Source organism: Phaenicophaeus curvirostris, chromosome 22 (genome assembly GCF_032191515.1).
Source record: "Phaenicophaeus curvirostris isolate KB17595 chromosome 22, BPBGC_Pcur_1.0, whole genome shotgun sequence".
Lineage (NCBI taxonomy): Eukaryota > Metazoa > Chordata > Aves > Cuculiformes > Cuculidae > Phaenicophaeus > Phaenicophaeus curvirostris.
Window position 1 is genome coordinate 5,649,188 of NC_091413.1, and position 516,587 is coordinate 6,165,774.

General features: G+C 48.2%; 14 protein-coding genes across 28 annotated transcripts; 10 read left to right on the forward strand and 4 right to left on the reverse strand.

Moving 5' to 3' along the window:
* The first annotated feature begins 16,415 nt into the window (after positions 1-16,415).
* On the forward strand, positions 16,416-38,993 carry PDPN (podoplanin). Of its 3 annotated transcripts, none has more exons than XM_069874999.1 (6): positions 16,416-16,778; positions 27,217-27,302; positions 27,897-28,029; positions 29,647-29,682; positions 30,058-30,169; positions 38,846-38,993. In XM_069874999.1, exons 1-6 carry the CDS (start codon positions 16,709-16,711, stop codon positions 38,871-38,873), a joined length of 465 nt encoding a protein of 154 aa, XP_069731100.1. In that variant the 5' UTR covers positions 16,416-16,708; the 3' UTR covers positions 38,874-38,993. The 3 variants fall into 3 exon arrangements, with proteins under 3 accessions (XP_069731100.1, XP_069731101.1, XP_069731103.1); XM_069875000.1 differs by lacking the exon at positions 38,846-38,993 and adding an exon at positions 30,722-31,940; XM_069875002.1 differs by lacking the exon at positions 38,846-38,993 and adding an exon at positions 30,722-31,940 and having other exon boundaries at positions 16,418-16,778; positions 30,058-30,163.
* A 1,683-nt stretch (positions 38,994-40,676) lies between these two features.
* PRDM2 (PR/SET domain 2) lies at positions 40,677-100,003 on the forward strand. Of its 5 annotated transcripts, XM_069874878.1 has the most exons (11): positions 40,677-40,762; positions 47,386-47,459; positions 49,244-49,286; positions 54,940-55,057; positions 56,191-56,294; positions 59,770-59,922; positions 62,125-62,251; positions 80,081-80,191; positions 80,659-85,036; positions 97,980-98,115; positions 99,206-100,003. In XM_069874878.1, exons 5-10 carry the CDS (start codon positions 56,286-56,288, stop codon positions 98,086-98,088), a joined length of 4,887 nt encoding a protein of 1,628 aa, XP_069730979.1. In that variant the 5' UTR covers positions 40,677-40,762; positions 47,386-47,459; positions 49,244-49,286; positions 54,940-55,057; positions 56,191-56,285; the 3' UTR covers positions 98,089-98,115; positions 99,206-100,003. The 5 variants fall into 5 exon arrangements, with proteins under 5 accessions (XP_069730979.1, XP_069730976.1, XP_069730977.1 ...); XM_069874875.1 differs by lacking the exon at positions 49,244-49,286; XM_069874876.1 differs by lacking the exon at positions 49,244-49,286 and having other exon boundaries at positions 99,284-100,003.
* An 11,159-nt stretch (positions 100,004-111,162) lies between these two features.
* Positions 111,163-338,408, forward strand: KAZN (kazrin, periplakin interacting protein). Of its 2 annotated transcripts, XM_069874935.1 has the most exons (10): positions 111,163-111,384; positions 164,956-165,113; positions 238,376-238,553; positions 325,129-325,320; positions 333,550-333,686; positions 334,079-334,249; positions 334,912-335,101; positions 335,706-335,836; positions 336,082-336,132; positions 336,511-338,408. In XM_069874935.1, exons 1-10 carry the CDS (start codon positions 111,264-111,266, stop codon positions 336,676-336,678), a joined length of 1,497 nt encoding a protein of 498 aa, XP_069731036.1. In that variant the 5' UTR covers positions 111,163-111,263; the 3' UTR covers positions 336,679-338,408. The 2 variants fall into 2 exon arrangements, with proteins under 2 accessions (XP_069731036.1, XP_069731037.1); XM_069874936.1 differs by lacking the exons at positions 111,163-111,384; positions 164,956-165,113; positions 238,376-238,553 and adding an exon at positions 318,372-318,809.
* A 9,005-nt stretch (positions 338,409-347,413) lies between these two features.
* On the forward strand, positions 347,414-364,115 carry TMEM51 (transmembrane protein 51). Of its 4 annotated transcripts, none has more exons than XM_069874987.1 (3): positions 347,414-347,484; positions 360,420-360,873; positions 362,947-364,115. In XM_069874987.1, the coding sequence occupies exons 2-3, from the start codon at positions 360,533-360,535 to the stop codon at positions 363,356-363,358; spliced, it is 753 nt and encodes a 250-aa protein (XP_069731088.1). In that variant the 5' UTR covers positions 347,414-347,484; positions 360,420-360,532; the 3' UTR covers positions 363,359-364,115. The 4 variants fall into 4 exon arrangements, with proteins under 4 accessions (XP_069731088.1, XP_069731087.1, XP_069731086.1 ...); XM_069874986.1 differs by lacking the exon at positions 347,414-347,484 and adding an exon at positions 348,445-348,612; XM_069874985.1 differs by lacking the exon at positions 347,414-347,484 and adding an exon at positions 355,508-355,676.
* A 2,558-nt stretch (positions 364,116-366,673) lies between these two features.
* On the forward strand, positions 366,674-393,041 carry FHAD1 (forkhead associated phosphopeptide binding domain 1). Of its 3 annotated transcripts, XM_069874893.1 has the most exons (28): positions 366,674-366,769; positions 367,000-367,212; positions 368,159-368,429; positions 369,553-369,644; positions 370,150-370,380; positions 371,662-371,785; positions 372,548-372,678; positions 373,906-373,971; positions 374,433-374,537; positions 375,119-375,226; positions 377,076-377,159; positions 377,564-377,716; positions 377,790-377,985; positions 380,115-380,185; positions 380,484-380,621; positions 381,174-381,281; positions 381,487-381,576; positions 381,777-382,002; positions 382,643-382,724; positions 383,204-383,319; positions 384,137-384,296; positions 384,614-384,722; positions 386,762-386,897; positions 388,103-388,230; positions 389,015-389,071; positions 390,097-390,317; positions 391,201-391,366; positions 392,761-393,041. In XM_069874893.1, the coding sequence occupies exons 1-28, from the start codon at positions 366,674-366,676 to the stop codon at positions 392,842-392,844; spliced, it is 3,762 nt and encodes a 1,253-aa protein (XP_069730994.1). In that variant the 3' UTR covers positions 392,845-393,041. The 3 variants fall into 3 exon arrangements, with proteins under 3 accessions (XP_069730994.1, XP_069730992.1, XP_069730993.1); XM_069874891.1 differs by lacking the exons at positions 366,674-366,769; positions 367,000-367,212; positions 368,159-368,429; positions 369,553-369,644; positions 377,076-377,159 and having other exon boundaries at positions 370,043-370,380; XM_069874892.1 differs by lacking the exons at positions 366,674-366,769; positions 367,000-367,212; positions 368,159-368,429; positions 369,553-369,644; positions 375,119-375,226 and having other exon boundaries at positions 370,043-370,380.
* A 3,245-nt stretch (positions 393,042-396,286) lies between these two features.
* Positions 396,287-403,918, forward strand: EFHD2 (EF-hand domain family member D2). 2 transcript variants are annotated; one of them, XM_069875004.1, is made up of 4 exons: positions 396,287-396,387; positions 401,111-401,258; positions 402,430-402,564; positions 403,132-403,918. In XM_069875004.1, the coding sequence occupies exons 1-4, from the start codon at positions 396,368-396,370 to the stop codon at positions 403,264-403,266; spliced, it is 438 nt and encodes a 145-aa protein (XP_069731105.1). In that variant the 5' UTR covers positions 396,287-396,367; the 3' UTR covers positions 403,267-403,918. The 2 variants fall into 2 exon arrangements, with proteins under 2 accessions (XP_069731105.1, XP_069731104.1); XM_069875003.1 differs by lacking the exon at positions 396,287-396,387 and adding an exon at positions 398,570-398,635.
* Positions 403,919-404,934: 1,016 nt separating this feature from the next.
* LOC138729880 (chymotrypsin-C-like) lies at positions 404,935-407,974 on the forward strand. The gene is given in 10 exon segments (XM_069874472.1): positions 404,935-404,974; positions 405,331-405,387; positions 405,390-405,482; positions 405,578-405,672; positions 405,762-405,859; positions 405,946-406,071; positions 406,656-406,792; positions 407,326-407,471; positions 407,642-407,791; positions 407,898-407,974. Coding segments are annotated over 10 exon segments (960 nt in total). The 3' UTR covers positions 407,916-407,974.
* Positions 407,975-409,176: 1,202 nt separating this feature from the next.
* Positions 409,177-416,399, reverse strand: CASP9 (caspase 9). The gene is made up of 10 exons (XM_069874944.1): positions 416,238-416,399; positions 415,130-415,349; positions 414,546-414,626; positions 414,327-414,358; positions 413,345-413,521; positions 412,539-412,628; positions 411,835-411,982; positions 411,117-411,296; positions 410,831-410,940; positions 409,177-409,616 (listed from the first exon to the last, which is right to left on the reverse strand). The coding sequence occupies exons 1-10, from the start codon at positions 416,367-416,369 to the stop codon at positions 409,524-409,526; spliced, it is 1,263 nt and encodes a 420-aa protein (XP_069731045.1). The 5' UTR covers positions 416,370-416,399; the 3' UTR covers positions 409,177-409,523.
* Positions 416,400-416,682: 283 nt separating this feature from the next.
* Positions 416,683-430,262, forward strand: DNAJC16 (DnaJ heat shock protein family (Hsp40) member C16). 2 transcript variants are annotated; one of them, XM_069874902.1, is made up of 14 exons: positions 416,683-416,897; positions 418,933-418,999; positions 419,863-420,193; positions 420,912-421,096; positions 421,528-421,632; positions 422,169-422,327; positions 422,674-422,804; positions 423,048-423,231; positions 424,364-424,546; positions 424,779-424,855; positions 425,447-425,527; positions 425,631-425,729; positions 426,254-426,424; positions 426,801-430,262. In XM_069874902.1, the coding sequence occupies exons 1-14, from the start codon at positions 416,737-416,739 to the stop codon at positions 427,195-427,197; spliced, it is 2,331 nt and encodes a 776-aa protein (XP_069731003.1). In that variant the 5' UTR covers positions 416,683-416,736; the 3' UTR covers positions 427,198-430,262. The 2 variants fall into 2 exon arrangements, with proteins under 2 accessions (XP_069731003.1, XP_069731004.1); XM_069874903.1 differs by having other exon boundaries at positions 416,684-416,897; positions 426,257-426,424.
* Positions 430,263-431,671: 1,409 nt separating this feature from the next.
* Positions 431,672-442,078, reverse strand: PINK1 (PTEN induced kinase 1). The gene is made up of 8 exons (XM_069874932.1): positions 441,779-442,078; positions 438,845-439,156; positions 437,819-437,922; positions 436,030-436,212; positions 435,065-435,228; positions 433,989-434,116; positions 432,875-433,111; positions 431,672-432,554 (listed from the first exon to the last, which is right to left on the reverse strand). The coding sequence occupies exons 1-8, from the start codon at positions 442,052-442,054 to the stop codon at positions 432,294-432,296; spliced, it is 1,665 nt and encodes a 554-aa protein (XP_069731033.1). The 5' UTR covers positions 442,055-442,078; the 3' UTR covers positions 431,672-432,293.
* A 2,841-nt stretch (positions 442,079-444,919) lies between these two features.
* On the reverse strand, positions 444,920-447,370 carry CDA (cytidine deaminase). The gene is made up of 4 exons (XM_069874619.1): positions 447,135-447,370; positions 446,699-446,810; positions 446,405-446,462; positions 444,920-445,747 (listed from the first exon to the last, which is right to left on the reverse strand). Exons 1-4 carry the CDS (start codon positions 447,307-447,309, stop codon positions 445,634-445,636), a joined length of 459 nt encoding a protein of 152 aa, XP_069730720.1. The 5' UTR covers positions 447,310-447,370; the 3' UTR covers positions 444,920-445,633.
* Positions 447,371-449,660: 2,290 nt separating this feature from the next.
* On the forward strand, positions 449,661-451,206 carry FAM43B (family with sequence similarity 43 member B). Its single transcript, XM_069874618.1, has 2 exons — positions 449,661-449,852; positions 449,935-451,206. The coding sequence occupies exon 2, from the start codon at positions 449,984-449,986 to the stop codon at positions 450,872-450,874; it is 891 nt and encodes a 296-aa protein (XP_069730719.1). The 5' UTR covers positions 449,661-449,852; positions 449,935-449,983; the 3' UTR covers positions 450,875-451,206.
* Positions 451,207-452,858: 1,652 nt separating this feature from the next.
* Positions 452,859-456,364, forward strand: MUL1 (mitochondrial E3 ubiquitin protein ligase 1). Its single transcript, XM_069874495.1, has 4 exons — positions 452,859-453,018; positions 453,133-453,220; positions 453,868-453,988; positions 455,280-456,364. Exons 1-4 carry the CDS (start codon positions 452,899-452,901, stop codon positions 456,007-456,009), a joined length of 1,059 nt encoding a protein of 352 aa, XP_069730596.1. The 5' UTR covers positions 452,859-452,898; the 3' UTR covers positions 456,010-456,364.
* Positions 456,365-479,429: 23,065 nt separating this feature from the next.
* Positions 479,430-506,612, reverse strand: VWA5B1 (von Willebrand factor A domain containing 5B1). Its single transcript, XM_069875007.1, has 21 exons — positions 506,451-506,612; positions 505,358-505,519; positions 504,789-505,011; positions 504,350-504,492; positions 503,459-503,590; positions 502,874-502,998; positions 498,527-498,703; positions 493,970-494,080; positions 493,684-493,886; positions 491,744-491,858; positions 489,897-490,082; positions 489,298-489,493; positions 488,115-488,302; positions 485,492-485,714; positions 484,658-484,975; positions 483,501-483,638; positions 482,866-482,991; positions 482,303-482,377; positions 481,891-481,960; positions 481,556-481,679; positions 479,430-481,184 (listed from the first exon to the last, which is right to left on the reverse strand). Exons 1-21 carry the CDS (start codon positions 506,587-506,589, stop codon positions 480,423-480,425), a joined length of 3,936 nt encoding a protein of 1,311 aa, XP_069731108.1. The 5' UTR covers positions 506,590-506,612; the 3' UTR covers positions 479,430-480,422.
* Positions 506,613-516,587: the final 9,975 nt, after the last annotated feature.

The following is a 516,587-nucleotide window of genomic DNA, read 5'->3' on the forward strand; positions in this document are numbered from 1 at the left end:
TTTCCTTTTTTAATGACTAAACCAGCTACTTTCTAACATGGCACCAGTAACATCTGTTGGACCACATAAAAATGCAAATTGTGGATCACATCTTCAGGTAGTTAAAACTGAATGGATTTTCTTCATTTTCAGGGGCTTGAAATATTTGACAATCAATCTGCCTGCCTGCCATGGGCCAGCAGAGATGATTTCACAACAAGGCATCTGTGTTTTTCTGATAAAATCCAAATCAAAATCCCCAAATCCACATGCAGAAAAGCAAGTCCTCTGCCAGCTGCAAGCTTAACTTTTAACTCCCTCCCTCCCTCTTTATGCATGTTGTATAAGCAGACAGAATTGGGACTCTGGTGCTCGGGCTGCACCTCTGTGCTATGAGGGAAGGTTATATTTGGGTGCATACGTCCTGAAGACTAGAGCACAAGCTCAAACACCTTTGGAAAGCTCATTCCTAGGGCAAAGAGAGGCTGGTGATCTCATTTTAAGTTCTTAAATTACTTTCAAAACCCCACCAAGAAACAGGCACAGCTGCCTCTATAAATCACCAGGGCAAAGCCCAATTAAATTCCTGAGATGATTAAAATATTTACCTTTCAATTATAGAGGAAGCGGAAGCTTGATAGGCTACCTCGAAATAAAGAAACCCATGCCAAATAACTCTTGCGGTCAGGATTCAATGAATCGGCATCAGCAAGTAACTGCAACTGCCATTTCTCATGTAGAATTGATGCTTTTTAAACTTTTAAGGTTATATCTTGCTAAACAATTGCTCCTGCTGTAGTTTACTGCTTTTCTACCTCTAATTCAATTAACGCTTTACAGCAAAGATAAGGCTGTAAGCACTTAAGAACTTCATATCTTGTAGTAATAACTTGATATCTATATATTTATATAGAGAGATTTAGCTCTCTGCTTCGTGAGGTTATCAATACACAGGACCCAAGGGCCCCCATGGCTTCTCCCATGCAGACCCATCCTTTTTCTACCACATGTACAGAATCAGACATTGACATTTTCTTTTCAAAGATGCCTCAGTGTTATTATTCCTGTTTCACAGATGGGAGATAACAGACAATAAGGCACAATTTGTGAAAGGTCCAAGAACATGTTAGTGGCAGGGGTAGGAACAGGACTCGGCTTCCCTAAAAATTCTTCCAACCCTTGCTAAAATTACCACTCCTTTCTGTAAGAAGCAGACCTCTTTTTGCTCAGTTGCTCACATATATTCTTCACATCTTACCCAATGCAGGGAAGCACTGTAAGCAACTATCTTCACAGCTTCTTCTGCACACTCACATGCAACCTGCTTTTTTCTCTCAAAATCTGTGGAGCTTTCCTGTCTGAGATGGCTGTGAAGGGGTTGACAGGAGACTGGGAATTCTTATGAGGCTCTGGATATTTGGGGACAGATATCCCATAGGTTTGTCACTCACTGGCCCTGCTCCCACAGCATCCAGGCAAAGAGTTTTCACTGCCAACATATAACAGCCCTGATCTTCAGTTACACAAGAGCAGCTGCGGTCCTGGCCATCCCAGCCTACCTGCCGTGGCCCAACACCTTCCTCTTGCTGTCTTTGATTTCAGAGAGTTTCCTCTTGACCTGTCTTTCTCTGTATATTATTGCCTGTTTCATTTTGCCTGTCCAGCTTTATTCATTCCTTAGCCGTCGCTTGCTTCTGTAGCTCACCTGTTTCCCTCACAGCACAGAAATTCTCTTTTTGAAGCTTCATTCGCTTTGCAGATATTTTGGACAGCAAGAAGGAGATTCTGTAAAGTTTTCTAAATAATAAGATATTAAAGCTTTACTTCTTTAATCTTTTATTTGCATCAGCCAGTTACAGTAACCTGTTTTGGCTGTGATCTGCTAAGTGCACAGCACCCTCTTGTGCCTCTCAGGACAGTGGTTGTTCCACAACCACTGCTCTCGCTGATCAGCTGCTCTGAGTTTCAGCAAACTCCTGCAATTTAGCTCAGGAGTGCTCTGAGCTGCACTCCTTCCTCTTCCAATGCTCTCTTAAAAAACCCCAAATCACTCCATGTGGGAAAATAAAATATATAATCCAGATCGTGTTCTGTGCTGGTTTTGAGGGACGTACAGTACGACAGCAGAGATGTCACAGAGTGAGCCGAGCTAATGTCTGGATCTGAGGAGGGAAGCAAATGCAAGGAACAAGGCAAGCTTTTAATTCCCTGATTGCACTAAATCAGAGGAACCAAATTATAAACATATTGTATACTGCCACTCCTGCCACTTGATTTCATTCTACTTGCAGCCCCTGCCGCATCTTTCAGCTTTCCTGCAGTAACGGGGACACTGGGTCACACATAGCCAATTGCCTTTGGAATCTGGAAGGAAATTTCAAAGCACATTGCAATCAATGATGCACATCAGAACTTTTGCTTCAACTGACACTATGGTAAAACACAGAATTGCTGCAGTAAGTAGTGTCAGAAATAAAGATTTGTTTATAATCTATGCTTCCTCAGTGCTCCCAAGCAAAGCACTCACAGATTTCTTACCTGTTCTACAAAAATACTTCCAGTACTAAATTTTAGTCCATATAGTTTTGAAAAAGCACAAGCTGCCCAATTAGAAATTGATGCCAAAGTATTCTTCCCTCCTCGCAGATGGGGATCTCACACAGATCATATCTCAACTATTAGATCATTTCTCCCTTATCCTGGCTTCCAGGCTCCCCTGAGGCAAAAGAGACAGGATAGGTTTGAAAAACATGCTTGTAAAACAAACAGGGTAACAATTTCATAATCAAAGAACTATGGAGGAGTCTTTGTAAAACCCTTTTATGGAGAATGAGGAAGAAAAACAAATTCCTCTCCATACCTCCCAGTAGTAGGAGTTGAATAAGCACAACAGTAGGCAGGCTTGGGACTAAAAGAATGAAGATCTGGCTTTGCATTACTTTAATTTGCTATTGAGGATACTACTAAGAAAAACCTAGGTGACTAAAATAAAACAGGGAGTGACAAGCCACACAGGTCCTGCATCTTCAGCGCATTGGCAGTGCTATTAACATGGCAAGCAGCACAAAACTAACACAGGAGCTGTTCACTTCCTCGCCTAGGGAAACAAGAAATAGCTTTGCAGAAACATGACAGAGGTTTCATCTTTCCCTTAGAAACCTCCAGCCCTCCTCTTAACAGCACTCAAACCTTTCCAAAACAACTTGAGTAATGGAAGAAAGCAGAAAGAGCAATCATCGTAGAGACACACGTGGAGGATTCAGATCTCAGCCAATAAATCTTTACTTACAAGAGATGAAACTGAAAACTTTCCATCCTCATTCTTACTTTTGAAGAGCTAATTGAGCATGTTTTTCCATGAAGGAAGCTATTATTCCGGGCTTACGCTTCACTGAGTTAAGGTACGTGTCCATCAGGCTGTGGGACCAGGTGCACGTAATGACTGCAAAGGGTTTTCGTCCTCATTATCACCCATTAGCAACGTGTTACAGGAACCAACGTTCAAACTCATGACTAACAGTATGTTAATCAACTAATCAAACACTGAAATCAAGTGCTGAACCGCATTTCTGAGCCAAAGTCCCATTTTTAATCAGATATTTAGTATTTTGGTTTCAGTGCTTTTTATTTTGGAGAAAACCCTTCCCCTGCTATGCCCAGACACGTTTTTATGAGCAGACAAGGGGCACCCTTGGAGAGCTTTCCCTCTGATCTTATATCTCAAGAGGACAGAAAAAGCAACAGAAAAAAGGGTATATTCCTTTGTGTGACCATTCATGAGATGACAGACACTGCGAAGCGAACTGAAGCTTGCATTACACCTGCCCAGTCCTCCGCTGCCGCTGTCACTGCTGCTGCCAGGCCACAGGGAGGGAAATTACATCAACATTCATCAGCGTGGCAGCAGCAATGATTGAATTTGAAAACTTTAGACACTGCAGTTCAGCAGCCAAATGGGACCAGCCTAAACCCATCAAAAGGCTTCCATCATCTGCTCTAGACAATGGCTTATGCAGACACATGGACACTACCTTATTATAAACCATTTCTAATCGCTAAAAGCATTCACAAGGGAAAGAACAGTGTAAATTATATTTCCTTTTTCCCCTCAGGAAGGAGTTTGAATCCAGCCCCTACAGTGCAGTCAACCACTTGCCTTTTGCATAGTTTATATACTGGTCCAGCACTATCGCAACTTTAAAGCAAATTAAAGGTGACTAAAAATGCAAGTTCCCCATAGCTGTTGAACAGGGGGATACTCTCTGGTATATCCACTGCTACTCTTGGACGTTATAAACAAGTAAAGCTGTCTTGGGTTTCTTCTCAAATGCAGTTTATCCAGTCAGAGTCACCAATGGGTCTGTCAATATCTGAGAAAGCTTGGGGAGATGAGAGATCTGAGATTCTTTAGAAGTTCAGAGTTTCCAAATAAAAATATACATGAGAAATACAACACAGGATTCACAGAGGAAATTTTATGAAAGTCAGTAACTTTAAGGCAGCAGTTGGAGTCGAACATAGCTTTCATATCTGAAACCTGTTTCAACCTGCAGTTACATTTCAAGCAGAACAGAAAATGAAGTCTGAGCAAATTCTCAAAGCCCCAAGATACCACCAAATTTAATCCAGCTCTCATGTAAAGCCGTAGCTTTATGTAGATTGTTATTTTTAACCCACGACTGCCATTATAAACATGGCATAGAACACTAATAGGACGAAAACCCTGGATGCAAAGACTTGTTTGTACGTTTAAAGTATAAAGTAAGCGTTGAAAAGGCTGATATGCTTTACTATACACAAAAAAAATGTTTGGAAGAAGACAAAAATTCATTCTAGTTCCCAATCTCTTGGTATAACTATCATATCTACAGTCCTGTTCATGGCAGGTGATGCTGGTCGTTCACTTGTCTTCACTCTAGAGCAATCTTTCCATCCTCTTACAAGTCTCCCTGGCTGTGCAGGAGTATAGTGTCCGTAGGGAATGCAGCACAGTCTGACTTAATGCCTTCTGACATTTCACTCGCCTTGTTAATAAGATGGGTGAAATGTCAGGTGAAATCACATCAGCGAGTGCAGCAGTCCCCGAACAAGAGACATTCGGAGCCTGGAATACTGCCTCTGGATTTGCTTTTCAAAAACATGCTGATAACCAATGCTAATTATTACAATGACTAGTTTTCATAATTGCTTCAGAAATCACTTCCCTCACTGACAACAAAGCGGGGAGGCCTTCTCTGGTATCAGACACAACCCTCAGAATTTTGTTGCAGTCACACTTTGTGCGGTGAATCAGGAATCGCTAGCACAGCTGCTCTCTCTAACACAACTTCTCCCAGCTTACATGCTGATACTGCAGTGGTACAGAGTAGTTTAAATACTAGAGCTTCTGCAGGACCCCTAGTATCGGGACGTGAAGGTGTCTCGGTGCTTGGGGCTCACTTCCAGCATGCAGGAGTCGTCCCACACCACTCCCCAGCGCCGTTGTGCAAGGGCAGACAGAATTCTCACGAATACAATTCATGTCTGCATGAACTCCTTCATATATCTGCTTATACACTTTACAATTTTGGAGGCTGCCTCATGTTAGGGATATTAAAGCTAAGAAACATCACTGAAAGAAGATAAAATGCAGAATTTCCTCCCTGGGGAATGTTAGTGAAGTTAATGTGCATTAGTGCTGGCAGCACACAGAGTGCCGTTCTCAGTCATCACAATCTCTGTGATGGGTCTATATCAATTTCTTTTTCCTTTAGTAACATAAAAAAATAACTCAGTCCTACAAAAATGGAATAAGTGAAGTCTCTTAAATCTCAAATTTGAACGGAACCCAGAAGAAAAAGTAGGCTTGCTTCAGGGTCTTGTAAATGTTTCAGAAAGTTAATAGCATAGAAGATGCATGTGGTAAAAATATTGTTCATGTGGTAACACGTGGAACGTACTAGACTCTCCGCTTCTCAGACTGCACTGTAAGCAAAAAGATATTTCTAGGGATCTTGAAAAAGCTGCAATCTAAAGATAGAGAAGCAAAAAAACATCCAAGAAACCCCCTTCAATCAAACTAAAGTTGAAAAATTAATTTTGACTGCTAAATTCTGTTTTCTTTTTAGATCAGTTTTTAGCCAGGGATTTTAATTTGCTAATTTTTACTTGTTTCCCTGCAATATTCCTCAGGAGAATATAATCTTCTAAGTTTTCCAAAATGTCATCTCCTATAACTTATGGTCAGAAATGTCTTATCAAAGCACATAATAAAAAGCTTCAATTTGCATCTTGACAGATGCTTGTGCAAATTACGTGGTTCCTTGTGCTGAAGCTGGGTAAACACCTGCTAAAATTACACATGTGGCTTCTTCTGACATGGATTGTACTTTATAAACACTTTATTTGCTTTTCTTGCAAATACAGGTCTAGCTTCCTGCTTTTCCTTTATCAAGGTTTTCTTTGTTTTAAGGAAGACGGTTTGAAATTAACTTCTTTGTAGGTGCCTAAGCAGCGCAGTTAGTCAAAGCTACTGCAGACAGTCCCGTACCCGTGTTAAAGCAGCTCCGTGACTATCCTGCACAGGTGTGGAACGGCTGGCAAGGCCTTGAGATGATCTTCAGAGGTTACCCACCAAGAAACAAGCCTGGAGTTACCAACAATGAGAGATTTGTCCCTGCCCATGGCAGGGGGCTTGGAACTGGATGATCTTTAAGGTCCTTTCTAAACCAAACTATTCTGTGATTCTATTTTGATGGTGGCAGGAAGGACAATTCGTTTAAAGTTACTTTTTGTTATACTGCTATTGTTGGGTCACTGAAAGTGGGACTTTCCTTTTCACCACAAAGACAAAAGTCATGCATTATCCAGAAAGGCTTCTCCCCTGGCTACTATTCCAACCAGGTATCGCACGCTGGTCTGTGGTAGGGCCAGAGGAACAGTGCTACCAGGTACCACAGAGAAGTGCTTTAATGACTAGCTTTGGAGTAAGAATCCTTCCAGACAGACTTCTGATGCTAAAAAGGTGATCATCCAATAAAGGATTAGTTAATGCAAGTGTTCAAGAAAGATCTAATGATTTTCAGTTTGCTTTTAGATATGTCAATTTTCAGAAAATTCAGAGTATTGGAATACCATCACGGATAGCGCGGCTACTGGGCATCATTCACTGTTACTTTTAAGAAGTCCTGTCTGCTACTTGTGCACATCATTACTACCTTACGTGTCAAAGGGCAATAGCAGAAGGATGTGGGGTCACAACTGCTGAGCCAGGAATCGAGCTCCATAACTCCTGATGAGTTTTCTGATAGACTTATGCAAACATTTTTATGCAACAGAAATATTCTGCACATTAATAAAGTACAGGCCAAATTCCCTGAATACACACCGTAAAGTGGAAAAAAAAAAAAATCTATGTAAAGCCCCATATTTTACCTTTACTCCCACTCACAGCGTTAACGCCTCAGGACCTCGGTTTCCCTTTTTGAAACAGGACAAGGAATCAAACTGCTATAAGACTTGTGGGCTACACAGAGATTAAGATACATGGATCTAAATCTCTTATTTTAGGAGTAATCTTTGCTATGAAGATGCTGTCTTATCAATAGTGCTTGCAGGCAATTAAAATTGATAATATCTTTTATATTGTACTTGGTGTACAGCTGTCTACGCCTACAAATACATGAATCATGGTCCTCTAATTAAGCTTCCTGCAGGGAAACTGGGAAGACAGGAACATTTCAATAAAGAAAGATCCTCTTTATTCACTATTATTTATATTTAATTAAATAACTTATAGAACAGAAGCAGTGTTAGTGCTGGAGGGAAAATCTGCAATACTCATTTCTACTCCTAATATACAATTTACCCTCCAAAAAGTCACTACAGTGCTCAGTGCCTCAGTTTCCCCACTCTTTCATATGGAAATAACTACAAGCAGCAACAGGATGGAGCTTCCAAGTCAGATGATATTCACTTCTAAAGCTTTCAGCATTTCCACGGGTGTTTAAACATTCATATTTTAACAATACAATAGCTCCTTGATCCGAAGATTCATGCAGGTTGCCTGGGGCTATTAAAGTGGTGAGCATGCCTCCAAGAGACCAACCACCCCATTCTCCTTTGAGTCCTAGAATTAGTTTATGCAAGATAGGTCTTGCAAATACAGAACAAAGTATAAAACATTTATTTCCTGATTTAAAGCTTGAATTCACTTACCCCTTAGGAAAATCCTGCATTTGAACTGCCTTCCCTCCCTCAAGTTATTACTGATGAGCCAATACCACAGAAAAGTGATTTCATGCAATGGTTTGAGTAGCGCAAAGTAAGTTCTGTTTGTGAATTCCAGTACAATCCCATTCCTCTCGGTCCATCTTCTACACTGACTGGGACTCCACCCCTGTGCACATTCTCAAGTCATCATTTCATTTTATCCAAACATAAATGATTTATCATGTAGTAATAATCAAGCCTTGACTCTAATAATTGTTTCAGCTACGATGAACACTCATAACATTTTATTGGTGTCCTTTGTTGTTCTCATTTCCCTTGCTGTGATACTTACTTTATTGCTCATATAAACAATCCAATATAAACATTTGGCAAAAAATATTTGTAAAGCCATGCTATTAGTCTGGTATTTCTCTTAGACAAAGCATTAGCAGCTGCAGCTGAGACCCTTCATTAAATTCAGCGGCACAGTATTTCAAGAGATTACAGGATGTGACTCAGCTACATGTCAGCGGAATGACACATGATTGAATCTAGATATTGCAAAATAATTGAAACACCCATGATTCCCCCCAATTCCAGTGTTTGGTTGCATTTTCATTTCAGGTATTCTTTGCCCCATAATAAAATTCAAGCTGCTGCTCTCTGTTGAGTTTGGTTGCCAGTCAGAAGGTGAACTGGGGTCACCACAGCGACTGCCACCTCAAGAAAACTCAGGGCTTCTACTGCCGAAAAATCACTACGTCTTACTCCTCTCACCAAACCCTTCAGTGAAGTGTGTATTTTCATACCTATTTGGATGCATAGCCAGAGTGGAAAAACATGCTGCTGCTTGAAGATGTGGCAAAACAATTGCAGCCCAACCCCTCACTTGTCTGGAGCATGTTTTCTGCTTGGTTTCCTCACTGGGAAACGGGAAGTGTTGGAACCCAGCCCTGCAGCAAGTGATTTCAAAGAAATTGGTACCTGCGAACATATCACTCCATCTGGTGGCTGCGGAGTACTATGAAGATGGGCTCTTTCTGTTTATTCACTTGTATTATTTGCAGAGAAATCCCAGTCATATGAAACGTGTCACAGTCAGGAAAGACGATTGGGGAACATCAGTCGCTACTCCTTCCCCACATCCCTCAGTATCCATCCTCACAATGATCCTCCGTTGGAGAACACCACTCTGTACTCACTCCTTTCCCACATCCCTAAGTATCCATCCTCATAATGATCCTCCCTTTCTGCCTCCTTTGCCTTTCCCCATGGGAAATACAATTCTTCTTTCCCCCAGCTTTTATTTATCTTTGTGCTTCTTTGATGAAGCTGCTTCTTCTTGGGAACAGGCTTTGTATACAAAAAGGTAAGGAAACCACATCCTTCCGTATGCGATTCCTCCCTAAAATCAGAGTTGAAATGAGAATTTTGTCACGGAACTTAATGGGGTTAGAATTACTATCTGTGTGTGTTTAGATTCTTCTAAAAGCTACATAAGCTTATTCAAAGAGACGATTACTCATTCACAGAAAAACTGGCTGCACCCCTATACTGCGTGTGCTTCAGTCTCCCCAGCCCCACAAACCCTGCCCTGTGCTGCAGATGCCCTGGCAGCCGATGCCTCGCTGCTGGGACACAGCACAGGTTCAAAACACACAGGGTTCTGCTCCAGTCCCATGCAGGTGTGATCTCAGCCCTGCTATTAGGATTACAACATTTCTTGGTGCATTTTCGCTGTGCTAACACAATGCATATTTAAAAGAAATGAGGACTTGGAAATTCTTAATGACAGACATTTGCTTTGTCAATATAAACTCGCTATAAAAGCGTAGAAAGTCGGAGAGTATGAAGAAACAAACTCATAGAACCATCTGTAATACATAAGACTGAGAACACGGTATCTGTGTGTGTGTTTTTGGCTCCATGGCTGTGTTGCTTTCCTTATATAACCCTTCTAGTCAAAAGAATACTCCTGGCCTAAGAAAAACTATGTCAACCCTATAATTTTTTGTTAAATACTTGGTGGTCATCCACAGGTTTAAAAGTAGTAAAGAGTGGGCATTCCATATTTAACTCTGAGTCACTCCATTGTATGTCACGTAGACACAACTGCTGACAGACTTCGGAAGGACTTTCTCCAGGTAAAGTGCTCACCGACAGAAATCCCAACTCCACAGTGTCCTCAGGAGCGTGCCTACTCCCTACGGGCAGCTCTTGCACCCTCTGGGACCTGTTGCATTCACAGAAATGGATGTTTTCAGAACTGTGACCCCAGAGAACTTCACCCTCTCAGGAGAAAGCTTTATGCAGAAAGCACCAGAGCAGCTCTTACTCTCAAGATCTTCACATCCCCCGCTCCTACATATCGTCTTGAGACAGGCACTGCAGGCTGTCTACCAAATGTGTCCTACTCCCTTCAAACTAGTATTTTGCTTCAGGTAGGCAATGGTATTACTCAATTAAAAAAGACTAAAGTTCCTGTTTTTCTTTTAAGCAGGCCAGATTTATCTGCTTCTAATGAAGAATTGCACAGTATGAACAAAACCAATTTCAGTTTTGAAATGATAAAAGCAGGAAATAAAGTCACTCCAACATCAAACCACAGACTTCAAAACATCATAGAGAAAGCGACATTTTACATAAAACCACTGCATAGCTCACTCTACCCTTTCCCTCTTCCAGCCCTTCCTAACCAAGACTGAAATGGCATCATAGTGAAAAGCAGCTCACACAAAGAACAACTGCCCATAAATCTAAACCGACACTTTTGCAAGTGTAGCTGCTTACTTCTTTTCCCTTAAATGCCAGTTTACTTTGAGAGTCAGTCCAATACATCTGGATTTCCTGGCTAGGATGGAGTCTGGCTGCTTGAGTGGCGCTCTCTCCTTCAGCCTGCTGTGTAGCCCATAGGCAGCACCTCCGTGTGTGCCTGTTTGAGATCATAAAACATTTAGGTTGCCTCTACACCCCACAGACTGGAGTGCTGGTTTGTGAACATTGGTATATATGGATTTTAGTGAAACTGAGTTCTATCAGCTGAAAGTCTGGCCCCATCTCTACAACTGACTGATAAATTATCAGTACTATTAAGATCTCCAACTTCAAGCATTGTTGCAGTTTTCTCATCCAATAATCTCTCCTCTCTCCAGCTGACAGCCAGGGTTGCTCACACATCTGTCCACATCATATTCTGCGATGAGGAATACAGATGGTCAGGGACCAGGATTTGATTTATAGTTGCTTATCTTAAACATAGCTACATAATATGAATATTTATCTATACTACTACCTATAGCGCACATTTTACTTTTCAAAAAGTGAATTCCCCTATCAGCTGCAAGCCTGACTTCCCATCAGAAGTGGTGTCCCTGTCAGTTGGGAAAGGCCTCGTGAAACATAAATAGGATGAAAGGAGCATCTTCTGGTTCTCCTGTTCTCTGACACCTGCCCAATGAAAAACTTCTGGATTGCCATTTTAAAAGCTGGAGGCTAAATGTATTATCACATCTTGCATCCCAAACGCATTTCCGGAAATTAAACTAAACGTACAGAGACTCAAACTCAAAAGCTACCACAAAGCCATCGCTATTTAAGGCCTACACAAACCAATGATGAGATATTGGACTTCACCTTTAATGATTTGTGAATAAAGGAAGGTAAAAGCCATTTCTGAGGGCAAGGGTCTGTGTTTCTGCAAAAGGCTTCTAAGAATCTTTGGCTTCCATGTAAATAACCTCATAAGACGGGAACACAATCATCCATACTCTCAGTTTCAGGTGTGGATCTGAGTATGTGCATGACCATCCACAGATGACTTCTCTCTATATGCACACATACAAAGAGGCCAGACAAACGCCTCGCCTCTTGAAAGAGGAATATCCAAACTACCTCTGCATGGCCCCAAGTCCCACAAGCTGTCAGAGATTGAGGGATGGTGACAGACTGGAACATCCTGGCTCCTGCCTGACTTGTTACAGAATTTTCCATGAATGTGCAGCTTCACGTGCTGCTAGAATTTCTCTTTCCACAGTCTCCAGTACAAGTGAAATCTTAGCTTACAACACCCCTATCACATCAAATGTAAACTTATGCTTTCCCTTTCTACTTTTTTAAGTAAATTAAGCATTGTTTGATTATATCCTTTGCAAATCTGCCTTGTAACTCAACAGATACTGCCTCTTTCTGTTGCCAAATTTCCTGTTTCTGTACCCTAGGGGCAGCTGTGGGCCCTGAAATATTTGGTCAGAAGCACAAAAACTGTTTTCTGCAAGCTTTATTAACTTTCAGGCCATTTCCTGTTTTCCCTTTGCAGCCAAACCCACCCCTTTTGGCAGGTACTGAAATACAAAAACCACACAATGCAGTTTGAGGAAATGTTCTATTACTTGAAAGAGAAGACTCAGAACGGTAACTACAATTTTCATTGTCTGCTTTCAAGAAGGCAGGTTTGCTTTACCGTGAGGCGATTTGCAGTAAATCATGCTGTATGGAATTGTCCATCTCAGTTTTGGAATATTTTACATAACAGATTTTGTCTTAGAAAACATTGTATAAGCCACAAGCAGAACACGTCTGCAAAACAAATTCTTCTGGAAGTTGAAGTAGAAAGCAAATTCTATTCATAGATTGCATTTTTCATAACTGACGTTTTGGCAGCTTCTTGTGATACGTAACCCAAAACTGCAGGAAGTCTATTCTGCCCCATCTGAGACACTAGAGCCTTGGATTGCAGAAGGGACAAGCATAGAATTGTAGAATAGTTTGTGTTGGAAAGGATCTTAAAGATCATCTAGCTCCAAACCCCTTCCGTGGGCAGGGACAGGTCCCACTAGACCAGGCTGCCCAAGGCCCCATCCAACCTGGCCTTGAAAATAAAGCCTCAGAAAATACAGGAGCTCTGCACGCTCAGCAGTCCTGGAAAACACAGGTGTCCTCGAAGGGTTGCTATAACATCAAACATGAAAACAAAATATAAATTCTCTTAATATGGCCTTAAAAATTGTACACCTTGATATATACCATTCATTGTGCTTTAGAGATAGCTGTAATGAAGAGTAATTCCTGAAATGTTTCAGGAAAATAGTAATAATTTTGCTGTAATCTGAGATTAAGGGAACTAACAGATTCCTGCTACACCTTGGCTCTGTCACAACAGCCCCTTCTCTCCAGCCCACATGCTCCAGAAGCTGGATTAGCATTGCCCAGAGTTCATTGCCACGCTTTGCCCTAAACAGTATCCCTATGCTTACTTGCAGGGAAAGGAAATCTGGAGCTCGGTTTTTGCAGCGTAGATGAATTAAATGTACACATAAAGATCATTTAACTCAGAGATATGTGATCAGTTCCAGGATAAAATGACAAACAAATTGCCAGTTATAAGGCCAGTGCTGCCAGAGGAGAGATCATCATAAGCACTACTCTTCCAGGACAGCGTGCTTAGGTGGATGGACCAACTCTAACACCTCAAGCAACCATTCAGAGTCTTGCATAGCCACACAAATCAGGCTGCCTACTATTTACTCCCTGCACAACACCCATTGTATAGGCAGAATTGCACACAGAATCGGTGTCAAGGCTATCCTTGCTGATCCTGGAGATGCTGTTTAAAGGCCTGATTCAAAGCCCTTTTACGACCATGGGGAGTCTTCCCTTGACTCCAGTGCTCCTGGGTTCATATTGCAACACTGATTCCAGGGAAAACATATCATCCCACACCACTCCTGCCACTGAGGCGTAACACTGCAGGATACACTCACTATCTCTCTACTCCCTCAGCTACCTTGCATTCTTTGCTCTTATTGAACCAGGGACAGCCCAAGTTTCTCACAGGGCTGTACAAATGACTGAAACGGTCAGACGGAAAGAACAGATTATGAAATGAAAACACAAAAGGCCTGCTTGCACTCCAAACCCTTTCTACCTCCTCCCTTAAACCTGTGATTAAAAACACACAGAGCTGCTTGGCCAAGAGGATGACCCGTGCACTCATATCCTGGCAGTTTGTGGGAATCGTCAAAACATGCCCACGACAAAAGAGACCAAATGAAAACATCTCTGTAGAAACCTGAATTTCATTTCCTTACAGCATTTGAGCACATGCGCAAGTCCACTGCTGATCAAAGACATATACTGAGAGGTAGATGCTTAGTTTCTGTTTTGAGACAAATGGATCACGTCATTAAGTAAGTGCTGCCTTAAATGCAGGCAGATTGTTAAATCAGAACCTTAGAATAACTCCGTTATATTAAAAAAACCCTATTGGCTTAATAGAATTATGATACAGTGAACTCCAGTTCAAAGGAAAACTGCTCCCTCATTTCTCCCTGGCTCCATATCTTCTCCCAAGGGGATATTGGCTCTTCTGAAACCATTGTGTAAATCAGAAGGCTCAGCAATGGCTCCTATCTCCTTACTCAACCATGTGCCGTCCTCACTGGAAGGCAAGTTCTTGCCATAGTTGTCCTTAAGGAACAACTTCATCCCAAGATGACAATTAGTTAGACATTCCTAGCTTTTTCACTAACTTGCTTTTTATCTGTAGGGAAAGTTGTTTCCCTTTGCTGCACTTTGATACTGTGATAAGAGCTGAGTTTAATCCCAGATTTCAAGATTCAAGACATGCTGAAAATTAGTATATAGAATATTTTACTGGTTTTCTAAAGACAATAAGCCAGTATTGCCTATTTCTTTGCACTAGCCTTGACTGTTTTCATCCTGCTCTCCTAGAGATCTTCAGTACAAAGACAATTCTAGCATCATAGTTTACAGCTGTAGCTAACAAATTCCTTTGGCACCAAACCCTTTCAGAAGTGATGAGATGCCCTGCAGAAGGTGTTGCACTGCCCATCTGCAGCCCTCCTTATGTGACAGTATCACTGCTTACATTTGGACTTGCTTTGCTTTGCTTTACAGCACAAAACGTTGTGGGGTCTTAATGAGGGCTCCGATTCCCATGCTCTGAGCAAAACACCCTACTCGCCCCACTCCTCTGCAGAGGTTACGTCCTCCACAACTGCCAGCAGAAAGGACACAGTCTGCGCTCCTGCTGCCATGCTTCAGAACCTGACGTCCTAGCACTGCAGGACTTCAAGGCACAGAAATCAAGGGAGATAGTCACATACACCCTCCTCTCAGCTCTGTGGCATGCTGGCACATTTCATTCACGTAAGCACTGATCAAAACTCACCACGTTCCTCAAAATATGTAAATCAGTGGATTAGTACTTGCCCAAAACAAGGGAAGATCAGAACAGGATTAATATGAATCACTGTTCCTCAAGTCCAGAGGAAGCTACAAAGATGATCAGAGGGCTGGAGCATCTCCCATATGAGGACAGGCTAAGAGAGTTGGGGTTGTTCAGCCTGGAGAAGACAAAGCTCCAATGAGACGTTATGGTGACCTTCCAGCACCCGAAAGGGCTACAAGAAAGCTGGGGAGGGACTGTTTGTAGTGACCGGACTAGGGGCAATGGGTATAAACTGGAGAGAAGCAGATTTAGACTAGATGTAAGGAAGAATTTCTTCACTGTGAGAGTGGAGGGGTTGGAACTGGATGAGTTTTAAGGTCCCTTCCAACCCAAACTATGCTATGATTCTAAGTCCTGCTTCAGCCCCAGTCCCTAACATCCACTATTCCCCAGAGTAACCATTAGAGATATTGGCAGAGCATTAATCTTGTCTCGTGTGTGTGTCCCAATGCTGATGCAAAGAAACAGACAAGAAGCAATTAGACCCGTACAGCCCATCATACAGCCATACTACTAACAGTTACACTTGAAAAGGAAAAAATCCTCTCTGTAGGACAATATTAGCACGCTGAGACTGGCCAGCCTGTGGGCAGAGATAAATGCTAGAGCACAGCTAGGATGTCACTTAAGGACACAAGTGAGAGACAGACATGCAGAAAAATTCAGACAGTATTTACTGCAGAATTAAATAACCTAACCTAAAACTATTTCAGTATCCCTAAGTGCACATTCACTACCGAACTTGCTCAGATAAACACAGGAGCTCACTTTGAAAGGTAAAAAAACATCAGTTCACTGCTGGAAATAACAGGAAAAATGCCTTTAGTGTTGTTCCTTAAATATTTTTTAAGGACAGTTCACAGAAGGGAGGGAGCTCCCAAAACCATCTCGCTCTGCCCAAATACCCTTTTTCCCCCTTTGCTAAATAAGAGTCCTCTGAAAGCTACAACAGCTCCTGTAACTTTAAACCTGGGCTGAGATCACAATTTTAGTTTGGACCAAACAGAGTGTGGAGGGCGGGCCTGGCTCCTCTTTGATGACCACCTTCGGCATGCGCCCACCCCTTGGCTAAAGAAAACAATGCTGACTCCCCTCAGTTTAATTTAGCTGTCTAGTGATCATCTCAGAAAGCCTTCCCCCTCTAGACTACAGCAGCTAAAGGAATACTTGGAATATCGAAGTGTTTTTTGCAGTGATTTCTTTGTGATCTCAATTCTCATCTGCCTCAGAACTCAACCAGAGTTGGAATCCATCTGGTCTCAGGATTGGAAAGCTATTCTCTAAGCAAAGATGTTTATTAAAGTTCAACTCTTCATCTTCGTTCTCGGGAGCGTGCCCTTCATAGCACTTGCTGAAGAAGGTAAGAAGAAACTTTGGTTAAAATTATTTCCAGTCATTTCCTGTAATTTAACAGTTTCTTTGCTTGCTCACATGCAATATACTTGCTCTGCTCTGTTTATAAAGGTTTCTTTTGCATTCTTAAGCTACTAGAGGGCATCCTCTATGGCTGCAATCACAAGAGGGACATGTCAGAAGTTTTCATATGAGCTGAGTTCTGCTCTGTCAGAAAACTTTTCTCTGTGCCTGCCAGGCAAGGAGAACAGTGCAAGCAGTCAGGGAAGGTGTTACAACAGCCCTTGGAAACGCCTTCAGCTTCACTGCAATACAGGCAAAGACGACCGCAAGCAATCATTTAGTTGTACTTGACATTTAGGCGGGGAAATTATGGAAGTTAACTCATTAATCTTTCAATTTAAGAGTTCAGCTTCTGTTCTTAGAGACATTATAATTGCCCAGAGTTTGAGCCTTACCAGGGTTTTGCTATATTCTGCTTAGCCGTAAGGACTATATGCAAGCAAAAGAAACTAAAATAGGAAAAGTATTACCCAAGATACATGTGAAAAGTGTTCTGTGTCTACTCAGAAGTAGTTTATTTGGTAAAGTGTTTCTTTTGACTTTTATTAGGGAAATGCAAAATATATTTTCAGGTAAAACAGATGTTCAAGCCTTTTTAGAGCAAACGTAGAGGAGTGATTTATTAGCAGTAAATCAGAATTACCCTGATCAGTGAATGATTCCAGGAACGTCACATTCAGATTCAGTCTGCCTACGTAGTATCTGACTCATTACGAACGGACTGGCCATCAGGCAATGTGCCTGATGTACGCGCAAACAGAAAGCATGCTCACAGTGATGAAATGCAGCTACTCTTGCCACAGAACACGTTCCAAAACCTAGAGCTCTGAAAACAATAACCTGGAACTTGACTCACTGCTCTTCCAAAGCATGAATCTCCTTGCCTGACTTGATTCTGGGGACCCTACCTGAAAACAGGACCTGATTTTGGTGTGGTGACAAGTCAGTATCATTCTGTGGGCAATAATGGAGCTCTATCAATATTCTGTCTGTGTGGTCATTGGTTTGAAACCTCTAGCAGGAATTCCTGGTGTTCCCCGTGTCAGAATTTGAGGCTGAAATTTTGGAGTTCAAAATTTCACAGAAAATCTAAAATCAACAAACACTGGGCAAGTCCCAAATACTGCTTTCTAGGCTTTCTCTGGGTAAGCTCTTAGGGCTCACCGGCCAGCTTATCCCTAAAAAACCATCAATATTAAAAGCACTAAAGTTTAAAGCCATTAAAAATGAGGCAAACCCCACCACAATTTTATAGAATTACCTCAAGTGGTTTCTAGGATACTGGAATTACAGGAAAAGGTCTTTCATATTAAGGCTTTTGGGAAATTTTTAAGCATTTTTCAGCTGAGAAAAGTCGTCCAGCAACAATCAGACTGAAACCCTATTAGAAAGAAAAATGCTAAAGTATTCTCTGCTTGCAAGGTTCTACCTCTGTTTTATTACTTTATTATTTGCTTACTGAGGCAACATTTCCTAATATGAAGCCTTTCCCATGTCACAGTTATCATTGCAGGGGAGATCATTTATTGGCTTGTCACATAACATGAACAAAAATTAACATGATTGATTGTTAAACAAGTAACCACACGTCACTTGAGCTGTATCAACTGTCCACGTGCCTGATCCTACCTGGAGGCAAATACGAGATTATAACTCCTTATGCAAGGTCTCAAAATTAAGCAGGTTCATTCTAGGTCATGTTATTCTCATCTGCTTTGGACTAGATGTAAGCACAGGGACAGGATAATGCAGATGAAGAGTATTTATACGGTAAGAAAGGAAACTGAAGTTTACAGTCAACTATGAAGGGCTAAGTTTTCAGTTTTTCAAAATCTCAAAATCATAAAAATCCTATTTCTCATAATTACAAGAAAGGATTTTTTTCAAATTACCCCAACTCTTTCACTAGTTCAGTGACAAAACTGAACATTGAAGTCAGGCAACTCTAAACTCTTCTGTAAATCAAAATGTGTAACAGCTTGTAGCAAATAAACAACCAAAATGAACAGTCACATGAGACAGGAGCCGGTTTTCTACTAAATAAGTATGATAAAGCCTTTCACCCCACATCTGAAGGCATCAGGAATGATCAGTGCACTTGCAAATCCCACCCCCGCTTATCCCCAAACTCCAGGGTCGGAATCTTGCTTTCCATGTCCAATAACCCAAACTTAATCATCACAAGGAGAAAGCCTTGCTACTGGGTCTCAGCAGGTCTGTAAATTAGTGACTATTTTGCAGTGTCTCATTTAAGAGACCAGCAGAAAGTTTCCTTACCCCTTCATTGTGAAAGCAGAAAGGCTCGCCCGTCCAGATCTCAAAAAGTTAGTTTTTGAATCTGTGTAACTTTACAAGGAAAGGAAATTGTCCTGTTTAAATGTTCACAAGCAGACCTTTCATTAACTCAGGCAGCGAAAACTGTAGACAGAGACACCAGATTCTCAGCTCCTGCAATTCAACGGTTTCCACTGAACCCATGCATTTACCACAGCTCTAGTACTTGTAATTCATCTGGAAAAATAAGCATCTCGGAATCTAGAGACATAAAAGAGCATTTTAGTAGATAAAAAAACTAAAGGAAGGATAACCCACAGCATGCAGGCTCTTGGGCTCCGACAGAAGCATGCAGTGTTCCCTCCTTGTGTCATTTGAGGCAAGCCATACATGCATGTGTACCACAGAAATGACTACTGTTTGCCCAGCTCCAACATATGGTCTGTCTCAGTTGCACGTTTCTTTGTTTGCTTTTTGTCTGGATGTGGTCAGGGACTACAGGATGGGTTGCCAGGTCCTGTTCCCTGCATGCCAGATCCATGCGGCAGACCAGCAGCCTCTAAATGGGTCTCGGAGTGGTGTGCACACAGACCGTACCCTCTGTTAGAAATCACGCTGCAAAGCTCAGAGCTGTGTGTGGTGCACAACTGGCTGCACAGCATTTCAGAGACGTACGACTGGGCATACAGGTATGGTGGGAAAAATAAGTCACAGATTTACTATTTATTTCCAATTCACTGGCCTAGAAGCCTGGCTGAAGACTCTCGAAGGAAACAAATTGTGATGCTGTGTACATTCTCATGTTGTTAGGACTTGCTCATATTTTTCCATCTTTCTATTTGTTGATTACATCCAGCATAAATTGCAACAGAATAATCCTTTGTGAGGGCTCGGTCCTGCTCTGTATGCTACTGCAAGCAAACACATACTATTAGGAAGGCTTGTGTAGTATATGAGCTGCTGCTAAATCTGTAAAGGGGACACACTTGACTCCAACTGCACATTAAAATGCTTTTATGACTCTGAAACCCATCCAAGTATTAGCTAGTCTGTTATTAGTTAGAATGAAAGTCAGACTAAACATATTTGAATGGATCTTGCTTGCGGTGTGGCAATATAAAGCCACCAACCAAAGATCATTGTGCGAACAAAATAAAAAGCCTAACCAGCTTCCACTTAGTGTTTAGCATGCAAACAGTTCTGATGGCAGATACAAAGGGTCAGTAACCTTCATCAAGGCAGTTGTGAAAGGGCATACGGCAACAGCCTCAGAGTTTTGGGAAGGAAGTGATTCAGGGAAAAGATTAGTTTATTACTGTATTGGAGGTCATTTCTTAATTCCCCTTGTCTGCATTTACGTATCCCAAAATTTGTAGACATATAGTCTGCTTGCTGCTGCACACCCCGTAAAATCTGCTGATCATTACATGATATTTTGTACTTTTCTCCTTGTTTTAGCTCCAACACTCATTCCTTGTCAGCATGCGGTGATAAACACACCACTGTGACACTGCAGGGTTGGGTGCACCTACAAAATGATGGAAGAGATTTACACCTTGATCACAATTCCAATCTTGTAGCCCCAGGAAAACCCTTACTGCTCAGAAAAAAAGCAAAGAAGTTGCTAGTAAGAATGCAGATAGTTGCCACAGGATCACGGGGAAGCAGATGTCAGTGGTTTTAATTCGTATTCATAGGATAGTAACTCTGAGGTCAGACAAGAAGTCAGAGATCGAAACAGCGATATTAAAAGCATAAACCTTAGAAGACTCATTTCTAGCTCAGCAAGGAATATTTTAAATTAGTATCCCATAATGACTTAAATAGTCTCTTCCTTCTCAAAGTCTATAACTCAGTGGTTGACTTTATCAAGCATAAGAGAAAGCTCAGTGAATTACCACCTTTTCCTCCTGTGGCTTTGCATCGTATCTTTGGCTGTGGGTCATATACACATAGCAAGCACTTCATAGGATCATAGAATAACCAGGTTGGAAGAGACCCACCGGATCATCGAGTCCAACCATTACTAACTTGAAGTGCAGTTATTTCTCTACATAGATTGTTTTGCTTTTCTGTGGGTATCCTATTATATGGGCAATGTAGAATATCGTAACATTCAGAAGAGATAGGATTTTCTTCAGAAGCAGCTGAGCTCTGGCACTTGGCACAGTAGATGCAAGCTCTGGTTTTGTTCCTTTGGCCAAGCCAGCTGCAGCAATAGGAACCATCTGCAGTCGGGTGGGGCGACCAAAGGAAATGCTTCTGACAATTCAGCAGAATGTTGTCATCATGAGCTCCATGGAATACCTGAGCAAAGTCAGTCACACTCTAAATAAGGCTGAGCTAAATCCTTCCTTGTGCATCACAGCCATTTTTCAACTGGCAGATAATTTCCAAAGTTCACAACTGGCAGACGCTTTCCAATGTTCACAGCATTTTCTCATTCAGCTTCCTTCACTTATATAAAGCAAAGTTGTCAGTTTTTGTACAAGGAAACTGCATAAGCATTTCAGGGTTTAGACAGACAGTACGTACTTCCTCCTGAACAAAAAACCTAGACAGTTCAACACATGCCAAGGCACTTTTTATCATGGCATGATGTATTACTCTGACTTCCAGAAAGAATTAACAGAAAGAAAATGCCAGTGCTGTGGCCCCAAACAGGCTACGGATTTCACAGACGGCAGGAATTTTGCAGGAGCCACGAGTACAAATGAGAATTTCAGTTCACATTATGAAAATTCCTTGCCTTTCCTGAAAATTTTAACTGCCCAAAGGCTCAAAAGCCAGAAGGCAAGCCCCAGAATCCACTATAATAGTCTTCAAAACCTCAAATTTTCAAAGTAAAGAAAAGATTTGTATCCTGGATTTGGCAGTGTTGAACCATTTAAAAAAAAGACACTAGATGTTTTCCTTTTTAAAATACCCCAAGACGCTTAAGTAATTATAGAAAAATAATGGAAAACTACTTTCAGAGAAAAATAGCTCATGAGGTAGGTTTTGGACCTGACTGTGGAATACGTTTAAATTGAGGATGAAGCCAAATAACAGACAAAATTATATTTGAAACTACAGAGCTGCTGCTGAGACATCATGTATTAAAATGCAGATACTTCAACAAATCATACATTTTTGTTAAAACTTCCCCCACAATGACTATAAGTCTTCAATGAACAACAACAGAATGAGATTCCAATAACGAAATACTGACTTTAAGACTCGCTCTGCTCATTCTGAGCAAAGGTTGCTTCCTCAGAAAGGGAATTCCTGTATCAGGACATAAATGCTGAGTAAAGTATGGCCAAACCAGGACGGCTAACACAGATGTACATGCAGAGTCCTTCAGACAACACTACTTGGTCTGTAACTGTTCAGGAAGCAGATACTGAAAAACATCAGACAACTCCAGATGGTCAGCTCAGCAAAATCTCCAACAAGAGAGTGATATCTCCCAAGTGACCCATCCATCCCACTAAATTCTTCCCCTTGCTCTTCTAGAGCAGCATTCTACTAAGCACCTACGTAACACAGCTGGAAAGGATGAAATAATTGATAAGATATAGATAAAAATAAACTTGAATAAGACCAAAGCTTTTGTTGGACAGTTAGCCTACTAGTTAATTCTTTTAGCTGTTAAAAATAACTGAAGATGCTTTGCTTTTTTTAAAGAGCAGCAGAGGGGCGACGAGCAATAAAGATTATTTCAGTTCTTGCTGATGGGAACCATTTCAGGTTCACCATTTTTACCTACTGGTTCCTTATCACGGAGATGGAAACTCATTCTACTTTGAGGGCTTCCTATTTCAAGGAGTAAGCTAAAATACAGGCTTACAACTGCCTTTGCCCACTAGTGTCCATATTTATTCAGACTGTTAGGAAAGAAACAAGATCCTACAGCATTTTTCATCTTCAAAAGTATCTTTGTTGGCTTTGGAGATACCTGAAAGAAATGGTAATGAACAGTTTTACAACTCACTCTTCTTTCCAACACAACCACTGTGCTTTGAAAACAGCCCTAAGAGGTTTTTCTAGTAAACTGTCACTCTGTCCATAACAAGGAGTAGTGAGCTCATCCTCCCTTAAGTGGGTCATGGGATGCTTAACCACGGGATGTTTTCAAAGCAATATTAAACTTTCAAAGACATCGCATTTTCTCCTGGTGTGCGAAGTTGCAGCCTGATAGTGGCGGGGGACTTTGAACTGAAACGCACCCAGCTGGAACTCTGGCAGAAAGAGATGCAATGATTAATTCACATCTGCAGCAACATATAGGGGCAAACAGAAGAGGCCACCATGCTGATTGGAGACAATTCTAGCACTGTTTTTATTTACATCCTCCTCTAAGACAGAATTAAGAGCATATGCAGAAGCACTACTTAACCCTGTGGCTCTTGCTACACTTGGCCCACATCAGACGAAAATAAATGCCTGAAGCACACCTACCCTTATATCCCATTGACATTCTCCGATGTCAGCGCTGCATGCACCTTCTACTGGGTACAGGGAAAGAAGTTAAGTCCAATAGTTGCTCTCCATTTCATTTCAATATTTTTTACTTTGACAAAAAGTCATCTAGTATCAAACATTTCTTCCTACAAACACGGTACACTGATAATTTGCCTGTATGAGTCTCCTTTCCACTTACAATTTTGGGAAGGCAGCAGTACCAAGGATGACCCAAATCTCAAGTGAGCCGAATTGCCTTCTAGAAGTATTTATCTTTCCCTACAGACTATAAAAGAAGATAAGGGCAAGCAGACACCTCATTTAGGCACCTTTATTAAGAACCTAAAATTAGGCAAGATTGATCTGGGCCACCTCCTTTTGTCAATCACTGTGCACAGAGGGCAAATGCACAGAAATAGACTCTCTACGTCCACTCACGGCCAAGAACCCGCAATAACGTTACCACACAAAGAGTAATCATTTAATATTTCTCTGTGACATTCACTAGTCCTCTACACCTTTGTTCTGTGATGTTGATCTGTTCTTGCCTTCACTATCAGTTAACTCTTCACAGCTGAACACTATTGCCGTGCCATGGTATAAGAGCTTCTCTTAATAAGCTGCTTGCTGTTAACATACAAAACTTGTACCACTTTCTACTTGGTTTTTTTCCTCTGTGCTTATTTTGCAACTAGTGCATAAAGGATGTTTTTCCAGTTCCAACTAGAATACGAGGTAAACTTAGCCCTACACAATTCATGTTGTTGAGCTCTATTGCTATTTCTTCCTTTACATTTAACACTTATATAGCATAACCCCAATATTGTACTTTAAAGACATTACTGTATAAGCAAAAAATAAATACTATAAAGCAGTGTCACATCTTAAAAAGTCCTGACATTTAGAAGGTGGCTCAAACAACACACCTGGAAGTCAAACCCCTCTATGTTGCCTCAAAAGAACACTTTCAGGGATGCTCACATGAGGTACTTCCATCAAAAATGACCAAAAAATATTATTACCATCTAACTTATAAATATGATTAACCCTGGCCTATTCTAGTCTTTCCTTGGATTATAAGGTGAAATTTAGGAGACAGGCTGGCTTAATTAGCCACTATATTAGACCTCATGTTGGCATAATATGAATATACTTTCTTCATCTGTTAGTGCCTGAAGTACGGCTTGCACATCCTTTTGGCTCTTAAATAGAAAGTGTATCTGTACTCAGGCTTATAAAGGTATAAAAATATAAAAGTCTATTTACTTGAGCAAACATGGAATTAGAAATCTAAGTTTAGATTGGTGTTTAGCCTCTCGGCAACAGGACCAAGCTCTTAGCCTTACATTGCTAGAGACGGATGAAACATTTTTTGTTTGGTTCAAAAATGAGTTTTGGCAGCAAGGAAAAATATTTGCAAGTTTCCAGTAGAATTCAAATGAGAGCTTCAAACACACAGAGGTTCTTTTCCCACATCAAATCATTCATCCTCTGTATGAAAAGTTTCCTTTAAAGTGCTAGGGTGCTGGTTTTAACTAATTTCAAAATTAAATATTGGCTTTTCCATCTGAAGTAGTATTTTTATTTTAAAAGAGGCAGTTAAAAATGAACAAAAGTTAAATGGAATTCATAATTAAAGAAAAATAATTTTCAAGTGGTACATGAACAGCTGACCCAAAGTGATTCTCTTCTTTTTTCACTTTTGATATCAAGCAAAACACCCATTCATTCTAATTTCAGTCACAGAAGAAAAATCCTGCTTATTTGTCTCTATATCCTATAGAACACTAGTAGGGTGCATTTAGGATTATTAAAGTCTTACATAATAAATAGTCTTATTATTTGGAACTAGTCTTGCAATTAAGAAATAGTCTAACTTCAAATGCAGAGGAGTTTTTAGGTCACTAAAAACCAGGTGAAATTAATAGAAGCAGTGTTGAGACTTAATAAACCAAACAGGTCATGAATATTTCTCTTACATGAAATATTCAAACAGTACAATGAATCCATTTTTAAATAACTCATGTGAATAGCTGTCCTCTTCCCTTAAAGGGATCACTGCACAGCACTCCCCATCTACCACTTACTGTTTACCAAATCACAGAGGTATCAGAATGTCTTGCAGAAAGAGAAAGGATTAGGTGTTATTTTCATAATTAACCTGTTAGGAGCTGACTGTTACCTTACACACATCACAGGCAAATGATGGGAGGGCATCCACGGTTTTCTCCAACTTCCCTAAAATTCTCCATATTTTGAAGAGAATGAACAGGGCTCTTTGCCACATCCTTCAGTCACCACTGCAGTATCTCCTAGCAATAGCTCGGTGTTACACTGAAACACTATAAATTGGATTTGAAAGTAGAATTTTTTGTCCAAAGATTTGTTTCGGCAATCAGAACAAGTTGGATGCAAAATCTGAATCCAGGAAAGAATATTCCAGAAGTTTTAGGGTTTTTTTTGCCTGAAGTTTTTGCTCAGGACAATGTCTATTATTAGCTTTTTGATTAAATTTAAACCCTGGTATCTGGAATTAGCAGAACTCTCAAGCCCCAGGCAACAGCATAACAAGCAGCCTCACGGAGCTTTCAAATCACAGTGAATTAGAAACTCCCAAGAGATAGCACACTGCATTAACACCAGACCATGTATGGTCTGAGTTCTATGAATCAGCAGGAAGCTTAATCAAACAATACTTATGTTTTCAACATTTTCCCAATACTGCCAATTATCTTCACATATCCAGATCTTCTGTCTTGTTGCATCTCATTTTTCCTACTGATAAAGTCTGGTTCCATTTGTAAAGAAAAAGTATTGTGTGAGCCAAAACTTAAGTGTCTGTTATACCCAAAGAGCACAGACGACAAACGGGTCTAGAGGAGAAGAGGAGACCTTGAACTGTTACCTATAAAACCTCACCTTATAGCAAAAGTAAGGTTTGCAACTTTAGACAAATCTTTGAATATAATTGTGTAGGAACGTTTTCCAAACTATAGCTACACCCATGACTGTTAGTGACAATTCCAAAAATAAAGATCACAGCTGACAGAGCTTCCCCCCTCACCAGTGGAGGTGCAGATTAGACATTGGGAAAAATTTCTTCACCAAAAGGGTTCTTGGGCACTGGAAGAGGGTGCCCAGGGAAGTGGTGGAGTCATCATCCCTGGAGGGGTTTAAAAGACTGGTAGACAGGGTGCTCATGATATGGTTTAGTAGTGGACAGGTATGCTTGGCCTTCATGGTCTCAAAGGTCTTTTCCAACCAGATCAATCTATGATGGGAGAAAGCTCTGACTTTAGAAATTTGAAGATGCCTGAAGGAATTTATCCAGATACATAAGCTAAAGCTTAAATTGAAATCATGGGTAGTTGCAGCTGCCTGGGGGGAGGAACCTTTTCTTGGACAGAGTGCACAGTAATCAGTATATTTCAAGAAGGTGCCATGATTAAGTGACATGCCCTTAAGCTCTTTGTCCTACAGCTTTGTACCAGAGTGCGGCAGAATTCTAAGTTAATACCAAGGATTTTGCAAACCTAAGTGCTCAGGGTCAGGGAGACTGAACACTACATAGATCTCATGTTTTACAAAATTCAGATGCCAAAGTAGCCCAAACACATGGCTACCAAATAAAATTCTAACTTATTTTCTAAAATTTTATTCAGCAAGCTCAGTTCTAGAAGGAGAAGAAAGCACAACAATAGATTTCAGAGACAGAAATGACACAGACTTCGAAGAACTACCAACCCTGGTGAGTCTCATTCTAAATAATAGTTCCTTTAGGTTACTTTGATCTCATATTCCTCGTCTTGTCTTGCGGTTTAGATTTTGAATAATCACTATAAATTATAAGGAATAACCTTGACTTCTAACAGAAAAGAACAACTAATGCCAATGTTTTTGCTGTGCAAGCAGTCAGGTTGAAGGCAACTGAGTTGAAAGCGGTTGTGGCAGTTCTTCTGTACTGCAAAAAGCGTTGATAACTTGCTTATTCACTGCCATTTGCCTCTTTTAATTCAATATCTCTCAGTGAAACAAAACTGGTGAACTACTGTATAAATAACACCACAATGAAAAAGGCAGGTCTGTGTTATGCTGCAGTTCTCTCCTACACCTCCCGGAGTCCTGCTGAGAGGTCATCTGATCCAGACAGCATCTAGCAAGGAAGACGAATCAGCTTGCTTTGTAGTTTTTTCCTCATTGTCTAAGTCAAAGAGGGCAGGTGATTGCTAGAAAGCATCCACAGGGTACTTGATAGACCAGGAAATTTAAATGCCTATTTCATGCACACAGATGGAATGTACTGAGGCTTTCTTTTCCTTCTTTTTCTCCTCAATTCTTGTAGTTGCCCACAGGACTACAAAGTGTAACAAATCTCTTGGAGTTTGGACAGCTAATGACCACAGAAAGTGCAATTGTCCCAGCTGAAGATGGTGATAACTCTACTGGTTACGAAGCTAACACAAAAAATGTCGATGGTAAAAAAAATCCTTCATTTCTATTTTATCATATTACAGTTCTACTGTCACCTACTAAACACTAGCTGGAAAATACAAATACCAAGTTTAAGGTGTTCTCAAAGGTAGCAGTGCTGATTTTAGAAGGGGAAAAGTAAGATACCTTAAAATGACTCCTAAATAATCCTACTAACTTCATGAGAGATATGTGCTGACAAAAGGAACAGCTATACAGTTTTGTTCACCAGTGCACTGGCAGCTCTACCCCCACGGCAGGCAATAACTGAAGCCTTTGCTTTCTTTTCAGAGTATTTGAACAGAAATCAAACAGCTCTTCAGAAAAACACCGGGGTATTTTTTACCAGCTCAAAGACTCTCAGTGCAGAAAATGTAACCGTTACAACCTCTCGATTGGCTCAAAGGCTGCCCTCTTGATTCCTGCCAAGTTGTCTGCCTTAGCTTCCCTGGAGAGACACAAATCACCGTTGTGCACATATAAATCAAACTGCACCCACATCCATGCAGCAGGCATGGAACAACAGACTGGTGAAAAAGGTTGACAAAGTGCATTCTGACATCTTAACCTGATGCCTGCTTAGCTGTCTTCAAGGCAGCTTGTCTCTGATCGTGTACAGAGAATGTACGGGCACAAATAACTGGGAACACGCTCTATGTGGCCTCTTTTGGACCAGGATTGTTCTTAGTAGTTTACTCTTGTGCATACCTGTAAAGAGTTGGAGAAAAAGCATCAGTTTCTGCTCAGATATTCCAGTCATACAACAGCATCAATGACCAGGCTTAAGTTTAATGAATTGCTTAAAAATGGTCAGATAAGCCATTATGAGAAAAGGTCTTTTTGTTATCCAAAAGCTGGTCTGGAAACTAAATGCAAGTTTAGCATGGTGTCTAAATAAATGAAGAATGCTTTCTCCAATGTATGTGAACAGTAGTAGCTGTTGCCAGCAGATTCTCAGCATGAGAGAAGCAATGTTTAGCAGATCTGAATTTTAGATAGAGTTTTCAGACTTTGCTTAAAGAATACACTAAAGATTCAGGATGACATAACTCCGGATGGATTAAAAGTAGCATTTGTGTTTCATGTTTCTAATCGGGACCTAGCTACAAATTCAAAGAATTAGAAAAGTGTACTCATCAGATTTTATACAATCTTACACACAGAAAAATCTACCTAAGAAACTTGAGGAGCTTTTAAACTGACAAAAAGCTTTTACAAATAGACAAAGAACAGTTCAGCAAATGCACCAAGAGCAAGGCAGAATTTCATCAGCATAAAACTGTCTCAGACAATTAAAACCCAATTTCTGTCTTAATTAAAATTATTTTATACCAGATATATACTTTTTGATCTGAACGTGATCAGACTTAAGTTTCACAAGTATATATTATACCATAATCAGTCACTTTGATTTTAATTTCTTTATTACTTCAGAGAGCTCCTTGCACTCATCAAGCTCTTAATTTTCTCACGCCCAATCAGAAGAACAGCCTATTACACAACCCTCAAACCATTGTGACATAGTTGATAAAGTCTTCCTTGGATATATATTTATAAATTGGGATGCAATACCCTATATAAAGCAGAGGGATTAAGTAATTACTCTCTTTCTGGCTTTACAGGTGGACTGAGCGAGGAACCAGAGAAAACTGAAAAAGGTATTAAATAATTTATTATGAAGACAAGGGTGAACTTAACAGCCAGGCAATACCCACCTGGAAGCCACTAACTGTGTCCATGCTATTCTTTAATAAACATTTTGGAGGGAGACACTGCCTGCTCCCTGCTCCTCCGGTTCACCCGATTACTGTCCCCACAGCCACATCCACACAGAACCCCCCAGCCCAAAGGCACGTTTGCCCACCTACAGGCCACCGAGCCTGCTGAACTTCCCAAACCTACTCCAGAGTTGACAAGATAAGGACACTTCCCCCAGGTAGTGGGAAGCAGCAGAAGAGTGGTAGTTCTATCCGTAGCCTCCTATCAATGGTATTAGAGAGAAGCATGCTAATATGCCCAATTTCTTCTTTCAGGTGGTCTGGAAACAATTGCACTGGTTGGAATAATTATCGGAATCATAGTCGCAGTTGGAATCCTCGCAGGAATAATCATTGCTGTTGTAAGGAAGATGTCAGGCAGGTACTCGTAAGTAAATTGCTAATCAGGCTTTTCAAAGCATCATCTTCTGAGCAAGTTCACAGGAATCGCTTTGCAAATTTCTAATGCATCTGTTTGGACAAACAAACCTATTTTCACTTCTACAGTGCCTATTGACTCAGCAAGGGCTGTCAATGAGATGTGGGTGATCTAAACCCCCACAGGAAAGTGCATGCTGTTAGAATATTCATTAGGTGCCTGGAGTTTTATTATCATGCAGAGGTAAAAGTCACTGCAAAGCATTACAGGACCAACTTCTGGAAGTGCTGGATAACATTTGTGGAAGCTGTTTTGGTACCAACAAGATTAAGTGGTGCCATGCTAATCTGAAGTGCTTGACAAACTCCAAAGTAGTAAGAAAACCAGCCTACATTTAACAAATACTATTTGCCCAGCATTAGGAGAAAGCAAAATATGAACTGCAGAGAGAAATAAAGCAGTGATAGAGGAGACAAACAGAGGGAGGAATAAAAGATCACATAACAAATGTGCTTGGGTAACTGTGAACAAGAAGAAAATGCCTGTTTATTTGTTTTACAGGCCCTGAGAACAGTTGAACCAAGCAACCATGCCATTCTATGCCAGAGAATACAAGTGCTTCTTATTTTATTAGAACTAAAGACTATTCCTGTTTTGGTGTGAGAAGATGATCCATGGAAAATATGATCAAAGCACTCTAGATCTATGGTGATCCCACACAACTCTAAAGATTTACCCCTGCCGCCACTACAGAGTATGAACGTCTCAGACTTTTTACTAACCACGAGTTTACTGGAAGAAAGAAGTGTTATGGCAGTAAGAAAAAACCCAGCAGCAGTAAGATTTAGATCTGCAATGTGATTTGCAGGTAATATACGCTAGCTTGGTTTTCAAATGCTACCAAAAATTATTTCACATTAAATTTTATGCATTTCTTCAAAAAACATACCCAGAATCAAAGTGTTTTGGGCTGGTTAAGCGCTTTTAACATGTTTATCTACCACATGATGTATCAAAGAGGAGGAATTAGCTTCAGAGAGAACCAATTATTTACAAATTTAGAAAATACTGGATATTGGAAGCTAAAATCTTTCCACTATTGATACAGATATTCTGCTTTTAATACTTATGTTATTACGTGGCAAAATGTGGTAGGCCCAGCTGGAACTGACCTACCAACTGAAAGCTTGCTCATCCGACTGTCGCACCAGGAATTTCCTGTCCTCTCTTGTTGCAGAGACATGCAGGAATTGAAATACACATCCTGAATTAAAGGGTGCTTGGAAAATACCCAGTTTTGATGGGTCACTTTAACCAGTTACACAGCACGCTTTAGAGCTGACATGTAGAAGCTTTTAAATTAGCGTTTTAACATTTTTATTTCTTTGTAACTGTCTTATTTTCTAACTGAATGCTTGGCTTATTTGAGAATGTGTTTAATGCTAGATCAGAATACGTTAATGAGGTATAATGCACCTCTGGACTCCACAGCTTTTCTATGGCACATTTAGTGCAGCAGTACCCGACTGCACATAGCTCAGAGCAAAGGCTTTGTACATCAAGTGGCTGCAATGCATCATGTTTGGTGTAAAAATGATGATAATCCTTATGGTCAATAATTGTTAAACCATCAATTTACCTAGATCTGTTTCTTTCATGTGCCATGAACTATCATACCAATCCAAGCTTTGGAAATAAAAGCAATGTAAATTGTCTTATTTTACAATAATTGTTCTTTATTTACTTTAAAAAACTTATAAAGTATTTTATATTTCCCTCAGTTTTAAGTTATTTTGTTGTCTTGTCAGTGCAGTGCCTACAACAGACTCATTTGACACTGACAAATGAGACCATCATCAACACAAAACACTATTCTGCCAACATGAAGAAACAGCAACTGCTGCAACACCAATACATTTAATATTCTGATTATTCACACTGCCTTGCTGTCTACAAATATCAACTGTAGAACATCCCAACCAGCATCAAGCAAGCGTCAAGAAACAATGGCTTCTTTGTGAAAAGCTCCCTCATTTTTTTATGTTTTTATGAAGAACTGAAGAATTTTTAATTCCCTTTTATAAGTTTAGTACGTGCTAGAAGTATAGACTAAAAATCTGTGCAGAGGGCATATTCCATATGCAAACCACTGCAGTGTTCTGTGGGTGAGCTTTCACTGAGTCAAGTTATCTAGCTTCCCATTCCTAGTTCAGGACTTCAAAGGTAGGTTGAACACTAGCTGTGTGGGTTTTGGTAGAATTTATGTGGAAGATGGGATCTTTTCTGCCTTGCAAGAAGTCAAACAGCATATTGTCCTAGGGCAAATACTTCTGTAAGTTGTGATGAATGATTAGTATATTTGCTGGCGAAATCAATGCCCAAGGTCAGGAGACTTCCTATGCATGAGAACACATCAGGAAACAACAGCTCCATACTTTCACCAGCTGGCCAGGTTTGATTTGTACACATAGGGAACAGCATTCAATATATCAACACTTGCTTTTAACTTAAAGTCCTTACTCCTGATCACATTCATTCCTTTATAGTTAGTAACAGCAATGTTCCCTTCTGCAGCTTGGCTTTGAATCATGAATGTGGCTCTCCCCAACAGACAAGCAGGCACCAGGCTTCCTGTGAGGATGCCAGATGTCTATATTTTTTAGTGACATAGTTGTCCTCTTGTATTTGTGTCTGTGGGGAAGATACACAGCAGCAGCCCACTGAAAGCAACGGCTTGATGCATCAATATTTATAATACTTCTAGGCATCAGCACAGCAAGCCTTAAAGGAATTCTTCTAAGGCCTGTTTTCACTAAGAACAGGAAGTGTCAGAAAAATTCAAGTAAACCATCAATAATTAAGAATAAACCAGAAGAATTACGGAGATCTCAAGCTACTCATATATTTTAAAAGTGTTCATTGATAGCTAAATACCAATTAAAATATGCAGCAATTGCTTTTAAATGTAATTACTCACCAATTTAAGAGCACCCGCAGTATGTTATTGCGAGTATCTTAGTCACATGTTCTTTCATTAGAAACTAAATATAACCTGCACTTCAACACTTTGTGTAAAGTTCTTGGGTTCCATCATCTCAAGCCACCATATGATTCAGGAGAGCAAGCGCTACCTCCAGCCTAGGAGAGTGCGATACACAGATCGAGCGACTTGTCAATGGTTATAACCAAAGGTAGAGGGAAAGCCACCAACCCAAGAACCTTTAAGCATCAGTCTTGTCACAGCTTCATATTAGTTCAAACAAAATGTCTCCCATTATGTTTTATGGCAACATGAACCTTACCATTCTTTAATATACAATGGCAACAAAGGACAGGTAAGCAACCTGCTGTATCTACCAAGATCTCTCAGGTCAGAAGTAGCCTCTGTTTTCGATAATAAACTATTCCATCTAAAAATTTCTCCACCATCTGAAGTTTTGCAATGTAGACACTACGGAAGCACTGCCATATAAGCTTAAGTCATAACTGGCCTAGACCACACCTGAATACTATTGTTATATCTATTTGTACTTATCTACATAATTAGATATTCAATTAACCATACCTATCCTTTTCCAGGCAGCTTTTTTTAACCTAAGGTATTAATGATTCTCAATTTGTCAGCATCTAGATTTCTTAGACAACTACTGCTGGATACATAGACACCATTACCTTCTGTAACCTGACACTAGGTGCCATAATAAGCTGTCTGAATTAGTGCTTTGTATGTTTTGCACAGCTGCAGCATGGAGGCATTTATGTATAAACAAACCCAGCATCACGCTAGCCATGTGTCTTTGTCCAGGCCTTGTGGATTTAGGCACCAGACCAAACCCACAGCTCCCCCTGCTCTGCAGCAAACAGTTGGACTGCAACACAAGGATCCCCATTCAATCATGTAGCTTGTTCCAGGCTGGAGAAGTCAGATTTTCAGACTCTGGTAAATGCTAAACTGGCAAGTGTCTCAGCAGGCAAGGAGTGCTGCACATTCCATGCATTTTCAAGGTTGCATTCTGTTTCCAGAAAGCAACTGGCAAGGACGATCGATTTTAAGAGTTCAAAACTGAACCATAAACAGCAATATCCACAAAAAGAGTGAAAAGTGGAAGGAGTAGGAAAAGTAGAGAACTGCAAATCATTGTTTTCACTAAAAATTAGCTTTCATCTACATTTCCAGATTGAGCTAAAATGAAACAATGGGCTTATGCACCTGTGGGGGTGATCCCAGATGCTAAGCCACATCAATATTCAGATAACTTGCATAAGGGGAAAAGAAAATATCTTAAATGTGTTTTGTTCTGACAGGTTAGAAGTTTCTCTCAAAACCACCATCTGTTCAGAGTCAGGCATACAGTGGCTCTAGGTCATCAAACTGGACCTTTCCCTGACCTACGCTTCAGGTTATCATAGAATCACAGTTCTCAAGTGTTCTCTGGGATCCCACAGCACAAATACAAGGATGAGGAACCACTCACTTCATCCTGGGCTGCTCTTGCAACATTAGAATGTTCTACTGAACAGACAACCTTATTTTTTAATGCTGTCAAGACTCCACAAAGTACAAAACATTAAGGCTTGAAGTTCACTTAAACACCCTTGGATATGGCCAAGCTATTATTTTCCAGAATAACCCTTAAAACCGTTTGAAATAGGTTCTTCAATGGATAAGGGCATTCCCTTAAACCACTGCAAGTTTTATCCAATCTGAAATAAATAAACAAGTTTTACAGATAAATGAATACTGACTGGGACAGAAGGGTAGAAAAGTATTGCTCCTCAAAGCACTCAAAGTCAGATCCTCCCTCTAGAGCAAGTCCATTGAATCAGTAAGTATACACAGACAGATTCTTCTAAAAAGATTTATTTTTTTTAAGCTTACTTTTTCCTTAACAAGCTAGAAATTCATAAGAGATTTCAAATCAAGCTCACTAATTTGGTTCAATGAGAACATAGCTTTCAAAAAAAATAGGCTTCTGAAAGGTTTCTACAGAGTCCACTGTAACTTCTAGCAAACTGCACCAAGACTTAACCATACTGTCAGAGAGGATGAGCTTCTCCAGATAAGAGCTGCTGAGCTTCTCCAGATACGAGCTACTGAGCCACGTGCTGGTTCTGTCAGACCAGAATTTTATTCATTGCAAGCTCCTCTCAATGCAGTAGCTACAGGCCATTAGAAAACCAGATGGCTTTGATGATTTCTGCCGAGTATCTTCCAGATTTTGACATGAAGTACAGACCACAATCAAATGCATTCTTCCTGTAATATGCCTCAAGATGCACATCAGCAACATAGCTTCTTTGTGCTTACAGTTATATAAAACCCCACAATGTGCTTCTTCGCAAATGAAAAGCTGCTTTTTAGTCAAAAAAGATTAAGTTGACAGCAAATACTTTTGCACTTCTCCCCATTGCTAAATCTACCCCTTAGCAAAATTAAAAGGCAAAGAAGTAATTTTTCATAGCTGATCTTTCTGAAGGCATCATTAATTACTATGCAGTTCACTAAATAAACTTGAATCTTTGTGCTTTTCATCAAATTTAGAACTGGAGTATTTTTCTTCTGAAATGGTACAGCAACACTGGTATTAACCAGGTTTAGAAGGTAATGCAGGAAGAGGCTGTAACAACTTGCAGTAATAACTACGCATAACATAACACATGCCAGCTTCTTTCTTAAAGGAATGTCCTCTCCTGTGCACTTAGCATTGATGCAATTTTCTGAGAAGTGACAGTCATTTGCAGAACTCTTGTTTTCCTGCCTACACCTAAATAAACTGTTTACACAGAGAATTAAGAAAACTCCACTTCCCACAACTTTGACATAGCTTTAGAAATTGATGGTACAAGAGATTTTGACCCAAATAGCCCTTAAAGATAAGTTGTGTAATAAAATATAGCTTAATTCAACAGGCAGCCTTTGCTTTATTAGTAAAGCAGTGAAAGAACTTGCATACTGTGAGACACTGCATAAAGTTACCTCTGTGATCTAGAGCTGGCCTTAGTCCAAAGAAACTAGTCCTGGCACTAAGATCTGTCTCTTTCAAAGAGACAAAACATTAATGAGATTATGAAAACATACATTGTTATTAGCCACAACTCACAGAGAGGCAAACCCTGCCATCTGTTCATTAAAACCTAGAACTGCTGAACTTAAGAAATGTTTAACTCCTAATTATGAGGTTACTCCTTGAAAACAGCTTTCCTAATGGATTTTTCTAGCTCATTTTGTCATGATTAATAATTAGCTTACTTCCACAACAGCCATGCTTGATTGACTGAGTGGAAAGTAATAGCAGTATCTGAGAAGGTAAAGCATGCTTGAGTTTCATGCAGAAGAACTCAGCAAGAAGGACTTAGGATTTGATATACTTGACAAGAAGCAACATATAAAGAAATACACAAGCAGAACACTAAGATGAAAGACTTCTCACCACAGGCTAATAATGCAGAGGCATGATGGCTGCATGCTCAGTAAACTGTACCCTAGCACCAGCTAGTGGCAAGAATTACTGAAGGCTTTTTTTACGAGAAAAACAGACAATGGTAAATAAAATAGAAAAGCTTCAGATTGTTATATATTGCCTCCCTAGCCATCAAGCCAGAGTTTATTTTTAAAATGCTCCAAAGAAAAGCAGTTACAGATATTTTCAGATTGTGCCTCCACCACCTATACAGCTCCTCAAATGTTTTTTACTGATCGAGCTGCTAGAAGTTGGAAGTTTGTTTATGGATAGCACATTACTCCTTATTCTTGAGTCTCAAAAGGTAGCAGATGTTTGTGACAATAATCATAGAATATAATCCATTACAAGTCACAGCATGAAAAATACAAAGATTCTATGAAGCAATTTTACTGCCTCTTTTGGTTTAAAGAGTCCTAGATAGATCAATAGATCACCTAAACAGATCAGTGTAACTATTAGACAGCTTAACAACAACACTCAAGTTACTTCAAGGAATTCCAAAAGCAAAGTGTATATTTTCTAAATGATTCATTATCACAAAATTAACATATTATTCAAGGATACACTTAAACAGATTAACCAAGCATTTGACACAGCTACTGTTACATTTCCACTGTGTCTTATTTGGATCCCTTGTGTGGTTGTTTGTTCTATTCCTATACTAACTTTGTCAGGTTAGTACTTATTATTCCACCCACAAGCTAGTATTCATCACAGGCATTCTCACCTTTACCTGAAGGAGATCTAGAACATAGATAATAGGTTTGCTGTCAAACATATTTTTATTATGAATTTATTATTGACTCAGTGCAGTATATTGGAAGCTTTTGATAAGACTTCTAGCAGGCAGAAGTACCCTACCTTTTTCCTCTCCCTTTTCTTCCAAGCTTTATCTTTCCTTCATATTACTTCTGTCACTCTGAATTCTGGAAAGAAAAAGAATCTGCTGCAAACAAACAGAAACACTACACTGTACAGTACTAAATAAAAGCTCATATATATATATACAGTAGTGACACAGTTTTAAAGGACTTTTTTGGTTAGAAGTTATTCCTTTAAAGGTCTTGGGGAATGTTTTTAACTAAAAATTGCAAATACCAATCCTAGAAGGGACTATGCACCGATTTGTGTAAGAATGGAAATAAATACAATACAGATGCAACAGCACATTTACCACCAGATAGCTGACATAGTTGAGTAAATGGCTTTGGAATACCTGTGGAGAGACCAGCGCTACACACAGGGCATGCTGATAGTAACATTGCAACTGTTAGTTACCGAAATTACTGAGAAACTAACAGCGCTAGACGAGTTTTCTCTCCGTTTTTGCAGTCATACACATAAGAGGTACATTTTATACAGATATTGAACAACTTTTGCAGTTTTCTTCTCTAAGGACTTTGAGTGAAAAAATGAGCTAACATTTTAAATTACCGACCAACCTAAAAGCCTATCCTGCGTTACCAAACAGCAAACTCTTTAAACATTTAGATTCTGTTTGCACTCAATGTAACAGTTGCGCTTAGTCTTATTAACCCACTAAAAATATAATATGGTTTGTCTTAGCATTCAAAATTCTTCTACCACTTATCAAATAAACCTTCCAAGGACCTATGAATTTGACCAGAACTTTTTTGAAAGTATTAGCTTTTGATAGCATAAAATTATAACCTGTATTAGTAGCGATTAAATACACAAAAGCAAACAGCTGAATGAGCTACCTGAGAAGACTTTCTACTTAGTCCAGAGCTCCAGCTTTTTAAGAGTCCCTTCTTCACCTACAATATAAAAGTACAACAAAAAGCCATCAATAAATTAAGTAATAGCCATTAAGAGCAACAGCTAAACAGTCTTCATAAATTATTATTCAGCTATAAAGAATTTCATGCTGACTTAACAGTTTATTTTTAAATATTAAGGACGGAAATTAGATGTTTGAGGAAGTATAAAAATTTAACGTCTAGAACCCCATCCACTAAAACATTGTTCAAGAATAAACACTTAATACTAAAGCACATTAAAAAATCTTTGTATAACCTTCAGTTAAGCCAAATATAAACCAAGAACATAATCCCAGCTATACCTTCCCACCTTATCACTATGCCAAACCAAACAAAATCTGCAAAAACAAAAGAGAGACAGCTCACTAAAAAAACCCCTTACCTTCACACTCTAATCTGCAACTAAAAGTAAATATAAGCTTCCACCATGTCTTTTATAGGGACATCCTCCAACCAGCAGCAGGGTGAATCTTCAAATTGAGCCTCTGAAGAGCCACTACAGCCTTGACCAGGAAGGAACAGAGAAGCAGCACTAGTAGTTGATCAAAAGCCTTCACTCCTTTCAGCTTTAAATGAGGAAGTAAGCATTGGTACTGTAGAAATAAAGTTATAAACATAAAATAAAATGAATAAACTCAAAGGAAGATTAAAATATCAGTGTTTTGTAGTTAGTTCTGTTTGTTTGTGGGTTAGCTTGTTGATACCTGCCCTGCCTGGTTTACTCTTAGTAACAATGCTTTCAGAATAGAGGGCAGAAATTAAAGAAGGTAATAGGCTAGTTTATTTTTTCAAATGGGAGTGTTTGGAGCTCTTTTTGAAACTTTTTCTAGAACTATAACAATGTTAATTAGCAGAAAGTTATAACTTGTTATTTGTGATGCTTTCTGAAAAACTTAACGATCTTGAAGGTAGGAAGATTTGTATTCAAGCTGCTGTGGTATGTATTTTGTGCTATGTTTTTGGTTTTTTCTGTTATAGGTATAAGGCTGTAACATGGCAGCTTTGCTTTTTTCTTAAAATAGCCTAAAAACTCACACAGATGTAATTACTCTACCTTGCTTATAAAATTAAATATTAATACAGCTAAATTAGAGCAGAGCTGGGAAAGGTTCTGGAGCGCAGAGATTCTGGGAGGGGCTGAGGGAACCGGGATTATATAGCCTGGAGAAGAGGAGGCTGAGGGGAGATAGTATTGAGGTTGTGAGGTTGTGGTGAGATGGGTGCTGGGCTCTTCTTCCAAGTGACAACACGTAGGATGAGAGAAAATGGCCTCAAGTTGCACCAGGGCAGGGGCAGATTGGCTATTAGGAAAAAATCTTTTACTGACAGAGTGGTGAATCCCTGGCAGAGGCTGCCCAGGGCAATGGGCACGTCTCCATCCCTGGAGGCAGTCGAGACACCCTGGCAATATTCCAGGAGCATTTAGCCAATGCACAGACCCGTGGTGTAAATGTTGGGGTTGTCCTGTACAGGACCAGGAGCTGGACTCGATGATTCTTGTAGATCCCTTCCAACTCAGATAATTTTGTGATTCTGTGAGGTAAAAGAGGGGCAGACAAGGTGCTCAGGGATGGTTCAGCAGTGAATGGGTATGGCTGGACTCATCTCAAAGGTCTTTTCCAACCTTAATGATTCTGTGATTCTCCTCAACCACTGATGGTTTTGCCCCCACTTTCAGTCAGAGGCGAGCAAACCACCTGTCTGTGGGGCTGCGTGACTACAAAACAAAGGAAAACAGACCAAAATACAGTAAAAGGGAAAGAGAACTTGCTTTTCTCCACAGTTCACTGGGATAACACCAAGCTGAATGGTGCAGATGGATGGGTTGTCGCTCAGAGAGACCTGGACAGGCTGGAGAAATGGAGCTGTGAGAACCTCATGAGGTTCAACAAGGCCAAGTGCAAGGTCTTACACCTGTGTTGGTGCAATCCTTGGTTTCAATACAGGATGAGAGTGGGGAGGCCCTGGAACAGGTTGCCCAGGGAGGTTGTGGCTGCCCCATCCCTGAGGGGTTCAAGGCCAGGTTGGATGGGGCTTGGAGCCCCTGATCCCCTGGGAGGTGTCCCTGCCACGGGCTGCAACTGGATGGGCTTTGAGGACCCTTCCAACCCAACCCATTCTATGATTCTCTAAGGGCGGCGGCTCGCAGGACGGGCCCTGCCCTGGGAACCACGTCGGGGTCGAGCAGCGTGAGGTGAAGGGGGACGGCGGGGAGGAGGGAGGGGGGTCCCCGCGGGGTCCGTGCCCGCTGGCCTCCCCCCAACGTCACTTCCGAGGCCGCAGACAAAATGGCGCCCGGGTGGTGCCGGCGCTGAGCGCGCGCCGAGCCGGGACCGCGGGCGGCGGCGGCGCCGCAGGTGATGGCGGGGGGGGGGGGGGGCGGGGGGAGAGCGGGGCCGGAGCGAGGCTGGGCGGGACGGGGAGCGGGGGGAGATAGAGGCGGGGGGGGAGGCTGTGCGGGGGGAGCTGCTCCATCCCCGGTGCTCCTGGGAGGCTGCCGGGGGCAGGCAGCTTGCTTTGGAGGCTGCTTTTTTGCAGGCAGCTTTCTTTGGAGGCTGTTTTTGTAGGCGCCTTTCTTGGAGGCTCCTGAGCTTTGGAGGCTCTTTTATTGCAAGGAGCTTTCTTGGAGGCTGCTGGGTGCAGGCAGCTTTCTTTGGAGACTGTTTTATTGCAAGCAGCTTTCTTTGGAGGCTGATTTTGTGCAGGCAGCTTTCTTTGGAGACTGTGTTTTTGTAGGCACCTTACTTGGAGGCTTCTGATCTTAGGAGACTCTTTTACTGCAAGGATCTTTCTTGGAGGCTCTTTTACTGCAAGGATCTTTCTTGGAGGCTGCTTTTTTGCAAGCAGCTTTCTTTGGAGGCTGTTTTCTTTGCAGGCAGCTTACTTTGGAGATTGGTTCTGTGCAGGCAGCTTTCTTGGAGGCTGCTGGGTGCAGACAGTTTTCTTTGGAGGCTTTTTTTTTGCAGGCAGCTTGCTTTGGAGGTTGGTTTTGTGCAGGCAGTTTTCCTTGGAGGCTGTTTTTGTAGGCACCTTTCTTGGAGGCTTCTGATGTTTGGAGGTTTTTTTATTGCAGGGAGCTTTCTTGGAGGCTGTTTCATTGCAGGCAGCTTTCTTTGGAGGCTGCTTTTTTTGCAGGCAGCTTGCTTTGGAGGCTGTTTTTGTAGGCACCTTTCTTGGAGGCTTCTGATCTTTGGAGGCTCTTTTATTGCAAGAAGCTTTCTTGGAGGCTGCTGGGTGCAGGCAGTTTTCTTTGGAGGCTGATTTATTGCAAGCAGCTTTCTTTGGAGGCTGCTTTTGCAGGCAGGTAGCATCCTTGGAGGATGCATGTTTTCAGGGAGCTTCCTTGGAGGATGCATGTTTTTAGGGAGCTTCCTTGGAGGCTGCTTGTTTGCAGGCAGCTCCCTAGGAAAGGCTGTCCTGGAGGTGTGAGGGAGGCAGAGCCTGGCCAGCCTCATCCATCATCTTCCCAACAGTTGTTCATAGGCTTTTGGCCATCTGCACACCTTAAAGCTGGCTGCAAGTCAAGCTGGGGAGAGGGGTTTGGAGAAGTTAACAGATAAAGTGAGTTTCTCACTGGAAATGTCCATCCTAGGACAACATCACATAAAGCAGGGGCTTTGGGGGAGTGGGGAAGAACGTTTGGGGTGGGAGAGAATATACAAGGTTAAGAGGTTTGGGACAGATCAAGATAAGCACCTTCTTGTACGTTTTATATTTGAAGCGGGGACAGCATGTAGAGCACCACGGATAACTAGTGAGCAGGTAGCTCAAGTCTTCAGTAAAGTTTTAATTGTTTCAAATTCATATTCTTTGATAGGAATGGTTGGACTCGATGATCCGGTGGGTCTCTTCCAACCTGGTTATTCTATGATTCTATATGAAGCTGTAGAATTCCCATTTTGAAATAATAAAACCTTAGATTCTTTTCAGCAAGTAAGTAAAGGGAGAAGTAAAGGAAGGTGATGTGTTTGCACCTGCTACATAATGGAGTAGCAAAGGAGCTATTTTTCTTATTTTAAGTTTGAATAATCAACAGTGGACAGCTCTCAAAAATGACAGGGCTGCTTGTAGAGAAGAGAAGGCTCTGAGGAGACCTTAGAGCAGCTTCCAGTACTGAAAGAGGCTCCAGGAAAGCTGAGGAGGGGCTCTTGGTCAGGGATTGCAGGGATAGGGTGAGAGGGAATGGTTTTAAGCTGAAAGAGGGGAGACTGAGAAGAGATCTTAGGGAGAAATGTTTTCTAGTGAGGCTGGGGAAGTCCTGGCCCAGGTTGCCCAGGAAAGCTGTGGCTGCCCCATCCCTGGAGGGGTTCAAGACCAGGTTGGATGGGGCTTGGAGCCCCTGATCCAGTGGGAGGTGTCCTTCTCCTGGCAAGGGTGGAACTGGATGGACTTTAAGTTCCCTTCCAACCCAAACCATTCAGTGATTCAATGATTTCCAGTGCCCCTCCAGTTTGCTGATGCCAGTCCATGCGCTCGACTTTGGGCATGTTACTTGGATGCAAAGTCTTTTTCACTTTATTCACACATAGTAGCTCGATTAGGAGAACTGGTGATATACAGCATGGTGGTGTGCAATTATTATGTTGTTGTGCTTTGATGCTTGCCACATTTTAATAAAAACAATGTATGTATTAAGAATTCCGGTGTGCTTTTGTTGGCATAGACAGAGAGGCTTCCAGCTGATGAAATGTGGTTGTTGAGTCAGTGATAACGTTGACACCCTTCAGACAGAGAACTGCATCCTTAATAGGTGGAGGGAGTGGATTTTAAGAAGCAAAGGAGTATTTGCCTTGTAGAGACAGCAGAGAACTGTGTGATAGCACCTCTTGGGTTTCAGGCATAGAGCTCCTAGGATGTTTTTCTCTGATTGTATTCCTAGCTGAAAAATATTTCTTCTCTGCCTCTATATAAAACATGATGGTAGACGAAAGTGGGAGGCTGAGTCCTGTATTCTAAAGAGAAATGCCTGAAATGGACTTTTTCACCTAAATCAGCACCGTGCGTGTCTGAAAAAATTTAAATTTGAATTTCATGTCTTTGCAAGTAGAGGTGAAAGCGTCCTTATGTCCGAAGATGGGAATGGTGTTCCTGTGTATCTGCAGTTGTTAGAGACTTGTTATTTTCTGTTGAGTGTTCTTGCCTCCTTGCTGTTTAATTAATAAACTTGGGGTTTGCTTTTGTGTTGGTGATTTCTTGGCTTATTTTCTTGGCTATCTGCATTGACATTTCTAAGGTGTAACAGTTTTAGTTTCATGGTAGTAAGCAAAGCCTTTTTTCTTAATGGACAATAGGTAATAGATTTCATTGTTCAGAAAATCACTGTTTGCTTTTGGCACTCTTGAGTTATTGAAAAAGTCTTTGCAATTAAGTGCCCACAGATAGTGCTTCTTGTTTCTATTAAATACATATTTTAATCTTTCAGAATGAACAGGAGCTTAATTTTTTTTCTTGCAAGCTTTGTTTCACCTAATACATGGTGGATTAGAGAATTTCAGTATTGAACTGAAAAAATGTTCATGTCCTGATGTTAAAAATAATAAAAAAAATTAAAAAATCATGTGCTGCAGCTGAAAAATAAAAGCAAAAGGGCTCAGCAGTATCCCAGCCCGAACCCTGCATTGTTAGGAAAGCAGACGGCTGAAGACTTTCAGGTCTTGTTCCTGGTGCTGTAATGAACATGTTTTTACTGGAGCAGTGATGTAATGCATGTCCCATTTTCAGCTTCCAAAATAGGATTGATGCTCTTATGCCTGTTTTTTCCTTGCTCTGAATTGGAAGCAGTGTTCCCTTTCAGAGGGCTTTTTAGTTCTTGGTTGTTGGGGTTTTTTTGAAAAAAAATAACAAAAAACCCATGTACAGAAATGATAAATATGGCTTATAAAATCTGAAGATTGACTGTTGAGCACACCCTAGGAATGCTTGCTAGAAGTACAGGCTGATTTAGTTTGAAAAAGACAATCTGCAGTGTCGTTTTTGTATAAAATGACTTGCTTTTGTTTGCAGACTTTATTCCAAACCAGTTCATTTTTCTGTAAGGGAATATTTAAATTCTTAAGCATAGAATTTCTGCTGCTTAAATGAAACAAGGTAAAAAGTTTTTGACTGCTTTTCCAATTTTTTACTAATTTATTTAACAACTGGAATAGGAAAGCTCAGCTTAAAGGAAATTTTCAGCTTGACAAGGACTTTTCTTTAGCATCGACCCCTTTAACCCATCACTGAATTGATATTTGTGTTGTTGCTCAGATTCTTTACTTTCTGTGGCAGAGGAGTGATGGTGTTGAGTGTTTGTGTCTGACAGACGGTGCTTTAAATCGTGATTGTCTCCACATCTCTAGAGTTCTGGGTTCAGTGCCTTCCTCATTTATTCAGTGTTGAACATCACAAATATATTAAACTTACCACAGGGTGACGCATGTGCACTTCTTATGTGGACGGTTAAGCCCTTGTTGAGGGGTTTATAATCTTCAGGGAGAGGGAGGAGAAAAGGTAGAAAGAGGCAGCTGGAAGCACTAACTGCTTGAACTGGTACCCTCCAGCCCTAGGAGCTCACCAGGGCATGCGCTTAAAATCATGTCAGTAAAGGTTCTTGCTTTTGTTATAGTTAGGTGAGTAATCAGTTTTTGTTTGGTAGCCAAGTATAGAAAAAGAAGACATTTGTTACTAACAATAAGTTGTTTTTCACACTAGGAAATGTTTTGATGCCTCTCTTGCTACCCAGAATGTTTAATTTATAAATTGGCCATGTGTGAGTGTTGTCCCAAAGAGCAATGAATAAAAGAGCACGGGATTTTTCATTGCTCTTCGGGTCTCAAGTACAGAAGTTTATACAGACTCTTAATTTTTACTTTTTCTTTAATCAGTGTTCCCGTGTGCTAAGGTGACAGATGACAGGATCAGATTTCAGAAACCATTTGCCTGAAACAGTGGTGTAAAAACATCTGAAGTAGAAATCATATTTGTCAGGAGGGAAGATGAGTTAAGCTATCAAGGCTGAGGAAGTCGAAGTTATGTAGAAGAATCAGAGAATCATAGAATCACCAGGTTGGAAGAGACCCATCGGATCATCAAGTCCAACCATTCCCATCAATCACTAAACCATGTCCCTCAGCACCTCGTCCACCCGTCCTTTAAACCCCTCCAGGGAAGGGGACTCAACCCCCTCCCTGGGCAGCCTCTGACAGGGACCAATGGCCCTTGCCATGAAAAATTTTTTCCTAATGTCCAGCCTAAACCTCCCCAGGTGGAGCTTGAGGCCATTCCCTCTCGTCCTGTCCCCTGTCCCTTGGGAGAAGAGCCCAGCTCCCTCCTCTCCACAACCTCCTCTCAGGGAGTTGGAGAGAGCAATGAGGTCTCCCCTCAGCCTCCTCTTCTCCAGGATAAACACCCCCAGCTCTCTCAGCCGCTCCCCTTGTTCTCCAGCCCCCTCACTAGCCTCGTTGCTCTTCTCTGGACTCGCTCCAGAGCCTCAACCTCCTTCTTGTGGTGAGGGGCCCAGAACTGAACCCAATAAGAGGTGCAAGAAAGCTGGAGCTGAAGGGACACAATGGTCATGGCAAAATTTAACCACTTCCAGAGCGACTGGAGCTGGTGGTGAATCCTGTGGAGCGTTCCCTGCTTGTTTGGTAGTTTCTTGATGTTGGCTGTGTTCTCCATCAGTGTTAGAAAAAACTATAGAACATCAACTGCTTGGGATCTATCATTCCTAAGAGTTGTTTTGAGTTTGACAGATGTACTGAAGTAAGTTAGAAGTTTTTCTTCAGCTGTTTGAAAGTTGTGCAGATGGAGCTCCTTATCCTGGAACCGGTCTTTGCTGGCAAATCCCACAGAACCAGTTGCAAACTGGAACTGAAATTCAGATGTTTCAGCTCTTTGTTTAAATGCTAATGTAGCATGGAAATACCAGGACAAAAGGAGTTAATCCTGAAGAGCTGCTTACAATAGAAATAGCCTCTTCAAGGAAGTTTGTCCTTTTATTATGAATTTCTTAAGCAGCACATTTGTATGGAGCTTGGCAGTATTTTCACTGTTGTTAGGCAGCATTAAGAAATCTTAAAGAGCAAAGATGTGAAGGATTATATAAAATTTATTTGGAGTATATTATGCTTGAGTGTATTTTAAATGTTAGTGTTTATACAAAGTACTTACTAAAAATCAGTCAATCGTTGCTATAATAAAAAACCTAAAGACAGGGAGGAAATAGCTTGAATAAAATGCTTTAAGTGATCGGGTACTCGTTAGCCTCCAAAAAAGGGTATTGTTCGCTTATTGGAAATACTGTATGACACCAGGAAGGATCATGTTTCCAGCTGTAATGCTTTTTTTGTATGTTTGTTTGGCTTTTTTAAAAGGTGAGTTGATGTACCAGACTCTTAGGTACGGCATCATTCTGATTAGTTTTGTCTTAAATCATGAGTTTCCAAGTGTGATGCCTACTTAAACGAGGAATTTTTGTTGGACACCTTTTGAAATTTCAGGCTTCTGTTAAACGAGAATGGCAAATGTGTCAGTGTAATAAAATACCTTAATCAAAGGCTCAATATAAGGAAGAATTTCTGTTTCTAATATGGGAGAGTGGAGAGAGAAACGCGTGTGTTCTGTTCATTTGACAATCACTTAACGTCTCTCATAATTCTTTGATAATAAATTCTAAAGAGATCTGACTTCTGAAGTTCTTAAAAGTACTCGAGCAAGCGAGCTTGGTTTAAAAGCAAACAAAGCAATCCTACTTCAGCACATTTCTGTTGTATCATCCTTTAAAAGTGGGAGAAAGATTAACGATGGGTTTGTTTTGAGATTATTCATATAGTTTTGTTATTATTGCTCATGTGTATAGCTTGGAACAGGATGTTTTTTATCAAGCAATATGCTCCTTTGTGACAAATGCTTTAGAAAGAGAAACTACCGATCTGTGTGTGCTTTCAATTCAATGTCGATTCGTAGGTAGGTACGTGTTACAATTATCTGTTTTTCTTTTTAGGGCTCATGTAATGAAAGGAGTTTCTCTGTTGTGTGTATCTTTTCAGAACACAACAGGAATTCAAAATGAATCAGGTGAGTATAAATGTAAGACTTTATTGAAATATTTAGATGTTAGAACAGTTAATTATTAATAAGAAAAGTAAATCATCCGCTATAAAAGCAATGTTCTTTAGAATCGTCAGTGTCATTAAGTTTTATAATCCTCCTTTTCACAACATGTATCCGGATGAGATTTAGATTTATATTATTTCATAGATTTAAGTGTTTTGTGTGTGAATTCCCTCTAGCAGTGTTCAAGTTATTACTGGTGGCACCTCATATAACAACACCTCTCCAGAAAAATCTATTTCAGCCTGAGGCTTTTGGTGATATTCAGCTGCTTATAAAAGTGGATTGAAAATGGAAGGCTTCACCTATTTTTTTTTAAAAAAAAAAAGTTTTTAAACCACTTTTCCATTTCAAATGTGCAGTTAACAATCAGAAATTGATTGATCAGAAAGGGTTTTCTGTAGAATCAAGGGTAAAGACTGGGAAGGCATGTTTCTTTTGTGATGCAGTACCCTGGTGGGAGGGTTTTGTTTTAATCGTTATCAAGGGTACATGATGTTATTTTGCATTTGTCTGGCCAAGTAGAGATTACACATCTGTTTGTCTATTGTGCCCAACTGTATTACTTAAAGATACTTGTAGAAAAAGTACATGTTGCCTTAAACTTTTCTGCTAAGAATTCTCTCTATGGATGATCTTAACGTCCCTTTGGTGTGGGAATGTGAATACAAGATATTACACTTAAGGAATTCGATTTTGGGGGCTAAAAACACTGGCTGTGGACAGAATCTTTCTTAGCCAGAAACATCCATGCTACAGAGTCATGTAAAATGCTTTGTATACTTTTTTAATTGATGCCTGTATCTAATGAGTGCTTTCATTGCCCTTTATGCCCTTATTTGATCATCAGCTGCATTGAATACAATTAGTGCTTTACTGAAGTATGTTCTCGATGAAGTTATTGAAGTACATATATAATAGAAATGATTAGAGCGTGAAATGGGTTGGTGGGATGTTTCCTGTTCCTTTTTCCCTCTGAGTTAAAGTGAAAAATCTTCAATATGTGTGTGCATGTTTTAAAAGCGAAAAGCAAAATATAATCTCTATCAGAGCCTTGAAATATGTATTGTAAAAAATACATTTGTATTGTATCTATACACAAATGTGAAGTCATGTATGTAATACAAATAACATTTGAGCTATTAGTAGTCTAGTTTGGGGTAGCTAGGTTAACTGTTGCTTCACAGTTTATTTCTGAGGCTTGAAATGGTTTCACCTGTAAGGTTTCTTTTGAATGCTCTCAGTGGTGTGAAGCAAACAGCCTGTTGCTCGTCTGCTTGAGTAATAATCCTGCTTTTTTAGTTATTCTGAAAAGCTTTGGATTCCGGTAAAATTCTGAAAGCTATAGATCCTAATCTTTAATTATTACCTGTTTGATTGTTGGCTGTTCCCTTCCTATTTGTGGGTCCCTGTCCCCTCATCTCCTGTCTGTTGTCGTGTCCTGTCTGCCACCCCTCAATCTATTTCTAGAATTAAGATTTTTGTGCAATATGAAAAGACAGTCTTTGTCTTACTGGGACTGCTAGTGCAGCGCTGGGATGTGTGTCAATGCGTGTTGTCTTACACTTAAATAATGAGGTGACCCTGCCTCTGGGAATAACTGCAGGAACTTAGAGTCCTTCTTGGTGTTTCTGGCTTTCACGTTCCATTTCCAAAGTGTACAGAGCTCATTTGGCTTTTTTATTGTTCAATTACCATTTATGTTAAGTGTGTATTTAGCGTCAACCCTGTGGTGTTTTTTCTTGCAGTGCCCTTGTCATTTCATTCACTGTTGACAAGTTGTAGTGCCAGGTCTGTATAAGAAATGTTTTTGCCTGATGCCAAACATCTTTCAAGTGTTCTGTTCTGTTTCTTTCCTTCTGCTCGTCTCTGCTTTTGGTGTGACATCAGTGACCCTGAAGCTAATTGGGCTGTTGTTAATTTGGTTTGCATGAAAAGACTACTAGTTTTGTTGTTAATCCCATAGAAATCTTGTGTAGACCTTTTCACAAATAGAAAGCCCTTTTCCTAAGTACTTTGATGTACTTCCTTCTTGTAGTAAGGAGAAGGAGAATTAAAATAAAAAAAAGCAGCTTTTTGGATTAATATTTTTGAGTTTCTTGGAAGATTGTTGTCTGGGGATAGACAGTGTACGTTCCCTGTCTGTTTTAAAACAAAATCTTGTTTTACTCTGTAATCTACTTCATCAGAATATACTGAATAATTTATTTAAATAATAAATAAATAATAAATAAATAATAAATAAATAATAAATAAATAATAAATAAATAATAATAAATAATAATAAATAAAATAATTTCTTTAAAACCCCAAGCAGGCTTGGGGTTTAGTAACATTGACTGCATCTCAGACTGCATTAAGCAGGATGAAGGCTGCGTGCTACCTGGAAATCTGCATGGGCAGTTGTTTAAGAAATGATGAAGCTAGAAGTTAACAAATGAGACGTGTGTTGTACTGAAACTGCCTCCCCCCATTCCCTCTGAATTTCTCAATTATTATTTCAAGTATTTCTGATACATCTTTAATTTTCAAGCACACACAGAGAAATTGTTGCAAAGAGGGGTAGCCAGATAAGGCTCTTGGACAAGCAGAGACCTCTCCGCCTCTGATTTCCCTTTTTTGTGCTAGCTGGCTGTTTGCTCCAATAATCTTTCTTAGACACTTAATTTCCTTTTCACAACTACCTCTTCTAACTTCTCTGCCATGTCCCTCTCTTTCAGTGGCATACTTTTCATTTATCTTAATCCAATTTCCACCAAAACGTGACACTAACTGAATGTTTGTCATTCATTATGTTGTTCAGGGTGATTTTTTTCCTTTTTGCTGTAATCTCTGATCGTCTGTGAACATCTTATTGCAGGTACTGCTCCTACTCCGCTTGAATACTGCTTGTAACATTCTAGTTTAATTTGTGGTTGGTCCATAGCTACAATTATATTGAAAGTAGTGTGAAAAATTGCTTAATCGATGTGTTGAAAGGTGCTGTCAAAGTGATTGGACTCTGAATTCAATGCAAACAGGATAAGTATTTTGGTTAAGGCACCTCTTGAGCCCGCAAATGATTTATTTGCATTGTTCTTAAGCCACTTCACCCTGGCTAATTTGAACCCTAGCAATGTAGTATTTCTGATGAACTTCAGAGTAAGAAGCTTAAAAGTGAAGTAAGTTTCAAGTGCTTTTGTATTCAAAATTTCAGTCTTAGAGTGAGTAAAAAGTACTTACGAGGACTTAGGCTAAATGCAAAAGTTGGCTGTAGGAGATGCACCAGTACATTGCCCTGGTAAAGAGGTGAATTTTTTGATCAGAAAAATAAATCTAAATGCGTTTGTTAAAAAAGTGATTGAAACATAGTATTTCTTTATTTGGTAGACAGACATTCCTTGGAGACAAGTTGTGATATGGAAAATGTTTTAAGTAGCTACATTTAGATTGCAAATAAAAGATTGCACTGACCTGACTGAACTAAATTGTTGTTTATTTTACTTTATAGTATTTGGTTACTTATTACCATTCGTTTGAGGTGTGAAATGTATTGTTAGGTACTGGGCTATATCCAGTTTTCTGGTAATGAGTCTGAGTGCTGTGTTCTGTGAATGTAGTTGCTAATTTTGGATTTACGTAGGCAGGTGCAGAATAAAATTCTGATTGTGTATGCAAATAAAGGTCTTAAATAACAGAACAGTTTTGAGAGACTGATGTCTAAAGGAGGTGTGGCTGTTAAGGAATACGAGGGTATGACACAGTGCTGTTTGCTTCTGTCTGCATCAGCTGAGCTTGATTTTTAAAGCTTTGGTAGGTTAAAATTTATTTGTAGAGTTGATATTTTTAACTGCTCACTTAGCTGTGGTTGAGAAAAAAACCCCAGACAAAACAACCCACGAAAAAACCCCAACCAAAACCCCTAAAGGAGCCAAACCCCTAAGTGAAACCAAAAAACCACTTCACTTTTGTTAGCCTTAAACTTGAAGTGCATCATCCTGATAGCTGGTTTGTTCACCCTGTAGTGTTCCTCATCTGTGCCTATATATAAACTGTTTGAAACCACTGTGAAAAACAGGCTTGGTTCTCCCCTAATGAAATTGTGAGGTAAAGTACTGGGAAGATATTTAGGTGTCTGCGTTTGATATGCTGAGAAGAGTGTGCAGATTTTTTGTTTTATGAGTCAGAGCTTCTTGTGGATCAGTTCAAGGCTAACAGGTGTCTGAAAATCGGGCAGCTTTCATCACGTTTTCCTTTTGGGTTGTTGGAAGAGCAGAATAAAACTTTGCTCTGCTTCGAGCAGACTTAGACTATTATAACTAAAGGATTTTTTTTTAGTTCCTCCCAGATCTCTTCATTCCCTTGGATGAGCAGGAATTTCTGGCATTCTGTTCCTTCCATGCTTTCCAATTTGAGGGTCTTTCTCCCTGCAAATAGCTCCCTAGGATGCGTCTGTGCAGCTGTTAGGGCTTACCAAGGCAGCAAGAGAATAACCTTGCTGACTCCAGTTTTATCATTTTTCTCGTTGCTGTTAAAGCTGGCAGAAGGACAGGTTCTTGTAACTGAACTCAGCAAGTCACGTTCATTAATGTAGAGAATAATTGCTTACGCAGCACCCTCACAGGGGGGTGTTAAGTAGAAAAGGTTGAGAGGCTTTATCTGTTTTGCTTTGGGCATAACAACCTTACATTTGATAGCATGTAACGATACATTTAAAAACATATTTCCAGTAAACTTTCAACATAACGCATTTTGTAAGTGCTCAGTGGAAAATGCTTCTAGTATCAGTACATGGAGGCTCTGGCACGGGTTGCCCAGGGAAGTCGTGGCTGCCCCATCCCTGGAGGTGTTCAAGGCCAGGCTGGATGGGGCTTTGAGCCCCCTGATCCAGTGGGAGGTGTCCCTGCCCATGGCAGAGGGTTGGAACTGGATGATCTTTAAGGTCCCTTCTAACCCAAACTATTCTATGATTCTATGTATCCTTCTGTTTTGTCTTTGCTTTGCGGTGATGCATAAAAGTGACCTCAGAAAGTCGAGGTTTACTTGGACAACTAACGTTGTTATTTCTTGGCTTAACACCTCCTAAAGCTTGTTCAGAGCATAAGTTTAACAGCTTTCATATTAGTTTCTGCATCGCCACCAGTGTTTGTTTCTGACGAGAATGATCAAAGGTCCATGTTGGACACCAGGTACTTTTTTTAGCATCACCATATGTCTGGTTCTCACCAGACACGATTCTTTCCTAATGTGGACAGATTTTGTGGGAAACTCTGCATGCCTGTAACTTTGAAATTCTTGGTGTTTTTGTTAGTAATAGTGTTTTGTTGATTCTAATAAAGAGCTAATTGTTTAATGACAAGTGTGAGTAGCATTTACTGTTGTGTTATACAAATAATAATATGAATAATATTATAGGCAGCTTTTTGAATCTTGCAGGCTCCTGAAAATGGAACTAATCACTTACTAGACATCCATAAATCATTCATCAGCTTTCTATTGCTTTTTATACTTTAATATAAAATTACCTTAAAACCTTTTGTATGAATAATAACTTCCTGGTTAAGAATTCTGAGCTGTTGGTTCATGTAGGAATTAATATTTAGGATACTGAAATAATAAGTTTTATGGTATTATTTAAACCCCTTTACTCTGTATAAAAGCACCTTTTAGCTTATTGTGTTTGTTGCAGAGCAGTAAACCTGACAGGCAGATACTTTAGTGTCGCTCTTTGGAGTTAAATGGTGTGTTTGTAGGTAGAGCAGCAGAAAGACAGCAACAGACCCAGCAGTAGCTCTGAAGTACATTAAAATACAAACTGCTTCATGTCAGCTACTCTACTGGGAGAGAATTCTGTGCGTTACCTGTCTCCAAAATGTGCTGGTTAGCTTGTCTGTGGCCCCTGAACATTCAGTGCTGGGGAGTGCTGGCAGGGTAGACAGCATATCCCTGTTCTTATTGAAGGAGCTGGTTTACTGCATCCTTGATTCGATAGATAAAACTTCTCACTTTTGTGAACTTTATTTGCTTCTCAGAACTTTGAGTGTGGTTTTCTCTCTTTCTCTCAAGTCATACGTTTCCCTATAAGGCAATACTAGAAACTATTTTAGATTATTTTGGGGGACCGGTTAGATTGAGCCTGCCTAGAAGTAGTCATTAGAAAAAGGGAACTGAAGAACCACCAGTGTGTGAAATTCTTCTCAGTGTGGTGGGTTGCTGACATTCTGGCTTTGCGCTGTATTTCCAAAGCCATCAAGCTGTGTGTTTCCAGGCAAGTTATTCCTGTTCCTGGAGCTTTGCATCACTCCTTCCTTTATCAAGAAAGGCATAGGCAGTTGTTCCGTTTGGAACTTTTGTGTGCGTGTTTAGGAAATGATTGACAGAATTAGAATGGAAAGCTGCATCCGTGGACCCTCAGTAAGTGCTCTGGAGCTGGAAGTGCCCTTGGGTTTGAAACATCGAGTTGTCCTTATACTTTAGAGTAACTGAAATACCAGTTAGCTGCTTTTTATGAGCACAAATAATACGAAACTAGGGTGTACTCAGGAGAACTGCTGTGTAACTTAAGGGTTTTGTTGCAATTTTTTTTTTTTGAAGGTCTCAGCATAGTAGACTAGACAAGTCTATCAACTTTATAATGGATTTTATCTGAAATCGGGAAGAACTTTAGTCAGAAACAGCACAAAGGAGTGTTTTCTCAACGTCATGTAACATGTAACAGTGCTGTCACTGACCTAATTATTGCTAAATGTAGTTTCCCATGGCATAACTGGTCAGTAAAAATAACCCAACTGAAAACTGTTCCATGGATGAGTTTAGATTACTATATTAATAAGTATTTTCAAAGACTTAACACTAAAAACTGAACTCATATGAAAACCATATTCTGAAAAACAGGTGTTTTCCAAGGTGTAGAGCTGTGGTATCTTTCTGCTCACTCATCTGTAGATGTGATATAGCAGTGCTCTCAGGTGTCATATTCAGACAGGGAAGGTACAATACCTTTATCTCTCTTCTCTGAGTAACTCAAGGAAGAATTTGGCTTTGTTTTTAAGCCCCAGAGAATGAGTGAAGTGGCAAATGGCCCAGGAGATACATGAAACCCCTTTCAGTTATTTGCTTGCTGCACATGGTTTGTGATCAAAACACATCGTTTAACTAAAGCAAAAGGATATTTACAGCAACTTTAATTCTCAGTGTTTTATGTGTATCTCTAATCTGCTCTTAGAACTCTGCATTAAAGCATAAACAAGGGTAGTGAAAATATTAATAATAGTGCAAACTTGAATGTTCTGATACAAACATACTTCTACACTTGTATGGTGGTGGAGGGGACCCTGGTTGAAATGGCAATTTGGAAATTTTAATTTCAAGTCAGGTGTGTTTGTAGCTCATGTGGTTTGATCATCTGTTGTGCTATTGTTTCGTCTATTAATGCTTGCGGCCCTTGTGGCTTTTTGGCTCGTAGAACACCAGTGAATCTGATGTCGCTGTGGAGAGCTTAGAGGATGTACCTGAGCATGTGCTCAGGGGGCTTCCCGAGGACGTGAGGCTCTTCCCGTCTGCTGTTGACAAGACACGGCTCGGTGAGTGCTACAACTGTGAACAGACGATTTTTATTCTGGCTCACATAAATTACAGTTGCTGTGAAAGTTTGGTGCCCTCCATTGCTGGGTAGAAATGATTCTAAGTTTCTCTCCAACATCCTGAGATGATATTCCTGGGACATCAGAATTGGGGTGAAAGTTAGACCATGATGCAAATAGATCAGGTTATGAAAATACTGATGTGCTACTTCACTGGTTTGTTTTCACTTACAGCACTTTACCGTTTTTGTGTTTTTTAGCTATCTTACTGTTGTCTCTTTAGAATGTTGCATCTCGCTTCCAACCAGTGTAAGAAGTTTAATTTGTAAGAACAGATTCAGTGCGGACCTGGAAGCTGCTACATGTTGCTTCTGTCGTACATGAAAAGTGCTTGGTTTCCTTTTTTAAGAAAGTCTAATGTGGCACAACCTTGATGGAAGTCAGAATTGCAGACTGGAGGCTCGATGTTGAAAGCTGGTAGTTTGAGGAATAAGCCTGACAATAGATGTGTTACTGTTAGTAACAGGTTATAAGCTCCATGGCGCAAGGTTAATCTTTTCCAGTATGAACCTGATCTGGCATGGTCTGAATGAGAATGTTATGCTTAATTAGCAATTATTTGTCAATCTGTTCTTAGTTTTCATGCTATAAAACGTAAAATGCAGCTGTCTGTTTTCAGTTCAGTTAAATCTTGTCAATGAGTTTGTGGGCAGGTGCACATATTTTAACCAATCCCAAATGTTTTTATCTTCCAGCTATATTATTAATGAGTTTCATTACTTCTATGAGGGCTTCATTTTGCCTGGCATTGTTTCAGAGAGAGCAAATAGGATTTTTGTTTTAATAACATGTTTACTCAGCAAAACAGCTGAAATCAAGGACTTCACAGTATAAACCCTGTAATGCTCTTACGGTATTTTGAATATCACCTGAAGTACAAGGAAATTCAGGGTCATTCTTTGTCTTTAGTTACAGTAGCCCATGTACAAAGAATGAAAACGTGATCTTGATATTGTAGAATGCTCCCTAGTGGGAGCCAGACATATTTTGTGATCTTAAGAAATATGAATTGAGTAGAAGATTTGCTTGAGGTAAGTTAGACTGGTTTTAACTACTGATGTATGTCTCCTCAGGTGTCTGGGCAACAAAATCCATTTTAAAGGGCAAGAAGTTTGGACCATTTGTTGGTGACAAGAAAAAAAGGTCTCAAGTTAAGAGCAATGTGTACATGTGGGAGGTAAGAAACAGCTTGTAAATGGACTACTAGGTCAATATTTTGTATTTCATCTTAAATTTTTTGTATTTAACCTTAAATTTTTCCAGAGATTTTAGAACTGCACATGATATGAAATAATTGCCATCTATTTGTCTGCCATTGCACACACTTATTTATAGACACTTGAGTTGAGTGGCCATTCTGAATTACGAAGCTTTAAAGTATCGGCATTATTTGAGATTGTTGTATTTTCTTGTACGCTGTGTGTGGATCACACCTTTCCTTAAGAGTCTTGGCTGATAAAGCTTTGCTTTGTTGGTTTGAACTCTGAGTGAGATCCCTTCCGTAAGTGAATGCTCTCAGCTGCTCATGAAATTAGGGAAATGATGATATGAAAGGATGATATGGAATGTCTTAAGCCACGACACTCCTTCTCGCTCTTTGAAAACCAGCTTTGTTATGGGAATTGGTTTTGCTTATGGAGCTTTATAAAAGTTCTCCATCATTGCAGAATTTCTTGTGCTGCTTGCCTTGAAGCAAATGCTGTCTGGATAACTGAAGAACTCTTTAAGCTCCACTGACAGTCATAAGACTTTGGATATTATGTAGATGTCGAAGTGTAGGTGTCTTAATCTGCAGCTGAATCCTCTCTACAATGTCTTTAAGGCAATTTGTTAATACTTCCAGACTTTTTGAAGACACATACAGCAAATGGCTTTAGCAAAGTAGGTAGTCAGGGAGGAGGTTGACAGAGGAACTGTGGCATGGCATGTTCTGGAAGAGAACTTGCAAGTTTACACGTTTTTAGGCTAAAGATACTGATTGTAGTCATCCTTCTGTCCCCTGGCCTGCAGAAGCTACATAAAACATTGGATGCTCATAGAAAACTTAATGGTCACCCCTATCAAAGAATTTGATCTAGAACAATTTCCCTTAAATGCAAATTCATGTGCTGTAAAAAGTAATGAAGTGTTCAAGTATAATGCCTGTTGCATTGAGCTAGTATTATCATGAACTGCACTGCATAAGGTATCTTCAATTTTGATCTGGTGCAAGAACACTTAAGTGAGATTGAATCAGTCAAGTAAATTATTGACCTTGCAGTTGTTTTTCTCAGTGCTGGATTTTGAATGCTCTCAGTGGATACATCTTAATATTTTTAAATTTTGTGTTACGAGCATCTATTTCTGTACTTCCATGATGAAACAAGCCATTGTAAAGTTTTCTAGTTTGCAATGCAGGTGATAACGGGAGCCCTTGCTAGATTTCAAAGTAGTTGTGTGTTGCTTTAATACTGATTTCGGAATTTAAAAAAAACAGCTAAAAAGAGACAGCAGCAGTTGGCCCCATATGCTGATATCTGAAACCACTCCAGAATCTTAACTGTTAGAAAATATGGTTTATAAAAGGATGGCAGTGTGTGGGAGGAGTTCGTTATATGGACCTTCAACGAAGAGAACAACCTCTTCCACAAGAATCCTGCTTGTTTCTTCAGTGAAGTTAATCTGAAGGAAAAGTAAAGCTTCGAAAGGCTGGCAGACCCAGCGAATTTTAATAATTATTAACTGTCATGCTAGGGTATTATCCTGAATAGGATGAGGTTTGTGTGTCAGTGTGTGCTTGCTGTGTCTGAAGAGAGAAAGAGAGACTTGAATGAAAGCCACGGAGAGGAAAATGATGGCAAGTGACTGAAAACTGAGGGAGATGCCGTCTGCTGATTCAGAATGACTGGCACAACTGCGCTGAATGCTCATGATTTACAGGAATCGCTTAAAGTTGTGATGTTACGTACAGGAGTTGGAGCTATTTCCTCTCTCACAGTGCCTTTAAGCAAAACTCTGTAAATTAGAAGCTTTGACTGAAAAGTAATGAAGCATTTTGTGCAAAACAAACCAGAGTGAAGTAATGTAAAAACAATAAAGTAGAATATAAAAAAGTATTAAAGTAGGGTAAAAAAAAAGTAATAAAATATTATGTTTTGCCATATATTCCGTATCTGCTGTCTCACAGCATTGTTTGGCTCTTTTCTTTCATTTTGACCAAAAGTATTGCTTTTATAGCCCTGGTCTGTGAAGCTGTTTACATTTTCATGTTGCAAGGGCTTGGTGTGCAGATGAACATTCTTTCAAAAGTCAGCTGATGAAATCCATGCTGGAATAGTTTAAGTATGGGAAATGTTTTCTCTTTGCTTGGAAAGAAACTGAGATGGCTTTGGTATATTTATTGAAAAGTTACCTTTGTTGCTAAATTTCTGTTTTATTGAATCAACAGGTTATCAACACAAAAGAAATCAGATTAATTACATGGTTCTTGTTTCAAGCTGTTGTAGAAGCGTACTTGAAACTGAAAATGTGGAACAGCTGGAAAAGACTTTGAATTACTTGTAAAATAAGTACCAGAAACAATAAAAAGCTACAACATTGTGTAACAGAATGGGAAGTCAGAGTGGAATCACAGTTTTAGTTTATTCCTTATCTGCAGTTTTGCTAAGTGAATGTTGCAGGAGGTGATGAGGCTGGGTTCTGGAAAGAGCTCTTCCAAACAGAGGCTGGTATTTAGAGACTCAACCAAAAAGAATAAAGCAAATAAAATATAATCAATTTGCATGTTTTTCCTTTTTTTTTTTGTTTTTTTCCCAGTAACGGGAAAGGGACAGGCCAGTCGCTGAACAGTGGCGTGTTCTTCAGTTTGGAAAAAAGTGTTTAGCATCCACTGAGAGCTCTTCTTATGGGCATCCTGCTTGGATTATAATAAGAAAAGTGGAGGATAGAGAACATGTCTTGAAAGAGAAGCAGTTGCCTGTCATCATAAAATACTGAAGGTGTCAGTAACCTTGCCTTTATTGCAAGCTGTCTTGAAATGTAAAATGGGAGTAGGTGTTAGGTTTTTTCTCCGAGAAGGGAAAGCAAAGCGTTTACAGAGGGTCTCAGAATGGACAGAAGTTCATTGACATGGTCAGTTTTTTAAGGAGAACATAAGATTTCTGAAAGGTTAAGGTTTTCTTTAGTAACCTGAAAAAAAGATTAAATATAAATTGTGCTGTCTCTTTTCTTTCCAAAGAAAGCAAATGCTTCTAACTTCTATATAGTTACGCTCCCCAGTTAATCGGACAGTAAAAATAAAGCTTTGCTGCTTTTATATCTTAAAATCGATCATTTTGCTAAACGCAAAATCTAGAGAATCATTTCAGCCTTGCCAGACTGAAAAGAAAGCATAAAATATTTTGTGTTTTGGCTTTTGAGCCAAATACCTTCAGAAGGTCTTGCTGGTCAAAAGTTATGTTTTTTCCACTTGTACCAGTTCCAATAAAAAGCTTGCAGAAGGCCAGCAACACTCCCTGCTGTACAACCCCTGCCTCTGCTCATACCCTTAGTGTTACCTCTGTCTTAGAGGATGACTACTGCTTTCTGTAGCTTTAAAATGGGTTGTAGTTTGGTGCAAGCACGCTTTGGTGTTAACAATTGTCTGTTTGCTTAAAACCATTTTTGTCTCCTAGGTGTATTACCCAAACTTAGGGTGGATGTGCGTCGATGCAACTGATCCAAAGAAAGGGAACTGGCTGCGCTATATAAACTGGGCTCGTTCAGGAAAGGAGCAGAATCTGTTTCCTCTGGAGATCAACAGGACCATATACTACAAAAGTTTAAAGGTATCTGTGTCTGAAGAATCAGTTACTGCTCTATCACCCTTTATTATCAATACCTTTTCTTCCCCTTTACTCAAATCCTATTTTTTTATAATTTGTGTTAAACAGAATTTGAAACATTTTATGAAATGTATTTAAAATACTACAAGTGCTACATTTCATTGGTCTAAATTCTTCTGTGCCAAGACAGTTGACATTAGTATCTACTGTTAAAACATAGGATATGGATGAACACTATGTATCTTGTTGGTTAATGATCTGCTGTAGCACCAAATTTGATACAAAATAGAATGAAAAACTATAGCAGATTACATAAAATCAATGTTTTTTCTATTTCTGTAGATACAGAGACACTTTCTGCTGAGGTTTTTTTTTCAGAAATCTGTTCCTTTTATCGTCTTTGCATCATGTAACAAAGATTGGTTGTCAAGATACTTTTATAGGATGCTTCATGAAACAAATTTTCCTGGTTTTATAGCCTTCTAATCTTATTCAGGGAGTGGGGGGCAGGAAAAAGGGTAAAATTTCTGGAGCATTGTAGCTCCTAAACCACGAAAAATAAACTTTGTTTAACTGTAAATAATGATAGAATCTGTTAGTGTTAGAATATGATGGTTATAAAGTATTATTTGAAACTCTGATCAAGAAGCACAGACTATCTGTAGGTGATTGTTTGGGGAGGTTGGTTTTTAGAGTTTTTCTGAGAGGGCATAATGGACAGATGCATGTTCTCTGGTGTCAGAGCAGCAGGGGAAATGATGCTTGGTTAGCGTAGTCCCTTTCTCGCTTGTGTTGCCAGCGAGGGAGCAGTGTTAATTGCCTGGTTTTGAGGCGGCCACTGCATCTCCTTTTAGAAGTATGAGGTTAGAGGGCTCACGGCTTCAAGAGGAGTCGCTCCAAAACTAGATTCATCAAGTGGGATGTTAGTTCCAGTCTTGCAGTTAACAAATTACATACTTATTAGCCTCCTGTTTGCATTGCCTGAAATCATTGCCAGCTCTTTTCTCAGACTTTGCACATTGTTTAGACGATGAGCTCTTTGCATCACACAACTCTCTTTCATTCCTTGCTGCTGCACAGGTGCAAAATGGGACCATACAGACAGGTTTATCACTATTTATCCTGCCAGGCCTCCAGGACAGCTGAGAAAGCCAAGCCGTAGGCTTTGCTTCTGTTAGAACTCAAACACTTAATGTTGGGATCTTGCATCTCTTGCTGTTCCAGTGTCTGGGGGTGTAAGGATAACTATCACCTTTATCAAGTGCTGCAAGACCTTCTAGAAGCAAAAACTAGAGACTAGGAGAAGTCTGGCTTGAGAGCTGCCTGGAGGAGAGGGACCTGGGGGTGTTGGTTGACAGTGACTGACCATGAGCCAGCAGTGGCCCAGGTGGCCAAGAAGGCCAAGGGCATCTTGGCTTGGATCAGACACGGCGTGGCCAGCAGGGCCAGGGAGGTTCTTCTCCCTCTGGGCTCTGCACCGGTGAGACCGCTCCTCAAATCCTGTGTTCAGTTCTGGGCCCCTCACCACAAGAAGGATGTTGAGGCTCTGGAGCGAGTCCAGAGAAGAGCAACGAAGCTGGTGAGGGGGCTGGAGAAGAAGAGGAGCGTCTGAGAGAGCTGGGGGTGTTTAGCCTGGAGAAGAGGAGGCTGAGGGGAGACCTCATTGCTCTCTCCAACTCCCTGAGAGGAGGTTGTGGAGAGGAGGGAGCTGGGCTCTTCTCCCAAGGGACAGGGGACAGGACGAGAGGGAATGGCCTCAAGCTCAACCAGGGGAGGGTCAGGCTGAACATTAGGAAAACATTTTTCACAGAAAGGGTCCTTGGTCCCTGGCAGAGGCTGCCCAGGGAGGGGGTTGAGTCCCCTTCCCTGGAGGGGTTTAAGGGACAGGTGGACGAGGTGCTGAGGGACATGGGTTAGTGGTTGATGGGAATGGTTGGACTCCATGATCCGGTGGGTCTTTCTTCCCCCCCCCCAGCGCTTTCCCCCCCCTCAAACTTGCGCGCTGTTTGCCCGCTGCTGCCTCTCCCTCCGGCCGGCGGGGGGCGCTGGTCTCGCCTCCTGCCGGCGGGGGGCGCTCTGCGCTGTCCCCTCCCCACCTCCCTCCCTCCCTCTCTCTTCCCCGCCACCCCCCCCCCCCGCCGCCATTCCCGCCGGCAACAAGCCGCGCTCTGACTGGCCCCGCGCCTCTGTCCTCTCTCCCCGCAGCCAATCGCGCCGGGCGAGGAGCTGTTGGTGTGGTACAATGGGGAGGACGACCCGGAGATAGCCGCAGCTATCGAGGAAGAGCGAGCCAGCGCCCGCAGCCGCCGCCACTCCCCGAAAGCCAGGAAAGGTAGGGCCCGGGCCGCCGGCTCCGAGCTGCACCCGGGCGGCGCCTCCCGAGGCCGCGGGGGCTCCCGGCGCCCCCTCCCGTGCCCCGGTTAGCCCTGGGACCTTGCCCCGTCTCGCCCTCACCCTCCGCGGGGACGCGATTCCAACTCGCGGGACGCTCAATCCCTTCTTTCGCCTCATTTTCTGGACCAGGAGGAGAAGTGGGAGAAGAATCCGGGCGGTGCGCGACTTCCAGTTTGTGTTAAACCGCGCGGCGAGTGGGTTTTTTCCACCACGAACGCCTTGTGAGGAGCGCCCGTGCCTCGGCCTTATATAACTTGCATTTTCCGCGCTGTTTTAGGCCAAAATCGCGGCGCTTGAGCAAAAAAATAAGCATTTTCTGTTGTAGCACAAGGGTGTGGATCCCTCGCCTAACATTCTAATTCTCCAAAGGTGGCAAACGATCCGAAGCACGAAGGGAGAGAATATTTTAAAAGGCATCATTGTGAACCTTTTTAACTTAAAAATCAGGCCCTGATAACTTGAAAAATCGGGCCCATTCAACTTAAAAATCAGGCCCTGATAACTTTAAAAATCAGGTACTTGTAACACAGTCATTCTGGAATTCGCATTGGAAATGTGCTCAGATAGTGAGGAGAATGGCTGATACATACATTTTTCCTTATTTTAGAGGTTGAGGAGGGGGTGTGAGGAGAAAGTGCTGCAACAGTTGGTTGTTCTTTTGAACAGCAGTTCGTGGGTTAAGCTAACATGGACTGAAGTTCAAGCGTTGATTTTGCTGCTTGTAATGAAAAGCATATTTAGCATATTTCTTAGTACCGCTCAGTAAATTAGGGGCTGTGTTACACTTTTTTCTAAATGTGCTTTATCTTACCACATGGAATTTGTGTGCCTCTGATTTACCTGAAAGGCTAGAAAAACGGCTTGCATGTATTTGGCTATATTAGGAAAGCCAGACAGAATAATTTTGAAGGTAAATTTCCATAAATTTCCAGGCATAAGGAAGAATTTCTTCACTCTGAGAGTGGTGGGGTCCTGGCCTAGGTTGGCTGGAGAAGTTGCGGCTGTCCCATTCCTGGGGGTGTTCAAGGCCAGGTTGGATGGGGTTTGGAGCCCCTGATCCAGTGGGAGGCATCCCTGCCCATGGCAGAGGGCTTGGAACTAGATGATCTTTAAGGTCCCTTCCAACCCAAACTATTCTATGATTCTATTCTGTGGTGTAGAAGTTTTATTTGTGTTCATACAGTTATAGATAAAAATATCAGTAAACTAATTTGGTCATTCCTTGATTTTTGCTTTGTGCTGTTTTGTAGGCTTAACAGTTTTAACTGTTATGGGATTTACAGATTTCACATTATTGTAATTAGGAATAGGTCTTTTCCCCCATTTTCTAAGAACAAGCTACTTACCAAGGGCTCACAAATATTCAGAAATACTCAACAATGTATAAAAAAACAAAAGAAAGCCAACTCCAAACACAGTATGGATGAAGCATTTGAGGATAACCACAAATATTTCATCTATGGAATTATACTCCTGTATCATGAAGCAGAAAGACCAAATTCTTTATAGTTAGTTGCTTTGAATTGTTATGATTAAAGTTTCAGCATCCATGCTGTGAAAGATAAGTAAGTTCATAGTATGTGCTTTATTCTTTTCTGATGTATGCATATTTTGTACAGTTCCATTTTTAGTAGATTTCTTTGGAATTATTTTTACTTCTCTACATTTCCTCTCAGTTATTTTAGTATTTGTAATAACATCTGCTAATATTTGCAATTCACAGCAGTTTTCTTACAAGAAACTTAATATTTTTCTGCTGATTTAATAGTAGAAGCTGCAGTTAGCATTCCAAAATGGTTTCTGCTGATAAATCTTCTTTTGCAGATTCAGCTGCATCTCTTGGGTATGGAGGTTTCTTGGGCCTGGGGTTGAGGCTTATAGGAGAAAAAAAAAAAAAAAAAGGAAACTCAGCAGGATGAAAAAGTAATTTTTTAAGGAAAGTCATTCTAACTACATGATAAAAAGAGAGAGGCAAAAAAAAGGTGTTGTGACTTAACGCATGTAGAAGATTGAGAATCAGTACAAGGTAATCTTTTAGATTAAATACCAATTTAAGAATCTTGCTAGAGAGTAGCTCCTCCAGAAGGCTGTGGAATTGGAATTTATTAGCTACCTAAACATATCAGTTCTTCTTAAATAAACTTTATTTTGGCCAGTGTTGTAGGTGTTGTTTGTTTATACATTGAGGAGAAAATAGAACTAAAGGACAGCCAAGTTTAAGCAACTGTGAATGAGTGTGGAAACACCTTTTCCAGAGAAGGAAGCTGACATTTTAATACCTTAGAAATGACTGGACGAAACCTTGTTTGGGAAGCGTATTATAATTGAGTTATTCAAGACATGCAGTTGTTAAATAGCTCATAATTATTCCATAGTCGGTAAAGCAAATATCCTATTGAATTTATAATGCATCTTAGGCCTTGTCCTTGGACAGTTAAGATACTGAACATTTGACAAATAGCCTTGTTCCTGCAATTTATTTAATGAAATCTGATTTTACCAGAAAAGGTGACCGTTTCACAGGTATTAAAAATGTTATGTTTTGCCCAATCAGTCAAGGCTTTCATTATTGTAAAACTTTTCATACTGCAGTAGGAATACTCTCTATTTCTGAATAAATCCTCGCGTGCTGTCAATCCCAACTGTCTGACCATGAGAGGTAGGCCCTGCTCATTTTGTGAAGTTGAGATGACATTTAAGAATCAGCAGCTGACCAAGCCTGGGATAGACACAAAGTACAGACCGAACTGTTTGCCTTGACCTTGATCTGACCTCTTTTTGCAAGCAATTCCTGATACAAGGTTCATGATCTCCTTCAGACCATATTCAGGATAGTGCCTGGCATTCTGCTACGTGTATCAGTCTTCTCTAATGTTTCCAGAAGGTGGGATCTTGGTTATGCTCAGTTGTGTTTCTCAAAGCTCGCATGCTTTTACTTGCACAATTTCTTCAGCAGTTAATTGTCTTGCTTTTTTTTTCTGTTCTCATAGCCCACATTCAAAATACTTCCTGTCTCCCTGGTGTTCATGTTTGATGAGCATTGCCTGGTTTGATTGTAGGTTTTCATAGCTGGAGTAGATCAGAGAATTTTGGTATAGTTTGAGTTGGAATGGACCTCAAAGCCCACCCAGTCCCACCCCCTGCCATGAGCAGGGACACCTCCCACTGGATCAGGGGCTCCAAGGCCCATCCAACCTGGCCTTGAACCCCTCCAGGGATGGGGCAGCTACCAGTTCTCTGTGTAACATGGGCCAGGGCCTCCCCACCCTCACAGCAAGATCTCTTCTCAATCTCCCCTCTTTCAGCTACAAACCGTTCCCCCTAGTCCTATCCCTGCACTTCCTGATCAAGAGCCCCTCCCCAGCTTTCCTGTAGGCTTTGCATCCTTCTTCTACTGTGCACAACAGCTTCAGAGTCTTTGAGGAGAAGAGGCAGTTCTTACTAATTTATTTTTATGCGTTGAAACAGTGCATGTTGTTGCTAAGGTGATGAGCACATTTGAGATTTAGGAAGAAATGTAGGATCCAAGCATACTTGGGGGGTGTGAGGGAATAAAAGCCAAGATAAAAAAGGAACTCAGTGAACTTGGGTAGCATCAAAGATTTTTATCGGAGACAACCCCTGTTATCTTTGATGTGATTACTGTGTGGGTAAGAGCCAGCAGCTGCCGAGGCATGGGCAACATCTATCAGGAAAATGATCCAGTACATTTTTCTTTGCTTTTGCATTTTCTGACATTTAATTTGTCTGTTAAACATTCCTCATCTCCTTCTCCCAAGATGTAGTTACGCTTCTGTCCTCGTTCCTGAGCTTATAGGAAAATAGGTTAAGATCAGATGGATTAAGACGAGATTTTGCATGAATTCCATTTCTAAGGAAAAAGAGAGAACAGGTTGGCTTTCACATTACAGTTGAATTCACGTGTTCGTTAGGGTAGCAGTGTGAATGTGTTTTTATTTTCATCAGGGCATTTCTTCCTTTATATGACAGTAGCAGTGTGTAGTGGTAGTGAGCAGTAATGTGGAAGGTAAATGTTTCTTTTAGGAACACTGCTTTTGGAGTCTCTGGCCTCAGACTCAGCCTTCTTTTAAAAAGTAACCCTTCACTAAATAAATAGAAGTGTCTTAAATAAAAGAACGGCCATACATAAAAATATCCAGTGGTTTTATGAGGCTGTAATCTGCTTTGAGGTGCTAAGCGGGCTCCAAAGTGCAATCAAGCAATGCTAAAATAATCTAGGCAGTTTCTGTCATGGGCTGTCTGGCAGATCAAAAGTCTGTTCTCAGAGGAAGAAAGATGCTGTTGTTACATGGGATAAAAGTTTGCTCAGCTACATGCTTGTGAATAATACTTGTTCCTACTTATCCCCCTCCCTGTTTTGTTAGGAGAAGAGGGCAATGTTGTACTTCTCCTGTGGTTATTTGTATTTTTGTGGTAGTGGTTCCATGCTGGCCTGTTAGGCTGTATTTGTGTCTTTGTTGTGTTCCCCTCAGCACTTTATCTGAGCAACAGACCCTGGTGGCATAATTCATGCTATTGTCTGGAATGAATACTGCACGGGTCTCTCATATCTTCTCTCTGTACCAAGTCAGGCTGTCAGGAGAAGGAAGAAGGGTCCGTGCTGTCATTTAACCAAAAGCACAGGCGGCACGAGGCAACTGGAGTGGGAGTCTGTCAGGAAACCAAATGACCTCTTGAAAAACCCAGTTATGTCACCTCTTAAAATAGTTCGCTATTGCAGCACAGGCAAACCACCTGAGTCAGGCTCACCTATATCCTGGGCAGTCCCTGGTGATTATTTATTGTAGTACAGTTTTAAAGTCTCAAACCGTTGCTAATAAATCTTTTAAAACTTTACTGCTCTGCTGCTATTGCAGTGTTGCTCTTTCTTGGAGTTCTTATCAGGTTTCATGGAGAAGCACATGCTGTCTGGTAACTCTTTGTGAATAATGCTGTCCCAGAGACAGTGTGAGAGTAAGGTGGTTGAATTATGAATTAATTATTATCAGTTATAAATAATTATTATGCCTGGGTTTATATTGGTCTGAATGCAAAGAGCAACTTCAGGCTTCTGCTTCAAAGATTCTAAATAAATGCTGTCATGATAAAAGTTACACCGTGTTTTCTTTTGTCTATAACCATGACTGGCTCAAACGGTTCAAATTGATGCTCAGAAAAGGGAAAGATAAAGATGAAATAAACAATTTAAATTCTGTGATAGTAGAAGTCCTTGCAGGTTGTTTGTTTTTTTCTTAATACCTTTCTAGGCATTCTCGCTTAGCTCCAAATAATTAGTTTTGCTTAAGAGTCATGTGAATTCACATCCTACCTACAAAAGGTAGGCTGTGGGTTGCCACTAGGATGTCGTCACTGTGGAAAACATGGGCAGATGATGCCCTGATTGTGTGTTTTTTTTAAGTGACATGAATTACTTAAAATTACTTAGACTTATACTTGGAGTAAGTCTGAAAGTTTTATTTCCAAATGGATAAGAGCTTGGGAGAAAAATGCTTATGCGTTAATTGGAATGTAGCTTGTAGGCAGTCATTCAAGTTCTGTAAGTTTTAGCCAGGATATAATGGAATGATATTCTTATGTAGACTCTATTTCCAGTAGATTTAATGAGAAACTTGGATAGGAATGTAAAGCTTCAAATCTTCCTAGCCAATGACTGGCAAAAACAAGGGAGGAAGGTGAGGCCAACGAGATAATCTGGAATGAAGCCTTAAAATGAATGAACTTGGATTTCCCAATTTACAAGAAGACTTTTATAACTCCAGTTAAAAAGCCACATCTGGGCTGTCGAGGGAACTGTTTCTTTTATGGCAGTTTCTATGTGGTCAATATCTAATGTACTTGAGGTCGTCTAACCAGCAGAAATTTTCTTTTATCCCACAAATGGGGCCCTTTGAATGGGAGACTCTTATTACTGAAAATTCCCATCTTCACTTCTACAGCAACGCCCTCGGTTCCTATGATAGCTGCTGCTCTGAGCTTCTCTGAACAGCAGAGTCAAATTGGTATGATTCATTCCAGCCTTGCTCCTGCCTACGGGTTTAAGAATAGGAGAAGATATGTTTTCATTTCTGAGGGAAAAAAGTAAATTATCTGCATTTAAAAAAAATTCAGCACTAAATTGCATGTATTGACCGCCAAACTTGCATATTCCTAAGAATAAACTCTTGGAAATGTGAGGCCTTAACAAATTCAGATATTTCCCAAGCTATTAAAAATGTCAGTGTTTTTGCTTCAGTCAGGTTGTATGGAATTTTTGTGAACAATGGGAAATGTGTTTACTTCTCTGCTGTAATTACATGGTTAGGGAGGGCTGTAAGGGTTGTTTCTTCTTCAGAAGCCTTAGAGGTGCCGTTGTGTCCATGCTCCCACACCTGGAGCCGGTAGGGGCAATCCATGAGTGCAGTCAGCACGCTCCTGCTGGGCTGGAACCGCCACCAGGATGCTGGGGTATGTTTGGAGCAGGAGTTTTTCCAAGTTAAAAAAGTAAAATACATCCAGACCCTAGTGGCAGCGTTTCCCAGCCAATTTGCTGGCGCTGTCTGCAGTTACAGAACCTGCTATGGGAAGAGATACAAGGCACCAGACAGCTTTTCAGGAGTAATCAATTCTTTTTATTGTTCATCAGGGTTGGCTTTAAAACAATGAGTGACCTGGAAGAAAAAGAAGCTTGGTATTCCTCTATTCCAGTACTAATTCTTTTCTTAAATTAAGCCAGTATATTTTGAAATGTTTCTCCTCTTTTCTTAGGAAAATACTTTTTTTTTTCCTTAAAATAAGTTTCTATTGAAATATTACTTTCCTTACAGAAATACTTCATTGATTTAGTATTTTCCAAAACTGTCTCAGAATGTTCTCCGCTGTATCACAGAGCTGTTTAGATGTTTCTGCTTCAAAGGAACAGAGAAAGTTTGGTGGTTGCTGTTTTGACGAAGAGTTTAGAGATAATAGTCTTGGAGGTTATGTTCAAGAACAGGAAGGGGATGAATTTGTGCAGCATAGGAAAACAGATGCTGTTTTCCAGAGTGAAACAAGTGCTTTTTGTTTTTATTCCCTCAAGTGACATGTTTTGTGGTCATAGTCCTGTTGCTTATAGCAGATAAAGCAAACTTGGTGTGTTACTGACTGTCACACCTGTATTGGAGTGTTTGGGTTTGCTGTCTCACTAAACTTTTATTCACGGGAATATACAGTTTTTCTGAAGAGTCTCATGTCACTGGATCACAAAACTGCAAAATAGTAATTTTGTATTGCACTTATTAACTATTTAGGAGATTTTCCAAATGAAAAAGAAGGAAAACCGGTTGTCAGGCCGGAGCGTATTTGTTTTTTTAATCTGTCAAACCTTCACATTTATTTTGTTACTCCTGTGAAAACCCTTATGCAGATTGACAGGGATGACTTTGTTCTGAAGAATTCACACTGGTGAAGGTCGTCGTGGCAATGTTACAGCAGTCTGCATTTTTACTTGGAGTTAACAGTTACTGAAATAAGACTGGGATTTCAGCATTTGTAGCTAAGAAATTAGATCATGTCTGACCATCATATACTCACTAGCAAATATTTACTTACCTTGTATACACTTTTTCCCCTGGACTAAGCAAGGACAATGTTTATTTGGATTAGCAGTGCAAGTTATGGAGGATGAAACTTTCAGAAGTGCTTATGAGCTTGCCAGGGCTGCTGTTAATTCTGTTGTCACACTTTGTGTCAGGGTTCTGCAAGACCATTTGATAGACTATGATTAATGCTTTAGAACTTCAAAGAGGCAGCATTATTAATGCAATGACTGACGTGAAGTTACTCTAGTGTGAGTATTACGATAGCTGAAAATCAGTCATCTTGATTATTACTGCAAAACGCCCTGGAAATGGGGAGTCGGCATTGCTTCGAACTTGCATTGAGAGCTGTGTGCCTCTTTTCAGTCCGGTCAAATACGAATCTTGTTTTGTTTGTTAGTCCATAAAAACCAGTGTGGTTATTGAATTGGTAAGTCTGGTGTTTCTGAAAGTTACTTGATGCATATACATTTTGGTAGATGTTCTTGTGCATTGCCATTATTCAGAGCAAAGTCCAGTGCAAATTTCTGCTGCTGCTGCTGCCAGAATTGGGAACCGAGTGTCAGGGTAGTAAGTTCTGGTGTGAGGCAGCTCAGTTGTGATGATGGCCGACTTCTCTTTAGCACTAAGTTTGTATTGGAATGTTAAAATGCCATGGAGTCATAGTCTTCAAAAGGAAATGTGTGTGATATTGCTGCCAAGTATTAGACTTGTCCTGGACTTGTACCAAGGAATAGGTCATGCCGAGTTTCAGTGAATTGAGTAAAAAATTTACTTCCTGCACAGGGTTGTGTTTCAGGTTGCAGGTAAAGATCTGGGAGTCCGTGTTTCAGACCTTAGGGACCCTTGTCAGGGGTTGCAAAAGCAAAGTGAACTTTGTGCTGGAACTTTGCTCGTAGCTACCAAACCCTTAACTGTTCAGTGTCACCCTCCAGGCTCTCTGCTCTCGTATACCAGAGCTGTGTTTTTTCTGGTTCCTTGCCTGCAAATGAAAACGTCCAATTTTCTTTCCAGTGACGTTTTATTTTGCCATTCTGTTTTAGTTGACATTTTATGCTATGAAAATGTACGCAAAAAAAAACTTCTGCAGCTTCAAAGCCTGATTTGATCCAAACAGGTTAATCTTGAATGTAGCAGTTAACTGTGCGGAAAACAAACACATCTGTGCTCTGACTAGACTTTGCTTTCACTTTATTTGGAAAATGAAGGAAGCTGCCATTCTCTGTACTGAGTTTATGAGCTGTTGGCCTTTCTGGATTCCATAAATTAAGCAGGTACTGATTTGAGGCAAACTCTATTGCAAATCCATGGGATTGCTAGCATTAAAAAGATTTTCATCAACAAAAGCGTGTGCTGTGTATGTGTTTTCCTTGTTGAATCCTTCATAGAGATTACTTCTGCAGGTTGTGGTGGAGAAAAATAGGAGAACAAGAAGGTGAAAGGAAAGTAAACTGTTAGTGTGTGCCAAGGAGGGGGATGAATTCCATTGTAAAACATAAGAGGGTAATTTTAATTCAAATACTCTCCTGTTGGAGAAGAGTTTCTGACAAATGCCGTGGTGTAGGAATGGTAAAAAGATTCTGTTGGAGGAAAAAGAATAACAGGAGGCGTTTGAGTGAATGTAAACAAAAATGTGAGTGTGACAGTGTAGCAATTGTGAGACATTTCATTTTATACATGGGAGACTTAATCTGGTGGTAGCAGCACTGTCAGGATCCCGCATCTGTGAGAGGCTTTGCTCTAGTTTCCTCAGCATTGGGGACTCCTATTACAGTAATCCCGGCGCTCTGGCTGGACACAAAGGCAGTCCTGTTTCCTGGGAATTGTAGCCCTTGTACAGCTGCGCTCTCCAAGTAAAGCCACAGCCCGGGGCTGGACAAACGTTTGGATAAACTGTGCATTCTTGGTTTTCTGTGCAATGGCAGCTTCTCAGTGACCTTTTGAGAGTTCTGTGTGGCGTGGTGGAGTGAAATGACAGCAGAACACCATCTTTAATGCCTGCTGCTTGATTTGAACATAACTGCTTCAAACGGTGGAATAAAATGGCAGGGAAAGCCCCAAGTAGTTACCTTGAAAGATAACTTAGCTAAAATCCCAGGTGTTTTTGATCTAACTCTCTCAAATGTTTAGTGATCCAAACAGGGCCGTGACAAATATTTTGGGTTATTTATTACAGATTAAGACAGACTGATCTAATAGAGATGATTTTAAACTTTGTGGTACAAGTAGTTGCATGAGGTCTTTCACTCACGTTATCTTGAAAGAAAATGCATGTTATTTCATAATTATCTGAATATAGCTTCATTTTGGGGTCAGAAAAACATTTCAGGGAGAGCTATTGTGAATGTAGAAACAATGTTTTATGGATTCAAGGAAAAGCTCCTTTATAAAAAACAGAGATTTGAATTTGGACTAATTCTTTGTGTTTAAATACAAACTTTAGATGCTCCATTTTTAACTGAATTGTACATAAAAATGGCTAAATATAGAGAACGCCAGTTATTTCTGGAAAATCTGCGTGCCAGCTGTCATTTCTTTTGCTGCTCCTTTTGTTTTAATAATTAGCAAAATAAAAGCTAGTGGAATATAACCCCCAAGAAGAATGTTCCTCATGCTTTCTGTAGCGGGGTGGCTGTGGTCAGCTATCAAGTGACTGGCTAGGAATTTGTAGTGAATGGTGAGAGGTTGTCTTATTAGGGAGAACAGGAGGCAGAAATACACAGCAGCGTTGAGTGAGTGAGAAATTCTAGAGCAGGTCTGATTGCATGTTTGTGTACTCTGCATCAGCTGTTTTAGTTGTAGAAATATTGGCAGAGAGGCAGAAATAACATTTTTAAGTCTTGATAAGATAAAAGCTCTGTGTTTAATTACTTACACTTAATTGTTTCATCACAGCTCTTGTGTGGGTTACAATTGCATGGAATTAAACCCTGTGGATGTTTGTTTGCTGTGCATTGTAATTGGTAGGTGACTTTCTGTACTAGTTAAGTCATTATGGATGAGTAACTCTTCTAGTCTATAAAAGCAAACCTTCCTGTGATTTGTGCTCAGGTCAGAAGGAAACATTTTAAAGATCTAAGTGAGATAACTGCATTGTGGTTGGTGCACTATTGCAAATTGATAATATAAACTACTTTTTGCCCCCCTTTCTTTTACAGCGGGTGATGGTGCATCATTTATTTTACAAAACATAAAATGTACAAACAAAACCGGAGGTAATTGCTGTTTCAAGTCTTGTGGACTAGTGTAATAGCACACAACTTAAGATGCGCTTCCAGCTCGTGGGGCTCTTCAGCCTAAATGTTTGGTATTTTTTAATTTGTTCATCTGAATTTTGCAAATGGCTTCAGCTAAGATATTCTGAGCTTGTGAAGAACTCCATGTAATGGCAATATATTCCCTTTTTCTTCTTGCAAACTGTTGCATCATTTCTTTATGTTGGCGTGCCATACCTTATGATGCCATGCTAACATTTCTTGTACTGATTGTTAGATAATTTAAGAAGTTTGGGGTGAGATACAGTAACATGATCTTCAGTGCTGTCATTAAAGTGGGGACTTTGCCAAACATTTGCAGAAATTGGTGTTTTAAATAGCATAACTCCGAAATTTCTTAGGCTTTCCATGGCAACAAGTTCATCTGTTATGCAAATGTCATGCTAACTGTCTCTGTAAATGCATTGCTCTATTTCTGTTCTGCAAAATGGCTATTTAGTGCTTAGTACAACTATGTTTTAATACATACATGCAGTTAGGTGTAAGTGCGACTGTCTTCAAGTGTATTGAAGTATCTTCCCAAGGCGAGGCTTTATTGCAACATTTATAATCTGTTTGGAAAATGGCAGTGATTAAAATGCTGCGATTTGTATGCAAAGCGATGGTTAATGTGTAGCAATGTGTTTATACAACAGGCAGTCTGGTAGTATTAGAATTACTGTGAAGTTTGTCTTCTGTGCTTGTTCTGTTCCTGTTTATCCTTTTCAGCTGTGTAAGCTTGAAAGTGTCTTTTTCAGGATGTGTAGATGCAAGTTCTGCTGGAAAAAATTACAGAAGAACCTTTGCTCAGTGTTTGCTCTAGTTTTTGGTGTCCAGCAGCGGTTTGTTCCTGCTGCTGCTGTTTGTGGTCTCAGGCAGCAGCACCAGCAGTACTGGGCATTGAATTTTGAATTACAGTGAGGGGAAAAAATATCCAAAACAATGAGGCGTGCAGTTCCTCTTCAGAGAGCTGCCTTCTGTAACTTTGGCTTTTGAAAGATCCCTCCTGGAGACCTTCAGTATCACTTTACATATGGGATCTGTAGTGGTGCTTCTTGCCAGTATAGGAGCGTTTGGTAGGCAGTGATTTTGTGTTTTGTTTCGGTTTGAGTTGGAAGTTCAAAAGCTGTTCCCTCCCCAGGTAATAATATGTGTGTGTGTGTGTTCAGAAGTACACTCCAGAGCTTTTCAGCTGTGCTTGCTCTAATCAAGTTTCAAAGCAACATTTAAATACAAGTAGGTAAAAGGAACTTTGGTTTGTTTTTACCGGTAATATTACGTAACAAACACTGGAAGTTGATATCATAATATTTTAAGTAACTTTGTTTTAATAAAGCATAATTGTTGAGGTGTTTTCTTTCAAGGCTGTCGTCTTCTCTCTTCCTAGTTGTATTTACTGGCTTTGTGACTTATCCCTACTATTTTTACTCACTTCTCTTTCTCCAGTCATTTGCAGCGTGACACGTTGAACAATGTAGTGGAGTAACCTCAGCTGTTCTAGGTCACTTAAAACATTGGTCAGCAGTTTAAAGAGGGTTTAATTACTGTAGGCTATGAGATGGTGGGTGCTGCAGTCAGATATTCTTTGATGGAGTAATGCGATGGAGGTGTAAGCCTGCAGCGCTTAATATGTAGCCTCTGTTCAAAAATTAATAACTCTGATGAACCTGTAGTTTATACTTTGAAATGTGGCTGTTGGCTTATATCTGTAAATAAACTATTTGCAGTACCTTGTGGGTTTGATACCATATTTTAGACAGGTTCCTGTAATCCCTGTGATTATAGGAATTATCCTCATATATGTATATTTATGTATATAATGCATCTTGCTTTCCCTAAATGTGAAGTGTTTATAGCTGTTTGCAGTGGTTGTGAGCAGCTCTTAACACAGGTATGGTGGTGTTTGTTTAGCCAGGTGGTTTCTACTCTGGCTTTGCATTCTGAGAAGGTGCTGGTGGGTAGCAGCAAAGGGTTCTGTAAACAGGATTTCACTGTGTAATGAACCGTGGGTAACGTAGAGTAAAAAAATATAAATCAGGAAGCAAAGTGAAGGCTCTTAAATGGTAACAGAAGAAAATGTGTTAAAAGAACAGCTTTAGTGTTCGCATCTTCATAACGAGCATTTTAAATTCAATACCTTTTTCTGATGCTTAGTTACTTTACTGTTTAATCAATTCCATTTGTTAAATATGTAAGGTCTTTAGCATTTATGTACTGTGACATTCAGAGTTGGACAGGATTCTGAGAAGTCACTGCAGCATGTTTCTGCATTTTTTCATGCTCCTCCAGCTGACATAATTTGGATTTAATTTTTTGGAGCAACGTATGCTGTTATTTTGGATATGGCTTTTTTTGTGTGTAAAAGGCATTCAATTTTTCTAGCCTGTCTTCCAGAACAAACATCTAGGCAAATTTTTACAGATGCCTGAAGGCTTAAGGTATTTACTTGGAAAACCATGACATCTACCAGTATTCTGGATAGAGGAACAGCGGAGTTCTGGTCCACATCAAAAACTTCTGAAATTAAAAATCAAGTTCCGTCAGTATTTCAGAATTCATTTTTCAGAATGCTATGGAAATGGTCATGCAGCTGTCTTATACTGAATTTTCCGTAAGGATTTTTTAGCTTGTAGGTACTTTCAGTCTTTATTTCATCCTCTCCAATGCCAAAATACTGATTTCAATAGGAGGAGAAAAAATCAGAAGTTGAATTACAGAATAGTAGCAACTACTGCGTGGGATTGATGCAAACTTTCACTCATCTGAACCAGTCTCAAAGGGATTTGAGTAGCGAGTTTGTATTATTACACTCTAATTTGCGTCATGAAACTATGTTGTGATCGTGGTTTGTCAGTCTAACATGCAAAGTCATCCTTTTCCCTTTAGCCATGTGCTTCCAAGGTGGCTGCTCTCATCTGTGCTTTTCAAGGGTCTCTGAGGTAGCTTCTGCACTGTTTTCCTGGAGACCTGAGGTTTGTTTGGGCAGGTACCAGTAATTCTTTGCACTTACTAACCCAAGATTTTTGGGGAGGCAAATGCGTGCCTTTCATATCTGTTGTGAGTGATCAAAACAGTGTTTGAGATGCGAGTGTCCTTGCTTTATGATCTTAACTGGAACATGTTTGGTGCTGCACTTAAAGGTTATTAAAGATAATAGAGTCTTGTATAGTTTAGCAATACTTAATTATAGAAGTCGGCTCCAAGTATATGAAAGACTGTGTTTAACTTATTCCCCCTGGCATCCGAGCATGCTTTTCCCATCCCACCAGGGAGACAACAATCCAGTTGTTTTCCAGTTCCTTAGTTCTTCTGGTTAACAGCAGAAATACAAACAAAGATAACTGTAGGTTGTCTTGAGATGTACTGGTGTAGTTAGTAAAATGATGCAAGGCTAAGTACAGATAATTTCTCTATTTTAAATTCTTGCTCTGTTACCTGAACTCCTCTGAAATAAGTGGGACAGCAGAAGTGTCCGCCAATTCCCTAGGCATCAGCAGTAGGGGGAGATCTCTTGTGCCTGTGGCGATGTTGTGCTAAATGTTACATGAATGTAAAGGCAGATGATGTTTGTGGTGACCCATCTACAACATAAGTGAAGGAAAGGGGAGAAAAGGGAGCCATATTTAAGAATTAAGTTGCAAGACAAAAACTGATACATTCCTCTCTTGACCTTTGCCACTGCAGACACGTAGCTACTTTCCATCTGTTCCTTTCATTCATTTCCCTTTTGCCTCTTTCTTTTGCAATTCCTTTAATGTACACACACATATGTTAAGTTCTGCCCTTCATTTATTCTTTTGTCATTGTTTCCATTTCACTTTCCCTGTGTTTCATTCCTGTATCTTTCTTGTTTAGACCAAGTGGAGGATCCAGCTGGCAGTAGAGGCCATGTAGGACCCTTCAGGAACCTGATGGTAAGTGCACGTGTGTACTTATGCTCAGGCTTCCACCAGGTTCTCTATTCTGAGGCATTTTTCCCCCTCCTGCAGGCTTCTGTTATTTCTTGACATCTGAAACTGTAAGAAAATTAGGTGGCAGACTTTAGGCTGCTTGTTGGTATCCTTTATACTGGAACAGTTGGTTGTGTTTTCATTTGAAAATGTGCAGGAATTATGCAAATCTTGCAGGTTCGCATGGGTTTAGAAAGGACTTTGAGAACTCATGGAGGAAAGTCTATCAAAATCATCTTATATGATCTTCAAAAGTTCCTGAGCTCTAGGTATGTGGAAGCTGGGAGAGCATTCCAGTGGGGCATTTGCGATTACTCAGTTCTGAAATTCTCTTTGTGGGCGTCTGCTGTTGAGCACTCAGGGCCATGAAATGGATCAATCTGGGACAGTCATTGCCATGCTCGAGTGCGGTGGGTTCCTTTAAGCTTTACTAAGAAAGCTGTAACCTAGAAAATGAACAAACTGAAGCTGGTAATAGGGAACATCAAAATTTGGTTGGTGTTTGTAGTTAATGCGTCAGAAATTGACCTGATGCATCTAGAACTACATAAGGACGAAAGCAGCTTTGCTCACTATTCTGAGGAAGGGCAAGTAGGTGCTGGATGAATCTTCTCTTCGAACGCGCGTATGCTTTAAAGACCACAAACTTGAAATGTTCCCAGCTGTATTATCCATGAGCAGCTTGCATCGTGGGCAGATTGCTTTGGGGTTTGTTTGGGGTTTTTGTTTAGGACCGTGGCAAGAGAACTTGCAGACGATCTTCTTTGTATCAGTATGATATGGAAGTATGTGAGTTAAGTCACCCCATTTTGGGTACAAATCCTGCTATTGTAGTGATTTCCCAGAATATGTTTGGATTTGAGGTACTGTTAATTTACTATTGTATAACTAGACAATGCTTTGGAAAACATGTACGCACTTCAGCACTTACGAGTGATTTTTGTTGTTGCTTTTACATACTTTACATCACACTTTGAAGAGCACAAGGATGAGCAATATGCAAAAAAGTTGGTAGCTCTGAAAGGGTTTCAGCAATTAAATACTTTATGTCACTCCTAGGTGCATTGTGATGCATATTTGTTTCCCTAGGAATGTATTGAAATTTTCCATTTAGCCCTTGCCTAGGATTGGGTCTGTTTGTGTTACCGTGCATTTCAAAAGTGATTTGGGGTGACTTGGCAGGTATTTCTGGAAACTTGTTTGAAAACCTTCGTGCTCACATCCTGGCACGACCAGTTGTGATTACAGACAGAGGGGCCAGTGGTATAAAAGTCATGTTCAAATGGGACATTCAGTGGCCTGACAGGTAAAGATGTGCTCAAACTCCTTATGCCTGTGCGAACAATAAAATACACGCTATATCTTCTGGCAGCCTGATATAAAGTAGAACTGAACATTGTCTTGTCAAATAAACCAGCATTGATTCATTCTGGCAAGTTTAGACACAGGGATTGTTCCAGTATTTGTGGGTTTTGTGAGACAGTTCACTTTAGAAAGGGCACATGTGTATTTTCTAAAGGTGACGCAGTCTTTCTGAGCGATATTGTCAGGTTCTCAGACTGAAAACTGTTCAAAGAAAATCAAGGGGAAAAAAAAGGATAATTACAAACATGAAGCTGAATTTGGGGAGAGCCTGTCGACTCTGAGCTCCTTGGGAGGAAATACAGATGATTATTTAGAGAGGATAGAACGCTCCAGTAAAAACATACATTTCCTTTTAAAGCTGACCTGTCTCTGATCTGTTCCGTCAGAGGGGACACATACTTGGAAATTTTCAGTTTGACTAGAGGAATATTTTTAAAAGGCATTTCAGTTTTTTGGCTCAAGATGTGAAAAATATTTTTGAGGGAATAAAAAGGAAGAATTTGTTGACAGGGCTGTGAGTTGGAAGAATGTACTTCTAAGTAAGAAATGTATCTAGGGCTTGTGGTTAGAGGGAAGAGTCAGTGTGTTAAGTAGTAGCATTTTGTGTGTTAGAGAGAGCAAAGGAGGAGTTGGGATCGCTGCTTCTGGACAGTTTGTGTTCCTAAGAGGTGGTGTGTAAAAGTGTGACCTTTCAGAGTAGACCGATGTCTCAGCCCCTGTATTGTATGTAAATTCACTGTTCTTTGCAGAGAATATGGTCATTGTCATGAACTGAGTTGGAAGATCTTAAAGCTTCACTTGCTACAGTCGTGATAATTTCTATATGTTGTAAGACCGAGTCTTTTAAGAGTAATGGAAAAAATTAACAGTATCATTCTGTATTGCATTGGTAAATGAGGTTTTCTATTTCTCTACATCTCGTGTGACTGATTAGATTTTCACAGAATGCCATTTTGCCCTAATCTTCATTGTGTTCATCGTCCTGTGCAACTAATACATCCTTCTTAATTTTGCTAACAGAAGGTGTTGGCAACCTTGCCTGTGACAGTGGACCTTTATATTTTACTGTTACGCAGTTTCATCTGATTTGGTTTTGATCTCCTTTGCTTTGGTCAAGGTAGTGCTGCTTTTAGCCTTCTCATGTTATTGTTTCGTTGCTTTTAGTGTTCAGAATGTCAATACAAGTAGAGAAGCCTGTATGGGTTTCTACTGCGTAAGGTCTTCCAATTACCATTAAGGATTAATAGTGTATTAAGAAATGTGATATTTTCCATATACTGTAATCGCCACACGAAGGTATTGGGTAGCGGTATGATGTGAGCTGGTTAACTCTGGGCAGTACATTTATGTTACAGTCTGTTCTTGCTTTGAAAATGAGTCAAGTGTTTTTGAGTCTTATATTCTCAGAGACTCACTGTTGTCTTTACTTTGGATTTCTTCTGGGTTCTAGAGATGTCCCGCTTTCCATCCCGCTTTCCGTCCTGCTTTGTATTCCTCAGGAAAACAGGGTTGCTACAGAAGCGTGTTATATTCCAGACCTTAGTGTTTTAACTCTGCCACTCAAATATGAAACGTTAGAATTGTTGAACAGGAATAAATATTGGGTTTTTTTTTTTCTCCGCAGGAAAGAAAAAGACTCAGGAAGGTAAAAACAAGGGAAAGAAGGCAGTGGATACAAGACAGAAAAAGGCTGATTTGGATTCTCCTTCTGCAGATATGAGGGATTCTAAAGAGGGTGAGTTCTCACGTGTTTTTTTTTTTTTTCCTTTCTAGCTATCTTTTTGAATCAAAAGATGCTTCTTGTCATGCTTAGTATGTTAACGTGTTACGTTAGTGCAGCATCCTGACCATGTTTATATTGTGTGTCCAAACGTTGTTATTAGTAAGGAACTTGGATATCAGGAGTATGTGTGAAGTTCTCTGCAGGCTGTTTTGGGTTTCTTGGCCACAGTGCTCAGTCCAGAGATTGTCTGTTAGGCATGGGTAGTTGCCTACATTTTGCTTAAGTTCCAGAGGCAAAATTTCTGAATGCAGTTTTACTCTCAGTACTGAATCACGACAGTGAGAAGTAACAGTATATTGTGTCTGGTTATAAATGTGGGATATGTTGGGTCAGAGGAAGAGGTAGGAAAAGGATGCAGCATACATTGAAATGTTTGGTAAAAACGTCTCATGCTTTTCTTTTCCTACTTTCTGCATCAGGTCATAAAGAAGAAGATGAAGCTCCTTCTGTTTCTGCTGTGCTGTCCCTGGAGCAAACAGCCGTGATTCAGGAAATGGTAAATCAGGATGTACTTCCGAAGCTGATGATCCCCAGTCCTACCAGTGAGCCACAAGTGGTGACTGAAGACAGACAAGGAGAAGCAATAAACTGTGCATCAGATGATTTAGATGATGATGATGGTGAGGAGGATGATGACGAGGAAGATGAAGAGGAGATAGAAAATACCAGTATGCCTAAAGAAAATGCTGAAATGCCTTTGATATGTGAAGAAAAGTTAGACTCTGTGGAGGAGCAAAAGAGTACATCGGAAGAATCTCCAGAAAACTCTCCAAAGAAGCAGCTTGTTGTGAAAATTCCAAAAGGGAGAGGGGAATCAAATGGTGATGTTCAAGAAACATTCATGTTTCCCTGTCAGCATTGTGAGAGAAAGTTCACAACAAAGCAAGGACTTGAACGCCACATGCACATCCATATATCTACTCTTAACCACGCTTTCAAGTGTAGATATTGTGGGAAAGCCTTTGGTACTCAAATTAACAGGCGAAGACATGAACGTCGCCACGAGGCAGGGCCAAAAAGGAAACCGTTCTTAACACTAACGTCATCACAGCACTTGGATAATGTTGCTGATAACCAAGTAATTGTGGATGATGGTCTTAAAGATGACCTGAATGTTTCCGGTCTTGTGCAAGATTCAGTCATCTTGGATTCTGAGAAAGTTTCCCAAGAAATGTCAAACTCTGTTTCTGCTGAGGAAAATAAGGAGCCCAAAGAATTGCATCCATGCAAATACTGCAAAAAGGTTTTTGGAACTCACACCAACATGCGGAGACATCAGCGCAGGGTTCATGAGCGTCATCTTATTCCCAAAGGTGTCAGAAGAAAAGGATTCTTTATTGAAGAGCCACCACTTCCAACAGAGCAGGCCCCACCAGTCCAGAGTGTTTATATAGCAAGTACAGAAATAGAAGAGGACGGTGAAGTAGATGATGTCTATATTATGGATATTTCCAGCAATATCTCTGAGAATTTAAATTATTATATTGACGGTAAAATTCAATCCAATAGCAGCACAAGCAATTGTGATGTGATTCAGATGGAATCCAACTCTGCAGACTTGTATGGGCTAAACTGTATAATCAGCCCAGTCACCGTGGAAATTTCCTCAAATGTCAAGGTTACACACACACATGTGAACGAACCTCCCAAGGAACCCTCCAGCAGTGGGAGCAGTGAATCCAAAAAGAGAAGAACTGCCAGCCCTCCTCTTGTACCAAAAATAAAAACTGAAATAGACCCAGAACCTATAACTCCTACTAGTTCTTTAAATCTTCCTCTTACCATTTCACCAGAAAGCTTACCTTTCCATAAAGAAAAAGGTGTGTATTTGTCATCAAAATTAAAACAGCTTCTTCAGACACAGGACAGTAAGAAGGTAACTCCATCAACTGAAATCCCTAAACTAGGACCTTCTGTTACTTCATCACCTATTTTGCCTCCAGTATCTAGTAGATTTAAAAGGAGGACCAGCTCTCCTCCAAGTTCTCCACAGCACAGTCCAGTACTTCGAGACTTTGTTAAATCAGGTGAGGGAAAAACTGTGTGGAATGATAACATTCGGAGTTCAAAAATGCCAAAGTTGGAAAGCCACAGCAACTCACCTGCTTGGAGCTTGACTGGAAGGGAGGAGAAGGAGACTTTGAGCCCTCTTTGCTTTGAAGACTATAAAATATCAAAAGACTGGACAGCAGCTCCAGCTTTTGGCAGCGTGTGCAACCAGCAGCCACTGGATTTATCTAGTGGTGTGAAACTAAGGTCTGATGCCAAAAATAAGAATCAGGTTCCCTGGGAATCCGTTTTAGATTTAAGCGTGCATAAGAAGCCTTGCAGCGATGCTGAAATTCGGGAATATAAAGAAAATTCCATACAGCCAACTTGTAGTGGTGTTAAAAAGAAGAAACCGACCACTTGCATGTTACAGAAGGTTCTGTTGAATGAGTATAATGGAACAGATGCTGCCCCAGACAGTACCCTCAGTGTAAACAGCAGCCAGAGTCCAAGCAAATCCTTGGAGCTTAAGGCAGAACCTGACGTGGAACCCAGTCTGTCTGCATCATCTTCTGTTGACACTCAGCCTCTTAGGTCCTCCGTTTCCCCTGTGCCACAGGCATCTACTATACCTGTCGTGTGCCAGCTGCCTCCTGTATTAACTCCAACCAATCCTCCTTCCCCACCACCCTGCCCGCCAGTGTTAACAGTTGCTTCGTCACCTCCTCCCCTTCTTCCAACAATACCGTTACCGACTCCAGATGTCTCTGCAAGTGCTACTAACACTTCTTCCTGTCCATCCCCACTTTCTAACGCTACTACCCAGTCCCCACTGCCGGTTCTTTCACCTACAGTTTCTCCTTCTCCGTCTCCTGTTCCTTCTGTTGAGCCTCTTATTTCTGCTGCGTCACCTGGTCCGCCTACGCTCTCTTCTTCATCTTCCTCCTCCTCTTCCTCCTCTTTCTCCTCCTCTTCCTCCTCATCTTCATCATCCCCCTCTCCACCTCCTCTTTCTGTAGTTTCTTCTGTTGTTTCCTCTGCTGATAACCTTGAAAATACTCTCCCGATAATAAAACAGGAAGAACCTGAAAATGAACAACAGAAAGCAAGAGAAGATCCTCATACTTCAAGTGAATCAGGAGTGGTGCAGGAAACGTTCAATAAAAGCTTTGTGTGCAATGTCTGTGAGTCACCTTTTCTTTCTATTAAAGACCTAACGAAGCATTTATCCATTCATGCTGAAGAATGGCCCTTCAAATGTGAATTCTGTGTACAGCTTTTTAGGGATAAAACAGACTTGTCGGAACATCGCTTTCTGCTTCATGGAGTAGGAAATATCTTTGTTTGCTCGGTTTGTAAAAAGGAATTTGCTTTTTTGTGCAATTTGCAACAGCATCAGCGGGATCTTCATCCAGACAAAGAGTGCACACATCATGAGTTTGAAAGTGGGACTTTGAGACCCCAGAATTTTACTGACCCCAGTAAGGCAAACGTGGAGCACATGCAGAGCCTGACAGAAGATTCTTTGGAACCTTCTAAAGAGGAGGAAGATGAAGATCTAAATGATTCTTCCGAAGAGCTTTATACTACTATAAAAATAATGGCGTCTGGAGTAAAATCTAAAGATCCAGATGTTCGTATGGGTCTCAATCAACACTACCCAAGCTTTAAACCACCTCCATTTCAGTATCACCATCGTAATCCTATGGGTATTGGAGTTACTGCAACGAACTTCACTACCCACAATATTCCACAGACTTTTACTACTGCTATTCGATGCACTAAATGTGGCAAAAGCGTTGATAACATGCCTGAGTTGCACAAACACATATTGGCCTGTGCATCTGCCAGTGATAAAAAGAGATACACACCTAAAAAAAATCCAGTACCACTGAAACAGACGGTGCAACCGAGGAATGGCCTGGTGGTTATAGCTGGCCCGGGAAAGAATGCCTTCAGACGAATGGGTCAGCCCAAGAGACTTAATTTCAATGTTGAGATTAGCAAAATGTCCTCAAATAAACTAAAAATAAGTGCTTTGAAAAAGAAAAACCAACTTGTCCAGAAAGCTATCTTGCAAAAAAAGAAATCTGCCCAGCAGAAGGCAGAACTGAAAAATAATCCGTCCGAGGCAGACTCTCACGTCTGCCCCTACTGTAGCAGAGAGTTTACTTACATTGGAAGTTTGAATAAGCATGCATCATACAGCTGTCCCAAAAAACCCATCTCTCCTTCCTCTAAAAAGAATTCTTCCAAAAAAAGTGCAAGTTCTTCACCTGCGGGCAGTGAAAAAGGCAACAGCCAGCGCCGGCGAACAGCAGACGCAGAAATCAAAATGCAGAGCATGCAGCCTCACCTGGGCAAGACCAGAGCACGGACCTCAGGACCCGCACAAATCCAGCATCCTTCTGCATCCTTCAAATCAAAACAAAACGTTAGATTTGTACCTTCCATGCGATCCAAAAAGCCAAATTCATCTTCGTCCTTGAGGAACTCTAGTCCTGTAAGAGTGTCCCGAGTGTCCCATGTTGATGGGAAAAAAACCAAGGGGGTCACTAAGAACAATTCCTCTGGAATCTCGAGCAAAGTGCCCCGGAAATTGCACGTCAGAATACAAAGGAATAATAAAGCTGTTTTGCCAAGTAAGTCTGCGGTGGCGAGTAAGAAAAAGGCAGACAGGTTCGCTGCGAAATCTAGAGAGAGGATCGGGGGACCTATCACACGAAGCCTGCAGCAAGCAGCAAACGCAGAGGCAGCAGAAAGCAAAAGAGATGAAAGCAGTACAAAGCAAGAACTAAAAGATTTCAGGTAAGCATTTAATTTGAAGTTGAAACGACACAGGAACACGTTGCTTACTGTTTAGCCGATTTTGTTGGTCATTTTTTGAGTTTCTCATACTTAAATAAAAAAAGAGGTTGCGTTTCCTAAACCATAGTTCAGCTGCTCAGTCATGCTGAGGTGTGATGTACATACTCGATGCATTTTGTCATGTTGTCATGAAATAAGACATAGTTTTGTATAGAGAATATCTTCAATTATAAACTGAATTGAAAACTTTGGAGAAAAACCATGTTAGTGCCTGAGTGCAAATAAACTTCACGTTATTAAACTTCATGTTATTGGAGACAGTGACCTTGTATTGATCTCTAACATGTACAGTGGCCCAAAATCATTCTAGATTTTGTTTATGGTGGTTCACTAAGCTAAAAGTCCTGACTGCGTTTTTTTTATTCACTAAAATAACTTGCGTTGTTGAGTTTTAATAAAAAGCATTCTCTGCATACCATACAAGAAAAAAAGCCATGACCAAATACTTCAAAAGTGTATGTGCATACTGATTGAGTCAGATCATTAATATAAGGGAAATAGATGTGTAAGAAAAGTTACCTGAATGTGTAAATTTGTTACAAATATCATGCTCTTATGTTTCAGTATAAACAGATTTTATAATGAAAGTTCTGTTTCATTTTGAGAAGAAGCATTTTAATCCCAAAAACGAACAATACTTCAATAAATAAATAAAACCTTAACCTATGTGCCCGAGTCCCGACTTACGTCTTCATGTAGTCTCTCGGATCAGTAGGATATTTTGCAAACCAGCTTTTATTGGCATGGTCCTGCCCTGTTACTCTGGAAATAGGTCTCATTTGTCAAGGAACTTTCTCAAAGCTCACTGGTGATTAAGACTTCATGGGGTTTGCCGAGTGCAGTGCATGGCTGTGATTAACCCCAGCTTTGGGGCCGAAGGGAGTGGGTTTCTAGCAAAGTCATTGGTAGCAGAGGAGAGGGATGAGGTGGAAGCCTTCTTCAGAAGGATTGTCCCCTCATGGAATTTGTCAAGAAGAGAAGAAGGATCAAAATCCAAACTGTTTGCAGCTTGCGGGTCTGGTGATCGACACTTCCTAGGAGAACATTTTGAAGAGGTACTGTGGGAAGTACCAATAGAACGGAACCATTTCACAGTGCTAGAGAAGAGTTTGATGTACAATAATCAATACCCAGAGTAGGGCATGTTTGAGGAGAAAACTGTTACTGGAGTTTGGAGACTACGGAGACTAATGGTGTAAAAAATGCCTTTAAGGAACAAGAAATTTCTACCAGGCCTGTTCTCTTGGGATGTAAACATCTTCATGTTACTTAATTCTCATCAGCCACTCTCCTAGTGTTATGTGTGAAACTGTATTTTATGTGGTGCCAGAACAGATCAGTAGAATCCGAAGCCAGAATGACACATCTTTCTGTCTAAATTAATCATTTGACATTAAGCCAAATGACCGAGTACTTGGAAATCTGTGCATATGGAAATTGTTTAGTACTATTTGGGGTAAATAACAATTAACCTAGGGGCAGGATTTCCTTGACTCTCTCAAATACTGTTAGTTTACTTTGCCAGCTTGCAGTCTTTACTAGTTTAATGAATAGTTACGCTAGAAGAATTCCTGCTTTTTGTTTCTGAAATTATGCTTATAAACAGATTGTCTAGTCATTTTTTTTTTTTTCTATCAAGCATATAGTATGAAGATTATTTTTGCCTTCATACACTGTCAGCACAGGCTAGCTTTGATTCTGCTCTCTAGGCACTGTTGGGTTGGTTTGGTGTTTTTTTTCCAGAGACTCTTAATTCTTAATACTTCTCCAAGACTTGCTTCATGTAACGTTTGTCTCCAGATTTGTTTTTCACCTTCCGTTTTTTCTGTGTAAACATACACCGTTCACGAATAGTTTGTTTTGTCATTTATCTTCAGTTTTTGTTTTTGTTTATTTTCTAGGAATCTCCTGTAAAAAAACAAAACAAACAAAAAAAATCCCTTAATGCCATGGTAGAGCTGTTGCATGCTCAACTTAGGATAAGCACTACGACAATGGATGTGAAATCCACCAGGCTTGCGAAACTGAAGCTGACTCACAATGATAATAATTGCCTGCAGGCTTCTTGCTAATATCCCGTGTCAGGCTTTCTTATTTCGTGCCCGACACGCATGCTGGGCTCCAAGACTGTTCAGATAAAAGAGAAGGGTAGTATTAGAAACTAAACCAAACCCACCCAAAACCATCAAAAGAAGTAGTGGGATTCACTAAACCTTCCTCATGGATGGTGTACGGGCAGTCCAGCTGTAGACCTGGCAAAACTGGTTCCTTAGTTTTGTCAATAATTCAGTGTAGATTCAGGGACAACAAGTGTTGCTGCACTCAGAGTATTCAATCTCCTTTTATCCAAGTGAATCCGTAGAGGCCAACCTAGCGTGACAGATTTTCCTTTTCCTCCCATCTTCTTGCTTCCTGAGTCTTTTAAATGACTGGCACACAATGGGGAAAAAAGCGCCTGATTTGGATGTTTTATGAATTTTGCAAATTCCTATTTATACATGCAAATGAAACTTTATATAGCAGTGAAATAGTGATATTGATTTCTAAATACCATATATATAATGAATGCAGTGTATCTTTTTATCGATAAGAAGTCTAGACCAGGACTACATACCTGTATATTTTGAAAGTTAAATATATAGTAACTTTAAAAGGTGGTACACCTCTATCTAATAACTTAAGGCAACAAATTGGTCTGTTTTTCACAATGGCTTTTTATGGAAATACTGTTTGTCACGTGTTCATACGGCTTTCGAGGTTAATGACGGAATCGATGGAAAGTGACTAGTTTCTTTATCCAGCCACCCCTTCCATTTTTTGTTCTTGACTTAAAAAGTAATCTACCTCTTAAAATTTGTAGTTTAATACGTGTTTGGTGAATTTGTGCCACTTTAACTTTCACTATCATTCCCATTTTGTTACATTTCTGTTATGGGGGCTTTATGTTGAAATATTGTATAAAGCATTTGTAGTGAGTTTAAAAAATAAAATATTTAAAATTATTTAAACGGTTTTGGACACTTCAATTGTACTATATGTGATTTACATTTTACATTACTTCCATTTTGTTTTCATTTTGGGTTGTTGATCTTGGAGCATGTTCCTGTATTAAAGTTTGCTGTTAGCTCTATTGTTTCTCCTCTTGGAGAGTGATATAAAGATTTACTCTCATGCAAACATTAAAAATTACAATTTGACATAAAAGTGGGGTTGTCATTGCTTTTGAACATTGTAGCTTTGCCGAAGATGCTGTAAATGCAGGTAAGCAACCAGAGAGGGGTTTTTTCTCCTCCAGCATGCAATACATCGTGGAAGTTGCAAATGTATTAGAGAGTCTCTGTGGTGGTGCAAGCACTTAATGGCTAACTAGATGGAACCATGGCATGTTTTATAGAACTGGAACCAATAAAGTAAGCATTTAAGAGCTTGTGGGAAACTTGCCTTTTGGATGGAAACCAGATGTACCAGGAAAAATGGAACAGTGTGCATCTAGAAGGAATTGTGTGCTTGCATCCTTGTAACTGTCTACACCCAGTTTGCTGCAACAAATTTATACCAATTTGGCACTTCTGAGTTAGTCTTGGATATTATGTTTCTTAATTGTGGACACCATTAATAAATTTAAACTATTTTAATTAAAATTACACACCATTTCAACTTCTGATATTATGATGTTCTAATTTTATATGCTTCGAACTCGTGAACAGTTTTAAGTTTAAAAATACATTTAAAGGGTTTTGGCTCTGAGTCTTGTGGAATATTTTATTCCATCATCAGGATATGGGTTCTGCCTCCTGCAGTGGACTGGAAGTATCTGTGTCTGTATTAGTGTGGCACTTGGATGGAATAATGGAACACTTAAGACTACTGGTATTACCGTATTACGGTTGGACTCAGTGACCTCAAAGGTCTTTTCCAACCTAGTGATTCTATGATTCCATGATTACAGTAGCCTGTTTAATAGCATAGTTGCTACTAATCCAGTAGTAAGTTAATATTTTATGTAGATGTCTATTCAAATTAATAGTTCACTTTGAATAAGGTTGTTTGGCAAGAACTCCATCTTTATTTCTCCTGTGATGTGTCATTCCTTGAGCACGTTATTCTCTATAACAGTTTTTCCTGAATTTGAACAGATAAGGAAAATCTGTGGAAGTTCTAACATGGTTCATTGAGTGATTTTGCAGCCACACCTGCATTGTGATAAACCATACTTCACTTTAATAGCTGCACCACGTTTAGAGGTGAATTCTTAATCTGGCTTACAGCAGCTGTTAGATCCTTTAGGTGGTGGGGCCGGCCACAACGAGGAGTTTCAGTGTTGATTAGGTGTTGCTCAGTGACAACGTTTTGTTTTATGTAGCTATAGTTGTATTTGGGTGCTTCGTAAGGATTAGGAAACATGAAAAAAAGGTCAAATCCCTCCCATAGATTCAAAGTTGCTGAGGGTTGGACTTAACTGTAACTCATAATGTCACATTTCTTCTGTTACAACTGAAGTACCAGATAGGGTTTGGTCTTACTGCAGTCTCGGTGTTTTGATCTCCCTGCAAGGATTTGTTAGAGATTTCTGGTAGTGAACTGATGGTGAATAAAGCAGCTTCCTTCCCTCATTCCTTTGTATCACAGCAGAAATGCTGTTGTCGTTCACAAAGGTTTGCACTCACCACTTCTCAGCGCTGTGTGATGGAGATTATTCCAGAATGAGAGCTGATCATCGAGGAAGAAGATTCATTCATAAACAGGCTACTTATTACAGATAGGAAACATATCTTTCGTTGTCACTATTACATCTTGCCTGCATAATTGAATTTATATGGCTTTTACAACTGCCTCTTTATGATTTGAAGGCAACAATGAAACTGTAACGATGCCCACAAAGTGCTGACGTTTCTTGAAATGCATCCAAGCAGGCAATAAAAACAATTAAACTTGTCCTGTTTACAGAGATTACCTGACATGCTGGTCGAGATCAAATGCAGTGGCAGTTTAATAAACACAGCAATGTTGAAGCATGTATGGAAGATGTAACACATTGGGTTTATCTTTCTTTTTTTTCCCCCATCATCCACTTTGCTAGAGGGAGTTAAAATCGGCTTGTATTGAGAGAATGTCTTAAAAGCATTCCTGCTTTGTGGGACAGTCCAGGTGATGCAGCCAGTCCCCTTGCACATAGCAATTAGAAATCAGTGTTTCCTGCCTTGCTCTGAATCTCTCTACCCTTTCTGAGCTGCCTGTAGTGATCTAGGCTGGTGCGTTTCTGGGGTTGTGTTTTGTCAGCATTTTATAGCGTAAGCCTTTTATTTGAAGTGCTTTAGTTTATTTCCTGATGATTTTCCATAGGCAGATGTCAGAGAAGTAGATCCTGGCGATTTGATGTGTAGATTTCCAGTTTCAAATGTAAAACTGAATGGCGCTCGCTGCAGTTTGTGACTTCAGTTCCAAAATTACGGGGCCAGTTCCAGCTTTTACTGGAGCCAAGTTCAGCTGGGAAGCTGAGTTGCAAGTGATAAGACAAATAGCTTGTGAGTGACCTTAAAAAGAGTACTTGGGAGGCTACATATCAATTCTAGCTTTTATTTACTGAATGTATGATCTGCATAAGTCACATGATAGTCTGCTTCTATTCATGATGAAAATGAGCTGAAAGGATAGATTCTGGACAAAGAGTGCGTGCTGATTTGGATCTGAGCGTTTGTGGTAAGTGAATTACGAAAAAGAGGTAAACTTTCATATTTTCTATTTAATTAAACTGGCAAAGAATTAGAAAGAAACCTGGGACTAGCATGAAATTTCTTATAACTGAAGATACTTTCGTAGTAATACAGAGCAAAGCTGATTTGAGGTCACCCCTGTATAATATTTAAAAATTGAGTGTTCGTAGTTGTTGTAGAATTAATACGATATCATGTTGGGTGTTTTTAAGCTGTAACTGGAATTTTGAAAAGCACAAATCTTCGATTGCTTTAATGGGAACTCTGTAAAGCTTCTCCTGCACAGCCACAATGATCTGCATTAATTTTTAAAGTGAATTGTTTCATCTGACCTTTGTGATTGGCAGTTATTCGAAGATCCATCGGCAAATGAGATGTCTTAGAAAACACTTGAGGACACAATACAAATTCAAGTGCTCAAGAGATATTCATGTTCAGGTGGCAGTATAAGTCCATGATTTGTTCCTTCTTTGTGTGCCATGTTTTAATTGTCTAGTTGCATACGGTATTTTTTTGTAGAACGCCTGTTAATTCATGGGGTGGGGCTGCTCTACAAGTAAATCACAGTTTTCTTAAATGGAAAAGGATATGAGTAGGACCTTCCAGTATGTTGTAGAAGAGTGGGAAGGTGAGGAAAATAGTTCAATTTCAGAGGAAGATACAAGCAATACGTTTCTTACAATGTTCTAATGTTACTGTTAATGGTCCATTTAACACACTGAGACAATGAAACATGTTAGTGTTATTAAAGATTGGCCTTTATTCCATTTGTATGAATGACATGATGTCATTTCCCAAGCTGCCTTTAGGATCTTGACTTTGCAATAAATAATAACTTGTAAGTATTGCTTCGAGGGAAATTAATACCAAGGTACCACTCAGGCTGTAGCTGAATTTGGTGCTGCTCTGTGCTCAGCACTGACAGGCAAGGGTCCCCACCCAGATGGCTAAAATGCAAATAGATTATTAGACCAAGAGAGGGAGTAGGAGCTGTTCGTGTAAAACATACTGTCTAAAACGGCAGAGCTTGGAAAGGAGCAGGAGGCATTAGAGTCCTGTTCTGTCTCTGGTCTGCAGTTTCCAGCCACTGTCTGCTTTTAAACCTCTTCCTTGGTTAAGAGGAAGCCTTATTGCTACTGAGTCACCTCTGATGCTGCTCCCCATGCACACTTCATCTCTTTTCATTCTCGTTTTGCTGATCCTGTGTGTTTACTTCTCTTAGTAAGTCTTCAAAAATGCTGGTGGTAGAGTGAACATTAGAAAGCTTGGAAAAGGGCATTGAAGTACTGGCTTTTCTTGAGGTAGAAGGCAGTAAAGCACTGAAACTTGCAGGGAAGCTTGAGCAGGCATCAAGCTGGAGGGAGGCTTTTTCTAAAGATGCAGGTAGCTGATTCACTTTCCTAATTTATTCAAGGCTTAAGTGGCTTGTGGAGCATAGTGTAGTGATCAGCAGCATGCACTTTGTTTGTGTATGTATCTTTGCTTATTCTTCTGGTGCAATTTTTATGTTTCACAAGCCAAACAGGATCTCTGAGTCACGTTTTGGATGCCAGTACTCCCAGAAACGCCAAAGGGTTGTGAGAAACAGCTTTGATTACTCAGCGGGTGATGTTCCATTTCGCAGAAATACGGGCTCGGCATCCAGTTGGTTTAGTGCAAGGTGACATTCCATGCTGGAGGTGTGCTGCCTTCAGAGGAACAGACTTATGCTGCTTATAATGCCCTGGGTCACTCAAAAGGGAACAATAATCTGGGCCCATTCCAGCAGAGCCTGCCCCTGTTCCTTCTGCAGTCTGGGCAGTGCTACTCAGCAAAGTTAAATGCCTACAGTAATGTAATGCAAGGACTTCTTTTTCAGGGAAGTGGTTTTGTCGAGAACACAGAGGATGTGCTGCCTGCTAAGGGCATTTGAAGGCCTGGCAGCGAGTGGAAACAGAAAAGAGCTCGGTGTGTTTTCCTTGCGCAGTTCAGTGTTGAGCCCCCAGCGCTGCCGCGGCTCCCGGGCTGCCTTTGCAGGGAGCTGCTTTGGGAGCGCTCAGGCAGACTGAGCAAACACTCCCTCGCTCAGATCATGCAGGAGGAGCAGTTAGTCATGTTCCAACTCTGACTCGATGGTAGCATTTATTTAGCATTTTGTGTAGGTACTGTGATTCCTGCTAACCATTGCAGTGGGGAAGGAGGTAGGAGGATGAGAAACAACTCCTTCCAACTTCCATCCTTGAGCTGCTTTGAAGAGTTGCACGCTCAAACTGCTCTCTGGAGCTTGCCTGAAGTTGCGTTCCCCATTCATTGTGGCACATGCTTTCACTCATCTGTCTTTTTAAATCAAAAGCACATTTTTTTCTGTGGTTTCTTTTCTCTGTCATGAGATGTGCGGGGCTGAGGGGTTACGCTGCTTTTGTGAGCCTTCGGTAATCGTTTTGAACTCATTTGGAGTCACCATTTCCTGTATAAAGCTAAATAAAAAACAACTGCCTAGTCCTCCCTATGTGTGATAAAGTTTTCTCATTGCACTCCTCTGTCATGAATGTGATTCAGTAGATCCAAACTTTTTATCGAATTATCAGGTTAGATTGCCTGCCAGTGCAGATATATTCGAGTACTGCTTTTTTTAATCCAACACTCTTCACTTTTGGCTTGTGCAATGCTCTGAGCTTCTTCAAAAGGTCAGGAAGATAAATTGCTGAAGGGATACTGTTCATCTGAGTTTATAGACCTAGACCAAGGCTTCTTAAAGTGACTTATAAGTGACTTTGAGCTCAATTTGATGTGTGGCCAAGGAGACTGATTTTCTGAAAGAGCCCTGTAGCTATGCTCAGCGCTGAATCCCTTTAAAGTAAAATGGTATCAATACATGAATTCTAGTTGACTTGTAGCAGGGTGTGAGTTTTTTTTCAAGTTCTCAGTGTTGATTTAGTGTTCGTCTCTGAAGTTAACAGTGATCTGAAGCAGGATTTCTCTGGGAGTGGAACTAAGTCAACAATGAAGAAACACACTCTGGAGCACATGCATGAAACAAAACAATTTCTGAGTTTGTATGGGGGAGCAGTGCTGCTTTAAAGGTGTTGAGCTTTCTGAACCTCTGTGGTTAGAATGCTGCTGGGTATCTTCTTGAAAGCTGAGAACGCAAGGATCTCAGTAACAGGTTTTTCCAGTTTAGATTCATGAAAGGCCTGACCATAAAATCATAATATTCATGTTATGTCCTTTGGCATCACGTGATTGCAAGATAAAATCCTGATGTGTTCCAGCTTTTTTACTGCTTTCATAAATAAATGCACATCAGTCTCAAAATAGCCGTGGCACAGCACATCGAGATCCTTCTTGCTTTCTGCTGCCCCCTCTTTTTTGTACACAGAGACAGGAGGGCATCCTCCTCAAGAAAATTATCTCTGCAAATGTTTTTGTCCTGCTAAATATTTTGTTTTGCTTCAAAAACAATACATTACAAAAAAACCCACAAACCGGTTCATGTAATTGGTGCTTGATGCTTTTCCAAGCCCTTGTTTTGTGTATTTACTTTCCCGTTAAGCAACAGGCTAGAACAAGAAAGCACATGTCGGTTAGGTTTGCGGCATGATGTTTAGTTCTCACTGAGCACAGAAAGCCCAGAAATCCCATTTATCCCTACCCTGCCCCCCCTTGCTTGCCTTCTGGCCTGTAAAATTGCCCAGCCTAGTTCAGCAAAGCCGTGAATTTAGGCTTAATCGTCCACACCTCCTTATCTTTTTTTTCCCCAGGCAGTCAGTTATTTTCAAAGTCAGCTTGTACATCATTTTAGTTAAGAACAGTTAGACACTTTTGATGGAATATGTCCTTGGTGTGTCTGTTTTGAGGAGATACGTTGGAGTGCCTGCGTGTCTGAAATTTGGACCATTTGCATGGTTTTTTTAGATGAGGAGTGCGAAAGTGTAAGCCCCACACTTTAGTCGAGGTAAAAACGGGAACCTAAATTAACTGACTGGTTCTCATTGTGGTGACGTTGCTCTTCTCACTGAATTCTGCTGGTGTGACCGGCAAAGGGATGCAGAGGAGGATACAAAGATGAAAGGAGGGCTAGAGCACCTCCTGTCCAAGGACAGGCTGAGAGAGTTGGGGTTGTTCAGCCTGGAGAAGAGAAGGCTCCGAGGAGACCTTATAGCGACCTTCCAGTACCTGAAGGGGCTACAAGAAAGCTGGGGAGGGGCTGTTCACAAAGGCTTTTGGTGATAGGACTGGGGGCAATGGGGATAAACTGGAGAAGAGCAGGGTTAGACTGGACATAAGGAGGAATTTCTTCACCATGAGTGGGGAGGCCCTGGCACAGGTTGCCCAGTGAAATGGTGGCTGCCCCATCCCTGGAGGGGCTCAAGGCCAGGCTGGATGGGGCTTTGAGCAACCTGATCCAGTGGGAGATGTCCCTGTCTATCTCAAAGAGGTGGGACTGAGTGGGCTTTAAGGTCCCTTCTAACCCAAACTATTCTATGATTCTATGACCAGCAACCATATGGGATCACGCCAGCCTTCATTCCCTGAGTAACGTGGCTTAGTTTTCTAGGACATTTCTAGTGAGCTAAACAAGCAACTGGGAAGAATGTGAATGGCACAAGTGTGGTAAGAGAGGAGATAATTTGCATTAAAAATACCAAATGTATTTTGAGAATGTCTGAGGGCAGCCAGTGTGCCAGGATTGGGTGTCTTTACCAGCTCTTTCGTGCTTCTCGTTTCAAGGCTCAGTGGCCTAGGAAGGTTTGTGGAAGTGAGAATTTTGTTCAGACAAATAAGTTTAAACCTCTGAAGTATTTAAGAGGCAATTTAGCTTGGGGCACGGGAACGCAGTGTGATGGGGAGCCTTCGCCTTTGTTCCTGCTTCTGCTTTCAGACTGTGGATTTTCTGGGTGACCTTGGTAAATCATTTTCCTCTGACTCAGTCTGCATCTGAAAAATGGGGATTAGGGGGCTGACTCATACCACAAAACACTTTTGGATCCAAGGAAAGAAGACTCTAAGACACGGGATTAAGTGTGGGTTTATTGTAGCAAGTCTCACCAAACTCAGTGATTTGTCTCTCTGTAGTCAGGATGTGCTTTCAGCTGAGAAAGAAAGGTTTAGATCCTGCCTATGCGTTAAAAAATAGCATCATTTAGCATTTGCTTTAGCTTTGATTTGCAATACAGCTAGTACATTCACCACAACTGCTTACCCTGATTTCAAAGTCCTAGTTGGCAGAGAAAATTCAGACAAGTCTTTCTTGCTGCCTAACACTGGCCTTCAGTACCCCGTTTCTTGCAAGCGTAGTGTGTTCTCTGATGCTCTTCCTTCTCCCCGCCTCTCCTTTTTCCCTCCCTCCTCTCATCTCCCTCCCTCCCATCGCACGGGCGATGGTGAAAGCAGGTGCGAAGTGACAGTGCTAAAACCAGCCGGCTCCATAACAGCTCCTCCATCTGATGGGGATGTCGCAGCCCCTCTCTGAGATCAGCTTGCCTTGCCGACACAGGGGTTTACTCCAAAAATATCTGGAAGACCCTGCATTTCTTTACACAGACTCTTGGAAAACAGAGTTCTCAATCGCTGTCAGCTTGATATTGGTACAGAGGAGGGCACCCATTCCCTCTCTGCCTTCACACACTAAAGTCGCTGCGATGCCATGGTCCGTGCCGAGTGGTTTCAGGGCGTGGATGGGAAGGTGACAGGCAGAGCTCTATTTCATTTTTTATCTTACAATCCCTTTTTATCTCCTCCCTCCGGTCCTCAGCTTCTGAATAATCACCCAGTGATCTATTTGTTTAAAGCCTGATGAAATTAGGGGGGTGTTGGATCCCAGCTCTTGCGGGGGCGGAGGGGTGTGCATTTGAAAATGCCGGTCAGATTTTCTTGATACTTCATCTCTTTGGGTTTGAGGCTTTTAAGTTTCCCACAGGATCCAGGCATTGGCTCATTGCAGGCAGTAACACAGATGTTATTGATTACAGAAGAACATTTACAAGTCATAATTAATTTTTCGACATTAAATGGAAACATTCTAAATAGAAAGAACCTAACAGTTCTCTCTTCTAGTTATAGTAAAGAACTAAAGCCAAACAAACTAAACTTAATTTGGCTGTTCTGATGTTTCCCTTAGTAACAGCCCTTATATGGGACAATAAAATCTGGCTTTTGTTGACCTCCTCATTACCACTCTGGTTCTTACTCAGTATACGAATACTCCACTATTAGTCACAAAGGCTGAGGAGTATGATTTACATAGAACAATAACAAAACTTTGGCAGGCGATTTTGACCACAAATTTTAATTTGGAAATAATTGAACTGCTTACTTTTCAAAATTTCTGTGGTTTGGGTTTTGTGTTGTAATGGAAAATTTTGCGCTTCTTTCTTTCGACCTTGCAGTTACGCTGCTCTACAAAGGCTGGGGATGAGGACAAACTGTAACTGAAATCTCCTTTAAAAGGTCGATATTGAAGTCTAAAAATAACCTGGAGGAAACTCTTAAGTTTGAAATTTTCTTAGACGTGTTGTTATGTAATGAAATTCTATTCTAGCTTGGGAATACAATTGAACTGAGATTGTTCAGAATATGGCAAAAGCCTTTCTGTTTCCCTTGCTTTGACTTGTGTTCTCAGGCTTTCTCCTCGAAATCACAGTTGACAGAGATGGAATGTGAAGAGTTAGAATCCCCAGTTTTCAGTTTCACTTTGGGATTGAGTTGCTTTAAAATTTGAAGTGAAATAACATATCATGTACAATCTATACTGGTGAAAGTGTACTGCGGAGTGTGGCCTTGGGAAAAATGACCAGATGTGGTATTGCACTTAAATAATGTAAAATTCCTTTCCCATAAATATGTATTTCAAAACCTAATACGGGCTGTTCTGAGGAGACCGACTGTGACTTTTTTAGTTGTTTACATAAGTGTGGATTTGTCTGTCTGTCTGGTTGGAGGGTTTGGGATGTTGGGGGGGAGGCTGGACACTGGACATTGTCCATTTCCAACTTGAATAAACTAACGGGGTAACTTCTGAACACTGCAAGAAACTCTTCTTGCCTTCAGAAGTAGCTCTTGGTGCTTGCAAGGTGGGTGGAGTGTAGATTTTTTTCCCATCGCCTACTAAAGGCCCTGTAGGGCCCTACCACATGTCTCTGCTTTTTTCCCAATGCGAGTGTATGAGTTTTTTCTGCCTCTTTGTATAGTTACAGGCTCCGCATGGCCTCTAGATGTCCTTCCTCCTCTTCGCATAACACCAGCACCAAGCAATGCAAGAAATCCAACTGCACTGCATCCCACTTCTTCAAGGAATAGACCTATCTGCATGTCCAACCAAACCAGGTACGGCAACGCAGCCGGGCGCTGAGCTTGCTTGTCTTGTGTTCCTGTGGGCAAGGAGTGCAAAGCATGCTACAGATACTATCCGAGCCTCAGAAAATCCACGGTGTCATTGCTCTCGTTGTAACCAGTCACTAATAAGAAAGAAGGCGTGAAGGGGGAGAGCAAGGTGCCCTGTGTCTTAGTTAAATCGAGCACAAGGGACAAGGCACAAGGAAAAGGGATCTCTTAGGGCAGAGCCAGCTCTTTAGCTTCATGGAAGGTGTAAGGAGACCTTTCTTTTGTTTCTGAGCTTTTAAGACCTGAGGTGTTGCTCCTCTGGATTGTTAGGGAGCTTGGAGGCGAAGGTAATTTTTGTAAGGATGGGGTGCTCTCCGTATCTGATTGTACTAGTGGGCCAAGTGCTTTGAGATCTTCTAGGTGAATGAGTAAACGCTGAACAAACATTAACTGTGACCAAAAAATATGCCTGGGATTGTGTCTTACTGGCTGGCTGTTTTGGTTGAATACCAGAAGCCCAAAGACAAGTATTATAGTGCAAATTGCAGTGCCAGGAGAACACACAGAAACATTAGTTGGGGTTGTGGTGAGGTAAACTGCTGTATGGGCTGGGACAAATTAATGACGTGGTCTAGTGTTATTGGTGAAGATGAACGGATTTCCTGTTGGTTGATTTAAACAAGACAGTGTTTTCTTCATTTCCTCACCTGTAACATGGAGATAGTCACCTCCTTTATACTGCTGTTGTTGCTAAGGAACGATATACTTACCTGTGTAAAGGTAAAGGTGCGAATGGGTGCCAGCAAAGTCGAGATGCTGCAGCATGAGATTTATTCTTTCTTATACATTCCAAAAATAACATCCTGGGGAAAAGTTAGTAAAATTGTGATGTTTACTACCTCCCGAATAAAGGGAACGGTTGCTGATGAAAGGTTAACATCCCTAACTGTGGCATAGACCATGTACTAGCAGGAAACCCAAGCGTAAGTTAAATCATGGGCTTCTCTCCTTGTCCTGCTTCTAGGTAACAGGACAGTTACTCTGCTTAATCTAAAAGCTGACTCCGATTAAATGCAACTCTCTGTATTTGCAGGTACTAGGAACTGTTGACTGGAAAAGGTGAGGTGAATTAATCCTCAAGCATTATCCTCTCTCTCCTGCTTTTACTCAGATGAGGTGAGACCGGTTCCTCCGTAGATAACAGGGACAGCGGTTTCTTCTGCTGGAAGCAGTGGCGCCTCTATCACATTATCCTTCCTTCCAGAGGGAGAGAGCGCAGAGCAGGGCTCCTGCCTTCTCCAGAGAGTGATGAACTGTGGATGCTGGTGAGAGGGTGATCTCGGGGTCCCCTGCCGCATGGAGCCCGTGCATCAACAGCCAGTGGAATAGCATGGAGAAACGTTCAGACATTTGCAGGCAGATTAACCATGTTCCGAGGGTTAGCGGGTCTGGAGGCGTCTCCTCTTTCTGTTAGAACACAGAGGGGTTTAACATACTATGCAATTAAATTCTGAAAAGACTGTTTCATCATTTTAGTTTCTACTTTGCATCCTAACGGGTAAAGAACTGGGCATCCCGCAAAAATCCACTGAAGGGAGTGGCAGGTTTTGCTGAGGTTTCCACATCTGTGGGTACCCCAGTCTCTTGACTTTGTACCATTAGCTTTAACAGGCACGGTGCCATTGATTTCCAAATGCGTCGGGACCCACATTTTTTTTGGAAGCCACCTGCTAAGTGATTTCTGAAATGCACTGGTGGCCCAGATTCATAGAGGGCCGAGCATCCATCTCGTGACATTTGTTGCTAGCCTGATACTTTTGGTACAGCCAGGATTTATTTCTTCAGTCAGAGTATGGAATGTGCAGTATCAAGCAAGACTTTTCCTTAATGATGGAGCTTGTGTTTGCGACTCTCTTTACAAGCATGTTTAGTTTCAATGCAGAGAGAGCATCCAAGAAGGTGGCTGGCAACCAGTAAAGACAAATTGAAGAATCATACAGGTCAGTTGGTGAAATGCAGCGCAAAAAGGTCTCTTACCTCTTGCTCCACAACGGTGACAATCACACACAGGTGTTCAATCTGACAGGGGGGTTCTCCGGCCCCCTGCAGATTTCCTCTCCAAGACAAAGGGTTCCTTCTGTCAAGGCAAGTTTTTGCAGGATCCCTGCTATTGTAGCGTCTGGGTTTGGGACTTTTCAAGGAGGCTGAGGGGGTTGATTGCCCTACTTTCCCCTTATTTCAGTCAATTTATTCCTCTCCTTGTCTTTGCACTCCACACAGATAAGCACCCATCTGTGTATGCACATGTTAGTTAAGAAAAAAAAAAGTGCCCGGTTGATACTCCTTCCCACCACCCCGACGAAGTCAAAAAAGGATCAATTTTATATACATCTTCATATATACATGACATATATATTAATATATATATATGAAATTGCTGGAAACAGTTAATTTTTTATCGTTTTGATGAATATCAAAATGTTCAAGATGCATACGAAAGCTTTAAACAAGAAACATTGGTTTTGTTCACCATAAGAATGTTTTACCTACGTGTTGTTTAAGTTGGAAAGAAAAGGTCTTCAGGATCTTGAATTATCTCACTACAGATTTTCTGGATAAACCCCTGTTGGAGGCTTTCTAAGTGCAATTGTGGTTTAGGGGAAGGCAGAGACGCTGAGAACTAGATGAGCCATAAAAAGCTATATCCACTCCCATGTTGGAAGTGATGCTTCCAGGTCAAGCCTGTGAGACCATTGACTTTTTGGGGAGAGCTCGTGCCCTCGCTGGCTGCTCACTCTTTCCTAGAGTGGAGAGCCTCTAGGATTTGTCCCCTCTTGAGCTTTTTGTTAGCAATAATTTCCTCTTGAAATACCTGATGTACTAATCCCAAATGAAGGCTGACTTTTTTCATACCAGCCTCGGAAGACTGAGATTCTCATTATCCTTTAAAACTAGTTGGAAGCAAGTATCCAAATCTGCTAGGCAGCTTGGCAAATCTTGGTTCAAATAGCACAGAAATTAAGTTCCCTGGCCTTATGTATAGCTCAAAGAAGCTGGTGTGCACATACAGCTTGGCTCACTTTGGTTTTGCACATTATCTTTATTTTCTCTCCCCATTTTCTCCTTCCTCTCACCATTTAGCGTTAGTATGGTAAACCCTGGTCTCTCAAGCAGGAATTCTCTTCCTGTGTGTCTGGACAGCATCCAGATCACTTGAAAAACAAACATTCAGTGCTGATAAAACCCAGCTCCAATATTCTCTGTCTTAAAGCACGGGTATGACGTGCCCTTGATTTTCCCAGCGCAGCGTTTTGTCGAAGATCCCACTTACTGTACCAGTTTTCTCTGGCCAGTTGAGGATTGTTGCTGAGGACGAGCTTGCTGGTCATGCAACCCAAATCCTGCTTTAAACAATCGCTTCTTCTGAGAGCCACACAACTTCCAGCAACAGTAAGTTAAACCGAGTACAGAGTTTCTGGCACGGCTGCTGCCGAGTTCAGTGCCTTTAAGGCATTCCAATGAGGTTAGGAGAGGTCACTTCTGTGCAATTTATTTTTGCTGCTTTTTTTAGAGCGGTATGAACTATAATTACCGACAAACTCAAGGAGAGAAGTGTGTAAATTGTTGTGATATATGAACGTTTGGTTTTTTTTTTCCCCTCCAGAGAACTTCTGGTTTGTGACACAAACCTGTAAATATGTATTTACGATTTTAAAAGCACGTCTTTATGTCCCTGGTTGTAAATGCTCCGTTTTTAAAGTTTTATAACGTGTTACTCAGCTGAGAGACCACAACACGCAGCTTTTTATTGTACTGGTCTGTTTGAAGGCTTCATTCTGGTCTAAGCTGTGGCAAAGAAATATCCACGCTACTGATAAATAACCCACAGTTGCCCCAGACTTTTCAGTTTCCCTCAGATAAGAAATACAAAATTTTTGGGGAGGGTGGGGGAGTTGATTTTTCTTACAGACAAAAGAATCCATTCAAAATGGTGTCATTTCTCTGGAACAATGAGGATGTTTTATTCACAGTGAATTCAGGAAAGTATGCCATTTTTATTCTTTTTCCAAGGCAGAATTTCACAGTTTTGCAGCAAATTTTTAAACCTCCCCCGTGCCTGCTGATGAAACGTGAAATTTTGCCCTTGACTCGTGTCACAAGTTCTTGTGAAAATTCAAGGAGAGGGTGGGGAGAAAACTCAGGTTATGCATGTAGGATTTTGCGAGGCCGACACCGGGAGCTCTGCCATGCTCTCACGACAATACTGATACCAAGAAGTTTATTAAACAGAAACTGTGTGGAGACATGGTATCACCTGGTCGGTGCTTGGGTTTGGAACATTGTTCTGGAAGGCTGAAAGCTCTGTTGTCTGTCCGCCCTGTAAAGAAAAAGAACAACAATAAATTAATGTGACAAACTGCATCATGGAAGCAGTTACTGTTATTTCAGCAAAGAAAGTCTTCAAAATGGAAATCCAGTGGATCCTGGCTCTGGAATGACTGAGTGATGTGGGTTTTTTTTTCTGGTGGGTGGCAAGGGAGGAGGAAGGAGATGGAAATGTCACCTCGGTCTATTGAGCTCGGTGCATTCTAACAGTAACTATTGCAGACGGAGCTCTCCTGACAGCTTCAGCCTCCACGTCTACACGCTCGGGTAAGCAGCACGCAAGCTCTTTGTAGTCTGGACTCTCCAATCAAAGCCAAACCTCTTGTTGAAGCGTCCCAGCATCATGGAAGCAACGCCACGCAATGGACTTCAAAGGTTGCTGTGCTCTCTTAGATGATGAAAGTTTGAGCAGGGTATGAAGTGGGAGGGGGTTTTGCTTCCTAGAAATGGTCCCTGTTTCAGTCATCTCTGTTAAAGGAAATGCTCCATCACAACACCTTGAGGGGGAATTCTGTACCTTACCCAGGGCTGTGGGATTTGGCCCCGTTGCAAAGGAGCCGGTGTCGTCACTGCTGCATTAATTCAGCCTCATGCCTTAAAAACAAGAGCAGACACAACAAACAGTTTTGGGAACGGATGAAATATAGGTATTAATATTAATTTCACATTGGCTAAAAAAAAGGCTCTTTTGCCCTAGAAAATCTAAGGATTCCTTACGCATTCTAAATTTGGCTTTGTTAGTAAAAAATCACCGTTGTCACTGTTCCTCGGCGTTGTTGTGCCTGCAGCAGCCCAGCAGTGGAGCCCAGGCAGCTCTTCTTGCCGTGTTGCAGCCTGCCTGATTTTTATTAAACAGCGTTCAGTTTCGGTTAAGTTTCGAGTGACTGGATTTTGGTGAACTGTAATTCTCTCCCTGCACGAGAATATTCTGAGATATGATTTAACTAAATAGCTACGTGCTTTCTTTCATCTGTCTGTGCTGTCACATGAAGCAGCACTAATTACTCCTTGCTATAGAAGCTGTGGCTTGTTGGGAAGCTCACCTTCAAAAACAGGGAAGGAGAAAAAGCTTTCCCATAACAAAACTGCTGCCTTAACATTGTTTGCTGCCCCACTGCACGTGTCCCACTGCTTGCAGCTGCCCAGAGGCAGAAGGTCACAAACAACATGACACTGCCAGTGGGAGAATCTCCTCACAACATCTGTTAGGAAAACTAGTTTAGCTGTTTCAGTGCCAGTGCCAACTCTAAAGAGTCCTTTGAGGCCATAGGATGTACAGAGTATTGTAGAATCATAGAATCTTGGAATGGTTTGGGTTGGAAAGGACCTCAAAGCCCATCCAGTTCCACCCCCTGCCATAAGCAGGGACACCTCCCACTGGATCAGGGGCTCCAAGCCCCATCCAACCTGGCCTTGAACCCCTCCAGGGATGGGGCAGCCACCCCTGCTCTGGGCAACCTGGGCCAGGGCCTCCCCACCCTCACAGGGAAACATTTCTCCCTAAGATCTCCTCTCAATCTCCCCTCTTGCAGCTCAAAACTATTCCCCTCATCCTCTCCCTGCACTCCCTGACAAAGAGCCCCTCCCCAGCTTTCCTGGAGCCCCTTTCAGTACTGGGAGTGGCTCTAAGACTCCCCAGATTGCATGTGCTCAAGGGAAAAACCCTTAGTGGACACAGAGGACACAAGAACATCACGCCCAGAATCCCAACAGCTTGTCAGCTCACGTGTGAGGTGGGTCAGCAGTGGAATAACAGCAGAAATAGAAAAGTACATCAAGCGCTGCCCAGTAACGTTTTCCTGGGTTCTGAGCGATGGAGCCGTTCAGCTCGGGGCCGTTGGCTTGTATCAAGCCAAGGTCATTGCTCAAAAATCATTGCGGCTGATGATGAGCAGCCCGAGCGAAATGAAGAGTGGAGGCTCGCAGCCTGGTCCCACTGGGGTGAACAGAAATAGCGCTTGTGCCTTTGGTTGCAAGAGACATAGAAATGTCAGTTTAGGGATGAGCTTGCCTGGGAAGTTGACAGAGAAGCACGTTCCGGCCTGCTGATCATGGACAATCATCATTTATTCTCCAGCGGAGAAGAGGAGGGGGACAGACAGGTGCTGGGGGTAGGAGAGAATTTCAAGCTGTGCTGCATTTGTTTTACGACTTGTTCTGCAGCTGCCTTGGAAGAAGAAGAGGCAGTTGTTAAAGATTAGACTGCTCTGGAAATATTATCTTAGATATGAGATGCTAATGCAAACAGCTCCCCCCTCTTTTACTGCTCTGCTAAGTTTTGGGTCACCTTGACTTCAGCAGGGCTTTCTATTAATTGTTTCTGCCCTTGCTTTGCCAGCATCTGGCTGTGTGAAGGACCAGGCAGGGGGTGTTATCTCGGGGCTCATCTCCTCCTCACCCCTCCAGCTGAAGCTGTTTTGATAGGAATGGTTGGACTCGATGATCCGGTGGGTCTCTCCAACCTGGTTATTCTATGATTCTATGATTCTATGAAGAGACTCTTTGGGGACTGGCGTGACACCGCAACATTTGTACTAGAAAACATCTTGCTCATTGTTATACTCGTGTCTTGTCGTCTACACAAGATACTTACTCTTCTTACAGCCGGAGTGCTTAACTGCTGAACTCCCTGAACTCCCTTCTCTGGTTTCTCTATCAAATGCAGTGATTAAGTCTTGCCTGGGCTCTATTGATTTAGGAATGTGTCTTAATTTAACGATGAGAAGTGAAGGCATTCGCAGTGCTCTGTCCTGCTAGATAATGTCTGGAACTGAGTTCAGCTTCTCTTTGTGCCTAGCACAGGCTGATTAAAGTCATCTCACAGTCAGTATTTCTTTTCTATGAGGATATTTATATAGTAATTAAGCCATAATTCAGTCTTACTTTTGATAAACTACCCAAAGAGTTCTCTGAGTACTTTAGAGTCAGGCTTGTTCTCTCTGTGCCACTTAGAGTTTTCTTCTGTGGCATCCATACTATTATTTTTTGGAAGGAATCAGACCCAACCAAGCAAAATTCTCTTTCAGTCAAGAACTGATGGAGATACAATCTCAAAGAAAGAAAAAATGTTAAATTGCTGTCTCTGATGCCAAATCTTAAGTGAGTTCTACAAAATATTCAATTTTCCTTGCATGACACAGTCCTCAGAATGGTAAAAACATCCTAGAACTTATCTCAGTAGCGTCATCTGCAGAGGAATAATTGTATGCGTGGTTCCTCGTGCATCCCAGCAGTGCTGCTGCCAGCACTCCTTGTGACAGTGCTGGATGCAAACACAAACATCCTCAGCTGATATATTTTTTTTTCAGACTGAAACACTGGCTTCTGCCTCAGGAGAGATGAGTTCTCGCTTGTTTCCATTCATTGCTGATGACATCTCATTAAAGATGATCATAGACTCATAGGATCATAGAATAGTTTGGGTTGGAAGGGACCTTAAAGCTCATCTAGTTCCAACCCCCTCTGAATTGTGTTCTTTCTCGGGTCCTTCTCTGCTACAGAACCCTTTGCTGCTAAGAGCTTTGTTGAGAATAATCCCCATTTCTTGCACAGCGATATTCCCAGAGATGTTAAGCATCACTGTAATGAAACGCCAATTCTATTGATGTAATGAGTTTAGCCGAGTTTCTTTCCCCCTCACGCCTATTGACGTGGCTCAGTGTTGTCTGTTCAGTGGGATAATTAGACGTGGAAGAGAAGCAGATACCCATTAAGCTGGCACTTAGCAAGGTTCCTGTGTCCTGCTGTGAACTCCGGCGCTGGTGTCGCTGTGGACTGGGTGCTGAGGGGCACAAACCTCCTCCCTTTGCAGCTCGGGGCGCCTGAACTCCCTGCCAGATGGGGCGATCAGCAGCGCAGAGGGGTTCCTACATCCTCATAAAACAACGTGGGGAGACTTCTCAGCAGAGATGTTTGTCGCTCCAGATGAAATGCTAATAAAGGTGCGTTAAATGTGCTTTTTATTGCACTTGGTGATTTGATGGTAACTCAGCTGAGGTGTTACTGAGCTGTTTGTGTTACTGCAGCAGAGGAAATCTCCTGATGAACAAACCTCTTTAGCCCCATCAACCAAATGCGCCTTTGCTAAGCAGAAATGTTCTAATGGAATTGCCATTAACAACGACAGAAAAAGGCTCTTCAAAGAAGGGAAGCCACGCGGTGGCCTGGTACATCTGAGATGAAGCAGGGAGGCCACTTGAAGTCTCCTGTGCTATTGCTTGCATGAATGCTCCCTATAAAAAAGGAAGCAAACACCCAGCTGAGATCGCGCCTCTCTTCTTCTTGGTTATCAAAAGGCACACAAGGAAAAACCTGCCCCTTGACTGGCTCTGGCTTTATCTATGACAAAGCTCCCAGGAACCCAATACAATTAGAGTGAATTTTCATTTCGAGAGATGGTTGTCAGAAACAGGCTTTTCATCCAAAACCTTTAATGACTGCACAGGACTCCCATGGAGAAGAGGTCCATCAGAGCAAATCTGCCCATAGAGTTCAGTCTGAGGTATTTTGACGAGGTAGACGAGGTGCTCAGGGTTTAGTGGCAGATAGGAATGGTTGGATGTGATGATCCAAGAGGTCATTTCCAACCTGGTGATTCTATGATCTCCGGATCCCTGTACCACCAGAGCCCTGTACCGAGCGATGCTCTTTGTCACGTGTGAGCTTTCCCATTAACCAGGCTGCCAGAGAGATGACTCGGGTCTGGCAAGCCTTGCAGGACCTGGCAGAGGGCAACATGGGGAAAGGCCTTGTGCTTTGAGAATCATAGAATCACCAGGTTGGAAGAGACCCACCAGATCATCGAGTCCAACCATTCCCTTCAATCACTAAACCATGTCCCTCAGCACCTCATCCTCCCGTGCCTTAAACCCCTCCAGGGAAGGGGACTCAACCCCCTCCCTGGGGGCTGGTAGAGCTAATCAAGCCACCTGGTTGGGGTTTTTTTTACCTAAGGAAGACTTTTAGTACATATTTTAAATTGCTGCCGTTGTTTTTATGTCTCTTTAAGCTTAAAGGTTAGCCCACAGCTTGTGTTAGAAAGTAGAAGAGGAGACCAAGCTCCCGCTTACTGATGGGTAGGGACCGACCCGCTCCCTTTCTCCTTCCTCCCACGCTGCCGTGTACCACGAGCACTTTTCATTCACTCCCTGCTAGCACGACGCCTCCTGAATTGAGCTCTCGTGACCTAGCGATGCTCACTTTATTCCTAACCCTAATACTTTTCATGTAAAAAGATGAGCTTCGAGGCAGGTTATCTGTCTGGTTTATTGGTGGTTATTTTCTATGTGGAATCAATCGTTGGAGCTGATGGAGTTAGTGGTGACACCTGCAGAGTTGGGAGGTCTTAAGGAACCTTTCCCTGTGTTAAATCAAACTCAGGTTGTTGTGATAAGGAGGAAATCTGGCATTGGATCCTGCAGGGACTGTCAGCCGTGTGAGTAAAACCCCGGGGAGCTGCCGTGAAGGAAGTGGAAAATCTCAGAGGAAAAGTTCTGTGACTTACAGAGAGCAAATTCTGAGGAGAAAATTGTATCGAGCTAAACTGGAGCACCCCAACTGCTCTTCAGAGTAAGGATCAGGTGCTGATGTGCTCCTGCACTGCTAAGCTGGGTGAGGTGATAACTGATGCCACGCAGGTACAGAACTCTCAAACTGGCCCAAACAAGAGATCTTTGGGTTTTTTTGCTTTCTGGTTTTTAGGGACGTGTACTGGCTTGTTCCAGCGGCCGCAAGCTGTGAGGAGCAGCACTAAACGAAGCGTGGCCTGTTGTATAACTCCTGCGGGCGCTGTGCTGCGCGCGGTGCCCCACATAGAACCATCAAACCCTGCTCCTGCCGCCAGCCCAGAGCACGAGGTGGGGGCGAGCCTGCTGTCTCCCCAGCTCTGGAGCTACAAGATGCTTGGAAATCAAACATCGAACAGGCTTTAACACTCCCCCAGTTTCCCTATTCCTTCTCGGGGAAGGTTTCTCATACCCAGGGTGCTCTCCCTGCCGGTGGCACCTCCAAAATGCAGATTTTCTAAGACCTTTGGGTGTTTTTTTTTCTTTTCAAGAGCCTTTGATGCGCTTTCCTAATGCATAATAGATCTGTGCATTGCCCTGCATCATCAAGAGCCCTGAAATCTTGAAAAGCTGAAGTTTTGTTAAGGAAGTGAGAAAAAAGGACATTCAGGTAGCCTCTTGTGTAATCTCTTTGGTTTTTTTTTCATTATGTTTATTTAATTATATTAATATATGTTATATAAATATATACATTATGTTCATTTACTATTTCAGAGCTGGATGCAGCCACGCAGGGGGTTTTGCAAAGTTGCTACATGGCTCTGGGAGGGTTTCCTGACGGATGATCAGGACTAGTTTAGTGTTTGATGGGAATGGTTGGACTCAATGATCCGATGGGTCTCTTCCAACCTGGTGATTCTACGATTCTATATGATTCTACGACTACGTGTTGCACAAGGTGATGCTGGAGCTAGAACTAACTCCAGTCCCTTTGTTCTTCCGTTCCCCCATCCCACTCTTTTTAGATCAGCTTTTTCTGACGTTTTGCATCGATGTAGCTCATGCTCTTTTAGGCTTCGAGGAGCAGCAGGTTTTGTCGGGCTGGCGCTGTGCACTGGGAGCAACAGGAGGCAGAGTCAGAAAGGAAAAACCAGCCACAGGAACAAACACCTGAAGGTTAAAGATGTGGAGTGAACAGCTCAATTTTTGCTTTCCTCCATGTAACAGAAGAGGCAGCCAAGTTAAATCTCTGTTTTCTTGCAGGGATGGAAATTGTTCCTGTACCTTTAACACAATAAACGTGCAAAGATATCTCTGTTTTGCTGTTTGGACTGTACTCTGCCATAACTGATCTGAGCCTGAAAGGATTGAAATCACCATAGGAAGGATCAATCTCACCGGAGGCGAAAGCTTTCGCAGTACAGAACCGATTTAGCAGCTGTTACAGTGCTAAATGTGCTGGTTTCTTTGGATTAGCAGGGAGAGGAAGGAGATACAAGGAAATGCTAGAGCTGGGATGCTCTGGGCTCCAGGCTGAGCGTCCTCCCTGGGCACAGCCTGCAGCACACAGCCTAGTAGAATCATAGAATCACCAGGTTGGAAGAGACCCACTGGATCATCGAGTCCAACCATTCCTATCAAACACTAAACCATGTCCCTCAGCACCTCTTCCACCCCTCCAGGGAAGGTGACTCAATCACCTCCCTGGGCAGCCTGTTCCAGTGCCCAATGACCCTTTCTGTGAAGAATTTTTTCCTAATGTAGATGTGACTTCTATCCCTTGCTGCTGCAATGTCCCCAGCTGTCCCCAGGAAAGGTGTCTGTGCCCCAGCTGCCTGCAGAAAGGGGCTGGAGACCAGCCTGGAGCTGCCTGCAGGTGATCCGAGCAGCGATGCTCAGCCCTGGGCTCTGGGTTGCTGTCAGCTCCAGGTTTGCATTTCCACCTCAGTGTGTTTTCCCAGCCATGAGGTAATTTTCCTCGCCTCCAAAAAAAGCCCCGATGACTCACGGAGGACAACATGAAGGAAGGTGGTTGAGTCACCTTCCCTGGAGGTTTTTAAGGGATGGGTGGACGAGGTGCTGAGGGACATGGTTGATGGGAATGGTTGGACTCGATGATCCAGTGGGTCTCTTCCAACCTGGTGATTCTATGATTCTATGACGATGCAGAACTCCCGGAGTCAGCATCCCTCACGTTAGCTGGAGGGGGGGGAAGTTTTTAAAAATGAAGATGGCTCAGACTTTGCTGGCAGTTAGCTCTCTTCTCCTCTTCCACGCCAGCAGCCCTGGGTGGTTTCTGCAGCGATGGAGCGACGAGCATCGCCTGGGCAGGTAGTGGCACCAAATCCATGGTACCAAATCCTCGCTGCCTCCCCTCTTGTCCCCTTCCCCCCTTTCCCTGGAGGGTCTGAGCGAGCAGGAGGGAGGGGGTTAAGCTGAGGGAGAACCTCGTCTGCCTCCAGAAGAGCTGCGGCTGCATCAGGGCAGGGGGAGAGGGAGGGACAGACACTGCAGCAGGGCAGAGGAAATGTTATTTAACGGCGGCTCCAATCTCCTCCCCCTCTCCTGTTTGGCTGGGGGAAGGGATGAGAGGGCTGTGAGGAAGGGATGAGCCACCGGAGGGGGCTCTCGGAGGGAGCCGCGCAGCCTCCGGGCTCCTCAGCCACCGGCATCACCTGCTGGAAGCTCCTCTGACCCCAGGGGAAGCTCGGGCTCCAATCCCTGAGGAACAGTGAGGGTCCTTCTGGTACCCCAGCACCTCCGAGAAGGACGGGGGGGTCAGCATCCCAGCGCTCATAGAAGAAAAACTCCCCCTGTTCCTGCAGAGATGAGCCCCAGCTGATGGACGAGGTGCCTGGGAGGGTTAAGCATCTCAGCTCGACCAGGAGAAGAAAAGAGGCTCGTGGGTGTTTGCTGTGACTGTTCTAGGGGTCAGTCCTCCTTGCCTAATGCTGCTTCGTGCCTGAGGCCACAAAACCTGCCTAGGATGCACCCTGAAACTCCTGGAAGAGGCAGAGACGGGTCTTCATGAAAATATTGACGGTGCCCAACTGAGCGCTCGCGTGTTGCCGCTCTCCATCGAGGGGAAAAAAAGAGAAAAGAGCATCTTGGACTCAATGATCCGGTGGGTCTCTTCCAACCTGGTTATTCTATGATCTTTTGAGCTTGGGAAGAGGCATCGTTGCTCAGTGAGGGTCTCCTCCTGCCCGCTGAGGACCTGAGGGGGACAGGAGGCTTCTCGGGGCTGCTGGGCTCTGCCCCATGACCAACGCCAAGGACCCGAAGAGAGCGATGGACTCCTCTCCGGTGACCTCCAGCTCGGCCACAGGCCCCGTTACCTTCTCCCAAGTTTTTGGGCAGCAATGCCAGCTGATGGAAGCAGGTAAGAGGGGGACGGTGCCTGTGTACGACCTCCCCATCTCACACCTCACCCCTTGCTTTGCAATGTCCTTCATGCCTTCCCTCACCTGTTTCTGAGTTTATTAGCAACACCTGGTGTTTTCCAAAGGGAAATTTGGAGTGACCCCTGCTGCATTTGCACATCTGCCTCAACTTCTCTCAAATCCACTTAAAACAGTGGGACATTAGGAAAAAAATTGTCACGGAAAGGGTCACTGGGCACTGGCAGAGGCTGCCCAGGGAGGGGGTTGAGTCCCCTTCCCTGGAGGGGTTTAAGGGACGGGTGGACGAGGTGCTGAGGGACATGGTTTAGTGTTTGATGGGAATGGTTGGACTCGATGATCCTGTGGGTCTTTTCCAACCTGGTGATTCTATGATTCTATGAAAAGCTTCGCGTACAAAGTTTACAAATACGAGGCCAGGGTTGGGATGATTGTGCATTTTGGGTTAATGTGGACTGAAAGTTACTGTTACGGTTAGTTGTGTACACAACACGAAGAGGAACCTTCCCAGGTTCAAACCAATGGTATTCAAACTGGAGGTTGATGTGTTGTTACAGAGGGTGGCTGTTGCAGTACTGAGCATCTTTAGGTATGTGGTTCTTTGCTCTGGTATCCAGTCCTATGAAGGAGAAAGCCTTTGGTGTTTTTCCCTAGCTTTTTTTTTCTGGCTGTGTTCCTGTGGCACCTAGAAGCTCAGTTCCCTTTCCCAGTTGCTTTCATACATTGGTAACATCACAGATGGGCTTGATTCCCCATCGCCTGCACCTTTAGGACGTTAGGGACTAACATGACTGCACCCAAACTTTCCATTGTAGCCTCTTGCTGTCCTTAATTGCCCCACACAGGCTCCATTAAGCGCCCCAGAGCTTTGTACCAGCGTCCTCCTTCACACCCGAGCGCCCCAGCCTAATAGAGTGGCGTGATGAATTTTACACGCTCACTCTCTCTTCCTATCCCTTCCTATCTTCCAGGTAGCTCTGAGAATGGATGAGTTTATTTACTTGTGGCTGTGGAAAAAGCCTGAGTGTTGGCAATGATACCATAACAACACCTGTTCTGAATTCACTCATTTTATTTGCACCTACTGGGACTTTCTTATTTTCTGTGTGGAGACCACATTTGCTAAGACACAGGCACCAAAGTGTCCTGTCCCCTCTTCCTCTCTCTTCTCCCCAGCCAGTGCTTCTGTTTGAGTGGTGAAACTCAAAATATTACGTATTAAGGTTTCATTGCAGCTCTCTCTGTGACTTCTGTTGTGCCTCTCTGTACTTTCCCAGGCTGAGCTGGGATAATGCTCATCAGCTGACAGCTACTCAGTTAATCAAGAATCATTCAGCTGCCTCCAAGGAAATATTAGGTAGTTTTTCGAGAGGGTTTGGCCTTATATTTTTGGTTTTATGTGGCAAAGGCTGTGGATCCGTTCTGTCAGATGTTACATAAAGAAGGGATGTGTGAGAAAGCCCCTGTCCTGAGCAAGCAATTTGTTTTTCCGATGAGTAAGGTGGGAAAGCACAGATGGTAACTTTAGTTTTGTTTGCTTTTCCTTTCCTTCCTTGCACGGAAATGCCGGAGAGGAAACTTGTGAATGTCGGGTTTTTCAATCCCGTGTCAATAACCCAGTGTGAAGATTTTCTTCCTTCTGATGAATCAGTTTTGTAGGGTTTTCTGTGGCCTTGCTGGTACCAGGTGAAGTGCAATGCAAGCTCGTAGGGCTGTGCAAGTGCCTTCACAAACCATAGAATCAGGTCTTGCCCCCCGTGATTCTTTTGCAATGACTATTTTGGAGGAGCTCTGTGGAGTTCTGACCTGTGAAGTCCAAACTTTGTGAGTAAGACTTGCAGACGCCCATTTCCACATCACTGTCACTGCTGGTATTTGGGATTTTTTTTTTTAATAACACTGTGATGTGCTTATATGATAAAGGTTAATTAAATGTCAAACTATGTGCCTGGAGAAATGCTGAACTTGAAACAAATCACAGACTTGACAGCATAACTGTCGTGTGCCACCTGGAAAGATCTCGTGTGAAGGGTTTGGAGGAGACGCTGTATGAGGAGGGGCTAAAGTTCACTTGATCTGTCCAATCTGGAGAAGAGGAGACTGCAGGGAGACCTCGTCGTGCTCTGCAGCTTTCTCACAAGGGAAGGAGGGAGAGCAGGTGCTGAACTCCTCTCTGGACCAGAGGGAATGTTGGGAAGATGCCAGGGGAGGGTTAGGTTGGACATGAGGAGAAGGTTCTTCCCCCAGAGGGTGGTGGAGCCCTGGAACAGCTCCCAGGGCAGCAGTCACAGAGCCTGACAATATTCCAGAAGTATTTGACCAATGCCCTCAGCCCCCCGGAGTGAATGTTGGGGTGTCCTGAGCAGGGACAGGGGTTGGACTCGATGGTCCTTGTGGGTCCCTTCCCACTTGGGACATTCTATGTTTTCCATAACATCTGCCTTGGTTATAAGAACTCTTTGACTCCCAGACACCTCCAAGAAGAGCTGGGGGCTGCTTGTAGAATGTCCTTTAGATTTTCTGTAGCAGTATCCATCCTCAGGACAGAGAGTGGAGGGCGTACGGCTCCCTGGTGCAAACGCGGGACCCCTCTCGTGTGATGATGCGCTTCAGTAACCTGCCCTGAAAACCAAATATTGAATGTCCTGAAAGTTAACTTTTCTCCTGCCAGCTGCACATCTTCCTATTTGATGGAATACTTGGAAAATGTTTTTGTGCAGCGGATTCTGCATAATTACCTGATTATTCATGCATAGGGTTTTTTTAGATTTGCATAATAAGCTAGGACGTTCTATGGTAATCACGATGTTAGTCTGAAGAGTATGCTGTCCTGTGGGAGCCGTGCTCCAAAGCTGTTCTGCCCTTTACTCAAATGCTTGGCCTCTATTTAACCTCTGAAGTACTTGTACATTACTCGAGGTTGGACTCGATGATCCGGTGGGTCTCTTCCAACCTGGTTATTCTATGATTCTGTGATTACGTAGGCTGCTCTTTTGAAAATTGCTTTTCTATGGTAGAATCACAGAATGGGTTGGGTTGGAAGAGACCTTAAAGATCATCCAGTTTCACCCCCTGCGATGGGCAGGGACACCTCCCACTGGATCAGGGGCTCCAAGCCCCATCCAACCTGGCCTTGAACCCCTCTAGGGATGGGGCAGCCACCCCTGCTCTGGGCAACCTCATCTCAATCTCCCACTTTGAGTTTAAAGCCATTCCCCCTTGTCCTGTCCCTGCCTTCCCTGATCAGGAGCCCCTCCTGAGGGCCCTAATTCCGTGCTGCTGCAGGCGTTAAACGTGCCTGATGTGGATCTGGTTTTCCAGTAGCAAAAGGAGTTTTCAGCAGCATCAGGGATAAGTGGGGAAGGTGCGAGCAGGGTTGGGAGCCCAAAGGGAAGCACATGGCAGGTTAGTGAGGATCCTCTATAACATTAGGAAAAAATTTTTCATGGAAAGGGTCATTGGGCACTGTCAGAGGCTGCCCAGGGAGGGGGTTGAGTCCCCTTCCCTGGAGGGGTTTAAGGGACGGGTGGACGAGGTGCTGAGGGACGTGGTTTAGTGTTTGATGGGAATGGTTGGACTCGATGATCTGGTGGGTCTCTTCCAACCTGATGATTCTATGATTCTATGGTTCTGTGCTGCTGAGGTGAGGATGCTCCAGCTCTGGGGTTATTTGGCCCTTGATGCTGTTTGTATTCAAGTTTTTACTGGAGAAGGAAGGCAGCAACTTTTCCTGGACCTCCAGTGATCAAGGAGACGCCTCTACCTGTTGCATCGAACGCTGTAGGTGCACTGCTTTGCTTTTAAGTGTTTTAGCAAAGGCAGTAAGTTGAGAGCGACGCGCTGCGTGAGGAGGAAGAAAGCAGAGAGTCCCAGAGCAGACCAGTTCCCTAGTGCACAGCTTAATAAAGGAGCTGGGCCGCAGCAGAGCCGGGAGGATTTTCTTTGAAACCACAGATCAGTGCTTATCTTTAACTTGCTCTGCTTCCATGTGGCCATGTCTCTGCCTATTAATCCCTTCACAGCCAAGTTCTTTGTTAAGGAAACTTTACTAATATAATTTATGATCTAAAGGATGCATCAGGCATTGGGGAAGAATTTATGGGAAATTCTCTGCCCCTTGCAAGATGCTGAAGGAAATCTCTGACCTTTCCAAATGATGCTGAGGAGATGAACACCTGCTGTATATGTTCCCGTATTTTTTGTCCCCTAGTCCCTTGAGCATTTTTCTGTGATCTAATCAGATGTCAACCAAAGGCTGTCTGGTTTCAGACCTTCTGCCTGGAGCTGAAACGGAGTGGAGGTGATACGGATTCACCTTCTACCCAAAAACTGAGGTTAGTAGTGCCCATCAGGCACTGAGGCACCCACATCCCTCATTTTCTGCTGCGTCTGTATGGTGAAAGGTGATTTAAAGGGTTCACATCAAAGCTGTGATCTTTCTGTTCCTGGGTTTCCTTCAGCGAGCTCGGGTTCCAGCTATGAGAATATTTGAGCAAACCTTTTGTGACAGCTTCGCTTTCCTCCCATGGACAACAAGAGAAAACAGTCAGCGTAAAATTTGCTTGGGTCGGTTGGTTTGAGACCACGCCGAATCAAAGCTGGAAACGTGTTCCGGGGTACTTAGCGCGTTGGGTTTCCTGCGTGCATTAGTCAGTAATAAATTTTTCATGATAACAAGTTGTTTCATTTGCTCTCCCAAGAGGTGATGGGGGGTGTGAATGTAGAGCAAAGAGACTTTCGAAACAAAGATTATTGCAATAGTTTTGGTTAATTGCTTACAGGAAAGCTGGGGAGGGGCTCTTGGGCAGGGAGGGCAGGGGTAGGATGAGAGGGAATGGTTTTTTGCTGAAAGAGAGGAGATTGAGATGAGATCTTAGGGAGAAATGTTTTGCAATGAGCAGGAGGAGGGAGCAGGAACAGTGGTTAATGCTAATAAGTATGAAGTTGTGCATACATCCCTGCCTCTCTCAATAATGCACAACAGGAGGGGTTTATTCTGCAAACTGAGAGGAAAAGCTTTTCCAAAATATTAGGACTCCTGTCTGCCATTAAGTATCTGAAAAAAACTCAAACAACCCACCCCAAGTACAGGAACCAGAAAGAAAACATTGAAAATATTATTCTTTGCATAAATTAAATATAAATTGTTCCCTGTCATCTCGATAGAGAGAGCCAATTATTACAGCATCTGTGTACCAACCACTTGCAAGCTGATTTACTCCTGATTAAATTATGGGAAGTGTTCATCTGCACTCCTGACGGACAAATTGAGTTTTGTCAATTAATGTTCATGAATAGCAAAGCATCGGGATATAATAATTCCTTCAAATGGAAAGCAACCATTATATTTTTATGACATCAAAATAATGAACTGAAAACATGTGTGTGATTAGATTTGGAGCCACAAATGTGAATTACTCATGCTCCTTTCTTTGGAGGTCTTTGAGGCAATTTTAATGGTTGTGCATTGTTAAAATGAAAGTGGAATGAAAGATATTAAGAAGGTATTTGCCTTTATTATGGCTTTATCCTGTTTTATGGAAGGTGGGCAATTCTGAGAATTATGTAAGTGGATATTTTCAGTTTTGCCTGAATTCTGATATGAAATAAGGGAAATATTTTACTAGAACATATGCAGGCTGTCAACATTTTAATTGGGAAATTAGCTTTGTTCAGCTGACCTATTGCCTTTGTACTTTATCATCCTGACTGCTGCAACGATGAAATTAAAAATGTTTGAGCTGTTCCCAAACAAAACATCCCTCCAGAGCCAAAATCCAACGCTCTTGAAATATTTATATGTTATTCTGGCTTTGAATGAAATAAAATACATGAAGTCGTATGAGATGGGGGAAGGTGTGTTTGAATGGTGTTGGTTTGGGGAATGAAAACATAGTGTTATCAAACCTCTGTGTAAAGAGAAAATGGGTTAGGATAGAGAAACCAGTGGTTGTTCTGCAGAAGAGTGACCTTCCAATACCTGAAGGGGCTACAAGAAAGCTGGGAAGGGAATGTTTCCAAAGGCTTGTGGTGATAGGACTGGGGACAATGGGGATAAACTGGAGAGGGGCAGACTTAGACTGGACATAAGGGGGAATTTCTTCACAATGAGTGTGGGGAGGCCCTGGCCCAGGTTTCCCAGGGAAGTTGTGGCTGCCCCATCCCTGAGGTGTTCCAGGCCAGGTTGGATGGGGCTTGGAGCCCCTGATCCAGTGGGAGGTGTTTGTGCCTATGGCATGGGGTGAAACTGGATGTTCTTTAAGGTCCCTTCCAACCCAAACCACTCCATGATTCTATGAAAATATTGCTGTGTCCCAAGGGTCGTGGCTTGCAGATGAGCACTATGTAATCAGCTGATGCATCCAGGCATTTTTGCAGTCTCATTCTGTAAGAGCTGATCCACAAAGCACTTTTAAACAGTTCCCAGTGACCTTGGAGCAAATTGCCAGTAGCCTGGATAATGAAACAGTTCATTCACCTCGGTAGAATCTGCATCAGTGCCGCGCTGCCAACTGGGCTCTTCTGCCTGTTGTGTTAAAAGTAAGTTCCAGGTAATTAAATTTATTTGTATTTCTACTATTCCTTTTGTCCTGATTGCCCAATTACTTGAGCAATGCAATTACACTGCATGATCTCCTTCCTGTACGTGTGTTTAACGTTCACAGGGAGCTTTCAGTGCCGTGATCTGCTGCTCAGTCCAGGTTGCAGGCACCGAGCATCCTCGTTCCTGCTGCCCGCAGCATATTCTGTGTGCACAGTACTGACAATCATTCATCCAGGAGGCTGAAACTGCTGCCTTCAACCAGGTGGTTAAATAATAAGTTAAATTTTGGGAATTCAGAGCGTAAAGGCTCGGTAAAAGAAAAGGCATCTGATGCTCTGAGCGCATACAGAGCTTGCAGCAAAATGAGACTTCATTCTCCCTGCAGCATCTTTCTGCATGGATAAAAATAGTTTCTGCCCCTCATTTGAGCTGTTTCAGGTTGTGCTTATTATTAGCTTGATTTTGCAGACATTGAAGGTACAATGTGCTTCAGTGCCTGCAAAATTAAACAGCTCAGCCTCGGATTTGCCAAAAATAGCCCTGAGAGTCACTGATGGATGGTGCAGGGTGACACTGTGACACCTTTGGGAGAGGTGAAGCAGCAAGAGTGAGCAACATGAAAGCTTGCAAAGCATCAGGCCATCCCAGTGCTTCCCAGAATGAGGGGATATTGGAAAGGAGTGGAAAAAGAGTCAACTCTGCCCTTCCTCTGAGCATGAGCCCAACTGGAATTGGGCACAGCAAGGAAAGTAAGAAAGCTGGGGAGGGGCTGGTCACAAAGGCTTGTGGTGATAGGACTGGGGGCAATGGGGATAAACTGGAGAGGAGCAGATTTAGACTGGACATAAGGAGGAATTTCTTCACTCTGAGAGAGGTGAGAGACTGGAACAGGTTGCCCAGGGGAGTTGTGTCTGCCCCATCCCTGGAGGGGTTCAAGGCCAGGTTGGATGGGGCTTGGATCACCCTGATCCAGTGGGAGGTGTCCCTGCCCATGGCAGGGGGTGGAACTGGATGATCAAGGATGGTTGAGGGCCCATCCCTGGGGGTATTTAAAAGACAGGTAGACAAGGTGCTCAGGGACACGGTTTAGTGGCAGATAGGATTGGTTGGACTTGATGATCCAAGAGTTTTTTTCCAACCTGGTGATTCTATGATTCTGTAATCTTTAAGGTCCCTTCCAACCCAAACTATTCCATGATTCTGTGTAATTTCTATAGGCCTTAAATATGGGTTTAATATCTTCCTGAATGGACTGTAAGCTTTGTGGGACAGGTGCAGTGTGGTGCGAAGAAACTCCCATTCCCTTAAACGAATTGGAAGTATTAAGAGTGACCTGGCTGTGGCAGCACAGAGCTCTGAGTAGGTTAATTTGCCCTTTTTATCTTTATTCCCCAACTGCTGCAGGTGGAGCTCTGAAGGCCCACGCTAGCTCAGGTATTCACCCTGCCCCTGCCATGCAGATTGTCATCTTTAAGAATCGCAGTTTGTCTGCAAAGTTACCTCCTAATTTTGAGATAGCAAACTCTTTCGGGGCATTTCCTGGTGGTATTCCAGCCAGTAGCTGTTAAACAGGCTTTTAGCTTCACTGGGTATTGCATCAGCAGGTTGGCAAGAGAGCTGTCTTATTTTCCCTGCTGAGTTAAAGATCTTCATCACAGAGTGCTTGAAGGGCTCTCTTTAATCTGAGAAGATTCTAGTTATGTGTCAAAAAACCAGCTTAAATCAAACTGTCATTTTTATGACTTCAAAGGGATTTGGCTTCCTCCTCTTTCTTTTACCTGTGGGCAGGTAACTGTCAAAGAAACATCTCTATCCATGGCTTAAACCCTTATGGGATAATCCAGCCCCTCTCTGGGCTCTCCATCAGTCTGTACGTGCCTATGGCTGGTACCTGCAACTGGAATAATTCTGTTTTTCTAGAAAAGCATTTAGTTTTTCTAACCTGAGTGGCCTCGGTTACCTGGGGATGCCCCTCTGCTGTTTGACTGCTCTCCAGGAAGATTTTACTTTCTCTGTGCAGAGGAGGATTTTGTTCTGAGCTTGATAATGTTTCACTTGAGTTTTGCTGTGTTCATTCTTGTAGATTGAATTTGGGAATCAGTTTGGGAATCATGGCTTGAGATTGATGCTTCCCCCCCTTTCCCTTGAGGAGTGCATTTTGTATTAAGTTTAAAATGATTAATGAGAGAGGGTGATGGTAATAATTTCTTTTAAGAAAGGCTCAGTAGAAGTTGTTAGGCTTTGATACCCATGCCTGTGATCTTAAACAGGGATTATTCGTGGTTTTGGCTTGTCTGTTATCTTTTCTTTTGTTGAGCCTTTGCTGTAGCTGCCAATCCAGGGTTAAATCTGGTTTTGGAAGTCTGAGCATGGGGTTGGGAGGTTAATGATGGACTGGATTTCCTCAGGGCTTCCCTGGTTTTGTCTATAGGCTCTGGGCATTTTAAACAGACAGATCTCCTCATCTGGCTGATGCTGCTTTCATTGCACTTTGCACTGAGGTTTTTGATTTATACAGTGTCTGGTGACAGGCCAGGAGAGGGAGGCAGAGCACGCTGCAAAGCAGAGCTCCCTTCCAGTCCAATTCCAATTTTTCTGAGTTTGTGGCTGCAAAAGTGCTTGTACTGCATCAAACCCCAACCAGCAGCAGTGCTGCGGCTTCCCTGTGCTCCGAACCCTCTCGTAGCCTTTGCAGGTCTCGTGCTGGTGCCGATACACTTGCAATACGAGCTGCTTGTTGGCGATTCTCTGTAATTTATAGAGTAGTGAAGCTGTTCTGTGGTCCAGCATCTTTCCATCCACCCCTTCAGCCTGCAAGGATACCAGCTGCAGAGCTCTGCAGTCAAATTTGCCTTTGCTGGTAGCTCCTGATTACCTCAATGTTGGGGCTCATCGCAGTTTACGGAATGAGTCTGGTAGGTCCTAGGCTGCAATCGAATTCCGTGAGATGATACCTGTTTCGGGTGAGCTAACCTGTGCAGATTTAGATTAATTTCAGAGGAATTAGGCTAATTTAATGTAATTTGATGCTTGCAAGCAGCAGCGTTTGGCTTACCAAATAGGTCACGTTTGCCATAAATCAAATGAGTCCTGAAAATTTAAGACCGAGAAATGTTCACCAGTACGAATCCTGGGGTGGTGATTGCACATGCAGTGAAAATGAAAAACAGATCCAAACCAAAAAATGGAAATCAAAATTTGAAAATCAGAGCTTTTATGTCTATGGCTTTTTCTGTCTGATAATTAGCTTCATGTGTTAAATCCTCCCAAACTCAATAGCTACCCCCCTGCCATCCCCCTCCCCCCCAAAAAATAATTAGTCTACTATTTCGTCTTCTCTTAACCCCACTCTCTGCCATTTTGCTGTAATAAAAAGTGTTTCAAGGAAATAAAAAAATATTTTAGGAAAGTGTAACTCTTTAGAGTGAAATCAGGGGCCTCTCATGCTTCTGGGGATCAGTCCAAACTTATCAATGCATTTTTATATAACTGTGCCCTGTGTAAAAGTTTTATTTGAGGCTCCAGACAGCCTTGAAAATTCTTCTGGAGTGCATCAATTTGATTTAACTCCCCTTCATGTTAGAGTAGATGATCTCAAATCGACCTGGAGCGCATGCACTGTGCTTATTGCAGGATTCTGCCCGGTGCGGGTTTAGGATCGATGCTGGGACGATGTGGCCAAGGAAATGACAAAAGCCTTTGTGCCAGGGGTAAACAGAAGGAAAATGAAATTGCTGCTTGGTGTTGCTTGCAGTACCCCAAGGAAGCATGGAGTTACCTAGGTCAGAAATAACTCACCCTAAAATAATTATGTAATTGAAGCTTAGGGCAAGCTGCACACAGAGTTTCTTGCTAGAGAAGAGTTTTTAGCTAAATAAAGTTCTGATGCACAATTACTCTCATAATTCAGTGGTAATCCTGTTGGGGAATTGCTCTCTGTAACTCTTATATCATTAATTAGTTCAACCAACACGGGGGATGAATAAATATTGCAATGCTCTAGATGAAATGGTATTTGTTTATTCCCATTTTCCACACAGCATACCTGAGGACTGAATGAAGTTTTGAACCCTTAATGAAGGCTTTTCCTCATTTCTGGTAGATGCAGAGGAACTGTTTCACTGTTCAGATAGAGTCCCCAGCTCGCACCCGAGGGGTTTTGCACACTGATAGCTCATCTTGTCTGATCCCTCCTTTCCCACCGTACTCTCTGTCTATGCAGGTGACACTCAGGCATTTAGCGAGCTCTGACAGCATCTTAATTTTTCTGTGGGGAAGGGGGAGAACTAGGGAACGTAGGAATCTTGTGTGAGGAGGCCTTGGTTTCATAGAACCATAGAATGTCCTGAGTTGGAAGGGACCCACAAGGGTTATCGAGTCCAGCTCCTGTCCCTGCACAGGACACCCCAACATTCTCATTGTGTGTCTGAGGGCGTTGGCCAAATTCTTCTGGAATATTGTCAGGCTTGGTGACTGCTGCCCTCGGAGCTGTTCCAGTGCTCCACCACCTTCTGGAGGAAGAACCTTTCCCTAATGTCCAACTTAACCCTCCCATGGCATCTTCCTGCCATTCCCTTGGGTCCTATCGTTGGCCACCAGAGAAAAGAGCTCAGTGCCTTCAGATCCGCCTTCTACATCTGAGCCACTGAGGAGTGCTATGTGACACTGAACACCTCAGAAGGAAGGACTCTTCCAACTATCTGATATATTCCTTAAAATCACAGCAACGCAACTTTGAAGCTGAGCACCAGGAGATTCCTGCCGTGCAGGCTGAGCTGGGAGTGCTCATGCAGCACATCCAGGGCCATCCTGGGTGGCTGTATGAGGGATCGTGACGCGATGAGGCTGAGAGCAAAGCAAGCCAATCGGCTCGCACTCCTTTGACCTACTGTTCTTTTTGTCAGCACCTGAGGCTCAGCTGACCTTTCTCCTGAGGCAGCCTGAGAATCAGTTATGACATTTCTTGTTAGGAAATAAACTCCATGTGCCGTTTTCTGTTTAGGTTTCCAGTTTGTTTCCCCCCCTTTACAAGTCTAAACCATTAGCCTTCTAATGCATCATCTAGATGATGATTTTGCATGGCTTGATGGTCTGCTCAGCCCTCTCCAGTCATGTCACTGAGACGTGATGGTGGTTTTATGGCTTTCTTGTGGAGAGTGCCAAGCAATTGAAAGGTCAATGTGATAAGGAGCAGAACTCAGCTCGTGTTCCCCCTAGATACCCACGTTCCCACGGCAAAACCTGCTGTGGGGAGGGAACACGGAGCAGTGTGGACCTGACCTCATGACAAACTGCAGTGAAAATGAGGAACAATAGGTGTTTATTGGGAGTAAACCTCAAACTTGTACGCTCGCGGACTTTTCTTGGGTGCTGGAAGGGGTTGTTAGGTTGATGAATGGCTCCTTTCATTTGTTTTACTAGACAGAAAGACGTGTGTCCACTGTAAGCTAATTCCCTCCAGGGTATAGTTTTCTACGTATTGTGAAATGTGTTTCAAGTTATCTGCTGTGATGCCCTTATTGCCTTTAATATAAAGAAATAAGCACACGATGAGAAAGAAGCTGCTGGAGTTGTTGCATTATAGTAACGTGTTTGAAGAAGAGCACTTGCCATATTTTCTAGGGCTGGTGTGGTTAATAAGTGAATGAATAATTAAGTAAACTTATGCCAGCAGACTCCAGTTATTTATTTATATGACCAAACTGGACAGACCTTTTGTCAAGGTATCTGTATTAGCCCTTGGATGAAATCTCAAATCTTTATGGAGGGGCAAGATTCTCTGAGCAATATCAGTTGTTTTCCTTGCTGAATTTCCAATTAACTTCACTAGATTTTCTTTTCTTTTTATTTTACAAATATTCTTCATTGTTTTACCAGAGATGTCTCACCTCTCCAGCTTGTCATGCATGGCATAATTTGTCTTGCTGTACAATGCTTGAAGCATTGTACAATAAAAGAATATTGTATATTATATTATTCCACACAGAAAATGATGTAGAGTTGCAAAAGTCTTTTTGCATTTAAATATGTAAAACTCACTGTGATGAAAGGGAAATTAACGGCTACAAAATATGAAGTTTTCTTAGATCTATCTTTTTTTCAGCCTGATTTTTTTTTCTCTGCACCTTTGCACCTGATTTTTTTATTTGGGTTTTATAAGCTTATGTTTTCATTGATATAAAAAATGGATATTGGACAAATATGAGTTATTGCAGGTGTATTTCACTCTCTGTGGGACTGAGTTGTTGGGTAAGGATATGGTCCTTGAAGATTCTGGAAGTATTTTAGCAGATCCAGTTCTTTTTTGCTGCTGGGGTTGTAAAAGAGCAGCGAGAGGAGCGAGTGTCGGTGGAGCCATCTCCTCTGTTGTTATGGGAACACGAACCGTGGGGTGCCAGGGAAGGCAGCGGAGATGCTATTTGTTGAATGACATGTAAAATCAGAGCTCTGGAAGGAAAGGCTCTTTCCTCCTTAGAGCGATATGCACTCCTGCTTTTGCAGTGATACTCTGAAATCAAGCTGCCTGGAAATGAAGCGGGTTTTGGAGGTATAATCCATGCTGGTAGAAAATACGCTGTGTGTCCGCACAGTGATGCTGTGAAGGCATCTGAATAATGTTACCTGTGCATGTGCATCTCCTTCTCTTTCTGTGTGATTACAATAACTTATAGCCACTTGAGGCATAGGAAATTCATGCTCTCAGCTCTCCTGAAAGCCTTTTTGCAGTTTATTGAATTCTTGTGTGCTTCAGGTCCTGAGGTTCAAAATAGGGTCTGTAGTGCGGAGCTACATCTATTTCACACAGTAATAACAGAGGCTGTACAAGTGTTTAATATAAACCCACTTGCATTTTGAGTCGCGTGTCCTCTTTGAAGCATGAATAAAAAAGTCTTGAGGGATATTTCAGGGTGAGACAGTGCAGACAAGTCGGCTCCAGGGCAGCTGCGCTTTGCAGCCGTAAATGTTCAAAGACCACTGGGTAAAAATCCTCACCCATGGGCGGAGAGACACTCTCTTCTCTATCTGTGTAAACTACACTGCTTCCTTCTTTACTCAATAAATTTAGCCCAACTGATGCTGCTTGTTCTTTGCCAATCCACAGGCAAATATATGCAGGAAAGATCACAGCATCATGGAACGGTTTGGGTTGGAAGGGACCTTAAAATCCATCTAGTTCCACCCTCGTGCCATGGGCAGCGACACCTCCCACTGGATCAGGCTGCACTGTATGTGGTTGCAAAGCTTCCTGGCAGTGACCATGGAAGTCTGAGTCTTGGAACTTTTGGAGGCTGCTTTGGGTGGAGGTCAGACAAGCTGTAAACTTCAAGAGCTTATTTTAAATGCTTTTTCCTACTTTAAGACGAGGCAAAGGCTTCTACATTTTGGAACTCATTCAAGCATGAAGTTCTGAGCTGCAGCGAACTATTTCATTTCATTAGTTTTCACTCCATCTTTCTTCCTAAAAATGACTAAAACACACATAACATTAGAAACGCTTGAATGCGTAACAGTAAAACGGCAGAAACTTTGGCTTTGTGTGTGATTGGAAATTTAAATGGAGTTTGCTAGTGTGAATCGAAATCTGTCTTTCAACGTACTACATGCGAAAAAGAGGGTGGGGAGGATGTTCCTAGAATTTAGCATTTATGTAATCATTTGCGTACCTGATTTGCAGCAAGAAGGTTTCTAAACAGTATTAAACCTCATGTTTCAAAGAACAGAATAAGGAAAATTGAAGATGATTTTGTTCTCTTCTAAGAAAAAATGAGTTGTATCCGTGGCTTATTTTCAGAAGCACTGAGAATCCTGAACTCTCTAATGCGTCTGGAAATTTCTTGGTATGTCTGCAGTCACTCTCCTTGTAGCACTGGGATCTCACTGGTCCATTAAATCCATGGAAGAGATCACCAGCAGTGCCACAGCAGGAAAAGGTATGGAGAGGTTTTTTGGGTCTGCTGAGCAGCAACAGGCTCTGTCTCCTCCGGTTAGAAAGAGATTATTCTGGCCAGAGGTTTTTATGCTATTGCATACTTTCCCCAACGATACATATTTTGCCCTTCAGGGTAGTCTTTACTTAATCCACTAGATAATTTCACATAAATACAAGAAAAATCAATAATGCAGTGTTTCAAGGTTGTTGTTTTCTGCTCTTTCATCCTCCTCTTCCTTGCTCGAAATCTGTGAGCTTTGATAGAGATCTGAGCTGCTTGGCTTACAAACAAAAGCTGCTTTTACTGTTGGTGCAACATACAGTACAGTTGTGGGTAAGCAAGCTGGGAACCTTTTAACTAGTTAAAGATATCCCTGTTGTGCAGGGGACTTGGATTGGATGACCTGTAAAGGTCCTTTCCAACCCAAAGCATTCTACGATTCTAACTAGTGTGATGGATAAAACAGAAAAAAACCCCAACCCCACCCTTATGCATTCAAGCTAATAGGTCAGCTACAAGAAGAAAAATATTTCAGAAGAAGATAAAAAGGAGTTTTTCTGATATTAATCCTTGAAAAATACCCATATTTCTTTCTGTATTTAGCAGGTAATCCTTTAGATCTGATGCTTGTGTGGATGAGGCATTTATGTATTTTACCCAATGCTTTGAGATCAGTGGAAATGAAAAGCAGTATAATTACCCTCTGGCCTTTTATCTTTTGGTGGTATCATCTCTAGAGAACGCATTGATGGGGTTGGGAAGCCTTCGCACAGCAGATAATCATAGCCATTAGAGGAAACAATGCTAACTTAAAATCAACTGTTTTTCTCAGTAAAATGTTGATATCAGAGTCTAAAATCCTGAAAATTACTGGAATTCACTGAAATCCTGTAGCCAAGAAACAGCCACGCTCGTGGAAGGACCAAGTGTAAAACTAATTGCTGGATATTCTAGTAAACTCTCAAAAGGTTCAAATGATTGGTGTTATAAAATGGGGGGATGACAACACAAAATATTAAAGTCTGCTTTAAGTGCAAAATACAAGTCAGCCTTAATTACAAATTTACAATCAATGCTGCTGGATTTTGAACGTGTTGGTAAATAATTAATGAGCAAGTGCGGCACAAGGCTCAAAATTTCCTTTTAAAACCATCTTGAGCGAACGCTTGTGCTGGTGTTTTTTAAAAGAGGGGAAGGAAAGGACCAGATTTATAATAGAACTGGAATTTTAAAAGTGAAATAGCAAATTTATTCAGCAGTTAAACACACGTGAAGCATTTCAGTTGCCTGGGTTTGTGGGTTTGTCGTTATCGCTGGTCTGGGAGCAGCAGCTGAGTGAGCGGGATCTGTGATTTCGTGGGGAATATTTGCGTGTCCATAAGATCTTGGTTTGTGTTTGATAGGAATGGTTGGACTTGATGATCCAGTGGGTCTCTTCCAACCTGGTGATTCTATGATTCTATGAATTTCACATCCACTTACTGGTGTTTAAAGGGGAAAGGAAATCACTCTGTCTTGCACCCTTGAGAAAGGTCAGAACATCAATTTGTCTCTGTTTGTCTGAAGCCAATTGGAAGTGCAATGCAAGTTTGTCACCGGAAGACTTTTTAATTTTATTTTTAGGTGAGTTTATTAGGGGATAAAATACTGGTAGCTCTGAATTCTTGTACCATCACTTTATTTTCCAGAAGGCTGCAGAATTGAAATCCAGGTGTTCAAAATTCAATATCCAGTTAGTGTTCAGTGAGAGCTTTAATGCAGCATTCTTAGAATAGTTTGGGTTGGAAGGGACCTTAAAGCCCAACCAGTTCCAACCCCTTGAGATGGGCAGGGGCACCTCCCGCTGGATCAAGGGGGTCCAAGCCCCATCCAGCCTGGCCTTGAACATCTCCAGGGATGGGGCAGCCACCACTGGGCAACCTGGAGAAGAGAAGGCTCCGAGGGACCTTCCAGTACTTGAAGGGGCTACAAGAAAGCTGGGGAGGGACTGTTCACAAAGGCTTGTGGTGATAGGACTGGGGGCAATGGGGATAAACTGGAGAGGGGCAGATTTAGACTTGACATAAGGGGGAATTTCTTCACTGGGAGGATGGGGAGGGCCTGGCCCAGGTTACCCACAGAAGTTGTGGCTGCCTTGAGCCTAAACGCTGGATGCTTTGCTGCGTTGGCAGAAGGCCTGTGGTGTGGCCTCCTGAGGTTGCCTTCAGAGCAGTTGGTAATGCAGCAGCTCTGCTCATTAATAAACCCACAGTGTTCCATTTGCTTCACTCTCCCGTTAATTAATGTCGTTGTTACTTGTGAAAGGAGTAAAAGCAACAAGTTGTTACTTTAAAATACCCTCCTTTTCTTTCGGCCTGCCTTCAGTGAGGAGACACTGCGTTTTGCCAGCAGTGTTTGTTAAGCTCTGGTCACATAAACAGTGTGAAAAGTCTTTTCTGGGTGGTCACAAGCTCTCAGGATGTTTCTGCCACAACAAAAATACTTCCGTCTTTAATTTTGTGGTCAGTCTCTTCTTCTTTATCTAAATAGCGGCTTCTTTACTTGTCTTTGTTGTGTCTGAAGCACTGAGCGCAGGGCTGTGTTTGCCTGAGAGGCTTTTGTGGTTCCTGCTTAAAAGAGAGGGATGTGTCTGCCCCGACTTCTATCTCTGCACCCACTGTCCTGGGAGGCTGCTGCACAGCAGAGGGAGGAGGAGGTAGGGCAGCAGGAGCTTCTAAACTGCACATGGGCCCCCAGAGGGTTCACACAGCTTATTCTGTCAAGGGTTTGCTGAACTGCCAATCGCCCTGCAGCCCACAGCCCCAGTTCTTCCAGAACTTTCCCCAAGGAGCTTCTCCGCATGCTCTGTTTTGAGAACTTTCCTGGCAAGCCCACCCCTCGCATCCTAACAGGGCACGGACTTGCCCTATAAATAGTGCCTGCCACCTCTGGCCCTGGCTTGCTGAGGAAGGACTGCTGGAATGGCCCTAGGAGCATCTACTGGACCGCATATTCCTAAAGAACTCCTGCTGGAAGGACCACATTTTTCCGAGGAACTGCTGTGCCCCACTAAAGTGGTGATGGTTGGACTCGATGATCCAGTGGGTCTCTTCCAACCTGGTTATTCTATGATGCTTTTTCTTTCCCTCTGCTACCTCTTCCTTTCTCCTTCTCTAACATGTTATTATTCTCTTTCATTATCCTGCCATACCGTTTTTATAATACTTGGCACTTCAGTATATCAGATTGAATCCTAAGTTTTGTTGTAATTTAGCGACTTTGGCTGCGTTCTGCGATCTGAGCAGATCGGGATCTGCTCTGTGACTTTGAGAAGTCACAACTCAGAAATGCACCCAAGTATCTCTTTTATTTTGGCTGAGTCCAAAACAAGTGCTGCATTTGAATTTGCCTTGGTGTGGAGATTTGTCATATCTCTGTACTCACTGCACAGATATCCAGGAAAAAAGACTTTTTACCCTTCCTTTTTGACTGTGCAGGTCTGGTTGTGCCATAGCAGCCTACTTATTGTGGAAAAGTGAGAAGAATTCTTTCTCAACAAGATGTTCACTAATCAGCAAGGACAGTGGAAGGAGCTCTCTTAAAGCTTTAAGGTCCACAATAACTTCTTACCATCTTAATTTTATGGCAGAACTGGCTTAGATTTTTGGGAGGAACCAAATGGTCTTGATCCTGGGAGGGCTGCAAAAGTGCCGTGTTGGATCTCAATTCACTGCTGTCACTCCAGCTTATTGTTCAGTGTGGCTGATGAAATTTTGTCCAGAATGCATGAAATGCAATGCTATTAAATTCCACTTTAATCCGTGGCAGAAAGCAGTTACCAGTGCATGCACAAATGCTGCTGAGTGCAAAAGGAAGACAAGACTATAAACTATGGCACAGTTACACTGGAGTCGAGGAATTTTTGGATGTAAATACATGGGCAATGCTCTTTGTGTTGCTTTGGTACAGCAGAGCCTGGGACCAAATGCTCTCCTTAAACCTTGGTACTTTGACCACTTGTCTTAATTTCCATCATTCCTGCAACGCATCCTGAGGAACTGTTGATAAATCGAGCTGGTAGCATCAAGATGAGCTGTAATCAAGCATAAGTGAAGCTGTTAAAAAAGGAAAACGAGCTCACCCCTATTTTTCTAGATTTGCTTCTGAACCGACGTATGAAAGTGCCAAGACAATAGAATTATGTGTTCTGAGATGAAGTGGCCTGAAGATTTAGGAAGGAGTGGTTGAGTGTCTAAATAATAAATGGTATCAGGGAAGACATAGAGGAGGTTTTAAAACATATGTTAACATTGTAGGATAAGTTACACGTGAGATGCATCATCCAGAATATCAGACTTGTACAATACTCAAAGTTTTGAAGTGCTCCTTTGGTGAGAACAATGCTGCTATAGTGACACCGATACTGTACCGATTTACCAGGCAATAAAATGAAAGAAATTTATTATAATTTTACTGGTTAAGTTTTTCATATGGAATAAAAGGCTTGATTGCCTCCAGTTTAGTCCGTTTTGCTCTTAACAATATTGATTTTACCGTCTGTTTTTCTGAGATTTTTAGAGCCATTTTCTGAACTTGGCACAAGCTTTAAATTTTAATGCAGTTGACAACATAAAAGCCAAATTTTAAGAACTCTTATTATGATAATTACATTTCCCTGCTGGAAGCTAATGTGTATATTACATGGAAAACTACTTTCTGTAGCTGGGGAGCCGGTATAAAGGGACAACAAAAAAAAGTTCTAAGCACAATTCAAATCTTTTGGTGTAAGGTAAATTCAATATGCTTGAAGAACACAAGACTAGTACATGCCTTTCTCTGCTTTTTTATATTTTCTTCTACTTCTAGCAATGAAAAATTTGTCCTAGAGATGCTTAATTTAGGCCTAATTATTCTCAGAATAGTAGTTGAGCTATTGTAATTCCTATTCTTGTTGGAAGTAGATCTTAGGAAGAATTGTCCTCCTGTGAGGGTGGGGGGGCCCTGGCCCAGAGCTGTGGTGGCTGCCCCATCCCTGGAGGTGTTCAAGGCCGGGTTGGATGGGGCTTGGAGCCCCTGATCCAGTGGGAGGTGTCCCTGCCCATGGCAGGGGGCTAGAAGTTGCTGGGCTTTGGAGGTCCTTTCCAACCCAAACCACTCTATGATTCAGTACTCTATGTATAATATAAAAAAGATCAGACTAGGCAGAAGCAGCTCAATGTTAGAAAAACTCTGTGGACTCTGAAATGTGGATGTGGTTGCAAGATTTGCCCAAATTAATATTTTTAGTAACCATTTCCTAAGCATCTCCCAAGGAGTGGCAGTGTTCAACAGAAATGAATTCATCAAACAGCTTCCATTGCTTTAGTTGCACAAAGCATTTTAACTGAGAGACCTGGAGAGGCTCCAGAGTAGATACTGAGGATGAAAGGTAGACTGGAGTCATCTCTAACCCAGGTGAAAACGGGTTATACAAAGGCAGAGAGAATGGGGGAGGTGGGAGGGGAAGGGATTTTTTGGTAGTCCTGGGGGAGAAATGGGAATGACTGCAGCCTGTAACATAGACAGCAGCAAAAGAATCCACATTAGGGTTAATGACTGTCCATCTCCCTTCTGTCTTGCATGTGAAAAGCAAAAGGAAAATGAGATGATAACAATGCATGAATAACCGCAATGACAAAACACCTGCCTGCCTGTGAGGAGGAGCAATGAATCCCTTATTCATCCTTTTAAAGCCCGATATCTAGCTAAAGCTTAGCTGAGTTTGGGGAATAGAAGTCAGGAAGATGAATGTTTGGACCTTACCAAATTAAGGAGGAAGAGGAATAAAATAATGGAAGTTATGTCTGAACACAGTGCTGAACAAATGCATTCTGTTTTGCAGATTATGTGAAATTAAATGGTGCTTGGGAGAGCAGGCAGCATGCTGCCTGTTCCTTACTCTCATCAGCAGAGTGTGGACGTGATTAGAGGGTGGTCCTTCAGGGAAGAAGAAACTTCTTTCCCCATCTTAATTGGAGAAAAAACTAGGGGTTTAAGTCATGGCTGCAGTAAATACTAAATTATTGATAGAAAGAGGAGGAAAGGCTGAGAGTAGCTCACCCAGACTGGCTGGTAGCCCAGTGGCTGAGGGACCTGCAGGGCATGAGAGAGAAAGGGCGAAAGACCTACTTTGTCTGCTTTAGATCAGCAAACTAAACTAAATTTCCCTATACTTAAGACTTTCTTCAGCAAGGCAAAAGGCTCCTGTTACTACCTGCATAAAATTAATGCATCAACAGCAACCCAGGAATGCAAGAATGTTTCAGTCGCAGCCAAAAAATGGCAAACTAGAAGTCCCTTGGGGAAGCTGTTTGGCCACATTCAGGTTCATTTCTTACTGCTTATATTAACGTGGAGGGAAAATCTACAGAGGGCATGGAGTTTAGTTGCTTGCTGGCATCCCAATTTGCTGCTTGCTGAGAATACGAGCTTTGCCTGTTTATGTTCACCTCCCAGAAAACAGGAATTTGCTGCCAGCAGCTCAGGGTATCCTTTCAGCAGAAAAGCATCAGTCAGGAGGGATGCAGATTTCTGGCTTGCTGAGGGCTTGGAAATAAAATATCCAAAGGTTGCATTGTACTTTCTCCCCTGGAAAAGGTTAATGAATGAATTGCAACAAAGCATTATGTTTAGGTAAATACCCTTTGGATCCGGAGGTCCAATCCTGCTCATTGGCCTCATCCTGCAGTTTTCCTATGAGGGTGAACAGGGGCAGTTTGGGAGATTTCTTTAAAAGACAACTTCTCAAATGAAGCCTGGGCGTTTAAACACTCAAAAGTGAGGGGGTTGAGTCACCTTCCCTGGAGGTGCTGAGGAACATGGTTTAGTGTTTGATAGGAATGGTTGGACTCAATGATCTGGTGGGTCTCTTCCAACCTGGTGATTCTATGATTCTATATGCCAAAAGCTTTAGGGTACAAAATGTGCAAACTTCTTTGAAAAATAGCAGCAGAAATACCTGTGCTAATATGTACCAGGGTTCCTCATCTTTTAGCAGCAGCGTTAGAGATGCTTACTAAAATCTGAACGTGATTATAGCAATGACAGATTGCTGGGTTTTTTGAATGCCTTTTTTCTCTGTCTTATTAATGAAGTCATATTATGGAGGACCTTTGAATCTCAACACAAGCCATTTGCTGGCCTTGGAGCAGCCGTGAATGCAATCTCCTCTGTCTGCAGAGGAGGGATGGTAAAATCTGCTCTGATCTGCTATGGCTGAGCTGTACAGAGCCCACGTGCGGGCTTTGATATAGATGCAAGTACTGATGCAATGCAGTGCTGAGTTGGTTTTGCAATTGCCCACATTAGCACCTGCGTTTCCACATCTAATTTCACTGCAATGCCCTCTCAGCTCGGAGGAAGCAAATAAATCTTCATATCTGTTCTTAATTTCTGCACTTTTATCTCAATATTTGGAATCCTGTTGGTGCAGTTGTCATCACTCGGGTGGATTAAAAACAAAACCACATCAGCCTAAGTATGTTTGCCTTGTTTCTAACAAATATGTTGCTATGGGAACTTGGCGTTGCTCTTGCTGTTGTGCCAGATGCACCAGCTATCTGTCCCTGGACTGGTATTTTCTAATAAATTAATTGCATTGAAATTAAACATATGAAGTTATTTCATGTCAATTAATTTGAATGTTAAGCTGAGTATTTGCTGAGTTTGTCTCTTCCTACTCACCTCACAACATTAATTAACTCCTCCAGATACTGTAGCCCATCACATAAAGCTGCGGTCTTTCCCAGCTACAATACTCACTGCCTGCATGGGAGGTAATCAGTGTCCAAAATAATTGCTTTTCATGAGCCTATAGTCAGCTGTGTTGTCAGATATTTAAGCTGTAATGAAACTGTTTCAGTTTCCATGAAAAAATATTCAGTCGACATGTACTGTAATTGCAGGTGGAAAGCGAAGCTGATAATGGGACTGGGTTTGCTTAGAACATCAGGATTTCATTTGTTGGTCCTCTTTGGAGGCATTTTCTCCAGCACTGGCCCTGTCATGCTCTACTCTTTGGGTCCCTCTCAGTGCTGCTGTTGTGCATTAGGGCAATAAAATATAGAGAAGAATTCATGCATAGTGCATCGTTTGGCACAGAGGCAGACGAATGATACAGAATTGTTCTATTTTGCTTCTATACATTCAGTGACTCGTGAAATTCAAACTGGTCAATTCAAAAGGCAATAAATAAGATCATCTAAGAGTTGTTTCTAAATCAAAACTTTGAGAGCTCAGCAGCAAATGAATCCATTGCTTAGATTTGCAGCGTACAGTAGTCGGCTTTGTCCTAAAATTCAGAATTCTTGGAGCAAAACATTTGCTGTGAGTACAGTTGCACTGCATTAGCCTAAAAAAGACAAAGAGGAAAAGGTGAATGCATGGAGCAGATTCAAATGTTTTATCTCGTCTGTGGTCATAAGCTGTAGAGAAAGTGGCTGATAAATTAGTAGCCCACAGGGAAATCTTATTTATAAGGAAGGCAACAGAAACACATTAATGTATCTTTATTAGCCTTATTTAGACCATATGCTTTCTACATGGTGGGGAACTGCACACTCCCTGCAGTAAAACAGCGGTGGGTATATGCGGAGTTACAAACTCTTCTAATTTGCATCTCGTCTTAGAGCGCTTCAGCTCTGTAACTTCTTGCTGCAGTGAAAAGTGGGCTGATAATCAACGCACGAGGAAAGCGGAATTCTCTTTGTCTCCTCTGGGATTTCATCAAGTATCACAGCTATGGAGAGTAAAGCAGAAAGGCATGTGGGTGTTACAGAGAAAGGGGGTGCACAAGCTGGAGTTTGTTTTGTGGGAAAGAGCACAGGGAGCTGTTTCTGTATTTTCTGTACTAAGAGGTGACTTCTGACCCAAACCATTCCATGATTCTATGATATCTGTGCAGATTTTTGTTGCTTGTTGTAAGATAACCCCATCAGGGTTAGGAAATGCTGTCTTGCACCTGCAAAATGACAGAGCTGTGCCTCCCTCATCACTGGGAAATGGGATTATTGCTTTGGTGGGGAATATTGTCTACAACCATCTATCACTGTTATACTTGCTTTATTCTTTTTTGATTGAAATGGATGCATTTGTTTTCTTATTACTTATCTCTGTTTTGGGTTTGGAAAGACTTTTGGGGTTGAGTGTCCATCAAAATTGCTATAAGCCAAAATTTAATAGCAAATTCTATGCTTTCAAAACCATTCATTTGGAAGGTTAGTAGTGGTTTTGGATTAAGGTACAGTTACTTGTTTCTTAATGCATGCACACATTTTTCTGCATATCAAGAGTAGCCAAATGAAAAGAAATTAAGATATTGATTACTGTAGTTTTGAATTTTGTTTCTTTACCTGGCTTTTCCTATTCCAAGCGTGTTTTACTTAGCAGATTGTTTTGCTTGGTTCAGGCTAGTGCAATCCTTGCAATTTTTCACTGAGCACAGTGAACCTGTGCTGCCTTGCTGCTTAGTGGCTCTGGTTTTGCTGCCAAACTTCCCTCTGCAGCTTTGAAGCCTTATTTGTTTGTTTACCTTTTTAAGGGGATGAAAGTCCATGCACCATGGTGATTTCTTGCTCTCCTGTTGAGTTTGAATTTTTAACTGAAATGTAAGCCTAAGCAAGCAATCTTTTAATTCCCATCTACCCCTCTTGCAGGCTGATTGCAGCTGGAAAATGACAACATTCCTATTTTGTTCCTCACCACCCATGAAATGAATAAATTGGGAGAAATGTGTGGCGTGATCTTGGGGCTTTATTAATGCCAAACACACAGACGCTCCTGCTTAGATTGTACTCCTTTGATTACTCAACTGAGTTATTAGATACATGAATAACACACATTTAAATGTAAATCCATTCTCTTTCTGTAATAGATAAATGTGCTTTGCCTTGAATTTGTAAGCAGAATACATCACTTTGATATACTAACTGGAACTGAATAAAGCTAGTCAGTAGACCAAAGGAAGGATGTGGATGGCTTTAAAGCAAATGGAACAGAGGAGTCCATCAGTTAGTTAATTAACTTCAATTTCTATTTTAATGAACTTTCTCTGGTGCTTGTTTAAGCATCCAGATGCCTGCAAATGTGTTTTCCCAACAACAGACTTTTGTCGGCATGTAATAAATTAGAAATGGGGGTGCCTGTCTTCTGTATCCCAGAAATACTCTTAGTCTTCACACTGTGAAGGCATCAATATGCTGGGCAGTCCAGCGCTATTCAGATTGCCTCTGCATGATCCTCATGTGGTGATAGGACAAGGGGCAATGGGTATAAACTGGAGAGGGGCAGATTTAGATTAGACATAAGGAGGAATTTCTTCACAGTGAGAGTGGTGAGGCCCTGAAAGAGGTTGCCTGGGGAAGTGGTGGCTGCCCCATCCCTGGAGGTGTTCAAAGCCAGTTTGGATGGGACTTGGAGCCCCTGATCCAGTGGGAGGTGTCCCTGCCCATCACAGGGGGTTGGAGCTAGATGATCTTTAAGGTCCCTTCCAACCCAGACTATTCTCCAATGATACGATTCATGACCCCTTCTAGAGGAGAGGTGATCAGAGCTGGATGTTCACTAAAGGTGACTGGTCTGGTGAAACTTGCCCTCCCATGTTCCTCATAAAATTATGGAATCATGAAGGTTGGAAAAGATCTCCAAGATCATCAAGTCCAACCGTCAGAACACCACCACTGCGTCTCTTAAATCGTGTCCTGGAATGCCACATCTACTTCCCTGGACAGCCCGTTCCACTTCTCTACCACTCTTTTGGTAAAGAAATTCTTCCTAATATCCAATCTGAACCTCCCTGGTGCAACTTAGGCCATTAAGTCTCATCATGTCACTCTTTACTTGGGAGAAATACCAACACCTGCCTCGCTACAACATCCTTTCAGGGAGCTGTAGAGAGTGATGCCCTCAGCCTCCTCTTCTCCAGGCTAAACAATCCCAGTTCCCTCAGCCACTCCTCGTAAGTCTTGTTCTCTAGACCCTTCAACAGCTTTGTTGCCTTTCTCTGAATATGTTCCAGCAGCTCAACACTTGTATGAGCTCAGGTTGTACTGAAGGTCCCAGAACAGAATGTGGGATTCAAGGTGCTCAGCAAGGGGCACTTGGGTAAATAAGGTTCTGCTCTGACTGTCTCTATCAGGAATAGATATCAAGAGGCTTTGAGAGAACCTAGTCCTACTAGTCCCAACTTGTCCCAGGTGTGTGAAGTTAACCCTTTTCGCCGAGGTTGTCCTTCCTAAATCCTCAGAGGTTCTTCAGGAATTGGCTGTACTTACTAATGCCAAGGAGATCCCCTTTGCTATTTGTTACGGGAAACTCTGGAAGAAACTTTAATTTCAAAATGACAGCGTAGCAATTTTTCAAATTGCACTTTGCTTCCAGAGAGGGATTGAACAAACCCCTAGATAACGGCACGGCCTGGCAGTGGCTGCTGGAGGAATATAACAAACGGCAGTCCCAGCGTCGGATGTCTCGCCTCGGGAGGTGTTTCGGAAGCGGCTGAGCTCTTCAGCAGGAGCAGAGCTAAGCAGATTTGCAGTGCCTTGGAAAATCTCACCCAGCAGCAAAGCTGGAATGAGCATATCCAGAGTTAAATAAGCGGCATGTTTGGATATCTGTCTGAGCACAGTAAAAAGAGGAATTGTCCCACGGGTGAAGACCTGGGCTGAGACGTGGGAGAACTGCCTATAGGGACAGGCTTCCACCCCTCCCAGCCACCCCAAACCAAAGACAGATGTTTTCTTCCTGCTGACTTTTCATAACTCGTCCTGCCAAGGGCTCCCTCTGTGCTGCAGAGCAAATCAACTTGTTCTCTCTCGCATCCAAATTCCTTTTTGCAGTTCAGCTCCCACAGTCTTGGCTTTTGTCTCCTTGTAATAGAAGCACTCTGGAAAAGGAAACATCTTCTGTGTTTTACACAGCAAAATCTGGCTGTGTTCTCACAAACAACTACAAAAGTACAATCAAGAACAGGGGAAAAAATGGCAGTTTCACCTTGGTAATCTGTAATAAATTTTCTTTATTCTGGACTACATGTATTGAAATTACAAATGTAGTTGTCCTTGTTAAAGGAGAAATTTCAGTATTCCTCCTATTATTTCATGCTATTAATTGGATGCTTAATTCTCCCAAATATCACAGTCATCTGCAAAATGATACATTTAAAATCTGATAGTAATAGCTGAATATATGCACCTGCCAACCATAGAGCTTCTCGACTATTGCTCACCGTAACTGTAATTAGCTAGTTAAAGCCATCAGACATCTGCGTGTTAAGACATTAGGTCTGTCTTGCTGCTTTCATTAGCTCTGCAAGAAGTGGGAGGGTTAATGAAACAGTTTGCATCTTCGGAGTATGTCTTCAGTAATCATGGTGACCAGATTTTGTAATGATGCCTGCATTAAAAGTGCATGAAAAAAAGAATATATCACAGATGGGTCTATTGCTATTAGTTCAGGTAGTGGGAATAATTTCTGAATGTGGTCTGTGTGAGGAGTCCTGTACAGCTTTGAATTAAAAGTTTTCTTGCAGTGGACTGTTTTTTACCATAATGCTTTAAAATACTTGTTGCAGTTGGGTTTTTTGTTTGGGTTTGTTTTTTTTTTTTTTTTTTTTGTATTTTAGGTGTTTTTTTCACACTGCCTCCAGCGCCTGAGACTGGTTATGAAAACCACAGGCTGGGAGCTAGAGGACCAGAGCCCTGCTTGCAAATAAATCCTAAGAGGGGGGTACGTGTCTCTTATACCCCAGAAATATCCTGGAAAAAAACTGAAAGTTTAGTTTGGACACTGCCCGGTGCTGGCTTTATTACTTACAAAAGCCAAGGAAGAAATTAAATTGCTTTTCATACTGTATCCCTCATACCTTGGGAAGTTTCTGTTGAAGCCTCTGGAGAAAAGAGCTTTGCTTAATCCTCTTAAAATTGGTGCGAGTGCTCCAGGTTGTTCTGTTGTTAGAGTTCTGTTTGTCCTTGAATCTTCTCTTGCTGCTCTGCAGGCTGAGGAGCTGGTTGATTTATTTATTTTATTTGCTGGTTTATCGCATCATTCTGAATCGCGGCGGTGTTGGTTCTAAACACGCCTTGGTATCACAGGGTGCCCCACGCAAACACCGGTGCTCATCCAATGATGTTTCTTGGGCAGAAGGATATGGGACAGTTCTCTGAAGCTTCTTGGGTTATTGGGACAGCAAAAGCTGATGGACAAATCTCTACATATCAATTCTGTTGCCCAGGCTACAAAATTGCCATATTTTCAGATATAATCACAGAATCACTAGGTTGGAAAAGACCTTCAGGATCATTGAATCCAACCATTCCTATCAACCACTAAACCATGCATCTGAGATTGGGATTTGGTTGGGTTTTGTTGTTGTTTTAAGCTCATTTTTTGAGTTGTACTAGAGATTTGAGCTTGGCTCTGTGAGCTACCTTCTCTTGAACCCGTTTCCGTATGTTTCTGATTACTTATTTGACAGAAGGGATAATTAAAAATTACAAGTCTGCAGACATAGTGGGGACAGTTGGGTGGAGGAAGCTATTTTCCTCGCTGAAGTTGTGCTATAAAGAAAGACTTCTGCACTTCGGTCAAAGCTGTGTCTGGCAGAAAGAAAATAGGACAGTTGTCTTGATGAGGATTTATGTCTGTTGGGTTTCTCTGTTTTTTATATACTGTCTACCACAGAATCTGAGTTATTAAAGCTAGATGACTGATGTACCTATACGGACCAAGGAGTGGCCCTGAACCTTCGCTAAGCTTTGAAAAGCTCAGGTTCATTTATTTAGATTTTCTTTCTCTGTCTCTAAAACTGGAATGGAATAAAGGAGTTCAGGGCTCACCTGAGAAGGTTAGTGAAGAGCAGGAGCACTCAGAGGTGATAGGGTTATGGTGAACATAACATTTCTACAAGTAAGATTTAATTAACGGGCTACATTTTCTGGAAAACTGCTAGAATTAGAAACCGAGCCTTTTACGTTCATCTGCCATTTTGGATGCTTATCTGACTGCTCCACACCTTGTGTTTTGGTAATTACTGCTCAATATTTCATGTTAAATTGATGATGTGTAAGCTAAATATTTTCTGAATATGAACTGTTGTCGTTAGAGATCCTTTGAATATGAGGTACAGTGTTAATGAGCTATGCATTGCTATTTTTCTCAACGCCGAGAGCCTGGGAGACATTAGACTTTGAATAGAGATGGATTTGCTTCCCGACATTGCGTAAGCACTCAAATTTGCCCATGTTTTGGGGTTTGAAAGACATAAGAGAGAACAGACCTTCTACAGCCACCTGTTTTAGTCCTCGGCCAGTAAAAAACCTGGCTTAATTGGCTTTGTTCAGGGCTGGGGTGTGCTAGGACTTCAGTATCCTGGATCGTGGAGCAGTACTTCTATTTTTGTTATTAATTATTCCTCCCTGATCTCTCAGGACCCAGCCCTCCAAAACTTTCTAATGCACTTTTGAACTTACGACATTCAAGCGGGCACAAACTTCTGGAAGAAATGAGTTAATTTATCCCTTGTTTCCAATTAGGGTTGCATACAAAGCAGCATGTGTGTTAGCTTAGCTCCATGCTGAAGAGCACACTCTGCTGGGTCAATGATTGCCAGTTAAGTAGCCCTGAGATACCCTCTAAGGCTAATAACAGCCTCTGAGTAATAGCATGGATCAGCCTGACAGGTCAGAAGCTATTTATTGTCAGAAACTGAGGCTTGTTTTCAGATGTGTCGCCTCTCCACACTGTTTTCTAGACACAGCGACGTGTGAGCTTACTCAAACTGATACTAACATTTAATTTTTAATGTGCTAATTAAACCGACTGGTGCAAAACCTCAGAGGTCAAGTGTAGGTCTGGCTTGTATCAGTTAATTGTGTTTTTCAGGAGGACTCCGACAAAATGCTGAGAAAGTGTCTGCGAGTTAGGATTATACTTTGTGTATTTAAACTTCTGCTCGCTACGATAAATACCACCTTGTTTCCTGAAATTTTTCAAGGGGTAGAAAACCTATTTAAGTTTTTTAAACAGATATAGCACTATGCAAACATATAATTAAGAACCTAATCAAATGCATACAACTATTTTTATTGTGCACGCTTTGAGTTTTAATCGAATTAAAAATGCGATTGAATTCAAGTTCAAGGTTAAGTAACCTCCTTCTGTGGTTCTGCTGATTGCAGTTTTAAAATCCACACAAGAATATATGAATATAAGTCTCTCTTTGCAAAACACTGTGATGCCAAAACGTGCCATCTGTAATGAGATGCTCATCAGACTTGGCCGTATAATTTGTGCCCTTAATTTACTGGGCCACGAGACTCTTAATATGTATTTTATATGTCTCCAAAGGTTTTATTTTGGCTGCCAGCCTGAAAAATAGTAATATTTTAAGGATTAAACAAATAAAAATCAAATAATCTAAATCAATTCAAAAGAAATTTTGGGGTTGTTTAGCCTCTTTCAAGGCAGAGGAAACACAGGGAAGCTCTGGAGAAATCAATGAGGTATGCTGGAGCAGGATGGGCAGCTGGAAATACCTCGGGCATCACAGCAATGTTCTGCAAGACTTGGAAAAATGAATGGATAGTCAGAGGTGGTGAGGAAGGTGGGCAACTGCCTGGCACAACAAATGCCTTTTCTGGTGCTTTTTGCAAACGTGCGAATGATTTTCTGCCCTGTCTTGGCAAAGTATGGTTCATTGGTATGAGATTGGATCTGGAATCCTAGAATGTCCTGAGCTGGAAGGGACCCACAAGGACTATCGAGTCCAACTCCTGTCCCTGCTCAGGACACCCCAACATTCACACCGTGTGTCTGAGGGCGTTGGACAAACGCTTCTGGAATATTGTCAGGCTTGGTGCTGTGTCTGCTTCCCTGGGAGCTGTTCCAGGGCTCCACCACCCTCTGGGGGAAGAACCTTCTCCTAAAGTCCAACCCAACCCTCCCCTGGTGCATCTTCCTGCCATTCCTCCAGGTCTGGAGAGAAGAGCTCAGCACCTGCTCCTCGCCTTGTGTGGAAGCTGTAGATTGCGATGAGGTTTCCCTTCAGCCTCCTCTAGGCTGAACAGACTTCAGCCGCTCCTCATACCACCTCCCCTCTAAACCCTTCTCCAACTTTGATCGTAATTATGTGGATATAGAAAAAAATCTGAAAACAAAATGTCTTGAAAGGGAGAAGTGTGTGAAAAGGTCACAGAAACCACAACCTATGTCATTTGTCACAGACTTTCACAGGATAGGCCAGAAGTGGGTTATAGGTACAAATCTGTAAATAACAGCCCTATAATTGACTTATGGAACCATCATCAGTGCAATTAACGCCTTTCCGCTGATGTTGGACATGTATTTCTTTGATCTGTACAGTGTTTGGAATTTCAAATCTATAGTTTTTAACTGAAAATCTATGCAGCTGAAGAAGATTAAAGTTACTTGAAGTAGGACACTACCAGCCCACACAATATTTCTGCCTGTTCTAGAAGCTAAAGAGTCCTTAAAGTTGCATGTTGTGCATCAGCCACGAGCCAATCAAAAGTTAAAGTGTTCTAGTTTATAATGGTCTATATGGATTCTCAGAATTAGATAATATAATATGTGTCCATCATGATTTTGGAGATGATCTGCTGACTGTGAGCTCCCTGGACTGGATGCAAAGACATGTTTGGTTTTTTTTCTCTGAACTTGTAGAGCTGATCCCATCAGGGAAACCCCTGAAACTTGTAAATTCGGCAAAGAATTTTTCATACAGGAGGTGCTCCAGCCCTCGGATCATCTCCGTGACCTCCTCTGGACTTGCTCCAACAGCTCCATGTCCTTCCTGGGCTGAGGACTCCAGAACTGGACACAGGGCTCCAGGTGGGGTCTCACCAGCGTGGAGCAGAAGGTCAGAATCCCCTCCCTGGTCCTGCTGGTCCCACTGCTTTGGATGCAGCCCAGGACACGGTTGGTTTCTGGACTGAGAACGCACATTCCTGGCTCATGTTGCTTCTCACCCACCAGCACCCCAAGTCCTTCTCTTTGGGTATCCAGCTCCGACAGTTTTATTTTCACATGCCTTCCAAAGACCCAGATTTCCGAGAAAATTCATAGTGGATGAAAAATTCCTACTCTTCCAACCAAGGAAAGGAGCAGACAATTAAGATGCACGGTACTTTACTCTAAGAGACAGACCATAAATCACAGCCTGTGGAATATTGCATTTTAATGCACTGCCTAGCCCTTGCGCTCTGGGTATCGCACTGCAGCAGAGCCCCCACCATAGCTGAAAAATGAAGTCACTCGCAGAACGAAGCGAGGGAGGTCAGGCTGGAGCTATAAAAAGGTGTCAGGCCTTTGGTATGTTGTTTGCAAAATAAAAGAAACAAGTTTTTGGGCGTCTGCTTGCTGTCACTTTTAGTGGAGGTACTTAGGAACTTCAAGCGGGTTTCTGTGTTCTTTAATAACTGTAATTTATGGCAAGGGACTGAGAAGTGCCGTTAGCAGAAATATTTGTGAGAAAAATTACCAGCATGACTTGGGGCAGAGCTCAAAGCAAACTCACTAAATTTTGCAAGGAAAATATTAGCTCAACAATACACTGGGGCACTAAAAAATCCCGATAGTCAAGAAACACAGTCAAGAAAAACACCTTTCTGAATAGGAATAGATATAGCGTCACACGTGAGGCCAAATTCACAATTTGCAATCTAGAATGTTGCAATGTAGCAGCACAAAATTTCCCTGAACTTTATTTTTCCTCTGATTGCTCTTTATTTTGTCTATAATATATGCTGCCCAACTTGCCATTAAGGCAAAATAAATGGGAAAGGAGCTGTCTGGGTGGTGCACGTTCGTTTCTCTGAAATTTGAGATGATTCTCAGCTTAGTTTCGCTGCTCCTCTGGTAGGGATGATCCATCCTGAGTGTGGGGAAAACTCTCTTTAGAAGCTGAGCAATTCGGGATGGGTGGGACCTGCCCTTCCTTTTCCCTTTATCTCCATCCACAAATTGTCACAAAGCCGATTGCTTCTTTGAGAAGATGCTCATCTCTGTGAATTCCTGCTGGTTTTGCATCTCTTCTGAGCTCTGGTGTCTTCTCTGTGCCTCCAGAATTTGACAGTTGTGTTTCTTTTATTTCTGAGGGGTCAAGTGCATCCAAGGGGATAAATCAATGAGAAGCGAAAAAAATATCCAAGCCCTAAACCCAAACAAATGTAGAAAGACGTGAGAGTGCCAGTGTTCTTAACTTGCAGTGAATGAATGCTTTGTGAGCAGCAGGGAGAGAGAAGAGACTGTTCCTGATGTATCACTCCAAAGGCCAGAGCATCCTCTGCAGAAAGGGAACGTGACAGGCTCTGACCTCTGGAGCAGCTTCAGTCCTACTGCAGGCTCAGACATAAATATCTCTGCAGGCACCGAGTGCTGCACAAATCATTGAAAGGATAAACACATACCTTTGAGCTCCTTTCCTTTGTGCTGGGGACAGTTTGCGTATTTAAACGTGGGGATGATTTAGTCCTGGTGGCTACAGGATGACAGCGAAGATAGTCAACTGATCCCCAGGCTGCAAAGCTGCATTTGTGATGGAAGAGAACAGCGGCGTGGGCAGTTCGCATGAACTAATTTAATGTTCTCTCTGGATATGTTAGCGACTTTTAGATGTTATCTATAGGGTGATGTCCTTCTGCTAATGAATCAAGTGTGTAGGTCTCAACACCTGTGCTATCGAGAGTATAAGATTTTCTGGGGCCAGGGACCACCTAGAATCATAGAATCATGAGGTTGGAAAAGACCCACCGGATCATCGAGTCCAACCATTCCCATCAAACACTAAACCATGTCCCTCAGAACCTCATCCACCTGTCCCTGAAACCCCTCCAGGGAAGGTGACTCAACCCCCTCCCTGGGCAGCCTCTGACAGTGCCCAATGACCCTTTCTGTGAAAAATTTTTTCCTAATGTTCAGCCTGAACCTTCCCTGGTGGAGCTTGAGGCCACTCCCTCTCGTCCTATCCCCTGTCCCTTGGGAGAAGAGCCCAGCTCCCTCCTCTCCACAACCTCCTTTCAGGAGTTGGAGAGAGCAATGAATTCTCCCTTCAGCCTCCTCTTCTCCAGGCTAAACACCCCCAGCTCTCTCAGATGCTCCTCTTCTTCTCCAGCCCCCTCACCAGCTTCGTTGCTCTTCTCTGGACTCATTCCAGAGCCTCAACATCCTTCTTGTGGTGAGGGGCCCAGAACTGACCCCAGGATTCGAGGAGCGGTCTCACCAGTGCCGAGTCCAGAGGGAGAAGAACCTCCCTGGACCTGCTGGCCACGCCGTGTCTGATCCAACCCAAGATGCCCTTGGCCTTCTTGGCCACCTGGGCCACTGCTGGCTCATGTTCAGTTGCTGCCAACCAACACTCCCAGCTCCTTCTCCTCCAGCCAGACTTCTCCTATCCCCAGAAATCTCTGCCCCTACTGCATTACCAGTAGAAACCTTGCCCTCCTTCTGGGAAATAGAAATATGGTCTGGTGTGCCACCACTGAAGGTTTGCTGATCTCCAGTCTAAAGGGATCCTGTTTACTTCTCTCCTTTCAGGTTCAAAATTGCATCCTGCCTTCACATTTCCACCCAGAACTGGTGCTCAGTTCCGTTGCACTCATTTATTTATTTTTGAAATTTAACGATCAAAGTGTAAATTTATAAAAAGATGCCTCCCCCCCTTAAAATTCTTGCATGAATAATTCATTTGTGTGTGGATGCATCACTCATTGTCATACATGCAGCATCCTAACTTGGGGACTTGGCAGATGAAGAGGTCATCCACCCTTTGGCCTATCCAGATGTTAATTCAGAGCTGAATTTCTCTTCTGACCTGCTGGTCTGTCAGCCCCCTATTTAAAATGAAAATGTCTCTAATTCTCTTTAATTTCTCATACATAAAAATGCAGTCATGATAAGGCAATTTTATGCTAATGGAGCTTATTTGACCTTGAAAGGTGTAGGAGTTTGAGTTTTCTTTGCCTGAAATTATTTCTCACACCTTGCAACCCTGCTGTGCATCCTGGAAATTCACAACCCACTGAGTGAGAAATGCTTAATCTCTGGGTTTGCAATAGTTTTCCCCTATTGTGTTTTCCCATCTTGATACCACTTGGAAGTGGTGTAATTAATTAAGCTGTATGAGAATTGATGTATCTACAGTGAAACCAATTTATTGAAAATTCCAGAAATCAGATTTACTGAGTATGAAAGGAACCTGGTTTGAGCTAAGCCCATTGTAGTGTTTCTTATGAACTGATGATTCCTCCTGGTTTTTTTTTCCCCCTTATTTGATGCAACTTTAGAAGTTGTGATTGGAAACAGAAGGAAGCCACGTTCTCAGATTTCCAGCCAAAAGGGTGCCTCTCATCTTTTTCATCTCATGTTTATTATTTTACCCCATCAAAGACAAAATTTACAAGAAATTTATAGAAAAATTTTACAGGAAAAGCAATGTGTCAGAGTAGCCAAAGGAAAATGGGCTGGAGACTTTCTCAGGAAAGGAGAGAACACATTGTTTGCTCCTTATCAACAGAAAGCAATGGTCATGTTAAATGGAGCTGTGTAAACTGAATAATTAATTCTCTGTCTGAAACTCTATGTTGATTAGGGGAGGGCAGGAATGGGAGGGTTTGTCTCTGAAGCTGCTTCTCTGTTTTCTTTCTTAAGGTTATTGTGACAACATCCTCCTCCAATGTATGCTTAGGGCTGTTCTAAAGCTTTTCCAGACATTGCTTTCCATCAGTGACACTCAGATCCTGGCTTAGGCACATCTGTGCTTCATTCAAAGCCAGAAAACCCTCTTGCCCATCAGGCAGAGGTCAAACCCATGGATCTGAATGAAGTTGTGTGAATGCGGTGATGTTTCTCCTTCAAAGTCAAGAAGGATTACCTTGGGGAGGGATTGGATACTCGGGTGGCTCTGTCGTGTCCCTTTGCTGAGCAGCAGCTAAAAGTAGAGTTTGTGAATGGGCCAGAGATGTTTCAGAGCAGGAGTGGAGCCATGGTTTGTCTTGTTCGGCGTTACGAATCCACGGATGGCCAAAATCACACCAGATCATTGAGTCCAACTATTTCCATCAATCACTAAACCACGTCCCTCAGCACCTCGTCCACCTGTCCCTTAAACCCCTCCAGGGAAGGGGACTCAACCCCCTCCCTGGGCAGCCTCTGCCAGGGACCAATGACCTTTTCCGTGAAAAATTTTTTCCTAATGTTCAGCCTAAACCTCCCCTGGTGGAGCTTGGGGCCATTCCCTCTCGTCCTGTCCCCTGCCACTTGGGAGAAGACTTTCATACTTTCACATGTATGAAAGGAAGAAGTATACTCTATATACTGCATGTTGCGTAAAAGCTTTGGTTAGTTGTATGTTCTTTTTCTTATGATAATTTAGACTATGGAAATAACTGGCATAAGAGGCATCTTCACTTCTGTTTTGTTTTTTTACCTTTTGTTTCCAAAGTGATGGATACTTTAAAGATGTGTAGGACAGGGCATGCCTCACAGGAGCGCATTTGTTAAGAAAAGAGGGTTTGTTTTTATTAGATTTTATAATAATCAATATTATTCCTACCTGCCTGCATCTTTCAGCTCTAAATAAATAGAACCATGCCATGGTTTAATGTGCATTCCCTGGCTTAAGTGCTGTGTCCAAATTGCACTCGCGATGTGCGCTTGCAGACCAGAAAGCCAACTGTGTCCTGGGCTGCATCCAAATCATCCTTCCTGAGAGGGTGGTGAGACCCTGGTCCAGGTTGCCCAGAGCAGTGGTGGCTGCCCCATCCCTGGAGGGGTTCAAGGCCAGGTCAGGTGGGGTTTTGAGCAGCCTAATCTTTGTTTTTCTTAGTTTTCCTCAAACTCATATGAGGTCAGTGAGAGCCGTGAACTCTTCAAATCACATTCTGAATAACTTCACATTTGCCCGTTGTACTCATTTGCTGTAATCAGTCTCTTCCCTGTTATCGCTGAATGAGTCACTCGCTGTTTCCCCACTTCACATTTGGAGTTTGCATAGCACGGTCAATTATGACCCAGTTTGGATAATTTGTCCTTGTAATGATTCATTTATTGCTATCCAAAACCCACTTCAGCAAAACACTTAAATGTGCTTTAAAATGCTCTACTTAGGAAAAAATTAAAATAAGCACTTGCTTAAATGGCCTGGAGGTGGGGAAAGTTGTGTGTTCATTATCCTCTTCCTTTACTGATATTACTGGCAAATGTTCCCATCTTACAGCATTTTGCAAAACGTAACCATTGGAGATAAATAACTTCAGTAAGCAGAACCAAATAGCAGAAGCGTGTCGTTCCTGATTGGGTTGGACATTGTGCTAACATCTGTCTTCCAGAAACTGTGTTGCATTGACACCAGTCTTTCCTGCTTGAAAATGGCTCTTAAATTATCAAAGTGCCTAACTATACAAATTGTAAAACTGCCAAGCTATACAAAAAGATTTCTTTTGATTCCAAGATCGTTGATTTGCCAGAGAACAGCAAGTGGAAGCACAGTGTTTGGTTGGATAGCTCTGAAACACTCTATTTAATTTGGGTTTTTGCAACCAAATGCAGAATAAATACTAAGTAGAATTGCTTTATACTGAATTCTGCTCCAAGTGGGGATTAATGCTGCAGCTAGTATGTTGTGTTTTACGTATACATATTTATATTAGTTGTTTGAGGAGTGGCTATAGCCACTTGGGCTGTTCCACCTGGAGGAGACTGAGGGGAGACTTCATTGCAGTCTACAGTTTCCTCACAAGGCAAGGAGGAGACGCTGAGCTCTTCTCTCTGGACTTGAGGGAATGGCAGGAAGATGCCAGGGGACGGTTTGCTTGGATATTAGAAACAGATTCTTCCCCCAGAGGGTGGTGGAGCCCTGGAACAGCTCCCAGGGAATCAGTCACGGTGCCAAACCTGACAATATTCCAGAAGCGTTTGGACAACACGCTCAGCCCCACAGTGTGAATGTTGGGGTGTCCTGAGCAGGGACAGGAGTTGGACTCGATGGTCCTTGTGGGTCCCTTCCAACTCAGGATATTCTATGATTTTATATATATATGTATATGTACGCAGAGATGCCTTTACCAGCTGTGTTGTGGCAGTGAAAAATTCTACTCGAGTCCAAGCACAATTCTTATGTTGTTACTAAAAATTTCCTATACATTTTTATTTAAAACTGATTGGAAAATGAGTCTTGACTAAATAGGTTGTGGAAAGTTTTATGTTAACAAGTTGACTCTTTGTACCAGTAAATACTTCGTATATCTTGCATTTGTGAGAGGATTTTCCCATTAAAGCTGCAGCAAGGCACGAGCTGTGGTGTGGTGCATAGTTTCTGAACAAGACTTTTAGACCTTATTAGCACTACAGTCAGGGAAAAAAAAGTCATTAAAAACATATTTGTGAGCTTCCAGAGATGCTAATGAACAGAAACATAATGACATATTAACGGCTTGAGATCTGTTCCTTTTCCAGGGAGAACTTTAACCTCACATACTTCTTGGTATGGAAATGTGCACTAATGAAGGCTCTTTTCTGGACAGGAGTTATTTGGGGGTTTAAGATGTGGCAAAAAGAGCCATATATGTGTAGCTGCTCTTTTAGTTCATTTAACATATAAATAAAAGCCAGAAAATGGAGGTCTTACACCTAATTGTTATTTTTTGGTGGTGGTGGGAGCTCTGTGAGATGTCACACAAGGAGGGAAAACTGCAAGGAGATATCTGATATTCTTTTTACTGCAAACATTTCCAAGGCTGAGGAGCGCCTCTTGGGGGAGGGAAGGGGCTTTTGCTTTTCATTAGCCTAATCTCATCTGAGTTTAATAGCGAAAACATGATAAACCTCATGTTCTTTTCATTAAAGAAACCAGTATCTCTTCGCCTCTAGTTCAGTGCATGCTATCTGTTGGCATTATTACAGAGTTTATCATCTTGACTCCTCATGCAAATCACAAAGGGCTTGGATGGATTTGATCCGCAGCTGAAGAACTGATTAGGTGAATGCAGTGGCCTCGTAAATTGGCACCTAAATAGACTTTAGGCAGATGGTGCTGTGGATTGTGCAAGAAAATTGCTCCTTGACCATGGTTACTTCTATTCTGTTTATTATTTCATAGATTTAAATCTATCCTTTATTCCTGTCAGAATATCGATGGATGCGTTTTAGTGTGTAATTTTAAGCTATTTACTTTGAAAGTATTAATAGAGTAAAATGAATCAAACCCACAGTAGGAGAAATTTAGAAGGTGTTTTTGTTTGTCTCGGTATAAAAGCAGTTATCTGTGTGGAACTCAGCCTGAGAACTACATCTCATACAGGTTTCCAATTTGTATCAGATGAAGAGCAAGGGTTTGCTGCTGAAAATTTATGCAAATAGACAATCTCAAATGAGCTGACCTTTTCAAGCGGGGGGACTTTGCAGTGCTCTGATAGAGCCTATAAATGTACTTATCTTGCCTTTTGCTCACATTAATGGCATAACCTCTGATGATAACTTAATGATCAGCAGCGAAGGGGCCCTTTTAATAAGAAACATGAAGGATGTGTAGTCTGTGTAGACCGTGAAAATGAAATGTTTAAAATACCGTGTACAGGTAACCTGTGTGTGTTTGTGCTCGATGTGTAAGCGCAGCATATTGCACAGCGTTCAAACACTGTGATGCTTCAAACGGCATCCGTCTCCCACCTCTCTGAGAGTGTCTTAAAATCATTTTTGAAATGTGGTTAAAACACACGCTTTGATTCACATTACGGCATTTTCAGTCTGTGCTCAGCTGCATTTAAGATGTAGCTTTCCAAAGCCGAAGCGGAGCTGTTCAAAGCACTGTGAGTCTCCGAGAAATGGGCTCTGATGAAATAAAGAGATACTTAGGGGTGAAATAAAGTCACGGTTGCTGTCAGCTACAATCGGAAGAGAAATATTGCAAATGGTGGCTAAAGCGGAGAGGAGGAGCGTGCTGGCCACCTCTCCTGGTCTCACTGCTGTTCGGTGCGCTCTGCCACCAGTAAATCAGGAGCGACGCCAACAAAATGAGCCAACAGAGCCCCACAAATACAAAGCACTTTGCAAGGAGAAAATCAGGCTGCTGTAACATGTGAATCACTTCTTGCCCTCTGAATCTTTCTATGTGTTTTTGTTCCGCTTCATGAGCTGCTTTTCAGTTGTCTTCTTGACCAAAGCCAATCCTCTTGCAGAATTGCAGAAGTAGCCTCTCCAGCTGAGGCTTTTGTTGATATCCACCTTGGCAGCTCACCATAAGCCAATTATGAGCCAGCTGCATGTCCAACAACTTTAACATGTCCAAAGAGTCCTCCCCAAAATGCAAATAATTTCTATTCTTTGCTTTTTAATAGCTATCTTTTCTTTCCCCTTTCTCAGACTGAACAAAACACATGCTTTATAGCTCATGCTGTCAATAAGCATCTGAAGGTTTTCCTAGGTTAGGATTTACTTGCTGAGGAATTTGGAGTTAATGGACCTGCATGCGATGCTGTTGCTAAGAAACCCTGTCTTGCCTCTGTAATGTCCTTTTGCAGTTTGGCGAGTGCCTCTCTGATGGGAACACTCCTGTTTCAGCCTCCCCGGCTTGTCCAGAGGAGGGTGTGCTCTGCTCACGGCTTGCCCAGCTCACCCCTGCAGTGCGCACAGCAAAATAAAATGGGAAACCTATGTCCTCTGTTTTCTAACCACTTTACCTCTTGCTTTCTGAAGTCACGACACTCCTGCCTGCCCTTTGCACGTGCCCGCAGCTGCTGTTGAGTTTACTGTCTGGGATTTACTGGGATTTTCCCAGCAGCGAGAGTGTTGCTGGTCTTGCACGTCTTGTAGCTAGGAGATGTCGTAACCCGTAACCCGGCTAGAGAGAGAAGGACAATTTAAAAGCGTAACCGACCCGTTTTACACTGGTAATACGCAGTTTCCTTGTTGCCATGGCAAATCTGAAAAGAAGAGCGGAGACAGCCGTTCAGGTGAGGGGATGTTGCCTTGGTGGGGAAGCAGAAAATAATTCGGGGTTGGTTTTGTTTTAATGGAATGCAGAAATCCATGGGAATGAAATTGGAGGCCTCTGCTGTGGGAATTTCCTTGAGCCCCCATTGTCTGTTGGTCTGGAGGAGCCCAGAAAACCTGTGCTGAGTCCTTATAGGCTGCGTGAGACTTCATTTGAAGGGATGAGTTTTGTCCCAGTCTGTGCTCTGGATGTGCAAACAGCATAGTTCCTCCAGCTCTCCCTTTCTGTCCATGATTTCTAATAGTTGGGTGGAAGGAAAATGCTGGAAGCTAGACAAGAGGAGCAGGTTTCAAAAGACTAGGAGTCTTTTTTAGACTAGGTTTTCCCAGTGCTTTTACCTTCTCCACGCCGGCAGAGCAGCCCCCTGGGTGCCCGGAACCCAGCGCTTTGCCCCTGAGCCTGAAACCTGTGCAAGATGTTGAGAAGAAGCAGTGAGGTGGGGAGACACATCATTTGACCTTACGCTAGCATGGATAAAGATGAAGTCCTCCAAAGACCTTGCAGTTATTCTGGAGAGAGTAGAGATGGCCTCTGCAGCTGGAGCTTCGCAGGGGATTGTTTCTTATTTTTCTCTCCCTTTATGGGAGATGGGCTTTAAGGTCCTTTCCTACTCAAACAACTCTATGATTCTATGAGATTTTTCTTTCACTGAAAACCCACTGATCTTGAAAGGCATGTCAGTTGTGAGGTTTCATTTAGAAAACACACAAATCTTGACGGCGTTGAAGCATCGTCTTGTGTTCAGGAGAGCATTTCAACAGAATTTCCTGGGCACTTTCCATTTCTACTCAGTTATGTCGTTTCCATTCTACCTGAACACGATCATTTGTCAAAATTATGACATAGCCAGCAAATAAAGAATAAGTAGAACATTCAGTGCTAATTACATAATATTTAAATGTTTGTCTCAGTTGGAATTGCTATGTTTTATTTGTTAGGTTTTCCAGATGCTCCTGCTAAGGTGCTTTCACCTCCGTTGCAATCAGTGGGATTTTCAGTAGGGTGGGAGCATCTCATAACTGTTTTCATGTGGTAAAGCCTCATGGACAAGTTCAAGTACATTTTTCTTGTTGAAGACCTCTGGGAGAATCATTTGTTTCTAAATTTCCCTGACTGCAGAAAACAGTGCTCTCTTTGTTTTGACTTTCCTAGATTTTGTGATTTAGCTTTGAACCTTGACTTCACGGCCAACCCCAGGTTTTATACCTAATTGACTCATGCTGCGTTTGTAAACATTCATGGGTGGCATTTATTTCAGCAATAGGAAAGAAGGTAAGAACAAATATCCCTGTAGACAGGGCTAACATATATTGTATTAACCTCCTTTCCTCACTTTCATCTGTAGCCCTTGCAGCGAGATTGTTTGGCAAGGCAATGAAATTAAACTTTAATAAAGGACAAGAGGAGTAACTGTCACCAGTATGAAACTGGGGAAGCAGCGTTTTGCAGGCTTAGAAAGACTGGGATCTTCCATCAGTCTCATTCCTGTGCCAAGTCCAAGTGAGATGCTTGGACTGCAGCTGGGCACTTGGAGAGATGAGGTCGTTGCGACACCCAAGCAGTGTGTGAAGCAGGTAAAACCAGAACAACAGCAGAACAGGAGGGAAATGAAAACACTTTCCTCTCCTCCATAACACAGAATACTAGGTAAATAGAAAGGGTTTGATTAAAGCATTCAAACCCCTCAAAGTGACTCAGAAACTCATTTAATTTTCAAACACGCCCACGGTTCTCTGGCTCCTGAGTCTTAGAGTAACTGTGGCATTTTGGCATCTAACTTGCTTTTGAGGATGGAGTTTAAGTCCTTCTGAAGGTGCAGCTCATGGAAGGCAGTGATTCTGAGTGCCTAGCCCTTGACAGGTGGGAGATGCCTCAAAATAAGAGACCTAGAAGCACATTTAATTGCTGCCACGTCCACTCTGTCCTGATAGCCTTTTTCTTTGCAAAACCCCTGGAGCCAATTGATGCATCCTGCAGTCCCACTTTTTGGATGCCAGGCAGCTTTAGCTCCAAATGTCTTTCCCCGTGCAGGAAACCTCTTTTGGCTGGCAGCGAGAATGACTTCAAGTTTGAGACCCTTTCATCTTCCTTAGGCTCCCGAACATGCTTAAACAACAACATTAACATTAAAAGTTAATTCACGCTCTTAATAACCCAGCCCATCACTCTGTGTTTTCCCCTGGCAGCTGCCTAAGGGAACAGCCATTCTCCTCAGTGTAAGCATTTTGACGGATGAAGGGAAAGCGTTTCATTTTGACACTTGATTGATAGAGAGTGTCCCTGTTAATTATGACCAAAAAGACAGAAAGAGAGGAAAATCATAATATAGCTCCATAAACTAATTTTAGTGTCATACTTAAAGGTTTCTTAGAAGACAGGGAGGGTGAGATAAGGCCACACAGTGCAAGAGGTTAATTTACTCTATTTCTTACAAAGTCAGGGTGAAATCAGCACCTAATGTGCTGAATCATAGAATAGTTTGGGTTGGCAGGGACACCTCCCACTGGATCAGGGGCTCCAAGCCCCATCCAACCTGGCCTTGAACCCCTCCAGGGATGGGGCAGCCACCCCTGCTCTGGGCAACCTGGACCTCCCCACCCTTGTAGGAAAGTGTTTCTCACTAAAATCTCATCCCAAACTCCCCTCTTTCAGCTCAAACCACTTGTAGGGAAAGTAAAGTTTGTAGATGTGGACGCAGACATAGTTGATCACAGGATTGTATTCTTTACAAAGAATATTCTCTTGCTGCATTTTATAGACATAGTTAACAGAAATAACAAATTTAAATACTGGTTTGAAATATCTGCTTTATTTTAGAAGGAGTTTATTCAGTTCCGTGCCCATAAAAATAAATGACACCCTGAAGAAGTGTCTTGAATGCGAAGCTTTTGCTCCAAAGATACAATCATCTCAGGGTTATTAAATGCTGAATATAGTCTCATTTTAACTGCAATTGCATGAATGTATTTCTAGACGCTTACTTTTATTCCACATAAATAGGGTTCCTGATGTTCAATGTAATGGTACAAATCAGAATTGGGCAGTAATTTGACACAGTAACGTCAAAATAGTGTAAATTACAAATAAGCCAAGATATCCGTGGTGTTGTACATCCACAGATCACATTCTCCCATGAGCTGAATAGTTTAAACGAATAAAAAAAGGTCTGGATTTCTCAGCCCGCAAAACAAGGAAATGCTACTACTGCACATTGTGGATTAATGGGTCTTGGACGAGAAGGAAATGCAGTAGTAAAACAATTAACAGGCAGGAACTGACAGCATGTGGCTCCACTGGCAGTATCAGTGCAGATGTAGCAGCTGGTGTGGTCCTCAGTGTTACCTTTATCTGCAGTGGGAACCAAATCCCCTCCCAGGCTCTCTGCGACAGCTGGTTTTGTGCGAGTGCTTGATAAAACTTGACCTTCTGATCTGTTGTACTCAACGGGGGTTTATCAACCTGTACACTTCCAGTGTTTGAATTTTAGCTTTTATAATGCTCTGCCAATAAAAGGTTGTTTATTGCTAAGCCCAGCGTTTTGCTAGTGTCACATCTTACGGTTTTAAGTAGCAGAGAGGCTCAAGAAGGTGGCTCCCAAGGAAATTTAAATTCATAGAATGCTTTGCGTTGGAAGGGAACTTTACAGGTCATCTTGTCCAACCCCTTGCCACAGGCAGGGACACCTCCCACTGGCTCAGGGGCTCCGAGCCCCATCCAACCTGGCCTTGAACCCCTCCAGGGATGGGGCAGCCACCACTGCTCTGGGCAACCTGGGCCAGGGCCTCCCCACCCACAATGTAAAAAATTTCTTCCTATATTCAGTCTAGATCTACCCTCCCTCAAGATTTGTGCTTTAGCAGTATTTTACATCTCCCTTCTTTCAGCTACCATCAAATATAAACACATTTAAGAAGACGTTTGCAAGTTGCCAGTTTTCATGGCTTTATTGCAAGTCTCATAATTGTTGGCATTTAACTTATGTAGCAAATCTGTTGGGTTTGGTTTTGCATTTTGTTGGGTTGGTTTTTTGTTTGTTTTTAAAATTTCCAGCCCTTCTGGTTAAGAGAAGTACAATTCATTCCAAAAGGGACACAAAAGCATCAAGAGCTGATGCGAACAAACCCAGTTTGATTAGATTTTATACCTTATGTCTTAAGTCAGATTCAGAATTTCTGGTGACCCTCTCTGACCATTGCTACCCCAGAATGTTGGCAAGACAATGTTCATAAGTCTCTCTACACTCACAACACCTAAATCTGCTTCACGCCCTTCCTGATGTTTGGTGGGAAACAAATCATACTCAGTTGTCTTCTAATAGTTTCAGTTCATTCAAAACTCATTCTGTGGATTACATACTTAGAAAATAAGCGTATGTGAGTTGAATGGTTGGACTCAATGATCCGGTGGGTCTCTTCCAACCTGGTTATTCTATGATTCTATTCTATGATTCTATGCGTTAAAGTCCCTGCAGGAAGTGTTTTCTTCCACCTTTGACACCGAGGAGATGGATCATCCTGTTTCCACCAGCAGCTGCTTGTTAAACCAGAATGATTTGGACTAGATGATCCGGTGGGTCTCTTCCAACCTGATGATTCTATGATTCCTAATTTGTAGTTGAATAACAGGGAAAAGCCAAATGAGTCCTTTGCCTGTGGTGGCATCTCGCATTTGCGGTTTATGCGGTTTCTGTGGGCTACAGAACTCGTATTTACAGATGGAAAGCTGAAGCACTAAGGGCTTAGGTGACCCATCCAAAGTCCTGGGGCCAGTTTTGAGCGAAGTCGGAACTCCTGCTCTCTATCCAAAGCCCAGTAACACTGCACCGCTGCCTGTATGCGAGCACAGATGAGCATCATTCCTCTGAAATCAGTTTGTAGCAGCTGGATATCTACCTCACGCTGTCTTTGTGTTGGCATACGTAATTTTTGTTGTTCACTGCCTTTTTCTCTGAATAAAGTAGCTATTGTTTATGTAATGTAATAGCTAAAGAGACGACAAATAAGTGATTACTCAATAGAAACAGGAAAGCAGGAGCTGTAAAGCTGGGTGCCACCCTGCCTTATCTGTCTTTGGAAAGGCTTTTTTGGTTCTTGGCAAATTGAAATGGAGTTTCTGTTGCAAACATTCAATTTACTGATTTGGCATCATGCCTTCTCTGTTTCTCAAAGTTTGACATTGTTCCTGGCCTGCAAGTTTGTAGCTCTCTGGGAAATTAAGCATCTAAAATACTTTTGTAAACAATAGTCCAGCTGTCAAAGATTAGAGTACAGTTTGCTGGAGGAGTTGTAGGCATTTTTGGCTCAAAATGCTACTGAAAGCAGCAGGACCCCATCACTGACTGTTTTATTCTCTGCTCTGACTCAGTCTCCCTGTCATAAGCATAAACCTAGTGGTGGAAAGCTGGGGAGGAGCTCTTGATTAGGAAGTCCTTTCCAAAAGGCTGATAGAACCCCAGAAAGAGAGTAAAATACAACAGCTCTTTTTGACTTGCTCAGCGCAGGACTATCTTGGATATATAACCTCTGGAGTTTCTGCGCAACAGATGGTTTCCCCAAGGATAACACGGACATCTGTCCTTTTTCTTCTGTCTGCTAGAATACGTGCTTGCCGATGGAAGGGAGATGTCATGAGAAATTACCAATTTTATGTCACTGTTGCTGGATTCGAAACATCCGTGTTTTTATGGGCAGCTTAAAATTGAGATTTTTAACTACAATAGTTAAAAATCCAACTTTAAAAGAAGCTCCTCCAGCATTATAAAGAAAAGTGTCAATGGAAAACTTTGATTGTTAAAGAGCTGCCCCAGCTCCACTCAAGCTCCACTTCTTGATGTCATTTTTCATTTCCCAAAAGGTCAGATTTGTAAGAAGAAACTAAGAAGCTGAAAAACTGACCAGCTTCATTTCTGAACATGTTTTCCTCCAGTACTATGGGGCCATTTATTGGTCTGGTGGCTTTCTTTTGCATCTGGGAAGCTCTTTGCCAGTTACACACAAAACATTTCCAGTCCAAAGAGGCCAGGTCGTTAGTAATTACTGTAATGAGTTCTTCACAGTGTTCCTCTGAAAGGTGATTGAGCCCCTAATGCAGACACCAGATATTTTTTCTTCAGTTAATGGTGTGGTAAATTATTCCTGTGAGGGGCTCATTGAATGCCTCCTTTGAAACAAGTTAAAGACCACAAAGGAAAAAGCTATAGGTCTCTTCTTACCATTAAAAGGAGAAGAAGAAGAAAAGGAGCGTTTCAGATCTAGGTCTTTCCAAAGTTTCTGCAGGCAGGTACGAGTGTAAGATTGTGTTGTGTGAGCAGCAATTGGCACAAGCAAATCATAGAATCATTAAGGTCAGAAAAGACCTCCAAGATCATCCCTTCCAACTGTCAGCCCAGCACCACTGTGCCTACTAAACAATATCCCAAAGTGCCATGCGTATACTTTTTTTTAACCCCTCCAGGGATGGAGAGTCTCCCACTGCCCTGGGCAGCCTCTGCCAGGGCTTCACCACTCATTCGGTAAAGAAATTTTTCCTAATATCCAATCTAACACTCTCCTGTTGCAACTCGAGGCCATTTCCTCTCGTCCTATCCCTTGTTACTTGGGGGAAGAGCCCAGCACCCACGTCCTTTCTGGGAGCTTCAGAGAGGATGAGGTCTCCCCTCAGCCTCCTCTTCTCCAGACTAAACAGCTCCAGGTCCCTCAGCCACTCCAAGAACCCCTGGGTTTCTATGATTCTATGATCTCAACAGGGTTGTGACCAAATGGCTGGGGAAATGAAACCCCACAACCCTTTTACAGTTTCGGTGACAAGTTTTTGCATTTGGAGAGCATCCTACGTGTGAGTGGGCTCTTTATTCTTAGGACTGAAGTTGCACAGAAAGTTATTATTTGATTATTAAAAGAAAAAATAAATCAATTTAGTCAACCATCTGAACAAATTGGTTTTAACTGCTCTTCAACAACTGGAACTTATAATGCGGGAGACACTGAAATCCTCTGCTGAAAGGCAGTGAGGTGTTTTGGGAAGCCTCTGAGCTACAGAGACTTGTGGCTGGCTCTGGTGGGATAGTGCAGATAAATTGGGGAGAACTCATAAAGGAGAGGCCTGAAGCACTTTGAATATTTTGAATATATGGGGGTTGGACTAGACAACCTGTAAAGGTCCCTTCCAACCCAAAGCATTCTATGATTCTACAATTTTTTCTCTCCTCTCTGCAAAAACATTACCCGTAGGTGTTATTCGAGAAGTTGTTTGATAATATTAAGTGATAATGAATTGCACAATTTGCCCACACACCTCATTACCTTTTGCTGGATAATCAGAAACACTCGTTAGCAGGCAACATTTCCGTGGCAGCTTGGAGTTCCAAAGACTGCTCCATACTTGGCCTGGATGGATTTTGAAAGGATCTGTGCACACAGCGTGGCTTTTTGGCTTTTCTCTCCATGGGAGCAAACATCCAGTCGTGGTGGCAAGTGCTGACTTCTTACAGAGAAGTCCAACTTAAACATCACCTCTGATTTTTTTGCAGCAGCTGATGATCCCAGAAATCCTGATGCCACATCCCTTGATAAAATTATGATCTCATCCATCCTCTTTCATTTGGTCACTCCTGCTAGTGAGAATTAATTTTAGACTCCGCTGGCTTTTGTCAGTAGATCTCAGGATATATTATCTACAGTTTATTTTATTTTGTACTCATCTGGGCAGTAGCTGGAGAGTGTAAAATGGGGTCTCCAGAAACAACTTTATTGCTTCAGCCTCTTCCTTGAAGTAGGCTTTGGCATGAGTATATTTTTCCTTCGTCTTTGACAGAAAGCAATTTCCTTTCTTCCCTCCACGTCCTTCAGGCTCTGGTGATTCACATCTCAAAGCACCCTGCAAAACGCCAACTTTGTTGACCTGTTCTTGCTTCTAGGGGAGGGCAAATGGTCCTCACCTGAAGAAAAATCCAGCCCTACATGGCACATCATGTCTGATAACACCAGTGAAAAGATCCTCTTCTGTAATGTATTATTTCCTCTCTTCTCATAGGTGATGTCAAAGCACTAATGGAGGATTGTTATGGTGTCTTTCCCTCTTGAAATTGTTCCTTGCAGGGAGAAAATGGTGAAACTGGGACAGGAAAAACTGGGAAACCGCCAGGGCTCTGATAGCTGTAACTTTCACTTAGCTGGTTGTCTCACTTGTGACATTACTGATGCATTATCAAGCTGATGCCAAGACATACAAGAGAGGAAAATTGTTATTTCTTTGCCTTGCCTCTCCTCTCCTCTCCTCCCTGATCAAAAAGTATCTTTGAATCTGAGCTAAATACACCCGTGTTTATATCTGAGGTCCATACTATTTTTCTAAAAAGATATATAGTATAAATAAATTGCTCAGTTTAATGCCGTGCTGCTCAGCAGAGATGTGTAAGGATTAGGGCTGAGAGAGATGGATGGTTTGTGTCATTACCCTTCTTAGATTTTTAGTGGGCACAAGGAAGAAAATTCCTCTTGATTAAAGGAGAAATATTAAATACCTTCTGCTAACAAGAAGGGCCCCTTGGATGTTGTGTTACAGACTGATACAGGACATCCAGAAAACCAGCGTCAAAAACTGTTTGGTCTTTAAGGTTTGCCCTGTTTTCGCTTTGTGTGTAGGCTGGAGATTCAGAAATCCATATTTTACTTTCATGATGAGGACTCAGATGATTTTATTTTCAAATACAGTTTCCATTGTCTGCATGGAAAAAGATGTGTTTTGTTACACAGAGTTTAAACGTAGCAGTAAGGCAGACGCTTATAAAAATCAATGCAAGTCAAATACTGATCTGCTTTTTCTGCATTCTTACTAGAAAATGTGCCTTCTGATTTCTCTGGCATCTCTCTAAACCTAGAGAATTACAAATGAGGGAAGCGTTTGTCCCCATGAGCTTAATGTGCCGCATCTTGCTTAAAGAACACAAAACTTCCCAAAGGGTGAGAGAAGAAATATTGGAGAATATAGAGCTATTGCTTCAGATAAGGAGGTTAGGATAATATAATTTTGTTTGGTTTGAATTACTTTAAAATCATAAAGCCTGAGAGAACTGCTCCACGAGCCAGTTTCTGGTCACAGTCAGTGTAAATCTGGAATGAAGCCATTAGCTTGAGGAGAGCAGCTCTGGTATACATTCCTGTTACTAAAAGCAGATGTGGGCTTATGGCTTAAGCCAAAACTTCAGAGTATGAAAAAATGATCTGTCCTCAATTCTTTGTTGGTCAGGAAGGATGGGATTGAATCAATACTTGTGCATTAGCCCTGGGAAGATGGCTTTTAGGACTGATGTGTCTAATAGAGACACTCGGAGCCTAGGAGTGACCGGAAAATCAAACTTGCTGCTGCCTGTGTGCAGCCACATACCCACTGTATATGTAAAACCTGCAGTCTCGGTTGGTCTGAGGATGTATGATTATAAAACGACTGCTTCGTGGTGACGTGGAGAAGTCATGATGCTACATGTCTGCTCAGGCGAGCTCACTGTGGTTTCCGCTGCACCCAAAACCACAGCAGAGCATCATTCTGAGATCACTTTGGGCTTCACGTGGAGTGACCCACTAGCAGCAGATCACAGAATCACAGAATCACAGAATAAACAGGTTGGAAGAGACCCACCGGATCATCGAGTCCAACCATTCCCATCAACCACTAAACCATGTCCCTCAGCACCTCGTCCACCTGTCTCTTAAACCCCTCCAGGGAACGTGACTCAACCCCCTCCCTGGGCAGCCTGTTCCAGTGCCCAATGACCCTTTCTGTAAAGAATGTTTGATTTACAAACACAACCCTGGCCTGGGTTGTGATGTACAATAGTATTTGACATATTTAAGTCCCTCCCATCACTAAAATGAGTGCGTAGTGAAAATAGACACAAGCTTTTGCTTGCAGGCCATCAAAGCTCTGGGGAGACCTTATAGCAGCCTCCCAGGACTGAAAGGGGCCTGCAGGAAAGGTGGGGAGGGGCTCTTGAGCTGGGAGTGCAGGGATAGGAGAAGGGGGAATGGTTTTGAGCTCAAAGAGGGGAGATTGAGAGATCTTAGGGAGAAATGTTTCCCTGTGAGGGTGGGGAGGCCCTGGCCCAGGTCGCCCAGAGCAGGGGTGGCTGCCCCATCCCTGGAGATGTTCAAGGCCAGGTTGGATGGGGCTTGGAGCCCCTGATCCAGTGGGAGGTGTCCCTGCCCATGGGATAGGGGTGGAATTGGATGGGCTTTGAGATCCCTTCCAACCCAAACCATTCTATGATCAATGATTGAAAATTTTTGGTAAAACTCTTCTTGGAAAGCGATATAGTGTTGAGAAATCCTTGCATGCCCATGAATGGAGGAATGCTAAGCCCTGGTTTTCTTCCTTTCAAGAAATAAAGCTAATTTCTCTATGAAGGCAAAACCTCTGTGTTGCTTTTAGTCCTTCACTTCCATTTTCATTAGAAGGGGGAAAAAATCATACCAGTACCACGCTGCTGGAATGAATCCTTCTGCCTGATTTGCAGAGATCTATCCTAGAAATGCTGACAGAACCTAATTTATAATGGTGTGAACACCATTATGGAGGTTTAGTGGTGCAGGTGATTTTTGTCAATGTGTTATCAACAAGTCTTGCTCTGGAGAGAAACGCTGAAACGTTTTGGCCGGGGGCAGTGTTTACTGAAGCTTCTTCATCTTCTTGTTCTGCTCAGCTGTAAACCAGGTATGGACATACAGAACAAAACAGAACCAGACTCTACAGAAGTGTTAGGAACAGCTCTTGATCTTGTCTGGTTTAACCTCAGAGCAGCAGAGAAAGAAACAATATATTTGTAAATTGTGGGAGAAGAACATGGGAAGAAAATGCAGCCTTGAGGCACCTGCTCTGTAATTGCTGAGGTGGAGGGGAGGGCAGCATGAGACTCCTTCTGGCAATGACCAAGCCACAGTGCTAATGAAGAAGACTCAGATTTTCATCTAATAAATATGATAAACCGTGCTGTGCACCTCCAGGGATGGGGCAGCCACAGCTTGTCTGGACAACCTGAGCCAGAGCCTCCCCACCCTCACAGGAAAAAATATCTACCTGATGTCTAAATCTCAATCTCCCCTCTTTTAGCTTAAAACTGTCCCTCCTGGTCCTATCCCTACACTCCCTGATCCATGAATGGGTTTTGTGGACCCATCCATCATGGTGAGCCTCAAACACCTTTTCTGTTAGCAGCGAAGCACATTAATACCCCAAACCAAGGGAATCCTCCAAATCCTCTCATACTCTCCCCAAGGCTTTGTAAGGCGCAGGTTTTGTTTTATTTTTTTTAAATCAAAAATAAACCCTATCAGTAAAGAGAATCCTGTTCTTTCGCTCCTGTGTGTTGGACTCATACCTGTTCTTTTATTTCTTTTTTTTTTTTTTTTTCCAGGGAGATTTGCTCCTTAATGAGGGTTCTTTCTGGCTAATCTTTACTACTTTGTATTTGTGGTGAGATTGTCTTTGGACAGAACTGGGTCGAGTGTATTTCAGTTGCCTCATGTTCGTAAAATCAGTTTGTCAGTGAGTCCTAAATAACACGTTGCCTTATTCACCAACAGCCTGAGCAAATCAGGATTTGCAATATGTACAGCTGAAGCACGGTTCAGCGTGTGACAGTGATATGTTACTCTGAGCCGCAAGCTTATCAAAGGCTTTCACTGCACGAACCACCAGCAGAAAGAAAAATACGCGGAAGAATTATTCGAGCCTCATATATTTAATGAGGCTGCAGTAAAAATGAGAACTCCAAACTTGTAGTGGTTTAAAAGCAAATTGCATCGCAATCTTTTCCGATCTGTAGAAATGCAAAGCTTTGCGTTGGGCAGAAATAAATTTTGCCATTAGTTCGTGTCATTACAGCTTGTGTGAATTGCAGCATCATAAATCGTGTGAAATCGCTGGGAGACTTCTGTGAGCCATGGAGGTGCTGATTTCTGATGTGCATGACTGGAGCACAATCCCACATAAAGTAACTGGATTTTGACCCTATGAAGGAGAATTTAAAAGATTAACAGTGTTTCAAATACTGCTAATACTGAAGACAGCAAACGAGCAACGTTTTAGTGCTTAGTTTTGCTCTCTCTTACCCTTGCTAATAAAAAGCTGATTTTTCTGGCTTCTGCCCTTCATGTTGTCTGTACTTCTGGGTCCCAGCACATCACAGGGAGCAGGGAACTGGGAGTCAGGAGACTAATTTTTTCTTATCTGATGACCTGTTGTTTGACCTTGGGCCATTTGCTTTCTTCACAGCTATACAGTACTGTTTAGATTTGCCACATCCTATGGGAAAACATTTAGGGCTTGCTTCTTAACAGAAAGGATCTTCAGTTCGTACTGGATTTTATAAATGCTAATATTGGGGAAATTTATGCAAAGTAATATTTGTCACCAGATACTCTGAACGTTTCTGTGCAACTTGTTCCCACACATATATTGCCCTACCTACTGCTGCGATGTAATCTTAAACCTTAAATTAGTTACCTGTAGATGCATGTATAGATTACTAATAGGTATTAATTATTATAGCAATAGCCGGCTACTTTCATAGAATCATAGAATCACCAGGTTGGAAGAGACCCACCAGATCATCGAGTCCAACCATTTCATAACCCTCCTGTCCGTTGTGTCATGCTTTTAGTATTGAAAAGTGCATTTTTGGTGTTGCAAAACCTTGCCACATTGGGAAAATCGACTGCATGTGGGTTGAGTGGGGAAGCAGTGAGATCATGGCGTTTCGATTCTAACTGAATCCAGTTGATATGTGGAAGTAACCAAAAATTAACACGATGGTGTTACTTTAAACCAAGACGCCCTGTTGCTGTTGCTGCGGTTCTCCAACAGTATTTGACTCTAGGGTAGTCACCAGCCTGTCTCACAGCTTTGATGGCCCTCTCCACATGGGGGGTGATGGGATCCAATTTCCAGCTACACTTTTCAAAAGCAAATTGCGCTCTGTAGCTCATCTCAAACTGAGAAAATGATGTCAGCTCCCTCTAGCACAGTTTCATTCCCATTCTGCTTTCCTTCTCTGTCTCCGCAGCTGTGGAGTCGCTGCATTCTTTGAATGACCAAATCTCCCATTTTATCGTCAACAAGTCAAAAACGTTGGAGGAAGATGAAGACGCCTTTTTGCCCAGTGAGAAGGAATCACTGAAAAATGCCATGATGCTGATGAGGCACCTCCTAATGGATGCACAGGTAGGAAATCAATAAAGTCCCATCTGTTAGGACACAAGGAAGGCACATTGCACAGATCTGGAGGCAGTACTTCATTTTTATGGGTGGTTTTAGCAGCTGAAATCATTAGTGCCTTGTTTAAAACTGACTTTGGCTTCTGAAATCTGCAGCTGTAAGGAGGGCATCTCAGTGCATGGAGCATCCAGGTTGTGATGGGTCTAGAACTCAAGATTTAGGGTTGAAAATGGCTCTAAAGTTTCAGGAGAAATGGAGCAATGTACCCAGCATCAATCCTAGAAAAAGAAAATCATTTTGCCGCTAAGCACCTGTGCTGAATGCCAGTTTTAGAAGTGCCAGACATATAACTGAGCTGCTGGTTTAGCCAGGCTCTAAAATGCCAGTGAAAAGTCATGAAATGATGTGCAGATGTTTCTTTGTGCCTTTGCTGCTTCAACATAAAATCTCTCACTCTGGAGGTTTGCTGTTTTACCATGTGCTTCTTTCATCCTATATAAAAAAAAACCCCTTTGAAATATTCAGTATATTTATTTTTTTATATTCTCTTTTGGTCTTTACTTGTAAAGCCTGGATAGAAAACGGCAGCTTTTCTTGGAGGGTTGTTTTGAAAACAGGGTGGTCTGCTCTCCCTTCTCCTCATGTAAGCACTAAAATCCAGTTTAGAATGTCCTGAGCGCTTAAGGTCTCTCCAGAGGGGGGGATCCCATAGCCCCTATTCCATGCTTTAACTGCTCTCATAGAGCAATTTTTATTTTTCTGAATATCTTATTGGTATTTCCCATATTACAGCTTGTGCTCATCTCATCTCTTGTTAGAATCTTAACAAGAAAATAAAATAGGAGAAAATTATTCCCGTAAAGATTAGCAAAATAATGTTCTTCAAGGCTTTTTTGGGTTGCTATCCCATGCCAACTCCAGATTGCCATTGCAAGTACCTGCACAGGGTGGTGCTGATAGGATTACAGCAATTACCCAGCGCTCCGTTAACTGCTCCCCAGGGCCCAGGTTCCTGTGACTTGCAGCCAGCATTTCAAAAGTGCCCAAACGGGGAATGTAAACAGAGAAAGTTACACGTTTTCCTGTTTTATTCCCATATTCTCCCATGTGGAGGCTGGTGGTTATCTTATCTGCTCCGTTCACTTTCAAAACCTTTGATCCTAATTACTTTAGCTAGTAGGGATCTTGTTGCATGTGAGAAGTGTCCTGGGAATCCCTGGTATTAGCAACATGTGTATTTTAGTGCTGGATGATTTTGCATGGGGAGTCGATCCGAGCTCAGGAGGCTGCAAAGGACACAGTGAGCAAACCATTACAGCTGTGCTCAGGATTTCTTTTCTCTGAGTTTGGTGTTCATGTCACTTAGAATCATAAAATGGTTTGGGTTGGAAGGGATCTTAAAGCCCATCCAGTTCCATCCTCCTGCCACGGGCAGGGACACCTCCCACTGGATCAGGTTGCTCAAGCCTCATCCAACCTGGCCTTGAACCCCTCCAGGGATGGGGCATCTCTGTCTTCTCCGGACAATGTGTGCCAGTGCTTCACTACCCTCGTGGGAAAAAATATTTTCCTGGTGTCTAATTCAGATCTCCCCTCTTTCAGCTTTAAAAAGTTGCCCCTTGTCGTATCCCTGCACTTCCTAACAAAGAGCCCCTCCTGAGCTTTCCTGTAAGCCCCTTTTTTTATGTCTTTAGCCAAGTCACCTCCTTTTACCCCAAACCAACGGATTGAACACTGCTGCAATGTCATGGAGAACATGAGGGTTTGGTTTGTGCGTTTGGATTTGCTCCCATAGCCTGTGCTGTAGGTGGGAATACCTTTGGGGAGCCAAGTGTGGTCCTAGGCAGAGGCTTACAAACATCTGCATGTTTGTAAATATATAGATAATGGGGCAATAAATATAAATAGGGGGCAAAACAGGTAGAATCATAGAACCATAGAATAACCAGGTTGGAAGAGACCCACTGGATCATCGAGTCCAACCATTCCCATCAATCACTAACTCATGTCCCTCAGCACCTCGTCTACCGGTCCCTTCAACCCCTCCAGGGAAGGTGATTCAACCCCCTCCCTGGGCAGCCTCTGCCAGTGCCCAATGACCCTTTCTTTGAAAAATTTTTTCCTAATGTCCAGCCTAAACCTCCCCAATAGGTACCTATTGATAATCCCCTCATGTGGGACCTTCTTTTTTTAGCACCTGAGAATTGCTTTACTACTTATCAGTTGTCCTGAATGCATATTAAGTGGTGCCTGTGATGGAGTGACTGATTAAGGAAATGCAAATAACAATGGGGAAATGTCAAGTGCTCCTGCATCTTGTTGATGTGCCTGGATCTATTCCCAGAAAGGACAGGATGGGTTTTTTGCCTGGGATTTTTAGGTTGGAAGGCTGACAAGGTGGGAAGCGGTAGTGGTGAGCAAAAGGATGGAACTAAACAGGTGACAACATCAAGTACAAAAAACCTCAATAAAATAAATCCTCTGAGGAATGAAAGAAACACGAGGCTGGCAGGAAGCTACCTAAACAGGAATATCACTGCCAGTATGTGCATATAAAGTATGTACTAACCCTGGCTGCTGGGTGCCCTGTGGCTGTAATTACACAGGAGTCAAAAATAACACCAATGCAATTATTTCCCTTTCCTTACCTGATCTCATTGCTTCCCAGACGGTGTTTTTAATGGGAAGATGAAGCCCTGCAACTCTAAAAAATTGACTGTGCAAGGCTTGGTACAAAAATAAGCTGAAATCCAGTGCTCGGCCCTTTTACTTCCTTTCCTCCTCTCTTGGCATGGACCCAATATTGATTGACAGACAATTGGAAGAGAGAACATCCAGCTTGAGTTTTTGGGTGGAAATTACCTGAAGTGTCTGATCAGAGGGCATGGTTAATGGGAATTACTCACTTCTCTGACACTGTTAATCTGCTTTTAAACACAGCCCACGGGGATGATCATCTCCTGCCTGCTGCCTCTGTGGTGTGGAGAGAAATTGTGCAAGTTTTAGTAACTCTGTGTGGACACCAGCAGGCCAGGAGATAAGGCAAAAGCAAAGGCTTTGGATCCACCATGGATCTAACTTTGAACTTGGGCCATTTTTCATACAATCATAGAATCATAGTAGTTTGGTTCAGAAGGGACCTTAAAGCACACCCAGTTCCAGGGACACCTTCCACTGGATCAGGGTGCTCAGAGTCCCATCCATCCTGGCCTCAAACACCTCCAGGGATCCACAACTTCTGTGGGCAACCCATGCAGGTGCCTCTCCACCCTCACAGGAAAACATCTCATCTCAATCTCCCCTCTTTCACCTGAAAACCATTCCCCCTCACCCTATCACTGCAGTCCCTGATCAAAAACCCCTCCCCAGGTTTCCTGGTGCCCCTTTCAGTCCTGCAAGGCTGCTCTAAGGTCTCCCCAGAGCTCTATTTTTTTTTGCCTAAGATGAATCATGACACTGATCACACTTAGTTTCCCACTTTGGAAAACACTGTGAGTATTTCTAGGCCAGGCTGCACTGGGGACCTTGCTCACGTGCCTGTGAAAGTGCAGATCTCAGCATGATAGCACCGAGAAGACAAATAACAAGGATGCTTCTCAGTGTGGATGAGAGGACCTGCTGCACAAAGGCATTGGTGAGTTTGTTCAGGGTTTCACAGCTGTGTTTTCTGACAGTCAGTACGTGGCCTCCATGCTCCTGAGTGTCAGCCCGATCCCTTCATTAAACCACATTTATCTCTCTCTTGGCTTCTCAGAAGAGCTGCTTTCTCCCACATGTTTTGTCAATTTGCTCTACTTTCCACTGATTTTCACACCTTAGTTTTTGCAGTAGTGGTCTACAAGTAACCGTGACTGTAGTGACTATGGCTTTATGGGAGATATTTGCCTTGCTGGAGGTCACGCGTTGGTAAACACAGAACTGAGAAACAGCTGTTGAAGGGGGGAAAAAAATTCATCTCATCTCCCATATGTGGTAGGGCTTTTTCCAGGGAGAATAGGGCATTACCTTGCATATTTTGTACTCCTACAGGAGTGTCATTGATGTCAACTGAAGTAGCATTGGCAGGATGAGTGTGAGCACGGTGCCAGGAGCTGCTGTGCAGGCTGGCTAAGAGGTGATTGCTGATTTGCCAGCCCCATCAGCAGTATTAAACTGCATGTGGGGATAGGTAATAAGCTGTGTGGACTCTCTCAGCAATAGGCTGTCAGCTCAAATTCTGCCCGGGGAAGACAGTGATTTACTGAAAGCCATTACAATCTGCAAGGATCTCTTGACCCTGGTGGTCTCCATCCATTGCGCACCCTGGATAGGATTTCCTCATCATGAAAATACCCCCTCGGAGGGATTGCTCGCTGACCTGCACGCTCGCCTCCAGGCTTCCAGAGCTCTGGAAAGGCAGCATCACCCTCTCTATGAGTGAGTGTTGGAGCTTTGCGTCCAGGTTGCTCATTTCTCGAATTTGTTTCATGTTTGCAGCAGCTTCCTGATGTCAGTCTGGAGGTAGAAAGGCATCACGTTCCCCTAAACGGCACTTAGCAAGTCATCATCTGCATAGCAGAGCTGAAAGGGGGGAGAAACCCGAGAGGAAATTGGAATAGTGTTATATGAACTAAAAGGTGTATTTAGATAATGCGGGCACATAAAAGCAGATGGGAAGAAAAGGTGCATTTATCCTATATGACATGTTCCATCCTCCACATGGTATAGGAATGAATAAACAATTTCATTTCTGCCAGACAGCTCCATGCAAGAAGCTATCGCGGGGATACGGCAGCCTATGATAGATTGTCATTGTTGTCAATCATTTCTGACAGTCCTATTATGCTCAGAAAGGATGTTTGCTCTGTGCATGTTGTTTTATAATCCTCAGAGGTGGAATTTTATAGCCTAGCAGTGTTTTTTCCTCAGACATTTCCCTAAGCAGGATTTATTGCTTCTGAGACACGTGATGTGAATCCATTATACCTTCAAACTTTAAATCTCCCCCCAGCTTTGCTTAAATTACTTTTTGTTTTGTTTTGTTTTATTTTCCTTGACTTTCTGTTTCTAATTGCTGTTCTGTGAGACTTAGCTGGTGTGGAGCTGAAGGTGCGTAGCATCTAAGGGCTGAGTCATGTGCATCAGCTCTAATCTAGCAGTTTGCTAATGAATTGCAGAGATGCATCCAGGCACCAGCATCAGCCTGAGATGCAGGTTAATGTTCTCTCTTATATGAAAGAACTCATGTTAAATAAGAGCCATTTTTTTCCCCAGATGCCTGGCCTTAAAAGCCAAGCTTTCAGAAGCTCGGTGCACTTAGTTACTTCAATAAAGTGGATTTTAAGTTCTTTGAGAGAAATGCTATCTTATCATTTAGTTCCTTCCTCAATAGTGTTATCAGGGTCCTCTTAGGTGGCGTTGTAGAAGGAATAAATAGACGTAGAATAGAATCATAGAATGGTTTGGATTGGAAGGGACCTCAAAGTCCATCCAGTTGCACCTCCTGCCATGGGCAAGGACACCTCCCACTGGATCAGGGGCTCCAAGCCCCATCCAACTTGGCCTTGAACACCATGTCTTGCTTTGCTTGGTTTTTTTCATGTTATGTAATGTTATTTTTTTATATTAGCCTCCATTCCCTTTCTCACCTGGTAAAAATAAAATCTTGAGCTCTTTTATATTACAATCTTTTCATCAGTAGCCTCTGCTCTCTTTCGCAGACAGGTTCTTGCTGAGGCAGCTGTGATAATAGTGCAAAACCAGTAGCAGTGCTGTGCTATTTCATCAACTGACCTTTAAAAATAATTCTTATTTCCTACAGTCGTCTGTTGTACAAAACCAATCGTGTTGTTGAAATAGTTTGCTTGCTAGTTAAACACTTCCTAACATCTGCTCTTCAGAATTTTAGCAGACCAAGTTCAGGGAACAAAACCCCAGGACATTTATTTTCATGTGCAGGGGTCATACTAATATCAAGGGGAAGAAAAAGGAAGGGAGGATTTGCTCTTTGGTTCAATGAACTTACATTATTTGAGTTCTGAAAGCAATCTTACCACACTGGTGTGTTCAGGATGCAGAAAGAGATATGATGCTAATTCTCTAATAAGAAATATTTTCAAAATGCAATTTTATTGGCATTCATAGAGAATCATTAAATTTTGACAAGCCCTCTTAGCTCATCCAGTCTGGCTGTCAGTCCAACCCCACTGTGCCTGCTAAACCATGTCCCAAAGTGCCATGTGTACATGTTTTTTGAGCCCCTCTGGGCATAGAGACTCCACCACTGCCCTGGGCAGCCTCTGCCAGGGCTTCTCTTCCAGTGAAGGGCTTCTCCTCCAGGCTGAACAGACCAAATGATTTCAGCCGCTCCTCCTACAGCTTCTCCTCTAAACCTTTCGCCAACTTTGTAGCTTCCTGTGGACACTCTTCAGTAGCTTTATGTCCTTTTTTATACTGTTCTTGTTGTAAACCCAACTCTTGACCTGTCTGTCCTTCACTCCACGTCCCACATTGGAGTGACCTGGTGGCACTAACAGGACTCTTGTCATTTAGATGGTGTGGGGAGAGCAGGTTTGCCCAGTGTTTAACTCCGACACCGATATGTGTGATCATCCTGCTGCTTGGACACTGAGTAAGAGTAGTTGTCACTGTACATATTGCACTGTTGCTGCTTGGCAGGGTTGTCATCTGAGGGTCAAATGGTTTGTTTAGCTACAGCTGTACCCTGCCCAGCCTCCGCTCCCGCCCTCCCCTAGGACTGGAAAGAAAAAGACATCTTGAATGCGTTAAATCCTTATCCATAGAAAACATGACTGTCTGCATCATGAAGGGAATCTAAATTCAGCTGGTTCCTCATGCGTGGACGCTTGTTGCTGCTGAGGCTCCTGCCATCTCTCCATCGCGCTGCCGTGTCTCAATTTGCTCCTTGCCCGTGCGCTGTAGCATGCGCTGCAATTCTCAACACGCTTTGCTCTTTTGCTGCAGAGCCCTCCTGGTGTGAAAAAAGTAATTTCCAAGGCAGGGAGGAGACAGTCACCTTCTTGCAGGGCTTGAGAGTTGGGGTGGGGAGGAAAATAAGCTTGAATGATCTGATCCAAGAAATGATGGAGGGGATAGAAAACTGTCTTGATGGGGGACAAATCTGACCTGAGGCCATGCAATGGATGGATTCTCTTGCTTAGCATCACTGCAAGAAAATACTTATTTCTCTAAGTAACGGTACTGAAAACCAACATTGTATTTACCACCACCCAAGCCTTGTAAGAGCAGAGCGATTGGTAATGCATTGGGTACGAGATGGTTAAACACAGCGACATGCAACATTGAGTTGGTTTTGATTACGTTCTCCCTCTTTCTTATTTTGCTGTCCTTCAATACTGGAAAATGGTCGTTATTCTGAGTTAGATTTGATGTTGCTGGGTTGAAAGGTCGGAAATGCTTTCAATATTTGCAAGCCTGCAAGAGCAGGAGCCTTAAAAAAAATGTCATCATCACATGTACAAACAGGAGAGCATAACCTCATGTTTAAAGGGTGCAGGAGTGAGATTCTCAACGCGTCTGTTGTTCATTGAACTGCTTATAAATGCGTATTGACTTTTATGTTTTCATTATGATATAGAGGTCAGCAAGAGAGAATGGTCATGCCAGGGGAGAGGTTGAAGTTGGATGTTGTATAGCAGCAACTCAGCACTGAGAGAAATACATATATATGTGCGTGTGTGTATATATGAAAGAGTATAACTTGAGAAAACCTTTATTTAAGTCAGAGGGGAAAAAAGACTGATCAAAAGAGAAATGCATAAAGAAGCCAAAATCTCTGCAGGCAGATCTCTGTAGACAGTTATTTCAAATCAAACTTATGCCTAGAGAATTCCAAACATCCGATTTCTCTGACTCCTTCACTCACAAAATGCCCAAACACCTCTGAGCAGGTGGCCCAGGACAGAGCATTTCAAATACAGAGTCCTGGTGAATGCTGAAAAGAAGATGACAATGAAAGAGGATAGATTGAGATTAGATATTAAGAAGAAGTGTTTTCCTATGAAGGTGAGGAGGCCCTGGGCCAGGTTGGCCAGAGAATTCATGGCTGCCCCATCCCTGGAGGTGTTCAAGGCCAGGTTGGATGGGGCTTGGAGCCCCTGGTCCAGTGGGAGGTGTCCCTGCCCATGGCAGAGGTTGGAACTGATTTTGAGGTCCCTTCCAACCCAAACCATTCCATGATTCCATGATCTGTATATTCATGAGCGGTGTGTGTGTGCAAAACCTCTGCAAGCTTTAATTAGCGTTGGTGAGAGATAAACGAGAAGTGTCGTCATAAATGTAGAAGCAGCAATTAGGGGAGACCAGAGTGTGTTTGCTATCGCAGCAGTTTATCAGCAATGCAGATTTTCAATAAATATGAAAAGCCCAATTGTGCAGCTAACAAATGAAACAGAAAATCCCCGTTAGCTTCACTCTGTGCTTGGGAAGTGCTTTCCACACGAGTTGAGGAAGTGAAGACTCAGGAAAATGAGTTTTATCCCCTCCAAATGCTCAATACATTTTCTTCTGCCTGGAGAGTCTCTTGCTTTGTTTCTAGTTAACAAACAAGCTAAAAATCCCTCTCTGTCCCCAAAGCAAACTGCATCAGTACTGTGCCACTGTAATAAGGCACCGGGAAGCCCTGAAGCTCCATCACAAAGCAATTACTTCTCCCGAGTTGGCTGCAAACTCTCCCTCCAACCTGTAAGCTCAGGGGTCATCAAAATTGAGCCGAGCTGGGAGGTGCAAGCCAGCCAAGCTTTACATTTGTATTTTTGTCTTGGAAAGACTAATAAATACTTAATGGCTGTGTTGGATAGAGAGAGAGAGAGAGAGTTTGTGTTCTTTCCTCTTATATCAACAGTTGCTTTAAGCACTTGCTTGATAAAAATTAAGCTGTTTCTCTGAATTCCTGCCTCAGATGCAGGACAGGGAGCTAATTTAGCAAGCAGAAGCTGTTTTGTTTTGAAAGCAAATTGTAGGGGAAGAGCTAGGGTTTGAAAGAGAACGCCGAAAAGAGACAAAAATATTCAAACCAGCCATGCAAGTTAACCCTGGCAGCGGATCTTGTCCAGATGTAGTAATCCTTTATACTTTAACTCCTTCCAGGCCATAGGCTAAGCTGCTTTCTATTGAAAGCACCTATGTTAAATACACTCTGACTGCTTTAATTTGCCCAGGGCTTTGGCAAATTCCATAGGTTTTCTCTGGACTCAATTTTTCTGAGCCAGGAGTTGGATTCGCTGGTTGCAAGACCCTGTCATCACTTAGGATGGGATTTCCCTGTTGGGAAAAGGTGCCTTTTATCTGTTGTGTAAATGTAAGGATGTAGTTTAATTCCCATCTTCCTCATTTATCTGTGAGCTGGGAATAATATTTGCCTACTTCACAGTGATCGTGTGAGGCTCTTCATTAATTAACGTGTAAAGCTTTGAGATCCTTACGATGAAAATTGCTTTAAAAGATGCTGTTAATAATAAATATCAAGTAGTGCACCTTGGTACCTCTTAGCAATAATTGGTGCTATCGTTTCTGCCCAACTCTTCCATGAATTAAAAGGCTTTGAGTGGGATGGGAACCACGAATGGGATTGGGACCAATTAACATGTAATCATATGTCAGGTTTTATATCCTTGACTCTCCTGTCATGGGACTCTCGGGAAAATCTCCATGGATTTTAATGGTAGGATGTCAGAATTCAGCCCTAGATGTGTTTGTGTGATAATTGCTGAATAGCCTGCGTTCTTCTGGTAACTCGGTTGCTTAGTGATTAAGCTAAAAGCAAAACTATGCTAGTTTATATATTAACATAAATGAAATGAACCAGTCTTTCTGGGAGTTAAATGTTACATGAAAATTTTAATTATAAGCAAACCACGATTTTTTTTCTTTTGATACTTGAATTTAATTAACTATTTGGTTGAAATACTAAGGTTTTGACCTGCTTTATGTGCTTAACCTCTATTCCGGCATGAGAAGACTGTCTCTTATGGAAAATCCAATAATTTGCTGCCATCACCCAGCTCAAACTTTTAGTGCATTTTAAGCACTCAGCCCATACTCTCTGGAATGTGGAGGCTTTGAATGTTTCCCACATAAATAGAGATCTCAGATAAAGAAGTTATCTTTCAAACATATCAATATTATTTCTGTGGAAGAGGAAAGCGCTGAAACCTTGAATGACAGGTGGGATGGAGCCAGGAGAAAGGACAACGTGAATTACGACTGTACAAATTAATGCGGAAGAAAGTTGGTGCCCAGTAAGGTGTGAATCTACAGCAAAGCGTTTCCTCTTATCAGCAACCCTGGAACCCCCTGGTATTCATTACTCAGTATGAATCGTGCCACGTGACGTGCACTGTGAACATTGCTGGTGCCACATGGGGGAGATGTTGAAGAAGAGCTGGATCGCTCCACTGCTGTGCACCGAATTCCCAAGGGCCTAATACCTTTGAATTTCCTCCCACAAATCATAACGGTTTAAATATCCCATATCCAAGGGGTCCGTTGCCAGCCATTGGAAAATTGCCCCTCTTGGCATGACGTGGCATGCAACACCTTCCAGTTGCTGAAGGTGCTTTTGTGAGACCACGAGGTCATCAAGCAAGGTAAAATAATGAGTGATGTGGTCTGAGTGCTGAGTCTCTTTGTGCTGCTGAGCACCTTGTTTTAAGCATCGCTGCTTGCACTCCTATCTAGCGAGCTGTGGGTTGGAAAGGAGGGTTTGAGGAGTGAAGGGAAGCTGGCTGGGGTGCGGAGCAGTTAGCAGCATTTCTTGCTGCTCTTTCCTAATATGAAAAGTTAATTCTAGTCCCAGACAAGTGGCTTATAATTCACTCAGATCACGGATCATCTTTCTTGTTTCTTCTTAAAATAATACTTTTCACACAGCCTATGAATTAGTGGTTAATGCTTATTTATGTACAAAAAATCTCCATAGAAATGGCTTTAGGGAAAGCGAGTACATGTACTATGTGAAAGCCAAAAAAACCCAAAAAGGTTTTCTTTTTGAAATACCTTTTCAATCTCCATTCTTTTCCGGTTTGTTTTTTTAAAAAACAATTGTTCTAGGACTGTGATATATTTCATAATATTCCAGTGGCTAGAGTAACAGGTAGAAGCATGTACATTTGTAAAGTGGGGAGTTGTGAACATGGAGGTAGGTATTGGGGGGAAGCCAAGATATCCTAATTTTTCAGCTTAAGAGAAAAAAAGGAAAAAGCTACAAATACACAGACCATCCCTCAAAAGCAAGAGGGTGCTGTCTGGTTTGAAAATGTGGTTCAGCTGATTTCAGAGGAGCTTTGGCTCCTCTTTCAAGCCTGACCTTTCCTTTCTGGCCACAGATTGCCAGGGGCTGAGTCTCCATCCCTGGAGGTGTTAAAAAAAATGTGTAGAGACGGCACTTTGGGACATGGTTTAGTAGGCTCGATGGTGCAGGGCTGACGATTGGACTGGATGAGCTGGGAGGACTTTTCCAATCTTAATGATTCTATGATTCTAAATAGCAAATTCTTTCCTCTCTTGTCTTTCTGCATTGAGGAATTCAAAATCACTGCATGATGTGCCCCATTAATATTCCTCATTTGTTTCCTTTTCGCTTCCAAATGATGTCAGTCCCCATTATTTTTGGCATAATAGTACTAAGACAAATATCTGTTTTTCTAAAATACTTTATCTTATTTTTGTGTTCTTTGCTATCTTTACTCATCTCAGGATTTTCCTTTATCCATCTGGTTTTGTCTCACATTGCAAAAGACCTAGAAGAAAATAATGAAAACTGTCTTAATCTATTGGTACTCAGTTTGTACATTATTAATAATGAAGGCAGTGTAATTAGGCTGCAGAACGCACAGTGAACACAACATTAAGATGTCCTTAACTAACATCTGTGGCTGATGCTTGTCTTATATTGGCAGAAGCCTCCAAGATTTTACATGAAAACAGTCTTTGTGTCTGGCGTTGCTTTTACAGAATAAATACAGTGCCTCCGTGTTTCATTGGTTGCCTGTTAAAAGAAAGCATGAAATTCATAGTAATGAATGCTCTGCTCTGTTTAAGTTGTATTTAAGGTGCCGACCCGGGTCTCAGCTTTGTTGTTGCTTTGCTGAAAACTTCTTTCTCCTGTGCCCTTGATCACTGAGCTGATGGGATGTAGCGGGTATCACAGAAACATATAAACATAGAATAACCAGGTTGGAAGAGACCCACCAAATCATTGAGTCCAACTATTCCTATTAAACACTAACCCATGTCCCTTAGCACCTCGTCCACCCGTCCCTTAAACCCCTCCAGGGAAGGGGACTCAACCCCCTCCCTGGGCAGCCTCTGACAGTGTCCAATCACCCTTGCCGTGAAAAATTTTCTTCCTAATGTCCAGCCTGAACCTCCCCTGGTGGAGCTTGAGGCCATTCCCTCTCGTCCTGTCCCCTGTCCCTTGGGAGAAGAGCCCAGCTCCCTCCTCTCCACAACCTCCTTTCAGGGAGTTGGAGACAGCAATGAGGTCTCCCCTCAGCCTCCTCTTCTCCAGGATAAGCACCCCCAGCTCTCTCAGCCACTCCTCTTGTTCTCCAGCCCCTTCACCAGCTTTGTTGCTCTTCTCTGGACTCACTCCAGAGCCTCAACATCCTTCTTGTGGTGAGGGGCCCAGAACTGACCCCAGGATTCGAGGAGCGGTCTCACCAGTGCCAAGTCCAGAGGGAGAAGAACCTCCCTGGCCCTGCTGGTCATGCCGTTTCTGATCCAAGCCAAGATGCCCTTGGCCTTCTTGGCCACCTGGGCCACTGCTGGCTCATGTTCGGTCGGCTTGTTCTCGAGGCGATGGCAGGAGATCTTACCGTTAATGCACACTTAGTGCTGCGAGGATGTTGCTCCCACATAGTTCGCTGTCCCCAACGTGCCCCATCCCTCTCTCATCGACAGCTTTGAGCCACTGGCAGGGGACTGAAAAGGGACTTTGCAAAGAAGAGGGGCATTTCCCAGGGAGGTGTGTCAGCCTTGGCATCTTTGAAGAGGGGCTGCTAGTCCAAAGCAAACTGCTTTTGAGTCGTTCTGAGCTATTTCAGATGAAATTCTTCAAATGTAGGCCAAACTTGGGGCAAACTTCCAAAACTTAGCTTCTTTGAGTTTTCACAATGTGATTCAAAGTTGCGTTTGCACAAATGGCATCCGGCCTGAAACAGGAGCTGAAGTGATACTCGGAGATCCTTCCCGTGTGGTTAAAAATATAAAAGAAGCAGTTCCCATGATTACAGACTTCTTAAAAAAAAAAAAACCCTTATGAATAATGCACTTCAGTTTCTGTTAAATGCTGTGGCAGCGGCTCTGTAGCTCTCATGAATGCATGGAACCGAAGGCATAATTAAAATTTTTCCGTGTGGCCAGTTGCCAATTCCACAGCTGTGACACTGCTGGGGGTGAGGGGGACCAGAGGATATTCCAGCCCTGGGCTCTCTGCTGCCTGCACAGGGTTCAGCAGAGCCCTTCCTTGGTTGACCCTAGAAGGGGAGAGGCTGTCTGTTTAATCATAGAATGGTTTAGGTTGGAAGGGACCTCAAAGTCCATCCAGTTCCACTCCCTGCCATGGGTAAGGACACCTCCCACTGTATCAGGGGCTGCAAGCCCCATCCAACCTGGCCTTGAACCCCTCCAGGGATGGGGCAGCCACCCCTGCTCTGGGCAACCTGGGCCAGGGCCTCCCCACCCTCACAGCAAAACATTTCTCCCTAAGATCTCATCTCAATCTCCCCTCTTTCGGCTTCAAAACCGTTCCCCCCTTGTCCTATCCCTGCCCTCCCTGATCAAGAGTCCCTCCCCAGCTTTCCTGGAGCCCCTTTCAGCACTGGAGGCTGCTCTAAGGTCTCCCTTGAGCCTTCTTTTCTCCAGGCTCAACAATGCTACTGGTATCTTCTCCCCTTAATTCTGTGATGTGGCAAAGGGATATTTCATCAAGATATGTGTTCCTCTGTAGGCATTTACTTCCACTGTAATTTTTACTGGGTTCCTGTTGACATCCTGTTAAAGCTGGGGCAGTGTAAGAAGCAGAATTCCTCCCGATTTCTTGGTCTAAAATATGAAATAAAGGGGAAGCTTCAAAGCTGCTCATTACAATCATTTGACATTGTCCCTGCATGGTCCTGCTCTGTTATCAGTCCCCAGTGAATGGTTCCTTGCCAAATCATCCAGACACTTCATAATCTTTTACAGGGACTTGAGAGGAGGATTATACTGTTACTTCTCAAAACAAATGCAGAAAAACATCACAGGTTACTGTTTAGTGCAGAATAAGCCGGGGCACTTCGGTAGCAGGTACTGGAGATGGAGCTTCATATGTGTGTGTCTGAAATGAAAACCAAATAAAGGGGTTTAAAGGTTTTTTAAAATAGTGTTTACAGTGAAAAGTTGGATAGAATAACTATGCTCTCCCCACTCGTCTTGTTAATGTAACCCTCCCTGTCAAGTCTGAAATTATTAGCCAACCCAAATCTCCCTGCTGCGCTTACATTACTCATATGATCAGTGATGACTCTGCACAAACAAGAAAATAAACCAGTTCTACAGCTGTATTAATGTATCAGCTCCACTGGAAACAGGGAAAAATGCAATGTTTGCAAAAGGGGGACGGGGAATTGATAGTGCAAGGGATTTTAATGTGGCATATTTGAGAGCAGAGCACACAATGGAGGGTGAATAAAGACCTTATAACAATACTTGGCAGCAACTCCTCTGAATCTTTCAAGGTATGAGTTTCTTATTTTGGTTGATTTACTGGTCTGACAAAGAGGCAATCATCGTTAATCAAAATAACTCACTCCTACTCTGTGTATGAAAGCTGAAGTTAGATGAAGGTCATGGAAAAGAGATGATAAACTAGCCTGGGGTGCTCAGTGGTTGGATTTTATTAGGAAGCTCATTCTAGAGGGGAAACAGATTTTGCAAAGGCTTTTTATTTTTTTTAAATGGATTTTTTAGAAAAGTAAGGTTTGTATCTACAGCAGATTTGCAGATGTGATGTTCTTAAGCATGCAGGAAGCGATGATTTCCTGACTGCTTCCAGTAGCAAGAGGTATGGTGTTGAAAAGCATTTGGTATTCTCCTGGAGGCAGGAAAGGAAGCAAAGATTTGGATAAGATATGCAGGATGAGAAGTGATATGGGTCTGTACGTGCCAAACCACATTTTCTGAGTAAGCTTCAGGAGACTAAGCCAGTGACACCTGAGAAATTTCTTTCTTGTGCCTGATTGAGATTTCTATCTTGTGCCCAAGTTCGTTTCTATTTAGGGAAGTGTCTCTCCTTTTCTCTGGTGGTTCATGTCCCATGGCTCCTTTCCTTGCCCTGCTCAGGACACAGGAGCCCTTCCACCGAGGAGGGCGTGGTGGACACCTTATTCAGCAGTTTGCTGATGGCTGAGCCCCAAAGAAGACAAAGCTGAACCGGCAAAAGACCAAGAATCCTTCAAAATGCTTATGCTAATGGCTTTTAACAAGTTCTGTATTTCGCTTCTACAGTTAAAATGTTCTCCGTGTTCTGTCTAGAAGTAAGATAGCAACATCTAAATTCAACCAAAAGCAATTGCCTGAAACAGTGAGTACTGCCAGTGCCTGCAGACAATATCAATTAGCAGGTTGGTGCCAGGATTACCAATAACTCTTTCACCACTAGCATCTATTGTTAAGAAGCCACGTTGCGAGCTGTACAATTCACTTGGATAACAATGTGTGGCCTTAGCAACGATGGAGGGACTCTAAGTCCTTAGAAATCTTGTTGAAAACTGAATGTTTTGTGGTTGAGGTTTATTTTCTATTCCCTGTTCTTCTTATTCCGTGAATGCATTTGATGAGTCTCTACCTTTTCATTTAAAAGCTTCCATGAGGTATCTGAAATTTCTGAAGAATACGTGTATACATTTTTTTGTTTGCATAATCAGTTACACAGAAACTCCTGGGGATGGCAAACCTTCACAAAAAGCAAACAGAAAATGAACTCTCAAATCCTGGGGACCAGTCCAGTACTCTGAAAGCTGTAAGTTGTAATATAAATAGCGTACACCTATATCAGCTCATGAATTAAATTATATTTCCAAGAGATCTCTTGTGGCAGCCTACTAAAATAATATACGACGTGCTCAGAGGCAGCATTTTCCTGATACAATAAATGGGGAATAATTAAAGGTTTCTCAAATCTCAGACATGCCAGCAGCTGAAGGTCCATTCGGGAAGCGGCTCTGGGACCCACATGTCCCTCTTGCATGCATAGAAACCCATTACAGGACACTTGCAGAGAATAAACCTGGAGGGGGAACAGCTTCTCTGCCCAGGATAAATATGTAGGAGTAATCCATTGGGAATCATGCGGAAAAAAAAAATTGGTAGCAGGTGGCAGCCCTTCTTTTCACCCTACAGAATACATATTTAGAGGCAAAATGGAGAGGAGGAGCCAATTAGTGGGATTACTGAGCTTCAAGAGGCAGGTGCTTGCATTCCAGCTAGGAAATTGCTGCTTCCTATTAGATGAAATGCAGGTGCTTTATATACAACAGTGGGTTTGGACACTAAGTTGGGTTAATTACAGAAGCAGAGGATGTAAAGAGGTAAGACTCAATGGTATCTTGTTTCTCAGTGAATAAAGGACCAATACGGCAGCGTTAAAACTCAATAAGAACTGAATTTTGAGAGTTGGGCAGTTAGACATGTTCATGTGGAAGTCAAAAGAGAAGGTGGTATGTCCTGTGTGGTCTGTATGAATGGGGGGCAACAGGGCGATGGTAACAGCCTGCATTTGTATGATGATGCTTTGGGATGTAAGGAAGGAAATAATCTATAAAATGACTTAAAAGCTTTGTGTTTGAACAGAATAATAGAGCTATGGCCATACATTCCTACTTAAAATATAGGAAAACAAACAGCTGAGAGCAAACCTATGGATTAGCACCAGAGAAGAGACTAAAATAGAAACTCTTTCACTTCTCTGGACGTAGCTCTTGCTCGATCTGAGCCTCGTGTGTCTTTTCCTGGCTGCAAAACAGATGGGCTTTGGTGGCAGAGCACTAGGAGTGAGAGACCCAGCCAGCACTGGGTGGGCTGGAAGGCGCAGTGCCCATCTCCTGTGGGAAGACCAGATTTTTCAGGATTCACCAGCAACCTGTCCTGGGTAGCGAAGGAGGGACCTTCATGGATCTACAAAGTGATGGTTAGTTTGTGTGGGTCACAATTTTGAGCCTGGAAGCCTTTGCTGCAGGGAAGACGGGGAAAGGCAAGCAGGAGCCGTGCACAGTCTTGGCAGAGCCGAGGGGGAATTTGGGGAAAACAAGGATCAAGCATGTTTGGCTCAACACCAGCTCTGTGTGCTTGGCGAGGGATGGCAAAGCCAGTCAGGGCTAAACAGGCTGCGAGCATCGCTTTCCAGTTACTTTGGGATCAAATAAAAAGTGAAAGAGGGAAATAACTTTGCTGAGATGTATTTTGAGGCGGTCAGGCTGTGTTTCTGGTTTGTGAGGTGGCAGCGTTGAACATTTTGGACTGAATTTGCCATTGGCTCTGTGCTGTGTTCACCCATCGGGTTTGCTGCATCCTGCTTTCTGGTGCGTAAATGAAAATGCCTTGGCTCTGCAGAGGATGCTTTTCAGCAGGCAACCTTCTTCCAAGACAGCAAAGCTCTTGAGGCCTCATTAATTGCAGCAAGTGTACTGATAGTGTTTTCTCTTGCCATTTTTAAAACGCATTCGCTTCTAAGAAAAAGTAGAGTTGCTGGTCAAATATGGTTGCAGCATAGAAAGAGCAATTTCATGGCATGTCACTGGATCAAAGCTGAAGTCAACAGGTTTGGAATAGTGTTATTGATAAAAGATGTGAGATTGAATGGTTACCGTATGTAGATATTATTATTTTTGTAGAAATATTTATTTTGGATGTATTTACAGACAAACATACAGATCTTAAAGACCTGGGTCCAACTCACTATGCCAGAGATTTAAGGCTGACACAGACAACTTGTGGTGATGGCAGGTTTTGCAATGAGCTGTACACAAGCTTATAAGAGAGCAGAATTTACCATAGAATAATAAAATGGTTTCAGTTGGAAGGGATCTTAAAGCCCATCCAGTTCCTCCTCTTCAGGGCTTCTAAACTGAAGGCAAATCTCTGAAGCTTTGGGTGATCTCCTAAAATGGGTGGTCTTGGGCTCATTATCATCAAATAACCACCCAAGTTATTAAAGGTGAACAGAGGCACTTAAAAAAGCTGCATTTGTCCAGCTCCTTGACTTTTTGATTGCTGCGTAGTGTTTGTACCTGGGAGCAAACAGAAAGTCCCTGAGCAGAAGAGTAGCTTGATAAAAAGCTGCATTAGGCAGAAACCTTCTGGATACATCAAGGACAATAACAGAAGTTTTAAACAATGCTTTGCTCTGTAGGTGTCACAAAAAAAGGAGGGCAGCCAGAAGGCAGCCTGGTTTCTGGCACAGGCTGGTTGTGAAGCACTTGGTGGTGTTGCAGCATTCAACTGCCTTGGGCAAAGGAGGTTGACTGCGAATCCTAGCTTAGAAACCTCAGCATTTTGTTCCTGATGAAAATGAGAGACCAGTGTAATGCGTTTTTAAACAAAGAAAGCAACAGCTGGAGGTATTTGTGAATGATGCCAGGCTGAGGAACTGGCTGAACATTTTATTGTGGGTATCTGAGGCTTCTGTAAGAAACTGAACCGAGAGCTGGATCTGGGATGAAGTAGCCCAGAGAGCACAGTGAGTTGTGAAAGAGCTGTAATTATCTTCTGACAAAGCAATTAAAATTTGACAAGCAAAGGCAGTCTCGGGCAGCAGAATGAAGCTTATGGAAGTGGACAGGGCTCCAAATGTGAGTTTCACAGTGAATCCAAAATACCGTGAGGGGAAAATATGCCTGAGGCAGAAACCTGGGTGACATTCAGTAGGACAGTTATACCCTATGGAGCCTCAAATACTCAGACAGATGAGGAATCGCCTCCTGTCAATGTCTTTTACTAGGGAGTTTGTGATTTTCCCTTTTAGGGTGTCCAGTGCTCCAAACTGATTGAATAAAGACTGATCTTTTTTGTCATCCCACACCCTGGTACCCTTATGTTGCTTGCGCGTTAGAGCAGGAGGAGACCAGAAAAACCAGCATCCTTGAACATGTGAACTGTTTAGGGCTGATGGCTTTTGAGCATATCATAGAATTGTTTGGTTAGAAAAGACCTTTGAGATCATTGAGTCCAACAGTACCTGTCCAGTACTAAACCAGATCTCAGAGCACCTCATCTACCTATTTTTTTAGTACCTCCAGGGATGAGGGATCAACCATTTTCCTGAGCAGCTGTTCCAGTGCCTGAGAAACCTTTCAGTGAAGAAACTTTTCCTAATATTCAGTCTAAACCTCCCTGGCACAGCTTGAGGCCATTTCCTCTCATCCTATCCCCTCTTATTTGGGAGAAGAGACCAGCACCCACCTTGCTCCAACCTCCTTTCAGGGAGTTGTAGACAGTGATGTGGTTGAAGGTCTGCAGAGAAGGGCTGTATATGTGGTTACTCAGCTGGGTGCGCTGCTGGGTTATTTGAAAGAAATGGCTTTGTATAAATTTCAGTACTGTAGGAAGGTGGATATTTGGTCTCTTCTGCTGGAGTTTTGCTATTTGCTACTATTTTAGCTAAGCTATGTTAAAGAAAAAGGGTTCTATTTGGCTCTTTTGTCTCGGATGCCATGAGAAGAACATCAGAATCATAGAATGTCCTGAGTTGGAAGGGGCCCAACAATGACCATTGAGTCCAACTCCTGTCCTTGCATAGGACAACCCCAAAACTCTCACCATAACCCCAAAATTCACACCACGCACACACAGAACTTACACATATGTGCCTGGCTACTTCTTCTCCATGGCTGAGACCCAACAAATAGATAAGCTATGAAAATAATGAAGAAACCCCAGTTAATGACTGTCACCCAGGCTGACATAGCATTGGGAGTGAGCTCCACGTTTTCTCACATTTGAGAGAACTGGCTCAATAACTTGCAAATCTGGAGGAAAAACACGTGCAGGTTGACTGCACAAATGAATTTAATCGTTCGCACAAAATCTGTTTTGCTTCTTCACACTGTAACAACACTGATCTGATTATTTTTCTTTGCTTTAACTGACAAAATGTAGCTCATTGGTGTTTGAATAATTAATGCTATAGAATTCGGCTTTGATCCAGCGCCATGCCAGGAAACGCTGTACTATCCAATCTGCTGCAAAACAGCATTTTCTAGTGCGTTATTTTTATTCTAATGCTGTAATATGGAAAGCCCTGCCGTGTGTTGGCTAATGTGGTTTCTTCTGTCTCTTCATCACAGCAGTTGGCTCTTCCCTAACCTGTGAGAACTACAAATCCCATTAGTTTAAAAGCAACATCAGCCTGAATATACCCTGCTTGCAAACTCCAAACCGCGTGTGCCTATTAGATAGATCTACAGAGGCTGGTTGTAATTGGGGTATTTTAAAACCTGCTGGAGCAACAAAGCCCCACGAGGTGGGAAGTCAGAGGGAACTTTTACAAGCTTGGCGCAGTAGGTTCTCTGGTGCAGCTTCCTATTTAGATTGGAGGCTACTCAGATCTCTGTGGGAAAGCTCATCAGGGAGCACAGGGAGAGGACAAGGGGGATGGTTTTAAGCTAGAAGAGAGGAGGTTGAGGTGAGATCTTAGGGAGAAATGTTTCCCTGGCCCAGGGTGCCCAGAGCAGGGGTGGCTGCCCCATCCCTGGAGGGGTTCAAGGCCAGGTTGGATGGGGCTTGGAGCCCCTGATCCAATGGGAGGTGTCCCTATTCATGGCAGGGGTTGGACTGGATGGACTTTATGCTCCCTGTCAACCCAAACCGTTCTAAAATAGGAAAAATAAAATCTGTAAGAGGTAGACTTAGAATTATTACCACCAAATTAAAAAGCATGCACGAATACTCGATGCAAAGTATTAAATGATGTACTGACAATTTTGTTGAACTAAAATAAGGCAGCACATCTGATTTAGGCTATCCAGGCTTTCTATTCAGCATGTGTATGAAGTCTGTGGTAGTAATCAAGTGGCTATATTCTGAGGAAATTGTTTCTTTATGGTTTAAAGTGGAAAGACTTTTCTAGATAACTGTATATTGCATCCAGCAAGACCCTTCTTTAGTACATTCAGCATCTGGAGAAGGGAGGAAATAGCAAAAAAAATTAAGGGAGAAATTGGAGAGCAATGGTCTTGAACTGATGTGGAGCCCTAATTCAGCAAAGCACTCAAGTGCACGTTTAATTTCTAGTCTCTGTCAAGTTTGATGAAGGGGTTCTGAACCCAAAAAGCTTTTCCACTTTATTCTACTTACAGCAGGTCTGACAAAAGATATTAATTCAGGCTAAAACTTTGTTTCTTATGTCTGTGGGTCCTTACCTAGATGTGCATTGCTGCTGCCATGTGCCACGTACAGCAGGGACCTTGGTTATCAATGCTTATTGATTAGTGGCTGCCCCATCCCTGGAGGGGTTCATGGCCAGGTTGGATGGGGCTTGGAGCCCCTGATCCAGTGGGAGGTGTCCCTGCCCGTGGGAGGTGTCCCTGCCCATGGCAGGGGTGGGACTGGATAGGCTTTGAGATCCATTTCAACCAAAACTATTCTATGTTTCTATTTATGTCTTCAGCACAGGCTCGGATCTGCTGATTTATAGCATTCGGAGTAAGATTGTCTAGGATCCTTTTTAATGAAGTAACATAAACACAGGATTTTTATGTTCTAGCTGAAGGTAGAAAAGAGTTATTTCCCATAGTGATGGGCTCCTGAGTTAATCAAACAACAGTGCATAGCATCGTAGCAGGTTTGTTAGTGCAATTTAAGTACCACATAGGAACAGCCACCAATGAGGGGAAGGATGATCTATTGACACGAGCCTGAATCCCCTTGTGATTTAGCATTTAAGGTAATTACTGCACTATTCCTTCATGTTTCACGTACAGGAAGCTCTTGGATGATTATCAAGTTCAGAGCGAAAAGCAGATGAATAGAAAATTTGTGGGTTTTTAAGATGTGCTTAAAGGTGGTTTTTGTGTCTGTTGTGAATCGTTCTGTTCAGTTAATGGACACAAAGGCAGTCAGCTGCTTCATAAATACAGTTGGAGCCATTTACAGAAGCTCAGCAAAGCCAATAAACCAAGCAGAAGGGTGGGATGTCACGCCTTTCCCCTGCAGAGCTGGGGCTGCCTGGCCACGGGGGTTGCCCACAGTGGTTGAGGCGGCACCCCTGGGGTGAATTAGATGGAAATACAGCTCCATTTCTACGGAAATCCCAGTTATATAGCTTGGGTGACAGAGGAAGAGGACCACAGCAGGGGTTTAACTGTGATTTATCATCAGCAATCCCACTGCTGTGGGGCTTCTGTTCTCCTTCAGGCAGGGAAGTGGGCAGGGCCCATGAGATCTTTGCTTGGGTGTCAAGAGCAGGAGGGATGGTGAACCCACAGGTCCTGAGTGACCTTTGTCTGATGCAACAGCTCTATCCTGCCTGTGCCAAGGTGGCTTCTGTCCTCTCTGTCCCCCTCGTCCTGCTGCGAAATGTCCTCTCTGCATATGGAGCAGAGCTCGTTCACCCACCAGTGCTCCCCCTTTCTCTGCAGCATCTGCCAACGTCACATTAGAGCTGGCAGCCCCATGGGTTATAATGCAAGATATAAATGCAAATATAAACCACAGTGCTGAAAACCAAGCAGGGCTTTTGCCCCTTCTGCAAAGGTTGTGCGTTAGAGTCCATCCCAGGAGAGCCCATGGCTTGGGCTTAGCTTTCAGGGCACCAAGGGGATTAGCAGAATAGCTCCTAATCATTCTAGATAATGTGTCAGATGATCCTGAGCCCCACTGACAACAGACAGGTATCATTACCTGCTTCTGATTTTTCCCTGACGATGCAGGAATTTTCTGAAACAACAGCTTTGGGGAAGCCCCCCCGGTAGGAATTGGATGGTGATGCACGGTACTGCAAAACCTAGAATTTGAACTAATAAATGCCAGTGAGTTACCACAACCCACAAATTAAAGGCCCTAATTTTCACAGTCAGGCTGCAAGATCTAATTAAGGCTGGTGGTGCAATTCAGTATTTGGAGAGTAACAGCCTTGTTTCGTTTATCAATGGACTTTGCTACCGTCATTTTCAAGAAGTACTTCCCATAATTCTTCATAGATAAGCATGATAAACCAGGTAATGTGAAGGGGACTGTGGGATGTGAGCAGTGCAGTCTCTGCAGGGTTGGGAAGCGAGGCAAGACCTTGTCTGGGGCTGTTTGGCAGTGATGTTTTTCCTTACCAAACCTTCGTTTAGGGTCAGAGAGTTGCTACACCCAGCCCGCGCAGCCCTACAGCAGGAGCTGAGGCTCATCCTCATCCGTTGTGCATTAGCTAGCACAGATCATAGAATCATAGACTCATTAAGGCTAGAAAAACCCTCTAAGCTCATCCAGTCCAACCATCTGCCCAGCTCCACCGTGCCTGCTAAACCAAGTCCCAAAGTGCCACATCTATGTGGTTTTTTAATACCTCCAAGGATGCTGACTCCACCATACCAGATTCATCTCTTGTGTTCGGAGACCCTAAATGAAAAAGCATTGGGACCTTGAGGGTCTTTGTTTTCAGCTGGATGATGGGAAGGTGGCTCAGAGCAGGGCAAGGGGAGCAAAGGAAGGAAGCAAAAGTGAGACAGACCTCTTCTTTGGAACTGGATCTGTCTGCAGGAGAAAGCTCGGATTCCTTTGTGGTTTGCATTCGATTATTACTTCTTGCTGGTTGTTTTGGGGGTAATAGTGGAAGCTTCTGGGTTTATTTTATATCCTTCATCTCTTTAAACAACGTCAAAGACAGCTAATGCCCACAATGGATGATTTGCTTTTATAAATATGAATATTATTAAGTATAATTGGTATATCGCTGTTATCTTAGCAGCGTGTGCCTCAGGCTAGGTGCCTCTGATGTATCTGCAGGCCATCATGTTAAGTCTGGCAGTAGGATTAAACAACCCTCAAGTCACTCTTTGTTCCCTGGGAAATGAGCAGCTAATTGCAAAGCCCACACTGTGCGAGGCTTTGGGGTGCTCCACTTCGGTTGGGTTATTGGCATAGTCTTGTTACACCAGAGGCTTCTCCTGGTGCTATGAAAAAAGGAAATAAGAAGGGTTATTTATGAAAATGCACGTCAAATGCTTAGAGCCACTTCCATTGTGGGAAACTAAGTCTTTGTGTCTTAGCACCTTTGGGTACCAGGACTCGTTATTTTGCATTATCAGCTCTTCTAATCACCTCTCCTACTAGACCATCACCTGGGAGGAAGAAATTATGTTACTGTGCAGGAAACTCACCTGAACTGACTGGTCAGATTAGAGAGCTGCGTTAATCTGGGAGGCAGATATCATCTCCCTTCTGTTCATCTCTGCAGAGTTATCTACACAATACAATTTTTTTTTTAGCCTTCAAGTAATTGAATCATGGAATGACTTGGGCTAGAAGGGATTTTAAAGCCCATCCAGGTCCACCCCCCCTGCCATGTGCAGGGACACCTCCCGCTGGATCAGGGGCTCCAAGCCCCATCCAACCTGGCCTTGAACCCCTCCAGGGATGGAGCAGCCACCACTGCTCTGGGCAGCCTGTTCCAGGACCTCCCCACCCTCACAGCAAGACATTTTTTCCCAAGGTCTCATCTCAATCTCCCCTCTTTCGGCTTCAAAACCGTTCCCCCCTTGTCCTATCCCTGCACTACCTGATCAAGAGCCCCTCTTGAGCTTTCCTAGAGTCCCTTTCCTTACTGGAAGCTGCTCTAAGGTCTCCCAGAGCCTTCTGTTCTCCAGGCTGAACAATCCCAACTGTCTCAATCTGTCCTCATAAACACTAGCTGTTAAGTAAAAACCCAGCCTTTTGAGTGTGGCTTGTACGTGTGTGTTAACTCCTTGCTTTTTAACTGGTAGAGAATTCACTCTTCCTAGCAGGGTTAGTGTTCGGCAGCCCCTTTATCTGGTATTTAGTGCTGTGCGCATTCTGCTCTCGATCGTTGTGCTGCACGCACAGATCATGCTGGTATCTGCTGTGCTGGAGCAAATGAGAGCTCTGCAAAGGGACAAAAAAGCCCAGGAAAAAAAAAATAAGTGTCATATTGTTCTTCATCTAAAGATCCATGTGAGCGATGAGTGGCAGCATCTGTTTCAGGGGCTTCTCTGCCTGGCCCAGCGGGACCAGTACATGGCTGGCTCATTGTGGAGGATGAAGTTCCTCTCCTGCCGTCCTTGGTCGATTTTGCTTTATAAACCCAGTTTCAAGTGGTTTCCTGCTTTGCTGCTCTTCTCCATTTGGCTGTGCATATGCCACAAGAGCTGGGGGATTTGCTGCATGATGTTTCTGTTTGATGGGACACCCTTGGGCATTCCTTCTTACTGGAGGAGCTAAATATCTTGCTTCAGACTTTTGAGCACCCACTGCTCCAGATGAAATCAGTGGGGAACTGCATGCACTTCAAGTTTCAGAGCCCATTTAGCTTTTATTTGCATCTGGTAACTAGGGCAAAATCTGGGAACTGTCTTATTTCATCCAGTCTCACCAATGTCTGTGATTTTATCAGAAAGTCTCATGGTATTTCGTGTGCTTTTTCTTAATGTCTCAGCTTTGACAGTCAATTGATCACATCAGAACTTAATCATTCAGTTAAAAAGAAAAGCCCGTGTCCCCTGAAACATTGAGGAACAGTCAGGAAAACACAAAAGCTGCTAGAAAAATGGAAGGCAAATCACAATAAAGCAGAACTTTCAGTTGCAGTCATCGTGCAAGGGTTCCCCAGGCCAAGAAACGGAGGCTTTGGGGAGGTCTGGGTCTGGTAATGCTGCAGGAGAGCAAGAAATGTGGGGAACTGGAGGTTTCATCACAGGTAAATGATAAAAACATCGGGTTTATAAAAGGTAAATGATGTTTCAAGGAGAAAGTCGGAGAGTGACTCCCTCCACACAGTCTGTAGTAGTGGGAAGAGCTTTCCTGGTCCATCCCTACTGGATGATGCTTCCTCCACACATGGTGTGTTTGTGTGCATTGGTCCTTTGGCAAAAGCCTTAACACGAAGTGGATCAAACATATGACCTCAAGCTCCACCAGGGGAGGTTTAGACTGGACATTAGGAAAAAATTCTTCACAGAAAGGGTCCTTGGGCACTGGAACAGGCTGCCCAGGGAGGGGGTTGAGTCACCTTCCCTGGAGGGGTTTAAGGGATGGGTGGATGAGGTGCTGAGGGACATGGTTTAGTGTTTGATGGGAATGGTTGGACTCAATGATCTGGTGGGTCTCTTCCAACCTGGTTATTCTATGATTCTATATAGAATAGAACAATATAAAGCATCTGAATGAGCTTAAATATTCACTTCGGACAGAGCGGCAGCCCCAGGATGGGACTCACTGTGAAACAGGGTGAAGGCAGATGGGACGGGGTGGGTGTGAGCAGGAGGGATGCTCTTTAGGCAGTGTGTTTCCCATCACTGGAGGGGAGAGCTGAACAGGAGACTCCGGGTGGTTTGGTGTGGGGGGCGGGAGCTTGGGCTGCAGTCAGGCACCCCAGACACATCCTGCTCGGCTGCTGCAGCCTGAGCGGAGCATCACATCGCTCATTTTGCATACTTGCCAGCCTGACATGCAGAATCAAAATGTGTGCGTTGGCCGAGGTTCCCCCGTAGGCATTAATCTTTCATGAAGCTCTCGAAGCTGCTGTATCCGCGCTCCCCCAGCTCTGTGTGCGAGAACCAGACGGCTGATAAATGTTTGACCAAAGCTGCCTTTCCCGTTTTTTCTCTTCTTTCTATTCTCTTTGCACACCCAGCATCATTTCTCACATCCCCAGGTGGATGAAGGGAAAAGGCAGCTCTTTGCCCCTGGCTCAGATCCCCCTGCACTGGGCTGTAGCCCGTTACTGCGATGCATTTAGCAGCATGCAAGGATGAAAATTTCCTTTAAACATGCAGAATCAGGAAAGTTTCCCACATGGATGTCTATTTCTTTCCTTTTTCTCCACCTTGGCATCCCTGGAGGGGTTCAAGGCCAGGTTGGATGGGGCTCGAGGGTGGAATTTGATGGGCTTTGGGGTCCCTTCAAACCCAAACCATTCTATGATTTTGATTTCCCATTAAAGCAAGTTTAGCTGGGCAGCACAGCTTTAGCTGAGCTCTGCCTTTGAATTGCTGCCTGTGCTACATGCAGCTCTGAAAGCACAGTTTGCAGCAACTGGAGGATTTGTCACTCTGGTACCTCCTAACCCAGGCGTGGGGGGTGAGTTACCACCATTTATTCAAAGCAGAGCCAGCAACCAGGAGCTGTAGCAGAGGGAAGCTACGTGTGTGTGTGTGGTATTCTCATAACCTATTTAATAACCAACTTCTCAATATCAGTATTTTTCTAGTGTAGCTTTCCGTATGGACTGGATTTTAACACCTTGTATTTAATGACTGTGTAGATTCCATTTAATTTGCAAACAAACATTTAGTAAGGGAAAATGTGACACAACAGAATTGCGTGTGCTGAAAAATAACCGAACCTATTTGGGAGACAAATGAGAATTTTCTCGTGTAATGAGAATGAGATGTCCATGCTTAGTGCCCCTCAAAGATAGCAGTCATGTAATTCACTTGCAGATCTTGAAGCCTTTGATAAGATAAACTGACACTTTGAAAAGGGAGAAGATTGGTCACAGGGCTCTGCGCTAACTCATCACTAGCAAAGTCAGGCAGGGTTAGCCCTGGAGATCACAGCCTGTCTAGAAAATTTCTCATAGCCTGCTCAGATGGTGATGAGGGACAGCTTAAAGAGATGTCAATGTTGTACAAATGTTGCAGGATAAGATCTGCCATAGCATCCTGCAGCAATATGGGCACCCGCATCCAAATTCCTCTGTTCCTTATGGTGGGTGAGGTGTCCCTCTAGGTTTCACAGGTTGCTTTGGGGCAGAAAGGGCCTTCTAGGTCCAGACTGCAGATTCAAGACTGTAGGGACTGGAAGCTCATTAGGTGAATGCAGAAACATAACTCAGAAAATTAACTGGCTTCATTGCGTGGGCTGTTCTTCAAAGCTGATTTTGAAACTCAAAGTTTCTGCTGGACTCTGCACTTTTAAAGTAGTACGTGAAGAAATTATTTAAGAAAAATTATGCATTTGTCTCCTCCTTCCTTCCCTTCATCCCCCTCAACTGTTTCCAAGCCTCACACAGAACAAATCATAGAATCAGAGAATCGCCAGGTTGGAAGAGACCCACCGGATCATCGAGTCCAACCATTCCCATCAATCACTAACCCATGTCCCTCAGCACCTCGTCCACCCGTCCCTTAAACCCCTCCAGGGAAGGGGACTCAACCCCCTCCCTGGGCAACTTCAGGGGCTTTGCCCCGAGTCTGTGCATTAGCAAGCGTGTGGATGAGCAGGGCTGGGTATCACCCGTTGGCTTGCGCGTGGTGGTCCAGCTCTGCCATTTCATCCAGGTTCACAGGTCGGTGGCTTGAACAAATCAGAGCTACACTACTTAACCCGGGCTGGATTTCACTAGCAGGGATATTCTTTCTCATAACACACTCTGATGTGTTTGATTTCATACCGGCTCTCTTCATTGTGGTGTTGCAACAGGCATTTAATCTACTCGAGCAGAAGATGCTCACGGTGAACTACAAAGCTTGCTTCAGATTGCATTGATCCCTGGGTGGGTTTCATTTGGTCCTCAGCAGATGCCAGGAATAGTAAACAGCAGGTGCCAGGGCTCCTTTTCACTCCTTTTATAGTCGTATATTCCAAAATCAGTGATTATAAGTCATTAAAGGCAACAGATTTATTATTAATGGTTGCTTTGTGCCAGCTCTCAGAGCTTTGCCGTTCCATTCCCAGCGCTCATCTGGCTGTGAACCTCTCCAGAAGAAAGTCATCTCCAGCCTCTCCTCTGACGTTTGCCACTTGCCCACTGCTGTAAGGACTCACTCATAGCACAGTGAGAACTCCAGAAAGTGTTTAATGTAGAAACAGTTCTCTTTGGCTTTATAGAGCTATTTATTTCTTGTACTTTTTTTTTTTTTTTTTTTTTTTTTAGTTTTCATTGCTAATGGTGCTAGCACAGAATGAGACTTCTTCTTTTATTCCTAAAGCTTTTCATGTGCTTTTAATGCCTTCAGTGTACCTGGGCTCATGCTCTGTCTGCGAGTTTCAACTGTATTTTTGTGAGGAACAGGCTCCCTTGATGGTTTTCACTAAGGAAAGTGCTGGTCAGGTGGGGAAATGCAAATAAAGAAGGGTCAGAGCCAGGATGACCAGATCACCAGAATTAAACCACATAATTTTTCCTGGTTGCTTGTGAGGATTCATAAAAATATGCTAAATACATCTTATTGCCAAAACATTTCTAAGCAAAGTTTACTTGTGTGCATTCTCTTGCTAATTCCTTTTGTAAATATTGTGTGGAGTGTTTGTTGTTGTTTTTTATAATGTGAGCAGCTGTAGTGGTCTGGGAGACAGCTCTGATGAACAGATGTGTGTGTCAGAAATCTATTATCTTGCTTTTGTTCACCAAAATTTGTTTATTTTTGGCAATTTGCATTTCAAGCTGTAATTTTGTTCTATACCAAAGGTATAAAAGTGGTCTGCAAAACAGTACATTGTTTTGGGTTTGCCGTTACTTTTCCCTCTTCCGTATTTACCCATCTGTAAAATAGAAACCCATGAACTTTCTGCTCCAACTGAGTTTCCTTGTGTTTTCTTATGGTGTGCAAGAAGGTTGTATAAAATATACTGGAAAAAAGTTGACTGTATTTCAGTGGAAAATGAGATATAGCTGATACAGACGGAGATTCCATAGCACCAAACAGTTTACATTAGCATAATATATCATAGAATCATGGAACGGTTTGAGTTGGAAGGGACCTCAAAGCCCATCCAGTTCCACCTTCCCTGCAGGGACACCTCCCACTGGATCAGGGGCTCCAAGCCCCATCCAACCTGGTCTTCAACACCTCCAGGGATGGGGCAGCCACCACTGCTCTGGGCAACCTGGGTCAGGGCCTCCCTACCCTCACAGGAAAACATTTCTCCCTAACATCTCACCTCAATCTCCCCTCTTTCAGTTGAAAACAATTCTCCTCATCCTATCCCTGCGCTCCCTGATCAAGAGCCCCTCCCCAGCTTTCCTGGATCTCTTTTAAGTACTGGGAGCTGCTCTAAGGAAATATAATAAGGGAAGAATTTGGCATCTCTGAAACTTCTCTCTTCACGTTGACCATGGTCTATTTCTAGCTTTTCCTAAGTATTCAAAGCTCTGCTAGTCCTTCAGTAGAGGCAGGCTCAGGTCTAATATTTTTGGTGATCATAGTCATTGCAGTTCTCCAGAAGTTTTGAGGCTCAGGGAGTGCTTGGCAGAGACGTGCAACGTACAGAAGCAGCTCCTGAATCCCTTGGTCCTCTCTGACATGGTTTCCTTTTCCAGTGTGCTGCACTGATTAAAAGAAACCCAACACATTGTTTGATGTCATCACCATTTTTTTGATGCTGACTTGTTCCTGCAAGAAGAAAAGGGAAAGATTTTAATCATTTTGTCATTGTTTGGGTGATTTTTCTCTTTAAGTCACCAGTCAAAGCTGGAAATCTACTAGAAATCAGCCTGTAAGTGGTGTTAGGTCTTAGGTGTCAGACCATATTCCTGCTGGGAGACTTAGTTTTGGAGCTGTTAACATCACTGAGTGGAGATCGGGGGTGCTCAGCCTGGGAATCGTCCATTGCTTCATTCAAAACAAGAGACTGCAAAAAATGAAATTAATAGCATTTCCCTGGCAATGCAGAACAATTTCCTGCTGATCCTTTGGTTCCGCTCCATATGGAAAACATAGCGAGTACCAGGGATCTGCAGAAGTCAAACCCAGGGGATTTTCACTCCTTTCCTTAGACTGTTCTTCTTGAAGCTAAAATATACATACATGTATATGGTTGTAAGTATAGCAGTATATACACATATATATAAAATAAATGCGTGTGTCACTTTGGGGTGTGTTTCCCCATCCCTCGCCTGAATTTTGCTTTATTTTATGTCATTCCCTTATTTCTAGCTCGCTTCTCAACCTATTCATTTCCTTCACATCTGTGGCACTGGTATGTTTTCATCACGTTCAGCCTTGTATGTCATCTCGCTAAGCTGCATCTATCAAGGATCCTTTTTAACCTTTGTTGTAATTGAATGTTCCAGTAACAGGTCGTTTGAGCTGCTTTTCTCCACCTTGAGGTGAAGGTGAGATTATCCCAGGGTCATTAAAGACCGGGGTGATATCCTCCCTCATTTGCAATAGGAACCTGTTATTATGCAGCTCGAAACCCTACTGGCAGTTTATGCACATACCTCATGCTACAAGCTCATATCTTATTTATTGTCCACAAAATAAATGAAGTCACATTTACTGTGGTTCCGAGGCGTCTCTTCCCCCTCGAATCTCTGTTTCCAATAATTTTCCCCTAGATGTCATTAGATTGTGTTTGGCAGGTTGCATCTCATTTTATTTTCAGTCTTTTTTTTTTATTAATAACAAAAAACATAAGGGGTCACTTTGAGGCAGTGGAACTAATGGACAATCATGAATATTAGGGAAGCTTGAAAAATTATTAAGGTGATGAAATCTTTCTCGTGCTACATGCTAATGACAACTCAGCATGTGGCTGTTTCTGAGCTAATCCTATTGCTAGACTGATTGAAACACCATTGTGAGTGCTTTCTTCTAAACGTACACATTCTAAATATATAAGCATTTAGCTTTCTGTGAAATTGGAGTTCCTTATGCTGCTCTCATAATAAATATGTTAGATGGATGTTTGTAAAACCGTATGAAGCTGCTGTTGCTTGACTTTTTATGCATCTTACTGAGTGATAATCTTGAGTAGCCAGCTGAGCATGCAGATAGTCAGTGTTGTACCTCCTGCCTACAACCAGTCAACGCCTCCCTCGTAGGTCAGTGGCTGTAGTGCAAGGCAGGGACTTAGTTGCCTGCAAGAAACTCAGTACAAAGGTTTTTTAAATGAATCTTGGAAAATGGCTTGAACATTTGCCTAGGGAAGTGGCAGAGTCTCCATCTCTGGAGGTGTTTAAAAGACAGGTAGAGCTCAGAGATCTGGTTTAGTATTGGATAGGTACGGTTGGACTTGATGATCGGAAAGGTCTTTTTCAATCTAACAATTCTACGACTTGATGATTAATACAGCTCCCTGCAATGACTGCGTGTTTCACAAAATAAATTTTGTGGCCACTAGGTGGTTAACAGGTTATCATTGCCCTGGTCCTCACCAAACTGTCACGAGGTGGCGAGCGGTCAAGCTCTTCAAATGCTGCAAACCTTGACTCATGGGACTGCCACGGGTTCCTCGTGTGCAGGGGAGTATGAAATAAAAAACAAGGGAAGAGCTTTTCCCTGCATGACCCCTTCACTGTGACTTTTATTCACTCCAGGGGCTGAGAAAGGCCCAGTCCGGGCTCAGGCTGAAATAACCGTCTGTGGCTGAATAACTGCACTAATGCAGTGAACACATAATAAAAAGTGTGGATTGTATGCTGGCCTTTTTTTTGATTCATTACAAGCAAAATTCTCTCCCCAGAATGAATGGCAGCTATTCATGTCGATGAGAGGAGAGAGAAGGAGTCAGGACAATTTTACTAACCTTTAATAAGGCTTTCAATCTATTTATAAATTGCCATCGATGTGTGGCTGCACGCTCAGCTCAAGACAGATGGCAACAGTTTAGTTCAAATACTTTTTTCTTTAATGCTGTAGAACTATTATGGACATTGTCACATTTTTTTACTTCAGTTTGATGCTGATGCTTAATTTTGCTGCAGCTTGGTCCCTTCTTACCCCAGGGACGATTGCAGAACTCTTCTTTGGGAATGTCTTCCTCGCCAGGACACAGATATCTCCTCTTCCTCCTCAAGAGTCCCTGTTGTCATGTCTGTTCAGAGATCCCCCTTTATTCCTCATTAACCCTTTACCTCATAACGTTGTCCTGCAGCTTCAAGTTGTCAGATATGGGTCATTCTCCCTTATCTACTGAACTTCAGTTGCATTTGAAGAACATCAGCACCCATAAGGATGAAGCACGTGGAACTGACAGTCTGAGAGCTGGGGTTGTCCAGCCTGGAGAAGAGATAGCTCCAAGAAGACCTTATAGCGACCTTCCAGTCCCAGTTTAAGTACCTTCCAGTACTGAAAGGGACTCCAGAAAAGCTGGGGAGGGGCTCTTGATCAGAGAGGGCAGAGCTATTACAAGGGGGAAAGATTTTCAGCTGAAAGAGGGGAAATTTACACTAGACAGAAGGAAGAATTTCTTCACTATGAGAGTAATGAGGCCCTGGCCCAGGTTGCCCAGAGCAGTGGTGGCTGCCCCATCCCTGGAGGGGTTCAAGGTCAGGTTGGATGAGGCTTGGAGCTACCTGATGCAGTTGGAGGTGTCCCTGCCCATGGGACCATGCAGGGGCTGTGGTGTTTGATTTCGTGTATCCCCAGGGCCTCCATCCACGTGATCCGCAAATCTCTGCCAAGTGATGTGTTCCGTTGCCAGTCGGAGGGACTCTGCATTTCTCCAGTTTCTATAAAATCTTGGCAGACCAGATTACTTTTCTAATCTCATCCAGGCAGGAAAGCTGAGGATGTTTTCTGTAAGGCATCTGCCTTTCAGATACTTTTTAGTGGCTTTTAATCGAAATCAGTGCTTTCTGTTAAAGAACTCTGATCTTTTCTTCCCTATCTTCAAGGGACACACGTGGAATAACAGAGATCGAATGTCTTGTCACTAAAAAGTGAGAAAATGCACCTTGAAAATTTGTTTCCCATAATAATGTAAAGGGTATTCTGACAGTCTCTGTAAATGTTGTTAATTTGAGGTGTATCTACTTTCACTTATATGAGAGTTTTTAGTTAATTATTAATTGCAGTAGGGATTGCTTCTCCGTCTCAACATTTTTGTAAAGTGCTTTAACATGAAATCAGCAGGGTGAGACACAACTGTCGCTGGCGTTGGGCTCTGCTCCATGTGTCATCCCCTCTACAAACAGGATTCGGGGAGAGGATTTTGGCTGCCTCCTCCCACTGACCATCTGTACAGCCTTGGACAAGCCCTTCTTCAGGGCTCTGTTTAACCTTCCTCTCCTTCCCCTGGGCATCTCCGAGATGTCTCCTTGTGTCCCCTGAGATGTCTCCTTGTGTCTTTGGTCACCATCCAGCGCATCCATCCGCATAGGTAAGAAAAATTAGCACCGTACATGGGTTTCTGCCTTTTCGCTTCGCGGTCAGCATTAGGCTAAAAGCTGTTTTCTGAATTGCCTGTAATAAAAGTGGTTTAACTATTTTGTTTTATGGTTGTGGCTACTTGGATGTGTTTCCCGTTGGTTTTCCAGCGGCACAGTTGGGAGGCTGTGCTGCTCATGGCACGTCCAGCTGGCCCCTGGCCTGAGCATCGCGTTCATTTATCTGCAAGGGCTCAAGTTCACGTGCTTAACAAGGCTAATTGGGTTTTCTGAGCAGTTTTAACATTCTAAATAATGATAATAAAGAATCAGTAATGTATCTGTTCAAAATATCCCTACTTTTCCCCCACAAAACTATTGGATGGAGGTAGCGTGACTGTACAGGGTGACAACGTTCACCGTGGTTGTGGTGGGAGATGATGCTTTAAGAATCATAGAATCACCAGGTTGGAAGAGACTCACCAGATCATCGAGTCCAACCATTCCCATCAATCACTAACCCATGTCCCTCAGCACCTCGTCCGCCCGTCCCTTAAACCCCTCCAGGGAAGGTGACTCAACCCCCTCCCTGGGCAGCCTCTGCCAGTGACCAATGACCCTTTCTGTGAAAAATTTTTTCCTAATGTCCAGCCTGAACCTCCCCTGGTGGAGCTTGAGGCCATTCCCTCTCGTCCTGTCCCCTGTCCCTTGGGAGAAGAGCCCAGCTCCCTCCTCTCCACAACCTCCTTTCAGGGAGTTGGAGAGAGCAATGAGGTCTCCCCTCAGCCTCCTCTTCTCCAGGCTAAACAACCCAGTAGTGTGTTTTATTGACATTGAAGAAAATCTTTATTTCTAGACTTTACATAAATAGTTGCTGAGGGTTTTTTTGGTAAAATATTGAGCTGGATTCTCAGAAATCACCAGGCGAAATCTTTGTCTCGAGCACTCTTTGGGATCGATGTTGGCCCTAAAGGCTGCCAAGCTGCCGATCACGTGTGCTCCTGTATTGTAGTTTACTGGATCCAAGAGTCCCAATTGTATGCTTCTATTCTCTTTTTCTTTCACGCACATCCACATTCCTTATGGTTCAGAATATGACACTGAATAATCCTGTGCACCAAACCCCTTCCCCTGGTGGAAAGAAAAGCCACCACTGCCTGTTTTACCTTCAACAGACCCTTCTTGGGTCTTTATGTGCCGTAGCTCAACATATCATGGGAAGTTTGTAAGGAGGAAAAGCTTCTACTGAGATGATTTTCTCTGGCAGCTTCTCTTGGTATTTTCCATCACGTGAAGCTGACCTCCTCGGCTTTGTGGCATATGTGTCTTACAAATGTGCTCTCTTCAGAAATGCTTTGAAGCCCGAGACTGCAAGAGCTGCAGCAAGGACCAAATTCATGCTATGTTGTCATAACAACAAACAATGATTTGAAATGCAGATTTTTCATCTTTACTCTTTAGTTGTGATTGAAAGCTGTGGAAAATGGAGGATTTGCTGTACTGAGATTGTGCCTATTAGAATAAGAACGTGATAATGGAAGTTGGTAGGATGCCCAAGGGATAAGGAGTATGATTTATGAAGCATCTAAACCAAGAATTATATGTGTTTATGGGGTTGCCTATGCAGCTATTTCTGTTCAGCCTGTAAGACTGGTGTCCCCACTGGGAAAGCTCTGTGATTGCTGGAAAAAATGCTTTCCCGCAGATGAAACACAAACTTCTGACCCTCTGATAAAACCAGTGGAAATTGCAGTCTTTGGTGTCCTTTTCATACAGGTGCTTCATTCCTTTGAGTAGCTCTATCAAGGTTGCTGTGTTAAATGCAAATAGCTTTTACTGCTAAAAAATGTTGTTTCCTTTTTTCCAAGGAGGGAGTCACGTTATTCCTGTGTGTTTGTGCCTTGGGCAGTCTGATCTAGTGGGAGGTGTCCCTGCCCATGGCAGGGAGGTTGGAACTGGATGATCTTTAAGGTCCCTTCCAACCCAAACTCTTCTATGAGTCTATGTTCAGCTCAGTCACCACGTCCTCCAGGAGAAATCCCCATTGGCATTGTGGTTCCTGGGGTCTGACCCCCTCTGCTCCTCCTCACTCAGGTGTTTGGGCCATCCAAGCAGAGCAAACATCACCTCAGGGAATGCCTTTTCTGGTGCTTTCTCTTTTGATCCTGCAAGTCTCTAACGAGCACCAAGAGCATCCAACCTCAACAGGCAATTTTCAGGAGCAAAGGCTCACTCTGCTCTTTCCACCTCTTTGCGAGGGCTGAAGGGAACCAAGTGCCAAGCTGAATGCAAAGGGAGAGAAGGATAAGTGGAGCAGGGGAAGCGTTTCTGCAATGCTGGTTTTGCAAACAATGCCTGCTGCGGCAAACCCGCATTGCAGGGCAGAGTGATTTTGCACAAGGATGCTCCAAACTGCATCCCAGCTTGCTCCTCTGGCTCCGTAACAAAGCGGGAGCACCAGATCAGGGAGCTGTCGGGGGCAGCTTTTCCAGGGTGAAAATAACCTGTGCAGGCATCAGAACGTTGATGCTAAGCACTTGGGATCAAAAAAAAACCCATCCAAAAGATCTTGAACCAGCAGATAAATCATGGGAGACCATTCCTCTTCTCCAGTCATCCAAGCATGAGACACAGATCTGTGTGGTTATCTTGCTTTGCCAAGCAGCCCGTTTTCCAGAAGTGGATTAATCCCTTTTTCCTAAATCATCCCAGTTTTTGTACATTTCTTGCCACCTGGTGATACTGGGATGCAGAAGAGCAGCCCCGGTGGGGCTGAGTTTACAGCCGCTCTCTCTGGTTTAATATTTTATATTCAGATAATAGAAAATCACATTCGCTACGTGAACTCCAGTCTGTTTTCTCTACCATTTTAGGCTTGATTCATGCTCCCTTTGTTGCTCTACATGTCAAAATCCTTCTTATTTTCCTTGATAGGTTTTGTGATTTCCTTAGTCATCCATATCTGTCCGAGCTCTTTACTTGTACTCATATTTCTGAGGAGGCAGTTCATTTCCTGAGCTTCAGACAAGGGCTTTTTCTTTTCATTTCTAATCTTCATTTCCTTTTTCTGTCCCCTTCCATCCTCTTCCCCCTCCCTCATTGATGCTTCTCCTGTTACACCAGCACTTTCCTCACTTTGCCTGGGTAAAATCTAGCGATCCAAATTTTTATAAAAGGATAATTGTAAACAAAGTGAATATGCTCGGTGTATTAATATAGGCAAGATTTGTTCTGAGCAGTGTAAATATTCTTGAGATCTAAGAGCCCTTGAAATGCATCTTTCACCTTTGGGGGAAAATGTGCTGATCACATTTGTTCGTGCTCTGCGTACGCTGGGCCGAGCAGGAGGGGCACATCAGTAGCCTGCAGTTATATTCAGACGTAAACCACCAGCATCACCTATAGAAACAGCCAGTAGACAAAAAAAAAAGACAGGGAAAAACGAAAGCGAGTCTCAGCTCCAGTTCTTTCTACTGACAGGTGCAATCTCCAAAGCTGTAGAGACTTCTGCTTCCTTCAGATAATTCTCTGTGCTTTGGATACCGCTTTCTGGTGCATCTTCCTTCCATTCCATCGGGTCCAGAGAGAAGAGCTCAGCACCTGCTTTTCCTCCTCCCCTTATGAAGAGGCTCCGGACCATGATGGGGTCTCTCCTGTCTCCTCTTCTCCAAGCTGATAAGACCAAATGACCTAAGCCACACCTCATATGGCTTCCCCTGTAAATCCCTCACCAACTTCATATCCTCCTTTGGACACTCTTTTTTGCCTCCTCTTATTAAATAATAATTCTGGAATACGCAACTCTTACTTAATAGCGATTTGCTCTTTAGGATAACTCACTGCTACGGCTGCTGCAGCAAAGGCAATAGCTTCATTAAAAGATTTTTTTATGCTGAATTATGCTTTGCATTTTATTCTGTGTCGTGGAATTTATTCCTTCCTCCCTCCCCTGCAGGGTCACTGTTGCAGCGTGTCTCCTAGCAAATACCAAGGCAACATATTCTTAATATTTCAGCAACATCTATTCCCTCTGTCAGCCTCTGATTCCACCGTATTTGCAGGGGCCCCTTGTGCCTCTTTCAGTGATCCTGTTTTGTATTCCACACTTGGAAAAAGAAAAAAGAAAACAAAAAGATATTTGTATTTGTCTTAACACCTATCGCAATTTCCATTTTCTTTCTCCTGCTGCTCACCTCCACCCCACACATCCTCTCTTCACCCTGGTTCTCCTCTAGCGGGTCAGGGGCTTCTTCCATGGCTGGATTATTTCTACACCTCCTTGTTCATGCACCCTGAACCACGATGAGGGAGGTGAGACCCTGGAACAGGGAAGTGGTGGCTGCCCCATCCCTGGAGGTGTCCAAGGCCAAGTTGGATGGGGCTTGGAGCCCCTGATCCAGTGGGAGGTGTCCCTGCCCGTGACAGGGGCTTGGAACTAGATGATCTTTAAGGTCCCTTCCAACCCAAACTATTCTATGTTACCATGATTACACATTTATTTATTACTAGATAACTCTAGAGCATGCAGTGAAGCTGGTGAAGGGTCTGGAGAACAAGTCTCATAAAGAGCGGCTGAGAGACCTGGGGATGCTTAGTCTGGAGAAGAGGAGGCTGAGGGGAGACCTCATCGCTCTCTGCAGCTCCTGGAAAGGAGGTTGTAGCGAAGTGGGTATTGGTCCCTTCACCTAAGTTACAAGGGACAGGATGAGAGAAAATGACCTTAAGTTGCACCAGTGGAGGTTTAGTTGGATATTAGGAAAAAAATACTGACAGAGTGGTGAAGCCCTGGCAGAGGCTGCTCAGGGCAGTGGGGGAGTCTCCATCCCTGGAGGGGTTAAGAAACATGTGTAGACGTGGGACTTTGGGACATGGTTTAGTAGGCTCGGTGGGGTTGGGCTGGCGGTTGGACTGGATGAGCTTAGAGATCTTTTCAACCTTAATGATTCTATTTCCCTTGCACTGTTTTCCAACCCTCTGTGGCCTCAATTGTTTTCCCCCAGTAACTCCAGCTTAAGGCTGTTGCTGTACATCACCCATCGGGAGTAAATTGCTCTCCTGACTAACGACAGCGGCGTTTCATTTGATTTGCACGAGCTAGCGATCAGGCCAGCGGTCTGCGAGTATGGACCGTTATGTGTTAACTAACGTACATCAGTGATGAATGGATATTTCAGATGCAGGCACAGAAATGGGTATGGATGGATAAGGATGATCAGCCACAGAAAAAGAAAACCTTGGCAAGTTTAAGGCTGTGAAATACCTGAGATGCACATATTTAGTAGGCTGCGTTTATAGGCAGGTCTCCATCCAGCCGTAAATTTGCATTTATAAAGCAAATGTCTCCTCCTCCCAGTGAATAAGACATGTGAACTTCTGCAGTCCTTCTCCGAAGGCTTAAATGGTGCGTGGCATAGATGGTGCCCTCTGCAATTTTCCTCCATCTGTGTTAGGAAAATGGGCATATTTTTCAATGGAATAAATCAACATAAAATCCCAACACAGACAACACAGGTCAAGACGTTTTTATGTCTGCTAGTAGATCAAAGTAAATACTAGACTTCCCATTAAGGCTCGCTTTAAGCTGAATATGTGTGTTGAAACCTTAACTGTTTTGTTTACAAGTAGGTTGCTAACACATCCGAAACCACATTCCTCTCAATCAGATACGATCAGAGCGACAGGGCTTTTAGGGCTGGGGAAATGCTCCTCTAGCATTTCACCGGCCGGGATCAGATCAGCCAGCGGCAGGAAAGCTACCGGGTTGTCACCAGACCTGTTTGCAAAAGTTGAGGGAATCTGCAAAAACCCTGCAAACACTAGGACTACTACTTTTTTTTCCTTCCTTTTTTAATCATTTAATTGCTTCATGCCTGACTGTGTGGATGATAACAGTAATTACAGCATTTTTAAGGCTGCCTTGAATAGCTGAGGCGCTTTGGAAATAAGGGAAGAGGATTTAGTCTCCTTTTAAGCATGGGGAAAATGAGGAGTAGCTCAGCCAGCTCAGGTGACCCTTGGCTTGGAGTGGAGGATGCAGGAGCCAGCCTGATGAGGTCTGGCAAGGGGCTGAGCGTGGCATCTTTCGTAGAGCAGCAGAAGTCTCCAAAGCCACTAAAACTTCCTCAGAAAAAGAGCAGATGAGCCCCTGTGGCTCACACTGGGCACTGAAGGATGACCTAAAGCCCCAAAGGTCTTTGTAAAGGCCAGAGAATTAGATTTGAACCTGGGATTTTTTTTGTAAGGTCTTGAGGGCTTTCTTCCCACTGCAGCTCGACAAGTTCTGTTTCAAAAGGAGGATGAAATCTGTCTACCTGCAGCTCCTCAAGCTCCCGTTTTCATGTAGGTTTGAAGGGAGCCGTCACCTTGAAACACCATTCTTCTTCCAGTGGGGACCTTGAAATCATGTAATAAACTCAACCTCTCCTGAAGTTTCCTGACCAACAGGCATGAGAAATTCCTCTACTCAAGTAGATTCAAATTGTTTTGGTGGTTTTGGCAGGGTGAATCTGCAGCTCTTGGGATTCATTTGTTTTTACCCAAGATACCTGGTACTTTGAAAAAGCTAGAAAGGAAAAGGGGTTGGAGGACGAGGACAAGGAACTGTGGGGCAGCTAGGTCATACAGAGGATCTTTCGGTGGAGTTAGAAGTCTGCAAGACATCAAATCATAGAATCATTAAATCATTAAGGTTGGAAAAGGCTTCTAAGATCATCAAATCCAACCATCAGCCCAACACCTTGGTGCCCACTAAACTATACCCTGAAGTGCTACATCTACGTGCTTTTTGAATACCTCCAGGGATGGAGACTCCACCAGTGCCCAGAGCAGCCGGTTCCAATGCTTCACCACTCTTTCAGTAAAGAAATATTTCCTACTGTCCAATCTAAACCTCCTCTGGCACAATTTGAGACCATCTCCTCTCATCCTATCACTTGTTATCTGGGAGAAGAGACCAGCACCCACCTCACTACCACCTCCTTTCAGGTACCTGTAGAGAGAAATAAGCACTTGTTATAGGGGATAAAAAACATGCATTATTTTACTTGGATATATAACCTTGTAGCTGCCTGGACGCAATTCTCTTAACATTAAATCCCAAAGTAACAGGTTAGGGAGCCGGGCAGCAGAAGGGGCTCACACCTCACCTGAATGCATTCTATGGGCAGCGTGATTGCTTGAAATAGTGCTTGAAAAAGCATCTATTTCCTGATACATTCCACGGATATCATCTGAATTTTGATGCTTTGTCCTCAAAACAGAATTTGCACTTGATTTACTGCCCGGGACGTGTTTGATCACAGCTTGAAGCGCAACATGGAGCGCGGCAGCCGTTCCCAGCAGCAAGGGAGTCCAAAGCTGATTTTCTTTAGCTAGCTCTGTGTTAATAGTCTCTCTTTCAGCGTTTTGCCCTTTTCCATGTAATCAAGCAACCTCTCTAGGGTTTTCTTAAAGTGTGTGGTAGTGTCCAGGTTAGTAGCTATTAAGAGGGATGGGTGTGTTTAATCTGGAGCAGCAGAATTGTGCGTTTCCTTGTGCCAACCAAGCGAGGTGTTTGGACAGACAACCCACCACAGAGAGAGAAAGCAGCTGGCCCACGACCAGCTGAGTCCTTCACATGTTCCCTTGAAGCGGCGCGATGTGAAGAGCCATCCACTGGGATCACAGACCGGCTTTTCCATGGCTGAAACAGTCCCAGATAATCCTGGCTGGATCAAAAACCATGGCCAGAGCCGCAGTTCTTCCAGATGCTGGGTGCTGCCGTGGCTAATCTGCTTTTGTGCAGCACCTGCCCTTTGAACTCCTTGCCGTGTGCTAAATACCGAGCGTGCAGCATTGCATCGGCCAGAGAGGACACACGGCGTTTCCTAATTCGTTTCCAGCAGCGTCAGAAATCGCAAAGAGCCACTTCACAGGGCGCCGTGATGAGATTTTTAATTCCCCCTCTTTGCAGTATGAGGTATTTTCTTCCTGCGTGGCTCTATTATGATGCTAAGTAGCCTAAAACCGGCACTTTTCCCCTGCTGTCGTCATTTTACAGCAAATACAAAGTGTCATCTCTTTGCTAGCAGATTGTGAACAGGGTATGAAAGTCCTGATGTCACGTGCAACAGCAGAACGCTCTGCAGTTATCTGGGCTTCGAGGAGCATCTCTGGCAGCACTGATAGGTCTTGGGTTTATGCAATTCAAATAATTTGCTCATCTTCTTGTTCTTCCATGAATATTTCCAGCCAGGGAGGAAAAAAACCCCTATTTTTAGGTTGTCTTGGTGTCGCAGGTGTAGCTGAGCCGCTAATAGAAAATTCTTTGTGAGGCACTCGGTCTGCATGAAGCTGGGTGAGCTGCAGGCAGGAGGCAGGCAGCACGCGGTGCTCACGCTGCTCGCTCGCACGTTTCTATCGCGCAGCCCGTGACACCGAGTTTGGAGGAGACAAACGTAGATTTGTCTATCAGTAATTTGGGCAACATCACAGTTACTTTTAATCAACTATTTAAAGGCTTCACAGCTGGTGGCCAAGCTCCTGCTGCAGATTCAATGGAGCAATTTACTCTGCTGCTTCTCATCATGCCTGGATCTATTGCACGACGCCGCGATGTCATCTGAGGCGATACGGCAGAGCTGTGCTGCAGCCCTGCTGCATTCTGTGCTGAATCATACAATGTCTTAAGATGGAAAGGACCTACAAGGATCATCGAGTCCAACTCCTGTCCCTGCACAGGACACCCCAACGTTCACACCCTGGGGCTGAGAGCGTTGGCTAAATGCTTCTGGAATATTGTCAGGCTTGGTGCTGTGTCTGCTTCCCTGGGAGCTGTTCCAGGGCTCCACCACCCACTGGGTGAAGAACCTTTTCCTAATGTCCAACCTAACCCTCCCTTGGCACATCTTCCTGCCATTCCCCCTCAGGTGAGTATTTCTTTCCTGCCTTGCCATCAATGCAATGAAAAAAGCCAGATCTCAACTCCAAACTCCAAACTAAGGTCTTCCTCTGACCCTCAGCTTGGAAAATATCGGCATCAGTGATGTGCCCAATGTTAGAGCTAATGCAACATCTTGATATTGTAAAACCCAGAACCCACTTGTATGCTTCTAGTCAGGCTACCAGGCAGTTTCCATCAAGCCCTTAATGGTAATTCTCCTGAGGTCCACTCAGCCAGCAGGTGAGATCTCCTTTCAGCTGGGAACTATGGGAATGGGCTGCAGCTGCTCCCTGGGAGAGAGGTAAATAAATGATCTATAAAAGTAGAGGAGCCAGCATGCACGTGGGATTATGCTGTAATCCAGGCAACACCTACTGAAGGTCTAGACCCAACTCTGCTATTTAAGCAGCTCATACTCCGTCCTCAGGTGTGTTGGAATCATCTTTATGTTTTTTGAGGACCAGCCCTGATTTTTCGTTTTGGAGTTGCTATGTTAGGCAAAAGAACTGGAGTTTTCCTGCAGCTGGAAAGCTTAATTTCAATAAAACAAAAAATGAAGTCCTGTTTCTCTGATCCCAGGCTGTTTGGCAGTGTGCTGGATATTACTGTATTCACAGGAGATGTTATTACCAGAAATACACGCAGGTTATTATTACTCATGCTCAGCCTGGGTTTTGATGGGTCTCTCCAGGATCCAATTCTATTCACTGTTTATTTTCATTAGTGGTTTGGAGGATCTAACAGACGATAATGTTACAAAACTCTGGAATGACAGGGTGTGGAAGAGGTTGCAAACGCTCTGGACTGGGACTCAGACCGATCTTGGCTCATTCCATCACGGCTCTGCACAAGATGATATTTAGTACAAAAGGTAGCAAAGCCTTTCTCTTAGCAGGGCACAACCAACTCTGCAAAACAGGGAATGGTGACCTTGCTAGAAGCACCTGGGGTCCGTCACGGATCACAATAAAAACACCGTTCAGCAATACAATCCAGTTGCTAGGAGAAAAAGCAAATACCATTTTCAGAGGGCGAGAGGAGTGTTGTATGGAAAGCCATTTCTCCGTTTGGTGCATCATAAGATACATCAAGGCCAGGTTTGAGGGGAGATTTGGTGCCTGTCGGGTCAGTGGGACACAGGGAATTGCTACCTGTGGATGCTGTAGGGTGTCTGAATGGGTTTTTTAAGGCTGGACTTGGGATGCATCCCCCAACTCAGAAGGTGGGACTGGAGAGCTTCGTGAGTTCCTTGCTCTGGCATTTGTGGTTACCTGCTCCTTGTGCCACCTCGCTCACAGCTCAGCAATAAACACATTTGTGCTGTTAGGATTTACAGCCTTGTGTTTAGATAAATGCAGGTATTTATATACTGGCAGTAAACTAAGATCTTTATCTGTGCAACTGCTTCTGGTTGCTTTTTAAGCCAATGAAAAAAGATTTCAAGTCTTTAAATGTTTTATTTAGAAAATAAACCTGAATCTCTTTGAAACTCTTTCTGTCTGAGGGAGACAAACTCCTAAACTGCTCCAGAGTGCTGGAGTTTTGCTGCCCTAGGAAAAAGTATCTTTAAGGTAAACCAGCTCCAGCTTTGCTAAGCCCTGACTTTGTTCCCCCCCGCTATCAAAATCGGAACCAGCTTTTATTTGTTAGGGATAAAATCAAATCGTCTTCTAAATTTCTGGAGAGGTGAATAACTTGGTCAAGTGCCTATGTTTTTATTAAACTCTAAGTCAAGTAATCGATGCTTTTTCAAAACCAAATTTCTCTTAGTGCTCGCACCTGCCTAGATATCCTGGGTGCATCACCCAGATACGCGTCATGAAGCCTCGTCCTGCTTGTGCTAAGGCTGAGCACATAAGCAGAGCTCAGTAGATCTCAACGGTTTCAGGTTCTGGTTGCAGACCCTGGGGAGCCTTGGAGCTCCCTTGTGGGGTCTTTCGGACTTCTTCAGTAAGAAGGCTGCAGTGGAAAATTATGAAGGTCCACAAGCTTCAAAATGGTCGCAAGCTTTTGTTTTAGACTCTAAATATATATCCAGGTTTTAAAATGTATTTATTTAAGTGCATCGCTGGCATATGAAGTCAGTATTTTCATGAGGTGGGAAGCAAGCTAGTGCTTCTCTCAGACTAAGACAGCTTTTAATGTGTTTTTTGGCTCTAGCCTGTTAGAGGGGTTCTCATTTAATCATGGCAGGACTGACCCTGTTAGTAGCGAAGTCCATCTTTGTTAGGTTTCCACTGGAATAAAGTAGTATCTGACCCCATAACAGATTCCCTTTCAATGAACTACTGGCAAAGACCTTATGAAGGCTCTCTTTCAAATAAATTCTTGGCAGAGCTCTGGGTAACGAGATTTCCATTGAATAAGCTGTTAGCAGAGCACCTTTTAACTCAATTTGGATAAAGAGCAGCCCTGGGAGCCAGCAGTCTCCAGTTTGGTCTCTGGTGGTGTCACTGGACTGGTAGCTGGACCTCTGTCCTTGCCACGTCTGCAGGATGGGAATGCCCTCACCTCCACGGTCAGGCTCAGGAGGGGCTTGGAAACTCTCCATAAACCATAAAAATGCTTTATCAGGTGTGATGACATGGCTATTGAGGACAAGCATTTCTGTCCCTATGAGCTGGATGATGGTTCCAGGTTTACTCTTTGATATGTTTGACATTTAAGCTGAAAGAGGGGAGACTGAGATGGGGTCATAGGAAGAAATGTTTTGCTGTGAAGCTGGGGAGGCCCTGGCCCAGGTAACCCAGAGAAATCGTGGCTGCCCCATCCCTGGAGGCCACGTTGGGCTTTGAGAAAACTGATCCAGTGGGAGGTGTCCCTGGCAGCTGGAACTGGATGGATTTTGAGGTACCTTCCAACCCAAACCATTCTATGTGAAGCGGAGTGACCATGAGTATAAACTTTTTTGGGTAACATCTGTATGTAAGTTCTTTAAAACTGTTCTTTCCTGTATTTCTGGAGATGCTCGGTCTTGTTACCTCCTCGTGTCATCAAGGCAGTACCAAAGGCACCGTAAGCAAAACGTCCCTCTTTTCTCCACCCGAATGTCATTTGCCTGTTATTCCAGTTCTCCATCTGAGCTTGGGATTATAAGTGGTTGCCTTTCATGCTACAAATCTTTATAATGGGGTTAAGCAGATAAGGACACGTAGATGGTGGTTAGTGTTCTCCTGGGAGCCATTAATGGTTTTTAAAGGTCCTCAAAGAAGCAACGTCTACCAAGTTATGTTGCACAGGAAGAAACTTGCACTTCCTCTAACACTAATTTTAGAGAGGCGATGGCTCTTTGGGTAATTGATTCCTTTGAGATCCGCTGAGAATCATAGAATCACCAGGTTGGAAGAGACCCACTGATCATCAAGTCCAACCATTGCCAATGAGAAGGGGGATGCTGGGTTGTAGTGTGGATAATGCATAGAAAATGGCATATTTAATTCAGATTTTTTGGGAGATGAAGATAGGCAGGCAAGATGGAAAGCCTTAATTCTCCATCTCTCTGGTCCTGCACTGCCCACTGCTCTGCAGGACAGGGAGCAGCATCTTCCAGACACTAAACTTTTGTGGGAAATTGCCCTCAAAATGCCTCAGGTGAGGTTCTGTCACCTCTCCAGCCGTGCTGAGACAACCTCTGGTGACTGAATTGGGATATTCCCACAGCAGAGCATCATCTAGTGCTGAGGTCTGCAGCGGGTTCAGGGCTCCCCGGTGCACACAAATTCATGTAGGAGTGCAGTGGGGAGAAAGCTCCTCTGCAAAGATTTTATTTATCCTCTCAATGACTGCAGCAAGAAGTTCTTTCTCTGAAGGCACCAGCCGTCCTGGTCTGATAAGAGCTGCAGGATTAGCTCCCCCCAAAGGGAAATCCTCCTCTTGCTCCAAGGTTTTGGTGTTTCACACCAGCTGCTCTGCGAGCAGCGAGATCTCCGTGCAATCCTGTTTGTGTTGCAGCCAACTGGCGTCCTACGCAGATTAAGTACATTCGTGGAGTACATCAGAAAGCTGTGTCTTTTTGAGTTATTGCTGTGCTGACTGGGAATTACCCCTGCAATCAGCCAGAGGGACAGGGACCTCCTCCTGCTCCCCATCGTGACAACTTGAGCAGGCTCAGTGTCATGTGTGTTTTGAATAGAGATACTTTGTGGAGCTACTATTATTTTTAATAAATGAGGATCTGTTTAGATTTGAGCGTTGATGGGGTCTGACCTTAAGGAGATGTGAGCTTCGTCTTCCTGGTAGCTCACATTTTGATCCCCACCATGGCTGGGGCTGCTTTTGTCTCTTGTGGGTTTATGAAGCCTTTGCCACTTGGATGCTGCTAATTCCTTTAATCTGCTGGGCTCTTCATGACCTGTTAGATTATAAAATGTTTGGGGCTGAGTCTGTCATCTCCTTTGATGTACAAAGCGCAGGTGGAGCTGGATCTTGGAGGTGCAACCAAAATAAATGTGATTATTCTGTGAGGGTGTAACACAACTTCTGTTTAATTTGTGGGTGAATGGGGTGTGATATCACGTAGCTTCATGACAAGCCTTAATGCCAGGGGTGCTCGTTGCTCTATACCAGCTACCTCTGCAGCCCAGCAGCTCGTGTTGATGTTCCCATCCTCAGTTCCTGTATCCTACTGCATGAGGAAAAAACCCATGACACTTTAGGAGAACCTGACAGAGCGCAGTTTTCTCTAAATGCCTCATTTTCTACCAGGGCAATTGTACCTGTTTTCTAATGGGCAGCTGTGATGCTTCAATGACTTCTAAAGCAATTCTAGGTGCCCTCCTATCTACATGAGAGCAGTCGTGGCACCGAACCACCCTGCTCTGCTTCAGCCTTCCCTGACCTAAACTGCTCACTATATCCTTCTTCTATCAGGCAGGAGAACTTTGCAGCAACTTGGTGTTTAAGTTGGATGGCTGCAGTCCATTAGCAACTGCCAGAAAGCTGAGCTCTGCCTTCCAGAGTAGCTGATCTCCCTGATCGGTCATTTTTATGAGTTTGAGATTTGACTTGGGAGACTCGTGAGCACAAAGATGGAATTTTTCCTTGGGTTGAAAGTGTGGATGGAATTTAAAGTGGGTGAGGAAGGAAGCTATAAAAGATCTTGTTGTTATTCCCCTTTATTGGGCGACGCACATGATGTAAAGGGAGAGGAAGAAAATGCATCACTCATAATTGAGACAAGCTGCATGGAGAGAGAAACCCGCAGAGGCCAATAGAGGTTCACGCTCACCTGGATTCAAAAAAACACACAAGAACCCATCAGCAGAGGAATAAAATTGAAAATAGTGAAATGGAGGGGAGGGTTTTACACAGCTCTGCTAAGAATATTAACATTAAAGAAAGATATTCTGGACAAGCACGTATGGTGTCTGGTGTGTTTAACAGTAGTTTTGTGAAGTAGGTCTGTGCTGCGGAAGACAGCCTGGTAGATGATTCTCCCAAGCAGCAAGGGATAGGATGAGAGGAAATGGCCTCAAGCTTCACCAGCGGTGGTTTAGATTGGCTATCAGGAAAAATTTCTTTACCAAAATAGTGGTGAAGCCCTGGCAGAGGCTGCCCAGGGCAGTGGTGGAGTCTTCATCCCTGGTGTGGTTAGAAAACATGTAGATGTGGAGCTTCTGGACATGATTTAGTAGGCATAGGTGGTCTTTTCCAACCTAAATGATTCTATGATTCTAAGGAAATCGGAGCAATCTGTAACTGAAGAGCTGGCTCTCAGCCTGTCCTCACACAGGAGATGCTCCAGCCCTTGGATCATCTCTGTGGCCTCTGCTGGACTTGCTCTAACAGCTCCATGTCCTTGCTGTGCTGAGACCTCCACAGCTGGACACGGACTTCAGCTGAGGTCTCATCAGAGCGAATAGAGGGGTAGAATCCCTTCTCTCAAATTGCTGGCCATGCTTCTTTTGATGCAGCCACAGCTTTTTCTGTGAAAGTCATAGAATCATAGGATAACCAGGTTGGAAGAAACCCACCGGATCATCGAGTCCAACCATTCCTATCAAACACTAAACCATGTCCCTCAGAACCTCATCCACCCGTGCCTTAAACCCCTCCAGGGAAGGGGACTCAACCCCCTCCCTGGGCAGCCTCTGCCATTGCCCAGTGACCCTTTCCATGAAAAATTTTTTCCTAATGTCCAGCCTAAACCTCCCCTGGTGGAGCTTGAGGCCATTCCCTCTCGTCCTGTCCCCTGTCCCTTGGGAGAAGAGCCCAGCTCCCTCCTCTCCACAACCTCCTTTCAGGGAGCTGGAGAGAGCAATGAGGTCTCCCCTTAGTCTCCTCTTCTCCAGGCTGAACACCCCCAGCTCTCTCAGCCGCTCCTCTTCTTCTCCAGCCCCCTCACCAGCTTCGTTGCTCTTCTCTGGACTCGCTCCAGAGCCTCAACATCCTTCTTGTGGTGAGGGCCCAGAACTGACCCCAGGATTCGAGGAGCGGTCTCACCAGTGCCGAGTCCAGAGGGAGAAGAACCTCCCTGGCCCTGCTGGCCACGCCGTTTCTGATCCAAGCCAAGATGCCCTTGGCCTTCTTGGCCACCTGGGCCACTGCTGGCTCATGTTCAGTCGGCTGTCAACCAACACCCCCAGGTCCCTCTCCTAAGTCCTTACAACCTCTATTCCAGTTACTTCTTGGTCTTTCTGGCATAAACCAAACAGGTTAAATTATTTATATCTGGGTGATGCTTGAGTAAGATTTGCAGGATCAGACCTCAAGCATTCTGTCTCTTCCTTTCCAGTGATTCTGTACCAGGGCAACGTGTGCACGCGATATTCTGGGTGGGTTAGCAGGGTGGCAACTTAAAAGAAAGGAATCGATGTAGTGTATACATGTCAGGATCAAGTGTTTCCTCTCTGTGCTTGTACGTACAGATTAGGTGTGTTACAATAAATCAATGTATTCAATTCCTCCAGAGTTGCTGGAGGTATCTCAGGACCACAGGGATAAAGCAGAGATTTTATCCCTCTTTCATCAGTTACCGTTGCAAATGATCGATTAGACAGTGAAATGTCCAGGACAGCTTTTTATTATCAGGTCTTCAGCTTCTTAAGCCTCTCTGAACTGAGCAGAGGCCGCCAGGGCCCTCCAGAGCATCTCTTCCCTTATCAGCAGCACAGGACTGAGGATTTTTATCCCTTATGAAATGGCTTGAGTGCAGGGATGGAATGAGGAGGAACATTTTTCGGCTGGAAGAAGGGAGATTGAGATGAGATCTTAGGGAGAAATGTTCTACTGTGAGGGTGGGGAGGCCCTGGAACAGGTTGCCCCATCCCTGGAGATGTTCAAGACCAGGTTGGATGGGGCTTGGAGCCCCTGATCCAGTGGGAGGTGTCCCTGCCCATGGCAGAGGGGTGGAACTGGATGGGCTTTGAGGTCCCTTCCAACTCAAACCATTCTAAGATTTGGCTTTCAGCTGCGAAGTTTCTCTCATTCTGTCAGATCCCAGGCACGCAGCAATTATTGAAACTAAACAACTTGAAAATATCTCAGCAAACAGCCCTGATTTGGAATTAATCACATTTTTAATTTGACAGAAAACGCTCCCGCTCTGCTTGCTGTGATTTCTCCTTTCCCCACCCACACGCGGAGCCTGCTGCAGGGTGTCTGGGGGAAATGAGACGTACAGCCTGCCCTGCCTGGTAAAAGCCTATTTAAATGATCAACCATAGACTTGGTTGGAATATTAGGCAGTAAAACAGGTTTTCTAGAAAATGAGATTGCCCCTGGCACTTGTAAATCCCTTGAAAGATTCAAGGAAGTCGGGTGGATACGGTGACATTTGGGAGGCAATAGGTGCTTTTCTTTCTTAATGAGTTGTGTACTAAGAGACTATAAATTAAATAGTTTTCAAACACAGGACCCTATCCTGCTCTTGTCCTCGTTCTGTACCCATTTCAGTCTCACTTATTTCATAGGTTTTAATACTGGGAGAGAAAGCTTGGAATGTCTGAAATAACATTAAAATCCAAGCATTTTCCATGGTATCTGGTAGGGTCTGTGCACGTGGGAAATGATCAGAGAAACATAAAACTGCTTGGAAAAGATCAGCTTGGTTGCAAAAGACCTTAGAGAGGTCTGAGTCCAATCGTACCTGTCCACAATTAAACCATATCTCTGAGCACCTCGTCTACCTGTCTTTTAAATCTCTCCAGGGATGGTGACTCTACCACCTCCTTGGGCAGCTGTGAGAACCCTTTCCATGAAGAAATTTTTCCTAATGTCCAATCTAATCCTCCCCTGGCGTGACTTGAGGATCAGCTCTGCTCCATCAAAACCCTGGTGTTTTAATAGAGGTGGGGAAAGAGAATGAACGTGGTTTCCCAGGCCAGGTGGTGATGAGGATGATGCTTTTGGCCTCCAACTGCTCTCAGAAGGAATCCTTCATCCCAGCAGCGAGTTTGAAACCCGTGATAGATCTGCATCCAGGCTGGCCAGTTTAATGGAACGCTGGTTTCCCTGAAGGAAGCAAGACGGGAGATCTGTGCAATGTGTGGTTTTAGTAAATTAAGCGTTACAAATGCTGCCGCTCCCCATCCCCCCTCACATATGTTCCCACTTTCCCCAGTATTAAAAAACAAATAGCCTGTAAAGCAAAACCATCTTGAATCTCCTCTGGTCGCTTTACAAACAAGGAGAAATCTTGTTTTGTACATACCAACTGTACGATGCTGGTCCTGATCATACAGAATAGGACCAGAACAAAGAGATCGTGCATGCTTGTGCCTAGTCCTTGCTAGATTAGCTTTTAAATATTTCTGTTTTCCAAGAGGAAGAAACAAATAAATGAAGTGCTCTTCCCTGGGGCTGCAACAGCTGTTGGGAAGGTTTTGATTACTGTTGACTGTGTTGCTGGAGAAGCTGAATGTGGTTAAATACTTGGTGTGAGGCTTGTTGGGTTGAACCCCAGCAGTGCCAGAGAGGGCATGGTGGTGCTGTCCTCATGATCCTCTTGCCACAATAGCAGGAGATGAGTCTGGGAAATTCTGGACGAATCCTTTCACCCAGTAATTATAATAGAATCACCAGGTTGGAAGAGACCCACTGGATCATCGAGTCCAACCATTCCTATCAATCACTAAACCATGTCCCTCAGCGCCTCGTTCACCCGTCCCTTAAACCCCTCCAGGGAAGGTGACTCAACCCCCTCCCTGGGCAGCCTGTTCCTGTGCCCAATGACCCTTTCTGTGAAAATTTTTTTCCTAATGTCCAGCCTAAATCTCCCCTGGTGGCGCCTGAGGCCATTCCCTCTCGTCCTGTCCCCTGTCACTTGGGAGAAGAGCCCAGTTCCCTCCTCTCCACAACCTCCTTTCAGGTAGTTTTAGAGAGCGATGAGGTCTCTTTCTACAGAGTGGGGAATAGAGGAAGATTTTCCAATGATGCTAAGCCAGGTCTCATAGAATAATAGAATGCTTTGGGCCAGAAGGGACCTCAAAGCATATCCAGTTCTATCCTTCCCCCTGGATCAGGGGCTCCAAGCCCCATCCAACCTGGCGTTCAACACCTCCAGGGATGGGGCAGCCACCACTGCTCTGGGCAACCTGGGCCAGGGCCTCCCCACCCTCACAGGGAAACATTTCATCCTAAGATCTCATCTCAATCTCCCCTCTTTCAACTTCAAACTGTTCTCCCTCATCCTATCCCTGCACTCCCTGATCGAGAGCCCTTTCCAGTACTGGAAGCTGCTCTTGTGTCGGAGGAGAACAATTGATGTGTGAGTTGACTCATAGACTCATAGAATCACCAGGTTGGAAGAGACCCACTGGATCATCGAGTCCAACCGTTCCTATCAATCATTAAACCATGTCCCTCAGTACCTCATCCACCCGTCCCTTTAACCCCAGAGCAAAGGAGCATGGGCTGAGCTCTTTGGATAGCAGGCTGGAAACAGGTGGAGGTGTAAAAGGCAGCCCAGTGCTGAATCCTTGCACAGAGGAAAATGTAGTTGCGTGTAGACATTACCCCAGTCTTGCCCTCTCTTAGCCTCTTGTAAATCAGGGAGAAGCTTTGGCTCTGGCAAAGAGCAGCCTTGGCATCCCTACTGCTTCAAAGGAAGATTGATGCTGGAACGAAACTGGCAGAGCACGTTGCCTGATTTTTGGGAAGTGCTGAAGGTAACTCTGGTTTCAACCAAAATCCACGGGAGCAGCAGGTGTTTGCATCGCCAGCTCTGACAGAGTAAGAAATGCAGCCTCCCGTGCTGCCTGGCTTCCAGGAATATTAAGAGGCTGCTGTTAAGCAAACTGTTAAAGTGTCGTCTTGAGGGTGCGTGCCAAGTTCCAGCCTGGTGCAAGCTGAAAAGCGAAGATAGAGAACCTGGGAAATTGAGATGCATAATGGAAGCGCTGACAGATGCTTAAGCACCCTGATAGCAGGATAGTTTTGCATATCTGACTTTATTTTTGGAGTTTGGTTGACAGTCGCAAAAAGGGAAGAGGAAAGCTTGAATCTTTGTTCCAAAGGAGTCTGCGAGCCCAGGTTTCCTGTTGAGCTGTGTCTCTTTCAACATGATTCTTGTGCCTGATTAAAATAATTCAACGTGTTTCTGCAGGCGGCAGGAGATTGAAGCAGTTTGTGCAATGCAAAATGTAATAAATGTTTCTGAAGGCAGGGAAAAATACTTAGCAAATCTAAACTAGTGTCAAGTCCCATCTCTCTTAATTTGGCTAAACAAGGCAGTAGATAAGGCTTTGGCTTTTGCTGAGCAGGAATTGCAATTACTCGCAGGAAGTTTTCAAATTAAGAAGGAGGCGGCTAACAATGGAAACCATTTCCTTAGGTTTCGAGCTCTGCGATGTGATAAGCCAGGATTTAGAAGTGATTTAAACGATAAGCAACTCTGTAGTCCTTGCCAGTGCCCGTGCACTCCAGCTATTTATGGCAACAAGTGCCAAGGGAGCTGGATGCCTCCTCTCCTCGCAGCTACTGGTTTGGGCTCTGGGTTGTGTTGAGTGAATGAATTGTTGGTCCCTGTTAGGATTTCAGCCAGGATCTATGCAAGCAGAGAGAAATCTTGGAGGAAAAAGTCTGCAGGAGGGAAAACATCCACCTAGGAAAGCAGCTCTTGCCTCCTGCAAACCCGGGACCTGAGGGAATGGTAGGAAGATGTGCCAGGGGAGGGTGAGGTTGGATATTAGGAAATGGTTTTTCCAGGGAAGAAACAAAGGCGTAAGAAGTCCGAGGAGACTGTGGCACCAAACTCCTCTCGTTAGTGCAAGCTGCTGATCCCACAGAGCCATTGTGGAGGCTTGATCCACGCCTAAGTCCAACCAGGGAGCTCACGCTGTTGGTTTTTGGCTCGCGACTACAATAATAAAGAGGCTAAAATAAGCTGCAACTATTGTTCCGAGCAGCCAAACATGAGCCATCCTATGTAAGAGAAAATATTAAACCCTCTCAGTATTTAAGTTGAAATGGAAAAGGGGCTGTTATATAAAAGCTAGAGCGACAGGACAATCAAGGAATGTGGATTATCAGATCCTAAAGCCCAGATTAGTCTGTGCTCGGTTCCTCTCTCAGCAGCTTTTTGGAGGGATGAGATGGTGCAAAGGGGCCAACACCCCCCCAACCGTCTATCGATGGCCCCATCGAAACCAGCAGGAGGTCATTTTTAGGCATAAAGCCCAAGGATAGAAAGATCATGGCCAAATTTAATAAAGCTACTAGCGTTTTCAGCGTTGTTTTATTTATTTTCTATTATGTTTCTTTATCGCCTTCTTATTAGACAGCCGCTATTCCATAGCCACTTTAAATCTCTTTCCATCAGGCGGCTGCACTGATAATCAATTTTTTGAAGCACGGATCTTTTCCGGTTTTGAATGATTTGGATTTTTATTAAATAAATGTGCATTTGTGTAGATTGGAAACTTTGCTCCTTATCGGGATCATCTGTCTTGGTGAAATGACTTGTAACAGCTGTTCCATGAAGCCAAATCTGATGGAAACACTGGGACTAGATATAAACACAAACATTAGTTGTCATGGAAACAAAAGTTACTGCGAGATGGCTCCAAAAGCTGTGTTTCTATATGTTTCTTATCCTAACTAAATATTCCCGTGGAATTTTGCCAGCCACTTCATTTAAAGCAGTCTATGAAATGTTCTGCTTACATGCATGCTAATCGCTCCGGAGCAGCACGTCTGGATTTGGGGACCACATCACCACACTGTTAAAATCAATGGGGTTATTGATTTATCCCGACTCCCGGAGGCTGGGGAGGGACAAAACACCATTTGAAAATATCAAAGGGCAAAGGTGAATTTGGATACTTGTGGAAGAAAGCGCTCGTGCTTTAGGCTGCTGGTTTAACCCAGTATCAGACTGGGATGCAAGCTCTGAATCCCAGCCCAGTAGGGATGTTTTCTCTCATTAACTTTACCTCAAGACCCTTTTTTGACTTAACCCTTCCTCCCCACACATGTGATGGAAACCCATTGATCACTCACACTAGTCAGTGGCGCTTGAGCTAACAAATCCAAGAAGGAAAATAATCCCAGGCTGTCTGAATAGCCAGTTCCTGCTGAACCTGCTGAGATTCTCCCAGGTGACAGGGGACAGGACGAGAGGGAACGGCCTCAAGCTCCGCCAGGGGAGGTTCAGGCTGGACATTAGGAAAAAAAATTTCATGGAAATGGTCACTGGTCCCTGGCAGAGGCTGCCCAGGGAGGGGGTTGAGTCCCCTTCCCTGGAGGGGTTTAAGGGACGGGTGGACGAGGTGCTGGGGGACATGGGTTAGTGATTGATGGGAATGGTTGGACTCAATGATCCAGTAGGTCTTTTCCAACCTGGTGATTCTATGATTCTGGGATCTAATTCATGTAGACGACTCCTCCTCTTTGCAAATCCCAGCCTGGTTTCTCCCAGTAAGTCTGTCCCACACCGGACTGAGCCGTGTTGGCAAGCACCGGGCTTGGCAGAATAAATTATCCAGGCTTTTCAGCTCCTTGCCCCCGACTCTTTGCAGGAATTCCATGATTATTGGGGAGAGGGGGGTTTTGTGCCTGTATAACCTCATCAGGTTTGGCCTCGGTGACTATGTCATGATGCCCACAGCAAACATTTTGAATGAATATTAAATAACCCCACAAAGTCAGACCTTGTTAGCACTGGCAGCAGAAGGCGAGCGCCTCCGACACCGGGAATTGTGAGCACAGGAGGGGGAGCTTTGTGCCATTCAAGCCCTTCTGAGGAGCGATTCATGATGTGCGAGCCAAGGGAGATGCCTCCCGCATAACTAAACGGGTTGGCTGTGCCATTAGGATTCAGGAGGCTGCGAGGAGTCGCCTGGACCCCGCAGCAGGGACGTCCCGTCCGTCTCCCCTCCAGCTTCCAGCCACGATGTGGTGGGATGGGCTGAGAACAAGCGTTGTGTTCAATCTGCAAGAGCTTTGCCTCCTCTTTGCATTTCCCAACCCTTGGGACCCCCCCAAAGATCCTCTTTTTTCAAAGCAAATAAATGAAAACTGCAAGGATAATAATAATTGGAATGCTGTTGTTATTACCAAGGGTAATGATAATAAGAAAAAAAATAGGTTCTTGTTCATTTATCTCCCTTTTCCTTTGTGTTAAATCTTCGGAGACCAGCTCAGCAAAACTCAATCTGATCCTGTGGGAGGTGTCGCTGCCTGTGGGAACTGGATGGGCTTTAAGGTCCTTTCCAACCCTTTCTATGATTCTATAAAGCACCACACTGCCCGTTTCCGTGCATCCCTAAGGGCACACGCCTGCAGATAATTGGAAGGGGGTGAGAAATGGTTGCTGGTGGATCAGAATAGAAGAAAATGCCATGAGATAAAGGAATCGCTTCCGAGAAGATGGCTTTTTGCATGGCCATGTGGGTGCTGGGCACTGGCACAATATAGTGGTCCTGCTGAAGGAGCAAAGCTCAGGGGCTGTGAGCTACCCAGTGTTTAATCTGGGCTCTTATAAAGCACGATAGACTCAGGCTGGACAGTCGTCAGCTTCCCCAAATCCAGCATAATTGGCTCTTTAATCTGCTCTAGAGATTCCTGAGCTGGATACCAAGGCTATCTTCTCCTTTTGATGAGAGTGCTGCAAAAAGAAAAAGAAAGAAAGGAAAAAAAAAAAAGGCACATGATGTGAATTTATTTGCATTTCCAACAATAATCCAGTCATTCTGCCATGAAATGCGTGTCCTCCTTAATGCCTCTCTATGCAGTTTTTTAACGATGCTCAAGATTTTATTTATTTACTTACAGATTTAATTTGTAGGGGTGGAAAACGAGAAGCAGAAAATGCCTGTTTTGGGGTTTTTTTTTGAATTTTATGATGTTTTATTTTGGGTTTGCTGGGGTGGCTGACTCCTCTGGCAGGTGGGAAAATGCCAACTCCCGCAGCCCCAGCTGTGATGCTGCAGAGAGCAAGTCCTGGGGCCTGCAAAGCAATTGCATTTCGTACAGAAATAAATGGCAGTTGTTGGAGCCGAGGGCTTCTATCCTCCCTTTATTGCCTCCTTTTGCCGATTCTGGCTCAGAGCAGCGCATGAAGCAGCCCCTGATGCCGGTCCTGGTTGAGGGCTGAACCCCCAGCAATTCCGCACCCCAAATCAGAGCACTTAATAAATAGTATTAAACAGTCTTAAGCATAATTAAGCCAGGTAATAGTGTAGAATCCAGCTCTGTACTCAAATATCTTGGAGTCCCATGCAGAAAGCTGCACCGCAGTGATTTTGTGTAACCTGCATCTGGAAAATGCAGAATTGTTCGGATTTCGCAATAGGTGCCTTATTTCAACTTCACTCGCTAGAAACGATGCTGTTGCCCAGAGTAATTATGTAATAAATTTGTTAGAGGAATATAAAACCGTAAAAGCGGTGGTAATGGTTTGCAATTTAATAGCTGAATTGTAAATGAATTTTCCTATAGCAGCTTTAATGTACCAGGCTGTTACAATTAAGAGAACATTCTTTGGGGTGCCTTTAATTTTTTGTTGTTGTTGTGAAGTTCAGTGGCTTTAATTCTCTGGTTTAAAGAAGCCGTGTAGTTAACCGCTTCAAGCTATAAAAGACAATTTTGACTTCCTTTGCAACGAACAGAATATTGTCCTCGGTGCTAGTGAGATCACACCTCAAAATCTTGGGTTCAGTTTTGGGCCCCTCACTCCAAGAAAGATCTTGAGGGGCTGGAGCGTGTCTGGAGAAGGGAACGGAGGTGGGGAAGGGTCTGGAGAACACGAGGTTCTGGGAGCAGCTGAGGGACCTGAGGCTGTTTAGCCTGGAGAAGGGGAGGCTGAGGGGAGACCTCACCGCTCTCTGCAGCTCCTCGTTTTCGCTCCTGCTGCAAGGATGCTCCGTCCAGCAATGGAGCCCCATTATTCCTCTTTGCATGAGATCAACCCTCTCTGCTGTGCCAATTTCTTTTTCTTCCCTCTTCTGACCCTCTGGACCTCAAATATTCAAAAGCAGCTCGAGCTCCCTTGGAAACACTTTGATTTGACCAGGTGCCTGGGGCATGCTGACCCTTCACACTGTGTTTTCAGCGACAGGGTCCCCAGCCCCGCTTTCTCTTGCTTTGTCTCATCAGATTCCTCTTCTCCTTCTCACGTTTGCCTAATTACAGCTTTCCACTTCAATACCAGCATCACCTCGATGGCCTGTGTTTGAAGGAAATGCCATGAAATACTGTATCTGGTTTGCTTGCAAGCATCTTTGGGGATATTTAAATTTTTAATAATTATTGATGGCGTGTAATTACGTTGTCAATAACACCTCCTATTTCTATGGGGAGCAGGGGACTGTTGCAGCGCAGTGTGTGTTGCAAATGCGAATTGACACAGGCAACCCTAGCCTGATGATGGTAGGTGATAATTAATAGATGGAGTTGGATGTAAGGGCTGGAAAAGCTGATAGAGACCTGACAGTGCTCCGAGGGGCTGCTCTCAATCCCCTCCTCCTAGCGGGGAATCCGATTTAAGGGGAATGCAGAACATAGCGCGTGTCCTAATGCAATTTTCTCTCTTGTGCATCCTCATTACTGTAACTTGAGCTTCAATTTCAGGCTCTTTTTTGCTCATCAGCCTTTAATAGTTGGTAATTTTCTTGTGCTCCAGCCCACAGGTGCAGGGTGTAGAGGCTGACCCTGCTTCCAGCGGGGATTTGACCTTGCAGTTATTTCTCCATGATCATAAAAAAATTTGCTCCCTCATTGCGTTCTAGACCAAGGCAGGCAATAGAGAAAAGTAATTTAGTGAAGATTGGTCTAAAAGTGTTCTATTGATGTGTCTCCTCCTCTTCTTCCAAAGTGCAGCCGTGCTTTTTGATGCTCTTACAGGGAGCTGCTCCTGGACACTATATTGCGGGTTTCGGCTGGAGAATTGGGATGTGGGAGTTGTCCTGGCACCCCCTAAGTCCATTCTCACGCAGCCCAGTGACTGGAGCAGCTGATCCCTGCATCACTGCGCTTGCTTGCTTGGGGGGAAGGTAGCTGGGGGATGAGCACAGCCTTGCTAAACCCAAGGGTTGGAAGGACGGGCTGAAAATCATCCTCTGCCTCCATCCAACCCCTGAAAAATACAGTTTATCTTGCACCTTGGGACAAAATCATCTTGGAAGTCCAGCACACAGTCAGTGCTTGCTCAGGCCTTGGCAGCTGCGGTTGGCTGTCATAGAATCATGGAATGGTTTGGGTTGGAAGGGAACTCAAAGCCCAGCCAGTTCCAACCCCCCTGCCATGGGCAGGGACACCTCCCACTGCATCAGGAGCTCCAAGCCCCATCCAACCTGGCCTTGAACATCTCCAACAACCTGTTCCAGGGCCTCCCCACCCACCTAGTGAAGAAATTCTTCCTTCTATATAGTCTAAACCTGCCCTTCTCCAGTATATACCCATTGTCCCAGTCCTGTCACCACAAGCCTCTGTGAACAGTCCCTCCCCAGCTTTCTTGTAGCCCCTTCAGGTACTGGAAGGTCCTCATATGGGAGGTGCTCCGGCCCTTGGATCATCTTTGTAGCCTCCTCTGGACTCGTTCCAACAGCTCCATCTCCTTCTTATGTTGAGGATTCCAGAAGTGGACACAACACTCCAGATGAGGTCTCCCAAGAGAAGAATAGAGGGGCAGAATCCCCTCCCTCGCCCTGCTGGCCACGCTTCTTTTGATGCAGCATCTTGATCTTTCCTCTTCCATTCCAATGCTTCTTCTTGACCTTGAAATCTGCCACGTCTCTTACGTGACAGAGCCTGGTTGAACTTGTCACCCATCCCCATCTGCATTTGCTGGGGGTGGAGATGATTTCCGTAAGCCTGGGACTGTTTGTACAGCAGCCAGCACCGCAGCATCTCGACCTTTCTGTCTAACAAGTGCTTCCTCAATATAAATATTTAGGTATAATAAACAATTATGATCAAGTTTCTTGGGTGACTGCACACAGCAAGTGAATTTAGAATGTATTTCCCATGGGTATTCAGGCTCCAAATTCACTTTCTGCGGATGTTCATGTTAATAAAACTCCCTTGCACAGAAAGAGAACACAAGAGAGATGCAAATACGACAAGGGCAAATTTGCTTAGGAGTTCAAATGAATATTCACCAACTTTGCATTATTTTTAAGTATTCATCCCTACTTGCTATAAAAAGATTATTTTAGCTTTACTCTCCGAGCTCAGTGAAGCATGTATTTCGGATATAATGTATATTTCCTTGTGCTAATGGAAAGTTTTGTTACTGGCAAGTAAGAAGTAAATTTAAAATATACATTATCTTCAGGAAAAGGCTCTACTAAACCCACAGGAGTTATCACCATCCTGATTAACATCTGTATTTCAACACGTCTTGCAGTTTAAGGCTGGGATTTTTCCATCCAAGGGATGTAGGAGTCTCCACTCTTGCTGGAACTCTGAGAGGTCAGAAGCAAATCCCCTTCCTCTCCTTTATAATCCTCCTTTATAACTCGCTCTGGATCCGCGAGCTCACAAAACAAAATCCACCCAAGCAGCGTTTCTGTGCTCAGCTCTTGTGATGGTTCTGACCCCTGGGCTTGGTCCCTGGTTTTAGAATCATAGAATAGTTTGGGTTGGCAGGGACCTTAAAGATCATCCAGTTCCAACCCCTGCCATGGGCAGGGACACCTCCCGCTGGATCAGGGGCTCCAAGCCCCATCCAACCTGGCCTTGAACCCCTCCAGGGATGGGGCAGCCACCACTGCTCTGGGCAACCTGGTTTCTCCTCTTTAAAGCTGTAGATTTTGCATCCAGATCCTTGCATCTTTATTTTCCTCCGATTTCCTCTGCTCGCCTTTCATCCAGTGCTGCCCGCGGTTCCGAGGATGCTGGAGAAGCTTTCTCATCGAACAAGCGAAGCTCACGTTTGGAAGGACTTGGGGGTCACCCTGTCTCCTTTCTGCCTGAGGCAGAGGTAGTGCTGTTTTGACATCTCCATTTGATTTCCATTGTAGGATTGAAAGAGATGCAAATTAGCAATAATGAATATTTTCATTTAAAGTGTCTAGACATCATATCTGTGAACAGGATAATGATGTTGCTGCTCTCTAAAATAGTCTGAAGTAGACCCAAGCTGCTTTATTTTTTTTTCATCCAAAAAGATAACGTTTATTTAAAAAAAAATGTAATTTAATGTCAGCTAAATTAGGGGAAGTGCTAATTATGTAACTGCAAATGAGGCAGATCTTTATCTTGAGGCGAGCTGGTCTGGTGCAGATTATGAACAGTTACTTTTAACAACCTGGGCCAGGGCTTCCCCAACCCTCACAGGGAAACATTTCTTCCCTAAAATCTCATCTCAATCTCCCCTCTTTCAGCTGAAAACTGTTCCCCCTCACCCTCTCCTTGCACTCCCCGGTCGAGAGCCCCTCCCCAGCTTTCCTGGAGTTTAGTGTCTATCCTTGGCCCTCTGGCTGTGTCACAAACTGCACTTAACACCCTAAAAAAATATTGAGAGGTTTTATTTTCCACTATGCACTTGAAGGAAGTTAATAATACACAGATTGCCCTGGAGCCAAGTACCGCGTTATGAAGTCACTAAGTTTTTAGGATAAACATATTACCCTCGTACAAGCCGCAGTACGTGAGTATTGGAAAAATTAAATGCTCTTGAATAGCTTTGTAGATAGATATCTCTGTATCCATAAAACCACCTGACACCAGAGCCTGGCAGCTGTCTGCTCTGTTTAATTGCCATCAATAGGTTTTATATGCATCACCTTCTTAAAACATCTCTGTCAGTAACCCTGCCAGCTGAGTGACTGGAGCCTTGTCCTGAAGACCTTTGAGGTAATGAATGTACAGGTACCCCAGAACTCCCTGCAGGCACTGGTGCTTAATCACGTTTAGATTGTGAGAAGAATTCCATGCAGCTGTTTGTTTTTTATTTAAATTATTATTTATTTGGCATTTTGCATTCTTTTTTCGGACTCTTCTACATATCTGCCCAGGCTTTCCTCAAGACCACCCTTCTCTGAGAATATTTTCCCTCAGATCCCTCTTGCTCTACCAAACCTTCATTTGAAGGCATCTCCCTCTCCCCTGGTACACCAGGCTTGGGGAAAACTTCCCTGCTTTCATGAAAAGCTATTATATCAATAATATTAACATCAATAAGTCCCAGCTGATCATAGAATCACAGAATCACCAGGTTGGAAAAGACCCACCAGCTCATTGAGTCCAACCATTCCCATCAATCACTAAACCATGTCCCTCAGCACCTCGTCCACCCGTCCCTTAAACCCCTCCAGGGAAGGTGACTCAACCCCCTCCCTGGGCAGCCTCTGCCAGTGCCCAATGACCCTTTCCATGAAAATTTTTTTCCTAATGTCCAGCCTAAACCTCCCCTGGTGGAGCTTGAGGCCATTCCCTCTCGTCCTGTCCCCTGTCCCTTGGGAGAAGAGCCCAGCTCCCTCCTCTCCACAACCTCCTTTCAGGGAGTTGGAGAGAGCAATGAGGTCTCCCCTCAGCCTCCTCTTCTCCAGGCTAAACACCCCCAGCTCTCTCAGCCGCTCCTCTTGTTCTCCAGCCCCCTCACCAGCTTCGTTGCTCTCCTCTGGACTCGCTCCAGAGCCTCAACATCCTTCTTGTGGTGAGGGGCCCAGAACTGACCCCAGGATTCAAGGTGCAATCTCACCAGTGCCGAGTCCAGAGGGAGAAGAACCTCCCTGGACCTGCTGGCCACGCCGTTTCTGATCCAAGCCAAGATGCCATTGGCCTTCTTGGCCACCTGGGCCACTGCTGGCTCATGTTCAGTCGCTGTCACCAACACTCCCAGGTCCTTCTCCTCCAGGCACTTTCTAGACAGACTTCTCCTAGTCTGGAGCTGCTCAGGGTTGTTGTGCCCCAAGTGCAGGACCCGGCATTTGGCCTTGTTAAAACCTCATCCCATTGGACTCAGCCCATGATGTAGCTGAAGGGCTAGATAACGCTTCAGTCCTCTCCAATAGAGGACTGAGCTCCTTTTGGTGTGCCGGCTGATGATCTGCGTTTTCCATCCAGGACCACAGATTGTGGGAGCTGGGAGTGAGATGGAAGCACATAGGTCCAGCTCTGGCAGCCCATGTCTGATCAGCATTATGCCCAGTTTTCCAGAACCGCTGAAAAACCTTGACAGCCTGGTGATCCCCTGGAAAATGGAGAGGGTTTGGTAGCAGGGATGCTGCAGAGATGAGAGGTGGGTGGGACAGATGCCTAGCTGCCTGGTGCTCCTCAAGGAAAAAGGAGAAATGTCGGAATAACAGGAATAATTTTAGATTATTTTAACTGTCATATATCAGAAGCAAAGCAAAACGCCCAAGTGAGTTGACAGCACCTCCACTTGATCTCTGCCACGAGCTGACTTAGAGCCAGAATTTTTCAAAGGCTGCTAATCGCCTCGGTATTGATTTTATACTGAGATACTTTATCACGCGTGTGTGTTTGGTGTAGCATTTTTTGGATGTGTGTGTGTGTTTTAATTTTTTTTAAAGGAATTTATGTCAGAAGCTAAATGGACTTTATTAGAGCTGCACACCCTCTGCCCTCCCGTGCCTGGGTGTTACCGCAGGGGAAATCAGCCTCCAGCAGATTCCATTAAAACCTCCTGTTTAGACAAAACGTGTGCCAGTGCAATACCTAAAAAATAAGGAGGGCTGTTTCTGTTTTTTTGGTTTTGTAGACTGCACAAAAGTAGAAAATAAGCTGAGCCATTCTGAGGCGAGACAGGACAAGCAGCCGTGCCCCGATGCTTACAGCTCTGCATTCCCTGGGTTTGAACCCTAATCTTGTCACCTCTGTCTCATTAATATCAGAAATAAGAATTATCTGCAAATTATCTGATATGAAGCTACACCTCTCAAGCCTGAAAAGGTGTGATTTTTTTATAGAGTGGATAACTCCAGCCAAACTGTGCTACAAACAGTAAAGGAGAAGGACACCACTATGCTCTGAGCCTAAATGCATAAAATCAGTGAATTCACACTGAACCCCTAAAGCACGATCATAGATCATTGTATGTGTATCAATATTGTTCCAGTTTTTCAGCTGTCTTCTCAAAGCTGCAGTGTTATCTAGGTATACTTTCAAAATGTTCATAGTTTAGAGGGACATGGAGCTGTCGGAGTGAGCCCAGAGGAGACCATGGAGATGATCCAAGGGCGGGAGCACCTCCCGTATGAGGACAGGCTGAGAGAGTTGGGGTTGTTCAGCCTGGAGGCTTCGAGGAGACCTTATAGCGACCTTCCAGTACCTGAAGGGGCTGCAAGAAAGCTGGAGAGAGACTGTTCACAGAGGCTTGTGGTGATAGGATGAGGGTGAACGGTTATAAACTGGAGAGGGGCAGATTTAGCCTAGACATAAGGATGAATTTCTTCACGATGAGATTGGTGAGGCCCTGGAACAGGTTCCCCAGGGAAGTTGTGGCTGCCCCATCCCTGGAGGGGTTCAAGGCCACGTTGGATGGGGCTTGGAGCCCCTGATCCAGTGGGAGGTGTCCCTGCCCATGGCAGGGGGGTTGGAACTGGATGTTCTTTAAGGTCCCTTCCAACCCAAGCCATTCCACGATCCTATGATTAGGTTTTGCAGAACTGCAGGGGTGATTTGGGAGATCATATCCTACTGACTTACTACAAGAAATCATCTGTCCTCCGCGGAAGGGAAGAACCTGAAGTCTGTGGAGGCTTTTGCCGTGCAGACCCGATTCACCAGCTGTTCAGACACTATTATAAGGATCATATAAAGACTTAAATGAACAAGGAGATTCTGAAGCACTTAGATAGCAAGATAATAGGTGCCAGGAAAAAAATCCTGTGATCAATCAGCAGACAGATACATACTTAAATTAGGTGTTAGCGGGAGAGATGCAGGCAAGGTGATTATGGGTTGCCTCTGTGTTTCCTTCAGCAACAGTGATGACACACCAGGGTGGGTCAATGTACCCTATCATTAATGCAGCATCAGCATTCATCTGACAGTTCCTTTGTCCTGGGAAGTCAGTTCCTATGAAGATTTGACATTAGCAAAAGGCGTGGTGAAATTCAGATGCCTTTGAATTTCCGTGACCGTTTAGATGCTTTAGCCTGGCTTATTTCGGCAAGACCACTGTCCTAAACTGAGCAGGAGGCAGGAATGAAGGTTTGTACCCATCCATTTTGATGGTGGCAAAACCAGTGGAAGAACAGCCTTTGTCTGCAAACACAACTAGGAGCAGGGTCTGCAGGGCAGAGCACATGAGAAGAGTCAGGTAGAGCATCCTGGAAAAGGAAGATGCTAGAGACAAAGGTGATTTTTTTTCCTACATTTATGAAGCAGGTAAAAGACAAGCTCTCAAGTGTGGTTCAGGCCTCTAAAATAATCCTGCTGGGTGCTACTGAGCTGTTTTGTAGTCCTCAGCTGCATTTGTGGGTCTCCACAACTCATTGGCATTGCACCCACACACTCACCACTGCCTGAAGTCCTGTGCTTTGCTGAGCCACCACTAGCCACCCAGTGCCACATCTGTACTTCTTTTTCAACCTCTCCAGGGATGGAGACTCCCCCACTGCCCTGGGCAGCCTCTGTTGGTGCTTCACCACTCTTTCAGAAAAAGAAATTTTTCCTAATATTCAATCTAAACCTCCCCTGGTGCAACTTGAGGCCGTTTCCTCTCATCCTATCTCTTGTTACTTGGGAGAAGAGCCCAGCACCCACCTGGCTTCACCTTCTTTTCCAGGAGCTGCAGGGAGCGATGAAGTCTCCCCTCAGCTTCCTCTTCTTTAGGCTAAACAGCCTGGTGAGACTTTATGTTAAGCAGAGACCCTGAAACACCTGAGAAATGGCACTTTTATAAAGCTAAACAACAACCAACTACCCACAATAGTCAAGAAAGCAGTAGATAAAAACCCTAGAAGTTTTGGGTACCTTGCAGCAGGAGCTCATCGCTGACACCGTTACCTGCTTGGGAAAAGCTGCCTGCTTCCCCATAAAATATAAATATAGACTGGATGTACACAGATTCGTTGGATCGCTGTAATTCATTAAACAAATGTTGGGTTTAATAGACGTGTCTAAAGGCTGGTGCCATGGATGCGCTCAGCTGTGAAATATGCAGTGGAAGTCATTTGTTTGCAAAGGGTCTAGAAATCTGCTTCCTATTACTGTAAAATGGGTTGACTGGAGAAAAAATCTCTGGGATCACATTTTTCTCTCAATTATCCCTTCTCAGTGGGATTCCTCGAGGTCTGTGCCGTGTAACTGAGATGTGTCTAAGCTGGGGGGGTTTGTTTTGATCCATTAAGCTTGTATCTCGCCGCGGTGATGTAATTCCCCCACTCCAAGACACTTTATAAACATTAATGGGTTTGTTTTCGCCGTCCCGAGGGATGTGCAGCACGGGAAGGTCATCGGGGACCCTTTTACCACACAGAAATGGGGATGAGGAAACGCTTCACTGCAGGGAAAAGCAGAATGTTTGCCTAAATTTTTAACCTGTCCATCCTTAGCTCTGTTTAATCCCATTTTAATCGCTTATTAACTAAGCATTTCAGCAACACAGCAGCCAGGTTTGCGTTTGGAGGTTGCTCTCTCCTCCAGCTGAGGGAGAGAAGAGATGGTGCTCAGTGTTTTAAGAGCAGGAAGGGGGGTCAAATGCAGTTATTAATGCACAAATAAAAATGTGACCTTTGTAGAGGGGGGAAAAAAACCAGCCCTGTAGACATTAGCAACTATTGTAACTTGGATGGCGATTGCTTAGCGGAGATGTGCTACAAGAGACTATTGAACTCGGGGCGCACTGTGCTTTTGCTGGTGTTGGCTGCTGAAGTTTGCTGGTCTCCTGGCCCGGATTTTCTTGGTGTGCTTTTCTTTGCTGATGAATGGCCACGCAGATGCCTCTGGTGACATTTGGCAAGAGCCAAACTGCTGCTGTTTGCACTCAGCATGCCAGGGCGTAAAAGAATAGAGGCGCGGATCAAACACTCTCCTCTTTGGTGATCTTTCTTTTCTTCCAGTCACAGAAGGTCCATTTTAGAGGATGTGCTGAAAGGAGCTGGCGATGCTCACTCTGTTTGGTACTGCAAACAGCTACACAGAGCAGACGAGAAAATAATGTACATATCCAGGCAGAAGGCAGGGTTTTTTTGATGTAAGCGAAGCACAAGCAGATAAAAAGCGATCAGCATAATTTACATAAGCTTTCAGCATCTCTGAGGTCATCATTCTGCAGGATGACACAGTGAAAGTCATTTTTATTAAATTCTGGCTGATTATTTAATTGGAAAAAGAAAAGATTTAATTGAATCAAGTCAAAGGGTCACCTTAGATTACGTTCAACCTTAACACAAAAGGCTTTTCCCATTTAGTTTAACTGGTTCCTTTGCATATTGTACATATTAGGCTACAAAAAGCGGTAACCTGAATAGCAAATTGAAGGGTTCAGAAGGCTTGAACAGTATCTGTGTGCTACTCAGCCCTTTTTAATCTCCTACACCTTCTCGTATCCCCTCTACTGCATTCCTTAGGCTGAAATGAGAGCAAAGAGGATGGGAAGTAGTCTCAGATCTTCCTCCATCCACGTTTATGCCATCCCTATGTTCTTGGTGGATGAGAAGCTCAACACGAGCAACAATCGGGACCTTTCTGCAGCTTTGTGGGTTACCCTCAGATCCAAAACAGGGTGAGGGCACACACAGATTTGGGGTTGGGAATGTGTAGGGTTGTGGGATGGAGAATCAGCATCACTGCAAACACGGCTTTAGCTGGGAGGAGGTTGTCCTGCTCTGCTCCACACTGGGGTGGCCCCACTGTGAGTACTGGGTGCAGTGTTGGGTACCACAGGATAAAAAGGATCTAAAGCTACCGGAGAGTGTCCAGAGGAGGCGACGAAGTTGGTGAAGGCTTTAGAGGGGAAGCTGTATGAGGAGCAGCTGAAGTCACTTGGCCTGTTCAGCCTGGAGGAGAATGAGGGGAAACCTCATCACAGGCTGCAGCTTCCTCAGAAGGGATGGAGGAGGAGAAAGCGCTGAGCTCTTTTCTCTGGTGGCCAGTGACAGGACCCCAGGGAATGGCAGGAAGATGTGCCGAGGAGGGTTAGCTTAGATATTAGGAGAAGGTTCCTCCCCAAGAGGGTGGTGGAGCACTGGAACAGCTCCCAGGGAAGCAGCCACCAAGCCTGACAAGGTTCATGACGCATTTGGCCAACACTCTCAGTGCCACGGTGTGAACGTTGGGGTGTCCTGTGCAGGGACAGGAGTTGGACTTGATGATCCTTGTGGGTTCCTTCCAACTCAGGACATTCTCTGATCCTAAGATTCTATTCTAATTGTATGCAGCCAGCAAGCCTCAGCCACCCTCACGCTGGAAATCCCTTTGCTGCCCTGTTCTATCTCAGGATCTGTGTGACATCGCACGCTCTTTCCAGGCTGAGGCTTGGGGAAATGGAATCCTGCTTTGAGAGATCGAAATCAATTTTAAATGGACCCAGCTGTTCCCTAGGAAGGACGGGAGGAGGTGGCGAAGGGGAGCAAACCTTTCAAGATATCTTCAGGGGTACCTCAAAAGGACTTAATAAGGAAGATTTTTTTTTCAAAGCAAGGTTATTAACTTACAGATGAGTCCACAGCCAAATTTAAGAAACACATTTTTTAAATAGCTCACGAGCTAATGTAGAAAGTCTCTTGCACCAGTAAATTATAAGATTCCAGTGCTGCCAGCACAGCAAATCAACTAGTCTATAATTAAGGTTAGATTGAGAAAGGAGCATAATTTGGACTTCGCTTCAGCAGCTGAATGTATTCTTGAAGGCTCAAATCAGTTTTAACCTGATTTTTTTTATGATAAAAATAATGTGCCTACACTTTACAGCTGAGTTCCTTTCTGCCAAAGCTCACGTTTTATTCAAGTGCAGGTTTGCATATACGGTACCGCGACTGCACAGTCAGGTTATCTGGTTACATACATAATTCTCTCATTTGCAAGCACAGTTTGCAGCAAATACTCATGCAAATGTGGCATGAAACCGGGTATTTATCTTGATTAGAATTCAGTTTCTATATATACATAAAGAATTTTATCTCGTTCAGGGAGGGCTGCAGAGATGATGAAGAAAAATGCAATTTTTGAAATTCTGTTCTCTTCGGAGGTTGTTTGTCTGCCTTTTAGGAATTTATGAAGGCAAGTTGTCCTTTGCACTGATATTCCAAGTGCCCTGGCCCAGTGCTAGTGGTTGGGGTGCAGCAATGCGGGAGATTGAGATGAGATCTTAGGGAGAAATGTTTTGCTGTGAGGGTGGGGAGGCCCTGGAACAGGCTGCCCAGAGCAGGGGTGGCTGCCCCATCCCTGGAGGGGTTCAAGGCCAGGTTGGATGGGGCTTGGAGCCCCTGATTCAGCGGGAGGTGTCCCTGCCCATGGCACGGGGTGAGACTGGGTAGGCTTTGAGGTCCCTTGAACCATTCCATGATTCTTTCCTGGAGCCCCTTTCAGCACTGGAAGCTGCTCTAGGGTGTTCCCAGAGCCTTCTCTTCTGCAGGCTGACCAACTCCAGTTCTCTCAGCCTGTCCTCACGTGTGAGGTGCTCCAGCCCTCAGATCATCTTCCTAGCCCTTCGTCTTTCTCCCTTTTCTCAAGGATTGTGACTTTGTTTGGCTTTTCTCCCCACGAGCGCCCTTCCTCGCCCACCCTGGCTCCTCACTGCTCTTCTCACTCCCATTTCCACAGGACCCTGCCTGCTCCCCCCCTGCTGCTGTGGGGTGTCCTGCTCAATTCCTAAACCCATTTACCAACTTTCCGAGGTGCACGTTGGCTCACACGAAAACCAGCAGCCCTGCTGCCCGCGGCGTTGGGAAGCAGGGATGTTTTGATGAGGTGTAACCATCCAGACCATGGTTTCCAGAGTATCACCCTCCGCTAGGGGAGGTTTAGGCTGGACAGTAGGAAAAAAATTTTCACAGAAAGGGTCACTGGGCACTGGCAGAGGCTGCCCAGGGAGGGGGTTGAGTCCCCTTCCCTGGAGGGGTTTAAGGGACGGGTGGACGAGGTGCTGAGGGACATGGGTTAGTGATTGATGGGAATGGTTGGACTCGATGATCCGGTGGGTCTCTTCCAACCTGGTGATTCTATTCTATGATTCTATTCTATGATTTTGGTGGGGATGAAGCCTGCCTGTGCCGCTGCCTTGCTGAGCATCGTAGCTCTGCTGCCTTGCTGCAGCCCAGGCCCTGGCAAACACACAAGTGGATCCCTCGGAGGCACCGGGAAACAGCAGCGCTCCCTCTAGCAGTCGCCAGCGATGATATCAAATAATTCTCGATGTTTCACCCTGGGTTTGTGCCACATGAACTCTCTCGCATTGCTACAGCAGTGACAGCAGACGGGTTGCTCTGCGCTCCCCCCTAAAAAATGCTTCCAGAGGGGATTTTTGGAGCTGATTTTACCTCCACCTGCTGCAGACTGGTTTGGGGCTAAGCACTGGGGTGAACTTCAGCCCAATTAGCAGAAAGGCACTTAATTAGTGGGATTGTCAGTCTGTGGGCACTGCAGCACTCGCTGCACCTGCACCGAATGGGGAGGTGGGGGGGGCTAGAAATGCAGCGCTGCAGCCCCCCCACCTGCAGCACCGGGAATACTGCAGATGCCTTTGCTTCTGTTCCAGTCCTTCTTTAGGCTGGAAGGGGGGGCAACAGGTCAGGGGCAGCACCCCCAACCTGTTCCCCCTTGCACAGCCCCCTCCCCTTTGCATCCCACTTGCTAAGCCCCCTCTCCCTTCCCTTGCTGCTTGCCGAGCCCCCCCTAGAACAGTCCCCCTCCCCTTTGCACCCCACTGGCACAGCCCCCTTTTCCCTTTATACCCCCCCCATCCCCCAACCCCCGTGTACACCCCCCTCATCTTTGCACAACCATTTCACAGTCTCCCCTGCACAGCCCCTTCCTCATTGCATTCCCCCTCTCCTTTGCCCCCTACTCCTCACACAGCCCCCCCCCTTCACCTCCCAGCTTGGCCCCCTCCCCTTGGCTCCCCTTTTCACACCAACATTCAGCCCCCTATTCACTCCCCTTCGTCCTCCAAGCTCCCCCCCCCTCAACTCAGCCCCTTCCCTTCTCCAGCCTTATCCCTTCACCCCCAAAGCCCCCCCAGCTCAGCCCCTTCTCCTTCACCCCTCACTTTGCCCCCCCTCCCAGCTCAGCCCCTTCCCCAAAGCCCCCCTTCCACTTTGCCCCCCAGCTAATCCCCCCAAGCTCAGCCCCTTCCCCAAAGCCCCCCTCCCCATCACTCCCCTCTTCAACCCTCCCCATTGCCTCCCAGCTCAGCCCCTTCCCCAGTGCCCCCCTTCTCCAAAGCCCCCTCTCCCCTTCGCCCCTCTCTTTGCCCCCTTCCCATCGCCCCCAGCTCATTCCCCCCAGCTCAGCCCCTTCCCCAAAGCCCCCCTCCCCTTCTCCCCCAGCTTAGCCCCTTCCCCAGTGCCCCTCTTCTCCAAAGGCCCCTCTCCCCATCGCCCCCAGCTCAGCCCCCTCCCCATCGCCCCCCTCTTCGACCCTCCCCATTGCCTCCCAGCTCAGCCCTTTCTCCAGTGCCCCCCTTCTCCAAAGCCCCCTCCCCATCACCCCTCTCTTTGCCCCATTCCCATCACCCCTCCCCAAAGTCCCCCTCCCTTCTCCCCTCAGCTTAGCCCCTTCCCCAGTACCCCCCTTCTCCAAAGCCCCCCAGCTCATTCCCCCCAGCTCAGCCCCTTCCCCAAAGCCCTCCTCCCCTCAGCTTAGCCCCTTCCCCAGTGCCCCCCTTCTCCAAAGGCCCCCCCTCCCCATCGCCCCCAGCTCAGCCCCCCTCCCCATTGCCCCCCTCTTCGACCCTCCCCATTGCCTCCCAGCTCAGTCCCTTCCCCAAAGCCCCCCTCCCCTTCTCCCCCAGCTCAGCCCCTTCCCCAGTGCCCCCCTTTCTCTAAAGGCCCCCTCCCCATCGCCCCCAGCTCATTCCCCCAGCTCAGCCTTCTCCAAAGCCCCCCTCCCCTTCTCCCCCCAGCTTAGCCCCTTCCTCAGTGCCCCCTTCTCCAAAGCCCCCTCCCCTTCTCCCCCCAGCTCAGCCCCTTCTCCAAAGCCCCCCTCCCCTTCTCCCCCAGCTCAGCCCCTTCTCCAAAGCCCCCCTCCCCTTCTCCCCCCAGCTTAGCCCCTTCCTCAGTGCCCCCTTCTCCAAAGCCCCCTCCCCTTCTCCCCTCAGCTTAGCCCCTTCCCCAGTGCCCCCCTTCTCCAAAGCCCCCCCTCCCCATCGCCCCCAGCTCAGCCCCCTCCCCAGTGCCCCCTTCTCCCCCCTCCCCTTCTCCCCCAGCTCAGCCCCTTCCCCAGTATCCCCCCTTCCCCAAAGCCCCCCTCCCCTTCTCCCCCCAGCTTAGCCCCTTCCCCAAAGCCCCCCTCCCCTTCTTCCCCAGCTCAGCCTCTTCCCCAAAGCCCCCCTCCCCTTCTCCCCCCCGCTTAGCCCCTTCCCCAGTGCCCCCCTTCCCCAAAGCCCCCCACTTCTCCCCGCCAGCTCAGCCCCTTTCCCTTCGCGCCCCCCCTCCCCATCGCCCCCCCAGCCCCTCCCCTCCGCTCCTTCTCCCCCCGCCCCTTCCCTCCCTCCGGCCCCGCCCCTCCGCCCCCCGCCCAGCCCCCCCCCCCCCCCCCCTTTCCCTCTCTCACCTCTCTCCTCCTCTTCCTCCCTCCCCCCAGGCCAAAATCCTGCACATGATGGACGACAACAAGCAGCTGGCGCTGCGCATCGACGGGGCGCTGCAGGCGGCGGGCCAGGAGGTGACGGCGCTGCGGGCCGAGCTGGCCGCCACCGGCCGCCGCCTGGCCGAGCTGGGCAGCGACCCGGCCATGGAGCACGGGCCGCACAGCGCGCAAGGTGGGCCGGGGGCGCCGGGAGGGGCACGGTGGGGGGGGGGGGGGGGAGATGGGGGGGGGGTGTGTGTGTTGGGGGGGGCCGCCCCGACTGCTGGGTGTGCGTGTTGGGGGGGGCAGCCGCTTGTTCCATCGGGAACCGGCTCCACTCCGGAGGGAAGCCGGTTCAAATCAACCGGGAACTGCCCCCCCCCCCCCCAGCTCCCCGCCCTCAGGTTGCACCGGGAGTGAAGCCGGTTCTAAGGCTCCGGGACAAGCCCCCCCCCCCACCCCCGACACCGGTTCCGACCCTCCGGTTCTACCCGGCGTGACCCCGGTTCTGATCCTCCGGGGTCCCCGCGGCTCTGCCTGGAGTGAACTCGGTTCTGACCCGCCGAGACACCTCCCACCCCCAGCTTAGCCCCTTCCCCAGTGCCCCCCTTCTCCAAAGCCGCCCTCCCCATCGCCCCGTTCGGGTCCAACCCCCCTAGTTCTACTGGGAGTGAAGCCGGTTTGGACCCTCTGGGACACCCCCCCCCCCGCCCCGTGGTTCTAACCCACCGAGATAAGCGGGTGCTGACCCTCGGGGACGCCCCCCCGGTTCTATCCGGAGTGAAGCCGGTTCTAACCCACTGAGATAAACCGGTTCTGACCCTCGGGGACCCCCCCCGGTTCTACCAGGAGTGAACCAGGTTCTAACCCGCCAAGACACCCCCCCACCCCCTTCCCCCTTCGGTTCCAACCCCCCCCTCCCCCCACTCCCCCCGGTTCTGACCCTTCGGGATCCCCCCTGTTGGGTTCCAACTCCCTGGTTCTACCTGGAGTGAACCCGGTTCCAACCCACTGAGAGCCCCCCCCGTTGTACCCGGGGTGAAGCTGGTTCCAACCCTCCGGGACCCTCCCTGGTTCTACCTGGAGTGAACCTGGTTCCAACCCGCTGGGACACCCCCACCCCCTGTTCGGTTCCAATCCCTGTTGTACCCGGAGTGAGCCCAGTTCCAACCCACTGAGATAAACCGATTCTGACCCTCTGGGACCCCCCCAGTTTCTACCTGGAGTGAAGCCAGTTCTAACCCTCCAGGATCCCCCCTCCATTCGGTTCCAGCCCCCTCGGTTGTGCCCGGAGTGAACCCGGTTCCAACCCATTGAGATAAGCTGGTTCCAACCCACCAAGACACCCTGGGTTCTACCTGGAGTGAAGCCAGTTCCAACCCACCGGGACCCCTCTGGACCCCCGGGTCAAGCCACCAAGCTCCCTCACCCACCACGTTTCAACCAGGATTGAGCGGTTCCAACACCCCCACCCCATAGAGGGATCCCCCCCCTTCCATCCGCACCTCATAGAGGGATCCCCCCCCCTTCCATCCCCACCCCATAGAGGGATCCCCCCTTCCATCCCCACCCCATAGAGGGATCCCCCCTCCCTTCCATCCCCACCCCATAGAGGGATCCCCCCTCCCTTCCATCCCCACCCCATAGAGGGATCCCCCCTCCCTTCCATCCCCACCCCATAGAGGGATCCCCCCTCCCTTCCATCCCCACCCCATAGAGGGATCCCCCCTCCCTTCCATCCCCACCCCATAGAGGGATCCCCCCTCCCTTCCATCTCCACCCCATAGAGGGATCCCCCCCCACTTCCATCCCCAACCCATAAAGGGATCCCCCCCCTTTTCCATCCCCAACCCATAAAGGGATCCCCCCCCTTTTCCATCTCCACCCCATAGAGGGATCCTCCCCCCATCCATCCCAACCCCATAAAGGGATCCCCCTCCCCCATCCATCCCCACCCCATAAAGGGTTTCCCCCTCATCCATCCCCACCCCATAGAGGGATCTCCCTCTACCCCTCCATCCTCACCCCATGGAGGGATCATTTCCCCCCTTCTCAGCCCATGGAGAGGTCCCCCAGTTTCTCCATCCCCAGCCCATGGAGGGGTTTTCACCCCTCCAGCAGGGTTGCTTTAACTTGCCTGGCATCCCTAGCTCTCTTCCCGGCATCCCAGCTCCTATAACCGGTTTCCATCCATCCACCCCCCTCCCGCCGTCCTTGTACCCCTAAAAAGTTGTCCCAGACCTTGGAGCAGCAGGACTAAGAGGGGAGAACGAGATGCAGGGGTGCGGGAGAGCCGATTGATGCTCTTGGCTTTGCCTGAAGGTTAACAAATGGGGTCTGAGTTGTTTCTGCAGCCTCCTGGCTCTCCTCTGGCTGAGATTCACTGCTTTCTGCTGATCAAAGTGTGCTGCCATCACTGTTACTTTAGAAAGATGTCAATACAAATATATATATATATTTTTTTTCTATGAAATAATTGCAGGCTTGCATGCCAATCCACCCTGGAGCAGCCTGGGTGTTGGATCAGAAACAGTGCAAGCCCTCCCTTTTCCATATAACTGAACTGGATTTGCACCTGTGTGATAAGAAATTAGTAGCAATTATTTACATGTTGCTTATTTACTGCGAGCATCTCTTGTTGTGGCGATTAGGCATTATTTAACTTTTGTGTTTTGGTTAAGCTGGTGCTTTTTAAAGGTAGCGGAGCTCGTGGTGGGCACCGCTACTCCCGGCGCGCTGCTATTGCACCGCCAGTGTTTTGTTGGTCTTGGTATTAAAGCAAATTGATTTTGAGTGATTAATTTGTGGATTTGTTTCCATCCAGCGTGTTGTGTTTTGCTGTTCGGGTAAGCGGGGGTGTGGTGTGTGGATTCCACTTGTTCAGGTTAATCCATCACAGGTGGAATCGCTGTCGAGCTGTGGGAATGGGGGAAGTAAAGTTCTGTGTGCGATTGGATATTTTCAGGACTGATGCGGAGAGGTGCCAGTTGGTGTGATCTGAACCGGACCCTGCCATGCGGTGCATCCAGCCTAGCGAGGCGCTTTCTTGTATAAAAATCTGCTGAAAAGATAGGAGGAGGATGCCTGTATCTTCGGGATCAGGAATGCAGCTGGTGACACGCTGCAGAGGGCATCAGCGCGAGCGTGGAAATGCAGCCTTGTGGCTAGAGAAGTGGGTAAAGCCTTTCGGCTGCTCATACCCACACCTATTTCTGCGGGTGTGCTGCGTTTTGGTTCTTCTCCAGGAGACTTTTGGAGAGACACGTGTGTTTTTGCAGAGGGGCAGTGCCTTTGTACCCCCAGCACGCCCTGGCAAGAGACGCAGGGTTTCTATTTTGTTTCCCTTAGAGCAGTGATGGGAAAACTCCTTTTTGGGTTCCTTTGCTGTGGATGTTCTGTAATAGTGTTGAAGAAATGTGCTTTGTTCCCCGAAGCGTGCGTGTTTCTGCTTAATAATTATAACTACACGTGCTTTGGAGTTGTGGGGTTTCTGTGACTGGTGGGGAAGAGTGGTTGCTATTTGGATGTGAGAGCGATGCCTTCAGCTCTTCTCGGAGGGGTCACTTCATCTTCCCTCTCTTTAAGCTGGTGAATTTGTCTCTGCGTGCCGGTCTCTTGGAGCTAGGAGAGAGGATGCTTCCCTAACGGGGTGTTCCTCTGTGTGGCCTCATAGCTGTAGATGCATTTTTTTTATCTTTAAGAGGCTATTATTTAAAGTGTGATACATCCAGCCATGTAGCACTCCTGTTGTAGCAGAAGCCGATCAGTTAAAATTGCATCTGGAGTGCGTTGCGTTTGTCGCCCTTATTGAGGAGAAGAGGGAGAGTACTTGGTTTCCTCAAACCCCACTGATTAAATTCACTCTCTGTTTTGGTTTTCCTCCTTAAGTTTTGTGCTATTGTTTATACTGTGCCATAAATGCTCTCCTCCATCACTCTGTGTTTGTATAGGCAACCCCGAGATGTATTTGTAGTGAGCCTTATGCTTTCCCTCAAGGATTTTGAGATGGCATTCAGAAGGACGGGGTGAAAACAAGTATCTCTGAATAGCTCTGTTGTCATGTCTCTTACAAGTAGGAGGGCTGCCAAACTCTGGTTTAGGCAGATACATGAAAACCAGGCAGGAGGCTGCTGGACTGGGTGGGAACCTGTTCCCTGGGAGTGTGGCTGGTGGGTGTGTGGTGGGGATCTGCTTTGGTCCTGGCTGAGATGGGCATGGTGGAATCCTAGAATGGTTTGGGTCGGAAGGGACCTTAAAGATCCTCCAGTTCCATCAGATCTCTTTTCCTGTGGTGGGAAGGAGCTTGGGGTTCTTATTGCTGCAGGTGGGAGCACCCAAGTTGCATCAAAGGAGGTAAATGTGTGCCTCCATGCTCAGTCAGTAATTAATACTGAGTTCATGAAATTCCTATAATTGTGGCGTGGCTTGAGACAGCTCGAGTGCAGGGATAGGATGAAGGGGGACAATTTGAAGCTGAAAAAGAGGAGATTGAGATGAGATCTTGGGAAGAAATGTTTTGCTGTGAGGGTGGGGAGGCCCTGGCCCAGGTTGCCCAGAGCAGTGGTGGCTGCCCCATCCCTGGAGGTGTCCAAGGCCAGGTTGGATGGGGCTTGGAGCCCCTGATCCAGTGGGAGATGCCCCTGCCCATGGCAGGGGTTGGAACTGGATGATCTTAAAGGTCCCTTCCATCCCAAACCATTCTGTGATTCATGTTGAGTGTTTATCATTGCAGCCTTTCAGTCCTGACAGTCGATTTTGAATGGCGAGTTTGCTGGCACAAGTATTTTGGCTGCAGCCTCTGTGTAAACCTGGATGTTGTGTGGAGATCAATACTTCGTGTCCTCAGCTCTTAGCACAGTGATTACAGGCAGCTCTTGGGAGCATCAGTGGAGCCGTGTGTCAGCACCCGCGTGTTTGAATACTGGTTTGAATTAATATTGGTTGAATTAATTGCATGCCAGAGGCGTGCCTGTGGTCTGGGTCAGGGTGCACTGGCAGGGAGGGATGCTGGTGACGCTGGAGATGCAGGTCAGCAGGCAGAGCATCGCGGCAAGAGCTGATGCAGTTCCCTGATCAGCTTGGCCCTCATTGATGCTGGGTGCACCTCTGGGCTTTTGGCTTGGTGCCTTTGCTAGATCTACATCTGTATTTTCAGTAGGTTTCACATGGAAAGCAATAATTGTTGGGAGATCCAAAGTTGGGGTGCAAGAACTTGCCATCCGGAGTCAGGTGGTTGGTCTGTTTAGCCTCATGTTTTTGCTTTAGTCTTAAATGGAAAATATTAAATGGGAAACACTTAATTAATATGGTTAAAGTGCTTGAAGATGTAAAGCGCAATCGATACCGAAGTGTGATTATTAATACCTCGCTCAGCATTTGGCTTGTCTCGCTTCCTATTGCAGAGTGTCAGTGACACAGGTTGGTTACTGGATCCCAGAATCATAGAATCACCACGCTGGAAAAGACCCAGTGGATCATCGAGTCCCAGCTCACGTTGTGTCTTGCTGGGCTGAGATAATGGTGGTGTTTGCATAGACACTGCCAAAATTCAGCTGGGAAAGGAGCAGGAGCTGCACCCTGCTCCTGGAATAAAGGCTTTCTCCTTCTTGCTGTGCAGTGATCTTGGGTATATGCAGCATAAAAAAAAGATTTCAGTTGTGTCTTGGTAGTTGGTGATGCCAAAGGGCCAGGAGGACCTTTATGTTCATGACAATCTAAAATGGAGTTTTTTCTTTTTCTCTTTGATCGCCGTACGCTTCCTGAGCTGTAATGCAAAGACTTTGACTTTTGCCCAGGAGGCAATCAGTTACCTCTGTGCTCTGTGCTGTTGCTATTTTGCGAGTAATCATCTCAGGCTGTTGAAAATGTACCATTTTCATCTTTGCAGAAATCTTCCCTGCTATTTGTTCTTCCAGAGCTTGAGAGTTGATATGGTAAAGGAACCTGAGGAATGCGGCTGTGTCAGTCCAGTTGTGCACCACGCTTATCACAAGATCAAGGGCTTGCTGTACTATTACTCTTTCTAACAATTTCCTCTTTTATTTCCCTCTGTTCTGCACCCTTCTTGGGGTGAGGGAGCGATTAGTTCCATGCTTTGAAACAATTGCATGCACTGGGACGTAGATTTGTGCACAGTAATAATCACGTGCTTGGTTTAGGTGCAAGGTGCCTCATGCGAATGGACTTAAGGTCCCTGTTACAACAAGTGATAACAATTAGGATGAGAAAATGATCTCAGGTTGCAGCAGGGGAGGTTTAGATTGGAAATCAGGAAAAATTTCTTTACCATAAGGGTGGTGAAGGATTGGAAGAGGCTGCCCAGGGCAGTGGTGGAGTCTCCCACCCTGAAGGAGTTAAAAAAATGTGTAGAGGTGGCACTTGGGGACATGATTAAGTAGGCATGGTGATGTTGGGTTGATGTTTGGACAGGGTGAGCTTAGAGATGTTTTTTCCAACCTTAACAGTTCTATGATTAGTCTTGGAGATGTTAATTTAGAATACCCTTTCTGGAGTTTTTCCTATTGAAAAGCCTAGTTAACATAATATTTAGGTTATCATTCCTTTAAGGTTTAGTGAAGCTCCTGAGGATGACTGAGCTCAAGCAAGCTGAAGTCAAAGGCCTTAATCCAGGGTTTCTGACTGCCTGGTTTGTAGCATAGCTTTGAAGACACCTGGTGAGACTTGCAGATGGGGACAGGGAGGTATGAACAGGTCCTGCTCTTAAACTTGGGAAAGATGAAGGGTGGTTTTGTCTGTTGGCTTTGGATCCTCCAAAAGGACACCCTTTCCTCCCATTATTTATTCTTCGTTCCCCCAGCAACGTTAGTAGACTTGGTGTTCTCTGGCATCGGGGCCAGGTGATGCAGAAAAACCTGCATCCTTAATATGAAACTCTGAGCGGCCGAAGGAGGCTTTGGAGCTGGGGGGCTCATTGCCTTTGAGAGCAAGCGTTGAATCATAGAATCACCAGGTTGGAAAAGACCCACCGAATCATTGAGTCCAACCATTCCCATCAAACACTGAACCATGTCCCTCAGCACCTCGTCCACCCGTCCCTTAAACCCCTCCAGGGAAGGGGACTCAACCCCCTCCCTGGGCAGCCTCTGCCAGTGCCCAATGACCCTTTCCGTGAAATTTTTTTTCCTAATGTTCAGCCTAAACCTCCCCTGGTGGAGCTTGAGGCCATTCCCTCTCGTCCTGTCTCCTGTCACTTGGGAGAAGAGCCCAGCTCCCTCCTCTCCACAACCTCCTTTCAGGGAGTTGTAGAGTTGAGTGGTGCCTGCTCCTCTCCTTGCACCAAGCAGAGCTGAAGTGCCTCGCTGTAAATTGGACACTAAACTTTGGCGCTAGCACAATATATAGCAATGCTTCCGTCTCCAGCTTATTAAAATTCAATTCTCATAATTTCTTGTTGACAGTGAAGCATGAGATAAGAGCTCTTGGTACTGATGCAGCAGCTTGCAGAACCGGTGTGCCCGCGGCACGGTGTGCCGAGCCAGGCTGTGGTTACATCTGCGCGTGAAACCCTGGGGAACTGGCCGACCAGAGGCCTCATTTTTCAGGCTACATCCTCATCCCTGGGATACTTAAGGCTCAGGGAGCTGCTCCTTGCTGCTACCAGCTTTGCAGTCTATTCCTGCTTTCTCTCGTTGTGCAGTTCTCGTGAAATCATAGACTCATTGAGGTTGAAAAGGATCTCTCGGCTCATCCAGTCCAGCCATCAGCCCAACACCCCTGTGCCTGCTAAACTGTGTCCTGAAGTGCCACATCTATGTGGGGTTTTGAATCCCTCCAGGGATGGAGACTCCACCACTGCCCTCAGCAGCCTCTTCCAATGCTTGATGACCCTTGCAGTGAAGAAATTCTTCCTAATATCCAGTCTAAACCTCCCCTGCTGCAACTCAAGGCCATTTCTTCTTGTCCTATCACTTCTTCCTTGGGAGAAGAGACCAGCACCCACTTCTCTTCAAACTCCTTTCCAGGAGCTGCAGAGAGCAATGAGGTCTCCCCTCAGCCTCCTCTTCTCCAGGCTAAACAGCCCCAGGTCCCTCAACTGCTCCTCATAAGACTTGTTCTTCAGACCCTTCCCCAGCTTTGTTGCCCTCTTCTGGACATGCTCCAGCCCCTCAAGATCAACCTTGTGCTGAGAGGCTCCAAATTTTCCTTGACTCTTTGTGGCTGATGCTTTCAGCTGTTGAGATGGGTTTTGTGGAAGCAACAGGTCTGGAGCCCTGAAGCTAGACAAATAGATATCTGGATATTCAGAGATGTATTCTAGGGTAGTAGGAAGTCAAATGGGTCTGGCTTTTTTCGAAGAAGCAGGTCTGGCCTGTCCCACCAGAATAACCGCTTTCGAAAGCCTTGGTCAACATTTTTCGTAGTTTGTTTGCAGAAGTTGCAGGTGGGAGGAAAGGTTTTCCTCGTGCCCTTCTGGGGTAATTGGAGGCTTGGGGATGCCAGGGTGGGGGTTTGGGGTTACCTCCCCTGGAGTAAGAGGCTGAGACTGAGTGGTGGTGATGGGCTGTGGACCAAAGGGACGAAAAATAACGAGCTTTATGGGAGGACAGTGCGTCGCTGGGTAAGAACAACTTTGCAGAGATATTGATTATGATTGAGTGTGACACTGGCTGGAGGTGGCAGCAACCAGGGTCATCCTGATACCCCAGTGCCCTCAGCCCGGCCCTGACTATGTGGCTTCAGTAATATGATAAATTGCTTATTTGTCTAATCTTGTTAGTCCTCTCCTTCCCCAGATGCCTGTGAGGAGCTGCTGGGATGGGGACAGAGCTGACCCTGTGCCATGCAGGCTGGCTGCTCCCAGCTCCAGTTGGTGCGAGTGGCATTTGGGACAGATTTCTGGGTTTTGGCAGCACCTGGTGAGGTGTCTGTGTCTGAAAATTGCTAAATTGCAAAGCCCTCTGCTTGTGAGTGCAGCAGATGAGCTGCAGCAGAGAGCTGGCTTTGCCTGGAGTACCTGATGGGAAAGGATTTTGTCACTGCGATATCCAGCACCTGCGTGGTGGGAGAGCTGCAGCAGGTAGGGCTGTATTTGCCCTCAGAAATAGAAAAAACTCTCAAGTTTTGCTTTTCAGCTATGTGGTCAACTGTAGGTTTTTAAGTATGTGCAGCACCACGGCTAGAGTTTGCTTTTGGATCACTCGGGTGATGGGAAAGGATGGAAAAGATGAAAGAGAGCGTGGTGGTGTGGTAAAGGTATCGTGGGTCTCCTGCCGGCACCCAGGAGACTCAGAGCTTGGGAGAGGATCAATCTCATCACTGCAGAAGGAAAAGGGACTGAGTGATGCTCTGCTGCAAGGTGGTCCAGGGCTGGGCTGTGTCCCGGTCTTGGAGAATCGCCTGTGTGTCTTATTGCTTCTGCAAACTTCTGAGCGTCTCATCTGTGGGCATCCCATAATCCCTTCTTGGTCCTTACAGACTCGTTCTGCCTCGCGTCTTTTCATGCCGCTTCTCCCTCTAAATTAAAATTTCACAGGTTTTACAGGCTGCCTCTGGGAGCTGAACCTTTGGGGTTATCTGATGGGGAGCTGGCGTGTCACAGCCTTTGCTGCTGCCGTCCCCAGGGACACGCTCCCCTCCCGTGCCATCTCTGCTTTATCGTCCGGCTTCGGTGAGTGGCATCTTCAGGAGAATCCCAAACCTCTTCATCACCTCCTCGCTCGTGAGTGCATTCATCCTCCCTCCCCAGGGAGCTCAATCTCCTTTCTGCAGAAAACAGCATGCACCGGGGGGAAATAGTATTTGGTGTGAATATGTGTCATATGTGGGATGTAAAGAAAGCAAGTGAGCACAATGCCGTGCTGATGCCTATCTTCACCTTTTTCTGTGCCTCCTTTTTGCAAGAGCAATCAAACCCGGGGAGCTGACATAGCTGTGGAGCAGTGGTTTTCACAGAGAAGATGAAACAGAGCTTATGCCTCTGCGCCAGCAGATTGAGGCCATTGGCAGTGTTGGGGTTTGCGACTGAGAGCCTTTCTGAGACCAGAGGCTTGATTTATTTGCCTTTTAATTCTCCTAAAAATGTGGGATTTGCAGAAGTGAACGTATTTTTCTGATAGTAACAACACGCACTACCGAGTACATTAACTCAGCAACCAAGTCCCTTGGCTGCCTTGCATTTCTACCACCTTTGCAGAGAACCTTTTTACGTGCCGTTCCTCCTTGGCTGTGCATCATTTCCAGGGCATTTTGGTAAATGATCTAATTTAACACATTTTCTACATCCTTCTTAGCAGTGTGGTTCCTGAGTGCATTCGTTAGGGACCAATTTGATTTGGGACATAATCCCTCTGATGGGCGCACTTGCTCTGCAGCGGCAGAATGTCTTTGATTCAGCTTCGCACTAATGGAAAGCTCTTTCCTAAAGAGGTTTGAATATCTTGTAGCTTCCTTCAAGATTCTTTTCTTTGTCGTTTAAATGGAACTATATTATCTTGGGCTGAGGTTTATTTGATGCCATTGTGGTTTGTGGACTGTAGAGCTCCCTGCGCTGCCAGGGATGGACGGCTGTACGTCCGTAGCCGCTGGAAACAGCCTAATGCTCTATCAGGATCTGTAGAATCATAGATTCACCAGGTTGGAAAAGACCTCTTGGATCATCGAGTCCAACCATTCCTATCAGCCACTAAACCATGTCCCTGAAAATATGGTTGTGAGTACTTTATATTTGTTTTATTTTGGGAAAGGGGAAGCAGGGATAAGAAAGCCATGAGAGCTCTGGTTATTAATTAGTCTAGCATTAAGGTGGTAATGACCACCCTGCAGGATTAAATACCCATATGCAGATAACGCATTAGCTCCACTTGTTTGCAGCATTAAAGGATCCAGATGATCCAGGATGAGCGGAGCTGGCGTGCCAGCGACAGCCTGTCGATACGAGGGTGTCAGCTCGCACACCTCTGACCTCAGCATGAAGTTTAGTCGAACCTAGCTTTGCACAGTCACGTTTTCCAGTAGATGTGAATATCATGCAGGGAGAACACAAATAAAGCCTCGTGGGTGAGAAAACCTTTGTGGATGCCCTCAGGAGCAGCATTTGGGTATCGATCTGCAGGGCTGCAGCCTGTTTCAATGCTTTTGTTAATGTGCTGATATCGAATCAAAGAGTGGGTTTGGTTGGAAAGGACCTTAAAGCCCATCCTATTCCAGACCCCTGCCATGGGCAAGGACACCTCCCATTGGATTAGGGGGTTCCAAGCCTCATCCAGCTTTCAACACCTCCAGGGATGGGGCAGCCACCCCTGCTCTGGGCATCCTGGGCCAGGGCCTCCCAACCCTCACAGCAAAACATTTCCTCCTAAGATCTCATCTCAATCTCCTCTCTTTCAGCTGAAAGCCATTCCCCTCATCCTCTCCCTGCACTCCCTGATCAGGAGCCCTGCCCCAGCTTTCCTGGAGCCCCTTTCAGCGCTGGAAGCTGCTCTAAGGTCTCCCTGGAGCCTTCTCTGCTCCAGGCTGAACCCCAACTCTCTAAGCCTTTTCTCGAATGGGAGGTGCTCCAACTTGGATCATCTTTGTGGCCTATACATTATTCTTCAACATATGGGATTTGGTGCTGCTGCCATGGTCCATTTCCCTTAATTTTGAGGACTCATTTCCACCCCATGGTGCCATCCTTATCCTGGGAGGTGGTTACCAGCTTTTTGAGAATGTGGGTGACCTGATCCGGTTCTTTGCCGCAGCTCAGGCCAAGCTCATAGAGTGGAAAGCTATGGTGAGTTCTTTTGACACAACTGCATATTTGCAGGAACGTGCTCCTTGGTCAGGAGATGCATAAGGGTCTTTGGCTTTTGGGTTGGTTGATACCTGCTGCAGGAGCTCATCCCCAGTGTTATCTTGGCCTGGGAGCTTGAAGTCACTCAGATAGCTTCAAAATGCTGATGTTGGATCCTCCAGCGTGTTCCAAGCTGGAAGCAGCTGAGCTTTTGGGTTCTCTTGGAGAAGGAAAATTATCTGAGCCTTGAAGACTTTTCTGTGATTTATGCCAGTTCCTTTTAGTTGCAGCTGTACATAAAGACTCCAAATTGGGGGATATTTGGCTTAACTGCGGTTTTTGTGAGGTAGCTCTCATTTGCTAATTCATTTTTATTCGTTACTGCCGATGCAATTACAAGCTGATTTTGTAGCAACGTTCTCCATCTTTCCTGGACTTGAATCAGCAAATGTGTTGATCTCTTTGTGACAATCTGGTGAGGAGAAGGGAAGTGGAAAAATTGGAGTGGTGTTCTGAAGATAATTTTGTTCATGCTTTTTTTTTTTTGAATCAATTGCCAAGGACTCTTATCAAACTAAGAATCTTGAGTAAGAAGGATGAATTGGGTTTTGCTGGCTACAGGTGGATGGCACGAATGGACATCATGCCAGAGATAACAGATAGGAAATTATTAAATATACTCTGGCTCCTCTGGGGCATGTTTTCAGCATATCTTGAATTTCTTTAAGTCTGTGTATACAGTTCAGAGGGTAATACCATTAATTAGACCAACAAGAAAAACTAATATAAAAAGTATAACCCTCTATAGTATGGTAGGTTTATCCCTGATTAGCAGAGCTGCTCTGATCTCATCGCAAATCTGTGTATATGTCGTTAGGAGAGCGGTATTAGGTTGGTAATTAACGTGGCCAGAAAGTTTTTGTTGTTTGTTCAGTTGAAAACGATTGAAAAATGGTAAGGAAAATAAGCCAGCATAGAATGTTGAATATAGGATCAAAGCAAAAAGATTTTCCTTTCTTCCATTCTGTTCCATGGAGACTTTAAGGAGCTTCTAGTATGGAAAGGGGCTCCAGGAAAGCTGGGGAGGGGCTCTTGATCAGGGAGTGCAGGCATAGAGTGAGTGGAGAGCTTGAGATGAGATCTTAAGGGGAAGTGTGCTCCAGCTTGGGCTGGTAAATGTTATCCTGGGCTAATTCTTTTGGAATGTTAACCAGGACTTTGCTGGGTAAAGCAACAGTGTGCGGGCTCTGGAGGTATCTCCATCCCCTGCCAACAGCGGAGTGGGGTGCAGGAGTCGTGTGAGCCACAGGCGAGTCGTTCTGTGTGTTATTAAAAGCATTCTCAGGATGCGGTGCTGGTCAGGCACTGAACTCCACAAACGCGAGTACGGGGGCTGTGTGACAAGTGCTGTCACCGACAGGGAATCGTGATGAGGAGCTGGTGCTGGTGCGTTATCCTACCAAGGCTGGGATCTGCACAGAGCGATTTCTTTCCTGCCTGTATGTTCAGGCAAGCAAAAACTTGCTTTATTACCTGATTCACGTCTTATAAATGATGGTTAGCAGTGAAGATGAGCTGCTTTCTGGTTAACTCATGACTTTCCATTAGGTTTTTTGATATATTTCTATTTTTTTATTTATTTTTCTGGTGGAAACCAGCTGCACGACCCAGGAGGTTTTTTGCTATGGATGGTACCTGTGCTGCAATTTTTCCCTGCTGCTCTTCAGCATTTCCTTTAAGCTTATTTGCATGAGGTTGAACTGCTAAGCAAATCTTGCCTGTGTTTTAACCTGTTGCACAGCTACGCGGTGCCTTTCTTCGTTAGCCTGCTATGGAAATGAAGGCAGGAAACCGGAGCTCCCATTGTGCGGATGTGCTCTCAAAGAGACAAAAAGCAGCGAGGTCCTTATCAGGGCCAAGAAATGAGGGCACAAAAGCCCTGGCATGGACCCACATCTCCTACTTGCTTGGAGATTAAAAGCTCTTGAGGCTTTGGTTTGTTGTTGAAGTTAATTGTGAAGCACTTGAACCTTGGCAGGGCTCCCTTGTTGAGACTCGTCACGCCCAAGCTGAGCCCTCCAACAGGTACGGGTCTTGTCCGGGCTGGTTGCTGGAGCTCCCTGCGTAGTTGCAGGGGTGGGACTGGTACCTCCAAAGGGCATTTCTTCCCAGGTATTTTAGACATCCCAGTTGGAAATGAATGGTCCTTGGGAGATGCCACTTTCTCCACACCGACTACCATGAACCAGGGCAGCTGGCAAGATGGTCCCAACCATAATGTTAATCTCCTGCTGGCTACATCACTGCTTGGGCATCACTCACCTTAATTAAGGGTTGTGTTTGGTAAAGGCCGTTGTGCCTGCGTCAAATGACGTCTGGAAGTGCCTGTAAGCAGAGTTGGTTCCTCAACGGTGTTCCCGGCACTGCTCATTGCCCAATGTATCTCTGTGACCCACTTGGGAAGGCGTCTCCTCTGTCAAGTCTTGGTGTCTTGGAGCATGCATTGAGATCTTTTCAGGTCTTTCAGGGTTGTGGCTCGCATCCAGGACCCGTGAGTTTTTGGATTAGTCCTCTAGGTCCTTCAAATTAAGGTGGTTCTGGCTTCGGTGCTGTTCAGGTGAATGAACCCAAGAGGCCATGCCTCTTCTTTTCATGCTTCCCTTGTCCTTTTCATTAGCATTCATTAGCTCACCCTAGGAGCTTTCTCCTAGGGAGAGAGATGGGAGGTTCTGTCAACCAGCCAAGCTGCTCAGCACAAACCTGAAAGAACAGCAGAAATAAAAGCCAAGCCACATGATTACGCAAGTATGAGGTTTGAATTTGTTTGGTTTTTTTATAGATACCTTCTGATAGCTCCTTCCTGGCCAGCAGATGTGCCAAACCTTATGCACCGAGTAGATGTGGGATGGGTGGCGAGATTGCAGATATTGCAGTGCTGGGCATCTGGAGTGCAGACTGAGGGTCAAAGGCTTATTGTGGTGGGGCTGGTGTAAACAGGTTGGTTTTAAATTCATGATATATATGTATGCGTGTGTATATATAGCTTTGCTTTGGTCTTTGGCTTTCAGCCCAACTTCCTGATGGTTTTATTTGTGATGCATGCAGAGGTACGTGATGAGAAGGCTTCACTGTGCATGAGGGATCAGCTTGATTGTCATAAGGAGAGGACCAAAAATTCTCCAAACAGTCTCGAATATGATAAATAGTGGATGAGAAGTTCAACATCAGCTGGCAATGTGGACTTGCAGTCCAGAAACCAACTGTGTCCTGGGCTGCATCCAAAGCAGTAGGACCAGAAGGGCCAGAGAGGAGATTTTGCCCCTCTGCTCTGGTGAGACCCACCTGGAGCCCTGTGTCCAGTTCTGGAGTCCTCAGCCTAGGAAGGACATGGAGCTGTTGGAGCAAGTCCAGAGAAGGACACGGAGATGATCCGAGGGTTGGAGCACCTTCTCTACAAGGCCAGGCTGAGAGTTGGGTTTGTTCAGTCTGGTGAAGGTTGTGGAGAGACCTTACGGCAGCTTCTAGTACTGAAGGGGGCTCCAGGAAAGCTGGAGAGGGGCTCTTGATCAGGGAGTGCAGGGAGGGGGTGAAGGGGAATGATTTTCAGCTGAAAGAGGGGAGATTGAGATGAAATCTTAGGAGGAAATGTTTTGCTGTGAGGGTTGGGAGGCCCTGGCCCAGGTTGCCCAGAGCAGTGGTGGCTGCCCCATCCCTGGAGGGGTTCAAGGCCAGGTTGGATGGGGCTTGGAGCCCCTGATCTGGTAGGAGGTATCCCTGCCCATGACATGGAGCTGGAACTGGATGGGCTTTGTGGTCCCTTCTGACCTGATCCATTCCATGATTCTGTGAAATCAGGTTTTCCTCATCATGAGGCACCATCCTCCATTTCAAATAAATAAAAATACTGCCCTGTTGTATTGTTTTCTACTTGAGCTTTTGTAAAACAAAAGTAAATGTTACTGATCTTGCAGCGCAAATAAAAGAAAAGGAGATGTGATGTCTGAAATTAACTGCCAGCCAGTTTTTATGTTTGTCTCTATTGGTCTTGTGGCATTTCCGTTGAGCAGACCGGAGCGCAACGTTCCCTTACATAATGCTCACATCGCTGGAGTCTGATTACATCCGACTGTCACAGATGAGGATGCTGTATTTATGTCTCAATGAATTTCATCCCATGGTTTTCATGTCCTGTTCCTCTGGGGGATATCACAAATCCGGTGTAACCGAGTACAATGGCACGTTTGATTTATCAACTCTATTAATGATCTGGTTGAAGGGAGAAACAACACATTAATTAAATTCACAACCGGTGATTAACCTGGTGTTGCGAGCACCAAGCAGGACAGAAATTTAGGATGGAGAGGCCAGCGTGACGTGAGAAACGTAGGCGAGGGGTAGCAAACCAGCACATAAATGCTTCCACGCTCTCAGCAAACATGTGAAAATAGAGACTTGGTGAGGAGATGATGTGTAGAATAAGTGAAGTGGTTGGGCTGTGTGCAATTTCCAAAGATTTTGGCCAAAACCAGTGGTGCTGTAGGTGTTGCAGGGTTATTCTGGTCTGTATTGGTTCAGTGGGAAAGGGGAAATGCTGGGTGCTTATAGAATCATAGAATCCCCAGGTTGGAAGAGACCCACCGGATCATCGAGTCCAACCATTCCCATCAATCACTAACCCATGTTCCTCAGCACCTCATCCGCCCGTCCCTTAAACCCCTCCAGGGAAGGGGACTCAACCTCCTCCCTGGGCAGCCTCTGCCAGTGCCCAGTGACCCTTTCTGGGAAACATTTTTTCCTAATGTCCATCCTGAACCTCCCCTGGTGGAGCCTGAGGCCATTCCCTCTCGTCCTGTCCCCTGTCACCTGGGAGAGGAGCCCGGCTCGCTCCTCTCCACAACCTCCTTTCAGGTAGTTGTAGAGAGCAATGAGGTCTCCCCTCAGCCTCCTCTTCTCCAGGCTAAACACCCCCAGCTCTCTCAGCCATTCCTCATAAGGCCTTATTTGCAGAAGGACAAAGTAATATTAAAAAGAACCCCAAAATGCTACAGGTTGTCAAGCATTGAGTGTTTTCGTGCTGCTCTCTTGATGGTATTAACATAAATTCAAGCTGACCCGAGTGCACTGGGACGAAAACAAACATTTACCCTCGGAAAATCCTCCGACTGAATGTGATTTTCGCTGTTGGCTTTGGGCTGTTTCGTGTTTTGCATTTCTTTTCTGTGGGTTTTAGTAATGAAAACAAACAACTTGGCTTCACCTTGGGTTGCACTCAACTTTGTTTCCAGTTCTTCTCTCTTGTTCCCATGCATTAACACACTCAGAAGCTGAGCTGCAAGTAGGCAAGAGGGTGAACTTTTGCAGTTTGGCTTTGAAATGTTTGGGTTTTAGCACAATGCAAAATCTCTGAAATCAAGGGTTACTCATTTCTCTTGAAAGATCGTAGAATCACAGAATGGTTTGGATCAGAAGGGACCTCAAAACCCATCCAGTCCCACCTCCTACCATGGGCAGGGACACCTCCCACTGGATCAGGGGCTCCAAGCCCCATCCAACCTGGCCTTGAACATCTACAGGGATGGAGCAGCCACCACTGCTGTGGGTAACCTGGGCCAGGGCCTCCCTACCCTCACAGGAAAAGATTTCTCCCTAAGATCTCATCTCAATCTCCCCTCTTTCAGCTTCAGGCTGTTCCCCTTCATCCTATCCCTGCACTGCTTGACCAAGAGCCCCTCCCCAGCTTTCCTGGAGCCTCTTTTAGCACTGGAAGCTGCTCTAAGGTCTCCCTGTAGCCTTCTCTTTCCAGACTGAACAACCCCAACTCTCCCGGCCTGTCATTGTTCATGAGGTGCTCCAGCTCTCAGATCATCTCCATGGCCTCCTCTAGACTGCACATACAATATTCCTACACGAGATACTTAATGCTCAGGCAGTTCCCTGGGCTTCGCTGTGTACAGCCGTGTCCTCCAGGCTGAATGGATGTGTGGCCTTCAGCCCCTGCCAGTGCAGAACCTCCTCTCCTCTGCTTTCCGAGTTGCATTCTTGATCTTCCTAATTGTCTCCAGCTGAAACTCTCCCTTAAATGAGATCTCAGATGGAAAATGCTTTTGTGCAAAATGCTGACATACGTTTTTTGGGGGGGAAGCCCCTCTGTTAAAGATTGAGCATGCTAAAGGTGGTGTTTTCATTAAAGAACCCAAAGAGCACATCATGGGTGGGGAGGAGAGGAACTAGAACAACTTAGTTTTGCTTGTTCTGCTTCTGCTGAGCGTCCTTTGAGCACTGGTTGTAGAATAAATTGTTCCTTGTTCTCCATCAGGATGGGAAGAAACAACATGGTTAGAAGCCCTGGTCAGAGAATCACTGCAAAGATGTGCAGGTTTTGCCAGTAATGATGTTTGACCAGGTAAGAAAAGGGCTGCGTTTTGCTGTGAAGCGCAGATACTTGACTGTATTTTACTGAAGAACGACGACTGTTGAGTAGTTGGGCAATGGGGAAACACCACATTGTCTATCGGGGTATGTGTGAGAGAGCCTGGGGCTGGAGAGCTGGACCAAGAGCAGCCAGAAGTTTAGCTTTGAAGTTGTGCATCCCCCACCCTTCTTCTCCACTTCAGACGTTAAATAGGGCAGGCATTGAGTCTGGTTAATGTGCAGCACCGAGGGACCAGGTGTTATTAAAAGAAAACTGCAGAACGCTTCCCGCGTTGAGTGCTCGAAGGCATCCCTTGCTCCCCTGGTTATTATCTGCGGCAGCATCCCTGTCCCCCACCCCATCTCCTCTAATAAAGCAATTAGAGAAGCGTGCTTGCTCCCAGTAAGGCTGGCAGAAAGTCGAGGATTCCTGGAGTGCCTTCACAGGCTAAACCAGAGTTGTCCTCCTGCAGAAAGCCCCCACCAGCGAGGGCTGGGTTTGCTCCTTTTGTAGTGCAAGGAGCTCCTGGTTGGACCAACAGAATCATAGAATAATTGAAGTTAGAAAAGCCCTCTGAGGTCATCAAGTCCAAGCATCAACCCAACACTACCACGCCTACTAAACCATGTCCTGATCTTTTGTATTCTAGAACTTCTTCCCTGTCAAACAGGCTGCCCAGGTTGAGTCACCTTCCCTTGAGGTGTTTAAGGGACGGGTGGACGAGGCGCTGAGGGACATGGTTTAGTGATTGATAGGAATGGTTGGACTCAATGATCCGGTGGGTCTTTTCCAACCTGGTGATTCTATAAAAAGGCAGGAGGTGGACTGGGGAGAGAGCAATGTAGGTAAGGTCTTAAAAGGAGTTTTCACTAATTTTAAGGTGAATTGCATTCATTGAATTGCAGTTGGCTTCAAATGTTCCTGCCGTTTGTCTGATCAAGTTGAGGACAGCCAGCTCACTGCAGGGGAGTTGGACTGGGTGTCCTTCATGTTCCTTTCCAACCCAAACCATTCTATGATTCTGTTGTTCTATTTTGGAACATTAATTTATACAATTCAGATCACGTTTGTTGGGCTTTTTTTGTTTTCCAGCATTTCTTGTTTTACTAACTGCAATTGTTTCACGTCCTCTAATCTATTATACTTTTTAATAAGGCATATAATTCATTATTTAAGTGGTAGTGTTCTGATAATTAGATGAGTTATTTTTGTCAGTGCTGATTAGTTGGTAAGTACAGATGAATATTTGAAGACGTGATGTGGTCCCTTGATATTCTTGTTTCAAAGAGGTGATGTGGCACTTGTCGGGAACGCCGTGAACAGCTTCATCCCTTCCAGTGGAAGAAAGGTGCTGACAAATTGTAAAGAGGGTTTCGAAGGTCAGGATTGCGTTTTCCTCTGTAGAACTCATTATGTTGGGGAAACACCAGCGAGTGGGAGCTGGGGCTGGAATACTGAAGTTGCAGCATTTCTGCATGTGCAGCATCAGGTCTGAGTCCTTGCTCTGCATGAGGTTTTGGGGCGTGCAAGCAATATCATGCACGTTGCAGGGCACCAACCCCCCCTCTTTGCTGGATTTGTCCTAGAAAAGCTTTTCCCCTTCACAAATAGGAAGCCTTAGCCTTTTTATCCCCCCTGGAGTTAATTGCAGCGTGGGACAATGTGGGCTTTGTGCGCTGCTCGCAGCGCTAGAGGACGATTCCTCCTCTCCCCTTCGTGCGATGCAGAAGCTGATTGCAGGATTAAGGCATTTTTAGTTCATTTGCAGCCTGGTTAATGAAGGGTGTGGCGGCCGAGGGGAGGGAGTGGGCACCCCATGAACTGCGATGACTCAAGTGCAGATCTCTGTGGGGTGAGACATCCAGGCATTCCCCAGCCCCAGCAAACAAGACGGAGGGAAACGTTTGATACACTGCAGTGTAATTAAGCATGTGCTTTTGGAGTTGCAGCCTTCTGCTGTCTTCAAGATGATCTGAACCGTGCTGCTAGAAGAGATTATGTCGCTGGAGCTGAGCCATCGCATTATTCAAGACCAGATCTCTGGGAAGAGGGAGTAAAACAAACTTTTTTTTTTTTATCACTTGGTCGCCCCTACCAAGGAAACCACAGCGCTCTTCAGCGGCTCGTTTTTGTTGTAGGCTGTTTCAGCCATCCCTGGTTTAGCAGATGGCTCCAAACACAAATAAGCCTCAGGGATGCCTGTCGCTGCCTGTGACCCCGGGGAAAGTAGAAACCACATCAGAAATGAGCAGGGACAAGGAGATGCATAATATTTTTCTCTCGAGCAAATAAATGTGGCCCAGGGAAAGCCAGGGTTAGCTCTGTGCATTTATCAGCACCGTGAGCTGGGGAGGGGCTCTTGATCAGGGAATGCAGGGATAGGACAACGGGGGATGGTTTTCAGTTGAAAAGGGGGAAGATTTAGATGAGATCTTCGGAAGAAATGTTTTCCTGTGTGAATGCTGAGGCCCTGGCCCAGGTTGCCCAGAGCAGCGGTGGCTGCCCCATCTCTGGAGGAGGGGTTCAAGGCCAGGTTGGATGGGGCTTGGAGCCCCTGATCCCGTGGGAGGTGTCCCTGCCCATGGCAGGGGGTTGGGACTGGGTGGGCTTTGAGGTCCCTTCCAACCCAAACCATTCTATGAGCATACCTTGGGCAAACTTCTTGCACCACCCCACAACGCAAAGGGGATTCCTGATCTTTGGTCGTTCAAGGGCACTTGTTTTAATCGATGGTCTCTGATGTGCCTGCAGAGTTGTTGTAGGATTTGCATGTGTTTGTAGAGCCTCTCTGGCTAAGGATGGGAGTTGAAGTTGTTGGGATGCTCTCCATTGAGTTACTGGGGCATGAATTTGGCACTTGACGTGTCTTTCTTATGGAGATCCAGCTGTAAGCGATGGTGGGATGGTTGCATAGGCTTTGGAGACGATTTCACAGTCTAGTGTAAAAACATTGCAAGAAGAGGATTTACCAAAGCAGAAACAGAGAGTTGATAGCAATGGTGTCTATACTTCCCTCAATTTTTAGTCTATTTGGCTGTGTAAATAAGTCGAGGGCTCAGCAGCTGGGAATGGGGGACAGGAAAGTACCAGGAGGGCAGAGGTGGAGCAAGGAAAACCAACGATGTCTCCACCACCCCACTGCAGTCCCGTAACACGGCCCAGGGTTTCCAGTCTGTCTTTGCTTGGACTGTGGCACTGGAATCGGTGGATTGTACAAGAAATGACTTGTACTTTATGCATGATCTCGCTGCTGCTGAAGAGGGGCTCAGAGTGTAAGTCGGTTAAGCGGCCAGATTGCCCTGGTATGTTTACCACGGGATAACGGAAAATTCCTACGAGGAGTCTTGCTTGATCTGGGGCCAGAGGAAACAGGATGAAGTCTATTCCACAGGAGAAAAGATAGAAGAGTACACTGTGCATCTTCCGGCGCCGGCTGCCAATGTTTTTATAGCCTTGAGATTTTACTTTAAAGAAGAAAAATAACCGTGCAGAAGGCCAACCTGTGGTCGTGCCAAGTTTCTTGCCCCGTGCCCTCTCCTGCTGCCTGAGTGCCATTCCTTTGTGTAATATTGGAGGACCACATGCTCAAAGCCCTTGATAGCTTCATTGTCAGCTTCCTAAGAGGACCGGAGGAATTCAGGGCTAGATGGGTCCCCTGCGGTTGGACCCTGTGGTCAGTGTCCTGACACGGCATACCAAGCACATCGAATCTGCTGACGCTGATGAGAGCCTTTCAGGGGCTGCGATAGACTTTACATCCTTTTGCTTTCCCTAAGGAAATCATGGAATGCTTTGGGTTGGAAGGGACCTTTACCAGTCATCTAATCCAGCCTCCCAGCAGGAGGGGGACACCTCCCACTGGATCAGGGGCTCCAAGACCCATCCAACCTGGCCTTGAACCCCTCCAGGGATGGGGCAGCCTGGACCAGGGCCTCCCCACCTTCACAGGGAAACATTTCATCTTAAGATCTCATCTCAATCTCCCCTCTTTCAGCTGAAAACTGTTCCCCCTTCTCCTACCCTTGCCCTCCCTGATTAAGAGCCCCTCCCTGGCTTTTCCATAGTCCCCTTCAGTGCTGTTCACCCTTCTCCAGGCTCAACAACCCCAGCTCTCTCAACCTGCCCTCCTACGAGAAGTGCTCCAGTTCTCAGATCATCTCCGTGGCCTCCTCTGGACTCTCTCTGACAGCTCCATGTCTCTCCTATGCTGAGGACTCCAGAGCTGAACGCAGGGCTCCAGGTGAGTGGGCTTGGATCCACACTGCTGCCTGGAAATTTAAAAACTACCATCAAAACTTGTGGCGTTAAAGGGAATCCTGGAAGTCTGGTGTCTGGTACCAGTTTTTGAAAAGAAGTTTTGACATCTCTTAGGACATTGTGGTGCCTTCGCGTTACAAAACCACTTGTGTTGTAAGGCTTTAGACTGAAGGATTCAGCTTGCAGTTCTTAGACTGTTATCGTTCATAAAATGACTTTACACTTTGATAGCCCCTTTCATTCAAGGATCTGAAAGTACTTAAAAAATGCTAATGAATTAAGCTTCTTGATAGCTCTTGACTGCAGCTCTTTGTACAGAAATTTGGTCTGAAACCTAGTGAAGTCAGTGGAAAGATGTCCATATCATTAGCTCGGGCAAATCCCTTAATCTGCCTGTCCCTGCTTGTCTCATCTGCGGCTGGAGCTAATGACATGGATGTCTCCCCGTGCCAGGAGAAAACGGCTCCTCCTGCTGTGGGATGCAGCTATGGACATGAGCAGCAGAGCTGGGCTGTGAGGAAGGGTCCATTGCTGCTGGTGGAAACTCTCTTTTGATCCAGTTCACAGCTGTTAACTGAACTAACTGGGGAATTTTGCCCCTCTACTCTGCTCTTGTGAGACCTCAGCTGGAGCCGTGTGTTCACTTCTGGAGTCCTCAGCACAGGAAGGACGTGGATCTATTGGAGTGAGTCTGGAGGAGGCCACAGAGATGATCTGAGGGCTGGAGCACCTCCTGTACGGGGCCAGGCTGAGAGAGTTGGGATTGTTCAGCCTGGAGAAGAGAAGGCTGTGGGGAGACCTTAGAGCAGCTTCCAGTACTGAAAAGGGCTCCTGGAAAGCTGGGGAGGGGGTCTTGATCAGGGAGTGCAGGGATAGGATGAGGAGGAACGGTTTTAAGGTGAAAGGGGAGATTGAGGTAAGATCTTAGGAAGAAATATTTCCCTGTGAGGGTGGGGAGGCCCTGGCCCAGGTTGCCCAGAGCAGGGGTGGCTGCCCCATCCCTGGAGGTGTTCAAGGCCAGGTTGGATGGGGCTTGGAGCCTCTGATCCAGTGGGAGGTGTCCCTGCCCATGTCAGGGGGTGGATCTGGATGAGCTTTGAGGTTCCTTCTAACTCAAACCGTTCTGTGATTCTATGAATCCTTCTTCTTGCCATATTAAAAAAAATAACAGCAGTTATGCTTCTGGCAAAGCCGTAGACACAAGGTGCTATGAGCATCTTGATGCCTCTTTCCAGCCATACAATGGGGTGTGTGATGTCCGTAGAGCTGATCGGCCGTGACAATCTGTATTTTATGGATTCTCAGTCTTTGTCACCCTGTTACAACCTACCCTCTCCCCTACCTTTCATTAATTGTGTCTCAAAACTATCTTGCCGCCGCTCTGATGATTTTTTCCAGTGGATAAGCCTGTTAGAGATAATCTGGTTTGCTGAATTTCCTTTCCGCTGGGCAATCTCCTTAATAGCTGCCTCGGAGGATTTAATCGTGCTTGGTATCAGGATGTGGCTTTGTATAAATATTCTCTTTCTCCATGGTTCTTCTGCTGATTAAGGTCTGTTCTTTCTCCTCAATGAACTGTCTCATAAAATGCTTCTGAGAGGGGAGAGCTTCACTGAGACTTAGCGTCTGCTTGGTACTTCCGAGCAAATTGCATTGACCAAGATGGTCAAATTGCACTGTAGGTTTTGGATAAGTCAACTTTGACATTCAGGGGCCAAAACAAAGGGAAGAAGAGAGTTGAGGAAGGGGAAAGAGATATTTATAATCCTTCAATGTAATGTGAGCTGGCAATGTGCACTTGCAGCCCAGAAAGCCAACCGTGTCCTGGGCTGCATCCAAAGGAGTGGGACCAGGAGGGGAGATTGAGATGAGATCTTAGTAAGAAATATTTTGCTGTGGGCGCAGGGAAGCCCAGGCCCAGGTTTCCCAGAGCAGTGGTGGCTGCCCCATCCCTGGAGGGGTTCAAGACCAGGTTGGATGGGGCTTGGAGCCCCTGATCCAGTGGGAGGTGTCCCTGCCCATGGCTGGGGGTTTGGAACTGGCTGGGCTTTGAGGTCCCTTCCAATCCAAACCTCATACAGATTCTATGCCTTGTAGCACAAGGGAGAGCCCTACATGATTGTGGTGGTGTCCCTTTTGTGATGCCCTGTGGAGCAAAGACGGTGGCCAAAAGGTGCGTTCGTTCTCCCTTTATCCCTTTCCCTGCTATGCAGCAATCCACAGCATCATGTCATCTCTCTCAGAATTTTATCAGACTTCGTGTAAGCTGATAAGGATATTTGCAACCACGGCTCCTTTTGAAAAAGCTCGTTTTCAGCACTTTTTAAAACAAACCTCTTCCTTTTATACGTGCTTCAAGGATGCTTTTTCTTTTCCCCGTCCAAATTGACGCTGGATTGAGGGTCAAGAGATTACAGCTCTGCTCCTGGCGTTGCCAACGAGCTCCTGAATGATCTTCTGCGATTCATTTGATCTTTCTTCGTCTCGTTCTTGCAAATAAGGATGCTGGTAATAACTTTCTATTGTTAAAGCTCTGGTAATAACTTTCCATTGTTAAAGCTCTTAAAGCCCTTCTATAGAAAGTGCTATATGGGAGTTAGAATAATTATTGTAATCATTTGCAAGCGAAGGCAGCAGAAATAGAAGTTTCTGCAATAGAAGACCTTGGTTCTCGTTGAAGGGGATCATTAGAATAATTTTTGCTGGAATGACCAATAAAATGTGAATAAGGCAGCCACTTCTATTGAATTTGTAGTCAGTGGGGAGCTGGGTGATTGAAAGAGATGAGAAATGACTGGAAGGTGTAGGTTTCCATTTGAGCCATCCTAGGAATAAAAGAAAGCTTCTGCTTAGTCCAGTTGAGTTTGGTCTTGTCTAGCATCCATACCTCACGTGGGTTCCTTGTATACATCAGCAATGAGCCATTGTGGCCACTGGTTTTTCCTTTTGGGTTAAATTAATCTCCAAAGCCAACAAACCAACCCAAACCAGTGTTATTTCCCCCATCGCTGCTCTGCCTCAGGCTGTGGGCTGATCTCATGCAAGAAGGCACCTTGAAGCAGTAAAGGGACTATAACATTGGCCATGATCGTCCATACGGTTCGTAGATGAGGCAGTTATGGCTGCATTAGGATAATGGAGAAACAGATGAGTTTGCTCTCTACATTTCTCAACTCCTGGCTCCCACCCTGTCCTTTATTGCCTCTAATTTACAGCTTGCTAAAAATAGGACTTGGAGAAGACTTGGAGCTGTTGAGACGGAGACAGAGTGAGACCGTAAATCACTTGACAGCTCATTTCCTTATAGCAAATATCTTACTCTTATGACTCTATGTTTAGATTAAGGAAGGAATAAAATGTAGCAAGAACTCAATTCGGTTACTTAGTGTTAAAGTTGTATTTCTTTTTCCTTTAATGATAGAATAAGTACATAGGGACAAATCCTGTAGGAAAGACCCAAATTGGACATCTCTTTCTATCTTTTAAACATCTCAGATTTGGATGTTTGGCCGCTGGTGGTGGAAAGTAGAGTTGGGGTTAGCTCAGGAGCTGGGGTCTGAGTTGCAGCGTTGTGCAGGGGGAGCGGTGATGCCTGCACTGAGTCCCATGGCTCTAATGTGTCTGTGCTGGGTTATTTCACGTCACCCTCTGTGAGATGATGGAGAATGTCTCGTCTCTATGTCTGCTAAGCCCTTGTAGCCTTCGTCGTCACTGACTCTGTGCCTTGCAACCCTTCGAGCCCCATTCCTGCAGCCAGTAGGAACTTTGCCAGTAAGTCCAACTGGGATGGGATCAAGACTCTGATGGGTGTTTCCTTTCCTTATGCACACAAATATCTCCAGAGCTCTTAGCAAATACCACTTGATCTATGATGCACTTGTTAGGTGTTATTCAATCACTAGGTTAGTTTTATTCCCTTGGGGTATTTGCTTTATGCTCTGGCTGGGGATAAGAAGCCAGCAGCCGCAGCTAGGACTGAAGATCTCTATGCCCATCTGTCCTCTGCAAAAGCCACACTTGAGACTGATCTGGTGGAGGTTACCTGTGTTTAATGTCGTAGAATCATAGAACAGTTTGGGTTGGAAGGGACCTTAAAGCCCATCCAGTTCCAACCCCCATGGGCAGGGACCCCTCCCACTGGATCAAGGGCTCCAAGCCCCATCCAACGTAGCCTTGAACACCTCCAGGGTTGGGGCAGCCACCGCTTTTCTGGGCAATGTGTTCCAGAGCCTCCCCACCCTTGCTGTGAAGAATTTCTTCCTAATGTCTAAACTAAATCCCTCGTCCTATCACTATAAACATCCTTTGTAAAGGCCCCTCCCTAGCTTTCTTGTAGTCCTCCTTGAGGTATTGGAAGGCTGCTCGCAGGTGTCCTCAGAGACCCCTTTAGTTTCCTCTGGCTCCATGCCCCATGTAGCCTAAGCTGTTCCTCTTCTTCATGCCACCGATGAAGCCAGGCGAAAGCAGATTGTGCCAAAGCTCACGATGCAGAAGAGAGTTACGGGATCAAGCCTGTAATAACAGACTTCATCTTCTGTTGTGGCAGTGTGCGCTTTAGATGAGTGAAATTAGAGCCTTCCTTGCTGAATGCAGCTTCTGACAATCAGATCCATTATCCCAATGTCCCGCTGGTTTTTCACAGCAAATGTTTTGGTGGTGCTGTACTCAGCTGGGGTTTTGCATCGTTCAGTGTTGGCTCAGGAGAGGTGGGTCCTGCTTCCAGATGTGACAATTAGCCATGATAAGATTGCGGCCAAGGCTCTTCTTTCACTGGAGCTGCTGTTTCCTGACCTTAACGCCTTTACAAGACAAATGCTACATGACAGCCAGGGGTTATAGCATCGCCTTAGACTCGCGCTATCTATCTACACTGCTCAACAACAAGAAAAAGGAATTATCAGTGTCCCAGGAGGCAGAGAACAAATTTAGGTCCCGATCTTGCATATGCTTATACAGTTAATTAGCTTCACTCAATGGAGCCCATTCAACCCGGAGCACTTGTCCTTCATCTGTTCGGGACCGTGTGTGTGAATGCTTATTGAAACGCCAAGTCAATTGGTGTATTGTTACCCATACATTATTTCTTCTCTTCTTGTTCGAAGCTAGGAACAGCCTCTCCATTATAGAAACCTTTTTCTTTAATGTAATACAGCTATCGCTGTGAAATTACGGGCCCAGGTAAATTTATGCTTTTCTATTCCCAGGTCTGAAATTGCTGAGCTTGGCTCTTTTGAGGCAGGAAATGTTTAGCGATATTTGTCATCGTGTGGGTTGATGTGGTTCCAAGACATGAGCGTTGTGCCAGCTCGGGGACTCGGAGTAATAGACACATAATGACTGATTACCCGATTGTTGTCGGGTGGTTGTATATCAGGACCTTTCTGTCTTAGCAATTAATCTGCTTGTTGATGAACGCTCCACCGGATCCTGGCGGGATCTCTCTTGTCATTTCGGTCGTTTGGCAGCAGAAATTGCAGTGAGACTTTTAACTGGAACTTTACTGATGATGCTTAAGGATATAGGAGTGTGTTAAAATGAGCAGATTTTGTAGGTGAGCAGGAGAACGTGAACGCGGAGTGCTGGCCAGCTGGGCTCTGTGCGTTGACCCAGCTGGGGACCTTCCATCACCACCAGGTCCTTCTGGACACTGAGCTGCTTTTCCTTTTCTCTACATGAAATCCACCCCATGATAGCTACAGCAAGCTTAAAAACCAGGATTTACTTAATGATTCTGTGTTAATGATATTAACATCATGGTACTAATAGGAGCCTGTTAAAAGCAGATGTGCAGAAATCTCTTTTTTTTCCATCTGACCTTGAGTGCTGATGCTGGGCTGGCTCGAAATCGCCTTTCCCCCCCCCACATTTGAACTTGAAAGGTTCTGTAACACTCAGCTTGATGTTTCTCTTTTGCTTTTTCAGTTCCTTATTATTTCCCATGGCTGTAATGTGCAGCGATACCTCGTGCCAGGTCATTCCCAGGACTTGGACCCGAATTAGATTCGGTAGCTGGAAAACGCCAAGCCTTAGAAATGTTTGTACATGATTCAGTTCCTGGAGGACAAAGGCTCATCGTTGGCGGCTGAAGATCGTACACGCGACTCTCCTTGTGCTTCCAGGCACTGGAAGAAGAGAAAGGTGGAGGCAGGCTGTTCCCAGGATAGTCCTGCCTAAAATTTCCCGCTGCATGGCTAATTTTGAGTTTTGTCTCCTTTCCCAGCCAGATTCTCTCTCTGAATCGTTATTAGATGTTAATGAGTGTTCGTTCCCACCCAGCACCGGGATGTTTAATAAGGTTTTTGAGAAAGCTTTGGAGTTCTGGCACTGTTGCAACCCTGCTGGTGAGGTCTCCTGTAACCCCTTCGCGCCTCTGCTCTCCCTGCAAGTGCTCAGTGACCCCGAACTGCTGAGTTTCAACCGTGCTCAGCTCGAGCATCTTGTGATGAGTAAAGTTTTGGGATAAATAGGGTTATGGCAGGGTCTGCTGCGCTGGTGTGACCTCCAGCTTGCTGCTTGTTAGTGGTGTCCCCCAGGGCTCAGTGCTGGTGCCAGTTCTGTTTAATCGTTTATCTGTGATCTGGATCGAGTGCTCCCTCGGTCCGTTTGCAGATAACACCAAGCTGGGTGGGAGCGTGGATCTGCCAGAGGGCAGGAGGCTCTGCAGAGGGACCTGGACAGCCTGGATCCATGAGCTGAGCCCAGCGGGATGGGGTTCAACAAGGCTCAGTGCTGGGTCCTGCTCTTGGGTCACAACAACCCCAGGCAGCTCCAGGCTTGGGGAAGAGCAGCTGGAAAGCTGCAGGTGGAAAAGGCCCCGGGGGTGCTGGGTGACAGCGGCTGAAGACGAGCCAGCAGTGGCCCAGGGGGGCAAGAAGGCCACCAGCATCCTGGCTTGGATCAGCCATGGGGTGGCCAGCAGGAGCAGGGAAGGGATTGTCCCGCTGGACTCAGCACTGGTGAAGCTGCACCTCGAATGCTGGGTTCAGTTTTGGGCCAGTCACTCCAAGAAGGACCTTGAGGGGCTGGAGTGCATCTGGAGAAGGGAACGGAGCTGGGGAAGGGTCTGGAGAACAGGGGTTCTGGGAGCAGCTGAGGGCCCTGGGGTTGTTTAGTCTGGAGGAGGCTGAGATACAACCTCATCACTCTGTACCTCCCTGAAAAGTTGGAGCAAGGTGGGTGCTGGGCTCTTTTTCCAGGTAACAAGTGATATGATGAGAGGGAACGGCCTCCAGTTGCACCAGAGGAGGTTTAGATTGGATATTTGGAAAAATTTCTTCGCTGACAGAGTGGTGAAGCCCTGGCAGAGGCTGCCCAGGGCAGTGGAGGAGTCTCCATCCCTGGAGGGCTTCAAAAACCATGTGGAGGTGGCACTTTGGGACATGGTTTAGCCAGCACGGTGGGGTTGGGCTGTGACGATTGGACTGGATGAGCTTAGAGGGCTTTTCCAGCTTTAATGCTTCTACGATGCTCCAGTTGCGTGGTCCCTCAGAGCCCAGGGAGTCACTTATGTTGGTTGGAGACCAATTTCACCCTGGAGTTTGAAACTCCAGTCTAAGCTGCTGCGTGCTGGGTCTGTGCTGTGTATTACCCAAGTCAGCAGATGCCATCACACACTCACTCACTGTTGCTCCCCACTTATTTTTGTTTGCATGCCTGGGATTCTTGCTTTCAGCTCAGCAGCAATAAATGAGCAATTTGCATAATGAATGGTTTTACAGACTGCTGTGTCTTGAGCCTTGCCCTTCAGAAGGGTCTGCTTGCTGGGAGAAGGTGGCATAATTCAAAAAAGCTTAAATTCCTCTAGGAAATGGAAGTTTGGATGCAAAATAGTCGGATTATTTTCCTGCTAATTTCTCCTGTGGTTATGTGGTGCCCTTGCACAGCGTCACTTCAGCAGAGAAAATGGAATGTATTGCTCTGAGTTACAGCTTGGGGTTTGGATGCAGCTGGGTGAGAAGGGATGCTAAAGGGCAAGAAATGGAGGGGAAGAAGTGCTGGAAAAAGCTGCTCCGCTCCAATTCCTGCCGGTTATTTACTGTAGAAGTAAATACAATTCTCCATGCCTTGCTTTTTTTTGCTGGAGGTGAGGTTTGTCTTTACTCCTGGGTGGGGAAGGCAGCCTGGTTTCTGGGTGCTGCTCTCTTCCACTCTGTAATTAAAAAAAGCATACAAATGGGTTTAATTTCCTGCACATATTTACTTGAGACCCTCTGAAATAAAAGAAAAAAAGACATTCAGCACATTCTGTGCTCTCCCTTCTGCTTTTCCCTGGTGCCATCCTGGCACTAGTGCTTTTGGCTTCTTTGAGATAAGTGGAGCACTGTTGTCACCCTCTTGGAGCGATGCTCATTCCAAAGACAAACCTATCAATAGGACTTGCAGGCTTGGGTGGAAAAGCTTAGCAGAGCTAAGAGGCACCGTAATGTGAAAGTGGCAGCTTGGGAAGAGGATTTTGGCTAAAAGGATGAAAGGAATGCACCTGCAAGATAGCAGGGGAAAGGCAGCATCATGAGCTGTGTGTCCACTGCAGCTTGATGGTGTCTGCCCGCCCCCCTTCAGGGGTTTCCTTGGCAACTTTTTCATTCAGGAGCAAAATGATGTGTTGATATGTGGTGCTTGGGAGGTATCAGCCCCCTCTGATCCAAAAAGAAAGAGTGCAGCTTTCTCTAATAATCCAGGAAAGGTGTTTGTTTCCTCATGGATCCTTTTAGAGTGACCCTCTCTGTGGCCATGAGGCCACCAAGTGCCCAGGACCCTGATGTTCTCCACCTAAAATAATGACATTCAGGGATCCTGGAGTAGAAAATGGGGTGAAGGATCCCCAAAACTAACGCCACTGCCCCTCAAAAAGGTCAGGAGCCCTTGGTACAGGGAATTTTCTCCCGTGTTTGCACTGCTGACAAGCCGCACAGCTCAGTGGGTGATGGGTTTCCTAATAATTTCTAATATAAAAAAAGGAGGATGAATAATGAGCAGCGATAACTCTCCGGCAAACGTTAGCATCCCACTCGCTGTGATAAGACGTCGCTCCCTTTCAAGTCCCTTAAAATGCTATCTGTGTTTCCAGGACTTACTGTACAAATTCTGCAAGGCACCAGTTTCTGTTTGTTTTCCTTAAAACTACTTTCAGATTCCTGTTTGCCGAGTTTGTCGAATTTCATTTGAGGAAGAGGAGATGAGTGTAATCAAGTTCTTAATGGAAAACGAATGTGGCTCAAAATCCAGCGCAAACCCCATAATCTCTGCCCCACACAAGAAAACTCCACTTCAAGGAATAAAAGTAGGACAAAATGGGTTGGATTTAATTGCTTTGGATGCCCTGTTACAGCAAAAGTGCGAAAAGGCGATAAAAGATGCAATTTAAAGCTCAGCAGCGACGGGTTGGAAATGCTGGTGTGCCAGGAGATGGATACTTTATCCCCAACACATCTCTGCTGAGTCCAGATAAACGTGGAACTATTAAGTTCCTGAGAGCAATAAGAAGCTGGGAGAAGGTCACTTGCTACTTCTCCAGTTGTGGATTTGCTGCATCGCTTGCTCTCTGGTGCTGTGAGGAGGGTCCCCTTTCTTCTCTTAGGGGGCTCAGGACAGCCCAGCTCAAGGCCTGGGGGGTTGCTTCATCCAACCAGGTGGTTGGATGAACCTGTGGGTACCTCGGTTTTCTTGCTCTCCTGCTCCCTGAGGTGGAAAAAGCTGGAGCAGCAGCAAGAGGCAATGGGGAACACAACCGGACCAGCAGCTCTGCTCCATCTCCTTGCACAAATCCTAATTTTCTCTGGACTCAGGTGGTTGTGGAAAAGATAAAAGACTGAAGTGAGGGAGGACGGAGGAGGGGAAGAAGATGAATCTCCCGCATTCATTATCCTGTATGCAAAGAACATCAAAAGCACTAATGGAAAAGGCTTTTTATATTTTTCATCAAAGCTGTTGTGCGGATTTGGCAGGCTGATTCCTTATCGGTGAAATATTTATGAATGAAGCAGCTGGGGGCTACAGCTTTAGGAGGACAGCGAGGAAATGCTCCCTCCCTCCTCGGGAAATATGATTTTTCACTCGGTCCTTTTTTTCTGCCCCCTCTGCTTTATTTGTGTCGTTTTTATTAGAGGAACTTGTAGGCAAGTCGGGACCGAGTTTGCAAACCACCAGGAGTAAGACGTGTTTGGTTTTGCTTTCCTTCATAGAATCATAGACTGGTTTGAGGTTGGAAGGGACCTCAAAGCCCACCCAGTTCCACCCCTGCCATAGGCAGGGACACCTCCCCCTGGATCAGGGGCTCCAAGCCCCATCCAACCTGGCCTTGAACCCCTCCAGGGATGGGGCAGCCACCCCTGCTCTGGGCAACCTGGGCCAGGGCCTCCCCACCCTCACAGCAAAACATTTCTTCCTCAGATCTAGTCTAAACGTCTCCTTTTTTAGTTTAAAACCATTACAACACCAGCAGTTGCAATCTCATTTCTATCTGCCAGTGCTTCCACGTTTAACCTGAAAACCTCTTGACTTATTTCTATAGCTCATAATTCATCAAGGAGGGTGGTTTGGTTTTTTTTTTTCCACTAAGAAAGGCAATTGCACTGACCTAAATGAGGTTTATCTTTTTTCCTTCTCAAGTAATTAGACCCACCCATATGACGGGAACATGAAATGATTTATGAAAGTGTTTTGATCCCGGTTTATTAATTCCTAATCCTAATTTATTGTTATTCTTTCTTTGCATCGTCACCCGGTGAGTAAGGTAGTTCAGAAAGCATGGATGAAGAGCTAATATTGAATTGCTATTGAAATATCAGGTGCTCAGAAATAATGGGCTCACTGAGGAAAACCTGCAGCATTCTTCATCTGAAGAGATGGGAAGAGCAGCAGCCAGTATTGGCGTAAAACCCTGTGTCCAATCTTGTGGGCAGCGAATACTCTCCATTTGTTTTAATGCAAGTAAACTCATTTTCCTTCTGGCTTTGTCCTTTTGTAAGAGGAGGTGGGAAGAAGGTAGCGGCAAGGTGGGTGCTGGGCTCTTCTCCCAGGTGATAGGATGAGAAGAAACAGCCTCCAGTTGCACCAGAGGATGTTTAGCTTGGATATTTGGAAAAATTTCTTCACTGACAGAGTGGTGAAGCCCTGGCAGAGGCTGCCCAGGGCAGTGGTGGAGTCTCCATCCCTGGAGGAGTTCAAAAACCACGTGGAGGTGACACTTTGGGACATGGGTTAGCAGGCATGGTGGGGTTGGGCTGTGACGATTGGACTGGATGAGCTGAGAGGTCGTTTCCAACCTTAATGATTCCATGACTGATATTTCCAGCGATCCAGGAGATGGTGGGCAGGTCTTGTGTCACAGCAGATGCCAAGTTTGGGATGCTGAGCTGGGGCGGCGAGGGATGAGGAGGAGCTGCTGCAGCTTTGGAGAGAATATGGGACTTTGGGGGCCTCTCTGATGCCTCAGCGTGCGTAAAAGGAACACAGCTATTTAAAATTTAAAGCTGCATTGCCATCAGGGTGTTGTGTTCTTTAAATATAGATCCTTTGAAATGCGATAGAATTTCGGTCATTGAAGGATAGTACCAGTAATTGTATAAATATTTATGTCATGTAAACTAGCACAGTGGTGCAGAACTGGGAGAGTTTTTAGAGTTTCAAAAAAAAGTCGTCTTGAAATCTGAAATTTTGACCATATCTTTAGGTGGATCAGTCCCTAAAAACAGAAACAGTTACCTGAGTTTGTTCCTATTTTAAGAAGCACTTTAATGCACCTTTGTTTTGCTCTGAGGATGGGGAGGATGCCCCATCCCTGGAGGGGTTCAAGGCCACGTTGGATGGGGCTTGGAGCCCCTGATCCAGTGGGAGGTGTCCCTGCCCATAGCAGGGGAGTGGAACTGGATGAATTTGAGGTCCCATTCAACCCATTCCATAATTCTATGAATGCCCTGAAAGAGCATAAAGATTCAGACCTGGAGTTCATGAGACAGAACTGCAGGCTCCTCGCTGCTGAGGTCTCCTGGCTAGTCCTCACCAGTGTTTGAAGTGTGAGCACTTGTGGTTATGTGTGTAAGTGGAAAGTCCTGGCAAGCCTCCCAAGGTGCTGCTCGCCTTCATTTCTGCCTGGCAAACAGAGAGGAAACATAATGACATTTTGCATTTATTTGCTCTGTTAATGTTTCTTTTCTTTTCTGTGCATTTTAATATTATAAAGATTCCTAGCAGGCTTCCTTATTAGATCCTCCTGTTGATTTAGCATCTGGTCAAATACCATGTAATCACTCACCTCTATCCAAATACGTCCTGGTAAGAGGGTTTCCCAGTGAAGAAGCATTCACTGTCCTTAATGACCATCACGGCTGTTTGGTTCTCTTGGTTCTGGTCAATGCAATGCTTTTTCGCGGACAGGGTTTCAAAATGAGAACACTCCTGGCTGTCTCATTCCAAGCAGCTGATGTTTTGTATGTAATGGAGAAGATGTAAAGCTTCGCACGCTCAGCCCAGTGTTAACTCTCCAGTCCTAACACTAGTAGAGCAAAAAACTGGAAGGAGCTGGGCTATTAATCCTCCTGACATCCCCTTTGAATACAGTCATATTTCAGTCCTGTTAAACCATTGGGCTGTTGTTTATGGGGTTTGTGCTGAAAGGAAAAGCTGTGCTGAGCCAGCAAAATGCCACTTTACTTTTGTAATGCCCCCGCGAGAGCAGGCAGCTCATCCTCGCCGCTGCCAGCAATCCTCCTCCACCCCCAAATCCTGCTCCATGCCCAGCCAGACACTTGCCTCTTGCAAAGCCTTGTGTGGTCGGGCATCGCCGGCAGCTTGGAAACCATCACGACTTTGTATAGAGATCCTCTTGCTCGAGGGAAATACCTGCTTGTCAATGGGTAACCCTGTTCTGCCTTCCTTTCTGGGCTGAGGAGTCGGTAACACAGCCAGTGGGTTTCTCTCTGCCTTCTTTCTCCCAGCCGTTGTCTCGCTGCTTGTCCTTTGCAGCATTGAAATGCACGTGGGGCACAACAACCCTGAGCAGCTCCAGACTAGGAGAAGTCTGGATGGGAAGTGCCTGGAGGAGAAGGACCTGGGGGTGTTGGTTGACAGCGACTGACCATGAGCCAGCAGTGGCCCAGGTGGCCAAGAAGGCCAATGGCATCTTGGCTTGGATCAGAAACGGCGTGGCCAGCAGGGCCAGGGAGGTTCTTCTCCCTCTGTTCTCGGCACTGGTGAGACCGCTCCTCGAATCCTGGGGTCAGTTCTGGGCCCCTCACCACAAGAAGGATGTTGAGGCTCTGGAACGAGTCCACAGAAGAGCAACGAAGCTGGTGAAGGGGCTGGAGAACCAGAGGAGCGGCTGAGAGAGCTGGGGGTGTTTATCCTGGAGAAGAGGAGGCTGAGGGGAGACCTCATTGCTCTCTCCAACTCCCTGAAAGGAGGTTGTGGAGAGGAGGGAGCTGGGCTCTTCTCCCAAGGGACAGGGGACAGGACGAGAGGGAATGGCCTCAAGCTCCACCAGGGGAGGTTCAGGCTGAACATCAGGAAAAAATTTTTCCCAGAAAGGGTCATTGGTCCCTGGCAGAGGCTGCCCAGGGAGGGGGTTGAGTCACCTTCCCTGGAGGGGTTTAAGGGACGGGTGGACGAGGTGCTGAGGGACATGGTTTAGTGTTTGATAGGAATGGTTGGACTCAATGATCTGGTGGGTCTCTTCCAACCTGGTGATTCTATATTCTATGATTTTTGGGGGATCGTAGGTTAGCGTGTTGGTTAACTCACAAGCTGCTTTCCTCCTTGTGTTCGCTTTCATCTCTCTGCTTGCATTGCTTTGCTTGCATCTGGTTAAAAACACAGGACATAAAGCTGTTGGCAAACAAGGAGAGCAATATTTAATGCAGCCAAATGTAGTCCCTGAAGTGATGTATCCATCTCAGCTAAATCCTTTGCTTCCACTGTAACGCAGCTCATTAACCAAGGCTAATCAGAAGGCCTGTCCACCAGGCGGTTGACGGCAGCACGAGCTCAGCCTCCTAATGCTGCGGGCTGAGACGTAGCGTGCTGGCCTGTCCTGGGCTGTGTAAATTTTGGGATGGATTGGTCATGAGCCGATGCGATGGGTCCCAGCTGGTAAACCCGGTCAGTCCTTGCTGTCACTGGAGCAATGGAAATGTGGCTGATGGAGCTACTTCATGAAACCACTCGGCGGTTTTGCATCTGTTTGCGTGTGTTTTCTTTCTGGGGACTGCAGAGAGCGATGAGGTCTCCCCTCAGCCTCCTCTTCCCCAGGGTAAACAACCCAGAGTCCTTCAGGTACTCTTCATAAGACTTGTTCTCCAGACCCTTCTCCAGCTCTGTTCCCCTCCCGATGGCACCAGGTCTGATGGCTCCAAGCAGCAGCAGTTATTCAAGTCATACTTTTATCTAAGCGTCTTGCAGGGAATTTGGTGGATGTGGACGGGTCAACTAATGCCTTGGCGCTTGTAAAACAGAGGAAAAGCAGATCCCAGCTGTGGCACCACCCACCGGATGAATTTGTGGGTGCTTCTCCAGCAGTCGCATGGCTGCAGCTCGAGCTGCTGAAGGTGCTTTGTGCAGGAGAGGGTTGCACTGATTTTTGGGGCAGGAGCTTCCCTCCTCCTCACTCTGCAGGCTGTAATTCCCTGGCATTATAACGTGTCATTTTTCTAGCGTACCTGAGGAGCCGGCAAATAATGTCTAAGCCTTGAAGAACAGTGAGGATGGGACCTCCTGAGGGAGGAGAGATTAGGGTGAGGAATTTAAGTTGTCATTTATTTCTATTTTCCATCCCTCCCAGCCTGAAAAAAATGACCACATTCCTGGGGATCCCTTTATTGTGTAGCTTTGAGCTTGTGTTTTTTTAAAAGCCAGTGGATGCTGCCAGTTCCCATCACCTAATCAAAGCTCGTCTGTCGACGAGCCGGCGTCAAACGAGCCGGCGGTCTCGTTATTACATCCCATTATACCCTCCAGCAGCGGCTGTACTTTATAACCGCCCAGGAAAGCTGACAGGTAACCAATGAGATGCATATTCGAGTGACAACCTCCTGTCCTCCGGGGAACCAGGACCCTCTTCGGTGCCGGCGCTGGGTCTTATTGTGGCTGGGTGCTTCCCAAGGAACAGCTGGGACCATTGTCTGCCCCTCAGCCGCCGAGCACGAGGCCATGGCGCAGCGAGGTTTGCTCTTTTGTTCCCTTCTAATTTCATTGTCCGTTCGGTACGGCTCATCATTAAATGCCTGTGTGTTTGTTGGCTTGATATGAAAGGGAAGAGTTGCCCAGAGACACGGCGATGGCTGAGATGGAGAAGGAGGGGTGAGCTGAGAGGCTGGGGAGGGGTGGTGGTGGGGGAAATCTAGCTAAATCATCTGGTCGTTGTAGCCAGCGATTGCACCTCAGCACAGCCTGATGGTGAATTAATTCATACCTCATTTTGCTGATGGGATCCAGCCCGCAGCCTGATGATCACCACCCTTAAATCACTGAAACGCAGCGCACGTGCTGCCGTGTCTCCGGCGCCAAAGGAATTGTGTTGCTTTTGGAGCGGTGTCTTCCCTCCATCCCTCCCTGGGGTTCCCCGTTGTGTTTTATTGTTTGTCGGGATGAACCATGGAGGGACTGAAGCGCTTGGATATTTGATGGGCTTTGGGCAGGCTGGCAGGGTTGTGCTGGATCTGGAGGGGCGAGGGATTCATTGGGATTGGGAGGGATTTTGGAGCCGGCTGGGGTGGAGCGTGGTGCCTGGGATAACCTGGCAGGTTCGAGTTATTTGCTGGTTTATTACTGAGCGAGTCGTAGGCTGTTTCTCTACCTTTTTTTGATCTTATTGCAAAAATCGAAGCAGTGCCAAACTTGGCTGGGTCTAGCCCAGAGGCAGGTGCTGGTAAATCCAAGGATGGGCTGCAGCATCAGCGAGCTGCAAGCAGCGTGTCCATCCATCCAGGCTTGCAGGGCTGGCAGGGGCAGCAAGGGCTGCAGCACCTCTTTGCTGGTAGAAATTGAGATGTCACTATAGCAGCCCAAAGATTTGGCTGTTAGCGAGCGCTGCGCAGCCTCGAGTGAGACCCGTGCATCAATCTGCACCCTGCACTTGGGTGGTTCTGAGCATCATTTGGGCTGAGGCTCTTGTTGCAGAGGGCTGGGAGTGCAAGTTTAGGGGTGCAGCAACCTGAGTGTGTGGACAAGCGGAGTCTTTCTGCCCTAAAAGAGATTTTGCTGTCCTCTGTGTTCTGGCTGTGGTGCACGTGAGAGCATTAGGGACTCCAGGAGCACAGCAGAGGTTGCCTTCAAATCCTCCAGCCCCCAGCGTAGCAGCTGCTGAATCACCTGATATTGTGCAGAAAACAAAGCACATGGACAAAGGGAAGATAAGGGTCTGAAACTAGAGGGAATGAAGAGAGAGCAGTGGGAACGAGATGGTATCCCCTGGGCAAACTCAAGAGCTGATAGCAAAGCTGCTAGGACTTGAGGGGTGGAGAAACCTCAAGTGATGGCTGGATCCATCCAGCAATGCTCTAAACGGCACCTGGCCACGTGCTGCAACATTTAAAGACCAAGCTGGTGAGGGAGCTGGAGAACAGACCTTATGATGAGCAAGTGAGAGAGCTGGGGGTGTTTATCCTGGAGAAGAGGAGGCTGAGGGGAGACCTCATTGCTCTCTCCAACTGCCTGAAAGGAGGTTGTGGAGAGGAGGGAGCTGGGCTCTTCTCCCAAGGGACAGGGGACAGGACGAGAGGGAATGGCCTCAAGCTCCACCAGGGGAGGTTCAGGCTGGACATCAGGAAAAAATTTTTCACGGAAAGGGTGATTGGTCCCTGGCAGAGGCTGCCCAGGGAGGGGGTTGAGTCCCCTTCCCTGGAGGGGTTTAAGGGACGGGTGGACGAGGTGCTGACGGACATGGGTTAGTGTTTGATAAGAATGGTTGGACTCGATGATCCAGTGGGTCTTTTCCAACCTGGTGATTCTATGATTCTATGAAAAGATACCATCCAAACCCCAGCACTGATTTTCCCTAGTGCCATTGCTTGTGCCACCCGAGGTTTTCCTGCAAGCCATTTGACCTCCTGCAAGCTAGATCGGCAAAGCAAGAAATGCTTCTAATAACCTTTTGATGCTAAAAAGTCAATCCCTTGCTCGTCACTGTTGGACACGATCACCGTGCAGACAACCGGGGAGCTCGCTGTGGCTCAGGAGCTGCTTGAAACCCGGTCTGGATGTGGGACACAGCAGTGGGCGAAGTCTTTTCTCTTGCACTTCTGCGAAGCGCTTTGCTCCCCGCCGGCGCTATCTAAATAATATTAATAATTAAAAGCTCAAGCTGGGTGCAGATACGCTTCCCGCAGGCTGCGCTGTGCACTTAAGCAACTGTGCCCAGGTCAGCAGATGCCACCTCCTCTGCTTGATGGCCTTGGCTGTCCCCAGCAGCAGCGCACGGGTCGAGAGAGCGGCAGCGATCGCAGCAGGAGCCCTTCTCAATATTTAAAGACTTTTGATGGGCGAGTCAGGCTGGGTTGATACAAAAAAGAAATGTCTAGACAGAGCAGAAAGCGGAGGGGCTGCTTTCCCTCTGTGCCTGAGGTCCAGCAGGAGAAGGCGGGCTGCATGATTAATTTTTCCTTTCTTTTGCTATTAAACAGTTAGGGGTTTGCCCTGTTCTACAGCTCAGCTGATGGTGCTGGGGGAGGCATGTTATAGGGCAGAAAAATCTGCCTGATGGCTCTAGATGCTTCCAAATCTCTGTCTTCACCCACCTTGGAAGCAGTGGGACATCTTCTCCAGCATCTTGAATCCTGGGTTAGGTTATGGTCCTTTCATTCCAAGAAGGAATTTGAGGGGCTGGAGCGCATGTGGAGAAGGGAACAGAGCTGGGGAAGGGTCTGGAGCCCAGGGGTTGGGGGAGCGTCTGAGGGACCTGGAGCTGTTTAGCCTGGAGAAGAGGTGGCTGAGGGGAGACCTCATTGTTCTCTGCAGCTCCCTGAAAGGAGGTTGTGGAGAAGAGGGAGCTGGGCTCTTCTCCCCAGTAAGAGGTGATGGGACGAGAGGAAATGGCCTCAAGTTGTGCCAGGGGAGGGTTAAATTGGATATTAGGAAAAAAAATCTTCACTGAAAGGGTTCTCGGGCACTGGAACATCTACCCAGGGAGGTGGTGGAGTCTCCATCCCTGGAGGGCTTTAAAAGATGAGTAGATGAGGTACTTAGGGATCTCGTTCAGTAGTGGACAGGTACAGTTGGATTCTATGATCTCAAAGGTTTTTTCCAACCAAAGGATTCTGTGATTCTATCACAGAAGTGAGAGGAGGGCTTCACATTTCACCGTGTTGTCAGAAATAATTAATAGAGAAGTAGGAGGAAGACTTGCGAAATAACTCTGGAAATGGGGCTCTTCAAGGAAGAAAAAATGCAATGATGGGAAAGTAGAATCATCTCTCTGGAATTCAAGTAAATGGCTTTTCCTGTAAATCTAAATTTTAGGGGTAAAGGCAGAATTTAATTTCTTCTGTGACTACTGCAGCGGACAGTGTTCCAAAATAAAGCTCGTTTCATGGCAATATTGTTAGAGATCACAGTGATTTAGATTATAAATGTGAGGGAAGAGAGAGGATCGCTGCGAAAGCTCAGTGTAAAAGTCACCGTGGAGCATCATCTACAGAGGAGGCTTTTAAAACTTGCTGTAAAACATAAGGATAAAAAGAATTGAGCTCATTTTTCTCCAAGGACCATAACATCCTTTAAGGCTTAATTCTGCTTAATATTTTGTCCATCCTCTCTGAGCTGCACTGTTATGGTTTAATCTGTTACAAGAGGTACAATTTTGTGAATTTAGAGACACATTTGAGGTCCAGGCACTTGCACTTTCCACCCTTCCCCTTCCTTTGCTGTATTTTTGGTGGGGGAACAACCTGCTTTGTTCACTTGTCCCTTCTCAGCGTTCAGATCCTTGTCTCTCTGTGCTATCGGGCCAGGGAGTTGAATTAATTTGACGTATCTGTCTCTCCTGTCAGTATTTGTGGCAGGAAAACCCTTGTGCAATTTCCTCGAGAAGTCACCGTCTCCCTTCACTGACCTTTTATTTCTTTGGTGGATGGAGCTTTTCTTCTTTAATATCCTCTGCAATCTTTGTTTCAGCCACTGTTTGTTCTCTTATCGCTTTTTATACACTTGCCTATAATCTCCCCAGTTTGCATTTACACGATTCCTCAAGTGCTCACAGCTCTTTAACCCTTGAGGGACTGTGGTTCTTACGCTTGGCAATGGCCCACGCCGCAAACTTCTGCTGAAGGAGCATCTCCCATCCAAGAACACGCTGAGAGAGTTGGGTTTGTTCAGCCTGGAGAAGAAAAGGCTCCGAGGAGACCTTAGAGCAGCTTCCAGTCCAGAAAGAGGCTCCAGGAAAGCTGGAGAGGGGCTTTTGATCAGGGAGGGCAGGGAGAGGATGACGAAGACCAGTTTTCAGCTAAAAGAAGGGAGGTGGAGATGAGATCTTAGGCTTGGAGCCCCTGATCCAGTGGGAGGTGTCCCTGCCCGTGGCAGGGGTGGGACTGGATGGGCTTGAAGGTCCCTTCCAACCCAAACCATTCCATGATTCTGTGAAAAATGAAGCATATTAATATATTTTAAAACTGTTTTACTGCAGAACTGCACTTGTCTTGTGGCACAACGCCTACTGTCCAAGAGCGTCTCGCAGTCTGAAGAGGCGAGATGACACCACTTGCCCTCTTTACATACTTCTTCCCAGTGATGTAATGTTTTGCTTTTACCGGTCTCCAAGTCCCTTGGAGCTACTGAGGTGATGTGAAATCAGCCTTTTTGTCTTTGGATCCTTTTCGAAATCCAAATGATGGAGTGACTGCAGCAGGACCACGTTGCACGTTTGGTTTATACTAGTGCTGCAAACGTGGTGGCACCACTGCCCTGGAAGCTGGTAGACCGTGCAGAGCTGCTGTCTTTGACTTTCAGACCATGAATTTTCTAGGAAATTATTTTTTTCTCAGTCATTCATCTAATATTTTATTCCATTTATCCCCATACTTCAGTACCAAGTCAACAAGGTTTCTTACAAACGCCAAAGAAAGAAGCATAATGGATCGTACTCAACATTTTTGGTAGAGAAACGTTTGAGGCCACCTTTTTTTCAGCCAGAAGTAGCAATTATTTGCTCTTCCTTAAAATTTCAAAGCAATAGGGTTTTGTTGCCCTGGTGGTCATCCACAGGACCCAAAATCTCCTGGAGCTGCGTTGGCCCTTTTTGCCCTCTGCATGCCGCGCATTCCTTGTGTCCGGATGAGCTCTGGCGTCTGGGAAGTCTCATTAGTTCCTCATGACTCCCCTGGCTTTTTGCCATTTTCCCAATGCTTCTTCCCTTAGAGGAATTTCCCCTTTTCTCTCCCTTTCCTGCGTTCAAGCTTTCGGTTTAGGAGAAGATGCCTTGGCACAGGGTAGTGGGAAAGATCTTGATGACTTTAATGGAATTAAAGGAACTGATTGGGAGTTTCCTGAGTTGCTGATGGGAACAGACCGCTGCCTTCTCGTTCAGCGTGTTGATTACCACACTCAGTAATCACCACGTGTTACATGTGGTTCCCCAACGGTGAATTTGCAGCCCTGCAGGAATACAGGGAGGGAGACGGTGCCTAAAAACACCCGCTCTGCGTGTTTACAAATACTACTTGAGATTGTGAAGATGACATAGTGGAGACCACTAAGCAGATAAACACCGAAAGGGATGATGATTTGTCCTTGAAAAGCTCCGTGGGCGGTTCGTGAGGAAAGGGGAGATGCATTGACTTGGACAGCTACTTATAGAAAACAGATGTGCAAGTTAGGAAACACAAGTGATAAATCTGAACCCATATGGCAGCCCTCTCATGAGCATTTAGAGTCAGAGCCAGCCGGGAGCAGCTCTCAGTTTCTCTTCAGAAAGAACTAGCCGTCGCTCGTAAAACACGAAGATGATAGGAATGGTTTGATAGGAATGGTTGGACTTGATGATCCGGTGGGTCTCTTCCAGCCTGGTGATTCTATGATTCTATGATTTTGTTTGTGTGTGTCCCCCATCCACTCTTCTTGGATGGAGCAACCTACACCCTCCAGATGTTCCCTGTGTGCCGGGTAGGGAAGGAAGAGCAGGGATGTGTCATTGGGACAGGTTTATTCTTTTGCCTTCACAGGACTGAAGGCACGAAGAAGTAGTGTGGGATCTGTGCTGGTTGATGTAGCTGCTGGGTTCTGGCACTGATGTGGGTGGCTTTCAGCAGCACCCACAGTTGTGTTGGATTTTAAGCAGCCATGAAGTCTAGTTTCTTGTAAAAAGCTTCTTGACTTGCTTTCTTGGATTTCTACTCTTTCCTTGCCAAAAGAGGCAGGACCGCTTCAGCGACTCATCCCAGGGAGGGGATTGAGTCACCTTCCCTGGAGGGGTTTAAGGGATGGGTGGACGAGGTGCTGAGGGACATGGTTTAGTGATTGATGGGAATGGTTGGACTCGATGATCCGGTGGGTCTCTTCCAACCTGGTTATTCTATGATTCTATGATTCATGCCTTGGAAGTACCTTCAGGAGGCTCTTGTTCTGCTGATCCAGATCTCATCTCTTTTTTCCCTTTCTTCTTCTCTTTCTGAAGCTAATAAAGAGAGGAAGTTTCCAAGCTAACTGTGGATCTCTTATTTTTCTCATACCTATCTGAAAACTGCTTTTCAAGCAAGCTGAGGCTTAGTGGGCTGCCTAACCTCCTCTGCGTTGGAAAAGCCTCTTCTCCAGTCCTCCGCCTCCTCTCAGCCTGTGGCATCTCCTCCTCGTCAGCTCTTCTAAAGTCCTTTTGTACAGGAACCTAATGGGTTTTATCGGTTATTGTCTTAAGTGCGCAGTCTATGAAATTAGAGTCCTTTCCTCACAATATCGTAAGGAGATTAAAAAGAAAGCTCAGATTTAAGGGAAACAGAATGAATCCATGTATAACCTGAAGAAAGACTCTAGAAATGAATCATAACAAAGCATTTTAACCTTCAGATCCCAGTTTAAGCCAATGATTACCATTCAAGAGTGGGGGGTTTTCCTGGTCTGGGAATTGATTTGTAGAGATGCCCATGATGCAGGTCCCCTGTTTTTTTGTCATTACCTTGGTCTCACTGCTCATGCCCCCATCCCTGTTACAGAAAAGCCAGGCTTTTGTTTTATTTCCATCTCCTTTTTACTGTGTTGCTAAATTCATTTCTTACCAATCCCATTTGCAGCCCTCCGGAATTAATGGGTTTTTGGAGGATGACTGGCAAACCTTATGATACAGCCATGCCCAGATGGACGTGACTAAGGAAAAGAAATGCCATGAAGTAATTAAGGAGTCTGGTGCTCTTTGTGGCCTGGCTAATCTCTAAGTCTTCTTCCAGTGTTTGCCGAGAGTTCTGGTTGGGAAGGAAAACCTCAAAGCACTTACTGAGGCCACAGGTAGGAGGGGTGAAAGCCCAGGCAGAGTTCTGGCTTGCCACCGTTCATGGTTAACCTGCAGCAGCACCACCCAGGAGTCAAACACTTGCTTGGAAGCACACGTGGGGTCATCCAGGGACTTGTTCTGGTCACAGAGCACTGGGTCCCTGCTGTCAGCTGCCTCGGTGAGCGTCTCAGGGGAGGTTTAGGCTGGACATTAGGAAAAATTTTTTCACAGAAAGGGTCACTGGGCACTGGCAGAGGCTGCCCAGGGAGGGGGTTGAGTCCCCTTCCCTGGAGGGGTTTAAGGGACGGGTGGACGAGGTGCTGAGGGACATGGTTTAGTGATTGATGGGAATGGTTGGACTCGATGATCTGGTGCGTCTCTTCCAACCTGGTGATTCTATGATTCTATGATTCTATTTCCCTCCCTTGGGCTCTTCTGCAAGGCTTATGGTTTGTTTTGCGGCTTTTGCTGGTGGGAAGGGTTTGGCGTGGAGCGAGCAGCATCATGAAGGCTGCCCTCCCCGTTTTTATATATACATATATACATATATACATATGCACTGGTTTTTCATAAGTCTGATGTGCTGCCACTGCTGTTCTGGCCAGAATTGCCTTTCCTGCTCCTCTCCCATCTCTCCATGTTAAGTTGACATCTTAGAATCATAGAATCATTAAGGTTAGAAAAGACCTCTAAGTTCATCCAGTCCCACTGCCAGCCTAACACCTGTGTGGCTACTAAACAATGTCCTGAAGTGCCACATCTACACGTGTTTTAAACCCTGCCATGGATGGAGATTACACCACTGCCTTGGACAACCTTGCATCTTATCCCAAAGACTACAAGTCCTGAGGAGAAAAGCCATCCATTCATCCTTGCGTGGTGGGTTACCAGCCCTTGGTTGCCTTGGGCATGCGATGAGAAAACCTTGCACAGGGTTGTGGATGCTTTGGCAAATCCCACCCGTGGTCCTCTGGGCTTCTTTGGGGACTAGGTGAGAAATTCATGTGTGTGGCTGTTGTGAATGAAGGCGTATTAAACTCGGAAGTGATGACAGCTACGCCAAATTGCCTGTTAAAATGACCTCGGTAATTATAACAGGAGAGTCAAATGAGGATAACAGGCAAACTAATAGCATAGGTGAGGCTGTAATTTACTGAATGGAAGACCTTCAGAAGCTTGCAGGGCTAAGGACTTGTCTAGGAAAGAAACTGGGACTACTGATTAATAAACTTGATGAAACCCTGTTAATTAACACATTATTTGAGATAATTCAGTGCTCACTTCAGATAAAAAGTGGAGGCATCTTCAAGAACTGGTTAACCCTGGCCTTTTCAGATGCATTTCTGGTGTTGCTGTGTTTCCTCAGGGGTTTGAAGTGGGATTTTGTAACATGAGGGAAGACTCGTCTCTTGTGCTTTGTTTGTGTTAAGCAGGCTTAAGTCCGAATCCAAAATATCCCAAGACCTCAGAAGATCTGGAAGCTCAAATTCCTCGGGTGTCTTTGGAAATCCCAGCTGCCGTGCCTCCCGCTGAGTATAAGTTTAGATGTTTTGCAGATGGCATTAAATCAAAATACTTGTGGTTGATCCTTTCGTTTGTCGGTGGCAGCGGTTCATTTAAGGGCAGGGTTGACTTGCGTCCTCTGCATCCCGCTGGGCAGCGGAGCTCCGAGGGCTTTCTGAGTTTGAAGGCAGCTGAAGAGAAGAGCTGGGCATGTACAGAGATTGGTGTAAACTCTCTCCAGCCTTTAGAAGAGCAATTGCTGATGACAAAGAGCAATTGCTGGTGGCCAGTGTCCTGGCTGGTGTAAACCTTTGGAGCTACATCCTTGGTAGATGTCTGCAGGGTTTGGTGGACATATCCTAGAAGCAGGAGCTCTGGTTCATGCTGCCTCTGCTCGCACAGAGCCCACTTTCTTTTAAGCTTGCTTTTGCAGTGGAAATGGTAGAAAACCATGTCAGTCCTGCTCTTGGGGAGTCAGCATTTGCTGTGGCAGTTGGCGTTGCCAAGCCCTGTTTGTATTGATTGAAGCAGAGGCAATTAAGCAACTCCCACTGCTTTCACTGGAGGTTTTTCTGCATAAGGAGGCTTGAAGCTGAGGGGAGGACCATTACAGCGAATAAGCACCACGCAGGCGAGCGGCTGGGGTCTAGAGGCATCTTGCAGCCTCGTTTAAGCCTGAAGTATCTCTTGCTGACTGGCAAGGGGACCAACGAGAAGCACATGTCTCCGCTGTACACCTCATTGGCTTTGCAGTATGTGTCCAGGGCTGGTGCCATCCCATCTAAGAATCAGAAAATGCTTTGGGATGGAAGGAACCTTAGAGCCCATCGAGTTCCACGCCCCGACATGGGCAGAGACACCTCCCACTGCATCAAGGGGCTCAGAGCACCATCCAACCTGGCCTTGAACACCTCCAGGGATGGGGCAGCCACCACTGCTCTGGGTCGGGGCCTCCCCACTCTCACAGCAAAACGTTTCTTCCTAATCTCTCATCTAAATTTCCCCTCTTTCAGCTTAAAACTGTTGCTTCCTTCTCCTCCATCCCATAATCTGGTTTAGGTGTTGGCATCGGCCACAAGCTCGGTCCTTGTTTGCTGGGACTTCGTTTCGTTCCCAGCTGGAAAATAGTTTCCTGTCTTGGCTGGCAAGAGTTTGTGAATGTGAAATGTAAGAACTTGGGATGGATTGTAGGAAGTTAATTTGATCACTTGGTGAGAGAATGGGGTAATCCAGTCCTCATGTGTTTTTTAAATCTGTGTAATTTTGTCTCCAAAGAAGTGAGTGGCAGCAAAGGAGCTCAGTTCTCAGTGCATTAACACATCCCTTATTGTCCTGATGTCTTTAACATCGCTCTTTAAACATGATATCCCGCAGCGGCCCTTAGAGACCCCAAATCCTGTTTAGACAAAGTCAGCCTTGATGAAGCTGGACGATTCTAATTCAATAACGTGGCTTGGAGAGGGCCGGTGTGAAAGTGCTGGAGTAGAGAATAAAATGCAACCTCCTCTCACTCACGCTGCAACATTTCCTTCTCTTTTAAGCGCGATTACTTGCTGGGAGCTCAAAATGAGGGTTTTGTTTAGTAGTGGTGTGGATAGGCTTTTGTCTGCTGCCCTGTGATGCTCTTGGAAAAGGCAAGAGCTTGTTGGCCTTCCCCAGCAATGCTGCGTTACGGGAGGTGGGTTGGAGCCTTGTGGGCTTGTGCGTGGTTATGGGACCATGAAATCAGTGGGAGCTGGTGGCAGTGGACTGGGAAGAGCTGGAGGAGGGTGTTGGGGAGGCAGCAAATCCCGCTCCTGTCGTCGGAAGAGGAAGAGCAGCCCCAGTGCCGTGTTGCGTCGGGCAGGTAGAATCATAGAATCACCAGGTTGGAAGAGACCCACTGGATCGTCAAGTCCAACCATTCCTATCAAACACTAACCCATGTCCCTCAGCACCTCATCCACTCGTCCCTTAAACCCCTTCAGGGAAGGGGACTCAACCCCCTCCCTGGGCAGCCTCTGCCAGTGACCAAGGACCCTTTCTGGGAAAATTTTCTTCCTAATGTTCAGCCTGAACCTCCCCTGGTGGAGCTTGAGGCCATTCCCTCTCGTCCTGTCCCCTGTCCCTTGGGAGAAGAGCCCAGCTCCCCCCTCTCCACAACCTCCTCTCAGGGAGTTGGAGAGAGCAATGAGGTCTCCCCTCAGCCTCCTCTTCTCCAGGCTGAACACCCCCAGCTCTCTCAGCTGCTCCTCTTGTTCTCCAGCCCCTTCACCAGCTTCGTTGCTCTTCTCTGGACTCACTCCAGAGCCTGAACATCCTTCTTGTGGTGAGGGGCCCAGAGCTGACCCCAGGATTCGAGGAGCGATCTCACCAGTCCCGAGTAAAATTCCGGTAGGATGTGCCTCTGCTCCTGCTGAGAAGGAGAGTTTCGAATTTGAAGAGGAATTGCAAAAATGCATCTTACTTGAAGCAAAACAAACCAAACTGGATCTCATTTTCACATTAAAACGATGCCTTTGCTCTCAGTTTGTGTCCTGTTGGCATGAAAACTCGGTTGCCGCTGTAATTGGGAAAAGGTGGAGGAAAACATGTTTGCCTTTGTTTTGCTTTCTTGTGCATTCGACAGCTTTATGTACATGCTTTGATTTTTCCCACTGAGGATTTAATTTTATCTTAATAAGGGGACCAAAAGACAGAGGTAGCACCTGGGAGTGCATAAAACTCCTCTCAGAACCCGAGGATGGCTCTGTAGTTGTATCGCAGAGCACTGGAGCATCCAATTCCTTCTCTGAAGCTTTTCCCTTTCTGCTTCCATCCGTGCCAGCGGAAACTCGGCTCCGGAGAGCTGGCAGAGCGGCACCGAAGCAAAAGAAAGCAAAATACACTCCTTGCTCGTTGATCCAAAGGACTAAAAGCAGGGCAGGGCTCTGGGCTGTGCAGGCGGAGCAGGAGGGGACCGTGGGGAAGGGCTCGGCAGCCTCAGCGCTGGCCAACCCCAGCCAGAAAATATAAAGTATTGGCACGCTAAGCCTCTTGTTTGCTCTAAGCTGTTTATTTTGCTGCTGAAGGATTTTATGATCTGTTTGGCTGAGTGGAAGCAGCCAGAGAAAGTCATGCTCTGAAATTCCCTCCTACCTGTGTTAGAGATATATTATTAATATATATATATACACATACACAATTAACTAAGCATATATTTTAGCAAATGCCTGTGTATTTATGGATGCGGAGCGAGGGATATTTGTCTTCGATAGCGCTCTGGGGCCCAGGTACAAAGCCAGGTCAGTCCAAAGCAGGAGTACAGAAAGCTTTGTGGAAGGCTGGCTTGTATCCATTATATGATTACTAAACACCATAATCCTGTGAGTCTGAGCTTAGTAATATGATAATGAGTTATTAAAGACTAAGGCTGGGTACTTAGGGGAGGGAGGGCGAGGGTTTGGGTCTTTATTCCTTCTCTCTGCTGCTGGCTCTCCCTCTTGCCGTGGCCGAGCCGTTTCTCTTGGTTTTTCTCCATTCATAAGGTGTTGCAGCACTTTCAGAAGTTAACGATTTTAAAAGCTATGAAAATGCTCATTTCTGAATATTGTGTGCCCTTTCCAGGCAAGATGAGAGGTCGTACTCTGTTTCCTGGGATGCCAGCGTGTCCCACAGCTGTTAGCTCCTCTCTAAACAATCCCAGGCACAAATCGAGCCTGGGTGGGGAATGGATTTGGAGCAGCCCTGCAGAGAGGTACTTGGGGTGCTGGTGGAGGGGAAGCTCCACATGAGCTGGCAACGTGTGCTCACAGCCCAGAAACCAACCGTGTCCTGGGCTGCATCCAGAGCAGGGGGACCAGCAGGACCAGGGGGTGGATTCTGCTCCTCTGCTCTGCTCTGGTGAGACCCACCTGGAACCCTGTGTCCAGTTCTGGAGTCCTCAGCACTGGAAGGACATGGAGCTGTTGGAGCGAGTCCAGAGGAGGACACAGAGATGATCTGAGGGCTGGAGCACCTCCCGTACAAGGACAGGCTGGAGAGTTGGGGTTGTTCAGCCTGGGGAAGGTTCCAGGGAGACCTTAGAGCAGCTTCCAGTGCTGAAGGGGGCTCCAGGAAAGCTGGGGAGGGGCTCTTGGTCAGGGAGGGCAGAGCTAGGACAAGGGGGAACGGTTTTTAGGCTGAAAGAAGGGAGATTTCGATGAAATCTTAGTAAGAAATGTTTTGCTGTGAGGGTGGGGAGGCCCTGGCCCAGGTTGCCCAGAGCAGTGGTGGCTGCCCCATCCCTGGAGGTGTTGAAGGCCAGGTTGGATGGGGCTTGGAGCCCCTGATCCAGTAGGAGGTGTCCCTTGCCCATGGCAGGGGTGGAACTGGATGGGCTTTGAGGTCCCCTCAAGCCCGAACCATTCTATGATTGGCTAAGAAATAGCTGTGCACTATTGGAATTTGAGGCTGCGCTGAAAGCTCAGCGTAGACATTTGGAAACGTGATCTCTTTGGCCACACGTGTGCTCAGTTCTTTGTTAGCATCCCATAAAATCATAGAATCATAGAATAACCAGGTTGGAAGAGACCCACCAGATCATCAAGTCCAACCATTCCTATCAAACACTACAAACTACTACATCAACAAATGATGTTGTTTGGATACAAATATTAGAAGTATCTTTCAGCCTCCTCTGTGTCTCAGGGCAAGGGCTGTGCATGTTTCTTGGAAATCCTAGTGCGAGGAAAGTATTGTGCAAAGTGCCAAGACTGCTGCAGGGGAGGGCGATGGTTCTTGCTTGCTTGGAAAATAAAGCAAGAATTTAAAAAAATAAAAAAAAAAAGAGGAATGTGCCAGCCACTAGTTGCAAACTCATTAACTTTGGGTTTGGGAGTGCTTGGCAGCTCTGGGCTGCATTCAAAGTGAAGGCACATACTCACATAACCTCCGCTCCTCGGAGTGGACAGAAGCCTAGATGCTTTTTTTTTATTGCAAAATACTCTTTTCTTTCTTTCCTTTTGCCTAATCAAAAAGAAGCATTTTGCAAAGTCAGGTTTGTTGCTGGGTTTGCTTTGTTGGTTTAAAGCCCTTTGGATGGGGATGCAGCTGCATCCCTTGGCCAACCACACCACCTCCTCCAGCCCTAAACCAGGGTGCCACTCTCCAAATACTGTTGTCCAGCAGCATTAGGATTATTAAGGTGATAAATATCAGTTTATTATTTTATAAGCACAATAATTACCGCCTAGAGATGTTTTTCTATAGCTGGAGTGCTCTCCTTTGGATACCCACGTTTGTCCTCAGTTGCTTGAATATTGCCTGCAGAAGCCAGGATTTCTCTCAACACGCTGAATACCAAAGAGTCACCTTTGAAGAGGTGTTTAAACAGGTTTTCTCCTCCCCCTAATTATCACTGCGAAAGCCGAAGAAGGACCGGAAGGAAGAGATTTGGATTGATTTGCTCCAGCACTTGTTAATTAATGTTGCACTGAAGGACCCCTCCACTTCGCTATCTGGGAGAAGACAGCCCGTCGTCACGCCGCGACGGCTCGGGGCAGGGTCTGTGGTGGGGACCGTGCTATCAGGTGTTGCAGAAGGAACCTGTATCCATCTGCTTTAGCAGGAGGTGCTGTCAGATGAGGGATTTGTCTTTGCTGTGCTCTGTTTAGGCTGTTGTGTGCACACATGTCAAGATGTTGGAATACTCTTCCCATGCAATTTGTGTGCTTCTTGCACAGGGGGGAATGGCTGGGGGTGTTTAGCCTGGAGAAGAGGAGGCTGAGGGGAGACCTCATTGCTCTCTCCAACTACCCAAAAGGAGGTTGTGGAGAGGAGGGAGCTGGGCTCTTCTCCCAAGGGACGGGGGACAGGACGAGAGGGAATGGCCTCAAGCTCCACCAGGGGAGGTTTAGACTGGACATCAGGAAAAAAATTTTCACGGAAGGGGTCCTTGGGCACTGGCAGAGGCTGCCCAGGGAGGGGGTTGAGTCCCCTTCCCTGGAGGGGTTTAAGGGACGGGTGGATGAGGTGCTGAGGAACATGCTTTAGTGTTTGATAGGAATGGTTGGACTCAATGATCCAAGGGGTCTTTTCCAACCTGGTGATTCTATGATTCTCTGTCATTCTGAATCTAGATTAAAAATAGTAATTTCCAGCTAAATCTAAGAAGGATCCATGGTGTAGGACAGTGACAGTGCACGGATGTAGGAACAGCAGCACTTGGTTCATGGGCCTGGGAGTGTGGGAGGGAAAAAAGAGGAATAAATAAAAATAAAAAGAGTGGCAGCTCTGTGGAAAGGGCACCCCTGGACATCGTTTTTGAAGTGTGTCTGCTTTGGCCAACTGCTTCGGATGCAGGAGCCAAAGAGGAAGGGGTTGTACCCAGATGTGCAGCCGCCGTAGCACATCTAGGGGCAGGGGTTGATGCAGAGTGTGGAGCTCATCTCTGTCCCCTCTGTGTTGGGTGGCCACAAGGTGCTCTTTGTGGTGGCATGGGCTCTGCTCTCATCCTCTTTCCGAGGCCATCGCCTTGTCCTGGCGTTCTGAACAGCCACAGAAAAGCTGGTTTGGGCACGGTGGAGCTGGGGGAAAGGTGGGAGAGCCCACACCACAGCAACGGCTGAAGGGGACGGGAGGTTTGCAGAAGGTGGCACGGAGCTGAAGATAGAACACCCATTTTGGGATGGGGCAGCGCTTCTCAAGCAGGCCAGTGTTTCTACCTTTTTTTTTCATTTGTTGGAATACGTGTATTCTGTGTTTTCTACTCCTTTTGTCTTCCTCGAGGCTCAGCAGGCGATATGGAAAGGACTCCCTGCAGGGTCTTGACATCTCCTTGACAGCAAGGAGATGTCTCTGCCACTGTGTGCACCTCAGCTGCTGCCAGGGCGTGGAGATGTGGTGGAAACAAAGGGTGGGTGGAAAAAGAGGATAAGCTCTGTGGTTTGCAAAAGCTGAACTTCCTTCCAGCTTTTCCAGGCTCTGCTTTCCATGGCAGCATATGATATAGGTCTGCAGAGGCAAAGCCACTCGCTGAACATCATCTTTGGGTGGTGCCTGCATTGGTCTCACCACCAGTGCCTTACCCAGAGTCACAAGGGACCATCCTAATCCAGGTGACACTTTAAGGTTCCAGTTCCAGCTGAATACTAACAACTGGGTCACAACAACCCCAGGCAGCTCCAGGCTTGGGGAAGAGCAGCTGGAAAGCTTCCCAGTGGAAAAGGCCCTGGGGGTGCTGGGTGACAGCAGCTGAAGATGAGCCAGCAGTGGCCCAGGTGGGCAAGAAGGCCACCAGCATCCTGGCTTGGATCAGCCATGGGGTGGCCAGCAGAGTAAGGAAGAGATCATCCCCCTGGACTCGGTGCTGGAGAACCTGCACCTCAAATTCTGGGTTCAGTTTTGGGTTCCTCAGTACAGGAAAGACCTCGAGGGGCTGGAGCGTGTCTGGAGAAGGAAACAGAGCTGGGGAAGCGTCTTCAGAACAAGCGCTATAAGCAGCAGGGCCCTGGGGGTTATTTAGCCTGGAGAGAAGAGGCTCAGGGGAGACCTCATGGCTCTCTGCAGCTCTTGGAAAGGAGGTTATCATGAGGTGGGTGTTGTTCTTTTCTCCCAGGTGATAGGACAAGAGGAAATGGCCTCACGTTGGACCAGGGGAGGTTCAGATTGGTTATTAGGAAATATTATTTGGAAGAGAAGCCCTGGCAGAGGCTGCCCAGGGCAGTGGTGGCGTCTCCATCCCTGGAGGGGTTCAAACACTGGGTAGACATCTCACTTTGGGACATGGTTTAGCAGGCACAGTGGGGTTGGGCTGAGGGTTGGATTGGATTAGCTGCGAGCTCTTTTCCAACCTTAATGATTCTATAAGTCTATAAATACTTCATGGGTGCATTTCTCTTTCTGGATTTCAAAAATGTGGTCTTTGACATTATAGCTCGCAAATGAGCAGATCCTGGTTCCTGCGTGGTAATGTATCGCTATCAATTTATTTCTCATTAAAAATTTTATGCGCCACGATAAAAGTCAATAGTGAGAAAACAGTGGAGCTTTATAACCTGCTAAATCAGGCCTCTGCTTATACCTACGGCAGCCTTAGGCTGTCGGTGAGATTTAGAGTGAATCCAAATCAATCCAGCGTTCCCTCCACCCCTGCGCCTGCACGATGCTCAATACAAAAGAGGAGGGAAAAATCGTTGCGTTCAGTGATTCTTACTAAAGAGTTTGGTGAGTGGGAGAGGGATCGATCTCGGGATGATCTGCATTACCGGCAGCTTTTTTTTTTTTTCCTCCTTTCTTTCTTGCTGTGCACATGAAAAGCATAAAGGTTTACGTTTGAGGGAGCCTATAGTGAAAATCTTTTTAATTAACAGTGGATTAGTGCCGGAGCTTTAGTAGAACAGTAGAAGACTGCACCTTGTTGTGCTGGGCAGCCAGGCTGCCTGTTAATTATTGTTTGTGAGGGTTAATTATTGTTTGTGGGGGAAGGAGGGTGCAGCAGGGATTCTCCCCCACCCCATCCCTTTCCGGCACCGGAGTCACCCGGCATTTGCTCCACTTGTGCTAATGGGAATTTATTCCCTCTGTTTTCATTCCGATCAAACCTCATTCATTGCCAACTCCAAGTTCACTCGTGTCGTCCTCTACGCTGAATCTTGGCATCGGGGCTCACTGAGTGGGAGCAGGATGCACCCCAAGTGATGCTGAGGGAGGGAAGGTGGTCCCGGTGCCGAACATCCCCACTGCATCCCCTGCCGGCCATTGATTCAGCTCTTTCGCATCTGGAGGTTCTCGCCGCGGTCCCGCTTTGCTCTAAGTGCAAAGGAAGGGAGAAAAATCAATTCCCATCAGCTGAACAGTGCCCTTTGATTTATTGCTGGCAGAGGAAGAAATTCTTTATCTCCTTCTCCTGGAAGGGATTGCTTTGCTGTTTGTTATTAGGGAGCGATGCTGTAACAACCCTCTTCCTCCGAACCCTGGTATTTTGATAACCTTTACCAACTGGAGGACGTTCGCTCTCCTGTTTTTACTGTGAAAGCTCTCTTTTGACTAAGTAATTACAGGTATTTTACGATTTCTTTAATTTTAAGCTGCGAGGCTGTGCAGCTGCTATCCCTGCTGCAGGAGAGCCCGTAAAGGGAGTTTTAATGGATTGAGAGCAGTCCTGAAGAGAAGGACTTGGGGGTGCTGGTGGATGAGAAGCTCAACATGAGTTGGCAACGTGTGCTTGCAGCTCAGAAAGCCACCCATGTCCTGGGCTCTATCCAGAGCAGGGGGACCAGCAGGGTGGGGTGTGGGAGGTGACTCTCCCCCTCTACTTTGTTCTCATGAGACTCTACCTGGAGCCCTGTGTCCAGTTCTGGAGTTCTCAGCACAGGAAGGACATGGAGCTGTTGGAGCAAGTCCAGAGGAGGCCACGGAGATCGTCTGAGGGCTGGAGCACCTCCTGTATGAGGACAGGCTGACAGAGTTGGGGTTGTTCAGTTTGGAGAGAGAAGGCTGCAGGGAGACATTAGACCATCTTCCAGTGCTGAAAGGGGCTCCAGGAAAGCTGGGGATGCACGTGCATCCTTTGCATTAACTTGTGTCACGGAGGGAATACTCACCTTTTCAAATACACTTGTTATTCAGCGATGCTTGATAGAAATGTGTGTCCCTCCCTGCACATCCATCTAGAATCGTAGAATCCCTAGGTTGGAAAAGTCCTTTGAGATCATCAAGCCCAACCGTACCTATCCACTACTAAATCATATCCCTAGGCACCTCATCTACTTGTCTTCTACACACCCCCCAGGGATGTTGACCCAACCACCTCCCTGGGCAGCTCAGCAAAGCCCCTTTAGTTAAGAGACTGTTGAGACCTTCCCCAGACCTGGACTGGGTAGGTTGAAGAGACGTGCACACCAGAAATCAGACCTCAAGGTGCTCTTCTTACGAGGAATGATTTGAATCGTAATGACTGCGGGGCGATGTTGTAATTACCTGTAATTGCTAAAGCAGGTTGGTGGCTAAATGAGCAACAGCAGATGCACAACTGACCTGATTTGTTGGCAGCAAGTGAGAGCTGATACCCTGACAATGGGATTAGTGCTAATTTTGCATTTCTGTTAAAAAAATCCATTCCCTTTTGGGGTTTGAGGTTGCTTCTGGTTTCGGTCCTTGCGGTCAGAGGCTGATCGCGGTAGCAGGAGGTGAGGTGGCTGTTAACTTGGTCTGTTAAACTTCTTCTCGATGGAAACACAGGGTGAATTCTTCATGCCGAAGTTGCTCTGATCAATACCTTCCCTGCAGGGTGACTGATTTGCAGATGGTTTTGTACACAGATGATACCAGGACTGTGCAGCAGCAATATCTGGGATTTAGGGACGACGGAGAAAATTGAGACCATCTCAATACCACTTAGTGTCAAAATTAGCTTGTCTCCCCTTCCAGCTACTCTGATAGCGCTTATTTGTGCGGCTTTCTAGGACATCAAGGTTTTGCATCAACCACAATCCATCGGTTTAATTCCCTGTTTAAAGCAGTGATCATGAGTCTTAAAAAAGAATAATGCAAGCAGCCTGCTAGGCAGCAGGGAGCTTGTTTCCAGTCTCAGGCGATGCAGCTGCAGGCATGAAGCTCTCCTGGAGGAGAACCACCTGGGGCAGTCACGCCCCACCAACAATCCTAGGTCTTTTAGGCAAATCCCAATCTTCTTGAGCAGCAGTTTTGTGCAGGGTTTTGTGAATAAAGATTTCTTTACAAACAAACTGTGGGCTGGTTTTGCGTAGCTGGTGGTGATATCTGCCCTGGTTGGACTTGGATGGAGCTCCTGCCTGGAACGTCTCCACTTGTGTCTTCCCTCTTTAGCAGGTAATGGGGAAAGTGGGAACATCTGAAGGCATGGGTGAGATCTGGAAGATGTGAAGAGGAAGCTACTCATGCTATCAACGTGAGTAGAGCCAGTTGAGTGCTCCTTATCTCCTTGGGGCGGCTGTGGTGCAGAAACGTTCCATCATTGATGGCTCGAGGTCAGCTCTAGGTAGGTTTGGTCCAAAATCTGGTTGGTTTAGGATTGGGGTATATGCGGTTTTTAATAGAGTTGCTAGTGGAGGTAAATGAAATGCAAGGCTGGTGACCTGGAGCACAACCATCAGTCTGGTTATGGGGTATGTCTGGTGATGGTTATGGGATGTGGTGTTGAGTAGAACTCAGAAATCTGAGACTTGTGTTAGTTTGGGCTGGATTCTGGTTTTAGGGTGAAGGTAGCTTAATTTAAACTGTTGTGGTTGATTTGATCCCGATTTCTTTGGTGTAATTTCATGTGGCTTTTGGTCTGGAGGACTATTCTGTTGTGGTCTCTGTTGTTTCACTGGGGTTTTTAGTCTCCGTTTGTGAAATGTGCCAAATCCAGCTCTGGTAACCATATAGAAAACCCAAAACCAAAGTATAAATTTAAAGAGGAGTAAAGCCAAGAGGGTCTCTTGGACTTGCACAGAGCTTGGCCAAGGACCAGATCCTATCAAATGTGCTGCATAGCAAGTTTCTTTCTGTAGGATTTTATGCTGTAAGGCAATTACTGAGCTAAACAACATTCTTTGAGAAGATTGTAAGTCCACCTCCAGTACTTTCTGCAAGTGCATCCCAATGTAGGCTGTGGCACTTCTCTGGTGCATTGGGGTTGAACCAGGTCATTAGTGTTGTTGCAGCATTAATTACTCCAAAAGCAAAAGGTTAATTTGAAATTTTGTGGGTTGCAGAAGGTACTTGGCAGAGCGAAGCCTTTCATTTGGTGCCATCGTGTAGATGTGACAGAAAAATCATGGAATCATGGAGTGGTTTGGGTTGGAAGGGACCTTAAACCTCCCACTGGATCAGGTTGCTCCAAGCCCCATCCAACCTTTTTTCCAAAGGAAGGATGGGAGATTTGTCAATATAAATCATTAGAAAAGTCATACTTCAGATTCTCCTCTCCTTTGCTGTGTTATAGTCGCTATTTCATCTCTCTTTTTGTTCGAGGAAGCATTTTCAACCACTGGGCAGGCAGTTATCACTCTGCAATAACTCGGTAAACATCAGATTTCTGCCACAAATCTTCTGAGAGCAGCTGCAATCAATAGATGGTTTATTTGTTTATTTTGATACAGCAAAGCAAGGAGGGAAGAAACAGGTGAGGGAAAACAAGATGTTCAGCGGATTCTGTTTATATAGAGTTGTTGGGCTTAGTTTTTAGAAAAATGAAATGAAAGCACCGATCAGATAGGGTTCAGATTTCCTGTATGGATTATTCAAAACGCACACGATGCTCCCAAGTATGAAAACTGCCTTTCACGTGTGGCTCAAAGGAAAGATTTGTGCTGTTCTTGCTGGCACTCCCTAAGGAATATTTGAATTACTACACAATTTGAATTATATTACCCCTGTTGTGGCTGCGCAGGGAGGTCCCACAAAGGTGGCCCCAGCACTGAGCAAGCCAGGGCTGAAGCCTCAGGACCCTGCAACATCTTCTTTGTCCCTGGATGGTGACTACCTGTGCAAAATGCTGCTTGAGATTTGCCAGTAAGGTTGCAAAAGACCTCTCAGCTCATCCAGTCCACCCATCAGCCCAACCGTGCTTACTAAACTATGTCACAAAGTGCCACATCTAAGTGGTTTTTGAACCCCTCCAGGGATGGAGACTCCACAACTGCCCTGGATAGCCTCTTCCAGTGCTTCACCGCTCTTTCAGTAAAGACATTTCTCCTAATATTCACTCTAATCCTCACCTCGTGCAACTTGATGTCGTGCTTTTTGCTTTCTGCATGGTCCTGGGGCTTCTTCTGCCCCAGAAGCCCCAAATCCAGAAGCCCTCAAACGCTGCCTCTTGCAGAAGCCTTGATGCTGGTGGGAGCCAGCCTGGAGAGAAGGTGGAGACCTCAGGAGGATGTGAAACATCAATCTATTTTACATTGTACTTAGCTCGCCAAGTTAATCAGAGGAAATGAAATTATCCCATGAATTTAGCTCTATTTTTCCATGTGTGTGAATTAATCACACCCCCATTCAGTTTTCTGCACTGGCGCTGACTGCTTATCCATATAAACCTGGGTCGATAATTCCTCACCCAGCAGATAATTCACAAACTGGCCGTGTCGGTGTTTATTTGCCGCGGGGGTTCTGTCCCTCCTGGGTTTAGCACGTTGCTCTTCCCCAGTGGCAGCAAAGGAGAAGCAAACAGCAGGGACTGGGGATGGGAATAAGCCTATCGATCGAAATATTATAGCTGGGTGATGGAGAGCTGGGGCATCACCTGAACGTTAAGTGTCCGGAGGGGCTGGTCTGTCATACCTGTACGTAAGATAAAGAGGGAATTTGCTCCTCTGGGTGCTGTGTTAACACCACACATCCCTCTTCCCTTCAGTGGAGAAAGGGGAGAATCTCTAAATCCCTCGCAGTTATTAAAATTGGAGTTTGCTGCTTGTTCTGAGGTCGTAGCTAAACAACTTGTGATGCTTTTGGAAGAGCTGCCCTTTAGAAGGTGATCTTTTTGTTCACATTGCTGCAGTCCTTGTTTTTATGCCAAGGCTTAGAATCATAGAATGGTTTGGCTTGGAAGGGATCTCAAAGCCAGTTCCAACCCTTTGCCAGGGGCAGGGACACCTCCCATGGCATCAGGGGACTCCAAGCCCCGTCCAACCTGGCCTTGAACCTCTCCAGGGATGGGGCAACCACAGCTTTTCTGTGCAACCTGGGCCAGGGCCTCCCCACCCTCACTGGAAAATATTTCTCCCTAAGATCTCATCTCAATCTCCCCTCTTTCAGCTAAAAACTTCCCCTTCATCCCATCCCTGCACTCCCTGATCAAGAGCCCCTCCCCAGCTTTCCTGGAGCCCCTTTCAGTACCAGAGGCAGCTGAGGAGCGTTAATCTGCAGAGCAGAGAGAAGCACATATCTTTCATTTGCACTTGGATATAGCAGGCATGCAGAAATTATCAGCAATTAAAGTGCATTTGAGATGATACGAGCCAAACGTGCTCAGGCACGTTCTTTCCCTGGGCTGTTGGAGAGGTTCGTGGGAGAATTAAATTGGCTCAAGGATGGAGGAGAGGGCTGAGATGGTCTACACCCCTGAAAGCCACCTTCCATCTGCCTCCCCTCTCCTTGCAACCTCAGAAAGGTAAAAATCACCCCAGATTTGGAGCAGTGGTATGTGTGCCAGGAGGGATGTGCAGTACCTAGGATCAGATCTGCAGTATCTGCAGCTGGAGCAGCGGGTGCCTCCAAACACTGCAGCTGCATCCGTGCATCTGGAGCACTGCTGGCTTTAATAAATCTTCTGCTCGGGTTATCCCTTGCTTTTAAAGGTTTATCCCACACAGGAGGATATCTAGTTTTTGGTGTGTGCCTCTTTCAAAGAGACTTTGTAGATAATGATCTTCCCTTCATCACAATGCTCACAGTGTAGAGAGAGGGTGGAAAAAGAGAGAAACCCAAACAGATTTTGCTGCTCTGCGTTCCCTGGGATGGACAGGGGAGGGTTGGGAGGTGACACAAGTGAGTGTCTGCTCCAAAATAGGGGTTCTGTGTGTCCCCCTGTGTTGCAGAGCTGCCTTGTGGTGGGCAGCAGTGGGTTTAGGACGTGTGGATGGAGGTATTTAAGTGTCTAAGGGTACTAATAACCACCGCTGGGATTTAGGAGGGTAGCAGTGCCCACAGGGGCTTTGAGTGGGATTTAGGCACCTAACCAGCTTAGGTGCTTCTGAAAATCCCCCTAAGCTCTTAAATACCTGCTGAAATGGACCTCGAAGCGAGGGATCCCAGCCCTCCTCACGTCTCCTGGCACGTGGTTTGCAGGGTTGCAAACACTGAAAATCACCTTTGCTCCCCACATTTGCTCCAGGCTGTCTGCAAGGACTAGAACTGAGCCCTTTGCTCTGTGCCTGCGAGCCTGTTCCCAAATCACCCCTTCTACAGCTCAAACCACATCCAGAGTGAACAAACCTACACTTAATTTGGTTGGACTCAATGATCCAGTGGGTCTTTTCCAACCTGGTGATTCTATGATTCTAATTTAAAATGATCGGGGGGTTTCCATCCTTTTACCACCCTTGGCAGAGCTTTTTCCATTTACCCTCAGTCCTTTCTTCCTTTCTTGTGCCTTTTGGCTGCAGTGGAGCTGTTGGAAAGGGAAAAGAAATAAACCCAATGAGCAGGAATTCTTGGGATAAGTTGCAAAAGGAGGATCGCGTGTGTGCAAGGCGAGTGAGCGGGAGAGGGGAGCAAAGCCCTCCGGGTCATCAGAGCGGTGCCAGAGGGAATTGTAATTAAGGTAATGTCTTCAAACTGAACTTGGAAGCTCAATAAAGAGAATAAAGGTTGAGCTGGAAATGAAAGGTGGGACCAGGTAGCTGTGGGAATTTCCAGTGGGATTGGGGAGGCTCCTGGTTCCCGCCTGCCCCCCTACCCTTGATATGAAGCTGCTGGGGGGATTTGTCTTGAAAAAAAAGGGAGTTTATGAGCTCCTGTTGGGTTTGTGCATCACCTGTGGGTGGTTTTGCTCTTGCTGGGACTCCAGGCAACCACTGGAGCTGCAGTTTCTCATAGCTACAGCCACTAGTGTGGGTTTGGAGGAGGCTCTGCGTGGGAGCTTGTGGTGTCCCTGCTGTAGGAGCGAGGGAAAAAAGTAATTTATAGGTAAAATAAAGAAAAATATAAGGCTGAGTGACGATGCTTTGCAGTTTGGCTGCTCCTTTCCAAGCAGCTGTGCTCCCGTGTGCGCTCAGGAGCAAGGTCTGCTTAGAGATGAGGGATCTGTCTCAGTGCTGGATCCCGCAGAGTCAGCTCAGAGAGCGTAAGGCAATTCTGATGCGGGTGCTGCAGTAATTCAGCACTTCCCAGCACTGCCCGAGGGCTGGGAGCATCACTCCCGCTGCGCAGATGATGCTGGGAAAGCTCAGCTGGCCTGCAGGAGCTTGCTGGGTCAGAGGAAAGAGAAAAGAAGTCAAACAAGCCCTTTCCTCCGTGTCCTCTTTCATAAGTGAAGTGAATTTGATATGCAGAACACCAGGAGGGGTGAGAGAGTTTGGAATCACAAATATCCGTTTTAGGTGATTTAAGGGAGTTTTGGGGTGTTTTTCATTTAAATGATAGCCTAGTTAAATCAAAGCTGGAAATGGCTTGGTTAAAATCCTTGTATTACTGCTTCCAGGAAGCACAGTTGAGCTCAGGATAAACTAAGGTGAGGTGCTCGGGGGTAGGATTTAGTAGTGGACAGGTACAGTTGGATTTGATGATCTCTAAGGTCTTTTCCAACTGAATGATTCTATAAAAACTGTAGAAAGGCAGAAATCTGGGAAGTTTCAGAAACCTGGCATTTACTGCAGGGGCTCTGGGGCTGGAAGCACTTTAATTTTTCACAGAAAGGGTCATTGATCCCTGTCAGAGGCTGCCCAGGGAGGGGGTCGAGTCACCTTCCCTGGAGGGGTTTAAGGGACGGGTGGACGAGGTGCTGAGGGACATGGTTTAGTAATTGATGGGAATGGTTGGACTCGATGATCCGGTGGGTCTTTTCCAACCTGGTGATTCTATGATTCTATGATCTTTCCTGTCCATGATCCAACATGTGCTTTTTTAACGATGCTCTGGTGCAGCTTGTTTTCCTCCCTTCTTTTTCCCACTGTGTTTTATTCCAGGTCAGAAAAGGGGCTGGGATGCTCTCAGCGTGGGGCGATGCCTTCTTGACCCCTGTTAAGCTGTTCAGGTGCCCCTTGCAGGTGGGATGGATTCAGATGGGGTTTCTCGGGGTGCCCTTCTGCAGGAACAAGCCTCTTACCTGCAGCGAAACTCTCTGCACAGTCGCTTACGTCAGGAAGCGAAGCCTCCAGGGTTTATCTTGCGGCGGATAAAATATTCCTTTCCAATGCGCTTGGCAAACAAATGAGCGAGGCAGAAGTACAGATTGTGTTTGCTAATAGTAATGCAGTTGCCAAAGAATGTATAAACCGCTATTCACTGCGAGAGAAATTCCTCTCTTCCATCTGAGATGGTTGAGCTGAAAAGCCCAGGATTGCAGCTTTTCTGCTGAGTTTTCTGCTGAATTTTGGTGTGGTTCTTTCAAACGGGAGCAGATGCTGGACGAGGACCCGAGTCAGCTGAGCCCTCTCTGATGTTGATTCATGGTGAGATCCTCTGGACTACAGCAGGTCTTTAGGCAGCAGAAATAAATGCCAGGGGTCCGTGCTTGCGTCCTTAGTGCCCCGGCTGCTCTGGGGTGAATTGCTGCTTTGCTGCATCTTGAAAGATGATTTTGAAGCTTGATGTGGTCAGACAACATGTTCCCCGGCGCCCCGCGTCCTCCTTGGGCTTGTTGTTTCTGGGTTGTTGGACGTCATCTTGTGCTGAGGATCACAACGTTCCCTGTCCTTGTGAAGTTCCTGCCAAGGAGGAGCGATGCTGCCTCACCAAGGGCAGGATTTGCTCCTCAGAATTTGCTTTGGGCAGGTGCAGTCAAGGCAATGTGTGCGTTTATATAGGTAGCATGTGTTTATTTATGTATGAACAAGGCTTTTGAGGAGCAGCTGAGGAACTGAGATTGTTTAACCTGGAGAAGAGGAAGCTGAGGGGAGACCTCATTGCTCTCTGCAGCTCCTGGAAAGGAGGTTGTGGTGAGGTGGGTGTTGGTCTCCCAAATAACAAGGGACAAGTTGTGCCAGAGGAGATTTAAATTGGATGTTAGGAAAAATTTCTTTATTGAAAGAGTGGTGAAACATTGGAAGAGGCTGCCCAAGGCAGTGATGGAGTCTCCATCCCTGGAAGGGTTGAAAAAACACGTAGATGTGGCACTTTGTGGTGTTGGGCTGATGGTTGGATTGGATGATTTTTAGAGGTCTTTTGCAATATGGTGATGTGTAGTGGTCGTTTTGGGATTGACGATCTCTGAGTGGAGACAGGACTCCCCCAGCCCCAGAAACGTGTTGTTGGTCAGGGCTGAGCATCCCGACTCTCCTCTGCTGAACTCTCTCCTGCAGTTCCCTGAGGACAAGTCCACGGGTTTCCCGATGGAAATAGGGTTTGTCTTTGAAGTTCCTGTTTGCAGCTTTGGGGATGGATAAGAAGAGAACTGAAGGATGGGGAAACGGTTGAGAATATTCATGTGTGGAATTCTCTCTTGCAAATATTATATTTTTGGAGTATGCTTCCTTCCCCCACCTTGTTTTAGGTGTTGATTTAAAACATATCTTCATATATTGGTGGTCTGCATTTCTCCTCCAGTGGAGAAAAGCTCTGCTCAAGGAGCTCTTAAAGGAGCAAGAAGTAATTGTTCTGCAGAAGATGAGGGGGGAAACAATCAATTTGCAGCCCTGAGAGGGTCTGAGCATCGTCTTTGTCAACCTGGCAGCCTCCCTGTCCCTCCCTTGCTGTGTATTGCTGGCTAGAAAAGGGCTGTGATTATTAAAATGGTGTGTACAGGAGAATTTAGCCTCTCATTTAAGTTGTCCTAATGACACTTCAACAACTGGTGTGGAAGATAATAGGCTTTGTGGCAATTACACAGCCAGGGAGAGGCGTCCATGAATGGCTGGGATTCAGTCTGGATGCCAGGGTGATTCTCTGTGTTTAGTGGTAACTTGCAGCTGCTTCCTAAAATATTTTGGCAGGAATCGCAGAGCTGTCTGTCTTGCGGGGTTGGATTTGCTGCTGGCTCGCTCTGTCCCCCCGACCCCTGCCTCGCGTGCTCCCTGTGAGCGATACCTGCGCTGCAGGGGATGCTGCCGGCGGCCGAGTGCTCAGCGTTTGATTATCTCCATCGTGGAATCATGGAATGCTTTGGGTTGGAAGGGACCTTAAAACCCATCCAGTTCCAACCCCTTGCGATGGGCAGGGACACCTCCCACTGGATCAGGTTGCTCCAAGCCCCATCCAACCTGGCCTTGAACCCCTCCAGGGATGGGGTATTGATTGAACCCTTTTAATTGCAGCCACTAGGGAGTATGGAAAGGAACCTGCTCCCAAACAGATGCAATTTCCAGGGAAAAGCTGACTTTGAGGCAAACCCTGCACCTGTTTTTGTCTCTTTTAAAATTGAGGAGTGCTTTGTTTGGAGCTGGCCCTTCCATAACCCAGCTAAAGGAAACAGATAGCTTTAGCTAGTTTAAAAAAATTAAATAAATAAAGAAAGAAATCTTTAATCACTTGGAGATAATTTTCTAGCAGCAGAATAGTCATGGTTGGAATTCCCAAGGGCAACTTCACTGAAATCACTACGTTAAGCATCACAGATAACGTCCAGCCCTACCCTATTTATAGCTTCAGAGGCAGGGGAGAGTTTCTTTTGGAATCGTTCTCTCTGGAGATGCAGTTTATGCTGCTGGAAAGCTGAACTTGGCTCTCTGGGGATCACTCTGGACAGCAGCCTGTGTTTTCAGCCCTCCTTGAGACCACAGCTCCACCCTGGGTAACTGCTAGCGGGACCGGCTGCTTTCTGGCCAGCCTGCTCAGTTATTTGCAGTAAGGAAAGGATTTTCCCACAGCCTGGATCCATGAGCTGAGCCCAACGGGATGGGGTTCAACAAGGCTCAGTGCCGGGTCCTGCTCTTGGGTCACAACTACCCCAGGCAGCTCCAGGCTTGGGGAAGAGCGGCTGGAAAGCTGCAGGTGGAAAAGGACCTGGAGGTGCTGGGTGACAGCAGGTGAAGACGAGCCAGCAGTGGCCCAGGGGGGCAAGAAGGCCACCAGCATCCTGGCTTGGATCAGCCATGGGGTGGCCAGCAGGAGCAGGGAAGGGATTGTCCCCCTGGACTTGGTGCTGGTGAAGCCGCACCTCGAATCCTGGGTTCAGTTTTGGGTTCCTCACTCCAAGAAGGACCTTGAGGGGCTGGAGAGTGTCTGGAGAAGGGAACGGAGGTGGGGAAGGGTCTGGAGAACAGGGGTTCTGTTATCAGCTGAAGGTCCTGGGATTGTTTACCCTGGAGAAGAGGAGGCTGAGGGGAGACCTCATCACTCTCTGCAGCTCCTGGAAAGGAGGTTTTGGTGAGATGGCTGTTGGTCTCTTCTCCCAAGGAGCAAGTGAGGGCCTCAAGTTTCAAACGGGGAAATTTAGATTGGGTATTAGGAACAATTTGTTCACTGAAAGAGTGGTGAAGCCCTGGCAGAGGCTACCCAGGGAGGTGGTGGAGTCTCCATCCCTGGAGAGGTTCAAAAACCGTGTAGAAGTGGCACTTTGTGACACGGTTTAGCAGGCACGGTGGGGTTGAGCTGATGCTTGGACTGGATGAGCTCTGAGGGCTTTTCCAACCTAAGTGGAATCCCCCTGGAGCCCTGCTTTCCTTCCCCAGGTGGAGTTGGGTCAAGTAATATCTCTCTGCCGTGCTTTGGAGATAAGGCAGGAGGCTGAGCAAACCTGCTGCTATCTCTGTTTTAATTTTTATTTGCAAATAGCGTTGAGCCAATGCCTCTCTGCCTGGATCAGCAACTCTTATCGGAGGGATTATAACTGGCTCACTAAACAATATGATCCCTGTATAACCCCCAGCAATCTTTCAGGAGGATTTTGCAAGTGGCTGAAGAACAGAGTAATATCTCCAGCTGGAGGATTAATTGGTATATAAAATCAAGCTTGTACTTGACCACGTGTTTTTAAATAAATAAATAAAATCTGAAAGAGGGGAGAATGAGATGAGATATTAGGAGGAAATGTTTTGCGGTGAGGGTGGGGAGGCTCTGGAACAGATCACCCAGAGCAGCGGGGACTGCCCCATCCCTGGAGGGGTTCAAGGCCAGGTTGGATGGGGCTTGGAGCCCCTGGTCCAGTGGGAAGTGTCCCTGCCCATGGCAGGGGTGGGACTGGATGGGCTTTGAGGTCCCTTCCAACCCCAATTGTGGTTCTATGAAAACGTGGTGTGTGCGTAAATATAAATGGCTGTATTTCTGCTTGGTTCCTCTTACGTCATCCCTCGGTGGGCTTTGCGATTTATGTTTGCGACAACCTGGAGGGACGTAAAGTGTGCAAATTTGGGACTTCAGCTGCCCAAAGCATTTGTTTTGGGGATGCTGGGGCAGGCCTATGATTTTTAGAGGGAAATCCTTTTGCGTTTATAGGCTGTGCCTTGCTGCAGACGCTCTGGGGCTGCTCTTCATCTGCATCACTGCTCCCTGGGCTGAGTCTTTCCAGCCTTCACTCCGGGACGTGCTGGGCTGCAGCTCTCCCAGGCAAATGAACTCATGGTTTGGCAGCCCAGGGGGATGATTCTGTTTCCAAATCGTTTTTTTTTTTAACTCAGGAAAGAAACTCAGTGTAGAGTTTGCCAGCAGTTTCCTTTTCTCTTGCAGAGCTGCTGGTATTGAATGCGAGCGGGCAGGCTGGGGCACTAAAGAGGTTTTGGTTTCCTTGTTAACCATTCCCTCTTTTATTTTTTTACCTCCAATAAAAGGAAATCGATAGCAGCGAGCAGCACTGAATAGCTTTGCATGGCACGGTTTGATTCTTGTCCCAGGAACCGGCTGGGATTAGTGGTTGTCTTTACACTTTGAATTTTAATAGCATTAACTACAGCGCCGTCGTGTTATTTTAATACCCCATCTAACGTTGCCTTTGTAACGCAGCAGCAGACACCGCTTGGGTTGTGTTTTTCCTCTTCCCTCGCCTGCAGAAACCGCAACCAGAATTAAGAGACAGATTTTGAAGGTTAGAACTCCCCAGATTGTTTCCCTCTCAGTTGTCATTTTGGGATGGTTTTGTTTGCTTTCCGTTTGCATCAAATATTTGTAATCCAGCAGGGACTGTGGTGCGAGGGTGAATCTCACTCCAAAAAATAAAGAGGTTGGGTTTTTCATCCTTTCTGCAGCGTAGCTGGGGGGAAATGAGTCAAAAGAGCAATTCCTGAGTGCGGTGAAGGTTGGGGCCATGCTCTGCGGTGCCTCTCCTAATGCCTCCAAATTGGGTTCTTGAAGCATCACTTTGCTGTTTAGAATTATGGAAAATGACACCAAGTCTTTCCAGCACTGAAAGGAGCTCCAGAAAAGCTGGGGAGGGGCTCTGGATCAGGGAGAGGATGAGGGGGAACGGTTTTCAGCTGAAAGAGGGGAGATTGAGATGAGATCTTGGGGAGAAATGTTTTGCTGTGAGGATGGGGTCACCCAGAGCAGTGGTGGCTGCTCCATCCCTGGAGGTTTTCAAGGCCAGGTTGGATGGGGCTTGGAGCCCCTGATCCAGTGGGACAGCTCAGGAGGGGTCCTGGGAGAGCAGTGGAGAAAAGGTGTGCGACATCGAAGCCTTTCTGTGACTAAATAGCAGGAAACAACATCCTTTTTGTCTTGCTTAAGTAACGTGTTGAAAACTCATACTTGAATTATTATACTTGATCACATTTAGGTTTGAGTTAATACAATTGCTGCTTTGGTACCTGTCTCCTGGGATCATTTATTACTATTTTCATTTTCTAACTGTAGCTATTTGAAAATGATGGTTCGGGGTATAAAACATATTTGGATGAGATAAGGGCTGCTGTTATTTGCTTTGCTTTCTGAGCCTGCGCAGTGCACGGGGGAGAATGCAGAAGCCTCTTGTGCACTGGAAGAGGGCTGTGAAATAGTATTTATAAGCTGAAAGCTGAGATTTTCATGAGTCCATTAAAACCCTGAAGTTTGGAGGGGGAAAACCTAAATGAAATAGTTATTATGAGACTTGGCATGATGATTATGAGAATCATGGAACTGTTTGGGTTGGAAGGGACCTTAAAGATCATCCAGTCTCAACCCTGCTATGGGCACGGACACCTTCTGCTGGATCAGGTTGCTCCAAGCCCCATCCAACCTGGCCTTGAACCCCTCCAGGGATAGGGCATGTCCACCTGAAACATTTCAGAGCAAAGCTTCCTCCAGACAGCATCACTGATTTGCTTCATCTTGTTGGAATTAAAAAATATGAGGTTTTTTTCCTCCGCTTCGCTGGGTTCCCGTGCTTCCTCGCATGCTCAACTTCTCTGCGATGCAGTTTTCCAACCTAGCGAGAGTTGTCTCCCCAGTGTGGAGCTCATTCCATGGGCATCCAGCCCTGAACTCCAGCCTGATTCTACCAGAGGCTGGGCTGTTGCTACTGACTCTGGCATGCATCTTCTGTTGCTCCTGCTGCTCCTTTTGGAGTCTTTGTTTGGGTTTAAATTTATTTTCTATTTCTTTTCCAGGCTCTGGGTTTGCCTGATAACTTTCTAGGAGCAGCTGCCTGCTGGCTCCGGGCACCGTGGCACAAGCGAAGATTAATAAAAGGCTGTCACTTTTATTAACTTTGCAACCTAGTGCGTATTTAATTCCAAACAGGCACCAAGTGCAGCCCTCCAAGCTTTAAATGGCTTTTTCTGCCTTTGTGCATGTGGATGTGCAGCAGGTGAAATTAAACCACCCATCGCACTGCTCCACCTCCCTTGCTTCCATGATACTGTGGGTATTTCAGATAAAAAAGCACATTTTTCATAGAATCCTAGGATGTTCTGAGTTGGAAGGGACTCACAAAGACCATGAAGTCCAATTCCTGTCCCAGCACAGGACACCCCAACATTCACACCGTGGATCTGAGTGCGTTGGCCAAATGCTTCTGGAATATTGTCAGGCTTGGTGCCGTGACTGCTTCCCTGGGAGCTGTTCCAGGGCTCCACCACCCTCTGGGGGAAGAGCCTCTTTCTAATATCCAACCTAATCCTCTGTGGTGCATCTTCTCATCATTCCCTTGCTTCCAGAGAGAAGAGCTCAGCACCTGCTCCTTCTCCTCCTCTTGTCAGGAGGACACGATGAGGTTTCCCCTTGGTCTCCTCCAGGCTGAACAGATGAAGTGACTTCAGCTGCTCCTCATACAGCTTCCTCTGTAAACACTTCACTAACTCTGTGTCCTCTTCTAGATGCTCTCCAGTAGCTTTAGGTCCTTTTTTATCCTGTGAAGAGCACCGGCCCCATTTTTGGTAGCTGTTGAGTTTTTGCTCCCCATTTTCACCCTGTTGGTACAAATTTGCGGTCAGTTTGGTCTTTTTATAGGGTAGGGGTGTATTTATTTTGCTGGCAGGTATGATGTGAAATTTAGTGTGGTGATAGAGTTGTGGTAGAAAAAGGGTTGGAAACCTCCAGCCATTTCATTTTTGTCCCGCACCTCCTGGCAGGGAAAGACAAACTTTGCTGTGAAGAAGTTTGAATAAACAGAGCCTGGAAGTTCAATAAGTGGTGCATAAATAAAATGAGTCTCCCTCGCTTCTCAGGCACTTGGAAAGATGTTCAAGTTTTTTTTTTATAATTTAAAGTGGGGAAAAAAAAGTGCTTTTCATAATGGGGCTCCGAGGCACTTAATGATGGGCTGCAGGGACAGGAGCAGGGATGTAGTGGGACCGCTGGGGAGCATCCTGGTTGTGTGGGAGGTGAGCTCAGCCTGTGAGCACACTCTCCTGGACAACAGCAAGGCTTTTGAATCAGCGTAAGAATCACAGAATGGATTGGGTTGGAAGGGATCTTAAAGCCCATCCAGTTCCAACCCTCTGCCATGGGCAGGGACACCTCCCACTGGATCAGGGGCTCCAAGCCCCATCCAACCTGGCCTTGAACCCCTCCAGGGATGGGGCAGCCACCACTGCTTGGGACAACCTTAGACAGGACCTCCCCAGCCTCACAGGAAAACATTTCTCCCTAAGATCTCATCTCAATCTCCCCTCTTTCAGCTGAGAACTGTCCCCCCTCGTCCCATCCCTGCACTCCCTGATGAAGAGCCCCTCCCCAGCTTTCCTGGAGCCCCTTTCAGCACTGGAAGCTGGAACTGGGGGCAGGTTGCCCGCTCTCAGCCTATAACTTGCCGTTAAATTTCTGGGCTGTTTTAGCGGAGAGGAAGCTGCTCGGTGCTGCCCTGCACCATGCTCTCCATCTCCTTGCTGCAGTGCAGTTATTTTTATCTAATATATATTGTTCTCGGTAGAATTATTCTGCCCCCAGCCTGTAGATAAGGGCTGTTACTAAATGAATTTGAGCTCTTCCTTGAAGGTTAAATTGCTGCCTTGCAAGTTGGCGAGTAAAGCCAAGATTCTTTCTGCCCTTCCTCTCTGCAGAACTCGTGGGCTTCAGCCCAGTCCTGAAAGAGGCTCCAGGAAAGCTGGGGAGGGGCTCTTGATCAGGGAGTGCAGGGATGGGATGAGGTGGGGGACAGTTTTCAGCTGAGAGGGGAGATTGAGATGAGATCTTGGGGAGAAATAATTTTCTGTGAGGGTGGGGAGGCCCTGGCCCAGGTTGCCCAGAGCAGGGGTGGCTGCCCCGTCCCTGGAGGGGTTCAAGGCCAGGTTGGATGGGGCTTGGAGCCCCTGATCCAGTGGGAGGTGTCCCTGCCCATCGCAGGGGTGGGACTGGATGGGCTTTGAGGTTCTTTCCAACCCAAGCTGTTTCACGATCTCTGATTTTCTGCGGGTGTGAAATACCTAATTAATGGCAGCGATACGGCTGCTGATCTTGTCCTGCATCTCCCCTTCCCAAATTTTGTGGTGGAAGGATCAGGATGGAAAAATCCATAGAAAAATGTACAGAAATGTGACTGCTGGCTGCTTTACCCAGAAGTGAATTTTTCAATTAGCAAGTTGAACAGTAGTTTATTTAGTCCTGGCTTTGCTGACAAGGAGCAGGTTGGTGATGGGAAAGCTGCCGTGGGAAACGTAGATGGGTAATGTTAAGGTTGTGTATCCCTGGAGGCTTCCCCTCAAGTCCTAGAGTAATTTCTTCGTTGTTATTTATAACTTGGCTGGAAAGGTCTCTAAATTGAGCCCAGCAGGATGGCAACGAGCCTCCCTGGCTCCGTCGCGCCGGGCGGCTACGTGGATCCAGCCCTGGCTGAGCATCCCACCTCAGCACATAGTGACGGTTTCTCTGCAGGTCTGGTTAACAAACACGGCTGCTGCAGGTTTTTTGAAGCTGTTAGCACGAACCATTAACTCTTCCTTTTAATTATTCAGGTTGCCTCTTTTAAATTTCTTTTTTAAGTGGAGCTAATAGGCTTTGCAGAGGAGGCTTCCAACCCCAGTGGTTCCTCCCCGGAGAAGCTCTGTTTGTGCATCGCCAGCTAATCTCTTTTCTTCATTATCTCTTATCTTCCTCTAGCTGATTAATTGCTTTCAATTGATTTATAAATATTCTGTTGATACACGCAATGGACGGGAGGGGAATGGGATGTGTCCAGGCGCACGGGGTCATTGATCTGTGCAGCCTCCCTGGGCTTTTCTAACCTGTCTTGCGAAGCCAAGGGATTTCAGTCAAGCTTTATTCCCTTTTTTCCTTTACTTTTCTTTTGCCGCAAGCCACCAAAATAGTCCTCAAAAATCATTTTGAGTCTGTACACATGAACAAAACCTGTTGTTCTTCATGGTCCCAATTGGGATGAACACTTAAGGTAGGGGTTGTGCTTTGCCAGCTCCACTAGTGACAAAGGTGCTCATGCGGCGCAGGTTTCCAGCTCCATCAGTGCATGAAATCCCCTCCCAAATCTGTATCTGACTGCTGCAGGTGGCCCCAAAAGTGTAAGGGGACGAAATGCTCATCCCTGGCAGCTTTGGGGATGCTGGAGTTGCAGATGAGGATGTGACTGGGCTCTGCGCAACCACCTCTCCATGCAAGTACTGGTCCAGTGCCTCGTGCCCAGTGAGCAGCGGGTCTGAGGTGAAGCCAAATGGAGTTTGGGGAAGTTTTCTTCATATTCATCGATGTGTCGTGTTGTGGGGGTCAGCAGGTGTAGCAAAAAGATGTTTTCTACTCTGGATGGTCTAATACACAAACACGCACATAGAATTGTAGAATAGTTTGGGTTAGAAGGGACCTTAAAGATCATCCAGTCCCATGGGCAGGGACACCTCCCACTAGATCAGGTTGCACAAGGCCTGGAACATCAAGAAGAAATTCCTCCTTTTGCTTAGTCTAAATCTGCTCCTCTCCAGTTTATATCCATTCCCCCTCATCCTATCACTACAAGTCCCTTCCCAGCTTTCTTGTAGCCCCTTCAGGTACTGGAAGGTCACTAGAAGGTCTCCTCGGAGCCTTCTCTTCTGCAGGCTGAACAACCCCAACTCTCTCAGCCTGTCCTCATACAGGAGATGCTCCAGCCCTCAGATCATCCTTGTAGCCTCCTCTGGACCCGTTCCAACAGCTCCATCTCCTTCTTATGTTGAGGATTCCAGAACTGAACACAATCCTTCGGGCAAGGTCTCACAAGAGAGGAAAAGGGGGGCAGAATCCCCTCCCTTGTGCTGCTGGCCACGCTGCTCTCGATGCAGCCCAGGGTACGGTTGGTTTCTGAGCTGTGTGTGTGTATATATATATATGTATATGTATATTTATATATAGTGCTGGAGTGGTTACTGAAGAGAGGTCACTAGAATCACCTGTTTTAAACTGGAAGATAGAGCGAAACTTCAAAAAACTAATTTAAAAAGGCAATAACGTCTGGTTAGTAGTGAGAGTGTCCAGATTTGGAGGCGAGTTGTCTGTCTTCAACCCCATTAAAAATCACACATGCCATTGAGGGATGCGTAGTGATTTTTAGAACCATAGAATCATTAGGGTTGGAAGAGAACTCAGAGCTCATCCAGTCCAACCATCAACCCAACCCCACCGTACCTGCTAAGCCATGTCCCCAAGTGTCACGTCTACATGCTTTTGAACCCCTCTGGGGATAAGGACTCCAGAAATGGGAGTACATTTGTACATTGGATAAATTATTAACCTTTCCTGATAGGCTTCGGGGTTGTTTTTCTGATATTTCTATGTGTGTAGTCCATTCCCCTGCCCGGTTGGGCTGAGCTGAGTGGCCCTGGGGCCACGATGGTGGCTTTGCACTGACGTCCCTGGCTGTGCAGCGGGTGAGATAAAGCTCCGTGTGTGGCAGCGCCACAAAACTCAACAAGAAAATAACTGCAGAAGTTTGCGACCTGCCCCATTGCAGGTTTGGTTGCTGTTTCGTTTGCTAGAACTTTGATTTATTATCATTTTGCTTTATTATTCCTCTCTTTCACCGTAAAGCGGCTGGTGGCACAGGCACAGCCTCAATGTATACCTACTTAATTACATGTTGCTAATGAGCAATTGCCAATCTGGGTTGTTTTAGCAGCCCCGGCTGCCGCTTTAGCGTGGTGTAATTTTTTTGCCATCATATATGGTAATATATTCGCTGCAGCATGACATAGGATGAGGTTCAATGAATAATGTAAGACCCCGAATAACACTGAATCTATAAGATGCGCTTTCCCCCTCAGCGTTATTTGAAAAAGGAAAATATTGATTCTGCTGGGGTTCAGCGGTTCAAAGCTTGCGCAGAGCCCGCGTCAAGCTGATCGATACCCAAGCGGGGTGGCCAGCTGTGTCCTGGCTCCTCCATGGCTGTAAGTGAGTGTCATCGCTTGCCTCCCCGTTAGCGCTAACGGAGCCGGGGAGGGCAGGAAGGAGGTGGTTGAGTCCCCTTCCCTAGAGGTGTTTAAGGGACGGGTGGACAAGGTGCTGAGGGACATGGTTTAGTGATTGATGGGAATGGTTGGACTCGATGATCCGGTGGGTCTCTTCCAAGCTGGTTATTCTATGGTTCTATATTTGCTGCTGGATCCAGATGTGGTGGGAGTCTGGAGTGGGTGCCAGCCTGGGCAGCAAACAAAGGGTGTAGGTGAAGTTTTGGGTGCACGGCCGTAAGTGGTGTGTCTATAAAGTGACGACGAGCTCATAAATGAAGATCTGTGGGGTTCATTCCACTCTAATCACTCTCAGAGCAGAAGTGCTCATCACCTGGGGTGGAGCGGGGCAACTGTGTTGGGATTTCATAGAACCCTGGAATGGTTGGGTTGGAAAGGACCTCAAAGCCCAGCCAGTCCCACCCCTGCCATGGGCAGGGACACCTCCTACTGGATCAGGGGCTCCAAGCCCCATCCAACCTGGCCTTGAACCCCTCCAGGGATGGGGCAGCCACCACTTCTCCAGCATTTTAAATGAAACAAGGTGAAACAAGGCTCCCCAGAATACATATTTCTTTTCCTCCCCAATTGCTGTCTTTGAATGGTAATTAGGATGGATAATTTCTATTTGTTTTCATTTATTTTAACCAGATTCCCCCTATTCTGATCCATATAATTTGTTTTAGCGGGCCGTTATCTTAGTCTCGTTACAACTTCTTTGCATTTGAATGAAAACATCATAGGGAAGCCCGAAGCTGTTAGGCATAAATTGTCTGTGATAACAATCATAATTCTCAGGATAAAATAAAATAGAAAAACACAACAGAAATAACTGTGATGAGTTCAGGAAACTCTACCAAATGAGTGTGCGACAGGCACAATGATCATGGAATCATTAAGGTTGGAAAAGACCTCTAAGTTCATCCAGTCCAAGCATCAGTCCAACCCCACCATGCCTGCTAAACCATGTTCCAAAGTGCCACCTCTACGTGTCTTTTGAACCCTTCCAGGGATGGAGACTCCGCCACTACCCTGAGCAGCCTCTCCCAGAGCTTCACCGCTCTTTCAGTAAAGACTTTTCCCTAACATACAGTCTAACTCTCCCCTAGTGCAGCTTGAGGCCATTTCCTCTTGTTCTTGTCACTTGGGAGAAGAGACCAACACTTACCTCACCAATACTTGCTTTCCAGGAGGTGCGGAGAGTGATGAGGTCTCCCCTCAGCCTCCTCCAGGCTAAACAACCCCAGGGCCCTCAGCTGCTCCCAGAACCCCTGTTCTCCAGATCCTTCCCCAGCTCCGTTCCCTTCTCTGGACACTCTCCAGCCCCTCAAGGTCCTTCTTGGAGTGAGGGGCCCAAAACTGAACCCAGGATTTGAGGTGCAGCCCTACTAGCGTGGAGCACAGAGGGATGATCCCTTCCCTGCTCCTGCTGGCCACCCCATGGCTGATCCAAGCCAGGATGCTGGTGGCCTTCTTGCCCCCCTGGGCCACTGCTGGCTCGTCTTCAGCCGCTGTCACCCAGCACCCCCAGGGCCTTTTCCACCTGCAGCTTTCCAGCCGCTCTTCCCCAAGCCTGGAGCTGCCTGGGGTTGTTGTGACCCAAGAGCAGGACCCGGCACTGAGCCTTGTTGAATCCCATCCCGTTGGGCTCAGCTCATGGATCCAGGCTGTCCAGGTCCCTCTGCAGAGCCTCCTGCCCTCTGGCAGATCCACACTCCCACCCAGCTTGGTGTTGTCTGCAAACGGACCGAGGGAGCACTTGATCTCCTCGTCTAGATGGTGGGTAAAGGCTTGAATAGAATTGTCCCTAAAACTGAGCCCTGGGGACAACGCTTGTGCCCAGGACTTGCCCTTTGCTCCTTACATTTTTACCTCTTTACACTGCAAACAGCTTTTGCAATGCTGTTTCAAAACAACAAATCGCTATACACAGTCCTGTTAGGGACATAAAACCCACCTTTGAATTTTTCTCTCCTTCGAGGCTTTAATTATTCACTGCACAAAGTCTGGGTGATGCACGTGCGATTTTCAGGAGTTTAAAACACTTCGGCAGTGGCAGAGGAGGAGGAGGAGGTGCCAAGCGGTGCCGAGTTCCTGAATGAAAATTACTCTTACCGCCTCTGCTTCTGGAGTCAGATCTACGTTAATTAATCCTTTGCCTCTCACGTTACATTTTGGAGCCTCGCCGGTGTCGATTTTTAACTCGGTAAAAGCAGACAGAGGCTTCCCAAAGCGCCTCCGAAATTCCCTGCCAAGCACTCTCCTCGGTGACAACATCAATTTGCCGTGAGTGAAATGTTTGACAAAAATGTGTCATTTTTGAGAAAAAGTTTTCCTGGAGTGAAAAACCGGGGAGAAAAAAAAAGAAATTGGCTGTTTCGAAACATCTCCTCGCTTCATTATCTTTATTTTTATGAAACACTAGGATGGGGAAGGGGGTTTCTTTATCCATTTTTTCCTGGAAGTAGTTGGTGCAGGAAAACTTCTCCAGGTCTTTCTGTTCCAGTCACTGGCTGTGTGGTTTTCATGGACAGCGAGGCCAGAAGAGGCCACGGAGATGATCCAAGAGCTGGAGCACTTCTTGTATGAGGACAGGCTGAGAGAGTTGGGGTTCTTCAGCCTGGAGAAGGTTCCAGGGAGAAAGAATTGTTTACTGAAGGAGTGGTGAACCCCTCCAGGGATGGAGAATCTGGCAGGGCAGTGGTGGAGTCTCCATCCTTGGAGGGGTTCAAAAAGCATGTAGAGGTGGCGCTTCAAAACATGGTTTAGCAGGCACGGTGGGGTTGACCTGATGGTTGGACTGGATGAGCTCAGAGGTCTTTTCCAACCTTAATGATTTATGGAAGGAAGGGGCAGGGGAATCCCTGTGGGCACCGTTGCTGCATGAAGAGCAGTGATGCTGCACCGTCTCAGCGCCTCCCACTGCACAGGTGTGTGGGGATGAGAACAGGTGCTGCAGGTGTGAGTAATGGTGCTTGGTCCACTATTAGTCAGCAGGAACAAGGACACGAGCCCGGCCTGGCCTCCCCACTCCCACCCCAAGCTCCTCTGCTGGGGAGGAGCACAGCAGCTCAGAGGAGGCTCTGAAGAGCTGCTCTTGGGTCTTGTGCAACGTTTGTGATGCAGAGAACCTCCTCCCTTTGCTTTGGTTTGGGGCATCGCTGCTCTGCGCCTTCCTGTGACCTGGCAGGTCACACCGAGAGGTGCGCGGTTCCCTTTGTGCTGTGTTCAGTTCTGGGCCCCTCCCCACAAGAAGGATGTTGAGGCTCTGGAGCGAGTCCAGAGAAGAGCAACGAAGCTGGTGAGGGGGCTGGAGGACAAGAGGAGCGGCTGAGAGAGCTGGGGGTGTTTATCCTGGAGAAGAGGAGGCTGAGGGGAGACCTCATTGCTCTCTCCAACTCCCTGAAAGGAGGTTGTGGAGAGGAGGGAGCTGGGCTCTTCTCCCAAGGGACAGGGGACAGGACGAGAGGGAATGGCCTCAAGCTCCACCTGGGGAGGTTCAGGCTGAACATTAGGAAAAAAAAATTCATGGAAGCGGTTATTGGGCAGTGGCAGAGGCTGCCCAGGGAGGGGGTTGAGTCCCCTTCCCTGGAGGGGTTTTAGGGACAGGTGGACGAGGTGCTGAGGGACATGGTTTGGTGATTGATGGGAATGGTTGGACTCGATGGTCCGGTGGGTCTCTTCCAACCTGGTGATTCTATGATTTTGTGGGGTACAGGGAGCCAAGGCTGGTGATGGCAGGGGTTGGGGTGACAGGGACATCGCACGTCCTGGCAGTGATGCTGGGGGTGATGCCACAGCACGCACAGAGCTACCGGCAACGCGGCCGTGTCAGTCTGACCCATCGCATGCACCGGGGCTTGTTGCAAAACAACTCAACTCCCTTCCCAAGCCACTGATGAAACAGCAGGGAAGGAAGGGGGCGATGCCCAGCCGTGGGGCTGGGGAGGGTGATAAGATCAGCAAGGACCTGGTTTATTGACCTTTGTGCTGGGGCAGCTTCTCTTCCTGGCTGGGAGCTGCTCGCTCCTCCCACAGTTACACTCTGTCACCCAAAAATGTAAAAGCCAATGCACACAGGGTGTGCCTCAGTTTCCCCGTGCCTAAGATGCTGCTGCTCTAGGGTGGGTTTGCTGCGGCTGGTGGAGTTTTCCCGTGCTGGGCGCTGTTGGAAAGCAGAATATGGGGATTTATAGACTTCTTTTTGCTGTCTCAGGCTGTGTTTTCTGAACTTGGGGCAAGTCTTGCCCTCCTGGGCTGAGCAAGAGTGTGTGCAGGCAGCGTGCTGGGAGCTGCCTGCAAAGCATCCTTGAGCCAGCAGCTGCTCAACCCTAAGCAGCATTCAGCTAATAAGGGTAACAGCAAAGAGGGGGGGCAGAATTTAGTAAAGCCAAGGTGCCTCTGCCTGGTTCTTCACTTCTTTGGTAGGGTGAATAAATGAGAAAAGCGGGTCTGCTCTTGGGGGCTTGGAAACACGGGGCTGGATGAAGGCAGCATGTGTTGTAAGGGGCAAATAGCAACACAGGTCTGCTGGTGTCAGAGTTGGGGGTTAAATGCAGCTTTTGTTATAGAAAAGCAAGTGGCCCCCAGTTTCTCACTGGGTTTTCATAGAATCATAGAATCACCAGGTTGGAAGAGGCCCACTGGATCATGGAGTCCAACCATTCCCATCAATCACTAACCCATGTCCCTCAGCACCTCGTCCACCCGGCCCTTAAACTCTCCAGGGAAGGGGACTCAACCCCCTCCCTGGGCAGCCTCTGACAGTGCACAATCACCCTTTCTGTGAAAATTTTCTTCCTAATGTACAGCCTGAACCTCCCCTGGTGGAGCTTGAGGCCATTCCCTCTCGTCCTGTCCCCTGTCCCTTGGGAGAAGAGCCCAGCTCCCTCCTCTCCACAACCTCCTCTCAGGGAGTTGGAGAGAGCAATGAGGTCTCCCCTCAGCCTCCTCTTCTCCAGGCTAAACACCCCCAGCTCTCTCAGCCGTGTCCCTGCTCACCCCATCCTGGTAGCTCCCCCTTTGCCCTGTCTCGCCGCGAGGTCGAGCCGTGACGATCCTCCCACAGCCGTTGGCATCACGCAGTTGCAACAAACAAATAATAACTGGGGCACAAGGCAAAATAGCGCATCTATTTCCCTTGCGGGGGACAGCTAGCTGGAGATGGGGCTGCCTCGCAGTGTGTTACCTTCCTTGTGCCTCAGTTTCCCCAGCGTGCTGCCGGTGGTGAGCGTTGCAGAGCGGTGGCGAGGCTGGTGCAGTGGGGATCTCTCAGGAATTATCCATCACCAGCAGCTCAGTGGGGACCTCGCAGGAGTTCTCCATCACCAGCAGCTCGGTGGGTGGTGGCAGGAGCGATGGCCGGCGAGTCGGGAATCATTTCCGCCGCTGGCTGAGCTCCGGGTTCCTGCGCAGCCTTCGGCTCCGGAGCAGCGGGGAAACGAGCTCTCGCTCGCTCCGGGCCCCCATCCCGCGCACCTTGGCTTGGCAGCGGGCAAAGCCACTCCTCTGCCAGCGTGACATCAGGCTGGAGAAACTCAGCGACCTGCCAGAGGTCAAATTCCCAGCGCAGGTAGCGCCTGCCGCACTTCCGTGCCGTGCCGGGAAGGAGCCTGGGGACCCCCGACCGCGGGGCCCCCCAACTCTGCTCTTCCCTACTATGAAGTCGGAGCAAGAGGAGAGCAAGCCGGCGACGTGCCGCTGCGAGCACGGCTTCACCCAGCGCCCGGCCTATTGTTCGGCTCCCTGGCGAGGGGCAGCCCGGGACGACGCTCGGAGCAGGGTGCTGTGCCCCTGCTTAGCCCACGCAGGTAAGGGGTGGTGGCGGGGGTCCCGTCGCGCGGCGTGGAGGGGGGTGCAGCCTGATGAGCGTTTCTTTCCCTTCCTTGCTTTGTGCTCTCGGAGCTCGCTTCCTCCTGGGAGAAACAAAACAACGCCAGGCAGCCGCTGAGCTCACCCCAAAGCTCACTGGGGCCACGCAGGAGGGTGGCTGTGGGATTTAGAGCTTCCCCCCAACCCCGAGGGTGAAGCTTGGGGTGCAGGCGAGAGGGGGTTTGGCTCCCCGGCGGTGGCAGGGAGGCCAGCGAGGAGCTCCCTGCACCCCGTAGTCCATTTTGTCTCGCGGAGAAGTTAGAACGCGCCGGGAGCTCTCGGCAGGCAGCTCCGGGGGCCACTGCAGACGGCTGCTTGGAAACAGCGTGTGCTTTTGGAAGCCTTTGCAGCCTCCAGCCTGCCTCCTGGGCCCCTCTGGGGTGTGTGTGTGTGTGTCCCATCAGCTTGCACAGGTTTGATATCAGGTTTTATTTCTTTGCATCCACTGTGAGACACCTACTAGCGTGCAGCAGCTTTGGCTTGCTGCGAATAATCAGGTTATCATAGAATCATCAGGTTGGAAAAGACTCACTGGATCATCGAGTCCAACCATTCCTATCAATCACTAAACCAAATTTTGGAGGAATACAGGGTGCAAGGACAAGAGGGTCCTACCCAACCTTCCCGATGGATGTGAGCGAGGCAGGTGCTAGAGCTGGTGGGGGATGCACAATGTGCAGTTGGGGCTCCCATCCCAGGGCTGCAACCATATGGAAACACTGAAGCTGAGCTGATGTCCAACTTAGGAAATGCTCAAAAATAGTGTTTGCAAGGATTTATGCTTGTGGGGTGAAAGCTTTAACCTGAACTTGCTAAGGAGTGTCTGTACCTGTGTCTAGGTGTGACAGCTCGTTTGCTTGCAGTATCAGAGCAGTAGCAAGGGGTGAAATCTGAAGCTTCCTTCTTTAAAAGATGGGTGTGTGGAGCCAAAAATCACTTTTTTAGCCCAAGAGGCTTTGCGGCGTGTGGCTGGGTGCCCAGCCAGGAGGGAGCAGTGGTGGCTAACAGCTCCTCTGATGCTGTGGACACAGCAGTGCTGCGAGAGAATCCATACCCAGGGATTTAGCTGGGTTGCACGACTTGGCTGAAGGTGCAGTGGACAATTTCTGGAGCCCTTGTGCATATCCCGTTGAGGAAACAATGCTGCCTGGGCTTTGAATTTGAGCTGCTGCAAGTCCATTGTGGTCTCCGGGTGTCGATGGGAGAGGTTGGACTTCTGGGCTTTGCCCCAGCAGGTCTCAGGCAGAGGTGGTAACTGGGTCTTTTTGCAAATCTCTGTATTTTGAGCTAAGTGAATGCTTTCTTGTGCACAGCCCACGCTCTGTGAGAAGCAGCCTCTTTGTGCGTGGGGGGTGGTAGTGGTTGATCTCCCTGCTCTGACTCTCAGCCATCACCCAGCTCTGAGCCTGGCGATTTGGGCTTTTCAGCTGAATTCCTCCTTGCAAAGATCTGCTGAGAGGGGAAAAATGTACGTTGTGCCGGCATTTGCTTGAACTTCTGGCCAGAAACTCGGGTCCCAAGCTGGTATTTTAAAGAGCATCTCACCACCTTTGATCCCAGGCTCCCTAGCTTGGGACCAAAGGTGATGAGATGCTCTTTAAAACATCATCTCGCCTCATCCCTGAGGCTTGAGTAGTTACATTTTCCTAATAATAGTCTTTATCCTGTGACTCTTGTGTCTCCCATCCCAGGACAGCGGTGTGTGTACATGTATATTTGTGTTTATACATCTATATGCTGGTCCAAAGCTTTGTGGGAGAGAGAGAAGGGATGAAGGGTCCCACCTCTGGCTGGATGAGGGTCTGTTAAGTGATGCTGGTAGCTCAGAGATTTTGCTTTTTCCCATTTTGCTCCTTTTTTCCCCCCTCATTTGCATTTCAGTGCAGGACCTGCAAGATCATCCTTTGGGACGATCCACTGCTTGGCTTTTAAATGGATGTTTTTAAAGTGGTGCCTGCTCCAAGGCCAGGAAAAGGCTTTGCTGCTGCGTGGCTGGTCGATCTGCTCCCGAGAGGAGTCCGAGATGGGATTTGCAGGAGCTGGAGTGGAAACTTCAGCCTCAAACGCTGTCTGGAGGCGTTCACCACGCTTCAAATCCCCCCCCCAAAATCTTATTTATGTTGTTTGTTAACGCTAATCAGTGCTTAAAGCGTGAAGGCTGCAGAATCTGACGGCGTCGTGGACGTTTAATGCTATCAACTGAAATATAAGTAACAGCCAATTATTTCAGCGTGAATGGCAGTTTTTGTCAGTTAGTTCAGGAAATGTTTAAATTGCATTAATTCCTCGCTGCCCATTCGCAACAGGTTTGGAAGAGGCTGGAATGAGCCATGGGGCTCATCCGCGTGGGACGATGCTTCCTGCCCCATGGATGCTCAGGAATTACAGTGAATAACCACAACCCCCCTATAAAGGGCTAAAAAGAGGGGAAAAGATTAAAAAGTTGCAAAAATATTGGGGAAAATGCGTTTTGCATTGGGTTTTTTCAATTTGGGAGGTGATTCCTGATAGCAAATTCGGCTTCGCACCCCAATATAGCAATGCCTGCAAGGTTGATCTCAAAAAAAAAAGCATTTAAATCTTATTGTATGCTTGGGATTGGATTTTTGCAGTGAGTTGGTGATGCACGTGGAGCCCCAGTCCCTGCTCGAGGGGGGCTGATGCTCACTTCAAGCCACATCGAGCTCCTTCACAGCTTCAAATCGAGGCACAGACCCAGGCAGCTTGCAGGGAAGCATATGGAAAGCCCCGCCGAGCCGTCTGTATGCGGCAGAAATCGAGGCTGAAATGAGTTTCTGAATAATTGGCCTGATTTTCCTGATTATTGGAACTTCTCTAAACCAATCGCTAAGAGCTGCCTGCAAACGGCACTTTTTGGATCGTTTATTTAGGTGCTTAAACTTGGCAGAGCAGCAGGAATCTTCCCTCCCCTGTTTTCAAATGAAGTTAAAATTTCCCTCTCAAGACAAGTCGTTCTCTTAATGTAATTTATGCAAATCGAACTGGCTTTCTTCATAGGACCCTGGAGTTGCTGGTTAGGATGGGATGGAAAGTTGCAGGAGAGGGATGGATGGTGAGCAGCTGTTTGGTGCTTGGGGCAGGGAGAGAACCCCTTTGGGGGAATTATTTTGGGGAATAAGTGATTTCAGGGGGGCTAATAATTATCCAGGGAGACCTTAGAGCATCTTCCAGGACTGAAAGGGGCTCCAGGAAAGCTGGAGAGGGGCTCGTGATCAAGGAGTGCAGGGAGAGGATGAAGGTTTTGAGCTGAAAGAGAGGAGATTGAGATGAGATCTTAGGGAGAAATGTTTTGTTGTGAGAGTGGGGAGGTCCAGGTTGCTCAGAGCAGTGGTGGCTGCCCCATCCCTGGAGGGGTTCAAGGCCAGGTTGGATGGGGCTTGGAGCCCCTGATCCAGTGGGAGGTGTTCCTGCCCATAGCAGGAGGTTGGAACTGGATGGGTTTGAGGTCCCTTCCAACCCAAACCTGTCCGTGGTTCTATGATAATTGTGTTGGTGTGATTTTGGTGGATGAGCGCTGCTAGGGATGCCCAGGGGAATCTCAAGGAGGGTGGAAACTCTGTGTGGAAGGTGTGAGGCAGCGTGTGGAATCACCACTTTGCTCCAGTCCCAGTCCTCCTGGCAGCAGGGGGTAATAAAATCCTTGATGTAATGCAAGAAACCACCCACTAGTGGTTTCCTAAGGAAACTGTGGAGAAGGAAAAACTGTCATCCCTCTTGCTTCCCTGAAATCCCGGCTTCTTTCCCAGAAAACCCTTTAAAAACTTGCTGGGAAGAGCGCGGAGGGTTTGACTTGCCTCCGAGCCTGGGTACTACAGTGAAGACATCGGCAGAGGCCCCAGGAGGGAATTGGGAACAGAGCAAGAACCACAGCGTTTCGTGATGTATAAAAAGAGCTGATGGTGCATCTTTTGCTGTTTGAGCCCAGCAAGAGGTATAAGGGTTTTTCCTCCTGAAACGTTGGCTACAGGAATTGTGCTTTGCAATATATATATTGCAAAATAGATCTGTATTGCAAAGCACAAACCATTTTTTGTGGGGGTGTGTATATATAGCTTAAATTATATACATATAAATAAGCAAGAATCTTGGATACCTGGCTGATCCCGAGTTCAATAAATCAGGTTTCTCCGTAGGCTTTGGCTTGCAGCCACAGCCAGTGGCATGGGAAGCGCAATGCTGCGTGCTTCTTTCAATATTTCACCTATAGCTTCTTATAGATCTTGGATTTTAATCTTTCAGTACTTTCTGCCTCTATCAGGAGCCAAGTACTGAGCTGAGGATTAAATTGCCTTGCAGAATGCTTCAGAGGAGGGATGCTTTGGGGTTTTTTTCACCATTTTCTTGGAACTGGATGGGCTTTAAGGTCCCTTCCAACCCAAACCGTTCCATGATTCTATGGAATCTGCTTTTGGGCCGTGCCAGAGTCGTCCTCTGCTGCAGAGTTGCCCCCTGGGCTGCCCTTCCTTGGGCTTGTTTCTCCTCTCCCATCCCCGGAGAGGTTCCCACCAGACGAGGATTTTCTTGGATTCCCATCCAAATGCTGCAGTTTGCAGAAATCCAGCAGGATCAGTTGCTCTTGTGCAAACTGCCCTGCCTGGATCCTCTGCCGGTTAATCATTTGCCTGGGAACACGGCTCTATCTCCTGGGCAAAGCAGCTTGCAGGGAACGGTGAGAGTAAATTTTTTTTGGTTGGGGGCGGTGGGGAATGAGCAATTAGCAGCCAGGGGTGTTTTGTGGGGTCGCGTGGGGCTTTCTGTGAGCTAGGAAGGCGCTCGGTGGGTTTTACGCAGTGAATATTACACCACGTACGAGTCTCTTGCATCCCACTCCAGGTTCCCAGAGGCTGGAGGGGAAACGCTGCATTTCTGCAGCCCCCAGGGAAGGGAAAAATGCCTTTGGGTTTGGTTTCTTGGATCCTGGGTTCTTGCTTTCTGCACAGGCTTCAAGAAAGCACTTTGGGCTGCACTGAAATCCCCAGCCCGAAGCTCGACTGTTCCTTGTTAGTGACTTTATTGCTAAGTAATTTACAGAATGGGACCTTGCCAGTTTTCATCCGGGAAGCATTTCAAGTATGCAAACCAGATTTTATGCCTTCCTGGTGCAGCTGCTGGCTGGGTTGGGGGGAGCTGCCTTTCCCCATCCCGCCACCGACATCTCCTCCCTGCCTCGAGCTGCAAAAAGAAACGTGCAGGGGGAAACTTAGCAAAAATAAGGGGGAAAAACCCCCTATGTCATGCCCAGCTGATGGTCTCCAGGCTGATGGTGGCGAGAAAAGGACCGGACTGCAATAGCTTGGAGAAAAGTCTTTGATTTTTGATTTCTATTTTAATTTTCCAGTAGCTGTAACGTGTGTGCTGAAGGGTTTCTTTCTTTCTCCCCATGTCCAAGGGCATGGTGCAAACCTGAGAAATCAATGAGCCCCTTCGGATGAGTAATCAAACCGTTTGTGTACTCGTGTGGCTCATTTTGGATCACGATGTCTGGCTCCTGTACAGGATTGCAGCTGCAAGGTGCATCCAGAGAGGGTTTTGCAGGAAGAGGATTGCTAGAGGAGATGAGGGCAATGGGTGCAATGTGGAAATAGCAGAAAAACACTTTATATTACGCAAAGCAGTGGCTGCAGCGGTAGGGAATGACGTTGCTGAGGTTTCTGACCACCACAGAGGACCTGGGCTGAGGGGTGCTGGGATGCTCCTGTTTTGAGGGTATCAATCTGAAAAATTCAAGATTCAGGTCTGTGGGGGAAAGTGCCGTCTTCTCCTTTCCAGTCGCAGAGTGGTTTGGTTAAATTCTGAGTCTGGCCTGAACACGTGGATGGCTGAAGGCAGAGCTGAAGCCCATCGAATCGGGCAGAATGGAGCTCAGCAGCCTCTGTTGGGCACTGGCGCTATGAGCACCGTGTCAGTGAGTGGTTTGGATTGGGAGGCAGGTCTTGGCTTATTAATATCATTATCTATTATTATTATCATATTTATCATAATTATGTATTTTTCATGTTCTAATGCAAACTCCAGAAGCTCAAACCCAGTGGAGAGCCCTCCCCATCGCGTCCCTCCTTCCTCCTCCTCCTCCTCGTCCTCCTCCATTCCCGGGGTGCTGCAGGTTTTGGGGCTGCTCGAAGCAGGTTTGCGCGCAGGGGAGGGTCCCACCAGCAGCGTTTGAGTTTGCAGTGGGGATGTGGGGCCACGCCGGGAGCCGTCAGTCACTTCCTCGCATTGTGTCTCCTCTTCCTCTAGCGCTGCTGCGGGAGGAGGTGGCCCAGCTGCAGGAGGAGGTTCACCTCCTCCGGCAAATGAAGGAAATGCTGACGAAAGACCTGGAGGAGACGCACGGCAGCAAGTCACCCGAGGTGCTCTCGGCCACCGAGCTGAAGGTGCAGCTAGCCCAGAAGGAGCAGGAGCTAGCGCGTGCCAAGGAGGCTCTACAGGGTAAGGGCTGCGCGTCCCTCTTATCCCACACCTCTCCCCACGACCCCGAACTTAATTCATAGGGAAAGGAAAAGCCATCCCTTTTATTTGGGCTGCACAGCGTGTGTAGTGGGAGGTTGAATGAAGGGTGATGCTCCCCAGGACCCTCTGCTCTCCTTCCCAGAGCAGGGAAGGACCTGGGTGCAGCAGCAGGATGGGAAATGGGGTGTGGGAGGCAATAGCAGTGTTGCAAAGTAATTCCTCCGTGGCGAGCGGTGGAGTAGAGCCAAGAGAAACGCGGCTGGAAATGTTTGCGAGGTGGGGACGGGTTGGATTTGGGCCCCTTGGATTCCTTCAGCAGCGAGTTTCCCAGCAAACGGGCTTTGTCTTATCCTGCATGGAGTTATTGGGAGCGCTGCAGAAAGCACCAGCTGGGTCTCCAGGTGGTGTGCAGGGTTTTCTTCTTTCGTTGTGCCTGCCTTTGGGTTTTCTCCTTTCTTTGGGTGTTGATTTGGGTGTTGTCGGTGCCTCCCTCACCGACAGCCGCACAGCGAGCTTGCTGCAAGTCCCGGGACCAAGATGTGCAAGGCAAAATGCAGCATTGCAGCTTTTCCTCCCCAAAAAACGAGCTGACAGTAAGTCCAGGCAGGACGGTTTGTTAGCCGGAGCTGAGGCATGAGCTTAAGCAGGGGAAAGCTCTCATGCGTCAAACCCTGGCAGCGTGGCAGCTCTAAATATCATCTCAAATCCCCAACATACCGTGCTGAACTTCCACTTGTCAGCTCGTGTTGGCGGATTATGAAGAGAAGCTGTCAAAAGTTTTCAAGCTCAGAGGCTGAGCGGCAGGTGAGGAGCTGCGGGGCAGGAGAGTCCCAGCCCTCCACATCACCCCTGCTCCGGGATGCTGAGATGCACAGCGGGGCAGGGAATCCGGCTGAGTCCGTGTTTCGGGGAGGGCATTTCAGAAATACTGTGTTTTATCACTCTCTGATTTGTAGAAGCATCCTTATACGTTAGTAAGAGCCAAAATATCTCCAAATTCTTACTCCCCACCCATGTCACTGGTGCAGCTTCTGGCAGCAGGAAATGCTCTAGGTTTATAAAACTTAATTAAAGAGTATTTGTTCTGCTTGGATGGGAGGTAAAGTGCTGATAAATGCAAAATATGGAAGAGCAGGACTATTTTAAGACTATTTGCAAAGAAAATAAGAATAATAAGTCGTCTAAGAAGCTGCAACAAGGTCCTATGCGCTTCTGTGGAGGACGGGGCAGAGAAAAAGTGAGTTTGACTTGAGAATTGTGCGTATTTAAGGAATACAGGAGGTAATTCTGCCCCTCTGCTCCACTCTGGTGAGGTCGCACGTGGAGCCCTGTGTCCAGTTCTGGAGTCTTCAGCACAGGAAGGACATGGAGCTGTTGGAGTGAGTCCAGAGGAGTCCACAGAGATGATCCAAGGGCTGGAGAACCTCCTGCATGAGGACAGGCTGAGATAGTTGGGGTTGTTCAGCCTGGAGAAGAGAAGGCTCTGGGGAGACCTTAGAGCAGCTTCCAGTGCTGAAAGGGGCTCCAGGAAAGCTGGGGAGGGGCTCTTGACCAGGGAGTGCAGGGAGGGGTTGAGGAGGGACAGCTTTAAGCAGAAAGAGGGGAGGTTGAGATGAGATCTTAGGAAGAAATATTTTGCTATGAGGGTGGGGAGACCCTGGCCCAGGTTGCCCAGAGCAGTGGTGGCTGCCCCATCCCCGGAGGGGTTCGAGGCCAGGCTGGATGGGGCTTGGAGCCCCTGATCCAGTGGGAGGTGTCCCTGCCCTTGGCACGGGGTGAGACTGGATGGGCTTTGAGGTTCCTTCCAACCCAAACCGTTCCATAATTCTATATAATGTTTTTCTTATTGGCTGCTGTATGAGCAGCTGGGATTGGTTTTCCAGGGCTTCTCTGCAGGTGTGATGGCTAGAAAGAGGGAATCTCAGCTTGCATTTGGAAAGGCATGTAACAAGAAGCCTTTTTAAATCGATGCTCCTTCCCTTCCCTGCAGTATTGGAAAGCTTTTGCATAATTTGGAAGAGCTCGCTGTGCTGGATCCGGCCCTGCAAGCTGGGCTGGAGGCGCTGGGCAGCCGAGCAGGCTTAGCACGGCAACGGATACGGAGATGGGTAATGTGGAAACAGGATCAGCAGCTGGAGGGGAGAAAAAAATCCTTTTTCCTTTCCATGAAAAAGTGTCCGTAGAGAAACGTGGCCAAAAGGGGAGGAAAAATGGCAATAAGTGTGCCTGGTGAATGGTTCTGCCAGGAGAAACGCGTTGGCTGATAGAGGAATTTGGGGAAATAACAGCTTTACATTAAGGAAATGCGGGATACAACAGCGTGAGGAGCTTGGGGAACCTGAATCCTGTGGGTCTGGAGTTTTTCAGTCGTGTCCGACAGCCAGAGAGCATCAAAAAACCACCTCAAACCCCAAAACCACCTCAGCACCTAAGAGCCCACATCACTGCGAAGCCCCCCGGTCCTCACTAAAGGATTCCCCTGCAGCATCCCTGCAGCAGCCTGCAACCCTCGTTGGGTCGTGTGTAATGTCATTAGCGGGTAAATTACATGGAAATCTGTCATCGTTGCTGGCTCTGAGCCTGGAAGTGCGATGCAGCTGGTTCAGATAGATATTGGCTCGCCGGGTCTCAATGCAGAGGGAAGCAGAGATGGTTTGCTGGCAGGTTTGGCTTTTGGGGGCTCCAGCAGTTTCAACAGCCGTGGTTGCACGGGCTTTGGATTGGGATGGTCCAGATGGAGGAGGGTGGATTCATCATCCCTCCTTAGCAATGTATTTCCAGCCCTTTCTGACAGCGTTTAGCGTGAGGGTAAAGCTGGCAATAAGCAGCATCTTCGCCGTGCTGAGCTAACAAGCCCTTGTTGCAGAGGGAGGGAGCAGGAATCTGGAGCGGCACAGGATGCTCTGCGGGAGCAAGGCAAGCAGTTTCTGGATCCCTGACAGCATGTGCTTGATCCATCTTTATTACTCCTTTTTCTGGGCTGGTTGCATCCCTTGCCCTTTTTTTTTTTTAATCAATTAACAGTCAAATAAAATCCTGTAGCACTTCGTCCCCTCCTCCTATGCTGGGACGTGGGATCGTGCTTTTGGTGTTAATGCAGTTGTATTTTCCCTGGCTCCAGCGGGAAGGGGATGGTTGGGATCTGGATTTCTGATGCGGAAATCTCCAATGGGAGAGGTTGCAAACAGCTTTATTACTGCTGGGTCCTGCTGTGGGCAGGGACTGCGCCCAAGCGCCTGGGGGACTCGAGGAGCCTCTTGGCCGGGTGACATCCGTGGGCATGTGGCCTAATGGCAGAAACTCTGTTTCTGGGAAGGATATCCGATAGGCTGGAGCTCGCCTGCGGGATTATCACGCGGAGAGCAAACCTGCTTTCTGTTAACTTTTTGAGTGCCAAGGTGGAGACCTCAGGCTGGTTTTCCCCGCTGCTCGGGAAGGTGTGAACCGACTTCATGTCTGCTCTGCCAGTGGGTTGTAGCTCAGCTTCCTCCCTCTCAAACACGTGGCTCGGAGCGGTGACCACCCCGGGGGTGGCGTTTGGGCTGGAACAAGGCTTCTGCAGAAACCTTCGGCACGTCCAGCTGGCTGCGGCGATGGAGTGGGTGGCAAAGGAATGAGTGGATCGGTGTCCCGGTGGATGGATGTCCCAGTGGATGGATGTTGCAGCAGATGCATCCTGGTGGATGGATGTCCTGGTGGATGGATGTTGCAGCAGATGGACATCCCAGCAGATGGATGGCCCAGAGGATGGATGTCCTGGTAGATGAGCATCTCGGCAGATGAATGTCCTAGAGGATGAGTGCCCTGGGAGATGAGTGTCCTAGTGGATGGATGTCCCAGAGGTTGGGTGTCCCAGCCGTGGAAGCTCCCTCCACTAAAAGGAAAGGGGGCTCTATACAGAAAACCCACTGTGCTCCCATGACCCACCTTAAATTCATAGAATCATAGAATCACCAGGTTGGAAGAGACCCACTGGATCATCGAGTCCAACCATTCCCATCAATCACTAAACCGTGTCCCTCAGTGCCTCGTCCAACCATCCCTTAAACCCCTCCAGGGAAGGTGACTCAACCCCCTCCCTGGGCAGCCTCTGCCAGTGCCCAATGACCCTTTCTGTGAAAAATTTTTTCCTGATGTCCAGCCTGAACCTCCCCTGGTGGAGCTTGAGGCCATTCCCTCTCGTCCTGTCCCCTGTCCCTTGGCTGCTGCATCACCTCCCAGCGCTCCCTGTTTGCTACATGACCTAGCAACAACCAAAACCAACGTGTTTGATCAGCATTGCTGTCATGCTAAATCCGAAATACAGTGCTATACCAGCTACTAGGAAGAACGTCAGCTCCATCCCAGCTGAAACCGGGACACTAGTCTGGTTTGGAAAGCTTTTGGCCTCGTAACAGGGTGTTTCCAGTTAAATCTCGCCAGGGCAAATGCCTCACCTAATCTTTTCCCTGAAATTCAGCATTGCATTCGAATTTCCTGCCAGCACCATACGTCCACACGCCCAGGAGCGAGTGCTGACTCTGCTTAACGCCGTGTAACGTTGACGTCTTCACCATCAAGATCTTCTCTGTAAACAGTGACAGCTACACCTGAGGGAGTGCGTGCACGCGCCTGTTTAATGACAAAGCAAGGGGCAGCATCGCAATTCCTACGCGGGGCTGAGACGATTTTATGGGTTCGTCATGGTGACAATATTGAATTTCATGGCTGAGATGGAGAACCAGGAGAAATTAAGTGGATGTTAACAGGACAGGATGGGTTTATGTGTTTCTCTTGCATGGGGCATGACCAAGGCTTGAGTAGTGCTCCCTGAGGATGCCTTTTCCTGCGTTAAAAAGTAAGTGTATGATTCAGTAAGTGATGAAGTCAGCTTCGTGTTCCTGGCATGAAAATCCCCACTGCACAGGGCAAGAGCTTGGAGAAGAGAAGAGTAAGGGGAGACCTCATCACACACTGCAGCTTCCTCACAAGCAGAGGAGGAGGAGCAGGCGCTGAGCTCTTCTCTCTGGACCTGATGGAATGGAAGGAAGATGCACCAGGGAGGGTTAGGTTGGCTATTAGGAGAAGGTTCTTCCCCCAGAGGGTGGTGGAGCCCTGGAACAGCTCCCAGGGAAGCAGACACAGCACCAAGCCTGACAATATTCCAGAAGCATTTGGACAACACCCTCAGCCCCACGGTGTGAATGTTGGGGTGTCCTGTGCTGGGAGAGGAGTTTCTACGCTGTTTCTATGGTCCAAACACAGTCATTTTTCCCCTAATGTCAGATTACCAAGGTAGATAAAGTAATTGTTATCTCTATGTCCTCCAAGCAACCTTGGGCTAGGTGGTGCGATCACAACTGCCACCTCATTTGCCTTTAATTTTATATTTTTAATTTCAAAGTGGGGGCTATTTAAAGCAATCCCCATCTTAGAGGGTGTTTTAGCGCCTGTGAGCAAATTCGTAGCCAGAAGCTGGTAGATATTGAGGCCAGATGAGCTGTGGGGTGGTGGCAACACTGGGTTCTCTCAGCGGTGCTGCTGCCCCAGGCCAGGTTGTCCCCCTCCAGTTGGTGCGTCTGGGCCGTTAGATTAAAATCTAATCGCTCATTAGGTAAAGCTGGAAACGGAAGGTGCTAGGGGGTTGGTTTTGAATTGTTTTGGCTGTGAGAGGACCCCAGTGTGAAGCAGGTCCAGCTCAGTGTCCGTCATACTTCTCCTGAAGGCCGTGATGCTCAGGGGATGGAGGATCATGTTGCAGGAGGTGGAAGTTCAAGTAACAGGAGCCAAGGTTGACCCCGCACAGGCTGAATGGTGCAGGTGGGGATGTTTGTGTGATGGCGAGAGCTTGAGGGGCTTCAAACTAACATTCCCAACCCGTCCTTCCTGAGCTGCTGAGTCCAGGGAAGGGCTGGTGGGTTCCCCCTTGGCATCTGCTGTGTGCGTGGGGTGGGAGGGGAAAATAAATAATGCAAATAAGCTGCGGAAGATCTGCTTACAGGATGGGTTTAGGGTTTCTTGCTTCTCTTGTTGCCTTGGCTCAGAGGTTTTCGTAGAATCGTGGAATGGTTTGGGTTGGAAGGGACCTTAAAGCTCATCCAGTCCCACCCCTGCCATAGGCAGGGACACCTCCCACTGGATCAAGGGCTCCAAGCTCCATCCAACCTGGCCTTGAACCCCTCCAGGGATGGGGCAGCCTCTACCTGTCTGGGCAGGGGAGTTTATTTAGCTATTCCCAGGAGGCTGGGATACAGCAATACGGACCTGGATCATCAGATTAAAGAAAAAAAGCCATTTCACCTCCTTGGATGGCCCCGATAGCCAGTGGAAATCCGCTTTCTTCCTCCTTGGCTGCCCTGCCATCACGCCACGAATGGCAATGGCTCGTTTCCCCGACCAACTAATTAGCTGGGCTTGTTTGCTAAGGATGAATTAAGCCGCCGCAGCGAGCAGTGCGTGGTCCGATAGCGCTGGCAGCCCTAACAGCTCACTTCTGCCTAACTTTTTTATTTTCCTCTTCCCTCTTTCAATTAATTTCCTATTAATTAGGTTTGGAATGAAGTTCTCAAATGACTGATAAATCTTCCTTAAGCTTAGGAGCTAATCGGTTTTGGGGGAGAGAGAGCAGTGGTAATAGAGGAGGGAAAAAAAAAAAAAGTTGCATTAATTTTAAGCAAATCTCCCAAATATGAATGAAAACAAAAGATTATTTGTCCTGTTGGGTTCATAGGAAAAAACTTGCTCTTGCAATGCCTCGAGTCCATCATCTTGCAGTATTGGTTGGCATGAACATTCAGGCTTGGAAGGTGATATCTGCTCCTCTAATAATACTTCTGAGCACTTTATATTTTTTTTTGGCAAGTAATGAAGTGTTTTTCTATAAATCTTTAAGGACCCAGAATGCTGCCACTAATTAAAGGAGGTTGTATGCTATAAGGGACCTGCTATTTAATTAAATTCATTAGGAGCCTTTTGTCGCTTCCAGCTTCAGAGAGTGCCAACGTGACTTAAACTTTTCTACTCAAATCCTGGAGGAAATTAAATTTGGGTATGTGTGATGCAAAGTGTTCAGACGCGTGAAAGTGGGGGGATCTTCAGCAGTGCAGAAATTCATGGAATCACAGGATGGTTTGGGTTGGAAGGGACCTCAAAGCCCATCTAGTTCCACCCCTGCCATGAGCAGGGACACCTCCCACGGGATCAGGGGCTCCAAGCCCCATCCAACCTGGCCTTCAACATCTGTTCCTTTTCAGCGTGCCATGGCGAGGGTTTTCTTGTAGTCCTCAGTCTGTCTTTATCTCAGACGTGTTTCATCAGGAGGAGCTCCGAGATGCATTAAAGTGCAGTTTAACCCCCCAGAAGCAGCTCGTTCTGAGTGAATGAGGGATAGGAAACTCTTCTTGGGCTGAAACACTTATCATGGATTTCTTTAATAGAGTTAGGTTGGACCTGCACGTGGAGACGGGTCCCACTTGTGATGATTCTCTCATCTTCTAGCACCTTTTGTAACCTAGACAACTCTTGGTGGCTTTGGGGCTGTTTTTTCTGGTGGGTTTCGGGGCTTTTAGGTTGGGGTTTTTTTTAATACAGAGGTATCCCTTGTCCTACCTGGTATTTCTATGATTCTAACTTGTTTTACCAGACTTCTAGTAAGCTGTCCCTGTGTCTGTGGTCAGCGAGCATCCCTCACTGGTGTGTGGGAGAGGGAAAATCCAAAGGTCTTGCTTCACCTCAGGGCTTGCGAAGTGTCCCCAGTGCATCCCATGGTCCCCTCACTGATCCAGCCTCCCTTTCTGTCCCCTTATCCTCCCACGGCATCGTTGAGCTGGAAGGGGACACACGGGGAGCCCTGGGCTCGTGGGAGCGCTGCAGGAATCCGCCGAGCTGCTAAAAATAAACCAGTTGTGGTTTATTTATCCTGCAAAGAGAGCAGAGAGAATTTTTTCTGCACTGGGTCTTGAGGCTGTGGAAGCAGTTTTGCTTCTAAAACTCCTTTTCCAGGGACCAAGCTGCCCCTTGGAGGGGGGTGGGTGATGATTAGGAGCCGTGGCAGTGATGTGATGGACATTTTGGGTGCATGAAGGATGCAGCAGTGGTGGTGAACTGGGTGTCTGCTCCCAACCCCACAGCTGGGGTGATAATTTTTCTGGTTTCTCCTCGGAAGATAAAAGCAGTGGAGGTGTGGGAGCTGCTGTGCCCCTAGTGCTTCAACCATCATCTCTCCCACAGCCATGAAAGCCGATCGCAAGCGCTTGAAGGCGGAGAAGACAGACCTGGTGAGCCAGATGCAGCAGCTGTACGCCACGCTGGAGAGCCGCGAGGAGCAGCTCCGCGACTTCATCAGGAACTACGAGCAGCACAGGAAAGTGAGTGGAGGTGCCAAGCACCGTGGGCTCAGGACACGGGTGTGAACACGAATCCCAGTTTGCAATCAGGAAAAACCCACCTAAGCTCCAGCCTCCTGCAGCTTTGCAAGGCTGGACCACAGCAGGTTAAGGATAAAAAGATACTGGGGGGAATGAGGCCAGCAAGCCAGACGTGGGAAATGTGATGTCGTTTTAAGCTGGTGCATAGTGGGCATCACTTTTTGGGGGTCAGGCCACACAGGTCTCTTGTGACCACCCCAGAAGGTGCTGCTTGCCTCTTGGCACTGCAGCGGTCAGGTGGCCACCAAGGGGATTGTGTCCACAGGGGCTGGGACAGGGGTCTTAAGAAGCACCTGGGCTTCCCCTTCTTGATGGTCACCATGTCCTGGCAGGAGAGCGAGGACGCGGTGAAAGCCCTGGCAAAGGAGAAGGACCTCTTGGAGCGGGAGAAGTGGGAGCTGCGGCGGCAAGCCAAGGAGGCGACAGACCACGCCAGCGCCCTGCGCTCCCAGCTCGACCTGAAAGACAACCGCATGAAGGAGCTGGAGGCCGAGCTGGCCATGGTGAGCTCGATAACGCACTGGGCATGACTTGAGGCTTGAGGGTGAACCCTTCACCACTCGGCTCAGCAGCTCGAGTGCTGACAACACTCCAGCGAGTTTGGCTGAATTGTGGAATTATAGAGTGGTTTGGGTTGGAAGGAACCTCAAAGCCCATCCAGTCCCACCCCGTGCCAAGGATCCCACTGGATCAGGGGCTCCAAGACCCATCCAACTTGGCCTTGAACACCTCCAGGGATGGGGCAGCCACCACTGCTCTGGGCAACCTCACAGGAAAACATTTCTCCTTAAGGTCTCATCTCAATCTCCTCTCTTACAGCTGAAAACCATTGCCCCTCATCCTGTCCCTGCACTCCCTGATCAAGAGCCCCTCCCCAGCTTTCCTGGAGCCCTTTTCAGTGCTGGAAGCCGGACCTTTGAACTATTTGAAGTTAAATAGCTATCACAATATTGCATTTGTGCGTTTGCTGCGGCGGTTGCATTGATGCAACACTGGTAGAACAAAAAATCCACCACTGAAAAGGAGCTGGACATCCTTGGTGCAGGGAACAACCCGGTCTGGAAAGGGGAGGGTGGGTTTGGGGCAGTGCTGTGCTGGCTCCGCTCCCCCAGGAGATGTTCATATGGTTTTCCCCCTCCGCTACCACCTCGGTGTCCTTCCCCAGGCCAAGCAGTCCCTCGCCACGCTGACCAAGGATGTCCCCAAGCGCCATTCCTTGGCCATGCCGGGCGAAACGGTGCTAAACGGCAACCAGGAGTGGGTGATGCAGGCTGACCTCCCGCTGACGGCCGCCATCCGGCAGAGCCAGCAGACCCTCTACCACTCGCACCCCCAGCACACGGCAGACCGGCAAGGTGAGCGCCCTGCACGGAGAAGGACATGGGCAAGTTCTCAAGGCTTGGGACCAAACCCATTTTGGGGTCTCCCTTTTTCCCGTGGAGGAAACAAAATGGGTGAAACACCCCAAAAATAGGGTTTTTTGGAAGTGCATCAGATGCTTTGCATGGGGTCAGGTTTGTTGGCATAATCATAGAATCACCAGGTTGGAAAAGACCCATTGGATCGTCGAGTCCAACTGTTCCTATCAAACTCTCAAACACGTCCCCCAGCACCTCATCCACCCGTCCCTTAAACCCCTTCAGGGAAGGTGGCTCAACCGCCTCCCTGGGCAGCCTCTGCCAGTGCCCAATGACCCTTGCCATGAAAAGATGTTTTCCTAATGTTCAGCCTGAACCTCCCCTGGTGGAGCTTGAGGCCATTCCCTCTCGTCCTGTCCCCTGTCCCCTGGGAGAAGAGCCCAGCTCCCTCCTCTCCACAACCTCCTTTCAGGGAGTTGGAGAGAGCAATGAGGTCTCCCCTCAGCCTCCTCTTCTCCAGGCTAAACACCCCCAGCTCTCTCAGCCGCTCCTCATAAGGCCTGTTCTCTAATATTAACTCCTTGACCCCCCTGCCTTGCAGCAGTCAGAGTGAGCCCCTGTCATTCCCGGCAGCCGTCCATCATCTCCGACGCCTCCGCGGCTGAGGGCGACCGGTCGTCCACGCCAAGCGACATCAACTCGCCGCGGCATCGAACGCACTCGCTCTGCAACGTAAGAAGCTGGGTGATGGGGGTGTTGCTTCCCTGATGCTGTGGGTCCTCTGCTTCCAAAATGATGATGTTCTTGGGGTGGGTTATGGGTTGGAGGTTTGCTGACCTGGAGAACCGCTTTTCTGAGGTTTATCCCAGCCCTATAGTGATGCAGCCACCCAGATGAGCTGCTTTTGGCTAGGGTCGGATGGGCTTTCTGGGATGTGTTGGAGCTGATTTGATTGGACTCATCTGCTTCTGCTGCAGGGGGACAGTCCTGGACCGGTACAGAAGAACTTGCACAACCCAATTGTACAGGTGAGAAAGCCCAGTTGAATTTATAGAATCATGAAGTGGTTTGGACTGGAAGGAACCTTAAAGCCCATCCAGTTCCACCCCCTGCCATGGGCAGGGACACCTCCCACTGGATCAGGGGCTCCAAGCTCCGTCCAACCTGGCCTTCAACACCTCCAGGGATGGGGCAGCCACAGCTTTCCTGGGCAACCTGTTCCAGGGCCTCATCGTGAAGAGATTCTTCTTTACATCAAGCCTAAATCTGTTGACAGGGGGGTTGGAACTAGATGGGCTTTAAGATCCCTTCCAACCAAACTATTCTACGATTCTGTGATGTCTTACGTGAGTGGAGGGGATGGGTGGAAAGCTTGATGGCCAATCCCATATCCTCTCTCCCTGCAGTCTCTAGAAGACCTGGAAGACCAAAAACGGAAAAAGAAGAAAGAGAAGATGGGCTTCGGCTCCATCTCCAGGGTGTTCGCCCGGGGGAAGCAGCGCAAGTCCCTCGACCCCGGCCTCTTTGACGGTACGGCTCCCGACTACTACATCGAGGAGGACGCGGACTGGTGATCCCCGAGAGCCTCTCGCCGTCGCCGCTGTACATACCCCCAGCCCCGCCTGTGGACGTGTTACCTGTTGTCTTGGGAGCGATGCAGCTGTGTCGTAACTTCATTTCTTCCCCTTTTTTTGTGTTTTGTTTTTTTTTTTTATTTCCCATCCCAGTAACTCCTTTGTTGTTGCTTCAGTTTGTTGCTTTGGGTTGGTGTTTTTGTTTTTTATTTTTCTTTGGGATTTATTTCCTCCTTCTTTTGACAAAACTTGAAACTTGAAGGACTGCTGTGTCTCTGTAAATAGCAGAAATATTGTGCACTTTGTGCTTGTGACGTCTCGTGTCCGAAACCGCTGTTTTCCGGAGCCCAGCCCGCGGGATGTCCTCGCTCGGGGATGAAGAACCTGCCCAGCTGAGGGACCTTAGAGCAAAAACACACACACACACGGAAGAAAAAAAATATTTTAATCGCTGTGATGTCTTCCTGGCCAAACCCCGTGGAGGCGACACGGTCTGGAAAGAAGTGTTTTAACGTTCCTTTTTTTTTGTTGTTGTTGTTGTTGTTGTTTTTAATTTATTTGCACAAAGCCAGAGGAGCTATTCTAACTAAATTATTGCAGAAGTTTTTGGGGGTTTTATATTTTTCCACGTCGGTTGGGATGGGGCTGGGAGGAGGAAGGGTGTGTTTGTACTGTATTATCCTGGGAAGCTGCTGCCAAGGATCCTGGAGTCGTGGACCCCTGCCCTGGGCTCCCGCGGCTGCAGATGCCCCAGGAGCACTTAAAACGCCTTGGAAAACGCAAACCTAAATACGTGCCAGGAAATAAGATTGGAGGGAAAGCTGCTGCGAGCTTTGCCCCGTGTTTTCCCCCATATTCAGGGTGGCTTCACCCTTCAGCTTCGAGGAAGATCTGTGGGGATCCAGCATGAGCTGGGAGGGGAAAGGCGACATCCCGAGATCTCCCCGTGCCCTGCTCCTCCGCTCGGGGCGTTCGAGGGGGCTGGGGGAATCGGTACGAGGCGCCGCTGGGGAGGTTTTTCTGGCACCAGGGTGATTTTTTAAAGCGTTGGGGCTTCCAAATCCCCTGGAAATGCCCCCAAAACCACCCCCCGGGGCGGCAGCCGCGTCCCCTCCCCACTAACACGCGCCGCGCTCTGCTTATGCCAAGAGAAGTACCTTATGCTTTAATGCTTACGATATAATTTTAAGCTCTTAAAAATGTATTAAGATTTATTTAATGATGCTATCATAGTGTATTATTTTTCTTCATTCCAATACGCCCTGGTTAAAAAAAAAAAAGGGGTATTTTGTCTTAAATCATCGAACTAAACCACCGATGCTCTTGTTCTGTGTATTCCTGCTAATGGGATGATGCGGAGAGGCCACGGGGACGGCAGGGCAGCTTCGCCCCGTGGCATCTTTCTCTGCAGAGAAGCATTTTTATACGGTTTGTTGTTTTCTGGGGGTATTATTTTGTTGTTCTCCTTGCGTTTTTATAATTTAAACGAGAAAACAGATGAGCAATCGCCTTGTTCTCGAGTAGTTTCCTTTGCATTTCAGCTTTTTTTTTTTTTTTTGTAAATTAGGAAATAATTCTAAAAATTACTAAGAGGATGATTTATTTAAAAAGAGAACTTCAATAAATAGCATATGAATTATGGGTAACATTAGATTTAACTTCCCCCCCCCCCACCAGTGGGGAGAATTCTTGAAGGCATGGATGCAAATATAAAATTATAAAAGATCTAAATAAAGCTTATTTTAAAGTACGGATGGACTCCACGTGACTTAATTGCTTTGCCTGATGAAGATTCTGGGTTGATGCTGGTGGTGGCACATGGTGTCTTTGTCTTTTTGTCCACGCGCATGGGTGCAGGGCAGGGTGACCAGGACCCCGTGTCAGTCGGGGGTCCCTGGGGTGGTGGGGGATGTAGGAGAAGGCTTTGCTCACAACCAGTGCTTGCACCCAGACATGGAGCTGCTGGTGGATCCATATAAAATGGGATTCAAGGATTTAAGGTGAGTAAAAAACTTGGGAATGTGAGGGAACAGCCAGAAGATGTCCTTGGAAGATATAATGTCAAGAAAAGCATGTGGGATAGAGAAAGGAGAAGTTTGGCTGCTATAACACTTGCTAGTGGATAAATTGTCATAGAATCATGGAATGATTTGGATTGGGAGAGACCTCAAAGCCCAGCCAGTTCCACCCCTGCCATGGGCAGGGACACCTCCCACTGGATCAGGGGCTCCAAGCCCCATCCAACCTGGCCTTGAACACCTCCAGGGATGGGGCAGCCACCCCTGCTCTGGGCAACCTGGGCCAGGGCCTCCCCACCCTCACAGCAACCCTCCTCAACCCCTCCCTGCACTCCCTGATCAAGAGCCCCTCCCCAGCTTTCCTGGAGCCCCTTTCAGCACTGGGAGCTGCTCTAAGGTCTCCCCAGAGCCTTCTCTTCTCCAGACTGAACAACCCCAACTCTCTCAGCCTGTCCTCATGCAGGAGCTTCTCCAGCCCTTGGATCATCTCCGTGGACTCCTCTGGACTCACTCCAACAGCTCCGTGTCCTCCTAGTGCTGAGGATTCCAGAACTGGACTTGGGGCTACAGGTGGGATCTCACCAGAGCAGAGCAGAGGGGCAAATTGTTCATAATTTATGGATGGATAAATTATCTGTAATTTATGGTCGGCATTTGCCACTGGTAGAGTTGTATCAACCTTCCAGCAGGGCGTGAGGTTGTTTTGAGGTTGTGGCTTTGTCGGTGGGCTGGAGTGAAGCGGAGGACTCCAGGTGCTCAAGCTACAATTGACCATGGGACCTGCAATGATATTTTCAAAACCATATTGAGAGATGAAGAGATGTACCTTTTCTTTTTTTTTTACAGTAACATCCTTCTGAGTTTGTGAGCAGCCGCAGAGCAGGTAAGAGCCACCATAGGCTGAAACGGGGAGAAGGGGAGCCCAAAACCAAGAGAAACACATCTAGAAGCCAGCTGGCTCTATAGCTGTCACCTGAAGCTGTAACACAGTATTAATGGGAATTAAACACTGCATTAAAGTGTAACTATTGGGAGCAGCAGAGATAAGCAGGGTGCAGACTGTGGCACTTGGAGCAGTTCCCTGCAAGTATTTGTTTCTGCCCTTCGCTTGCAGAGTGCGAGGGGTGGGGTGGGCGCTTTAAGTTCTCCGCGTGCCCTCGAGTTTGGTTTTGGAGCCAGCAGGGCTATGGGGGAAGAGCTGGGTCTGGGCTGGCTTCTGCTGCTGGGTGGTTGTGGGGGACTGGGATGAACCGCTGGGCTGAGACCAACGGCATGAGGTTCAACAAGGCCAAATGCCGGGTCCTGCACTTGGGGCACAACAACCCTGTGCAGTGCTACAGACTAGGAGAAGTCTGTCTAGAAAGCTGCCTGGAGGAGAAGGACCTGGGGGTGTTGGTGACAGCGACTGAACATGAGCCAATAGTGGCCCAGGTGGCCAAGAAGGCCAATGGCATCTTGGCTTGGATCAGACACGGCGTGGCCAGCAGGGCCAGGGAGGTTCTTCTCCCTCTGGAATCGGCACTGGTGAGACCGCTCCCCGAATCCTGGGGTCAGTTCTGGGCCCCTCCCCACAAGAAGGATGTTGAGGCTCTGGAGCGAGTCCAGAGAAGAGCAACGAAGCTGGTGAGGGGGCTGGAGAACAAGAGGAGCGGCTGAGAGAGCTGGGGGTGTTTAGCCTGGAGAGGAGGAGGCTGAGGGGAGACCTCATTGCTCTCTCCAACTCCCTGAAAGGAGGTTGTGGAGAGGAGGGAGCTGGGCTCTTCTCCCAAGGGACAGGGGACAGGACGAGAGGGAATGGCCTCAAGCTCCACCAGGGGAGGTTTAGGCTGAACATTAGGAAATATTTTTTCCCGGAAAGGGTCCTTGGGCACTGGCAGAGGCTGCCCAGGGAGGGGGTTGAGTCCCCTTCCCTGGAGGGGTTTAAGGGACGGGTGGACGAGGTGCTGAGGGACATGGTTTAGTGATTGATGGGAATGGTTGGACTCGATGATCTGGTGGGTCTTTTCCAGCCTGGTGATTCTATGATTCTATGATTCTAATTTTCTGGGCCATCCTTGTGCCATAGGGACTGTGCCAGGTGTCCTGAGCCATCCTTGCGCCATGGGGACACGCTGGGTGTCCTGAGCCGTCGCCTGTCCCTGTGCCATGGGGACAGTGCTGGATGTCTCGGTCACCATCTGTCCCTGAGGAGGGAGAAATGGATGTTGTCCTCTGTGCCGGAGCTCGTTGCAGCAGGCGTGAGTGGAGGGGACTTGTTGCCTGAGGTCCATGGGTGATGTCCTGCGCTGAGGGGTGTCTCCTTCTTGGCTTCAGTCCCCCTTGACCTGTGTTTCTCCAGCAGAGGAAGGCAGGCACGCCAGGACTGCAGGAGCCTGTCCATGCTGCATGCTTGCTGCATCCCCCTTGCAGCCTCCCCGCTGCAGCGCGCTGCGATGCTGCCATCGTGTGAGCAGTCCCCGAGCCGCATCCAGGCTTCAGGCCGGGTGAGCTGCAGCCACCCTGGGAAATGCAGGGGACACAGCAGCTCTCTTGGTGACCTTTGTGCCCACCGTGACTCCTGACTGCCGTGTGGCCAAGGGCTTGTGTCCAGTTGACTCCTGTTGCCTGAAGTCAACAACCCCCCATGGCTCTCCGGGCTGAAAATAAGAGTTTTCAGTTGAAAGAGGAGAGATTGAGAGATCTTCAGAAGAAATGTGAGAGTGGAGAGGTCCTGGCACAGGTTGCCCAGAGAAGTCATCAACGTCCCATCCCCGGAGGTGTGCAAGGCCAGGTTGGATGGGGCTTGGAGCCCCTGATCCAGTGGGAGGTGGAACTGGATGGGTTTAAGGTCCCTTCCAACCCAAACCACTCTGTGATTCTAAAGAAACATAGTTTCTAAGACGAAGGTGTGTTTATTTTAGGTCTGACTCACAATGTTTGTGCACTTTGCATTGATAACATTGTTGTGCAGGCGGAGTCACAAGCACATTTTCCAAGCAAAGACTTTAGATCGAGAAAGGAAAATATCTCTGCTGGGGCACGAGGTGTTGTGCCGGGACACCCGGGATACTTTGGTGAGGGGGCACCTGGGACAACTCTTCTCTTTTACTGGTGTGGAAACAAACCACGCTGGTCCTGGTGTTGTCTTTGGGTGAGGTTACAACCAACCCCGTGTTTACTCATCACGCCGTGGCCGTGCCCTGATAACCTGTAGGTCAGGACTGGGGTTGAGAGATTGCAGCAGAGAAGCAGGAGTGAGTCCTGGGGAGCCTCCTGCTTTGGCACTGACTCACCTCATTGCTTTGGGCAGGTGATCTCACCTCTGTGAGACTGATTTTTTGTATTAAAGAGTTAACTCGTAGATGTTGGTTGGACTCACCAAAGCATCCCGGCTGTCCCAGCACAACACCTTGTGCCCCAGTGACCTTTCAGTACCTGAAGGGGCTACATGAAAGCTGGGGAGGGGCTGTTCACAAAGGCTTGTGGTGATAGGACTGGGGACAATGGGTATAAACTGGGGAAGGGTGGGTTTAGACTAGACATAAGGAAGAAGTTCTTCACCATGAGGATGGGGAGGCCCTGGAACAGGTTGCCCAGAGCAATGGTGGCTGCCCCATCCCTGGAGGTGTTCAAGGCCAGGTTGGATGGGGCTTGGAGCCCCTGATCCAGTGGGAGGTGTCCCTGCCCATGGCAGTGGGTTGGAACTAGATGATCTTTAAGGTCCCTTCCAACCCAAACTGTTCTATGATTCTGCAAGTCTACATCAAAACTCGGTTCAGCTCTTTTTTTCATCCACATGAACAACTGCAGCTCTTCTCTTCCAGCCTTGTTATGCTCTAGCCCTGGATCTTACGTTCCCAAGCCTTATCAAGCCATTTATTTCCTGATGGCACCACCCAGGGCACAGAAGACTCGAGGAAAATGAAGAAGGTTCTCACCTGACTCCACACTGGTAGCAAGGGGGGGGTTCTTCTGCCCAGCCAAGCACCACTTCGGCACGGCAGGGAGAAGCCAGAGCATCCCAGATGAGATGCTGCAACCCCCAGGCCAGCACCAGGAGGAACCTGTGGGTTACTTATTCTTCTTATTAATACAGCAGGTTTATTTATGCCGTTTTTCCAGGCTGCAGACGTGTGTGTGCTTGAAAAGGCAGATGTTGACCTGGCACAGTGGTTAGACTGGTTGTACTGGAACCACCATCCATGCCATGTCCAGGGACACCTGCTTCCTCTTCTGAACCTGGCTCCTTGTCTCACTGGGGAGATACTGGCAGGTCCTCTCCTCTCACCAGGCAGGATTGTGCCAAGCAGGAACGTGCAGAAATGCCTCCCAGGTGGCTCCTTCTCCTCCTTCTTCCCCACTCGTGCAGGAGGTGCCCTGTCAAGGTGTAGAAACCAAGGTGTGGGGAAGAGAGATACCAGTATAGACCAGTGCATGCAGGCTGGGAACTGGGATCTGAAGGTGAAGCCCATAGCTGGGCAGGGAGCCTGACATGGACCAGGCTGGGGTGGACTTTGATCCCAAGGGTAAAGCTGAAGCTCTGCTGTGCTCCATGTCCCCGTGGGAAACATTGGGAAAAGTAGTCTGGGCTGGAGCGTGGGGCTGGGAATTCAGGGCCAGGTCCTGGCTGGGCGCGGGTGGCAGATCTTGTGCTCGTTTTCACCCCTGCGCACGCAGCCGTGGCAAGCGAGGAGCCCAGCACTTCGGTTTGTGGTGTAGGGGAAGGGGCTGGATGCGACCCTGGAGGGTGAGTGGGCAGCAGCACCTTGCAGCTCAACCCCACAGGGGCTTTTGCTCCTGGTGCTGGCGATGGGGCAGCAGTTAATTAGTGAAGGATCATTTAATCAGTACTCAGGCTGCCCCAGGACGCCCTGGTTTGTTCCCCTGGGCTGGTTGCCAGTGCAGCTTTGCAGAAATTCACCTTCAACTGCTGGTGACGTGTGTCTCATGGTGGGGTGCAGGCAGCTGGGACAAGACCTGGGGGCTGTAGGACTGGGGGGGTGGAGGGAAGAGGAACCTGAGCATCCTCCCCAGCCCAGGTGCTTCACATTTCTGGTGTTAATTGCAAAAAACAACTCTCTGCATTAATGGATTTGACTCAAATGGATGGGATTCTCTTCCTACGGGATAAGCCAGCTGGCTGCAGAATCCAGGAGTGCTGTGTCACCTGGAGCTGTGGTTGAAAATGTTTGGAGGAATCCCAGGACGTGGCTGTGCTCTGGGCTGGGTTTTGCAGTGGTGATTTTAAGATACGTGTTGAGCACCTTCCACTGAGGAGAAAAAAAGCAGGGGAAAACTGCTGGTGAGCCATTTCAGCAGGGTAACATGAGACTCTGGCATCTCCAGCAAGAACCAGGGCATCACATGCCCCTCTGAAAGGCCCTTTTGTTGCCTGCTGATGGCTCTTGGAGGGGCTCCTGTTTCCTCCTTGGTGTTCCTGTACAAGAAAAGTCTTTATCTTCAGTATTTGGCTGGTTAAATACCCCAGAGAGGTACCAGCCTGCCCTAGATGGGCAGTGGGTGTTTGCAAGAGGAGGATTTGAGCTGGCCATAGATAAATACCCACGTCAGGATGGCTGCTAGAGCTGAAAATGCAAATGAGCCAAAGAAATACATGGAAATGCATTAACCCCCAGCAAAGCGCACAGCGGAGAAGGCAGGTGCATTCGCAGCATCCAGGCTCTGCTGTTTGAGAGGTGCAAATGAGCTCCTTTAATTTAATTTAAGGAGGGGCAAACCAGGTGGGGTCAGGAGTGCCAGGGGAGAGGAGGAAAAAAAATCTGCTCCAAAGAGAATGATGGAGCCAAGGGAGAGACTCAATATTTCAGAAGCGTTTGGCCAATGCCCTCAGCTGCATGGGGTGAATGTTGGGGTGTCCTGTGCAGGGACAGGAGTTGGATTTGATGATCCTTGTGGGTGTTCCAACTCAGGACTTTATGTGATTCCATGAGATGAAATGGTTCAAGTGTTCTGAGAGAGAAATGTGCCACTGCCATTGGCTCATCCAGACCCTGCTGGTGTGGAAAAGGGCATTTCAGGTCAATATTCAGCAGCACAGGATGATGAGGAGCTGCTTTACGGATGTCCCCTCTGTGCTTCTGGGCTCCAGGGCTCATCTGCAGGGTGGGTGACCTTGCTCTGGCTTGGGCTGGGCTCTCCTGCACAGGATCAGTGGCAGTCATCGTGTGAAGAGCATTTTCCTCCTGCTTTCTCTGCAGAGAAAACAATTCCTGGCTCTGTCTACCAGAGGACAGGTTCGTGTTTAATACAGAAACGTGCTGAGGGAAGGGCGAAGAGTAGAGGGAATTTGCCTGAACGAGTGGCCAAGCCTAAAAATGCAAACTAATATGTAAGGGAAAATAAATATACAAATATATTTAATTATTTCCTTTTTTTTTTTCTTTTAACAGCACAGCTCTCAAAATTGGCCTTTGATTAGAGAAGAAAGGTATCGTGAGAGAGGAAGGGCAATGGGAGGAGGAGCCAGGGCAGGTGAGTCAGTGGAAAAACCCATCAGCTCCATGCGGAATTGTGCTGGTCGGGAGAGATGTGGGGAAAGGAGGGATTATTCCTCCCAGCAGCGATGCCCCCGAGGCAGGGCTGTGGCACACTGACTCAGGTGAGGGGATGTGACAAGTTGCGATGGGTTCATGACGGCTTTTGGCTTTTGCCTTCGCAAGGACTTGCAGGGCTTAAGGGACAGGAAAAACTGCAGTGACTGGTCCAGCAAGTGTAGCAATGTTGCTTTTTTCAGTGGTGGTGGGGAAAAACCCACCCTGAGTGTCGTCTTTGTCAGAGTTGGAATCCTCCCTGGTGTTTATTATTACACCTGGGTGTGAGAAGGGCCTGCAAAAACACCAGTTGTTGTTGGGATGCTGGAGGTGACACGTGACGTGGCATTATAGAATCATCAAGGCTGGAAAAGCCCTCTAAGCTCCTCCAGTCCAACCATCAGCCAACCCCACTGTTCCTGCTAAACCATGTCACGAAGTGCCACCTCTATATGCTTTTCATAGAATCATAGAATCACAGAATAACCAGCTTGGAAGAGACCCACCGGATCATTGAGTCCAACCATTCCCATCAATCACTAAACCATGTCCCTCAGCACCTCGTCCACCCGTGCCTTAAACCCCTCCAGGGAAGGGGACTCAACCCCCTCCCTGGGCAGCCTCTGCCAGGGACCAATCACCCTTTCTGTGAAAAATTTTTTCCTAATGTCCAGCCTGAACCTCCCCTGGTGGAGCTTGAGGCCATTCCCTCTCGTCCTGTCCCCTGTCCCTTGGGAGAAGAGCCCAGCTCCCTCCTCTCCACAACCTCCTTTCAGGCAGTTGGAGAGAGCAATGAGGTCTCCCCTCAGCCTCCTCTTCTCCAGGCTAAACAACCCCAGGTCCTTCAGCTGCTCCCAGAACCTCTGGGCTCCAGACCCTTCCCCAGCTCTGTTCATCTCCTGTGGATGCGCTCCAGCTCCTCAAGGTCCTTCTCATAGTGAAGGGGCCCAAAACCGAACCCAGGTTTCAAAGTGCAGCCTCACCAGTGCTGAAGATGGGGCTGCGATCACTTCTCTGTTCCTACTGGCCACACCATTTTTTATAGAACCGTATATTATTAGGCTCTGGAGCGAGTCCAGAGAAGAGCAACGGAGCCGGTGAGGGGGCTGGAGAACAAGTCTTATGAGGAGTGGCTGAGAGAGCTGGGGAGGCCCTTGAGTCTGTCCCTTTCACCCCCAAGAAGAGTGGAGAAAAAGGAGGAATTTTCCTTGGACATCCCTTTCCTGACCTATCTCACAGACCTTCTGGAGAAGGGGAACTGCCTGTGCGGTTCCCCCTGGGATTTCTGAGAAATTTCAGGGAGTACTGAAAGAAACCACAGCTCTGGAGAGGAGAACGGAGGAGAGCGTGGCGGTGGAGGCCAGGATCAGTCCAGCTGGGGTAATATCATGGAAAGGGCTTCCAGGAGAATCATAGAATCATAGAATAACCAGGTTGGAAGAGACCCATTGGATCATCGAGTCCAACCATTGAACTTGAGAAGCTTGACATGAGCTGGCAACGTGTGCTCGCTGCCCAGAAGGCCGATTGTGTCCTGGGCTGCATTAGAAGAGGCCAGCAGGTCGAGGGAAATGTTTCTGCCCCTTTATTCCTCGCTTGTGAGGCCTCATCTGAAGGAGTGTGTCCAGTTCCGGAATCCTCAACACAAGAAGGAGATGGAGCTGTTGGAACGGGCCCAGAGGAGGATGATCAGAGGGCTGAAGCAGCTCCGGTATGAGGACAGGCTGAGAGAGTTGGGGTTGTTCGGCCTGGAGAAGGCTGTGAGGAGAGCTTATAGCGACCTTCCAGTACCTGAAGGGGCTACAAGAAAGCTGAGGAGGGGCTGTTCACAAAGACTTGGAGTGATAGAACGAGGGGGAACGGGTATAAACTGGAGAGGGGCAGATTTAGACTTGATATAAAGAACTTCTTCACCATGAGGGCAGGGAGGCCCTGGAACAGGCTGCCCCATCCCTGGAGGGGTTCCAGGCCAGGCTGGATGGGCCTTGGAGGCCCTGACCCAGTGGGAGGTGTCCCTGCCCAGGGCAGGGGGTGGGACTGGGTGGGCTTTGAGGTGCCTTCCAACCCAAACGATTCTACGATTCGAAATGCCGGGGTCAGGTCTGGCACTGCCCGCAGCCCCGGGGCGGGAAGCCTCGCAGGGGGAGGAGAGGAGGGCGGGGGCAGCCCGGCCGGCGGCGTCTCCCGGCTCCAGCCCCAGTGCCGGTTCCCAAGCGCCGCCCCGGGAGGGCAGGGCGGGCACCGCGGCGGCCCGGGCGGTAAGTGAGGGGGCTGGGGACCCCGGGAGGGGATGGGGTGGGGTGGGGTGGGAGCCTGGGGGGCGCCTGGGAGGGCTGAGAACGGGAAAGGGAGTAGGAGAAGGTTGGAGCCACGACTGGGCTGGGTCCTGGGACAGGGAAAAGGGACAGGGAGTGGGAATGGGAGCGGGAGGGGGCAGAGCCGGAGCTGAGCTCGGTCCCGGGACGGGGACTGGGAAACGAAACGGGAGTGGGAGAGGGTTGGAGCCAGGGCTGGGCTGGGGACTGGGACAGGGACCGGGAAGGGGACCGGGAGGGATGGGGGTCGGAGTCACGACTGGGTCGGACTGGGGGGAGTCACAGCCAGGACTGGGTCGGACTGGGCTCGGTCCCACCGTGTAGGGACCGGGAGGGGTTCAGAGCCAGAACTGGGCTTGATCCCAGGGCCAGGACCAGGACCGGGATGGGAACAGGACCAGGATGGGAATAGGACCAGGACTGGGATGGGACCAGGACCAGGACCAGGACTGGGATGGGACCAGGATGGGGATAGGACCGGGACCGGGATGGGGATAGGACCAGTACTGGTATGGGAACAGGACCAGGACTGGGATGGGACCAGGACAAGGACCGGGACCGGGATGGGAACAGGACCGGGACTGGGATGGGAACGGAACCAGGACTGGGTTGGCTGGGCTCAGTCCTACCAGGACCAGGATCAGGAGGGGCTCCATCCTGCGTTACCCCAAGCAGGGGATGGACTGGGTCAGGCTGAGACCCAGGACAGGACCTGTCTGGGTCTGGGACTGGGACCTGCCTGGCGTAGGGGACCATGGGGTCTCTTAGAGGAGCAAGAGGTCCTCATCCATCAGCCAGAGCTCAGCCTGATCTTGGAAGGGTGAAACAAGCCGTGGGGAGGCTGTAGGAGAGAAACATCCCCAAAATAGGGCTTGGGGGAGCAGACACTGGTGGGTTGGGGAGTGGTGGTGTCATGGGGGTCCATCCCCATCATCAACCACAGATGAAATGTGGGCTTGGGGCACCTCCCGGCCCCTGCAGGTGTTGGGGTGGCCTTCCTGAGAGCGTGGAAGAGCAGCCCTCCTTCTGCACAGGATCCAGCTTAGTGTCGAGAGCAGGGGAGAGTGCGAGGTGAGCCCCACGCCAAACCCACCCGTGTCCTGGGGGCCGGTTCCCACGGGTGGCAGCATGGCAGGGGAGTCACGTGCCACCAGCCCATTGCTCGAAGACGTCAGTCCCCAGGAAGGTGCAAAGGACGGCGTGTGCGTGAGTCTATTTGGAAAGCAAACAAAGACAAAGAGAAGGAAACCTGTGCAGGGCAGGTCTGTGTCAGGCACTTTATGAACCGAATGCCGGTCAGTGGGGTTGCTGTTGTTCTTGTTGTGTCGTTACTGTGAAAGAAAGAGAGACTTGAAGTTTTGAAGGGCTCTGGTAAATCTGCAAACATACCTCGAGTGTTGCTTTAGAAAGAAATCTTACTGTGAACAGCGAGTCAGCAACTGCAGCGAGTATTTTGCAGCTGGGGTGGTCATGGTCCCCAGTGTGTGCAGTCACTCTAGGTGTGTGCTGACCCGGCACGCTCCTTCCTGCCCTCTGGATTTGGGATACAGCCTGTGGCAGGCACAATTATTTCAGGAAGCTCCTGTCTCTGCCTGCTGTGATGATTAATTCCTGTATGGCCTTCCCGGGCATGGGAGGAACTGCTGTATCACAGAATCAGGGAATGCTTTAGGTTAGAAAAGACCTTAAAGCCCATCTACTTTCACCCCTGCCATGGGCAGGGACACCTCCTGCTGGATCAGGGCTCCAAGCCCCATCCAACCTGGCCTTGAACCCCTCCAGGGATGATGGGGCAGCCACCACTGCTCTGAGCAGCCTGTTCCAGGGCCTCCCCACCCTCACAGCAAAGTATTTCTTCCTAAGATCAGGTAAGAAGCTCAGTCGGCGCCAATGGTGGGTGTTTAGTGGGGCTGTGAGTTTCCGTAGCCCAGTGCTGGTGGTTGGGAGGGGAGGAATCCTCCTGGCCCTGCTGCACTGTACTGGGTAACCTCTGTCACAGCCCCTCACCGGGCATTAAGCCCTGACCCCTAACTGCTGGGGGGTGGGTTTATGGACTTTGGCTGATAGCTTTGCCTGAGTGATTTTTTTTCCCCTCGAAGCCAGCTCTGTGTGTTTCTGGGTGCACCAGGTGCAATCCCAGTGTTTGTCTTCCCCGTATTGACTTAAAAAGGGGCTGTCTGGGGAATCAGTCCACCCAGCAGAAGCAGGTAGAGGTGCTTTGCTGCTGCAGAGGGTGCCTACGAGGGAGCCTTGCATCAAGGGTTGCCCATTCCTTGCTCCCAGGTCAGGGAGAGCCATGCCTGCTCTTGGCAGCTCATCCCAAAGCGATTCTCTGCGAAGACTTCTTGTGTTTACTCTTTGGAGGTGATGTGGTGGAGGCATCTCTGAGCCCTAAGTAGCTGGGATGGGAATTACGGCTCTAAGAACAGGAATCAGCAGTTCTGTGAGCACATCCAGGGTCAGATGGGCTGCTCTCGGCTTTGCCTGGTGGAGCCTGGGTGAGAAGAAGCTGCTCCAGGAGGTGTGGTCCCAGCTTTCAGCTAAGGGGCTTCAGCTGCTGGTGGGCTTTCAGGCTCCTTAAAGCTCTTCCAGTGCAGACCTTAGATGCTGCTCGATGGGATGCTGTGGTAATCCCTCTAGAACATATTTGAGTTTCCTGAAGCCATTCAAGGCCTTGGATATCTTGATGGGAAGGGGAAACCTCCCGGGTGGTAATGAGGAACGCGTGGGTGTGGAGCTGGTGAACCCAGCCCTCAACTAAAATAACCCAGAACTATGTGAGATGCCTTTGATTTTTATCTGTGGGTAATTACACGGGTGGTAAAAAATCCTTGGGAGCGGAAGTGCCCGGGGAAGGAGGAACGTTTGGCCCGTCGGTGCCCTGAAGACAGCTGAGTGTTGGTGATGCTCGGCGCCACGGTGGTGCCGTGAGGAGCTTACCTGCAGCTGGGCTCCCACAGGGATCCCAGGAAGATAGGGCTGTCTGCTCACGTTCCCAGCCCAATCCCGGGAGGAAGGATCCCCCTAGGAGCCCAGGTGTGTGTCTCATGAGTGCTACTCAATGCATTTCTTGTCCCCAGCGTGTTTCTTAGGCAGAAACTGGTGTTGAGGCTGGGCTGAGGCAGCTGAAAATCCCCTAGGAGCTGTGCAAGTTGTGTGCAGTGATATAATCCCCCGGAAAACCTTCATCCCTATCAAAATACCTGTGCCTGAGAGGTTAAACACTACTGCTTTGTGCCTGGCCGCTGCTTGGCTGCCTGACCACCTCCATCCCTCTCCCTGCAACACCCATTGCCCTTTCTGCTTCTCTGTGCTCTGTGGTGGCTTCTGCTTGAGGATCTTGCTTGTTGGAGAAGGTTCCTTGGAAAGAGGAGGGAGAGACATAGCTGAAGGTTGAGGGTCGAGCTGGGGGTGTTTATCCTGGAGAAGAGGAGGCTGAGGGGAGACCTCATTGCTCTCTCCAACTCCCTGAGAGGAGGTTGTGGAGAGGAGGGAGCTGGGCTCTTCTCCCAAGGGACAGGGGACAGGACGAGAGGGAATGGCCTCAAGCTCCACCAGGGGAGGTTCAGGCTGAACATTAGGAAAAAATTTTTCACAGAAAGGGTCATTGGGCACTGGCAGAGGCTGCCCAGGGAGGGGGTTGAGTCCCCTTCCCTGGAGGGGTTTAAGGAATGGTTGGACGAGGCACTGAGGGACATGGTTTAGTGATTGATAGGAATGGTTGGACTCGATCTGCTGGGTCTCTTCCAACCTGGTGATTCTATCATAAAGCTGTGTCGGGGAACAGCAAACTTAAGGATAATGCTGAAAATCCAAACTGAGGATGAGGAAGGCGGCACTGGTAAGGCTGATGGCATCGTGGCGTCTCGGTTGAGTGTCTTGCAGCAAGAGGAGATAATGCTCAGAGGCTCCCGTGCTGTGCCAGGAGCTGCTTAAAGCACTCCAGGAGGGCTGGGAAGTGCTCCAAGTGCAGTGGGAATGCAGGATTTGGCTTCAGGAGACATCAGAAGGGCAGATGGATAATGTCTACATGTGCTGAAAGGCTCTGGAGGAGAGCGTGTTATCCGGCACGGAGGTGGCAGGGCGGTCACAGACCAAAAACCACGGGAAGGCTGCTGGCAGGAGCGGCTTTATCTCGGGAGGAAATGGATTATGAGAAATCAGAAAAAAAAGAACAACCAAACATAACACAAAGGTGCAAAGTGGAGTCAAAAGGAAAGCAGGAAGGAGACAAAAGTCAAAGTGCTGGGATTTTCCCAGGCTAACGTGCTTTCCCAGGCCTGGGTGCACTGGGTAAGCCGGCAACTCAGCTCCCTTTTCTAGCTCAAAGAGAGGCGAACGCCCCAAATCCCCCCAGCTCTGGGTCAGCTGAGCCTGTCTGGGAGGTGTTAGGCTGGCACTAAGCCGGGTGTGGGGAAAGCCAAAGGATGGAGGTCACACAGCAGGATGGAACACGGTGAGGACTCACCGACCTCCAGCACTGCTGTGGCAGCGTTATCCGCCGGAATGGATGGCAAAGACCTTCAATATAAATATAAAAGTGCTTGCAGCAAGCACTGCTCTGATCGTAGAATCATAGAATCACCAGATTGGAAAAGACCCACCATTCCTATCAATCACTAAACTGTGTCCCTCAGCACCTCATCCACCTGTCCCTTAAACCCCTCCAGGGAAGGTGATTCAACCCCCTCCCTGGACAGCCTCTGACAGGGACCAATGACCCTTTCTGGGAAAAAATTTTTGCTAATGTTCAGCCTGACCCTCCCCTGGTGGAGCTAGAGGCCATTCCCTCTCGTCCTGTCCCCTGTCCCTTGGGAGAAGAGCCCAGCTCCCTCCTCTCCACAACCTCCTTTCAGGGAGTTGGAGAGAGCAATGAGGTCTCCCCTCAGCCTCCTCTTCTCCAGGATAAACACCCCCAGCTCTCTCAGCCGCTCCTCATAAGGCCTGTTCTCCAGCCCCTTCCCCAGCTTTGTTGCTCTTCTCTGGACTCGCTCCAGAGCCTCAACATCCTTCTTGTGGTGAGGGGCCCAGAACTGACCCCAGGATTTGAGGAGCGGTCTCACCAGTGCCGAGTCCAGAGGGAGAAGAACCTCCCTGGACCTGCTGGCCACGCCGTTTCTGATTCAAGTCAAGATGACCACAGTGAAATTATGGGGAGAGAAAGAGACCAAAACGCATTATCCTGTGCAAAGTTGAAGCTGAAAGAGAGGAGATTGAGATGAGATCTTAGGGAGAAATGTTTTGCTGTGAGGGTGGGGAGGCCCTGGCCCAGGTTGCCCAGAGCAGGGGTGGCTGCCCCATCCCTGGAGGGGTTCAAGGCCAGGTTGGATGGGGCTTGGAGCCCCTGATCCAGTGGGAGGTGTCCCTGCCCATGGGATGGGTTGGAACTGGATGGGCTTTAAGACCCTTTCCAGCCCAACCCATTCCGTGATTCTACAAAATGGGGCATTTTGCGATCCTTGACACCGCTTTGCAGCCGTCGGCGTGGCAGTGACAGCTGGCTGGGTGGATTGCAGCATCCTGAGCCCTGCAGAGGGCCGGGCAGCCTTTGCTTGGCCATGACGCCCTTGTTTTGCAGGAAGCCGCAGCGCCGGGGCCCCCAGGGTCCCCTCCAGGGTTTGCTGGCGCTGGGCTGGGACGGGCCATCACCTTGGGCAGAGGTTTGAGGAAACGCTGCTGCTCGCCTGGTGCCGCCTGCGAGAGCGCAATCGAGGAGGAGTCGTTAGAAATAAAAATAAAACTGAAAAGATGGTGCAATAACTCTTAAAATGTCTGCAGGGAACGCCAAGAGTGATGAGAGTGGGTGCATTCATGTGTCTTCTTGGCAGGAAGAGTAAGCAGGAAAATGTGGCCAAGCCCTGATAGACTCCACGGGACTGTCCCTCCGGGTCTCTATATTCCCTGGGGAGATGCTCTAAAATGACCCGGGTCTTTGTCCAAATGAACAGGAATTAGTCTAAGCAGCAGTAACGCTGCTTTTCCCAGCTCAGCTGGATATCTCTGGGTATTTGTGTCATCGCTTTTCCCACGGGGGCAAGGGATTTCCCCACATCTCCTGAGCTGCATCTGGCCAGACGTGTCCCTGCCGCTGGGGCAAAGGCAGTGTGGGCAATAAAAAAGGAGAAAATACTCCCTGAGTCCTGACCTTTTGGTTTCCTGACTCCACATTGAGTTTTGTGTCAGTTGTGGGTTGAGTCCTTGCGTAACCAGGTCACTGCGGGAATGAGGTCGTGAGGATGTGCTGCAATTAGCAAGGAAGGTGGTTAATGAGAAGGTTGTCTGGGCGTAAGCATGAAGATGAAGGTAGCGCCGTGTGTGCTGGTGCTGCTGAGGAGGAGCTGATGTGGGGCTGTCTGTCCCCCGAGGTGGGGCTGAGCAGAGAGGTGAATTCCAGCCTGGCTCTGTGTTGCTTCATTCTATCACCGAAAGGGTTATTGGGCTGCTTGGGGAAGTGGTGGAGTCACCACCCCTGGAGGTGCTTAGAAGACCAGTAGAAAAGGTGCTCAGAGACATGGTTTAGTAGTGGACAGATATGGTTGGACTCGATGACCTCAAAGGTCTTTTCCAACTAAAAGATTCTGTGATTACGCACATATCTGATCATCTCATCTGACCCTGGGACTTCCAGCTCCACCTCCAGAAGGTGTAGAGCGCTGTGGAAATGCCGGCACATGAGCAACTGATCTCTGTGTACTGAGGATTGCTGCTACAGGATTGTAGAATTGTTTAGGTTGGAGAAGATAATTGAGTCCAAGGCACCACTAAACCATGTCCCGAAGTGCCACATCTCATCTTTTGAACATCTCCAGGGATGGTGACTCCACTGCTTCCCCGGGCAGCTGTTCCAGTTCCTGAGAACCCTTTCAGGGAAGATTTTATTCCTAATATCCAGTCTGAACCTCCCTTGATGCCACGTGGAGCGATTTCCTCTCATCCTGTCACTTGTTACATGGGATAAGAGACCACAACCTCCTTTCAGGTTGTAAAGGTCAATTGAAAGGAGCCAGAGGACCTCACAGCTATAACTTAGGAGGAGGTGAGCACTGAAATGCCGCCAGCCCTGGAAGCAGCTTGGGAAGAAGGATAGCTGTGGCTCTGGCCATCAGATTTAAGCTAATGTGCAGCAGGCTCCAGGTTCTTTGGATGGCTGGAAAATAGATTTCTTTCCCCAAAAAAATTTCTAGAAAATTAGTCTCAAGTTTTACTGCTAGTGCTGGAGTTGCACACCGGCTTTTGGAGGCAGGATCCAAAGGGATGTGTCTGTCCGTGGAGGTGCGGTGTGAGCTGTGCATCACGCTCCGACTCCTCCTCGGGAGTGAGAAAGCCCTGGAGGCTGATGTGAGTGAGCTTATCCCGTGCCCTATGACTCCACTAGGGCTTGACCCCTTCCCTCATCTCCCGTGATCCCATGACAAACGTGGTGCTGCTGGAGCGCCAGCGGGAAGGTGACGTTGCGGGAGGGGGAAAATCCAAAGGTTGCAGAGAGCGGAGGAGCGTGGGTGCTGCCAGGAGCAGTGATGGGTGCTGTGCTTCCTTGTGAGTCACCCCAGGGAGGTTGGTGTTTTCACTGGGAGCACCGAGACGTGGAGAGCGATCGGGGGTTCCATCCCTGTGGTGGGACCATTGTTGGGGAGAGTTGGTGTCTCTGCAGAGGAGATGTTACCTCGGTGCTCAAGAAAAGGCTTATCCTGAGTCCTCCCATGCTGATTTAACAGTTGGAAGTGAGATGTTGGAAGTGCCCCAAGAGGTGCTGGAGATGCCCCGAGAGAAGTTGCAGTGCATCCCTTGGCTCTGGCAGCCTACAGAAAGCTGGTGAGAGGTGCGGGAAGGCTGGCTGAGCGTGGAGGAGGTGCAGGTGCCCCCGGCTTTGCAGCCACGCCAGCTGAGTTTAATGATTCAGAGATCCTGGTGTAAATCATTGCCAGCGCGGCGTAGGGCTGCAGGTGGGCGTGGGATGGGGATGAAGGTGCGTCTGGCTGCTGGGAAGACCCCATGCTGCGGGTGGAGGGAAGGAGATGCAGGCTGGAGAGGGGCTGGAGCATTCAGCCACTGCTTGCCTGCCCGAGAGAGGGGTGAGGTTGCCCCCAGGAGCTGCAGCTCTGAGCTGGGAGGGCAGGAGGAGAGCAGGCTGGATGGTGAGTAAGGGTTGGGTGCTCGGGGCTATGCACAGCACTCTGGAGTGGGGTTTGGTTAAAAAAATAGGGGGAAATCATGAAGGAAACATTCCTTGAGGATTGTTAAACTGGTGCAACCGCAGAGCAGGGAGTTCCTCCATTCCCATACTATGGAGGATCTTAGAATCATAGAATCACCAGGTTTGAAGAGACTCACCAGATCATCGAGTCTTGGCACTGTATGTGTGCATTCCACTTGGTCTGCTCGGGATGCTGCTGTAGATGCTACCTTGGACGTGTGGTACCAACCCCAGTGAGGTTTTTGGGGTGAGTTGGTGCTCTTGGGCTCCCCGAAACCTCAAGTTGGGGCACCCTTTCACCACGCTGACTGATGTCCATCTCTGCGGCGCCGTCTCTCTGCTCCAGGCAGCACCAGGGATGCTGGATCTGAGACAGGGACAACAGAAGCTCCCGTCTCTGGCCAATGCTGCCAGGGCACCAGGGTTCTTGCTACAGCAGCTCTGGAAAGCTGAAAGAAGGGCTAATTCAATGGAGAGACAGGCTTGTATGTCAAGCCTCCTGCCTTAATTTGATTTACTTGGGCTGCAGGGCAGCTCAGTGAGGGATCTGTATAAAACTTTCAGACATGGAGATAACGTAGAAGCTTAAATCCTCTCTGCTTCCTGAGGTGAGGTGCCCAAGGGAAGCCAAAGAGGTCAGGAACAGGCATGGAGGTTTAGACACCGTGGGTAAATGTTACGAGCCCTGCATGTTTTCTGTGTCCATGCAGCATAATGTCCCTGCCACAAATCCATCACAAGGGTTTGCAAGTGAAAACTTGGCCAGCTGATATCAATTTGTGAAATGCCATGGCAAATAATGCGGATATGGGAGTTCATTTGTATAAATAAGGTAAGGAAAAAGGCCAAGAGCCACCCCTAGAGCTCATTTTGGGAGACCCAAAATGACAAACAGAGGTGCTGATAAATCAGAGCCTCAGCAGTGCTCACCCAAGGCATGGGCTGGGAGCAGGGCTGATGCCAACGAGGGGGAATGGAGGAATCAGAATCACCAGGTTGGAAAAGACCTCCAGGATCATAGAGTCCAACCATTCCTATCAAACACTAAACCATGTCCCTCAGCACCTCATCCACCCATCCTTTAAACCCCTCCAGGGAAGGTGACTCAACCCCCTCCCTGGGCAGCCTCTGCCAGTGCCCGATGACCCTTTCTGGGAAAAATTTTTTCCTGATGTCCAGCCTGAACGTCCCCTGGTGGAGCTTGAGGCCATTCCCTCTCGTCCTGTCCCCTGTCCCTTGGGAGAAGAGCCCAGCTCCCTTCTCTCCACAACCTCCTTTCAGGTAGTTGGAGAAAGCAAAGTGGTCTCCCTTCTGCCTCCTCTTCTCCAGGCTAAACAACCTCAGCTCTCTCAGCTGTTCCTCGTAATCCTTGTTCTCCAGCCCCTTCACCAGCTTCCTTGCTCTTCTCTGGACTCGCTCCAGAGCCTCAACATCCTTCTTGCAGGTCCTTCTCCTCTGGGCATCTTTCTAGCCGCTCTTCTCCTAGTCTGTAGCTGCACAGGGTTCTCGTGCCCTGAACATACGGAAGGGGACAGACGGTGCAATTTGCTTTGTACATGATTTTATGAGCCTGCAAACTGTGCTGAGCTTGCATTGCAGGTGCTCTCTGGAGCAGAGGGGGCTGTTAAGGAAGTGTGGGGTGTAGGCACTGCCCTGCGCGAGCATCGCTCCCCACGGCGTGTTCAGTGCAGGCAGAGAGCACAGACTTTGGGTAGGAGGGCAGAGGCCACTCCTGCACCACCGATCGCAGAGCTCGGAAGCGCTCGGGTAGGTCTGTGGCATTGCGATTGATCTTGGGATGCTGGTGAGGACCTTTTGGATGGTGCATTTGCCATGTCCTCGGCTGTTCCTTACTAGGACTGAATTAAAGTTAGAGGCAGAGGATGCCTACGCTGGGGGCAGGCAGCACCTCATGCTGGCAGCAGGCCTGGACATGGGGAGCAGCAGGCTTGTCCCTGCCTGCCGGTGGCTCCTGTCACAGCTCGTGTTCACCCGATAACCCCAGACAGGCAGCAGGAGAAGAGACTTTGCCCTGCTTGGGTCTGTACAAACACCGACAAGCCCGCTGCAGGGCCAGGGTCTCATGGGGCTGGGACACCGCTCGGTGAGTGGCCCAGGTGGCCAAGAAGGCCAATTGCATCTTGGCTTGGATCAGAAACGGCGTGGCCAGCAGGTCCAGGGAGGTTCTTCTCCCTCTGGACTTGGCACTGGTGAGACCGCTCCTCGAATCCTGGGGTCAGTTCTGGGCCCCTCCCCACAAGAAGGATGTTGAGGCTCTGGAGCGAGTCCAGAGAAGAGCAATGAAGCTGGTGAGGGGGCTGGAGAAGAAGAGGAGCGTCTGAGAGAGCTGGGGGTGTTTAGCCTGGAGAAGAGGAGGCTGAGGGGAGACCTCATTGCTCTCTCCAACTCCCTGAAAGGAGGTTGTGGAGAGGAGGGAGCTGGGCTCTTCTCCCAAGGGACAGGGGACAGGACAAGAGGGAATGGCCTCAAGCTCCACCAGGGGACGTTCAGGCTGGACATTAGGAAAAATTTTTTCCCAGAAAGGGTCATTGGTCCCTGGCAGAGGCTGCCCAGGGAGGGGGTTGAGTCCCCTTCCCTGGAGGGGTTTAAGGGACGGGTGGATGAGGTGCTGAGGGACATGGTTTAGTGATTGATAGGGATGGTTGGACTCGATGATCCGGTGGGTCTCTTCCAATCTGGTGATTCTATGATTCTATGATTCTATGATTCAAAGTGGTGCTGGGGCACAGGCTGTGATGGGGAAGTTGCTCAGCAGCTTTCTTCTCTCCAGGCTTGCGTGCGTGTGTGTGTCTTTTCCTGCAAGTGGCTGGAGCTGCTGTGTTTTCTGGGAATGGTGGTTTATTCTGGCCTTGACCCTGCAAAGCAGGCTTGATCTTGAGATAAACAAGCAAATGCGAAGCTTGGGAGCATCAGACTGAACGGCTGCGCTGGAGGGTGAGGGTGTGCATGGGGGCAGCATATCCGGGGGTGACTTCTGGCACAAACAAGCATCGAGAAGCCGGGGCTGAAAGGAGAAAACCCTGGTGTATTTGCATAGCTGCTTGCTGGTTTTGGCACTTGCATAAAGCTGGGAGGCTGCTGCAAGGCTCACTCGGGTGGAGAAGGGGGGAGCTGGGCTGCAGGGAGGCGAGCTGCTCGCTTGGGGTGTGCAGGAAGGGTTTGCACTCTCCGCTGCCATCTTCGCCAGCCGAGGTCAGGGAGGTGAGTGGCACGGAGACGCGCTTCCACGTGTTTTATTTTTGGAAAGCCAGCACATCTGGTCCCACTAATGTGGAAAACGCATGCAATTCAGTCGAGGTGGTGATGGAGGAGTTCCCACCCGTGATGGAGCTGGTTGGGAAGGGCCATGCTCGGATGGCTCCGAGCCCGATGCAGCCAAGGGACTCGCCACCAGCGTGTTGCTCTGGGCTGGGAAAGCTCTGGCTTAAAGAAGCCAAGTTCTGTACCAAGAACTTGCTGTCGCGGCAGCCCTTGGCAGCAGCGGCTGAGGAAGCCACTTAGCTGGGAGAGAAGCAGTTTTGCTTTCTCTTCTCCGGGCATTGCAGGGCAGGCAGCCAATGCTGCGAGCAGCCCTGCTCCATCTCGAGCAGGGGGAAAGGAGAAGCTGTACAGTCACAGAGTCATTTCTGGGCAGTTTCAGGGGAGTTTGTATTGATAGTGGCTGCTTGTCTAAGGTCAACGCAGCTCCATAAAGCAGGGAGTGCTTCTATAAGCCGTGAACTTCTTTTTGGTGGTGCTTTTTTGTTCAGCTATCACACTCCTAAGGATGATATAAATATATAAATACAAATTTCTAGTAAACATTATTAATTCATTTTTTTTCTTAAGGTTTGTGGCCTCTTCTCCCAAGTGACAGGGGACAGGACAAGGGGGAATGGCCTCAAGCTGAGGTTCAGGTTAGATACCAGAAAGAAATTTTTCACAGAAAGAGTCATCAAGCACTGGCACAACTTCCCAGGGAGGTGGTGGAGTCCCCATCCCTGGAGGTGTTTAAAAGACGAGTAAACAAGGTGCTCAGGGACATGGTTTAGTGGCAGATAGGAATGGTTGGATTCAAGGATCCTGGAGGACTTTTCCAACCTGGTGATTCTATGATTCTTTTACAACTGAGAAAGTAGCAAAGGGCCAGATTTGGATTTGATGTCCCCCTTTGCTATGACACTGTGGTCCTCAGGAAGCTGGAGATTTAGGACCATTGTGAATGATTTGCTGTAGTTTCTGCCAGCGCTGCATGAGTTTCAGAAAGGGCTGGGGAGGATCCTCTCTTTGCCTCTCAGCATGGGATGCTCGATTTGTGCAGCTGCTCAGTGGAGAGGGAATCGTGCCTGGGAGCAATTTAATGGATCTGGTTGAGCCGAAGCTGGATAAAAGCTCCCTGCAAAGGTGGAAAGAAGGAAGGAGAGAATCAGTGGTGCTGCTTGCCCTTCTCTGCGGCAAGCCCTGAAGTGGCAGGGAGGGAACCAGACCAAGCCTGAGATGGGTGCTCTGCGTGGGTCACGATGAGAATGGCTAGCGAGGATCCTGATGTGCTCTCCGCAGGTGCAGTGGAATCAGATTTCCAGCATTAGTGGAATGAAACAAAGCTATTGTGGCCACTGAAATGGTAGCTGCGCAGCTTCTGCGTCCTACTCTGCGTTAACCATCCCTTTCCATCTCTTCCCAGAGCTCGCTGCCTGTCTGGAGAGGGGACCGCATGCATGCTAGCAGGACCGCAGTCCCCCAGCCCCAAGCGATGCTGTAAGCTCGGGGCAGCCTGGCCAGCAGGCAGTGGGAGCGATGGCTCAGTCTCGGACCAACGGCTCGCACTACGCCCTGACGGCGATAGGGCTCGGGATGCTCGTCCTTGGCATCATCATGGCTGTTTGGAACCTCGTCCCTGGCTTCGGACCCACTGACAAACCCTCTAGCCACGCCGGGAATAGCAGCAAGCCCGACCGTGGCACTGGAGGTATTATGAAGAGCAAGACCTTCTCGGTGTCATACGTGTTGGTGGGAGCGGGCGTGCTGCTGCTGCTGCTCTCCATCTGCTTGAATATCCGCGACAAGAAGAGGCAAAGTGAAGATCTTGTTCACGTGCATCACCAGGCACCCGCCGAGCCCTCGCAGCAGGAGGACAGGTGAGGCTTTTTTGGAGAAAAAGGGAGCAGGATCGTGTGTAGGAATGAAATGAAACCCTATGCAGTGCTACAGACTAGAACAAGTCTGTCTAGAAAGCTGCCTGGAGGAGAAAGACCTGGGGGTGTTGGTTGACAGCAACTGAACATGAGGCAGCAGTGGCCCAGGTAGCCAAGAAGGCCAAGGGCATCTTGGCTTGGATCAGAAACGGCGTGGCCAGCAGGGCCAGGGAGGTTCTTCTCCCTCTGGACTCGGCACTGGTGAGACCGCTCCTCGAATCCTGGGGTCAGTTCTGGGCCCTCACCACATTGAGGCTCTGGAGCGAGCTCTGGAGCTCTGGATGTTGAGGCTCTGGAGTGAGTCCAGAGAAGAGCAATGAAGCTAGTGAAGGGGCTGGAGAACAAGAGGAGTGGCTGAGAGAGCTGGGGGTGTTTATCCTGGAGAAGAGGAGGCTGAGGGGAGACCTCATTGCTCTCTCCAACTACCTGGAAGGAGGTTGTGGAGAGGAGGGAGCTGGACTCTTCTCCCAAGTGGCAGGGGACAGGACGAGAGGGAATGGCCTCAAGCTCCACCAGGGGAGGTTTAGGCTGAACATTAGGAAAAAATGTTTCATGGAAAGGGTGATTGGTCCCTGGCAGAGGCTGCGCAGGGAGGGGGTTGAGTCCCCTTCCCTGGAGGGGTTTAAGGGACGGGTGGATGAGGTGCTGAGGGACATGGTTTAGTGATTGATGGGAATGGTTGGACTCGATGATCCGGTGGGTCTCTTCCAACCTGGTGATTCTATGATTCTATGAAATGAAGAGCTCTTATCCTGCCTCAAGGAGGTCAGGAGCAAGGAGGATAGGTCTGATAGCATCGTGTGCTAAAATAAAAGCAAGCACGTCTCATGGTTTAGGGTTCAAATATATTACGGAGATCTGGAAGGAGAGAATCCAGCTGTGTTTATGTGAAAGGGAGCATTGTTTGTGTGTAAGCTGGGGTCTAGATGGAGCTGTGGCCAACGCAGCGTTGCTGAGAGGTGCCACTCCTTGCTTTGTCAGTACACAAGCAGCGTCCTGGGAGTTAACGCTGGGGACAGTGGTTAATGGTTAACGCAGAGGAGAGAGATCGCTGCTGCAAGTCAGGAGAGGAGCCAGAGAGGTAAGACGTGCTGGGTGCAGCCGGAGGTGCCAAGCACCCTTCCATCTGCAGCAACATAGGCAGCGGCTGGAAATGGAATTTAGACCCGGTGAAAGTTTGCAGGACTCTCCTGGTTGCTCAGGGAACTCCAATGGGCAGAGCAAAGGCTGCTGCCACAGCCAGCTCGCTTGGAACAAGCAGCCCTGGCTCAAGCTCAGGTACCTGTAGGGTAGATACAATCATAGAATCATTTAGGTTGGAAAAGACCTTTAAGATCATCAAGATGGGCACATATTTTATTTACTGGAACAAGCTGCCTAGGAAAGCGGTTGAGTCACCATCCCTGGAGGTATTTAAAAGATGGGTAGACGAGGTGCTCAGGGACATGGTTTAGGGGCAGATAGGAATGGTTGGACTCAATGATCCAAGAGGTCTTTTCCAACCTGGTAATTCTATGATTCTATGATATTGTGCAGCTGAACCTCTAGGCATTAACACTCAAGGTAGTTCCCCAACCCAAGAGACATCTGAATGGCAAAGACTGAGAGTGGTGCTGTCCCTCTCATGTATTTTGACTGATTTGTTAGGAGGGGAGGAAGCAGTGTTCTGCTAGGGGAAGAACTTGGGGTGCTGGTAGGTGAGGAGCTCAACATGAGCCAGCAATTTGTGCTCACAGACCAGAAACCAACCGTGTCCTGGGCTGCATCCAAAGCAGAGGGACCAGCAGGGCCAGGGAGGGGATTCTACCCCTCTGCTCCTCTCTGGTGAGACCCACCTGGAGCCCCTTCCAGTTCTGGAGTCCTCAGCACAGGAAGGACCATTCTCTGTTTAATGTAGAAGCACAAACAATTTGTTTGGGTTTTTTGCTCGTGTTTTATTCTCTCCTCCATGCCCCCTGTCCCCGGGGAAGCTGAAATGATATACTACTGATACCCTGATTTTTTTTCCCCCCCTAGTCAAGAAGAAGATGAAGATGTGTCTTCCCAGTACTACGTCCCCAGCTACGAGGAGGTGATGAACACTGGCTACTCTGAGCCCAGAGACTCAGACAGGAGCAACAGGATCAGTGTCTCCCTGCCCTCCTACGAGTCACTGACGGGGCTTGATGAAAGCAGCCAGGTGGCAGGAGCTGCCAGCATAGAGCCCGGCACAGAGCGGCAGCCCGGGCGGCAGAGCTCGCGCCTAAGCAAGCGCCTGAAGCCACTGAAGGTGCGGAGGATCAAGTCGGAGAAGCTGCACTTGAAGGACATTAGGCTAAACCTCTCTCAGGGGAACAGCACTGCTCCTATCACGATAGAGCCGCTGACCCCTCCACCCAAGTACGAGGAGATCCAGGAGAAAATACAAGAGAGCCAGCAAATTACTTAAAAAATGAGGAATCTGTGATGCTGCTGGGTTGTTGTTTGGGGTTTTTTTAATTTTATTTTTTGTTAAAAACAAAAACCACATGAAGAGGAGCTTGGTCTGTGGACACAGAAGAGTCAGAGAGCTGCGATGGAGGACACGATGGGTGCTTAGTGCTGCAGCACAGGGACAGGATAAGATTTCCCCAGGACGAGGCTTTACAAAAGACCATGGGGAAGGAACCTGAATGCCAGTAGATCTGCTGCTCTGAAGTAAATGAAGGCTGGAAGTACCAAAATTGTGATTTGTTGTGTTTTACGTAAGAGCCACCCAATGCATCTTTTTGCCCCCTCCACTAGCAAGGCTCTTCCAAGCCACCAAATTGATATGGAATAAGGATTTTCCAAGTGGAAAAGGGAAGCACTCCTTTTCTTTGGTGCCTTTTCTTTCTGAGTAAAGGAAACTGCATCGTCAGAGTAGCTCTGCATTTTTTTCCTGCTCCTGTCTGGGGCTGGGATGGTTGCCAAGGGCCAGCCTCGACTCCTGCCAAGCTCTCTGCTTGCTGGTGGGAAGTGGAAACAGGCTCTGAACTCAGGAAGAGGATGGATTCCTTGCCTCGGTTACTTTCTCTGTGTTTTATGCTCTAATGTGAAGGAATGATCCGTTTGGAGCCCATGGGTTAATCCAGGGGGTCAGCAGCGGTGCGCTCTGCTCCCAGGAGGTGTGCAGGGTGACACGACTGCTGAGCCGTGCGGTGCGAGCAGCCCTGTTCCAAATAAACGTTTTGTACATTGTATTTGTGCGTGTGCGTGTGTGCACTTGGCCCTTCCCAAGCTTTGCAAGCTGGAACGGTCTGAAATCAGTCGGCTGTTTCAAGGCAGATGCTGCTCCACGGGCATCCCAGCCTCGCGCAGCCTCCGAGGCTTCCAGCAAAGAGATTGATGACACTGAGCTGGCTCCAAAATTCGAGTTAGCAAGGGTTTTGACTGCTCTGAAATTCATAATATTAAAACTAGCCTTTGGAAAGAATGTGCATCCAGTGAGAGGTGTCCCTGCCCATCGCAGGGGGTTGGAACTGGATGATGTTGAAGGTCCCTTCTAACCCAAATCATTTTGTGATGAAAGCTTATGGGCTTTAATCCCACGAGGAGGGACATTAGGAAAAATTCTTTCATGGAAAGGGTCATTGGGCACTGGCAGAGGCTGCCCAGGGAGGGGGTTGTGTCCCCTTCCCTGGAGGGGTTTAAGGGACGGGTGGACGAGGTGCTGAGGGACATGGTTTAGTGATTGATGGGAATGGTTGGACTCGATGATCTGGTGGGTCTTTTCCAACCTGGTGATTCTATGATTCTATGATTTCATTTTGCGTCTTGTAATTTCTGTCGCATCACAAGAATTTCAGTTTGTGCCCTAAGTGACAGGGCAAAATAACATCGTTACACAAAGGTCTCCCTTACTGAAGAGAATTAATAATAGTACAGGAGTATATCCTAGATTGAGGGATTTGGGGTGGGGGGGTCCTGTGTGGCTCTTTTTGAGGGGTTGGAAAGGTGGTGCATCCCCTTGGAAGTTTTCTCTCAAGTGCTTGTGTCCCTAAGAGCCTGTCCACAAGGTCAAGGGAAGCTTATATTGGATATTTGTAAAAATTTCTTTATTAACAGAGCGGTGAAGCCCTAGCAGAGGCTGCCCAGGACAGTGGTGGAGTCTCCATCCCTGGAGGGGTTCAAAAAGCTTGTAAACATGGCACTTTGGGACATGGTTTACAAGACATGGTGGTGTTGGGCTGACTATGGGACTGGATGAGCTTAGAGGGCTTTTCTAACCTTAATGATTCTGTAAGTCCTCTCTCCCTGGTGAAGAAATGCAACCCTAACAAGAAAAATCTGTGTAAATATTGGGTTAATAAAGTGAAAGCTCTAGTCTGAGCAGTTGGGAGTTGAAGTTCCATGGAGCTTCTTTAAACAAAGTCCCATTTAATGAACTAGGCTGGCGAAAGCAGAATCTTTTCCAACGCCTCATGTAGGAAGAGAGTTGAAAAAATGACTGAAAGTGCAGTGAGTGCAGTGAAACTGGCTGTGGCAAATGTATTATGTGAAAAATGCCTGGATCTGACATCTCAGCATACTTGCCCTCTGACTGGGATTAGAAATCAGAGGGAGATGTGCGATGCTGAGGAACGTGAGAGCTCTCGAGCCTGTAACCATTGCGGTCCTAGCATGGCAAGGGTGAAATGGAGTTGGCACTGGAATATATTGTAAGAGAGCTGTGATTCCTGAAGATGAGGATGGTGGAGATGATGTTCCCAAGTAAGATGTGCTGGTAGATGAGAAATCTCACCTGGAGCCCTCGGCACAGGAAGGACATGGAGCTGTTGGAGCGAGTCCTGAGGAGGCCATGGAGATGATCCGAGGGCTAGAGAACCTCCTGTAGGAGGACAGGCTGAGAGAGTTGGGGTTGTTCAGAAGAGGAGGCTCCAGGGAGACCTTAGAGCAGCTTCCAGTACTGAAAGAGGCTCCAGGGAAGCTGAGCGGCTCTTGATCAGGGAGTACAGGGACAGGATGAGAGGAACGTTCTTCAGCTGAAAGAGGGGAGATTGAGATGAGATCTTAGGAAGAAATATGTTGCTGTGAGGGTGGGGAGGCCCTGGAACAGGTTGCCCAGAGGCTCCTCCATCCCTGGAGGGGTTCAAGACCAGGTTGGGTGGAGCTTGGAGCAACCTGATCCAGTGGGAGGTGCCCCATCCCTGTCCCTGGAATGGGGATGGAACTGGCTGGGCTTTGAGGTCCCTTCCAACTCACACTGTTCCATCATTCTATAAAGAGCACACTGGTGGTTGATATTGTTCTTATCACCAGACAGCAGGTTTATCTGCTTGCCCGCGTTTACAAGACCTGGTTGTGCTTGTGTGCACAGTATTAAATAAAAAAAAAAACAAGTTTAAAATGGCTAAGGGAGTTTGCACATCCCCCTGGTGAATTGTTTGATACGTGGGGAAATGTTCCCATGTGTGTCACCTGCGGCCGGCACTGAGCTCTTTTGTGCTGCCAGACCAGTTGCTTGGAAAAAGGAGAAGGAGGGGTGGGGGGGAAAGAAAGTAAAACAAAACAAAGAGGAAAACGCACCCAGGAGGGCGGGAGAAGGCTCCGGCGTGACCCAGGTTTCCAAGGCTACTGCATGGCTGCAACCGCACTGCCAGCCAGGGCAAAGCCGCGTTTGGGGTGATTTTATATGATTTATAGGGCATGAATTGGCTAAGAATTTCTCGGCTCAGTTGCATGTGGGCTTATTAATGGAGTAGGTGGGGTTTTAATGCCAACCTTGCAGCGAAGGGACTGGATGATGCAAGCCTCTCTGAAAAGTTCAGAGGGATGTTTTCAGCTGAAAGCTCACACGACGACGATAGGCAGGCACGAAGGGTCCGACATCGTCCTGCAGGTAGGGGTGAGGAAGCCAACTGGTGGAAAAAGGCTGGTGGTTTGGATGGAGAGGGGGGAGGATACCCTGGGTCATCTGTGCTTATGGTGGTGTACGGCTTGGACTTGATGATCCGGTGGGTCTCTTCCAACCTGGTGATTCTATGATTCTATGAGAGGGGAGCTTGGCAGATCGGTAAGAAAAGCTGAGCTGCTTTCTGGCAGGTTTCCCTGCTGACTGCTTGCTGTCAGTCCCCAGGTGTAGCAGATCATCATGCAGCCCTCCAATTCGCCGCCTCGGATAGCAGCTTCATCCTCCAGGACTTCAACTCCCTCCACGGCACCTTCGTCAACGGCTGCCAGGTCCAAAACGCGGCCGTGAAAGTGAAGTCGGGGGACATCCTGCGCTTTGGCACTGGGGGAGCATCCTTCGAGCTGGTGGTGGATGGAGCTGCTGCCCCCCAGGTAAACATGGGATGGGGCTGCATCTCAGGGAAGAGCCGGATGAGGCTGCCCAGCACAAGGTGGGATGGGGCTGCTGCCCCCCAGGCAAGGGTGGGATGAAGCTGCTGCTGCTCAGGATAAGGTGGGATGGGGCTGCTGCTGCCCAGGGAAAGGTGGGATGGAGCTGCTGCTGCCCAGGACAAGGAGGGATGGGGCTGCTGATACCCAGGGGAAGATGGGATGGAGCTGCTGCTGCTCAGAACAAGGTGGGATGATGATGATGTTGCCCAGGACAAGGTGAGATGGGGCTGCTTCTACTCAGGACAAGGTGGGATGGGGCTGCTGCTACTCAGAACAAGGTGGGATGATGATGCTGCTCCTGCTCAGGGCAGGGTGGGATGCGCCTGCTGCTCGGGGCAGGATGGATGAAGCTATCCAGAGAAAGCCCCAGGGGCAGTGTCAGTCTCCCAAACTCACCTGGATTTTCCTCGGGAAAGTTGGGGAGGGGGAATAAAATCCTGGAGCTCCCTCTGCTGAAGAAAGTCGGGCAGTTCAGTAGGAGAAGGAAAAACATGGGACGAGTTTCCCAACTGCAAGGTGGACGGCAGCAAAGGTAGGTCTGGATAATGTCCTTTTGCTTTTATTTGTATTTTATGTTTCCTCCAGAAGTATTTACTTTGGGTTTTGGACTATAGGTTGAATCATAGAATGGTTTGAGTTGGAAAGGACCTTAAAGATCCTTTAATTCCGCACCACCTGCCATGGGCAGGGACACCTCCCACTTGATCAGGGGCTCCAAGCCCCATCCAACCTGGTCTTGAACCCCTCCAGGGATGGGGCAGCCACCACTGCTCTGGGCCAGTGTCTCCACCAGACTTGAAAGGGTTTTGTGTAACATAATGCAAGAACATCTGGGACTTAAACCTTCCGAAGATCTTGCTGATATTTTGGTCTTTTCCCACCGCAGATGTCCTGCCCTCCCGTGCAACGTCGCACAGCATGGACTGGGCAGCTCCAGTTGGTTGCAGAGTCCAAACCTTCAAGCCCTGGATGTCGTCCCCACCTCCCCTCGCTGCAGGGGCAGCATCCCCCTGCCTGTCCCAGCACGTGGGCTTCCAGCAGAGCTGGCTGTTTCCCCCACCCACCGCTGCAGAAACGACCCGTGAGTGCCTGGGTTAGGAGCGTGGCCACCGCCATCCCACCGGACGCTTTCCGTAGGACCTCGGCGGTGAGGCCAGGTACCCATCCGTGCTGAACGTGGTGGTTTGCAGAGTCATAGAGTGTTGGAAGGACCCGCAAGGATCATCAAGTCCAACTCCTGTCCTGCACAGGACACCCCAACATACACACCGAGTGTCTGGGGTCAAATGCTCCTGGAATATTGTCAAGCTTGATGCTGAAACTGCTTCTTGGGGAGCTGTTCTGGTGCTCCATCACCCTCTGGGAGAAGAACCTTTTCCTAATGCCCAACCTAACCCTCCCCTGTGCATCTTGCTGCCGTTCCCTTGGATCCTGGTCTCCTCTCTGACCAACTTAGCCTTGAGAGGAGTTGATCCAAGCAGGGTCAGTTTTGCAAAGTGACAGCAGTTGGGTGTGAATCCTTGTCCAGCGGAGGTTATCAGAGACCATGTGTGGTCCTCAGTGCCATGTGGGTCAGTTAAGAAACGGGCTGTGCCGTATAAAGAGGAATATCATCATCCTCCTAGCTGAGAGGGATGTTTCCTCTTCCTTTTTCCTCGTGCCTGATCGGGAAGGGCGAAGATTAACTTCATCTGTACCCATGATTCATGCACCTGCTCTCATCTCCTGTATGAAGTGATGCTTTTTCCTTCTTTGAACCACAGTTACTGGCTGCCTGGGTGCAGGAACTCTCAACTAGATTCATAGCTTCTGAAAATACAGCGTGCAAGAGCCCTGGAGCAGGAGTTTGAGGGAATAGTTCAGCTGGAGAATGAGACTTTTGCCATGAATGTGGCTTGTTATGGGCTGATATGCAGTCTGGTTGTTTTCTTGAATTGGGGTTGGGTTTTTTGAACACTCTTAAACAATACAAAGTCAACAGGGAAGCGCCACGGTACGACTGGTGCTCCAGAGCGGAGGCAGGAGGGTGCAGCCCCAGCAGCATCGCTGAGAGGCATCTGCACAGGCAGAACTTGAAGTCACGGTGAAGGTAAAGGGAAGGAAGAACACGCTCCAAGGTAGCACATACTCCTTTTGCTTTGGTTCCTCTCCTGGTTATGAACTGAGCTCATGGACTGTGAGGTAGCCTCTGTGGTTTTGAGGCAACGAGAGGGGTGCTGTAAGAAGTTAAGAACTCCTGCAACCAGTTCATTTGCTGCTGTCACGTGTGTTTTCTTCCAGTTTCAACCAATGGCTCAGGCAATAGTGGGAGCGCGGCTGGGGGAGCCCCTTGCCAGGGGACTCGCGATGTGGAATTCCTCCCGCAGGAGAAGGTGATGCTGGGGAAGGTGTGAGGAGGGAAACTCTGCCAAATGTTCATAGAATCGTTAAGGTTGGAAAAGACCTCTAAGCTCATCCAGTCCAACCATCAAACACCACTGCCTACTAAACCATGTTCTGAAGTGCCACCACTACATGGTTTTGGAACCTCTTCAGGAATGGTGACTCCACCACTTCCCTGGGCAGCCTCGTCCAATGCTTGACAACCTTTTTGGTGAAGGCATTTTTCCTAATATCCACTCCAAACATCCCCTAGCACAACTTGAGGCCATTTCCTCTTGTCTTATCCCTTGTTCCTTGGTTGTGGCTCGGACAGCTGAGTCCCAGCAGGGTGCAGGGACTGTCCCCAAAGGGACAGGAGACTCTGGGGGTGGAATGCGGGAAGCCAAGGTGAACAGGTCCATGCATTTGATGGTCATGAGTTGGTACCCCTGGAGCAGGCAGCCCAGTGTCTCCACAGCTGGAGAGCAACAGGTGGCACCTGTAATCTCCCTGCAGGGTGAAAACGTTCTACAGGTGGAGAAGGAAATCGGTCACCTCTCCGGTTTGGAAACAGAATCGAAGCAGAAAGATGCAATGATACGAGATCTGCAGGATGAGATTGCAGCGATGGCAAAGACGCTGGCTCAGGCAGCGGCGAGGAACGAGGTAGAGCTGACCCAGAAGCTGCTCACCTTCGACCGAGAGCTGGGAGCCAAAACAGAGGTGATCAAAGCCTTGAAGGAACAGGTACTGAATGCTTCAATGGGCACTGAGTGGGGAAAATACCTCTCCGATACAGAAGTATTTTTAGTTTAATGCTCGGTTTTTAGGAGGAGCAGGTCTGGAACTAAGAAAACTGAAGGAAATGAGGCTTTCCCAGTTGTTTTACTTTGCACGTGTGCTTGCTGTGCAATTTTCCTGTATGCAGTAGGATCTGTAACACTGCAGAGGGGAGGGAAAGGAGTCTTTGGGAGTGGGAGGAAGGCATGTGAGACCATCATGGGCCAGGCAGCCAGACCTCTTACTTCCCTCTTGCCCCAAAACACTGTGCAGTTGCGTTTGCAGGGCGATGCAGACCCTTGGCATCCCAGTGAAAACAGGTGAGGTAGAGGAGAGAGGGCTCTCATGTCCTGGAAGATTTTAACAGCACACACCCACATTTTAGGATACCACAGAAAATGTCATAGAATCATAGAATAAGCAGGTTGGAAGAGACCCACCGGATCATCGAGTCCAACCATTCCTATCAAACACTAAACCATATCCCTCAGCACCTCATCCACCCGTGCCTTAAACACTTCCAGGGAAGGTGATTCAACCACCTCCCTGGGCAGCCTGTTCCAGTGCCCAAGGACCCTTTCTGTGAAGAATTTTTTCCTAATGTCCAGCCTAAATCTCCCCTGGTGGAGCTTGAGGCCATTCCCTCTCGTCCTGTCCCCTGTCCCTTGGGAGAAGAGCCCAGCTCCCTCCTCTCCACAACCTCCTTTCAGGGAGTTGGAGAGAGCAATGAGGTCTCCCCTCAGCCTCCTCTTCTCCAGGCTAAACACCCCCAGCTCTCTCAGCTGTATTCGTGTGCTTTCTGCAAGTTGCCTGCCCTGTAGTGTCAGCACAGGCTATTCCCTGCTCCCAATTGCAGCAGGAACTGCAGAATCATGAGTTATTAGCAGCTCGGGTTCTGCATGGGGGTAATAAATATGTATGCCCTGACAAGGCAATAAATCTGCAGGCGTTCCTGCCTGCTGCCGCGTTAACAGTGTCACCTTGCCCTGGCTGTGGGCTCCCAGCGTGGCAGAGAGCAGGATGTTTTGCTTCTCCATGCCTTTTATGTTCAGATTTCAGCAGGAAAGGCCAAAATGAATTGAAGAAGTTCCTCTCTGAAGCAATCGGTGACTGCTGAGAGTTAAAGATGCTGAAGAGTAACCCCATTACAGCACGACCTGGAAGGGACAGATTTCCCTCTCCGGAGGGGGCTGTAGTAGAGTTAATAAGTTATCCAGCAAGGAACGCGGATGGATCTGTGTTTTGCAGCTCAGCAACCTGCAGAAAGGCTCGAGCCAGGTTTTCAGCCATTCCCTCTACGAGAGAGACCTGGAGATTGGAAGGCTGCGGAAAGAAAGTGAGAAGTTGAAGAGGGACCACGCTTTGATTGCAGGTATCGTACCCTTGGAGCTCCATGTAGGGGCGTGAAGCAGCTTGGAACAGGGTCTTGATGAGGAGTGAGCGTTGGCAAACCTGTCCAGGCAATAAATTATTTGTAGGGGCTGTTTCTGCTCCTGGAATCTGTATGGGACTTGCAGGCAGGGTCTGATATAACGAATTTCCCTGGAGTGAGGGACAGGGTGGAGACGGGAGGCAGGGAGTGATGGGATGGGCAAGTCTGTTAGGAAAAAGCCTCAAGCACTGGTTGCAGGGCAGGCTCTGAGCTGTTCCAAAGCGATGCTGGTCTGCAGCCCCGGGGGAAACCTTGCTGCAAAGGCCACCTCGGACCAGAAGCCTTTTCCAGCTGCCTTTATCTCTGCCTTTATCAAGCAGGAGGAATGTAGCGTGTACACCAAATATTTGCTTTCGTAACGCATTCAGATTAGCAAAACCGTTCTGCTTGATTTCATTGCCAGAGATAAGGGAGCAGTATCAGTGTTTGGCAGGGAGGCGGCATCAGAGCTGTGGATCTGATAGAACAGCAGCAAAAATGGATCTGTAAGAGCTGCTCATCCTCCAGGGAGCATGTGCTACAAGGCCCCGAGGAACTTGTTAGCGATGCTGTCACGGAGCAAGGCTCAGCGCCGCGTGCCCAAAGCTGAATCTGCCTTCCAAGTCCACCAGTTATCAAAAAAGGAGGGATGGCTGCTCGGTAGCCAGAGGGATTTTGCAGGGATGCTCTTGGGTAGCCTCTCACCAGAGACGTTCTTCTCAGGTCTAGTGAGCAGCCTGCACAGGGAGATTGCTGGGAAGGAGCAGAAAATCGAGCAGCTCCAGCAAGACGTTGAAAAGATGAAGAAGGCAAACAGAGAAAAGGACAACCAGCTAGCGATTGTATCTGCCAAGGTGAACATCCCTAACGAGGGGCTCAGGATTATGGTCTCATGTATAGATTAGCGTGGGAAACCAGGATGAGAAGGGTTGTCTTAAGGATTGTAGAAGCTATTTGTGTGGCTGGTTATCGGGGCTTTGGAAAGCTGAGGGTCCTGGCTGCGCTCAAATAGAAGCCGCAGCGCTGTACGCTTGGCGATGGGGCTGTGGTTGTGTCTGGGTGTCCCGCGGTGCCCGCGGAGCAGCGTTGCCTTCCCCAGCTCCATCCCCTCCTTGTTCTGCATTCAGGCACCGTGCGCCCTGGATTTCTGCGTGCACAGTAGCTGTTTGTACGCGCAAAGCGCTCGTGCCAAGATCCTTCCGAGGAGTCATGGAAACCTCGTCTTCATGTGGCTCCCTGCAGCCCAGCCTGGTTTTTCCCTTAAAGAAAGCGGCCTGTGCAGCAGGTTGTTTCTCTGCAGAGTTGAGCTCCCTCCTCAGCTGGCAGAGCGGCATCGTCTGCATAATAAGCACGGAGCAGGCGGTGCAATTTGGCTGGCTGACTTGGCTCTTTCCCAGGAGATTTCAGTGCTTCGCTGTGAATTTTAAGGAATGGGGGAAAAAAATGGGGTGCAGACACAGGTCACTGCACCTGCCAGCCTTTACCTGGCCGAGCATCCTCCTCAGGCAGCTCCCTGGGGTGGATGATGTGGATCAGCCTTTTGAGGAGTGGCTGAGAGAGCTGGGGGTGTTTAGCCTGGAGAAGAGGAGGCTGAGGGGAGACCTCATTGCTCTCTCCAACTCCCTGAGAGGAGGTTGTGGAGAGGAGGGAGCTGGGCTCTTCTCCCAAGGGACAGGGGACAGGATGAGAGGGAATGGCCTCAAGCTCCACCAGGGGAGGGACAGGCTGCACATCAGGGAAAAATATTTCCTGGAAAGGGTCATTGGTCCCTGTCAGAGGCTGCCCAGGGAGGGGGTTGAGTCCCCTTCCCTGGAGGGGTTTAAGGGACGGGTAAACAAGGTGCTGAGGGACGTGGTTTAGTGATTGATGGGAATGGTTGGACTGGATGATTCGGTGGGTCTCTTCCAATCTGGTTATTCTATGATTCTATGATTCTAGGTGCAAATCCTCTTGCGCTCTCAGTGCCTTGATGAACACTCCACCACCCACTAGGTACCCGAGCACTTAGCTGGGCTGTAGCAGAAATGATGGTGTCTGCCTGCCCTGATGACTGTTTTTTCCTCTGTTGCCATTCATTCTAGTGCTCTAGAATTAAAGAGGAAACGAAGCGTGAACTCGGAGAGCAAGAAGTAATCGCGTGCCGAAACGTGAGTTGCAAGTCATTTTGGGGTGAGGGGGAGCACGGGAGAGCAGTGCTGCAGGAATGCATCATCACAACATTAATTAACTGGACATTTTAAGAGTGTTGGTTTGATAGGAATGGTTGGACTCAATGATCTGGTGGGTCTCTTCCAACCTGGTGATTCTATGATTCTATGATTCTGTGATTCTATGAATCTGGGTCCTGGGATAGAAGATACCTACTGTGCAGAGTGAACCCGAAATGGAAATTCCTGTAAAAACCACAGTGTAGGAAAAATGATGGCAATAAGATTGAAATTCCATTTGAAAACCAATCCAACTGCAGTAAATATAGGTTAGGAGGAAATTCCAGCGTAGATGAAATGGGATAGATGGGGAAAATGTATTGCTTATGGATTAAAATCCTCCAGAGAGGCAATGCCCAGCTCCTCTGGTGAGAGCCTGTGCTGTCGTGGGACTCTTGCAGCGCATCGGGGAGCTGGAACGTGACCTGGAGGGGCTGCAGGGGGAGGTCCAGAAATATTGTGCCGAGCAGGAGAGCATCCAAAACCAGCTGGCTGAGAAAGTCAAGGTGAGCTGTGTTGGATGCAGTGGAGGGCAGAGAGGGGTGGGCACGGAGGAGATACGTGGGGCCAGCAAGCCCCAGGCACATGGGCAGAGGGTTAAAATGGGTTGGGCTCTTCCATGGACCTCATGGAAGTTAGAAAGTCAAGGATGGATGATGGCCAAGGGACCAAACCGAGGTGTTAAGTGTCCAATGCTGCAAACCCAGCCCCTGCGCAAAGGTTGCTGCCTGTCTCCTGGCATCATAAACCAGAGAGAAGCAGATTTAGACTGGATATAAGGAGGAATTTCTTCACTAGGAGGGTGGAACAGGTTGCCCAGGGAAGCTGTGGCTGCACCATCCCTGGAGGGGTTGAAGGCCAGGTTGGATGGGGCTTGGAGCCCCTGATCCAGTGGGAGGTGTCCCTGCCCATGGGGGTTGGAATAGGATGATCTTTAAGGTCCCTTCCAACTCTATGATTCTATGATTCTATGATTTCAAAGCTATCTTTAGAGTCATCTGACGTGCCATGGGGATGGTGGGGCAGACGTGCTTATGGCGCCGTTCCCTGGCATTGCTTCGTTATGCAAATGCTCTCGTTGTTGCAGGCTGAGGAGGAGCTGAAGGAAACCTGTGCCAGGCAAGCTCTGCAGCTGCAGGAGATGGGGCGCAGGGAGCGCCTGCTGCGAGCCGACGTGGGGAGAGCCAAGGAGCAGGTAGGGCAGAGGGAAGCATCCATCCCTGTCTGCAGGCAGCCAAGTAGGGAGGAAAACTCACTCCTCACACTTGAGGAAAGGAAACGCAGAGTCCTGAGCACCAAACACTGGCAGGGGGCTTAACTTGTCGCCTGGTGCAGAATAATAGGCTTATCCACAGGATTTGTGTAGGCACCGTAGAAGGAGCGGTGAGTTTAATAGGATATTGCAATGCACTATATTTTAGTCATGCTGTCTGGGACACACGTAAACCCTCCTCTGTGCCCAGGTAATGCTGCTCTTGGAAAAGACAGACCTTGGCAGAATAACACGGTGCTAGGTCACCAAAACGAAGCTGGACTTGGCACTGTAAGGTCGTGTTCCCCCCCTGAAAATGGCAACACAGTTTTTCTAACATGAATTTGTTAGCAAACCCAGAAAAGATTCTATGAGCTGTTTGATTTTTTGATTTGTCCAGAGCAGTGGTGGCTGCCCCATCCCTGGAGGGGTTCAAGGCCAGGTTGGATGGGGCTTGGAGCCCCCTGATCCAGTGGGAGGTGTCCCTGCCCATGGCAGAGGGTTGGGACTAGGTGGGGTTTGAGGTCCCTTCCAACCCAAACCATTCTGTGATTACGTTTGGAAAATAATCCTAGATTATCTGCAGAGTAGATCCAAAGGGCAGCCTCAAGGTTTTAAGGGCATATGGAGACTTTTGGATCTGCCATGTAGGTTAGCGGCATGAGGAGCGGCTGAGAGAGCTGGGGGTGTTTAACCTGGAGAAGAGGAGGCTGAGGGGAGACCTCATTGCTCTCTCCAACTTCCTGAAAGGAGGTTGTGGAGAGGAGGGAGCTGGGCTCTTCTCCCAAGGGACAGGGGACAGGACGAGAGGGAATGGCCTCAAGCTCCACCAGGGGAGGTTTAGGATGGATATCAGGAAAAAATTCTTCACAGAAAGGGTCCTTGGTCCCTGGCAGAGGCTGCCCAGGGAGGGGGTTGAGTCCCCTTCCCTGGAGGGGTTTAAGGGACAGGTGGACGAAGTGCTGAGGGACATGGTTTAGTGTTTGATGGGAATGGTTGGACTCAATGATCCGGTGGGTCTCTTCCAACCTGGTGATTCTATGATTAGCGCAGGGGAAGCACCAGGAGGAGGCAGCTGACCTTTGGTGGGAATGTCCTGCATGAGATGTCCTGCAGAGAGTCTGGGGGTGGCATCCCCATCTGTCCCCCAGCCTGCCCTGGGTGTTCCACAGGAGGAAATAGGAGTCAGGCATTGGAGATCCCTGCTGGAGCGTGGGATGGAGCAACTGCCTGGCTCAGACAGTCTGTTCTTTGCAATGTACGCCAGCCCTCTGTCATCACAATCCTCCTGCAGCAGTAGAAGGGCAGCAGGAGATGTTCTCAAGTCACGTTGCCCTTGGTGGTGATCACATTGTGCGCCTTGTAAGCAGAGTAAGGGATGTGATTAACCACAGCGTCTCCCTGCCCGAGGGGCATGAGCCATCACGGCCGAAGGAGGGATGTCAGAGAATCACAGAATCACAGAATCACAGAATGGCTTGAGTTGGGGGACCTCAAAGCCCATCCAGTTCCACCGCCTGCCGTGGGCAGGGATACCTCCCACTGGATCAGGGGGCTCCAAGCCCCATCCAGGGGGCTCAAAGCCTCACCCCTGCGAAGCTGCTCAGTGCAAATAGCTTGTGAGCCAAAGAACTGTGCTGGGAGGAGGGCAGGAGCATGCATGGGGCCTTGGGGTGGAAGAGAGAAGGCACCAGGACACCCTTTGCAGTGATGTGTGCAGGGTAGAGCAGACCAGCAGAGCTTATATCAACCCTTGGTGATTTTCATGCTCCTATGTCGATCTCTGCTGTAGCTCAAGTCTTTCAAAACCCAAGTGATGCAAGTCTGTTCTCCAGCAGCAGTGGGAGCTGCAGGGAAAGCTGTAACAGAGCAGCAGGTGAGTTCAGATACCAGCACACAGAGATGTTCGATGCCTCCAAAGCTCAAATTGGCTCGAGTTGGCCACTGTGTGATACCTGCTCCATGCACAGTAGTGCTGGTAGCATCCGAGCTTCCCCAAGTCACAGGCTGTGCAGCAGCTATGGTTGGACTTGATGATCCAGTGGGTCTTTTCCAACCTGGTGATTCTATGATTCTATCCCATATTAATGACACTGCTCCATGATGTGAAGGAGACACCATCCTTTGTGTCCTCCAGAGCTTGGATGGAGTCAATGGGCTGCAAGTGGGAGAAGTCCAGGAGCCCGACGTGGTTACCAGTTTGCAACAAGCCTCAGTTGTTGCTCGCTGAGCAAAAAAAGGATGTTAATAAAATGCCTTATTCTCCTCCTTGTTCACCAGGTCATAGAGAAAGTTAAGAACATCTCAGAAGAAAGCCAAAAAAGTCGTGAGAGAGAGAGGCGTCTGCAGGAGGAGTTAAGCTCCAAGCTCTCAAAGGAGAAGGAGGTGTCTGAAAGTGTTGAGGTGTTCAAGAAATCCCTGTGTGAGCTCCAGGTCAGTCCTTTTAATGCTGTTGACCACCTGGCAGCCAGGAGACAAGTGGCACAGTTGGTGGTGTTTTCTCCAGGCTTGCCTGAGGAGCTCCTGCAGTGGTGAGAACCTGCGAGGGGAGCTGGAGAGGCTGGAGGGACTGTGCATGCACCCCTCTATCTCAGCCATCAGGGTGGCAGTGGTGGAAATGGCCCATGTGCCCCTGTCCTGGCTGGAGGGCACCGAGCAGCTCCTGGCCAGCGCAGGGATGGATCCATCTACCTCCAGCAAAGGTTTGTGTCCTGCTGCATGTCCCCGGGAACAAACCTGCTCCAGGTGGGGTGTCCTAGATCATAGAATCATAGAATCACTAGGTTGGAAAAGACCCACTGGATCATCGAGTCCAACCTCTTTCACATTAATTCATATAAAGACCATTTGAGTGCTGGTTTAGAGTGGAAAATTGACTTTATTAAAGCATCGGACCAGGATCTTAGAGGTTGGAGATGAATTTCTTATTCCAACATCACCCAGCTTATCCCAGGGGCTCACTGTGATTTTGGATGACCAGTTGTTGAGGAGAAAGCCCGGTGGGAGCTATTGCTGAGGGGTGGCAGGATCTCACATTGGTGCAAATCCTGGGTAGTTTGAGAAACTAAGAAACCTTCAAGAGGAGAGAGTAACAAGGAGGGACCAGCCTTCCCAAGACTAAACGCAGCAGGCACAGTGCTGAAGGTCCTCATGGTGGGACTCATACCTAGGAATCTTTCCAGGTGTGATGGAGACCTGCTAGAAGGTCTCCTCTCACTGGGGAGACCTTAGAGCAGCTTCCAGTACTGAAAGGGGCTCCATGAAAGCTGGGGAGGGGCTCTGGATCAAGGAGTGCAGGGATAGGATGAGAGGGAGTGGTTTTCAGCTGAAAGAGAGGAGATGGAGATGAGCTCTTAGGAAGAAATGTTTTGCTGTGAGGTTTCCCAGAGCAGTGGTGGCTGCCCCATCCCTGGAGGTGTTCAGGGCCAGGTTGGATGGGGCTTGGAGCCCCTGATCCAGTGAGAGGTGTCCCTGCCTATGGCAGGAGGTGGGACTGGATGGGCTTTAATGTCCCTTCCAACCCAAACCATTCCATGACTCCACGATTCTATGAATTATTTTGTCTTTCCTTTCCTCTGCAAGCTCTCTTGGGGAGCAGCAGAGTAATTGCTGTCTGGTTTGCTGAAAACAACTTTAGGTGAAGGGTGCACGGGAAGCAAAGCGTAGGTTGGTGTCAAAGCATTGTGTGTGGTGGAGCATCGCTGCAGAGGAGGAACAGCTCTGACAGCAGCGTGGGAAGGGGAGCAGCACTCTCGCAGCAGCACCGAGCATCACACGGGGCGCAGGACACGCCGTGTGCTGGAAGGCAGTGGGGTGGGTTGGAGCAGTGTTGGTGAGGGTGCAGACGGAGCTGTGAGGCTGTCACGGTTAACGGAGGGGTAATTATAGCACCGGGAGCAGCAATGAGCCATCCTTGGCTCCTGCTGAAGTGTCGGAGAAGACAGGGTGAGGCAGCGAAATGGGTGACAGTGTGTGACAAGGAAAATGTCATCTCCTGGTGGGAACAGGCACCTGGGTTGTGTGCTCAGTCAAACAATGTCTCAGCAATAGCAGTGATCTCCCAGGGGTAAGAATGTGCCACAGTTCCAGTAAACGTGGAGGGGAAACACTCAGCTGACTCCTAGGAGCCTTTCTGAGAGGACCTCCGAGCCTGAATTTCATAGCAAGATGATAATGAGGGTCTCCAGGCTAGCAAGGGTCGCTGGATGCAAAGCAGAGATGTTGCCCATGGCTGTCTCCAACACCAGCACATCCACTACCCCAGCATGGGAGGGAAGCCCTTGCTGAGTCTGTTTTCTGGGTATCTCAACTAGTGCAGGGGATGCCCCAGCCTGGAGGTGTTCAAGGCCAGGTTGGATGGGCTTTTGGGGCAACATGATCCAGTGGGAGGTGTCCCTGCCATGGGCAGGGAAAAAAAGAATCACAGAAAGGGTCATTGGACACTGGAACAGGCTGCCCAGGGAGGTGGTTGAGTCACCATCCCTGAAGGTATTTAAAAGGTGAGGTGCTCGGAGGAATGGGTTGATAGGAATGGTTGGGCTCAATGATCCTGGAGGTCTTTTCCAACCTAACTATTCTGTGATTCTGTGACTGGGTGTTCATTAAGGTCCCTTCCAACCTAAACCATTCCATGATTCAATGCCTGCATGGGAAGCTGGGGGTAGCCCCTTCTCCTCCCTGCTGCCCTTGGAGGAAGGGGGATCCCCACCATCAGGTGAGTGGCTGAGAGCAACAGTGGCCAAAGCAAGTTTTGCAAGAAGGCGAGAGGATGCTCAGGTGTGAGCAGGCTGCGTGAGCACCTCATAGAGCGAGACTCCGTTGGCTTTTGCAGGGTTATTGATGGCTCTCAAGAAATTATTGGAAAGCAGTCGGGAAACCACACAGAGGAACCAGATGCTACAGGTACAGAACTGTCTATATATGTATGTTGAGTTGACTGGGGTAAACCCAATGGTAGCTCTAAGTGAGCCAGTGTGGGACCTAAATTGGGAATATATGGCAGCAGAGGTCCCTGGGTCTGCAGTAAATGCAGGGGAATGGAGAGGACAATCAGCATGTTGGTGTCTGTATCCTAATGCGGCAGGGATGGAGGGTGTATCTCTATGAATTGTTTGCTAGCGAATGTGCACAGGATGTTTATTGCTTGCCCTGCTGCTAACACGCTTCCTTTGACACCTCGGTATCTGCTGCTTCCCCGTAGGCGCAATTAGAGAGGGTCCAGGAGTCGCAGGCAGCGTTGCTGCGGGAGAAACTGAAGGAGATGGAAGCGAAACACGAGCAGGATCTACAGACAAAAATAAATCAAATTATATTGGAAAAGGATAAGGAGAGCCAGGAGGTATGGCAGTATGGTTGTTTTTTAGGGACATGACTGTTATGCAGGAATAATGGGTGTGTGGAATAGAGAGAATAGAGAGGTGTCTATTGAGAGAAGGCTCTGTGGGGAACTTAGAGCAGCTTCCAGTGCTGAAAGGGGCTCCAGGAAAGCTGGGGAGGGGTTCTTGATCAGGGAGTGCAGGGATAGGATGAGGGGAATGGTTTGAAGCTGAAAGAGATGAGATTGAGGTGAGATCTTAAGGAGAAATGTTTTGCTGTGAGGGTGGTTGCCCAGAGCAGTGGTGGCTGCCCCATCCCTGGAGGTGTCCAAGGCCAGGTTGGATGGGGCTTGGAGCTCCTGATCCAGTGGGAGGTGTCCCTGCCCATGGCAGGGGTGGGACTGGGTGGGCTTGAAGATCTCTTCCAACCCATTCTAGGATTCTATGAATAGTGTTGCCCAGGGAGAGGAAGGAGCCTCTAGCCCCAAACAGCCCAGGTCTCTTTTGGCTGGAGAAGTGAGGACTTCTGCCGAATGATATGATTTTTTTCTTTGCTGAGAGCTGTCAATTCTCAGATCCTGCAGAGCACTCTTGCCAGGGAGCAGGACAAGTACAAGCAGTCTGTGGAGGAAGAGAAGAAGAAGATCCAAGACCTGGAGAGCCAGCTGAGAAGCATGACTGAGGTCAGTGGCACACATGGGAGGCACAGCAGAGCTGCTTATGCTTGGAATATCTAAATCTGAATGTGCTTTGGGGTCCGTTTGGTTGGAAGCTGTTAGTAGACTGTGTTTTTTTCCCCCCAAGCATACACCGATGCGTACCTGCAGAGAGAAAGGTGGTTTCTTGCTAGGTTTGAAGTCCTCAATTGCTGCTGATTTCCCCCTGTAGGAGGTCACAATGAAGTCAGAAGAGCAGGAGGTCGCAGAGAGCAAACTGAGAGAAGCTGTGCACAACCTGGAAGAAGCCACAATGCGAGAGGTAGCTTCAACAAGGGATGTGGTGTAGATGTGGTTTAAGTGCAGGCTTCCTTGCTTCCCGCTGATGAGGGACTGAGCACTGCAGCTCCCCCCGTCCCCAGAATCCATCCTTCTGTCCTGACTGTCTTCTTGGAGAAATCACACTAATCATGATCCCAAAGGACATTGTTTCCATCCAAGACCATGCATCTTGTTTCCTAGATGACGTTACAACAGCAGGTACTCATGCAAGATGAGCAGCTCAAGACCGTTCAGGAGGAGAATGAGTTTCAGAGGCAGAAACTGCAGGAAGAAGTAGCAGAATATAAAGAGCAAAGCAAGCAGCATTCTCTGACAATTGTGGCTTTAGAGGACAGGTTGCTGGAGGCCAAGCAGCAGCAGAAGACGCTGGAGGAGGAAAATGCAGCACTCATGGAAAAAATGGAAGGTAGCTCTGGGTTCTGTGGGATGAGCCTGTACTGGGAACCCTTTTGGTTCATGTGAAATTTATATAGAGATGGAGTAGTGTGCTTGCTGCCACAGAAAGCATTGTGTAAGATGTTGGTTTGAGGTTTGCCCGCATGCAGGATGAGCTCTCGGAGTCCCTGAAGAAGCCATTTCACAGGGAGGTGCACTAGATTGTTCTGCGGCTTTGGAGACTGCTGGTAGAGCCCCAAAGCCATAGGCAGGGCCATCCCCTGGAGAAGAGTTCTTTCCCTCCTAAAGCAATGAGACTGGAACGCTTTGGACTGCACTCAAGGCCAGGCTGGATGGAGCTTTGAGTACCCTGATCCAGTGAGAGGTGTCCCTGCAGGGGAGTTGGAACTGGGTGGGCTTGTCCCTTCCAACCCAAACCATTCCTTGATTCTGTGATTCATGAGCAAGGATCATTCTATGATCCTGAGCAAGAAAGGATGCAAGGAATTGTCAAAACACTATTGGACCCTAAGAGACATGGGTTCAAAAAAACCCGTGATCCTCAGTCTTCAAGGCTTTCGTGGAGGAAAGGACACAGACAGCAGAATCAAGCAGGCCAAACACACGTGCGTTACGAAGGACTAATCTTCCTTCGTTACGGTGTCCTCTAGGGCTTCGCCGTGATGTCCACAAGTCAACATCGAGCACTTCGCTGGAGGTTTGTCCTGCGACTGAGTCACACGCGTGTCTGTGGTAAGAAGCACTGGCTGGTGGGTCTTGTTTGAAGGGTCTGGGAACAGGGTACCTATTGCTAGGAGAGCTTAAGGAAGACCAAGGGGCTGATTGCAACTTGGCCTGAGACCTTATGGTGAAAAGAGTCCTTTTCATTAGGCTGTGATGGTCTTAAGGGCATGTAGTGTCCGAACGATGCAGGACAGTGTGTGGTTAACCACAAGGCGTTAACCTAGGAGACTCAATACAGCCAAAAACTAATGCATGTGTTTTGACTGTGAGATTCAGCTCAAGAAAACACATACGAGCTCTGTGAAATGACTGTTCCAAATGAACTGTGGCTGCCCCATCCCTGGAGGTTTTCAAGGCCAGGTTGGATGAGGCTTTGAGAAACCTGATCCAGTGGGAGCCCTGGCAGAGGGCTGGAATTGGATGGGCTTTAAGGTCCCTTGCAATCCAACCCATTCCATGATTCTGTGGTTTGCAACTCTCTTTCTCAGGAAACTCAGGGAGGAGCTGGCAGCAGCACAGAGAGTGCTCCTGTCCAAGGAGGTCATCATTGCTGGGCTAACCAAAGAGCTCGCAGAAACCAGAGCCAGGATGTCAGACATGAGAGGTGGGTGAAGCAGGTTGTGTGGTTTCTGTCTTCCCATCCCTCTTTGGAGCCGTAACAAGGGCAGGTACTAGTGAGCACATGGAAATAGATGTCACCATCCTGAAGCCATCCTCAAAATCTGGCCGGTGGGCTCCTTTGAGCCTAAGGTAGCCCAAGCCAGTAGACTGGGAGTACCTTGCCTGGGATTCCTTACCGGGCACAAGGTCTGTTGGCGATGGTCTGGCCCAGGATCTGAGGACAGGGCAAGGATCTGCGGGGACAAGCTCCATTATTATGATAAAACAAGATGAAATAGCCTCAAGTTGCACTAGGGGAGGTTTATATTGGATACTAGGAAATATTTCTTGACTGAAAAATTGATGGAGCACTGGAAGAGGCTGCCCGGGGCAGCAGTGGAGTCACCACCCCTGGAGGGGTACTAAAAACTTGTAGATGTGGTGCTTCAGGACATGGTTTAGTAGGCACAGTGGAGTTGGGCTGACAGTTGGACTGGATGATCTTAGGGGTCTTTTCCAACCTCAGTGTTTCTATGGTTTCTATGCCCAGGGAGGTGGTTGAGTTGCCATCCCCGGAGATATTTAAAAGATGCGTAGATGAGGTGCTCAAGGACATGGTTTAGTGGCAGTAGGAATGGTTGGACTCAATGATCTAAGAGGTCTTTTCCAACCTAGTGATTCTATGGTTGCCGACAGCCCCGGTGAGGGTGGGCTGGGAAAAGGGGACACATCCATGAACGTCATTACTCCAAGAACTGCAGATCCCAAAGGGCTGGATGATGAGGCATCCAGAAACCCACAAGAAGCTGTTGTGTGCGTAGGGGAGCTGAGTGAGGAGCAGAAGGTGGAACTGGAGCAGAACCTGAGCCGGGTGAAATGCCTAGAGCGGGAAGTCAACCTGCTCAGAGAGAAGCTGTCCCAGATGTCTAGCCTCGTGGAGAAAAAGGATCAAGCCCTGCAAAGAACATCTGAGGAATTAAGGTACATGCTGCCATGACCTGATGCTTTACAAAAGCTTTAGAAACAGCTGATGGAATTGAGAGGAGCAAAAGGGATGGATGAGAGCATCAACATTGAGCTCTGCAATGTTGTCTCTAGGGAAGTGCCATGTGAACTGAAATGGGGGTTGAGTGGAGCTCATGCCAGTGGACGCGTATCCAAGTCACTTGTAACTAAGTGAATGTTCCCACCCGCTCTGTGATAGTCATCAGTGGGTGCCCAGGGTGCTGCTGTTCGCAAGCTGTTGGGGCACCTTCATCCATCGCAGTGTTTCGCAATGGTCTTGTTTCTTGGCACAGGCAAACCCAAACCCAGTGCCAGGTGCTGAAGGAGTCTTCCCGAGGAACAGTGGAAAAGCTGGAGGATGCTCCTGGGATGCCAGTGCCGGGGGATGAAGCCTCTAAGAGGGTGAGTTCCCCGGAGGCTGCCACGTCATGGGTTTGCTGAGAGCATCAATCACGTATACGGTGTTTCTCGGCATCGTGGTGATATCATGGAAAAGGTCATTGGGCACTGTCAGAGGCTGCCCAGGGAGGGGTTTGAGTCCCCTTCCCTGGAGGGGTTTAAGGGATGGGTGGATGAGGTGCTGAGGGACATGGTTTAGTGATTGATGGGAATGGTTGGACCTGATGATCCGGTGGGTCTCTTCCAACTTGGTGATTCTACGACTCTATGATCTGCCAATGCCCAATCAAGCCTTGGGTCACTCAAAACTGGCTGAGAGCAGGAGCGCAGGGTTGCTGGCTGCCCTTTCCCTAGCCCAGGTCTGCCTGTGAGCTCTTGCGCAGGCACCGCTGCCGGCTAATGAGCTGATGTTTGCACAGCACTTTGGAACCAGAAGTGTTGTGTGCAATAATTGCCAATTAGAGGGGATCGCAGCACACCGAGAGATCTCTGCGAGCATTCCCTCCTTTTCCCAGCCTTGCTTGGCTGTAGGTGTGGGCTATATTGTCGATGCAGAAGAAGTTACAGGGTTGAACGTGCAAAATGAGGAGTAGCTCGTTGTACAGGATAGGAATAAATGCTCCCTCTTTGAATTCCCTGCTGCTAGAAGTGGGAAGAACTCAAAGGTGGCTGCAGCAGCAGATGGAGGGACTGGAGAAATCGTACATCCTGTACCACAACAGTGGCAGACAGCGTGCCAGCAAAGAAAGGCTGATGTGTGGGGGGCCAGGCAGTGACTCAGAGCCAGCTGACAGGCAGGAGGTATCGCCCGTCCTGTTCTGCATGTAGCAATGAGGAGGGGAGACGCGGTTATCGGAGGCGCAGCCCAGCCAAAGCCGCGCTTGGGAAGCGAACCACGTCTTGATGACCTGTGCTGGGGAGGTGACGGTGGCCAGACCAGAGAGGGCAGTTCGCAGCCAGCATTAGCTGTGTGCACGTTGCGATAATGCGCTTCCTCCATCCCAGATTTTTGTGTGTTTGTAAAGATGCAGTGAGCTGGATGGGACTGGAACGGGGAGATGCACGTCTGTGTGTGCAGGTCTAGCTTAAAAGAGAATAATGCATGAGACAGTGTAGCATAAAGTGTAGCAGTATTTATGCTGTAAATGCAATAGAATCATAGAATCATAGAATAACCAGGTTGGAAAAGACCCACCAGATCATCGAGTCCAACTGTTCCCATCAAACACTAACCCATGCCCCTTAGCACCTCGTCCACCCATCCCTTAAACCCCTCCAGGGAAGGGGACTCAACCCCCTCCCTGGGCAGCCTCTGACAGTGCCCAAGGACCCTTTCTGTGAAAATCTTTTTCCTAATGTTCAGCCTGAACCTACCCTGGTGGAGCTTGAGGCCATTCCCTCTCGTCCTGTCCCCTGTCCCTTGGGAGAAGAGCCCAGCTCCCTCCTCTCCACAACCTCCTTTCAGGGAGTTGGAGAGAGCAATGAGGTCTCCCCTCAGCCTCCTCTTCTCCAGGCTAAACACCCCCAGCTCTCTCAGACGCTCCTCTTGTTCTCCAGCCCCCTCACCAGCTTCGTTGCTCTTCTCTGGACTCGCTCCAGAGCCTCAACATCCTTCTTGTGGTGAGGGGCCCAGAACTGACCCCAGGATTCGAGGAGCGGTCTCACCAGTGACGTGCAAGAGAAAAAATGTAACATGGCCTTTCAGAGCCATGCATCGTCCCTCTCCCAGCTTTTCAGAGCATTTGTCCTCACTCCCAGCAGAGTGGCTGGCACAGCAGAGCATGAAATGGGTCTCTGAGGCTGCTCTTCTAGCCCCAGGTTGGACTTGATGATCCTATGGATCTTTTCCAACCTGGTGATTCTATGATTCTATGATTCTATGATTCAAATCCCCAGGGGGGGAGCTTGGGGAGATGCTCCAAGAGCTTTGCTTTTGGGATGTGCTGAGTGACCAGTGTCTTTTAGCAAGGCTGCACCTAAGCTGGGCTGCAGCCAAGCACGTGCCAGGTAGAGCAACATGCAGACTGGATTTGTGCTTCCAGGAGCCCATGTTGGACTTGGCCAACCTTGGAATGAAATGCCGAGGCCTCAGGCATGAGGAAACAATCCAGCGCCAGAAAGAAGGCTTGGTCGAGCTCCGGGAGAGAATAAAGATGCTAGAGAAGAAGCAGGTCTCAGGTAAGCATGGCAGGGGACAGGACGAGAGGGAATGGCCTCAAGCTCCACCAGTGGAGGTTCAGGCTGGACATTAGGAAAAAATTTTTCACAGAAAGGGTCATTGGGCACTGTCAGAGGCTGCCCAGGGAGGGGGTTGAGTCACCTTCCCTGGAGGGGTTTAAGGGACGGGTGGACAAGGTGCTGAGGGACATGGTTTAGTGATTGATGGGAATGGTTGGACTCGATGATCCGGTGGGTCTCTTCCATCCTGGCGATTGTATGATTCTATGATTCTATGCATTCTTTTGCCCTTGGCAGACCCAAGAGTGGAGCACGTAGTGCTCAGGCTTCTCCCTCGTGGAGTCAGATCTTGCGTGCACACCATGTAGGTGATAGGAGAACACATCTGAGGAGCCTGCAGCTCAGCTACAAGCTTTAGAAAGGCACTTGGTGTCATTTGCGGGCATCAAGTGTTGGTAAGTGTGTAGGTGTGAGGAGGTGGCATTGGCAGGAGACAGCAAGGAGAGGCAGCTGGCAAAGGGGTTTGAAGCAGTAGCTGCCGTGCAGTCAGAGCCAGAAGCAACCAGGCGCCCAACTCCACACACGATCCTTCCCGCATCTGGGTGTTGCTCTCCTCAAGGCAAGAGAAACCAGCTGCCACTTGAAGGAACCAAACCTCGGATGCTGTGATCTTGTAAAGCCTTGCAAGTACTCTACGTTGTGAGAATCTCCTGCTTGCCTTTACTTACAGAATCATAGAATCACCAGATTGGAAAAGATCCACTGGATCATCGAGTCCAACCATTCCCATCAATCACTAACCCATGTCCCTCAGCACCTCGTCCACCCGTCCCTTAAACCCCTCCAGGGAAGGGGACACAACCTTGTTCTCTTTTAGCCCTTTTCCATCACGTATGTTTCTGTACCAAGAGCAGGCTGGAAAAGCAGTGCCACCTCTGCTAAAATCTGCAAGTAGAGCAGCCGTTTGTGGCGCAACCTCTAAATCACCATCTGAAAAATAGATTTACATCCTACTTCTGTAGAGAAAACAATGTCCAGATCCTCAGATAGTGATGCCTACAGGAGAGGTTGGGACAGGCTTTACTCCATCATCTTTCCACGGATGGTGGGGGGGAACCTGATGTGCCTCAAAGTAGCCGAGGTGTGAAGACACAGCAAGTCATACAGAGAGTGGGACAACTCGGTGGGTGTTTGTTTGCCTCCAGTTGTCATGGAGAAGGGTTCGGAGCCACTGGTGGTCCTGACAGAAGACTTACCAGAGAAAATAGTCCAGGAAATGGGTCTCAAGAAGGAACCTGCACCCATGTCGGGAACAAAACTGAAGGCCAGCAAGGTAGGAAGGCAGGTTGTGGGTCGTGGTTCTTGTGGCTTTGTTGTAAAAGTATTCCCTGGAACAGGGAGAATTAGGCTTTAAGATATTCTAAACATGAAGCCGAGGGGACAGAAGGAGGTGTGAAATACGGCAGCGTTTAAGATGTGAGTCCAAAGAAGGGGAACAGAGCTGGAAAAGAGTCTAGAGCCCAAAGATTCTGGGAGAGGTTGAGGGACCTGGGGCAGTTTATTCTGGAGAAGAGGAGGCTGAGAGGAGACCTCATCACTCTCTGCAGCTCCTGAAAGGAGATTGTGGTGAGGTGGATGCTGGGCTCTTCTTCCAAGTAACAAGTGATAGGACGAGAGGGAATGGCCTCAAGTTGCACCAGGGGAAGTTTAGGTTGGATATTAGGAAAAATTACTTCATCAAAAGGGTTGTCAAACATTGGTACAGGCAGCCCAGGGTGGAGTCTTGGAGTCTCTGTCCTTGGAGGGGTTTAAAAGCTGGGGAGATGTGGTGCTTAGGGACATGGTTTAGTGGTGGAGTTGGAAGTGTTGGGTTAAGGGTTGGACTCAATGACCTTAAAGGTCTTTTCCACCCTAAAGGATTCCATGATTCTGTACAGCATATTACCCAGTCCCATTGGCACAGTGCTGCTCAGGGATGCCACAGGCTGACTGGGCAGGAGGCTTTGGACCATGGCGTTGCCAGGGAATTCTCCCATGTAGCAGGAAGGAGGTTCAAGGCAGCTCAACCCAAAGCCAGGAGGTCTGCGGGCCTCTTTGATCTTGCCCTTTCTGTGCAGGTTCCTAACGGAGGCTCACACGGGGCCGCTGATGGGGGAGACTTCAGCGAGAAAATGGTATGTCACTGATAGATGTGTTACAATGGTACCCAGCACCCTTGTAGAGGGCAGATTGTTTTCCAGCATATTCCAGAAGGGATGGGCATCAGAGCTTTGCAGGAACATGGTCAAGGATGGACTGCAAATTACAGGACACAGGGTGCGCTGGGCATAAACCAGGGTGTCTCACCAGGAGATGCAATGGTGTGTCCTCCTCCCCTTCCCACCTGAGGTCTTTGGAGATGTTCCCTTGGGCAACTCCCCTTCCAGTCCTCAAGGAGAGATAGATTTAGGCTGAACATTAGAAAAAAATTTTTCACAGAAAGGGTCATTGGGGACTGGCAGAGGCTGCCCAGGGAGGGGGTTGAGTCCCCTTCCCTGGAGGGGTTTAAGGGACGGGTGGATGAGGTGCTGAGGGACATGGGTTAGTGATTGATGGGAATGGTTGGACTCGATGATCCAGTGGGTCTCTTCCAACCTGGTGATTCTATGATTCTATAGGGTTGGTGAGGACAGAGTCCTTTGCCATCTTACAAGCCAGCTAAATGATGGAAGAAAGGCTGCAGAGCGACGGAGGTGGTTGCCAGGGAAGGGGTCCATAGGTAGCACAGGGGGTGGGTGGTGAAAGTGGGTCTCTCCCTTCCAAAAGAAAGGCCAGAAAAACATCTGGCAGGGAAAATGAGTCATCTAGAAAATAAAAAATCTGACCCCAAAGAATTGTGCAGCTGGGAATTGAACAGCAGGTGTAAAAGGAGCTGGTCTGGAGCTGGGATGTGCTCCGGGGCGATGTGACACCTCTCCGAGGTGCCCAAAGCTACGGTTGAACCCCAGCTTGGCTGTATTTTTAGGAGTGCTCCAAAAAGCTTGTGCAAGGAAAGCACAGGTGGCAATGAAACCAAGGGGAAGATATGCAGCAGCTTCCTTGTGACAGTTTAATCTCCTCAGCAGAGTGGAATGGAAGCAGATGGCTGAGCGGTGTGATGCTGTGTGGTGGAGGAACTGGCAGGCCTGGTAAATAATGCATTCCCTGTTCTTTCCTCCAGTACCTTGACGTAATCGGTGCTCTGGGAAGCCTGATGAAGGTGAAGGAGCTGTCGGGAATGCAGTCTCTGAAGCACCTGCCGCGGGAGGAGAGGGAAAAAGCAGGACTGCAGAGGCGGAAGGACCTGGAGCTGCTGTATGATAAGATTAGGAACCTCAAGAGATGCCTGGAAAGAAAAGAAGAAATGCTGAAAGATTACGAGGCCAAGGTGGAGCAGCTCAGGTACCGAGAGGCAAACAGCCCTTACTGGCCACGGGTCCAAGCGAGACCTAGTCCTGGGATGCAAAGTGAGGGGGAAACTGGGGAAAGGAGTGGTGAGGCCCCTTTGCAGCCCCTTGCAAGGTTGGTTGCCTGCCTGGGGCTCGCCAGATTATAAAAATCATTAGGAGAAACAGCAAAATGAGCCGTGGCAGCACTCGTGCAAGCCCTGCTCCTGCTCACTGCACAAATGAAGATGTCTCTTTGCCCACAGCACCGGAAAAAGAGGTGTAGAAAGCTTTTTTCTTCAGTGATGGTGTAAATATGCCACTGTATTCAAGGATGGCAAGAGGTTTGATAGCAATTGCCAAGCCAGCACTGCCAACACGGCCACCGAGAGTCTCTCTCCAGGTCCTATCAAGTCCAATCATTTGATAGGAATGGTTGGATTGATAGGAAATGTTGGACTTTGATAGGAATGGTTGGACTATGATAGGAAGGGTTGGACTTTGATAGGAATGGTTGGACTCGATGATCCTGGAGGTCTTTTCCAACCTAGTGATTCTGTGCGCTGAATAGAAGGGTTCACAGCCACCACCACAGCTGGGGCTGGGTATGAGGTGGGGGAAACCTAGAAGAGGCAGCGTCTTGGTCGCAGCAAAAGCAGGAGTAGAGAGGTTTTTTCCATGGTGTAAGGAATGAGAGCAAGGAAAATGCTTGCTAAAACACACGCGGGTCCTCACAAGGTCATAGCTGCTGTGGTGTCATTTAGTGTTCCCCTGTGGTGCTGGGGGATCCTAGCGCGATATGGTTCTACTCAAAAGCCGTCTCCTCCAAGCAGAGCCCAGCTAAGCATCCAGGGGTCAGTGCAGGTGACAGACATCCCTTCCTCTCCCATTTCACACAGGCTGAGCCAAGCATCCCTGCAAAGGTGCCAGGAGGAGATGTCCAAACTAGAAGATGAAGCCTACAGGGAGGCAGAAGAGAAGGTTCTGCTGAAAGAGGCCCTGGAGAGGACAAAGCTCCAGCTGAGCCAGGAGAAGAGGCTGCTGCGAGCGGCCAAACTGCACAAGGTGAGAATACAGGAGGAGGTGAGCAGGGCCTGTGAGTCACCCGGAACCCCAGAAGCCAAATGTTCAAGTGTTCAGAGGCAGATGATGGTGGCCAGCAGGCTCCTCTGAGTTCACTGAGGTGCTTCAAGCTGTTTCTGTCCACAATTGTGTAGGAAGACATAAGGGATACACGGCACAGCCTGTGAACACTCAGCTCTTGGTAAGATGCCCAAGGCAAGTCCTGCAAGTAGAAGGAAGGTGACCCCACTGGCGCAGACGTGTGGTTTTTCTCTCCCTGAGACGGCTGATCAGGTAGGGTTTGGTAAAGAAAGAGCAGGAGTTCACAGAATCATAGAATCACCAGGTTGGAAGAGACCCACCGGATCATCAAGTCTAACCGTTCCTACCAAATACTAAACCATGTCCTTCAGTGCCTCATCCACCTGTCCCTTAAACCCCTCCAGGGAAGGGGACTCAACCCCCTCCCTGCGCAGCCTCTGACAGTGCCCAATGAACCTTTCCGTGAAACATTTTTTCCTAATGTCCAGCCTGAACCTCCCCTGCTGGAGCTTGAGGCCATTCCCTCTCGTCCTGTCCCTTGGGAGAAGAGCCCAGCTCCCTCCTCTCCACAACCTCCTCTCAGGGAGTTGGAGAGAGCAATGAGGTCTCCCCTCAGCCTCCTCTTCTCCAGGATAAACACCCCCAGCTCTCTCAGACGCTCCTCTTGTTCTCCAGCCCCCTCACCAGCTTCGTTGCTCTTCTCTGGACTCGCTCCAGAGCCTCAACATCCTTCTTGTGGTGAGGGGCCAGAAGTGACCCCAGGATTCGAGGAGCGGTCTCACCAGTGCCGAGTCCAGAGGGAGAAGAACCTCCCTGGACCTGCTGGCCACGCCGTGTCTGATACAAGCCAAGATGCCACTGGCCTTCTTGGCCACCTGGGCCACTGCTGGCTCTTGGTCAGTCGCTGTCAACCAACAGTTAAGATGCCCAGGGACAAGCAGGCTGAAAGTTGCAAGAGTGGTGTTGGCTCTGGGGATGCATCTCTTGCATGGAGCATCTCCACGATGTGCTCACTGCAGCCAGAAAGGGGAAGGAGCCCAGAGTGGCTTCTCAGCAGAAGCTGCGAGCACTGTGTAATAGCTTTACCCAGAAGAAGAGCCAGGAGCTCCATGAGATACCCAACTCCTGCACTTTCCACCACAGCCATTTCCATCTGTCAGGGACCTCATACCAAGAGGCTGGGTGTCTCGGGCTTGGCTGCACGGCAGCATCTCCCCTGCCAGAGGTGGAAGGTGATGTGTGAGTTAGCAGCTGTATCGATGGCTTTGGGCCACGGTGAGTGCTCCTGCAGACAGCGTGAAGGCCGTGCCAGGCTCTTATGGTTGAACGTGGTGTTTGTCTTTCTCGTTCTGCAGCCTGGAGCCAAGAAGCCATTCTGTGCAGGAAAGCTGAAGGCCAAAGAGAGCACAGCAGAAGCTGTCAAGATGGGAAGGACATAGGAGAGGGACCACACAGGCCTTTGGTAGGTGAAGGTCTGCAGGAGGAATGGGTCATCACACTCTAATGTTGGACGTGGCATGAGGTGGGGGTGCATTTTGGGGAGCCCCTCTTGATACCCCATAGCTCCTGGGCATGCTGGTGGGACTGCATGGTCTGTAGGACCTTATTTTCCCACACCACGTGTCCTGTACTGCATGGTGGGGGGAGTTTATGGTCATAGGAAGGTTGTGTGTACGTTTGTACATCCATGTGTGAATACATCCCAGAGGATCTGTGTGAAGTCAGTCGTGTGGGGTCCATCCTAGAATCATAGAATCACCAGGTTGGAAGAGACCCACCAGATCATCGAGTCCAACTATTCCTATCAAACACTAAACCATGTCCCTCAGCATCTGAGGTGGCCTCATGCATGTTGAAGCCTGCGTGGCTTGAATTGTCCCTTGCGCTCGTAATCCCTGCGTCCTCCAGTCCCCGTGGTGCCACGGGAGGTGTCAGAGTATAAGGCACGATGAGGTGTGGAAACGCAGCACCCCAGGAACGCTGGAGTGTGGTGCCACCATGGTGAGTAGCTGGAAGGGAAGAAGAGGAGTTGTTGGCCACACAGGTTTGGTGAAGCAGCAGCATGAAAACAAGCCTGGGGAGGCAAGAGCACAGTCCTTGTCTGTTGGGATGGGGCACAGGCTTGTCGAATGCCGTTCTGCTGTTACCAAGACCAGGTTCAACAGGGCTTTGAGCCCCCTGATCCACTGGGAGGTGTCCCTGCTCACAGCAAGGGGGTTGGAACTGGATGATCTTGAAGGTCCCTTCCACCTCAAACCACTCTATGGTTCTGTGATCAAGGGTGAGAGCAGATTCTGGGTCCTGGGGAGCGTTTTGGGGATGGGGGGGGTCTATGGGGAACAAGCAGCTCCAGCGCACGTGTCCCTGCACCCGCCTTGGCATCACTCTGGGCAAGCCGTGCCAAGCCCTCTGCAGCTCTTTTCAGCCGAGGATAATTCGGATGTGAGCAAAACCCTGAGGCGGAGTCGGGTTTTTATTTTTAATAGGATAAAAAAAGTCTGAAAGCAGCACAGAGGGGCTGACGCAGGAATCACATCATCTGCAGGCACCCAACGGCCTCTTTCCAATCCCTGGCTGTGCCGCAGGGCTCCGGTTAGAGAATCATAGAATCATTTGGTTGGAAAAGACCTTTGAGATCAGCAAGCCCAACCGTACCTGTCCACCAAATCATCCCTGAGCTACGGACCTGGCCACCTGAGTGCTGGCCTGGGCTTCTTTTGGGGAAAGATGTTGTGCTGCGAGGTGGTCATCTGAGCTGTGGGCATCTTCAGGGAATCATTAAGGTTGGAAAAGGTTAGAGCAGCCTTCCAGTACTGAAAGGGGCTCCAGGAAAGCTGGGGAGGGCCTCTTGATCAGGGAGGGCAGGGATGGGATGTGAGGGAATGGATTTTAGCTGAAAGAAGGGAGATTGAGATGAGATCTTAGGGAGAAATGGGGTTTTGTGAGGCTGGGGAAGCCCTGGCACAGAGAAGTGGTGGATGCCCCCTCCCTGGAGGGGTTCAAGGCCAGGTTGGATGGGGCTTGGAGCCCCTGATCCAGTGGGAGGTGTCCCTGCCCATGGCAGGGGTGGGACTGGAGGGGCTTTGAGGTCCCTTCCAATCCAAACCATTCCATGATTCTACAATCATCAAGTCCAACCCTCAGCCCAACGCTCCTGTGGGCTCCTCTGGGACATTTATCCTCTCGATCCCACCCTTGCCAAACCCTCATAGCTCAGGGATGGAGCTGGAAGGAGTGAAGGTGTAGATAGATACACCTGGGGCTGCAGGAGCCGCTTTGCAACCCTTAAAAAAACCACACCTGAACCCTGCGGAGATCCCACCAGGGCTCTGCCGGACCCCCACAAACCGGGTCTGTCCAGTACTGGGGGGCAGAGCTGAACCCCACACTGGGTCTATCTGGTATTGGGGGTCTCAGCCGAGTGTGTGGTGTGTGTCCCCCCCTTCTCATTCTCCTGGTCCTGGGGCTCTAGCCCCCCACTCTCCCTGGTCTCAAGGGTCTCAGGCCCTGCTCTCCCTGCTGGGGTCTCAGCTCCCTCCTGGGGATCTCAGCTACCCCTGTTCTCCTGAGTCCTGTGGTTCTCAGCCCCCCCCCATTTTCACTGGTCCAGGGGCTCTCAGCCCCCCCCATTGTCCCCAGTCCTGGGGGTCTCACCCCCTCCATTCTCCCCAGTCCCGAGGGTCTCATGCCCCCTCTCCCATTCTCCCCGGTCCTGGGGGTCTCAGACCCCCCATTCTCTCTGGTCTCGGGGGTCACAGCCACCCCCCATTCTCCTCAGTCCAAGGATCTCAGACCCCCCACCTCAATTCTCCCCAGTCCCGGGAGCCCCAGACCCCCCATTCTCCCGGTGCCGCGGCTCCTGTCCCCCCCTCTCCTCTACTCCCGGGGGTCCCAGCCCCCATTCTCCCCCCTCTCCCCCCCTTCTCCCTCCCCTCTCCCCCTCTCAGAGGCTCCCAGCCCCCCCCATCTTCCCCACCCCCAGGGGTCCCAGCCCCCTCTCCCCCTCCCTGGGGCTCCCAGCCCCACCTTTCCCCCTCCCCGGGGTCCCAGCCACCCCTCTCCCCCATCCCTGGGGTCCCAGCTCCCCCTCCCCGGGGTCCCAGCCCCCCATCCCCAGGGCTCCTAGCCCCCCCCCCTCCCCCTCCCTGGGGCTCCCAGCCCCCCCTCTCCCCCTCCCTGGGGTCCCAGTCCCCCCTCCCCGGACTCCCAGCCCCCCCTCCCCCCCTCCCTGGGTCCCAGCCCCCTTCTCCCCCTCCCTGGGCTCCCAGCCCCACCTTTCCCCCTCCCTGGGTTCCCAGCCCCCCCCCTCTCCCCCTCCCTGGGGTCCCAGTCCCCCCTCCCCGGACTCTCAGCCACCCTCCCCCCCTCCCTGGGTCCCAACCCCCGGGGCTCCCAGCCCCCCCTCCCCAGGATCCCAGCACCCCCTCTCCCCCTCCCCGGGTTCCCAGCCCCCTCCTTCTCCCCTCCCGGGGGTCCCAGCGTCCCCCCACACTCCCTGGGGCTCCCAGGCCCCCCTCCCCCCCCACCCCGGGGTCCCAGCCCCACCTTCTCCCCTCCCTGGGGCTTCCAGCCCCCCATCTCGAGGGCTCCTAGCCCCCCCTCTCCCCTTCCCTGGGGCTCCCAGCCCCGCCTCTACCCCATCCCTGGGGTCCCAGTCCCCCCTCCTCGGACTCCCAGCCCCATCTCCCCCCCTCCCGGGGCTCCCAGCCCCCCCCATCTCCCCCTCCCCGGGGTCCCACCCCCCCCCTCGGCGCTGTGCCGGCCCCGGGGCGGGGCGGGGCCGAGGCTGCGATGGCGGCTGCGGGGCGGCGGGGCCGGGCGGCGGAGCCGGGCTCGGGGCCGGGGAGCCCCGCGGGGGACGGGGGGGGAGGCGGCGGCGGCGGCGGCGGCTCCCCCGGGGGGCGACGCGTCTTCAGCCCTGCCGGCGAGTTCCGAGAATTCTCCCGGAGGCAGCTGCGCGACATGGAGCGGCTCTTCCGACAGTGAGTGCGGGGCCGGCGGGGAGGGCATCGCGGGAGGGACCCCCGGGCACTGCGGGTGGGACCTCCAGGAGCCCCCGCTCCGCGCAGGAGGGACCTCCAGGAGCTCCCTTTCCATGCAGGAGGGACCCCCATTCATTGCAGGTGGGACCTGCAGAAGGCACCCCAATTCCGTGCAGGAGGGACCTCCAGGAGCTCCCATTCATTGCAGGAGGGACCCCCATTCATTGCAGGAGGGACCTGCAGGAGGCACCCCAATTCTGTGCAGGGGGGACTTCCAGGAGGTCCCATTCATTGCAGGAGGGATCCCCATTCCATGCAGGAGGGACCTTCAGGAGCTCCCATTCCATGCAGGAAGGTCCCCTATTCATTGCAGCTGGGACCTGCAGGAGGGACCCCCATTCCATGCAGAAGGCACCTGCAGGAGCTCCCATTCATTGCAGGAGGGACCTCCAGGAGCTCCCATTCCATGCAGGTGGGACCCCCGTTCGTTGCAGGTGGAACCTGCAGGAGGGACCCCTCATTCCACACAGGAGGGACCTCCAGGAGCTCCCATTCATTGCAGGAGGTATCCCCATTCATTGCAGGAGGGATCTCCAGGAGCTCCCATTCCATGCAGGTGGGACCCCCATTCGTTGCAGGTGGGACCTGCAGGAGGGACCTCCGGGAGCCCCCATTCCATGCAGGAGGGACCTCCAGGAGGTCCCATTCATTGCAGGAAGGACCCCCATTCATTGCAGGTAGGACCTGCAGGAGGCATCCCAGTTCTGTGCAGGAGGAACCTCCAGGAGCTCCCATTCCATGCAGGAGGGACCTCCAGGAGCTCCCATTCATTGCAGGAGGGATCCCCATTCATTGCAGGAGGGACCTCTAGGAGCTCCCATTCCATGCAGGAAGGTCCCCCATTCATTGCAGGTGGGACCTGCAGGAGGGATCCCCATTCATTGCAGATGAGACTTGCAGGAGCTCCCATTCCGTGCAGGAGGGACCCCCGGGACCCCTCATTCCACACAGGAGTGACCCCCATTCCATGCAGGAGGGACCTCCAGGAGCTCCCATTCATTGCAGGTGGGACTTGCAGGAGCTCCCTTTACATGTAAGAGGGACCTCCAGGAGCTCCCATTCGTTGCAGGAGGAACCTCAAGGAACTCCCATTCATTGCAGGGAGGACCCCCATTCATTGCAGGAGAGACCTGCAGGAGCCCCATTCCTTGAAGAAGGGATTCCCCAATTCTTTTCAGGAGGATCTTCAAGACTCCCCTCCTCCTCCCAGTTCCTTGCAGGAGGAACCTCCCAGACGCCCCTATTCCTTGCAGGAGGAACCCCTCATTCCTTGCAGGAGAGACCCTCCATCTCTTACAGGAGGACCCCCTGAATTCTCCCCTGGCTTCTTGCAGAAGGGACCTCCAGGATGCCCCAGCTCCTTGCAGCAAGGAACACCCCATTCCTCGCAGGAGGGACCTCCAAGACTCTCCCTGCCTTCTTGCAGAAGAGACCCCCTTGTCTCCTTGCAGGAGGGATCCCCCTATTCCTTGCAGGATGACCCCTAGGACCCCCATTCCTTGCAGGAGGACCCCTAGCACCCCCATTCCTTGCAGGAGGACCTTCTAGACCCCCAGCTCCTTGCGAGGGAGACCTCCCCATTCCCTGCAGGAGGGAACATCCCGTTCCTTGCAGGATGGATCCTCAAGACCTCCCTGGCTTTTTGCAGGAGGGAGCTCCCCCTTGTCTCATTGCAAGGGGGACCCTCATAAGCCTCCCAGTTGCTTGCAGGAGGAACCCCCAGGACCCCCCCAACTTGTGATTCCTTGCAGAAGGGACCCCCGTGGCTTTGCAAGAGGGATGGCTGGGACACCCTTTGCTCCTGGCAGGAGGGATCCCAGGGACTTTCACCCCCCCAAGTCCCTTTAAGGAGAGATATTGGGGCCACCTTCCCCCCAGCACCTTGCAGGAGAGACCCCTGCTCACCCCAAAATCCTTGTAGAAGGGACCCTCTGCCCCCCATCTCCTGGGAGGAGGGATCCTGTGCTGAGGCTGGGGATGCAAGGGACGTGACGGTCACCCCACCGCAGCACCGAGGGACCCCGTCTCTGCCAGCAGCGCGGTCCCCAAGGCTGTGGTGGCAAAGCCTCAGCATCCTCAGCCGTGCAGCGGGGGGAAAAAGCTGGGCAGCAGGCAAAATGAGCCCTGGAAATTTCCAGGGGGTGGCAGAAATCGGGATGGCACCAACCGTGGTCACGCCAGGATGCGCGTGAGTAGCTGGGGGCGAGTGGGATGGCCCTGAGCGTCCCCGCAGAGCTCGCAGCGCGTTGAGGAGGAGGCAGCGAGCGTGGAAAACGGCGCAGGCAAAGGCATGGCTGCAGCGTGTCGCTGCTCCTCATCCTGTACAGCGCAGCGGGAATTCTCTGTGAGGGTGCCCTGGGCTGGAGAAAGCAGGGGGATGCCCAGGGAGGTGGTTGATTCACCTTCCCTGGAGGTGTTTAAGGCACGGGTGGACGAGGTGCTAAGGGGCATGGTTTAGTGTTTGATAGGAATGGTTGGACTCGATGATCCAGTGGGTCTCTTCCAACCTGGTTATTCTATGATTCTATGATAGCGAGCTCCAAAGCACAAGACTGGGGTTTTTGGGGGTGCAGACACACCCTCCTTGCACCCTTGGCAGTGCAGGGAGCCCCCCTATTCCTGCCTCCTTCCCACTGTCACCCCATCGCGGGGACACGGCAGCGAGGAAAGCACGCAGCTTGCAGCCAGCAGCTTTTGGGGTGCAGCAGAAGGGAACCCACAGCCCCACGGTTGAGGTCCAAGGAGGGGAAGAAGCGCAGCTGGAGCGGCTGCTCGTGGCCCCGGGGCTGGGGGAGCAGCGCGGGTGCTGCGGCCGCGGCGCAGATGGTGCGGGGAGTGGGGGAACCGGCGCGTGGTGCCAATCTGGCCGGCGCTGCGCAGACGAGGGAGCCGGCAGCGCGAAGCAGACGTGTTTGCTCTGACACCTGCAAGCGTCTCGCTGCAGCGAAAGGAGCAGCGTTGGGGAGCACGGAGGGGGCTGCCAAGGAAAGGAGGTTGGCAGAGCAAGCCCTGTCGCGCTCCCCTTGCCACCGCTGCTGGATTTAGCTGGCGATGATGCGGCGGTGCAGGGTCAAATGATGCGTGGAGGGGTTTTATTTCTCTTTGGGAGCAGAAGAGGGCTGCCTACGTGCCCAGAAATCAGAGAGGGAGGCAGTTAGGGGATGGCTTGCATGGGAAATGTGCCCCTTGCAGAGAAGCTCTCGGTGAGATGCTCTGAGAGGCTTCTTGGAGCAGAAAACATGAGGGCTCTGCTTCCCCAGCCCAGGTCCTGGGGGTGGCGGTGGCGTCAGCAGTTAGGAATGAGCTGGGCTGGTGCAGGGCTTCCGACAGCGTGGGAGAGCAGGAAGGCACCGCTTGCAACACGGACAGAGCAGACCACAGCAGAGAAGGTACAAATGAGTCACGGCCCTGCAGCACGGCAAGCGTGGTGCGTGGCTGCTGCAGTGCCTGCAAGCACAGAAAAGACAAGCCACAGAGTTAAAAAAAAAAAAAAGCCTGGGTGCCACGGGTGCAGCCGAGCAGCTGCTCTGTGTTGCCCTGTAGGGTAGGCAGGGTGAGACCCCAGCTCCGTGCAGGCTGGGGTATGAGGATGGGTTTCCCCGCGTGGTCTGTAAGCAGGCTCGGTAAATAGATTTGCACGCGGATCTCAAGGCAAAGCCCCAGGGCTGGAGCACGGACAGCGAGGGGCTCTGGGCAGAGGGGAACGTTGAGCTTGGAGGCTCAGGATTGCAGGGAGGAAAAGGCAGTGGTGGTGGCTGCACTGGATGAGCTCGTGATCCCCAGAGTTGTCAAATCATAGAATCATTAAGGTTGGGAATGACCTCTAAGCTCATCCAGTCCAACCATCACCCCAACCCCACTGTGCCTGCTAAACCATGTCCTGAAGTGCCACATCTACATGGTTTTTTAACTTCTTTAGGGATGGAGGCTCCACCACTGCCCTGGGCAGCCTCTGCCAGGGCTTCACCACTCTGTCAAGTGAAGAGTTTTTCCTAATACCCAAACTAAACCTCCCCTGGTGCAACTTGAGGCCATTTCCTCTCATCTCAACACTTGTTACTGTAGAGAAGAGCCCAGCACCCAGCTCACCACAATCTCCTTTCTGGGAGCCAATGAGAGCGGTGAGGTCTCCCCTCAGCCTCCTCTTCTCCAGGCTAAATCATCCCATGTTCCTCAGCTGCTTCCAGAACCTCTGGGCTTCAGACCCTTCCCGAGCTCCGTGTCCCGGTCAAAGAGGTGGGCGTTCTTGCACTGTGCCAGATCTCCAAGGGCTGGATAAGCTTCCAGCTCCACCGAGAGGAAAGTAGGAGCTGGAGGGAGCAGTGACATGCGGGTCGTTAGCACCTGGAGCAGCCGAGGGCAGAGCGTGCTTGGGCTCCTGGTCCTGGGAGCCAGCTGCAGGTTTGGCAGCATCCCGGGATTTGTGCTGCCAAGTGCCGGATGGAAGCAGAAACGATCCCAGATGATGCTCCAGGGGGTTATTAGCGGTTCACCAGCAGCTTCCTGTGGTCTGGCAAGCCGCCTGGGATCGTTGGTGCCCAGGTCCTTGCTGCTCCCTCCTCACTCTCCAGCCAGTGAGGACACACGGAAGGGCTGCTTAGGGGGTGCTGCATGTGCTCCGTGCCCCACAGCGATGTGACAGGACCACGGCTCCGTCCCACAGGTATGACGAGGGGAAAGACGGCTTCATCGACCTGATGGAGCTGAAGCTGATGATGGAGAAGCTGGGCGCGCCGCAGACGCACCTGGGGCTGAAGAACATGATCAAGGAGGTGGATGAAGACCTGGACAGCAAGCTGAGCTTCCGAGAGGTGAGAAGCTGTCATAGCCTGAGGGGTTACACATTGGTAAGGGTTCAGTCTGTGGATTCCTCCCTGGCTGCCCTACTGATTGGAGTAGCTACGTGTGTAATACCAGACCTATCATAGAATCACCAGGTTGGAAGAGACCCACCGGATCATCGAGTCCAACCATTCCCATCAATCACGAAACCATGTCCCTCGTCCCCAAAGCAATGTTCAAGGTCCCATAGGTAAAGAATTAAGCTGATCAAACAGTGGAATTAGCAATATGGTTGTGTTTTATCTAGATATTCACTCAAGCTTGCTTAGCGAGACCTGAAAGATCTCACTTTATATGAAATATCCGTGGATAAAAGTACTCATAAGTGCAATAGTAACCAAAGCAATGAGAATATAGATAACACTGGGGAGACCTCGCTGCTCTCTACAAGTACCTGAAAAGAGGTTGTGGAGAGGAGGGAGCTGGGCTCTTCTCCCAAGGGACAGGGGACAGGACGAGAGGGAATGGCCTCAAGCTCCACCTGGGGAGGTTTAGGCTCAACATTAGGAAAAAACTTTTCCTGGAAAGGGTCATTGGTCCCTGGCAGAGGCTGCCCAGGGAGGGGGTTGAGTCCCCTTCCCTGGAGGGGTTTAAGGGACGGGTGGACAAGGTGCTGAGGGACATGGGTTAGTGATTGATGGGAATGGTTGGACTCAATGATCCGATGGGTGTTTTCCAACCTGGTGGTGATTCTATGAACACTCAGGGCTGCAATTAAGGCAACTGGCAGTTCTATAGAGTCCAGCATCACTAGCCAGGAGGGTGTCACTACGCTGATGAGATCTTCAACTGGTTCTGTCCTAACATCAGCTTTTATAAGGTTGCTTTCCCTACGCGCACTTTCTAACAGCTGTGATCCAAAAGCAGTTCCCCAAAACAAGTAGGGCAAAGTGACACCTTTCAGCATCTTGCTTTCACCCCTTTAGTGAGATCCCGATGGTTTGTGTCCACACTGCAGCCCGTGATCCAGTCTGAGAGAGAGAAGCAGGAGGATTGGTCCCTACAGAAGTTGGGGAACTTCCATACCTAGCAGAGAGGTGCCCTGGCTGCTCCTCGGCTCTGTACCAGGCTGAGGTGGTCGTAAAGAGTTGGGGTGGCTTTGAGGTCTTGTAGAAGCTGATGCTAATGTCTCTCCTCCAGTTCCTGCTGATTTTTCGCAAGGCAGCAGCGGGCGAGCTGCAGGAGGATAGTGGGCTGCACGCCCTGGCCCGGCTCTCCGAGATCGATGTCTCCACGGAGGGGGTGAAGGGCGCCAAGAACTTCTTTGAGGCCAAGGTGAGGCAAATACCTGGAGTCCTGCATTCAGTTCTGGAGTCCTCAGCACAGGAAGGGCTTGGATCTGTTGGAGCGAGTCCAGAGGAGGCCATGGAGATGATCCGAGGGCTGGAGAACCTCCTGTACGAGGCCAGGCTGAGAGAGTTGGGGTTGTTCAGCCTGGAGAAAAGAAGGCTCTTGGGAGAACTTTGAGCAGCTTCCAGTGCTGAAAGGGGCTCTGGGAAAGCTGGGGCAAGGCTCTTGGTCAGGGAGTGCAGGGATAGGATGAGGGGAATGGTTTTCAGCTGAAAGAGGGGAGATCAAGATGAGATCTTGGGGAGAAATGTTTTCCTGTGATGGTTTCCTGGCCCAGGTTGCCCAGAGCAGGGGTGGCTGCCCCATCCCTGGAGGGGTTCAAGGCCAGGTTGGATGGGGCTTGGAGCCCCTGATCCAGTAGGAGGTGTTCCTGCCTGTGGCAGAGGGTTGGAACTGGATGGGCTTTGAGGTCCTTTCCAACCCAAACCATCCTGTAAGTGCTGGGGCATGAGAGGTTTGTTGGGACCCAGATGGACGTGCCCCTGTCCCCAGGTCCAAGCCATCCACGATGCCAGCCGCTTCGAGGAGGAGATCAAGGCCGAGCAGGAGGAGAAGAAGAAGCAAGCAGAGGAGCTGAAGCAGAGGAAGGCGGCGTTCAAGGAGCTGCAATCCACCTTCAAGCAGTGACAGGGCGCGGGGCTGGGCAGGATTGCTCTTCCCACACCGGGAACGCCGCGTGTGCCGGCAGCGATGCCCGAGCCGCGCATCACCCGTGACTCCCCAAAGGCTGCAGCATCACTCGGGCTCCTGGTCCTGGAGCAGAGCCCTGGTGGCCCTGACCCCCTTCCCTTTGCTGCTGTGTCTCTGTGTTGTTCGTGCCCCGCTAGCCAAGCCGTTTCTACCCCGAGCGCAGCAGCACCCCGCGGCCACAGCCGTCCCCGGCGACGTTGCTGCTGCATCCCAGGGGCGCCTTGTCCCCGAGCTGTTGTCTCGTGCATGCGCTGCTGCGCTTCGCAGGACATCGCGGTGACTGTGGCACCTCTGTGCCCCTCGGTGTCCCCAAAAAAAACCCTGGCAGCACGGCGAGGGGCTCTGGGGGGGTGCCCAGCGCCCAGCTGTGTGGTGCACGGGGCACCCACCCGCCTGGGTCTCTCTTGATGGTCCAGAAAAGCGGCTGCTGGCTCGCCAAACTGTGTTGTTTGTTGTCGTGTTGTAGCCATGAGTGTGGTTTCTGTCGGTCGATTGAGGCTCCCGTGTTTGTGGGTGGCTGGAAAGAGGCGTGTGTGTCCCACGGTACTGATGGAGGGGAGGGGGGTGGTTTGGTTTCTATTTTATTTTAATCCCAAATAAATATTATATTTCGTAAACGCTCTGGGTGCCTGTGCAAGGGGTTGAGGTGCAGCCATGGCTGCGGTGAGGGGGAAGGACCCTCTGTCGTGGGACGCAGAGGTAGGAGGAGGGGGAAGAGTTTGAAGCTGAGGGATGGAAGATCGAGAGGAGATCTTAGGAAGAAATGTTTTCCTGTGACAGTTTCCTGGCCCAGGTTGCCCAGAGCAGTGGTGGCTGCCCCATCCCTGGAGGGGCTCAAGGCCAGGTTGGATGAGGCTTTGAGCTCCTGATCCAGGGAGGTGTCCCTGCTCATAGCAGGGGTGGAACTGCATGGGCTTTGAGGTTCCTTCCAACCCAAACCCTAAGTAAGTTTGCAGATGACACTAAGCTGGGTGGAAGCTGGATCTGCTGGAGGGTCGGGAGGCTCCAAAGGGATCTGGACAGGCTGGATCCATGGGCTGAGACCAACGGGATGAGGTTTAACAAGGCCAAATGCCGGGTCCTGCACTTGTGGCACAACAACCCTGAGCAGCTCCAGACTAGGAGAAGTCTGGCTGGAAAGTGCCTGGAGGAGAAGGACCTGGGGGTGTTGGTGACAGCGACTGACCATGAGCCAGCAGTGGCCCAGGTGGCCAAGAAGGCCAATGGCATCTTGGCTTGGATCAGAAACGGCGTGGCCAGCAGGGCCTGGGAGGTTCTTCTCCCTCTGCACTCGGCACTGGTGAGACTGCTCCTCGAATCCTGGGGTCAGTTGTGGGCCCCTCACCACAAGAAGGATGTTGAGGCTCTGGAGTGAGTCCAGAGAAGAACAACGAAGCTGGTGAGGGGGCTGGAGAACAAGAGGAGCGGCTGAGAGAGCTGGGGGTGTTTATCCTGGAGAAGAGGAGGCTGAGGGGAGACCTCATTGCTCTCTCCAACTCCCTGAAAGGAGGTTGTGGAGAGGAGGGATCCTGTGGGTCTTTTCCAACCTGGTGATTCTATGACCCCACCGGGCAGAGGAGTCTGATGGAGCCTCCGGGCACCGCGATGGGCAGTGGGACGTGGGAACAACGAGGGCCTGATCCAGGTGTGTAGCCGTGGTGGCCTTCAGCACCTCTGCTGGCATCGCTGTTCCTAGGACACCCGTGGGGCTTCGGCCACCTGGCGAACGTCACCTTGGCTGTGAGATAACAGGAACTCGGCTCTGTAGGAGCAGCAGGCTGGGGAGCTGGTGCTCAAATTTGGGGTGCAATGGGGCTGCCCAGAGCATGGGAACAGTCGGGGTGGGTTTTCTACCCACTGTCCCTCAAGAGGGACTCTGCCTGTCCCCAGTTTGCATCCACACACCCCAAACATGCCACATCGCGGTGCCAGCACGATGATCAGATGTGACCATTCCCAGGTGGGACAGGGCCCAGCGATAAGAAGGGGCAGTGGGGGCAGCCCCCACCGTGGGACACTCTCCACGCGGTGGCAGGAGGGACAACGCCAAGGTCCTCGGGGCACTATAAGAGGGGCTGGCAGCCCTCTTGCTGCACCTCAGGCCGGCACCACCATGCTGGGAGCTCTGTGTCTCGCCGTGCTGCTGGGCTACGGTGAGTGGGGGGTGATGGGGATGGGGGAAAAGGGGATCCCAGCACCCGCCGTGGCCCCAGCGTTGGGTCGCTGAGGTCCTTTTGGTGTCGTGCAGCCTACGGATGCGGCCAGCCGCACGTGCCGCCGCTGCTGGGCACCACCCGGGTGGTTGGTGGCGAAGACGCCCGGCCCCACAGCTGGCCGTGGCAGGTAAGAGGGGGGGGTCAGGGATGGGGACAGGGATGGGGAAGGGGACAGGGACATCCCCCGCTCTGATGCTGCCCCCTCCACCGCCGCAGATCTCACTGCAGTACGACCGCAACGGGGAATGGCGCCACACGTGTGGTGGGACCCTCATTTCCTCCAACTGGGTGCTGACAGCCGCCCACTGCATTAGGTGGGTGCCAGGGCACTCAGGGTGTCCACGCTGGAGGGATGAGACCTTTGTGGAAGCTGACACCCCCCTTCTCTTCCCCTCGGCAGCTCTGGCACGACGTACCGCGTGGTGCTGGGCAAGCAGGACCTGTCGGAGGTGGATGAGCCCGGCTCGCTGGCCGTGGGTGTTGAGAAGATCATCGTGCACGAGAAATGGAATTCCTTCCTCATCATGTAGGGAACGGGACATGGTGGGGTGACATCGAGATTCTGAGTTTCCCATCTCCATAGCGCGGGGTCCCCCATCCCCATGGCTTGGTTCTTTGGGGCTCTTCAGGGTTCTGCTTGGTTCTTCGGGGTTCTTCTTGGTTCTTTGGGGTTTCCCATCTCCGCAGCTTGGGGTCCTCCATCCCCATAGCTTTGTTCTTCTTGGTTCTTTGGGGTTCTTGGTTCTTTGGGGTTCTTCTTGGTTCTTTGGGGTTCTTGGTTCTTTGGGGTTCTTCTTGGTTCTTTGGGGTTCTTGGTTCTTTGGGGTTCTTCTTGGTTCTTTGGGGTTTCCCATCTCCATAGCTCGTGGTCCCTCATCCCCATGGCTTGGTTCTTCGGGGCTCTTCAGGGTTCTTCTTGGTTCTTCGGGGTTCTTCTTGGTTCTTTGGGGTTTCCTATCTCTGCAGCTCAGGGTCCTCCATCCCCATAGCTTGGTTCTTCTTGGTTCTTTGGGGTTCTTCTCGGTTCTTTGGGGTTCTTCTTGGTTCTTCAGGGTTTCCCATCTCCATAGCTCATGGTCCCTCATCCCCACGGCTTGGTTCTTCCCACAGCAATGACATTGCTCTCATCAAGCTGGAGGAGGAGGTGCAGATGAGCGAGACTATCCAGCCTGCCTGCCTGCCGCCCCCCGACTCGATACTGGAGAATGACTATCCCTGCTATGTCACCGGCTGGGGACGCATCAGGAGTAAGCAAGGGGGTCCCTGAGGAGGAGTTGGGGTAGGGGAACCGGGACTGTTTAGCCTGGAGAAGAGGAGGCTGAGGGGAGACCTCATTGCTCTCTCCAACTCCCTGAAAAGAGGTTGTGGAGAGGAGGGAGCTTGGGTTCTTCTCCCAGGTGACAGGGGACAGAACGAGAGGGAATGGCCTCAAGCTCCACGAGGGGAGGGTCAGGCTGGACATCAGGAAAAAAAATTTCACAGAAAGGGTCCTTGGGCACTGGCAGAGGCTGCCCAGGGAGGGGGTTGAGTCACCTTCCCTGGAGGGGTTTAAGGGACGAGTGGACAAGGTGCTGAGGGACATGGGTTAGATGGGAATGGTTGGACTCGATGATCCAGTGGGTCTCTTCCAACCTGGCGAGTCTATGATTCTATGATTCTAAGTGTGTAGCTGTGGCACTTTGCGATATGGTTTTGTAAGCACGGTGGGGTTGGCCTCTACGCTCTCAGAGGTCTTTTCCAACCCTAACGATTCCACCCTTCTCCGGGGCTGTCGTTGCAGCCAACGGGCCGCTGGCTGATGTCCTGCAGCAGGCACTGCTGCCCGTGGTGGACTACGAGACCTGCTCGCAGAGCAACTGGTGGGGTAACAACGTGCGCACCACCATGGTGTGCGCCGGCGGCGACGGGGTTGTCTCTGGCTGCAACGTGAGTGTTGGCACCGCAGGGCTGGGGAGAGCAGGGGGGCCTGAGTGGTGAGGAGCTGCAGATCCTGTGGGAAGCGTGGGAGGAGAAGGGATGGAGCTACGGCCATGGTGGCCAAGAGGGAGGAGTGTTGATGCGGTGCCCAGGTATTGAGTGTCTGTCTGTCCGCGCAGGGGGACTCGGGCGGCCCCCTGAACTGCCAGCGCGAAGGGGTCTGGGAGGTGGACGGCATCGTCAGCTTCGGCTCCGGGCTGAGCTGCAACATGATCAGGAAGCCAACTGTCTTCACACGGGTGTCCGCCTTCTCCGACTGGATCGACGAGGTGGGTGCCCCTTCCTCTGCCCCCTTGGAGGAGCCAACCACGCTGTGCCCGTCCCCATCCAGCCGTGGGTCTCACCACGAGCCCCTCCACGTCTTGTCGTTGGCAGAAAATGAGCACGAACTGAGGACGCAGCCTGTGGGGCATCGAGTCTTGAGTGGGCTAGAAATAAAAGTGCTGAGCTGGCCTCGTCTCCTGCTAGTTATTCGGAGGGTGGGGGGGAACCACAGGGTGGAGCTGGTGATGGACACCCAGAGCTGTCTCTGGAGATGCTGGGGTTCACCTGGTGTGCTTGGGAAGGACCCCCGAGTCGTGCTGTGGGTGTGGTTTGGGTCCCAGGGAAGGTGAAGTGCACAACCATCCCACAAACTGACCTTGGTGCTAAGGGGCTCAAAGCTCTGCTGGTGTTTTGAGGGGCTGGGGGCTGTATGGGAGCTGGTAGTCCTGGGGAGATAGATACAGGGGTCCCAGAAGGTCTCAGGAGGCTTTAGGGGACTGGGTTGGCCCTGGGTTGTCTCAGGGGACCTTGCTGGTACTGAGTAACTTGAGGATATTTGTCAACTGGGGGGCTTGGAGGGGGCTGCTTGGTCTTGGGGGCTCAAGGGAGTCAGGCTGGAGCTGAGGTGCCCAGGAGTTGCACCGTGTTGAGAGCTCCAGCTCCGAGCTCTCCCGTGTGGCAGGAGACCTTACCATGAGTCTCCTTCCACCCTGCCTGGAGAAACAAGGTAAGGGGGAGGTGGGGGGCAGCTGGCGCATCTACTGCAGACTGGGGGGTCCCAGGGAAGGGCCAGGGCTGCCACTGGGGACAGGAGGGGTTTGCAGGGGAAAGAGCCTCTGCCAGGGTTTCACCACTCTTTCAGGAAAAGAAATTTTTCCTAACCTCCAAGTCTAACCCTCCCCTGGTGCAACTTGAGGCCATTTCCTCTGGTCCTGTCACTTGGGAGAAGAGCCCAGCACCCACCTCACCACAACCTCCTCTTCGGGAGCTGCAGAGAGCGATGAGGTCTCCCCTCAGCCTCCTCTTCTCCAGGAAAAACAGCCAAGGGCAGCTCCTCGGCCTCCAAAGATGCCTTCCCTCCACAACATCCCACTTTCTTTCCAGAAACCAACTCCCCTGGGCAAATGCTTTAACTCAGCTCTGATATTCAAAGGAATCCTCATTGGTTTCCTGCTGTAACTCCTGTCCAGCATTCAATTAAGAACTCAAAAGGACAAGAGCTGACTTCTCCATATTGGAAATGCTACAAGTAACACCAGAAGGCTAAAAAATTCCTCAGTCAAGGTTTGTTTTGCTTTTCCCCTTTCAGAGGAGCCTTTGGGAGATGCTGAAATGGCATTCGAGAGAGGAACGGATGAACACAGTGCAAAAGATTTTTTTTTTCCTTTTTCATTCTTTTTTATTGAAAACGAGAAATTTTGCTTGTAAAAATCATTCCGTTCCACTTAAACATCAGACCTCAATTCCATCAGTCAGTTCTCCAGGCAGGAAAGGAAACAAACAGCATGGATCACGGAATAAGGGGCTTCCTTACCCCAGCCCTGCTCTGTCGCTAATGTTTCCCAGAAGCACAGCACATCCCGTTTCCATTTCACAGATCACATTTCTCAAGACAAACACCTTGACAGACAGACGAAGGTCACCAGGAGCAGCGACACTGAGTCACAGCCAGCACAGATTTTATCTGGTCATAGGGAAGCAACTCTCCCACTTGGTGGGGACCTCGGAACCCACACGTTATTTGCACTTAAAAAAGAATTCTTTACGGAGAAAGTTGAAACAGCCTGGAATCTGCTTGTACTTCCCCTTGGCGGAGACGGCATTCGCCACCTGTGAAAAGGAGAGGAGTTAGGGAGCTTTTCCTACTCCACTATTGGGGTGCAAACTCTCATGGGCACAAGGGAGAGCAGGCACTTCTAAAATGGGGCATTTTCACCAGCAAAACCAAAAGGGAACTTGAGGGAAAACCGCCTTTCAAGAAACCCTGGCCACAACCAGCCACTGCTGCCTCTGGTGGCTGCTTCTCCACTTCAGCCACAACTCTCTTTCCCTTCAGGTGTTTTACTTGAAGGCAAATTCTCTTTCCCACCCATTCTCTTCCAGACAGGCCTGTCATTTTCCCCAAGTTGGCTTCTTCCCCAGCACTGAATGCCGGCTGGCAGAGAGAGGGGCTTCCACTACTCCCTGAAATCACTAGCTACTGAGCCACCACACGCCAAAGAATCATAGAATGGTTTGTGGTGGAAGGGGCCTTGAAGACCACCCAGTTCCAAGCCCTGCCACAGGCAGGGACACCTCCCTCTGGATCAGGGGCTCCAAGCCCCATCCAACCTGGCCTTGAACCCCTCCAGGGATGGGGCAGTCATGACTTGGAATCGTGAAGTGCCATTACATGAGGAAAACAAGGAAAAAGTAGGTCCCCTACTCCTCCACATAAAGCTTCTCCTACTCACAGAGAACTGTACAAGTGTCTAGAACGCTTGTCCCACTTTGACAATCCTCTCTAGTCAACAGGGCATGCAAAGGAAACCCTTTATTAGCCATGCTGATTCCACACTCCCTGCACTCCTCGCTCACCAGGATATGTGAACACAAATATTAAGCATCATCTCCCTGAGGGCAAGATGCTCCTCAAGACTTACCAGATGCAAAATTTAGAACCTGCGAAGATGTCCAGGCACAAGAGACCCAGGGTGCAACCTACCTGGATGTGTGGCACTTATAACGGTGCCTCGTGTTCCCCCAGCTTGAACTTTTGAGTATGGGACGAGCTTTGCTTTGGTCTAGGGCTATTTTTTTTGCAGCTTCCTTGGTAAAGATTAAAGCCTGTACTTCTAGAACTATCTCTCATTACAGAAACCTCAAAGAGGTTTTTAGCAGGTTAACACTTTCTTAATAATTAGACCTCTCCATGGTCCCTCCAATTAGCCCATCAACGTTCAACATCCTCACTCCATTTTTAAGGGATGCTGACTGATGGCAGCTCTAATTATCGCCCTCATTGCTTTCATGACTACACAAAGCAAGAAAAAAAGGCCGTTTACCCGCAGTAACATGTTCAGCAGGTTTTCAGAGTGGGCATACTGCTCCAGCACACTGTCCAGTGTTTCTACATACCATGAGCCAGTCGATGCCTCCCTCCAGGAGACGAAACCTTCAGAAAAAGAATGAGAAAATTACTGCTAACGTCAATCTTACTGTTCTCGTCTCACTGCCGCTCCCTGGATACCATCTCCAATGTTCCCAGCTGTCCCTAACTTTGGTCATGAAGCTCTAACCTTCTTCCTGCTTCCCCTGTGCCTGGTAAAGGATTGGAGTGGGCTACCTCACCTGGAAAAGTTGAGTAGGAGACTAAGATGTCGCTGGGTGTAGGCAAACAGGCTACGGCATCTGGCTCGTCCGCGTTACCCGCCAGAGTCTGAAAAGGAGTCGCATCCGACTCCAAAGAACCTCCAGGAGCTTCGTCGCTGGGTGAATCGTAATCCATTACAAAGCCTCGATCTCTTTGTTCTGCAAAAAGAAGGAAGAAGACAACCCCTGAAATGCATCTCGTTCATGCATTAAGCAATCATACTTCCTCCATTAAGAGGAGATGAAGAAAGAAATTAAAATAAAGGCCCTCCAACAAAAAACAGAATCTTGGACAAAACCAAAGCTTTTTATCCCTTCAGCTGCGCTGGTTGGGTCAGAGTCATCGGTGATCGACACAGACACCCCTGGCTCGCACTTCACCAACCTCAAGGCCAAGGACTTGAGGCAGCCGGTGGGTACGTGCTGCCATGTCCTGCAATTAATTCCCTCCTTTCATCCCACATCTTTACAGTGCGATAAAATCATTCTAGCACACAAAAACCAGGACTGTCCTCCTACAAGAGGCTCAAACCTGAGCCCTTAGACTCAACCCGTGCTACCAGTAGGAATGTGTGGCCAAGAGTAAGAGAAAGCGGCAGGAGAAACAGGCGACAAACAAAAAAGGAACAGGAAACCAAAGCCTAACCACATCTCCGAAGCCTGCTGATTCACTTTGGGAGCTAAAACAAAGATTCACCTCCACCACAGGCCTGGATGAAGAAGAGTTTGGGTTTTCCTCTCAAACTCGGGCAATGGGACCCATTGAAATAGTTCACAATCTTTTCTATTGGAATGGGTTTTCCATCCGTTCCATAAATGCCTCCAGGAAACTGAATATGGCTCGTCTGCAAGAGGAAAATCCAGGAGCTAGTAATGTGGAAGGCGAGGCCGGTTCCGAAGGAGCCTGTTTCTGATCAGGCACTCTCTCTTCTGGCTCTTTATGGCTGATAGTTACCAGAACAAATCTCTCTTCCTGACATTTGTGCAAATGCATGTGGCATGTCAGGGTGAGAGGATACCCTGCCGTCACCTGAAACACACTAGAGCCCAGCAATCCAAGTTGTGCAGAGTTGAGGCTGTTCAGCTTGGAGAAGAGAAGGCTCCGGGGAGAAATTAGAGCAGCTTCCAGGACTGAAAGAGGCTCCAGGAAAGCTGGGGAGGGGGTCTTGATCAGGGATTGCAGGGACAGGGTGAGGAGGAATTCCAACTACGCTGGAGTAGCTCCCGTTTCCTTCAACCCCCACACAAGAGTGTTTCTCTGCAACGTACTGTGATGGCAGAACGGCCTCCAGTCCGGTCTCCACTTCCCTCCCATCCTGCCCACAACCACAGCGCAGGGAATTATCCCCTTCCCACAGGGACACCTTGCCTAACGAGCAAGGAGAGATGTGACGAACCCACCTGACAGCCGTGGGATAGGATGACCACAACACAGCAGTCCAAGGCGCTGTGGTCCTGCCGTGCCAGCTTCTGCAGCTCTGAAACCATTTCCTATATAGGAAAGATCATGGTAAGAGCTTTTTCAAGCATACCTCAGCCCCAGATTATTGCCAGGCCCTGCTTTTATTATTTTACAACAGCTGTGCTCCTAAGGAGAATCCAGTCTATCTCTCTGCTTCATTCTCTCCAGCAGAAACACAGAAGCAGCAAAAGCCATCAGCAGAGAGTGAGCATTTCGGCGTTTCTGTCCTTATTTAACATTGTTTGCTTTAATTACACAGACATCTCTCCTTGCCGTGTTATTTACAACCCAGCAACACAAACCAAACCCACATTTATCCCCTGAAAGGCACTGTTTCAATTAGGGGCCAGTGGGTGAGCAGAGAATCTTGTTTTACTTTCAGCAGTCACCCCGGTGATCCCAGCACGCTGCGCTGCTTCGAGTAACAGCTGAGAGCTGTACAGACAGGGGAATCACACCCCACTGCACACCGCACCGAGGCAGAACTATCACAGAAATACTGCCTCACCCACCTCCCTACAAATCACAGCCAGGAAGGGTGAAAACACGCAAGGACCTTGCTCCTTCTGCCTTTGCAGCATGACAACAAAATAAAGGGATGGTAGTGGCTGATTATTTCTTTGTGCAGCGCAGGCTGGGGCGGTCAGCGTGCTGCCAACACAGGAGAACATCCCAAAACACGCTCCCAGCACTACTAGGGGCTCACCTGTTGTCCCTCATGTTAGCTGGACACAGCTGGCCTCACCTGAGCTTTCAGATTCCGCCGAGTCAGGACGTTGAAACACAAGGCCTTGAAGCGCTTCTCCAGCTTCTCGCAGTCCACGTCAGAGCCGTCTCGAGTCGACAGATCGGAGTCTCCACTGAAGTTGACGTTGTTGAGGATCAGGCAGTGGCCACACGGGTTCGCTTTCAGCTCGTAAACCTGGCAGGCACACATCGCAATTAAACACCTTCTGATTTGGATCCCACTGGATTAGTCAGCTCAAACACCAACATGGAATGGGAGTCCTTAAAGTAACTTCGTTCACAGCTTTTCTGTGACGACACATTATCAGCAGCCAAAGAACACAAAACAAGCTGCTAGAGCTTCCTTCATGGAAAACCAGCTGCCTCTTTACCTGCAGGGTCTCCGATGGCAAGCTGAAGTTTCCAGGAGTTCTTTAAGCATCAAACCTCACCATGAGAGCCCAGGTAACGAGCCAAGAGAATGGGGGGATAAAATTCCCAGAAATTCAGCTTTACCACAGATGACGGCACCGCAGGAATTTTACAAGAGCTACCCAGGCACCTGCACTGATACAGCCACAAGCCTTGCACACGCACAGCCAAAAACTCACTTCCCTGCACCTCTCTAATGCGCCCAAGCATGCTGCTCGTATCCTTTATTGTTTTCTTGTTTCTCAACACTATGATTACAAAGTCTAAACACCACTTTGGAGACAATACACAACTTGGTGCCTTTGGAAATTACCAATTGCCTTGTTGGGAAATGTTTAAGCTTTAGCTCTTTTATCTCATTGTGTTACAGCTGCTGAAATCTTAAGGAGGAGCTACCTAATGATCGACGTGCTCTGATCAGCCCCATTACAGCCCCATCAGCCTCGGAACAATTGCTCAGCTAACACAGAGTGAGAACCAGCCATCCCAGGGTGATTTTCTTGTAGCCACGCACAAGGCACAGAGCTTCGGCTTAAAAGGGAGCATTTCTGGCCTAGCCAAATACTAACCAGGTCGCGGTTCCTCTTGTCAGCAGCTGAACCTACAACATACAACAGACAGTATTTAGCGCTCTGCACTCCATGACAAGACCTGGAATTAACATCAGTCCTGCCCTGTTGCCCATGATGCACGGTGACATGTACAAATTCCCCCTTCCCACCCCGCCACACACTGGAAATGAGTGTTTGGCATCCCATCTCTCTGGAGGAAGCTGGGACGTGGCTTACCCTGCGCTGGCGCAGGAGGCATTCGAGGTCTTTCACTCTCAGCTTGGACTGGGATGGATAAACGTTCAGGAACGTTCACATCTGTAACGACACAGGACAGTTGGGTCTCAAATTCTCCTCCTTCCAATTCCATGTCACAAGTAGCCACTCTGAGGTCCCCAGAAGGCCCTGATCCTCCAGCCGCTCACTGCAGCAATCGTACTACCAGGCTGCAACACAACATCGCATCCTTTCTCCCTTTTTCAGGGCTCAGCAGATGAAGTTTCTCCTGGATCTGCACTCAGGATTTTTTTCCACCTCTAGTGCTCTGCTGAATCTTTTTTACCAAGGTAGCACTGAGGTTGCATGCAAAAATACGGAGAAGGAAGCTCCTAACACCATGATCACATTGCTTGAGCTTCAAAGCTTCTGCTACTGGGAAGCACGATGTTCTCCCAGCAGCTCTGTGCAGTCATCTCTACAAGCCATACTCCACGAGAATAAAAACCAGGACTCCACGGGCTGTTACCCACAGGGAGAAGGATCCCAGCTGGCACCCCCACACTGCTGTTCGCCCAGAAAACAACAGCACCCTCAATATTTACTTTTCTTTTGCTTTTCTCCACGTAAGTCCAGCTCGACAGGTTGCAGGTCCATCAGCTGTGGTGGCACCAGCGGACACTCGCACTCCTGGGTCAGCATGTCTGCAAGGTCCCCCTGCCCTGTCTCCCGCAGGATGGAGAGGAATACAGGGAAAGCCTGTTTTCCTCGAGTCTCCAGGTCGATGATCAGCTGTCGGGCTTGTTCGCCTCGGCTGCCAGCGCTCTGCAGACGAGAAAAGCCCAGGACAACGCACGTTAACCAGAGGTCAAGGCCAGCCAACTGGCCAAGCCTTACAGCTGGGAAACGTGGGGATCCACACCCAGCACATCTACAGGGGATTCTATGATTCTATGAGTGAGGCTATGACCCAGCAGACACAGCCACACAGCCCCCCAGGAGCCCCTCAAACCCTAGCCCCTGCCTCCCTCCACCCAACCATGAAGTCCTGTTGTCTCGAGCCAGGCAGCTGCAGCCTGCACAGGACTCAGAGGACAGGGAGAAGCATCCCCAGAGGAGGAAAAGGCACCTCCAGCCCATCACCAGTGTGGGGGACAAGCAAAGGCACCCCAAGCCTGTCACCAGGGACAGAAAAAGGAAACGGGGACCCCTTAGACAGGTCACCAGGTTGGGATGGGAACCCAAGAAGAAACCTCTATACCTGGCACTGGCTGGGGACAAGAGGGGACAAGATGGGGCAGGAGTCTTACAGGTCTTACCTGCATGGCCTGGGGTGGGGAGGGACAAGGGCCACCCCTTGAGGCTGTCACTGGGGGGGAGGGGACATGAGGGCCATGATGACGGGTCCGTCATCAGTCCTGAAGAGGACACAGGGCCCTCCCTTGGGCCTGAGGGACACTGCGGCCACCCCCTCCAGGCCTGTCACTGGCATGAGGGGACATTGGGGGGCCTCCATTGGGCCTGAGAGGACACGGGGACCACCCTCCCATGCCCATCACCAGGTTGAGGGAACATAGCGGCCACCCCCAGGCCTGTCACCGGGGCGAGGGGCCCGAATCCAGGCCTGGGGGCCACTCAGCTCCCTCCCGGGGGCCGCCACCCCCGCCCGTCACCGGGGAGCGGAGACACGGGGCTTCCCCGTGCCGGACGCACCTGCAGCTCCTCCAGCATGGGGCGGGTGAAGAGCCCGCGCTCCTCCATCGCGTCCCAGAGCGGCGCCAGGCGCAGCGCCGACACCAGCCGGGCCCGCCCGCGCCTCAGCGCCCGCCGCTGCACCTCCTCCATGGCGGCCCCGCCGCCGCTCTGCCCGCCCGTCTCTATGGTCTCACTTCTTCTGTGACATCGCCGCCTCTGAAGCCGCGCCCGTCCTCTCTATGTCCTCACTGTCGCTCTGCCCGCCCGTCTCTATGGTCTCACTTCTTCTGTGACATCGCCGCCTCTGAAGCCGCGCCCGTCCTCTCTATGTCCTCACTGTCGCTCTGCCCGCCCGTCTCTATGGTCTCACTTCTTCTGTGACATCGCCGCCTCTGAAGCCGCGCCCGTCCTCTCTATGTCCTCACTGTCGCTCTGCCCACCTCATAGACGGCCGGAAGCGCGCTGTCTCCCTGGTGACGGCGCGCCGGTAGCGGCAGCTCGCCCGTGTCGGTCTGTCATGGCGCCGCGGCGGGAGGGCCTGGCCCGGGCCGCTCTCCTCGTCCTGCTGCTGGCAGCGCAGGCGGCGGGGGATTTCGACCCGTACCGCGTCCTGGGGGTCGGGCGCAGCTCCAGCCAGGCCGACATCAAGAAGGCGTACAAGCGGCTGGCCCGGGAGTGGTGGGTGCAGCGCGGCCGGGCGGGAGCCGGGGCCCCGCGGGGTCGCGGTTGGCGGGGCCGGGCCGGGCCCCGAGCGGCGGGGGAGGCCGCGGGGCCGGCGCTGTCCGGCTGGAGAAGCGGCTGCCGTTGGCGTGGGGGGGTGCAGCCTCTGCTGGCTAAAAGAGGTGGCCCGAGAGCGGCGGGGCCGGAGCCAGATCCATTCGGAGCCGGGCACAAGCGGTGTCCCCAGGGCTCAGTTTTAGGGACGATTCTATTCAATCCTCTACCTGTGATCTGGACGAAGGGATCGAGTGCTCCCTCAGTCGGTTTGCAGACAACACCAAGCTGGGTGGGAGCGTGGATCTGCCAGAGGGCAGGAGGCTCTGCAGAGGGACCTGGACAGCCTGGATCCATGAGCTGAGCCCAGCGGGATGGGGTTCAACAAGGCTCAGTGCCGGGTCCTGCTCTTGGGTCACAACAACCCCAGGCAGCTCCAGGCTTGGGGAAGAGCGGCTGGAAAGCTGCAGGTGGAAAAGGCCCCGGGGGTGCTGGGTGACAGCGGGTGAAGACGAGCCAGCAGTGGCCCAGGGGGGCAAGAAGGCCACCAGCATCCTGGCTTGGATCAGCCATGGGGTGGCCAGCAGGAGCAGGGAAGGGATTGTCCCCCTGGACTCAGCACTGGTGAAGCTGCACCTCGAATGCTGGGTTCAGTTTTGGGCCCCTCACTCCAAGAAGGACCTTGAGGGGCTGGAGTGTGCCTGGAGAAGGGAACGGAGCTGGGGAAGGGTCTGGAGAACAGGGGTTCTGGGAGTGTGAGGGGTTATTTACCCTGGAGAAAAGGAAGCTGAGGGGAGACCTCATCACTCTCTGCAGCTCCTAGAAGGGAAGTTGTGGTGAGGTGGATGCTGGGCTCTTCTCCCAAGTGACAAGTGATAGGACGAGAGGAAGTGGCCTTAAGTTGCACCAGGGGAGGATTAGATTGGATATTATCAAATATTCCTTCATAGAAAGAGTGGTGAAGCACTCGCAGGGGCTGCCCAGGGCAGTGGTGAAGTCGACATCTTTGAAGGTATTTAAAAGCTGAGTAAATGAGGTGCTCAGATTTACTGCCAGACAGGTACAGTTGGACTTGGTGATCTTAAAGGTCTTTTCTAACTAAACGATTCTAGGATTACCCACCCTGCTGGCTGTTAGGTGAGCACCGCATCCTCCTCCTGGCCCAGGAGCCATCCTGGAACCCAGCAGGTGCCTTTCCACTAGCAGTCTATGGGGGAAAACGCTCCCAGAGTCTGGCTGTGGGGAAAAACATTCTCCCAGACTCAGTTGGGAACCTGTAACACGCTGGGGTCTAAGTCTCAGTTTGACACATCCATGTCTGAGGGCAGCTCAAGCCCTTGTGCTGAAGGGAAATGTGTTGGATCCACAAGTGCCGTGCTCCTTGCCTCGGTGGTGCACGCTGAGGAGCAGGCTCAAGGCGCTTCATTGAATCATAGAATGGTTTGGGTTGGAAGGGACCTCAAAGCCCATCCAGTTCCACCTCCTGCCACGGGCAGGGACACCTCCCACTGGATCAGGGGCTCCAAGCCCCATCCAACCTGGCCTTGAACCCCTCCAGGGATGGGGCAGCCACCACTCCTCTGGGAAACTCCTCGGAAAAACAGCCTCATGCAGAGCTTTTAGAGCCTGTGGATTTCTGTCCAAGCCATCCCCACAGGCTGCAGCAGGAGGTGTTTTACAGGGAGATCCTGGTGGATACAGAGGGTGGCAGCTGAGGGACACGTCGCTGGAGCCGTAGGGAAGATCCGCTCTCCCTCATCCCAGGCTCAGGCTGTTGGGGACAGATTGGAAGGGTGACAGATCTGCAGGTGCGCCGTGTGCATCCTGGTGCTGCGTTTTCAGATGAGGTTTGAGTAGGGAGAGCACACACGGGGTGGAAAATCTGATCTCAGGGGATGCACCGCACTAACTCCATGTCCCACTCACTCCAAGGGGAGGCAGCTGGCTAGCTGTGCCCCCAGGAACCACTGACCCCTTTCCCTCTGGTTCTACCTCACAGGCACCCTGACAAAAACAAGGACCCGGGAGCAGAAGACAAATTCATCCAGATTAGCAAGGCCTATGAGGTAACACACTTTTCTTGCTAAATTCGTGCTGCCAGTGAAAGAAAAGTGACCTTATTTTACCATACGGGGCTTTGTGCTTTATCTGCCTGCGTCTACATGGGGAAGGTTCTTAACCCTGTGGAAGCAGACAAGGAAAAAGAGTTTTGTCTTCTTTCTCGATGTTACCAGCAAATATTTTGCTGCGATTCCGCTCTGTTCTCGCTAAAAAGCCTCAGACGAGGGAGGAGCAGGAGCCGGGTGGCTGTCTAGTCTGTGTCACGCATGCATAGAAGTGTTTTGGGGATGATGTAAGCAACATTAATCACCACAGGGCTTTTTGCTTTGAATTATTCCATACATAAGTAGTTATTTGCACGTCGCTCCTGCGTGGCTTTCCAAGTCAGCTGCCCCAGTTTGCGGCAGCTGACCCCGATACTTCCATAGCAAGCGATCTGCGCTGGCAGGAATAAATCAGCATCTCCCAGCTGAAGAATGCAGATTCTCTGCAGGGCTTCTGGCTGCTAGCTCAAACCTCTTGCACTTTCTCTTGCACAGAGAAAACCTTCAGTGTTCAAAAGCCACTCTGGAAGAGAGCGTTAGCACTCCAACAGCGTCGCGTTAAGGTGGGAGGAACAATCAGTGTCAGAAATGGGTGCAGCAATCCTCTTTTACAGGCTCTTTGCCTTTGGGATTCAGCTTTTTCTATCCTTTTCTACCACAGCAAGCCCAGGACGGAGTGATGGTTCCCTTTTCCAGAACATTTATCCCCTAGACGCATTCCCTCACAGCCCTCATAGCTCAACCATGACACAACTACTTATTTAAGGGATTATTGTCAGGGCAGTTGCTTTCAGGCAACTCTTCCTCTGTCCTCTGCTTCCCAGATTCTCTCCAATGAGGAAAAGCGAGCAAACTTCGATCGCTACGGAGATGCCGGGGAAAGCCAAGGCTACTCTCAGCACCAGCATCGCCAGTTCCACCACTTCCATGAAGGCTTCTATTTTGATGAGTCCTTCTTCCATTTCCCCTTTAATTCGGAGAGGCGTGACACCTCCGACGAGAAGTATTTGCTCCATTTTTCCCACTACGTCAACGAAATCGTGCCAGATAGTTTCAGGAAACCTTACCTCATTAAAATAACCTCGGACTGGTGTTTCAGCTGCATCCACATCGAGCCTGTGTGGAAGGAGGTCGCTCAGGAATTGGAGGTGCTGGGTAAGTACGTTTAATCTGTAGAGTTCATAGAATCTTGGAATGGTTTGGATTGGAAGGGACCTCAAAGCCCAGCCAGTTCCACCTCCTGCCATGGGCAGGGACACCTCCCACTGGATCAGGGGCTCCAAGCCCCATCCAACCTGGCCTTGAACCCCTCCAGGGAGGGGGCAGCCACCACTGCTCTGGGCCAGGGCCTCCCCACCTTCACAGCAAAACATTTCTCCCTAAGATCTCATATCAATCTCCCCTCTTTCAGCTGAAAACCATTCCCACTCATCGTATCCCTGCAGTCTCTGATCAAGAGCCCCTCCCCAGCTTTCCTGGAGCCCCTTTCAGTACTGGAAGTTGCTCTAAGGTTTCTCTGGAGCCTCAGGGATTTATCGTAATGCTTTCCCACAAGTTGCTAACAACATAGTCGATGAGGGTGTGTGTTAGAGATGAGAGCTATGTCTCCTTAAGGTTTTAATGTAGCACATGAAATACTAGCAGGTAGAACAAAAGAAGAGAGTGCGTTCTCTCTCTCCCTAGATAAATCTGAGTTTGAAATACAATTTTCAGGAGACTGGAAGAGCATGAGAGTACAGAGTTAGGAGGGACTGTCGCATGAATAACTGCCAGGCAGGATGCTGGGCTAGGAAATAGCTCTTTAATCTTGGTTTTCTACTACGTATTTTGGGTGAACAATGATGTTTCATGTGAACCCACTCTCCTTTTTTAGGAGTGGGAATCGGAGTTGTTCACGCTGGGTATGAACGGCGCCTCGCCCATCACCTGGGTGCCCACAGCACCCCCTCCCTGCTCGGGCTCATTAACGGGAAAATCACCTTCTTCCACAACGCCGTCATTCGGGAGAACCTGCGGCAGTTCGTGGAGAACCTTCTGCCAGGGAATCTCGTGGAAAAGGTACGCGCCACTAAGAGCGTCGCGTGCTGCTGCTCGTGTCTGTCTGGATATTCCTCTCAGCGGTTTCAGTGGCTAATCCGCTTAATTCAGCCCCCGAGCTGATCTGTGTCACGAACACAAGAAGATCTGACTGAGGTTGGGGAAGCGAGGCATTTTGAGAGCTGTAATTACAGCTACAAACCCTGGAGCTGTCAGAAGCAATTGTGCGATGCGGCTCTGTAACGCTTCTCCTTGCGAAAGGGCTAATCACACTGCCTGCCGCTCTCCTGGCTGCCACACAGCTCAGGCCGAGCTGTAAAGCCAAACCCACAGTCTCTCTCATGCCTGGACAGTTTTTCTAGAGTGTTTTCTCACTCAGACACCTAATCGCACAACACTGCATGTGTCTAACGGCTCAGAGTTTTAAACTAATGCTCTGATTCTGTTTAAAGATTACAGATAAAAACTACATCCACTTTCTCTCCAACTGGAAGAAAGAAAACAAGCCCCACGTTCTTCTATTTGATCATATGCCAGTTGTGCCATTGTTATACAAGGTAATGTGCTTTCTGTCACTGTATTGCTAATAAATCCAGCTATTCTGAAAGAAAATGAGATCTTGCTGTGAGCAAGAGTGGACTGATGCCTCTAAGTGCTCTAGGAGAGCAAGTGTGAGTTGAAAATGGCTGTTTCATTAGGAATTTGTCTCTCTGTCCCACCACAGCCGTACCCTCAGTGATATGAAGGTGTGGGGGGGTTCCAGAGGCAGCAGAGGCAGGTACCAACCTATACTGGTAACAGGAGGGTCTTGCGGCACATCCAGTTTGGGATACTAGAGAGCCCATTCCCTAAGAAACCCCCGTTGCCGTGTGAAATGCTGGGTTGTAAAACAAAGCTGTGGATCCATTGAGTAAGAAAATGCAAACTGCAGATCAGCAAGGGAGAGGAAGGGCTTTTACCTCTTACAGCGCGTGCCCAGTGACATTTAAACAGCAGGAGGTGTTCTCGAAGCCAAGTTGCCACAGGCGCTCAGGGAAGAAATGTTATTTGCTCTCTTAATATAAATGCACGCTGGTGCTCTCTTCCTGCACAGCTGACTGCCTTTGCCTACCGCGATTACTTGTCCTTCGGTTACGTGTACGTTGGGCTCCGAGGGACGGAAAAGCTGTCCAGTCAGTACAACATCAACGTCTACACTCCCACCATGATGATCTTCAAGGAGAACATCGACAAGCCCGCTGATGTCGTGCAGGTATCGCTCAGTCCTCTCCGTGTGAGATGGATGCTGAGGTTTTCTGACCAAGCCTGTTGGTCGCTGGCGTGTTTCAGAGTAGAGTGTTCATTCCTAGCAGAAAATCGTGTTTCAGCAGAGACAGGGAGTGATCCTTAGGAGGGAGGAAGCTCGGTGGGCTTCCACTATGGTGTCTGATCTTTGAGGGGGGTGGCTGCAGGCAGCTTCTCAGTCTCAAAACATCTCAGGTTATTTCAGCCAGGACTGTGACGGCTGGTAGCCTTCCCCAAGCTTCAGGCGAGGATGTTGCAACAGCTCTACTCTCTTCATCCTGCTCAGTCCCGACGACTTTCTTTGTCCTCGCCAGGCACGAGAAATGAAGAAGCAGCTCATTGACGACTTCCTTTCCCAGAATAAGTTCCTCATGGTGGCCAGGCTCACCAACCAGAGGCTATTCCAGGAGCTGTGTCCTGTGAAGAAGTCTCACCGTCAGCGAAAGTAAGACTCTGCAAGTTATACATCCTCTTGCTGTGTTCCCCAAGGCTCTGGGGCTGCTCCTAGAGGGCCTTTTTGTTTGATTCTGAGGGAGAAGGGAAATGACTGGATTGAAATATGCTGGGTATCGGCATTGTTTGATAGGTTTCTGGCTCATCAGGATCATTCTGGCTGGGGGAAAGGGGATGATAGTTTCCTCTCACATCCAGAACAGCTCCTAATCCTCCATCTCATTGTGTTGCCTAGGCACTGTGTGGTCTTACTCACCGGAGAAGGCGATAAATTTGCTGAGGCTTACGAGGCATTTTTGATGTTCGCTGTGGCTAATACAAAAGACACCCTGAAGTTTGTGCACATCTACAATGATCGGCAGCCAGAGTTTGCAGACGCCTTGCTGATGGATGAGGAGAAGTATCGGGGAAAATCAGCTGTGAGGGTTTACTATTTTTTCCCCTCTTCATCTGTTATTCTAATTCACATAATGTGGTACCTTGGTGTGGTGTTCCCCAGGGCACCATACTGAGGCCAGATCTGTTTAATCCTTTTAGCCATGATCCAGACAAGGGGATCGAGTGCTCCCTCAGTCCATTTGCAGACAACACCAAGCTGGGTGGGAGTGTGGATCTGCCAGAGGGCAGGAGGCTCTGCAGAGGGACCTGGACAGCCTGGATCCATGAGCTGAGCCCAACGGGATGGGGTTCAACAAGGCTCAGTGCCGGGTCCTGCTCTTGGGTCACAACAACCCCAGGCAGCTCCAGGCTTGGGGAAGAGCAGCTGGAAAGCTGCAGGTGGAAAAGGCCCCAGGGGTGCTGGGTGACAGCGGCTGAAGACGAGCCAGCAGTAGCCCAGGGGGGCAAGAAGGCCACCAGCATCCTGGCTTGGATCAGCCTTGGGGTGGCCAGCAGGAGCAGGGAAGGGATTGTCCCCCTGGACTTGATGCTGGTGAAGCTGCACCTCGAATCCTGGGTTCAGTTTGCGTCCCTCAGTGCAGGAAAGACCTTGAGGGGCTGGAGCGCATCTAGAGAAGGGAATGGAGCTGGGGAAGGGTCTGGAGAACAAGGGGTTCTGGGAGTGTCTGAGGGACCTGGGCTTGTGTAGCCTGAAGAAGAGGAGGCTGAGGGGAGACCTCATCACTCTGCAGCTCCTGGAAGGGAGGTTGTGGTGAGGTGAGTATTGGTCTTTTGTCCCAGGTAACGAAGGATGAGAGGAAGTGGCCTCAAGTTGCTCCGCGGGAGGTTTAGATTGGCTATTAGGAAGAATTTCTTTACTGAAGGAGCAGTGAAACACTGGCAGAGGCTCCCCAGGGCAGTAGTGGTGTCTCCATCCCTGGTGGAATTTAAAGCAGGTGGATGTAGTGCTTAGGAATGTGGTTTAGCCGTGGAGATGGCAGTTAGAGTTTAAGGGTTGGACTCCATGATCTTATGGGCCCTTCCCAACCTAAATGATTCTGTGATTCTGTAGCTGATGTGACATCTAATTCTGGGCAGTGATTTGAAGCAGAACATGTATCTAGCAAAGTGTGCCTTCCTCTCTGACATCCGCAATGTTACTGGCTTCTCCAGGTGGTCATTTTGGAGAGACGCAATAACGCAGGGAAGATTGTCTATAAAACCTTGGAGGATGCCTGGCAAGGCAGCAAAGAGGACAACTTCATCCTCCTGGACCTTCTGGACCAGCTGAGGACAGACCCCGGCCTTCTCTCTTCAGAGACTGTCCTGGTGGACCTCAATGATGAACTTGCTCCGGTAAGTGCCTTTCCAGCTGCCCAGCCTCTGCTGTACCTTTTTGGGGTCACTCATGGGCGTTGGGTTTGTTTTAAAATACCAAGGCAAGACTCTCTAATGTATTCTTGCTCACGGAAGGAAGCTTGTGGCGTGCTCCGAAGCTGATTTGGCCCAGGACTCTGTTTAAGGAGTGGGAGTCCTGTCAGAGCTCTGGATAGCAGGTTTATTGTTTGCTTTTTTTCCTTTTAAACAGATGTTCCTTATCCGATGGCTCTACTCCACGCTGGACTACATCTCGGACTGCTGGGACAGTTTGTTTCACAGTAACTGGTACGGATTGGGTGTTACCAGGTCTCAGCAGGGAGAAGAATTGCTGTTGTCTTGTTCAGATGCATAGCAAAACCAGGTTATATTAATAGGAACTGAGAACACAGCAACACACAGAGGTGTCTGGCTCCTTTTGAGGTTTAAGTGAAGAGTGGTGACACCACAGTGACGTTAGCTTCTGTCTCAAGTCCTGGGTGCTCTGTCCTTGAGCCTGAGCATGGACTGGATGATCTTAGAGGCCTTTTCCAACCTTAATGATTCTATGATTTTATTATGCTCCTGAAAGCACACGCCCATTGTTGATTTTCACCACTTCCCTCTCACCTTAGTTTAAAATCGATCCATTTTTGTCCTCCTCCTCTTGGGTGAGAGCAGGACAGTGCTCAAAAATCTTGATTGTCTTTAAGACCCGAGGAAACAAGCAGAGTTTTGGGGGAAACTATATGGTATTAGTTGAGGTAGATGGGAACTGAAATTCGAGCAGAAACTGCAATTTGAGCAGAAACTGTGCAATTCAAGCAGAAACTCTGCAATTCGAGCAGAAACTGCACAATTCGAGCAGACCTGATTGCTGTTCGCAAATCCTCCCCACAGGCGAGAAATGATGCCGCTGCTGTCCTTGCTCTTCTCTGCTCTCTTCATTCTCTTTGGCACCGTTATCGTTCAGGCTTTCAGGTGAGTGCACTCCAAAACACCCTAGGGAATCTAATGGTCCAGCTGGTAGCACCTCAATCCAATCTGGCACCTTAAACACAAACAGGATAATCTCCCTTTGCAGTGATTCGAGCGACACAAGGGAGTCTCCTCCCTCAGAGAAAGAAGAAACCGCCGCCAAGACAGAGAAGAACGACGCGAGCTTCAGCAAAGAGAGTAACAGGTTCCCTCTCTAATTTCTCCAGAAGTGTTTTCTGCACAGAGTGTTAGGTGGGCAGCAGAGAAATGCTGGAGCTGCGCAGACGTAGCACAGTCATTGTGGGCACAGCTAGGTGGGTAGGAGTGGTGAGCAGCCAGGACACAGGCCAGACAGGACACAGGCGCACAAACTCAGTGTTTGATCCTCAGGGGGAAGGGGAGGGTCTGACTGACTCATTGAGCAAGATCCAAAACTGGCTGTTGTTCCAAATAAAGCAGCTTTAGCTACAGGGCACAGGGACATCTTGGCGTAAGGGGGCAGGGAATGAATTCACCTTCCCCTCCTTGGAAGTATTGAAGGCCAGGTTGGATGGGGCCTTGGGCAGCCTGATCCAGTGGGAGGTATCCCTGCCCATGGGGTTGGAACTGGATGATCTTTAAGATCCTTTCCAATCCAAACAATTCCACGATTCTACAATTCAGTTTCTTCATCCTCAGTTGCTCCTGGTCCTTCCTTCTGCTGTCACTCAAGTCACTGTTTTGTCACAGCAGGATTCCCAAGAAGGGCTTTGTCGAGGTGACTGAGCTGACGGACATCAACTACAACAGCAACTTGGTACGGCTGAGGCCGGGTCACATCAACGTGGTCTTGATCCTTTCCAACTCAACCAAATCCGCCCTGCTCCAGAAGTTTGCCCTGGAGGTCTACACGTTCACAGGGTAGGCTGGGGCCCGCTCCCGGGTTTCTGTTAGGTATCGCTGCTCCGATGCCAAGTTAGGAGGAGTTGTGTTGGCTCGATCGCCAGGAGGGAACAGCTCTGCACTCCTGAGTGGCAACGAGCCCCTGAAAACCATGTGTACTCAGTAAAGGTGAGCAGAGTGGGCTGGCACTGCTGCTGCTTTGGCTGCTCCTGCATTCCAGCGACCAGAGAGCACCACAGTGCCGCACGCCAGGTAATTGTCACCTGTGCTGAACTGGGTTAAACGGGGAGCTGTGGTGACACAACCCTTGCTTACAAACAGTGACCTGTCCAGTGGGAATTCAGCCTTGCTCGGGACACGTGCTAATCCTTCCTCTCCTCTGCTCTTCCCCCAGAACCAGCTGTCTTCATTTCTCCTTCCTCAGCTTGGACAAGCACCGAGAATGGCTGGAGTACCTGTTAGAGTTCGCGCAGGATGCGGCCCCCATTCCAAACCAGTACGACAAGCATTTCCTTGAGCGTGACTACACAGGCTACGTCCTGGCTCTGAATGGCCACAAGAAATATTTCTGCCTCTTCAAGCCTCACAGATCGGGTGACGAGGGGGGAACGCTGGGATCGTGCGAGGATTACGATTCCTCACTACACACAGAAGCCAGAGGGAAAACCTCCTGCAGCCCGGGATCCAGATCCATTAAAAGCAAATTACACAAATTGTCCTTTTGGATGGAACACCTCCTGGAGGGTTCCTTACAGAGGTTCTATATCCCCTCATGGCCTGCGCTAGACTGAGGGATTTTAAAGAGATTCTAATGGACAAACTTTTTATGAAGATGACAAGGGACAGCTCTTTCAGGAATAAGCAAACAAGCGTGACAAATGGACCTTAGGTTTTAGACGAACTCTCCTAGGGCCGGCGACTCGAGCCCCAGGGCGCAGCCAAGCGCATTGCAATTCCCTCCACCGACTCCTTCGTGCGTTTGGATGTTGTGCTACCGAAGAGCCAAGAAGTCCGTTTTCCCCTTCTTGTCCTGCCGCGTCTGCTTCCCAAGTCGCCCTCGTTCCATTTCTCATTTTACCTCAGTTGAAGAAAAACCCAGGACTTCTCTGCCGTGGTGATTCAGTCTGGACTGCACGTGGCCGATGATGCAGGTTGGGTCGTGGTTCTCTCTCCTCTTCCCCACGAGCTTTAGCCCATGGTGCATGGAGTAACACTGGCAAGACCCTTCTGAAAGGCCTTCTCCCACCAGGCAGTTGTACGTTCTCGGCTTTCCCCGTGGTAAGTGAGCTAGAGTATGGTCAGGAGCGTCTCCCTCGTAGCAAACCTGTAGCTGGGACTCGCCTGTGGTGCGGGCTCGTAGGTGATCTGCATGTTCCATGCTCCTCCTGCCATAGTTCCACGTGCAGCTTCACTGGCTAAACCAGAACCAGGGAGAGAAGGGGTTCTGCACGGCCCTACATACTGTAAAGGTGTTGAGCTTATTTAAATGTCCCATTGATTTTTCAGATGCCTTTCTGCTTCTGTCGATTCTAGACGATGTATCCTAGAGCCATAACTTTAACCATGTCCTCAGATTGTAGGCGTGAGCTGCTATGAGCCAGTAGATGTGTAACAGAAACTCTACCTAGCTGCTAGGGAGCCAGTCGGGGCTCCTCTCAAACACACTTACATCTGTAGTACAAACCAACCTTTCTTTGTATCAAGGAACCTAATTCTGCGAGGATTGTATTCTTGAAATGTTACCCCAGAAGTGCTGTATCCCGAGACTGTCGCTTATGTGTGAAACTCCTTTTGGTTTAGGCTTGGTTTCAGCCTCTCACCTCTTTCCTTCTTGCTGCAAACCTTTGCTTCTCAACATGCAAGCTGCTGCCTTGGGTTTGGGTTTTTTTTTGAATTCATAGGCCTGTGTGAAGCTAGAAGGGTCTTAAAGCGCAAGGTTTGGTGTATGCTTTGCTCCAACAGCCATGGTGAGGGAAAGGGCAGCCCTTTATGCGGCAGAGGGAAGGTGAGCAGCACAGTTGCAGCTGCTTTCCACTCCTCAAGTGATAAAGCAAAGCAGCAGGGTTTCTCTTCGCAGCCAGGACTGAAATCCTGTGGGACTTGTTCTCCCTTTTCACTGTCACTCGGGCTGGCACTCGCTCCAGCCCAGATGGTACTCGCTGCGCCAGACCTGAGCCCGCACAGTACTGAGTCACTGCTGAGGTTCTGAACCTGTTAATTAAAATCTCATTCAGCCCTTGCCACCTTAGTCACCACCTTAGCGGAGTTAGTAGGAATAACTATGCCAATCTCTGAGCTAGCTGCTGCTCCCAAACAGAATCCAGGAATGCTCAAGTCATTTAACTAACTGCCTACCTGACCTAGTTGCTCCTAAACCCTTGGCTTGCTGCATCCCTCCCTGCCCTGGGAGCAGGCTGGCGTGTTCGGCCACCACAGGGATCCCAAACACCTTGTATGATGTACTTCCAAATAAAGGCTACGATGCTACCAACTGACCTTATGTGAGGCTACTTAATTATAGCTCAGCAACCTCCCAGCTTGAGCTGCTGCATGAGCGAAGCACTAGAGGAGAGGGAAGAAAGGAAGGCGAAGTCTTCTCCCTGTTACTGAGCTCCGAGGCACGTACCTGCTGCTAAAGTGGAGCAGGAAGGGGGACAAGACACCTAGTGCTGCTAGACTTCATTCTCAGTTGGCTGGAGCAATTGCTATAGCACTGTCATGCTTTTCCTGCAGCTTGCCGGGCAGGATGTGGCTAGGATAAGGTTGTAGCCCAGCGGAAGGCTCCACATAACTTTTTAACCGTTTGCAGAAGCAAAAGAAACAAAAACTCTGTGGTTGTGCTGTCTCTTCAGCTGCTCAGAAACCAGGAGCCAAGCCTTGAGACGTTAAAGTGCCTAGTTGTGCTGCAGCAAGGGAACTCAGCCCTGCCCCGAGCGAGAAGGGAAGGCTTTATGGCCTTCAAAATACAGTTCATGTGCTGCACACCTTTTTTGTTTCCTTTTTAGCACCGGTGACCTCCTCTTTTAGTCTGTGTTTTGTTGAAGGGGTGCTTGCGGCAGCCCACCCTGCTGGCTGTGGCTGGACAGGACTGTGTCGCTGTTTTATAGGGTTAAACTCTTTTCCTGGGCTGAAGCAACCGCCAAAACCTTCTTGCCCCCATGTTTAATTAATTGGTGTCCGTCACGGAGCACTGAGATCTTGCTTTCTTGTTGGAGGCTGAGATCCGTCTGCCCTCTCCCAGCAGCCATGAGCCATCACCCTCCTCCACCCGTATCCTAACGTATCATCAGCAAAAGGCATTTGTGATGCACGTGGTGATTCGTAATCCAAAGATTGAGGAATTTCAGTCCTAGGGCACCGTTCAAAGTGAAATTGGAGCAATCGCACAGCGCTCAGAAGCCAAAAAGCAAGGGATACAGGCCTCAAATATCAAGGTTGTCCCAAACTTCCTCCCTGTCCCGAGCGTGGTGGCTGTGGCTGCCTGTTCTCCAACAGCCGCCAGGAGCCAGCAGGGAAGTAGGACTGAAAACTAGGTTCATATTTTGCACTTTTGATACTGGGTGTGGGGGGGAATTAACTTATTTGGCAAATTGTCTTTTTGGTTTTTTTAATTTTAGTTGTTTTTGGTTTTTTTTTTGTATTTGTGATCAGGCACTGATGTCATTTTGGTTTAGAACAAATACAGATTCGCAACCAAAATAAACTATTTTAATGTGTGACAAGCTGGCTCTGTGTTTCCGTGTACAAACTGATCACCCCTTTGCATCAGCACAGGAATTTCTGGGGCAATTAAGTCCCTTCTGCCATAGGAGATGCCTGGTTATTCCCAGCAGGAACTGAAATTCAGGCCAGGTGAGTAATTGCCTCTGTGAAAGCAGAGGTGGAGCACCCTTAGCATCATCTTCTCCCTTCCTGAGTGGAAATGGGCTGTTCAAACCCAAAAACCTACAGTTTATCAGCTTAAAATTGTTTTTTCTAGTGGAAAATGGCATTTACTCCTTACTGCAAAGCCTGCGTTTGCTGCAACCAGTCGACAACATGGGAAGCTGTGATCACCCCAGGCAGGCAGGAGCTGCTCTCACGTTGTCTTCACTCCCTCGAACAGCAGGTTTGCCCCCAGGAGGGCCGTGTTCCCTAAGGAAAGACAAAAAGGGGATAAAACCAGGCCAGGAGGACACCCCCTTTCCCAACAGCAGAGTGCAAACCCCGGGAACAACAGCTCAAGCACCTCCGATAAGAGCTTGGCTAATATTAGCATGGCAGAGCACGAGGGATGTGCTGGGAAACATCCCAGTTCTGCTCCAGTTTTGCAGGATTTGTTGCATTAACAGTACATACTTTTAAACTGCACTTCACAAAAGCACCCGGAATGCTGAAGAATCATTAAAAAGTCTCATTAACGAAAGGCAGGCAATGAAAGCAAACAAAAAGACTCAAAAAAACTAGCCTCAGCAGAATCACAGCCAGACAAAATGCAAGCACAGGGGAAGCAATAATAGGGATTAAAGAACTGGAGGCAGGGCTGCAGGACAAGCATTTTAGGCCATTTTTGAGGCCAGAAAGATGAAATGAGACGATTCCCAGGGGAAGCAAGTTTCCCATGCCTGGAGTTAACCAGCAAAGATCAAAATGCTTGAAATGAGATGGCTCAAGCTCCTAATTCTGCTCCCTACTCCTGTAGCGATTGGACCTGGGGTGGTGGAAATCAAGGAGAAGAAAAACAGAGTAAAAACAGCTAACCAGTTCTTGCCCACTCAGAGAAGCAGACGAACAACGGAAAGGTCAGATCAGAGATCTACTGGAAAGGCAAAGGTATTTGCTCTTCAAAAAGCTCCTGAAACAGTGTCTGGGGAATACGTCTCACTGCTACACACAAGTGCATGGAGCTGCCAAAGCAGCCATCCCAGCTAAAGATGCACCACAAGAACTCAGGATCTGATAAAAAGAAGCAGCAGCAGCCTTGGTTAGGGTCAGACCAAGATTTAAAAGTTCTTTTTCTGCAACTTTTGGTCCAAATTGCTCATTGTCTGTGATTTCCCAGGCTCTGTGCTCTCTGCAAAGACTCTTTACAGCGGCAGCAGTAAGGTCTGTTCCTCTGAGGGGAACTCCACTTGGAATAAAATAACTGTTCCAATGGTGGCACTGGAAAGTCTCAAACAATCTTTTAAGAGACCTCTGACTAGGGCTACATTCCTCCCTAGGCCTCCACAGCCTGGATCCCACGAGGGGAGGTGAACTCGGATTTAGAGAACCCACTCAGCAGCATAGCTGAATCTTCAATTTATTGTGCAACAAGCATAAATAACTTTCCCCCCCCCCGCCAAGTTCCTCTAAAGGGGATTACAGACATGAAAACAAACAATGCTGTCATAACACAACTGTTGTTGTTCAAACATCGATGTCTCCCATTCTCCCCAGCCAAAAGACATCGTCGCTACACAGGAAAAAACAGGTCAGTAAACCAGAAAGGAAAATTTCACATCCCTTTGCCAGCTTGGCTTTCTCAGTGTGTTGTTGAAATCCACGTGCGGAGCAGCGATCAGCACCTCCTCCCACACACGCCCCCTCCGAAAGGGGACTCACTTCATTCAATACACAACTTCAAAGTCAACTCTGAACTTCCAAACAGGAGCAAACCCCACCATGTACCTCAGGACACCTGCACGGTCAGCAAACCCTCATCAAGGGAGTAACGAAGCAAGGGCGTTTCCTCTAGCAGGGAGAGAAAAGCTGTGGGTACTAAACTCAAGCTCTCAAACACGGGCCTGCGGTTTTGTTCCCTAAAGCACTATGGGATTCCAGGCAGACAGAAAAGACAAGATTCCCATCTGCCTTTAGAACGTGCTGTTCATCTACCACACGGTCGCGTCCCAGACGATGCTGCTCTTCACCCCGACCGGCTTCTCCAGGCCAGCAACAGGAATACTGCTGCCCACAGGTCTTCAAACTCAAGGTTTGCCAAAAAGCACATCTTCATTTTGGTTTCCACTCGGCTTTTATCCACCAGTCCGTCCATAAGCAAAGCAGCTGCGGACTGGCAGAGCAGCCAGGTGACCATCTGATCAGGTTTCAGGGTCTTGGACGCCAGGATGCTTTCACCCCAGAGGCTGAGGTGAAGCACGTTAGCAGCAACTCTAGCGGACAATCTCTGCAAGGGAAAGGAGATGGAAGATGAGCCGATCCAGTGCAATCCTGTCAAAGGCCCCCAGGCCTCTTTCACAGCACCACAAAGCCTCTGTGAATAAAAAACCTCCAGTCCCTGACACAAACACCCACTGGAATTCCTGGAACTATTTGGTGTCACATGTGGGAGACCGTGCTCTACTTCAGCAAAGACCTTTTGTTCATCTTTGATGTTATCGAGGCTGCAATTGTATCAGGATTACAGTCCTGAGCCCTCCCCAGCAAAATCATCTACAAATAATATTCCCAAAGCGTGGGCAGGTGACTGGAAGAGAAGTTCTTCACCTTGTTGGGATCCCTCTGCAGCAGCATCTTTATCACTTCCTTCACCTCAAGGGGCACGTGGTCAGGCAGACTCGGCAGCTGCTCTTCCCGGTAACTTCTGCTTTCCAGAGTCGAGTTGCCGTGGCCATAGAAAGGATTGGCCAGGCCAAGGATTTCATAGGCAATTGCTCCAACGGCCCAAGCATCAGCTTTGCTGTAGTCGATCACCGTGCCCGGACCAGGTGACGCTGTGATCACCTGCACAGAGATGGGGATGTCCAAACACACCGTTCTAGCATGGGCTCTGCGCCAAAACTAATTTCCAAGGGTCTAGTCACCGTAATAAACTGAGAGACTGAAACCAAAGCTAGGTTTCACCTACATCTCCAGTGTAGATATTCCCTGTTGGCATCCTCTGGACACTGCTCAGTCTTTCTGGACACTGCTCTGTCTTCCAGGACACTGGGAGGAAACTGGTCCTTGTGCCCAGGCTTTGGTTGTTGCCCCTGGCCAGCACTCACAGAATCCTGAGGGCTATTTCACTCGGGGGTTTTAGGAAGAAGGGAGACGTGCAGATGACCAACCAACACCGCACCAGCACGTCAGAACACAAGGCCTGGTGCTCCACGGCCAGTGTACAGTTAAAGATGTCTTTGCTTTTATTATGGTTATTATCAGTGAAATAAAAAGGAACTGTAAATAATCTCACAACCACCTTGAACTTCATGCAAAAAATCATATCACAACAACAAGGACTGCTGCATAAACTTCTACAGAGAAGGGGCACAAGGAAAGACTGAAGAGGACTGAGGAAAGACTGAACAGGATGCACTTTGCTCTCTGGGCTGCCAGCGCACATTGACAACTTATGTGGAGTTTCTCATCCAAAACCCCCAAGTCCTTCTCTTGAGGGCTACTCTCAATCTGTTCTCTGCCTAAAAATCCATTCTCAATCCATTCTCCATGAAATCACAGCAAAGGGATGGGCAGTCATCCTCTCCACTGCTTCTAGACCTAATCCCACCCTTTTCCAAGTTCCTGTCACAGTGGGGACGACAGCTGGGTCTGAAGCTTTTTCAGCGTTGACAGTAGCGAACCAGCAACACAAACCATTAATTACTACATGGGGATTTACCTCGGGTGCCATCAGGCAGCCGTTGCCACCCCGGTCCACGTAGGAGCTGGTGAAAGGCAGTCGCAAGCCGATGTTTTCATCTGCCAAACAGCAACCGAAGTCCGTGATCACCAGCCAAGGGCAGCCAGCTGCGAACAACACGGGATGAGCAGAATGAACGTTCAGTTTGGGAGGACCTGGCTGAGTAAACACCACCTCAGACACTACAAACAGCCTTCTGGATCAATCCCAAACCCCAAGGAATCAACCACACGCTGCTTTCCTGCTTCTCCTCTGTATTACCAGGTCAAAATATCAGTTTTATTAAACCTAACTTGTTATTCCATTTTCTCTTTAGAGGATATCGCTGCTCCTCAAGGAATGTGTGTCTCAAAATGTCACAGGTACCATAAAATTGAAGGTTAGAGACTCATCCACAGGGCAATACATTTATTTTCTTCCCTTTGTTTTTACCTATAGCAAAATCTATTGACATACAGATATATACCCGACTATAGCAAAAGGCTGGAGAAACTCTGCATAAGTCCTAATGACAAATCAAACCTTGCAAAGCAAAATCATCACTTCTCCAGACTCCAAAATGGAAAAATCAATGCTTTAGATCACTCCTAACTGCATTCAACTCAGCTCCAGAGAAGCTCTTCCTTCAGGAAAAGAAGGATGGCATTAGTATTGCTGAGAACCTGCCATGGCTGCTGTACTGAGACCTTTAATTACACAGATCTGGCTGCCTGCTATTGTTTCCTGCCCTTTCAAATCTCAACCATGCTGAAAAAGAGCTCAGGTAATTAAAAACCAACTCATCCCCTCAGCAGTACTCTGCCTCTCTCCAACTGATTACAGCCCAATGCTCCTTTCAAGTTCTTTTTAATAATCCTAAAACTGAGGCATAGACAGGATAAATGACTTCCCAGTGGTGCAGTGACAGCAAGCAAGAAGCTAAAAACTAAACTCAAGATCCTTGAAAGGGTTTGATGCTCATTTTTTCCCCAAACGCACGCCTGGGTAGCACTTCCCTGAATACCTACATGACTGTGTGGGACTTAATTGGTGTTGATACTCAGCGAGCGACGTACCAGAATCAAATTCAACCAGGATGTTGTCAGACTTGAGGTCCCTGTGTGCTATTCCATGTCGAACAAGATGGTCCACGCCTTCCAAGAGCTGTAAAATCATCATCGTGGAGAGACCGACATCTGGACTGTTCTCCCTCAGATACTGGCGCAGCGTGCATGGATAACTAGTCAGGACAAGGGAAAGCTCTGAGTTAGCACCCTGAAAGGTTATCACTTGCAGTTCAACCTCGGTGCTACCTGCCTGGGGATGTGGCACACCCACACGTGCCAAATTCTTCCTGACCTCTGCGACACCTTCCCACCTCCCACTGAATTTTCAGTGCTCTTGCCCAAGTTCAACTACCGGCAACTAAAAAAACCTCTTAAAAAGGTTTATAGCGATCATTCTTACAGCTTTTGATGTCCTGGTGTTGTATTTTGCACAAAAGAGGAGGTGGTTTAATAATGCAGATTGTATGAGCAAAATGAGATGTGCTAATCACAGAAAGAACATGTTCTTGAGACACAGAGAAGACAGAACATTTCTCCAGACGCAGGCAGAACAAAAGAGTGTGAAACAGAAGGTGTTTTTATGCCAATGCCACTGCAATATCCACTCAAACCCAAAACCAAACCAAGAAAGCCCAAAATGCTGAGCCCTAATAAATCTCATTACTGATCCTACTCTGTCTTTAGCGGCATGATCAGATGAGAGGTGAAGCTCAGACTTAGAAAGGCAGACAAATGGGGACAAGCTCCATATTTCTTACGTTAATTTGGGATAATTATTAAAAAGAAAGGCTTGTCTTCATTGCTAAACTAGAGTTTAAATTTCAAGAACTTGGAACAGGTCTTGGGAAGCGTTTCCAAGAGCGTACTTTGCTTTTTGGCAGCAGCCCAGGCCAAATCTTCGCAGTAGAATACACAGCCCCGCTGGGCAGCCTCAGGAAAAGCCTGAGCTGCATAACAAGCTTCTCTCTACCTACTTCTTCATCACCAAGAAGAGTGTGCGGCTGTGACCGATCCCTCTGGGATTCAGGCTCAATGGAAGAACATCAGGATAGTCAGTGAAGGCTCCAGGCAGCAAAGGGACGGAGGATGTGAACGCTCGGATCACTTGGATTATATTTGGGTGAGGCTGCAACTTCTTCCTCCCAAGGGCAGGTTTTCTGCAAAAAAAGTATAGATACCAGAGGTTACATTGATCTCCTGGTATTTATCACAGACGCATCTCTTATTTCTGGAATTACTCTTCAAAAATACAGCCCATCCTCCCCACCAAAGGGTTCCAAGCAGCGTGCAAAATATGTTTACTCTGCACTGAGAACCCGATGAAACATTGGTGGAAGGTGCAGAGAGCAAGACTTTACCTGTGGCTGCCAGAAGTAGCTGGATTTCCCTCTACAGAAGGTTGAACAGGAAATATCGGTGCTTTACCAGCACGACAAAAGCAGCTTTGCTGGAAACCCTTATGCTCAATACGCAGCCATTAATTTTATTCAAAACCTACCAGCCCTTCCACACTACTAAGAAAGGCAGAGCTAGTCCCTGGCTGCTTCTGGGTTCAGAAAACTACAACAGCTTTAGAGAAAAGAAACCAAACACAATTACTTGGTTAGACATAAAACAAAGGTCAGCGTCACACTAGGCATATGAATTCAAACCCTCTATTTTACAGCACAGCCAGGAAGCTCTCTCTGCAATGAAAGGCGGGTTACCTGTCTATATATGCAACCCAGACCCCTCTTCCCTCCCATTCCCTGAACGTCAAATATCCCTTTAGCTGCTCTGTTACATTCTCATCCAAGAACGTATCACTCAGCATTCATTATTCATTTGCATAGGCAGCCGAGATGCATTTGAAATTTAAATCAGACAATCTGGACTGTGCACTCCATTGTTTCAAATCAAACAAAAAGACGCGCTTTTGAACACCAAGATAGCTAAACTCAAGATAAATTAAACGTATCCGTGCAATTTTCCACCTTGTGCTGCGTGCTTGCTTCTCACTCAGGTGAAAGAGCGGGAACCGAGTCTTTTTCCATGTTTTTTCTCACCAACCTCCCTGCACTGCAACAGCTTTCACCTCCCTGCCAACCCCACACCCATTTTACAACCAAACCAGCTCTCAAATAATACAAATTGTTTAATGCTTAATGCAGTCAAATGGTTACCGGTTGTATATTTCTGTAATTAAAAAGCACCATGACACACATTTTAAGTGATTTTTAATTAGCTCCCCCTAGCCTTTAACAATATCTGCAGCTATCAAAGCATTTTACACATGGGAAAGCTAAGACACGGGGCATGGAAAACCTAGCCAAGCCACAGTGCTATAAAGATGGATGGATCCCTAATTACCACCTAATTACCTTCTGACCCTTCAGCACCACACCGTCCAGGGTGGTACAGCTGAGCGGCAGGTATTCCCCGCACACCAACAGCTCCTCAGTGTAAACAAGACTGTGTTAAATCACTATTTGAATAACAGGATTGCTATACAGCACTGGAGAAAAGCACGTGGGAGGAAAGACCCCACAGCAGCCTGAAACACATCTCTGTGTGATATTTGAGGTGCAAGGCACTTTTGAAGGCTCAGACAAAATGCAGGCACAAATTTCCTGAGCCATTAATAACCCCAGGGCTCCTTTCAGGAGCTATTACAGAAACTTCTGGCCATCGTCTTAACAGTACAGATGTGCTGCAATATTAATTGATGGATAAAATTAGCAGATCACTGTTTGAGAAGTGCTGCCATTGCAATCACGACTGTACCTGCAGCCAGAGACAGCTCCGTATTCTCCAGCTAAGGCAACCCTTGTGGCTGGAACGAGCTCTCGGCCCATGGCATCGAGGATGGCTTCACTGGATGAACCGGCCTGCAAAAGCAATCAAACACTACATTGGTTTGAGCTCCAGCATCATCTATTTACTTTAAGCTACTCACCAAGGGATGTGGCAAGGCCTCTACTTGCAGAAAGATATCGTCTCTTCAAATGTATCAACTGTCAGTACTCTGAGCTATACATTAACACTCATTTTCAACCTTAAATTCTGACTGGAAGAGCCCACAGCTAAGTGCCAGCATATTCATAGAATCATAGAATAACCAGGTTGGAAGAGACCCACCGGATCATCGAGTCCAACCATACTCTGGAGCTCAAGGGGTTTCAGATGTTGGCATTTCAGAAGAGTCCCTTTGCATATCCACTTGTCACATCAAGTGTCACAAAACTCTTCAATGGGAAAAGTCATGTGGATTTTTTTAAATGTGAAATAGCCACAGTGAGGAGCTGGAACATCAGAGTCCCCTTGGCTGGGAAACACAGCACAGATCTTGCCTGTTCACGGCAAGAGGCCACAGTACTCAGGTTCCTGCCACCCCGTGACCACCAACTCACACCTCAGCCACACCGCACACAGGATTCCATTTCTTATCCTGACACCGACAAGGACGGCGATCCCTAAAGCGCTGGCACCAGTGGCTTTCCCGTTCTTACACGTTGTCACTGCAGCTGGCTTTAGAAAAGCTTTTCTTCCAGAAACATCACCTCCATAACCAAGAACTCCACCACCAGCAGCTCCGAGTGGTGATTGTGGAGCAAGGAGTGGTGATTGTGGAGCAACGATGCACGCTAATTACCTTGCTCTGGGACTGCTTGCTAACAATCGACATTCCAAACATCAACAGCTTTGTTTTGACACACTCCTCATGTGCTACATAATTACTGCTTCAGGCATTAAGCATTTCAGCCAGACTTTCCAAGTGACAGACAAGGAGATTAAGAACCGACTCCTTACCGAAATGTTCCACATCATTTTGATGGCTAATGGAAAAGCCTCTCTGGGTTGGTGTTTCTCCATAGGCTCGTCTTCAGCCGCCTGTGAGGCCAAGCTGCCATCCGGCCACACGGCTGGTTCCTGCGCTGCGAGACGGCTGCTCTTCGCACTCCTCCGAGGACCTCCAGAAAAAGGAATAGCTGCTTCGTACACCGCGGCACTGCAGCCCTTCCCGATGGGTTGGCCAATGAGATACTCTTCCAGCTTGAAGCCCTGCCAGCGGAAGGAGCTCAGTGGATCTTTCTGCAGCTTGTTCTTTCTCACAAACACCGTCTGAAAGGAAGAAGAAAAGGCAACAATTAAAAAACCCACTCATTTGTTCAAGACTTCCAAACAATGGAGAACTCTCTCACTGTTTAAGGGATATTAAGCATCCAGATAGGTTGCTCCATCTCAAAAGCCACGAACAGGCTCTACTCATTACAGCAGAAATCACTGTAACCACAGGGAAAATTGTTAAATCATATATTTTTGTCTGAAATGGATTATCCTGAAAATGGTCTTTGCCAAAGGTGCCCTTCCTGAGGGTGCTGAGCATGCACAAGAAGAGAAGGGATGGGGAGTCATTTGCTAATCTAGAACATAAACATGTTTTGTAAAGACAAGACTAACTAGATACTTCTAAAAAGAGACACGCTATTACACTTTTCTTCCCCTCCATAATTAAACCAGGCAAATAGCACTTAAGAGAAAATCCAATTAACAGCAACAACAGATGGGAAAACAATGCTGTGAGCTTTTGTGGCAGTCGAGTATGAGGGTTGGTGAATCAGTGATGGGAGAAGCTGGGGGAGGAAACTGAGACCAGAGAATCATAGAATTCTCTGCTTAGACCTTTGAGACCATCAAGTCCAACTGTACCTGTCCACTACTAAACCATCCCTGAGCACCTCATCTACTCATCTGTTAACACCTCCAGGGATGGAGACTCAACCGCTTCCCTGGGCTGCTGTTCCAGTGCCCGAAAACCCTTTTGATGAAGAAATTTTTCCTGATGTCCAATCCAAACCTCCCCTGGTGCAACTTGCAGCCTTCTCTCACCCTATCGCACGCCAGCGGGAGAAGAAACAACACCCACGGCGCTTCAACCCCCTTTCAGGGAATTGTAGACAGTGACAAGGTCTCCCATCAGCCCCTTTTTTCTCCAGGATAAGCTGCCCCGGTTCCCTCAGTTGTCTCAGACACAGGGACGCAGACTTGGGGATGGCAGAAGGGGAAGACAGCAAATTTAACCACTGAGAGAAGGCCAGGGAGAGAAAGCATCCCAAGAAAGAACCTCCACAGAAATCTGCTGGTCAGTGGGGCAGGTGGCAGCTGGCTCTGAGCGCCAAAGGGCTATTTTTACCCATGTACCCAGCACCATCCGTCCCTGGTGCTCGGCCAGCACGGCCTGGGCCAGTCTCACGGGGCTCTGTTGGTCTCGGGGAGAAGGGACAGACTTGGAGGCTCAACATCAGCCTCCTGAGACACAGGACACCCAGAACCAAGGCCCTGGCACCCTCCATGGTGGGGAGACAGGGACTGAGGGGCTCGCCACAGCGTGGAAGCCCCGTCCCTGCTCTGGGGTGATGAAGGGCCGCTGAGAGAGAGGCTTCCCCAATACCCTGTTACTGGGAAAGCAGAGGTCTCCCTTCTGGGGGTGTCTGAGGGTTCCCCAGTCCAAGGACCCCCTCTCCTTTACAGGGGTGTCCAAGGGGCTCCCCAATCCCCTTTATGGGGTGTCTGAGGGGTTCTCCAGCCCCAGGACCCCCTCCCCTTTATGCAGTGACTTAGGGACCCCTCCTCTATCAGGGTGCCTGAGGGGTTCCCCAGCCCAAGGACCCCCTCCCCTTTATGGGGGCACTCAAAGGGCTCCCCAATCCCCTTTATGGGGTGTCTGAGGAACCCCCTACTCCCCTTTTTTGGGGTATCTGAAAGCTCCCCACAGGAGGGACCCTCTCCCTCTGTCAGGGTGCCTGAGGGGCTCCCCAGCCCAAGTAACCCCCTCCCCTTTATAAGGGCTCCCAGATCCCCTTTATGGGGAGTCTGAGGGACCCCCTACTCCCCCTTTACTGGTGTATCTGAGGGCCCCCCTACTCCCCTTTGTGGGGGTGCCTGAGGGACCCCCTGCTCCCCTTTATTGGGGTATCTGAGGACCCCCCTACTACCCTCTATTGGGGTGTCTGAAGAACCCCCTACTACCCTCTATTGGGGTGTCTGAAGAACCCCCTACTCCCTTTTATTGGTGGCATCTGAGGGCCCCCCTACACCCCTTTATTGGGGTATCTGAGAGTCCCCCTGCTCCCTTTTATTGGGGTGTCTGAGGGCTCCCCTACTCCCCTTTACTGGGGTTATCTGAGGGACCCCCTGCTCCCCTTTATCGGGGTGTCTGAGCGCCCCTGCTCCCCTTTGTGGGGGTGTCTGAGGAACCCCCTACTCCCCTTTATTGGAGTGTCTGAGGAACCCCTGCTCCCCTTCATTGGGGTGTCTGAGGAACCCCCTTCTCCCCTTCATTGGGGTGTCTGAGGAACCCCCTACTCCCCTTTATTAGGAGTGTCTGAGGGAACCTTGCTCCCCTTTGTGGGGGTGTCTGAGGAACCCCCTGCTCCCCTTTATTGGGGTGTCTGAGGGCCCCCTGCTCCCCTTTGTGGGGGTGTCTGAGGAACCCCCTACTCCCCCTTTACTGGTGTATCTGCGGACCCCCTGCTCCCCTTTATTGGGGTGTGTGAGGGTCCCCCTGCTTCCCTTTACTGGGGTTATCTGAGGGCCCCCTGCTCCCCTTTATCGGAGTTATCTGAGGGCCCCCTACTCCCCTTTGTGGGGGTGCCTGAGGGGCTCCCCAGCCTAAGTAACACCCTCCCCTTTGTGGGGCCACCCCGAGGCCCCCCTTCTCCCCTTTAGGGGTGCCCCCCGCACCTGGATGTGCCCGCAGGCCGCCTCCGCTCGCCGCTGCTCGTCCAGGCGCGGCTGCTGCAGCCCCAGGGCGGCGGCGAGGGCCAAGCAGCCGCCGCCCCTCCGCGCCGCCGCCGCCGCCAGCCCCGCCGCGGGGCCGCCCCGCAGCAGCCACCGCAGCCACGGCCGCCAGGGCAGCCGCGGGGCCGGGGGGACAGCGGGGACACGGGCCGGGGGGACAGCGGGGCGGCGGCCCAGGAGCAACCGCAGAGAGCGGGACAGGAGCAGGCGGGCGGCCATGGCGGAGAGGGGAGTGAGGGGAACGGGGAGGGGAAAGGGGAGGGGAAAGAGAAAGGGGAGGGGAAGGGGAGGGGAAAGGGAAAGGGGAGGGGAAAGGGGAGGGGAAAGGGGAGGGGAGGAGGAGGGGAAGGGGAAGGGAATAGGGAGGGGAAAGGGGAGGGGAGGGGAGGGGAGGGGAGGGGAGGGGAGGGGAGGGGAGGGGAGGGGAGGGGAGGGGAGGGGAGGGGAGGGGAGGGGAGGGGAGGGGAGGGGAGGGGAGGGGAGGAGGAGGAAAGGGAAAGGAAAGGAGAAGGGAATAGGGAAGGGAAATGGAGGGGAAGGGAAGGGTGAAGGGGAAAGGGAAGGGAAGGGGGAAGGGGGAAGGGGAAAGGGAAGGGGAAGGGGAAAGGGAAGGGGAAAGGGAAGGGGGAAGGGAAGGGAAGGGGAAGGGAAGGGAAGGGAAGGGAAGGGAAGGGAAGGGAAGGGAAGGGAAGGGAAGGGAAGGGAAGGGAAGGGAAGGGAAGGGAAGGGAAGGGAAGGGAAGGGGGAAGGGAAGGGGGAAGGGGGAAGGGGAAAGGGGAAAGGGAGGGGAAGGGAAGGGTGAAAGGGGGAGGGGAAAGAAAAGGGGAAAGGGGAGGGGAAAGGAGAAGGAAATAGGGAGGGGAAAGGAGAAGGAAATAGGGGAAAGGGGAGGGGAGGGGAAGGGGGAAGGAAAAGGAGAGGGGAAACAGAAGGGAAAGAAAAGAGGAAGGGAATAGGGAGGGGAAAGGGGGTGAAGAGTGAGGGGGAAGGGGAAAAAGGAGTGGAATGAGGAGTGGGAAAAGGGAAGGGAACGGGGAAGGGGAGGTTAATAGGGAAAGGGGAAAGGAAAAGGAAGGGGAAATAAGAGGGGAAAGGGAAGGGAAACGGAATCTGCTGGAGGGTAGGGAGGCTCCAAGTGGATCTGAACAGGCTGGACCGCTGGGCTGAGACCAATGGGATGAGGTTTAACAAGGCCAACTGCCGGGTCCTGCACTTGGGGCACAACAACCCTGGGCAGCTCCAGACTAGAAGTCTGGCTGGAAAGTGCCTGGAGGAGAAGGACCTGGGGGGGTTGGTGACAGCGACCGAACATGAGCCAGCAGGGGCCCAGGTGGCCAAGAAGGCCAATGGCATCTTGGCTTGGATCAGAAACGGCGTGACCAGCAGGTCCAGGGAGGTTCTTCTCCCTCTGTACTCGGCACTGGTGAGACTGCTCCTCGAATCCTGGGGTCAGTTCTGGGCCCCTCACCACAAGAAGGATGTTGAGGCTCTGGAGCGAGTCCAGAGAAGAGCAACGAAGCTGGTGAGGGGGCTGGAGAACAAGAGGAGCGGCTGAGAGAGCTGGGGGTGTTTAGCCTGGAGAAGAGGAGGCTGAGGGGAGACCTCATTGCTCTCTGCAACTGTCTGAGAGGAGGTTGTGGAGAGGAGGGAGCTGGGCTCTTCTCCCAAGGGACAGGGGACAGGACGAGAGGGAATGGCCTCAAGTTCCACCAGGGGAGGTTCAGGCTGAAGGGACATGGTTTAGTGGTTGGTAGGAATGGTTGGACTCAATGATCTTGGAAGTCTTTTCCAGCCTGGTGATTCTGTGATTCTGTAATAGGGAGGGGAAAGGGGAAAGGGGAAAGGGGAAAGGGGAAAGGGGAAAGGGGAAAGGGGAAAGGGGAAAGGAGGAGGGAAAAGGAGAGGGAGAAAGGGGGAAAAGGGAGGGGGAAAGGGCGGGGAATGGGAAAGGGGAGAGGAGAGGGAGGAGAAAGGGGAGAAAGAAGAGGGGCACAGGGCATGGGGTGGGGTGCGGGGCGGGGAAAGGGGTGGAAGAAGAGAGGGGCGTGGGGTATCGGGTGGGGAAAGGGGAGAGGGGAGGGGTAGGGAGCAGGGCATGGAGCTGGGTGCATGGAGTGGGGCAAGGGGCATGGAGCAGAGCGCAGTCAGGGACACGATTGAGTGCGGTCCAGTGCACGGCCGAGCTTGCCTTGTGCAATGCCAGGGTACAGGCAGGGCACATCTGGGACACGGTGCACAGCAGGGCACGGCGCAGGGTGCAGCCAAGGATATCCCTGTGCAATGCAGGGCACAGCCCAGGGCACAGCTGGGTGTGCCTTGTGCATGACGGGGCACGGAGCAGGCACCAGCGGAGCACAGCCCTGGGCATGGCTTGGGCACAGCTCGGTGCACGGAGCAAAATGCCAGCTGGGCACGGCTCTGGGCATGGCTTGGGAACAATCCAGTGCACGCTGGGGCACAGCCAGGGTATGGCATGGAGCAGAGCTCCATGTGCAGGCACAGCCCAGTGCATGAAGCAAGGTGCCAGCAGAGCTCTGCGCTTGGGCATGGCTTGTGTGTGGCCCAAAGCAAAGCAGGGCGTGGAGCAAGGAGGACAGACGAGCACTGGCTGTGTGGGCAGCACTGCCCTGATCGTGTTCAGGGCCATGCAATGTCCTGGTCGCATCCTGCCCGTGCAGCCAGCACCCTCCTGCCCAGCCTGGCAGCCCCAGGGCCCTGCATCCCATTCCCACTTCATTGCTCTCTCCAACTCCCTGAAAGGAGGTTGTGGAGAGGAGGGAGCTGGGCTCTTCTCCCAAGTGACGGGGGACAGGATGAGAGGGAATGGCCTCAAGCTCCACCAGGGGAGGTTTAGGCTGGACATTAGGAAAAAATTTTTCACAGAAAGGGTCATTGGGCACTGGCAGAGGCTGCCCAGGGAGGGGGTTGAGTCCCCTTCCCTGGAGGCGTTTAAGGGATGGGTGGACGAGGTGCTGAGGGACATGGTTTAGTATTTGATAGGAATGGTTGGACTCGATCTGGTGGGTCTCTTCCAACCTGGTGATTCTATGATCATTTACTGCAACTGCAGGAGATAAACCAAGATTGCTTTTATTTTGCTTGGGCACGGGCAGTAATGCCCAGCCCCGCGCTGAGTGGGAAACGTAATGCATTCTTTTTTTCATTATGCATAATTAAATTAATAGTACAATCAGCGAACGGTATTGCTCTTGGGACAGAAAACTCTTCAGAAACCCTCTAAAACTCCTCTCCCTATTCATCACAACACACGGAATAAGAGCAAGAGAAACTAGCCAGAGAGAAACAACCAAAGGACACGCTCAGTGTGGTAACCATCCAGTTCCAGCAAAACACCTGATCTGAACTGGCTTACTAGTAATTGCTGGGGCGTCTGGAGCCTTTCCTTCTGCTTCTTCTTTAGAGCTGAAGAATCCAGCATTTTCCCAAGCAATGATTGCATTATTCGGGAGTGGTTTGCGCACCAACAAGCCCAAGCCTGAGCCAAGCATCAAACCTTTCCACCTGTGAAATTCCACTCGAATACAGTGATATCTAGACCCTTTCTTTCTAATAACAGAGAGTTCCTATGATTTGATTTTGCTCTTTGCCCTGGGATGAGGTGGAGCCGGCATCTGTGAATCAGTGCTGAATCAGATGAGTGAGAGGAATTGGTAACTTAACACTATAAACCCATTTCCCATTGCATCGTCCCCAAAAAGCTGCTTACATGCCAGGGAAATCGGGGAAAACCATCCTCCCCTGCTGCTGAAGGGCAAAGGCTGGTGGTGGCTGCACTGCTCATACTTCCTTTAGGTGTTCAGGGCCGAAGGAAAACGGTAGCAACTCCTCCAGCCTCTTCACGATGTAGGCGCCGTCCGCTTTGGTCAGGTAGATGTCCCAGTCTGTGCCAAACTGGAGGAGAAGATTAGGAAGAAGTGCCCACTGCAAAACCCGCGCTTCTTCCTCAAATTACTCAAATAATACTTCTTTTTCTCGGCCAGGTTCACAGGGAGCATCCCCCTCTATTCCATATATTTTGGGGTGGCTTTTCAGCATCACCACACCCAGCGGATATTTTGGATTCAGATTCTGTGGTTCTGCCCTGCCAGGGTGAGCCCTGGTGCCTCCAAACCTGCCAAATCCAGCCTTCAAGCCGAGCCCTGCAATCCATTAAATATTAACCACTCAAAACCAGGCTGTGGGTGCCGGGATGTTTATGGGGAGGAGGGAGGTGAGAGCAGGACAGGCTCTGCAAGGAGCTTGGCTTTGCAGGAAAACCCCCATTTTCAGGCTTGCCAGAGCCAGGGCAATGGCTCTGGGGTCCAATCCCTGCACCCAGCAGCTCCCAGGAGGAGTAAAACCCCCAGGGGAGGGTGAGTTAATGGATTACCAGGCACTCACTCCCGTGGGACACAGAACAATTACACCTTTCCCAGTGAATAGTACAGTTGGAGGTGCCTGAAGCTTGGCACTGGGGGGTTGCAACTCCCTCTTTGCACCTCCAGGTGTTTTGGGGGAAGACGCCGGGGGGGGGGTCAGGACATGTGAGATCCCTGTGTGAGCCATCACCTCTCTCATCACTTGTCTGCAGGCACCGCAGGGCGCGATGAAGTTCTCCCCCATGTCACTGCCAAAGGAGAAGGGCACAGAGCTCAGTCCTGCATCAGAGTGGGGAGGAACACCTGCAGAAGACCTTTATGCACCAATACATACACAGCCACAGCAGATTTCCCCCCTGAACAAGAAAAAACATGCGAATACCTGCCTCCCAGCCAAAATGCTGTGGCTGCTGCAGCAGAAGCTGCCCCTTGGGTGCACAGGGCGGGTCCAGGGGTCCCACTGCCCCCTCCGCATGTCCCTTACCTGGCGATGGCCATGGCCCTGAAGCTGGTGTGCCCCTCCGAGATGGCTTTCTGGATGGCGGTGCGCTCGGCACACACCCCCAGGCTGTAGCAGGCGTTCTCCACGTTGCACCCTGCGGGAAAGCCCCCGGCACCCACTCAGCCACCTCAACGTCCCTCCAGGCGAGTGGAATTTGCAAAGAAAAGCCATTTTCCACGGGCACTGCCTGATCCCAGACTCTCACCAACGTATTCCCCGCTTCCCCTATTTATTTCCCGTATTTTCCCATCCACTGCGATCTTTGGCTCGCTCGGGGGTGGCGGCTGCCAAGTCGGTGGCTTGGGAATGGGAGGGGACAGGCACCCTGTGCCAACCCTTCTGCACCCCTCTGCATGGTTAAAGGGCTGCAGGGGGGGACCCCAAAACCCAAAGAGGGGGTCGCACAGCCCCATCTTACCCGAAAAGATCTCCCCGCTGGCAGTGAGCAGGGCAGCGCCCACCGGGAAGCGGCTGTAGGGGCAATAGGCCCAGTTTTTGGCTTCCTGGCTGCGGCGTAGCAGGAGCTGCAGGCATTCACCCTGTGGCCTCCCTGGGGGAGCCGCGGGGTCCCGGCGCTGCCCGCCACCCTCCATGCCTGCACCCGCCTTCCCCGTACGCTGACGCTGCGGTTAAATATTTCCTCGCCTGGCCAGCCCTGCCGGGATAACGCTCTGGCGCACGGCCGAACCCTGGGAAGCATCCCTGATTCCCAAAGCATCAAGCTCAGGGTGTCCTGCGTCCTCACCCTGCCTGTTGTCTCATTTTTTCCAGTTTCTCCTTTACCTCCTCATTTCTCTATTCCAGCAGAGCATCTTTCCACTGCTGACTGAGTGTTTTTTCCACCCCAGCTGAAAACTAGTTGTGCGGCTCCATGGGAAAGCATCATTAAGTCACTCCTGGTGAAGGGGGAATGTCAGCTCCTGAGCAGTGACATCAAAAGAAATAAATGAATTAGGTTGAAAACAGATAAAATAATTTATATATATAGTATTTTCCCAGGTCTTTTACCTGCCAGACAGCTGGGAAATCTGGTTGAAGACAGAAGTGATAAAAACCTGTTTTGGGATGCCCTCGTGGTGCTTGAACCCAAATTCAGTTTGGCTGGTGCTTCCATGGGAATCAGGAGGCACAAGGCTCCTGGGATGCCGAGCTGATTAGCAAATTGCTCTCTAATTAAAGATATCTCTTTATTTCCCCTTGCTGGAGGAGCTTAATGCTTAATTTTCTGACTGCAAGGATGGGTGTCAGAGCCCCCGGTGATTTAGCACTGGGATTTTTGTCCAGTTTGCTGGATGTGGGGAGGATTTCGACCTTCCCTGGTTGTTTTGCCAGCAAATCCTGGTGCTAGGGCACTGCTGCTGAGCCACAACAGGCTGGGACACAGCCCCCGGAATCAGTAGCAGCCTCCGATATGGTGTAAATGCTGGGAGCTGAGAACAGAATGTGAGGCAGCAAGAGGACCAGGCAACCCAAGAAACCAAAGCCAGGATGCTGAGATCAGAATAGACCCAAGGGACAATCGGGCATCACCTCTTCCTCACCCTATGTGGTGCTTGTTCACTCTGGAACCTAATGATGACAGCAGTCAAGGCAATAGGCAGCTAGAGGAGGGATTCAGAGCCCTAAATCAGCTCAGAGCCTTCTTTTCAGCTTCCAAAGTGCAAATCCTGGTTGTTTACCCATGTAAAATGAGCTGCAAATGCTCCTGTGCCTACCACCAACCCCATTACGTGGTGTGATTCCCCCCCACATATAGGAGAGAATAGGAAAACCAGCCCCAGGGAGGCACTGGGGGTGCAGAGCAGAGGAGGGGGGCCCCACTCCTAGCCAGTATGGGGTCTGTAAATAAATGAGCTTTCAGGGAGGGTTTAAACCTGCCCTGAATGCTGTGCAGTTAAATAAAGAGCTTTTACCTTTGTCAGTGAGGGTGAGAATGGAAATAACCAAAGCTAGAGGCTGGCATGGGTAGAAACCTTCCTCATTTGTGCTAATTCACTAATTGCCACCTCCCCAAAACCATCCTCACACTGGGAGTGAACGGTGCAGCCCCAGCAGTGTCAGAGAAGTAAAAAACCACACAACCTCCTGCATTTTATGCCAAGGCCGCTGCAGTGAGAGGAGCGGGACCTGCCTGCGAAGCAGCTATTTTAAGGTTGCAGTTGCTTTGCTTAAACCATAGAGAAGCTGGGAAGCTGCTAGGAAATGGCTTCCTGCTCCCTGCAACACCCTGCCTGGGTTTTCTTTCCCAAGTGGATTCAAACCATAGGCACAAGCTGTTATTTTATCCCTTTCTCCTCCCCATTTTTCAATCCCAAGGCAGCTGGAGCATCTTTGTGGGTCCCCAAAACCTGAGGGTCACCCCACTGCACCCGCAAGGGGCTCCAAGGGTTAAAAAAAAGGTGGAATTTAAGGCTTGAGACAGAAGAGTTGAACGGTCTGAACTCCAAAGCAGAGCTGGAACCTTGCAGGCACCTTGCAGTGCTCCCCAAAAATCCCCCCCAGCCTGCGCTGCGGGGAAACGTTTCATTTTCCCATGGAGAAGCCATCCTGGGGTCTTGGCCAGAGTGAAAAGCAACAGGTTAAAAGCCCAAAAAAGCTCAGCCCAAGAGGGAGCTGGCTGGCTTGGAAATAATGGGGAAAGGGGGGGTTCTAAAGCAAAATAAATGCCATCAAACCTGCACAAAACCCAGCGCAATGCTCAGGTTTTGGGGGAAAAAACCCACCTCCTTTTCTTGTGCTGGGTCCAATCCTCTTAAAAATCATCCCCCCCTCCCCAATCCTGCCTTAATTTTCCCCCATGCAGGGGGCTTTGGTGCTGGGAGTCTGGTTGCTGCATGGGGGGTGTGTGTATATGTGTCTTTATTTTACCAGCATCTTTACTTCCCTTTCCAAGCATGAAGCAGGGAATGGGGGGGGGGGTCCACTGTCAGCTCCCCGCGTTCCCAGAGCCGGGGCGACGTGGCGTCGTCGCGGGGAGGTGGAGCAGCCCACGGAGAGCTGCGTCCCCGCAGCAGCAGCAGCCGTCGCTCCCGCAGCAGGCGCAAGCAGCAGCCAGAGCGTGGCGGTTCCACTGCCAAAGGAGCTTGAGCATCCTCCATCCGCATTGGATACGGCAGCTGCATCCCATCGCCTTGGGGTAGGGGTATCCCCCCCTAACTTGGCTTGGGGGGCGCAAGGGGCAGCTTTGGCATTCAGAGAGGTGGGTTCCTTCTGCTCAGGGCTGGGATTAGCGGAGGTGGGCAGGGAGGGCCCGTCGGAGGAGCAGAGATGCTGCCCTGGCGCCGGAGCAAGTTTGTGCTGGTGGAAAACGAACGTAAGTGCAAAGGGAAGAGCCTGGGGCCGGGGTTGAGCTACGCGGCGTTGCTGGCGGGTTTCCTACGCTCCTGCCCGGACCTCCTGCCCGATTGCCCGCTCGAACGGCTGGGCAGCGTCTTTCGTGGTAGACGCCAGAAAGTGGAGCTGAACAAGGAGGATCCGACGTACACGGTGCGGTACCTGGGGAACGCGGTCACCCTGCACGCCAAGGGCGAGGGCTGCACGGAGGAGGCGGTGGGTAAGATCTGGGCGAAGAGCGACGCTGGGGCTGGTGGAGCCAAGATGAAGCTGACGTTGGGACCCCAAGGCATCCGTATGACGCCCTGCGAGAAGGGAGCCCGCCGGCCGGGCCACGCGTACCTCCTCCACCGCATCACCTACTGCGCCGCCGACCGCCGGCATCCCAAAGTCTTCGCTTGGGTTTACCGGCACCAGGTGAAGAACAAGGCGGTGGTGCTGCGCTGCCACGCTGTCCTGGTCTCCAAAGCCGACAAGGCACGCGCCATGGCCCTGCTCCTCTACCAGACCTCGGCCTCCGCCTTCAACGAGTTCAAGCGCTTCAAGAGGCAGAACGATTTCCGCCACGTCCAGCAGCAGCTCCTCGGCGACGCCATCGTCCCCTTGGTCCCTCTCCGCCGCCTGCTCAACGCCAAGTGTCCCTACCGCCCGCCCGCCGAGAGGACCCGCTGCGCCCCGCGGCTCAGCTCCATCATGGAAGAGGAGGAGGAGGAGGCCTTCGGCACTGGGACACCTCACGGGGACGGCGGTCCTGCGGCCGTCTTGCGGCTGGCCATGGAGATGAGGGGGTGCAGCTTGCGTGGACCCCGACCCCCCGTGCTCTGAGCACATCACCCCTGTTTGGGGAGGGGGTCCCTTCCTCATGCCCCAAGCCAAACTTGGACACTGCTTGGGGACAAATCTGGATGAGACGGCGGCTTCGTTTGCAAGGAAGTCCCTTGGTGGGGGTGGGTGTTGTACCCCAAGACCCCCCTCACACATGAACCTGCTCTCGTGCCTCCTCTGCGGCAGCCATAATAAAGTCGATGTGTGTTTTCTGCGGTGTAACGGTGCCTGTGTCTCGCCTGGACCCAGCCCTGGAAGAGTTAAGCTCGGTACAAGGTGGTTTGGGGGGTTTATATGGAATTTACCCCTGGAAAGGGGAGACAAGGGTTGGGGGGGGGGGTTCAGGGTCCTTTCTGCACCCTCTCTGCGGAACCCAGGGCTGGAGAGCTCCTTCACGTAGCCATGGCAACTTGCTTTTTTTAAATATAGTACTGGAGGTGGGGGGGGGGGCAACACAAGGCCTGAAAATCAAGAATTTACAAAAAAATGCAATTTTTTCATCCCTTTTTGCTGCTTTCTCAAAACAAGCAAGGGGACAGGTGAGGGGAACAGGGTCTTCCCCCCGCCCCCTTCAGGCTCAGGTGCAGGAGAAGGACTCCATGAAATGGGGCTGGGGGTTGTGTCCACGTGTTGAGCAGTGGGGGGACCCTTTGAGACCGGGGGGTGCTGCTGCCCCACACCCCACAGAAGAGGTGTAAACACTCACCCACCTCCCAAGTGCTACAGGGCTGCGGTTTGGGAAGATCCCACTCCCCAGCCAAGCGGGGACAGGGTTTATCCTGACACCCCCAAAGCCTTGTAGGGGGTGGGATTTGGGTTGTGCCCCCCAGCCAAGCCCCATGGGGGTAGGAGGGCACTGGGGATGCTCCCTCCAGGGCTCTTGGGGGTGTCAGGATTCGTGACCTGCTCCCCAGATCCTGAGGGGTGGCTGGGATTTGGGATGACCCTCCCAGATTCCTCGTGGGGCTGGGGCTCAGCAGCTCCCCCAGACCCTGGAAAGAGGGGCTGGGATCTGTTCGGCCCCCTCAGGGCCCCGGGACCAGGATTTACCCCCCTTCCAAGGTCTTGTGGGGTTGGGATCTCTCTCCCTTTGCCATTCACAAGTGGGCTTGTGAAAAGGTTATGAGGTTAAACGAGGCGAAGTGCGAGGTCCTGTGCCTGGGTTGGGGCAACTTTCAGTATTTCAGGCTGGGGGATTAAGACATGGAGAAGGACCTGAGGGTGCTGGTGGATGAGAAACTCAACATGAGCTGGTAATGTGTGCTCCTAGCCCAGAAACCAACCATATCCTGGGCTGAATCCAGAGCAGTGGGACCAGCAGGGGCAGGGAGGGGATTCTGCCCCTCTGCTTCGCTCTGGTGGGACCCACATGGAACCCTGCGTCCAGTTCTGGAGTCCTCAGCACAGGAAGGACATGGAGCTGTTGGAGCGAGTCCAGAGGAGGCCACGGAGATGATCCGAGGGCTGGAGCACCTCCTGTACCAGGACAGACTGAGAGTTGGGGTTGTTCAGCCTGGAGAAGAGAAGATTCTGAGGAGACCTTAGAGCAGCTTCCAGTACTGAAAGGGGCTCCAGGAAAGCTGGGAGGGGGACTCTTGATCAGGAGTGCAGAGATAGGATGAGAGGGAAGGGTTTTCAGCTTGAAGAGGGGAGATTGAGATGAGATCTTAGGAGAAATGTTTTGCTGTGAGGGTGGGGAGGCCCTGGCCCAGGTTGCCCAGAGCAGGGGTGGCTGCCCCATCCCTGGAGGGGTTCAAGGCCAGGTTGGATGGGGCTTGGAGCCCCTGATCCAGTGGGAGGTGTCCCTGCCCATGGCAGGGGTGGGACTGGCTGGGCTTTGAGGTCCCTCCCAACCCAAACCATCCTGTGAATCAATCAACTGGGCTTTTACTCTGCTTCTCCCCCTCTCCCCCCCGCCTCGGAGGACCGAGTCTCTATGGTTCGCGCCGCCGGCGGCCAGAGCGCCGCGCGTGACGTCATCGCGCGGCGCCGCGGGGCGCGCGGTTGCCGCGGTAACGGCGGTGATGGAGGGCGGCGGGCGGCCCTCGGCCGCGCAGGCCGCGCTCTTGGCCGCCAGCACCGCTCTCACCGCGCTGCTCTACTCCGTGTACCGGCAAAAGGCCCGCGTCGCCCGCGGCCTCGAGGTGGGTGCGACAGCTCCCACCCTCTCTCCCCTCCCGCCTCACGGCCCGGGGCCGTGCTGGGGCCCGGGGCTGCGCTCCTCGGCTGAGCCGCGGGCTACGTTCTCTTCCCCGCAGGGCGCCAGGAGGGTCCAGTTGGACGGAGACCTGCGGGCCGTGCTGCTGGAGGCGCCGGGGCGCTGCGTGCCTTATGCAGTCATCGAAGGTAGGGGTGAGGCCCCAATCAGGGGTCGGGGGGGCCCGTCCTTGCCCCCCCCCCGCCCCCCAACCACCCTCTCATCGAGGGGTTTTCATTCCCAGTCCTGTGGTTCTGCTCCCATCGTCTCAACTCCCCCCTGTCCAGCAGCCACTGGCTCTCCCGAGGGCTCCAAGCCTGGGCTATCAGCATTTCTTTCCCTATTTCTCCCCCCATCTCATTCAGATCCTCACAGAATCATAGATTCGTTTGGTTGGAAAAGACCTTTGAGGTCATTGAGTCCAACCATACCCGTCCACTACTAAACCAGATCCCTGAGCACCTTGTCTGCCCATTTTTTAAATCCCTCCAGAGATGGAGACTCCCCCACTGCCCTGGGCAGCCTCTTCTACTGCTTCAACACTCTTTCACAGAAGAAACAGGTTTCCTAATATCCAGTCTAAACCTCCGCTGGTGCAACTTGAGGCCATTCCATCTCGTCCTATCACTTGTTACTTGGGAGAAGAGCCCAGCACCCACCTCACCACAGCCTCTCCTTTCTGGCAGTTGCAGAGAGCCACGGGGTCTCCCCGCCACCTCCTTTTCTCTAGGCGCTGCGCACAATAAGAAGTGATGCAGGAGATTTAATAAGCGTGTGTGTTGGATTTGTTTTCCAGGCGTGGTGCGCTCTGTTAAGGAGACGTTGAACAGCCAGTTTGTGGAGAACTGCAAGGGTGTTGTTCAGCGATTGACGCTGCAGGAGCACAAGATGGTGTGGAACCGAACAACCCACTTCTGGTAGGGGCCAAGGGCTTTCAGACCAGCCGAGGTGCTCTCAGAGGGCCTGGCGTGCTGAAATGACTTCAGAGCGACCAGGGTGCCTCAGAGCTGGCCAAAATGGGACACATCGGGCTGTTTTTAGGGCTGTGTCATTTCAGAGCTCGTGTAGAGGCTATAGGTTACGAGCACATAGAGTAATGCAGTGTGGACAGCACACTTAGCAGCCTTATGTTGCTGTTGTGGAGGCAGAGACAGGATGGCAATTCCTGAGGCAATCATGGAATCATTTAGGCTGGAAAAGACCTTTAAGATCATCGAGTCCAGCTCCTAACCCAGCACTAACTCCTAAGCTCCACCACTAATCCATGTCCCTAGGTGACACATCTACATGTCTTTCCAACACTTCTAGGGATGGAGACTCCACCACTTCCCTGGGCAGCCTCTGCCAGTGCCTGAGAATCCTTCCTATGAAGGAGTATATCCTGATATCTAAACCTGCCCTGACATAAATTGAGGCCATTTCCTCTCATCCTGTGACTTATTACGTGAGGGAAGAGCCCAGCACCCACCTCACCACAACGTCCTTTCCGGGAGCCAAAGAGAGCGATGAGGTCTCCCTTCAGCCTCCTCTTCTCCAGGGTAAACAATCCCAGATCCTTCAGCTGCTCCCAGAACCCGTGTTCTCCAGACCCTTCCCCAGCTTTGTTCCCTTCTCCGGACACGCTCCAGCCCCTCAAGGTCCTTCTTGAGCCACCGGCTTCTCTAGGAGAATGCTGTGGGAGATGGTGTCAAAGGCTTTACTCAAGTCGAGGCAGACAACATCCACAACTCATCCATGACACTTTCAGCACAGAAATTCAGCTGAATTTGGGTGGTACCTTCACCCAGGAGACCTGAGGACGGTCCCAAGAGCAACCTGGCCTACAGGACCACGGCGACGCTTGGAGCCTCAGCTAGTTAGATAACACTTAGCAAATCTCTGTGTGTCACAGGCAGCGCTTCTCCTTGCAGGGTGGTTTCTGGCCACCAGCAACGCTGTGGGGGCTGAGGGAGAATGAGGTGGGCGGACGTGCTCTCCCAGTGACAGCGAAGCCCATGTTACATTCGCAGGGACTACGTGAGCGCTGAGGTGAGGGCGGAGGGCTCCCACGCACCCAGATGGCTCGGGGAGGGGAACGGAGCCCCATCCCAATGAAATTTCCTTAGGGCAGACCCCAAAACTGGCAGCTCAGCCCAGGTGGTGTTTCCCTGCCGGCCTCGGGGCAGGCTTTAACACTCAGATTTCCTTCCTCCACTTCTCCTTCCCCAGGAATGACTACAAGAAGATCATCCACCAGAGAACCAACACCACCCCTTTCGACCTGGTACCTCCAGAGGACGGCGCCGGCATCACCGTCCGCGTGATGAAGCCGCTGGACGCCATCGAGCTCAGCCTGGAGACGGTGTATGAGAAATTTCATCCCTCCGTTCAGTCCTTCACCGACGTCATCGGTGACTACATCAGCGGAGAGCGCTCCAAGGGCATCCAGGAGACGGAGCAGATGCTGAAGGTGGGCACGACGCTGACCGGAGTGGGCGAGCTGGTCCTGGATAATGCCACGATCAAGCTGCAGCCCCCGAAGCAGGGAATGCCCTACTACCTGAGCACCATGGATTTCGACTCCCTGCTGCAGAAACAAGGATCCAATGTCCGGTTTTGGAAAATCCTCACCGTCGTTTTTGGGTTTGCCACCTGCACTGTCCTCTTCTTCATCCTTCGAAAGCAATACCGGCATCACCAAGAGAGGCGGCACCTCAAGCAAATGCAGGATGAATTCCGGCAGGCCCAGGAGCGCCTGATGCGCGAGATGAACGTGGATGGAGGAGAGACACTCAAAAATGCCTGCGTTGTCTGCTTGAGCAACACCAAATCCTGTGTTTTCCTGGAGTGTGGGCATGTTTGCTCTTGCAGCGAGTGCTACCAGGCTCTCCCCGATCCCAAAAGGTGTCCGATCTGCCGGCAGCCCATCTCCAGGGTGGTTCCCTTATACAACAGCTAAATTCCTGTGTCCGGGAGCAGCTTTTGGCGTTAAAGCTTCCTCTTCCAAAGGGCTTTTCTCGCCTCACACCTGAGTGGTTGGTTTTGGGGAAGGGGAGGGAGCTTGAATGAGTGGGCTGCTTCAGCCGGGGCACAGAGACGGGTCTTAGGAGGTGATGATCCAGCAGGTCGGGGCTCGCATCGCGCTCCGGAGGATTTAGGGGCAGGAGATGAGGAGTCTTCACGAAGGTCGCGATGCTCAGCTGGAAGAGGCAGCTTCTACCTCTTCGTTTTTCAAGAGTTGTGGCCAATTTCTGCACTTGGCTGGACCTGGCATAGGAAATGGAATGTAAAGTAATAAAATAGGATGCAAAGTGTGTTTGTCTTGGATTGTTCTGCGTCCCTGAGGGGGGTTGGTGGGATCTGCTGCCCCTCTACGCTCCGGGGTTGTCCGTGGTGTGCTGATCAATACCAGAGGAACATAAATTGCTGTCTGGATCCAGCTCCCATCACAACAGGCACCATCATCCCCTCATCCATAATGCAGGCAATTCCAAAACCCCAGACTTTCACACTAAAAAGAAAAATTCCCTTCCCCAACACTCCCATTTTGCCATAAATCACATCCAGTAACCGCATCAGAGAGGGTTAAGGAACCCAAAGCTGCACTTCAATTAACTTCAATTAACAGCTGCTGTGAGCTGTCAATTAGAGGAACACGGTGGGGGAGTGGGAGCCTGGAACAATCGGAAAACTGAATCATCTGCTGGGATTCTGGGAAGACCCCTCATGTTGGAAAATAAAGTTTTCCATTGAGTTCTAGGAAAATTGGTGAATTTAAGAAGGAAATGGGTTGTTTCTTCTTAATTAGACTGTCCAGGCAGCATCCCAAGGCACAAATCTGGATTCATTTCCTGATCAATCGGAGGAGCTTGATCTTGGTCAGCTGCAGCGGCGCTGGCTGTAGGTGGCGGTGGCTGCTCGCTGCAGCGAGGCTGCTGCCTGCGTGAAAAGCCAGAATCCCAGCAGGAAAAGCCAGAATCCAGCCCACAGGCGGAGGTGTCCCTCCTCTTCCCACCATTGTCACCCACCACCCCTTTCTGCTGCTGCCAGAGAATAAAACCTTTTATTAGCAGCTCAAAGCGCAGCAAGAAACCTCGGCGACTTTCCCCAAGGGATCAGCTCCGCCAAATCCCGCACCAAACATCCCCCTGACAGCGTGGATTTAAGGTCCAGAGCCTCACAGACCGCGACTCCTTTTCTTAAAAGGAGTTTTCTGCTTTAAAAATCCTATTTAGAGGCTTTTCTTTCATCCATCCCTGCGGTGCCTCCACCTTTTCCAGCCTCTCCTGTCCCTGCTCACCTCCACGTGATCCCATTACTGGGCACCGGCTTGCAGAGCACCCAGTATCCCCCTTTTTTGAGGGTCTATTGATTACGCCAGGCCATGGTTAATTAAAGGAGGCTTTTCTGCTCCATTACTCCCTGTACTTCATCAAGGTTTTGCTTTCTTGAAGATCAGCCACCCCAAGAAGCTTTGTCCGCTTGATGGGGGTGGCGGGGGGGGTCACCCCTTGATCCAAGGCAGAGTGGTGCAGGATGCAACTAGAGTTTTTTTGTAGGGAACAGAGCATCATGCTAAGCCTAAAAATACACTTTTGAGGTGGCTGTGTTTCCCCCAGTACCTCTCGCCTCCTGTTTTCCAGCTTATCTCCCCCCACAATGATATCTTGGGTGTAGACGCAACCTTATGTAAGGAGCTGACAGCTCGAGGGTGTGCGGGGGTGCAGGGAGAGGGGCTCGTGTGGTTCCCAGTGCTGAGGATTTCGGGATATGAGGAGTTTTGAGATGCGAGGCACCCTGGTGTCACAGGCCACCCCATCCTTCTCTTGTTCCCATCCTGCTCAGCCTCAAAATGAGCTGGTCTCCCACTTATGGAGCAATCTGCTGATGGAATATTGTCCAACCTCACACAAATGAGTCGGTTTTTTTTTCCTGTCATCCTCTCAATCTGCTTTGCAGGGGTTGCAGCCACCCCCCCAAAAAAAATATCCTGCAGTTCCCTAGGAAAGGCTTGTGCAGGGATGCGTCCTGGGGACTGATGGCCCAGGGATGCTCCGAGGCAGCTGAGGGATGCTCAGAACCAGCTATGGGGCACCCGGGGATGCTCCGGGGTACCAGGAGCTCGGGGGATATTCCGAGTCCTGGGGGTCCACAGGGATGCTCTGAGATACCAGGGATGCTCTGAGGTACATGGGGCTCCCAGGGATGCTCTGGAGCAGCTGAGGTATCCCCAGAACCAGCTATGGGGCACCTGGGGATGCTCCAGGGTACCAGGAGCTCGGGGGATATTCTGAGTCCCGGGGGTCCCCAGGGATGCTCTGAGATACCAGGGGCTCCCAGGGATGCTCTGAGGCACCAGGAACTCCCAGGGATGCTCTGAGGTAGCAGGGATCCCCGGGGATGCTCTGGAGCAGCTGAGGGATCCCCAGAACCAGCTATGGGGCATCTGGAGATGCTCTGAGGTACTAGGGGCTCCCAGGGATGCTCTGAGGTACTAGGATCTTGGGGGATGCTCTGAGTCCCGGGGGTCCCTAGGGATGCTGTGAGGTACCTGGGGCTCCCAGGGATGCTCTGAGGTAGCAAGGTCCCTAGGGATGCTCTTGAGGCGCCAAGGGCTTCCAGGGATGCTCTGAGGTACTTGGATCTCGGGGGATGCTCCGAGTCCCGGGGGTCCCTAGGGATGCTGTGGGGTACCAAGGGCTCCCAGGAATGCTCTTGAGGTACCAAGGGCTCCCAGAAATGCTCTGAGATACCAGGGATTCTTTGAGGTACCAAGGGCTCCCAGAAATGCTCTGAGATACCAGGGATTCTTTGAGGTACCAGGGGCTCCCAGGGATGCTCTGAGGTAGCAGGGTCCCTAGGGATGCTCTGAGATATCAGGGATGCTCTGAGATACCAGGGGTGCTCTGAGGTAGCAAGGTCCCTAGGGATGCTCTTGAGGTACCAAGGGCTTCCAGGGATGCTCTGAGATACCAGGGATGCTCTGAGGTACCAGGGGCTCCCAGGGATGCTCTGAGGTACTAGGATCTCGGAGGATGCTCTGAGGTACCAAGGGCTCCCAGGGATGCTCTGAGGTACCAGGGATGCTCTGAGGTACCAGGGCCTCCCAGGGATGCTCCGGGGCAGCCGAGGGACGCCTAGAACCACCTATGGGGCACCCGGGGCTGCTGCGGGGTCCCAGGATCTCGGTGGATGCTCCGCTTCCCGGGGGTCCCCAGGGATGCTGCGACCCCCGGGGGCTGCCGGTCCCGCTGTCATCCCCCCCCCATCCCCCTCCGGGACACCCCGGGGCGGTGCCTCGTCCTCTTCTTTTTTTTTTTTTCTTTTTTTTTTCCCCCTCCGGGGGCCGCTCGGGTGCCGCCCCCCGCTCCCTCCCTCCCGGTCCCGCCCCCCGCTCCTCTATCGCCGGAGCCGCCGCCGCCGCCGCAGCCGCCGGAGCCGCCGCGTCCGCACCGGGCGGGGGGTGTGGGGAGAGGAGCGGGGGGTGGGGGGCGAGGCGATGTGACCGGGCGGCCGCCCCGCGCCCCGCTCGCCGCTGCCCCGGGCCCCGAGGGCCCCGCTGCCCCCCGGGAGGCTGTCGGGGGGCGGCGGCGGCGGCGGCCCCGTCCCCCCCGCCGCCCCCATGTCGGAGGGGCCGCCCTACGGCGAGGGGCAGCTGGCGGGGGACGCGGCCGCGGGGCAGCTCCCCTTCCCGGGGCTCCTCGCCGCGGGGCAGGGCAAGCGCCCGCCTAAGCTGGGCCAGATCGGACGCAGCAAGAGAGGTGGGTGAGGAGGGGAAAAAAAGGGGGGGGAGGGCAAAGGGAGACACCCCCCCCAACGCCGGGACGGGGAGATGCGGGCGGCCCCCGGGGAGCGAGGAGATGGGGTGCGGGGAGCATCCTCCCGGGGTGGGATGCGTCCCAGGGACCTTCCCCAGGGATGCGGGGAGCATCTTTGGGGTGGGATGCAGGGTATCGCGTCCTGGGGACCTTCCCCAGGGATGCGGGAGCATCTTTGAGATGGGATGCAGGATATCGCGTCCTGAGGACCTTTCCCAGGGATGCGGGAGCATCTTTGAGATAGGATGCAGGGTATCGCGACCTGGGGACCTTCCCCAGGGATGCAGGGAGCATCTTCGGGATGAGATGCAGGGTATCGCGTCCTGGGGACCTTTCCCAGGGATGCGGGAGCATCTTTGAGATGGGATGCAGGGTATCGCATCCTGAGGATATTCCCCACAGATAAAGGGAGCATCTTTGAGATGGGATGCAGGGTATCATGTCCTGAGGACCTTCCCCAGAGATGTAGGGTGCTGGGATGCAGGGTATCGCGTCCTGGGGACCTTCCCCAGGGATGCGGGAGCATCTTTGAGATGGGATGCAGGGTATCACGTCCTGAGGACATTCCCCACGGATAAAGGGAGCATCTTTGGGGTGAGATGCAGGATATCGCGTCCTGGGGATCTTTCCCAGGGATGCGGGAGCATCTTTGGGGTGGGATGCAGGGTATCGCGTCCTGGGGACCTTCCCCAGGGATGCAGGGAGCATCTTTGAGATGGGATGCAGCGTATCACATCCTGAGGACATTCCCCACAGATAAAGAGAGCATCTTCGGGGTGAGATGCAGAGTATTGCGTCCTGAGGACCTTTCCCAGGGATAAAGGGAGCATCTTCAGGGTGGGATGCAGGGTATCGCATCCTGGGGACCTTTCCCAGTGATGTAGGGTGCTGGGGTGCAGGGTATCGTGTCCTGGGGACATTCCCCACGGATAAAGGGAGCATCTTTGGGGTGAGATGCAGGGTATTGTGTCCTGAGGACCTTTCCCAGGGATAAAGGGAGCGTCTTTGGTGTGGGATGCAGGGTATCACATGCCAGGGACCTTTCCCAGGGATGCAGGGTGCCAGAATGCAAGGAGCATCCCCAGGGATGCAGAGCACTGGGATGTGGGGAGCATCCTCCCGGGTGGGATGCGTCCCAGGGACCTTCCCCAGGGATGCAGGAGCATCTTTGATATGGGATGCAGGGTATCCCATCCTGGGGACCTTCCCCAGGGATGCAGGGAGCATCTTTGGGGTGGGATGCAGGGTATCACGTCCTGAGGACATTCCCCACGCATAAAGGGAGCATCTTTGGGATGAGATGCAGGGTATCGCATCCTGGGGACCTTTCCCAGGGATGCAGAGAGCATCTTCGGGATGGGATGCAGGGTATCACGTCCTGAGGACCTTCCCCAGAGATGTAGGGTGCTGGGATGCAGGGTATTGCGTCTTGGGGACCTTTCCCAGGGATGCAGAGAGCATCTTTGGGGTGGGATGCAGGGTATTGCGTCCTGGGGACGTTCCCCAGGGATGCGGGGAGCATCTTTGGGATGGGATGCAGGGTATCGCATCCCAGGGATCTTCCCCAGGAAGAAAGGGAGCATCTTCGGGGTGAGATGCAGGGTATCGCGTCCTGAGGACCTTTCCCAGGGATAAAGGGAGCATCTTTGGGGTGGGATGCAGGGTATTGCATCCCAGGGATGTTCCCCAGGGATAAAGGGAGCATCTTTGGTGTGGGTTGCAGGGTATCACATGCCAGGGACCTTTCCCAGGGATGCAGGGTGCCAGAATGCAAGGAGCATCCCCAGGGATGCAGAGTACTGGGATGTGGGGAGCATTCTCCAGGATGGGATGAAGGGTATCGCATCCCGGGTACCTTTCCCAGGGATGCAGGGTGCCAGGATGCAGGGAGCATCTTTGGGATGAGATACAGGGTATCGCATCCTGAGGACCTTCCCCGGGGGTGCAGGGTGCCGGGATGCAGGGAGCATCTTTGGGATGCAGGGCATCACGTCCCAAGGACCTTCCCCAGGGATGCAGGACACCAGAACGCAGGGAGCATCTTCAGTATGCAGGGCACTAAGATACACAGAACATCCTCAGGGATGGGATGTTGGATATTGTGTCCTGAAGACCTACCCTAGGGATGCAGGACACAGGGATGTGGGGAGCATCTTCAGGATGGGATGCAGGGTATCATGTCCTGGGGACCTTTCCCAGGGATACAGGGTGCTGGGATGCAGGGAGCATCCCCAGGGATGCAGAGCACTGGGATGCGGGAAGCATCCTCGGGGTGGGATGCAGGGTGTGCAGTCCCGAGGACCTTCCCTGGGGATGCAGGGCACCAGGATGAAGGGAGCATCTTTGGGATGTAGGGCACTTAATATGCGTGGAATTTCCTCAGGGATGGGATGTAGGGTATCGTTTCCTGGGGATGTTCTCTGGGGATGCAGGGTGCCGGGATGCAGGGAGCATCTACGGGATGTGGGACATTGGGATGTGGGGAGCATAGTGGGGTGAGATGCAGGGTATTGCATCCTGCGGACCTTGCCTGAGGATGCAGGGAACCTGGATGCGGGGAACATCCCTGGGATGTGGAGCATTGGGATGCAGGAAGCATCCTCGGGGATGGGATGCAGGGGATCACATCCCAAAGACCTTCCCCAGGGATGTAGAGCACTGGGGACTGTCCCCGGGGTGTGGGGCACTGGGATGCAGCGTAATAGTATGTGTGGAGCATCCTTGGGGTGGGATGCAGGGTACTGCATCCTGGGGACTTTGCCTAGAGATGCAGGGCACCGGGATGCAGGGACCATCCTCGTGGTGGGAATGTAGGGTACCATATCCCAAGGACCTTCCCCAGAGATACAGTGTACCAGGATGCGGGGAGCATCCCCGGAGATGGGATGCAGTGTATCGCATTCTGGGGACCTTCCCTAGGGATGCAGGCTGCCAGGATGTAGGAAGCATCCTCAGGATGCAGGGCACTGGGATGCAGGGAGCATCCTCAGGGATGGGAAGCAGGGTATCACGTCTCAAGGACCTTCCCTGGGGATGCAGGGGGTAGAGGTGAAGGATATCACGTCCTGGGGACCTTCCCTAGGGATGCAGGGTACTGGGATGCAAGGAGCATCCTCGGGGATGGGATACAGGGTATTGCATCTCAAGAACCTTCCCCGGGGATGCAGGCCACTGGGAGCATCCCCCAGTATAAGGCATGGGCACTGGGATGCAGGGCACTGGGAAGAGGGGAGCGTCCCTGCAGATGGGGTGCAGGGTACCTCATCCCAAGGACTTCTCCCAGGGATACAGGGCACTGGAGAGCATCCTCGGGGATGGGGTGCAGGGTATCACATCCCGGGGACCTTTCTTAGGGATGCAGAGCACTGGGACACAGAAATCATCCCGGGGGACAGGGCACGGTGCTTCGGGATCCCCACAGGATGCCAGGCATTGCGTCCTGGGGACCTTTACCTCTCCCCGTGTTGGAGGGGCTGCCCTACGGCGAGGGGCAGTTCCCTTTCCTCGGGCTTCACCTGCCTAAGCTGGGTGATGGGGAGAACGGGGGGCAACGGGAACCCCCTCCAGGGGATGGGGATCTGTGAGACTTCCCAGGATGTAGGGCATTGGGATGTGGGGAGCATCGTGGGATGGGATGCAGGATATCACGTCCTGGGGACCTTCCCCGGGGATGCAGGGCGCTAGGATGCAGGGCATCCCATCACAGAGACCTTCCCTAGGGATGCAGGGGGTTGGGGTGCAGGGTATCACATCCTGGGGGCTTCCCTCAGGGATGCAGGGCACCGGGAGATCCCCCCCTCCTGAGGACAGGGCTCCACGTGCCCTCTCAGGATGTGAGGCACTGGGATGCAGGGAGCATCCCCGGGAGGGAGGGTATTGCATCCTGGGAACCTTCCCTAGGGATGCAGGGCACTAGGGAGAGTCCCTGGCGACAGGGCACGGGGAAGCAGGGAGAATCCCTGGGATGCAGCATTGGGATGCATGGTATTGCATCCCAGGGACCTTCTCCAGGGGTGCAGGGGAGCATCCTTGGAATGGGACACAGGATATCACATTCTAGGGACCTTTGCCAAGGTTGCAGGGCACTGGGATGCAGGGTACCGCATCCTGGGGACCTTCCCTAGGGATGCAGGGCACTGAGGAGCATCCCTGGGGACAAGGTGCGGTGGTCCGGGAAGCAGGGAGCATCCCTCGGGACACGGCGTGGTGCACTGCGTTTCCTGTAGGATGTCGGGTGTCGCATCCCAGCGATCTTTCCCAGGGATTGAGGGTACCAGGGAGCATCCCCAGGGACAGAAAACAGTGCACAGGGCTCCCTGTGGGATGTCAGGTGTTCCAGGGGTCTTTTCCAGAGATGCAGGGGACCAGGAATTAGGGACCATACCCAGAGATGGGGGTACAGTGCATCGGGTACCACATGGGGTGCCAGGCATCCATCTACAGGGACCTTCCTGGGGGATGCAGGGCACCAGGAATTAGGGACCATCCCCAGGGACAGGGCACAGTGCACTTGGTACCCTGCAGGGTGCCAGGAATCACATCATGGGGACCTTCCCAGGGGATGAAGGGCACCAGGAAGCATTCCCAGGGACCTGGCATGATGCTCTGGGCTTCGTGCAGGTGGTCAAGCATCACGTCCCAGGGATCTTCCCCAAGGATAGAGGGCACCAGGGATGTCCCTGGGGACAGGGCACTGTGCACCAGGCTGCCTGTGAGATACCAGGCTTTGTGTCCCACGGACCTTCTCCAAGGGTGCAGGGTCATGGGAAATGGGGAGCATCCCCGAGGACAGGGCACGGCACACCAGACTCCTTGAGGGATGTCAGGTGTCGCATCCCGAGGTCCTTGACGTGGATACAGGACACTAGGGACCATCCCCAGGGATGGAGCTCATCAAGCATTGTCCCTGGGCATCTTCCTCCTGGATGGGGCACCACGTACTTTGCTAGGACACAGGGAATATCCTCTGGGACAGGCTCCTTGGGGGACGCTGGGCATTGTGGCTTGGGGATCATAGAATCACTAGGTTGGAAAAGACCCACTGGATCATCAAGTCCAACCATTCCCATCAACGATGCAGGGAGCACCTCTGAGGACAGGGCATGGTGCAGCGGGATCTCTGAGAGAACCTTCCTTGGGACAACCCATTGTGCCCTGGAGACTCATCCCCGGGGCGTAGAGGCGATGGGACCTTCCTCAGGGACCAGACTCTGTGCCTTCCGTGGGGACAGGAGACTGATACCATCCCCAAGGAGAGGGCACCGGGTACCCCATGGGGCCTTGGGTACCAATTCCCTTCTGGAAGGGCTCAGGGCATCGTGTTGGCTTTGCCACCAGCAGCACCAGAGCTAAAACCCCCCTAAACCCACCCTGCGGTGACCTTGGGGAGGGGAACACGGCGGCAGCAGAGTCTTCATCCCCGTTACGCCTTTTTTTTTCTCCTTTCCAGTGGTTATTGAAGACGATAGAATTGACGACGTGCTGCAAAACCTCTCGGAAAAGGCCCCTCCTGGTGTTTAAAGCCTCCCTGGAGATGCTCGGCTGCAGCTGAGGTGGCAGGGGGAGTTAGGGGGGGTTGGTTTACAATGGCACAGGTTATCAGCAAAAAAAAAAAAAACAACCCTCCCCAAAAAACCACCGCAGTGACCGCTTGGAGAACCGTCCTCACCACAGCGCAGCCAGGAGACGCGGCGAGCGATCCAGAGCCCAGCCACCGCTAAATTAATCATGATAATAAATATTCATTGGAATAACAACCCCCCCCCAAGCCCCAGCGCCGCGGCTCGGAATTACTCCCACTGTCTTTTCTCAGTCTGATGAACCTTGCGTCGCGTAAAATCGGGGGGAAGAGGAGAAAAAGGGGCAGCGAAAGAGGGGAGGGGGCAGCCCTGGGGTCTCTCCGCCGTCCCTGGCCAGGGCTGTTCCCAGCGGGCACCTTGTTTACATTATTTAACCTTGCAAAAATGAATCCGTGCACTTGGATGTACCACGCTCTCCCCTTTCCTTATGATTTTTTATGTTGATGTCTTTGGATGTTGGAAAACGATATAAAAAAAAAAATTATATATATATATATTTCACTTCAGTCACGTTTTAAGGTTCTCGAGGGGGGAAAAAACCACTTTTATAAAGGAAAGGCTTAGAGGATGAATCGCTGGTTTATTTTTTGATGCTTGTTCTGCTCGGTTGCTGTGAGCGAGGGGAGAGATTTTATATGTACGGGGGGGTGGGGAGGGATGCTCGGCTTTTCTAACTACCATGCAGTCTGTAGTGTGGGTGATATTGGTTTCATTTTCTTATCTTGTGGCATTTTTCTTCTCTTTAATAGACTGTATTAAAATAATATATCAAAAAAAAAAAAAGAAGAATTTAATGTAATCACAAGAGTGCCAAACACTTGGAGATGCCGGAGGGCAGCGATTCCCTCCCTGAGTCGAGCAGCGCTCAGGGCTTTCTGCTCTTTCTCAGGCTCAGTCGGTCTCGCGTGGGGTTTTACTTTGACTTCTCTTTTTCTAATCTTTCTTTTTAACTATTTTGCATGATGTGCATACAAAAAAAAAAAAAAAAAAAAAAGTGGGGGGAATAAAAGCACCTCTTGCGCCAGGGCTTGGTTTCTGTTTGCGGCTCTGACAGACCTTGAGGCAGGTTTGCTTTCTTCCTTTTTATTAAATATTGTGTATGTTGCACTTTTATCCACTACACAGGGCTATTTCTGCAATGTCCGAATAAAAAAAAAAGGATGAAACGAAACCAAACAGAAAAGATAAAGTCAATATATGCAGATTTTCCGTGCTTTCCCACAGCCCCAGCATCCCTCCCCATCCTAAATAATAACTAAGGGACCCCCCCCAGCCACCAGGGTCACACTCTGCCCTGGATTATTAATTATAATTCATATTTATTAATGGGATTTTTTTTTATTTGATGGGAAAACATCTCCCAAACCATGGGAATGGTTTGGGTTGGAAGGGACCTCAAAGTCCATCCAGTTCCACCTCCCGCTGGATCTGGTTGCTCCAAGCCCCGTCCAACCTGGCTTTCAACACCTCTAAGGATGGAGCAGCCACCGCTGCTCTCAAATTCCATGGAAAAATTCAATGTGAGGCCCTGAAAACAACTGCTAGGGACGTAAAAAGGCATCCGTCCCCTTCATTGCTGGGAAAGCCTGTGGAAAAGGGGGGATTTTTCATGCTAGCGTCATCTCCCTCCCTACAAAACCCAAATCCCAGCTGATTCCCTGCAACCTCTGTCATTAATCGTTGCCTGGGAGGGGGGCAGCGTTAATAAAAGCCGCTCTTCCTCCCGATGAGAGCACCGACAAACCCTTGTGCTGGGGGAATCGGGTTCCCGGGAGGGAGATTCATCACAAATAAAACAATAAATGGTCTTGGGGGGGAGGCTGAGTGATAAACTGGAGAGGGACAGGGCACGGTTGTTGCCTAACCCCCCCAATTTTCAGGGCACTAAGGCTGCACTCCCCAACCACAACCCCCTTGCTCTTTATTTCTCTGGTTCTTTTAACCCATGGGTGCAAGAAGGAATGAGGGGAAGATTTGCTCAAGAGATCCCTTGAAAAAAAAAAAAAAAATCTAATTATTCTCATTTTTATCCCAGGTCACAGCCACATGGGTCTGACTCAGTGGGTGCTACCGATCATTTGGTCCAGGGATTTTTTGGTCTGGGTGTCCTGATGCACGAGGTGGGCTTGGAGGGGTTTTTTTTTGCTCCAATCTAGTGTGTCCTCACCCCCATCCACATCCAGCTGCAAGAGGAGAGCAGCTGTAGCCCATGGACAAGCAGAGCATCCCCCATCTGCTGGATGCAGCCAGGGGCACCTGGTTAATGAATTTGACCAAAAAGCTTCTGTTTTACATGAAAACCTGATCTGTGGGTCTGCCAGACCCACTCATCCGCTTTCTCCCATGCATCCAAAAAACATCCGAGCACTGACATTCCCACCTGAAACCCAGACTGGGAGCTTTGGGGGTGGCATCTCCAGAGATGGGGACCCTCCCTAAACCCCTCGAGACCTGGAAGAAGCTGGGGATGAGCCGGAGAAAGCCTGGAGGGGGAAGGGAAGCTGAAAGAGGAGGAGATTCTAAATTATAAAGCGCTCTTTTATATGCATCTTTCATGCACGGCGCATCAATAATGGAGCAGGAGAGCCCAGCGAGCGAGCTCCTGGGGGAGGACGCGGGATGGAGGGGCGAGAAGAGGATGGATGGTGGGGAAAAGACGAGCCCAAGAGGCCAAGCTAGGGATCCCCCAGCCACGTATCAGCAAGAGATGATATTCTGAAGGAGGATTTAAGGATTAAGCTGGCCACAGGGCAGGAGTTTATTACATACATTATTTAACAGATGGCCCAGCGCAGGCAGCCGGCTGCCTACGGTCTCCCCGGTGACCTTGGCCGGGAGATGCCGGGGCTGGGCAGGGAGCCTGGTGCCACCGCTGAGCTCCAGTTACAGGGACCAGAGTTAAAAACCTTCCCTGGTGAGCCAGCACCCAACAGCTCCGGCGCCAAATCCCCATGGAAACTGCATCAAAACCCACCCAAGCCTGGCCCAGCTGGGCTGCTTGTTTGGTTTTGGCAGCGGTGGGAAAAGGAGGAGGTTCAAAAAGAAAAATCCGGCAAGCCAGAAGAGCCTTTCGCAGGGTTATTTATCAGTCAGGTTGGATGGGGCTCTGAGCAACCTGATCTGGGTGAAGATCCCTGCTCGCTGCAGGGAGGTCGGACTGGGTGACCTTCACGGTCCTTTCCAACCCAAACTGTTCTGTGATTCTATTCACTGAAGGAATCGGTGAATCAGGCACTTTCGGAAGCAGCAGGAGGGACAAGCGAGGTGCCGAGGTCCCAATGGTACCCAGAGACCTCGCAAAATCCACTCCCAAAGGTGCTTTAGACCCATTTCCCTGGAGATATGGGCATTGTGGAAGATGTTAAAACACTTGCTTCCCCAGCAAAGCCATCCTGAGCCTTTTACACCACAGGGAGTGCTTCTATCCATCTGTGGTGGAAGAAATCATCTCTTCTGGAGGGCTTCAAGGCCAGGTTGGATGGGGCTTGGAGCCCCTGATCCAGTGGGAGGTGCCCCTGCCCATGGCAGGAGGTTGGGTCTGGATGGGCTTTGAGGTCCCTTCCAACCCAAACCACTCTAACGATTCTGAAACCGCTGATTTTTAGCTTCAAATCTCCAACATCAGCCCCTCCACCTGGGATGCTCCAAGCCCTGGGGTGCTCAGCGCAACAGCTGCCCCATTCGGGGGCTGCATCCCACTCATTCCCCACCTCCCCAGAGCAGTTTAAAATGAAATAACACCCCAAAAATCAAGAGCAGTGGGTTGCAGCCAGGGCAAAGCAGAGCACGGGGGGGTCTGTGGGGTGGTTGAACCCCCTAAAATGCTTCCCTCAAACAGACACCCGTGCAGCAACCACCCAAAATAAGTATTCCTCCTTTTTTTTTTTTCCTCTTCCCACCAAAACTAGGGCACGTTAAACTAGGGCAGCGCCTGCAAAGTGATTTATTTATCATGGGGGGGAGCAAGGAGGGACAGCCTGGGATAGGGAGCTGCGTGGCCAGGGCAGGGATGCTCCATCCTGCCCCCAAATTCCACAGTTTGCAGGAAGAAAATTGGGTCATTTTCAGCCTTTTCTCGCTGAAAAAAAAAAATCAGTTGCTCAAAAGGGGGAAGTTTTAGTGACCTTCAGCGGGAATGATATGAAACTGGTCATTTTTATGATATCAAACCTCTTTTGATCCATTCACTCAAGGCTGCTACTCTTCTCAATTGTGCATCATTAATGTTTTCTATTGCGGCGTTACGAACATCAAATAAGCTTTAACAAAAGGGAGAGTGGACAAAACCTTGAAGTAAATGTTTCCCTGCACAAAGCTTCCATTTTCCCCTCTTCTTTTTGACATGGGAATGAGAAAAAAATTTAAAAAAATCAAAATAGTGTGTGCCTATTCCTGCACCTGAGATCTCCCACCAAGCAATGAGGCTGCCCAAGGGGGATGTGGGGTTCCTCCTGCTCTTGCTGGGTTCTCCCTTACCTAACACAGCCTTTTTTTTTTTTTTGCTTAATTTCTTTTGGGTTTCACTCTGGGAGGAGGTTTTCTCATGGAGGGAATGCAAAGCGTCACTTGCTTGGGGGATCAGGCTCTGGAACAAGCTGCCCAAGGAGGTGGTGGAGTCCCCATCCCTGGAGGGATTTAAAAGATGGGTAGATGAGGTGCTCAGGGACGTGGTTTAGGGGTGATAGGACTGGTTGGACTCGACGATCCAAGAGGTCTTTTCCAATCTGGTGATTCTATGATTTTGGGGAGGCTGCAGAGCCCCCATCCCTGGGCTCTTAGTCCCACAACCACTAGAGGCCACTGGGGCTCTGTGATCCCACCCGATTTATTCCCATGGGACCAACATTAGCACCCAAAAAACCAAAAATTGGAGGGAAAAAAAGTATATAATGCATGGAAGGAGTGAAATTGCAGGTAAACAGGGCAGAGAAGAGATTCTCCCCAAGCTCCATCACTACCCCCACCCCAGGTGCCATGGGCAATAGAAAAAGAACTTTTCCCATCCCAGAGCTATCCAAGTGACCCCTTTTCCCAGGTCCTCGCTGAGCATCAGCAGGATTTTTGGGGCAAGCTAAACGTCTTTGGATGCTGGGGAAACGCTGCCATCTCCCACTGCCCCATCTGCAGGTTTTTTCCTCAAAAGAGCCAGGATCACCGGGATTTTTTGAGGGAATCCAGCAGCAGCTCCCAGGATGCGGCATCTCCCACCTTGGGAGCATCCTGAAAAAATATTCATCCCAAATCCCTCCTGCTGCCTGCCTGGAGGAGCCCAGGAGCAAGGCTGCCTGCTTCTCACACTCCTTATTTTCTTTTAGCCTGGAGTTAAAGTTTTTAGGCTCCTATAAGCAGCTGTTCCCACTAATGAGGACTAAGCAAAACATCAGACACCTTAATTCCTACATTTCTCAAGATGTCAAACTGTTGCGTTACAATAACAAGTGGGAGACACCTCACCAAATACAAGAGAAGTTTCACTCGGAGCTACACACAGAAGCAGATGCTCAAATAAAAAAACCAAAGCTCCAAGCCCTGCAACCCTGCCAAGGTTTTCCCAGCTCAATATTCAAGGTTTTAGGGGGGAATTACTCATTTTTGGGGGAATTACTCTTTTTAGGGGGAAGGGATGCCTGCACACCCGCAGCAGGTAAAGCATCACCACTGCTTTCTCAGAGCTGTCCCAGTTCCCAGGCTCCTCAGAAGCTTTCCTGCTAGAGATTTTCCGTGGTGCTTTCTCCCCTGGGTTTTGTTGGGATGTATCTGCACTAGCAATTGCCCAACCTCCTGCCAGCGAGGCTGTGGAAGGAAATCAGAGGAATTAGGGCTCTCCTCCACACCGTGGCATTGCAATTATTAATATATATTAGTTTTGCATGGGTGGCACCTCTACAAGCCTTCTGCTTGGAAGACCTCACTCCTCCAGGTGGCTTTTAAGCATCTCCCCACCTGACTCATCCTTTCTCATGGATGAACAAGCACAAAAAGGGGAGCAAAGCAGCTGCTGGGAGCATCTCTCAGGGCTCCCGAAGCCTCGTGTGCACCGCTTGGAGCATCAGCCCCTTCCCAGAGTAAGGCACAAAGAGAAAATAAAGCAAATTAACCAAACCAACAAAAATACCCCCCCAAAAAAGGAGCCCACGTGATTTAATACCCCGAAATACTTGGCAGTGAGTCACAGTGCAGCAATGGGGCTGAGCCAGCTCTGAGTCAGCCCAGCAGCCGGCACACGCTGTGTTTGCCCCCCTCCCTCTCTCCTCAGCTCCCTGTTTCCCATTTTTCTGCTCCAAAGCTGCACAAATACAAACAAATACAACATGACTCAGAGTCGCACAGTTGGGGCTCAGCCCGTGGCTCCCCCTCCAAACCCCCCGGCATCCCCAGATCCCCAAGCAGGGGGTCAGGCACACCTGCATCTTGCAAAACTCAGGTTTAGGAAGCATTTAAGGGACTTAAACGTGTGTTTTTGGAGGGGGACACGCACACAGGAGGTTCTCACTGATGCCACTGCAAGAAAGCACTTAGGATTTTCCAACTAGCTCTAATTAATTAGCATTTCCACAGCTTAGCATCGTTTTAAACCTGAAGCACCAGCTAATTCCCCTCTGTCCTAGCCAGAGGAAGCAGATATGGAGCAGAGACTCTGCGCAGGGCTGGCTGAGATGATGGAGTGAAGCCCCAGCTTCCAGCTGGCTACAACCCTGTCCTAGCCCTCCCCAAGCCCCAGCATCCCATAACATCCCCCAGCAAGACAGAAAACATCAGGAGACAGAGTTTATTTCAGAGCAGGTGCTTGCAGAAAGCTGCCCTGGGGTTATTTGCACTCAATCTGGACAAATACATGGGGGAAAAAAACCTTCCAAAAGCTGCGTGTGAGGCTGAGCAGCAGGCAAGATGGTGCAAAGCTGAGATGCTCGGGGTTTAACTTCAAGGATTCATCAAGGCCAAGTGAATTCCAGACTTTCACCCAGGTTAATGCTCTGCCCCTGTGCCGTAGGTTAAAGGAAAGAAGGAACGCGATGTGCCCTGTGCTGCGAGCAGGATGAGACCCAGCAGCATCCTCAACTGGTTTCCACGGCAACAGATCCAGCCCTGATCTGGCTGCGGGTGCTGGGGAAGCAGAGGTGAGGAGGGGGCTCAGGAGGGCACCCAGTACAGCAACACAACAGGGTTTAATACAATAAAACCCAACAACTTTGTCTCTTGCTGCAGCAGGAGGGGGTGCGAGGGGAGGCTGCAACCCCAGCCTATTAGCAGGGTTAGGGAGGTGCCCTCCAGCCCATCACCCCTGAATGCAAACGCTGCTCAGAATGGATCTTAACCAGCCTATTTCAGGTGTTTCCACCTTCCCAGTTTAATTCCCAGCCTGGCTGAGAATCCTGAAGCCCTGCTATAGCCTTTCCTGGCTCTAGCTGGAAGCAAACAGCCCCAGCACCCCAAAGCATTTGTCCTACAGCCTTGAACGCCAGGAAAAAAAACACCCATGGAGGGTGAAGGTGGCAGGGAGAGCCAGTGCCGGTCCACGGATGCTCCTGGGCGCACGGATGATGCCTGCGGCCCCCGCAGCCGCTGCTGCAGCACGGTTACACAAGGCTCCAGGCACTTGCATAAGCCACAGCCCCAAGGAAAGAGGAGAAGGAAGCAAGGAGCATGGTCCCAAAGCTGAGCTGTGGGAAGGGACCCGTGGTCTGAGGTCATCGCCCGGAGGGAGTCCCATGGGTCCTGCAGCAGGGACACCCCAACTCCATCCCTTCACCACACTTGCTGGGGAGACCCCCCAGAAAAGCAGAATTTACCCTGCTAACGCTCAGATGAAGAGAAATGCTGCTAAAAAGCCACCCCATACCAGCCCCAGAGCATCCAACACTCTTGCCTCCACTTCCAGCCCTGGGACTAGGCGCATTCCCAAGGGAAGATCAGTTTTTAATGATTTTAACCAAGCAGGAAGGGGTGTGAGACAGGGACACATTTTGCAGGGCTGGGAGCAGCATCACCTGCTCCCAGGGCACCTCTGAGAAGGGACATGTGCATGGGCAAGCATCAGCCTTTGGCTCTGAGCCCTCATCCCAATAGGAACACACACACACGGCCCTTAAATCAGAGCCACATCACCAACCCAGGGATGCAACCAGCCAACACCCCCAGGCTGAGCCACTGAGGTGTTCCTGCTCACAGCAGGGGCTTGGAACTGGATGGGCTTTAAGATCCCTTCCAACCCAAACAATTCGATGACTTTTGCACAGGGAGGGTCTCCAAAAACACCAGAAGATGTTGCTCCTGCCCATCCTGGAGCTTTGGCATTGGCTCAGCCCATCGCTTTGCACAAACACGATGGCACGAGAGGGTCTCAGCCCCAGCCAGACCACTTCTCTCAAGGGATTTCCACCCAACAGCACAGCAGATCACACTTTTGGGGGGCTGCACCTCATTGCCTTGGGGCTGGCGCATGTTTTTACCCCGTCCCATAAATCCACATAACCTTCCTCTGCTCTTCTTTCCTGCCTCGTGCACAGAAAAGGTTAACAGCAACAAAAAAAGCTGAGGAAGCCCCTGATTTCACAAGCTCACAGACCTTTAGCTCTGCTTTTTCAACACCTGCAATACAATATCTGTGTGTTTGTGATACTTAATGATTTTAACAATCAAAGGGAGCTCCTGGGAGGCTTCTTAGAGGGGAGACAAGCACTTGCAGGACTCGTGTATGTGTGTGCATCCCAGCCCAGGCACACACTCCCCCTGGGATAGGTGGTTTTGTAGGGGGCACGAGGAAGAGAAAACCAGAAAGGATGATGACACAGAGGGGCCAGCTCTCCTGATTTAAATGCAACCCTCCAAATCAAGGCTGCAAAGCCACAGGCATCCCCTGAGCCAAAACAAACACTCACCAGTGCTCCTTGGGCTGCTCCTTAGGGCACAAGGGAACACGTTTCCATCCTCTTTCCTTGCACAGGTTGAGGAATTTCACTACAGGGGTAGCAAGCACCCCAAAACCAGAGCCCTGGGACAAAATAACACACCCACACCCCCTCCAGAAGGGGCTTCAGCCTTTATATTGCTTTCAGGATAAATAAATCACAAAACTCAGCACACCTGTGCTGGATGCGAGCACAGGAGGGGAAAAACCAACCTAAAAAAGCTCCAGACCTCACTTAAAATGCTCCCAGATGGGAATTGGACAGGCTGATTGCTACTAACACACATTATGAAGGTGATGCCCAGCAAAGTGCATGCGTGGAGCCCCCCAAACCCCCTCCCAACCCACTATTTGCCTGCAAAGAGGAGCAGAGCTGGGGTGAAGCGGAGCAGCGGGAGGTGGCGAGGGCGGCGTGTGAAAACCCGGGGCGGCCAGGCAGCTATTTCTGTGCCGTGTCAGCACCCACTGACAGCAGCCGCAGCTCCCCGCTGCGACGCCTCAGCCCCTGAGAGCACCACAAACCTCTCAGCGTATTTTGATATAGGAAATCCATGCATTTCATAGAATCATAGAATAACCAGGTTGGAAGAGACCCACCGGATCATCGAGTCCAACCATTCCCATCATTTCTACATTATCCCCGCGGTGTTCGCTCATTTTGGGTGCAAAGCTTGGGAGTTTGGGTTTCCAAGGCAGCTGCTACCGTGGGGTCTGCATTTAGGGACTCCTAGGACTTCTCATTTCCCTTTATCTGATGCCTTTGCAAATCCCTTCTCCTTCCCTGCGTGTGGGGTCACTCCCTATTCTCCTTAATTTCTAGGGCTTGGAGATGGAGCCAGGCAAACACAACCGATTGTGTAACGTTTTGCTCAAAAAGCTTCTTAAACATATTTCTATTGGATTTCCCTTCCTCTTCGCTGCTGATTACTAGAGTATTTATATATAAATAGAAGCTGTCTTCCCCATAATCTGCTTCTTTCTCCTAATTACCTCAGGGTTGCTCGCCTTGGGCTGCTCAGCCCCTGGGTTTTGGGGGCGCCGGGACCCAGCGATGCTTGGTGAACCCAAACCTGCTGAATTCCAGCAGCTGGAATTGCTTTTTGGTTGGTTTTGAGGGAGCAAAGCCCCTCAAAAGCCCCCAAAAAAGCCCCAGCAGCTTGGAAAAAGCCCAGTTTCCAAACTTTATGTGCTCAAGCATCCTCCCCATCCACCTGGTTCCCCGCTCAGGAGAGTGCTTCAAGATGATTTCTTCCCTGCACCTTCCTCCATCCTCACAAAGCTTTCCCCTAATTTATGGAACGTCTCGATTTGCTAATTATTTTAATCATTATTACTCATCTTTCCTCTTCTTCCTTCCCCCCCCCCCCCTTCCAATTCTTCATCCTGGGCTTGTCAATCACTTTAATAGCTGTTTACAACCTATCATCAAGTCTTGCATAACATCCACATGACTTCGCTCAGATGCCTCCGACACCCAAAAGCTGCCCCTCAGCTCTATTTCGGGAGCAATAAAACCCACGGCACCAACCAGCCGCAGCCCCTGCCGACACGCTCGGGTCCCAGGATGGGGAAAATCAAGGGGGAAAACCATCCCTGAAGGAAATCTATATTGTAGTTAATATAAATGAACTCCATGTTGCTTCCTCAGTTTGGGGATGAGGGGTTGTTTGGGTGGCTGCTCTTCCACATCCAGCATCGCAGGTGGGTTCTGCTCCTGAAAGATCAGGAGCGAAAAGCATCCGGATTGCTTCACGGATGCTCGTGAGGTGGCTGTGGCTACCCCACGACCTCTGCCCCTCGCTCCTCTCAGCACCGATGTGGGGAGATGCACGCAAAGCACACCGAAAGCTCCTAAAAAGCTCGTTTCCCCCCCAAGTTCTCCACCCCACAGCAGTAGGTTGGCAGGCGGACGGGGGCAGAGGCGCAATCTGTGCTTGGATGCCTGTGGGCTCCTTTCCAGCCCTTTTCGGCAGGCGATGGTTGGGTTGCGAGGTGGGGACACACACACACACGCACACACACAAGCTCTTTTTTAAGCTCTCCCGTCCTCCCCCTCTCCTCCAGGTTTCATAACCCTTCAAAGCAAGGAAAGGCTCCTCCGGTTGCCAGCTAACGAGCTCCCGCGGAAGAGAAGCCGTGGCCCCAGCAGCAAAATTTCCCTGCTGTGCACATGCCAGGGGTCTCTCTGGGGTTCAACCATCCGTCGTGACCCACACTGGTAACCCCAGGGATGCAGTTTTCATAGAACCATAGAATCACCAGGTTGGAAAAGACCCACAGGATCATCGAGTCCAACCATTCCATTTTGCTCCCCCAATTTGGCCCCTTCTTTCCCCAAAATACTGCTTGGTGCTGGTTGCTCAGGGCTGGGAAATCTCTCTCTCTCCCTCTGCCTGGATGCTGCGTGCAAATATTTATTTACACAGCATAAAAGGGGTTTATTTATTAAGCTCTGGCTGACAACTGTATCCAAACTAATTTCTCTTAATAAGGCACTTGTGGTCACCCTGGCAACAGCATCGGAGCACCCTGATGATTTAATGGGGTGAAAATCCCCTTGCAAGCAGGTTGGGATGCTGAGGGGGACCCTCTGGAGATGCTGCAGCTGGAGACACCCGTCCCCACTCCTGGGGAGCCCCACTCCGTCCCCGGAAAAGATGCCAGTTCCCAGCCTCTCCTCGAAGCCAGCTCTGCTCTCATTAGTGGCCCAATTACAGCTAATAAATCAAGAGCTCCTGCAGCACGGCAGGCAGGCACGGATGGGTATTTTTTAGCACACGTTGGGTCCCTTGGCTCAGTCTGGAGTGAGATGATGGGGAAAGCAGCACTGGGGCAGGGTGGAGAATTTGGAAAGAGGATTAGAAAGCAAATCATTCCCCTTATGCTCTCCCTGCACTCCTGGTGAAGAGCCCCTCCCCAGCTTTCCTGGAGCCCCTTTCAGCACTGGAAGCTGCTCTAAGGTCTCCCTGAGATTTCTCTTCTCCCGGATGGACAACCCCAACTCTCTCAGCTTGTCCTCGTACAGGAGGTGTTCCAGCCCTCGGATCATCTCCGTGGCCTCCTCTGGACCTGTTTCTACAGTTCCATTTCGTTCTTATGTTGGCAACATACAGAGGTGACCATGGCAGCACATCCTCGCTTGCCAAGAGGAAAATAAGCAGCAGCATAGCTCCCACCTTCTGCTTTGGGCTGGAAAATATGATGGGTGCTTTATTAATGCCTATAATAACAACACTAGTTAAGGTCGGTGTAGAATGAAAGCAGAAGGACTTCAGCATCCTTCTGATGACCTGGGTGATGGGGTAAATGCTGAAAGCCCCGTTTTTTCAAAGCCTGAATCCATCAGCTCGCAAAGTGCTGCGCAATTTGGGTTTGCAAAGCACAGCTCCCCAGAACCTGAAGGAAAATCCTTCCCCTCCGAAATGCCGAGTTTATCTCATGCGCTGAATCAGGATGGGAAGGGGGTGAGGTTGGAGATCCACAATGCTCCAGACCTCTGAGGTGCCCCAGTCCACCCCAAAAGAAAGGACTCGCGCTGGGCAGTCAAGCAGGCTGGGATTTACTGGGAGAACAACACTTCTGCAACAGAGAACACAACAGCGCCGAGGCACCCGGACAGCAAACCCGCAGTGGCACTGAGCATCGCCACGCTGGGCACCGCGGAGAGGGGACACCGAGAGCACAGAGCGGAGGGAAGCTTGTCCCCAGCACCCATTTCCCTCCCCTTTCCCCTGTAAGACACACAGACACCAACCCGAAACCTGCTGAAACACAGCAAGGCTGCTACATGCCGAGGGAAGGAGTGAAAGGCAACAGGTTTTGGACAGGCTCCACGGGCTTTGCAGCTACGCTGGAGGCGATAGCGTTTGATTCCCTCCGCAGGCACTTGATCCGCGGAGCTGCTGCCAGAAAAGCCCCTCCTGGGGGCCACCAGGCAGGGTCCAGGGCTACTGGGGCTGGGCAGGGAGCTCTCTGCTTCCCCAGTTGAAAAGGAGTGAAGGTGGAAGCCTGGGGTTGAGGGCATCCAGCTCATCGTGCAGGGTGTGGGGGGGTGGTGAGCATCCCCCAAGCTTGTCATGGTCCCAGGCAGCCAGGTTAGGGAGACTCATCCCCTTTGTGTCCCAGCACGGACTAATCTGGAGCATCCACTGATGCCAAACCAGCCATAGCAGCTGGAAAAGCAAAAGCAGCATCAGGCTCACCCATTTGTGGGTCTTTTCCAACCTGGTGATTCAATGATTCTATGATTCTTCCTTCCCTGGAAGTCAAGGGGATGTAGGAAGGGTTGCACCAATGCCACAAGCTTGCTCTTAAATCCAGAGCAAGGGATCTATTGATGCCAGGAGCACCCAAAGTGGGGTGGACACTTGTTTTAACAGAGCACTGGGCAGTTCCTGGGATCCAGCCTGGGTCTTTGGGGAGAACCAATGGATCAGAAAGCAGCTCACTGAGGAAGGCTGAGATCCATGTACCCTGGAAATAAATCCTGCCCTGGTAAAGCCACGGGGACAAGAGCAGTTCGTGGAGGGCAGGGAGCTGAAGGAAGGTAGACAACAAGAGGTAGGTTTTGTTCAGGAGCTGAAATGCTCCTGATGTCTACCAGCTCTGCTCAGAAAAAAAGCAAAAGGTTCGGTGCAAAGCAGATTCCTGCTCACGGCGCTTTGCCAGGGAAGACAGGAGATGCTTTGCCCCATGGGAAGGTTTCAAAGAAAAGATCACAGAAAGGTTTGAGTTGGAAGGGACCTCAAAGCCACCCAGTTCCACCCCTGCCATGGGCAGGGACACCTCCCACTGGATCAGGGGCTCCAAGCCCCATCCAACCAGGCCTTGAAGGGGCTTTGCTGCATGAGGGTGAAAGCCACCCACAACTCCTCTGGGCTCCTGCAGAGCCGTGGTTCCACCAGCATGTCAAGGGATGAAATGTGTGTCCAGTAGGTTTTTGGTTTTAAGCAGCATGAATGTGAGAAGCAGAGATGGGGAAAGCAAGGGGTCTGCATCACCCTAGGCTTTGGGAGTGCTCTTACCCTCTCTGCTCTTCAAGGCAAGGGCAGGTCTGGCCACGGCTCTTGGGGTGGATGCTGTAGAGGTCCCGGTGCAAGCTCAGGGTGGTTTAGAGGGCCAGGCATCCTTAAGAAACCAAGCCACTGGATTCGAAGGCAGCTCCTGTGGCTCAGAGCCAACAGATCAGCACCCGTGGAGAAGGAAGGATGCAGTGTTCTGGCAGGGAATAAAACCCCTCCGTTATTTTAATGCAGGGGATCTCTGTTTGGCACCAAGTGCAGGGGGCTGGTTGCCTTACCCTGGCCCTTCCTTCAGTCCCAGGTGCCCTCGCCCTGCCTGGGAAGCTCTGAAGGCACACAGTTAGCTGGCAGGGGTCTCACAGACGCCTTCTGAGGTGGCAGAAGGGCTGAGGGAGCCCAGCACTGTCTAGGTGTGATGGGTTTGTTCCCAGCTGCTAACTGGTCTGGCTTGTCTGTGTGTCACTGGGCTCGAGGCAAGGCAGCATCCTCCTGGTTGTGACAGTGGGGTTGCTCTTCAGATAATCACTCCCAGACCGGATTTCCTTTGGTCCATGAGATGAGCTTGGTGTTAGATGCTCACCTTCACCAGAGGACATCTGAGAAACCAGGCAGGAGCCTCAGGAGAGCAGCAGCTCAGGGCTGGGGCACCACAGTGGGTGCTCAGCAGCGATTTGGGGCTGGGAAGAGGCAGCCAAGTGAGTATGGGGCAAGCTGAGAGGTTAGGCAGGGAGATCTGCTCTGGGAACAGGGCTGGGAATGAGAAGAAACCAGGATCAGAGGGAACTGCCGTAGCTGGAGGTGCTGCTCCAGTTAAAAATAAATAACATCCTACTGCGGGCAGCTGGCAAGTACCCTCCCGGGGCCAAATACCAGTCACCAAGAACAGGATTTTGCCTGCGCTGCTTCTGCATGCAGGGCTTGCTCTACTAAACACACACCAGCCCTGCAGCAGAGGAGCTGAGCTCCTCAGAGGAGATTCCTTGAGGACAGGTCCCTGCTCCCGCACCCTCAATAAGCCGCCTGAGCCTCTCTCCTCCTCCTCCTCTTTACACGCTGCTTGGGTTGTAGCACAGTAGGTTGAACTCCAGGTTTTCATCCCAGTGTCGGAGCAGGACAAAGAGCTGCTGGGCTGCAGCTTTCACCGTGGCCAAGCTGTATCCCTCTGGGAAGTCCTGTTCGCTCAGCCACAAGCTGGCTTTGGCGGCCACCAGTTCCCACTCGATGAAGTAGGAAGCCGAGCTGTGCTCCAGCCAGGCCAGGGCCACCGCTGTGGCCCACAACATCCCTTCTGGCTCCGTCTGCTGCTGCAGCTCGATGTCGAAGAGCAACGCTTGGACCTCAGAGCTGTCCGTCTCAGAGCCCTGGCTGCTGCCAGCTTGCCCCTCGGCTGCGGCTGACGTGCTTTCTGGGGAGGAGAAGCGGCGGATGGTGATGGCCGGTGGGGAAAGTTCCTTCTCAGCTTTCAGGGCTTTCGAGACGCTTTCCACCACGCTGCCTGAGAGGTGGCGAAGGCGGCCGGGATCCTCCACGTGGCTGCCAGGTCCCTCTGACCCCGCACCCAGAGCAACATCTCTGGTGGTGGGATTCTTCCCAGGACCATTGGGAACCAGGAGCTGCTGGCTGGAGCCAAGGCTTTTGTGCTCCCCGGAGGGACTGGTCTTCTTGGTGCTGTAGGAGCTGGAGGGGCTGAGGGCCAGGCGGTGGCAGGCAAAAGGAGATGTCCACTTCAGCTTCTCCATGGGGATGTTGATGGCATTGCAGAAGGCTGAGTTCATGAGAAAAGCACCACAGGCGAGTTGCAGCGATGCCTGCAAGGAGTAATGGATGCAGGGAGAAGCTCTGAGATCACAGAATCAGAGAGGTTGGAAAAGACCTCTAAGATCATCCAGCCCAACCCCACCGTGGCTACTAAACCGTGTCCCAAAGTGCCACATCCACGTGTCCTTCGAACCACTCCAGGGACGGAGACACCCCCACCTCCCTGGGCAGCCTCCACCAGGGCTTCACCACTCTACCAACCACTTCTGGGAAGTTCAGGAACGAGTCATGCATAGATGGAGCGGTTCTGGATATGGGCATTAGAGACAGGAATAGGCAGGATCTGGGGGGAATCCTCCTGCCCTCTACTCCCCCGCAGTGACCTCGCAAGGCCAGCAAGACCCAGGCAGGAGCTGCTCACCAGGGGAAGGTAGTCTATGTTCTCATTGTCGCCCTCAGAGCTGGCTTCGCTCACTTTGCTTGGAGATTTACTCATGAACCCTTTGGCAGCTCGAGTCAGCAGCCTGGTTTTATTGAAGGTCAGCCTGCAGGAGGACAAAAAGGTGGCCACAATCTCCACGATGCCCACTCTCCATTCCAAAAAACCATCCCTGGTCTCAAGAAACTGGCATCATGCCTGGTTCTAGCTCCAACCACTAACCCTTGGGTGTCCCTCCTCTTCCTCTCAATTGCTTTTGCACCTACAGAGGTGCAAAACTTCTGCTAAAGACAGAGGAAGGTCGAGCTGGCCCATACCTGGCAGCAAAGAGGCTCTCGATGGACTTTTGGGCTTGAGCAGAGGAAGCAGACAGGCTCTGTAACGGCCCTGGGAAGAAACACAAGGATGGAGGTTAAATAAGTTGCTACAGGAGAGCAAAAGAGAGCAGAATCTACGTGCTGGGATGTGGGGCATCTTGTTCTCCTGATGGAGGCAAAATCCTGCGTCTCCCCTTGCTTCGTTTTTCCTACGTGGATAATGAAATTCCCACACATCTCAGAAATGAACCTGGGAGGAAATCTATACCAAAGGCCCCATGCTTTGTGCCCCTGGAATGAGTCAGGTCTTGTGCTCACAGGCTTAATTTTGGGTCGCAAGGTTTTTGGAGACCCCAAATCAAAAACCCTGATGCATCCACACCCTGGTAAGCACCACCAGCTCTTTTCCTACCTTCAGGAAGACCGCAGCGCTCCCAGACCGAGGAGGAAGATGTGCTGGGAGGCAACATGCTGCTATCTTCTGCATCTGCAAAAGAGGAACCACATCAACAATGCCACCCAGCCCCAACTGCCAACGTGCCACCACACTGGGCTGTTCTCCCTCTCATTATCAGTTTAACGAGCCTGATCAAGGGTGATTTTAATTCAGCCGCAGATCTGACAATGTTAGACAAAGCCCAATCCAACTCATCTTCATTAGCAGAGGATTTGGTGACAAGCAAGCGTCTTGCATCCCCTTGCCTCTAATTACACTGGTTTCATCCATCATGTTAGCGGCGTTACGGCTGCCAATTAACTTCCGAGCACTGTCAGCAGCCACTGCCTCCAAGTTGGGAGTGTCAGGGGAAATTGCAGCTTCTTTCCCACTTAAGGAGATGGACTCCAGCCAGACACGTGCCTGGTGAGCTCCACGTTCAAAGAGGAAGGCAGAGGACCAGAGAAGATGTCCTTTCATAGACAAACCCACCGAGATCTGTAACACTAGGAAGGAGATAAAGCCCCAGGGAATCTTACTTATGCTGTAAAAGTCAACATCTCCATTCTGGCCACAAGCTGACTGCGGACGTCCAGGGGAAAAGCCACGATGCCTTCTGTTTCCCGAGCTCAGGCTCCTCTGGCTACCGTGCCTGGATGCTGCCCCTTGGCACGAGAGAAGGGAATTACTGGTGTTGGAGAGGGACTGGCACACACACGATGGCAACAAATCATGGAGTGGTTTGGGTTGGAAGGGATCTCAAAGCCCAGCCAGTTCCACCTACCCTACAGGGACACCTCCCACTGCATCAGGTTGCTCCAAGCCCCATCCAACCTGGCCTTGAACCCCTCCAGGGATGGGGCAGCCACCCCTGCTCTGGGCAACCTGGGCCAGGGCCTCCCCACCCTCACAGCAAAACTTTTCTCCCTAAGATCTCATCTCAATCTCCCCTCTTTCAGATGAAAATTGTTCTTCCTCATCATGTCCCTGCACTCCCTGATGAAGAGCCCCTTTTCAGCTTTCTTGGAGCCCCTTTCAGTACTGGAAGCTGCTCTGAGGTCTCCCTGGTGCTGAATTGAGCTGTGGCTTCACAGGGTTTGCTCTCGTTGAGGTTTTTCAGGTGACACGCTCCCTCCCAGGACAAGGTTTGACCCCTCTGCCAGCCTCGTGTTACCCGTGTGGGGGTACTCGACGACAGCGGGCAGGTAAGCATTGGTGCTCAGGTCCACTGGCATGAACGCTGTGTACTTGCTGATGACGTTGCAGGCCTTGCTGGTGTGGACAGCGTTGACCTGGTACCGCCGTCCAGACCCTGCCACGCGAGAGACACCTGGGTTAGAGTCTATGTGCCATATGGGCTCCATCCAGCCCTCCAGAGCCACCTTCCTGCTTGGTTTCCATGCCCAGCAGGGACTGTTATCCCTGTAAACTCTGCCTACTGCTTCTTCTGACTCTCCTTTTCTTTCTTATTCTGACCGCTCCTTGAATCCTGGGGTCAGTTCTGGGCCCCTCACCACAAGAAGGATGTTGAGGCTCTGGAGCGAGTCCAGAGAAGAGCAACGAAGCTGGTGAGGGGGCTGGAGAACAAGAGGAGCGTCTGAGAGAGCTGGGGGTGTTTATCCTGGAGAAGAGGAGGCTGAGGGGAGACCTCATTGCTCTCTCCAACTCCCTGAGAGGAGGTTGTGGAGAGGAGGGAGCTGGGCTCTTCTCCCAAGGGACAGGGGACAGGACGAGAGGGAATGGCCTCAAGCTCAACCAGGGGAGGGTCAGGCTGAACATTAGGAAAAAATTTTTCATGGAAAGGGTCCTTGGTCCCTGTCAGAGGCTGCCCAGGGAGGGGGTTGAGTCCCCTTCCCTGGAGGGGTTTAAGGGATGGGTGGACGAGGTGCTGAGGGACATGGTTTAGTGGTTGATGGGAATGGTTGGACTCGATGATCCATTGGGTCTCTTCCAACCTGGTTGTTCTATGATTCCTTTTATACACATTTCATGCAGGAAGTGATATGTGGCTGCTCTTGGCCCCTCTGAGTTCGATGCCACCTCCCAGCTCCAGGTGACCGACTCCTTAAAATGAATCATTGTCACCCGAGCTGCGAAGCAGAGCAGCACAGAGAAGCACAACCTCGAGTGTGTAAGTGTGCAATGAGGCTGCAGAAGCAGGAGAAAAGCGCAAGGCAGCTGGAGGGGCTGTCATTGGGGAACTAAGCGAGATATTCCCTAACGTTTCACCACTGCCTGCCCCCAGGTTAACTCCGGAGGTGGCTGAAGCTCTGGGAATCCCATCCCGAGGCAGGGTAGGTTCTCCCCAGCTGGCCAGGAGCCGCGTGTTACCGTGCTCGATTTCACACTCCTTCTCGGCCAGCTGCTCGAAGTCCCGGATGACCGACTTGGCTGCCAGGTGGTGGAAGGTCTCGCTCCACAGGTCTGCGTCGCCGTCTGCCTGACTCTCCCGCTCTCGGAAGAGAGGACGGATATCAAAGGTGACTTCCCACTGCACGGGCTTGTTGCTCCTGAGCCCCTTCACCACCGCCTTGCAGAGGGTCCTGGGGGAGAGCGGGGAGCCGCGAGCGGTGCCAAAGTCGAAGTCGTGGGGCTCCCAGTCGGAGGAGGTCTCCGTTTCGAACGTGAAGGAAGGATGCTGGGCAGACTCTGCCGAGAGGGGAAAGGCAGATAATTAATCACATCCGCGGAAGCTGAATTCCCCACTGCCACCAAGAAATCATAATTAATACTTCCTCATTTTCACAGGGTGGTACAGAATGTGATGAGGGGAGACCTCATTGCTCTCTCCAACTCCCTGAAAGGAGGTTGTGGAGAGGAGGGAGCTGGGCTCTTCTCCCAAGGGACAGGGGACAGGACGAGAGGGAATGGCCTCAAGCTCCACCAGGGGAGGTTCAGGCTGGATATTAGGAAAATATTTTTCACAGAAAGTGTCCTTGGGCACTGTCAGAGGCTGCCCAGGGAGGGGGTTGAGTCACCTTCCCTGGAGGGGTTTAAGGGACGGGTGGACGAGGTGCTGAGGGACATGGGTTAGTGATGGGAATGGTTGGACTTGATGATTTGGTGGGTCTCTTCCAACCTGGTGATTCTATGATAATATGATTCTATGAAACAACATGGCATGGACAGGTGAGGCTGGCCATGCTGCCCTCTCTCCTGATTTACCAAGATCCCCGGGGCTCCGGCCATCCGATGAAGACCTCAGGCTGGTGCTGGCATCGAGCGTTCCCAAGCCCTTTCCTGAAGCTCCTTGCTGCAGCCCATCCAGCACTGGTGGGGAGTCAGCGTTGTGGCAGAAGGACATGCAGCCCCGGTGGAGCAGGGACGGCCGGCGGGCACCTGCGCCACGAATCCTTGTGGAGGAGACAAGCGAGCTGGCTGTGAAGGGCTGAGAGCAGAGCAAACGTTAGAGCTGGAGGCAACGGCATGACCTGTTCCATCCCTTCTCATCCCATCTTCTCCCAGAGGGAGATGCGATCATCAGGTGCTCAGCCCTGGTTGGGACCAGTGCCCAGACAGAGCCTTCCACCAGATCTACAGGGTGGCCCCAAGGGACTGTGGCCCCGTGGGCTCCTTCCCCAGACAGGCAGGAGGTGAAATATGAGTTTCATCCCTCCAGACATTTTAATGACTGCACTTGGGAACCAAAGGAAAGAAGAGAGACAGAAAGATCAAGTAACAGTTGCTTAGTAACGAAAGGAGAGAAGAGCAGGGTATGAGGAGAAGGGAATTTTTATCTTCCTTTTTTTTTTTTTTTTAACAAGACTGTTTTTCTACTTTCAGGAGACACAATTTCCCCCTCTGGCATCTTCTGTGCCACATCCCCCAAAGACACTGAGCTCTGGCTGTTTCTGTCCCTGTCCCCAGGGCTGTGGGAAGGTCCCCGTGAAACCACCAGGCTCTTATCTTCCTAGTGCAACACCAGCAAAGGACGGAGGTGGTAAAAAACAGTGGATCACAGTCATGGATGGAAAGAAGCCTTCTCTGGGTGGCAGGCAAGAGTGTGACCTCCATCACCACTGAATTTTTGATGGTCTATGAAACTATCAGTACAAATAGAATTATCGTAGAATCATAGACCAGTTTGGGTTGGAAGGGAACTCAAAGCCCAGCCAGGTCCACCTACCCTACAGGGACACCTCCCACTGCATCAGGTTGCTCCAAGCTCCATCTAACCAGGCCTTGAACCCCTCCAGGGATGGGACAACCTGGGCCAGGGTCTCCCCACCCTCACAGGGAAATATTTCCTCCTAAGATCTCATCTCAATCTCCCCTCTTTCAGCTTCAAACCATTCCCCCTCATCCTGTCCCTGCACTCCTGATCAAGAGCCCCTCTCCAGCTTTCCAGGAGCCCCTTTTCAGTCCTGGAAGCTGCTCTAAGGTCTCCCTGGAGTTTTCTCCTCTCCAGAATGATCAACCCCAACTCTCTCAGCCTGTTCTAGTACAGGAGGTGCCCCAGCCCTCAGATCATCTAAACAGGAGGCAGCCAGCTCCAGAACCTACTTACCAAGCTAGGACTGAGATATTTAAGAGCAAGCAGGCCACAGAAGCCCCTGCCAGACCCTTTGCATTCAAAACTTGCGCCTTCTCCTCCCAGTGGGGAAAAGAGCCGAGGGTTTAAGCTGCCCCTTCGCAGACGCTGACCTTTCCTTCCCATCACGGCGTGTGTGGAGACAAGCTGAGGGCTCACGTTCACACCCCTGAAAATGTCAAGCCCTGCCAGCCTGACTGGGAGCTGGGAGAGCCGCTGGGAGCCCGCACAGTGGAGGGAGAGCAAAACCAGGCTGTAATTAATTATGAGCAGGATGCACGCTGTTAACCATCTACTGCCTTCCAGAAGGGAGTTGTTTCCATCTCTGCCTTCACGCTGAGCATCCTGGAGGCAGGAGGATGCTCTGTGGAGATTTGTAATGCAGTCAAGGTCACAGGTATGCCTAAAACCTACACTTCATCAAGCGATGCTGTCAACCACCCTCGCTGCTGCAGTTGGAGGGTGGAGGTGTCATTCTTCCCAGTGGAGAACTGGTCCTTCTTCCCCATCGCCCCCTCATCCCACCTCCAGCCTCCCTTCACCCAGCCGATCTCTAACCCGCAGCAGAAGAGACACGAAAGCCCCAGCCATCCTTGCTCTAAGTTTCCATGGGAACAAAAGTGCTGCTGGTCCTCCCGGCCCTGCAGATGCTGATTTCAGAGCAGAGCATCCTGGTGATGCCGAGGATGGGAAAAGAAAAAACATCCCTACTCTTCCATAGATCAATCGAAAAACCTTCTCAAGCTTCATCTGCTCAACATTGCAGGCAGGGGACATAACACGGCTCAGCAGACGCCTCATCACCCAGGTCCATAGCTCAGCCTCACGCTGCATATGGGCTGTGGGTTCCACCAAAAGCACTGGGGTAGCTGCTCTGGGACTGACTTTCTTTCCCCAGCAGGGCACAGAAGTGCCACAGCCATCCAGAGGGTTTGTATTTCATGGCCAAACTGTAAAGAAATAAGAAGGAAGCAGCACTACGGGTGGTGAAGCACTAGCACGGGTTTTCCAGGGAGGTAGTGGAAGCCCAATCCCTGAAAACATTCAAGGTCAGGTTGGATGGGGCTCTTAGCAACCTGGTTGAGTTAAAGATGTCCCTACGTGTTTGTGATGTGCTGCAGCGCAGAACACAGGTATATCTAGATTCATACAACAGGATTAGAGTGAGCCAAGCTCTTTCCCTCGTGCCTCTGAGATTCTCCTGCTGCTGCACGCTGGCCTCTGCCTGCAGGCAAAGCCTCTCCGGGGATCACGTACCTGGAAATCCACCTGCCAAGGCTCAGGGCTGACCTGCTGCAGGTCCTGCAGGTGGGTTTTCCAAAGTGAGTTTCTCACCAGGGCACTGTCAGGATCGCTGGCTGTCGGTACCTTCTTGTAAGGTTCGTGGTCAGCGATTTGGGGGGTGCTGTACGCCCGTCTCCTGGACGAAGCCTTCACATCCATTCCTGCGTTGTAGGAGAAAGGTTCAGCTCGGATACAGAGCAAGACCAGCCAGCACCACCAGTGGCTCCCAGCGGACAGCACGGAGCCCACCCCTGTGTCCTCCTTGAGGAGACCACGCTCAACCCTGCACCATTTTAATCAAAGCAACTAAATGACATAAGGAACATAAGCCTACGCTCAAAACTCCTGGGGAAGCTGGAAGAGCAGATTGGGGAGGTTTTGTCTGAGCAGTTTTCAGACAGAAAAAGCCTGACTGCATTTCCCCAAACCTCCCCGGAGGAGACAAAAGGTTTACTAATGAAATTTCATTAGCACAGACGTTCTGTCAGAGCAAGAGTAAAATTTCATTTGGAAAGGCATGATTTCCCATCGCTTTTGACAAGGTTGAGGGGATGCACAGTTCCTCTCCGATCATAAGAGAAGAGGAGCATCCCATGAGTAATTGAGGTTCCCTTGCAGCATGGAAATGCAGCCAGGTCTGGGGGGCAACCAGTCACTTTATACCGCATGTTGCTGACACAAACACCCAGCCAAACAGTGATAGCAAGAGGTGACACCCCAGGGACAGAGCTTCAGATCCATCCCCCCCCTGCTCCTTATCTCAAACTGCAACATCAGGACTTGCAGGGGAGCAACTGCTTTGCAGGAGCAGGGACAATCCTGCTTGGCTACCCATTTTCTCTCTCTTCTCCTTCTCCGCACGCCAGACGGCAGCTTGGGAAGCTTGTAAATAATTATGTGGCCAAAGCCAGAAGTGCCTGGGGGGAAGGCAGATCTCCAGGGCTTCTCTTGATTTCCTGACAGGTATGGATAAAATATCCAAACCAAATAGACTCGCTCAAGCCTCAGAAGATCTGTCATCCCTCCTGTTAACTGCTCCGGCTCTTTGCAGAGATGCAATCGAAGAGACTTATTAGCCAGGCAAGCAAATCAGCACAGAAGCTTGATTAGAAAGGTAGGAGCATCACATCCATGCTTGTACAGAGGAAAATCTGACCAGTGTCCGTGTCCGATTCTCCCCCGGCGTCTCTGCCCACCACCAGGTGATCGGGGCTACGCTCGGCAGCGCAGCTGCCCTCGGAGTCCCTGGAGTGGTTCCAGCTCTCCACGCCTGCTCCCTCCTCTTGGGAGTGAAAGAAAACCGAGCTGCCTGACTCCTGGGAGCGCATCATGCTGTACCGCCGCCTCTTGTCCTGAGGGAAAGCAGAGAGAGGGAACAGGTCCTACCAAAGTACCCATCAGCCAGCTCCCAGCTGAGAGAAGCTTGTGCACCAGCACCCTTATCAATTGAGCTCTTGCTTCTCTGTGGTGTTTCTGAGAATCATAGAAACATTAAGGTCAGAAAAGCCCTCTAAGCTCATCCAGTCCAACCTCACCGTGCCTACTAAACCATGCCCCAAAGTGCCACGGTCACGCGTTATTTGAACCCTTCCAGGGATGGAGACTCCACAACTATTTCCCTGGGCAGCCTCTGCCAGGGCTTTCCTGCTCTTCTTGAGAAAGCAAGAGGCACCTCCTGACCACAAAGAGCTGAGATACCCATTTGTGCACACGCACCCCGAGCTCCTGGGACAGCCCCACCAGACAACGACTCACAGATCTGGGGTTAGAGATGTATGGGGAGGTGTCGCAGATGATGCCGTAGCCGACCAGGTGGTCACCAGGGAAGAGGCAACTGGTGCTGACGGGAGAAACCAAGACTTCGGTGCTCTCAGGGAAGAGCCACTCCACGGATACATCGCTCAGGACCGGTGCCATCGCCTTCTTCAGCGACTTGATCATCTGAAGCAGAAAGCAGAGGGGTTACACAGCAAGTAGGCACAGCGTGCACCATGGTGTGCGTGTGCTGTGTTTCAGGGGAAGGGGATATTTCCCCAAACAGCTGCTTTTCAGCCTCTCCTGACCTTAAATCAGAGCCTGCTCCCTTTTAGCCTGCTCTGACTCCCCCCTCAAGCACCCTCAGCCCCTTGGCAGGGTTGCACCAAGGGCTGCAGAGCAGATACCACATAGCACAGATTCACAGAATCATAGAATCATAGAATCACCAGGTTGGACAAGACCCACCGGATCATCGAGTCCAACCATTTGTATCAATCACTAAACCATGTCCCTCATTATATAGCACAGGGCTGATCTCCTCCTAATGTCCAACCGAACCCTCTCTGGTGCATCTTCCTTCCATTCCATCGGGTCCAGAGAGAAGAGCTCAGCACCTGCTCTTCCTCCTTCCCTTGTGAGGAAGATGAGACCACGATGAGGTCTCCCCTCAGTCTTCTCTTCTCTAGGCTATTGACTTTCACTTGTCTGAGCCCCAACACTCAGGCACCAACTGACAGCATCGCTATTTTCGGTACAAGCCCTCGCTGTCACAAGCCACTGCTGGAGTTCAGCAACGCTCTGCCAATTACACATGTGGAGAAGAGCAGTATCTGTGAATATCTCACGGACAAACCTCCCAGGGAGCCATCTACAAGAGTTTTCCTGCACACCAGGGGAAGAGAACACCAGATTTAGAGGCAGAACGGCTCCGATGTTCTCTATTGTTCGCTGCTTTTTCACAGGCTCGGGAAGACACACCAGGCAGTGTTCTATAAGGCCATTAATTGACATCTCAGACTGCTGAAGGTGCCGAGCTGCACAGCCCGCACAGCTCTTTATTAATAGCTCTATGTAAAAAACCACCTCCCTTCACTGTCTTTGCTTTTAATTTACATCAGAAACACTGATGCCGTTCTGTCTTAGCGAGGTTTTTGTGTGCTCCAGGTTCCTGCAGAGGGGAGGACTGTTGAACTCCTCCCTTTTTAAGATCAAGAACATAGAAATCAGCTTTTTTTTAGAGATATTTAGAAGCTAAAGACCATATTCTCTCCGGGTTTAGTCATCCAGGAGATGACGGGCTGAGCCCCGTGCTTTCACCAGGGGACCAGAGCCATTCTGATGCTGGATTTGAGGCACATCAGTTTACTCAGCCTGCATGGGGAGAGTGGAAATGAAGAGGCTCCCTTCTTTGCTTTCAAGCTGGCTTAATAGGCAAAGCTATCGCAGCGTATTCCTCTCCCTCAGACCCTTGGTACTTCTCGCCTGAGTAATGCCAGGGCTGAGCCTGACTTCAAAACTAATTGGCTGCTTTGATGCCAGTTCCTCTGCCCTCGACGGCGTCTGAGGCAGCAGCTACCTTTGAAGCTGAAGCTGCTGTATCGCGGCTATCGCTTCTCCCCATCCCTGCGCAGAGGGTAAACACACCTTCCCACTCCCTCTGACAGCCGGAGATGAAGATGCTCTTTCAATTCCGTCCCGCTCGCCCACCTGCTGCTGAGTGGGAGTTGGAAAGGCAGCAGCAGGATGGGGAATGACACCCGTTAGCGAGCGGTGGCCTCCCCCTCGCTGAACCGCAGCATCATTAGAACCTCCCAAGCTGGTACCCAGCGAAGGGGCAGCCGTACCTTGGGCTGCAGCCTCTCACCCTCCACCAGGAACTCAGCGATACCCCTGGACACGGCAGCCAGTCCCCGAACCAGCCTCCTGCAGACGTTGGGCCCGATGCCGAAGCTGTAGCACCTGCAACGTGGCAGCAAGGGTCAGGATCCAGAGGACGAAGCCATCCCAACCCCATGCGCTTCACCCACTCCCTGCAGGCAGAACATTCCCCCCCCTGAGCTTTATCCCACTGCTAGGCAGTTGTCCAGCATGTCTGCAGGAAAATAAACCTGCTCCTCTCTTAGGGAGCTGGCAGGAGGGTGGGGAACAGCCACCCCTTCTGCTCAGCAGACCTCAAATCCCTTCCCCAAAGAGCAGCCTTCAGCTAGGACACTCAGGAGCTTCCCAGCAGGACCTCAAGCTTCTGCAAAGACAAACAGGCTGCTTTGCTGCCAGTTCAGCTCTTTTCCCTGCTGAGCGGCTGTGGTCAATAGCACTAAAGACCCAGTAATTATCTCTGCTCACAATTAAAATAAACGTTTTCTCAAGGAAAGAGGATCCAGCCAAGCAAGGCTGCTCCCCTGACTCCCAGCTCAATGAGTCAGGATTCGGGTTTGGCTGGAGGCTGCAAGGCCAGAGCCAAGCTGGAGCCTGGGCAGGGAGGGCAGGAGTGAGCAGCGCCTGCTGCGAATGGATATGGAATATGGATATGGAATGGATGCGGTGGGAAGGCAGGAGGGATGGGTGGGATACAGCATTTGGCAAGGGCAGGGGAACGCTGAGGCAGAAACCGCCTTCATCAGCAAACTGCATCTGCACAAAGGGCTTTTCTCTTAGAGGATTTTAATCCCCAGCTGGCCGCAAATCTTAGGTCAGTCTCACAGCCTCTTAAAGGAGGCTCTGATCTTCTTTTGAGACAGGGGCTGCACACACGACTCAACGATGCGCTGGGCACTGTCTTCCAGGGTCACCAGGGACCACACTCGGACTCCGACTGCATTTAACCCACAACCACGCCTCTAAGAGTGAGGGAATCATCGAATCATGGGATGGGTTGGGTTGGAAGGGACCTCAAAGCCCAGCCAGTTCCACCCCTGTCACGTGCAGGGACACTTCCCACTGCATCAGGGGCTCCAAGCCCCGTCCGACCTAGGCTTCAACACCTTCAGGGATGGGGCAGCCACCACAGCTCTGGGCAACCTGGGGCAAAACATTTCCCCCTAAGATCTCATCTCAATCTCCCCTCTTTCAGCTGAGAATTGTTCTTCCTCGTCCTGTCCCTGCACTCCCTGATCAACAGCCCCTCCCCAGCTTTCCTGGAGCCCCTTTCAATACTGGAAGCTGCTCTAAGGTCTCCTCAGAACCTTCTCTTCTCCAGGCTGAAGAACCCCAAGTCTCAGGGAAGGGCTGCCCAGTACAGCTGGGAAGCAGTTAGACCTCTAAATAACAATAGAAGGACAGAGCAGCTTCCCTGATGAGCTCTGAAGTCTGAGGGATGGAAGAGGAACATGGTTTTCTTACATTTTTCTTGTGTTTCAAACCCCTTAAAGAGGCAGAGGAGAAAGCAGAGCAGCCTGTCATCAGGGCTGGGGAACCAGGCTGGGAGCTCGATGCACAAATTAGCTGCTTTTTGCATTGCTGTCTTTCAGTACATTCAATTCTGCACAGCCCCATCCTGGAAGCAGCTGGGGCCAAACCCAGATGTGCTTTAAAAAAATAAAAAGAACCCGGCAAGGAAGATTGTTCGCATGTCAATCTCTCCTAGCAGGAAGCTCAGATGAGAGCCTGTGAAGTTGTCAGCTCAATTATCCTGCTTTTGATTGTTTAAAAAGCATCTGAACTTCTGGGATCTGTTCCAAACCCTTTGAGATTCTCCCATGGCTCACATCAGTAATCTCTCCTGCCTCTGCCTCTGAAGCTGGGATGTGTGTGAGATGGAGAAGTGCATCCCTCACCGTTTCTGTACCTGGTGGAGCAGGAGTGGTTTCGCAGCAGCTCCAGAACCTTCCCCGTGTTGCTGATGGCCCCATCCGTCAGCACAAAGAGCAGCCGGGGGTGGCCCCGGTGGATGGGCTGCCGAATGACCCACTTCAAAGGGGATAAGATGTTGGTGCCACCCATATCAGCTTGGATCCTCTTGATGCTCTCACAGGCGATGGCCAGGGTCTCCTGTCCAAACGAGCAGCAGGATTGTCAGCCTCCCCACCAGCACCCTCTGAGAACCAAGGAAATGTAGCTCCCCTTTCACTCACCTCACCGTAAGTCTGACTGGCAGGAAAGAGGGTTTCGAAGGTGGATCCAAACCCAATGATGTTGAAGAGACACGCTGGCATCAGGCTCTTGAGAATGACCAATAGAGCATCCTAGGGGGTGGAAAGCAAGGAGGCATTGAGCATAGAATCATAGAATCATAGAATAACCAGGTGGGAGCAGACCCATGAGAGAGCATGTTGGGTTTCACAGAATTACAGAATCATGGAATGGCGTGGGCTGGAAGGAACCTCAAAACACATCCAGTTCCACCCAGTGGGACACCTCCCATGGGATCAGGTTGCTCCAAGCCCCATCCAACCTGGCCTTCAACACCTCCAGGGATGGGACAACCACCACTGCTCTGGTCAACCTTGGCCAGGACCTCCCCAAGCTCACAGTAAGAAATTTCTTTCTAAGATCTCATTATGGGTCCCAAAGCAGTAAAGAAAACGGGGAGCCTCCAACAGCAACACCAATGAAAACCCCAAGCTGAGCAAAACCTTTCTATTTGTTTTTAACTGATTAAATTTGTGCTCGCAATCCGGGCGCTCCAGCACGGAGCTGGTGGGTGAGAAGCAGAGTGTGAAATTGAGAAGTGCGACACGCAATGCATTTCAATGTCCAAACTCGCAGAAAATAAACAAACAGCTCCAAGTTACACAAAAGGAAAAGCCTCCCCCATCCCCAGTTCTCTTGTATTCATAGCTGCCATCAATTAAAATAACTGGGAGAGACAGTTTTAAGCTATTTTCATTACCAGAGGTGGTTATCTAACCGGCCTATTCCTGGTCTTTACATAAGCGAAGGGAAATTTAAATTGTCTCAGGCATATGTGACGGCCGTGGACAACTCCAGGATGAAGGTTGTGTTAGCAGCAAGCGGGCAAGAGCTTCCCAAGGAGCTCCTGAGCTTGCAGGGAGAGCAATTAGTGTGGCAGGAGAGAGAGGGCAGTTTAAAGCAAAGTGCTGGCAGTGTTCAGGAGCTTTGTGCTTTCTGGTTATCTGCTGATAAAGGCAGACTCCTGCCAGTCTGCCTAGGGCAGCAGAAACCCTAGAGCCAGCCCCAAGAGAGGAGCTGCCAAGGTCAAGCAAGCACAGCATCTTTGCTTTGTCATACGCAGCGGCAAAGAACAGAATCACAGAATCACTAGGTTGGAAAAGATCTTTGAGGTCATCAGCCCAACCATACCTGTGCACTAGTAAATCATATCCCTCGGCATTTAATCTACCCATCTTGTAAACTCCTCCAGGGATGGTGACTCAACCGCCTCCCTGGGCAGCTGTTCCAGTGCCTCAGAACCCTTTCAGTGAAGAAATTTTTCCTAATGTCCAGTCTGAACCTGCCCTGGTGCAACTTGAGGCCATTTCATCTCATCCTATCGCCTGTTACTTGGGAGAAGAGACCAACACCCAACTTGCTCCAACCTCCATTCAGGCAGTTGGAGAGAGCAATGAGGTCTCCCCTCAGCCTCCTCTTCTCCTGGCTAACCAGGAGCCCTCAGCCACTCCCAGAAGGTGGGAAAGGGCCCATTAGATCGTTGAGTCCAACCCTTAAACTCAAACTGCCATCTCCACCACTAAACCACATCCCTGAGCACCACATCCACCTGTTTTTAAAATCCCATCAGGGATGGAGACACCACTACTGCCCTGGGGAGCCTCTGCCAGTGCTTCACCTCTCCTTCAGTAAAGAAATTCTTCCTAATATCTAATCTAAACCTCCCACAGAGCAACTTGAGGCCATTTCCTCTCATCCTTTGTTACTCAGGACAAGAGACCAATACCCACCTCACCAAAACCTCCCTTCCAGGAGCTGCAGAGAGCGATGAGTTCTCCCCTCAGCCTCCTCTTCTCCAGGCTAAACAACCCCAGGTCCCTCAGCCGCTCCTCTCCTTGTTCTCAAGCCCCTTCCCCAGCTCCATTCCCTTCTCTGGACACGCTCCAGCCCCTCAATATCTTTCTTGTAAGAGGGGCCCAAAACTGAACCCAGGATTCGAGGTGCAGCCTCGCTAACTCCAAGTACAGGGGCAAAGACTGAGGGTGGGTGCTGGAGCTGCACGCAGAGGAACGGCCACCGACCCCGGTGGGAATCGGCAGCAAGGCAGAGCTGGAGTGCTCCTAATCAGCAAAATAACGTATGAGAACAGGGCTGCCCTTTAAAAGGCTCCAGGGGGCTTTAAACCAAGCTGTTCACTCAAACCTACGAGAATATATTTATACCACGGCTTCCCAGATGGCTCCTGGGATGCTGCCTCTTCCAAGTCGCAATGCTGACATCCCATCTTGGAACTAATTACAAGAAAAAAAACAGATTTCCAAATATTTTTCCCCAAATGGGCAACCGATGCCTGCTTTCTGTTGCAGCAAGCGGAAAGATTTATTGCTTGTTGGGGTAAATATTGATCTTGATCTTGTTGCACGCACTATCTATACAGCAGCTCAATAAGGAGAGATGTTTGCCTCCAGAGAAGTCAATTCCGAGTTATTAATCTGGTTTTGCCAGCGAGCCCAGCCGATGGAGGCACCGTCACAGACCTGGCTCTTCTCCTCAGCTGCATCAGGATGGGAATGGAACCGTCTGCAGGAAATTTAAACCCCTGACCTTTCCACCCCAGTCACTTTCATAGAATCACCAGGTTGGAAAGGACCCATCGGATCATCGAGTCCAACCATTCCCATCAATCTCTAAACCATGTCCATCAGCACCTCGTCCACCCGTCCCTTAAACCCCTCCAGGGAAGGTGACTCAACCCCCTCCCTGGGCAGCCTCTGCCAGTGCCCAATCACCCTTTCCGTGAAAATTTTTTTCCTGAACCTCCCCTGGTGGAGCTTGAGGCCCTGTTTGCATCTCCACCAGCACCACCGCTGAGCGGCTCCACTATCCCTGCTGTAGGGAATGAAATCGTCCACTTTTCCACTCTAGCCCTGTCATGCCATTCACGGAGCAAGCTGAGAACGATGCAAACGTCTCCATCAAACACCACTCCCACTAAGAACAGCCCTTTCCATGCAGTCCCTGGCATCCACAAGTCATAAATAAAGATGAGACACTCAAAAGAGGGGTTTCTCCCTTGAGGCATCCCCCTCAAATCTTCAATATCTCCCTTAAATATTTTTCCCGAGGGGGAACAGCCTTTTCCCTGGTTTCACAGCCTTTCTGTGGATGGGAGATCCAGTTCAGGACCTCTCAGAGAAAGGTCCTGTCCCTACAGGGTCCCCATGGGACAAACCAGCCTCCATGGAGGCAGCAGAGATTGCAGTGCTGCAAGATACAAAGCAAAATCTGGCCTGGGATGGAGGTGACTCCTGGTTCCCAGGCTCCAAAACATGCTGAGGGAAGTGGGTACCACCTCGAGATACCCCAGACCCTTTGTGGGTGGGAGTAGGGACAGCTTCCCTATCCCAGGGGACCTGTTGCAGCCGTCCTTGTGCTCCCTGGTATCTCGATCCTTGTTGCTGGAGGTAGCTCCTCTGGCCCTTCACGCGGAAACCAGAGATAGACAGGCTAGAAGATGCTCTCTGCTGCTCGCCCTGGGCAGCAAATCCTGCGGAAGGGGGTGCAGCCGAATCCAGGGGAGCGTTTGGCTTCAAATCTGGGTGGCGCTTGTGTTAGGAAAGGGTGTGAGCAGGACAGCCAGGGGCACACCAACTCCATGAGTCTCTCAGACATCCAAACCCCTCAGAGGGTTCCTGCCTCTGCAATTCCCTCACTGCCCCCAACTAAGACACACAGGGCAGTGCAGATCCATGCCTTGATCAGGAGGATGTGATATTCATCAAACTATTGGCCCTGAAAATCAAGACAGAAACTTGAGAGGTTTTGCCAGAGACTGCAGAGTCTCACCAAGACCAGCCAGCTGGCAGGTCTCGAACAAAGCTGGTCTCCAAAGCCCGTTAGGCAAGGATAATGATAATTAAATACTCTCCTTTGGTGGACAGAGTGGTCCCCAGCGGGCTCAGGGTAGGAATCTCTCCTCCAGGCGGTGGCACAAAGCCAAGCCTGGCTCTCACAGGGCAGCCTGCAGCTCTGCAAGAGACAACCAGGGGACCTCAGACCCTTAAAATACAATAAGAAAGGTTTTCTACAGCCCCTTTTTTTATCCGGAGGTCTCAGCAGACCTCTTATAGCCCTCCACTGGACCACGGGTGTTCATTTGTGTTTGGAAAAGGGATGTATCATGTACAAACAACTTCTCTGGGTGCACATCAGCAAAACGTATCAGCATGTCGCCCTGAAGCACCCCTTGAAGCTCCCTGAAGCATCCATTAAGACCTTAAACCCTGGAGAGATGGAGAAGGGATGCACAAGACTCGCACAACAGCAAGAAGGAGAGAGAAAACATCTTTGCATTTGATGCGCTGACAGGAAGAAAAAGAACGGAACGGGGAAGAGCCAGCAGGTATCTAACAGGCCACACGGGTGGGATGACTAAAGCTACAGCTTATAATTACCCCACATCCCCTCTTAATGAACACTCATCAGCACTCAGCAACCCCCACTGCTCTCTAATATTCTTCCCTCGTCAGCACACAGGCACATCCCCTCCTGCGTGGTACCTTGACGCGGTTGATGTTCACTCCCATCATGCTTCTGCTGCGGTCGACAAGGAAAATGAACTCTCCTTGGGCTTTCCGGAGATCCGGCTGGATGGTCCTTAAGTCAGGGCAGAAGTTGAGCATGACAACAGGGTGGTGGGGGATGTCCTTGTTCAGCCGCTTCCTGATGATTTCCATCTGCAAGAAAGAAGGAAAGAGCTCAAGAGGGTGATTTTTCAGCCCCTTTTCACTTGGAGGGTAACCAGAGCGAGGCTGCGTGCTTCAAGATATAAGTGTGTGGCCTTTTGTAGGCTTGTTCTGGCCTCAGTCGTGGCAGCAGCTGAGCTCAGACTGCACTGCAGGTTGTTCCAAGTGTATTCCCTGTGAAGCTGGAACAGCTTTAAGCTGAAAGAGGAGATATTTAGATGAGATGTTCTGTGGGTGAGCAGAAGGGACCTCAAAGCCCATCCAGTTCCACCCCTGCCATGGGCAGGGACACCTCCCACTGGATCAGGGGCTCCAAGCCCCATCCAACCTGGCCTGGAACATCTCCAGGGATGGGGCAGCCACCACTGCTCTGGGCAACCTGGGCCAGGGCCTCCCCACCCTCAAAGGAAAACATTTCTTCCCAAGATCTCATCTCAATCTCCCCTCTTGCAGCTTAAAACTCTTCCCCTTCATCCTATCCTGATAAAGAGCCCCTACACAGCATCTTGCAAAACTGATTTTCCAAACATTTAATTAGATCCCTCTGCACAGTGTGGTTCATTAGCACAGTTTTGTAGCACACTGGGACACACCAGAGGTTTTATCTGTGGTCACTCAATAACGAAGTGTCAGATCCAGCCCTCAGTGTGCTGCATTCACTGCTCTGAGTCATTCCTGCCACCTCTGGCTTGCTCTTCTTTCTGCTCATTTCTTTCATCATGTTTCTCTGTATGGATTGAAATGTTTAGAAAGTGGAACCGGTTACTCAGGACGTCGTTCGATAGGAACCCATAGAACATATAGCTCTGTACTGCACATCATGCTAATGCCTCTCTGCATTTTGCCTTATTGTATTTCAAGTATCATTAGGAACGAGATAAAATTAAACTTAAAAAAGCCTCCCGTAATGGGTTTATAAAATTGAACCGGAAAAAAAACCTCTCGTGGATATAAAGCAGTGCTGGGTTCGTGGTCACGGCTGCAGGGAAGCAGCCCAGAGCTGCTTTCGAGGGAGCTTCGGATCCCACACCAGCACAGCCCTTCATCTCCCGTGCTGAGCATCCACTGCAATAATCACCTCCATCCTCAAGAGCTTTGTTTGCCTTTTCTTTCCGTCTTTCAAGGCTGCTCTTTCACGCTGGTTTTACCAGGAGCAAACCAGACCCCAAATAACCGGGTTTGTTTTCCCTAGCCATGACTCATATTCCTAGATCTACGAGCTAACGACCAACCTTGATTTTTACATAACTCACGGAACTCAAGAATCCCTGTGGATCAACACACGCAGACGAGCTTCACTCTCAGCTGCGCTGCCTGAGTGCTGCTCCTCTGACCCCTGCGAAAAGACGGTTCCCATTCACAGGAACAAGGACCTCGCTGTCACCCCAGCTCTCGCTCATCCTCCTGCTTTTCGTTCTTGTGCTTTGGAGGAGAAATTAATCACGAGGAACTGGACGGGCTTTTGGCATCCCCAGGAAAATGATTTTCTTTAATATCTCCCCCAGTATGGATGTTTATCACGTTTCAGACCAAAGGGATCCTTGCTGTCCTTCTGTCCCGATGCCATCGGTAGCATTCCATGAGATACTCTTGGGAACCCAAGACATGAGAGCTCCGTGTGACTGGGATGAATCCACACCCTGGATTTCCTACTGACTTCAGAGTGAATTTTAGAATCATAGAATGGTTTGGGTTGGAAGGGACCTCAAAGCCCAGCCAGTTCCACCCCAATCCTATGGGCAGGGACACCTCCCGCTGGATCAGGGGCTCCAAGCCCCATCCAACCTGGTCTTGAACCCCTCCAGGGATGGGGCAGCCACCCCTGCTCTGGGCAACCTGGGCCAGGGCCTCCCCACCCTCACAGCAAAACATTTCTTCCTAAAATCTCATCTCAATCTCCCCTCTTTCAGCTGAAAACTGTCCCTCTTCATCCTCTCCCTGCACTCCCTGACCAAGTTCCCCTCTCCAGCTTTCCTGGAGCCCCTTTCGGCACTGGAAGCTGCTCTAAGGTCTCCCTGCAGCCTTCTCTTCTCCAGGCTGAACAACCCCAGCTCTCATCCTGGGAGATGCTCCAGCCCTCAAATCATCTCAGTGGCCTTTTCTGGCCTTGCTCCAACAGCTCCATGTCCTTCCTGTGCCGAGGACTCCAGCGGTGGATGCAGGGCTCCAGATGAGGTCTCACCAGAGCAGGAGAATCCTCTCCCTTTACAGACAAGCCTTCAGCAAGCAGCCTGGGAGCTGTTGTTACAGGTCAGCCAGGAAAGCGAGCATCTCATCTGTGCCATCTCTCCTCCTCCCCTCCGTTCCCCTTCACCCGTTATCCAATTACAGTCAACTAATCAGATCTTGTCGACCGAGAGGCGATTCCAGCGTGCGTTTGTCCTCACCACCCTGCTAGCTGACGAGCATCCAAGGCTTTTACATAACAAACTGAGGGATGAGAATTAATTATCATTTACCATTGAAATTTCTGGGCTAATTCATTTAAGCTGAGTGGTGCCCAGTGTCACGCTTTGAACAGCAGCGATTTTAAGCCCATAATCTATCCCGGGGCATTATCTCTGCTTCTTGCCCTTCTCCATGCAGTTGCTTCCCAGTCCTCCTGGGGCAAAGAGGTGGTTTCCTGCAGGGAAATGGCTCTGGAACGATCCCTCCTTCCCACATAATGTGACGTGCTAAAGATACCAAAATAATTAGCGAGCCATCTGAGCTGCAGCGTGGGAGTTTCATTTCGTTCCACCTGCCGCACGCTGAACACAATTAGAGGAGACAACTGCCATGCGAGCAAGCGCAATCCCGATCCCAGCATGAGAAAACGAAGGGGGGAAAGAAAGAGAAGAGGGTTGACGTGTCTCCAGTGAAAGGATAAACCCCAGCAGCACAGGGAGGCACCTCTGTGGCAGGTTCAGGATGTTTGCCAAGCGGGGCCCATGCTCAGAGAATGAGTTGAAGGGGAAATGAGCATCCCAGGTCGCAAGCGAGAACGCCGGTGCATGTAAAACAAGGAGCTGAGAGTGAGCCTGGTTGTGGTTACACAAGCACAATGTTTTCCTTAAGGGAAGATGCCCACACTGGAGATTTGGAGGGCTCTGACCAGCCTGCTCCTCCACCCAGCTCCCAGCCAGGCTGCTGTGGCAGCTCCGGAGCGCTGGGCTGTCACTCACTGCTTCTGAGCTGCTGATAGACGAGACACAAATCCCAGAGCAGATATTTTTCTCTTTGCTGCTCAGCAGAACAAAGAGAACTTTCTCCTACCTTGTCTTCAGTTTAGCTTGTTATTCCAAGCGAAATCACTTCTCTCCGACAGCTATCCAGAAACGGTAAACATTTACCAAGCAATTAAAAGAATATTTTACTCTATGTCACTGCAATAATTATAATACCCTTAATGCTCTAACAATGTACCCATCTAATCATGCTATGCTAGACTAGTACTAATTATACACACAAGAACCATCTCGGAGATTCTTCCACACACAGCTGATCAGAAGCACTGCAGAGTTTTCTCCTCATCCTCCACATCAGCCCCTCTCCGAGGGTGGATGAAGCAGAGCTTATTGGACCAGCGTAACCATAGAATTGTAGAATCCCTAGGTCAGAAAAAACCTTTGAGATCATCAAGCCCAACTATACAAGCTACTAAATCATAACCCCAAGCACTTAATCTACCCGTTTTTTAAATACCTCCAGGGATGGTAACTCAACCATCTCTCTGGGCAGCTGTTCCAGTGCCTGAGAACCCTTTTGGTGAAGGAATTTTTCCTCATGTCCAATTTGAACCTGTCCTGGTGCAGCTTGAGGCCATTCCCTCTCGTCCTATCACTTGGGTGAAGAGACCACCACCCACCTCGCTACAACCTCCTTTAAAGCAGTTGTAGACAGTGATAAGGTCTCCCCTCAGCCTCCTCTTCTCCAGGCTCAACAGCTCCATGTCCCTCAGCCGCTCCTCGTAAGACTTGCCCTCCAGCCCCTTCACCAGCTTCATTGCTCTTCTCTGGACACGGCCCAGAACCTCAATGTCTTTCTTGTAATGAGGGGGGCCCAAACCAGAATCAAGGTGTGAGTAACACCTGGTACAGCAAGCAAGCGAGCTATTCTTCCCTCACATAGCTCCAGCCCCAAGGGAAGCCTCAGCTAACACCTGCAGCTTCTGCTTCTCACCTTTTTCTCAGTGCTGGGGTCCTTCTTAGTGCCTTTAATGAAATCATTCTTCCCCTTCAGGTGTCGTTCGTACTCTGCAGGCGTCATATCACCTTCTTCCATTAAGACGTGAGGCATGTGGGGCTCTAGAAATGCAGAGAATTGGGTGAAGAACAGTGTTAGGTAAACTTGAAGTCTGCAAGAGCTGCAGGCACCTTTCTTTGTGAAAACAGAGTGATAAATCCTAGCTCGAGCAGCATGAGCGACTTTGAGAGGTTCCAGAATTACCATAGAATCATGGAGGTTGGAAAAGCCCTCTAAGCTCATCCAGTCCAACCCTCAGCCCAGCCCCAACGTGGCTGCTAAACCATGTCCTGAAGTGCCACATTCACATGGGGTTTGGACCCCTCCAGGGATAAAGACTCCACCACTGCCCTGAGCAGCCTCTTCCAGTGCTTGACTGATTATAGCAGAACGATTATCTTCTAGGAAGCCCAATGCCTGACAGTATTTGCACAATCAGAGCTAATCCAGCTGGCGCCTGCACTACAGAGGAGGATCCCAGGAAAAGACAAGACCCGTGGAGAGGAAGCAGAGCCCACCTACCACTTGGGTGGATCAAGATCTCCACGGGTCTGTCGAAGGTGTGTTTGTTGGCCAGCGTGATCATGATGCTCTTGGCAGAGTGAGCAGAGGGGTCGGCATCTGCTCGGATCTCATGCGTAGGGCTCTCAACGCCTGCCCGGGGAAACCAAGGTGCGGTTAGTACTGAGGGCGGGGAATACAAGGGAGAAGAGATAACAAGATGGAAAAGGAACCAACTGCACTATGCAATGCTTCTGCTGTATCAACATCACACATTAACGTCACTGTGCACGTAAATCCACCCCAGCACGGTTAACTTCATGGAATCACAGAATGGTTTGGGTTGAAAGGAACCTCAAAGCCCATCCAGTCCCATCCCTGCCATGGGCAGGGACACCTCCCACTGGATCAGGGGCTCCAAGCCCCATCCAACCTGGCCCTGAACCCCTCCAGGGATGGGGTCAGCCACAACTTCTCTAGGAAACCTTGTCCAGGGCCTCCCTACACTCACAGCAAAACATTTCTCCCTAAGATCTCATCTCAATCTCCCCTCCTGCAGCTGAAAATCATTCCCCTCATCCTATCCCTGCACTCCCTGATCAAGAGCCCCTCCCCAGCTTTCCTGGAGCCCCTTTCAGCCCTGGAAGCTGCTCTAAGATCTCCCTGCAGCCTTCTCTTCTCCAGGCTGAACAACCCAGACTCCCTCAGCCTGTTCTTGTACAGGAGGTCCTTCAGCCCTTGGATCATCTCTGTGGCCTCCTCTGGAGTCACTCCAACAGATCCATGTCCTTCCTCTGCTGAGGACTCCAGACAATTTACAAAACTTGCCAAGACACAATGACTCCACACGGAGGGGGCAGAGAAGTGTGGATGTTGTCTTGAAGTGGTGACAAACCAGCCTTGCACCCCTACCTGCCAGCAAGCACGGGCCCCGGATCTCCAGGTGGAAGCTGAACTCGTACTCAGAGGGGTTGGTGGCCTCGCTCTCCAGCAGCTGAGCCAGACAGAACCTGCTCCCTTGCTCAGGGCTCCCTGATCCTCCATAGTGCTTGTCCCTGCCAGTGAGACGAACTCCAGTCAACACTGTGTTTGTTATATACAATCATGGAATGGTTGGCTTGGAAGGGACCTCAAAGCCCATCCAGTTCCGCCCCCACCATGGGCAGGGACACCTCCCACTGCACCAGGATGCTCAAAGCCCCCGCCAACCTGGCCCAGGAACTGCAGATCTGCTGGAAGCAAAGCTTGCAGTATCTCTCTAACCTCCCACAGCAACAGCAGGTTCTGCTCTGCCAGTCCTGCCTCTCCCCCAGACCAGACCAAGCCAGATCCCACCCGCGGTTTTTCATACATTCGGAGCTGGTGGCTGGAAAAGCTGCTGGCGTTCTCCGGGCTGGGCTGTGGGACCTTAGGGACACACACAGCTGGCAGAAGGACCCGCACGGCCCCGCTGGGCAGTGTCTGAAGCTCAGAGGAGGTGCTGATGAAGATAGAAACACTTTCCAGGGGAGGAATCATGCCCAGGTTAGCCACAAAAACAATCCTCTCCAAGTCCTCATCCATCATGATCCTTCCTGCACAGAGAGATGACCACGCTAGGGAGATGCAGTGTCATAAGCATGGAAAACGCTCCTCCCCAGGCCTCCCGTGACCACCCCAGCCCTGGATCAAGTGCCCAAACCATCCCTCACTGCACACATCAGCATTTCTCTGAGAAGCCCCAGCCTCTGCACCCCTCCTTCACCTGTCCAGAAGGTGCTTTCTCAAATGGATGAGACCACTGCAGGGACAGGAGCACCACAACCCATGTTTCAGCCTTTCAAAAGGAGCCCGTGGCTTATGACAGCCAACTATGCCCTTCCCATTCCTCTTCCCCTTGTTTTCTTCCCTACGTTCACCAAAACGCCCTGACCCCCTCACCGTTTCCATCACAAACTCTTCCACTGGGGAGGCTGCAGCCATCAAAATACGTGTCGTCTATCTTGGCTTTGTCTTTGATCTGCACCGTCACGGCACGCCGGGACACGGCCGCCTCGAACCCGACAACGGTGGTGCCCTCATCCAAGGGGTAGACAAAGAGACCTGCCAGCCAGAAGGGGTTTTAGCAACATCAAGCACCTGCCTGGTGGACCCACCAACCAGGACTGCATGGGCCAACTCCCTCTTGGCACTGCCATGCATGCTCCTGGGATTCCTCATGCTTCAAAAACTGTAGCTCTGGACCATTGAGGGCACAATCAAGGACACAGATGTCCTTGGTTAGTCTTCCTGCAAGGATCTAAAGGTTTAAGGCATGCACAGAAATCCAGCACCATGGCTTTAAAGCCTCTGTAGCAGCTCTTGGACTGGAAAGCTACTGGAAGATCTTACTTCCCCCCCAGCAACTTGAATCATATAATCACCAGGTTGGAAAAGGCCCACCGGATCGAGTCCAACCATTCCCATCAATCACTAACCCATGTCCCTCAGCACCTCGTCCACCCATCCCTTAAACCCCTCCAGGGAAGGGGACTCAACCCCCTCCCTGGGCAGCCTCTGCCAGGGACCAAGGACCCTTTCTGTGAAAAATTTTTTCCTAATGTCCAGCCTGAACCTCCCCTGGTGGAGCTTGAGGCCATTCCCTCTCGTCCTGTCCCCTGTCCCTTGGGAGAAGAGCCCAGCTCCCTCCTCTCCACAACCTCCTTTCAGGCAGTTGGAGAGAGCAATGAGGTCTCCCCTCAGCCTCCTCTTCTCCAGGATAAACACCCCCAGCTCTCTCAGACGCTCCTCTTCTTCTCCAGTCCCCTCACCAGCCTCGTTGCTCTTCTCTGGACTCGCTCCAGAGCCTCAACATCCTTCTTGTGGTGAGGGGCCAGAACTGACCCCAGGATTCGAGGAGCGGTCTCACCAGGGCCGAGTCCAGAGGGAGAAGAACCTCCCTGGACCTGCTGGCCACGCCGTTTCTGATCCAAGCCAAGATGCCATTGGCCTTCTTGGCCACAAACTTTTCTTCCCTACGTTCACCAAAACTTGCCTTCAAAAGCCTGAGCTTCTGGGTTGCGGTAGGTGAGCAAGGCTGTCATCCCAAAGGCATAGCCGCTGACGCACGATGTCACCTCTGACGCGGAGAGGGGGAGCGGGGAGCGAGTCATCCGGTTAATCAGCCCTGGCATCTTCCCAGTGGCCCGTTGGCGATGGTGGGGTCACCCGCGAGCTGGAGAGGGGTGGAAGGCACAGGATGAATGAGGAGCCCTGAGTACCCAAAACACTTCTGTGCCCCCACCACTTTGTGCAGCCCCGAGGACAGCAGGACTGATCCAGAACAGGATGAGACCTGGGCGTGATGGCACCACTCGGGGAGATGGAGACGGTGACAAGGCTCTGGTGGGAAGACACAAGGAAAATGCTTGTCACCAAGATCCCACCAGCTCTGGGAAGGAGGTTCAGGACGTTTAGACATGCCTGGCTGGGAACAGGCAGCCCCAGAGGCTGACATCTCGGTGGTGGATCATATCTCAGCAGCTCCCGCACTCACCTCCTGCTGCGCAGAATGGTTAACCTCTGCTTTTGGATCTCATTACCCTCCAACCTGACAAGTTTCTCCAGGATAAGACTATGGCCCTGAAGGTCTTCCTTTAACCAGGAGGAAGGAAGAACAGGTAGGGAGAGCCAGGCATCCTCCCTGCCCTCCCACACCCGGCTGCAGCCCATCTTCTGCATTTCGGTGGTGGCACGGCTTTGCTGCCCAGCATCTCCAGATCCTTCCTGCAAAGCCTGACTCATCCCTCCTCTCTGCTCAGCAGAGACATTCAGATGCAAAGTGCCCACTTCTGCCAATTACACTTCAACTCTTTTCCTCCAGCCGGTTTTCTTCTGTTCCAGCTCATCTCCCACAAGAGCCAGGGTTTCAAAGGAGACCTTTTGGGTAGCTCTAGGGCCACATCCAGCTCCCCCTGAACATGGGAAGAAGTTGCTAGGCAGCAGTTCTCCCTGGCTGGCTCTGCAATGCTTTATGAGATGATTTACAAGGCCCAGGAGGAGCCAAGCAGCACTGAAATACATCAGTTTCTCATTTCCTAGCAGTCCTGCGTTATTAAAACCACCTTTATATGCAAATGGATGCCATGGAAGACATGAACGACAGACACCAAGGCCACAAGCTCCATGAACATTCCAGCAGGAGATGCAGGAGCATGTCCAGCTCTGCTGCTCCAGCACAGGAGCTGTCACACCCTGGGATGCTCCAAGCCACGCTACCAGGGCTTGTAAAATCAGGAGCTGGCAAGAGTTTACCTGCTCCAGGGAGAGATAATGAAGATTGTCTCCATGCTGAGATGTGGCAAAGGCCATTGAGATATTGGGAAGTGATTAAATGCCAGGCAGGGGTGTGTGTGCGTGTGGTATATTTTGCCTTAGGGAAGCAAGCAAGCAAGAGATAACAAGGGGAAGATGCTTTCCACACTAAGACACATCAGGAATTCATTACAGGGTGTCCAGAGAGGTGAATTCAGGCTCCAGGAGCAGGACTTCAGCGTGGCAGCTCTCTTGGCTGCAGAGACACACAGCAGAGCTGTTATTGAGGTCCAAGCCCCTCACCTTTCTGCACCCACAGGAAACTGGGGACTTGTTTCCCATGGGAGCTGCTCTGCCAGCAGGAATTTCTGTGTCAGCCAGGCCAGGACAAGCATTCAGGGACACTTGGGATGATGCAGAGCCGTGTGCCATGTCCTCTATAAAGCAAACCAGGAGAGTTGCACCTCTCCTGCAGTTCCAGCATGGCTTGCAGGAGCCCTGAACCAGCCCTGCCTGCTATGCCAGCTGCAAAAGCCGCCCCACAAGGAGAAGGACTCAGAGAGCTTTTTCTGGCTGCTTCTCCCCCAAGGATGGGAGGCAGCGAGGCTGCTCCACACACATTGTATCACCAACGCCATCAAGTGACTGCAGCATGGAAAGGGGAAGCTGGCGTCAGGGAGAGCAGCAGGACAGCTGGCATCTCTCTCCTGTACCCCACCAGGAGCCCACCACAAGCTGCTCCCCATCCTGGGCTGGAGGAGATCTGGCAGGACCCCACATCCCAAGTATTACCACCAGCATCTCCCACCCAGGGCATCCCTGCATCCACCTAGTGCCTCCCTGCATCCACCTAGTGCCTCGCTGCATCCCCCCAGCGCATCCTTGCATCTCCCCAGCGCATCCCTGCGTCCCCCCAGCGCATCCTTGCATCTCCCCAGCGCATCCCTGCGTCCACCCAGCGCATCCCTGCGTCCACCCAGCGCATCCCTGCGTCCAACCAAGGCATCCCTGCATCCACCCAGCGCACCCTTTCAGCTGGGAACAGAAATGGTCCCTTGGCCAGCAATGCTCAGGACCTGGCACACTGGGATGCTACCATGTTTTTCTTTACTTGCTTTGCAAACATTCTTTCCTTGATAATTCTCTCCACAGAGGAGGGAGTGATGCTGGTAACACCCCATTCCAGGTTATAAACCCATCCAATTTCTGTGCACAGTTTATGGGGAAGGCGTTGATGCTGCACTGATGTCTGCAGACGCTCCCTGTGACGTGCAGAGTGTGCAAGGCTTTGCTTTCATAGAATCATAGAATCACCAGGTTGGAAGAGACCCACCGGATCATGGAGTCCAACCATTCCCATCAAACACTAAACCATGTTCCTCAGCACCTCGTCCACCCGTCCCTTAAACCCCTCCAGGGAAGAGGACTCAACCCTCTCCCTGGGCAGCCTCTGCCAGTGCTCAGTGACCCCTTCCATGAAAATTTTTTCTAATGTTCAGCCTAAACCTCCCCTGGTGGAGCTTGAGGCCATTCCCTCTCGTCCTGTCCCCTGTCCCTTGGGAGAAGAGGCACTTGGAGCACAGATGGCACCGATACTGCGCAGGATCACCCAGAACTTGCACCAGCCACTCCACCTGGCTGCAGGATCCTGCCCCAACACGCAGTTGAGACTTGGGGCTGGACTATAAAGGATTGGGTTGGAAAGGGTGTTTACATGCCTGAAAAGGGGATGTGATGCCTGGAGAGGTGCTGAGAGGTGCCTGGGTGCCCATTTGCATCTCTAAGCACTGATGTGCCTTCAAAAAATTTGGTTTTTCATAGAATCATAGAATGGTTTGGGTTGGAAGGGACCTCAGAGTCCATTCAGTCCCACCTCCTGCCATGGGCAGGGACACCTCCCACTGGATCAGGGGCTCCAAGCCCCATCCAACCTGGCCTTGAACCCCTCCAGGGATGGGGCAGCCACCCCTGCTCTGGGCAACCTGGGCTAGGGCCTCCCAACCCTCACAGAAAAACATTTCTTCCCTAAAATCTCATCTCAATCTCCCCTCTTTCAGCTGAAAACTGTCCCTCTTCATCCTCTCCCTGCATTCCCTGATCAACAGTCCCTCCCCAGCTTTCCTGGAGCCCCTTTCAGTACTGGAAGCTGCTATCTGAGCACGTGCAGTAAAGGCAAAGACAGAATAATGTCCTGCCAAGGTGTGTTTTCATGCATTCAGTAGAAAAACAGAGCAAACCATGACTGCTGTAGACATGAGCATGCAGGCTGGCTTCTGTGCAGCTCCCAAAACCAGGCTGGGGTCCCAGCAGTGCTGCCACCACAGGGTCCCTGTCACCCACAGCTGATAACGTCAGTAAGAACCAAATGAACACTTGGCAGCTGGAATAAAACCACGTGCAAGGTCAGTAAGAACCAAATCAGCACTTGGTAGCTGGAATAAAACCATGTGCCTCTTGCAGCACATCCCCACCTCGCCCTGGTATGGGAAAGGCAGGAACCCCAGCTGCTTTTGACACCAAGACACGGATGCAGCCGCACGATGCTCAGCCGCGGTATCTCACATCACACCGATAGCATTTTTAGGCTGCTGAATTGCTGTATCCCCCTGCTGTCACCTCTTACCAGCCCCACACTGGTTCCCTTGGCAACCTCACCTCCAGGTCCAAGCCAGACCTGGGTCATATCCACACTCCAAGATTGCTTTTCTGCAGCTGGGTACAATATTCCTTCCGCTTCATCTGTCTCAATCAACACTGACATCCAGTGGCTCGCTAGGATGATTACAGCCAGCGTGCACCGTGGAGACAGACAGATGTACAGCCTGGACAGACAGACTGCTGGCAGGGTGCCTGCTGCCCCTGTGTTAGCACCTCTGGAAGCTGCCAGGGAGGATCACAGAGAAGCAAATTCCCATCTGTTTGCAAAACAAAGACAGAAGAAGCCCTGTGCTTCCCAAACTTTTGGGGCTCTCAAGCAGAGCTACACTTTGATATCTCCCAGGGAAAATGTGGCTTGGGGAGCAGCCATGGGCTCATTCTGGGGGACCCCTGACATCACCTACCTGACCCACATCAGCTGCAGGTCACGCCTAAGACACGCAGGAACCCTCCAGCTGCTCTCCCCCAAAGCACGAGGCACAAACCTTGCCAGAGGATTGGGACCAACCCCCTAAAACATTTCTAGGAAGAAACAAGAGGAAACAGTGTCCATAACAGCACACACAACACTCTCCTCTCTGAACCCCTGCAGAGGGCAAGGAGGGGAAGCTTTGCTGGTTGATGGTAGCACCTCCTGGAAGAGACATGGATCCACCACGGCAGATCTGTGGGAACCTCTCCTTAAAAGCTCTGGGAGCTGCTCTCCCATCTCCAGCTTCAAACTGCAAGCACGGGCTGTCCCACCTGCTGGGAAAACCAGCGAAACGGCTGCTGTGCTTCACCCCGGAGCCACCAAACATCCGCTGTGGGGTGACAACGAGGGAGCCTGCTGTGAAAGTGGTGACAAAGATCTCTGGTTAGAGGCATGCAGCCCTTTGGGAGCCAGAGAGTCCCCCCTGAGCAGCACCCCAAGATCTTGGATATGGGGGTTGCAGGGAGCACCCTGCCAATAGGGGCACCCAGCTCCCCCTTCATGGGGTGATGCAGCACCAGGCTGAGAGGTGATTGACAGCCCAGCAGAGCCAGATTTCAGGACTGTCAATCCTGGCTGGTCTCTAGGGTGTCAGTCTCACTCCAGAGCTGGGTCTCAAGGACCATGATTTATGTCCCAAGCTCCGTTTCTAGTGCCATCAATCATGTCCCTGTGCAGACAGCATCTCCGATACGGGCTTTAGTTAATTCCTGTCTGTAGATTTCTGGGCTGAGCCAGAGAGTGAGGTGTTCGCCCAGACACCCTTCAGCCAGCCTCGGAGCCAGGAAGACACACAGGGTGCCCAGGAGCAGCACAGCCCTTCTCCAGCCACCCCTGCCCCAGCCAAGCGTGGCGAACGCAAGCTGGATTCTTGGTGCTTTGACTCTTTCTGGAGGGATCAAAATCCCTCCCTCACCTTGCCAAGGTCAGTCCTCCCTTCCCCAAAACTAGACTATCCCACCTGGCTGCCCAGGAGAGAAAAATCCTGTCCCCCCCACAGCATCATCCCCAGCATCCAGCCTCCTCTGGGGAGATGAGGAATATCTGTAAGATTTTGGGGAGGGAGGTGGATGCTCAAGGGCTCACTATCCAGCTGGGAGAAGGCAAGGCAGGGAAGCAGCAGCTTGTGAAGTGTGGGCTTGTGCCTGCAGAAATATTATGACAGGGATCTCTTCACAGAGCGGCTTTTGTGCTGAGATTGTGCACAGCCTTGGGAAGTATCAGCCTGCACGCACACACACACACACACACACACCCCTGCAGAGCACACACAGCCCAGCCTGCTACAAAGGTGCAGGAGCAACGGGAGAGCCGCCACTGCTTTTCTTACCTTTCTTGGAAGAAGAGAGAGGAGAAGGAGGAGGAAGGGGATGGGGAGGGTTGGAGCAACTTCACCCACTCCTGCCAGCCCCTACACCTGGGCTCAGGGGGCAGGAAGGGCAGGAGAAATCCTGAAGGCGGCAGGCACGGCTTCAGACTGCTTTTGTGTCTGAAAGAAACAGAGAGAGACGGAGATAAGGAGAGAGAGAGAGAGAAAAAAAAAGGGAGGGAGAGAGGGAGAGAGGGAGAGAGAGCAAGCGCCAGGGCTTGGGGTGGGGGGAGTGATGCACAACAGCCACCTCACCAACCTGTGGCATTTGCTCCCCCAAAGTCTCCCCTGGGCCCTCTCGATCTGGCAGGGATGCTGAGGGGTCCCTCTTTATCGGTCAGGGATGCTGAGGGGCTCCTGGGGGTGTGGGATGGGGAAGGGGGTCTTACCTCAACGCCCGCAGCAACATGTGCCCCTGTGCTGATGCTCTGCCTGGCAGCCAGGGAGGGTTTCTCGCTTCTGGGAGCGAGCATCCAGCTTCCCGCTGGCAGCCAGCGGATGAGCGCACACTTTTCAGAGCTGTTTGGGTGACCATCATTAAGTGGAGCCATTTGTTTTGTCAGGGAGGTAACCATGACAATCCCCCTGTACACACACCGCTGCCTTCTCCACGCCTCCTCCTCTTGCTCCCCTGCTGCTCCCGGGGGCTGCAAGGGAAGGGGCAAGGGGCAAAGCCCTTCTGGGCAGAGGAGAAGCCCTTGAGATGGGCAAGTTGGAAGAGAAAAGGGGCTACAAACTCATCTTCCCAGTCACCATGGGGTGAGAGTTTCCACAGCGGTGGTTGGGAGGGGAGGAATCCCCCTTTCTCCCATTGCCTTTCACTTCCATCCCCTCCCTGGGTCTTTTAAAGCATCCTAAATCCCTCAAAAATTGGGTCTTCTGCAGCCCTAGGCCAGATCTCCCTGCTTTCCTGTCTTCTCTGCTCACCCACCCACCCTTTCCTCTCCAAGCATATCCTGAAGCTCCTTGGTAAGCAGCCCAAAAGGGTCCAAAGGGATCCTCCCTGTGGGCAAAGAGGATCAGTGCTGGGACAACGGGATATGCTCAAGCTGGAGACAGCCCCTGCCAGGAAAAACAGCCTGGAGGTGAAAGGGGAAACTGAGGCAGAGGGATGAGCTCTGTCCCAGAGCCAAACTGGGCACCCAGTGTGGGTCAGAGCACGCAGATGGGTAAAGCTCCTCCTCACTGCCACCTAAATTCAGTGATAACACCGCTGCCGATAACAGGCAGCATTGAAAATATCACCAATTCCTTCGTAAAATTGTTCTGGAGGAAGACAGAGGGTTTTTTCCCCCTGCCTCAGAGACATGGATCCACCTGCAAACCCATCTGGTTTGAGGATCCCACCTCATTCCTGTAAATCCCCCACTGCCAGCAGACCGAGCTCCTAAACTCGCCCACTGGGCTCTGTGCTAAAACACCCCTTCCCTATAACCGCCCCCATCTCTCTGCCCATCTGCGTTCAGAGAAACCCAGAGCATTTTCCCCTCTTCCCTCGTCCCTAAGCACACGTCCACCTTGTAGGAGGTGACCAGACATACAGTGTGTCCCTAATCAACCATCTCACCTTCACTGAGGAGGACGTGCTTTAGGACAAACAGCAAGAAACACTGGAAGCAGACACCTGGTTGAGCCTTTTCCAGCTCCCAGAGGTGGATTTAAGCCCTGAAGTTCAGTAATTTATGGTCCTTGCTAGACAAATGAGAAGCCTACATCCCATTTTCCAGCGCCTGTTAAAATGTTTGCTTACTACGGCTTTTGGCTCCTCTGAAGAAAATACCATATGCCAGGAGAAATCCTGGGATCCATCCCAACAAATCTGGTAGCTCAGTATATTTCTTGATAAAACAGAGAAGGATCTGACATGGAAGCTGGGGAAGATGTGAGACCTTGGGAGAACAGAGACAGAGTTGTGTTAGGGGGAACTAATACTTCATATGGAAGCTCAGGCTGCATCACCAAGGATGTTTGAAAGTGCTGCCGGGTCCCAAAGCATCTCATAGGGGTGTTTGATCAACGTTTGTTCCTCCTCATCCTCTCCAGGGTGGCAATGCCCAGGAAACCTCAGCATCAGTGAGGGCCACCTCCTCGGTGGAAAATCAGACAGGCATAAAAGAGAAGAATTTTGGAGGGAGAACAAGCTAAAACCAGAATGTGAGCTCACCAAAGCCCCATCTCGTAGCTTGTGGCTCAGATAACAGCTGGTGGCTGGCAGCATCTCTAAACATCAAGGCGTTTCCAGTCCTGCTTCATGCCTGGGACCAGCCCAGGGGAGTTTCAGGACCAGTTCAGGCAGTGGCCACGCTCAGGGCAGGCTTCCCCAGCTTCTGGCATGCTTGTCATTCACCTCTCCCATGCTCCAGCATTACAGGAATATGCAAACGCAGCACTCGCATCTACTTGCTCCAAACACAGCCTGTGTCAACGGGCTGGGAGGTTTGGGTGTGATAAAATAAGAACAGGAGAAAAAGCCAACCCTCACCCAAATGTCCTGCTAGAGGGAAAGCAAAGAGGACTTCTGATTATCTCCATGCGCTGCTCTGCATGTAAACGCAGTTTTCCTCATTCTAGAATGCTCGGGGGGAAAAAAGAAATCAATCACTCTGCTGGTAGATAGTGAGAATAAAAAGGGGGAACTCGGGGCTTACAGGGACTGCCCTCCTCCTCCTCCTCCTTCTCCTCCTCCAAGCAGGTATAAGCACAGACAAGGAGCCTCCAACCTGTTTGGTGGGTAAGGAACACAGTTAATTCCAATGAAATTCCACTGTGCAACATCTGCCCTCCCGAGATCATTCACCAAAGTCTGCTAGTAAGGGGAATTAAGCAATTACCTAATGTTAAACTCTGTTAGAGCGAGGCCAGAGGAGGCCACAGAGATGATGCAAGGGCTGGAGCACCTCCTGTACGAGGACAGGCTGAGAGAGGTGAGGTTGTTCAGCCTGGAGAAGAGAAGGCTCCAGGGAGACCTTAGAGCATCTGCGAGTACTGAAAAGGGCTCCAGGAAAGCTAGAGAGGGGCTCTTGATCAGGGAGTGCAGGGGGAGGACAAGGGGGAACGGTTTTCAGCTGATAGAGGGGAGACTGAGATGAAGAAATAGGAATTTAGGAAGAAATGTTTTGCTGTGAGGGTGGAGAGGCCCTGGCCCACGTTGCCTAGAGCAGTGGTGGCTGCTCCATCCCTGGAGGGGTTCAAGGCCAGACTGGATGGAGCTTTGAGCCCCCTGATCCAGTGGGAGGTGTCCCTGCCCATGGCAGGGGTTGGAACTGGACGGGCTCTGAGGTCCCTTCCAACCCAAACCATTCTGTGATTCTCTAATTCAGGTTTAAAATAACAAATACTTAATTATTTGAAAACAGAGTCCTGAACAAGATCAAGGACCCTGTGCTGAGGGTGAGCACTTGCGCTAGGAACCCATCCCTGCCGCAGAGGCCAGCTAAGAAAAGTCTTTCCTCACGTACAGAAGACACAATGCAGAAACATCCATGACCCACAGCAAGATCACACCTCCCAACAGCCCCCAGAGCCTAAGAAACCCCAAGAAATCATCGCAGCTCAGGCAGAGGGTTGGGGAGGAAGGCTTGGCAAGATCTGCTTCCAGCTAACGCTGCCCAGTCCTCCTTTCCTCCACCTCAGTCTTCCCACCTCTGAAATGAGGCTAATCCCAATTACCTCCCTTTACTTGGAGGTGTTTCTGCAGTAAAGCACCCATCAGCCTCTGAGCCTTCCCATGTCGCTTGTAGTTTGCACCCTAATTAATTAATTAATGTCTCAGACTTGCTTACAGCTGCCTGCTCTGCTCCCATTGAAAATCTCCTCGCGTTCGGCTCCTGGTGTTCGGCACCGGGCGCCGCGAGGAGTTGCCATGGAAAAAAAGCCATGATGTCACCTCTACAAATAAACCTGCCAGACCCCAAAGATCCTGCGTGGGATCCCGACAGGCAGAGGGATCTGTGTCGTCGTTAAAAGGGAGGTGAACGCTGAGATGAGGATGGAATCATCCAGATGGGGATCCTGGCTGATGGCTATGGGCTTGGTCATTTTAACCCCTCATCAAGGGCTGCTTCTTCCACACAAGGTTCAAGGAAGGGAAATCCCACAGGCTCTTCCCACTCTCCTCTCTGCTTCCCCTTTTTTCTCGCTTTTATTCAAGGTGCTTTGAAGAACAGATTTGCTCTCGGGTCTGAGCCAGCTCCTGCCCTACAGTGAGATGGGACACAAATGACTTTTTCCATGTTCCTGCCACTCCAACACCTCCGTGACTCATTCTGCAACCTCGTTCTTCACCTACAGCTCTGTCGCAGAGACAGTAGGAGCCACGGTTCCCCCACAAACGTCACCACCTCTGCTCCACGGAGAGGGGCTCCATTACATGGGAAACC

Excerpts from the sequence above, each read along its gene's own strand:
- PDPN (XM_069874999.1), top strand. The coding sequence starts at position 16,709 with ATGTTTATTAAAGTTCAACTCTTCATCTTCGTTCTCGGGAGCGTGCCC. Across the intron at positions 27,303-27,896 it reads TCGAAGAACTACCAACCCTG|TTGCCCACAGGACTACAAAG; the intron begins GTGAGTCTCATT and ends CAATTCTTGTAG. Across the intron at positions 30,170-38,845 it reads AAGATGTCAGGCAGGTACTC|GGACATCCTCCAACCAGCAG; the intron begins GTAAGTAAATTG and ends TGTCTTTTATAG.
- PRDM2 (XM_069874875.1), top strand. Across the intron at positions 59,923-62,124 it reads TATACTACAAAAGTTTAAAG|CCAATCGCGCCGGGCGAGGA; the intron begins GTATCTGTGTCT and ends CTCTCCCCGCAG. Across the intron at positions 80,192-80,658 it reads TATGAGGGATTCTAAAGAGG|GTCATAAAGAAGAAGATGAA; the intron begins GTGAGTTCTCAC and ends TTTCTGCATCAG.
- KAZN (XM_069874935.1), top strand. The coding sequence starts at position 111,264 with ATGACCAACGCCAAGGACCCGAAGAGAGCGATGGACTCCTCTCCGGTG. Across the intron at positions 111,385-164,955 it reads ATGCCAGCTGATGGAAGCAG|CTGTGGAGTCGCTGCATTCT; the intron begins GTAAGAGGGGGA and ends CTGTCTCCGCAG. Across the intron at positions 238,554-325,128 it reads CGGGCCGCACAGCGCGCAAG|CGCTGCTGCGGGAGGAGGTG; the intron begins GTGGGCCGGGGG and ends CTCTTCCTCTAG.
- TMEM51 (XM_069874987.1), top strand. The coding sequence starts at position 360,533 with ATGGCTCAGTCTCGGACCAACGGCTCGCACTACGCCCTGACGGCGATA. Across the intron at positions 360,874-362,946 it reads CCCTCGCAGCAGGAGGACAG|TCAAGAAGAAGATGAAGATG; the intron begins GTGAGGCTTTTT and ends TTCCCCCCCTAG.
- FHAD1 (XM_069874893.1), top strand. The coding sequence starts at position 366,674 with ATGCAAGCCTCTCTGAAAAGTTCAGAGGGATGTTTTCAGCTGAAAGCT. Across the intron at positions 367,213-368,158 it reads ATGGAGCTGCTGCCCCCCAG|ATGTCCTGCCCTCCCGTGCA; the intron begins GTAAACATGGGA and ends TTCCCACCGCAG. Across the intron at positions 368,430-369,552 it reads GACCTCGGCGGTGAGGCCAG|TTTCAACCAATGGCTCAGGC; the intron begins GTACCCATCCGT and ends GTTTTCTTCCAG.
- EFHD2 (XM_069875003.1), top strand. The coding sequence starts at position 398,604 with ATGGCACCAACCGTGGTCACGCCAGGATGCGC. Across the intron at positions 398,636-401,110 it reads GTGGTCACGCCAGGATGCGC|GTATGACGAGGGGAAAGACG; the intron begins GTGAGTAGCTGG and ends TCCGTCCCACAG. Across the intron at positions 401,259-402,429 it reads GCAAGCTGAGCTTCCGAGAG|TTCCTGCTGATTTTTCGCAA; the intron begins GTGAGAAGCTGT and ends TCTCTCCTCCAG.
- CASP9 (XM_069874944.1), bottom strand. The coding sequence starts at position 416,369 with ATGGAGGAGGTGCAGCGGCGGGCGCTGAGGCGCGGGCGGGCCCGGCTG. Across the intron at positions 414,627-415,129 it reads TGGAGAAAAGCAAAAGAAAA|ATGTGAACGTTCCTGAACGT; the intron begins GTAAATATTGAG and ends GTGTCGTTACAG. Across the intron at positions 412,629-413,344 it reads GGCGGAATCTGAAAGCTCAG|GAAATGGTTTCAGAGCTGCA; the intron begins GTGAGGCCAGCT and ends TTTCCTATATAG.
- DNAJC16 (XM_069874902.1), top strand. The coding sequence starts at position 416,737 with ATGGCGCCGCGGCGGGAGGGCCTGGCCCGGGCCGCTCTCCTCGTCCTG. Across the intron at positions 421,633-422,168 it reads TTGTGCCATTGTTATACAAG|CTGACTGCCTTTGCCTACCG; the intron begins GTAATGTGCTTT and ends CTTCCTGCACAG. Across the intron at positions 423,232-424,363 it reads AGTATCGGGGAAAATCAGCT|GTGGTCATTTTGGAGAGACG; the intron begins GTGAGGGTTTAC and ends TGGCTTCTCCAG.
- PINK1 (XM_069874932.1), bottom strand. The coding sequence starts at position 442,054 with ATGGCCGCCCGCCTGCTCCTGTCCCGCTCTCTGCGGTTGCTCCTGGGC. Across the intron at positions 439,157-441,778 it reads CGGCCTGCGGGCACATCCAG|ACGGTGTTTGTGAGAAAGAA; the intron begins GTGCGGGGGGCA and ends TCTTCCTTTCAG. Across the intron at positions 433,112-433,988 it reads GCTGCCTGATGGCACCCGAG|GTGATCACAGCGTCACCTGG; the intron begins GTAAATCCCCAT and ends ATCTCTGTGCAG.
- CDA (XM_069874619.1), bottom strand. The coding sequence starts at position 447,309 with ATGGAGGGTGGCGGGCAGCGCCGGGACCCCGCGGCTCCCCCAGGGAGG. Across the intron at positions 446,811-447,134 it reads CAGCGGGGAGATCTTTTCGG|GGTGCAACGTGGAGAACGCC; the intron begins GTAAGATGGGGC and ends GCTTTCCCGCAG. Across the intron at positions 446,463-446,698 it reads AGGGCCATGGCCATCGCCAG|TGACATGGGGGAGAACTTCA; the intron begins GTAAGGGACATG and ends CTCCTTTGGCAG.
- FAM43B (XM_069874618.1), top strand. The coding sequence starts at position 449,984 with ATGCTGCCCTGGCGCCGGAGCAAGTTTGTGCTGGTGGAAAACGAACGT.
- MUL1 (XM_069874495.1), top strand. The coding sequence starts at position 452,899 with ATGGAGGGCGGCGGGCGGCCCTCGGCCGCGCAGGCCGCGCTCTTGGCC. Across the intron at positions 453,019-453,132 it reads GCGTCGCCCGCGGCCTCGAG|GGCGCCAGGAGGGTCCAGTT; the intron begins GTGGGTGCGACA and ends TCTTCCCCGCAG. Across the intron at positions 453,989-455,279 it reads AACCGAACAACCCACTTCTG|GAATGACTACAAGAAGATCA; the intron begins GTAGGGGCCAAG and ends CTCCTTCCCCAG.
- VWA5B1 (XM_069875007.1), bottom strand. The coding sequence starts at position 506,589 with ATGCCAGGGCTGATTAACCGGATGACTCGCTCCCCGCTCCCCCTCTCC. Across the intron at positions 483,639-484,657 it reads GGAGTGTGAAATCGAGCACG|GGTCTGGACGGCGGTACCAG; the intron begins GTAACACGCGGC and ends CTCGCGTGGCAG. Across the intron at positions 481,185-481,555 it reads ACATAGACTACCTTCCCCTG|GCATCGCTGCAACTCGCCTG; the intron begins GTGAGCAGCTCC and ends TACTCCTTGCAG.